This window comes from Muntiacus reevesi, chromosome 10 (assembly GCF_963930625.1).
Source record: "Muntiacus reevesi chromosome 10, mMunRee1.1, whole genome shotgun sequence".
NCBI classification, from domain to species: domain Eukaryota; kingdom Metazoa; phylum Chordata; class Mammalia; order Artiodactyla; family Cervidae; genus Muntiacus; species Muntiacus reevesi.
In genome coordinates, this window is record NC_089258.1 from 8979841 (window position 1) to 9549059 (window position 569219).

The following is a 569219-nucleotide window of genomic DNA, read 5'->3' on the forward strand; positions in this document are numbered from 1 at the left end:
CAAATCTGTGGGTTTTGAACTTTCAATCACCAGGTAAACCAAATCGCAAACAAAGGTTCCGGAAAAGATGATGGCTCTTCTGCACACAGAGGGCATTTTAGTTTGATTATATTGGCCTATTACCTAATGATGAACCGGCAGGCACCAATTACAATCCCCTGCAGAAACAGCCCCTTCCACCTCACAGCTTCCCTTTATTATTTCTTGACAGACTAAAAATAAAAGAATCTCAGGTGATGCAAACAGCAAAGCTTCCGGTGCATACACTCATTTCATGTGAACAATTGTAAGGCACAGCTTGGTCACAATTTTTAGCCATCAGTTTTCCTTTTTCTTTTTAATTTTTATTGGAGCATAGTTGCTTTACACTGTTGCATTAATTTCTACTGTACAGCAAAGTACACGGAGATCACTGTGCTATCTTTGAAACTTTTAGTAAATCTAAAATTACTCCAAATTTTAAAAAGTTAAAAAACCAGGTAGTTAATGAAAATAATGAGAAAGACAGCATCAGGAGCAAGTAAAGCAAATTGCTCTTGGTTAACTGAAGCAATGAAGAGTGCAGTTTAACCACAGAGAAAGAAACGGAAGCATCATGGTGAAATGCAAACTGTTTTATTCCTCTTTCTTATAAAGATGACTTTTACCATGGAAAAACATAAGAATGTGCATTGGATAATGTGCCCAGGAATCCTGTGAGGAACAAATAATAAGCTCCAAAAGTTAAATAAATGCATCTAACCGTATGCTAGACCTTTCTGAGGCTCCAGGTACAGAATAAGGAACGTGTTTGCAGGGCAGAGTTGCTGGTATTCTCTGCTTCTGGTCCAAGTGCAGTGGGAGTAATAGCCAACACCAGAAAGTGGGACAGAAAAGAACCAAAAAAACCATGGGTTTGTCCATTGCACTGTGCTCCTCCACTCCCACTGGACAGCTCTGGTCCCAGACCCCTGCCCAGACTGCCTGCCTCTATGAGTCAATCAGTCTCACACTCCACAGCCAGACGTGCCGAGGGCAATACAGAAACCATCCCTGTTTTGAAAGATGACAGACAACAAGGAGGGGTTTACTCTCCTGTCTAAGGTATAACTACCTATAGTTATATAAGATCAGAGATAAAGAAACTTAAGAACTGGGGACACTCACCTAGAGAATATCTTTTCTCCACCCTCACTGGGATGAATGGGATTTCAAACACAAGATTAGTATGCCAGTAATTCTAAGCATTTCAATGTGCTCTAGAGAGAGAATTCATTCCCAAGGTGGGTGCAATTCAAACTCACTGCATTATTTGCATCGAATGAAGCTAAACCAAACACAGTACTTGGCACACAGAAGGTACCCAATAAATGATCTCTTCCTCCATCTAAATGGCCTCATGCGTATAGAGTTACGTGTTAAAAATCTAAATAACTGTTTCTTTATGCTAGTGAATGTGACAACAGAGACAAGCAGAATCATATGTCTAAAAAAATAAAGATAGAGAGAGTAAATTAGGCAGTAAATGGCTGAAGACCAACCAGCAAGGTTGAAGGGCTACAGTTTTTGCATAAACAGATAAGACAAGTATGTGTGCAGTCGTTAAGTCGTTTCTGACTTTTTGTGACCCCATGGACTGTAGCCTGCCAGGCTCCTCTGTCAATGGGGATTCTCCAGGTGAGAATACTGGAGTGGGTTGCCATGTCCTCCTCCAGGGGATCTTTCCAACCCAGGGATCAAACTCAGGTCTCCCACATTGCAGGTGGATTCTTTCCCATCTGAGCCACCAGGGAAGCCAAAGTATCCTGAAGCCTGATGCCCTGAAAGACATTTTATATTTAAGGTCTGTTTAGTCACATCCCCAAGAAAGATCCTCCAAGAATCAAGGAGGGTCAGTTACTGGAGCTCCTGGCTGCATGGGCTCAGTGGGGCTGTAAGTGGAATTATTCACTAAGTCGGCATCACTTTTGAAAATAAATCTTTTATTTTAGAATAGTTTTAGATACTCAGAAAAGCTGTAGAGGTAACACAGACAGTTCCTGTGTACCCCTCGCTCCATGTTGCCTCTTACATCTTAGATTACCATGGTGTATCTGTCACTTCTTTCTTTTGGTTGTGCTGGGTCTTCCTTGCGGCACACGGGCTTCTCTTGTTATGGACTGTGGGGTCTAGAGAATGCAGGCTCACTAGTCGTAGTGCACAGCCTCTTTAGTTGGGCCTCGCGGGCTCAGTTGCCCTTTGGCATGTGGGATCTCAGTTCCCCAATCAGGGATCAAACCCACATCCTCTGCCTTGGAAGGCAGATCTTTAACCACCAGACCACCACAGAAGCCCCAACATGCTATATTTATCACTTCTAAAATACCAACATGGGCAAAACCAACACAATATTGTAAAGCAATTGTCCCTCAATTAAAAATAAGTTAAAAAAAAAACAAAAATCAACATGGGCAAATTACTATTAAACAAAGTCCACAGTTTATTCAGATTTTAATAACATTTTTTTCCCACTAACATCTCTCTTCCAGGATCCCATCTAGGTTACCTCATTACATTTAGTCATCGTGTTTTCTTAGACTCCCCTTGTTTCTTATGACTTGGATGGTTTTGAGGAGGACTGGTCAGGTATTTTGTAGAATGTTCTGGGATTTGGGATCATCTCATGTTCTTCTCACGGTGAGACTAGGTTTATGGGTTTGGGGAAAGAACACTACAGAGGCATAGTGCCCTTAGGGTCACAAACTATCAACATGATTTACCACTGATGATATTGACCTTGACCAAGATAGAGCTGCCAGTTTTCTCCACTGTAAGGTTACTTTTGTCCCAATCCATACTCTAATAAGTCACTAAGTATAGCGCCTACTCTAATTGGGGGGGAGAGGGGAAGCTTAAGCTCCACCCTCTTATTATATAAATTAATAATAAATAAATTATTTGAAATTCTTCTACAAGGAAGATTGATCTCTTCTCCTCTACTTATTCATTCATTCACTTATACATTTGCAAAGACTTGTGGATATTTTATACTTTCAGTTAAAATCCAATACCATCTTACTTATTTCATTGCTTAAATTAGTCCAGCTTTGATCAGCTCTTCCAGGATGGCTCCTGCATCCCTTCAGCATGGCCCATTCCTTTTTCTTTCCAAGCAATTCCTTAATTTCTGGTATGTACTACAAGATAGTCCCAGTTCATCTTCTATACCCACTGTCCCAGCCCTGGAATCAGCCGTTTCTCCAAGACCAGCTTCCTTTTATGAGCAGATGGTCCTAGAAAGCAAGATCTGTGCACTGGGGGTTTGCCGTAGGTTTTTGCACTTGGAGATCACATTGCAACTGACAGGCTTGGCCCTCCGGCATCTTCTTACTGAATTACGGTTGCCAGGTGTCTGGGGCTTTGTGCTTTTCTGTGGTGGGGCTTCACTTTGAGTAATTTCCCTGCCCTCTCTCCCACCCACTCCTCGCCCTAGGCAAGGTACGGTGAATTGTCTGCTTGGTGGTTCTGAGGTGAGAACTAAGTCACCTCTAGCCCCTAGGGAGCTCGCTCTCTCTCTCCACTGTGCCCAACAGGAGATTAGGGGCAGCGGTTGCCCTCGGCCCCTGTCAGGAGGGCCTGGGGTTGTCTAGGAGGCAGGTGACGGGGTGGAGTCATCCTCACTTGGGGTGCAGGGTGAGGCCCCCTGTGGCCGTGTTGCTGAGTTGTGTCAGTCAACCATTCACGTATTTTTTTGGCTCCTTAATTAACTAACACTCATTTACCTCCTACACGTGCCAGGCTCTGTTCTAGGTACTGGTGATACAGTAGTGGAAACACAGACAAACCAAAACCAGAGTTTCTGCCCTCACGGAGCAGACACACTTGTAGGAGAATAAAGACAACAAGCAAAAATTAGTGTGTGAAGGTCAGGAGGCTGTCGGCGCCCTGAAGAGGCAGGGCTGGTGGCTAGAGAGCCAGTGAAGACGGGAGGGGAGAAGGGCAGGAGTGGAGGGCAGTGACCGGGTGAGAGGTCAGCGGATGGCTCTGAGCAGAGGGACAAGGTTTTTCTTTTCCTCTCTTTTTCGAGAGCTCACTCTGACTGCCGTGTTTAAAATCATCCATTGATCATGGGCTGTGGGAAGGCAAAGGGCCAAGGCAGGAGGAGCAGCTGGGAGGCTCTCTCGATCACTCAGGCTGGCGATGACAGTGGCCAGGGCCAGGTGGTGGCAGAAGGTGTGGCACTTGGAAGAGAAAAGGTGCTTGCTCTGCACAACTGGCGGGTGGCATTGGACTTGACCAAGATGAAAAGGCTGTCAGAAGGACAGGTAGGGTAGAGAGGATCCGGCGTTGACTGGAGACATGTTAAATTCACGACGGTGAGCAAAGTGTTGACCTCGGGCCCACAGAATCCTGAGAACCACCTTAGAAAAGGGCAGAGTGAAGGTAAATGGCGAATGCCTTTCCCATTCCATCGCGTGTACCAGGGTAGGGGGAGCTGTGGATTGGCACATAGGCATTGGGCCTGCATGTCTAGAATCATAAAAGATGTTAACGGGGAAGATGAGTTACGGCTTCTATGCGTCCAAGTAAGCCGCATGCCTTGGCTCTCATGCCCACAGCAGCCTCGCACACCTCAGACGGGAGACAGTGCAGAAGGAGCTGTCCCTTGGCTTGCTGCCCAGCCCCTGGATAACATGAAGATTCTGTGCCATCTCAGGCTTTGTATCTTTCTATAAAACCCCCTATGTGTAATATGAGAGTCAAACCTATCGTGTCTTGTGCATCTGAGGCCAACTTGAACCGATAACCATAGCTGTGCTGCTGCACAAGACAGCTGATATTTTAATCTGTCTGCTTTGACTCCTGTCACTCCACAATTGGAAAGGGAAGAAGAAAGTGTTAATTATTGTTTCCCTGAATCTCCGATATCCTGGTGGGAGTTTCCTTCCTGTAGTTAAATGTGCAAATAAGTCTTTCTAGTAACTCAGAGGGCAAGATGCTAACAGCTGATCTGGATATCCAGCCCTGTAAGATCTACACATGTACACCCATGGCTGATTCATGTCAATGTATGGCAAAAACCACAACAGTATTGCAAAGTAATTAGCCTCCAATTAAAATAAATAAATTAAAAAAAATAAAAAACAAACAAGAAAAGATCTACTAAGTCTTACACAGCTCTACAGTACAGTTCGGTCAGCTCTTAGACTGAAAATTCTCTAGCGCTGCTTCTTTAGTGGGGCTTCCCAGGTAGCGCTGTTGTAGCCAAGCACCCCAGGAAACAAACTCACTCAGAGGGACAGAGCAGATAATGGAGTGCAGTTTATTACACTGGCAGGGCCAAGGCAGAGTTTCTTCTTTAGCCAGGCACCCTGACTGTTTTTTGCGTCTGCCTTTTATACCTAGTGTGTATGTGACCAAGCCCACATTCCCAACTTTCTCAAGTCTGCTCTGGAAAATGTTAGAAGGAGATACAATTAAGTTAGTCATGTTTCACATTCTGAAGGTCAGCTAGCCATGCAGTGCAGCCCACATTACTAGGTACCATTAAGATTATAGAAGGTATTCGATAACACAGTGAGTTATCATATTCTTCTTCTCCAGGGAGTCTAGGTATGAGGTCAGGCTGGTCTGGTGTTTACCCTTCTGGCGGGCCTGCTCCATCATTGGTATGTTATCTCCATGGTTACCAGATATGTAGTCCAGAGTTCATTAAAAGTACAAGATGGAGTTAGTTCAGTCTGGGTGATCTGCTTCTTCCCTTCTTCAGCACTAGTGGTAAAGAACCCTCCTGCCAATGCAGGAGATGTAAAAGACGCAGGTTCGATCTCTGGATTGGGAAGATCCCCTGGAGGAGGGCATGGTAACCCACTCCAGTATTCTTGCCTGGAGAATCAATCCCATGGACAGAGGAACCTGGTGGGCTACAGTCCACAGGGTCAGAAAGAGTTGGACATGACTGAAGCAACTTAGCATGCACGCTCACTTCTTTAATGAAGAACGGATGGTTCCCTACACAGAGACTGTGAGATGGTCATCTGTGATGTCTGGCCCTGAAAAGTCTGAACAAAATGGATCCACTCCATCTCCGAAAGTATCTAGTTAATTTTTCAAAAGATTGCCAATGTTTACACTTACCTATTGAAAATGTTACTATGTGACCAAACAAGAATAGTCAAACCTTGTCTTCACATCTCCATGTTTATGAGATGACCATGCAGTACTAGACATTTCCCAGTATCCTCCACAGCTGGTCATTCTGAAAGTCATTTATTCTACATATCAACAGGATTTCAGAGGTGCCTAGATTTTCACTTAGCCTCCAGTCATCTTGAATTGCCAAACGCCCCAAGGAAGCGCCATGATTCAGCGGTCCTCATGGATGACCAAAAAGAAAAGCTTACTGGACCTGGGGTGTTGGACCATGCTCCTTATAGCACCTTTTGAAAGTATACCCAGGTCCTTCCAGAAGATGTGGCCCTCTCCTAAAGGAAGCTGGTTAGAGTAAGCCGGGGCTCCTTGATTAGAATAACGAGGAACTTCTGAGGGCCTAGCTCAGCCCAGATGCTTCTGAGAACACAGTCTCTGCATTCCCTCCTGGGGCCCTTAAGAACCTGACCTCCTCCATCGGGTTCAGCAGAGGCAGCAGTCCTTGGCAAGAAAGGCAGGACTGGAGAGTAAAGAAGGAACTGGAAGCCCATGGTCTGGGAATCACCTCGGTGTTTCCCGAGGTTGCTAGACAAAAACCACACACCTGAGTGTTCTGGTGCATGTACACGGGAGGGCTGTGCAAAGAAAGGTAAGTCTCTAAGACAAGTCGAAATTATGAATTCCTTCAGCTGGGGCGGGGGAGTCAGTCTATCCCAAGCGTTTGAACCTGAATGTGAGATGTTACATAAAGGTACTAGGAAGACACGTCGCACGAATTCCGCGACCCCCCACCCCAACCCCGGCAAAAACAAAACTCTTACATCTTATTTTAAATAAAAAATGGGCACAAGAAATACTCAATAATAGTAATAAAGTTACTTCTTAGCTTGATTGTCCTGGACTAGAATTTCCCTTCTCGGTCGGGGCGGTGGGCGCTGGGTCAGAGATGCCACCTTACACCGCGCCAGGGAAGCGGCACGCGGCGCAGCCCGGGTCGCCATGGAAACCACGTTGGCTGGGCTGACCCCGGGCAGACCCGGGCTGGTGGGTGGGGTTCCGCAGTGGCTGCTGGGGAGACGCTAGAGCGGCGGCTGGGGGCTGCGAGAAAGGCCACAGGAAAGACTGCGGATTCGGGGTTCCCAGGACCCACAGCCCGGGACCCGGGAAGGGTAACAGAAAGTCGCTTCCCAGCCCACAATCTCCAAATCTGCCAGATGATCCGAACCACGTGGTTAGACATCCGAACTCCAGGTGCTCACTACTGTTGGCTCGCTAAATCAAAGTGTCCGCGGTGAGGACCCAGAATCTGCATTTAACCAGGTGCTTTATAGGGTCGGGGGGGTTGGGAGACGATGGGTTCACCTGTTCTGTTTTCTCTGCGGGCGGCGGTGATAGTAAAAGGATCCGCACCTCAGTTTCCTCCCTAGCGGTTCTCAAGGAGGGGCATTTCTGCGAGCTGGACGGAAACCCGGTTCAGTTTCTTGAACTAAAGTGTAACTGATTGGAAGCGTCGCTGCAATTTTCGGGTTTCCCACTTGGGGGCAGCCTCGTCCTTCGTTCCTATTCATTTGGCAAAGGGTGGCCCTCGGTTTCTAGTCGTTAGTTCCTGCTGCAGTCTCCGTAATAAAAGGTCTTTGAAGAAAGCGAATCTTGGATGCAGAGAGACATGTCTCCTTAGGAGGAGTGGGACAGTAGCCGAACCTAGAGTCCTAAATGTAAGACTCTCTTAGCTCCAGTTCCTGGTTCACACTTAGTGTTCAGAACAATGAATCTTTGTTTATGAAGAAATAATGTTTTTGTTGAGAATAACGTATGTGCACCAGAAAACATATTTCTCAACCCTCTGGACCTTATCCTTTATCGGACGATGGGATGGGACCTCCGTCTTGATTTGGACAGTCCCAGCTGTGGCTGGGCTTCAGAGTTGGGTCTGGACCTTGGGGAACCATGAGCCTCATTTGTCCACTTTTAGGAGGCAGCATGGTGGTGAAATGGGAGAGGGACACAGCTGCTTCACTTGTGGGGAATTCCCATGGTGTAGTTAGTCCTCCCTGACAGTAAAAATGGGACCTACCAAATTTGCAGTCTTCCTTAGAAATCTAGATTCTATTGAGCTGAGCTCAATAGAATGGGTTAACCTATGGGTCTCTACTGCCTTATGGATATATATACCATACTTTCTTATGATACTTACGTTTATAGGTCTGATTTCTGTGTTATTGCATATATACCACGTGCTCCTCTTATACCATGCTCAGTCACTTCAGTCGTGTCCCACTCTGCAACCCCATGAACTGTAGACTACTGTAGGGGACCCTGCCAGGCTTCTCTGTCCATGAGATTTCCCAGGCAAGAATACTGGAGTGGGTTGCTATTTCCTCCTCCAGGGGATCTTCCACACCCAGGGATTGAACCTGAATGTGTCTCCTGCATTGGCAGTGGATTGTTTACCACTGAGTCACCTGGGAATGTTGTGTTATTGCATGCATGGCATATAACATCACATCCAAGCTCACACAGGCTGGAAGTGATAGGGCTGAAACTAAGCAGGATCCTTCAGGGCCTTCCCAGGAAGAGATGCCCTGTGTCCCTGCATCTTTTTTGTAGAAGAGCTTTAGGTATTTAGACCTTCCCTGAATTCCAAAGAGCAATTTAATCAGAGTAGTGAGAAAGTACAAAAACAAACAGTCAAGCAAGACAGAATAATAATAGTTTAGCCATAAAATAAAGGACCTTTAGTTCCTCCTCCAGCGCTATAGTTAATATCCTGGGCCATATCATTAAGTTTTAAGTATTTTGCAGATACTTAAAACCCCCACCAGGTGGAAGAAGTCAACCACATGCTGATAACTAGCACGGGAACCCCAGACTGATTGGAACCAGCAGGTTGATGATTATGATTCCTGAAATCACCCGGTTAACTTCCCCATCCACCAGTCAGAGAATTGTGCATGAGCTGATGAAAGATCCTGTGATCCTCTCCCTCACACCATTTTTTAAAAAACCTACCCTAAAAGGCATCAGGGGGTTTGGGTCTTTTGAGCATGAGCTGCCTGTTCTTGATTGGCCCCATCTTGGGTGCCTTGCAGTAAACACTACAATTTCCTTCCCCACAACCCAGTTGTTGCATGTTGTTGTATGTTATATATATGTTGTATGTTGGTGGTGTTGTATGTTGGGTGAATGGGCCCAAGTTTGGTTTGGTAATGGAGCCAGATCTTCCTTAGCACAAGATAGAACCGAGGCCCAGCGCCAAGGCAAATGGCAGGGATTGGGGAGAACAACTGGTTTCATTTTCATGGTCACCTGAGTAATTAGTGTTTTCAAAGTGGGAGTAGAGGGCAGTTAGCTTTCAAACCATGAGCAGAAGAAAGTCCCCACTGTTGGCTTTTTAAGTGTGAGCAGGAGGTAATCCTTCTTCAGAAGATACATGGCCAGGAAAAATTTGGAAGTTCATTAAAACAGGGTCGAAGCAAGTGACTCATTGACCGACAGAATTTGCATAGAGCCAGAGCAGAGAGCCAAGTTTGATTTTGAATTTCCTGGTTTCCTTGAGTGGGAGAAAGTATTGCTATTAGTAAGGCTTGGCAACACTAGGGTTTCTTATTTCTTATTTTTTTAAAATTAAAAATCAAAAAAAAGTTTTGTTTTGGTGGAGAGATAATAAGAGTTGGATAGAAAGAAACTGAAGGACCTGTGGGATACTTAAGTGAACCCAAAACAGGTGTGTTGGGGCTGTATTCTGGATTATATGAATTTGTATTATAGGTGCTACTTAACACATTATTGGGGACTTCCCTGGTGGCTCAGACGGTCAAGAATCCACCTGCAATGCCTGGGTTTGATCCCTGGGTTGGGAAGATTCCCTGGAGAAGGGAATGGCTACCCACTCCAGTATTCTTGCCAGGGAAGTCCCAAGAACAGAGGAGCCTGGAGGGCTATAGTCCATGGGGTCGCAAGGGTCAGACACAACTGAGCAACTAACACATAACATGTTACTGACTGGAGGACTTTTGCAGAAACTAATATCTGTGGCTGGCGATTTGTTATGTAAGTGAATGTTGAAACACCCTGGTCAATAGTGTTAGGGTAACAAGAGGCATATTCATTCATATCTCTGGTCAGTAAGTTGTTAAAATCATTAACATAGATAGGGTCAGCTGCTGCAGAGAAAACAGCTTTGTGACTAAAGCGGACATTTCAGGATACCCGAGGACAAAAAGATTTTGAAGGTGACAGAGATGGTTCTTTGAAATCTTTCTGAGTTTCCTATCTTTTTGCTGTGCTCCACGCAGACACAAAGCAATAGCTATTTTATCTGAAAAATAGAGAACGGAGATAGCAGAGCACAGAGGGATTTCTTCATGCTAAGACTCAATTTCCCAAAAGCATTATGAATTTTTGGATGTCCAAGAAACTTCTCTCTTACATTTTAGGCCTCCATCAAAGAAAGGCTGAATCTCTAGAGTGGATGAATCGAAAGTTAAAAACGATAAGAGAAAAGTCTGTGGGTTAAGCCTGCTCTTAAATGTTAGTACGTTTAATTATGTGTGCTCCTGCTGGGAGCACATGGAAGGCTCATTTAAGCACAACAAAGATGCTGTCTGGAGCTTAGGGGGCTGTGAGGTCAGGTGGTGTGGGGTTCCTGCTGGAGCGCTTCTCCTCCTGTTGACAGGCACACCCAGAGTGTCTTCAGTCTGCAGAGCTGGCCCAGAGCTAGACTCAAAGCACAGATGTCCTGAGAGAGGCAGAGAGAGTTTCCCGGCAGTTTGTGTCACGGTGTGAAACCAAGGAAGAAGTACAAGCGAAATGTGAGCATCAAAGATGCGAAGCTGAGCAAGGCTCACATACTCAGCTGCTGAAAGAAAAGGGCCTGGGGCCCGTTGCTTTCATGCATGGTCACAGTAATTAAATAGCAGGTGTCAGAAAATATCTGACGGCTCTCAGGCTTGAAAAAGTGTTTGCTAGCAAGCAGTAGACAGTCTTCAAAAAAGTTCATTCCCAAAGTTGTTTGTATGTCCGTGAAGATGTTTTCACTCTCAGAACAGGTCCTCCAAACCTGTTTACCCCTGTAGACATTCATTTATTCTGTGGTCACCAACAGATATTTAGTAAGCACCTCCTGTATGCCCACAGAGTGTGAAGCATAGAATAGTGAAGAAGCAGACAGAAATTCTAGCTACCATGGCTTAGATTCTAGTGGGAGGAAACAGACCATAAATACAAAGTAAGAAATAAGAGAAGCATGTTATGTCTTAGACAGGGATAAATGTAAAAGAGAAGTAACACGGTTGGGGAAAAGGGGTACAGGCATGTAGTTAGGGTAGACCTTACTGACAAGGGGACATTGAAGCAAAGACTTCAAGAGGTTGCAGAAGTTAACTGCACCGGTGTTGGAGGCTTGAATCCAGGGCTGTGGGGAAACTGAGTGCAAAGGCCCTGACGTGGAAGCATGATGGTGTGTTTGAAGAACAGAAAGGAGGCAGTGTGACTGGTGGGGGCTGCCGGGTGGGAGAGTGCTGGGGGATGTGGTCAGAAAAGCAGTCAGAGCAGTGGCTCTGGGGAGTCTTGTGTTCCTTTGACTTTTTCTCTGAGACATGAACTCGTAGGAGCATTTTGGGAAGAATGGTATGGTCTGACTTTTTAAAATATTGAGATACAATTCATTTACTATTCAGTTCAGTTCAGTCACTCAGTCATGTCTGACTCTTTGCAACCCCATGAACCGCAGCACGCCAGGCCTCCCTGTCCATCACCAACTCCCGGAGTCCACCCAAACCCATGTACATCGAGTCGGTGATGCCATCCAACCATCTCTTCCTCTGTCGTCCCCTTCTCCTCCTGCCCTCAATCTTTCCCAGCATCAGGGTCTTTTCAAAATAGTCAACTCTTCGCATCAGGTGGCCTAAGTATTGGAGTTTCAGCTTCAGCATCAGTCCTTCCAATGAACATCTAGGACTGATCTCCTTTAGGATGGGCTGGTTGGATCTCCTTGAAGTCCAAGGGACTCTCAAGAGTTTTCTCCAACACCACAGTTCAAAATCATCAGTTCTTCGGTGCTCAACTTTCTTAAATTCACCCATTTGCAGTATGCAATTCAGTGCTTTTTAATCCATTCAGAGTTGTGCAGCCATTGGCATCATATAATTCCAGAACATTCTCATTATCCCCAGTCAAACTCTGTACCCATTAGCAGTCACTCTCCACCATTCTCCCATTCCCCAAGTCCCCGGAAATGACTGACCTAACTTTCTGTCTCTTTGAAAGTTTGGGGGCATCTCATGAAATGGAGTCACACAACATGATAGCCTTTTGTATGTGGTTTTTCTTTCATGTTGTAGTACACATTGGTGTAACAGAGCTGGTTCTTAGACTCTTTAAATCGATGGAAATTGATAAGAGGCCAGAGGAGAAATTTAGGCAAGGCTTTACTGGGACTAGTGCTGCAGCAGGAGGGAACAAAACAAGTAACAGGTTCCTTTGCTCACTGCCTGAGTGGAGGCGAGTTGTTGCCTTACGTGGGCTGAGGGTAGGGGCAGGATGGGGTGACTTAGGCCCCTTCTCTGGTGGTGCTGTGTGCAGCGGACATAGAAGTTGGGTCTTTGGTCTTTTTGTATCTTGTTCATAAGTTTTCCCAACTGTGCATGCATGTAGTTATTTTTAGTCCTTATTTGGATCTTTGATCCATTTTGACTTAATTTTTATTTTTTTTTTGTTTTTGTTTTTTTTTTAATTTTATTTTATTAGTTGGAGGCCAATCACTTCACAACATTTCAGTGGGTTTTGTCATACATTGACACGAATCAGCCATTGAGTTACACGTATTCCCCATCCCGATCCCCCCTCCCACCTCCCTCTCCACCCGACTCCTCTGGGTCCTCCCAGTGCACCAGGCCCGAGCACTCGTCTCATGCATCCCACCTGGGCTAGTGATCTGATTCACCATAGATAATATACATGCTGTTCTTTTGAAACATCCCACCCTCACCTTCTCCCACGGAGTTCAAAAGTCTGTTCTGTACTTCTCTGTTTCTTTTTCTGTTTTGCATATAGGGTTATCGTTACCATCTTTCTAAATTCCGTATATATGTGTTAGTATGCTGTAATGTTCTTTATCTTTCTGGCTTAGTTCACTCTGTATAATGGGCTCCAGTTTCGTCCATCTCATTAGAACTGATTCAAATGAATTCTTTTTAACGGCTGAGTAATATTCCATGGTGTATATGTACCACAGCTTCCTTATCCATTCATCTGTGGATGGGCATCTAGGCTGCTTCCGTGTCCTGGCTATTATAAACAGTGCTGCGATGAACATTGGGGTGCACGTGTCTCTTTCAGATTTGGTTTCCTCGGTGTGTATGCCCAGAAGTGGTATTGCTGGGTCATATGGCAGTTCTATTTCCAGTTTTTTAAGAAATCTCCACACTGTTTTCCATAGTGGCTGTACTAGTTTGCATTCCCACCAACAGTGTAAGAGGGTTCCCTTTTCTCCACACCCTCTCCAGCATTTATTGCTTGTAGACTTTTGGATAGCAGCCATCCTGACTGGCGTGTAATGGTATCTCATTGTGGTTTTGATTTGCATTTCTCTAATAATGAGTGATGTTGAGCATCTTTTCGTGTGTTTGTTAGCCATCTGTATGTCTTCTTTGGAGAAATGTCTGTTTAGTTCTTTGGCCCATTTTTTGATTGGGTCATTTATTTTTCTGGAATTGAGCTGCAGGAGTTGCTTGTATATTTTTGAGATTAATCCTTTGTCTGTTTCTTCATTTGCTATTATTTTCTCCCAATCTGAGGGCTGTCTTTTCACCTTACTTATAGTTTCCTTTGTAGTGCAAAAGCTTTTAAGTTTCATTAGGTCCCATTTGTTTAGTTTTGCTTTTATTTCCAATATTCTGGGAGGTGGGTCATAGAGGATCCTGCTGAGATTTATGTCAGAGAGTGTTTTGCCTATGTTCTCCTCTAGGAGTTTTATAGTTTCTGGTCTTACATTTAGATCTTTAATCCATTTTGAGTTTATTTTTGTGTATGGTGTTAGAAAGTGTTCTAGTTTCATTCTTTTACAAGTGGTTGACCAGTTTTCCCAGCACCACTTGTTAAAGAGGTTGTCTTTTTTCCATTGTATATCCTTGCCTCCTTTGTCAAAGATAAGGTGTCCATAGGTTCGTGGATTTATCTCTGGGCTTTCTATTCTGTTCCATTGATCTATATTTCTGTCTTTGTGCCAGTACCATACTGTCTTGATGACTGTGGCTTTGTAGTAGAGTCTGAAGTCAGGGAGGGTGATTCCTCCAGTTCCATTCTTCTTTCTCAAGATTACTTTGGCTATTCGTGGTTTTCTGTATTTCCATACAAATTGTGAAATTATTTGTTCTAGTTCTGTGAAAAATACCGTTGGTAGCTTGATAGGGATTGCATTGAATCTATAGATTGCTTTGGGTAGAATAGCCATTTTGACAATATTGATTCTTCCAATCCATGAACACGGTATGTTTCTCCATCTGTTTGTGTCCTCTTTGATTTCTTTCATCAGTGTTTTATAGTTTTCTATGTACAGGTCTTTTGTTTCTTTAGGTAGATATACTCCTAAGTATTTTATTCTTTTTGTTGCAATGGTGAATGGTATTGTTTCCTTAATTTCTCTTTCTGTTTTCTCATTGTTAGTGTATAGAAATGCAAGGGATTTCTGTGTATTAATTTTATATCCTGCAACTTTACTATATTCGTTGATTAGCTCTAGTAATTTTCTGGTAGAGTCTTTAGGGTTTGCTATGTAGAGGATCATGTCATCTGCAAACAGCGAGAGTTTCACTTCTTCTTTTCCTATCTGGATTCCTTTTACTTCTTTTTCTGCTCTGATTGCTGTGGCCAAAGCTTCCAAGACTATGTTCCATTTTGACTTAATTTTTAAAGTTTGGCGTTAGGAATAGGTTCAACATCATTATTTTCTGTGTGGCCATGCAGTTATCCTTTTGTTGAAACGGCTTTTCTTTCTGCGTTGAATTGTCTTGCTAACTTTATCAAAAATCAGTTGTCCTAAATGTATGGGTTTATCTCTGGAGTCTCAGTTATATTTTTCGATCAACCTCTCTATCTTTGTATTCTGTTTCTCCAGGAGACGTTTGTTGTCCAGGTACAAGCACCTGTAGCGAAGGGTCCCAGGTCCCACATGTCTCATAAGTACATTTTTTCCCATAGCTGAATGATACAGCATTCTGTGGATATACCACATTTTATTTATCCATTAATGCACTGATGAACATTTGGGGGGAGTTTTCACTTTTTGTGCTGTTATGGCTAATGTCACAAACATTCATGTTCAATTTTTTTTCATATGAACATATTTCAATTTTCTTGGTTATATACCTAGGAGTGGAATTTCTGGGTTGTATGGTAATTCAGTGTTTAACTTTTTAAGGAACTCCAAAACTGTTTTTCATAGCAGCTGTACTTCAGCAATTCATGAGCTTCAATTTCTCCATATCCTTACCATCTTTTTTATTTTTTTAGCCAACCTAGCAGGTATGAAATGGTATTTCATTGAGCTTTTTGATTTGCATTTTCCTAAAGACTAATGATGTGAAGCATCTTTTCATGTGCTTAGTAGACATTTGTATGTCTTCTTTGGAGAAATATCTATTCATATCTGTTACTCATTTAAAATTTTTTTGTTTGTTTTTACTGAGTTGTAAATTTCTTTATATATTTTAGATACTAGACTCTTGACAGATGCATGATTTAAAAATATTTTCTCTCATTCTCTGGGTTGTTTTTACACTTTCTTTATAGAGTCCTTTGAAGCACAAAAGTGTTTAATTTATCCATTTTAGAAATTCTATTGATAGTGCTTTGTGTCATATTTTAAAACCATTACCTAATTTAAGATCACCAAATTTTATGCTATGTTTTCTTTTAAGAATTTTATAGTTTTGGTTCTTACATTTAGGTCTTCGATCCATTTTGAATTAAATTTTTAATTTGGTGTGAGGAATAGGTACAATGTCATTATTTTCTGCATGGATGTCCTGTTGTCCTTTTGTTGAAAAAGCTTTTTCTGCTTTGAATTGTCTTGTACCCTTATCAAACATAAGTTGTCCATAAACATATGGGTTTATTTCCAGAATCTCAGTTTATTTCATGGATTAACCTGTCTTCCCTTATGCCAGTACTATAGTGCCTTGATTATTGTAGCTCTGTATTAATTTTTGAAGTCCAGAGGTGTGAGTCCTTTAAATTTGTTCTTCTTTTTTGAGATTGTTTTGGCTATTCTGGGTGCCTTGTATTTTCGTATGAAATTTTAGGACCTACTTTACAAGTTCTGCAAAACAAGCAGCTAGGATTTTGATGAAGACTGCCTTGAATCTGGATATCAATTTGGGGAGTATTGCTATCTTAATAATACTGAATCTTCTCATCAGTGAACATGGGATGTATTTCCATTTATTTAGGTCTTCTTTAATTTCTTTCAATGATATTTTGTTGTTACAGTGTACAGATCTTGCACTTATTTTTTTTTAATTTCTTTATTTTAATTGGAGGCTAATTACAGTATTGTAGTGATTTTTGCCATACATTGACATGAATCAGCCATGGGTGTACATGTGTTCCCCATCCTGAACCCCCTCCCACCTCCCTCCCCGTCGCATCCCTCAGGATCATCCCAGTACACCAGCCCTGAGCACCCTGTCTCATGCATCAAATCTGGACTGGTGATCTATTTCACATATGATAATATACATGTTTCAATGCTATTCTCTCAAATCATTCCACCCTCACCTTCTTCCACAGAGTCCAAAAATCTGTTCTTTACATCTGTGTCTCTTTTGCTGTCTTGCATGTAGGGTCATCATTACCATCTTTCTAAATTCCATATATATGCATTAATATACTCTATTGGTGTTTTTCTTTCTGACTTACTTCACTCTGTATAATAGGCTCCAGTTTCATTCACCTCATTAGAACTGATTCAAATGTGTTCTTGTTAATGGCTGAGTAATATTCCAAAGTGTATATGTACCACAGCTTTCTTATCCATTCATCTGCTGATGGACATCTAGATTGCTTCCATGTCCTGGCTATTGTTAACAGTGTTGTGATGAACATTGGGGTGCATGTGTCTCTTTCAATTCTGGTTTCCTCAGTGTGTATGCCCAGAAGTGGGATTGCTAGGTCATATGGCAGTTCTGTTTCCAGTTTTTTAAGGCATCTCCACAGTGTTCTCCATAGTGGCTGTACTAGTATTCATTCCCACCAACAGTGTAAGAGGGTTCCCTTTTCTCCACACCCTCTCCAGCATTTATTGCTTGTAGACTTTTGGATAGCAGTCCTTCTGACTGGCATGTAATGGTACTTCATTGTGGTTTTGATTTGCATTTCTCTGATGATGAGTGATGTTGAGCATCTTTTCATGTGTTTGTTAGCCATCTGTATGTCTTCTTTGGAGAAATGTCTGTTTAGTTCTTTGGCCCATTTTTTGATTGGGTTGTTTATTTTTCTGGAATTGAGCTGCCTGAGCTGCTTGTATATTTTTGAGATTAATTCTTTGTCAGTTGCTTTGTTTGCTATTATTTTCTCCCATTCTGAAGGCTGTCTTTTCACCTTGCCTATAGTTTCCTTCATTGTGTAAAAGTTTTTAAATTTATTTAGGTCCCATTTGTTTATATTTGCTTTTATTTCCATTACTCTGGGAGGTGGGCCATAGAGGATCTTGCTGTGATTTATGTCAGAGAGTGTTCTGCCTGTTCTCCTCTAGGAGTTTTATAGTTTCTGGTCTTATATTTAGAGCTTTAATCCATTTTGAGTTTATTTTTGTGTATGGTGTTAGAAACTGTTCTAGTTTCATTATTTTGCAAGTGGTCGACCGGTTTTCCCAGCACCACTTGTTAAAGAGATTGTCTTTTATCCATTGTATATACTTGCCTCCTTTGTCAAAGTTAAGGTGTCCATAGGTGCATGGATTTATCTCTGGGCTTTCTATTTTGTTCCATTGATCTATATCTTTGTCTTTGTGCCAGTACCATACTGTCTTGATGACTGTCGCTTTGTAGTATAGTCTGAAGTCAGGCAAGTTGATTCCTCCGGTTCCATTCTTCTTTCTCAAGATTACTTTGGCTATTCAAGGTCTTTTGTATTTCCATACAAATTGTGAAATTATTTGTTCTAGTTCTGTGAAAAATACCATTGGTAGCTTGATAGGGATTGCATTGAACATACAGATTGCTTTGGGTAGTATATTCATTTTCACTCTATTGATTCTTCCAATCCATGAACATGGGATATTTCTCCATCTATTTGTGTCCTCTCTGATTTCTTTCATCAGTGTTTTATAGTTTTCCATATAGGTCTTTTGTTTCTTTGGGTAGATTTATTCCTAAGTATTTTATTCTTTTCATTGCAATGGTGAATGGAATTGTTTCCTTAATTTCTTTCTGTTTTCTCATTGTTAGTGTATAAGAATGCAAGGGATTTCTGTGTGTTAATTTTATATCCTGCAACTTTACTATATCCATTTATTAGCTCTAGTAATTTTCTGGTGGTATCTTTAGAATTTTCTATGTAGACGATCATGTCATCTGCAAACAGTGAGACTTTTACTTTTCTTCTTTCCAATCCGGATTCCTTTTATTTCTTTTTCTTCTCTGACTGCTGTGTCTAAAACTTCCAAAACTATGTTGAATAGTAGTGTTAAGAGTGGGCACCCTTGTCTTGTTTCTGACTTTAGGGGAAGTGCTTTCAATTTTTCACCATTGAGGATAATGTTTGCTGTGGGTTTATCTTAAATAGCTTTTATTCTGTTGAGGTATGTTCCTTCTCTGCCTGCTTTCTGGAGAGTTTTTATCATAAGTGGGTATTGAATTTTGTCAAAGGCTTTCTCTGCATCTATTGAGATAATCATATGGCTTTTATCTTTCAACTTGTTAATGTGGTGTATTACATTGATTGATTTGGGAATAATGAAGAATCCTTGCATCCCTGGGATAAAGCCCACTTGGTCATGAAGTATGAAGTTTTTAATATGTTGTTGGAGTCTGCTTGATAGAATTTTGTTAAGGATTTTTGCATCTATGTTCATCAGTGATATTGGCCTGTAGTTTTCATTTTTTGTGGCATCCTTGTTTGGTTTTGGTATTAGGGTGATGGTGGCCTCATAGAATGAGTTTGGGAGTTTACCTTCCTCTGCAATTTTCTGGAAGAGTTTGAGTAAGATAGATGTTAGTTCTTCTCTAAATTTTTGGTAGAATTCAGCTGTGAAGCCATCTGATCCTGGGCTTTTGTTTGTTGGAAGATTTCTGATTACAGTTTCGATTTCTGTGTTTGTGATGGGTTGTTAAGATTTTCTATTTCTTATCGGGATGGGGAATAAATGTAAATCCATGGCTGATTCATGTCAATGTATGACAAAAACCACTACAATATTGTAAAGTACTTAGCCTCCAACTAATAAAAATAAATGAAAAAAAAAAAAGGATTTTCTATTTCTTCCTGGTTCAGTTTTGGAAAGTTATACTTTTCTAAGAATTCGTCCATTTCTTCCAAGTTGTATGGTCATTTGTATTTCTTTTTTTTTTTTCTCCAGACAAGAATACTGGAGTGGATTGCCATTTCCTTCTCCAGGTGGGACCTTCCCAAGGTCATTTGTATTTCTGTGTTGTCTGTTGTGATTTCTCCATTTTCATTTCTAATTTTGTTGACTTGATTCTTCTCCCTTTTTTTCTTGATGAGTTTGGCTAATGGTTTGTCTATTTTATTTATCTTCTCAAAGAACCAACTTTTAGCTTTGTTGATTTTTGCTATAGCCTCCTTTGTTTCTTTTTCATTTATTCCTGTCCTAATTTTTATGATTTCTTTCCTTCTCCTAACCCTGGGGTTCTTAATTTCTTCTTTTTCTAGTTGCTTTAGGTGTAGAGTTAGGTTATTTATTTGATTTTTCTCTTATTTCTTGAGGTAAGCTTGTATTGCTCTGAATCTTCCCCTTAGCACTGCTTTTCTGAATCCCATAGGTTTTGGGTTGTCATGTTTTAATTGTCATTCATTTCTATGCATATTTTGATTTCTTTTTTGATTTCTTCTGTGATTTGTTGGTTATTCAGAAACGTGTTGTTTAGCCTCCATACGTTTGTATTTTTAATAGTTTTTTCCCCCTGTAGTTGACATCTAATCTTACAACATTGTGATCAGAAAAGATGCTTGAAGTGATTTTGATTTTTTTTGAATTTACCAAGGCTAGATTTATGACCCAGAATGTGATCTATCCTGGAGACGGTTCTGTGTGCACTTGAGAAAAAGGTGAAATTCATTGTTTTGGGGTGCAATGTCCTATAGGTATCGATTAGGTCTAACTGATCCATTGTATCATTTAAAATTTGTGTTTCCTTGTTAATTTTCTGTTTAGTTGATATATCCATAGGTGTGAGTAGGGTATTACAGTCTCCCACTCTTATTGTGTTGCTGTTAATTTCCCCTTTCAACTTGTTAGCATTTGCCTTATATATTGCAGTGCTTGTATGTTGGGTGCATATATATATAATTTTTATATCTTCTTCTTGGATTGATCCTTTGATCATTATGTAGTGTCCTTCTTTGTCTCTCTTCACAGCCTTTATTTTAAAGTCTATTTTATCTGATATGAGTATTGTTACTCCTGCTGTCTTTTGGTCTCCATTTGCGTGAAATATCTTTTTCCAGCCCTTCACTTTCAGTCTTTCTGTGTCCCTTGTTTTGAGGTGGGTCTCTTGTAGACAGCATATATAGGGGTCTTGTTTTTGTATCCATTCACCAGTCTTTGTCTTTTGGTTGGGACATTCAACCCATCTACATTTAAGGTAATTATTGATAAGTATGATCCTGTTGCCATTTACTTTGTTGTTTTGGGTTTGAGTTTATAAAGCTTTTTTGTGTTTCCTGTCTAGAGATGATCCTTTAGCATTTGTTGAAGAACTGGTTTGGTGGTGCTGAATTCTCTCAGCTTTTGCTTGTCTGTAAAGCTTTTGATTTCTCCTTCATATCTGAATGATATCCTTGCTGAATATAGGAATCTGGGTTGTAGGTTTTTCTCTTTCATCACTTTAAGTATGTCCTGCCATTCCCTTCTGGCCTGAAGAGTTTCTATTGAAAGATGAGCTGTTATCCTTATGGGAATCCCCTTGTGTGTTATTTGTTGTTTTTCCCTTGCTGCTTTTAATATTTGTTCTTTGTGTTTGATCTTTGTTAATTTGATTAATATGTGTCTTGGGGTGTTTTGCCTTGTGTTTATCCTGTTTGGGATTCTCTGGGTTTCTTGGACTTGGGTGGCTATTTCCTTCCCCATTTTGGGGAAGTTTTCAACTATTATCTCCTCAAGTATTTTCTTATGTCCTTTCTTTTTGCCTTCTTCTTCCAGGACTCCTATGATTCAGATGTGGCGCATTTCACATTGTCCCAGAGGTCTCTGAGGTTGTCCTCATTTCTTTTGATTCTTTTTTCCCCTCTGCTTCACTTATTTCCACCATTCTATCTTCCACCTCACTTATCCTCTCTTCTGCCTCCAGTTATGGGTTCCCTCCAGAGTGTGCTTTTGATCTCAGTTGTGGCATTGTTCATTATTGATTGACTCTTTTTTATTTCTTCTAGGTCCTTGTTAAACATTTCTTGCATCTTCTCAATCCTTGTCTCCAGACTATTAATCTGTAACTCCATTTTGTTTTCAAGATTTTGGGTCATTTTTACTATCATTATTCTGAATTATTTTCAGGTAGACTCCCTATCTCCTCTTTTGTTTGGTTTGGTGGGCATTTATCATGTTCCTTTACCTGCTGAATATTTCTCTGCCTTTTCATCTTGTTTAGATTGCTGTGTTTGGGGTGACCTTTCTGTATGCTGGAAGTTTGTGGTTCCTCTTTATTGTGGAAGTTCCTCCCTGTGGGTGGGGTTAGATAAGTAACTTGTTAAGGTTTCCTGGTTAGGGAAGCTTGCATTGGTGTTCTGGTGGGTGGAGCTAGATCTCTTCTGTCTGGAGTGCAATGAAATGTCCAGTAGTGAGTTTTGAGGTGTCTATGGGTTTGGTGTGACTTTTGGCCGCCTGTATTTTAATGCTCAGGGTTATGTTCCTGCATTTTTGGAGAATTATTTTGGTATGTCTTGCTCTGAAACTTATTGGCTCTTGGGTGGAGCATGGTTTCAGTGTAGGTATAGAGACTTTTGGTTGAGCTCTTGTCGATTAATGTTCCCTAGAGTCAGGGGTTTTCTGGTGTATCAAGTTTTGAATTTAAGCCTCCTGCCTCTGGCTTTCAGTCTTATTCTTACAGTAGCCTCAAGACTTCTCCATCCATACAGAACTGATGATAAAACATCTAGGTTAACGGTGAAAAGATTCTCCACAGTGAGGGACACCCAGAGAGGTTAACAGAGTTACATAGAGAAGAGAAGAGGGAGGAGGGAGATAGAGGTGACCAGGAGGGGAAGAGGGGGAATCAAAAGGGGAGAGCGAGATCTAGCCAGTAGTCAATTCCCTATGTCTCTCCACAGTTTGGAACACTCAGAGAAGTTCACGGAGTTCGGTAGAGAAGACAACGGGGAGGGAGGGGATAGAGGTGACCTTGGGGAGAAAAAGGAGAGTCAAAAGGGGAGAGAGCAATCAAGCCAGTAATCACACTTTTAAGTAAAACTCGGTTCTGAAGATTGGATTCTTAAAGGTACAAAACTGATAAATAGCAAAAAGCAAAGATTAAAAATCTAGAGTAGAGATTAGACTCTAAAAAATATAATATTAAAAAAACAAAATCACAAAAATTATAAAAAATATATATATGAAATTTGCTTTAAAAATAGGGTCTTCTTTTTTTTGCAAGGTAATAGGTTATAAAAGTGGAAATTAAAGGAGTAGTAAAGAACTTAAAAATAAAATTTTTTTAATTAAAAAATGATAATAGTAAAATATATCTAGAAATTTCTCTGGAGCTGTTGAGGTCAGTGTGGGGTCAGTTCAGTTTCAGATAGTTCCTTGTTCTGGCTTATACTTTTCTCAAGGCCTATAGGCCCCCTCCAGTGTAGTCAGTGCTAACTACAGGATTTTAATCTATTGCACCTGTCAGTTCCAAGGTGGTTCCCTCTTGTTTATTTTGGCTTCCTCTGTTTGCAAGTCTCTTCAGTGTTTAATTTCTACTCTGACACAAGGGGGCAAAGGTAGTCGCTTATTTAGGCTCACTTGTTCAGTCATGCTGTGGGGAGGGAGAAACACTGCAAGCAAATATCACTGGCGTGTGTGGGGAGAGCTTGCAGTGTCTGGCCACACTGGGTTTGCCCTGCTCGCGGCGTGTGTGCTTTCCCAGTCTAGACTGCTCAGGCTCCACGTTGCTCTGCAGGGGAACTATCTAAAGTGGGCCCTGAGTTGCATGCACTTCCCAGGCCTGAGCCACTCAGGTTCAAGTTCTTGGGTACTCCACAAAGGCACAGACTCGGTTGGGCATGCATTCTGTGGCCGTCCCAGGTCTGAGCAGCTTAGGTGACCAGGTGTACTCTCCCAGGTGGGCGGTGCGTCTTACCACCTCCCCACTCCCAGCCCCTCCGTTTCCTGGGTGCAAGGGAGAGTGCCGTCTCAGGTGTGCCCTGTGTCTCCTCTCATGAGCTGATCTCTGACTGCGACCCTCCTGGCAGATGTCAACAGTCCAGGATCCCAGGAAGACTTGGTTAGCAACTGGAAGCCTGCTCACAGTTTGGTGGAGGATGCCATCTCTGGGGCCCTGATTGCCCCTTGCCTTCCTGCTCTGGCTGCCACCCGCCTGCCTCTTTGCCTCCGGCAGGGGATGGGCCAGTCTGCAGCCGGCTAGCTCTCCTCTGGTATCTGCTCAATCCTTTGTTCTGTGAGCAGACCAGGCCCTGCCTTAGAGCTTTTCTCGGGAAAGCACTCTCTCTCTTTTTTTCCTCTCTCTGGCTGTCCCACAGTTTGGGTTGCTATCTCATGTTAGCTCCCACAGATTGTCCTCAGGGTATTCAGTTCCGGTCCTTACCCTAAGCTTGCAACCCACACCTTCCTGTTCAGCCCCTGCTCGCTGCTGACAGACGTGTCTGGGCTACTTCTCCGCTGGGAGTTGTGGTTAGGCACGTAGTCTGTGGGGTTTTTGTTGTTGTTTTTCTCCCGGTTATGTTGCCCTCTTGAGATTCCAAAACTCCCCACAGACCCGCTTGGGAGAGGGTTTCCTGGTGTGTGGAAACTTCTCCTCCTTCATGACTCTCCCTGGGATACGTCTCCGTCCCTAACTCTTTTGTCTCTCTTTCTATCTTTTATATTTTGTCCTACCTCCTTTTGAAGAGAATGGGTTGCCTTTCTGGGTGCCTGGTGTCCTCTGCCAGCGTTCAGGAGTTGCTTTGTGGAATTTGCTCAGTGTTCAAATGATCTTGTGATGAATTTGTGGGGGAGAAAGTGGTCTTCCCATCCTATTCCTCCACCATCTTCTTATTTTGTTAAATCACTGAGTAGTTTATTCTTTGTGATGCTATTGTAAATAGAATTTTCTCAGTTTCATTCTTTTTTTTTTTTTTTAGTTCTACTACTTTATTGCTACCAACCCATCTCCCTCCACCCTCGTGCACACGTGCTCAGTCATGTAATCCCATGGTCTTCAGCCCGCCAGACTCCTCTGTCCATGGACTTTTCCAGGCAAGAATATTGGAGTGGGTTGCCATTTCCTTCTCCTCAATTTCATTTTTTAGAATTGATTTAAAAAAAAATTATTTGTTTTTGGTTCTGCTCGGTCTTGGTTGCTGCATGGGCTTTTCTCTAGTTGCAGCGAGTGGGGGCTACTCCTCATTGAAGTGTATGGACTTCTTATTGCAGTGGCTTCTCTTATTACGGAGCATGGGCTCTAGTTGTAGCTCGTGAACTCAATAGTTGTGGTTCCTGGGCTCTAGAGCACAGGCTCAATAGTTGTGGCAAATGGGCTTAGTTGCTTTGCAGCATGTGGGATACGTCCAGATCATGGATTGAACCTGTGTCTCCTGCGTCAGCAGGCAGATTCTTTGCCACTGAGTCGCCAGGGAAGCCCTTATTTTCCTTTTTGATCACTCACTGCTAGATTATAGAAATAAATGCAGTTGATTTTGCATCCTACAACCTGGTTGGGCTAATTTTTTTGCTCTAATAGTCTGTGTGTTCTGCAGATTTTACAGATGAGAATAGAGTTGGTTTTAATTCTTCCTTTACAATTTATACATGCTTATTATTTTATTTCCCTGCTTAATTACTCAGGGTAGAACCTCCAATTCAGTGTTGAATAGAAATGGTAAGATAAGATATTTTCCTGATCTTTGGGGCAAAGTTTTCATTTGTTGCTCATTAGGCATGATGATAACTAGGTTTTTCTTGTTAATATGCTCTTGAGAAGGCTGAAGAAGTTTATTTTCCTAGTTTGCTGAGTGTTTCTGTCAAGAAAAGATGTTGGATTTTGTCAAAAAGAGGCATACTTCAGAGATATTGCAGGTTCAGTTCCAGATCACTGCAATAGTGAGTCGTGAATTATTTTGGTTTCACAGAGCATAGAGAAGTTAAGTTTACACTTTACTGTAGTTTATTAAGTGTGATAGCATTATATCTGAAAAATGTACATACCTTAATTTAAAAATGCTTTATTGCTAAAAATGCTAACCATTATCTGAACTCTCAGCTAGTTGTAACCTTTTTGCTGGTGGAGGGTCTTGCCTCGATGTCGATGGCTTCTGACTGATCAGGGTGGTGATTGCTGAAGCCTGGGGTGTGGCAATTTCTTAAAACGACAACAGTGAAGTTTGCCACATCAATTGACTCTCCTTTTCACAATTTCTCTATAACATGTAATGCTATTTGATAGCATTTTACCCACTTCTTTCAAAGTTGGAGTGAATCTTCTCAAACTCTCCTGCTACTTTATCAACTAAATTTATGTAATATTCTAAATGCTATGTTGTCATTTCAACAATCCTCATAGCATCTTCACCAGGAGTAGATTTCATCTCAAGAAGCTACTTTCTTTGCTTGTCCATAAAAAGCACCAGCCTCATGATAAAATTTTATCATGACATTGCAACAATTCAGGCACATCTTCAGTCTCCCCTTGATATTTCTACCACATCTGTAGTTACTTTCTCCATGAAATCTTGAATCCCTCGAAGTCATCCATGAGGGCTGAAGTCAATTTTTTCCAAACTTCTGTCGATATTTTGACCTCTTCCTATGAATCATGAACAAAGGAAATGGCAACCCACTCCAGTACTCTCGCCTGGAAAATCCCATGGACAGAGGAGCCTGGTAGGCTACAGTTCATGGGGTCGCAAAGAGTCGGACACGACTGAGCGACTTGACTTTGATTTATAATGGTGAGTCATTTTCAGAGGGTTTTCAATTTACTTTGGCCAGATCCATCAGAGGAATCACTACCAATGGCAGCTATAGCTTTATGAAGTGTATTTCTTAAGACTTGAAAATGCTTCAACCATAGGCTGCAGAATGGATGTGTGTGTTAGCAGGCATGAAAACATTCATCTCATTGTACACCTCTGGTGACCAGGTGCACTGTCAGTGAGCAGTAAAATTTTGAAAGGAATCTTTTTTGTGATCTCAATAGTGGGCTGAAAATATTCAGCAAACCATGTTGCAAGCAAATGTGCTGTCATAGAGGCTTTATTGTTTAATTGATAGGGTACAAACAGAGGAGATTGAACATAATTTTTTAGGGCACTAAGATTTTTGGAATGGTAAATAAACACTGACTTCAACTTAAAGTTACTAGTTGCATTAGCCCCTAATAAGAGAGTCAGCCTGTCCTTTGAAGCTTCATAACCAGACACTGATTTCTCTATAGCTATGAAAATCCTTGATGGCATATTCTTCCAATAGAAGACTGTTTTGTCTACACTGAAAATTTATTTTTTAGACACTTTCATATATTATCTTAGCTAGATCTTCTGGACAACTTACTGCAGCTTCTCCTTTAGCACTTGCTGCTGGACCTTGCACTATCTGTTATGGAGATGGCTTCTCCCCTTAAATCTCATGAGCAAACCTCTGCTAGCTTCAGACATTTCTTCTGCAGCTTCCTTGCCTCTCTCAGCCTTCATAGAATTGAAGAGAGTTAGGGCCTTCTTCTGGATTAGGCTTTGGCTCAAGAGAATGTTGTGGCTGGTTGGTTCTTCTGTGCAGACCACTGAAAGTTTCACATCAGCAATAAGGCTGTTAAACTTTCATACCATTTGTGTATTCACTCTAGAAGCCCTTTTAATTTCCTTTGAGAACTTTTCCTTTGCATTCATAACTTGGCTCACTGGGGCAAGAGGCCTAGCTTGTGGCCTCTCTCAGCTCTAGACATACCTTCTCATTGAACTGAATCATTTCTAGTTGTGAGAGATATGTAGAGGCCGATTATTGGGTTGTTAATCTGTCTAGTTTAGACATTGTTGTGTCTCAAGAAATAGGGAAGCCCAAAGAGAGGGAGAGAGATGGGAAACATCTGGTCAGTGGAGCAGTCAGAACACACATCTGCTAAGTTCTCCATCTCGTATGGGTGTGGCTTGTGGTACCCCAAAACAATTACAATAGTAACATCACTGATAATGGATCACCATAGCTAATATTATAATGCTGAAAAAGTTTAAAATATTGCAAGAATTGCCAGAATGTGCCACAGATATGAAATGAGCAAATGCTGTTGGAAAAGTGGTGCTGATAGACTTGCTCAACATGGTGTTGTCACAAACCCTCAGCTTGTTAAAAAAACAACAGTATCTTGAAGTGTGGTAAAGTGAAGCATGATAAAATGAGGTATGCCTGTACTTTCTCCATATCTATTGAAATGATTATAATTTTTGTTCTTTATTAACATGGTATGTTATATTGATTTCTTATATTGAATTAACATTGCATTCCTAGAATAAATCCCACTTGGTCATAGTGTATTACCCTTTTTATATGTTGCTGGAGTCTCTTTGCCTATATTTTGTTGAGGAGCTTTGCATCTATTCATAAGTGATATTTGTCTGTAGTTTTCTCATGATTTCTTTGTTTTGGTACCAGGGTAATGATTTGGGAGTGCTCTTTACTCATATATATTTTTACAAAAGTTTCTTAAATATTAGTATGAACTCTTCTTAAGATGTTTGGTAGAATGAACCAGTGAAGCCTGGTCTTTCTTTGTGGGAAGTCTTTGATTGAATTGATAATCTCTTTATTTGCTATAGGACTATTCATATATTCTGTTCCTTTTTGATTCAGTTTTGGTAGTTTCTTTCTTCCTAGAAATTTATCCATTGTGACCACATTATCTAATCTGTTGGCGTACAATTGTTCATAGTATTCCCCTTCAATTGTTTCTATGTTTATAAGGTCAGAAATAGCATCTTTCATTCCTGATTTTAGTAATTTGAGTATCTCTTTTCTTGTCAGTCTAGCTAAGAAAATTGTCAGTCTTACTTACCTTTTCAAAGGACTAACTTTTGCTTTTATTAATTTTCTCTATCATTTGTCTATTCTCTATTCCCGCTCTAATATTTATTATCTCCTCAATTCTGCTGTTTGGATTTACTTTGTTCTATTTTCTTCTCATTATGAAGGTGGAAAGTTAGGTTATTTATTTGAAACCTCTTCTTTTTTTTTAACACAGGCATTTACAACTATAAATTTCTCTCTGATCACTGTTTTTATTGCACTCCAAGAGTTTTGATATGTTTTTGTTTTTATTCATCCCAGTGTATTTTCTAATTTCCCTTGTGATTTCTTCTTTGCTCTGCTGGTTGTTTAAAAGTATGTTTAATTTTCACATATTGGTGAATATCATATTTCCTTTAGTTACTGATTACCCTGTTTACAGCATATAGTTGGGTGATTGTGTCAATATCTATCTCTTAATTGGAGTATTTGGTCCATGAACATTTACTATGATTACTGAAAATACTTGCATCTGACATTTTTCTGTTTGCATTCTGTATGTCTTTTTTCTTTTGTTTCTTCTTCCATTACTGCCATCTCTTTGTACTAAATATTTATTTTCTAGTGTACTATTTTAATTTCCCTATCATTTATTTTCCATTTGACTTCGAGTCATTTTCTTCGTGGTTGCCCATGGGGATTACAGTTAATATCTGCCTGTTTTTCTCTCTCCTTTCCTTCTGGGAATTCCATTGTTTTTATGTTAGTATACTTGATGGTGTCTCACAGACGTCTTGGGTTTTGTTCGTATTAATATTTATTGTTTTTATTTCTCTTCCTCAGACTGGATAATCTCAATCAACATATTTTCAAATTTACTCATTCTTTCTACTAGTTCAGATCTGCTCTTGAGCCACTCTAGTGATTTTTTCATTTCAGTTATTGTATTTTTCAAATCCAAAATTTCTGTTTGGTTCATTTTATAATCTATATCCCTACTGATAATATTTACTTGGAAAGACATTAATCTCATACTTTTATTTAGTTCTTTAGGCACGATTCAGACATGTTTGAGATAGCTGATTTAAAATCTTTGTTAAGTCAAACATCTGACCTCCTTCAGGGTCAGTTTTTATTTGTTCCTTTTATCTTCTTGTTTATGGGCCATGTTTTCGTCACTCTTTGTGTTTCTCCTAATTTTTTGTTGAAAAATGTACATTTTAAATAATATATTGTGGAAGTTTTGGAATTCAGAGATCCCTCTCCTCATAGTCCATTGTTATTGCTGTTTGTTGTTTATTTAATGACTCTACTGAACTAATTATGTTAAATCTGTTTTCTTTGTCAGCTACTAAAATCTCTGCTTGCTCAGGTTAGTTACAGCTAAAAATTGGACAGAGATTTCTCTAAATGTTGGGAACCAATCTCCCAGGTTTGTTTTTTTTTTCTTTTGCTGAGGGGCAGTGTGTGTGTGTGTGTGTGTGTGTATGAATGAATGATTGTGTGAATGTGTGTCTTTAACACTCAGCCAGACAGTTGACAACTCTGCCTTAACTTTCACTTCTTGCTTGCCAAAAGCCTTAGGTGAGAATTTAGAACTTTCTCAGATCTCTCTAGGACATGTTCACAGCCCTGTGTATGCTGTAAGCTCATGGCTTTCTAAGATTCCTAGTAATATATCAGAGCTTTTCAAAGGCTCAATGGGCATCTCATTCTCCAGAGTTTCATTTTTTTTTTCTTTTCAGATTTTTAATAAGCCTGTTGTTTACCACACCTGTTATTCACTGCCTCAGGCAGCCTTTAGACAATTGACTCTAAATGTATTGTACAAGTGTCCTTGGGGGAGTAAGCTTTTCTCACTCAGGGCAAGCTCTGAGCCAGGTCACATCAAGACAGCATTGCAAGGGGAGTCTTTCAGAGAAGCACTAGGTAGGTCAAATAATGACAGTTCTCTGATAATGAGACTTGGAAGGAGCTCCACCTTATTTTGCCACCTTGTGGCTTCCACACTGCTAGTTTTCATCATCAGTATTATGAAAAGAATCCAAACCCATGGAAGAAAGCTTAAAAAAGAAAGTTACAAAGAACAAAATAAAAATTACACAATCCTACAATACAAGAATAACCAATGTTAATTCTGGATTTTTTAAAAAATTGAAAAATGCTAAATCCTTCAATGTGGGGCAAAGGTACTGGGCAGATGGTTTCTCAGAGTGTTCTACCTTATGGTTTCTCACAATAAAAATATCCCCATTGACCATCATCCAAAGCTTTCTGCCTTCATGATCTGACCACCCCTAACCTTCTTCCGGGCAGCACTGAGCGCTCATTTTGGGGACATCCTACATTCCCTGGCTGCATGACTTCTCTCCCTTTTACTATTTCATGCCTCTGTGTTGCCTCCAAGCATCCAGTTATTCTGGTACACAGCCTCGCAGTTCTGTCCCTGACCAGCTGTTGCTCATCCCAGAGGCCACTTGGCATGGTCCATTGCCCCAGCCTGACAACATTCAAAGTCAGTCCTCTTTTCAACTGCGTTGGTTTTTGGCTTCTCTAAATAGCATAGCTATCAGATCTCTGGCCTCCAGGCCACAGATCTTGCCAGAGGATTAAGTTTCCAAAAGTTTGGCTTGTAATATCCAGATCAAATTTAAATTGGGTGCAAACTACTCCATTCACTGGAATCCTCATGATCTGCTCCTGCTCCTCCCCCTCAAAGGAGATCTCTAACCTTGGATAAATCCTTTTGCGAACATGCCAGTTCTTGCTTGAAGGAAAGAGTCTGTGTTCTTCAGGGGAGAATTCCATAAATAGTGCCATCATCTGCTCCAAGGACAAGAGGAAGGCATGTCCTCTATTCTCTCAGACATTTCTTTCTATATGAGCAGGACTGAGCTTCCTTTGATCTCTGCCTCTTTGCTTGACTAAGGTTTTCCTTTATTTGCAACTGAGCTTCTAGCAAAATGAATTTCTCAGTTTTACCTGACCATATATCTTTTGAAAAAAAATTACCTCCTGTCCACCATCAAAAGCCCAACACTGGAGGCCTTCTTCTCACTATTTGAGAGCTGACTGCCTTCTACTCATACTTCTCATTATTAATTGCTCAGGTGACCTTGAAAATGAAACCAGTTATTCTCCCCAACCCCTGCTGCTAAGTTCTGCTATGTACTAAGGAAGATCTGACTCCAAATATTAGCCCTATCACTTCCTGCCTATGTGAACTTAGATGGGGCATTTGAGAAATTTGTGAGTGTCAATTTCTTTGTTTGTAACACAAACCAGAAAAACAAAGAACATGGCAAAAATAAATAAATCAGACCTGCAGAGTCTAAAGGTTGCATCAGAGTAATGGTCAACACATGTGAAAGAGCAAATTTATTTCATAACTGGAGAAGAACCACCAAAGAGATGAGAAGAAATAGTATCTGGCACTCACACGGGGCAGACAGTAGTGCCTGTTCCCATAAGTAAGACCAAAAAACTCATAACTCACGGGGCTTTTAGAAAATATACAGAGTGGGATAAAATATTTCTAAGTGTATGTGTGATATAGTAATGTCCACAATATATAAAGAACTCTCAAAACTCAATAATTAGGAAACAAGAAACCTCGTAAAAAATAGGTGAAAGATTTGAATTCATGCTAAACCAAGTAAGATATATGAATGGCAATATTCTTAACAAAATTAGTCATTTGGAAAATGAAAAATGAAACTATAGTGAGATACCGCTATACACTATTAGAATGACTGAAATTAAAAAGACTGACTGTAACCAGGTGTTGTCAGGGATGTGGAGGGATTGGAGCTCTTAGACACTGCTAATGGAAATATAAAATGACTCTACCTTTTTTGAAAAAAATTCAACAGTTTCTTAAAAAGTTAAACATATGTGTAGTGTGTGACCTAGATATACCATTTTTTTTAGAGTAAAGCTTTCTTTGTTGTATCACATTGTTTTCTTTATTTTGTTTATTTTATATTGGAGTGTAGTTGATTTACAAAGTTGGGTTATTTTACGGTGTACAGCAAATTGATTCAGTTATACATATACATTCATCTATTTTTTAAGATTCTTTCCCCATATACATTATTAGAGAATATTGAGTAGGGTTCTCTGTGCTATTCAGTTGATAGCTATTTTATGTACAGTAGTATGTAATCTGTTAGTCCTAACTTCCTAATTTATACCCCGCCCCCTTTTCCCTTTGGTAACCATAAGTTTTCTTATTCCATAGCAGTGTTTTTATTGATTTTACTTTTTTTAAAGAATAGTGTATGGTCTGTTAATATCTTTGACCCATGTTTTAAACAGGTTGTTTATTTTCTTATTGCTGAGATTTAAGAGTTCTTTGTATGTTTTGGATAATAGTTCCTTATCAGATGTGTATAAAAATCTTTTCTCTCAGTTTGTGGCCTTTTATTCTCTTTGCAGTATTTTTCTCAGCAGAAGTTTTAAATTTTAATGAAATAGCTTATCATTTTTTCCCCTGGATTGTGCCTTTGGTGTTGTATCCAAAGTCATCACCATATTACCCAATTTCATTTAGGTTTTCTCCTGTGTTGTCTTCTAGTGTTTTATATTGGTCTGTGGTCCATTTTGAGTTAATTTTTTAAAATTTATTTTGTTGAAATATAGCTGATTTATATTTTGAGTTAATTTTTGTAAAGAGTGTATATTCTCTGCCTAGGTTCTTTTTTGCAAGTGGATGTCCTGTTGTTCTCACACTGTTTGTTGAAAAGATTGTCTTTGCTCTACTGTATTGCCTTAGCTTTGTCAAAGAGAAGTTTAACTAAATTTATTTGGTTCTATTTTGGGTCTCTCTGTTCTATTCCATTAATCTCCTTATCTATTCTTTCATCAAGTACCAAATAGTCTTAATTACCATAGCTTTATAGTAAGAGTTGAACTCAGGTAGTATCAGCCAGCCAAGTTTGTTCTTCTGCTTCAATAGTGTATTTTCTATTCTGGGTCTTCTCCCCCTCTCCATATAATCTTCATAATAAGTCTGTCAATATCATGAAATAACTTGCTGGGATTTTGACTGAATCTATAAATCAAGTTGGGGAGAATTGATACATTGACAAAGTTGAGTGTTCCTATCCATAAACATGGAATATCTCTCTATTTATTTAATTTTTTCTTTTATTCCACTCATTAGAGTTTGTTAGTTTTCCTCACATATCATCTATGTGGTAAATATGACTACGTACCAATTCAGGAGATGCAAGAGATGCAGGTTTGATCTCTGGGTTGGGAAGATCCTCTGGAATAAGAAACCTCTGAAATGGCAACCCACTCCAGTATTCTTGCCTTGAAAATTCCATAGATAGAGGAGCCTGGTGGTCTACAGTCCATGGGCTCTCAAAGACTCAGACATGACTGAATCCCTGAGCACAGCACAATGTAAATGGTATTGTATTTTAAATTTCAATTTGTCCACTGCTGGTATATAAGAAAGCAATCAACTTGTATATTAATCTGTATCCTGTTTTCTTGCTATAATTGTCTGTTACTTCCAGGAGGGATTTTGGCTATTCTTTAGGATTTTTTTTTTTTTTTAACATAGACTATCATGTCACCTAAGAACAAAGACAGCTTTATGTCTTCCTTGCAAATCTGTATACTTTTTATTTCTTTTCCGTGTCTTATTGCATTGGCTAGAACTGTCAGTGTGATGTTGAAAAGGAGTGCCGAGAGGGGATAATCTTGCCTAGCACTTGATCTCAGTGCGAAAGCTTCAAGTTTTTCACCAATAAGTATGATGTTAGTTATAGATTCTTTATATCTATATCTATTCTTTGTCAAATTGAGGTTCCCCTCTAGTTTTCTGAGTTTTTATCATTGAGTGTTGAATTTTGTTACAAAATTTTTTCTGCATCTATTAATATGACTGATTTTTTTTTTGCCTATTGATGTGATAGATTATATTAATTGATTTTGAATGTTGAGCCAGCTTTCCATAATGAGGATAAATCTTCCTTGTATAAAGTTCTTTTTATACATTGCTACATTAACTTTGCTAATATTTTGTTGATGGTTTTTATAGCTGTACTTATGAGAGAGATTGGTGAGTAATTTTTTTACAGTGCCTTTGGTTTTAGTATCAGTGATTCTGACCACATAAAATGATTTAGGACATATTCCTTTTGCTTTTAAACTCTGAGAGAGATTGTAGAGAATCAATATAATTTCTTCATTAAACTTTTGGTAGAATTCACCAATGAACATATCTGGACCAGGTGCTTTTGCTTTTGGAAAATTATTAGTTATTTATTTGATTTCTTTAATAAATATGGTCCTATTCAGATTGTTTCTTCTTTTGTGATTTTTAGCAGGTTGTGTCTTTCAAGAAATTTGTCTATTTCATCTACTTTAATTTGTGGGCATGGTGTTGTTCATAGTAGTTTGTTATCTTTTCAGTGTCCATGAGATCTGTGATGATGTCCTGTTTCAATTTCTGATACTAGTAATTTGCATATTCTCTCTTCTCTTTTTTAGTTAACATGTCTAGAAGCATACTGATTTTATTGATTCTTTTCAGAGAATCAGTTTTTGCTTTCATCAATTCAGCTAGCTATTATTTAAATTTTATTTAGAACAAAGAATTAGTAATGATCTGACCTGCAGAAGGATTTGTCACAGTGTAATTAGGATCATTTACTTTCTCAATTATACAGAAAAGGCTTTATTAAATCCTAGATACTGATTTTAACACATTCTCCTTCACTTAGAGGCCACTGTATTTAACCCAATATAGTCACCAAAATTTGAGAAAATAAAAATATTAGCAAAAAGATACCCCCCTCCCTTCTTTATAAAGAAGGAGAAAATCTTATCTGTAAGACAGACTCTTTATCATTACATGGTTTTAAATTCTTCAAAGAAAAGGAAAAATTAGCCCATGTGCATTTGATTTTCACACTTAAACTCTAGACTTCAGTTCTAGTCATTAAAGGATTTGCTTCCAATGTTTCCTCCCTCCATTGTTTTAACACAGTCAAGTTCAGTGATATATTTGTCAATATGTTAATTCAGTGAGCCCACATTTGCTGGGTTTAGTGTAAAATTATAATGTGGAGCCCCTTGTTCAAAACACAGGGGGAACATGTAGTTAGAGTCACAAAATATAAAAGTTTTTCTTTTAAAAATAATTTTTTATAGAACAAGTGATAGATGAGTAACAACACTTATGTATTTCAACAAGTAATATTACAAATTGTGGAAAATTACAAGTAATATTACATATTACAAGTAATATTACAAATAGTTTGGTGCCATGATTTTGTATAATAAAATAACAGTGACCTTTATATATCTATATAAATATCTTGATTGCAATATAATTCTTTAAGGTTCACTTTACTACAAATTCATTTATTAAACCATTAAAACTTATTTTAGCAACTTCATTTTCAATTGATATAATTGAAAGTAACATCAGAGATTTTAACAAATGCAAGATCACGATGTGTAATTTTTTTAATATGTTGTTGGATTCTGTTTGCTAGAATTTTGTTAAGGATTTTTGCATCTATGTTCATCAGTGATATTACCCTGTAGTTTTCTATTTTTGTGGCATCTTTGTCTGGTTTTGGAATTAGGGTGATGGTGGCCTCATAGAATAAGTTTGGAAGTTTACCTTCCTCTGCAATTTTCTGGAAGAGTTTGAGTAAGATAGGTGTTAGCTCTTCTTTAGATATTGTAAAGTAATTAGCCTCCAACTAATAAAAATAAATGGAAAAAAAAATAAAGTAATAACAACAAAACAAACAAAAAAAACAAATGCAAGATCAAAAGTAATTTTGGATAATTTTCAATTTTGAAAAGGATCTCTGTTGATGCAACTGTTATTGGTACTTTTTTTTTTTTTTGGTACTTTTAAAGAGTATTTCATAGGCTTTAACAACTTTGCAATAGTTCTGATCAGTTATTTTGAAATAGAAATTCAAATATATCTCAGAGCTGGTGGTTCTTCTAGAAAAATTTTTCTGAAATGTTTTAGCTCTTCCCACAAATCAGTTTTTTGTAAGTTTGATTTTAGGTTTAAAAGTTTATATATACAATGGCATTTTCCTGTTTTTTCTGACCTTTCCTATAACTTACATAGATTGTACTAGAAGCTAAAAGTGGTTTCATGATTTATATGGAATTTAAAATGCCTGTTTATGTGTTCTAATACTATATTTTCAGTCACAAGAAAAAAATGTTACACTTGTCTCTTAGTAGCCAGTCCATGCAAGTTTTTTTTCTTTTTCTTTTTTTTTTTTATGAAAATAGTGTCCTTTTCTGAGAAATGTCAGGATCTTTAAATTTAATTTCTATTTCCAAGCTTTTGGATATTTATTTTGCAATGTTCAGTGATTTTCAAGACCAGTGATTGTAAGTTCTTTGAAAACTCCTAATTAGTTTCTGATCTAGTTTATTGCAATATCCATGTATACACTTTTATGTTATAATTAGTTAATGACAAAGTATACAACCTAAGTGGTGGCAGGTCTTTTGTCCCATCACTCAGACCAGAGAGTTAATATCTGGGCCCATCCAAGAAAAAAAAATTATGTATGGTGACAGAATCAACTAGAATTATTGTGGTGATCATTTTGTAGTATGTCTACATATCAAATCATTATTTTGTACCCCTGAAACTAACATAATGTTGTATGTGAACTATACTTCAGTTTTATTTATTTCTTTTTTTATTATTTTTCCATTTATTTTTATTAGTTGGAGGCTAATTACTTTACAATATTGTAGTGGTTTTTGCCATACATTGACATGAATCAGTCATGGATTTACATGTGTTCCCCATCCTGATCCCTCCTCCCGCCTCCCTCTCCATCCCATCCCTCTGGGTCTTCCCAGTGCACCAGGCCCGAGCACTTGTCTCATGCATCCAGCCTGGGCTGGTGATCTGTTTCACCCTTGATAATATACTTGTTTCAATGCTATTCTGTCAGAACATCCCACCCTCGCCTTCTCCCACAGAGTGCAAAAGTCTGTTCTGTACATCTGTGTCTCTCTTTCTGTTTTGCATATAGGGCTATTGTTACCATCTTTTAAAGTTCCATATATGCATTAGTATACTGTATTGGTCTTTATCTTTCTGGCTTACTTCACTCTGTATGATGGGCTCCAGTTTCATCCATCTCATTAGAACTGATTCGAATGAATTCTTTTTAATGGCTGAGTAAGAAACCACAGCTTTCTTATCCATTCATCTGCTGATGGACATCTAGGTTGCTTCCATGTCCTGGTATTATAAACAGTGCTGTGATGAATATTGGGGTGCATGTGTCTCTTTCAAATCTGGTTTCCTCGGTGTGTATGCCCAGAAGTGGGATTTCTGGGTCATATGGCAGCTCTATTTCCAGTTTTTTAAGGAATCTCCACAGTGTTCTCCATAGTGGCTGTACTAGTTTGCATTCCCACCAACAGTGTAAGAGGGTTCCCTTTTCTCCACACCCTCTCCAGCATTTATTGCTTGTAGACTTTTGGATAGCAGCCATTCTGACTGGCGTGTAATGGTACGTCATTGAGGTTTTGATTTGCATTTCTCTGATGATGAGTGATGTTGAGCATCGTTTCATGTGTTTGTTAGCCATCTGTATGTCTTCTTTGGAGAAATGTCTGTTTAGATCTTTGGCCCATTTTTTGATTGGGTTATTTATTTTTCTGGAATTGAGCTTCAGGAGCTGCTTGTATATTTTTGAGATTAATCCTTTGTCAATTGCTTCATTTGCTACTATTTTCTCCCATTCTGAAGGCTGTCTTTTCACCTTACTTATAGTTTCCTTTGTTGTGCAAGAGCTTTTAAGTTTCATTAGGTCCCATTTGTTTATTTTTGCTTTTATTTCCAATATTCTGGGAGGTGGGTCATAGAGGATCCTGCTGTGATTTATGTCGGAGAGTGTTTTGCCTATGTTCTCCTCTCAGAGTTTTATAGTTTCTGGTCTTACATTTAGATCTTTAATCCATTTTGAATTTATTTTTGTGTATGGTGTTAGAAAGTGTTCTAGTTTCATTCTTTTACAAGTGGTTGACCAGTTTTCCCAGCACCACTTGTTAAAGAGGTTGTCTTTTTTCCATTGTATATTCTTGCCTCCTTTGTCGAAGATAAGGTGTCCGTAGGTACGTGGGTTTATCTCTGGGCTTTCTATTTTGTTCCATTGATCTATATTTCTGTCTTTGTGCCAGTACCATACTGGCTTGATGACTGTGGCTTTGTAGTAGAGCCTGAAGTCAAGCAGGTTGATTCCTCCAGTTCCCTTCTTTCTCAAGATTGCTTTGGCTATTTGAAGTTTTTTGTATTTCCATGCAAATTGTGAAATTATTTGTTCTAGTTCTGTGAAGAATACCATTGGTAGCTTGATAGGGATTGCATTGAATCTATAGATTGCTTTGGGTAGTATACTCATTTTCACAAGATTGATTCTTCCAATCCATGAACACAGTATATTTCTCCATCTATTTGTGTCCTCTTTGATTTCTTTCATCAGTGTTTTATAGTTTTCCATATATAGGTCTTTTGTTTTTTTAGGTAGATATACTCCTCTAAGTATTTTATTCTTTTTGTTGCAATGGTGAATGGTATTGTTTCCTTAATTTCTCTTTCTGTTTTCTCATTGTTAGTGTATAGGAATGCAAGGGATTTCTGTGTGTTAATTTTATATCCTGTAACTTTACTATATTCATTGATTAGCTATAGTAATTTTCTGGTAGAGTCTTTAGGGTTTTCTATGTAGAGGATCATGTTGTCTGCAAACAGTGAGAATTTCACTTCTTCTTTTCCTGTCTGGATTCCTTTTATTTCTTTTTCTGCTCTGATTGCTGTGGCCAACACTTCCAAAACTCTGTTGAATAGTAGTGGTGAGAGTGAGCATCCTTGTCTTGTTCCTGATTTTTGGGGAAATGCTTTCAATTTTTCACCATTGAGGATAATGTTTGCTGTGGGTTTGTCATATATCGCTTTTATTATATTGAGGTATGTTCCTTCCATTCCTGCTTTCTGGAGAGTTTTTATCATAAATGGATGTTGAATTTTGTCAAAGGATTTTTCTGCATCTATTGAGATAATCATATGGTTTTTATCTTTCAATTTGTTAATGTGGTGTATTACATTGATTGATTTGCAGATAGTAAGGAATCCTTGCATTCCTGGGATAAAGCCCACTTGGTCATGATGTATGATCTTTTTAATATGTTGTTGGATTCTGTTTGATAGAATTTTGTTAAGGATTTTTGCATCTATGTTCATCAGTGATATTGGCCTGTAGTTTTCTTTTTTTTGTGGCATCTTTGTCTGGTTTTGGAATTAGGATGATGGTGGCCTCATGGAATGAGTTTGGAAGTTTACCTTCTTCTGCAATTTTCTGGAGGAGTTTGAGTAAGATAGGTGTTAGCTCTTCTCTAAATTTTTGGTAGAATTCAGTTGTGAAGCCATCTGGTCCTGCGCTTTTGTTTACTGGAAGATTTCTGATTAGAGTTTAGATTTCCGTGCTTGTGATGGCTCTGTTAAGATCTTCTATTTCTTTCTGGTTCAGTTTTGGAAAGTTATACTTTTCTAAGAATTTGTCCATTTCTTCCAAGTTGTCCATTTTATTAGCATAGAGCTGCTGGTAGTAGTCTCTTATGATCCTTTGTATTTCAGTGTTGTCTGTTGTGATCTCTCCATTTTCATTTCTAATTTTGTTGATTTGGTTCTTCTCCCTTTGTTTCTTAATGAGTCTTGCTAATGGTTTGTCCATTTTTTAAAAAATCTTTTCAAAAAACCAGCTTTTAGCTTTGTTGATTTTTGCTATGGTCTCTTTAGTTTGTTTTGCATTTATTTCTGCCCTAATTTTTAAGATTTCTTTCCTTCTACTAACCCTGGGGTTCTTCATTTCTTCCTTCTCTAGTTGCTTTAGGTGTAGAGCTAGGTTATTTATTTGACTTTTTTCTTGTTTCTTGAGGTAAGCCTGTAATGCTATGAACCTTCCCCTTAGCACTGCTTTTACAGTGTCCCATAGGTTTTGGGTTGTTGTGTTTTCATTTTCATTCATTTCTATGCAGATTTTGATTTCTTTTTTTATTTCATTGATGATTTGTTGGTTATTCAGAAGCGTGTTACTTAGCCTCCATATGTTTGAATTTTTGATAGTTTTTTTTTCCTGTAATTGAGATCTAATCTTACTGCATTGTGGTCAGAAAAGATGACTGGAATGATTTCAATTTTTTTTTAATTTCTCAAGGCTAGATTTATGGCCCAGGATGTGATCTATCCTGGAGACGGTTCCGTGTGCACTTGAGAAAAAGGTGAAATTGATTGTTTTGAGGTGAAATGTCCTATAGATATCAATTAGGTCTAGCTGGTCTATTGTGTCCTTTAATCTTTGTGTTTCCTTGTTAATTTTCTGTTTAGCTGATCTATCCATAGGTGTGAGCGGGGTATTAAAGTCTCCCGCTATTATTGTGCTGTTGTTAATTTCCCCTTTCATACTCAATAGCTTTTGCCTTACATATTGCGGTGCTCCTATGTTGGGTGCATATATATTTGTAATTGTTATATCTTCTTCTTGGATTGATCCTTTGATCATTATGTAGTGTCCTTCTTTGTCTCTCTTCACAGCCTTTATTTTAAAGTCTATTTTATCTGATACGAGTGTTGTGACTCTTGCTTTCTTTTGGTCTCCGTTTGCGTGAAATATTTTTTTCCAGCCCTTCACTTTCAGTCCGTATGTGTCCCTTGTTTTGAGGTGGGTCTCTTGTGGACAGTATATATAGGGGTCTTGTTTTTGTATCCATTCAGCCAGTCTTTGTCTTTTGGTTGGGGTAGTCAACCCATTTACATTTAAGGTAATTATTGATAGGTATGGTTCCATTGCCATTTACTTTGTTGTTTGGGTTTGCGTTTATACAACCTTTTGGTGTTTCCTGTCTAGAGAAGATCCTTTAGCCTTTGTTGAAGAGCTGGTTTGGTGGTGATGAATTCTCTCAGCTTTTGCTTGTCTGTTAAGCTTTTGAATTCTCCTTCATATCTAAATGAGATCCTTGCTGGGTACAGTAATCTAGGTTGTAGGTTATTCTCTTTCATTACTTTAAGTATGTCCTGCCATTCCCTTCTGGCCTGGAGGGTTTCTATTGATAGATCAGCTGTTATCCTTATGGGAATCCCTTTGTGTGTTATTTGTTGTTTTTCCCTTGCTGCTTTTAATATTTGTTCTTTGTGTTTGATCTTTGTTAATTTGATTAATATGTGTCTTGGGGTGTTTCGCCTTGGGTTTATCCTGTTTGGGACTCTCTGGGTTTCTTGGACTTGGGTGGCTATTTCCTTCCCCATTTTAGGGAAGTTTTCAGCTATTATCTCCTCGAGTATTTTCTCATGGCCTTTCTTTTTGTCTTCTTCTTCTGGGACTCCTATGATTCAAATGTTGGGACGTTTCACATTGTCCCAGAGGTCCCTGAGGTTGTCCTCATTTCTTTTGATTCTTTTTTCTTTTTTCCTCTCTGCTTCATTTATTTCCACCATTTTATCTTCTACTTCACTTATCCTATCTTCTGCTTCTGTTATTCTACTGTTGGTTCCCTCCAGAGTGTTTTTGATCTCATTTATTGCATTATTCATTTTTAATTGACTCTCTTTTATTTATCCTGGGTCCTTGTTAAACATTTCTTGCATTTTCTCAGTCCTTGCCTCCAGGCTATTTATCTGTAACTCCATTTTGTTTTCAAGATTTTGGATCATTTTTATTATCATTATTCTAAATTCTTTTTCAGGTAGATTCCCTATCTCCTCTTTTGTTTGGCTTGGTGGACATTTTTCATGTTCCTTTACCTATTGGTATTTCTCTGCCTTTTTATCTTGTTTAGATTGATGTGTTTGGAGTGGCCTTTCTGTATTCTGGTGGTCTGTGGTCCCTTTTTATTGTGGAGGTTTCTCCCAGTGGGTGGGGTTGGACGATTGGCTTGTCAAGGTTTCCTGGTTAGGGAAGCTTGCATTGGTGTTCTGGTGCGTGGAACTGGATTTCTTCTCTCGAGTGCAATGGAGTGTCCAGTAGTGAGTTTTGAGATGGGTCTACGTGTTTGGTGTGACTTTAGGCAGCCTGTATGTTGACACTTAGGGCTATGTTCCTGCCTTGCTGGAGAATTTGCGTGGTATGTCTTGCTCTGGAACTTATTGACTTTTGGGTGATGGTTGGTTTCAGTGTAGGTATGGAGCCTTTGGATGATCTCTTATTACTTCATGTTCCCTGTATTCAGGAGTTCTCTGGTGTTCTCAGGTTTGGGGCTTAAGTCTCCTGCCTCTGGATTTCAGCTTTATTCTTCCAGTAGCCTCAAGATTTCTCCACCTATACAGCACTGATAATAAAACTTCTAGGTTAATGGTGAAAGGATTCTGCACAGTGAGGGACACCCAGAGAGGTTCACAGAGTTACATGAAGAAGAGGAGAGGGAGAAGGGAGATAGAGATGAGCAGGAGGAGAAAAGGGGGGACTCAAGAGGAGAGAGACAGATCTATGCAGTTCTCTGTTCCCAAAGTGTTCTCCATAGCCCAGACACCCACAGAGATTCACAGAATTGAATTGAGAAGAGAAGGGGGAGGGAGGAAATAGAGGTGATCTGGGGGAGAAAAAGGCAAGTCAGTATGGGGAGAGAGTAATCATCACTCTCCTGAGTAAAAATGGGTACTGAATATTGGATTTTTAAATGTACAAAATTGATATCAAATACTGAAAAACAAATATTAAAAATCTAGAGTAGAGTTTAGACTCTTAAAAATAGAATATTAAAAACAAAAACACAAAAAATTTAAGAAATATATATGAAGTTTGCTTTAAAAATAGGGTCTCTTTTTTTTGCAAGATTATAGTGAAATGAAAATTAAGGCATAATAGAAGAGTAATAGAGGACTTTAAAAGAAAATAAAAGAAAAAAAGAAAAAAAATTTTTTTAATTAAAAAATTAGTAAAGATATATGAAAACGAAAGTTAAGGAGTAATAGAGGACTTTTGCAGCCGTGAAATTAAAAGACACTTACTCCTTGGAAGGAAAGTTATGACCAACCTAGATAGCATATTAAAAAGCAGAGACGTTACTTTGCCAACAAAGGTCTGTCTGGTCAAGGCTATGGTTTTTCCAGTGGTCATGTATGGATGTGAGAGTTGGACTGTGAAGAAAGCTGAGTGCCAAAAAATTGATGCTTTTGAACTGTGGTGTTGGAGAAGACTCTTGAGAGTCCCTTGGACTGCAAGGAGATCCAACCAGTCCATCCTGAAGGAGATAAGTCCTGGGTGTTCACTGGAAGGACTGATGTTGAAGCTGAAACTCCAATACTTTGGCCACCTCATGCGAAGAGTTGACTCATTGGAAAAGACCCTGATGCTTGGAGGGATTTGGGGCAGGAGGAAAAGGGGACGACAGAGGATGAGATGGCTGGATGGCATCACCGACTCAATGGGCATGAGTTTGAGTAAACTCCAGGAGTTTGTGATGGACAGGGAGGCCTGGTGTGCTGCAGTCCATGGGGTCGCAATGAGTCGGACACGACTGAGCAACTGAACTGAACTGAACTGAATAGAGGACTTTAAAAGAAAAGAAAAGAAAATGAAAATTAAGGAGTAATAGAGGAGTAATAGGGAATTTTAAAAGAAAATAAAAGAGAAAAAATTTAAAAAAAGAAAAAAGTTTTTTAAAAAAAATAAAAATATATCTAGGAATTTCTCTGGAGCTGTTGCAGGCAGTGTGGGTTCGGTTCAGTTTCAGATAGCTCCTTGTTCCAGCTTACACTTCTCGATATCTATAGGCCCCTTCTGGTGTAGTCGGTGTTAACTACAGGTATTTTAATCTGTTGCACCGGTCACTTCTGAAGCAGTTCCCTTTGTTTATTTGGCGTCTGTTTGCAGGTCTCTTCAGTGTCTCACTTCCGCCCTGACACAAGTGGGCGGAGGTGGTCTCTTGTTCAGGTTCGCTTGTTCAGTCGTGCTGTGGGGTGGGAGGGGAGCTGCAGACAAATATCACTGGCCTGTGTGGGGAGCACTCGCAGTGTTCCGGCCACACTGGGTTTTCCCCTGCTCACAGGTGTGTGCTTTCCCCGTCTACACTGCTCAGGCTCCAGGCTGCTCTACAGGGAGCGGGCCGTGTGTAGGGTGCGGTTCCAGTTTTCGGGTCTTTCACAAAAGCGCAGATTCAGTTGGGCCTGCGTTTTGTGCCTTCCCCAGCCCAAGCAGCTCAGGTAGCCAGGAGCTTGAGGATCGCTTTCTCCCCGGGTGCAGTGCACCTTATCCCCTCCGCGGTCCCAGCCTCAGTTTCCGCGCGCGCCAGTTGGGTGTGCCTTGTGTCTGTTCTGGGGAGCTAGTCTCTAGCCGCGACACTCCCGGCAGATGTCAACCATCCAGAATCTCAGGAAGTCTTTGGTTAGAAACTGGAAGCCTGTTTGCAGTTTGGTAGGGGATGCCATCTCTGGGGCCGAGTTTGCCCCTTTCCCCTCCTCCCTGTCTCCTGCTTCTGGCAGGGGGTGGGCCTGTCCGCAGCTGGCTAGCTCTTATCTGGAATTGCTCAGTCCTTCCTTTGTTCTGCGAACGTGCCGGCAGTGTCTTTGCTTAGGGCTTTTTACAGGTTAATTTTCTCTCTCTCTCTTGTTATGCCACAGTTTAAGTTGCTATCTCTCGTTAGATCCCTCTGATTGCTCACAGGGCCTTCAGGCCCGGTTCTTACCCTAAGTAATGCCGCCGGCTCCTCTCCCTTCAGCCCCCACTTGCTGGTGGCAGATGTGAGCATCAGGGGTACTTTTCTGCTGGGAGTTGCTTTTAGGCATGTAATCTGTGGGTTTTATTTATTTTTCCTCCTGGTTAGGTTGCCCTCCGAGATTTGAAAACTTCCCCCAGACCCGCCAGTGAACGGGTTTCCTGGTGTTTGGAAACTTCCTCTATTACGACTCCCTTCCTGGGACGGGTCTCCATCCCTAGCTCTTTTGTCTCTCTTTTTATCTTTTATATTTTGTCCTACATCCTTTCGAAGACGATGGGCTGCTTTCCTGGGCGCCTGATGTCTTCTGCTGGCGGTCAGAAGTTGTTTTGTGAAGTTTGCTCAGCATTCAGATGTTCTTTCGATGAATTTGTAGGGGAGAAAGTGGTCTCCCCATCCTACTCCTCTGCCATCTTGGCTCCTCCCTATACTACAGTTTTAAAATTTTAATTAAGAACAGTAATAATAGTTCCTACTTAATAGGATTGTTGTGAGGGTTAATTAACTGTAAAGTGCTTTAAAAAAAATATCTGTGCTGATGCTTCAGAGCTGGGCTCCAGGGACCAACTGGCAAGCTGGCCTCCCACCACAGGTTGTAGTGCTGTCCCCATGCAATACCTCCTTTCCCCTGGGACCAGCTTCCACTGCAGCTGCCTGCACTGCCATGATCCGGGCTTCGATTCTGATGCACAGAGTCCCATCAGGAGACCCCTCAGGGACACCGGGAGCTTCAGTCTTCCGTGTGTGTGCATGCGTGTGCCCGTGTGCCTGGCACTGAGACCAAATGCTCAGGATGTATGGTGCCCACTGTTGCCTGACTGATCTCCTGCACATTTTGTTATCTTATTGGAGTACACTGACATAACACAAGTTTCAGGATATTAAGAATGTCATGATGTGCGAGCAGAGCATTAAACCAAATCTTTGAGAGCAGGGCCCTGTTCAGGTTCACAGATCACACGTGTGCCCATGAAACCACTCCTGAATCCAGTAGTTCTCAATCATGTGTCATCTTGCCCCTCAGGGTGGGCTTCCTTGGGTTCTAATTATGTGGGATTCCAACTGAGCCCCTGAAAGCAAGAGTGACAAGACACATTAGCATCAAAAGTAGGCCCTAGTCCTTTTTGTGTTCTCGGGCACAGGTTATTATCCAGTGGAATCTTCTGGGTCATTCCTGTCCTGGGCAGTTCCTATGCCTGCTGTCAGCTCTACTTCCTGTCCTCAGGCGAGCTGGACAACTTAAGTGATGGGAGAAGGAGTGGTAACAACAATGGACTTGGAAGTTACCAGGTAAGACTTTGTTGCCCAAGTAACAGTCTAAGATGGGTCTGGTTTAGGGTGAGGTACAGGGTGCTCTGGGCTTCCCAGGTGGCGCTAGTGGTAAAGAACCTGCCTGTCAATGCAGGAGACATGAGACTAGGGTTCGATCCCTGGGTCAGGAAGAGCCCCTGGAGGAGGGCGTGGCAACCCACTCCAGTATTCTTGCCTGGAGAATTCCATGGACAGAGGAGTCTGGCGGGCTACAGTCCATAGGGTCGCACAGAGTCAGACATGACTGAAGCGACTTAGCATGCATGCATGCATGCACGTAGGGTGATCTGCTCCACAGTCATTCAAGGATCTAGGTTGCTGGCAGGTACTGACATCCAGTGGATCATAAAGGCTCACATTTAGCCCAGGGCTTAGAAGTGATACAGATCACATCCCATTCAAATTCCAACGGCCGGAACTTGGGAATACAGCCATACCCATGTACACGAGGGCTGGGAAATGTAGTCTAATCCTGTGCACAGCATAAAGAAGAAATGGTTTTCGAGATCCCTTGCCAGCCTCCAACTCTAACTCTCACATCCATATATGACCACTGGAAAAACCATAGCCTTGACTAGGTAGACCTCTGTTAGCAAAGTAATGTCTCTGCTTTTTAATATGCTGCCTAGGTTGGTCATAACTTTCCTTCCAAGGAGTAAACGTCTTTTAATTTCATGGCTGCATTCACCATCTGCAGTGATTTTGGAGCCCCCAAAAATAAAGTCAGCCGCTGTTTCCACTGTTTCCCCATCTATTTGCCATGAAGTGATGGGACCGGATGCCATGATCTTAGTTTTCTGAATGTTGAGCTTTAAGCCAACTTTTTCACTCTCCTCTTTCACTTTCATCAAGAAGCTCTTTTGTTCTTCTTCACTTTCTGCCATAAGGGTGGTATCATCTGCATATCTAGGTTATTGATATTTCTCCTGGCAATCTTGATTCCAGCTTGTGCTTCTTCCAGCCCAGCATTCTCATGATGTACTCTACATATAAGTTAAATAAGCAGGGTGACAATATACAGCCTTGATGTACTCCTTTTCCTATTTGGAACCCGTCAGTTGTTCCATGTCCAGTTCTAACTGTTGCTTCCTGACCTGCATACCGGTTTCTCAAGAGGCAGGTCAGGTGGTCTGGTATTCCCATCTCTTTCAGAATTTTCCATAGTTTATTATGATACACACAGTCAAAGGCATTGGCATAGTCAATAAAGCAGAAATAGATGTTTTTCTGTAACTCTCTTGCTTTTTCGATGCTCCATTGGATGTTGGCAATTTGATCTCTGGTTCCTCTCCCTTTTCTAAAACCAGCTTGGACATCTGGAACTTCACAGTTCACGTATTGCTAAAGCCTGGCTTGGAAGAATTTTAAGCATTACTTTACTAGGATGTGAGATGAGTGCAATTGTGCAGTAGTTTGAGCATTCCTTGGCATTGCCTTTCTTTGGGATTGGAATGAAAATGGACCTTTTCCAGTTCTGTGGCCACTACTGAGAGTTGGACTATAAAGAAAGCTGAGTGCCGAAGAATTGAAGCTTTTGAACTGTGGTGTTGGAGAAGACTCTTGAGAGTCCCTTGGACTTCAAGGAGATCCAACCAGTCCATCCTAAAGGAGATCAGTCCTGGGTGTTCATTGGAAGGACTGATGTTGAAGCTGAAACTCCAATACTTTGGCCACCTGATGTGAAGAACTGACTCATTTGAAAAGACCCTGATGCTGGGAAAGATTGAAGGCAGGAGAAGGGGATGACAGATGATGAGATGGTTGGATGGCATCTCCAACTTGATGGATATGAGTTTGAGTAAACTCCAGGAGTTGGTGATGGACAGGGAGGCCTGGCGTGCTACGGTTCATGGGGTCGCAGAGAGTCAGACCCGACTGAGCGACTGAACTGAACTGCGAGCCTCCACCACAAGAAATTTGTAAAAATGGGAGATTTTGAGTAAGATGTGTATAAGCCCCAGCCCTCCTGAGACAGGCATGTCTGTTGGGCAGACTTCCCCAAGAGGCAGCTTTCTAGCTGTGAGTCCTTGGACTTAATAGTGTTTGGTTCACATTACAGCCTATGTTTTAGGAAGGTCATGCATGGAGTATCTAGCATCAAACAAGTGTTAGGATGACTGACACCTCTTGTTATAAGTGAGCAAGTTGGTTTTGGCATAACTGTCTTGAGTGTACTTTGTGTTACTCAGTTGCTCACATTAAGCTGACCATCATCACTTGTATGTGCTGATCAAAGTGGCAAATTCATGACTACACAGGTAAAAGCAACCTTGAGACTGTTTTAACTCTACCTGTTTCACAGGTAGACAAATGGTAAACAAATTGAATGTGTAGCACTAAATATTCAATGCCAGAAACCTCATTTAAAATAATCTTCTGTATCATTTATAGTCCCACACCAAAACCCGTGATTTTTAATCTGATTCTTGATACAAGTAGGAGATCTATGACTACAGGGCAATAATCCTTCCCTGTTTCACCTTATCCATATTTAAGAGGAAACAAGCTGGAGGAATTGTTGAAAGAGGGCATTCTGGCTTATGAGGCAAAACCCTAAGATAGAGCATCTGAAAAGGCCCTCGTTAATACCCATTGCTGTGACATATTCTTTAAAAACACCCCCTTTCACTCTCAAAAACAGTCCTGGTTTGGACAATAAACGGAAAGCCTTAGAACCAGGGAGCAGTTCCTCTCTGTGGCCACCACTGTTCAGGGTCTGGTTTGCAACTCTGCAGAGTCAGCAGCCCAGGGTTTTCAGGACACTGAGGCTTGCTGAGCATGGAAGGGAGCTGATTCACACCACGGAAGTGACAGGAGACTGATCCCTAAACCAGGATGCTGTGTTTTCAACATACTACGAAGACTATAACTGCCAAGCAAAGTGGAAACCAATGTCGGTTTGTTAGTATGTTGTCTCCCTTAAATTGTAGTCTTCTTGGAAAGCTCAAAACCCTTGGGATGATCAAAATCACAGTTCTTGTGGATGAGGAGCTCAAGATGAGCCATGTTAGCTGGAGGAGCTGCTGTAACTTGCAAGACAGGTTTTAATACTTGGTATCCATACAAAGCATATGCTATATCCTATTTAAAATTTAAGAGTTTTCCTTTGCAATCAGGAAAAATGGATTTGGTTCTTGTTCCAGAGATTTTTGAGGTCAGCACCAGCATCAAATAAAGAAGAGGGATGTGTGGTTCCAAGAAACCTCCTGTTGTTTACTAATACATGGAGTCCCCCACATATAGTAAGTCCCCTTCAAGTTGCGAACTTTCAAAAATGCGAACGTACATTTGCATATCCAATCATGTAAGTTAGTTCACGTGTCTGGCGTACATTGTCATATGCATGCATCCTCTAAGGTTGTTGTACTTTTGTGTGCCTTACAGAGTACAGTATCTTTATATAAAATCCAGGATGTTCGGAAGCAAGCCTAAAAGCAGTGGTGATGTAGCTGGTACTGGCAAGAAATGTCAGGAATTGGAGGCCCTGAGAAAGGACGAAGAGAGACAAGAGGAAGAAATAACTGAAGAACTGAAGAGGTTCATGATGCAGGAAATGGCAAGGGGATTTTCTTTATTTGAGGAGGCATTGTTAGTTTTTAAGGTACAGGACCTGAACTTAGAACGGCACATGAAGGCTGCAGCAGCCGTTCAGAATGCAATCCAGCACTACTGTGTCATCTATGATGAGTAAAACAGAGCTACGAGCCAGATATCACTGGATTGTTTTTTCAAGAGGACAGGCAGAATTGAATCCAGCAAGGAACCAGAATCTGTTCCATCAACATCAGGCATGGGTGAAATTGCAGCTTGCCTTCCTATTGCTAACAGTCCTTCAGCTCTGCCATCTCTCACCTCCTCCTGCCAGTAACCCTTCTTGCCTATTCACCTGAGGCCAGCCCCTGTGTGCCAGCTCTTGTGGTATACTCCTGTACTCTTCAAGGTACTGGACTGTTAAAAATGTCTGCTTAATTTTTTGTTTTTTTAATGTATTATTTGTGTGAAAAGTATTATAAACCTCTTACAATTCAGTACTATATAGCTGATTGTATTTGTTGGGTACCTAGGCTAACTTTGTGAACTTATGAACAAATTGGACTTACAAATGGGCTTTTGGAATGGAGCCTGTCACGGACATACTGTCTTATGTCCCAAGTTTCCTCACCCAACTCTTAAGGGCTGTCAGGGCCCATATCAGTGGCAGACATCCTCTGATGTGTGAGGCTCAGCCAGGAGCAGCTTCCTCGGCTCCTGCCTTGCTTGCAACACTGGAGGTGACAGAGACCCTGAACCACTCCCCAGCGCCCACCCCACTTCTCCATAGACAATATACACAATGGCCAGAAGAGGATTAAAATCAGCTTTATTGACGAATTGAAGAACACAGCTGGGATCTGAGGCCCAAGTGAGGTTTTTTCCATCTTCTCTGAAGTGATGACAGCTGAGCCCATTGGGTGGGGCTCACCAAACTTACCCACCCCGCTGCAGGCCGAGGCTGGAACGTGGAGAGCTGAGTCCTGGGTGGGCTCACCACGGGCAGGTCCCGCTGGGTTTGTTTACTGCAGGTAGACTGGAAGCCCCAAAGCAGGTCCAAGAGAAAGAGAGAGAGAGAGAGAAGAAGCAGGAGGACAAGTAAGCAGGGTCCTTTAGCACATTATCTCCACCCAGTAGAGAAAGGTGGTCCCAAGAGTCTCAAGTTCACCAACCACAACCATCCCAACTGAGGTCACCCCGGTGGGAGCTTCTCCCCAGTACTTTCCTTCCATGCTGTATGTAGTTAGGAGATCTTTGCCTTGATTGGCTGAGCAAGGAATGTACGAATAAGGAAAAAGGTTTCTCCCAAGAGATAAGGCTGGCTTAGGAGCCTGGCCTGCTCAGTGAACAATTGGCCAGAGGCTATTTTGTATGAGCCTCCCAGTCGGCAGCCACAGTGCAAACACAGGTGCTGGCTAGAGCTGGTGGATTCGGGACTGACTCCCATCTCACACCTGAACACTGACCACCAAATTCCTTTTCTTTCCTGTGCTCTGGTGCTCGGACCCCTGAGGACTGCTGAGGAAAGAACTGGGCAGACTTCACCTACCCCTAGCCCCTGGATGGGTGAAATGGATGAAGGGGGTCAAAAGGTACAAATTTCTAGTTATAAATAAGTCCTGGGGATATAATGTACAGCTTGGTGATTCTAGTTATGGTTCTGTATTGTATATCTGCAAGTTACTAAGAGAGTCCGCAATCTTAAACGTTCCTATCACAAGGGAAAACAAATTGTGAGGTGATGGACAGTGACTAAACTTATGGTGGTAATCAGTTTGCAATATATACACATATCAAATCATTACCTACCTAAAATTATATACTGGTATGTGTCAATTATATCTTGATAAAACTGAAAAAAAAAAAAAACCCACTAGGCCACATAGCAAGGGTGTAATTCAGCTGGACACCCATGGTGTTCCTGGAGTAAAGAGAGTCCCTTTGACTGCATTCAGAGTAACTGACACCTTCTGATCTAACTGTCAGGTGTGAAATTATTAGCTTTGTGCCAAGCCAAAGCAAGAGGGCCTTTTAGGCCATGCATGCAGGGAAGACAGGGGTAGAATAGGAAAATTCTTCCAGGGCCTCTGAACCGCTACGTGTTTAATGGCACGTCTTGCAGAGTTGAATCTGACGTAGCTCTCTTTGGCACAGGAAGTAAGGACATACTGCTACCCCTCTGAAGTCCTCCCTCCTACCTGTCACATAGAAAACCCCTTTTCTGGTTTTTTCCGTGCTTTTCTATTTCTATCTTGATGCCACTGACTATAGCTGTCTTCTATATTTGGATGCATTTCCAGTGCATTCAATATTTTGCCTTTTAGCATGGGTGACTTCTGCAAAGTGTTAATCCCATCCATTAGCCATTCTTTTCATAGTATCACCATTCAAGGGTGACCTCATTTCATGGCACCAGATGGTACCTTTCTGTAGTTTCCAACAGGCTATTTATACAACTTTACTTTGAATAAGACTGAATGATTGCAGAAACATTTTTTCCCCAGAGTATTTTTATTAGGGATTCCTGCCACCATATTAACATATAAAACAATCTGGATGTTGACACAGAAATGCAAATTTCACTGTACAAAGATAAGGCTCCAACCATAGGTAACGTGGCCCCCAAATCTCTAGTTTTTCAGTGAAATCAATCATTTTGACTTCTTCCCAGAGTTGTCTTTATATTAGACAAACCACAAAATATGTTCCAGATACATTACATTTTACAGTATGTTCCAAGCACAGACAGAAATACACAATACTTCACCTACATTTTTTTTCATATCCAACTTGCATTAGCACTAAAGATTGTGTGTGTATATGTATTTGCCATATGTGTGTATATAAAACCACAAATGTACACACAGTAGTTTTCATGGAAAATTGAAACCTTTGAGACTGTGGGTTTTATCCACTATGTTATCAGAGAGGGAAAATGAATAATACCATGTCACAAATTCCTCAATTGGGGATAAATAAAAACATCTGTGTATGAAGGGCATATCAGTTGTGTGTATACAAACACACATATATACATATATTCATATATAAACATGTATATACCAATAATATGGAATATACATATACTCACACACTTGCTTTCAATTCTGTAACTTACTATATTAAATATCCTTTATCTTTGGAAGCAGTCTTCTCCTCTTTGATTCAGGCAACTGGTGACTGTTTTCTAAGAAAAGCGAGTATTTCTAAAAGACTGATCTGTCCTGGCAAAATGGCATTTCAGGATCCGAGTTTTACTTTTGGTAGCTATTGTTTAAATTCAGCAGAACTTATCCTGTCAGATCCTTCACTTAAAAATATTTCTATTCAACAGTGAAGTTTTTGCCTAAGAGATGTTAGCTGGAAATGTTAAAATTATATAGTCATTACTCCTTAGTATAAATCCACTTGGCTAGACTATGTGTGATATTTATCCTGTCAGCATTTTTCAGTGTTTATGACGCATAATATATTCTATAATTTTTAAAATGTTATTTAATATTAATGTAAAAGGGCAAGGGCTGGATGATTTGTTACGGTTAGAACTTCAAAGAAAATGAGATTAAGCATGATTAGAAGAGGGAACTAATTTTCTGCAGACTATACTGGCACATCCTCATGTCAGAAGATATGACTTTTAAGTCATAAACAAGGGGGGAAGCCACTTCAATTTCAAAGGTGATCATTTGCAAACTTTCCAAATAACCTACAGAAAATATATTTCTATATTGGTATCAAATTTCAGGTATCAAATATTCTTTATTTAAAAGAAAAATCAGTCACTCAATGCACTGAGAAAGACCACCCTGTAAACTGAATAGCAAATTATAGTATATAGTTTGCTCAACTGAAGTCTTCATGAGCTGACTTTTAAAAATTTATTTACAAAATTAAATGTCTAATAAAGCACTCAGGGCTCCATGAATGAGTGGGACTGGAATGGCCATTTTGGAAATTATACTAATCATAGAGCTGAAGTTAGGAGAGATTATAGATAGCCCATCCCATGAACACATTTCATGTCTTCATTTACATTTTATGGAAAAATCGCTATGCTCTGTGCCCTAAGCTCTGTACTGTACTCTCTTTCACAGTATTGGTATGTACTCTGCATGGAAGGCTTCAGAGCCTTTCTTTCTGCCATGGACTCAGTGGTGTGAAGGAAGGTACAAGAGCATTTGTCCCACTTACTATCTAGTTAGGGGGTCATTTCACTACTTCATCCAAGCTGAAATGGTATATTCTCTAACGAATCCCCTCCAGTTTCTTAATGACAGCCCCAATTATGAATGAGTTAAGATCCTAAGGAAACCAGGAAAGGGAAACAGTATAATGACCACCACAGAGGAAGATCATAGGCATTTATCAAAAAGCCAAGATCATTCTCCTCACATTCTTTCTGACTCTTTTTCTCTCTCTTTCACACACATATAGAATTCTTTTAAAGCTTCTTCCACAGAATCTCAATGAATGGCATGAGGGATCAAAAAATGTGCCTTCAAGTTTCTCCACTTTTATTTAGATCCACTTTTAGACATATTCAGGTCCACTTGGACAGCGAGTATGCTGTTCTTTACATCATCCAGTACCTTGCATCACCATCACTTTCATAAAGTAGATCATTTGTCTACCACCACTTGCCTATCAGTCTCATCAGAACTCGTTTTGCTACTTGCCATTTGTCCAATTCCCATCTGCTTCCACTCTTGGATTAATGTACAGTAATACACAATTAACTAGCATCTCCTCTAACTATTTTCCTTTAAAAGTTTCACTTTCTTTTAAAAACATTCCATTGCCTCAGCCAACATATATGGACAGAATGAAAATGAAAGTAACAAGTCATCTTGTCCAAATATTCTGAAAAATGGACCACCCTGTGTCCTCTTGATGCTCTCAATTTCTACTTCCTCCAGTTCCATCATCCGTTTCAGGAGCTTATTTTCTACAGTGTTTTTCTACCTATTTTTCTATCTCATATGCAAATAATAACAATTATATGATTGTTCAGTCAAAAATATTTTAAAAAACAAACCAGTGCCAAGACATTAAAAATTCCTGACAGACCCTTTGTGTATTAGTCTTATAATCTGTACACTTAAATAACTCCAGGAAGCTCCTTTTTTTTTTTTTTTTTTGCTAAAAATTTACCAAAATATTTTGAACACATAAAAATATTTTAAAAAAACGAAAACAAAAGCCCAGCATAAATTTAGTTGTATAGGCATTGGTTAGAGGATATTGTTCTCACTAAGGATTATATTCAAAAAACTTTCCCTTGGGTTTTTACTAAAACGCTGATTCTGAACCTTATAGCTTGTAATGGTGCTATTAAAAAAAAATCTAATTCAGCTCAATGTATTATAATAGATAAAGAGTATGTCTGTACTATAATAAAAAATAAACATATTTTTGGTTATTTAGAGGTCATCTTCCGGACCTATAACTAAAATAACTGTGTTTGATTTAAACTTACTTGCAGTGAATTATGGAAAGCTAACTTAAAGCTCTGAATAATCAGTTATGAGTAAGAACACCTATTGATGGTCCTATGACCATTCAGAACCAGGCATTTGCTGGAAAAAAAAAAACAAAACCAAATCACTAGTATTGAATATAGCCCTTAGTCATATGAGAAATGAGCTTTATGAGCAACCCAACATGTAAAGTACGAGGTTGACTTTGCCAGCCACCCACTCCTTGAGAGGACAGTAGTATTCATAGTGAAACTGCTCAAACTCAGGCGTCTGGCGGATTTCACATAAGAAGGAGAGATCAATACCTGACTCCAAAAGGAGGAGGAGCAGGGGAAATACAAAGAGCAGCAGGCCCAGGCCCACCACAAGGAGCCGGGAAAAGCTCTTGACCAGTGGGTTCACCCGAATAGTGCCACTCAGAATGTCATAGCTCCATGACAAAGCTTGGCCAGCCTCCTTCATCTCCTCTTCTTCTGCCATTAAAAAGGCATTTTCATCTGCTTCCAGTTCCTCAAATGAATCTGTGTCTTCTCTTTCCAGCTCCAGCCTAGATGGACAGTCAAAGAGCATGTCAATCTCATCATCATCAACCGGGGTAGGGAGCAGGCTGGCACTTGGGTTGTATGCCAGTTCAGAGATTGTCAAGGGTTCTTCTTTCATTTTATCTTCCTCTTCACTTGATGCCTCTTCATACTCGTGGGGTTCCTTCACTGGTGAGCTGGAGATCAAGGGGGCAGAATCTTCTTTGGGCAATGGAACACCTGTAAAGAGACATAGTTTTCTTAATTTTAAATTTCAGGTTTTCTTTCTCCACAAAGATCTGTAATGGAAACAAACCCAAACTAATTACTGAATGAGCAGGAATCCAGAAAATGTTCTGTAGAATCCTGATTTTTAACAAAGTAATTTTAAATAGATCCTATACTAGAAATTCTTAAGGTCAACATGTTAAACCCAAAATAACCAAAATGCCTCATATGGTTGGCAATATTTGCAACATTTACATGTGCAATGATAGTCTGAAAAGCCTCCAATTTTGGTCATGTTTACAAGGACAAAATGACAAGAAATCACTATTGTAATTTTGAGTATTGTCTTTTGGAAGTCAATACTGTCATCCAGTACAGTATTGTATTAAAATTAGAGTCTACTATCCAATATCATCTTTTATTATGTTATGTATTTTTTTGTCTTCATTTTAGGCACAATTTTGTGGTTTCTCATTTCATGTAATTGCAATCATATTTGTATGAACAAATTTACATCAAGCTCCTTTACACATTTTCTATGTTGACGTAAACTCCTACTGGTATTTATAATGGTTGCCAAATATTCTGTTTAGTTAATACAATAATAGTTGCCTAATATATTAATAAGTTAATATTAATAGTTAACCTTTAATAGTTAATATGAACTGTTAATATTAATAGTTGCCCAATAATAATAGTTGCAATCAAGATTGCCAGGAGAAATATCAATAACCTCAGATATGCAGATGATACCACCCTTATGGCAGAAAGTGAAGAGAAACTAAAGAGCCTCTTGATGAAGGTGGTGAAAGAGGAGAGTGAAAAAGCTGGCTTAAAACTCAACATTCAGAAAATGAAGATCATGGCATCTGGTCCCATCACTTCATGGCAAATAGATGTGGAAACAGTGGCTGACTTTACTGTTTGGGCTCCAAAATCACTGCAGATGATGCCTGCAGCCATGAAATTAAAAGGCGCTCGCTTCTTGGAAGAAAAGCTATGACAAACCTAGACAGCATATTAAAAAGCAGAGACATTAGTTTGCCAACAAATGTCCATCAAGCCAAAGCTATGCTTTTTCCAGTAGTCATGTATGGGTGTGAGAGCTGGGCCATAAAGAAAGTTGAGTGCCGAAGAATTGATGCTTTTGAACTGTGGTATTGGAGAAGACTCTTGAGAATCCCTTGGTCATCAAGGAGCTCAAACCAGTCCATCCTAAAGGAAATCAATCCTGAATATTCATTGGAAGGACTGATACTGAAGTTGAAGCTCCAATACTCTGGCTACCTGATGCAAAGAGCTGGCTCATTGGAAAAGACCCTGACGCTGGGAAAAATTGAAGGCAGGAGGAGAAGGGGACGATAGAGGATGAGATGGTTGGATGGCATTACCAACTCAATGGACATGAGTTTGAGCAAGCTCCAGGAGATGGTGAAAGACAGGGAAGCCTGGCATGCTGCAGTCCATGGGGTCGCAGAGTTGAACACGACTGAGCAACTGAACAACAAAACATTTAGACTGCTTTGCAGTCATGAAGAGAAAATTCCATGAGCTATCGTTACATTTACAGCCTCTTGTTTACATTTCTCCCCTTTTGTTTCAGTTCATTTGATGGATGTCTGAAAGAAAAATTACTTGGTCAAAAGGTATGAATATTATTTCTTAAAATTTACTGGGGGAGAGGTATTTCTCAACGCTTCATTTTATAGATGGGAAATCCAGTTACCTACTATCAGGCCTAAGGCCAGCTCTCCTGATTTTGAGTATTGGGTTCTTAGTGGGGAAGGAAGAATCAAAGAAATGTTCCCAAGATGGATCTACAGTATAATACCAAGTTGGAAGCCAAGTACATTAGGTAACTGTAAGTCTGCTTTTGGACTTCCCAGGTGGTGCAGTGGTAAAGAATCTGCTTGCCAATGCAGGAGACAACATGAGGTGTGGGTTTAGTCCTGGGTTGGGAAGATCCCCTGGAGAAGGAAATGGCAACCCACTCCAGTATTTTTGCCTGGAAAATTCCACGGACAGAGGAGCCTGGCAGGCAGGTTCCATGGGGTTAACAACTGAGCTATTGAGCACGGACATATGCTTTTAATGGGTACATTTCAGGATTTCCCTCTCTTCAAGATGTGCAGGAAATGATGTCAACCAAGATGCCAACATTGGTTGTTCCTAACTTTACTCCACCTCACAAGAACAACTACTAACAACCACTCATGAATGAGACACCAATGGAGAAAATCCTAAAACATGGAAGTGAGGTTGAAGTACCCTCCTGCACCAGAGACCAAGATACCCTGCATTCAAAAGGTAAGAGGAACAGCTATGTTGACCACATTGCCTCTCCCCGAAGCTGGCACAACATCAAACTGAGAGATCACCCCAGTGGGAAAAGAGAGCTTGGGGTTACATCCAGCTACTTCCCTGCATTGTGGGTCCCTTTATAGGAGCCCTTATTGTGGATTTCATCCCATAGTATCACTGGGGACTTAGTAGGGCTCAACCACTAGGAATCTATGAGGGAGAAGGGGGCACGGAGGGACTTCCAACAAGTCAGCACTCAGATCTTGGCTGACCAAATTCATACCTGCAGAGCTAAGTACTAGTCCCAACCAGTGGCTTTGCTCATCTGCAGAACACTCAGTAGGGTGCAGGTCTGCCTGATTTCAGTCCTCAGAAGAGAGCTAGGAGAGCCCCGGAGTCTGGTCTATTCACATCCAGGGAGAAGAACTGAGTCATAGCTCCACCCACTGTGGATTCTAGATCCCAGCCCCTTCCAAAGAGAAAGTCTGTTTGGGGAAATTTGGAAGTTACCTAAAATGGGCCCTCCCAGTCCAGCCCAGGGAGGAGCTGAGTTATTAGCTCCATCTGACAGGAAGGGATGGTGAGAATACCTGGAAGTTGCATTACCCAGCAACAATGGAGCTGAGAAATAGGCAGGCAAAGCTGATTACTTTTAGAGCAAAGCAAGTGGCCCAGTTTGGCTGTAGGACTTAGGGCCTGGGTCAACTTGATTGATGATGACAGACAGCCTTAGTGGCCTTGGAGCTACTTTTACCACTATGCCTAAATTAGCTTAGCCAGGGAAACTAATTCATAGCCCCATTCATTGCTGAACTAGCCTATAGTCCACCTGACGAGGGAGCCTTACCAGAGCACAAAAGCCTGTGTAGGCCATCCAGCAGCCCTGCTTACAACATTCCCCAAACTGTGAGTCGTATAGGCACTGGGTCCCATTCTGCTGCCCTACCAGGGTAGGGGAGTGAATCCATAGCCTGTTTACTACTGAATTTAGTCCCTAGTCCTGACCAGAGAATCCAGACAACAACAGAACCAATAGTATAGCCTCAGTTGGGCATGCAACCAAGCCAGCAATTCTGTCCAGCTGTTATCAGTCAGTGGCAGCACCCCCCCCACCCCCACCATAGGCAGCCTCAGAGCTTTAACAGTTGCCTAGCCCCATAATAGACTCTAATAGCAGGTCTCATTTGCCCAAGGATGTTACCAGAAGATACCAGAAACCCAAACTGAGCTGATTAATGAATCCAAAGTGAATCTGCAAAGTCTAGAAGAGGTCACTTACTCAGATGCACATATACCAATGTAAGGAATCAAGGATCCTGAAAAATCAGGTAAATATGACAATGCTAAAGGAAACTAAAAAGGCAGTAATAGCCCTAAAGAAATGAGATCTGTGAACAAAGAATTCAGAATAATGCTCTTAAAGAAGTTTTGTGAATTACAAGAATACACAACAATTAAACAAAATTGGGAAAGCAATGAATGTATTTTTCATTTCAGTTATTGTATTGTTCATCTCTTTGTTTTTTAGTTCTTCTAGGTCTTTGTTAAACATTTCTTTCATCTTCTTGATCTGTACCTCCATTCTTTTCTGTGATCTTAGATCATCTTCGCTATCATTACTCTGAATTCTTTTTCAGGTGGATTGCCTATCTCCACTTCACTTAGTTGTTGTTCTGGGGTTCTGTCTTGTTCCTTCAACTGGGACATATTCTTCTGCAGTCTCATTTTGTCTAACTTCATGTGATTGAAATTTCCATTATGCAGGCTGCAGAACTGTAGCTCTTGCTTCTGCTTTCTGCACTCTGGTGGATAAGGCTAAGAGGTTTTTGCAGGCTTCCTGATATTCGGGCTGCGGGCTCCTTTCCACTATTGGGTGGAGCTGTGTCTTGTCTCTCTGGTGGGTGGGGCCATACTCAGGAAGACTTTTAGCAGCCTGTCTGCTGATTCTTGGGGCTGTGTTCCCACCCTGTTTGTTGGTTTGGCCTGAGGCATCCTAGCACTGGATCCTCCAAGCTGTTGAATGGGGCTGGGTCTTGGGGTGGAAATGGTGGCCTCTAGGAGGGCTCACAACCAATGAGTACTCCCCAGACATGCCACTATCTTTGTCCCCACAGTGAGCCACAGGCACTCCCCACCTCTACAGGAGGCCCTCTGATACTAGTAGTTGAGTCTGGCCCAGTCTCTTATGAGGTCTCTGCTCTTTTCCCTGGGTACTGGTGTACACGGGACTTTTATAAGCCCTCCAAGAATAAAGTTTTTGTTTGCCCCAGTCCTTTAGCATCCCCATTGGCCTTCAAATACAGATTCTCTAAAGGAATTCTCCTGCTGCTGCTGGAACCCCAGGCTGGGAAACTTGACATGAGGCTCAGGACTTTCACTCCTGTGGGAGTATTTCTGTGGTCAAATTATTTTCCAGTTTGTGGGCCACCCATGTGGCAGGTACGGAATTTCACTATACTGTGACTGCATTCCTCCTAGTGTCTCATTGCCTCTTTGTCTTTGGATGTAGGGTATATTTTGGTATGCTCCAATCATCTGCACAAAAATGTGATACCAAAACCAACAATTATGAGAAGAGAGTACAAATGCAGGATATAGGAATTCATATAATAATTAAGACCAACAACTTAAAAATAATATGGTTTACATAGAGAATGCTATATCGAAACCTCACGGTAACCACAAACCAAAATCCATATAGTTAACAAAAACAAAAGAAAAAGGAACCCAAACACAACACTAAAGTTAGAAATCAAATCACAAGAGAACAAAAGTGGAAGGCAAGAAAAAAGACCTAAACAGAACAAATCCAAAACAATTAAGAAAATGGCAATTCGTGTAACTCTATGGCTGATTCATATCAATGTATGACAAAACCCACTGAAAAATAAAAAATTAGAAAAAAAAAAAAGAATAAAGAAGTGGAAACTGAAAAAAAAAAAAGAAAAAAAAAGAATATATATACTGCTAATTACATTAAATGTAAATAGATTAAATGTCCCAACCAAAAGACACAGACTGCCTGAAGGGACACAAAAATAAGACCCATATTTATGTTGTCTATGAGAGATGCACTTGAGATCTGGGGACACACAAACGGAAATCAAAAGAAAGCTGGAGTAGCAATACTCATATCAGAAAAAATAGACTTTAAAGATTGTTACAAGAGACAAAGAAGGACACTACCTGGTGATCAAGGGATGAATCTAAGAAGCATATACAACAACTGTAAATATATATGACCCCAGCATAGGAGCACCTGAATATAGAAGACAGATACTGACAACTATAAAAGGAGAAATTGGCAGTAAGGCAGTAAGAGTGAGGGACTTTAAAAAAATTATTTTAATTGGAGGCTAATTACAATATTGTACTGGTTTTTGCCATACACTGACATGAATCAGCCTTGGGTGTACATGCGTCCCTCATCCTGAAACCCCCTCCCACCTCCCTCCATCCCTCAGGGTTGTCCCAGTGTACCAGCTTTGAGTGCCCTGTTTCATGCATTGAACTTGGACTGGTGATCTGTTATCACATATGGTAATATGCATGTTTCAATGCTATTCTCTCAAATCATCCCAGCCTCGCCTTCTCCCACAGAGTTCAAAAGTCTGTTGTTTATATCTGTGTCTCTTTTGCTGTCTTGCATATAGGGTCATCATTACCATCTTTCTAAATTCCATATATATGCATCAGTGTACTGTATTGATGTTTTTCTTTCTGGCTTACTTCACTCTGTATAATAGGCTCCAGTTTCATCCACCTCATTAGAACTGATTCAGATGCATTTTTTTAAGAGCTGAGTAATATTCCATTGTGTATATCTACCACAGCTCTCTTATCCATTCGTCTGCTGACGGACATCTAGGTTGCTTCCATGTCCTGGCTATTATAAACAGTGCTGTGATGAACATTGCGGTACATGTATCTCTTTCAATTCTGGTTTCCTCAGTGTGTATGCCCAGCAGTGGGATTGTTGGGTCATATGGCAGTTCTATTTCCAGTTTTTTCAGGAATCTCCACACTGTTCTGCAGAGTGGCTGTACTAGTTTGCATTCCCACCAACAGTGTAAGAGGGTTCCCTTTTCTCCACACCCTCTCCAGCATTTATTGCTTGTAGACTTTTGGATAGCAGCCATTCTGATCGGTGTGAGATGGTACCTCATTGTGGTTTTGATTTGCATTTCTCTGATAATGAGTGATGTTGAACATCTTTTCATGTGTTTGTTAGCCATCTGTATGTCTTCTTTGGAGAAATGTCTGTTTAGATCTTTGGCCCGTTTTTTGATTGGGTTGTTTATTTTTCTGGAATTGAGCTGCCTGAGCTGCTTGTATATTTTTGAGATTAATTCTTTGTCAATTGCTTCATTTGCTATTATTTTCTCCCATTCTGAAGGCTGTCTTTTCACCTTGCTTATAGTTTCCTTCATTGTGTAAAAGTTTTTTTCATTAGGTCCCATTTGTTTATTTTTGCTTTTATTTCCATTAATCTGGGAGGTGGGTCATAGAGGATCTTGCTGTAATTTATGTCAAAGAGTGTTCTGCCTCTGTTTTCCTCTAGGAGTTTTATAGTTTCTGTTCTTACATTTAGATCTTTAATCCATTTTGAGTTAATTTTTGTGTATGGTGTTAGAAAGTGTTCTAGTTTCATTCTTTTACAGGTGGTTGACTTTTTACACCCCACTTTCATCAATGGACAAATCATCCAGAAAATCAATAGGGGAACACAGGCCTTAAATGACACATTAGAGCAGATTATCTTAATTGATGTTTATAGAGCACTCCATTCAAAAGTACCAGAAATCACATTCTTCTCAAGTGCACGTGGAACATCCAGGATTGACCACATGCTGGGCCACAAGGTGAGCTTTGGTAAATTAAAAAAAACTCATACCAAGCATCTTTTCTGAGCAAAATGCAATGAAACTAGAAATCACCTACAAGTAAAAAACTGTGAAACATAAACATGTGGAGGCTAAACAATATGCTCTTAAACAAGCAGTGGATCATTGAAGAAATCAAAGAGAAATAGATAAATACCTAGAGACAAATGAAAACAAAGCACAATGATCCAAAACCTTTGGGGAGCAACAAAATTAGTTATAAGAGGGAAGTTTATAATAACAATTTTACTTCAGGAAACAAGAAACATGTCAAATAAGCAACCTAATCTTATACCCAAAGCAACTAGGGAAAGAACAAATAAAACTACAAATTAGCAGAAGGGAAGAAATCATAAATATCACAGTAAAAATAGAGATAAAGAAAATAATAGAAAAGATCAATGAAACTAAAAGCTGTTTTTTTTAAATTGATAAATCTTTAGCCAGATTCATCAAGAGAAAGGGAGAGGGCTCAAATCAATAAAATTAGAAATGAAAAAGAACACTACAGAAAAAACAAGGATCATGAGACTACTACAAGCAAGACTACTACAAGCAACTATATGCCAATAAAATGGACAACTTGGAAGAATAGATAAGGTCTTAGAAAGTTACAATCTCCCAAGACTGAATCAAGAAGAAATAGAAAATATAAATAGACCAATTATAAGTACTAAAATTGAAACTGTGATTTTAAAACTCCCAACAAAAGTCCAGAACCAGATGGTTTCACAGGTGAATTCTGTTGAACACTTAAAGAAGAGTTAACACCTGTCTTTCTGACACATTCCAAAAACATTTCAGAGGAAGGCCACTATCTCTAAGGCCACTATACCCTGACACCAAAACCAAAGATAACATGCAAAGAAAATTGCAAAGGTCAATATCACTGATGAACATGGACACAAAAGTCTTTGACAAAATGCCAGCAATCTGAAACAACCAATACATTAAAAGGATCATACACATGGTCAGGTGAGATTTATCCAAGGGATGCAAAGATTTTTCAATATCTACAAGTCAGTTAGTGTGATATAAATATGTCAACAAATTGAAGAATAAAAACCATATGATCTTCTCAATAGATGCAGAAAAAACTTTTAATAAAATTCAACACCCATTTATGATAAAAAAAAAAAAAATACTCTCCAGAAAGTACGCATAGAGGGAACATCAGGTCACTCACTCAGTTGTGTCCAACTCTTTCCGACCCCATGGACTGCAGCACACCAGGCTTCCCTGTCCATCACCAACTACCAGAGCCTGCTCAAACTCATGTCCATAGAGTCAGTGATTCCATCCAACCATCTCATCCTCTGTCATCCCCTTCTCCTCTCGCCTTCAGTCTTTCCCAGCATCAGGGTCTTTTCCAGTGAGTCAATTCTTCGCAATAGGTGGCCAAAGTATTGGAGCTTCAGCTTCAGCATCAGTTCTTTCAATGAATATTCAGGACTGATTTCCTTTAGGATGGACTGGTTGGATCTTGTTGCAGTCCAAGGGATTCTCAAGAATCTTCTCCAACACCACAGTTCAAAAGCATCAATTCTTCAATGCTCAGTTTTCTTTATAGTTCAACCCTCACATCCATACATGACTATTGGAAAAACCATAGCTTTGACTAGACAGACCTTTGTTGGTAAAGTAATGTCTCTGTCTTTGAATATGCTGTTTAGGTTGGTCATAACTTTTCTTTCAAGGAGCAAGTGGTCTTTTAATTGCATGGCTGCAGTCACCATCTGCAGTGATTTTGGAGCCCAAAAAATAAAGTCTCTCACTGTTTCCATTGTTTCCTCATCTATTTGCCATGAAGTGATGGGACGAGATGCCATGATCTTAGTTTTCTGAATGTTGAGCTTTAAGCAAACTTTTTCACTCTTCTCTTTCACTTTCATCAAGAGGCTCTTTAGTTCCTCTTCACTTTCTGCCACAAGGGTGGTGTCATCTGCATATCTGAGGTTATTGATAATTCTCCAGGCAATCTTGATTCCAGCTTGTGCTTCCTCCAGTCCAGCATTTCTCATGATGTACTCTGCATATGTTAAATAAGCAGGATGACAATATATGGCCTTGACATACTACTTTCCTGATTTGGAACCAGTCTCTTGTTCCATCGCCAGTTCTAACTGTTGCTTCTTGACCTGCATACAGATTTCTCAGGAGACAGATCAGGTGGTCTGGTATTCCCATCTCTTTCAGAATTTTCTACAGTTTGTTGTGATCCACACAGTCAAAGGCTTTGGTGTAGTCAATAAAGCAGAAGTACATATTTTTATGGAACTCTTTTTCAATGATCCATTGGATGTTGGCAATTTGATCTCTGGTTTCTCTGTCTTTTCTAAAACCAGCTTGAACATCTGGAAGTTCACAGTTGACATACTGTTGAAGCCTGGCTTGGAGAATTTTGAGCATTACTTTGCTAGTGTGTGAGATCAGTGCAATTGTGCAGTAGTTTGAGCATTCTTTGGCATTGCCTATCTTTGAGATTTGAATGAAAACTGACTTTTCCAGTCCTGTGGCTACTGCTGAGTTTTCCAAAAATGCTGGCATATTGAGTGCAGCACTTTCACAGCATCATCTTGTAGGATTTGAAATAGTTCAACTGGAATTCCATCACCTCCACTAGTTTTGTTCGTAGTGATGCTTTCTAAGGCCCACTTGACTTCACATTCCAGGATGTCTGGCTCTAGGTGAGTGATCACACCATCGTGGTTATCTGGGTCATGAAGATCTCTTTTGTATAGTTCTTCTGTGTATTGTTGCCACCTCTTCTTAATATCTTAATATGGACCTAATATGTTAGGTCCATACCATTTGTGTCCTTTATTGTGCCCATCTTTGCATGAAATGTTCCCTTGGTATCTCTAATTTTCTTGAAGAGATCTTCAGTCTTTCCCATTTTATTGTTTTCCTCTATTTCTTTGCACTGATCACTGACGAAAGCTTTCTTATCTCTCCTTGCTATTCTTTGGAACTCTGAATTGAAACGGGTCTGTCTTTCCTTTTCTCCTTTGCCTTTCACTTCTCTTCTTCTCACAGCTATTTGTAAGGCCTCCTCAGATAGCCATTTTGCATTTTTGCACTTTTTTTTCTTGGGTATGGTCTTGATCCCTGCATCCTGTACAATATCACGAACCTCTGTCCATAGTTCTTCAGACACTCTATCAGATCAGACTAACCCCTTGAATCTGTTTGTCACTTCCACTGTATAATAATTGTAAGGGACTTGATTTAAGTCATATCTGAATGGTCTAGTGGTTTCCCCTACTTTCTTCAATTTAAGTCTGAATTTGGCAATAAGGAGTTCATGATCTGAGCCACAGTCAGCTCTTGGTCTTGTTTTTGCTGACTGTGTAGAGTTTCTTCACCTTTGGCTGCAAAGAATATAATCACTCTGATTTCGGTATTGATCATCTGGTGATGTCCATGTGTAGAGTCTTCTCTTGTGTTGTTGGAAGAGGGTGTTTACTATGACCAGTGGGGGAAAAATGTCCTTTTCATTAAAGGGGACTGGAATGCAAAAGTAGGAAGTCCAGAGATACCTGGAGTAACAGGCAAATTTGGCCTTGGAGTACAAAATGAAGCAGGGCAAAGGCTAACAGAGGGAACATACCTCAACATAATAAAGGTCATATATGACAGACCTATAGCCAACATCACACTCAACAATGAAATGTAATCATTTCCCCTAAGATCAAGAACAAGATAAGGATCATGTGCCAGCCTGGATGGGGGCAGGGCTTGGGGAAGAATGGATACATGTTTATGTATGGCTGAGTTCCTCCGCTGTTCTCCTGAAACTGTCACAACATTGTTAATCAGTTATACTCCAATACAAATGCTTTGGTGTTAAAAAATAAAACTAAAAATAAGAAAAATATCTTTAAAAAAAGGACAAGGATGTCTACTCTAGCCACTTTTATTCAACATAGTTTTGGAATTCCTAGCCATCGCAATCAGAAGAGGGAAAAAAAAGAAAGGAATCCAAGTTAGAAAAGAAGAAGTAATACTGATTTTAAAAAACCTAACTCTGTGGGTTAAGGAACTAGAAAAAGGTGGTCAAATTGAGCACAATATTAACAACAGAAAGTAAAAACTAACGGTTAGAGCAGAAATAGAGCACAGGAAAATAGGAAAGATTAACCAAATTAAGTTTGTTCTTTGAGAAGATAAACAGAATTAACAAAACCTTAGCTGGATAACCAAGGAAAAAAAGAGGACCCAAATTAACAAAATTATAAATGAAAAAAAGAAACACTGCAACTGATACCATATAAATAAAAAGAATCATAAAAGGCTACCATGAAGAAATATTGGTATATGCCAACAAACTGGACAATGTAGCAAAATGGAAAAATTCTCAGAAACAAGCAAACCACCAAGACTGAAACAAGAAATAGAAAGTCTGCACAGACTGATTACTAGTAAGGAGATTGAACTGGTGATCAAAAATCTCCCAATAAAGAAAAGCCAAGAACCAGATCGCTTCACCTGCAAATCTTAAAGAAGAATTAACACTAACCCTTTTTAATGCTTTTTAAAAAATCAAAGAGAAGGGAACACTCCAAGTCTTATTTTATGAGGCCTTCATTACCCTGACACCAAAGCCAAAAAGGACACTGTCAGAAAACCATAGACCAATATCCCTCATGAATATTGATGAAAAATTCTTTATACTAGGAAACTGAATCCAGTAACACATTAAAGGAATCATGCACTGTGATCAAATGGGATTTATACTTGGCATAGCAAGGATGGTTCAACATGTGAAAATCGATGTGACACATCAAATTAACAAAATGAAAGAAAAAATCATATGATCATCTCAATAGATGGAGAAAAAGCATTTGAAAAAATTCAACATCTCTTTATACTATATAAACTCAACAGATTAGGTATAGAAAGAATGTACCTCAACATAATGAAGGCCATATATGATAAGCCCATGGCTAACATACTTAATGGTGAAAGACTGAAATCTTTTCCTCCAAGATCATGAACAAGGCAAGGGTGCCCATTCTTACCGTTCCTATTCAGAACAATACTGGAAGTCCTTGCTAGAGCTATCAAGCAAGAAAAATAAATAAAAGGCATCACAATTGGAAAGGAAGAAGTAAAATTATGTCTATTCGCAGGTGACATGTTTTTATACACAGAAAATCCTAAAGACTCCACCAAAGGCTATTAGAACTAATCAATGAATTCAGTGAAGTTGCACCATATAAATTTAGCGTACAAAAATTAGTAGTGTTTCTACATACTAACAACAAATTATCTGGAAAAAATGATCCTGTTTATAACAGCATAAAAAACAGTAAGATATTTAGGAATAAACTTAGCCAGAAGGTGAAAAATCTCTATTCTGAAAATTATAAGACACTGATTAAGGAAACTGAAGAAGACAAAGTAAATGGAAAGGTATCCCTTGTTCATGGATTGGAACAATTAATTTTGTTAAAATGTCAATACTATCAGAGCCATTTTTGGATTCAGTGCAGTCCCTGTCATAATTCCATTGAACTTTTTTTTACAGAAGTAGAAAAAACCACTCTTCCAGGCTCCTCTGTTCATGTGATTCCAGGTAAGAATACTGGAGTAGATTGCCATTCTCTTCTCCAGGGGATCTTCCTGACACAGGGATTTAACCTGGGTTTCCTCCATTGCAGGCAGATTCTTAACCATCTGAGTCACCAAGGAAGCCCCTATATGGAACCACAGAAGACCCTAAATATATACCAAAGTAATCCTGAGAAAGGAGAGCAAAGCAGGAGGCAACACACTTTGATTTCAAGCTGTACTATATATAAAACTACAATAATCAAAACAGTATAGTACTGGTATGCTAAGTCGCTTCAGTCGTGTTCGACTCTGTGCAACCCCATAGAAGGCAGCCCACCAGGCTCCCCCATCCCTGGGATTCTCCAGGCAAGAACACTGGAGTGGGTTGCCATTTCCTTCTCCAATGCATGAAAGTGAAAAGTGAAAGTGAAGTCGCTCAGTCATGTCCAACTCTTAGCAACCCCATGGACTGCAGCCCACCAGGCTCCTCCATCCATGGGATTTTCCAGGCAAGAGTACTGGAGTGGGTTGCCATCGCCTTCTCCGATAGTACTGGTATAAAGACAGACAAATCAGTGGGACAGAATCTTGAGCCCAGAAATACACCCAAGCATATTACTCAAATAATATTTGACATGGGAGGCAAGAATACTCAGTGAAGAAAATACTTTTCAATAATGGTGCTGAGAAAATTAGCTATTCACATGTGAAAGAATGGAACTACACCCAGGACTTCCACTACTCATAAAAATTAACTTGCATTGGATTAACAACTTAAATGTAAAACCTGAAGCCATGAAACTCCCAGAAGAAAACGTGGTGGTGATGGGGGGAGGGTAAAGCTTCTTGACATAAGTCTTGGCAATGGTTTTCTATATATGACACCTAAAGCACAAGCAACCGAATCAAAAATGAGTGGGACTACACCAAACTAAGAAGCTCCTGGAAACAAACAAGAAGCAAACAATGATGGAAAAACAACCTATGAAATGGGAAGAAAAATATTTCCAACCTATATCAGATTTAGGAGTTAATATCCAAAATATATGAAGAGCTCATACAACTCAGTAGTGAAAGAACAAATAATTTGATTTGAAAATGGACAAAAGGTCTCAAAAGACATTTTTATTCTAAAGGGGATACATGAAAGACCAACAGTTACATGAAACTAGGTTCAACATCACTAATAATTAGGGAAATGCAAATCAAAACCACAACGATATATTATGCCATGCCTTTTAGAATGGTCATCATCAAAAATGACAAGTGTAGCAAATGCTGGTGAGGATGCAGAGAAAAGGAAACCTTGGTGCACTGTTGGTGGGATTGTAAACTGGTTCAGGCACTATAGAAAATAATACGGAGATTCCTCAAAAAGTTAAAAACTGAACTACCATGCAATCTAACAATTCTACTTCTGAGAATATATCAAAAAGAAACAAAAACACTAACTTGAAAAGACATCTGCTCCCCTGTGTTTGACGTGTCCATTTATCTGTGAATACATATACACAAAGCAGTTACACACACATACTCAAACACTAGAATATTATTCAGCCACCCAAAAAAATGAGACAGTCTTCCCATTTGTGACAACATGGATGAATCTGGAACTCATTATGCTAAATGATATAAGTTCAGGTAGAAAAAAACAAGCACTATATGATCTCATGTATATACAGAATCTAATTTTTTTTTAAAAACTCATTGAAAAAGGAGTCAGATTTGTGACTATCAGAGACAGGGAGTGGTGAGAGGGAGAAGCAGAGGGAAGAGTTAAAAGATACAAATTTCTGGTTATAAGTAAGTACTAGGAATATAATGTACAACACGGTAACTATAGTTAATACTGCTATATGATATATATGAAGGTTGTTAGAGTAGGTCCTAAGATCCTTATCACAAGGAAAAAAATTTCCTTTTTGTTGTATCTATACGAGATGATGGATGCTAATTAAAGGCAATGCAGTAATCATTTCATATTTGTAAGTGAAGCCATTATGCTGTATCAGTCAGTTCAGTCGCTCAGTCATGTCCAACTCTTTGCGACCCCATGGTCTGCAGCATGCCAGGCCTCGCTGTCCATTACCAACTCGCGGAGTTTACTCGAATTCATATGCTGTATACCCGAAGCTTATATAATGATGTATGTCAATTACATCTCAATAAAACTGGGGGGAAATGATGTGCAGGACTGAATTACTGGTTTTATCTTTGAAATATCAGTAGCTATTTCCTGATAGCTCTGGTATGACAGTACTGAGCATCTTAGATGAAAGATACCATAAAACATGCAAGCAAAATAAAAAGGGCCAACAAGCACATGAAAATGTGTTCAATGTCATTAATCGTTACCACAATAAGATAGCACTTCACACCCACTAGAATGGTCATTATTTTTTAAAATCTGAAGATAACCGGTCTTGGTTAAGGGTAAGGAGGAACTGGAACCCTTGAACATTGCTGAGGGGATTTTAAAATGGTTTAGCTGCCATAGAAAACAGTTTGACAGGTCCTCAAGTCAGACGATGACTATACAATCCAGGTTCTATTCCCAGGTATATATAACTCCAAAAAATTGAAAACAAGTATCCAAATACTTGTACAGAAATGTTCAAAGCAGCACTAATTCAATAGTTAAAAATCAGAAGCAACCCAAAGGTCCATAAATGGATGAATAGATAAAATGTGACTTATTCATATGATGGACTATTATTCAATTCTTATAGATGTATGACAACATAGATGAATGTCAAAAACATGCTGAGTGAAAGCAGATAGTCACAGAACCTCACATAACATATGATTTTATTTATCTCCATATGAAATATCCAGAACAGGTAAATCCATAGAGACAGGGATCGTACTGATGGTTGCCAGGGGCTGAGGGAAGGGCTGAATGAGGAGTGTCTGCTCAATAGTTATCAGGTTTCCTTTTGGTGTGATGAAAGTGTGTTGGAACTAGATAGAGATGTAAGTTGCAAAGCTCTGTGAATGTACTAAATGGTACTGAATTTTTCATGTTAAAATGGTTGTTTTTATGTTGTGACCTTCACTTCAATTAAAAAAAAAAAAATGCAAGCTGTAATTTTCCTACCACCAGATAATATTCTATGAAACCTGAAGGGAGAAGATGTTCATAGTGTAGACAGGAGTTAGGACTTTCTGGAATACTGCATCTTCACATATCTGGTATTCCATATCCCCAGAAGCAGGGTCATTTTACTCTCCTACTTGCGAAAGCAGTGAAACATATTGTATATGAGTGGTATTACTGCTCTAGGAAGACCACTCCTATTCTCCTTTGGCTATTTTCACCATCCTATGGTCACACAGATCTTCCCTGTCTTACCTAAGGCATTTTCTCATATAAATGGTTTTTCCTCCTTAAGTCTCCTTTTCCTAATATGTAACCTGTGCTCCCTATGCCTTCTGCTTTCCATATCTTTCTCCTAAAACAAGAGGAAAAGGGAAACCTCGAGTTTCCAGACTTCATTATTTTGTTGATGGCAACTCTGGTCTACCAGTTGCTCAGACCAAAAAATTTTGACTTCCTCTGTTCATTCTCACAATGGACCCGTTAGCAACTTCTATGTCTCTACCTTCAAAACATACCTAGAAATGGACCACTTTGTACAATGTCCGCTGCCACCAACCTGGTCCAAGCTACCATCTTTCTCACTTAGATTATGGCAGCAGCATCTCATCTGATCCCCCTACTTCAACCCCTGCCTGTGTAAGGGTCACTGTCAACTTGGCAGTGGAAGTCATCCTTTAAAAGCAGTGTGGATTCGATCATGTCATGCAACTGCTTAGGGTCCTCTCGTGGTTTTTTATCTTCCTCAGATTATAAGCAGAGTCCTTGCAGGGGTGTCTAGGGCCCTATGCAGTGAGCCCTCCTCTCCTCTCCTAACTGAGGTGATCTTGTTATCCTAGGACCCTTCCCCTCGTTCACTTCAGTCCAGCCCAGAGGACTGGCTGTCCCTCACAGGTGCTCTTTCTTGCTGTTCCTTCTGCTTGGAGTACTCTTCCCCCAGCCAGGTTCACACACTCTCCCTTTTTTTGTATGTTGTCAAATGTCACCTTCTCAGTGACACTATGTAAAATTTCAGTCTGTCTCCCCATCACTCTCTATTCCCCTTTCCTTATTTATTTTTCTTCTGAGAAATCTAGGATCAAAGGATGAAAAATAGACCACTGGCAAAATGAAGTATTGGTTTCTGGGGGAGACGTAATCATGGTCACTAATCCAGGGCCACAAAAGTCAAACCTATACAGAGCAGGCAGGTGCTTAACATGAATGAGTAAGGGCCAGGTATGGGATGGTAGGGAGTGGTGGTGACTGGGAAAGAATGGACCATATTGAGCTCTGTCTGAAAGCTTTATTATCCACATTTTTAAAAACATCTGTGCAGTCTACAAAATGTACCTGTGAGTATTTTTAGGCCTATAAAAATCAAAGTCAACAAAAGAGTCTGAAATGCAGTAGTACTTAAGTACAATCTCAAAGATGACAGAATGATCTTGTTCATTTCCAGAGCAAACCATTCAACAACACAGTAATCCAAGTCTATGCCCCAACCACTAAAGCCGAAGAAGCTGCAATTGAGTATTTCTATGAAGGCCTACAAGACCTTCTAGGATTAACACCAAAAAAAGATGTCCTTTTAATCATAGGGGACTGGAATGCAAAAGTAAAAAGTCAAGAGATACCTGGAGTAGTAGGCCAGTTTGGCCTTAGAGTACAAAATGAAGCACAGCAAAGGCTAACAGTTTTCCAAGAGAAAGCACTGGTCATAGCAAACATCCTCTTCCAACAAACAACACAAGAGATGAGTCTACACGTGATCATTACCAAATGGTCAATACTGAAATCAGATTGATTATATTCTTTGTAGGCGAAGATGGAGAAGCTCTATACAGTCAGCAAAAACAAGACCTGGGACTGACTGTGGCTCATATCATGAGCTCCTTATTGCAAAATTCAGGCACAAATTGAAGAAAGTAGGGAAAACCACTAGACCATTCAGGTATGATTTAAATCAAATCCCTTATGATTATACAGTGGAGGTGACCAATAGATTCAAGGGATTAGATCTGGTAGACAGAGTGCCTGAAGAACTATGGATGGAGGTTTGTTAACATTGTACAGGAGGTGGTGACCAAAACCATCTCCAAGAAAAAGAAATGCAAGAAGGCAAAGTGGTTGTCTGAGGAGGCCTTACAAATAGCTGAGAAAAGAAGAGAAGTGAGAGGCAAAGATATAACCAACTGAATGCAGAGTTCCAGAAAATAGCAAGAAGAGATAAGAAAACCTTAAGTGAACTATGTAAAGAAATAGAGGAAAACAACAGAATGGGAAAGACCAGAGATCTCAAGAAAATTGGAGATAACAAGGTACTTATATTTCATGCAAAGATGGGCACAATAAAGGACAGAAATGGCAAGGACCTAACAAAAGCAGAAGAGATTAAGAAGAGATGGCAAGAATACACTATGCAAAAAAAGGCTTAATTATCTGGATAACTGTGATGGTGTGGTCACTCACCTAGAGCCAGACAACCTGGAGTGCAAAGTCAAGTGGGCCTTAGGAAGCATTATTATGAACAAAGCTAGTAAAGGTGATAGAATTCCAGCTGAGCTATTTCAAATCCTAAAAGATACTGCTGTTAAAATTCAGCACTCAATATGCCAGAAAATTTGGAAAACTCAGCAGTGGCCACAGGACTGGAAAAGGTCAGTTTTCATTCCAATCCCAAAGAAAGGCAATGTCAAAGAATGTTCAGACTACCATACAATTGCACACATTTCATATGCTAGCAAGGTAATGCTCAAAATCCTTCAAGCTAGGCTTCATCAGTATGTGAAACAAGAACTTGCAGATGTTCAAGCTGAATTTAGAAAAGCTAGAGGAGCCAGAGATCAAATTGCCAACATCTGCTGGATCATAGAAAAAGCAAAGGAATTCTAAAAAAAATCTGCTTCATTGACTACACTAAAACTTTTGATTGTGTGGATCACAACAAACTGTAAAATTCTGAAAGAGATGAGAATACCAGACCACCCTACCTGTCTCCTGAGAAGCCTGTATGCAGGACAAGAAGCAACAGTTAGAATCAGACAAGGAACAATAGATTGATTCAATCTATTAAACCAATAGAGAAAGGAGTATGTCAAGGCTGTATATTGTCACCTTACTTATTTATCTTATTTGCAGAGTACATCATGGGAAATGCTGGGCTGGATGAATCATAAGCTGGAATCAAGATTGTTGGGAGAAATATCAACAAACTCAGATAGGCAGATGATACCACTTTAATGGCAGAAAGTGAAGAGGAACTAAGGGCTTCTTGATGAGGGTAAAAGAGGAGAGTGAATAAGCTGGCTTAAAACTCAACATTCAAAAAATGAAGATCATGGCATCCAGTTCCATTACTTCATGGCAAACAGCTGGGGGAAAAAGTGGGAACAGTGATAGGTTTTATTTTCTTGGGTTCCAAAATCACTGTAGACAGTGACTGCAGCCACGAAATTAAAAGACACTTGCTCTTTGGAAAAATAGCTATGGCAAACCTAGACAGCATACTAAAAAGGAGAGACATCACTTTGCCAACAGAGGTCCATATACTCAAAGCTGTGGTTTTTTCAAGTAGTCATGTATGGATGTGAGAGTTGGACATAAAGAAGGCTAAGTGCTGAAGAATTGATGCTTTTGAACTGTGGAGCTGGAGAAGAGTCTTGACAGTCCCTTGGACAGCAAGGAGAGCAAACCAATCAATCTGAAAGGAAATCAACCCTGAATATTCATTGGAAGGATTGATGCTGAAACTCCAATACTGTGCCTACCTGATGCGATGAGCCGACTCGCTGGAAAAGACTCTGATGCTAGGAAAGATTGAAGGCAGGAGGAGAAGGGGGTGACAGAGGATGATACGTTTGAACGGCATCACCGACTCCATGGACATGAGTTTGAACAAACTCTGCAAGATAGTGAAGGACAGGGAGGCCTGGTATGCTACAGTTCATGGGGTTGCAAAGAGTCGGACACGACTTCATGACCGAAGGACAAGGCTTCTGGTCTATAAATGCTGCTAGATAAATGCAGTGATAGAATCAGCTAGATACCTGATGTTTCAGTCACCTAAGTGCTCCAGGACTTTGATCCCAACAACAAAAGTATTCACTTATTTTTGTAGAAAGGAGGAGGTAGGCATGGATATAAATGCTTTCTTCCCTGTCATAGTTTTTCTGACCACTAGCATTGGAGGTGCTGGAGTTTCATAATACTTTCACCCTCATCTCTGTGCTCACATTTTAAGGTAGTGGGGTGGAGTGGAAAGTAGACCAGAGGTTGGACAGCCACGCTCTGCCACTTATGAGACTTTAGTTCTTCAGTAACTTCCATTGACAGATGAATGGATAAAGAAGATGTAGTACATATATACAAGGGAATTTTACTCATAAAATGAAATAATGCCATTTGGATGGACATGGATGGACCTGGAGATTATCATACCAGGTGAAGTAAGTCATAAAGAGAAAGACAACTATCATATGATATCACTTATATGTGGAATAAAAAATGATACAAATGAACTTATTTACAAAACAGAAACAGACTCACAGACAAAACAAACGTGGTTACCAGAGGGGAAAGGTCAATGCAGGGGTGGGGGACAAATTAGGAAGTTGGGATTAGCAGGTACAAACTACTATACATATAATAGACAAACAGCAAGGATCTACTCTATAGCAAAAGGAACTCTACTCAATATTCTATAATAACCTATATGGGGAAAAGACTGAAAAAAGAATAGATACAAGTACGTGTGTGTGTAACTGAATCACTTTGTTGTATACCTGAAATTAACATAATACTGTAAATCAACTATACTCCAATATACAATAAAAATTTTAAAAAGTTGATGGAACTCAGTTTGCTTAACCACAAAACAAGAGTAACTCCTACCTCATAAGGCTGGGTGAGGGCTAGACAAAATTATGGATGCATAAGTGCTATCTGTATCAAAAAAGTTTTAGGAATTAGATGTTACTGTCTTACCAAAGAACATTAGGTTACATTGATCTATACCAAGCAATATGTTCATTTGGTCTGTTATGACGCAGTATCATTTTATAAACATGTAGGTTAGTTTTCTTACAAATCCACTAATATGGAGTACAAGGAAAATTGCATTATAGTTATCCATGTTTTCTTAATTTTCTTTATATGATAGACGCTTAAAGTTTCTTTCCTACATGCCCTTTTTTGATAAATTCTAACAACGTCCAAAGAAGCAGAAGCATTAAATTAGTAAGACGACCTACATTGTTTCATTAAATTTCTTTTACTTCATCTATATATGAGAAGCCTCCTGGATGTATCCACAAAGCTTAATGGCTGAAAACTTTTTTAGAAGTGATAAAACAATGATTAAGGAAAAGGAAATAGCTTTCACATTTATATACTTATGCAGCCCAATTAGAAGTTCTGACACATAGGAAACAATAAGTGTTGACTATTGTAATTATATTTTCATATAGTAATATAACTTTTTATATCATTACCATCATTATTCAACTTGAAGAAATGCTTTATGAAGTGAAATAGCAAGAATCAAAAGATGCTGAAGGAGAAGACTGGCCATGGATGATGGGCAGGCAGTGTGCCCACTGTGTGTGGTCAAGCAGGTTGTGCACCGCTCATGCCAGTCAACACCTTTCACATGATCCCAGTGTGGTGGCACTTCCTAAAGACACCCCATGTACCACAACACAGCCTACTCAGCCGGCTGCTGACAGATGCTGTTGCTGAAAATACTGTTCTTTATCTTATTGCGAAGGCAAAACATAGAGACCCTTTTTAGTACAGCAGGTAAAAGTGGAATAAGCATTGCTGACATTTACATTCAGAAATCAGCTCTCTATTAACACTGAGCATATTTGTGACAGAGTCCAAAGACCACAGCTGCAATTACCAGCAACTTGTATGGTACAAAACAGCTCCCGGCTGTACAATGGCTAATGGTCCTTATCTAGTTTCCCTGTGTGTGATGATCTTTATGAATGAAACAGTGCAGTATCGGGTCTTACCAGAGCAGATGTCTTAAAATGAAGATAACAGGAACCCCTATCTATCTCATGAGTTTGTGGAAAGGCTCAAAAGTATGTAGAAATGTGAGGAAGCCCTTGGCAATATCAATATCAGAATATTGTTATTTGCGTTTATCCACACTAACTTCCTTAGCCAAGACTTTGGATTACTGGGATAACTTCACACCCCTTTGGCAATGCCTTTCCTATCTGGAACCTACGACTGTTGCTGCTGACATCTGGCCGAAACCAAACTGACTCACTTTGCAGCAGACACTCAGCCTTGTTGCTTGCTCCCCCCTGCCATGACCACATAGTCCTCACCCTGGGAACATTGGGCCTTTCTCTATGATGAAGGCTTTGGCAAACGGCATCTTTGGGACCCACCACTCTGGTTCCCTCTGTGGCACCCCAAGTCACCCTATAATGATACCCAACTATGGAATGCCCCCTAAACCTGAAGAACAGGGACACAAGGAAAGTGGTACCACCACCTGGCAGGGAGGGTGGGTATTTTGGAAAATTTTAGAGGATTTTTTGGAGTTCACAAAGATTGACAGGGTCAGCATCATTTAGTGGGTGGGTGTCAAGGATACCAGACATCCAAAAATGCATAGGATGGCCCCACAAGGAATGATTTTGCATCCTACATGACTTTTAGGTGTCCTATTAAATATTATATGTGTAGGTGAGAAACCTATTTAGAATGATCTGAATCTAGAACCCACCTGTGTTTTACATTTAAACCTAAAACATCTGGATAAGATTTTAACATACTTTGAATTTTCCACGCATACAACCACATTGGACAAATTGAAGGAAGTATCTTGCCAAGAGTTGTTTATCTGTTCAGAACATCACACCATGCTGTCCGGAAGGACTAAGGTGTCCAAGAGGCCTACACAGTAGCACACATTTCTGTATCTGTTGAGTGGCAGAATTACATTCACAGAAGAGCTATTGTCCCACTCCTTAATTCTGCCTCTTGGTGACTCATGCTTAAGAAAAACCTTTGTGACTTCCCTGGTGATCCAGTGGTTAAGAATTCGCTTGCCAATATAGGAGACACGGGTTCAATCCTTGGTCCATGAAGATTCCACATGCTATAGGGCAACCAAGCCCATGTACCACAACTACTGAGCCTGAGCTCTAGAATCTGTGAGCCGCAACTACTGAAACCCATATGTCCTAGAGCCCATGCTTCACAGCAAGAGAAGGCACTGCAATGAAATCTGCACACCTCAACTAGAGCCCACGCGTGGCGACAAAGACCCCTACAGCCAAAAATAAATAAATAGAAAAACATTTGGGAAGACTTGATTTTTTTATTGTAAATTACTTATAATTTCCCATGACATTATAGTTAGAGCATTATTTTGACTTTTAAAGTTATATGTAAGCAGACTGAATTTCCTCTTGAGTTTCATTTCAGGATGGTAGAGAGGATATTAAGATCCTTGTTATTACGTGGAGACACTGAATCTGAAAGGACCTACAATCACTGCTTAAGGACTCACAAAACTCTCAGGTCTCTGCAAAGGTCACATGTTTGTTGCCTATTAACTGGAACCATCCTTGCTGTGGTGAGCTAACTTCTGATTGACCTCCTTATGTTGATCAGTATGCCTATCTTGGCTCTGGGAGGTGTGCTGCACTCTTGAATTGAGGTTAGGGAGAGAGGAGTGAAGGAAGAGTGTGAGAGAAGGAAAGAGGTCATCACTCCACTTCTAGGAAATAGGATGAAGGGGAAGGAGCTATAGCCTGGAATTCTGGGGACCTAGATTCCATTTCGCCCAACTTTCTTTGTGTCCTTGGGTATGTCTATGAGTCTTGGACTTTTTAACCTAAAAACTGACCACACCCTTCCCAGTTCCAGCATTCTGTGGCTTGATCTTAGTCTAGGTCTCAATAAAATGTCCCACTTAAAACTAGACATGCGCTTCCCCTGAAAGCACCAATCATCTGCATATAACAAGCAGATATTTCTGCTGTATCTATAGAAGAACATTGCAGAAGAGGGAAAAAGACAAGGGCACTAAAAAAATAAAAATAAAAATTTCTCGTTCCACACTGGATGGTGTGGAACCATCTTAATTTTTACAGGGCTAGACATTTTAGGCCTGTGGTCATGTGATATTCATAAAAGGAGATGAGGAAACTGAGGTTCAGAGAGGTTAAGTAACTTGCATAAGGTCATGACTCCAGGAAACAACAGAGCAGGAGTTTGTACCCAAGCCTGTCTGACTCCAAAGCTTTGGAGTAACCACCATGGTCTTAGTTACATTCCTGAAGAGAAGGCAATCTGGGAGACCCAGAGGGACCCTCACTTCTCAATAAAAGAGGAAGAATCTTCCATGTTATTGGCCAATTTCATTTGCTGAAACCACAGTATCAGTATATGTAAGGTGAGCCCTTGTCTGGTATAGTTCCTATTGCCTGCTGTCCTAGCAGCGTTAAAATGCCTATTTTTACCCCCAAAAGATTTGCCTGGTAGATTTTATAGTCACCTAGTTATGTTTCTATGTCACAGCTCCTGTGATTGTATCATGGCCAGGAGAGAAGCAAAATAAATAAATAAAACCACTTACTGTTATGGGGATTAGTGGTTTAGATTAGAAATAAACCTTCAAGTTTATTTTATTCTGCACGTGCTATCAGTCCGTAAAATGTTTTCTATCCACATTAAGTAGCATGCAGACTTCCAACTGTAGTAACACAGTATGTCATAAACCTCCTATGTGACTCTTTTATCTTCCCTTTGTTGGGGATAAAGTCTAATCCTTCAAGTGAAGCTTGTGTCACATAGGTTTAAAAGAAAATATCCTGAGGATGACTTGTACATTCTCAGAGGAGAGTTTTCACTTTCAGGCATGGGCACTGCAAAATATCTCACACTAGAAATGTACCTGATGCCTCTGAATAAACTTGGGAGGCTGCCTGTTCATTCTATTTAAAACCTGTTAGAGTCATCCCAGTGACTCAGGAAAGTATAATGGAAACTTAGACACACACACACACACACACTTCACAGGAAATCCTAATGTTCCTCCCAGCCATGAGCACCAATCTCACGTCCCTTTGTTATCACCCACCAATGTCTTGCTCATGCCTCTAATAAGAGTAGCTGAACATTTTGAAACCTTTGTCTTATGATGATTTTGATTTCAATATCCAGAATTCAAGAGAATCAACATTGCAACAGTCAACTGCCTCTTCCAGACCACTGAAGTGTCTCTCACCAAGGTATCCAATGATTAGCATGTTGCTGAAGACAATGTGCATTCTTTCCTGCCCTTCTACTGGCCACTGTACCTCTGTGACTCCACAGTCTCTTGGCTTCCATCTCATGATTCTAAGCTAATTCTGTCTTTCCCACAGTCTTTTCATGTCTACTTGTAGTAGCTCAGCTCTCTGCTCTTGTCACACTGAACCCTGCCAGTTGGAATCTCAACCGTATGCATGGCTCCACCAATCTCCTGCAGCATTCCTCAGTACAGCTCTGCAAGTCACTAGTGTCCTTGCCCATTTTTCCTTGAAATTAGTTTAGGAAACTGTGCACACTATCACTTTTGGATATTACTATTAAGGTTAAGAGTACAAGATCTCATCCAAAAGTTATGGCTGTGGAAAACCATATGGAGAGTCCTAAAAAAAAAAAAAAAAAAAAAAAAACACTAACTAAAAATAGAACTACCTTATGACCCAGAAATTCCACTCCTGTGTACATCCGAAAAACTTCAATCTATCCAAAAAAAAAAAAAAAAAAAAAAAAAACCCTAAAAACATTAATTCAAAAAGACAGATGAACCCCAGTGTGCATAGCAACATTATTTACAATCACCAAGAAAAGGAAGCAACCTGTCTACCAACAGGTATTGGAACAATGAAGATGTTGTGTATACATACAGTGGAATACTACTAAGCCATAAAGAATAAAACCTTGCCATTTGCAACAACATGGATGGACTTGAAAGGCATTATGTTAAGTGAGATAAGTCAGACAAAGGCAAATACTGTATAGTATCACTTATATGGGGAATCTAAAAAACACTACAAACCAGCAAATATAACAAATAGAAGGAAAATCACAGATTAGAAAAAACTAGCAGTTTCCATGGAGGGAAGGGAGGAGGGAGGGGCAACATAGAGGTAGGGGATTAAAACATATAAACTATTAGGTATAAAATAAGCAACTAGGATATATTGTACAACACCAGGAATATAGCCAATATTTTATTTTATTTTTTAAGTTTTATTGAAATACAGTTGACTTATGGGCTTCCCTGGTGCTTCACATGGTAAAGAATCTGCCTGCAGTACAGGAGACCCAGGTTTGATCCCTGGGTTGGGAAGATTCCCTGGAGAAGGGAATGGCAACCCACTCCAGTATCCTTGCCTGGAGAATCCCATGGACAGAGGAGCCTCACAGGCTACAGTCCATGGGGTTGCAAAGAGTTGGACACAACTGAGTTAATTTATAATGTGTTGGTTTCAGATGTACAGCAAAATGATTTAAAATCCTCTTCTATTATAGGTTATTACAAGATACTGAGTATAGTTTTCCTGTGCTATACAGTAGGTTTTTGTGGTTTATCTAGTTTATATATTATTGTTGTTTGTCGCTAAGTTGTGTCTGACTCTTTGCAACCCCATGATCTGCAGCACGCCAGGCCTGTTTGTCATCTGCTATCTCCCAGAGTGTGCTCAAACTCATGTCCATTCAGTCGATGACGCCATCCAACCAACTCATCCTCTACTGCCCCCTTCTCCTCTTGCCCTCAGTCTTTCCCAGCATCAGGGTCTTTTCCAGTGAATCAGTTCTTCACATCAGGTGGGCAAAGTATTGGAGTTTCAGCATCAATCCTTCCAATGAATATTCAGGGTCAATTTCCTTTAGGATTGACTGGTTTGATCTCCTTGCTGTCCAAGGGACTCTCAAGAGTATTTCCAGCACCACAATTCAAAAGCATCAGCCCTCCTTATGGTCAACTCTCATATCCATACAAGACTACTAGAAAAACCATAGATTTGACTATATGGACCTTTGTCTGCAAAGTGATGTCTCTGCCTTTTAATACGCTGTCTAGTTTTGTCATAGCTTTTCTTCCAAGGAGCAAGTGTCTTTTCATTTCATGGCTATAGTCACTGTCTGCAGTGATTTTGGAGCCCAAGAAAATAAAATCTGACACTGTTTCCACTTTTTCCCCATCTATTTGCCATGAAGTGATGGGACTTGGTGCCATGATCTTAGTTTTTTGAATGCTGAGTTTTAAGCCAGCATTATCATCCTCCTCAAGAGTCTCTTTAGTTCCTCTTTGCTTTCCGCCATTAGAGTAGTATCATGTGCCTATCTGAGGTTGTTGATATTTCTCCCAGCAGTCTTCATTCCAGCTTGTGATTCATTCAGCCAGGCATTTCCCATGATGTACTTACATATAAATTAAATAAACAATGTGACAATATACAGCCTTGATGTACTCCTTTCCCAATTTTGAACCAGTCTGTTATTCCATGTCCAGTTCTAACTCCTGCTTCTTGTCATGCATACAGGTTTCTCAGGAGATAGGTAAGGTGGTCTAGTATTCCCATCTGTTTAAGAATTTTCCATAGTTTGTCATGAACACACAGTCAAAAGCTTTAGCATAGTCAATGAAGCAGAAGTAGATTTTTTTGTAATTCCCTTGCTTTTTCTCTGATCCAGTGGATGTTGGCAATTTGATCTCTATCTGTGCCTTTTCTAAATACAGTTTGTAAGTCTAGAAGTTCTTGGTTCATGTACATTTGCAGTCTAGCTTGAAGGATTTTGAGCATTACCTTGCTAGCATATGAAATGAGTATTGTTGTAGGACAGTTTGGACATTCTTTGGCATTGCCTTTCTTTGGAATTGGAATGAAAACTGACCTTTTCCAGTCCTGTGGCCACTGATGAATTTTCCAAATTTGCTGGCATATTGAGTGCAGCACTTTAACAACATCATCTTTTGTGATTTGAAATAGCTCAGCTGGAATCCTATCACCTCCACTAGTTTTGTTCATAGTAATGGTTCCTAAGGCCCACTTGACTGCACACTCCAGTGAAAGGTTGTTGCTGAATGATAAGACACGGGATTCTTGACCTCCGGAGGAGACGAATTCAATGCGGGGCCAGAGACGAGGCTGGATCGCTCGGAGCTTTTGTGTAATAAAGTTTTATTAAAGTATAAAGGAGATAGAGAAAGCTTCTGACATAGGCATCAGAAGGGGGCAAAACAGTACCCCTTTGCTAGTATTAGCAATGGAGTTATATACTCTCCAATGAATCCAAAGAATATCTGGAGCTTGTAAAGACCTCACCAGACCTACTCCCATAATTTACATTTTAAGATAACAGAGTTGGCCAGAAGGTTTAATCCAAAGATTGTCCTCAGGCAGGATACATCCTTGTAAAGACCAGACCTACTCCCGTAATTTATGATTTAAGATAACAGAATTAGTCAGAGTGTTTAATCCAAAGACTGTCCTCAGGCAGGATACATGATAGTTATATAGTCACTCACAATCTGTTAATGAAAAGAGAGGAATGTCATAAAACTTAGAATGGCACCAGATAATTCATCCCTGGCCATAAAAGATTGACTTGAATCTTGTAGAAGGGCAGATTACCAACAAATAGTTTCATTTACATAGATTAAGGGAACATTACCTGAGTAAGTAGGTTGGGCCATTTGGTGGAACCAACTTGAAGATAGAGTCATAGCTTAAGACAACATTTCCATAAGAAAAAGAAATGTATTGGTTAACTCAAGAGTAGTTAGCTTCAGGTGAAACCAGGTGTCATGGCAACACAGCATTTTAAGAGAAACCTCCTTTTAAATTTGTATAGAGAAGAAAAAATATCACTGGTTTGTTTCCTCCTGCCGCTTAAGAGTGATAAAAATGTCTGGCACTTGCAGCCTCTTTCCTCCGTATGGAGACCCCTGGCCTTCCTGCCTGTTACCCTCTCACCGGGTTGTCTGGCTCTAGGTGAGTGACCACATCATCATGGTTATCTAGGTCATGAAGACATTTTTTGTGTAGTTCTCATGTGTATTCTTGCTACCTCTTCTTTATCTCTTCTGTTTTTGTTAGGTCCTTGCCATTTCTGTCCTTTATTGTACCCATCTTTGCATGAAATCTAAGTACCTTGTTATCTCCAATTTTCCTGAAGAGATCCCTAGTCTTTCCCATTCTGTTGTTTTCCTCTATTTCTTTGCATTTTTCATTTAAGAGACTTTCTAATCTCTTCTTGCTATTTTTTTGAACTCTACATTAACTTGGGTATATCTTTGCCTCTTGCTTCTCTTTTTTCTCAGCTATCTGTAAGGCCTCCTCAGACAATCACTTTGCCTTCTTGCATTTCTTTTTCTTGGGGATGGTTTTGGTCACCACCAATGTTTGTACAATGTTACAAACCTTCATCCATAGTTCTTTAGGCACTCTGTCGACCAGATCTAATCCCTTGAATCTATTGGTCATCTTCTCTGTATAATCATAAGGGATCTGATCTAGGTCATACTTGAATGGTTTAGTGGTTTCTCCTATTTTCTTCAATTTAAGCCTGAATTTTGCAAGAAGGAGCTCATGATCTGAGCCACAGTCAGCTCCAGGTCTTGTTTTTGCTGATTACAAGTGTTGGTGAGGATGTAGGAAAAGGGGAACTCCTGTGCACTGTTGGTTTACCCACTATGGAAAAAAGTATGGAGGTTTCCCCAAATTAAACAGAACTACCATATGATCTAGCAATCCCCACTTCTGAGTATATATCCAAAGGAAATGAAAACAGGATCTCAAAGAGAAATCTGCAGTCCTATGTTCACTGCAGCATTACTCACTATAGCGCAGATATGGAAACAACCTAAATGGCCATCAGTAGATGAATGGATGGGCTTCCCTGGTAGCTCAGCTGGTAAGGAATCTGCCTGCAATGCAGAAGATCCCAGTTCGATTCCTGTGTTGGGAAGATTCCCTAGAGGAGGGATACGCTACCCACTCCAGTATTCTTGGGCTTCCCTGGTGGCTCAGATGGTACAGAATCCAACTGTAATGCGGGAGACATGGGTTGATCCCTGGATTGGGAAGATCCCCTAGAGGAGGGCATGGCAACCTACTCCAGTATTCTTGCCTGGAGAATCCCATGGACAGAGGAGCCTAGCGGGATACCGTCCATGGGGCTGCAAAGAGTCAGACATGACTGAGTGACTAAGCATAGCTCAGCACAGCACAGATGAATGGATAAAGAAGATGTAGTATATGCACATGATGGAATATTATTCAACTGTAAGAAAGAAGAAAATCCTGCCGTCTGTGACAGCATGGATGGGTGAAATAAGTCAGAGAAAGACAAAAACCCCATGGTATCACTTATATGTAGAATCTGAAGGGAAAGGAAAAGTCAAACTCATAGAAACAGAAAGTAGTAAAATGGTTGCCATGGACTAGGGGGTGAGAGAAATGGGGAAAGGGTACAAAGTTTCAGCTGGAAGATGAATAAGGATTGGTGTTCAAATGTAAACCATGATCTTTATGGTTGATAATACTGTTTTACATAATTGACATATGCGAGAGAGTAGAACTTAAGTGTTCTCATTTTAAAAAAAGATAAATATGTGAGGTAATGCATGTACCAATTAGGGGGAACTTTTCATAATATGTATCAAATTGCCACAATGTATACCTTAAATATCATTCAGTTTTGTCAATTATGCCTCAATAAGCTGAAATTAAAGAGAGTACAAGCTCTGTCTTATTCTATATCTGAATCCTGGCCTTGTATTGTCATGTAGCCTTGGACAAGCTACTAAGTCACTCTTTTCTGTAAAATCTATAAAATGGGAAAAATTCAGGCCATATCGTATGGGGATATTGTGCACAGAGGAGTCATAAATAAACATGTGGGAAGTGGTTGGCACTTGGTAAACACTTGGTAAACATTACTATTTACATATTCAAATGTCTGAGAGATCCTAAGGAGAAGAAACCAGTTTTGTTTTATTTAACTCAATAACTGGTTTAGGACTTCCCTGGTGGCTCAGTGGTAAAGAATCCACCTGCCAATACAGAAGACATGGGTTCAGTTCCTGGTCGGGGAAGATGCCATTTGCCATGAAGCAACTAAGCCTTTCAAGCCTGTGAGCCACAACTATGGAGCCCATGTACCGCAGGTACTGAAGCCTGCATGTCCTAGAGCCCATGCTCCACAACAAGAGATGCCACCACAATGAGAAGCCCATACACTGCAATGAAGAGTAGCCCCTGCTCACCACAACTAGAGAAAAGCCTACACAGCAATGAAGACTCAGCACAGTCAAAATAAATAAATACATAAAATTATTTTTTTAAAAACCGGTTTAACTTGACCCAAGATGTTTGAAAATGACTTAGTTTGAGAAATACATATTCTGCATCTCTGATCCATCTCAACTCAGAACCATCCAGTGAGCTGCAGACTCACCACACACCTGAGTGTAGGATCATCAGCCTCAGTATATCCAAATCCAAGCAATGTATGTCCCACCCCAGCCTTTTCCTCCTCTACTAGTTACTACATAGTATTAATAAAGAGCACCACCCTCTGCCCACACCAGCAATCTAAGGGTTAGCTGTAACTTTTCACTCACTGCTCACTCCTAACCTGTCACCAGCTTCTATAAACTCTGCCACTATATTCACTTTCAAAGTGGTCCCTGCCTCTCCATCACCCCATGCTTGAGAGTGAAAAAAAGTGAAGGTGTTAGTCACTCAGTCATGTCTGACTGCAACTTTATGGACTGTAGCCCACCAGGCTCCTCTGTTCATGAGATTTCCCAGGCAAGTATACTGGAGTGGGTAACCATTCCCTTCTCCAGGGGATCTTCCTGATCCAGGGACTAAACCCAGGTCTCCTGCATTGCAGGCAGATTCTTTACCATCTGAGCTACCACGGAAGTCCAAAGAATACTGGAGTGGGTAGCCATTCCCACTTCTCCATCACCCCATGACTACCACTTCTCAACTGCCTAAGAGCAGTGGCCTCCTCACTGGTTTCCCTGATCTCAGTCTCACGCCTGAATTGTTGCCAGAAAAATAATTTTAAAACCTAATTAGTTGTATGAATTCTCTTCTTAAAAGGTTTTTCATGCCTTTCAGGATAAAAGTTAAACTCCATTTTAGTATATAAAGCCACCTCTACCCCACACATTTCCATCATTCCTATTTATTTTGTTGTTGTTCAGTTGCCCAGTCGTGTCCAACTCTGTGACTCCATGGACTGCAGCACGCCAGGCTTCCCTGTCCCTCACCATCTCCTGGACTTTGCCCAAGTTCATGTTCATTGCATCGGTGATGCCGTCCAGCCATCTCATCGTCTGACGCCCTTTTCTCCTTCTGCCCTCAATCTTTGCCAGCATCAGGGACTTTTCCAATGAGTCGTCTGTTCACATCAGATGCCCAAATATGCCACACTATATCATGCCTCGTTGACTTTGCACAAACTGCTTTTCCCTGGAAAGTCCTTCTGCACCCAGATGGCTCCTACTCATTCTTGAAGATTTAATGTTTCACCTTCTCTCAGAAGGCTCTCCTACATAGATGCTTATCTCATAGTTTCCATGGTTGACTCATCCATTTCTCTCCCGGATAATTAGTCTAAGCCAATTACAGTAATTTCATTCTCTCTGGTTTGGAAGTAGGCATGTAAGCCAACCCTGAAAATGAAAAATGAAGGGAGGAGTTACCTGGGGAGGGGGAAGTTCTGAGAAAGGTTTCTTGCTTCTAAGAAGAACATACTGGACAGATAACGGACTTTCTCTTGACATTGTATGTGAGGGAGACACCAGGAATTCTGGCAGCCATCCTATGATGCTGATGGCAAATGGTCTGAGGGGGAGTTCTGGCTAACTGACAAGAGCAGTGCAGAGAGATGAAATGAACCTGGCTTCTCAGTCCTGGAATCCTCCCTGACTCTGGACTTGGTGCAGTCTTGGATAATAAATCACCGTATTATCTAAACCAGAGTTTGTTAGAGTTACTTGCTGCTAATGGTGTCCTAACTGATGCAGCTGTCAGCATCTCATGGGTCTCTCTGTCATCACAGTCAATCATCACACCAAAAGCAGGAACAGGACAGAAAACCCTCACTGCACTTCGGCATCATTGTGGTGAACTTCAATAATGCAATATGATAAAGACAGAAAATAGGAAGTGTAAATATTGGAAGGTGAAGGTGAAGTTGCTCAGTCGTGTCCGACTCTTTGCGACACCATGGTCTGTAGCCCACCAGGCTCCTCTGTCCATGGGATTTTCCAGGCAAGAATACTAGAGTGGGTTGCCATTTCCTTCTCCAAAGGAGGGCACAAAACTATGACTATCTCTAGGTTATTGTATCACCTACAGGAAAAGGCAAAGATTCTAATAAGAAGCTAGGGGGATTAATTAGAAGTCAGTCAGGTGTCAGCTTGAAAGCAATGAAGACCATATGAAAATATGATGATGGAAAATCCCATTCAAAATAGTTAAATGCACAAATTAGAACAGGCACATAATATCTAGGATATCCATAAGAAATATTCAAAACTTGCCTGAAGACAATACTAAAACATAGCTGAATAACATGAAAGAATACCTTGGAAAAATGAAGGAATATAACAATGTTCCTGAATAGGAGAACTTAATTATTTTGAAGATCCATATCTTTTCTAATTAAAATTCACTGCAATTTTAATACAAATCTCAACACATTTTCAAAAATGACAAATGAGAAAGTGCACATGATTATCAAGAAACTCTGAATAAAAAAAGATCCATAAGGGGGAATTTGACCTATCTGATGTCAAAACTATACTATTGTTCATAATGGAGCAGGAATGCTAAAATATGCAATTCAGAAATACACCTTTGAAAATAATGAGAGGTTATGATAAATAACTCTGAGAAAAATCACCAATTGGGAAGGAGAAAAAGTATATCCCTACTTCATGTCAAACACACATTAAAAATTCCAAAGAAGTCAGAAAGTCAATTAAAAGCAAATATTAGATCAAACCACATGAAATCACTATTTTTGTAGGTCAAAGGCAGTTGACTATCAGAAATTTCATATGGTTAAAGCTAACACATTAATTTTGAGGATGAAAACACAGGAAACATGTTTATAGTCTTGGAATGAGGGATACTGACAAAACATAAAACTCGGAAAAGAAGTCTGCAGATGTAGAAATTGTCTGTGCATATGAAAACTACCTGTGCTACAAAGTTAACGTTAAAGTAAGTTAAAAGCTCAAAATCCTTCAAGCTAGGTTTCAACAGTATGTGAACTGAAAACTTCCAGATGTACAAGATGGATTTAGAAAAGGCAGAGGAACCAGAGAGCAAATTGCCAACATCCATTGGATCATAGAAAAAGCAAGGGAATTCCAGAAAAACATCTACTGCTTTATTAACTACTCTAAAGCCCTTGACTGAGTGGACCACGACAAATTGTGGAAAATTCTTAAAGAGATGGGAATACCAGACCACTTTACCTGCCTAAGAAACCTGTAAACAGGTCAAGAAACACCAGTTAGAACTGGACATGGAACAATGGACTGGTTCAAAACTGGAAAAGGAGTACATCAAGGCTGTATATTGTCACCCTGCTTATTTAACTTATATGCAGAGTACATCATGTGAAATGCCAGGCTACATCTAGCTGGACTCAAGCTCAAGCTGGAATCAAGATTGCCGGGAGAAATATCAATAACCTTAGCTATGCAGATGACACCACTCTAATAGCAGAAAGCAAAGAAGAACTAAAGAGCCTCTTGATGAAGGTGAAAGCTGTGCTTATTCACTCAGTCACATCTGACAGTTTGCAACTGTAGCTTGCCAGGGTCCTCTGTCCATGGGGATTCTCCAGGCAAGAATACTGCAGTGGGTTGCCATGCCCTCCTCCAGGGGATCTTCCCAACCCAGGGATGGAACCCAGGCCTCCTGCACTGCAGGCAGATTCTTTACCGTCTGAGCCACCAGGGAAGCCCAATAAAACTGTGGAGTGGGTAGCCTATCCCATCTCCAGGGAAACTTCCCGGCCCAGGAGTCAAACTGGGGCCTCCTGCATTACAGGTGGTTTCTTTACCAGCTGAGCTACCCTGAAAGCCAAAGGTGAAAGAGGAGAATGAAAAAGCTGGCTTAAAACTCAATACTCAAAAAACTAAGATCATGGTATCTGTCCCATCATTTCATGGCAAACTGATGGGGGAACAATGGAAACAGTGACAGACTTTACTTTTGGGGGCTCCAAAATCACTGCAGATGGTGACTGCAGCCATGAAATTAAAAGATGCTTGCTCCTTGGAAGAAAAGCTACGATCAATCTAGACAGCATATTAAAAAGCAGAGGCATCATTTTTCTGACAAAGATCCATTTAGTTAAAACTATGGTTTTTCCAGGAGTCATGTAAGGATGGGAGAGTTAGACCATAAAGAAGGCTGAACGACGAAGAATTGATGCTTTCAAATTGTGATGCTGCAGAATACTCTTGAGAGTCCCTTGGACAGCAGAGATCAAACCAGTCAATCCTAAAGGCAGTAAGTCCTGAATATTCATTGGAAGGACAGATGCTGAAGCACCAATATTTTGGCCACATGATGTGAAGAGCCAACTCATTGGAAAAGACCCTGATGCTGGGAAAGACTGAAGGCAGGAGGAGAAGGGGGCGACAGAGGATGAGACAGTTGGGTGGCATCACTGACTCAATGGAAATTAAAGAACAGGCAAGCCTGGAGTGCTGCAGCCCATGGGGTCACAAAGAATTGGATACTACTGAGCAACTGAACAACAACAAAATTAAAATCCAGGAACAAATTAGGAGGGAAAAAGATAATATAAGAATTCTCACAATCTATAAGGGAAGGACAAAAATGAAACAGAAATGCACAAACAAGTAATTCCAAGCAGACATGCACATGGATAATTATCCTCTGAAAAGATGCCCACCTTTACAAGTAAAAAGGAACAGGTATATTAAAATAATAAAATCTCATTTTTTTTTTCCAATCTTAGAAACTGGTCACATCAGGGTTAGGGCTTACGTGGGGAAGAAGTCATTCTTGTACTCACCTTTTCAGTGAGTATTAGTTTTTCAGAGGATAATTTGTTTGCCCATTTCCATCAAAATTTAAAATGTGTATATCCGTCAAATCAGCAGTTATGCTTTTAAGAATCTGTCATATAGAGAAATACTTGTATATGCACATTCCTTGGCGTATGTCTGTTACAACTACTAAACAGGAAATATCAATTTCCAGTAATAATTTGGTGATTAAATAAATTATGATATGTTTTTACTATAAGATATTATTCAGCCAGTTTTAAAAGGATACAGGTTAATATGTATTGATATGGAAAGTCCTTCATGCCATATGATAAATTGAAAAAAAAAGAACTATAATATATATTGAACAATCTCACTTATGATTTAAAAAAATCCTATATCCATTCTACATGTCAATGTACATAGATTGGCTATCAGGAACATCAGGGTCAAGGAAAACATTCTATAAAATTATATTTTAAAATATCTCTTATAAGAACACATCATCTATTATCTATGTCATTATACAAATACAACTAAGTTCACTTAGGAGTGATTTCCACAAACGTGAATGAGGTATGGCCAATTCCAGACATTTCCCAGGATTTTTAAAATTTTAATCATTTGGTGAAAACCATATAAAACATATATATATATATATATATATATATTCCCATTTTCCCCAAGGACCACAAAATATATTTTCAGTGAAAAGGAAACTGGCAGAACCTCAGTTTGATCCCAGTTCTTTAACTGATACTATATTTCAGGACCATACTTTAGGACAGCTCTACTTTGAAGATATAGGAGGGTCTTGCCTCATCCAGGAAAGCGCACTTGAAGATCTTACCCTTTAAACAATGAAAGGAGGGAGGAGCATATTTTGATCATCCAACCTGCCATCTCTGTAATCATCCCTCACTCCTGAGCCAATGGATTGGACACACCACAACTGCCTCCTTCCTAACCCAGCTACTGATTAGCATGTAATTCATTAGCCTTTAGGATGACTTCCTACCATTTCACTTAAGGAGAGTGTCAGGACCTCCATTTGAAGCCCTCCCATCTTCCCTCAGGGCCTGCGCACACTCCTTCCTGCCTCCCTGCCTTTCTCCCTCCTTCTCCTCCTCATCCTTATCACAGACTTCTGACATTCTCGGGTGAGTGCAGACCAGAGCCCGCTGCAGGGCACGTACCCGTGTTTCTGGCTGTGATCTTGGCACTGTGTCTCAGCAGACGGACAAACACATTGCTGGTGCAGTGATTCACCAACTGCAGGCGGAGACCCCTCCGAGTCTGGATCTTGACCAAGCATTTTGCCATTACTGTTTCTTCAGTTCGCCGTGTCTCCTCTGCCTGTCATGGCTCAGGGGAGCTACCACCAGCCATAGTGGCTTTGACCTTTCACTAACTGTCCATTCTGTTTTAAAGGACCGAGGCAGGGCCCACTGAATGAATCAAATGTCAGGCTCCTAATGCAGCCAACAGAAATAACTCAGGAGGGATCAGCATGGGGCCAGAGGAGGGAGGGGGATGCTATTTTTAATCTCTCCACTCACTCCCCTGACAAACAATGAAATAATATACAACATCCTTACCCTAGCCAATTCAAAACCATCCAGGCCAGAGGACCCCAGCCCAATGTCCTACAGCGTCCTAGGAACTGAATGCCTCCCCCACCCCACAAAAATAAAACAATACCCAGGCAACTCTGTGATGGAGAAACAACCCACCTTGATTTCTTTAAAAGAATATTTGAATCTTTATTATGTTCTAGAGCAGTGCTTTCCAATAAAAATAAAATGCAAGCCACATTAAAGAACAAAAAGGAAGCATTTGAAAAGTGAAAGAAATAAAATTAAATTTAATGATGTGTTTTATTTGAAGCCAAGATATCTAAACTAGTATCATGCACCATGTAACAATATCAAAATAATAAAATAGTTTAGATACTTTTTGGTACTAATTTTGAAATTGGTGTGCATTTGCACGCTTACAGCATGTCTCAGTTCAGCAAACAGCAGGACACGACTTACCGACCGAACAACAGCAGCATTGCCAATGCTCAGCAGCCACGTGAGATTGCCGTATTGGACAGCACAGCTCTGGACAAAGTGCTGAGGACCTCACGGCGTTATCTCTGTCCTCACAAGGATGCTAAAATGTCCCTTTTTGGATAGAAAAGGAAACAGCATCCTGGAAAGAGTAACTGACTTGACCAAATTCACAAAGTAAGTGGCAAAGCCATGATTTGAACCTAAGCATCTAATATCGGTTGACTAAGAAGACAGTCTCCCAGGAGGACAGCTGCTGGTACCCCTACTTCTAACCTCATGTTTCAAATGTAGGATCTGAATATAATTTAATTCTCTCTCTCAAGACTTTGAAAGTCCTGTACTTGTACCTCTGAGCATGAAATGTACTTGCATCCCAGAGTCAGTGTTCTGGGAGCAAAATATTTTCAATATTTTAGGAATATTGAAAAATTCCTATATTTGAAAATATTTCAGCTGATTAGTAACTGTGCCCCATATACTATCATTCAGTTCTATTTCTTGGCTGGTACATTTTCTCATTTTCATTTTTAGAGGAAAAAATTTTTTCCTCCCACTATTATGCATGTATGCATTTTTCTTTTTTAAATAGCTACTGAGGGCAAAAGATAATTTTCTAATAAAAATATTCTTTTTTTTTTCTCCTCTCTTAACAAAACAAAACATTATGTGCAGAGCAGTCAGTTGAAATTATGCATTGTTATATCTCACTGTGGGAATATAAATTGATCTAGAATTTCTGGAAAAAAGTTTAACAAAATACATTGAGTTTTATAGCATGATATCTGTCGACTCAAAGATTCCACTTTTAGGAATTTAGCCTGAGGAAATAATGAGAAATGTTGACAAAGATTTATGAACAAAGATTTTCCTCAGAGTGTCATTTACTGTAGCGAAAAGAAATTTTAAAAAGTCAATCTAAATTTCCAGTGGGAAAATGATTAAATACATGTGATGGAATATTGTACATCCATTAAAATGTATGTTTAGGAGTTTAATGATGTGGGGGAAAGCTTGCAATATATTGATTACTGGAAGAAGCAGTTTATGTAAGCAGCTATGACCTCAATTATATAAAAATGTACACTACAGACCAGACTATAAATTTTGATAAGGGAGAATGGGGAAGCCAGCTATGCACTGTGCGTGGAGGTCACTGCTAGATATCTCCCAGGGGCCTCCCTCTCCCCACCACAGGTTATCAGTTCCAGTTTCAACAGGGCAGTTCCTCCTCTCACCAGGGTTAGTCAGTTTGCAAACCTGACACTTGAAAGGAAAATACTCCTAAAAATTCACAATATTTTCACCCCTTTGCAATTCCTTTTTTGATATAATTCTGAGCAGAATCCCCATTTATAAAAAGATAGGCTGCACAGAGGTGGGGCCCTGGGACAGTACCTGCTAGGCCTTTCCTCACTAGCGACCAAGAGCAGTTCCTGAAAAACTACTGAAAATCTTCAGGATACTGAGAAACAAATCAGAAAGTCCCCGTGCCAAATGAATCAATATTGTGCGGGAACACAGATCAAGGATTTTAAAGATTAATGTGGGCTCACTGGCATGGCAGTAGACGAGGCCTCAGATATTGAGAACACCTCCCTTTGCCTATTTGGATGGAATATAGATGAATCTGTGTGCTTGTCATTATAAATAAAGACAACATGATGTGACTTGATAGCATACTCTAAACAAACAGCCCCCCCGCCCCAAAAAAAACCCCAAAGCAACAACAAAAAAACAAAATGAAAACTCCTAAAAGCAAATAAAAAACCTGAAACGAAATGACCACCATCCCTTCTATCTGTTCTTTTCCACGGAGAGTTATTCTCATAATTCTCAAGTTTCAAGTTTCACTATAGTTTTGAAGTGTCTCCTTTCCTTTTAGTAACTATAACTAATGATAAAAAATATTCTGCATCTCGTGCATGTAAAATTTTTTTCTTACTTTAAGTTGTTCCCACTCTTTAAGTTACTTTTCAGAGATCTTAAGTATGATTCTTTTATCCTCTTTTTTCGGGGACTTTCAGCTTTTACTTAGAGGGAAGGAACCTAGCAGGACCAGCATCCCATGTTATCCCAGCCACTTCTGTCTACCTTGCCCTGTTCTACCCAGAGGTGTGGCTACATTTCAAGAGGATGAAACAAAGAGAAGCAGAGTCAAGCCAAGGATTCTGGGAGAAACTGCTCAAGAAGCTTGTGCTTGCTCTAGGCACTGCGCTCATAGACCCGACAGCAATAGCACAACACTTGGATGCCCTTGAACACCCTTCCTGTTTAGATTTGTCTTGTTTGTTTGAAGAATCAGGAATGCATGTCTGGGCAGTGACAAGAAGCTAAAGAAAGCAGCAGATATGTGTGAAGAGAGGAATTGATTTTCCACAATGAGATGCCAGAAACACTGATAAATCAGGCAGAAGCCACAGCAGAGGAAGAGAGTTTAATGATAAGAGCTGTTCATAAGCCTGGATTTCACGTCTGCTTTGGGGACAAACTTGCTGGCACAGGTTTGAGGCAAGGGAACAAGTCTGTCTTTGCTTTGTGGGTGACTGGGAGCTACTACACGACTTGGAACCCTAGGGCATCCGAAAATGGAGGCAATAAATTTCCTCCGGGTGTTAGGACAAGAAAATGAGATTGTGTATATCAACTGCCTTGCATAGTGTTGGCTGCTGGTTGATGAAGGAAAACTTAAAGGAGTTACAGATAGTAAAAGTAAAGGCACAACCTCTGGGTTCTAATCCTGGTTGTACCATTTATCTGACTTCAGTTTCCATGCCTGTAAAATGAGCAGAGCAAAGGCAGGACCTATCTCCCAGGGCTGCTAGGAAGACTAATGAAGGTGATCCACGAGGCATGTTCAGATCAAGGGCTATCACAGGAATTACTCAAGAAAAATTACTGATTTTTCCCCAGCACATGCTCATTTCTTTCTCTCCTTTACTCAAGGGAAAGACAGTGAGGATTTTAAATAGTCTGGATTTTCTCCCTTCTGTCAGCCATCTAACATTTCTGGTTACTTTTCCCTAAATAGGAAACAGCATTGCAGGCTGTTAAGTTTACCTGACCAGCTCTGTGACCTCGGGAAAGCTATATAAGCTTGTTGAAGTGTTGTTTTCTGCCTGTAAAATAGGACTGATGTTGACATTCATGTAACTGAGTGCCTGATAAGTAGCGGGCACAGAAAATGCTAGCAACTCTATCATCATCAATATCATCTACCGTATTAGTTATTTTGAAAACTAACAGGTTTCACAGGTGTAGTGGATTTGGCTTTTAGTTAAAATAGTTATGGAGATTCACTGAAATTTTAGCTGACTGCTAGCTCCCATTAGGAAGATAATAAAAAGTTATTACACACATTAAATGTTCTTCATAATAAATTTAGACATCAAGTATCAGTTACTTGATACTTTATTGTATCTCAGTTTATTTGATGCCTAAATTTATTTGATGTCTAATTATGTGAAAATCCTTGGCACTGTAACATATTTATCATATAATGAAACATATTAATGTTATAAAATATTTTGTGATACAATGGGTATATTCTTGGGTATATAAAGAATATAAGAAATGGAAGCAGTTCCCAGCACCACTAAGTGATAGGGCTATTCGACCAGGTAGTCAATCATTTGTGTAATTCAATTTCCTCCTTTGTAAAATGAGACAACATTATCTGTCCTATCCATTTCAAAGAAATGGTCATGAGTCTCAAATTATAGTAACTCATGGAAAAAAACCCTGAAAATGTGTAAGACGCTTTGGCATATTGGATACTCTTCCTCTTATTATCTCCCTTATCAGATGAAGCACTCGTTGAGTGCCTCCTCCCTGTAACACAAGAGTCCTGCTGGGTGGGGCCAGTCATCACATGCAGTGGTGGGAGATGGGCCAATAAACCTCCTGGAGAATTACAGCTGCAGACAAAACAGAATTCAAACAGCGCGGCTGGGCTCTCCTCACTGTGGGGAAAGACAGCACTCTTCACATGAACTTCGTTGCTATAGAGCAGTGGTCCCCAATCTTTCTGGTATCAGGGACCCGTTTCACGGAAGAGAGTTTTTCCACAGATGGGAAGGGATGGTTTCAGGATGACTCAAGCTCATTACATTTATTGTGCACTTTATTTCTATTATTATTACATGCGCTGCACCCGAGATCATCAGGCATTAGATCCTGGAGGTTGGCGATTCCTGCTGTAGAGGATTCTAACATAGGACTCATCTGTTTCCCTGACCTTCCGATAGACTGACAACTGTGGCATCTCTAAATAGGGAGCTTTTGCGACCTGTGTCAGAGAGGGACAGACAAGAGAGGGAGAGACAGTAAGAGAGACGTAAGGGGGGACGGAGTGTCACAGTGCTCTTGCTGTCTGCTCAGACCAGTGGTGATGATTTCTAGACAGGCAGGAAAAACAGACTGGACGCTCCATCAGACACTGCTCTGCTTTCACTTCTTGCCTCCTGGTGTTCTGATCCTGACTTTTTTACCCCAGACTTACAGAATTAATATTGTTGAAAATAAATCTTAGGTGGTAGTTATTATCAAAAAAGCACTACCTGCACAGTGCAGGGAAGCAGAGAACTATCAGAAGGCAGGAAATGGGTGAAGGAGATCCCAATAGTCCCTCAAAGCTGACAGCCCAGAGAAAATTGCTGCTGACATTTGCTGTTTCCTACCAGACCCGGAGGAGTTTTAAGTTCAAAGGGTTGCAAGCATAGTTAAAATATTTACAAGTTGGTGAGGCCTAGAGAAGTCATAATTGAGTATGAAATTTTAACCTCAAAGCCAAAAATACCAATGTGTTGTGCTATATATCATTCTGTGTGATGTCTTGAAACTTTTAAAACTGTATTTTTTCTGTACAGTATTAAAAATCAGAGCTATCACTCCCCTGACAAAGGTCCATGTCGTCAAAGCTGTGGTTTTTCTAGTTGTCATGGATGGATGTGAGAGTTGGACAATAAAGAAGGCTGAGCACTGAAGAATTAATCGATGCTTTTGAACTATGGTGTTGGAGAAGACTCTTGAGAGTCCCTTGGACTGCAAGCAGATCCAACCTATCAATCCTAAAGGAAATCAGTTCTGAATATTCATTGGAAGGACTGATGATGAAGCTGAAGCTCCAATACTTCGGCCACCTGATGTGAAGAGCTGACTCACTGGAAAAGACCCTGATGCTGGGAAAGATTGAGGGCAGGAGAAGGGGCGACAGAGGATGAGATGACTGGATAGCATCACTGACTCAATAGATATGAGTTTGAGCAAACTCCAGGAGACAGTGAAGGACAGGGAAGCCTGGCATGCTGCAGTCCATGGGGTTGCAAAGAGTCAGACACAACTGAGCAACTAAACAACTGACTTTCTGAGTGCGATTTACCAAGATCTGAGCAAGCTGTTTGCCCGTGCTCTCCCTCCCTCCTCCTCTGAAAGAGTACCCGCGAAGGGCTGCTTTAGAAGATTCTCCTTGAACACAGACAAGCCTGCATCCATGTGAGCCAGTTCACAAACTGGATGGCTCGTCTTTCCTTCATCCAACAGATACTCCCTGAGCGCTCCAGTGTGCTAGGCACTGGCCCAGACACTTGGAAGACAGTTGAGTCTGAGCCTGATTGTGGTCTTGGCCCCATCCTGGAGGGTGAGACAGATGTGCAACAAGTAAACCAACACACAGACAAGATAACGTGAGTGCTAACAGGATTCATCATTGATAACTTGGCAGGAGTGGGGTTTTGGGGGTAAAGCTTCAGATGGGGCTGTTGTGGAAAGATCGCCTTAGGGTGATAGTTTACCCTACATTTGAAGAGGAGACAGAAGGATCCAGTGTTGCAAAGGTACCTTATCATATACTGAATGCTTCTGTATAGAAGTTTATTTAGGGGTTCCTTTCTGGCCCCCAAGTCAGCGTTTTCATTACTTTTGCTTTACAGTGATGATAGGCTTTGGTCTAAGCCCTTAATATACATTCTCTTGCGGATGCTGATCTTATTTTTCAGAGTATCTTTGTCATTTTTATAGTTAAAAAAAATGTATTTTCTATCACTATGGGTCAGTTAATACTCATGACAGCTCTGTTAACTAGGGTTATTATCTATAAATTTTACAGATAAGGAAACAGAGGTTTAAAGATTAGGAGCTACTTCCTATGAAAATAAACATCATACCCTCCCCCAAACACACAGCATCACCCTTTTTCTAGACAGTCACCCACCCTGTCAATTCCACCTTCTAATTCTTCTTCCTCACCCACTTCCTAGTCCTAGCAACTTCTTTGGAATCTGATGCAGCTACCCTCTCACCCTCTGACACATCCATCTCAGGGCATCTAAATACAAAGTAAGTTTTTTAAAACACTAATCTGTTCACTTCACTCACTTAAAACTGTCAGATAGCTTCTTTCAGACATACCCAGCAGGGATTTTCTTGGAATCTTTAGCTCATAAATTTAGAACAAAAGCTTAGTGATAATTTCTCATGGACACAGAATCTTAACAACTAAGGACTGGTTTCACATACTTAATGGAAAATCTAAAGATGAAGAACGATACACAGCATTTGCTTAAATTACCTTCCCAGTTAGGTTCCAAAGTACGATGCTGGAAACTTCCCTAGAGCTTCAGAAGAAAAGGTATTAACTTTTGAAGGGAATGAGCTTAATGTTTTGTCTTCTAGGATTCTTTCTCTTTTCATTTTCTGGTATTCCAGATTCTATCAGTTAAATCAAAGAGGAATGACACCCACAGTGAGGTGAGGGGCAGGATAAGACTAACTCTATGAAAGCCTGAGAAGTAGCATGAGATGCTCTAGCTACAAGGAAATGGGCATCCCAGCCTGTATTTCAAAATCTCTTCTGCCAACCAGAAAAGTCATGAAGGACCCGCTGAAGACTGAGAATCACAAGGCCTGCTGACAGCTCTAACAACTTCCCACAATTCCTCATGTTTTCCTAACTTTCCAATAAGATGTGCATCTGCATCTTATCTACAAACAAGAAAGAGCATATCATGCCAAACAGTCAGCTTTCCATAAGAAATAAAAGTTAAAAAAACATGTTCATGACAAGACAGATGTACTGCTGGGCTACTACCTCTGTCTTCCAAAGAATGAATTTAGTCCCTGCCCCTCCAAAATTGACTATAACATTTCTGAACAAAATGTTTAAAATGAGCATACTCTGTTTGAATAGGGAAATGTTTGCATACTCAAAAAATAGAAGTAGAGCAAAGAATATAGAAAACTAACAAGTTATTTTTAAATGACACAAAAAGCCTAATGTGCATTGTACTTACGAGTTCTCAGTGGAAGCAGGTTAGAACTCCGAATTTTTTGTTTTATTCCATAGCATGGCTTATATGTAATCTTAGGGCTTAGGGTCAGGAACAGAAAATTCAGCTAGAATGGCTCCCCTTCCATTAACCATCCACCCTTTAGTGAGAAGATCCCAGGCATTGTGCAGGGAGGGGCATGCAGTTAGACCAGACTCAAATATAAGTGGCACCTCCAGAGAAATGGACAGCAGAGTGATAGTTACCAGGAGCTGTGGGAGTGGGGATGTGGAAATGTTTGTCAAAGGATACAAACTTACAGTTGTTAGATTAATGAGATCTGGGGATCTAATGTACAGTATGGTGATTATAGCTAATAATGCAATATTCTATACTTAAATATTGCTTAGAGTCGATATTATGTTCTCACCAAAAGAAAGAAATGGGAGGGAAGTGTTAGCTAACTCTATGGTGATCATCATTTTGTACCATATAAATGTATCAAATCAATACACTGTACATCTTAAATTTATACACGGTTATATATAATTATATCTCAATAAAGATAAAAAGAAGAATAAATGCAAGAATGAAAGAAAAGAAAGCTATTAGTACTTTCTTCAGAGCCAGGAGCATGTCATAGGGGAGGAGCCACTTGACAAAACAGTACGGACTGAGCCGGTGGAGCAGAGGAAAGTTGGAAGAGCAGCCCCAGCAAAGGAAACAGCAGAGAGGATCCTGTGTGGGTCTGCAGTACTGGGTGGGGGGTGGGTGGAGAGCTGCAGCCACAGAATGAGGAGAGGGTCAGGCAGGACCAATGGAGGGAAATATGGTGAGTGTGGACCAGATTGTGAGGAGCCATGAACACCTTTCAGGGCTGCACTCTGCTCCACAGTCAATGGGGAAGGTTCTAGAAACTAGTTCTAATAAGGGTGATGGCTCCAGCAGGAGTTTAGAGGGTGGGTTAGATGAAGATCAATAAGGAAGATACTGCAGTGTCCCCAGAGAGAGAAGAGGGAACCTGGAATGAAGCTGTCACAGCAGGCTGAAGAGTTAGGGCAATGCCAGTTACTCCTGGGTAGACTTGACAGTGGTGGCCAAGTCGATGCAGGCATGGGAGGGGTATCAAGGCAAGGATGGCTTCCGGGTCTCTGGCTGGGGCAACTTCATGGACATTCTGTCATTAACCAAATCAGAGAAGGGGCAATTTGGAGACTGGGATTTGAGGAAGGAAGAGAACATGAGGGTAGTTGTAAGCCCATTAAGTTTAATGGGTTATCTGTCAGCTATTACACGGCATCCAAGTGGAGGTGGCCAACAAGCAGAGGAGAGTGCAGGGTGGTAGCGTGGGGCTGAGCACTAATACAAGGAGGCTAATTCAGGAGAAACAGAGAAGGTCAAGGTCGCTCTCATCAGTGAAAACACTGCACCTTGAATCCTGTCTCCTTATTCCAAGTTCAGTGGTCTCCATTTCCAACACCAGTGAAAAGCAAGTTTTACTGTCTTCCAGTGGTGGTTAAGACAGTGTTTTAAAATACTAATTGATTAATTAACCCGTGCTCACAAAAGTCCTGGAAGCCTTTTCTTGATCCTCAGCCCAGATAGCAAACTTAACCCACCCAACAATAAAACCACCACCACAAAGACTTAACTGTAAATCTCACAAACCATTCTCCAAGACAGAAAGACCTCCCCTAACTGCAGACTGCACAAAAGGATCCACACTCTAAGTAAAAGGAAAACTGAAGGGGTCACAAGGAGAGGAGAGTGTGAGATAAGAGACCTAATCTGCAAGGGTCAGGTAGCATTCGCTGACAGCAACAAGGTACCCCATGGGCGTCATCACCCAACAAGCCACCCATCGATTGTGCAGATGCAGAGTTGTCCATTCCCCTCTTATTCACTGGCCCATAGCACACTTAAAACGCTGTGAATAAATATATGGCCTGAATGCCTATAGATACCCTCTATAGGATGGCGGTAACATAAAGGAAACCTTCCAGCGCTGTTCATACATGAAACCAGATGAAAATCTCCCACAGACGTTGGACAGTGACTAGGAATTTCACAACTATAATGCATTCTTCAAAAAAATGTATGAGGAATTTCCCTGGAGAAGAATTTAAGCCATCTCTCTGATTAAGACGACCTATAATTCAGATTTTTCCTTCCATATAAATAAAGAGCTTTTCCCCTATCATGGTCAAACCCAGGACTTAAAATTTTGAGATGTTCCATAACTTAGATGTATCAAGGCAATTTATTCACAGTGCGGTTTTGTCACATGCCAACACAGGTGCCCAGAGGTTTTCCTGGGAGAAATAGGTGACAATGCTGTCCTTACTGGCCCATTAGCACAGCTGCCTTTGGTCTGTTTAGGACTCTCAAGCAAGAGCCTATTTCCCTTGCCTCTGTGCAGGGTGAATTTGTTTTCTCATCACTTCTGCTGTATTATTTCACTCCCTCCAGGCACAAGTCACCATTACAGATAAACCATTATTGTCTGAGTAGAGGAAATTGAATTGGGCTGCATTAATAAATGGAGTTCTATTTTTTTTCCATATTTCCCAACAGCTTTACAAATGGTATTAAGAATCAGGCATCTGTGCCTCTCTGTTGGGAAAAAACCAGGCTCTTCTGGAACTATGGACTCCTCATGTTGCTGCTCTGTAACCAAGGAGCTAGAGGCATCAGGTCTCAGTCCTTCGCCTAACACAGCACCAGGAGCCTCTCTCTCTTGCATTTTAATTATATGCTCAAGATGAGAAATGCAAGAAATGCAAGAAAAATGTCTAGCCACTCTAAACCACTTTATAGTTTTGTAAAGCTACAATAAGAGACATTCATATATATAATTTGGTGGGAGGTAGGAGAATGAAAGATACTTTTGTATATTTATGTGATTAATAAGGTATGTATGTTAAAATGGTGACTTATTTCACTCTGCATGGTAGTCTCTAGGTCCATCCATGTCTCTGCAAATGGCACAGTTTTGTTCCTTTTTATGGCTGAGTAATATCCCATTGTATATATGTACCACATCTTCTTCATCCATTCCTATGTTTATGGACCTTTAGGTTGCTTCTATGTCCTGGCTATTGTGAATAGTGCTGCAGTGAACATTGGAGTGCATGTATCTTTTGAACCGTGATTTTCTTCAGATGTATGCCCAGGGTTGGGATTGCTGAATCATTTGGTAGTTCTATTTTTAGTTTTTTAGGGAACCTCCAAACAGTTTTCCATAGTGGCTGTGCCAGTTTACATTCCCATCAGCAGTGTAGGAGGGTTCCCTTTTCTCCACACCCTTTCCAGCATTTATTGTTTGTATGTTTTTTTACAATGGCCATTCTGACCATTGTGAGGTGATGCCTCATTGTAGTTTCGATTTGCATTTCTCTAATAATTAGTGATGTTGAGCATCTTTTCATGCGTTTGTTGACCATCTGTATGTCTTCTTGGCAGAAATGTCTATTTAGGTCTTTTGCCCATTTTTTGATTGGGTTGTTTATTTTTTTGATATTGAACTGGATGAGTTGTTTGTATAGTTTGGAGATTAATCCTTTGCATTTGCTTTATTTGCAAATATTTTCTCCCATTCTGAGGGCTGTCTTTTTTTCTTATTTATGGTTTCCTTTGCTGTGTAAAAGCTTTTAAGTTTAATTAGGTCCCACTTGTTTGTTTTTGTTTTCATTACTCTAGGAGGTGGGTTGAAAAAAGATTTTGCTATGATTTATGTCATAGAGTGTTCTGCCTATGTTTTCCTCTAGGAGTTTTACAGTGTCTGGCCTTACATTTGGGTCTTTAATCCATTTTGAGTTTATTTTTGTATAAGTCAGAAAGAGAAAAACAAGTATTGTATAATATCGCTTATATGTGGAATCTAGAAAAATGACATAGATGAATTTATTTGCAAAGCAGCAATAGAGACACAGACATAGAGGACAGAGTATGGATACCAAGGGGGAAGGAGGAGTGGGAGGAATTTGGATTGAGATTGTCACACATACACTACTATCATAAGATAGATGACTAATAACAACAGAGAGCTCTACTCAATGCTCTGTGGTGACCTAAATGGGAAGAAAATTCAAAAAAAGAGGGGCTGTGTGTGTATGTACAGCTGATTCACTTTGTTGTGCAGTAGACACGGACACAACATTGTAAAGCAACTATAATAAAGATTAATAAATAAAAAATTAAAATTGTAGGGGACTATTTAGTGTCACAGAGATATGTCATGTTATATTTTAATAAGTGAAAAAGAAGATTACAAAACAGTATATCTAGTGTATTCTGATATTTATTAAAAATATATAGATGGATTATATACATTCATACCACAATTATTTTTTGACTTTTCATACTGTTCGTGGGGTTCTCAAGGCAAGAATACTGGAGTGGTTTGCCATTTCCTTCTCCAGGGGACCATGTGTAGTCAGAACTCTCCACCATGACCTGTCTGTCACGGGTGGCCCTGCACGGCATGGCTCATGGCTTCATTGAGTTTCACAAGGCTGAGGCTGTGATCCATGTGATCATTTTGATTAGCTCTCTGTGACTGTGGTTTTCATTCTGAAGGCTGTAGGATTTTAGTTCTTGCTTCTTGGTTTTTCTAGTGGTCATGTACAGATGTGAGAATTGGACCATAAAGAAGGCTGAGCACCAAAGAACTGATGCTTTTGAAATGTGGTACTGGAGAAAACTCTTGAGAGTCCTTTGGACAGCAAGGAGATCAAACCAGTCCATTCTAAAGGAAACCAACCCTGAATATTCATTGGAAGGACTGATGCTGAAGCTGAAGTGTCAATACTTTGGTCACCTGATGCGAAGAACCGACTGATGGGAAAAGACCCTGATACTGGGAAAGATTGAGGGCAGGAGGAAAAGGTGGTGACAGAGGATGAGATGGTTGGATGGCATCACCGACTCAATGTTCATGAGTTTAAGCAAACTCCAGGATTTAGTGAAGGACAGGGAAGCCTGGTGTTCTGCAGTCCATGGGGTCGCAAAGAGCTGGACATGCCTTAGTGACTGAACAAAAACAAAGAATACCATAGCTTGAACATAGGGGATTTCAGATTCCTTTTAAATTTTGGATCTGTGGCTTCTGTATTTTCCAAATTTTTTACAATGACTATATATACTATGACTTTTGATTTCAGATTAAAAACAAAACAAAACATGTTTGACTTCTGGCAAACCCTAATCCTAGGAAATCATTCTCCTTATAGACTTTATTTTACATAAACAAAGGCTGTCCTAGTTGCATTTAAAATTCATTCATTCATTTGTTCACTGATTTGGCAAGCATTAATTTAGCTCCTACTGTGTATCAGAACATCTCTAAGTGGTGGGTATAATGTGGGAATAAGGCAGGCAAAGTTTTTGCTATCATGGAGCTAACGTTTTAGTTAAGGAAGACAGTCAACAAACAGGACAAATAAGTAAGTTAGAAAGTGCTTAAAAGTGCTGAACACTGATGAAAATCAAACAGGAGGTGGCGTAAGAGAGAACAAATGGTTCTCTCTTAGGTTTAGAGAACCACTCAGAATTGGGTACTTATGGTTTCCAGGGAGCTGAACCTTGAGCTAAGACTTAAAGAAACAGCCGATTATGCAAAGATCAAAGGAGAGGCCCTTCTAGGTAGATATAGCAGTTGTGCAAAGACCCTGTGGTGGCCACAAACTCAGAGGACCAGCGTGGTAGGAACACGGAGATTCAAGAGGAAAGCAGTAGAAAATGGTCTAAGGGTGGGTAGAGGGCCAAGCATGAACCTCAGGGGCCAAAGTGAAGAGCTCAGATCTGAACCTAACTAGATACAAGTTCCACTTGTAAAAGATCACCCTGGTTGCTGTGTGAAAAACATGGGTGGGGGCAGGGGGACAGTGCAGAAGCAGAACTATTGTTATCTCCTGAGGGAAACAAGAGTGCCTGAAGCCAGCATGGGGCAGTGGCCATGATTCCGGGGTGTATTTAAAAGTGAATAGGATTCTGCTGATGGATCTGACAGTTTTGTATTTCATAACACCACTGGCCAGTAGGAGAAGATTAACCAGAGAAGATGGGCATTTAAAATCAGACCCATCTACTCAAGATGGGGCCAGTGCTGGGAAAAAGTGTTTTGGGGAAGAACAGAACATTGCCCTGAGAGGCATGAGACAGGAAGGGAGCTCCATGCAGCTGTCTACCAGCAAAGTATGGTCCAGCCCCAGGGAGACGGGCCTTCAAGGTCGTGGAGGCATAGGTTACCCAGGCCACCACGAGGGCAGGGAAGGGAGCAAGGCTGGCATATGGACCAGGAGAAGGCCAGGCGGGGTAATAGAGAAAGCAAGACTCACAGCCTGAGCCACAGAGCTGGGCTTCATCTTATTCATCCCCTCCCAGAGTAGGGTGGGATCGGTCTGGAGTCAGGGGTGGAGCTAAGCCTGCATTTAGGGACCAAGTCAGCTGCAGCAGAGGGCCTCAGGCAGGAACTGATGAACCCAGAGATCACAAGAGCTGTTTTCTTTTTTCTAACATGGGATATTCCTTCCTTTAATGGCAAAGTCCATTCTGTGTTCAGGTTATCACATGGGTCATCCTCATAACCCTATTTATTTCTCTTTCAGCCAGAGCATTGGCCCATTTAAAAAATTTTTTGTGTGCTGAAGTGGAGATTGGGGGGTTAAAAAGTTTCAAATTGGACTTCTTTTCTAGGAGGAGACATTAAAGGATGTAAGGGCTCTTTTAAGCGAGAAGTGTTCATTTTATATTCCCTTTTAAGCTAGTTGCTATTAATTTTCAATTTCATGCTGGAAGTGTACAATTTACAAAAAAAGAAAAAAAAAATGTAACCCTGCTTTTATAGACCATTGTGCCACATGCTTACTGTTTCATTAACCACATTTAAAAAGATATTTATACTTTTTCTTTTCTGAGGTAATGATGAATGATCCAAAAATATGTCATTAAGAAGAGCGGGAATGTGGGGAAGCACCAGTGAAGGACAGAGTGTGGAGAAAACTTAGAAGCCATCTCATCTTGTTTTTAAAAGAGGAAATAAGATCCAGGTACTGCCAGTGTCCAGCATGCTCCAGAGAAGAAGTAAATACTTATCAAGTGAATGAATGAACTCCAGCCCTCTAAAATCTCTATCCAGTGCTCTTCCTAATACCAGAGGATCCCCACTAACGTTGTGTCCTGCATACACTCAGAAAGTAGAGTCCATCTCACTCCTAGGTATATATCTGAACAAAAATATTCTTTGAAAAGATGCATGCACCCATGTACTTATAGCAGCATTTTTCTTTTCTTTCTTTTTTTTTTTTTTTTTAGCATTTTTCATAACAGTGAAGACATGGAAACAGCCTAACTGTCCATCAACAGATGAATGGATAAAGAAGATGTGGTACATATGTAAAGGTAATGGAATACTACTTGGCCATAGAAAAGAATGAAAGAATTCCATTTGCAGCAACATGGATGAGCCTAGAGATGAGCATACTAAGTGAAGTAAGTCAGACAAAGAAAGACAAATCCCGTATGATATCACTTATATGTGGAATCTGAAATATGGCACAAATGAACCTATCTACAAAACAGGCTCACAGACACAGTGAACACACTTGTGGTGGAGGGCAGGATGGATTGGGAGCTTGGGATTAGCAGATGCAAACTATTATATATACGATGGGTAGACAACAAGGTTCTACTGTATAGCACAGGGAACTATATTCAGTGTCCTGTACTAAATCAGAATGGAAAAAATATGAAAAATAATATAGATGTATAATGAGTAACCTTGCTGTACAGAAGAAATTAACAACACTGTAAATCAACTATACGTCAGTAAAATAAATTTTAAAAAAAGAATGTGAAGGACACTGAAACAATAACAACAACAGTGACAAAAAGAAAGTAGAGTCCAGCACTCGTGTAAATCGGGGACTCTGGGCAACCGCAGAACAATTCAGCAAGAGTGACACAGCATCTGCCTAAGAGCTTGGCTAAAGTCTAGACTGTGCCTGGGTGACTCACCCTGGTTTACTAGCGTGGAAGACTGAAAGTATGTAAAATGGCATGTCACCACTGTAACTAGAGCAGATAGATCGCGCATCTATTTTAGGAATCTGGAGTTTTGGCATGAACAGGGATTTCAGAGTTTCAAAAACAAGCCCTTCCTTTTATTCTTGGTGGACTCATCAGTAAGATCTAGAGCGGCTATAGCCAAAGCTATTTTTTGGGGGATTATGTTTGCTCATACTTAAGAAAAAAATGAGTATTTATAAATCAGATACATGTACAGCTATCAATTCTTTAAAAAAATTATTTATTTCTGGCTGTGCTGGGTCTTCGTTGCTGCATGGGGTTTTCTCTAGTTGTGGAAGGGGGGCTACTCTCTAGTTGCGGTGCACTTGTGTGGCTTCTCTTATGGAGGATGGGCTCTAGGCGTGTGGGCTTCAGTAGTCGTGGCTCACAGGCTTAGCTGCCCCATGGCATGTGGGATCTTCCCAGACCACGGGTCAAACCCATGTCCTTTGCATTGCAAGGTGGATTCTTAACCACTGGACCACCAGGGAAGCTCTGTGTACAGCTCCCTTGATGTATTATAACCTTTATAAAATCTACACAATAGAAATTGTTTGAGTTGGTGATAAAAGTAAATCTCCAACAGGAGTGTGAATAGTTGTTTCCCCCACCCCAGTGGGCCACGGGTAAACCCATGGTCTGGATGCCATGGCTTCGGGGCCTCTAGTTCTCCATCAGTCAAACCAAGAGGAAGGCTGCCCTACTTTGCAGATGGCATTGGGCATGCACCCCAGTGGACATGCCCAACATCCAGTCTTGTGCCAACAGACCAGAGCCTCTTTGCTGAACCCTCTTTGCCCATACTGTCCCAGACCTACCTAAAAGAGTGGAACTAGCCTGTACTGCCCGACACTTTCTTTCACATAATTGGCACCAGGTCTTAACAGAAGAGGAAGGGAGGAAGGGAGATGCTGTGAGCTGCTGCCTTCATGTCAGCCTGGGTGTCATAAAGCATATTTACTTAACACTCACTACCAATCCACTAAGAAAAACATGAGAAAATAGAATCTCATGCTGACTATGGAATCCAGAAAATTATAGCCTCTGCTTTCTAATGACAATGGCTTAGCAATATCTTCACTTTTCTTCTCCTGCGGTTTCTTAGAGATGGTGGTGGGAGTGTTTTCTTGTCCAAATGCCAAAGCAGAATATCTTGCCTGTCACAGACCACACTGGCTGTCACAGCTGCGCACGCTGACGCTCTCGCCTGGCTCACATCCCAACCCTCAAGGACTGCGACCGAATTTCTTCATGGGACACTTGACTGATTTTTTTTTTACCCCCGCTGAAGCCTTTAAAGCAATTAATTATTAATACTTAAGTGTGGCAGCCAAGAGCCAACCTGAGCGGGAGCGGTGATGTGGGAAGCTCCGAACTGAATTGCTTTCACTAATAAGACAAAGATTCTCAGCACAAGACAATGAGTAATTAGAACTAGGCCTGGAGTGAGCTATTCTTTATTTAACAGATTCGGCTTTAAAAATCAGAACATGATTCCCAGAGGGAGACAGCCTTCCTGCACGAAGGCTGTTTGCCCTGAAGCCCGGCTCCATCAGGAATTCTGTTTGGTCGGCACCTCTGTCCACAGCCTTCCCACCATGGGGGCCCTGGGGAGGCGATGCTCCCAGTGGGCTGGACATTTCTGAGGAGACACTGGGTTCTGGCAGGCTGGGGCTGAACCAGACACTCAAACCCTGCCTTGAGTATACAGCAGCTCTTCTTACCACTCACACAAGTTCCCTACACTTACACAGGGTAAGATGTCTCTTTTGATAATTCATTTGATATGATTGAAAACGAAATGCAGTTCCCTAGTTAATGGTTCTGTTTTCACAAGAAGTTGAACTATTTTAGATGTGTTTGATGTCATGCAAGACACCGGAGCCAGGAATCGTCATCAGAACCTGATCCCAACCCCAGACGTACCTAGCTCTGTGACTTTGGGCAAACTGTGTCCTCTCTCTGGGTTTTCTCATCTGTAGATTCCCAAAAAAAGGAGACCATGGGCTACCAGTCCGTTTGCCAACACTTGGGCTTGAACATCCTTAACATTCCTTCTTCTAACCTCCAAAAGCTATGAAAAATACTCCTGTCTCCAAGTTCCCATTCTCATTGTGAAAGACCTCAAACCATAGTCTGGGAATTTGACCTTGACATTAGGCAAAAGAATTGAAGAATTTAGAGGTAGGAATCATTTGAGTGGTGCTCAAGTCCTATCTTCTTGTCTGAGAGATGAAGAATATGAGGCTCCCAAAGGTGGATGAGCTGAGACCAGAGCTTGTGTTTCTCACTGCTGCAAGGCATTGGTGCAGAAACAGGACAGCTCTCCACAGCCCTGCTGTGTTTACGCCGAGGAGTAGGATATGTCTTAAAATGGACAATTTACGGGACTTAGCCAACCACAGAACTGAGATGATGCACACACTGTTGGCATCATATGATGTAAAAATACAAAACCCTGGTGAGATAAAAAACACTTAAGTTGCACCAGGATCCAGGCATTTAGCTTCCTTCCAGCAATGTAAACACTTCAAATTTCAAAGATCTCTTTCAAGTGAAATGAACTTACGAGTACATAATTCATCAGCTGATACCAGAAACCAAAGTTCCAAAGATGACACAAACGCCAAAGAAAAGCACAAAGGGGGAAGATGGAAGCTTTGAGGAGCTTGCAAAAGTGCTTTGCAGCTGGCTCAGGCTTTTATTCTTCCCCTGAGTTGCTCTTGGCATTTCCTACCCTAGAGGAGTTGCCGACCCAAACTTTTCGAATTCAATAAATGTGATAAGGAATTCTGAAATTTGGCTCTGCAGTTATAAATAAAACCAGAAGCTGACCTCTGCTCTGCTGAGGCTCCTAGCTCCTGTGGAAGCAGGCTTGGTTGCTCTCTGCTTATTAGCAGTGGGAGACTGGGGCCATAACATGGAAAAGTTTGGGAGAGTCCTAACCTGTGCAATGCCAAAAAGATGCTTAAGCCAGTATTTTGTGTGAGTTCTAATTCAGGATGTTAACCCATTTGTCCACGTTTGAATTAAATATGCTCCCAATTCATTGTTTGACCTATAGTTCAATTTGTGATACATTTTCATGCACTCACGTTTTCAACATTAAGCAAACAAAGCAGGAATTTTAAAAACTACACACAAAGGATGACTGAAATGGCATTAAGATGGATACGGAAGAAAACTGTTAACACGTTGATTGCCTCTAGGAGGTGGGACAATCTGGGAGGTAATTTTTTTCTGCTTATTTATGCCTTTTTGTACTGTCCAGATTTTCTAGAAGACAATGAATTAGTTTTATAATAAGAGAATACAAACAAACAGTAAACCCCAAACCCAATGGCAGGGACAAGAGCCAGTGCTAACTTGTCTGCTATCACCAGGTAGCACTAACTATAAGGGAAAAGGTGAGCCCACTGGATTTATAAACAGTTCCTGGTGTTCGATGAAACGTAAAAGAAATTTCTGATAGACAATTGCAGCACTCACAGGGTACATCCTGATATACCCTAAGCCAAAAGGAAGAAATTACTTAGCACACGGTGGGAAATGGCATGGAAAAGAGACACTAAAACACTGAGGAAGGTGTAAATCTGTTTCAGCGCTGGTGGTGGAACTCTATAAAGGAACAAAAGAGGGAGAGGAAGTTTCACATCAGATAAGCAGGGAGGAGACCAGACTCAGTGGAGGCAGTGTAACCATGGCAGCCATGGGCTGTTACACATTCCAGCAGTGATGGGATTGGAACAGCTGTGTAGGGTACGTGAGGCTCTGCCTGGTATGGTACAGAAAGACCTGCACATAAAGAATACATTGGCCCCGTGGGTCACCTTTTAAGTGTTAGGGTGGAGCGGGGTGGTCACGAGTATGGCATGCCTGATGGATGAGAACTGTACTTTTTTATATGCTCAAAATGCCTTCACAGGTTCACATATAGATTTTTTAGAATTTCAATGGTGCCAAATTAAATCACTTATGGTTAGCGCTAAACACTGTAAATAACCCTTAAAACACCCCACTTCCCCCTCTGCCCACACACAGTCACATCCATGACATATATGCATTTACACACACAAACACACACAGGAACAGAGCTAAAGTGTGGCTTGGGAGAAGTAGTTTTACTGTCTACTTAATTCCCATCTATTCCGTGATATAGATATTTTTCTCAATCATATGCAAATGCAGGTTTAAGCCACCATCAAACCAACCACATTGCTACCCACAAGGCACTCCTTTATGGAAACTTTGGTGTCTCCACTGTGTTTCTGTTTTGTCAGCAAGAGGGTGTCAAACATTTTCTACTGTTATTAATTATATCTATCAAGAAGATGAAAGCATGATTTCTTGCCTGTTGAGCTATGCCAACTTGTACCATCGCTCTGGTGGACAGCAATGCATTCCCCTTCTCTACCATAATCTTTTTTCCTTAATGAAAAATACACTCTACTAATAAAAGATGCAAGCATTTTGCTACCTGAACTGTGGGGACCTTATTTATGTGAAAATGTCATTTTCACCTAGAAAAATTCCCACTCTGAATTTTTTCTTCTTTGGAAATTTTCATAAACTCTAAGGGGCACTTTTCAAATGGTTGACTCTATTCATCTCAAGCCTCCCACAGCACTAATCTACTGGGATCCTGTAACCAAGCAACTTTGGGGTGACACTGAAAACGTTTCTGTTGCTTAGTGATGCCTGGGAACTGATTTTGTTTTTTCTCTACTCAGACACAGCCAGCCTCACAGCTGATCCTCCAGCTGTCGTTTGAGTGGCTGGGGTAACATGTTCTCACCCAGAACACCGCTGAGCTCATCTGGGCAACAGTGCTCTCCCCAACTATCTTTGGGAATCTTGAAGTTCCATGAAAATCAGACTGTCAGGACTTCCTTGGTGGTCCAGTGGTTAAGAATCCACCTTGCAAAGCAGGGGATACCAGTTTGATCCCTGGTCCAGGAAAATCCCACATGCCACAGAGCAACTAAGCCCGTGGGCCGCAACTACTGAAGCCCTCGTGGCTGTGCTCTGAGGAGCATGTCTTTGCTGCTTGATTTGGCTCTTGCTGAGACATAAAAAGTGCTAAAATATCACAATACAAGGATAAAACTAAAATTCATCACATTGTATCTGCCCAAAAAGAGAGCCCATTCACAAAGGTGGAGGCACCTTTGTTGAAAGCTGTATTCTCTGCCTCTCTTCTCTTTATATATCGGAGATATTTGAATCTGTTAAATTATCTACTTATCCCTATGGAATATCTAAATTCCACTACCTGATACTCAAAGACAAGACACAGGAAGCAGGATATGACTCTAAAGTAGTAACTACGATGTAAGGTATCAAGAACACAGCTATGTTCCCTGGGGGAATTATAACTTTGAATTTCATGGTACCTAAGACAATTTTGCTCTCCTCTCTAGACTGGGGAGTTCTTTCTCTCTGCTGGACATTGAACAATACTGTTGTTTCTACTTCTTTCCCTTTTGAGTTGATTCTATATCTTGGAAGTTACTATGATTTGCTTGGTTTCATAACCCACAATGATGCTCCATAAGGCAAAAGTTCTTCTAGAAACGAGAATTATATTAGATATTTACAGAGCTATTTTGGACTTTTCAAGAGAGAGACCTATCAGTGTGACTTTACAGCTGGTGAAAGAATTTCTGTAAAGTCACACTGATAGGTCTCTCTCACAAAAAGTCCAAAATAGCTCTATAAATATCTAATAAATGAAAACCCACTCCAGTACCCTTGCTTGGAAAATCCCACGGACAGAGGAGCGAAGTAGGCTACAGTCCATGGGGTGGCAAAGAGTCGGACATGACTTCACTTTCACTTTTCATAATGCATATGTCTCTTGTCCACACAGTTGTACTGTTAATGACAAGGTTAGTATTTAGCAATGGAACTTCACTATAGAAAATGAAGGAAAATGGAAGTTTCTAATTAAATGTAATTAAGGGTCCAGGGGAAAGCTTACCCAAGCTCCCCTTTACATCTGGGGCATTCTGATGGCATCAATAGTCTGGCTTCAATACTCCCCATGGTAACTGCTCTTCCAACCTTTATTCCCATCTAGACTTCCATGTCTACAGACAACGCAAAATCACAGTCCCAAGTTTGGGTTATCTTTTCTCCCCTCCTCTTCTCCATTAGCCACATCCTTCTTCATTCAATCTTAAGCTAATCCTGATGTCCAGAAAAAGTGATTTCCACTCCAAACAATCTTCCAAACATATAGGAGGAAGCCCAGAGAAATCACTGGTAATCAGAAATAAAAGCTGCTTTTATTGCGCTTTTTGAAACATACAAAGACAGAGAAGGCACAGAAAAATGTAGACCAGCAACATGGATCCAGGGACCCTTGGGCTAAGAACATTAATTTAGCATAGAGTTTACAGAGTTGTTGAAACAGAGCATAAAGGCCATTGTAACAAATGGTTCTTGTTACTATCATGCTATGTCCAAGAGGGGGATAAAGATGTCTCTGGAGGCCACCATCCTTTGTATTTTGTACATTTTCCTTCTACTCATATAATTTGTGGCATCCAGTTGCCCAGTCCTGCTTCCAACCCTGAAAATTCCTTTCAGGGAAAGAGTTACTAAAATCCCTTACACTTCAGTATGAATCAGTTGCCATGACCTCCCCTAAGGATATTTGCATGCCAAGCCATGTTCTTTTTATGGGCTGAAGAATTTCCCCCTAAGGAAGGGATTCTTGAATTAAAACTGCAGGTGAAGTTCATCTCTTGGGGACAGAATGACCCACCCTCTTGAAACTGCTCAGTATCCAGATTTTAAATGTCATCATAAAGTTAAGGAAAAGCCTGTTATGTTTGGGTTCGTGGTTCTAATAATGTTATCTTGTATGAATTTTTAAAAATTTACTTTGAAACTAATGAGAGTGAAATTTGCCTCACCAGGTGTGTGCAGCAAGCAGTGTGGTAAGATTCTTCCCTGAAGTAAGTAAAGCCCTTAAAAATAAAAAAAGAAACCTAGAAGCACATATATTATATCATTTACAAATATAACAACTTTGGGGCTGAAATGGGCCCTTTGTATCTTAGCTTGTATTAAAACTGTCAGACAAGGCCCTGTGGAAAACGGAATAATGGGATGTAAAAGCACTGAGGCAGAAAGGGGATGAATACTGTAGAGATATTTATGAAGAACTTTTTATAACCACTAATATAATTGTGATTATAGCCGAGAACATGCTAATAGAACTTTCTGGAAGGATGGAGATGGCAGCCATTAGCCATATGTGGCTACTGAGGATTGGAAATCTAGCTAATATGGCTGAGGAGCTGAATTCCTTATTTTAATTAATCTTAAGTTAGTTTTAAATAGCTACACATGGGTGCTTGTACATGTGCTTGGTCACATCTGACTTTGTGGTCCCATGGACTGTAACTCGCCAGGCTCCTCTAGCCATGGAACTTTCCAGGCAAGAATGCTGGAGTGAGTTGCCATTTCCTACTCCAGAGGATCTTCCTGACCCAGGGATCGAACCTGTGTCTCTTGCATCTCCTGCAGTGGCAGGCGGATTCTTTGCCACTAGCACCACCTGGGAAGCCCACACGTGGGTAATGGCTACCATATTGGATATTGGTCTAACACCATTACTTCTTTAACATGTAATTTTAGGAATGCTTTGTATCAGTGAACTCTCTCTGAGAGAAACTGATAGAACTCTCAGGATAACACAGCCTTCCAGATGTGAACAGTTTACTTACTAAAAACACAGTTTATGAATTACTTTGACCCCAACACATTACCCAAAGTGCCCAGGTTTGATGCCTTCCTCATCCTTCCGGGGTAAGCCTGCAATGCCGGCCTTTGGAAAGAAGCGTACTTACCCTCACCTGGCGGAAGTTCCTCTTCCTGCTCGCTGGGGGAAGGCAGCAGGGGTTGCAGGGGCTCCATGTTAATGATGAGCTGCTTGTTCAAGGAGTGGGAGCTGCGGCTCTGAGAAATATTTGTTCTGAAAACAGATACAAGCCAGAGGGAGCTGGTTTCCATCAGGAACACTGGCCCCTCCCTCTCAGTTGACTACCCAAGCTGGCCCCTGCCTGTAGACTCACACAGTGCGTCAGGCCAGTGGGAAAGATGACACGCAGCCCTTTTCATCCTTAAGGTCCTGACATGTCTTCTAATGTCCATGTGTGCTAATGCAACATAGTGAAAGAAAATATCTTTCCCCATATGTCCTCAGACTTGGACATGCTGTGCGACAAGACAAGGCATTGAAAAAAGACATGGGCAACAGAAATACACAAGAGAAGATATCACTGAACTAGATATGCAGACGAGTGAATGGAAGGCATGGCTCAACGTAATTTAACAACCACCAAAACCCACAAAAACAAAAACTCTGCCCAGAAGATGGCACAGGCCATCTACAGCTGAGACCTATTTTGGTGTTGCTGGATGTCCAGCATCTTCTATCAATATTTAATATTCCCACTCAAATTCACACCTCCTCACCAAGCAGCCACAGAATCCAGCTCCACTTTCTCCTCTTGAAAGAAGAACATGTGTGCTAGTAGCTGCAACTGGGAGCAGATGGCAAAGAAACTGTGCAGGTTGTCTTATCAAAACTATTGGAGGATAGCCAGGCAGCCCATTTACACTGTCTGCCCTCCAATAGGTGGGTGCCTCTGGTGGGTGTTTCAGCACCCTTCCCATCCCCATATTTCCTATGCAAACTAAAACCAATTCATTCTTCAAAGATGTCAAATGTCTCCTTCTTGAAGCCCTCCTGGATTGCCTTCACCACTAACTCCCTCTCCCCCTTTCTTCTCACTCTACTGTCCCTTCTTTCACAACTCACCACATTTGTTATATTTGTTGCCCTGTAATTATTGGTGTATTAATCAGCCCCACCTTGATAAGCACTTTAAGGCAGAGACTGACCTATCCATTCTCATGTGCCTTTTAGCACCTCTCCTGCCATCTTGTTAAGGGGTATTCAGTTTGAAACTGAAGTAAACTTGGCATTAAGTTGGCCTTTCAGACTGGCATGGGTGTTTTCCAGGCAAGTTGATGGGATTGCCTTAATAGCCTGGGCATCTCTGTTAAGCATCAGGGCCAGACAGGGAAGAAGCTGGTAGCATCTAGAGTTAAAAGCTGCCACTGGTTGAAAAGGAAATTTATAAGGACTTGCTTAACCATGGAGTTCTTGTCTTCATTATTTCATTCTACAATCCTTTATTTTGCAGCTGATATGTATGTATCATTCTGGGGAGCCATGGTCCTCATCCTAAACTACTCACTCCCCAGAACCATGATTTTCAAACTTTTTGGACCAAAACTCACATTACAGAAATACATTTGATATCATCTCTCTGTACACACACCAGGCCAGGTGGTGCTAGTGGTGAAGAACCTGCCTGCCAACGCAGAAGACAAAACAGATGCAGGTTTGATCCCTGGGTTGGGAAGATTCCCTGGAGGAGGGCATGGCAACCCACTCCAGTATTCTTGCCTGGAGAATCCCAAGGACAGAGGAGCCTGGTGGGCTACAGTCCATAGGGTCGCAAAGAGTCAGACGCTACTGAAGCTACTTAGCACATATGCACGCTCTACACACACACATGCACACACAGATACAGGAAGACATAGCTAAAGTGTTTCTTGTAACAGCAGTAATCTTGCTATGTGTGAGACTCTGTCTTACTTTCCATCCTACTTCATTTCGCTTAAAGCCCTGGTCTTGACCACTGTTTTCACTTCATGACCCTGTAGTGTGTTACAACCACGACTCCTTCCGTGTGCTACACAGAAAAGCACGCATCTCATGGGAGATGGCCAGGGGTCCAGCAGAAAGGGGCACCCGACCCTGCTGTGAGTGAGGGGAGAGCCAGGAAAGACCTCCCAGGGAAGGGGATGTCTGAGAAGTCCTGGCAGGTGCAGTGGTCTATAGGAAAAGGCGGGGAAGCAGGGATTCCTCACAGGGGAAGAAAGGAAGGGAGGAGTAAGAGGGAGATTAAAATCACCAGGAGCAAAGGCTTCTTTTATTGTAGAAGGGTTCTTTTTTTGAGATTTTCATGGGATTTCTATTGGCCCTGCGGCTTTCATGACTGCAATCTTAGTTCTGCAAAGCGCATGTCATATGTGTGGACTATCTAGTTTTCTGACCTCTGAAAAGTCCATTTTCCTTTCTTGCACAAACTAATTCCGAATCATCCATCTCTGAACATGCATGTCAGCTGAAATGACAAAGGTTCCCCTCCTCCAGAAATCACACTGTAGATCACAATCAGGAGGGACCCGTGGCAGAGGCTCTTCTGTTCCTCCTCAGGTGAGCATCTGTGCTGTGGCCCCCCCTGTCTCAGAGGCCACCCGTCAGCAGCCTCTGCCAAAGTGCCAGACCTGCTTTGCAGCCTACTCATGAGCACTCTCCATAGAACAGTTTCTGAATGAAGCTGCTGTAAGGACTCTATCAAGAAGAAAAGTTTCCTTCAGGAACTGCAAGTGTGTTCTAAGAGTGGCTTCAAAACATGATGGCATAATATCGAGCAACAAATACAAGGTTTGTGGAGTTAAAGCCACCACTCCTTAGAACAAAAGGAAGTGCTGGCCTGTGAGCAAAAGCTCCATCTGAAGAGACTTCAATGTGAACGTGTCTGTCAGATTCTAGCATCCCATTTTTTGGATGAGCAGTGATAACAATAATATCACCACCTCATTTTTATTGCATTTCATAATTTTAATGCCCATAAGAAAATCTAGAAGTCAGGGAGGGATACATGAATCTCATTGTATAGATGAACAAGCTGATTATCTGAGACACTGACTTATGCAGGATATATACCACAGCAACAGAGTCAAGGTTAGACCCATTCATGACTCCTCGCTGGTTGCTCATTTCAGGTACAAGTTCTGTTTTTGGGAATCCCTTGATGGAGGCTCTATGCTCAGGTGGTTTAAGGAGCCGAATCTGAACTCTGAGCTACAGCCCTCTACTTCACTGGGCCCTGGAATGGGCAGGTAAATTCTCACCAAGTAGCCGGCTGATAGAGTTTCAGTTGAGGATCTTGTCATCAGCAAAGATCAGTGAGCTAAGGTGAGAGTGAGCATCTTCTCTTTTTGAAAAAAAGAAAAATCCTAAGACAGTGTTTTCAGCCTGCATCTGTTTCTCTATGTCACACACATATCAACAGAAGTAGACGTCCAAGAACTGGCTATACTTTGAAAAAGAGAATCTCAAGGGAGAGGAAAGAAAACTAAGGGAAGTCTTATCATCACTGTTCTAGATGAGCAGAGCTCCTTGAGCACTGCCAGAGATAGAGCTCACTACTATACTCTCACTTTTGACAGCCACTGCAAAGATGTCAAAACAATTAGAAACTACGATAATTGTTCCAGAGAAACAACTTCCTGCCCTGCAGCCAGCTACTGGGAAGGAACAAGAAGTGGCTGCTGGAAGTGGCACATGCCACCCTGGCTCTGACCACAGCTGCTTCTTGGGAGGGCAAGGTCCCCAAGGCAGCACCACGGACAGATCTCAGGTCTCAGAAAATTAGAGGTAAAGCTGTCATCCCACACTCCCAGTGCATACATTCATCCAGCAAATGTCTACTGACCTCCGACTTTGACCAAGCGCTGTGTAAAGTGGTGGGTAAGATGGAGGTATCCAAGATAGGCACAAGCCTTGTCCTCCCAGAGTGTACTTTGTATCACATTTTTTTTCATTTATTTTTATTAACTGGAGGCTAATTACTTTACAATATTGTAATGGTTTTTGCCATACATTGACATGAATCAGCCTTGGATTTACATGTATTCCCCATCCCGATCCCCCCTCCCACCTCCCTCTCCATCCCATCCCTCTGGGTCTTCCCAGTGCACCAGCCCTGAGCACTTGTCTCATGCATCCAACCTGGGCTGGTGATTTGTTTCATCCTTGATAGTATACTTGTTTCAATGCTATTCTCTCAGAATATCCCACCCTCACCTTCTCCCACAGAGTCCAAAAGTCTATTCTGTACATCTGTGTCTCTTTTTCTGTTTTGCATATAGGGTTATCATTACCATCTTTTTAAATTCCATATATATGCGTTACTACTTTAAACAAGTTCTTCCTTGTGATGTCAGAGGTTTGAGAGCTACTGCCAAAGAACTGAGGGCCAGAGAGGCCCCCTTTCACAAACATGTAAGAGGGGGTAGTGGAGGAGCGAGGAAGAGCATGAGAATCCGTGCTGAAAGGGCCTATAGAGCCTTGGTTGCAGTGATATTCTGGGAGATTTTAGGAGATTCCAGAAAAAAAAAACAAAAAACTATAAATTGAATTGATGGATGCCTCATTTCTCATCTGCTCTGGTGGCTCAGTCCACTCCAGGAAAAGCTTTTCACTAGGGTGAATCTGCTCCCTCCACCACCTCTACCACCAGTAATCTAGAGTCTGGCTATTCAAAAGTGTAAACCATGAACTAGCCACATGGTCATCGTCTGGGAGCACATTAGAAATGCCAGATTCACAAATTAGAATCTGATTTTAACAGGAATGCTAGATGATCCCTGTGCAAGTTATGGTTTAAGAAGCCTTGATCTAGGAAGGCTTCATTCTCACAAATGATACAAATGTAAATTTAAAAGGGAAATGTTTTAAAATATTCTTTCCTTTTTTTTTTCCATTTATTTTTATTCGTTGGAGGCTAATTACTTTACAATATTGTAGTGGTTTTTGCCATACATTGACATGAATCAGCCATGGATTTACATGTGTTCCCCATCCCGACCCACCCCCCCCCCCACCTCCCTCTCCACCCGATCCCTCTGGGTCTTCCCAGTGCACCAGCCCTGAGCACTTGTCTCATGCATCCAACCTCTTTCCTGATCTCATTAATCATCTGTAGACAGTAACTATGGGCTTTTGGTAAACCTTGCATGTTTGGAATAGGTCTTTGTGAAAGTATACTGTTAAAAAACATTTTCCTACTTTGTGTTTGTGCGTTCAAGGGGGTTCCCCAGAATCAAGTATTTCTTTTAAGATCAAACACTCATGCTTCCAAGCTGGAAGAATAAAACCCAAGCTGAGCCCCTGGGGTAGGTTTGCCCCTCCAGCTTCTAGGACAATGCAGGGCTTTCCAGGCAGCAGATGCCACAGAGACAAGAACACAGGACCCAGAGGCACAACACTGGAGTTCTAGGCTTCCTCATGCCACCAAAGTATTTATGATCTCAGACGGATCATTTAACTTCTCCAAGGCTCAAGTTCCCTTATCTGTAAAATAGAAACACTGAACCAGGTGATCCCTGAGGTCTTTCTAGACCAAAGAATCTGGAAACATTCCAATGATATGTCTTACTATTTCTTCTTTTTTTTGTTTCTGCTTCACTGAATAACCACAATTGGAGGCAGAGGAGGAGCTATAAAAAGGCTATTTTTCCACACACACACACAAAAAAGGCTATTTTTTTGAAATGACCATTGTCATTGACAGGTAAACTCTTAAGACTTTCACAGGCATTGCTCCAAGGGGTCCCAGCCGGAATGCCCCTGATTCCCTCGCTCTACAATTTTCTCCTGCTTCTTAAAGCAGGAGAGGCTGCTTTGCAGACTTGCATGTGACAGCTTCCCATTTGTTGTTCATTCACTAAGTTGTGTCTGACTCTTTGCAACCCCGTGGACTGCAGCACTCCAGGCTTCCGTGTCTCACAAAATGTGGTCCCCTGCAGTGGCAAACCACTTCGATATTCTTGCCTTGAGAACTCCATGAACAGTATGAAAAGCTTCCCACTGGATCACCCCAAACCAGGAATGAACTATTCTCTCTACACATCTGCACAAGATTTCATGCTGACTGCAGTTCGGTTGCCCTGTGTGGGGGCCCATGCTGGCTGGCTTAGCTACACTTCTGAGACCATGGCCTCCTCCTGCCTGACCGCCCCAAGGACCAGGTGAGAGGTACCCAGCTCACTGGGTCACCCTGGAGAGAGAGGAGGCGGGGCAAAAAATCTGAGCATAAGGGAGAATCCAAGTTCAAAGGTGGGGAAGGAAGGACTGGTGCCCACCAGTGTGTGAGAACTTCCTAAAGAATATATCTTATGATGATCTTGCCTTCAAAAGGAGGAAAATCAGGATGAGAATGTCCAGCTTTAGATATGGAGCATGCTTGAAGTTTAGGATGTACAATAATCTGTGTAAACTGTGGTGATAAGAGGTCCAGCATGGTTAAGAGAATATTTATTACTCCTCAGAATTATATATATTGCCATGTTAAGAGAGAAGCACACCGTTGTCCCGATAATGACTAAGCTCCTCATTCCTCTGAGTGGCTTTGGGGAATTAAAGGTCTGATGAGTGATGGGCACCCTACCCCCTCCTGTGAGATAGTCTAGGAGGAGTTGGGTCAGCGGGAAGTGGCCACAGTGATGAACAGAGGCAAGGGCAGAGAGCATCTCTAAGAGGACAGGATGATGGGCTCAGTCAGGAGACAGCCCAGCTCAGCCACGCCTCACACGCTTGCTGCTTGTTCACATGACCCTCCAGGCCAAATCAGAGCAATGACTCCCTGCAGAGCCGGTAACTCAGAATGGAGCCCGGCCAGACCTGTCTGCGTGAGAGCCGGGGGATGATGGGAGTGCCTGGAATGGGGGCTGAAAACGACACAGGGCCGGGCAGCTAGAGCCCTCGCTCCCTTCATTGTTCTAGTGGATTTGGCGAAGTCTGCCTTGAAACCCTCCTGTCCACCCAGAAACCTCCCAGAGTCTTGGGGACCACCCCACTCACCTGTGCACCTCTGGGGGTTCTCTCTGGATTTTGGAGCTGGCTTCCACCACCTCTTTGGCAACTTTACCGCTGCAAAAAAGACAGAAACACGGTGTCTGTGCACAGATGTTCAGAGTGGAAGTGGAGGGGTGTGTGCACTTTTTTTCTTTTTTTTTTTAAACTTCACAGCGATCTGACCCAACTCTAAGAATCCATGCCTTCTACTCCTCCATGAGGGGATATTACTACAGAGTTTGAGAGATCCTGTAGGCATAAGAGATGAGTGGAAAGGGAGTCCCCAAACTGGGGTATGGGCCAAAGTGCACTGATTTACAAGTATCAACACCATATTCCAACATCAAAGGCTGTGCCCAGCCCAACCTCATCATCGAAGTGGAACCATGGGTACCCACCTATATCGAAATCTACTTCCTTTAAAAAATATCTTGCTGCTTGACACCGTCTTGATCTGACTGGATTTTGCATACCTGTAAGAAAAAGCAGAGCAGAGGTGGTAAGCCGCTGAAAAGTCCAAGCAGAACATGCTGTAATGTGTGGTAATCAGATATTTCTGACTGCCAAGAAAGAGATACATTGTACTGTTATCTCTCTCTCACACACTCACACACACCCACACACACACACACCTGAAAGAAATGTTTCTTTCACCATGTATGTTGCAATCTGGTCTTTTCTATGTGATCTCTTTTCATTATTGTATGTGCTGTTGGTGACCCACACATTTGGTATCATAATCTATTACCGGGTCATGATCTGCAAAAAGGACCAGGCAATATTGATGATCAGCAGGGATTCTTTCCCAGTTTCTGTTGCAGTGACAGGAAGAGGGTGGGCTCAGGCAGAGGGCATCATTACAGTTTTTTGCTGAGCAGACTTTCTTGCCTGGAGCTATGCCAGCACTGCAGCAGAAGACAGTTCCCTGGTGACACAGGTCCCTCCCCATGTCACAGAGGACTCACCTACTGTGTATTTTCTGGGACATGGCACAAGGGGCCTATGTCACCATGGAAGTGATCCCTGGTTTCTGAGTATTAAGATGGGCTAAGTCACCATGACCCAGTGCCCTTTAAAAGAAACCACACCGGTCGATGACTAAGATACACGAGGATACACAGAAGCCCAGCCAAGCCCTGATTCAGCACCCCTGAGCCCTTCCCATAAATACGAACAAAACACCACCATTCTGAAAGAACAATTCAGAACATGGGCTGTCCAGAGTCCACACACAGGGCATTTGATTCCTATGATACCTCAGGACACCTCAGCGTCAGTCACCTTGAGCCTGATGCAGTTAAACCCAACAAATTAGAAAGAATGACTCTACCAGAGTTCAGGATCATTTTTAACTATTGATCAGTACAAAATCTTAATAAAAAACAAACAGAACAATATGCTGTATGGAATTCTGAGTAGAGACAATCGCACAATGAAGGCTGCGTCTAGAAGCTTCAGTGTGGGCAGTGAGCCCCGCCCGAGTCCATGAAGCCTGGGTTCCATCACTTAGCAGTATTAACTGCAGCACAGAGCTCAAAGAAGACACCGACTCTGCATTCATGGAATGTAAGGCCCAGAGGGAAATGGGTATTCATCTAGAAACCCCACAAAGAAGAGAACAAAGGTAAATTACAAGCAGTGGTGCTATGAAGGAAAAGATGCAATGAGAGTATGGGGGTGGTGCTGATCTGATCAGAAGGTGGCCTGAGGAAGAGACCTCTGAGCTGAGCTGCAGGGGAGGGAAGGTGTTAACAGGGCCGGTGGTGGCTGTGTTCCAAACAGAAGGCCCAGCAGGTAAAAGCCCAGACCCTGAGCACTGGGGGGACTGATGATCTGATGTGCATTTCCCTGTGCTGTTATTACGACTATTTTACACAGTCTCACTCACACATTCTCCCCACTAATTTACTAGGACCTGACCTTGAGCTGTCCTTGTTAAAGATTCGGTCTTTGTCCTCAGGACCATGGAAAGTCACAGAAAATACTGTTTTGCAAACCATCTGAACCCACAGAGAGGAGTACTGGCTACAGAGGATGAATCCAGGGAGCAAGATGGGCAGGAGAGGGGGTCAAGCCCAGGGACAGGGATTCCTGTCAAGGCAGGGCCCAGAGAAGATAGCATGGGAGTCCCAAGGATAAGCAGAGCACATGAAATCCACACCACAGAGGGGTCTAGATGCCTAGGACAGGCTGCTGGCTAAAGCCAGGCTACAGACCACATGCACTCAGGAGGAGAAATGGCTCAGCAAACCTCGCGGAGGCAACATCGCTGTGCCTCCTCCTCTCCTGAGGATGTGCCTGGCCTGGGTCTCTTTGCTACCCCACCTCCAATCTTAGCACCAGAGATTCACAGGCCTGGACACACATCACTGGCTGCCTATCCCCATCTCAGCAGAGTTGTTGTTCCCAAGTATTCAGAGGTGGGAGGTGGAGAAACTTTTTAAAGCAGTTTCTGCTTTTTTACTGTTTTGTTGTTATTGTTCTAGGTTCCTAAGGATGCTCAGGGCAAGGTCGTCTGCTAAAAAAGCTTATTAGGAGTCCTAATTGCAGTTTTTGAAATTCAGACTCAACTCTGTACCCATTTTATGGAAGTGTGGCTAGCACAGCAATTCCATAGACGGGGGCTCATCTAGGGAGCAGTGGGCGGCTCTCTCGCCGGTTCAGCCTCAGCTCCTGCCCTTCCAAGTCCCATGCAGAGGCCACTGCCTCAGAACAGCCTCTTGGTGGGAGGCCTCATAGCGCTCCACCGCATCTGCACAAACCTGCCAAGTACGTCAAGGAAAACTGGCTAGAAGGCACGTTTCACAAAGAAAGACAGAGAATAGCTGTCTGGTCAGGATGAGAGGAGTGAAAAAAGCGTTGGCTTCTTTCTTACAGCTAAGTGCCCTCAATGATTATTTGTGTGGTTTCATTGGCTCAAACACACTCTATCAAGAGCATTTCCACCAATCCCCTGCCCTCCCAAATGTCCAGGGAGATGTCTGATAATGTCTGGGCTGAGATCTTTTATGGAGTTATAACAAGGGAATTTATTCTGAGAACGTAAACCCCACAAAACCCCTGGGAATTGGGAAACAGACAGTGGAATGGAAGGAAATGAATGAAGGAAGAGAAAGGTGGCTGGGTCACAGGACACGCGTGCGGTTGTACCCACCCTCGGCTGTACATCAGTAGATGCTGGAGCAGCTCCCAGGACCCATCACTGGAGAGGCTCATTCAGTCCCTCTAGATAGGGGCCCGGGAGTCTGTATTTTTATCAAACTCCCCAACGTCATTCCAAGGCCACCTACTTGCATCGGAGAACCTCGGAGTCCCCACATTCTCCTTGAATGACTCCCAGGTGGCATTTTACCCCAAAACACAGGGGCTCAGGATTCTTTCCTGCTTTTGGTCCTATGACCTTTGTCAAGTCATGGAGCCTCTCTGAGCCTTAGTTTCTTTACAGATTTTTTAAAGAATGATGATATTAGAATACTTAATTCATAGTGTTCTGAGGAGGGTTAAATAAGATGTGCTAAGTCACTTCAGTCATGTCAGACTCTTTGCAACCCCATGGACTGTAGCCCGCCAGGCTCCTCTCTGTCCACGGGATTTTCCCAGGCAAGAATACTGGAGTGGGTTGCCATGTCCTACTCCAGGGGATCTTCCCGATCCAGGGACTGACCCCACATCTCTTTTGTCTACTGCACTGGCAGGCGGGCTCTTTACCACTAGTGCTACCTGGGAAGCCTTAAATGAGACAAAATGACCTGAAAACACCTATAGTACTCCTTGCTCATTATATGATACCCTTCCTCCCTCTCTTCCTTCCCCTTCCCCTGATATCACTCTCCAAACCTCTGCATTGCCTTCTCACTGTTGAGCTACCAAAGCCAATTCTCTAAGCCGTGGCCATCCCCGGGAACCATGTCAAACACTCTGAAGGCAAATAAAAGAGCTTCTGGCTCCAGCTCTAGCTGACCCATTCCAGCTCTCTGTTCCCAGGCTCTCCCATCCATGAGCCCAGAGCAAGACTTCCTCCCAGTGTAGGCAACTCAGGCACAGCCAAGTAGCAAAGCAGTTCTCTCTCCTCTAGCCTCCTTTCTGGTCTTCCGTCTCCCCACTTCCATCTCCAGCTACTCATCAAAACCTCAGCACAGAAGCACTGACTATTCTCAAATCTCTGATCTCACAGGGAAATCCAGTCCCCAGCGCCTGACTGGGCGACGCCTGTGTATTCACATGGTGGCCTCGTCATTCCTCTCTTTTCTACCTTCACAACTCTCCCCCCCCACCCCCAGAACTTTCAGGGCAGAGTCACTCTACCTAGAGACCCCTTCCCATGGCGTTATGGAGTTCTGTCCAGTCCTGACACTGAAAGTCTGTTTTAAATGGGATGCTATTTGTGAGATGTGCATACATACTCAGCGTGCCTGGAACAGACAAAGCCTCCTCTGAGTATCAGTGTCATCTGATGTACACGCAGCACAGCTCTGCAGGAATATGCCCCCACGCACCCCTGCTTCCAGTTTCTCCTCTGGTACTTATTGCTACAGGAGCTGAGGATGGGGGTCAGGTTAGGTGCTGGAGAGACACCGACTGGTGCTCTAAAGGCCACCTCTAGAACTAACAATACAATTTCCCTTTTCCCTATGGTTCATAGCTTCTGGAGTAATCAGTGTAATACTATATATGTTATTACTGAGCCCTACTAGGCGCCATTCACCATCCAAAGCACATTGCATTCTCAGTTGCTCAGTCACGTCCAACTCTTTGCAACCCTATGGACTGAAGCCTGTCAGGCCCCTCTGTCCATGGGATTCTCTGGCAAGAATACTGGAGTGGGTTGCTATTTCCTCCTCCAGGGGATCTTCCCAACCCAGGGATAAATCCCCCATCTCCTGCATTGCAGGTGGATTCTTTACCACTGAGCCACCAGGAATGTGCTTAAATGCACTAATTTATTATTTAAAAAGCACTTTAAATACACTAATTTATTTCATCCTCACAGCTCTCTCATAAGAAGAAGCCATCCACATTCTTACATGAAGAAACTGAGGTACAGAAGGGTAAATTCACTTAACAACAGTCACATCATAGAAGCTGGAGGAACCAGGCTGCAAACCCAGGCTTTTCCGTATTTTTAAAATAATGTCTTGGCCACGCAGGTCCTCATACTTCAGAATGCATCAGGATCACTGGGTGGGCTTTTGAAAATACAAGGTTCTGATTCAATAAGTCCGATTTGGAGCCAGGCCTTTATAAGAAGTTCTCCGGAAATGCTGAGGCTGGTCCAGGAACCCAAACTTTGAGAATCACAGGATCAGAGCATGCAACCCTAGGCTGCAGGCTTACTTTGCCTGGAAAAGGTATATTACTACTAACATCAAGATCCTTCATCCCAGATTCTGAATTTTTAAAATAAAAGCTTTATTGAAATATAATTCACATAATGTTCATCCTTTTAGATTGTACACTTCAGTGGTTTTTAGTATAATTTACAAAGTTAGAGATTCATAAGAAAGTATTTTCATTACCCTCAAAAGAACCTCCCAATACCTATTAGAAGTCCCTTCCTTCTTTCACTCCTTAGCATCATATTTTCAAGTTTCATCCCTGATGTAGCAGGAATCAGTAGGTACTTCCTCCCTTTTATGGCTCAATAATATTCCATTGTGTGGATATACCACTTTCCTTTATCCTTTCATCAGTTGATGGGCATCTGTTTTAATTATGATGAAGAATGCCGCTATGAACACTCATGTACACATTTTGGTGAGGACTCAGATTTCAAATTAACTGGGTCTCAGGTAGGGTCCATGCTGTTATTTTTTGAAAGTTCCCCCAGGTGACTCTAATGTGCAGTCCAGCTGAGGATCTCTGGTTTTGAACCTCATGACTCAAGTGTGGGCCACACACCTGCAGCTCAGCATCACCAGGGAGCTTATGAGAAATCTGGACTCCTGGGCCCCACCCAGACCTACTGAACCAGAATCCACATTCTAACAGGATCTCTGGGTAACTCTCCTGCTCACTGAAGTGTGAAAGTTGTCAGTTTAGGGAGATACTCTGGGCCCTTGACGACCAAGTGTCATACTGTTCCTTTGACGAAATGCACACTAACCCAGACAAGAAATTTATTAGGGACTACCTTTATGTTCTGCACACAGTTCCACACAAAGCTGGGGACAGAGAGTGTCATTCGAGCTTCCACTGTGTCCCCAGTGTCCCGCACTGTCTCAGCCTAAAGCAGGTGTGAGATAGATTCATCAGAACCACCACCAGGGAGCCACTGAACTCTTCAGGGAATCTAGTGCGCTTTCAGGGAATCAATCAGTGTCCAGAAATGGCACATTCCAGCGCTCTGGGGGTGGCAGCACCCAAAACACACGGCAGGGAGGAAGCTCTCAGATGGTGACGGTCTAAGTCTGTGTTGGGGATCCCCGGGAGGGGGGAGCAGGAGGGAGAGTCAGAGTTTCTGTTTCTGGGCTCTGTTCCCAGGCAGCAGATCTCAGAGCCAGGGCTCTCAAACCTAATTGGTGGCCCCGGGCCAGCTGACAACCAGCAGTACATTCATGTGTTAAAAGCATACTGGGGAATTCTTGGCCATGGGGCCTCCCTATTCTCATGACAGGTGAAGGGCAAAGGGGGAAACAAACCACTCCCAACCCAGGAAACAAGATCAGGGCTTTGTGACATGGATAAATCCAGAGTCTGCCACAGAGAGTGAAGACAGAAGGAGAAAAATAAACATCGTATATTAACGCATATGTATGAAATCCAGAAAAGTAGAACTGATGAACCTATTTGCAGGGCAGGAATAGAGATGCAGGCATAGAGAAAAGACTTGTGGCCACAGCAGGGGAAGGAGAGGGTGGGACAAACTGAGAGAATAGCATTAACATAATACACGACCATGTATAAAATAGATAGCGAGTGGGAAGCTGCTGCATGCATAGGGAAGGAAGCTCAGCTTGGTGCTCTGTAATGATCAAGAGGGGTGGGACGGGGTGTGACTCAAGAGGGGGTGACTCAAGAGGTGGGTGTGTGTCTGTGTGTGTATATATATATATGTATACACACATATAGCTGATTCATGTTGTGCAGCAGAAACTAACAACATTGCAAATAAATTATACTTCAATTTAAAAAAAAAAAAAAAAAGATCAGTGCCTTGCTCTGCTGGCCCAGACCATGAAGGCCAAAACCATGATCAGCTGGAAGCAGGGCCAGGAAAGGAGGCGGGCAGTGGAGGAAGTTCAGAGCTTCAGAGAGTCAGAGCCCTTCAGAAGCAAAGGGAGTGGGTTCTGCAACCAACTGGCACTCAGAAGACATTCCCATTCAAGGAGCAGGGAGTCATCCCACTCACAGCAGCAGTTACCACTTATTGATGGTCAGTGTGCCTGGCGGGACTAGACGCTGCAGGGCAGGGATTACCAACTGAATTTTACAGATGAAAAATAAAGATAAGGCTCAAAGTGTTCATTGTTTTGTCTCAGGTCACACGACTAGTAAGCAACAGAATCGAGATTCAAACCCAAGTCTGTTGGCCTCCAAAGCCCACTATGCTTAACACGAGGCCACAGTGATACAAGCAAATCATACCTGAGTCCCAGCTCCCTCCCTTCAACAGATGAGCCAGATGTGGCCAGCCACTGGTTCAAGGTCACACTGCTGGGTCAGGATAAGCTATATCTTTCCTCTTTCTTAAGGAACAGGGATAATTGTGGGATAATGGTGGAACACAATGTTTGGGCAAATCTCAGGTCAGGATAAATATTAGGGATTAGAAGTCCCAATGGGAAAGATGGGGTAGCCTGGCCCAACCAGAGCAGAGGTGTTGACGCAAGGACTCAGTCAACTCTGTATGGTGCCACCTGTTCTCACAGTTACACTCCTCAGGTCTTCTGAAGCTTCTACAGATGACTGGAAGTGATTTCTTTGATATGCCTACTTGGCCCATTCAGTGACAGAATTGTCAGACTACTTTGTCAGCTGCTAGATAATGAGCATACTCCAAATGCCCCAAATGGATGCCTTTGATTGTGAGTTTTTCCCCCTTCTCTCCCCTCTTTTCAATTCTGTTTTTACATTTATTTTACTCCATATACCAACTGACTCTCTCACTCATGATAAAACAATACATGTGCAAAAACTATTCAATGTCCTGAATAATTGGATTGTGGTGGTGGTTGCATAAATTGGTGAATTATACTAAAACCAGTGAACTTACACATCAAAGCAGTTGATTTTATAGTATGTGAGTATTACCTCATTTTTTTTAAATGATTAAAAACAAAAACAAAAATGTGAAGGCTCCAACTAAGACTAAGAGCACCCCAGACTGTCTGCCTCTCCTTCTCTCTGCTGTCATGTGAATGGAGTGGTCTAGACATGCCGAGTTTTCAGAGGTCATCAGCTATTCTTTATTTACCAGTCTTCAAACACTGCAGGAGACTCACAGATACCTTGATGTCTTATTGATACGCATCATCATTCCTAGAAGCACAGTATTTTGTGAATCATCTCATCCAAGCGTTTTCAAATTATGCTCCTGACAGCATCTGCCCAGGACTTGGGAGTTCTCATTCCAAACATGGGAAAGTCATGGGCAAACTCAGACAACTGGTCACCCAACCTCCTGTGGAGTAGTGAGCAATGAGTTAAGGGTCTCTAGTCCCCAGTCCCAACTTTGGTCCCCACCAACAGCACAGCTTCTCTATTTTTATCTTTTTTTACATAGGCTTTGTCTACACTTTCTGTGTAAGGAAAAGAGTTCTGTGGCTTAAAAGGGGTTTGAAAAACACTGTTTCAGCCTTCGTTCTCCTGAAGGCCCTTGTAAGCCAAAACCCAGGATGATCAGAGGGTCAGCAGTTTCAGGTGAGTCTAATAGGTCAGACTATTTCAGTGTAGGGGGGCAGGCTGGCAGAGTGAGACAAAATCCACCTGGATGAATTCCAGGGGTGAGTGGTGCTGACACCCCAGGCAGCGCTCGCTAGGCTCCTGACTGCATCCATCACCACTGCTCTTCCAATCAGTAACGATCTCAAAGAGGAGAAGCTAGAACTTATGGAAAAATCCTAAATTTGAACCTTTTTGAAACCTGAGAGTTTCATGGATGGTTTCTGAAGTTCTGTGCAGCACTGACTTTCTACGATCCTAGAAGACCCTGATGGCATTCTACCTACAAACATTTGGCTCTCCTCTCTAAACACTGAAGCCTTCTTACCAGGAATATGTGTGACTCTCTGTCTAAGGTTTCTTTTTCTGTTGTTGAGAGCACGTACAACCCAAGCTCAGAGTAAGTCTGAAGTGCTAGAGACTATTAATTCTGCCCTCGTAAGTGTCCCTAAACTAAAATGAATGGGGAATTGGTAGATAAACAGACCAACCTCTTTGCCAGTCAGTGGGAGAACTTTGAGGCATATTCTGCAGTCAGACACAGCTGAGTCCAGCGGCTCACAGTAGTGACTACTCAATAACATGCCCTATATTTCTTGCTTCCCCCTCCCTCCTCTACTCCCCTATTGGTACATTCAGTAACCACACCCCATTTGCACTAAGCTCTTCCCAAGGTCTGCTTCTAAGGGGGGAACCAACCAAAAACAGATCCTGTGACATGTTGAATGGAAACAACAATGCCCCTCCCCCCAAAAAGCCCACAGCAATTAGGAAACACCCAGTATAAAGTTCAAGACATGGTCAGGCCAACAGTGGTTGGGAGTCACTCTGAATAATGCAGCAAATTTATAACTCACTTAAATATAATAAAAAAGGACTATGTTAAAAGAAATTAATATGTAGCTGTTTGTGAAACATAAAGGACTCCAGAAGTGCTTTTTCAAACCTATGATTAAATGAATAAAAGTGACTTACTTATAAAAGGCCTGGTTCTCCACCCCACACTTCCAAAGATGCTTGCAGGCAGCTGGTGTTGAAGTATGAAATGCCAACACGGCTTTTTTCTAATAAAATATAACAAAACAATTAAGGGCACGTTAAACACAGTTTTTCATATTTTTCTTTTAAGAGTTTACCTATTTGTATCCCACCACCTACCAAACAGAATTGAAGTAACTTATGCATTACTATGCACTTCAGTTCAGTTTAGTTCAGTCACTCAGTCATGTCTGACTCTGCAACCCCATGAATTGCAGCACGCCAGGCCTCCCTGTCCATCACCAACTCCTGGAGTTTACTCAAACTCATGCCCATCGAGTCGGTGATGCCATCCAACCATCTCATCCTCTGTCGTCCCCTCCTCCTCCTGCCCCCAATCCCTCCCAGCATCAGGGTCTTTTCCAATGAGTCAACTCTTCACATCAGGTGGCCAAAGTATTGCAGTTTCAGCTTCAGCATCAGTCCTTCAATGAACACCCAGGACTGATCTCCTTTAGGATGGACTGGTTGGATCTCCTTGCAGTTCAAGGAACTCTCAAGAGTCTTCTCCAACACCACAGTTCAAAAGCACCAATTTTTCCAAGCTCAGCTTTCTTCACAGTCCAACTCTCAACATCCATACATGACCACTGGAAAAACCATAGCCTTGACCAGACAGACCTTTGTTGGCAAAGTAATGTCTTTGCTTTTTAATATGCTATCTAGGTTGGTCATAACTTTCCTTCCAAGGAGTAAGCATCTTTTAATTTCATGGCTGCAATCACCATCTGCAGTGATTTGGAAGCCCAAAAAAATAAAGTCTGACACTGTTTCCACTGTCTCCCCATCTATTTCCCATGAGGTGATGGGACAGATGCCATGATCTTAGTTTTCTGAATGTTGAGCTTTAAGCCAACTTTTTCACTCTCCTCTTTCACTTTCATCAAGAGGCTTTTTAGTTCCTCTTCACTCTCTGCCATAAGGGTGGTGTCATCTGCATATCTGAGGTTATTGATATTTCTCCCAGCAATCTTGATTCCAGCTTGTGCTTCTTCCAGCCCAGCGTTTCTCATGATGTACTCTGCATATAAGTTAAATAAATAGGATGACAATATACAGCCTTGACATACTCCTTTTCCTATTTGGAACCAGTCTGTTGTTCCATGTCCAGTTCTAACTGTTGCTTCCTGACCTGCATACAGGTTTCTCAAGAGATAGGACAGGTGGTCTGGTATTTGCATCTCTTTAAGAATTTTCCACAGTTTATTGGTTTTTTTGTTTGTTTGTTTGTTTGTATGTTTTCCATTTATTTTTATTAGTTGGAGGCTAATGACTTTACAATATTGTAGTGGTTTTTGTCATACATTGACATGAATCAGCCATGGATTTACATGTATTTCCCATCCCGATCCCCCCCTCCCACCTCCCTCTCCACCCGATCCCTCTGGGTCTTCCCAGTGTACCAGGCCCGAGCACTTGTCTCATGCATCCAGCCTGTGCTGGTGATCTGTTTCACCCTAGATAATATACATGTTTCAATGCTGTTCTCTCGAAACATCCCACCCTCGCCTTCTCCCACAGATTCCAAAATTCTGTTCTGTACATCTGTGTCTCTTTTTCTGTTTTGTATATAGGGTTATCATTACCATCTTTCTAAATTCCATATATATGTGTTAGTATACTGTATTGGTCTTTATCTTTCTGGCTTACTTCACTCTGTATGATGGGCTCCAGTTTCTTCCATCTCATTAGAACTGATTCAAATGAATTCTTTTTAATGGCTGAATAATATTCCATGGTGTATATGTACCACAGCTTCCTTATTCATTCGTCTGCTGATGGGCATTTAGGTTGCTTCCATGTCCTGGCTATTATAAATAGTGCTGCGATGAACAATGGGGTGCACGTGTCTCTTTCAGATCTGGTTTCCTCGGCGTGTATGCCCAGTGATCCACACAGTCGAAGGCTTTGGCATAGTCAATAAAGCAGAAATAGATGTTTTTCTGGAACTCTCTTGCTTTTTCAATGATCCAGCGGATGTTGGCAATTTGATCTCTGGTTCCTCTGCCTTTTCTAAAACCAGTTTGAACATCTGGAAGTTCTCGGTTCACATATTGCTAAAGCCTGGTTTGGAGAATTTTGAGCATTACTTTACTAGCGTGTGAGATGAGTGCAATTGTGCGGTAGTTTGAGCATTCTTTGGCATTGCCTTTCTTAGGGATTGGAATGAAAACTGACCTTTTCCAGTCCTGGGGCCACTGCTGAGTTTTCCAAATTTGCTGGCATATTGAGTGCAGCACTTTCACAGCATCATCTTTCAGGATTTGAAGTAGCTCAACTGGAATTCTATCACCTCCACTAGCTTTGTTCGTAATGATGCTTTCTAAGGCCCACTTGACTTCACATTCCAGGATGTCTGACTCTAGGTTAGTGATCACACCACTGTGATTATCTGGGTCATGAAGATCTTTTTTGTACAGTTCTTCTATGTACTTAGAAGATGCTAAAATCATATTCCCCCTTCCCTCACCCTTTGCAGATATTACTAACCTCTCCAGGTCCTATTTTGGATAAAGAGCAGTTTCATAATCTTTCTCAACACTCCAGGCATCACCTACCTCTCAATCAGACTTGGATGAATTTAAAAATTTACTCACTATTTTTGAATATCTAGTGCTTAAACACTTGGCTCATGAAAATGGAGAAACTTTCCGACTGAGTTCTGAGACTCTTCAGTAATAGTCTCCTCCCAAATGATAAACCCAACCTACATGTGGTAACTCCTTGATTTTAAGATTCCCAGGACTTATACTTTTTTATAAAACTCTAATCAACACTGGTTGATGTCTATCTTTAAGTATCATTAATTTGTTTCCTAATTTCTATTCTTGCAATTGATAGAAGTAGGGAGAAGAGCCATTAGCTATTTCTCAAGTCAGTGAAAGTTAAAGTGTTAGTAGCTCAGTCATGTCTGACTCTTTGTATCCCCATCGACTCTAGCCCACCAGGCTCCTCTGTCCATGGAGTTCTCCAGGCAAGAATACTGAAGTGGGTTGTCATTCCCTTCTCCAGGGGATCTTTTCGACTCAGGGATCAAATTGCAGGTGTATTCTTTACCATCTGGGGCACCGGAAAGCCCAAGTATATCACAACCTAGTTTTCACACAGGGGTATATGGTCAGCATTGTTCACTGGATTAATTCTTAAATGTGTAAGCCTGGTGTTATTTACCTCTTAATTTCTGGTATCATCACAAACTTTAGCACCATGGTCTTTGGGGGCTACATTACTACAGGCACATGTCTTACCTGAAACTTTCTCATGCACAGGCACACCCACACACACACACGTACAAACACATGCATGCACACTCAACAACAGACAGGTAGAAAAGCAGTTTCTGACCTCCTTCTGGGTGCCAATCACATAAAATGTCTTCCCTTCAAACTTCAATTTGCAGACATCTGGCCTAAGAAAAGAAAATCTCTTTGGGTGAGAAGAAAAAAAAAAAGTGGCAGCTAATTAAGGTACCTGCTTTCCCATAGGAATCCATCTGACTCACAAATGCCAAGCAGACAGCAATGAAACAAGATATTACCTTATCATTGCTGGAGGCCAAATGAGCAGGGAAGAGTCCCCAAGTGAATTCTACAACAATTTTCTTCCCAAGAGAGGATCTGTAGGCAGCTCAGAATTATTTATCCTATTTTTTTACAGTTAAGCTGTACCTTTCTTCCAAGGAGCTCTAGAGGTTTCATGAATATTAATGACCAAAACAATATTAATTGGCCAATGCACTTTGTGAGGTAGGAAGTATGTAATAGTTATTTCAGATTTGGTTAATGAAACCATATGGATTCACAATATCTACATCCTTTCACATCCATCTCCAAGACATGCACATTGCAAAATTCTCATTTCTGCCCTCCCGGTTTATAAATGAACCATTTTGTTAGATAATGAGATGCTCAAAACTATAAGGATACCTTGAGAAACTATAGACAAAAGACTTGAGGCTTCATCTTAAGGAGATGCTCAGTTAAAATCTACCTGAAATGTAGACCTAAGGTCACCTCTTTGGTAAGAAGATAAGTGTAAAGAGAGGAGGGAATTCTATTTTTATTCCTTTGATCTAATTCCTAGGACAGTGATATGTGCCCCTGTGCTTTTCCTAGGGAAGAAGAACAGTGAGGTCATATTAAGCTGTGGTGAGGATTTGCAAGAGGGATAAAGTTCAGTGAATGTTCAAAACAAAACAACACTAGGTTTAACGTGGGAAGAAAATTTATTTTAGTAACATGTACATGGCTGTTACAAATGTGTTCCTAAGCCATGGCTGGAAGAGATGGGGATGACAACATCCCACCAGAAACACCAAGATTTAGAACCTAGAAACAAAAGATCTGGGGACTGTCCATCTCAACTCTTCAGTGGACCCGAGAAGAAACTAAAGCCCCAAGAGGAGAGACTTGCAATCAATATGTATGCATCTAACCCAAGGACTCCAGAGTTGAGTAGTACCTGAGGATCAAATACCCTGCAGGACCCTCACGCCTTTTGTAATTGTAGGAGAGAATAGGGGAAGCCCTGCCCATATTACCCATGCTCCCCAAAGTCAGAAAATCCCTAGGGAAATTATTCTGGAATGGAGTGAAGGGTGGTTAACATCAGAGCTTCTTTACAAATACTGAGAACACAGAGAAGAAAGTAGGTAACCCACCATGCTATGTATTTATAAAACATCCTAGTTCACAAATCAAATCACTTTCACACACACTATTTCATTTCCTTTCCCCCCATCTTCTTTCTTTCCTGTAAAGTAGTTGGATATAATGAATGCCCATTTTATGAATGAGTACGTTGAGACTCAGACAGTTAAGTGATTTATTAGAGACACACAAACATTTGAGAATGCTCATTATGGAAGAAGAGAGTATATGGGCACAGATGCGAACAGTATAACATGAATAAAGGCAATGGCAGAGTAGGTAGGGAAGATATTTAGGCAAATTTGGGTTCTTAGGAAGAGAAGGCTGATCATAAAAACAGAGCAGAAGGTGTAGGAAGCAAAGTGGACATGAGCTGATTGATTCTATCCTTGTAGAGAAGGTTTGAAGGGAAGGCAGGTGCTCAGAGGAGAGTGCCAAGAAGCAATGGGGTAGATGCGGACTTGATAAAAAAGTGCTGGAAGAAATCCTGATGCTAAAAGAACCATGAAATGGAGGTTCAGATAACCATGAGAGAGCATTTTCAATCCAGGACTGAGGGTGGATGCCCAAAGGCCCATCAAAAACTTCCGACCCTTAGGGCTCAAGCCAGGAGAGTGAGTCCACCACCCAGAGAGACCAGGTGATAAATCTGTCAAGGACCATCAGAGGCGGAACCAAATCAAACTGAAGCTATGAACAAGACTAAGCCCTTACAGTATTCCAATACACACAAAATGTTCAGCCTTCTTCACTCTTTGTGTTTTAAAGTACAGTCAAGATAAGTCCTTTTTTTTTTTTTTGTCTTTCTCTTTATTTTAAAACAATTTTTATTGGAGTATAGTTGTTTAACAATGTTGTGTTAGTTTCTGCAGACTTCTTTACTCTATTTTGTTCCTTGATTGGACACAGCGGGCCCTGCTGGTCCATTCTCCCACGTCCTTACTGACAGAACCCATAGTTTATTCTTCCTCTAGATCAAGTGTTCATACAGATGATGTTCTCCCATGAGGATGGATCCTGATTTGACCAACCTCATCACAGAATTCTACTTCTTGGAAGGACTGGTTTAAGGAGGCACATATGACCCAACCCTGCCCAATTACATACACAGGAAGTCTCTTACAGAGCTTCTGAAAAAGTTATCCTTGTCTTCACAGGAGACACATGCAAAGGGCTCTTCTCCTTGAGGGTGTGGCCATGGGAAGATGTGACAACTGAAGTTGCATGCATGGCCACTTTATAAGCACGAATCTGGGGACAAAAGCTACCACCCTGTGACTGCAGAGAAGAAAATGCAAAGGCGCAAGTCCTTCATGATGCTCCCTGGCAGTTAAGTTAAAGGACTCCTGGAACTTTTGCTGTCCTCTCATCTGTAAGCCACTGTGAGCAGACTTTCCTGTTCCTTTGAGTCAAAAGCATCTTCACTGATACACTGGATTACAGAGGCGTGGGTCTGCAGCAAGAATTCAACAGAAGAGAATAAAAAGAAGTGGCAGAAATAGAGGGGGTCCTTGTTGTCTGAGGGAACTTGCACCCTACCCTGCCCTGAGGCACCCTGTGGCCACCCCTGGTATTTCTTCACCAGGAATCCTGGACACCTTCCCTTTGGAGGCAGAGCCTCTGAGCCTGGGACACACTCCAGGTCTCCTGAGGTCTAGGGAAACCAAGATTGAACTTCATTTATAGCTGAATAATCTCTTTGTAAGAAGCTCCAAGGCAGGGAAATGGACCTTAGGCATTCTACCTGGCAGTTCCAACAGAAAGTCAAAGACTGGGAAAGAAAAACAAGATTAAGAAAAAACAAAAATTGTTTTCCAAAGAAGTACTCACCACTTTAACAAATGGATTCTCTTATTTCCCTGGAATACCACAAAGCCTGCAGCAGTGAATCCTAAAAATGTTGTTGTGCCTGTTGAATCCTGAAAGAAAAAAAAAAAAAACAGAAATAACAACATATTCAATTAAGGAATATCAAATAAAGGATACATGATATGCTTATTCATCCTCAGTCTGGGTGAATTTTAGGTTAAGTACAATGATCATAGCCATAAACTAAGTTTCTCAGATGGGACTTCCAAGGATAGTACCTCTAAAATGTGGGCGAGGGCCAGGAATGTGTAGCTTTTCCATTTGAGGAGTGGACCTCTGCCTCCCCAGAAACCTCCTGGGAAAATACAGGTTACTCCCAAACCACTAGTCTACTTCCAAGTGTCTTGTGGGACTGTCTGAGTTCTCAGATCCACCATGTAAGTAGGAAAACTGTTCTTGGTTGTCATTAGCCCTGAAATCAAAGCCCTGAGCATCTAAACTAACTAGCCAACCCCATATGGGATTTCTGATAATTTAAAAATAAAGATATGCCTGGAAATGCCTACTTTGATTCCAGTCTCCAGCAGGAAAACTAAGCATGGATAAATTAAGGCAAAGGAACAACAATGATAACAACAAAACTCAAGTCAGTCTCCAGGTAATAAATAAAGCAGACAGAGAGGCTCAAATTTGTGGATAAAATCTAATTCATGAAGTGGAATAATCTAATTTATACCATTAGCAGGAAGAGACATCTGGCAAATACTCTAAAATAATCATGTGGGCAGAGGAAGAAGATGCACATGCCACTGTCAACCAGCCTGCGAACTCTCTGCCAGGGCTTCACCTTCACATCCCCATGGGACTGGACAACAGGGGGTGATGGGGCTCCCCAGGCCCTTCTAAGGTCCAGCCTGAGCTATGAGCTCTAGTACCAGGGACTTCTCCAAATACCATTAGCTGGTCCCACCTGGGTAAAGAAATGTTCTAGTACGACTCAAAAACACACCTTTAAGAGCCTGGCTGATATAAATGCTTAGATGAGGATTCAGGTTAATGTCTGATTGATGTGCAATGGGTTTAGAATATGAAATGAACACTGTTTTCATAAAACGCTTCTGAAACACATGTGCTTAAGTACCACATTGGGAGCTTGTTTAAAAGGCAGGTTCCAGGTTCCCCATAGATGCTGATCAGTGGCTCTGGGGTGGGGCCTGAGTGTTTCTGATACACGTGGTCTTGATCGCCCACTTGAGAGAAAAACTGTCAAGTAATTCAAGTAAAGGAAGAAAGAAAAGTATATTCTCTAAAGATCAATTGAAAGATTTTTCCTTCTACTTGTGTGTGTGCTATGTTGCTTCAGTCATGTCCAACTCTGTGTGACCCCATGGACTGTAGCCTGCCAGGCTTCTCTGTCAATGAGATTCTCTAGGCAAGAATACTGGACTGGCTTGCTATGTCCTCCTCCAGAGGATCTTCCCAACCCGGGGATCAAACGCACGTCTGTTACATCTCCCTGCACTGGCAGGTGGGTTCTTTACCACTAGCGCCACCTGGGAAGCCCTTCCTTCTGCTTACCCATTGTTAAAGACTGCATTCTTGCTGGCAATGGCCTTTGCAAACAAACCTGTTAGGATCCCACAACTTCTCGGGAGGTAAAACCATCCAATTGATGGATGAGTGAATGAGCAAGCAATTAGAAGACTCCAATGGAGAAAATCAACTACATAAACGTGTGACTGCAGTACACTGTTGTCCCTTCCCATTAGGGGCGATGGATCAGGCTGTGGGAATATCCCAGAAGGGCTCCTGCAGGCCTGTATACCAATTAATTGCCTTTTGGGTGAAACAATCATTATCTGTCAACCTGCAGTGAGAGGTAGTTACCTTGCATGGGTGAGGATCCACCCCATAGGTTTCCAAAGTGTGAGCTTTCAGAAGTAAGTTAAATTCAGCAACTGGTGGGCTCTGCCCTCTAAAATCACACAAGAAAAGTTCAGAGAGTTAACATGAAAAATAACAGAACCACAGAATACCTTCAATCAATAAAATATGATATTCTTAGCTAAACCAAGAGAGAAATCCCTATAGAAATACTGATCAATAAACTGGTCATTATTCCTCCCACAACGAGCCTTTGCTAAGAAATCTTAGCCTGTGTTCCTTGGTTAATTGTTCTATAATAAACACACATGTACTATGAGGACTCCAGTGACCTGGACAGTTAAATCAAGGTTATCAAGTTACCAATAAGTAGGCCCTTGCAAATCCAATCTTAATATGAACTAAAACTCAGCATCTGTTCTTTCCTACTTATTTCAAAAGATTCTCCAGGATACAGGGCATTTTTTTCTTGTTGAGGTAGAAAATGTTACACCATCAGCAGCCTAAACAGAGCCAGCCAAGAAAGAAGAGTTGTCAACCATTCTATCGGAAAGCCCTGGATTTTGAAAGGAAATCTCAGCCATTTCTAGTCTGAACTGTGTCCTCCAGGGTGGTAAACAAGGTCTTGGCCCCAGGAAGAGAAAGGGGGCTACAAATATAGATGTCTGTGAAGTCCTTTCAGGGCTAGCTTCCAAACCACGATTGTGTAGCATTTCAAAGACTCCTCTTTTGACTAACATTAATATCTCACATGTATCATAGAGAATCCAAACCATTCTCCAAGGATAGTAAGTAACCTGAGCAACCAAGAAGAGTTTGCTAACAACAGGAATTCAGTTTTATATTCACAGTGTAAAACTATACTGCAATATTAACTCTATTTCCATGCATGCCTCTCCTCAAAGATGGATTCCCTTTCCACCCACTCAAGACAGCTAAGAGTCCTTATGCTTCTAATCAAAACAGTATCCCATTTTTCTTCTCTGTGAAGCTTTCCAAGATCTCTTTACTCTGAATGTTCACCCTGATACATCTTTATTCATTTGTCAAGATGAGCACTGTGGTTGTTTAGTCGCCAAGTCGTGTCCAACCCCATGAACCCCATGCAAAAGTAGCCCCATGAACTATATAGCCCACCAGGCACCTCTGTTCTTGGGATTTCCCAGGCAAGAATACTGGAGTGGGTTGCCATTTCCTTCTCCAGAGGATCTTCCCGACCCACAGACAGAACTCATGTCTCCTGCATCTCCTGCATTGGCAGGCAGATTTTTTACCACTGAGCCACCTAGGAGGCCCAAGCACTGTAGGGACACTTGTAATCAGACAACTCATCTTTTTATAATTTTCCTTCTTTCTTTTTGGCTGTGCTGGGTCTTTGTTGCGGCATGGGCTTTTTTTCTAGTTGCAGCAAGTGGGGGGTTGCATTCTTGTGGTAATGCACAGGCTTCTCATTGCAGTGGTTTCTCTTGCTGTGGAACACGGGCTTTAGGACTCAACAGGCTTCAGTAGTTGCAGCTTCAGGCTCTCGAGCGCCATGGGCTCAATAGTTGTAGAGCATGGGCTTAGCTGCTTCAAGGCATGTGGGATCTTCCCAGATCAGGGACTGAACCAGTGTCTCCTGCATTGGCAGGCAGATTCTTTACCAGTGAGCTACCAGGGAGGCCCCCAGACAACTCATCTTTGGCCATTTCTTTGATTTTTTTCTTCTCTTCCCAGTCTCGTTCCTCACCTCAACCACTCTCTCTCGCTCCTCTCTTTTGAGAGACCCTAGTAAGGAAATGGCAACCCACTCCAGTATTCTTGCCTGGAGAATCCCAAGGATGGAGGAGCCTGGTGGGCTACAGTCCATGGGGCCGCAAAGAGTCGGACACGACTGAGCGACTTAACTAACTAGTAAGATTCAGCAGCAGCAGTAAATGGATCTTGAAACTCCTAGTATTATCCTCTGTGTCTTTTTAAGCTTTGTTTCATTCTTTAAATCTGCTTTTTATAATACATTCCAAATTATTTCTTTATTCAAGCCTCCAGTTTAATTTCTTCTTCAGCTGTGTGCATCTGGTTTTTCATCCCAAATATGGATGATTTTTAAAATATCAATTAAATGTTTCATTTCCAATGTAATATTTACTTGGCTCTTGAAATAGATGCCTGTTCTTGTTTTATGAAATAAATTCTTCTTTCTCCTCTTGGTTTCTTTTAAAGTCTAATCCCTTTGATTCCATTAATACTACTTTCTTGGTGACAGCCCTTTGGTTTGCTGCATCAGGGTGTCTTATTCAATGAACTGACGTTTCCTTCATAAGTGTTTGATGATTCTTGGTTTGATGCTCATGCTTGTATTTTATGTTATTTGTTTAGCACAATGGACTCCAGAGGTTGTAGGGAAGGGCAGGACATGCCATATGAGAAGAGTATGAGTTAGTAACTTGATTTCAGGCTGAAGACTAGTTCCTTCAGGGTATTATCCATACAAGGTACCTCCAGCTCAAGCCTGCTATTGCCTATGACTTAGCACAGGGGAACCAATGTTCCAAACGCACCCATCATGATGGCTGCCCTGTTATCTGTTGCCAGAAGTACACAGAACGACTCCTATTTTCTGTATGTGTTTGACCTGGATTCCTTCCATTTGTTTCCTATCTTCCAGAGATACCACACGACTGTTGATGCAAAGATGTTAGTCTTTCTTGTATCTGCTTTCTACTACATTTTCTATTATCCACAGGGACTTGGAGAAGGAAGGGAAGGGAGCCACATATGCTACTTTTTTCTCCTAATAGAGGGGATAATCTTTAAATTCATCCTTTACAGAATATATTCTTGAGGGATTAACTCAAACACCTGCTTTAGGAGAGTCAAGTCCTTCTAAAGCCTTTCCCGATTTTCTCTTTAGTTTTGGTGTTCTGAAATTTCACTGGGATGTATATAAAAGGTGCTTCTTTATTTATTCACCCCGCTCAGTACTATATGACCCTTTCAATCCATCAAATCCATCAGGACCATTTCTTTCTTTTTTTTCAAGTCATAGTCATTAAAATTATTTCTCTTCTTGATAAAGTAACAAGAGATTCAAGAAAATCATGAAGTATTTTTTTCGGGAAGGGAAAAGGGAGTTTCTGAAAGTTTTTTCAAAACATACAGGTAATTCTCTCTTCATAGCTCTCTCATAAGTCCCTGAAGTAATAGCCTATGCTTCAACAGAAAATAAAGAAAATGATTGAATCCAAGTATTGGGGGCTTCCTGCCTCCCCACCATGCCCACCCCACCCTCACATACACACTACCTCTATTCTGTCTCTCTCACTCTTTCACACACTCACTCTACCCCCTGGCGGGGAACAAAGGACAAAGCTGATCTGACCAGCACGTTCCTAAGCAGCACCCTACTCTGGTGGCCCCCAAAGCAAAACTTTAGCCCAGCGACCCAGATGGAGGCCAAAGAGAAGCAGGACTAGAGCTAAAGTGGCCCAGTGCCTCCCACAGCCGAGGGCCATCCGCTCTGCTCCAGGAAATCTTGCTGCTTCACATGAAAGGCTCTTACTCTGCCCAATTCTAGGAAGAGCACCTCTGCTCCAGAGAGCTGGCCATTCCCCTTCATGGGAAACTGTCAGCCTTTTTTTGTCTAAGCCGCATATTGGGTTTTTTTTTTTTTAATTGGAGGATAATTGCTTTACACTGTTTTGTTGGTCTCTGCTGTACAGTGATGGGAATCAGCCACAAGTATACATCCATGCCCTCCCTCTTGGACCTCCCTTCCAACCCCTCCCCATCCTACTCCTCGAGGTTGTCACAGAGCCCCAGGCTGAGCTCTTGGTGTTATCCAGCGACTTTGCACTAGCTGCCTATTATAAACATGGTATTACATATGCTCCACTGCTACTCTCTCAAAAACCATCCCACCCTCTCCCAACCCCACTGTGTCCACAGGTCTTTCCCTACCCCACTATGTCTGTGTCTCCATTCCTGCTCTGCAGACAGGTTCATCAGAAACGTTTGTCTACATTTCATATATATGCATCAATATATGATATTTGCTTTTCTCTTTCTGACTTACTTCAGTCTCTCTAACAGGCTCTAGCTTCATCTACCCCAAATGACTCAAATTCATTCCTTTTTATGACCGAGTAATATTCCATTGTATGTGTGTATGTATGTATACATACACACCATACTTTATCTATTCATCTGCCGATGAACGTCTAGGTTGCTTCCATGTCCTAGCTATTGTAAATAGTGCCGCAATGAACACTGGGGTACATGTGTTTTTTTGAATTAAGGTTTTCTCAGGGTGTATGCCCAGTAGAGGGACTGCTGGTAGTTTTATTCCTAGATTTTTAAGGAATCTCCCTATTGCTCTCCATAGTGGCTATGTCAATTTACATTCCCACCAACAGTGCAAAAGGGTTCCCTTTTCTCCACACCTCTCCAGTATTTATTGTTTGTAGACTTTTTGATGATGGCCATCCTGACCAGTGTGAGGTGATACCTCACTGTATTTTTGATTTGCATGTTTGTAATAATGAATGATGTTGAGCATCTTTTCACGTGTTCATTACTCATCTGTATATCTTCTTTGGAGAAATGTCTGTTTCTCCAAAAACTGGAGAAACATTTTTTTCCCATTTTTTGATTGGGTTGTTTGTTTTTCTGATATTGAGATGCATGAGCTGCTTGTATATTTTGGAGATTAATCCCTTGTCAGTTGCTTCATTTGCAATTTCTGAGGGTTGTCTTTTCATCTTGTTTATAGTTTCCTTTGCTGTGCAAAGACTTTTAAGTTTAACCAAGTCTCATTTGTTTATTTTTGTTTTTATCTTCATTACTCTGGGAGGTGAGTCAAAGAGGATCTTGCCATTTATGTCAAAGAGTGTTTTGGCTATGTTTTCCTCTAAGAGTTTTATAGTTTCTGAACATTGTTTATTCTTGAAATTCAAGTTAAGCTGAACATTGTTTATTCTTGAAATTCAAGTTCAGTTTTAAAGCACACCTTTTTCTATTCAGTCTGGGAACAAGTTAATTTTGAAAGGTTATAATTTGGAAATTCATATTGGAAAGTGAGGAAGTTTTGCTTACCTAGGTGGTCTCTTTCTGACCACTTTCCTGTACTTTTATCTGATAAGCATCTAATTGCAAACACTACCCTGGACGGTAGCAGGGGTGCAGGGCTATACAGCCCTGGAGAACACACCATTGAACTCAAAGACCTCTTTTCATCCAGAGTGTCATCCAGGAGTGAAAAGGCAAGCCCCAGTATGGGAAAAGATTTTGGCAACATGTACAATAAAAAAAGGACTCCTATGCAGAATTTTTTTTTAAAGCCTCCAATAATAACAAATAATAAAATAATTCTAAAAGATAACTCAGAAGGTAAAATGGCAAAAGACTTGAATACATACTTCACAGAATAAGATATTCAAATAGGTAATAGTCACATGAAAATGTCCTCAACTTCTTTAAGGTCAGGAAAATGAAAAACTTTAAGAAGTTATTTACACATTCATTTGAGAGCCAAAATTTAAAAGAATACCAAGCACTCATGAGAATGTGCAGCAAAAGCAACTTTCATATACTGCTGGTGAGAGAGTAATTTGGTAGAACTATCTGGAAAACTGACATTATCTACTGAAGTTAAACATGCTTACCCTATAACACGGTAATTCCATTCAAAATTATACATACAACAGGCTCTAGGCCTGTTGCATCAAGAAACACATAGAATTTTTACAGTAGTGCCATTTGTAATAACAAAAAGTAGGAAATGAAAGTCTACCAACAGTAGATTGGATATACAATGAAACACTATACAGCTGTGAAAATAAATGAATTCAAGCCACACACAAAATGAGTGACCATTACAAAAATAAAACTGAATGAAACAGGCCAGATATAAACGCATACCCACTGAATGAATTCCATTTATATGACTTTTTCAAATTAGCAAAACAAAACTAAAATATTTAGTCAGAGATGTGATTACCTTTCAGGGGGAAGGGAGAAGATAAATATTGGGAAGGGGCAAAATAGGGACTTCTGAGTATTACCAATTCTCTCTCTGACCTGGGTGGTGGTTACACACGCACTTGCTTTGTAATTTATGTTTTGTTGACTTTTCTGAGCTGGTATTGTGCTTCCATTTCTAAGAATTAAAGGAAAAAAGGAAAGGAAAGGGAAAAGACTGTGAAGCACTGGGAACTCATACATTATGGATGTGAAGGGAGCAGCCCTTTCAGCAAACAAGCTACCATTTCCTAGAAAAGCTGAAATTGTGCAAACTCCATGACCCAGGTCTGTACCTGCTTTCTACACCTAGGTTTGTATCTATGCTAGGGACTCTTTTATTTATATCCCTATGAGAAGTATTCAAGATGCCATAGTAATTTTGTTTATAACAGCAGAAACCTAGAGACAATGTCCATCAACAGGAGAATGAATACATAAAATGTGACATGTTCATATGATAGAAAATTAATTACGCAGAAGCAGAAATGAACACCTATGACTGTATGCATCAATGTGAAGAACCTCAAAACCATAATATTGGTGGGGGGAAAGTAAGATACATGGATAGAGCTTGATTTCATTTGTATGAATGTCAAAAACAGGAAAAAACAAAGTATCTATTACTTACTGATGTATGGAGTATATTTATAAAAGCAAAATAAGAGAATGAATAACCTAAAATTCAGAATAGCATAGAGAAGGAAGGGAGGTAATTTGGGAGGGTCAGGTTAGGAGACCTGAGAGCATCTGGTGCTGTTCTAATTCATAAGCAAAGTTATGGGGTCATGGGTGGTTTTCAACTAGTCTTTAAATTACACATATATTGCATATACTCTTTTATATTTTATTCATATACAGTGATTAAAAGAGAAATAGTTCCTGCCTTTTTTAATAGAAGAGTTACTGGGTGAGGTATTATACAATCTAAAAGCACTGCTGAACTAAACAGAATAGGTCAGGAATATACTAGATATCCATTCAGAGCCACCTTTTACTAAACTCTCCTGATCTGAGCAATATATAATTGTTTACATTGCCAAGTAGTAGATATATATTTTCACTTAATATTCATCAAGCAGGAATTTTTATGCTTATTTTATAGATGAGGATTCTGACACTCAAAGAGGAAAAGTAACCTGTTTAAGGTTACTCAAGTATTAAGTGGAGGAGTGAATATAAATCCAAGGCAGCCTGGTTCCAACATGCTTCTCAGGACCTGCGCTACCAACACGATATGGTCCAGGGCCATCTGCCTGCTCTCGTGGATACCAGGCTGAGCATTTCCAACTGACATGGTTTCTACTGGTTCTTCTAGAAAGCATTTTTCAAATTCTAAGCATTTTTCATCTTATCAGTGATGAGGCACTCCATCCCAGATGACAGATATTTAGATCCGATTAGACAGCAGTGATGTTTCCATTTTAATCTAGGTCACAGATCCCCAGACTAGACTCTCTGTGGGCTAAATCCAGATCACTGTCTGGTTTTGCACAGCCCTGGAGCTAGGAATGCTTTTGGTTTTGATTTTTTTTTTCCCATTTGTAAATGGCCCAAAACGATCAAAGAATAATTTCATGCCCTATGAAAATTATGTGATGTTCAAATTTCAGTCTCCATCAATTAAGTTTTTTTGGAACAAAGACACACCCAATTGCTCGGGTACCATCTGTGGACATGGTCTTGTTATGATGGCAAAACGCGTGATTCCAACAGAAACCATGTGTCCTGCAAAGCCTAAGACATTTACTAAATGGCCTAGGATAGAAAAGTTTGCTAAACCCTGATCTAGGATCTGATCACAGGAATAGAAAACCACTGAAGCTGTTTCTGTCCGTTTCCACACAATGAAGATTAAAAATAGTACCTATCTCTAAGATTTGGTACAAAGAATAAACAATTAACAGATATAAAGCCATCAGATTAGTGCCTGGCACAGAGCGTGCTCCCTTCTTGTCCTCAGAATAGCATTTATTCCCCTGCTAGCTCCGCACATAACTGAAATCAGCAAATCTTTCTTTGGGGGAAGTGTCAGGAAGCATGTCAAGATATTTACAATAGAGCAATGACCCCTCTTCAAAATAAAAGTACTCAAATTGGTATCATTTGCATTGGGCTTGACTTAGATCTCCAATGGCTACATACTTAAAAGAGTTAATCTAAAAAAATCACATACAAAGAAAGGCTACAAATGTTCAGAGAAGGAAAAGGGTTCAAAACCAAAAGGGAAAAGGTAGAGATCTCAATGGCACTAAAAAAAATCCTGAGTTCCCCTGACTCACGAGGAAGCAACCATTTAGTAGGTTTTCAGGAAGACAGTAAGATCAATTAAATAGAAATTTGTTTTTCTTTCAAATCTCCCACTGGCCATTTGTTTCTGACAAAAACTCTGTTTGGTAATAGAAATAATGATTTTCTATCCTTTAAATCTTGCACCAGGAACTGTTCTACTAAGATTAATAGTGTCTCTAATGAGATGTTTAGAGATAAAGACCAATGTTAAGCTGAATTCTTTTTTGAGAACTAACAATTCTCAAGATATGCTTTTCCTAAAAAATAGGCAAGGTCAAGTGATTATGTATTTAGCTATATTATCTGCTTTCCGCCTATCCTGAATACCTTTTTTTTTTTGGCCAAGAGAAACACTCTCTTATTGCTTCTCCTTTAGCATACCACTGCACAGAGTACAAAAATGCACAGCATCCCAAGAAGAAATGCAAATTATTAGTGGACCCTAATTGTGGAGTGAGGTGTGGATCTTGCCAGCAATGACTTGGGCCAGTTGGAGCACAGTTGGACAGCGAAGGAGGTGGGTTTGGCGCCACCTGATCCTTTTGAGTCTGCAAGCTTCAGAATTAGGCTCATGGGTAGAAGATCAATAGAATGATCTGCTACTGCAAAGTAGAATTCTCAACGTGCCTTAGCTTAGGTTTTGCTGCAACTGGGTTGCAACTTTAGAGTTTGTTTACCACTGGCTCAAAAGCTTAAGAGTGCTCTCAGAGCTTGCCTTTCAGCAGGGCTTGGATTCTGAGCATCCATGAGACTCTGGAGAGCTTGCTACGCTTTATGGCTTTGCTGCCAACTCTCTGAGCTTCAGGAAATCTCTTTTGCTCTTCAGTCCCATCCATGGCTCTCTGCACCTCAGGTGATTATTTTTCTTCCTGTGGTCGTGTCCGCCACCATGGTCAAGGGATGTTCTGCCCTGGCTCAAGGTCAGCAATGCCTCAGAGGGGTTGCACTCAGCCTTCCCACCCTGTCCAGCTTTCGCATACTGCCCCTCTTCACTCAGGGAAGGCCTGGGGTCCAGTGGTGGTAGGAGAGCACAACTCACTCTAAAGACTCTGGGGTCCCAGACTCCAACTCACGCTGGAGACTCTGGGGTCCCAACCAGTCAGGTCAGCCCACTCATAGTCACTAAAGGCTTGTTAAAGGCTTAGCCTCCTCCCTGCCCCCCTCCTCTGGCATATTCCTCCTCCTCTCCCTACCACCAGAGGTGAAAGCAGCTGCAGGTCTCTGCCGCCCCAGGAAGGACATTCTGGATCTTAGTACACTGAGGTTTCTTTGCATCCTCATGTTCAGATGAGTTTTTAAAATATGGCTTTGTAATTTATCTAGCTTATTGATGCTATTTTGGTGTTAGAGGGAGATCAAAGTCTCATGCTTTCCACATCCTGACTGGAAGAGTGCCCAGTCTGTCATTTCTCTTTACTTAAGGAAATTATATTCTGTAAAATCTTTGAGGACCATTAGGGACCACATCTATGCAGAGCATTAGATAGAATGCTACAAGTGTGGGTGACTGCCATGCTTTGGAGGAGACAGTGGTGATGCTCTGGAGCCAGGCAGGGACAAGATATATAGAAGAGCAGCCACTTAGAGAAACTTCAGGGTACTTCATAGGAACACTCAGGTTTCAGGTCAAGTTCTGTTGTTTCATAATTGTATAGCCTTGAATAAGTGAGTTTCTCGGGCCTCTGTTTCCTTATCGGTGAAACAAGGTGGTCACAAACAATCAAATGGAGGAAGAATGTGAACGGGCTGAGCAGGATGGTGGTGACTCAGGGAACAGATGACTCTTTTAAAGGGCACTGCTGCTTAACTTTGCTGTGTTGGTTTCAGGGCTTTGTGTTAACAAATCCCCCAGGTGAAAGTAAAGCTCAAATTTTATTCCAACTGATTTCCATTTTTCAAAACTATTATTTGGCCTAAAAACATATATCTGTGCCAGATGGTAATCCAAGGATTATCATTATAACCTCTGCTTTGGACTCCAAGAGTCTCTCCAGTGTCATAATTAGGTGTTGAGTTTCTTTGCTTTGGACTAGTGACCTCTTGATATTTAAAGGCTTTGAATGATAATTATAGCTATAGATGACCAATAAAAAATTCAGAAGCAAATTAGTTGTTGTTTCATGTATATTGTTTTCAGATAGAATCTTTCAAAAACATCAGATCATGGAGCACGTAGATAATGAAGAGGCTCCCAGCTTGTTGGAGAAGCAGCTGAAGATCACTGGGCTAGGTAGGTCATCCAATACTTCTACAGTTTCTGACACACAGTTACTCTTCAACAAATATTTGCTGCATGAAGGGATGGACAGATATGTGGATGGATGGATGGATGGATGGATGATGGGTGTGTGGATAGATGAATGGATAAATACACTGTTATAATTTCATCAAAAGTTCAAAATGTCTTTGATTCTATGCATAATTTAGAACCACATGTCAAGGGTAATCAAAGAGTGTAATAAGTAATGACTGAGTCCTTCTTCAAAGCCATGTTGCATTTCCATGACATTGCTTTCTCCCTTCAAGTCACCTTAGCCAGATTTCATCTGTATAAGAAATGTTGATGGATTGGGTGCACACATCATTTCTCCCTGACTGAGCAGGCTACAGTTCACAGGATCGCAAGAGTTAGGCACGACTTAGCACTCTCTTTCTTTCAAGGCTTTCTAGAAATGTCCCTGACTCTAAGCCACATAATACAAAGATTTAGTTTCTACAGGAGGGTCATTTGATGCCAAATCATTCCATCTTCCCATTCCTAAGATGAGTATTACATCAGAGAATGAAAATGGATTTGATAACCTACCAGAGAGAGGGAGAAGGGTGGCAGGGAGAGAGAGAAAGGTAAGGAGAAAGAGATTCTGGGGCAGGGCTGGGGAGGAGGAAGGTAGCGGGAGGGAGAGAGGAAGGAAAGGAGATTCTAGGCTTTTGGAATGAGAACCTTGAGAACGGAAAGGATACAGGGCAAGGGGAAAGAGGGATGACTGAGCAAAAGCACATTTTAAGAAAGATTGGAGTTGTAAAATAATCTGACATTTCCCCTCTTCCTTTTACACAGTAAACATTCTTCTCAAAACTGTACAAAATAGTTTCCTAAGGGGACTCTGGTAAACTACTAATTGGAAGCACAGGTAGAGGGTACTTCCATAGCAGGGCACTTATTTCTGGAAAGCTAGACATTTTTTAAATTATAAATCCTTGCCGGGAAGCCATGGCATGTGATTTACATAGAATGTGAGTTCTGAGAAATAAAAAGAGATAACGAGTCTGTTTAAAATACACCCAGTGTCATCATTACTTCCAGCACAAAACACCCTGTATTAGATCATTACGGAGATGGCTAATCCAATCATTTTTATGCTCTTTAAGGCAAGGAATACACCATCAAACCACCTCACTGCCAACTGAGATTTCTGAATATTTAAAAGCTGATGACTTGTGACTGGAACTGATTCAAAAATCTTGGCTTCTGATGAGAAACCTGATGAACTGGTATTGAGAGGACTAGCTGAGTAGAAACTCCAGGAAAAACTTCAGGGAAGCCTATCAGCGCTCCTGATAGTGAAGTCATTCTTATTCCTTGATCTTCAACCCCCTCCAAGTACTCTCAGGGCTAATGGCATAGGTCATCCCTCTTAACCCAGATGGTTGGGATTAAAGCAGTGGAAAACAGAAACCAAGAGAGTAAAACATAACTGTCACATCCCCCGGGACTGTGGGGGCTTCCAATGTAGTGCGAGTGATAAAGTGATAAAGAACCAGCCTGCCAATAGAACCCAAGAGACATGGGTTCTATCCCTGGGTTGGGAAGATCCCCTGGAAAAGGAAATGGCAACCCATTCCAGTATTCTTGCCTGGGAAATCCCATGGACAGAGGAGCATGGTGGGCTGCAGTCCATGGGGTCGCAAACAGCGGGACACAACAGCACATACACCCCGCAGGGATTATGGCAATGGCTTCCTCCAGCCACCAGGGGGCTCTAGGAGGAATATCCTATTTCTAAGCAGTCCTATTGCTAGAATCTCATCTCTGCATACCGAACTCAAAATCTATAAATTATGAGCTTGTTTCTTATACCAAAATTTTAAAACAAAATATGGATCCTTTTGCCTTAAAATTATCTGCAGAGTCAGGATTTGCTGTTCAGTCGCTCAGTCGTGTCTGACTCTTTTCAATCCCATGCATGGCAGCACACCAGGCTTCCCTGGCCTTCACCATCTCCTGGAGCTTGCTCAAACTCATGTCCATTGAGTCGGTGATGCCATCCAACCAGAGTCAGGATAGTGAAGAAAAAATTGATTCGAGATCTGTTCCGAAAAGTCAAAGTGTTAGTCACTCAGTCGTGTCTGACACTTTGCAACCCCAGGGACTGTATTCTGCCAGGCTCCTCTGTCCATGGGATTCTCCAGGCAAGAATACTGGAGTGGGTAGCCATTCCCTTCTCCAGGGGATCTTCCTGACCCAGGGATCGAACCCATGTCTCTTGCACTGCAGGTAGATTCTTTAGCATCTGAGCCACCAGGAAAGTCAGATATTTAAAATAGGTCAGCGAACTAGAACCCATGAATCAAATCTGGTCCACAATCTGTTTTGTCAATAAAGTTTTAGTGAATCACCACTTACTCATTTATGTATTATCTATGTCACTCTACAGAAGCAGAGTTGAGTGGCTGCAATTGAGACCATACAGCCCAAAGAGCCAAACAAATTCATTAACTACACCTGATCTAAAAGAAGCATTTGGCTTCAGCAAGTTTTAGCACTGACATATATTAAAAAATGTGAATGATACATATCTATATTCTCTAGTTCAGAGGACATTAAGAGGCCCAAAGATGCCTTTACAAAAACTCTTTCTAAATAAACCTCTGTCAGCTATATACCTACTAGAATGGCCAAAATTCAGAACACTGAAAACACGAAATGCTGGTAAAGATTGTGGAACAACAAGAACTCACTGCTGGTGGGAATGCAAAATGGTACAGCCAACTTGGAAGACAGTTTGGCAGTTCTTACAAAATTAAATATACTCTTACCATACAATCCAGCAATCATGCTTCCTGATATTTACCCAAAGGAGATGAAAATTTATGCCCACACAAAAGCCTACCCATGGATGATTATAATAACTTTATTCATAATTTCCAAAACTTGAAAGCAACCATATGTTCTTCAGTAGGTAAAAGGATAAATAAACTGTGGTACATACAACAGAATATTATTCAGCAGTAGAAAGAAATGAACTATCAATAGAACAACAAGCAGGAATCTTAAGTACATACTGCTTAGTGAAAGAAGCTAATTTGAAAAGGTTGCATGCTATAAGGTTTCAACTACATGACATTCTAGAAAAGGCAAAACTATGGAGACAGCTAACAGATCAGTGGTTGCCAGAGGTTAGGGAGGGATGAATAAGGCAGAGCACAGAACATGTTCAGGGCAGTGAAAATTTTCTGTATGATATTATAATAGTGGATATATGTTATACTGTTGTCCAAATCCACAGAATGTACAACCTCAAGGGTGAACCCTAAAGTATATGGACTGTGCATAATACCTACAAGTCAATGTAGTTTCATCTATTATAACAAACGTACCACTCTGGTGGGGGACGGACATAGATACGGGGGAAGCTGTGCAAGTAGAGGGGCGGGGAATATAGAGGAAATCTGCATACTTTCCTCTTCTTAATTCTGATGTGAAACTAAAACTCTTCAAAAAAAATAAAGTCTGTTAAAACAAAAACTCTATTAGTCAATGAGACTGTGAAGGCCATTCAGAGATGTTTGCTAGCTGTTTCCACTTCACACCTTCTGGACCTGATAGAATTTCCCTTCCTGGTGGTTGTGTTGGGGCTTTCCTGGTGGCTCGGATGGTAAAGGGTCCACCTGCAATGCAGGAGATTCAGGGTCAGTCCCTGGGTTGGGAAGATGCTCAGGAGAAGGGAATGGCTACCCACTCCAGTATTCTTGCCTGGAGAACTCCATGGACAGATGAGCCTGGCGGGCTGTTGAGTGTGGCCATGTGACTAGCTCTGGCACAGTGGATAAGCAGAAGTGACATGTATCACTTCCAAGCTAAAGCAGGACTTTCCACAGCTCTCTTTTTTCTGGCAAATCCAAGCTCGTGACTCCCTAAGTGCCAATGATGAACCAAGTCCCCCAGCTGACCTCTTGTGGGTGTACATCAGAGCAAGAAACAAACCTTTCTTGTTCTAACCCACTGAGCTTTTAGGAGTTGTTTCCTCAGGAAAATCTAGCTTACCTTGGCTGATACTGAGATGATCAATAATTGCAGTATTACCCTTGCAAAACTATGTCTTCTCCCCTCCGCTAGTCAGTGATGGGGCACATTTGAAGAGGCAAAGCTGACCCATGAACTTCATTCACAAATCTCTTCAAAAGAGTCTAAGCACTTAGTCCAAGCAGACTCTGACTAAAATCTTGGCCTTATATTTTCAAGCACCTCAACATTCCAGAGTCTTTCTCTCTCTCTCTTCCCCCTAAAGAACTCTCTTATTAATGCCTGTCTATCAAGCCACCTTGGGTCCACCTTCAAGTGCTGTGTAGCCTCCTAAGAAGGAAAGTTTTTCCTCTCTGATTAATTTTCTCCCAAGAATCACAACTTCAGTCCTTCCACAGAGAGCATAGGAGGAGAATGATTCTAATCAAGTAAAAAGGCTGGAGAAGGTTGTGACTCCCCAGAGCCAATACTGTTTATCTGGCAAATCATGGTCCTTTTGCTAGTGTCTGAGAGTCTCTTTTGCCATCTCTTGTTCTCTTTCTTGATTTTTTCAGAAAACAGGTAGGAGCGGAACATTATTTGGAGGACCCTTCAAACCCCAACAAAGGCCAACTGGAAACCTTTCAGGAAGTTTCCATAACAACAAATCATTGATCATGCTTTATCCCTTTGTTGTGTGGAAGGGTCACAGGTGTTGTGATAACCATGGAGAGTAGGAGAGTAACACCTTGGTACAGCCTCCCCAAGTCACAGATGGGTCTCTGCCATCATGACTCTTCCCTGGCACTCTCAGGCTTGCAGAGCAGTCCAGCCAAAGGTCCAGTTCCCACACAAGAAGATCAATACTTTCATGACCTGTGCACAAAGGGCTTGCTGATCCCCAGCATCACCTCCAGTCTCTGCAGCAAGCTTCCAGCCAATTATAGAAAGCCCCTTCTCTTCTACCTTATCAGCTTGGCTGCTCTTCTTATCTTCTCATCAAACCTGAAACCTCTCTCCACTGCACTGATGCAGAAGCAAACATATGACTACTTATGGAGGAAAAGGAGCCAAATCACACAGGAAAATATCGTCTGAGTCTCTCTTTGCAGTATCACATGATTTCTGGCTATTTCGTCCTCCACACATACAACACTGACTTCTTCACAAGGGCCTTCTGGGCATCACAAACGTGTCGCAACACAGCAAAGCAGTGTTGGCCAAGCCATGGCATTCACTTCTGGGATCTACAAACCATCTACTGGAGCTCTATATTCTCTAGATGCATGATGACTACTTTCAGGGTTATCAACAAACTCAGGAGCTGGCACAAGGTTCAGTGTACAGCTTTCTGATTACAAAAGGCAATCTGGAGTCTTCTTTGATCCACTCATTTACTCATGAAACCGAGCAGGTCACCAAGTCTTGCTACAATGTCTCTCAAGAACCTCTTTGGGTTTCTCTACTCCTATTCTTGTGAGGTCCCCAGCATGTTTCCTGGATGACAGAACTAACTGGTTCTTCTCCCACAGTCCCCACCCTCACCATGGTGATCACCGCGGAACATCAACATGACTACCAGCTTGCCTTATGGATGCTCAGCCCAGGGGATAAGAGCATAGGTGTTAGTGTCAGGTAAGAACAAGGTTCAAGTCCAGACTCTGCTACTAACAAGTCCTTCACTCCAGGCTGTGCTTGCTTCACCTCAGATGGGGACAACAATGGACCCTACCTCGTAGAGTCTGGGAAGACTGAGTGGGTGGTGTATGTTAGGCTCTTGGCACAGTATTTTGGCGTCCAGTAAGAGCTCAACAAACATTTATTACCATATGTTCCAAGCATCTGAGGCCCTGCAAATTCTGTTCAGAGCAGGCTGTTCCACCTCCTTTCACCATTAAGCCGCACAGTGGCCGTGACTCCTTCGTCCCAAGGGTCTCACCCTGGGCTGCCCACATGCTGCTGGTCCACGGCCCTCACGCAACACTGTACTCAGCTGTTTCAGCTGCGTTGGACTCCTTGTGACCCCATGGACGGCAGCCTGCCAGGCTCCTCTGTCCATGGGACTCTTCGGGTAAGAATACTGGAGTGAGGTGCCATGCCCTGACAGGATCTTCCTGACCTAGGGATCGAACTCGTGGAATCTCGTGCATCTTCTGCATCACAGGCAGATTCTTTACCGCTGAGCCCCCCGGGAAGTCCAATGGCAACGTCAGGACTTGACTTTTACCTCCAGCTTGCTAGTCCCCGAAATGTAGAAAGAGTAGGCAGGCTGTCATATTTTCAACAAAGCTTTCATTAGGAGACGATACCCTAAAATTACCGCCGGAAAAGGTACATTAGTTTCTGAAATCGGTACAATTTCTTGATGTCTAAGCATCTTTATTAAGAACAAAGGTCTTACTAAAGCAGAACCACGCTGCCCCCTTTACGGTCCACATGTACAGTCTTCTCAAACTCACCAGAAGGGGGAGTGCCAGCATAAAGCAGGATCTGGGCACTCCCTCTCAAGGGGACAGATATTTGTTCCAGGACTCACAATCCAATGACATTAGTTGTGTGTATATATATAATTACCAGAATCCCAGAAGGTGGAAGCATCTCAGTGCTTATAATTCTTCATCCATACTTGTCATAGTACAGCCCATGCTTGCTATTATTACCAAAATGAATTTCCTGTGATTTGCAAGAATCTAAGTTCTAGTTACAGACTAGAATACCTGAGTTACCTGGATTCCAAACTGGTGATGATTCCTATCCATGCTTCATTCCTACCTGTTAGCCCATGCGTAGTAGAAGTATCAGAATACTCAAAAGCCTGGAGCTAGGCCGCCTGGATTCAAATCCTGCCTCTATCACTTGCTAGCTGTGTGATCTTTGGTAAAATGTTTAATCTCTCTGCGCTTCAGTTCCTTCAACTGTAAAACGGAAGAACCATGGCACCTATCTCCTGGACTACTGCAAAGATTAAATGAATCAATATGCACAAGTACTTAAAATAGTGTCCTATACACAGTGAATAAATACTGTATGTGATTTTGCTCCTTCTAATGGTACTGCTCTGCAGTTAACAATCATCCTAGAGCCTCACAGACAAGGCAAAGAGAAGCAGACACTGAATCTGCTATCTTGAAAGCAGCTCAGTAAAGGAAACCTTGCCAATGGATCCTATTTTATTAATACTTGGGGTCAAAATTTAAGCAAAGACCACAGGACAGGGGAGAAGCAATGCAAAGTTCAAAACAGAAGGGATTACTTAATTATCCTAGATTTCACTTTCAGAAACTCAGGGTAGTCAAAACTCATAAGAAAATATATGGCTCTAATAATTGCTGATGGTTCATAAACAGCCACCCAGGGGACCCCACATCATTGAGACTGTCATTGATGGGGGACCTTGCCAGTGGCCAGAAATATTGCTCTGCCAGCTGAAACAGTCTATCCCCACATTACAAATATTTTTCGTTCACGACATGATTTCCACATTCCCTGTAGTATGAATACTTTCTCACCTCTATCATTCCTACAAACGTCTACCGCTATTACCTGAGTTCATTTTTATGGATTTCCACTATTTTTCTTTCCAGCTTCTGTGACTGCTTGGGGAAAATCTCAAATTCACTGATGTAATTCTCAGGATGCTCATCAGGATCGTAATCACCAAGCTCAGCTGTAACCAGTAAAAAATAAACAGAAAGATTAAAAACAACAAAAACAGGATATACATGGAATGGCTCCTGCCACCCAAAAGAAGAAAGTGGAACAAGCTCACGCAACAAAATGTGTTCGTCTCTATGGAAAGGCTACAGCCTGAGTGTCTAGAAGGTCATATTCTAGTTTAGATTTAGCTGTGTGATCTTGGACACTTGTTGAATGAACTGAGTTTCATTTTCTTCAACTATACAATAAAGGAATTTAAATCATTGTTTCTCAGTGGGGCACTATTGGCATTTGGGGAAATAAACAATTCTTTATTGTTTCAGACCTTCCAAGGTATGGTAAGACATTGAGCACTCCCACCCTTCAGGTTCTAGGTGGTGGTGGCACACCCATTATTGTGAATACCCAAAACGCCTCCCAATATTTCCAAGTGTTCCCCATGATAGGAGTGTTACCACCTCTATTTGGAACCCACTGAGTGTCCCTCAAGCCTCCTTTCGCAGTTAATTTTCTCTGAGTCGAAGAATTCCCAGACTGGAGCTGTTTAGTCTGAGATTTGTGCAGGTGTGGCCCATTCAATGAAAAAAAATCAAAACATAAAGGACCCAAGAGGATTTATTTATATAAAAATAAATGGATTGCTCTTCAAAGTAAAGAGTGCATGTCTAAGTATGGCTGAGCATCCCAGATTAAGTTTGCTGGGTTCTAATACAGGGTTCCTCCAGAGGGTTTTTAGGGGTAAAAAGAAATGCCTGCACATTTCTGAGCGCCCAGAGGGTCTATGAGAAGACAGACTAAGGATGAGCATTGACCACAGCCTGAAGCAGCAAAGGGGCTGTTCTTGCAATGGGAATGCATTCTACTGATTCCACAAGCTTTCTAAGTAAAATGAGTCAGAAGGGGCAAGTATCTCAGGCAGAAATAGCCCAGGACAGTACATTAAAGGTGGTGGGAAAACTGTGTTGGAGGAACTTGATCATCAACATGACTTTGAAGTAGATAGAAATCAATATGCCTTAAGCACATCTGCAAAATCACATCCAACTCTGTAATTTGTATCTACTGTCCCAGTACTGTTGAATCATCTAATGATGGTAAAAAGACAAAACTGGGAGGAAAGCAAAGCTCTTTAAAGCTTCTCAATAGAGTTCAAATTACAGTACAACCTAAATGTACACTACATGAGGAAGGACTTTCAAAATAAGATCTCAAATGTCATCAGCCACAGAGGGGAAATTGATTAATTTGATCATATCAATATTAAAATATTTCACTAAAATAGTCAAAATAATAAGTTGAAATAACATATTTGCAAAATAGAAGTCTGACAAAGGCTAATATCTAGAAAAAAAGAAAAAAAATTCCTACAAATCTATAAGTAAATGGGGAGGAATTCCAATAGGAAAAGGTGAAGGAATGTCAACAGCCAATTCACAGAAGGAAAACCCAAAGAGCTCATGTATGGAGAGTTGCTCAAACTCATCAGTACTGAGGGCCATCCAAACCAAAACTAGAAGATGTCACTTTATACCTATAAGATTAACAAAAAGTTTAGTAAGTCAGATGATTCTATGTGTTGGCAGGAACATGAGGAAATAGAAAGGCTTATGACACATTTGAAGATTCTTGATGCATGTAGCTCTTCTAGAGAGTAAGCTGGGAGTATTTAGTCTAATCTTACAACCCAGCAAGCCCATTTCTGGGCATATATTCTAGAAAAACTCTAGGTGCAACAAAAGATACGGGGCAACTTGGGTGTTCATTACTGCTGGGAGCAGTAAATACCACAAGGGCAATGCACCCCACTGGACTCTCTGCAGCAATTAAAAGCAACAAAATACAACTATACCCAGAAATGTGAGTAGATCCCCCAAACAGTGTTCTGGGCATAAAAAGGAAGGATTAAATATAGCCCCATTTAATTAATGAAGCTTAAGAATATATACACACAAAACAATACTAATCATTTTATAAGGATGTATGTCAAGTCAATGATATACAAGAATCCAGCTGTTGCCTTTAGGAATGAAAACAAAGAATAATGAAAAAAAAGGAAACTCAACCAATAGGTGGGCCAATGGGAGCAGGATGAAAGTGAGCCACGAACTGGTGATTAACTCAATTTAATCTTCAAAAAAAAAACCACCCATAACACACCAACACATACACACACACATACGCATGACCCCTGTAAGCTGGCTATGGACCCAAAACTTAGGAAATGGTATAACTCAGAGCCTACTTTTCCATAGGGAATGGATCACTGATAGTAAACGATGCCACGTCCAATGCAAACGTCAGCTTGCACAGTGGTTAGTAGCATCGTTTGTGCTTATGTTGTTTTCTGTTGCATTTGTGTTGTCCACGGTGGGTACTTCTCCTTCCAGGAAAACTTGTGAGATACAATGGCCTTGTACTGCCAAACACAGCAAATAAGTAGCCTGGCAAATGCCCGCAAACTCAGAGAAGGAACACCATGGAACCTGCACAGGGTTGCTGACAAGGTAAATGTCAACATCTGCCCCATCACTTGCCCTGCTTCCTTGTTCTTTGAAGCTTATCTTTAACTTTGACTTCACCTGAAGCAAAAGCTTATGAATGATTAAGCTCATTTAAAATTCTGTTTTCCATCCCAAGAGGAGTTGGGTAAGCAGCGTGTGGTTCTTTTCTGCACATGGTGTTGACGGCAAAGTTACATCAAATCACATACAGCACATGGGCTGGCTTGTGAGAATGTAAAATTAAAATAAAAGAAAATTTAATTGTCAGCAAAATCCAAAGAGCTGAAGCCAAATGATGAGTGTGACCGGATGATGGCAAAAGAAGTACTGACTTTCAAGGGCCATATGGCAGTGGCATTTCCCTTGGTTTGGGGAGAGCTTGTTCCAAAAGAACTTGAGATACAAGACATTACAGCTCCAGGGTTGACTTCTTCAGAAGATGTCCCTCACCACCCTTGCTTGATGAGGGGCCTCATGGGATCAGAGTGGCGACCCCTGTGTCCCTCTATGTAGACACTGAGACACCATCAAAACCTCCCGTTTACCTGTCTGCCCCTACCCCCCAAAAGGGACTTCACATAGCAATGCCTGCCACCTAGGAGTGTCCAATAAATGTTTGGAGAACACAGGGATGAGGTAGTAAACCAATCACTCTTTCCCAGGTACAGAGATAGAGCATACTTTGGTGCAATTTATGCAAGTGCCCTGGTTCACTTAACATAGTGGAGAATTGAGTGTGCCAGACACAGGGGGACTGCAGTAAAAAAGACCCCCAGAGTCCCACTTCCATGAAATTTAGATTCTACATAAGAGGCAATGCATAATAAGACCCCAACCAACTTAACAAGATAATTTCGTATATAAGTGCTTATGAAAAGACAACAAAACAGAGACACTAGAAAGAATAATGTGCAGAGAGAGGCTCCTTTAATAGTCCAGGAAGACTTCTCAGAGGAAGTGACATCTAACAGAGTTCTGAATAGCTAGAAGGAGCCACAGACCCACAGGGATTGGACATACCAGAAGTAGGAGATAAGATCAGTAATCCTGACATGTTGCTGTTTTGCTGAAGGAACAGGAAAATATGTGCACCAAGAAAGGCCAAAAATAGATCCCTAGGGCTTTGTGTGTTTGTTTTGCAATTTTCATTATGAAAGACAATGCAAATCATGCATTGAAAATACTCATATTTAGTGTATACAGGTAGCAAAACTCTGGATGGCTGCCTGTATTATATACTCAGAACATTCTGAAAGCTTAAAACATCCTCCTTCAAAGAATGTTAGCAAACAAGAGGCCAATAAAAAGTCACATGTCCTCCGCTTTCTAATCCTTTACTCCACATTTCCTATCACTCTGAAAGCATAAGCAGTTCTGACAAAGCAGATCTTTATCTGCATTTGTAACGATCTCCAAGGCTGCTATAATAACTCCCCCAGCCACAGAGAGTTTTATGAATCCAGCTTTTACTGGATTTGCTACAAATGGCCCGTGGACACCACTGCGTTTTAGAGCTAAAAGGCTTCTTTGAGGTCTGTCAGTCCATTTCCAACTCTACTCTCCCGAGAGCATCTGTGAGTGTGGCCAGTGATAATAGCAACAAGGGATGAGACGGGACCCTGATCATTTGGCTGGAGGCTTTGTGGCTTTATCTCAAACATAAAACAGGATGGAGAGTTTCCCATTACAGATCCATATTGAGCTTGCCCTTGGAGAATTGATCATGATTCACTAATGTCTAAATGCGTCCTGAAACGCTCATAGGCTAGTCTGCTGCTCGGATTAGTATTGATTTGCTTTTCCTTTATGGAAGACAGTGCACCCTAACCAGGAACTTGCAGTCTTCACAGGAAAGGTTTGAACATTCTTTAGCTCTGTGTAAGAGAGGCAGCTTTCAGAAGCACACACTCCACCTTGGAGTAGATGGAAGGATTAAATCTCATCAGGGTATCACCATCACCCTGATTTTAAACTTTAATATCTCCAAGGGTTTTAACAACTCTGCCAAAACCTGCTAAGCAGTACTAGGTTGCTCCCAGAGGAAGGGGAAAAGCAACACAGATAGACTTCAGATTTCTCAGAGTGCACACACCCAGAAACAGGGTCCTAGGAACCATTTCACAGCACAGAGCATCCCCTGGGGACAGTGGTGAGTGACAGTGAAACCCCAGAATGACGGGGATTTCTCTTAAGCTGTGAATGAAGTCTGGAACTGTGATCAGACAGGTGACTGTCATCAACCACTTATGACCCCATCATAAGCTCCTTCGATATTTCAAATCCTTTATAAGAGTGACAAGCTCACTTGGTAATCTCTCTCTCACCCCCTTCCCTCCCCTCCTCTCTCTCTCCCTCTCTCTCCATCCCTCCTCTCTTCTCCTAGTTCCCTTCCCCACCCTCGTCTTCTCTCATAAACATGTCACCAGCATCCAAGCTACAAATGGCTGGAACACCTGAGTCCCTCCAAACAGGCCCAGCTGGCTCCTGGCAGGCCCAGAGAAACAGAACATCTGAGTCATTCTCCACTGTGTCCTGAGCCCTTCCCCACGGCAATGCATTGCTTCGGGTCCTGGAGACTGCCTTCCCTCAAACAACTTTTTCTTATAGGTAGAAACATGAAAACCATGTCCTAAGTGTTTGCCACTTCCCACAGGGGCCTATTCAACCCTGAGACCAAGTCTCATGAAATCATCATGCAGCAGTGAAGGAGGTATGACCACCTCTTTCAATATATGAAGACACTAAAGCTTCAAGAGTTTAAATCACTTGTCTGTGGTGAAATAATCAGGAGATGGGAATTCAGGCTCAAACTGAGAAATGAGGGACTGTGAGCCTGGGGTTCTCACCATGCTGTGTGACTGTTGTAAAGGTGAAGAATTAGATATGGTACACATATATATACACATACTACACATGTGGATATACCTGTATAAATCCTTTGACATTTCATCAAGGCGTTCATCAAAGGTTTGAAATGACACCTGTTTGACACCTGCCTTCCTGGACACAGATCCCCTGCTCAATATACCCAGCACGCCCCACACTTGGTATTTGGCGCTCAGGGCATTGAAGATCCCATAATCCTTCAGAGCTTCTTATAAAGTCATGCATTCCATCCCCTTTGAAACAGAGACTCTGAGCTCTCGCTTGGGACCTTGAGGATGCTGTTCATGCAGAGGCCCCTGGGACCACAACAGCCCATCTTCCAGCAGGACCCCAGGGGCTTGGGAGGGAAGGAGGGGGGTTCCACTGCTGATCACCCAGCCCTGACAGGCCTCCAACCCTAACACACACAGGATGAGCACATGCTGGGGAGGAGAGAGGCTCTGAACAGCCGAAGCTCTGCTGTCCCGTACAACAGTGGGGACGGGCAGCTGGGCCCACACTTACCTTGAACAATACAGGCACCCAGGTAGGCAGCATCCGAAAAGGAGCAGAGGAGTCGACCGTGGAAAATATCTCTTTTAATTTGCAGGTACAAAAGGTACCTGCAATGCAAAAGGAGAAAGAGTCGCCCTAAGTAAGAGTCGCCCTGAGGCCTGGAAGAAGCAGAAGGATTGTTTACGTTTCATCCACCTGGGTCACCAGAACCCTACCTGCGCTGCTTGGAGGGCGAGCAGAAGAAAACTGGGAGGGGCCCCAGGGTTCAGAAAACTTGAAGTGTCTGCAGCCACTTCCAAGAGAGATGGGGAGGATAGAGGAGAGCCATGGGGCCTAGCAGCCACCGTCCCTGGGGGAAAAGTCAGACAACCACAGCCGCCCTCACCCCCGCCAGCATCTCAGGATAGGCTGCCCTCGCTCTCAGTAGAATGAGGAGTCCGGAAACACACTCAGTCTTACGGAGACTAGTCCCAGTCAATCAACCTCAAAAAGACTTGGTTACAAGGCCAGAAAGCCAGCTCATTCTCAGTGAGAGCTGTCACCTGTTCAGTATCCTCTCCTGCCATCTTCTCCAGCTCAGACCAACCTGATTCTGAGTGACAGGGGCTGCGGCCAGGGGTCGAGGAGCAGGACAGAGGATGCTGGCTCCGGTGGAAGGGTCAGCACCATGCAGCTCCAGCATCGTGGAGACTCATTGAGAGGTAAAATCCTTTGAATTTTAATGTTGCAGCAAACTCTATTTTTGAAAACACTGTAGCAGCAAACAAAAAAAATATGCCTGGCCTGATTCAGCTGAGGATAGGTGGGGGTGGGGTGTCAGCTTGCCACTCCTAGCTCAGGGCATCTCACCACTGTCCCCTCTGTTCCTCCACGCCAATCATGCCCTCTTCAGATCTCCTCCTATTTCTTAGCTGAATTGATTCTTTCATTGAAGGGTCAGGCCGAGGGTCCTTGTTTCTGACTAAAGTAACTATAGACGTGCTTATTTTACAGTTGAAGTCACAGAGACCAATCTTTTTCTTTTTTTCTTTCCAGGTTCCTGAGGCCAGGTGGGGGCAACACCCCATCGGTCCCAGTCACTACCTCCAGAGTTCAAATAATCCCATCTTTTACTCAGCCTGAAGTTGAAGCTCCAGTATTTTGGCCACCTGATGCGAACAGCCGACTCATTGGAAAAGTCCCTGATGCTAGGAAAGATTGAGGGCCGAAGGAGAGGAGGGCATCAGAGGATGAGACGGCTGGATGGCATCACTGATGCAATGGGCACGAACTTGGGTAAACTCCGGGAGATGGTGAGGGACAGGGAGGTTTGGTGTGCTGCAGTCCATGGGGTCGCAAAGAGTCAGACATGACTGGGCAACGAAATCACAGCAAACAAGCTTCATGCACAACCCCACTTAGAGGGTCTGGCTGAAGTGCTCAGGCCATTCAGGTGCTGCCAGCCCACCCCAGTCCCACCCCAGAGCGCTGGAGCTCACCATCTCCTGACACAGGGCTGCACTGAGGGGTTCAGTGGCCCCCTGGTGGTTCCATCGGAAGAATCTTTATCTCACACCTGCTTTAGGCCATGACAGTGCGGGGCACTGGGGACACAGTGGAGGTTCAAATGACACTCTCTGTCCCCAGCTGTGTATGGAACTGTGTGCAGGACATAAAGGTGGTCCCTAATAAATTTCCTGTCTGGGTTAGTGTGCATTTTGTCAAAGGACCCATTTTGTCAAGGACCCAGAGTATCTCCCTAAACTGACACCTTTCACACTTTAGTGAGTTTGTGAATTACCCAGAGATCCTGTTAGAACGTGGGTTCTGGTTCAGTAGGTCTGGGTGAGGCCCAAGAGTCCAGATTTCTAATAAGCTCCCCAGTGATGCTGAGCTGCAGGCGTATGGACCGCACTTGAGTAAAAAGGTTCTAAACCAGAGGTTCTCAGTCTGACTGCACATCAGAACTACACGGGGGAGCTTTTAGACAATGCCAACATGGATCCTACCCAGACCTAATTAAATCAGAATCTTGTCCCTCACCAAAATGTGTACATGAGTTTGTTTGGTTTTTTTTTGTACACGAGTTTTCACAGCCGCATTCTTCATCACAGCGAAGCCGAATGCCCATCAACTGATGAAAGGATAAAGAAAAGTGGTATATCCATACAATGGAATATTATTGAGCCATAAAAAGAAGGAAGTACCTACTGATTCCTGCTATAAAAGGGGTGAAGCTTGAAAACATTAAGCTAAGTGAAAAGTCAGACATAAAAGGTGTATATAGACCACGTATTGTATGATTCCATTTGCATAAAATGTTCACGATAGACCAATCTACAAAGACAGAAATATAGCTTCATAACTGCCAGGGGCTGAGGAGAGGGGAGAATGGGAAGGACCGCTTGAGTACTCGGTTTCCTGATGGGGTGATAAAAATGTTCTGGAACGGGATCACAGTGATGGTGACACAACTCTGGGAACATACCAAGCCCACTGAATTGTAGGCTCTAATGTCTACCTAAGGGAACTAATACTTTTGAAAAATCCCGATTGCCTTGGAGTAGTGGTTCTTGGAGGAGGACATAACAACCCACCCCAGTATTCTTGCCTAGAAAATGTTGGTGGACAGAGGAGCCTGGTGGGCTGTAGTCCATGGAGTCGAAAAGAGTTGGACACGACTGAGTCACTAAGTGCAGTGGTTCTTAAATTTTAACATGCTTTCCAATTACATGCAAAGTCACTTCAGTTGCGTCTGACTCTTTGCAACCCTGTGGACCATAGCTTGCCAAGCTCCTCTGTCCATGGGATTCTCCATGCAAGAACACTGGACTGGGTTTCCATTTCCTCCTCCAACAATTACCTGGAGCACTTATGAAAATACAGATTGCAGGACCCCATCCCAGGCCTGGCGCAGAGACCAGGTTCCCAGGTGACGATGTTGTTATTAATCCAGTGACCCGACTTTGAGGACCAAGGCCCTTGACTATTCAGAATACCAGGGTCATACAAATACTTGAGATGATGAAATCTTTCTTAAAGATTTTAAACTACCAGGCTGAATGCCATCAAGTTTCTTTGCTACATGCTGAATGTATACATTAAACAAAAAGCATTCCTTTCTACGTTTTGGTGAGTTTAGCAGTGAAAAACAGTTTCAAATAAATATTCACTCAAAAATGAGAGGTTTGGGTTCTGATCCCATAACTCAGATATTGAGTCTGATGAAAGCTTCCTGAGAAAGAAAATAGCTTTCACAACAGCTGAGATTGGGTCCTTGCTCAAATTAGCAAACTCTAGAGATAATCATGGATTATTATGGGTTCCACATAATCCACTGAGCCTTGCAAATGGCTTTAGGTTCAGATACTCATTTTTTAATGTAACAGTCACCAAAAAACAACAATAATAATGCATTTACATCTCATCCCTCCCTGCATGAAAGAATTAAGCAATGAAAACACAAGAGGATCGGGGTCACACATTATTATGTCACCATTAATGATACGCTTCTCCATCTAACATGAATTTAAAGATGGTTTTTACCAAAAAATTTTAAAGCAATATGCTTTTATTACATTCAATTGTATATAGCATTTACTGAAGCCCTAGAAATCTAAAGGATTGTAAGGTGACTGTGTAAATGGAGAGATAAAAAGGTTAAAAAATGATTTCAAATGTCCTTCTTGATGACTATTCTTGTTGCTTTGCTCTTTTAAAACTGCTTTTCTTTCTCAGTGTTTATTTACACCTAAGCTTGGTCATAAAGGTGATCTTAGCTTCTCATTTATTAAATTCTTCTTAAATTTTAGATTAACTTATGATAAAATAACGTATCAAACAAGAAAAACTAAACTCTTTCAAAATAGGGTTTAAACATAAGTATCTGAGTCATTACACAGTTTGCAGATTCCTTTCAAATTCTAAGGACAGTGTTAACTCAGAAAAGTCCATTTCTACCTGTGCAAGGACACACTATTATCTGAATTTCCATCAGAGACATAAAAATGTTCCACTATTAATACCTTAGCTATTCAGACAAAAGTAGGAAAATGCTAGCAAATTTAACTGAGTGGGATTTAACTGGAGTTAGTAACTAAAACTTCGTACCCTTTTACTTTCAAAACGGACTTTTCTCAACATCAACAACAAAAATACATCCTTAATTTATATTGTGATACATATTCAATTTTTATCCTTTTATTTTATCCTTTTATTCAATTTTAAAGAAAACAAGTGACAAAAGTGAGTCATTTTGGCCCCTGATGAAATAATGCCTGGCATGAGTATTTGATTTGATCTTACTAATTACACTGTTAGCACCCAGAGGGCAGGACAAATATCTCCAAATATGCCTCTCTCTCTATTTATTTATTTAAGTAGCTCATACAACCCTTTCAGAGAGCAGAACTGAGGAAGAACTTAACAAATAAATGATTAAATTTTTCAAGCCAAAAGCAGGCTGAAGCCAGGTACCATTTGATTCTATTTGCATGAAATGTCCAAAACAGGTAAATCCATAGAGACAGAAAGCAGATGAGTGGTTTCCACGGCCAGGAGGATGACAGAGTGAGTAATAACTGCTCATGGGTACAAGCTTTCTGGGGGTCAGGGGGATGATGACATGTTCTGGAACTAGATAATGGTGATGGTTGCCCAACATGGTGAATGTGCTTAATGGCACTGAATTGTGCACTTTGAAACAATGAAAAATAATTTGTTATGTGAATTCTATCTTAATTTTTAAAAAATGCAGGCCAGTTTGCAAAATGCCGACCACCACTTACAATGTCCATCATCTCCTTTCCCCTGCATACCCTACCCCACCCCCAAGCACAAACCTCCACCGATGGCTGTGCACAAATTACTAATACAGAAAGGCTCCCTTCCAACGTCACCCTTTGCCACTAAGGTGGAGCCTGACTGGCCCCTCATGGATAATAAAGATAGCACAACCCCCAAGAACCCTACCCGTGCCTCTGCACACAATGATCAGGGCCAACTGCCTTTGCTTCTCTTCTGCGCTTGGACCCACACAGATTATTCTGAGAGAAGACTAGATGCAACGACTTTTTGCGGTCATCAAATCAAAGCCCAAAGCCTCATTAAGAGCTAAGTCTCAAATCAAAGCCTCATTAAGAGCCAAGCACTAAGAGCATGGGCTCTTCTTTATCCACCGAGCTGGCCCTCCTGGGACCCCACTCAGTGGCACTGCCAAGGCCACTTGTAGAACCTCCAGAAAGTAGACTATTTGCACGTGGCCACAGCAGAAGGAGACAGGAAGCGGGGAGGCCCAAGAACTAGAAAATGCAAATAGCTGGGCTGAGGACACTACAAAGAGAGGGTAGCTGGCTCCACGGTTGGTCGTATAGCAAGTGGAATGTGGGATGACAAACATTCCATTCTGTCAAGGGATCTTTTCCCTTCCAGAAAATCTTAGATCCCAAAGATAAGTCCTAGGGGCTGCACTAGCTATGAATTTGCCCATATCCTAAAGACAGTCATCTTCTGTTTATTTTTAGCAACCCACTGTCAGATGTTTTCATGGAGCAGCTCCTCCTTATACCCACTGCTTTTTTGCACAGTTAATTACACTCCTAATGACGATGGTTTGAAAACTCCCAAGATAATTAAGTGCAAGAGAAACAATTCCAAGCCAAATACTGAGCTGAGGCGCCTGCTTGGTGGAGATGCTCAGCTCTAGGAGGAAGACTCAGTGGCCCTGGCTTTGGTTCAAGGGGCGCGTTAAACATACAAACAAACAAACAAAATACCTGGTGAGCTCTTCTTTAATCTTCAAGGGTTCATGTGGGTAGAATTTCACTCTAAAGCACATGGTGTATGGTGGATGAGCTGAAACATCATAAAGAAAAAGCATGAGAAAAGCAGCAGAAGACCATGAACTCAAACACACACAGGCGAGTCAGCCATGCAGCCTTCCACTCTGGCCTGGGGGGTGGGCGGGAGGAGGATTTTCTGAAAGAACAAAAAACAGCAACAGCGACCACAAAACTCAATGGAAATGCTTGACAAGACGCCTAAAGCAAACCAGGTGCAGGCAACCTAGTCAGTCAGAACAGCTTTCCAGGTCACGGCGCCTTCCTTCCCTCCAGACAACAGCTTCAAATAACATTTTCTCTTCCAACTCTTTCCACTCTCTTCTGACAGATATATTGTTCATAAGGACCACTCAGGATTTTGGCCTAGTGAAATATTTTTTAGCCTGTGAAATGGAAAAATGTCACCACACATGACTAGTTTCCCCAAACTGATAGTGCCTTTGAACTAAAATCAAGATTCTTAAAAGGCAGTCTGCCATGCACAGATTCTACTCTGTATAATTTTAGTATTATTTTAGTGTTATCTATCAATGACGCAGTCGCTTGCATGAAAAGAAACACGTTTATAACTTCTTGCTTTGTCTGAATCAAAATGGCTATATGTAGGCTGAAATTCTGGTTGAGGTTTGTTGATTCTGGAATGTACTAATTCCATTACAACATCCAGAACTCAATAAGCTCCCAAGGGGATTCTATAGGATTTCCGATACCTTTAACTATAAGACCACTGTTGACTAGCAGTATTAACCTAATGAATGCACACAAGTATAATAAGATACATTTAGATTTCAGTTAATATACAAAATTAGCATCTTAAAATCAAAGAAATACAATGGTTGGTATTATTATTTCTATGGACCTGACATTATTATTTGTCTCTGAATCACTATAGTGCTTGAGATCATCTCTGAGTCTACATCCAAATGTGACTATGAAACAGCACTCTCATCTGTCTCAAATCCTCTTTCATAATAAGCAGGGGTTAAATCACCGGTCCTACAACATCTGGGACTATTCTGTATGTAGACAAATTCTTTATGTAGAAAGGACTATCAGCATCAAAAATGAATGTATAATGAGGATAATTTAATCTGGAAAATAATTATTTAAAACAGTTTGAAAGAAAGCATCCAAATCTCAGGAAAACATAGCAGCAACTTGCTGGATATCTCAGCAAAGAAAAACTGATTAAAAATACACATGCACACACAGAGGTGTCAGAATCCTTTACTAAATGCTCCACTTCTCCACCAGAAACTAGCAAATTTCTCAACTGAGTCATTTGACTTAACTGTTTCTTAACTGACCATGTGTTCCCTACATTTAAGAAAGGGAGCATTTTTCTGGAGCACTAAGGGAAAATATACACCTCTTATACAGCAAAGAATGAAGAAAAACACAAATGGATTCTTAAGTCATTCATCTTTCACAATATCTGGAAACTCAGTTTTGATTAAAAATATTTTATCTTTACACATTCCCCAGAATTCTTTCAGTTTGTTTAAATCATCATCTCTAAAGAATGAAAACTAATAGTGTTTTTAATGATTAAATGTGTCTTTAATAGAAAGACTGAGACAGTTGTTATATAAGCAACAGAGCAAAAAAGAAAACAGCATTTAAGAGAGGCTTTTTCTCTTTTCTTTCTTCCTCCTTTTATTAAAGTCCTCAAAATTAATACATGTTTAAGTACAACCAATGAAGCTAGACAGATGACAGTGAGATGAAAGAGATAGATAGATGGATGCCGATAGACAGACAGATGAGCCTTCCCCTTTCACATTCCTTCACTTTTGTCTCCATTCCTGCTCTTTCTGTCCTCCAGCTCCCCACCCCACCCCAGACTCTCCAACCACTGTTATCAACCACTTCATCTCTATGCTTCTCCACTTTTGCCATCCTCACACATGATGACACACATAAGTATTTTTTTAATATAATTTATTCTCACAAAATGAGATCATACTATGTATGTTTCTCTTATCTCATTCAACTATCTTGCCCATCCATCTAGGACATTAGGTACAGATCTAACTCACTGTCTATAACAATTGCATAACAGTTCATATGATACACTAGAATTTACTCATCTATTCTTTTTTAATTATTCAGGTTGTTCCAACATTACAATACACACATTCTATAATGTATACCATATGTATTATTGATATATACAATAATGAAGTATATCACTGGGAGCTTCCCTCATAGCTTAGTTGGTAAATCATCTGCCTGCAATGCAGGAGACCTGAGTTTGATTCCTGGGTTGGGAAGATCCCCTGGAGAAGGAAATGGCAACCCACTCCAGTATTCTTGCCTGGAGAATCCCATGGACAGAGGAGCCTGATGGGCTACAGTCCATGGGATCGCAAGAATTGGACACGACTTAGTGACTAAACCACCACCACCATCATTAAATGCAAGTGTTTTTATTCCATATATCATTAACTATTTCATATATTATTAAATATGTATATTTTAATATAGACTCCCAATATTTGAATTTGGGGGAATAAAATCAGCTGACTGAAGGCAAATAGAGAAAAGGAGGCTCACAGAAGGTAGACCCAAAGGAGAGCTGTCATTTTGTCTTTTACCTGGTCAGTGTATTTCCTTGCGATGCCCTAGGCTGGCTTCAATAGGTATCTGAGCTCATTAGATACAAACTGGGATTTGCACTCCTCTTAAGAGACCACACAGTGAGGCCCAGAGGTGGTCCCCAGGTGGCCATCTTTGAATTCCATGACTGTAGGCAATCCTTTCTTCCATCTTTGTTCCAAGACCTGAGGCTTCAGAATGATAAAATGCTTCTCCCACATGGAGCGCCCTTCCATCATTTGAAGACACAGCTCAAGGTCATTCTGAACCTTTTCTAAAATAAACATCTTGAGGGACTTGCCTGGCAGTCCAGGGGTTAAGAATTTGCCTTCCAACACAAGGGATGTGAGTTCTATCCCTGGTCAGAGAACCAAGATTCCCACATGCTGTGGGGCAACTAAACCTGCACACCACAACTAGAGAGGCCACAAACCACAGCTACTGTGCCCATGTGCCACAGCTAGAGGAGCTGGCACACTGCAATAAAAAGCTCACACTGCCAAAAGATTAATACAAATAAAGTAAAATAAATATCCCCAGTTCTTGTAGCTGCTCCTCATATGGGAGCTTCGAGTGCCCTCACCCTGGATATATTCCTGCCTCCTCTGTGTTTCCTCAAGCCTGGAGCCCCAGCAGTTGCCAGAGGTGCTCAGGTGAGGGGACAATCACAGGCTTCATTTTGAACATAACTGTTGCTCCCTATCAACAGCCTCCTCTTCATGCTGATTCACTCTGAGTTTACAGCAGACCAACAGCTGTAATTCTTTCCATATATGTTGCTGCTAAGTCAGACAGAAAAAAGTCACTAAGCTCCTGCCATCTCCCCCTTCATTTTCTGGGATGTGATCATGGAAGAAATTAATACAAGGTTCCAGTGGTATGCTCACCACTAGACCCCTTATCAGAGAAGGCATGCCAAGCAGGTAGCAGAAAAATCAGGAGGCGGCATTTTTCTTGTTTTTAAATAATTTTACTTATTTAATTTTTGACCGGGTTGGGTCTTCATTGCTGTACAGGCTTTTCTCTAGTTATGGAGAGCAGGGGCTACTCTCTAGTTGTGGTGCTAGCTTCTCATTGCAGAGGCTTCTCTTGTTGCAGAGCATAAGCTCTGGGGTGCTTAGGCTTTAGTAGTTGTCACTCCTGGGCTCTAGAGCACAGGCTCAATAGTTGTGGTTCACAGGCTTGGTTGCTTTACAGCATACGGGATATTCCCAGATCAGGGATAGAACCTGTGTATCCTGCATTGGCAGGCAGACTCTTTACCGTTAAACCACCAGAGAAGCCTAGAGGCAGCACTCTTCAAGTCTAAATTTTTCTACCCGTTTTCTTCTACCACCATATATACCCCTACTGTGGTCATGCTGATCCAGCATCATTGGCCCTGTGTTGCCAACAAAAGAAAAAAGTTTTCCTATAGGTTAAAAGAAGTGCATGATCTTGACATAATGAACCACAGGTAGTAGCAGGCTCCTCCTTAAAGAACACATTGAAGGCTGTGGATGCAAAATTATATCATAGAGCAAGAAGTAAAGCTAAGGAATGCTCCTTCACAGGGCTGGAAGAAGCTGAAAAGATAAATAATTTCCCCCTAAAATGTTGATCTGGTTATAGATGACAAGATTTATGAGGGTTTGGACCTATATGTCTTATTCAGCTTTCCAGCCTCAGAGTTGCTTATTGATAAAGGATTAGTTTTCTCCCTGTCTAGATGAATTGATGAATGATGATGCCCAACCTCTGAGGCAGATGTTAAGGCAAACAGCCAAGTACTGCTATCACATTCATCCCATTAGAACACTGGTCTAGAACGTCCACAGTCTGAGTCACTACAGCAATTTCCAGGATTTCTATTTTGAAAAATCTCAGGTCCTACAAATCAACCTCTGCCCTTCAACAGCTGGAACGGATTCAGGGACTCTGGAGTTGGTTACAATAGCTACTTCTAGTGGGAGGATTAATTAATCAACAAAAATTCTGAGTACCTGCTAGGTATCAGGCACAGGTTTAGATATAAACAAAAAATTCTATCTTCAAGGAGGACACATTCTAGTTGGATAAACAGATATAAAATGAAAATAAATAAATGAAATATGTAGGACATTTGAAGCTCATAACTGCCATGGAGAAGAATAAAAAATTTAAGGGAAGACCATCCCCATCCGTGTTACCTTTTCTCATCTCCACACAAGCAAATCCACCAACCTAAGTGCAATTCTCTTTATTACCTTCTAGAAAATTAAACAAGGGGAGAAATACAATTATGTAAAATTTTAAATCATTAAACCCCAATGTGTTGGCAGTGGTTTAGGGTCAAACGCTCAGATTTGGAGGACTGGCAGACACCCCACCAGCTGCATAAATGCTGGAAAAGGAGCTTTTCCAGGCTCAAGCTGACAGCTGGTATGTGCTCCCTGGGACTAATCTAAGGTCAAAATCCTCTTGTGGAGATGAGCCCACTCCCTTAGTCTAGCAGCTCAGTCTCTCTGCTCTTCCGGCTTCCATGTCTTATTCTTATGCTACAGAGAAAGAGGAATAGGACAAAGGATGACACTTATCTGCCCAAACATTTGGTTCAGAAGTGGAATTGGAAACGTCTGATGAAGGAGCTATCTATAGAGCAAGAAATACCCAACACAGAGGTAACATGTAGACAGTAACGCCTACGCTCTGCTCGGGGCCCTTCCCCGACTGTGTCATCATGAAGAGCCAATGTGGCTTTACCAGATGGGGCACCCCACAGGGACAACACCCTCGTTCACGTCTACTGTGGTACTAAGGCTCTGGCATCAGTGATAGAAGCACACAGGATGACGGGAAACCCAAGCCCACCAGAAGTGCTCAGACCTCAAAAGAGACTTCAGACAGTGATCTTAAGCAAGACACTGAACTTCTCTGTTTCCTGCTTTGGAGGAGGGAACGGCACCGGGGGGCATGTCAACCTCCCCAGAGGTGTTTGGACAGATCCAACGGGCTCTTGGTACACGCACATTGCACAGCATCCCAACAAACAAAAGTTCACATTTGGGAAAGCTCTCCTAAGAGAAGAACAGAAGGAAAAGGAAGGCTGGATATGGGAGGGAAGAGAAGGAGAAGACTGAATTGCACTTAAGTCAACAGCTGAAAAGCGGTTACTCAGCCATATAAGTGCTACAAATGAGAACATCACTGAGGAGCAGAGTAGGGGAAAATGTAAAAATCCACTTTAAAATGCCAGGAGCAGGTAATTGCCCCAAGAACAGCAGGGCTCCTCTGGCACAGCCCTTTGTTACCTGCCAGACAAAGGCTGGGGAGGCCAAGTGCCACCGCAGGGAAGCTCAGGGGCCCCTTTTTTGCATCAGCAGATCCCAGGGTATTGTCATTCGGGTGGTTTGTTAACAGTGAGAACACGGGGAAAGGAACAGCCGTTTATAAAGCAGAGACAGACTTCCTCATCTCCACTTTGAGATCTTGCCCAGAAATGAGGATAGGAATAAAAAACGATTAGGTGAGCAGCCTCCCTGGTGAAAATGGAAGTTTAAAAAAGACTTTCTATTTTTAATCAGCATGCATACATGTTAAGTCACTTCAGTCATGTTCAACTCTGTGTGACCCTATGTAGTGTAACCAGCCGGACTCCTCTGTCCATGGGATTCTCCAGGCAAGAATAATGGAGTGGGTTGCCATTCCCATCTCCAGGGACTTTTAACCAGTAACTACCCTTAAATCTTATAAAAACAAATAGGTGAAACTTTTTTTTTGGCTGGTGAAACATCCCTCAGCAATTTTTCTTAAAATACAGTGGTCTCCTTCCAATCATTATAAAGAACAATAGAAAAACATAACTTTGGGAACATACCTATAAACTCATAATCCTTCTCATGCACATTTTGGCTCACAGCTATGAACCACCACACCCCCCCTGCCCAACTCCTTTCAAAAGCAGTTAAAACATAGCGCTCATGGCTTCAGCAGCCATTTGTCAGGACAGTACTTATACCTAGAATGTATCTCTCATGCCTCCCTCTGGGACTCTTGAAAAAAGAAGTGTGATCAATTTGTCAGACTTGCAGACTCTCGAAAAACCACTGCAAAGGGTTTGGTGTTGCAGAAAGGACCCCTAGCACTGCAAGTTAGAGGCTTACTTTCCAAAGGACCTCAAGCAGGCATCAGCGGTCCTTGGCCTGTTCGGCACAACTGACACTTTTTTATTCCTAAACAAAACTCCCTCCCAGGTCCTTTCAGGGCCTTTAGCTTGAGAGCTGAGGGCCACACCCCACCTCTCCATTGGGCAGCAGTGCAAAGAGACACTGATGAGCCACGTTCAGTGATGAAACAGCTCGGGAGCACACGCTCTTTCTGCACATGTGCAAAACGATGCTGCGCGCCAAAAGGGCAAAGCATTACTCATAACGGACTGTAACTCTTGGGGTATGATCAAATCCAGCCACAGAGAACTGCTCTCTTAACAACTGCTCTCTTCTAGTTGGAAATGATTATTACCATTAAGCGACAACTGTTACTATCATCATCAATGGCACAGATAATTCCTCCATCCCTCTTTGACTGAAATGACAAGCAGCGGCCTCCAAGATGTTACTGGTACTGTATCTCCTCTACTTCCAAAGTAGAGATTAAAAACAACGTTTCTTTAATTCATCTTCCTCCTGTTATAGCTCTCTCTTATGTTTTAATCACACACACACACACACACAGGCACAGTCACATCCACACCCCCACACACACCCACATGTGCATGGGGAGAATGAAGTCGCCCTCTAAGCACTCTTTTAGGGGACATTGGTGTGCTGAGCAGTTGCCTCACAAATACTTGTCTTTGGAATTCTCTGACTGCTTGTGCTGCACCGGAGAAGATCCATCAGGGACTTTGATATTCAATATGCCTAATCTCAAGTTCACCATTTGAACAAATTGCTGCAAACTTAAAACTCTCAACTTTCATTTCCTCATCTGCAAAATGGGGATAAGAATACAATCAACCACCTAAAGTAAGGATCTGTGAAATTTCTCTATAAAGGGTAAGAGAGTAAATATTTTTCACTTTGTGGGCATCAGGGCGGCTATCTCAACTACTTCCATCAGTTGTTGCAGGGTGGAAGCAACCACAGACATGATGTAAACAAATGGCATGATGTGTTCTAATAAAACACTGAAATCTGAATTTAATACACTCCTCATGTCACAAAATATCATTCTTTCCTTCTGACCATTTAAAAATATGAAACCTACTCCCAGCCTATGGCCATACAAAAGCAGATGGAAAGTTGGGTCTGGCCCAGGGGTCCTGTTAACAGAGACCATGATGAAGATGACAAAGTTCATGAGGTAGAGCGCCCAGCAGACTGCCTGAGACCTTCACACTCAACCCAGAGGAGTTGCTATCACCCTAGAGGTTGAAGAAGAAACCCATGTGGATGTGGCAGAGTCCTTTAACTTGACCTAAGTCATATATCTTGGTTCAAAGGGTGAGAGGGGGACTGTCATTTCTCAGGAAGGAGTGGGGATGGAATACCCATGAAATAGGTGCCCATATGAAGAGATATTCGGCAGTTCTGCTTCTAAAGAGGAACTTTGCTGCCTGGAACTAGGGTGCAGTGACCTGAGAATTTCAGCCAAAAAAAGTTAGTAAAAGTATATGAAACTGAAGGCAGGAGATCCAGGTGCCTGCTTGCTGCAGATGTTGTGTAACTCACTGGCCCCTCAGGAGTAATGTTGGTTAGTATAAATCAACTAGTAATAATAATAACACCAAAATGCAAAATTACTTATGTAACTTGGTACTGAGGTGTTTTTCTTACCACAAAAATGCATCTAAAAATGAGGCATTATAAAGTATTTCCAGCCAAAGGGAAACAGAAATGAATAGAGCTTTCCTAACCCAGTTGACCCACATTTGAACCACCTCTAGGATTCATATACCAAGCATGGAATCTCTTGGCCCATCACAGTTATCATTTCGACTTTTGTGCTGCCAACATCACCCATTATGAAACAACACGGCACTCCAGAAGGAGAAAGGAAGCCCTGAAAGTATCTCCCTGGTGACATAAAGGCTTCCGCTGAAGGATGCTCCTTTGCCTCCACTTTCTCCACCACTACTGCCACATTCCCTCTCTCCCATAAGAAGTGCTAGGTCCTCCCCAAAGCCTAACATTGTATTCAATCAAAGTGACATCCATGTCACCACCAACCACGCTATAAGGATAAGGTTAAAAATTAGAAACCTATGGCTTACCAAATGTACACATCAATTAGAATTGTACCTTATAAATTTTAGGTATTTTGTCATTACTTTTGTTATCATTATTTCTATCTATGTTGTGAAATAAAGAAGGAACACAATGTGGAAATTATTTGTAGGTAGCCCAAACTACCTATAAATGGACTTTTTCAGAGAAGGATCAAAAAAAGAAATTTTAGATGAAATAGTCAAACCTGGGAGAAAGAAAGGCTGTTGGCCAAAACTACTAAGCTATGACAAGAATAAAAAAACCTGCCCCTAAAGCTAGAAAGAAGCATTGAAGAGAAGAAAACTGAAGAGGGCAAAGCCAGCCAAAACTAAACCACAGCAGTTGGGGACTTAGTGTTATGCACTTGATTGATGCAATGGGTTTTGTTCAGACGTGTGGGTTTTACTTTGTCTTTAAAGAATATGGCAGTTTAAATTCTTCTGCCTACTCTCTAAAAGGAGCAGCTTGGTTCTAGACAACAAGCATTAATTATGAACTTACTACTTGCAGAGACTCGTAGTAAGCCATGGACCAAGTAAAGAAATCTTCCAAACTAAATACTAGGGATTAGATGAGCATCTCTATATGCCTGAGGACAACAGGACAGGTTGCCCCAAAAGGTCTAGAGATGGGGCTACAGTCCAAGGGGTGTTGGAAGAAGTAAAATGTTTGAAGTTTTACTGTCAGAGCATATGATCAATTCAGCAAATAACACATACACAAAGGAGAAGAAATGAGCCACCAAACAAAATCATGAAGGTTACCCAAACAGTAAATAGGAATGATAAAGGGTGTGGGAGATCTAAATTGGGGTGCTCAGTGCAGTGAGCTAGGTAGTGTACCCCCCAAATTTCATATCAACCTGAAATCCCTGAATGTGACCTCATTTGGAAACAGGGTCTTTGAAGTAGTTATTAATTAAGATGAGGTCATTCTGGGTTAGCCTGTGTGCATGCGTGCTAAGCCGCTTCAGTTGGGTCCAACTCTGTGCGATACTATAGACTGTAGCCCACCAGCCTCCTCTGTCCATGGGATTCTCCAGGCAAGAATACTGGAGCGGGTTGCCGTGCCCTTCCTCAGGGGATCTTCTCAGCCCAGAGACTGAATCCAAGTCTCACGTCTTACTAGTGCCACCTGGGAAGCCCCATACTGGGTTAGGGTGAGCCCTAAATCCAATGACTGATATCGTTTATAAGAGATGGAGGGGGAAATTAAGATACAGACACAGAGAAACATAAGGAGAAGGCAACATGAAAATGGAGGCAGATACTGGAGTGAGGCAGCCTCAAGCTGAAGAAGGAATGCCAAGGCTGGCCAGCAATCTTCAAGAGTGAGAGGAAACTTCAGAGGGAGCATGGCCCTGTTGACACCTTGACTTCAGACTTCTAGTCTTCAGAACTGTGGCAGAATAAATTTCTATTGTTTTAAACCAGCCGTTGTATGGTACTTTGTTTTCGCAGCCTTAGGAACTAATATACTCAGCAAAGGGAATAATTGGAAGAATAGAATTATCATCCAAACGAGTCCCATGAGTGGGTATGGACCTGTGGCTCTTCTCCTGTTCCTGATACCAGAGCAAAATCTATCCTCCTGCTGTATGCGTGCATGCAGAGTTTCTCAGTCGTGTCCAACTCTTTGCAATCCCATGGACTGTAGCCCCCCAGGCTCCTCTGTCCATGGAATTTCCAAGGCAAGAATACTGGAGTGGGTTGCCATGCCTTCCTCCAGGGGATCTTCCCAACCCAGGGATCGAACCCACATCTCCTGCATCGGCAGCTGGGTTCTTTACCCCTGAGCCACCATGAAATGCTCCTGGTACCCTGTGTCTATGCTACAGCAGAATACATGCTCTCTATTAACAAAATTATATTAGCCCCCAGGACTACTGGGAAACTAAGGAATGATACACAAGCAGAAAGTGTCATAAATATTACCAGAAACACAAATTACAAACCATCTCAGGTTTCCTTGAAAAACAATCATAACTTTGGGGAGGAAGCACGAAAGATATCAGCCAGCAACTTGACTCAACAGTGTTCTTATGGCTGAGCCCAAATCCATGTTGTTATACAGAGGATGGGGTTCTCTGCACCCTGATTTGCATGCAGAAGCCATTTCCAAGAACCCTTATCCCTTCACAATGCTTGATGGCAGCATAGTATCTGATACATAGAGCAAGAATAAGATTTTAACTCTTCTCCTGGACTAATCAGGTACCAGCCAGGATTAAGCAGAGAGCCTGTTTAGAAGACTAAGCGGGCTTTCTTTCACCTAGGTCTCTATTTCTGCTGCTGCTGCTGCTGCTAAGTCGCTTCAGTCGTGTCCGACTCTGTGCGACCCCACAGACGGCAGCCCACCAGGCTCCGCCGTCCCTGGGATTCTCCAGGCAAGAACGCTGGAGTGGGTTGCCATTTCCTTCTCCAATGCATGAAAGTGAAAAGTAAAAGTGAAAGTGAAGTCGCTCAGTCGTGTCCAACTCTTCGTGACCCCATGGACTGTAGCCTACCAGGCTCCTCCATCCATGGGATTCTCCAGGCAAGAGTACTGGGGTGGGGTGCCATTGCCTTCTCCCTCTATTTCTGCAGTACATGCTTAATGCATAATGCACATTGATTCCTTTCTTCCTATCTTTACTCCTTCCTTGACTTTTGCATAAAGCTTCCTCTCCTTTTGTTTATGTTCTCTTTTTATTATCAAGTGATACATGAATATATTCTCACTGAAAAGATCAGGGTAAAATGTAACTATATGTAGTAAGACAAGAGGGCCTTACCTCCCTCTACTTTATTCTCTTTCCAAGAGGTGACTACAGTCAGTATACATCTATTTAGTCCGTCTTCTGTGTATTTACATAGTCATACAGATAATATGTATTTATTTCCACATAAATGATCTTTGTATTTTCATTTATGATCATTCTATACTTGGTATTTTACTTGCTTTTTAAACTCTACAATATATCTAATAAATATTTTGATGTCAATAAAATATGTCTGTTTTTTTCTTTAAATGACTACATGCACTCCATATAATTTATTTAGCCTGGCCAAAACTTCTAGGTTTTTTATTGTTTCCAGTGCCCAGTGTTATAAGCAATACTGCAATAGACACAATGGACGTTCTTGCATAATATACACACATGCTGGAATAAATTCTGCTTTCAGCAGACTCATAGAAATTACCTTGTTGCACCAAAGACATAGGAGTTTTTAATCTTGAAAGATACAGCCAAATATCCTTCCCAGATGGCTTTACCAGTTTATATACTCCCACCAGAAGTGTTACCCTCATCCTCATCAACTGGCTATTATCAATATTTACCATTTTCCTGGTAAAATAAGGGCTTCCCTGGTGACTCAGTGGTAAGGAATCTGGCTTCCACTGCAGGAGACATAGGAGATGCAGGTTCAATCCCCGGGTCAGGAAGATCCACTGGAGGAGGGCATGGCAACCCACACCAGTATTCTTGCCTGGAGAATCCCATGGACAGAGGAGTCCAGTGGGCTATAGTCCATGGGGTGGCAAAGAGTTGGACATAACTGAAGTGACTGAATAGCAGTATAAAAATATTCTGTTTTAATTTGTATTTTCCTTGTTACTAACAATGTTGAACATCTGTTTATTAGTTTATTGCCAATTTATTTTTATTCCTTCTATGTGTTTTTCTCACATTTTTCTACTGAGTTTTTCTTTGGGCTTGTAGCATCACACTTTTTATAGTCTGCATATTACTACTTTTTATATACTTGACAAATGTTCTTCCCATTACTTTGCTTGTATTTTAATTCATCTATAATTCATTTTATAGTCATTCATTCAACAAATACTTACTGGGAATCTACTCTGTAGAGAAAAGAAACCAAATATTCTAGTACAAACACTTAAATTTTGTATAAATTTGTTAGCATTTTGCTTTGTTACTTCTGGGTTTGATGTTTTCCTTAGGAAACCCTATTTGACTCCATAATTACAAAAAATACTTCTGTTGTGATACACCACATGAACAAAATAAAGAATAAAAATCATATTACCATCCGAATAGATGTAGAAAACTCAAATCCATTTATGATCTTAAAAAAAACTCTCAACAAAGTATGTATAAAGGGAACATACTTCAACACAAACATACTTCAACAAAATAAATGACAAGCTACAGATAATAAAAGATGCTTGCTCTTTGGAAGAAAAGCTATGAAAAACCTAGGCAGTATATTAAAAAGCAGAGACAACACTTTGTTGACAAAGGTCCATATAGTCAAAGCTATAGTTTTTCCAGTAGTCACGTATGGATGAGCAAGTTGGACCATAAAGAAGATTGAGTGCCAAAGAATTGATGCTTCCAAAATGCAGTCCTGGAGAAGACTCTTGAGAGTCCCTTGGACTGCAAGGAGATCAAGCCAGTTAATCCTAAAGGAAATCAACCCTAAATATTCATTGAAAGGACTGATGCTAAAGCTCCAACACTTTGGTCACCTGATGCAAAAAGCCGATTCATTGGAAAAGACTCTGATGCTGGAGAAGATTGAGGGCAGGAGGAGACAGGGGTGAAAGAGGATGAGATGGCTAGATGGCTTTACTGACTCAGTGGACATGAGTTTGAGCAAACTCTGGGAGACAGTCAGGGACAAGGAAGCTTGGTGTGCTACAGGCCATGGGTTCACAAAGAATTAGACATAACTTATCAACTGAACAACAATAACAGCTAGTATATCCAACAGTGAAATGCTGAAAGCTCTTCCTTCTAGATCAGGAATGAGACAGGGATGCTCCCTTTTATAACTTTTATTTGACATAGTATTAGAAGTCCCACAACACTAATTAGGCAAGCAAAATAATAAAAGGCATCCAAGTTGGAAAGGAAGAAATACAACTGTCATTACTTTCAGGTGACATGATATTAGATATTATATATTATAGAGAAATATATATTATATGTTATTATATATTAGATATATATTAGATATATATTAGATATTATTATATATATTATATATTACAGAGAAAACCCTGAAGACTCCACCAAAAAACTATTAGAACTAATGAGTGGGTTCATTTATGTTGCAGGATACAAAACCAACACAGAAAAATCTGTTGTGAGTCTATAAACTAACAACAAACTACTAGAAATGGATACTAAGAAAACAATCCCATTTATAGTTATATCAAAAGAATAAAACACCTAGGAGTAGATTTAACCAAGCAAGTGAAAGACTTGCATACTGAAAACTACATAGCATTAAGGAAAAAAGTTGAAGGTGATACAAATAAATGGAAAGATATTCTGTGCTCATGGATTAGAAAAATTAATATTGTTAAAATATCCATACTACCCAAAATAATCTAGAGATCCAATGTGATTCCTATCAAAATTCCAATGGCATTTTTTAACAGAAAATGTTTAATCTTAAAATTTGTATAGGGACACAAAAGACCCCAAATACCCCCCAAAAAATCTTGAGACAGGAGACCAAAGTTGAAGGCATTATGCTCCCTGATTTTAAACTCTATTGCAAAGTTATAATAATAAAAAACCATATGATATTTGCATGAAAACAGACACATGAATCAATGGAACAGAAGAGAGAGCCATAAAATAAACCCACCCATATACAGTCAATTAATTTATGACAAAGGACCAGAAAATACACAATGGGAAAAGGACAATCTTTTCAATAGGGTTAGTTTTATCATAATCTTTGAAGCTTAGCAATTGAAATATCACAATTTTTTTAAATTATCCTTCTCTATTTTAATAGATTAATAGCAAGTCACTTGCTTATTGTATAACCCTCTGCTGTTGTTTTGTCACTAAGTCATGTCTGACATCCTCTAACAAGGCCAAAATATTAAGTATTGCTGAAAATTAAATACTCCTAAATTTTTACCTAAACTTCTTATAAATTATTAAATATATTTAGCTTTTGAATTCATTTGTTATTAATCCCATGCATGATGTGAAGAATGGCTTTAGTTTTTTTTTCCCCAAGTGAATACACAACCCTAAAATTATACCTTGAATCTTTATATCTCTGATGTGAAATATAATCTTTCTTACAACCTATATTTCCAAACATAATGGGACTGTTTTTCTCTGCTCTACTGATTCTTTTCCTATTCCTAACTCTATCTTAATTGCTATATGAGTCTATCATGAGGCCTCTTTTAATTACTATAGCTCATAGGCCTTGATTTACTATCTAATGGAACAAGCATTCCATCATTGTTCATTGTTCGTTTTTGCATATTTATTGGATACTTTTGAGCATTTTATTTTGCAAATGAGCCTTAGAATCAATTTGTTAAATGCCATAGAGAACCTGATTGAAATTGTGATGTGAAAAATTATTGAATGTATATATTAATATGTGACAAATTGATTTCATCAATATTAACCTGAAACATGAGAAGTCTCCATTTATTGAGCTCTCTTATCTACATACAGTAACTCCACAATAAAATTTCATAGTTTTATTTATATAGATCTTACACATTTATTTATAAGAAATTTATGTTTTTACTTGTTATTGCTATTATAAATAATAGCACTTCTTTTTTTATTACATTTGAGAAACTGTTACTGCTTGTATATAAAAAAGCTATTGTATTAGAACACTAATCTTATATTGAAGGTTAAAAGTTAAATTAGTTGTTGGAAAGGGGTAGGGAAGAAAGGCAGGTGGAGGACCTGGAGAGATCCAGAGAGGACGTAACCAAGGTTAAGATGCTTTATGGAGCTCTAAGAAGGAATTTAGATCCCTCAGCACCCTAGGCTTGGCTAACAGAGTGAAGGTGGGTGCAAGACAAAGAAATCCCAGAGTTTAGGGGAAGTGATCCTTTGGAACTTTGGAGCACACCAAGGAAACGGCAGCGTGATGTGTTTAAGCAGAGAGTGAGCCTTAGATAATATGTCAAGGTTCAACCCTGAGGCAGAAGCATGGCATGGAAGAGGCTAAGCAACTTCGGCTTGTCCCAGTGGTGAATACAGATGTGCTGAGATGCAACCAGTGAAAGAGACATGCAGTGGGGACCACAGGAGGGCAGAGTCTACAGCCATGCAGGTCAAGACCATGGCTGGAGCCAGGGGTCTCAGCAGTACATGCCAGCACACACTCAAAGGTCTAGTGGCACCACTGCATCCAGAGAGGATGCAGTGGGAGGGGTGCCAGCAACCAGAGACCAAATCACATAAGACACAAGAGTCTGCAGGACTCAGAGGATTCTGGGCTTGAGAGACATCACCCTCGCAGCCACGATGGATGCTAAGTTTGCTTCTCGTGCCACATGATACTGTTATGTGGAGAAGGAAAACATAGGGTATGCATTTTCATATTTAAATTATGAATTCACTAAGTAATTTGCTGAAAGAGATAAAATACTAAACTGGCAGATCCTGAGTTACCCTGAAGTAACAAGGTTAAACTTTTCAGAGGAGATAGGGGCTCACAGCAAGTGGAATTCAGTCATGGGGAAATAAGGTTCCATTTCCATACTTCTGCCTGGAGAAGGGAAAGTCTACTCACTCTGGCCTGGAGAATTCCATGGACTGTATTAGTCCACAGGTTCGCAAAGAGCTGGACAGGACTGAGCAACTTTCACTTCACTTTCATACTTCTGAGTCATAATAACTTTTTAAAACCTTTACATGCTTGTATAATTTGTGTGATTATATAGATCCTATAGTACATACAATTTTTGTCCTCTTGATGTGTGTCTCTACATATATACACATTGGGCTACATTCCATAGTCATGGGGGCAAGGCTAAAAGCTAGTAGGCTTGAAGTGAGAAGAGTCAGTGTGTATTACATAACAACATTCCTGAATGGAAAGCAAGGACTCTGAAAACCAAACATTCAAAATATGCACTTCATTTAACATTTTGCTTACAGGCACTCTATTATCTGAGTAGTTTAGACAGAAAAAATAATCACCAGCTCACTCTACATTTGTACTTACGGATATAATGACAGAAAAGGGAAATGAGAAAGATATTCCCTCAATGCTTTCCAAGTAAATTATAAAGCCTATCTAAATTCTTACCTAATATACAAGGAATGATTAAAAGTTGACTTTAAAATTTCAGTTCTGGGCAGTATGGACTAATTACACCCCATCCTGTTTCTTGTATTGAATGCAGCTATAAAACCTGGACAGAATACAGTGCAGCAGCTATTTGAGGTCTCTGGAAAGTAAACAATATCAGGAATATTGGAAACAAAGACAAGAATTAAAAGTCAGGGAGCCAGTGTTGAGATCATCACATATTCTCTTCTGTGTCCCCTGGAAAGAACTCAGAGATACCTGGATATCAACACAGACGTAGAAGCTCCTAGTTAAGGCCTGAAGAGCAAGAAAAGGGGTTCCAGCAGCAACAAAAATAGCAGCAAGTGGGAAGGAGATTTTCTTTCAGGAAGGTTTTATTTATTTATTTATTTATTTATTTTAGGAAGGTTTTAAATCTAGTATCTTTAATTGTAAAACTACCCACATTTAGTATTTCATATTGGGTGAGCTTTGGTAATTTGTGGGGTTTGAGGAACTGGTCAAACTTACACACCTAGAGTTGTTCTGTGGGGTATGTAGTGACCTCTCCTCTTTTGTTCCTGATATTGGCAGTTTGTGCCTCCTTTTTTTCTACATGAGTCTTACTAGAGGTTCATCAATTTTTCTTGATCTTTTCAAAGACCAACTATTCTCATTATTTTTCTGTATCAGTTCAATTCAGTTCAGTCTCTCAGTCATGTCCGACTCTTTGCAGCCCAATGAACCGCAGCACGCCGGGCTCCCTGTCCATCACCAGCTCCCAGAGTCCACCCAAACCCATGTCCATCAAGTCGGTGATGCCATCCAACCATCTCATCCTCTGTCGTCCCCTTCTCCTCCTGCCCTCAATCTTTCCCAGCATCAGGGTCTCTTCCAATGAGTCAGCTCTTCGCATCAGGTGGCCAAAGTATTGGAGCTTTGGCTTCAACATCAGTCCTTTCAATGAACACCCAAGACTGATCTCCTTTAGGATAGATGGGTTAGATCTCCTTGCAGAGATCTATATCATGTATTGGTAAATACAGGAACTTGGATGAATTTGAGTTATTAATGCTGAGTTAAAGTAGCCAGTTTCAAAAGATTACAAACTGTATGAATCAATTTATGTGACATTTTCAAAAGACACAAACTATATTGACAGAGAATAGATCAGTGGTTGTTAGTTGTTCGGGGAGTGGAGAGTAACTACAAAGGGACCACACAAGTAAGGTTTTTGGAGAGATGTGTTCTGTATCCTGACTGTGGAGATGGTTGCACAAACCTCTGTGTTAAAAATTCACAGCACTATAGAACAAAACAAAGCCCATTTTACCATGTATTCATTAAAAAAAAACAAATTTAAAGTAACTCCTAAGTTCAGAGGAAAAATAAGACTAGTTTAAGAAGTTTCTCAATTTTAAAATTTATAATTAATAACTTTCCAGTTTTTTAAATTAAATATTTCACTTTCCTAATAGATTTGAGGTCACCATTAAAGTAAGTTTGATGATACTTATTTTTAACAAGATTTGGGGGAAATAAGAACTCGCATGTAACCTTAGAGGAGTAAATTACTATAAGTTCTTTGGATGGGTATTTATCTCTAAGGAAAGATTAAATGTATATTCTTTTTGATCCAACAATTCTATTTTTAGGAAATTCTAGTACAGATGGACAATATGCAAGAATATACATATAAGCATGTTTACTACAGCATAATTTATAATAGGAAAAGAATATAAACAATGTTGATGTTCATTAATAAGTAAATCACATAGATATATACAATCAAATATCAGAAAACCATTTTTAAATTTTTTTTAATTTATTTTTTACCTCCTCCACACAGCATGCAGCATCTTGGGTCCCTGACCAGGGATGGAACCCAGCTTCCCTGCATTGGAAGCTCAGAGTCCTAACTACTGGACCACTAAGGAATTCCCAAAAACCATTTTTAAAATGAAGCTAACCATCAATCACTCATTTTTATTTAAAAACTACAAAATTATTAAGAAAATGACAAGGTAAAGAGTCACATATAGAGACTGATCTCATTTTTGTTTACAAAAGGCCTTATATAAGTTGGGAGAACTTATATGTAAAGAAAAATTCCCAGAAGGATATATAAATATTGTTAGTAATAGCTATCTCTTTGGAGTAAGCATGGAGATATAAGGGAGAAAAGAAAGGAAATAGTTTAAACTTTTCTGAACTGCTAGAAAAACCACATGCATGATATTATCAAAAAAACTAACTTTTAAAATACTAGTAAGATATAACAACACTTTTGTAGAAAGTTTATTCATCAGGAGAGCTGGTCCTCTGCCTACCCTGGTAATCCACATCGTCTGAGGGATCTTAATGAGGTCAGGGCAAAGGACTGGAAAGCTGGTTATCACCGATGAGTGAGATGGGGATGGAGTAAATTCTTCGTCCAAGGAATTACTCTCTTACTGCCTCCTCAAAGGCAGTCAGAATATAAACTGCATATCCACAACCAAAGACCAAATCAGTCAATCCTAAAAGAAATCAAGCCTGAGTAGTCTTTGAAAGGACTGATGTGAAAGCTGAAGCTCCAATACTTTGGCCGCCTGATGCAAAGAGCTGACTCACTGGAATAGACCCTGGTGCTGGGAAAGATTGAAGGCAAAAGGAAAAGAGGGAGGGAGAGGATGAGATGGTCAGGTGCATCACTGACTCAATGGACATGAATCTGAGCACACTCCAGGAATAGTGAAGGACAGGGAAGCCTGGTGTGCTGCAGTCCATAAGGCTGCAAAAGTTGAACACAACTCAGCGACTGAACAACAGCCAAAGGGGAAGCTGCCTGGGGTTCTGCAACCAGATCCGTTGATAAATTCATGGATGAGTTCCATGGATGGTTGGACCCAATTTTTCTGGGTTAACAGTCTATATGCTTTAGTTTACATTTTTTCCTAATTTACATTATAGTGAATGTTTCTAGGACATATATATAAGAAAACAAGAAATTCTTGATACCTAAAGACATTATCAACAACCACAAAACTAGCCTTGTGATCTTGAGAAAAATTACATAATTTTTTGTTTGCTAATGTCCTTAACAATACAACAGAGGACCACGTAACAGGTAAGACCCTTACCCTTCAGGTAAGAACTTTGCTAGTTCCTACAATCAGTGAGTCACCATGTCTGGTTAGAAATTGAATTTTACACAATTATTTTTCCAGATTCAGATTCTATTTGTCATTAGATTAAAACTAGCCACTAGTAATATGTCAATCTTGACATATCTTTGACAACTATTTGACATAATATTGACAACTATTTTTACAAAACATATATTCTGAGTTGGTTGTTTAGATTTACTAATTGTAGATACAAAGCTCTTAAATTTTCTCTTCTATTAAGTATTGAAATACATCTTACTTTATAGATGTTATATTTTAAAAATGTGTGTGGCTTAAGGAAACTATTTCATGACGTTTAAGATCGCCAGTCCAGGTTGGATGCATGAGACAAGTGCTCGGGGCTGGTGCACTGGGATGACCCAGAGGGATGGGATGGGGAGGGAGGCGGGAGGGGGATTCAGGATGGGGAACACATGTAAATCCATGGCTGACTCATGTCAATGTATGGCAAAAACCACTACAATATTGTAAAGAATTAGCCTCCAAATAATAAAAATAAATGAAAAAAAAATAAACAAAAACTTTAAATTATATAAAAAAAAAAGAACCAAAGTCAAAGAACCATTTACTAAAAATAACTTTACTGGAAATTTGCCTAAATATTTTAAAATATGATAAAAAACACTATTAAAACTTTAAGGTATAAAGTAGTTAAGGGATAAAAGCCAAGGATCAGCTAGTTTTTTCTCAGATAAATTAGTTTATTCTCATTAGTCTGCATGTCATTCTATACACAGCTCCCTGGTACCTGTGTCCTGCTACTTAATTTTGGATGCTTGTCCCAACTCTATTCCAGCCTCACCTCAAGGGGCTGACTTCTCTGAACTTTCCACGTGTATAACCCCCTGCCTGCACCTCACACATCTTTCTTGCCCTCTCTCGGCGGCATCATTCGCCCACAGCAGCTCTGGGTGCTAGCCTGAACAACCCGGCTGGCTGAGAGTCCTGCACTGGCCAGACAGAGTCTATTCTTGAGAGACAGGAGAAGAAAGGGAAGGGACAGACAGACAGAGGTCTGAGTGAGGACAGAAAAGGGAGAGGGCAGGAGGGTAAAAGGAAAGAGTTAAGGAATAGATATGTTGGTTACTAGTTTGCCATCACAATTCAGTTTCTTCCTTCTCTTACTTAAAAACCTTGCCTCAAATAATTTCTTCATATTTAAAAAAGACTCCCTTGAATGATGACTAGTGACCTAAAACATGCTAACCTGACCTCTGATGAGAAACTGATTTATCACCCACATTTTAGAGCCCTGGGAAAGCTGACATGAAGGGATAAATGGACTCCAGGGCAGGCAATGAATTTCTGAGGTGCATTTCAGAAGTTCTCCTCTAAACCATAAATAAAAGCAGGTTGACCACAGCCTGGCACAGGTGACCAGGACAAAACATCATGCCACCCAGCACCATCAGTCAACACCCTATTCACAATGCCCCCAAGTGGATGACTGCACATTCTGTGTACTATAGAGATGTTTCCCAAGCCAACTTTTCCAAGAGCTCATGGGGGGAGATGGGGAGGCAGTTCACAACACCAGAGCCTGAAAACATTACTCAGGAAAGTATACTTGGGAGCTTGAGGGTGGACAAGAATACTACAATCTTTAGTAAAGTTATCAGCAAGATTTTAATATCAAAATACACCTCCCTCTCTTACCATCCCCCCACAACACTGACTTTCCACCCCAAACCATTTACTAGCAAACCCCACAATCAAAGGGGAACTAGGCACCTGTGCCCCTGTTTGAACATGAACCATGAGGGTAAGATGGTGGGGAGGGGGAGAGACACAGGCCTCTAGGAATAGTGACCATGGGGAGCACCAAGGCCAGCAAACAAGAGAGGAGAAGTTACACCGTGCTCATGGGGAGGGAGAAGCCCCCCACCCCCAGATCTCCAACTCATCCATTTCTTTCCTGGCAGGAGAAACTTTGTAAAGAAACAGAATCTATCATTGGACATTTCATAGCAAAAGTGAACCCACAGATTGACACTTACATTTCATTTGCTTGGAGATGGACTTGTTAGGTTCAAGCCAGTGCTGGGGAGAAAAAAAGCAGAGATTGTGGGTCAAATGGCTGGACCATGTGATGCATACTTAATAAAAGGAACTTAATAAAGATATCCGTTTTCCAAAGTACAGCCTCAGTTCCCATAGATATTCCTTGGGGTTCCACCCTCTGAAGATCAACATGAGCAATTGGGCAGTAATAATATCACAAGCAAGGGTATAAATTACAGAGAATTAATACTTTCTGAGTAGTATTTGAGTCATAGATTTGCTAGGAGAGAAGGACAAGGGAGAAAATATGCACTTAAATGGATGTTCCAGCAGCTCTAGTTGGCTCCTAGGTGATTCTTTGAGCTCCATCGCTCTGGGCAAGCCACAGCTGGCTAAAGACTTTGACATCCGTGACCTCTAAGAGTCATAGTCCGGCACCATCCTTTTAAGTTAACAGTGGGGCAAGCCACCATTAGCCCTGTCACACACAGAGGCAATTCTTCCTTCACAGTAGGGAGGAACAAATTATTTTAAACATCTTATATCAGAAGTCATCAAGAAGAAAAATCAGCTGCAACACAAAACAAAGAAGCTCCAAATCCTGAATAGTTCAGAATCATGTTACCGATAAGTATTTGAAGCAGACACAATGCTGGCCCCAGCAACCAGCTCTCTCCACACCATGAGTGAAGGTCACTTTGACATGCCAAGTCCGGGGCAGCCTCTGATGTTACAAAACACGATGCCCTTGAAGCTGCTTAAGGAATATCAGGAAGCATCACTTTATACACCAGAAGTTTAGATAGACAGATGGTAAGAGGGGTGCCACTGAGTATCCATCAAGATATTGGGGAGTCCTCACTAACGGGGCACCCTCGCTCTGCTAGATACTGGAGACAAAAGAAGAGGAGGAAACTTATCATCAGTCAAGCACTTACACCTCAGTTTATCTCACTGCAGGATCTAGTAAGCCTCAGGATTCTGTATTATCCCTATTGTTTGATGTAAATACATAGCCATGAAGTTGAATTAGGAGCTAGTATTGTTGAGGGTTCACTAAGTGCCACAGTTTCCATGAGCCATCACTACCACTCCATTTACCGACAAGAAATCTGGGGCTTGGGATGGTTAAAGAACTTGCCAAAGAAATGGCAAACTGAAGAAATCGTGACACCAGCTTTCAGTGCAATTCTAGTGCAAAGGCCCTTAAACTTGGGCTTGTGGCTTCCCCACTGGCCAGTTCACTCTAAAATGTTATTATTCTCCTTACTGAACACTCCCTACCTTCCTAGGAACTAGAGAATTGAGTGTCCAGTCAGCAGATTCCAGTCTAGGATTTCAGATCTTTACACTCTTTAAAGAAAAACGGGGTCTCCTGGCTATTTAAATCTAATTCTTCTAAATGAAGAATCTGCCAGAAAACCGTGCATTTATCCCTGACCTGTTGCACAATCAAACTAATATAGCAAATTTCTTTGTTTCTGGCCAGAATTCCACCAACTCATGTTGGGAACCCTGATTATCTCCTTTTTCCCTGATTTTTTTGTGGTAAAATATACATAACATCTGGTCCCATCACTTCATGGCAAATAGATGAGGAAACAATGGAAACAGGGAGAGACTGATGTTGAAGCTGAAACTCCAATACTTTGGCCATCTCATGTGAAAAGATGACTCATTGGAAAAAACCCTAATGCTGGGAAAGATTGAAGGCAGGAGGAGAAGGGGATGACAGAGGATGAGATGGTTGAATAGCATCATTGACTCGATGGACATGAGTTTGAGTAAACTCCGGGAGTTGGTGATGCGCAGGGAAGCCTGGCGTACTGCAGCCATGGGGTCGCAAAGAGTCAGACATGACTGAGCAACTGAACTGAACTGATAGATAACATGGGCCTTCCCAGGTGGTACTAGTGGTAAAGAATATGCCTGCCAGTGTGGGAGACATAAGAGATGTGGGTTCGATCCCTGGATCGGGACAGTCCCCCTGGAGGACGGTGTAGCAAACCACTCCAGTATTCTTTCCTGGAGAACCCCAACAAAGGGGCCTGGTGGGCTACAGTCCATAGGGTATCAGAATCAGTCAAGACTGAACCAAATCGGCATGCATGCATACATAAAATTCACTATCCTAACATAAAATTCACCATCCTAGCCACCCTTATGGCAGAAAGTGAAGAGGAACTAAAAAGCCTCTTGATGAAAGTGAAAGAGGAGAATGAAAAGTTGGCTTAAAGCTCAACATTCAGAAAACTAAGATCATGGCATCTGGTCCCATCACTTCATGGGAAATAGATGGGGAGACAGTGGAAACAGTGTCAGACTTTATGTTTTTGGGCTCCAAAATCACTGCAGATGGTGATTGCAGCCATGAAATTAAAAGACGCTTTCTCCTTGGAAGGAAAGATATGACAAACCTGGATAGCATATTAAAAAGCAGAGACATTACTTTGCCAACAAAGGTCCATCTGGTCAAGGTTATGGTTTTTCCAGTGGTCATGTATGGATGTGAGAGTTGGACTATAAAGAAAACTGAGCGCCAAAGAATTGATGCTTTTGAACTATGGTGTTGCAGAAGACTCTTGAGAGTCCCTTGGACTGCAAGGAGATCCAACCAGTCCATCCTAAAGGAAATCAGTCCTGGGTGTTCATTGGAAGGACTGATGCTGAAGCTGAAACTCCAATACTTTGGCCACCTCATGCAAAGAGTTGACTTATTGGAAAAGACCCTGATGCTGGGAGGGATAGGGCGCAGGAGGAGAAGGGGACGACAGAGGATGAGATGGCTGGATGGCATCAACTTGATGGACATAAGTTTGAGTAAATTCCGGGAGTTGGTGATGGACAGGGAGGCCTGGTGTGCTGCGATTCATGGGGTCGCAAAGAGTAGGACACAACTGAGCGACTAAACTGAACTGAACAATTTTAAGTGTACAGTTTGCCATATTAAACACATTTATAATGATGTGTTACCATCATCACCATCCATCTCTAGAACTCTTTTCATCTTGTAAAATTTAAACTCTATACCAATTTAACAGAAACTTTGATTTCCCCCTTTTTCCCAGCCCTTGGAAACCACCACTGTACTCTTCGTTATCTCCTTCTAATCAGAAATTATGCTTGGACTTTATACAGTTAAAATTGAACAATGAGAAAGGCATTGATTATACCACTTACTAGCTACAACATGTTTACTTTCTGTCTCTATTTTACAACTATAAAATGCGAACAATAATTGTACCTATCTTGTAAGGTTGTTGTGAAGATTTTAAAAATTAATAAACGTAAGTTGCTTAAACAGTGCCTGTCATGTGAAAAATATTCAGTGAATGCTTGTTTGCTGGTAATGTCATTGTTATTTAATAAGTATAGTTTAATTTGGAGACCACATTTTTCAATATATGGGACACATGAAAAAATTAATAAAAGGGGCCTCTGGTGATTTAATTATTTTTCTAGAAATAAATACATAGCATAATTTAGAACTAAGGCACGAAAACAAATAATAGCTGCCTAAGATCAATACCTACTGCTATTGTTTCACAGAGGAGGAGAGCCAGTCATTTTGCCAACAGAGTCTGAAATGTAAATAAGTTATCCAAATTGTCCTTGCTTGGCATTTTTTAAATTCCTTAGCCCTTCTCTGCCTAATTTCAACCTATCTTCCCACTTTCTTGCTGCCTCCAGGGATGACAGGCAAATTTCATTTTGTGTGCTCACATTAATTAGTTGGTGGTAATCTCCCAGGGTTGTGAGGAGAACTCAAGATTGGGTGAAGGTTTAGGGAGAATGAGTGTCATAATGGATTGGTTATGTCTGCCATTCATGATTGGAGAAGGCAATGGCACCCCACTCCAATACTCTTGCCTGGAAAATCCCATCGATGGAGCAGCCTCGTAGGCTGCAGCCCATGAGGTCGCTAAGAGTCAGACACGACTGAGTGTCTTCACTTTCACTTTTCCCTTTCATGCATTGGAGAAGGAAATGGCGACCCACTCTAGTGTTCTTGCCTGGAGAATCTCAGGGACAGGGGAGCCTCGTGGGCTGCCATCTATGGGATCGCACAGAGTCAGACACGACTGAAGCGACTTAGCAGCAGCAGCAGCAGCCATTCATGATGGATTGGCTATGTCTCCCATGGAAGGGGAGGGAACATTTAAGGCATGCCTTAATGCCTTAAATGCCTGTGAGGTATTTTCCATCTGTGCGCCACATAAATTATTTACTATAAATGATCTGGCCTTCTCATTGTCCTACAAAATATACCCGGCAGTTTCTAATCAGCTCCCATCTTCCTCTTCCTCTCAGCCTACTCATATCCTGCCCTTGTTTCTAAATTACCTTTGTCTAAAATGTAACTACTACATACATTTCCAAAACAACTATTCTTCCCCAATGGGATAGTCATAAGGTATAGGGTTCTTAAAAAATAAGCCAGAAGTAATCATGTTTTAAGGAATTTTAGGGAATCATTTCTTCAAAGAGGGTGATGCTCAATATCAATTCATTGATATGCACTGAAGTTTAAAGATTTCTCTGATGACTCATGATGAAAAATCTGCCTGGGTTCCATCCCTAGATCGGGAGACCTGGGTTTGATTCCTGGATCAGGAAGATCCCCTGGAGAAGGGAATGGCCCCCCACTCTAGTATTCTTGCCTGGAGAAGTCCATGGACAGAGGATCCTGCCGGGCTACAGTCCATGGGATCACAGAGTCAGATACAACTGAATGACTAGCACTTTCACTAAAATTTAAAAACCTGACTGGTCTATGGCCTAGCGATTCCTTTACTCTAATTTGGCCATGTGAATGAAGAGGAACGAAACAAGGATTTTCATTGCAATATTATATAAAATTACAAAATATTAGAAATAACATTAATGGCCATAATCGGGAAAACAGGTAAATAAAACCTGGGAGATTCTGCGGCAGTCTTTTCTAGGAAGTAGATCTTTATGTGCAACATGGTTGAATTCCCAAGGCAAAGCATAGGATGAAAAAAGTGAACTGCAAAATTTATAACCATGACCACAGTTAGTTCCCAAATTGCACACAGGGAAGCACAGCCACAGTAGACATCTGCTGGATTCTGTGCAAACCCTGAGCTCAAGGAGGTCCACAGTCCCAATATTGGTGGTTAATCACTAAGTCATGTCTGACTCTTGCGACCCCATGGATTGTAGCCCACCAGGCTGCACTGTCCATGGAGTTTTCCAGGCAAGAATACTGGAGTGGCTTGCCATTTCCTTCTCCAGGGGATCTTCCCAACCCAGGAATCGAACCCAGGTCTCCTACATTGCAGGCAGATTCTTACTGAGCTATGAGGGAATATCCAGTCCCAATATTAGCACATACTAAATTGGTTTTAATGTCATACTTTTCCCAAAGTTGGGTTTCCCGTTGTTGCTGTGATTTAAAAAAGAAAAAAAAAAAATAAGTCCTGTGCAAATTAGGAATTTGGTAACGAACAGGCAACAAGTGTGGCAGTGTCTGATCTGATTCCAGGGTTTGAGAGCCATGAAGTGTCCAACAGGCACACACTGCTGGTTAGTAGGTAATTATGGCTAAGAATGAACTGGATACTATTTTCACATGTGTAATGTTTTGAATGACTACTAAGGCCATAATGGCTATGTTCAGTTCAGTTCAGTCGCTCAGTCGTGTCCAACTCTGCAACCCCATGAATCGCAGCATGCCAGGCCTCCCTGTCTATCACCAACTCCTGGAGTTTACTCAAACTCATGCCCATAGAGTAGGTGATGCCATCCAACCATCTCATCCTCTGTCGTCCCCTTCTCCTCCTGCGCCCAATCCCTCCCAGCATCAGGGTCTTTTCCAATGAGTCAACTCTTCACACGACGTGGCCAAAATGTTAGAGTTTCAGCTTCAACATCAGTCCTTCTAATGAACACCCAGGACTGATCTCTTTTAGGATGGACTAGTTGGATCTCCTTGCAGTCCAAGGGACTCTCAAGAGTCTTCTGCAACACCATAGTCCACAAGCATCAATTTTTTGGTGCTCAGCTTTCCTCATAGTCCAACTCTCACATCCATACATGACCACTGGAAAAACCATAACCTTGACCAGACAGCTGTTCGTTGGCAAAGTAATGTCTCTGCTTTTAAATATGCTATCTAGGTTGTTCATAACTTTCCTTCCAAGGAGAAAGCGTCTTTTAATTTCATGGCTGCAATCACCATCTGCAGTGATTTTGGAGCCCAGAAAAATAAAGTCTGACACTGTTTCCACTGTTTCCCCATCTATTTCCCATGAAGTGATGGGACCAGATGCCATGATCTTAGTTTTCTGAATGTTGAGCCTTAAGCCAACTTTTCACTCTCCTCTTTCACTTTCATCAAGAGGCTTTTTAGTTCCTCTTCACTTTCTGCCATAAGGGTGATGTCATCTGCATATCTGAGGTTATTGATATTTCTCCCGGCAATCTTGATTCCAGCTTGTGCTTCTTCCAGCCCAGCGTTTCTCATGATGTACTCTGCATATAAGTTAAATAAGCAGGGTGACAATATACAGTCTTGATGTACTCCTTTTCCTATTTGGAACCAGTCTGTTGTTCCATGTCCAGTTCTAACTGTTGCTTCCTGACCTGCATACAGGTTTCTCAAGAGGCAGGTCAGATGGTCTAGTATTCCCATCTCTTTAAGAATTTTCCACAGTTTATTGTGATCCACACAGTCAAAGGCAGTAGTCAATAAAGCAGAAATAGATGTTTTTCTGGAACTCTCTTGCTTTTTCATTGATCCAGTGGATGTTGGCAATTTGATCTCTGGTTCCTCTGCCTTTTCTAAAACCAGCTTAAACATCTGGAATTTCACGGTTCATGTATTGCTGAAGCCTGGCTTGAAGAATTTTGAGCATTACTTTACTAGCGTGTGAAATCAGTGCAATTGTGCGGTAGTTTGAGCATTCTTTGGGATTGCCTTTCCTAGGCATTGGAATGAAAACTGACCTTTTCCAGTCCTGGGGCCTCTGCTGAGTTTTCCAAATTTGCTGGCATATTGAGTGCAGCACTTTCACAGCTTCATCTTTCAGGATGTGAAATAGCTCAACTGGAATTCCATCACGTCCACTAGCTTCGTTCGTAGTGATGCTTTCTAAGGCCCACTTGACTTCGCATTCCAGGATGTCTGGCTCTAGGTGAGTGATCACACCATCGTGATTATCTGGGTCATGAAGATCTTTTTTTCACAGTTCTTGTGTATTCTTGCCACCTCTTCTTAATATCTTCTGCTTCTCTTAGGTCCATACCATTTCTGTCCTTTATCGAGCCCATCTTTGCCTGAAATGTTCCCTTGATATCTCTAATTTTCTTGAAGAGATCTCGAGTCTTTCCCATTCTGTTGTTTTCCTCTATTTCTTTGCATTGATCACTGAGGAAGGCTTTCTTATCTCTCCTTGCTATTCTTTGGAACTCCACATTCAAATGGGAATATCTTTCCTTTTTTCCTTTACTTTTCACTTTTCTTCTTCTCACAGCTATTTGTAAGCCCTCCTCAGACAACCATTTTGCTTTTTGCAGTTCTTTTCCATGGGGATGGTCTTGATCCCTGTCTCCTGTACAATATCATGAACCTCTGTCCATAGTACATCAGGCACTCTGTCTATCAGATCTAATCCCTTAAATCTATTTCTCACTTCCACTGTATAGTCATAAGGGATTTGATTTATGGCTATGTTAGGACATAAATACTTATTAACTTGTTTGGATCTAATTCTCAGTAGATGGAACTGTTAAATATTCTTTTGACCTAGAGCACCATGAAATAATTACTAAGATACTGAAAGAGCCATAAACCAAGACAATTCGAGAACCTCTGAACTATGGCCGGGGAAGTCAATGGCACCCCACTCCAGTACACTTGCCTGGAAAATCCCATGGACGGAGGAGCCTGGTAGGCTGCAGTCCATGGGGTTGCTAAGAGTTGGACACAGCTGAGCGACTTCACTTTCACTTTTCACTTTCATGCATTGGAGAAGGAAATGGCAACCCACTCCAGTGTTCTTGCCTGGAGAATCCCAGGGACGAGGGAGCCTGTGGGCTGCTGTCTATGAGGTCACACAGAGTTGGACACGACTGAAGCAACTTAGCAGCAGCAGCAGATGAACTATGGTATCATACAATTAATGTGTTTTCTTTTTAAAATAAAAAGTACAAAACAGTACCGTATATTTTCAAAGAAGACTTAACAAGCATCTAAATGCATTTTTAAACATCTGTAATGATAGTAAACTGATCCAGTGAGGGGGGTTACAGGGAGAGAAGAGGAATTTAGGGTTGTTAGTCAAAGAAAACCATTAAACCACAACTTCCATTTTATCTGTGATGCTTTAACTTAAATTTTCACATGCATTTGTGCAGTACATGACTATTTAAAAATCAGTTGAAAAGAAATAGCTAAACTGTATCCAGAAAATGGCTCACAGTAAAGAATCCGCCTGCAATGCAGGAGACTTGCTGGAGACATGGATTCGATTCCTGGGTCGGGAAGATCCCCTGGAGAAGGGAATGGCAACCCTCCCCAGTATTCTCGCCTGGAGAATCCCATGCACAAAGGAACCTGGTGGGCTACAGTCCATAGGGTTGCAAAGAGTCAGACAAGACTGAACAACCGAACAACATCATCCAGAGAATAAAAGTGGATTTCATGTAGTTTAGACTCAAGAAGAAGAATCTCATACAAAACAGGCCAATGCCAAATCTAGCCAGGCACCCAGGGTTGACTCTGGAGCCAACAGGCCTGGATTCAGAAGCCAGCTCTGCCACTTACTAGTGAGTGGTGTGACCTCCATCAAGTTCCTCTGTTTCCTCAGTTATAGCTTCATATGAGGTTTAAGTGGGTTAATTCACTTAGAAGCTCTAAGAACAGAGCTTGGATCATAGTGAAGGCTGCATAAACACCAGCTGTTCCCTCCGATCTTCCTCCCGTTCACTGAGAGAGATTCTTAAGTTGGTGACATGGGCCCTCTCGGTGAGACCATATTTGTCACTCTCTTCTCTCCCTCCCCACCCCACCTGCCTTCTGCACTACATGAACAGATAATTCGCCTTCATTTTTTCATTCTTCCTTTTAGAGGTAGGAGTTAGACAATGAAATAGTCTGTACCATACCAACACCTCCTGCTGAGACTGCATGTACAGATGGATTGCACGCCCATGAGAAAATAACAACCATGTTGTGGTGTGCTTGACAATTAGATGTGAGGCTTAGAACATTTATCACATTGCTATTTTCCCTTCAATTGCTACTTGGAATATATGTGATCTTTTAAAGTCTGTTTCCTTGCTGAAAACTAATATTCCTAGAGAGAGGAAGCAATGAAAATCTGCCAACCAAATATCTGAATTTGTGGCTGAAATTCATTTCCTCGAATCTTATTTAGAATAAAAATTTCAAAGACTAAGGAAGATAATACCCAATCATTGATTCTACTTATTGAGCTTCGACAGAAAGATGAACTAGAGGAGGCATCCTTAGCATGATTTGAAGGTATTAGGAAGATGTCTGCAGTTAGAGTGTCTGAAGGCTCAGCCCAGGTTCCCTTTCCCTTTAGTTATACAACAGTTAACTTTAAAAAAAAAAAAAAAAAAAAAGGCTGTGCTCAGGTTACTGGAATCCATTGCAGGGTGAAGAATGAATATCCCACACACCCCCACCTCCACCATCCTACAGCAAGTCAGCTGATAACTAATAATGGATGCTTTTGAACTGTGGTTCTAGAGAAGACTCTTGAGAGTCCCTTAACTGCAAGGAGATCAAACCAGTCCATTTGGAAGGACTGATGCTGAAGCTCCAATGCTTTGGCCATGTGATGCAAAGAGCTGACTCATTGGAAAAGACCCTGATGCTGGAAAAGATTCAAGGCAGGAGGAGAAGGGGGCAACAGAGGACAAGATGGTTGGATGGCATCACTGACTCAATGGACATGAATCTGAGCAAACTCCAGGAGATAGCGAAGGACAGGGAAGCCTGGCATGCTGCCGTTCATGGGGTCACAAAGAGTCAGACACAACTGAGTGACTGAACAACAACAACTAGTGGACAGATGTGGGAGGATAAATACTCCCTCTTCCCTTGGCCAGGACAACTCAAAGGCATGACCTACACTCTTCCTGAACTCCTCTGTGGAACTGAGCCCAAGTCACTCTCTCTATGACTGCCTAACATCATACCCTGGCACACCCTCCTTCTCTTAATGTCCCAATCCCTTACTTCCCTACAAGTCTCCTTCTGGGAACATTTCTTAATAAAACTGGAATTTTTATCTCAGGATTTGCTTTCTAGGAACTGAACCTAAGACAGCCTCCCTAAGTCTCCACCCAAAACTGCCCTCCACGATATTTGAAATTCTATTCAAGAATTCTCAAATTCTTTCATTCCTTTCGCTTTAGGCTTGAGCCCTAGTAACCTGCAAGTTCCCTGTGAAGGGTCCCAATCTAGCACTGTTTTCAGTATTGAAAATCTGACCACATTTCAAGCCACTTCTTATCTTCTGGGTTGGGGGTAGCAGATTTCAGAACCTCTAAGATTCCTTTAGCTCTCACATTCCATATACTATGAATTGAAGCAGATGAGAATGTTGTCAACAAATACTTCTTTCTTTTTAACTTCGCGGCTGCATTTAGCTTTAAGAGATCATTTTTCTCTTTCTCATCATAGAAATGGTATATTTCTTTCATACTTTCTAATTCTGGCAAATATGGAGAAAAAGATGGCAGGAATGAGTTGGTGATTTATGACTGAGTAGACTGATTTTCAAATTGGTAGATTTTTTTAAAAAGCTACCAAAAGTAAACAATATAAAAGTTAGCTATCAAAAAAAAAAAGTTAGCTATCTTCAAAGCTGGGCTTCTGTTGAAACTGACCCAGCCTATGATTACAGAATAAACTACACACCTCTCTGTTATCTTTCTCAAAACCCTTGGTTCTCTGCACCAAAGTAATCTGTAGACTAGAGAAATGTGTTAAATAACCAGTGGGGCTTTAAACAATAATGAATAGACCTTCCCAAACAGGAGATTGTTTTTCTCCTCAATAGTAACAAAATTCCAAATCTGCTCTGAAAAGATGGCCTGATTCTCACATCCCACCTGGACAAAGCCCCAGAGTAACTCAGTCCCTGCATTAGCTAGCCAATTTATGCCAGTTCTAAGCCCTTCGCTGGGGAAAAAAAGAATGCCATCAAAATGAAGGCAGCCTTAACAGTGTCCTGGATAAGAAAGTTAGCCTAGGCCTTAGTCATTTCACTCCTGGTAACAATGACTTCCACTCCAGTTTCAATAAAATCTACAGCAACAAAAATATCTGTAGATCAGGTATACTCAAAAGGTATTGTCCTTTTGTAAGTCAATCCATGGCTTTGGAATAGTGTTTTTTCACTCCTTCAGCCATCACTGCTTTTGCTTTCTAGGTTCCTAGGGATGAGCAAAACAGAAGTAACTGCCAGGAGAAGAAACACTGTAGAAAACAGGAGAGCAAAAGCACCTTTTTTTACATAAAGAACCAGACTGTCATTATTTTAAGCTTTCTGATCCATATGGTCTCTGTCAGGACTCCAACTCTGCCTTTGGAACATAAAAGCAGCCACAGACAATACAGAAATGAACAGAAGCAGCTGCATTCCAACGAAACTTCATTTACAAAAACAGATGAGTGTCATCCTGACCCTTGTGTGCCAACCCCTGCTCTACATCCAAGAGATCCATGGTGTACAAGAAAAAACTAATAGTGGTCTGAAAATACAATAGAGTTTGTAAAAAAAGAAAAAAGTTTATTGATGTGCATTTTAAAGTACATTAAAATACCAAAATGCAATCATAAAGGAAATTATGGGCTTCTTTTAAGCTTGTTACAATGGATTTTACCATTATCAGTACCTAGTTACATACGGTGGAACATTTGCTGTCATGTCATATAAATTTAACAATACTATCACCAAACTTTTCCAAAGTTCAAAGTTCTCCTATTTGCCAGACTCATGGATCTTTTCAAACTCTTTATTGTTTTTTTTTTTTTTTTTGGATCTTTTCAAACTCTTTAAAGCATGGAATAGTAAAAAGATAAGCTATATATGTCGATAACATGGAAAAATGCACTTAAACAACAACCCTATGGCACAGTTGCTTTTAGTAGCCTCATTTCACAGATAAAAAAACTGAGGCACAGGCTAAGGTCAAAGTCATACAAACAGCAGAGGGCAGGGACAGGATTTGACCCAGCCTTCCTGGTGTTAAATCTCTTAGCACTTGAGCAATAATGTCCTCTAATCTTCCTTCTTCTTGATATCAGAGATTGCAATTCATTCCTTTTTATTAATTCTGTTAACTACCCATGCTTCTAAAATGTCTCTCTCTCTCTCTCTCCCCTCATTCTATTCTTTCTTCTCTGTATGTTCCTGGTCAGTCTTCACTGCAGGTTTCTCTTTCTGAACCATCCTTTAAAATATGGACATTCATTTAGCTTTCAGATTCTCCTCTCAACTTATACTCTCTCCCTCAGCACTGCAATCTATTCTTCAGGGCTTTAAAGTAGTGAGGAGCTCATTGACTCCCAAAATCTCCATCTGTGACCTAAATTTTTTTTATTTTAGATCCATTTCATTTTAGAGCCTAAGATTCAGATCCATATTTTCAATTATACTGCAAACCTCTCTGTCTCAACAGCTCATAGTCATCCCAACTCAACATGTCCAAAACTTATCAATCCAATGTTTTTGTACAGTTTTTCTTGTAAATGGTTCCACTTGTACTTGGAACCTATGTAAGAAGTCCAAACATTCTGCTGGGAAAGCCACGTGGAAAGGCCCTGAAAGCACATGCAGAGGAAGGGGGTCCCCAAGCTCCACCTTCTAGTCACCCCCACTGAAGCACCAGGCACATGAATGAAGATGTCTTGGACACACTCAGACCATACCAGCCACCAGCTGAATGAGCCCAGACAACCCCATGCAGAGCAGAATTATCCATTTGAACCCTAATCAAATTCCTGACCCATAAAATCCTGAAATTTAATAAAACTGTGTTGTTTTAAACCGGCAAGTTTTGAGGAGAGTTGTTACACAGCAATAGATCACTAGAACTCTTCCTCCTTATGGACTGAATGTGCCCCCACCCATTCTACTCACATGCTGCAACCCTAATCCCAATGTGATGATTCTGGCGGTAAGGCCTTTGGGAAGTAATAAGGTTCAAGAGAAGTCATGAGAGTACAACCCACATGATTGGATTAGTGTCTTCATAAGACAACAAAGAAAGACCAGAACTCTCTCGAGCTCTTCCTACTCCACTCCAGCATGTGAGGATATAGGAGAAGGCAGTTGTCTGCAAACCAGAAAGACAGTTCTCACCAGGAACCAAACCCATCAGTACCATGATCTTGGACTATCCAGCCTCTTAGAACTATGAGAAATAAATGCCCTGCTTAAGCACCTGGTCTATGGTGTTTTCTTGCAGCAGTCCAAGCCACCTAAGACACTCTCATTATTACCTCCATCCATATAATACATAATTACAGTTGATCTTTGAAAGATATCCATCTGCTGGAGCATTAATGAAAAAGAAATATGTCTGCTTCAAATTGTCATTTCCTAATCTACACTGTTTATCTAAGTTATACACTATAATCGCACTTATATTCCAGTCTCTTCTCTGCTGAACTTAAAAACTGCCTTTAAAATTACTTTCAAACCTGCTTGTGTACATTCAGCTCTGAATTTCTTGCCACTGGAAGTCTCCAGTGAGTGATTTTCTTTATAATGATGGCATTTAAATCTTATTCTCCAAATTAACTTCTATCTTCATCTGAATCAAACCCAGGAGGTTCCCACCACAAAGGAGAAAAACTGTCCTACGTTGGATATCTTCCCATTTTTTTCTAACTCAAACAGAGATAAAATAGTATTTCCCAGCCCTACTTACTTTTCTGTCTGTCTTTTCAAAAAATTTCAAGTGTACAACATAGTGATTCAATAATTTTATATACTACAAAAATATCACCATGGTAAGTCTGGTTACCATCTGTCACCATACAAACTTACGCCAATATTATTAACTATATTCCCATACTGTACATTATATTCCCATAGTTTATTTATTTTATAACCAGAAATTTGTACCTCTTAATCTCCCTCATTAATTTCACTCATCCTCCCACTCTCTCCTCTCTAGCAAACACTAGTTCATTCTCTGTATCTATGGGGTTTTTTTTGGTTGTGTTTTTTAGATTCAACAATAAGTGAGATCAAGTTCTATTTGTCTTCCTCTGACTAATTTCATTTAACATAACACCTTTTATATCCATCCATACTGTTGCAAATGACAAGATTTCATTTTTTAATATTGAAGAAGATGAAGTTGAATGGTTCTATGAAGACCTACAAGACCTCTTAGAACTAACACCCAAAAAAGATATCCTTTTCATTATAGGGGACTGGAATGCGAAAGTAGGAAGTCAAGAAACGCCTGGAGTAACAGGCAAATTTGGCCTTGGAGTACAGAATGAAGCAGGACAAAGGCTAACAGAGTTCTGCCAAGAGAATGCACTGGTCATGGCAAACACCCTCTTCCAACAACACAAGGGAAGACTCTACACATGGACATCACCAGATGGTCAACACTGAAATCAGAGTGATTATATTCTTTGCAGATACAGAAGCTCTATACAGTCAGCAGAAACAAGATCGGGAGCTAACTGTGGCTCAGATCACGAACTCCTTATTGCCAAATTAAGACTTAAATTTAAGAAAGTAGGGAAAACCACTAGACCATTAGGGTGTGACCTAAATCAAATCCCTTAGGATCATACAATGGACGTGAGAAATAGATTTAAGGGACTAGATCTGATAGAGTACCTGATGAACTATGGATGGAGGTTCGTGACATTGTACAGAAGACAGGAATTAAGACCACCCTCATGGAAAAGAAATGCAAAAAAGCAAAATGGCTGTCTGAGGAGGCCTTACAAATAGCTGTGAGAAGAAGAGAAGTGAAAAGCAAAGGAAAAAAGGAAAGATATTACCATTTGAATGCAGAGTTCCAAGGAATAGCAAGGAGAGATAAGAAAGCCTTCCTCAGTGATCAATGCAAAGAAATAGAGGAAAACAACAGAATGGGAAAGACTCGAGATCTCTTCAAGAAAATTAGAGATATCAAGGGAACATTTCAGGCAAAGATGGGCTCGATAAAGGACAGAAATGGCATGGACCTAAGAGAAGCAGAAGATATTAAGAAGAGGTGGCAAGAATACACAAGAACTGTAAAAAAAAATTCACAACCCAGATAATCATGATGGTGTGATCACTCACCTAGAGCCAGACATCCTGGAATGTGAAATCAGGTGGGCCTTAGAAAGCATCACTACGAACGAAGCTAGTGGAGGTGATGGAATTCCAGTTGAGCTATTTCAAATCCTACAAGACGATGCTGTGAAAGTGCTGCACTCAATATGCCAGCAAATTTGGAAAACTCAGCAGAGGCCCCAGGACTGGAAAAGGTCAGTTTTCATTCCAATCCCAAAGAAAGGCAATGCCAAAGAATGCTCGAACTACCACACAATTGCGTTCATCTCACACGCTAGTAAAGCAATGCTCAAAATTCTCCAAGCCAGGCTTCAGCAATATGTGAACCCTGAACTTCCAGATGTTTAAGCTGGTTTTAGAAAAGGCAGAGGAACCAGAGATCAAATTGCCAGCATCCACTGGATCATAGAAAAAGCAAGAGAGTTCCAGAAAAACATCTATTTCTGCTTTATTGACTATACCAAAGCCTTTGACTGTGTGGATCACAATAAACTGTGGAAAATTCTGAAAGAGATGGGAATATCAGACCACCTGACCTGCCTCTTGAGAAACCTGTATGCAGGTCAGGAAGCAACAGTTAGAACTGGACATAGAACAACTGACTGGTTCCAAATACGAAAAGGAGTACATCAAGGCTGTATATTGTCACCCTGCTTATTTAACTTGTATGCAGAGTACATCATGAGAAATGCTGGGCTGGAAGAAGTACAAGCTGGAATCAAAATTGCCAGGAGAAATATCAATAATCTCAGATACGCAGATGATACCACCTTTATGGCAGAAAGTGAAGAGGAACTAAAAAGCCTCTTGATGAAAGTGAAGGAGGAGAGTGAAAAGTTGGCTTAAAGCTCAACATTCATAAAACTAAGATCATGGCATCTGGTCCCATCACTTCATGGGAAATAATGGGGAACAGTGGAAACAGTGGCAGACTTTATTTTGGGGGGCTCCAAAATCACTGCAGATGGTGATTGCAGTCATGAAATTCAAAGACACTTACTCCTTGGAAGGAAAGTTATGACCAACCTAGATAGCATATTTAAAAGCAGAGACATTACTTTGTCAACAAAGGTCCATCTAGTCAAGGGTATGGTTTTTCCAGGGTAATGTATGGATGTGAGAGTTGGACGGTGAAGAAAGCTGAGCGCCGAAGAATCGATGCTTTGAACTGTGGTGTTGGAGAAGACTCTTGAGAGTCCCTTGGACTGCAAGGAGATCCAACCAATCCATCCTAAAGGAGATCAGTCCTGGTTGTTCATTGGAAGAACTGATGCTGAAGCTGAAACTCCAATACTTTGGCCACTTCATGTGAAGAGTTGACTCATTGGAAAAAACCCTAATGCTGGGAAGGGTTGGGGACAGGAGGAGAAGGGGACGACAGAGGATGATATGGCTGGATGGCATCATTGACTCGATGGACATGGGTTTGGGTAAACTCCGAGAATTAGTGGTGGACAGCTGCGATTCATGGGGTCGCAAAGAGTCAAACATGACTGAATGACTGAACTGAACTGAATATATATATATATATATATATATATATATATATATATAAAATCACATCTTTATCCACTCATCTGTTGGTGGACACTTAGGTTGCTTTCATATTGGCTTCTGTAAATAGTGCTTCAGTGAACACTGGAGTATGTATATCTTTTCAAATTAGTGTTTTTGTTTTATTTAAGTAAATACCCACAAGTGAAACTGCTGAATCATATGGCAGTCACTTTTAACTTTTAGAGGAATCTCTAGTGTTTTCCATAGTGGCTGCACCGATATATATCTCCACCAACAGTGCATGAGATTCCTTTTCTCCATAACCCCATCAACACTTTGTGTTTGTTATCTTTTTGATTACAGTCATTTTGACAGATGTGAGGTGATGTCTCACTGTGGTTTTAATTTGAATTTCTCTGATGATTTTGAGTAGCTTTTCACGTGCCTGTTGGCCATCTGTATGTATTCCTTGGAAAAATGTCTATTCAGGTCCTCTGCTCACTTTTTAATCTGGTTTGTTTTTCTGCTGTTAAGGCGTATGAGTCCTTTGTATATCTTGGATATTATCTCCTTATTGGATATCTTTGCAAATAAATGCTCCAATTCAGTAGGCTGCATTTCACTGACAGTTTACTTCACTGTGCAAAATTTTTTTAGTTTAATACAATCCCATTTGTTTATTTTTGCTTTTGTTTCCCTTGACTGAGGAGACAGATCCAAAAAATATCGCTAAGATTGATGCCAAAGAGCATACTGCCTATGTTTTCTTCTAGGAGTTTTATGGTTTCAGGTCTTACATTTAAGTCTTTAATACATTTTGAATTTATTTTTGTGTATGGTGTGAAAAAGTAGGACAGTTTGATTTCTTTGCATGTAGCTGTCCAATTTTCCCATCACCATTTATTGAAGAGTCTATTTTTTTAATCCATTGTATATGATTGCCTCATTTGTTATAGATTAATTTACCCTATAAATGTGGGTTTATTTCTGGGATCTCCAATCTGTTCCATTGATCTATGTGTCTGTTTTCATGTCAGTACCATACTGTTTTGATTATTATAGCTTTATAATATAATTTGAAATGAGAGCATGGTATCTCCAGCTTTGTTCTTCCTTGAGATTGTTTTAGCTATTCATGGTCTTTTGATTCTATACAAATTTTAAAATTATTTGTTCTAGTTCTATATAAAATGTAATTGGTTTTTTGATAGGGATTGTGCTGAATCTGTAGATTACCTTGGGAAGAATGGTCATTTTAACAATGTTAGTTCTTCTAATCCATGATAACACTGTAACTTTCCATTTGTTTGTGTTGTCTTCAATTTCTTTTATGTGTCTTATAGTTTTCAGAGTGTAGGTCTTTAGCTCTTTAATTAATTTTTTCTCTGTATTTTATACTTTTCAATGCAATGGTAAATGGGATTGTTTTCTTAATTTCTCTTTCTGACAGTTTATTCTTAGTATAAAATAACTCATCAGATTTCTGTATGTTAATTTTGTATCCTACAATTTTAAGGAATTCATTAGTTCTAATAGTTTTATGGTGGTGACTTTGGGGTTTTCTATATATAGTATCATGTCATCTGCATTCAGCGATATTTTTCTTCTTCCTTACCATTTTTCTTTGCTTTTATTTCTTTTTCTTGTCCAATTGATGTGCTTAGGACTTGAATAAAAGTGGTGAGAGTGAGTATCCGTGTGTTGTTCCTACCCTTAAAGTGTTCAACTTTTCACTGTGGAGTACAATGTTAGCTATGGGCTTGTCATATATGGCCTTTTCCATGTAAAGTATGTTCTCATATACCCACTTTGTTAAGAGTTTTTATCATAAATAGAATTGAACTTTTATCAAGCTTTTTCTGCATCTATTAGGATGATCACATAATTTATATTATTCAATTTATTAATGTGATGTATCACAATGATTTACAGATATTGAACAATCCCTGCATCTCTGGCCTAAATCCTACTTGATCGTGGTACATGATCCTTTTAATGTATCACTGAATTTGGTGTGCTAGTATTTTGTTGAGGATTTTTTAATCTGTGTTTATCAGTGATACTGGCCTGTAATTTTCTTTTTTGTGGTGACTTGGTCTGGTTTTGGTATCAGGATGATGATGGCCTTATAGAATAAGTTCAGAAGCATTCCTTTCTCCTCAATTTCTTGGAATAGTTTGAGAAGAATGTGTTATGTTTTGCAGAAATCTCCTGAGAAGCCATCTGGTCCTGGACTTTTATGTGTTGGGAGGTTTTTCTTAATTACTGATTCAATTTCATTATTGATAATTCGTCTGTTCATATTTTCTATTTCATACTGATTCAGAGTTGGAAAATTGTACATTTCTAGGAATTTATCCATTTATTCTAGGTTATCCATTTCATTGGCATATAATTGTTCTTCAGTTCAGTTCAGTCGCTCAGTCATGTCTGACTCTTTGGGACCCCATGAACTGCAGCAAGCCAGGCCTCCTTCCATTACCAACTCCCAGAGTCTACCCAAACCAATGTCCATTGAGTTGGTGATGCCATCCAAACATCTCATCCTCTGTTGTCCCCTTCTCCTCCTGCCCTCAATCTTTCCCAGCATCAGGGTCTTTTCAAATGAGTCAGCTCTTTGCAACAGGTGGCCAAATACTGGACTTTCAGCTTCAACATCAGTCCTTCCAATGAACACCCAGGACTGATCTCCTTTAGGATGGACTGGTTGGACTTCCTTGCAGTCCAAGGGACTCTCAAGAGTCTTTTCCAACACTACAGTTCAAAAGCATCTATTTCCACTGTCTCCCCATCTATTTGCCATGAAGTGATGGGACCAGATGCCATGATCTTAGTTTTATGAATATTGAACTTTAAGCCAACTTTTTCACTCTCCTCTTTTACATTCATCAAGAGGCTTTTTAGTTCCTCTTCAATTTCTGTCATAAGGGTGGTGTCATCTGCATATCTGAGGCTATTGATATTTCTCCCAGCAATCTTGATTCCAGCTTGTACTTCTTCCAGCCCAGAGTTTCTCATGATGTACTCTGCATATAAGTTAAATAAGCAGGGTGACAATATACAGCCTTGATGCTGGCATATTGAGTGCAGCATTTTCACAGCTTCATCTTTCAGGATGGGAAATAGCTCAATTGGAATTCCATCACCTCCACTAGCTTTGTTCGTAGTGATGCTTTCTAAGGCCCACCTGACTTCACATTCCAGGATGTCTGGCTCACACCATCGTGATTATCTGGGTCATGAAGATCTTCTTTTCACAGTTCTTCTTGTATATTCTTGCCACCTCTTCTTAATATCTTCTGCTTCTCTTAGGTCCATGCCATTTCTGTCCTTTATCGAGCCCATCTTTGCATGAAATGTTCCCTTGATATCTCTAATTTTCTTGAAGAGATCTCTAGTCTTTCCCGTTCTATTGTTTTCCTCTATTTCTTTGCATTGATCACTGAGGAAGGCTTTCTTATCTCTCCTTGCTATTCCTTGGAACTCTGCATTCAAATGGGAATATCTTTCCTTTTTTCCTTTGCTTTTCACTTCTCTTCTTCTCACAGCTATTTGTAAGGCCTCCTCAGACAGCCATTTTGCTTTTTTGCATTTCTTTTTCTTGGGGATGGTCTTGATTCCTGTCTCCTGTACAACATCATGAACCTCCATCCATAGTTCATCAGGCACTCTGTCTATCAGATCTAGTCCCTTAAATCTATTTCTCACGTCCATTGTATGATCCTAAGGGATTTGATTTAGGTCACACCTGAACGGTCTAGTGGTTTTCCCTACTTTCTTCAAGTCTTAATTTGACAATAAGGAGTTCATGATCTGAGCCATAGTCAGCTCCTGGTCTTGTTTTTTCTGACTGCATAGAGCTTCTCCATCTTTTGCTGCGAAGAATATAATCACTCTGATTTTGGTGTTGACCATCTGGTGATGTCCATGTGTAGAGTCTTCTCTTGTGTTGTTGGAAGAGGGTGTTTGCTATGACCAGTACATTCTCTTGGCAGAACTCTGTTAGCCTTTGTCCTGCTTCATTCTGTACTCCAAGGCCAAATTTGCCTGTTACTCCAGGTGTTTCTTGACATCCTACTTTCGCATTCCACTCCCCTATAATGAAAAGGACATCTTTTGGGGGTGTTAGTTCTAAAAGGTCTTGTAGGTCTTCATAAAGCCATTCAACTTCAGCTTCTTCAGTGTTACTGGTCAGGGCACAGACTTGGATTACTGTGATATTGAATGCTTTGCCTTGGAAATGAAGAGAGATCACTCTATTGTTTTTTTTTTTTTTTTTTTTCACTCTATTGTTTTTGAGATTGCATCCAAGTACTGCATTTCAGACTCTTTTGTTGACCATGATGGCTACTCCATTTCTTCTAAGAGGTTCCTGCCCACAATAGTAGATATAATGATCATCTGAGTTAAATTCACCCATTCCAGTCCATCTTAGTTCGCTGATTCCTAGAACATCGATGTTCACTCTTGCCATCTACTGTTTGACCACTTCCAATTTGCCTTGATTCATGGACCCTAACATTCCAGGTTCCTATGCAATATTGCTCTTTAGAGCATCGGACCTTGCTTCTATAACCAGTCCCATCCACAACTGGGTGTTGTTTTTGCTTTAACTCCATCCCTTCATTCTTTCTGGAGTTATTTCTCCACTGATCTCCAGTAGCATACTGGGCACCTACTGACCTGGGGAGTTCATCTTTCAGCGTCCTATCTTTTTGCCTTTTCATACTGTTCATGGGGTTCTCAAGGCAAGAATACTGAAGTGGTTTGCCATTCCCTTCTCCAGTGGACCACATTCTGTCAGACCTCTCCACCATGACCCATCCATCTTGGGTGGCCCCACATGGCATGGCTTAGTTTGACTTAGACAAGGCTGTGGTCCATGTGATCAGATTGGCTAGTTGTCTGTGATTGTAGTTTCAATCTGTCTGCCTTCTGATGCCCTCTCTCAGCGCCTACCATCTTACATGGGTTTCTCTTATTTGGACGTCTCTTATTTGGGGTGTCTTATTCTCTTATTTGGGGTCTCTCTTCACGGCTGCTCCAGCAAAGCACAGCCGCACCCCTGACCTTGGACGTGGGGTACTTCCTCACAGCCAGCTCTTATGATCCCTTGTATTTCTATGGTGTGCACTGTAATTTCTCTTCTTTCATTTCTGATTTTACTTATTTAGGCTCTTCCTCTTTTTTTTCTTGATGAGTCTGGTTTATCATCTTTACAAAGAACCAGCTCTTAGTTTAATTGTTTTTACTGTTTTTCTAGTCTTTATTTCATTTACTTCTGCTCTAATGTTATTTCTTTCCTTCTTACAACTTTGAGTTTCACTTGCCCTTTTGCTAATTCCTTTAGATATTTTAGATTGTTTGAGAATTTTCCTGTTTCCTGAGGCAGGCTTATATCACTATGCAGTTCCCTCTTGAAGCTGTTTTCACTGTGTCCCATAGATTTCGGATCATTCTTTTTCCATTTTTTAAATTTCCTCTTTGATTTTTTTACTGACCCATTGGTTGTTTAGTAGCATATTGTTTAGCCTCTACACATTCATGTGCTTTTTTTTTTCAGTTTTTTCCTGCAGTTGATTTCTAGTCTTATAGCACTGTGGTCAGAAATGGTGCTTGATATGATTTCAGTCTTCTTAAACTTACTGAGACTTGTTTGGTGGCATAGCATGTGACCTATTCTGGAGAATGTTCCACGTACACTTGAAAAAATGTGTATGCAGTTGCCATATATGTATATATATGTGTGTGTGTGTGTGTGTGTATACATACATATACTTATATATAGTCCACTAGTCTTGAGTATTTTTTACGGCCAGTGTTTCCTTATTGATTTTCTGGCTGGCTGATCTGTCCATTGATGTAACTGGGGTGTTTAAAGTCCTCTACTATTATTGTGTTACTGTTAATTTCTCTATATATCTGTTAATATTTATGTATTTAGGTGCTCCTTTATTGGATGCATATGTGTGTGTGTGTGTGTGTGTGTGTGTGTGTGTGTGTGTGTGGACTCAGTCACTCAGTTGTCACTAGACCATTCCATCTGTGGAATTTTCCGGGCAAGGATACTGGAGCGGGTTGTCATTTCCTATTCCAGGGGATCTTCCCAACCCAGGGGTCAAACCAATGTCTCCTATGTCTCCTGCATTAGCAAGTGGATTCTTTACCACCAGTGCCACCTGGGAAGTCCTATATATTTACAATTCTTCTGTCTTCTTCTTGGATTGATCACTTGATCAATCTGTCTCTTCTTATAGTTTTGTTTTAAAACTGATTTTGTCTGATAGAAGTCTTGCTACTCCAGCTTTTTTTTTTTCATTTAATTTGCACGAATACTTGTTTCCATCCCCTCCCTTTCAGTCTGTGTGAGTGTGTTTAGATCTGAAGTGAAACTCTTGTAGACAGGATATATATTGGTCTTATTTTCTTAATCCATTCAGCCACACTGTGTCCTTTGACTGGAGCATCTAGTCCATTTACATTTAATTACTTTTTAAAAATTAACTTAGTTTTTAATTAAAGGATAATTGTTTTACAGAATTCTGTTGTTTTCTGTAAAACATCAACAAGAATCAGTCATAGGTATACATATGCCCCCTTCCTCTTGAACCTCTCTCCCATCTCCCGCCCCATCCCATCCTTCTTGATTGTTACAGAGCCCCTGTTTGAGATTCCTGAGTCATACAAGTTCCCATTGGCTGTCTATTTTACATATGGTGATGTAAGTTTCCATGTTACTCTCTTTATACATCTCCCTCATCCCCTCCCCCTGTGTCCATAAGTCTGTTCCCTATGTCTGTTTCTCCATTGCTGCGCTGTAACTAAATTGATCAGTACGATCTTTCCAGATTCCATATATATGCGTTAGTATATGATATTTATCTTTCTCTTTCTGATGTATTTCACTCTGTACAATGGGCTCTAGGTCGGTCCACCTCACTAAAACGGATTCAAATGCATTCCTTTCTTTGGCTGAGTAATATTCCATTGTGTATATATACCACAGCTTCTTTATCCACTCACTTGTCAATGGACATCTAGGTTGCTTCCATGGTCTAGCTATTGTAAATAGTGCTGCAATGAACATTGGGGTACATGTGTCTTTCAATTTTGGTTTCCTCAGGGTATAGGCCTAGGAGTGGGATTTCTGGGTCATGTGGTGGTTTTATTCCTAGTTTTTAAAGGAATCTCCATACTGTCTTCCATAGTGGCTGCATCAATTTACATTCCCACCAGCAATGCAAGGGGGTTCCCTTTTCTCCACACCCTCTCCAGCATTTATTGTTTGTAGACTTTTTGATGATGGCCATTCTGACTGGTGTAAGGTGATATCTCATTGTGGCTTTGATTTGCATTTCTCTAATAATGAGCGATGTTGAGCATCTTTTCATGCGTTTGTTAGCCATCTGTATGTCTTCTTTGGAGAAAGGTCAGTTTAGGTCTTTTTCCCACTTTTTGTCATTGCAGAGTTGACTGTTGTGGGCATGCTCATAGGAAAGGCTGGTACCTGGCACAGTTGGCTGTCAAGTCCTGCTTCATTGGCTGCTGGCCCACTGGTAGGAAGCGCCAGGTCTCAGCATAGCTGACTATGCAGAGTCCTAAAGGGTCCTGCAGCTGGTGTGAGCCTGGAGGTGGGCAGGGCTGGGTATCAAGAAATCTGGCTGCAGGGTCTGGGGTGGTGGGAGAGGCTGGCTTCTGAGGCACTAGCTGCAGGGCCCAGAGGGTCCCCAGGTTGGTGCCAGCCCAGTGGTGGACAGGTAAGCCCCCAATGCTGATAGGCAAGAGAAGGGCTCCAAAATGGTGCTTGGCAATTTATTAATATTGTGACAGAATATATATATTGTCCTTGTGATAGAATGAGCTCTCCAAAATGGCTGCTACCAGTGTCTATGTCCCTAGTAGGAGTCCCAATTGCCTCTGCCTCTCCAGGAGGCTCTCTAAGATCAGCAACTGAATCTCATCCAGGATCCTTTCAAATTACTGCCTCTGTACTGGGATTTGGAGTATATGAGATTTTATACTTATATAAAATGCAGCATTTAAGAGCAGGATCTGTTTCCTACATTCCTCTGGCTCTCCCATACGCAAGCCCTGCTTATCTTCAAAATCAGAGGTTCTAAGGGGACCATCTTCGTGGTTCAGGACTCCAGGCTGGGAAACCTGCTATGGGGCTCAGGGTCTTCACTTCTTGAAGAAAACCTCTACAATTGTGACTATCCTCCTGTCTTTGGATTGCTTCCCCTGGGCGTGACCATTCTGTGTAACCATCCCTTCTACCTGTCACATTGCAGTTCTTTCTTTGTATCTTTAATTGTGGAAGATCTTTCCTCCATCAGCTTGTTTTCATAGATAACCACCCTTTAACAGTTGTAGTTATGATGTGCCCATGAAAGAAGGTGAGCTCAGGGTCTTCCAACTCTGCATATTCCAGGAAGTTCCTCCTTATTTCTGCATTTTGACCTGAACAAGATGACCAGCTCATGAGTTTGCTCTTCCCTGTCACTAAAATTATGATATCTCAGTTGGCTAAGTAACTTTCAGATTGCAACCTCTTTATCAGGCATCCCATTCCTTCTGAGGAGAAGACATCAGGTTTATGTAGATAGAGTCACTGGCAAGCAATCATCTTAGTTAAACATCAAATTCTGCTTTCTTCTGAAAGAATATGGCAATTTCTAAAAATCTGTCAGCATTAATACCTTGGACCACAATTAAATTACTGACAACATATCTGGTTCTCAGGCTGTTATGATAGTGATGTATTCTTTGTAACTTGAATACCCAAAGTCTTTTTCTGCAAAGCCAGGTTACTTGTCCATACCTCTCCTGAAACAGACATTCAAGTAATCTTGATTTTTGATACCCCTGAAACTTAAATATAAAAGAGGAATCATTTGCTCTGTGACAACCTAGAGGGGTGGGATTGGAAGGGAGATGGGAGGAGGGTTCAAGAGGGAGGGTACACATGTACACCTAATGTCTATTCATGTTGATGTAAAGCAAAAGCCATCACAATATTGTAAAGTAATTATCCTCTAATTAAAAAAATGTTTGTTTATTTTTTAAAAAGAGGACTCATTAAGCAGACAAATTCATGACCAGTGACTTGAGGCAGAAGTAAAATCCTCCTCTTCAGTTTAGGGTTGTCCTAGATCTCAGGTATCCCTCTCATTCCTAGTTTCAAGCATCTGTGAAGCAATTTCCCCAGGAGCAGAAAGCAGCCTTTCAATGGAAGGAGCAGCTGGTGGGACATAATGCTATCTAGCTTCCTGGCACCATCCCCAGAGTGAAACTTCAAATCACTGGGCCTGTTTCTTTTTCCATTCCATGTCCTCCCCCAAAGGTACCTCCAACAAAAGCAAATTGCTCTAACACAGGCAAGGTCTTTTCCCATTGTTAACAAAACTCACTGATAGGCTCACTAGTTCTTTCTGGCTGCCAACACAGAAACCTCAAGGCTGTAATTATATTTGGAGGAAGTTCAGCATGTCCCTGCTTCCATGATTTCCTAGGTCATCCTATCAGAAAGGACGTCCAGTGGCCACATGACATAGAATGCCCTAAAACAAGGGTGCTTGCAGAGACTGCCCCAGAGGTGTGGTTTCACAAGGTGAATTTGCTGTCCTTGGGTATGTGTCAGAATATCCCTTAAGTCAGAAAAATCAATGGCACTCATGTAAGTGGGTTAAATAGATGCTTAGAGATAGGGAAGTTAAAAATCAAAAGCATTGGGTTCAGTCTCCCTGAAATCTATAAACCAACTACCTATATCAAAGTCCTAGTATAATTCCTCCTCTGGCTGGCTAGGGCTGGGGTACGTCCTTAGCTCTAAACAGTGGGGGTGACTCCCCTAGCTGGGTTTGGGGAAAAGGGAAATGTAGAAGAGTAAGGAAGAAAATCCAGAGGATGGACATAACAAATCAAAGCCACAGAACTAGAATTATGAAACCCAACTAATTATATCAAAACCTCATCTTTCCAAAGAGAAGTTACCACAGCACCAGAGCAGAAGTGGTAGAAAGATTGCACTACATTTAAGAAAAAAATACTTGGATAAGCCAAATAAGATCTTTTTCTTCTGGAATTATTTCTCCCAAGACTTCCACACTTGTAGTCTCAGCTTTCTCTTTCAGTAAATCAGAAGACTACTACTCAATTTCTTCCTAATCTTAGGCAACTAAGATTATATGAGTTCTTTAGAAGATAAATGTGGTAGGCATTAGAGAGGATTTTATTGACTAGTATTCAGTTTGTCCCTTCTTACATCAATATTTTAAAATAATGGAAATTCTGGGCCTTTGCTATTAAATAGTAAAGGTAGTCATCATTTACTGATTCAGACCTCACCACTCTCACAGCATATGGGACACAAGACATCTTGTCAAACATATGGTATTCCAAATGTAATAGTGCTAAATATTTAATATTCCACAATAGTGTACTGTAAATCAAATTGTGAAGAGTGGTAGGCAAACCACCAACTCCCACAACAGAATAAGTTCCACATCAGCCTTCCTAACTAACTTAATTTTTTCTTGATTAGCTTTCTATCTAAATAATTTAATATTTTCCATGGAGAAAAAGCACACAAGCTGATTAAAAGCAAACAAACAAAAAACAAACTAACGTTCGTCAACTAATCTCTGCTTAAGATTCTCATATCAGCATATCACTGTGTCTTTGAGCCCTTTTTCTAATTATTCAAGGTTCTCTTCCTCCCTCTTCTCTCCCCAAAGATCATAATAATGGCCATCTGCCTTTGAAAAAAGTTATCATTAACATTTCTAGGTTTTAGGCTTGCCAATCATGGCTGTATTTCCTCATGTAATTGCCTCACCTAGACCTAGCTAATGCATGTATACAAGGATGCTAAGTCGCTTCAGTCATGTCTGACTCTTTGTGACCCTATGGACTGTAGCCTGCCGGGATCCTCCGTCCATGGGATTCTCCAGGCAAGAATACTGGAGTGGGTTGCCATGCCATCTCCAGGAGATCTTCCTGACTCAGGGATTGAACCCATGTCTCTTATGTCTCCTGCATTGGTAGGTGATTTCTTTAATACTAGCTCCATCTGAGAAGCTGTTAATGCATAGTAATAGTAATAATAACAATCAATAATAAAAATAACACATGCTATGTACTCTATATATATAATTTATTAAGCATTTACATATCATATCTAATTCCAATGTCAATTTCATATGTAGGTGTTGTTATCTATATGAATAATCAGGACAAAGACTCAGAAAAGCTCATAACTTGGTCAAGATCATACTTATTAACCAACAGAGATGGGATTTAATTTGCATCCATGTGATTACAAAGTCCAAGCATCTAAGCAAAAAGTCCAAGCCTCTTTCTGAGTACAAAGTTCATACAATAGTAACTACTCTGCAATCCATGTGGAAGTTATACTCACATTGCATCCTCAAAAATCAAAAGGCAGTAACAGCTAAATTACAGGAAAAACAGAATTATTCAAGTAGCCCTCTAAGCAATTTAGTGAATACATCAGAGAACATGGTTTTGTTTTTGAGTGGCCCTTATTTTTTCCACTAATCTACTACCTGAATCTGGACATTAAAAATTAAGCTAAGCCACATTAAAATATAAACAACAATAAGCACATCAACCCAGAAACTTCAAGTTAAAAAAATAATTTTAGACATACAGAAGAGGTGCCTCATCTTTCTCTAGTGTTAGCATCTTATATAGCCATAGAGCAATTACCAAAATTAAGAAACTAATATTAACCCAATACTATTAACTAAGCTACAGACTTAACCTCGAGTTCACCAGTTTTCCCACTCCTACACTTTTCACTGTTCCAGTATCCAGTCCAGGATTCCACATTGTCTTAGTTGATGCAGCTCTCTAATTTGTGAGAGTTTCCCAATCTTTCCTTGTCCTTCATGACCTGAACATTCTTGAAGGGTGTGGGTGAATTGTTTTGGAGAATGTCTCTCCCTTTAGTTTGTCTGATGTTCCCTCAAGATTTGAATGAAATTATGCGTTATTGCAAAGAATACAACAGAGAAAGAGTGCCCTTCTCAGCGCTTGGTATCTGGGAGTCCATGATGTTGGTAAGGCTTTTTATTGCTGATGTTAATCCTGATCGCTTGGTTAAAGTGATGTCTGCCAAGTTTCTCCACTATAAAGTTATTCTTTTTCCTCTTGTAATTAAAAAAATACCAGGCTGAGGGTGGGTTGGGGGAAAGGATATCTTGAGACTGCACAAATATCTTGATTCTCCTCAAACTTTTGTCCACTAATTTTAGCATTTGTCAATGGATCTTGCCCATAGCAATCATTATTTTAGTACTCTAATACTAACTTTTTATTTCTTTCATCCTCTCTATATTTATTAATTGGATCTGCTCTGTAAGGAAGAGCTACCACTTCTCCTCCCTTTATTTACCTATTCAGTTATTTATTTATATCAGTATGGACTCATGAATATTTATTTTATTCTAAGGATTATAATTTAATACTATTACTGTTTTGGTCACTTCAGTTGTTTCAGTTCTGGTCACTGGCAGTTCTTTCGTGTTGACTCAGTGCGTTTTCTAGTGCTCTACATTTTGGGTTTTTGACTTTTTTTTTTTAAATTTCCTGGTGCCACATGATGCTCCAGGCTCACCTTGTTATTTCCCTATACTGGCTCTAGAATCACCCATTTCCACAAGAAGCTCTTCTTCCTTTTTTTAACATGGTATTTGAAACCAAGATCTGAGAGCTCGGTGTGCTCATTACTACTGTGGTACATTGCCTCTAAGCCACCTCCATGGATGGAACATGGAAATATACATATACATACTAGCCCTCCACCTTAATACCCATACATATTCATTTCTGTATTTATCTATGTGTATGTAAGAACATGAATTCATATGTATATGAGTCCAATTCAAAAGACTTTGCTTATTAATGTTTTATCCAGAATCTCCCCAGTGAGAGGGTTAAGAGGGACAAAAAAGGCTAATGCATTTAAGTGATATTCAGTGATTGTCTGGGCCAAGGGTCAGCAAACTATGACCAATTGTCTTTTTTGTGAAATACTTTCACTGGAGAAAAAGTTTTACTGGAACACACACACATCCACTAATTTAGGTAGGTCTACGGCCACGTTCCATTAGAATTTAATTACTTAGGAACTGCAACAGAAGTTTTATCAGTCACCAAACAAAGCGTAAATATTTTCTGTATAGTCCCTTACCAAAAAGATTCATAGGTTCCTAATCTAGGCTGTGTTTCAAATTTTCACTTGAAAGATAAAATGGAAATAGTGTGGTTTTAAATCCCATTCTTCCTCCTACAATTACTAGCTGTAACTGTATCTCTGTTCCTCAGTTTCCCCCTTCCTTGAAGTGTTCTGGGGAAGACTAAAGACCATATGAGTAAAATTCCTGACATATGATAAATGCTCAACTAATGGTAGCTAGAAATACTTCTGCAGGTAGGCTGTTAATTTTGCATAAAAATAGCAGTGGTTAGATGACTGATGTTGTTCATAGAGTCTGTGTGGCCAGGGGAACTCTGAACCATAATTCTAAATTCAAGTACTTCCTTCACCACTCGCTACCCATACCCTTACTTCATCACTTCGCTACTCGCTACTTGGGCAAGGAACAATGTTTTTGAGCCGGTTTCTCTCTCCATGGGGCTTCCCAGGTGGCGCTAGTGGTAAAGAATCCACCTGCCAATGCAGGAGACGCAAGAGACAAAGGTTTGAACTGTCTCCATACAAGAGTAATATCTTCATAGGCCATAAGAAATTATGTCTATGAATGTCTTTATGCCATAGTCTCCAGCACTGGTCAGAAGTCAAAGCTAGGATGGCCGCATCAAAATTAGAATCAAGATGAATTAAAATACCTATTCCTGGCCCTAGCCACAGGAATTCTGATTCAGGAGGTCTAGAATAAGGTCCATACTAACCGATTTTAGCGAACACCTAAACTGACTTAGTTGCAGGGCTAGTCTGGGAGTCACTGTTACTCAATAGTAAATACCATGTTCCCCTCCATGATCTCATAGCAGCCCCACATCCTCACAGTGTCCTGCTACCTTCCTCTTACTCAGGTAAATACTTGGTTCATTCAAGGGTTCCTGCAAGTGCTACAGGAAACCAAAATCTCCTTCCTCTGAGCCACTGTCTTATATCCCTTTATGGAAGATAAGGTCCTACTGAAATGCAGATAAGATTCTCCATGTTTCAGGATAAGGAAGCTGTGGTACATATACACCATAGAATATTACTCAGCCATTAAAAAGAATTCATTTGAATCAGTTCTAATGAGATGGATGAAACTGGAGCCCATTATACAGAGTGAAGTAAGCCAGAAAGATAAAGACCAATACAGTATACTAACACATATATATATGGAATTTAGAAAGATGGTAACAATAACCCTATATGCAAAACAGAAAAAGAGACACAGATGTACAGAACAGACTTTTGGACTCTGTGGGAGAAGGCGAGGGTGGGATGTTTCGAGAGAACAGCATCGAAACATGTATATTATCTAGGGTGAAACAGATCACCAGCCCAGGTTGGATGCATGAGACAAGTGCTCGGGCCTGGTGCACTGGGAAGACCCAGAGGGATGGGAAGGAGAGGGAGGCAGGAGGGGGTATCGGGATGGGGAATACATGTAATCCATGGCTGATTCATGTCAATGTATGACAAAAACCACTACAATATTGTAAAGTAATTAGCCTCCAACTAATAAAAATAAATGAAAAAAAAAGATTTTCCATGTTTCAGAAAACTAATCTATCCCTTCAATATCCTCCTCCTTTACAAAAAAACACTCTGTGAGCCTCTCCCTCACTGTATAAGATCCAAGAACTAGGAGGGGAAAAAGAAATAGGAAGATGACCAGGGCCACCGGTAAGGAGGAGAGCAAATTAAAAAGGGTAGTCACCCCCAGCTGATCCCTTCACACACTGCTATGCTTATCAGTAGGGTAGGGTAAGAGCAGAGACTGGAGCAGATACAGGGCCTTTTTAGGCATAGCTGGGACCCATGCAGGAATGAGAAGCCCTAGGTGGCAGGAGCTGGGATGGAGAATTCTGGGGTCTTTTCAATGTGAGGGACCCATATCACTGTGAGTTTGGCAGATGCCACACCTGAACACTCTTAGACTGGTACCCCCGTGCAGAAAGCAAGACTACTCATGCACCAACAGAGGCCAGGAAGGATACATGTGTCCACGAACAGGAATACAGTATACTCAGTCACTCAGTCATGTCCGACTCTGTGACCCCATGCACTGTAGCCCAACAGGCTCCTCTGTCCATGGAATTCTCCAGGCAAAAATACTGGAGTGGGTTGCCATTTCCTACTCCAAGAAATACAAATTTGGTGGTTCCCAAGGAGAAAGCTTTCAAAGTAACTTTGGGGCTTCTCTGCTGGCTCAGATGGTAAAGAATCTGCTTGTAATGCAGGAGACCCAGGTTCGATCCCTGTCTCAGGAAGATCCCCTGAAGGAGGAAGTGGCAGCCCACTCCAGTCTTCCTGCCTGGAGAATCCCATGGACAGAGGAGCCTGGGGGGCTACAGTCCATGGGGTCACAAAAAGTCAGACACAACTGAGAAACTAACACTTTACCTATAATCTGCCAAAGTTTTTTTTTAATTGAGGCAATACTCACTAACATAACATTTTAAAGGATACATTTCAGGTGGCGTTTAAAACATTCACAATAGTGTATATCTAACACCTCTATCAATTGTCAAACATTTTCATCACCCTAAAAGAAAACCTCGTGCCCATCAGGCAATCACCTCCTTGTTACTTGCTCTAACAATGGCTTTTTATAGTGAAAGGTGGCTTTTTCTGTATAATGAGATTTTACGTAACGACTGTCTGAGAAGCTTCGGCAAACTCTGGGTTCAAAGAGCACAACATTCTCTCTTCAGTCAGGTGGGAGCAGCTTTCTGGAAAGGCCTAAGGTTAAATTTCCCTTCCCCCTGCCTCAATAAGCCCAGTGAGAACGGTGCCAAACTCTTATATACTCTTATACACACACAGACATATATACACATGCCCTGGGCTGGTCAATAACCATGTGATCAATAATTATGAGGTCAAATGCATCACAACTGGTCTAAGAAGAACCTATTCAGCACCCTCAAAGGCTGAGTGCCTCCCCAAAATGGATCTAGATGGTGGTCAACTCTTACCCGCTGCTTCTCTGGGTCCACGTAACGAATGCCAAAGTAGTCCTTCTCCAGTAAACTGTAGTAGTTGCAGATGTGGTCAATAAGAAACTGCCCTTTGGTCTCCCTCTGCAAAAGAAGCACGTTTATGTTTCAGTCAGAGCTTGCCTTGTACATTCATGTCTAACATGTGCCTCATGCACCTCGATAGGTCTGCATGTACAGAAATCAACTCAGTCATTCCAACCTCTGGAGCACAGCTTCCAAACTCTTGAGTGCAATCCACAGTGAGAAATTCATTTTCACACTGTGAGTCATTTTACAAACACACACACACACACACACAAACACACACACACACACACACACACGCGAAACCAAAGGGAAACCAAAAAAGGAACCAAAAGAACACCAAACAGTGTCCTGGATAGATGCAGCACTCTTGACTATTTAATTCTAGTATTGCCATTTACTTTCTAGAAAGTTATTAATGATTTAGAACACTGATTTCACAGCTCAATGCCTAGTAGAGATCCATAGTTTGCAAAACCACACACAATTCCACATACTACACATCTGGCTGCTTGCTCCAACTGTTCTGTAGTATTCATTCATTCAGTCTTCACAATTGCCCTACAAGGAAGGTCCCCATTTTATATCTAAAGAGAGGTTAAAGTGGCTTGCCCAAAGTCACAAAATATGTATGGAGCAAAGCAGGATCTGACCTAGACCACCAGGCTGCAGAATCTGGGCTCTGTGTCATTTTGCCTCTCTAGAGCATTGGTGAACCTACTGTGACCCTGCTAGGACGCAGGGTCTAGATGGTATGGAAATGCAATGAATGTATCAGTGGAACCACCCCAATTCCCATCAGGGAAGGTAGAAAACACAGACATGTCACATCCATAAATCAACATACAAAAGCATGTGGTAGATCAGGGGTTGGGGGGAAGCCCAGGACTGGGATTCAGAGACAGGTCTGGGTGACCTTGAGCAAACTTCCCAGCTGTCTCCACATCAGTAAAATGAGTTGGTTGGACTAGATTCTAAGTTGGTTAGCTGATTTTTCCCTCTAAAGTTCTATGAGTAAGAGACGTATCAGCCAAATCTGATTAAGATAAATACCATTACAACAAAACTCCTTAATAGCAAGGACCCTTCCAAGCCCTCACCAGGATATTTGATAACTTTCTGCTTCAATCAAAGTTGCTGACAGACCCATGGAATGTTGCAGGGATGGAATATGACCTACAAAAGTAAATGAAGAAATCAGAGACCTTAAAAGAGCCACTCTTTCAATCCACTTTAAAACAATTTCGGAAGATTGGTTTCGTCTATGCTACATGATTATTTTTTCATTAGAAACCACTACCACCAGATGAAGAAGTCATTCACTGCCCTGGGATGCAGTGCACTGAACAAAGGATTAGTGCTTATAAGTACATACTGTGATATGAAGCCTCAATTTTCCTGAAATCACCTTTGAATATAAATTTGGATGAGCTTTTAACCTTTTCTTTCTTTCTAAGAGAACCCATTTGATGTAGCTCAAAAGGGACAAAACATCAAAATGGATCGATTTCTGTAATAGTTTTTAAACCAGGATGCTCAAATGACAAGCTATATCTGATGACAACTAAATTTGATGTCCAGAATATAATCAATGGATATAGTACCTTTCAAAGATTTATTCTGCAACCTGTCCATCTTAGATACAGCTGCAGGATCAAATCACTGAACAGAACACAAGTTTAACATTCTATGATTAGATTGCCAAGCTCTCCACAGCAGAATTTACTCTGGTGGACTACCCTCAACATATGCAAGACACACAAGACCTATGGGTTAAGGCAATGCCTTGTAATGATGGGAGATCGAACAGGCCTTGATTGTGCAAGACAGCAACTGCTAGCACTGTGCCTTGAAGAAGATGTAGTACTCCAAAGAACAACAAAGATTTTTTTAATGATTAAGCACAGCAACCAACATATACTCTAAAGCAATATCTCTGACTACTTAAGAACCTTGAGAGAAGGAAATACCACTACAGACAATGTAGTGACTGCATAATACAACTGCATCGGAAACAGGGATCAATGCCTCCCACCAAAGAGATGAGGCCAGTTCCCATGGATCTAGGCTTCCACGCAGATTCCAGGTCTCCGTTCCTCAGAGCACCACTCTCAGTGCAGCAATATTGTAGCAAACTCAGCATCACTTAGGAGGGAGCTTGTTGGAAACACAGAATTCCAGGCACTGTCCTAGACCCAGTGAACCTAACCTACACTTCAGCAAGATCTCTCAGTTATTCATACGCTCATTCAAGTTTGAGAAGCACTGGCCTAGAGAAATTTTCCCAATGTGGGAAAAGTGCAAAAATTGTATCTGTATCCAGAAGGTGCATTTTTTTCTCAAGAAAAAAAAAAAGCCCATTTTCCCCTGTGAATTGTCTATTCCTCAGTCAGAAAGATCAAAGATTTTTCCAGCCTGAACTGTCTATTCCTCAGTCAGAAAGATCAAAGATTTTTCCAGCCTAGAGAACAGAAACTGCCCAAAATCTGAAACAGAAACAGAATCTGCAGGCTGTCAGCCAATCTCATCATCTCTAGATGCTCTGTGTTGCTTCCTCCTGCCAAGGAAGCCAGTTTACATCTTCATGTTCTGCTCTGTTCCACTCCTGCCTGGAGAGCATGACAATGCTCTTAAGTCATGGAAATTCCTATCAGTCTCATTTCTATGCATGAAGCCCAGCACTTGCCTAAACGAAAAGACCACCTGGGCCCAGTATCAAGAGTTGGAAAAGTCTGTCCGGGGATCAGTAATGCAAGGGCGTAGAAGTCCAGCGGCCAGTCCCACACATCTCACTTCAGCGAATGAGCTTAGGGGTGATCGCTGGTACTACCCCACACCTCTCACCCCTAGAGCTCTGGTGAATGACTCAGACCTTCCATTGGTTTCCTCCTGAGGTTTCTGATGGTAGAGGCCATTGTTGACACTCTTAGTGTCTACCTAAGCCAGTGTCTAGCACGCTGAGTGTTACTGAATCAAAAAAACGAGGCACTGCTTTCTCTCATGGAAAACCTAGGTTCTGGAAACTAACAGTGAGTCTCAGGCAAGACACCTAGTCCTATTTTTAGAGATTCTTCAAACATAGTAGAATTAGTTGACTTTCACCCCAATCCTTCAAGGTCTACACAGAGAAGTGGTTACCAAGGATTTCAAGTATTAATATAAAGACTTCTTTTTAATGTCAAAATTTCATTGATTCTCCCACAAGACAGCAGTTATATTTTTAGTACCAACTGAAGAGTAAAGAGAAATCAACTAGCTTCCTTAGAGCTGTTACACAAGTTGTGATTTATTAATCACAACAGCATTTCACACACGTGGAGAACAATAGGGCACAAATGTGTCAGCAGGGCCTTTTACAAAGGTCAGCAGGATGTATGGTCCACACCTCAAGAAAACACCTGAAATACAGACTTTTGATGGCATCTCTAAATGAAGTTATATAGTCTCAGGGCTGAAAGAAGAATCAGTTTACCATACACAAACTCGCATCCCAAAGCTGGCCCACACAACCTACAGCGCACTGTGAATTGACAAAGACTATCCTAAAATACTGTAAATATTGCTGTTTAACATTTTTGTGTGCGCTGCGCTCACTTCCTCAGTCATGTCAGACTCTTCTTGACCTCATGGACCACAGCCCACCAGGCTCCTCTGTCCATGGGATCCTCCAGGCAAGAATACTCAAGTGGGTTGCCATGCTTGTCTTCAGTGAAAAAGTATGGTGGATTTCAATCCCTAATTCCTAAAACTTCAGGTCAAGATGTTTGTTTTGCTGAAGAATTTCTTTTTATATAAATTTTTTAAATGTTATTGAAATACAGTTGATTTACAATGTTATGTTAGTTTCACATGTAAAACAAAGTGATTCAGTTATACATACATATATTCAAGACATTTTGCTACTTTTTAGATATTGGTTAAATGAGGAAAAGAGTACCAATCCCCAAAATACTTAATGTGTTGCTATAAACCAGTATTTAGGGTTTGAATAGATAACTTCAGGAATGAAGGTATGAATATAATAATGATAATTACTATATACTGAACACTTACTGTAACCCCAAGAACTGTGTTACATACATTTAACCTCCTAATGACAGGTAGATTATCAGGTAACTCATGTTCTCCCCATGTTACAGATTTTTTAAATGGACACAGAAAAGTTAAGTTTGTGTGTCAAATCCAGGTCCTACATCTATGCCCAAGCAGTTGTAGGAACCCAATTTGCAAAATTCCCCCTTTTCTCTATGTAGAGACAGAAGAAAACAATGGTATGGGGATCAGGGAACAGTATCAAGTGCCCCAGTTACTAGAATTTGAACCCTGGCAGGAAGAAGCACTGGGTTATCGACCATTATACCAGATCTAGAGAGACGTCGTTTTATAAAATAGAAACCATATTAGCACAGATGTCACCAGTTAATTGCCCAGCATTCATACACGCCTTTGCCTTTCTTAAAAGAACCCAGATTTTGTTCAGTTCAGGTATGCACAAGCATGTGCATAAACGTTATGTGCAAACACAGGTGGACACAAAGAACATGAGCCTCAGGACACTATAAGCCACTATTTCCTTCCAGACTCAAGCTCAGTTAGTGAAAGGGTTTTCTCACTTCCCTTATCTGATTGGTTCAGGAAAAGACACATGACCTAGTTTAGGCCAATGAGACCTGAGGAGCAACTGACTGACGTTTCTGAGATGGTTCTCACTTGCTCTTCTGAAAGAGCTTATGAAGGAGACTTTCTGTTCACTCTGGATGTTGTTACATAAAAGCCTGAGGCCTGGAACTGCTGCAGCCATTTTGAAACCAAACTATTTACAAGGAAAGTGGAGCTTGTGTTCGCAGATCATCAGTCAGGGAGAGTCAGTCCACTCTCCCTAAGTGTGGACTTCCAAGGATGCCAACAAAATTCCTTGTTGTTTCTGACAATACAAGTTGACCTTTCTGCTCATCATGCTCAACATGTTGCCTCTGGTGAGGAGGTAAACCAGTGCCTCAAGCCAAGCAGAAGAGACGGGGAGAGTAACTGTGCTGATGTGAAACACAGTCAGAGGTTACTGACTAAAGAATCAGAGAGTTAAGTCCATCTACCAACAGGTTCTATTTGGCCAGCATGGTGTTTCTGTGTCTTTAAACTGGGAGACTGCACATGATATCTGGATGCTGGCTGCTCTTGAAAAGGTAGAGGGTCTGGAAGGTAGACCATGAAGGTTTGCTCAGCTCAGGATCACTGCCTCTTCTATGGTGGGGGAGCCCTGCAATCTACCACATTTCCACGTATCATCACCCAGTCTTCCACTTCCCTCACTTCTCTAGCCCCTAGAGAAATGTGTTTACAACCCTAATCTGAGGCAAACTAGAGGCTTTTGAAAGGGTTCCTTGAAAGAATTTTCCTTTGACTGCTCAGAAGCATCCTCATAGCCAGGAAAAGTCCTCAGTGGACACAAGTTTGAGCTGCCCTCTGTCCAGCCACTGCAAGTTCTAGGACCTTTGGAGGGAAGAAGGGCCCAACACAGGCCAGACTGCAGAGAGGATCACTGAGATGAGGGGAGCAGGCAGTGGTCTGAAGAATGTGAAGTACAGACCGGGATGCTGGAAACAGTTCATTTTGGGGCTAGCACCCCAGGAACCCTCTCTGACAAACAGAAGTGGGGCTGCCAGACCTAGTTTTCTAGTAATAAAGGTTGTGAGTTTCTCGTTCAAAGGGCCCTTTTGTTTGGAACTCTTCACTTGCAGGAGCTGCTCTTGAGAAGGGGCGGCCCCCACATCTGCACATTTAGGGAAAAGCAGCCTTGTCAGTCTCTGCTGGGTCTTCCACCTGGGAAGGAAGAATCCAATTCCCATTAGAGACTCCAAATGGGTCTTCCAGACAATGGTGAGGCCCAAAACAGCAACCGCACACTCAGTTTGCTGCCAGGAGCATGTCTTCTGGGCTTCCCAGGTGGTGCTGGTGGTAAAGAACCTGCCTGTCAACGCAGGAGACTAACAGATGTGGGTTCGATCCCTGGGTCAGGAAGATTTCCCTAGAGGAGGGCATGGCAACCCACCCCAGTATTCTTGCCTGGAGAATCCCATGGACAGAGGAGCCTGGTGGGCTACAATCCATGGGGTCGCAAAGAGTCAGACACAATTTAAGCGACTTAGCATGCATGCATGCATGAGTGTCTTCTAGGAACAGGTGGTTACATTTCTTGCATGAATTAAGAGTCTCAATCCATTCACTTTCATTGGCAGATAAATGAAAGATAGAACTAGAAACTGGCAAACTGAACAGTTTTGCTTCTATTGTGAAGAATAAGCATTGGTTGATTTAAGAAAGATATGGTTTGATTGAGTAACCTAAAAAATGCTGTTTATATCTATACTTAAAAAGTTCAAGTATATGTGTGTAAATTCATACATTTTATTTGGGAGACACCACAGCTTTAACCAAAACAGAGTATCATATTAGAAAGGAATTAGCTTTTATAATTGGAATTTAAATAGCAAGTGATATATCACTTTGTTAATTGTTCCTTCCTATTGCAGCCAGTAACTGGTATTTAATATCTGGCTGTGACATATATTTAGAAAATTGCATCATCCTCAGACAGTGAGGAAAGAAGTAATATTAAGGCAGTTTAAATGAAGATAAATTTAAAGGAAAACAAGTATAGAGGAATCTCTCATGGTTCAATCTGTGGTTCTTACACAGAAATTAAAAGTTTTTCATTTGTGTTACTCTTCTCAGAAATATAAAAGCTAAAACCAAGGTTTCAAGAAGCTGAAGATCTAATTCTGAATATTTATCTCCTTTATAGTAATAATCAGCATATTATGGCTAATATAACTAGGAAAATATAGGCTAGATTGATTAAAGGCACTTTGTAAACAATACATATTTATAATGTCAGGGAAAGGATAGCATTAATTATGACTGTAGCAGTGACCTAAAGGCTAGAAAATAACAAAACAAATACTAAAGCCAGATATTTACTGGGGAAAAAAAACAACTGCCTGAAAACAAGTATCTGGCTAAAAGTAAAGGCCAGACAAAAGTGGCCTCCTAGACCCACTAGGGTCTTTGGTAGAGAGTCAAAAACCATTACCTCAGTTCTGTGGTAGCCTCTACACACTCTGAGGAGACAGAAATATACTGCCATCCTCACAGCTAGTAGCTTACTTGTATCAAGGCTGGGGAAGATAAAGGGGCCCTATGGAAGAAATAAAAGAAAGCTGCATCCACAAGAAGATAAGCAGCCAGGACAGGTTGGCCACTCACTCCTCTGCCGGAGTCCTGAATGGCGTCTTCTGAAGGGTGGTCAAGGTGACTGAGCAGGAGAGAGGTTTAGTCAGTAATGGGTCCATCTCTTTGCTTTTCTTCTGAGTGTTTTCCACCTCAGTTATCTCTCCAGGGTTCCACAGCTTTCATCCTAAGGATGGGCTGTGTGTCTGCACTCAGTCAAAGGGCTGTCTCTCTTCTGACTGGCACACAGATCCATCCCAATGTTTGGGGAGTCATATTTGATGTGTCCACTGTTCTTAGCGATTTCTACCACTGCCCAGTACTCAAAAGGTTCTTTCTTCCCCATCTTTTACTCTTCTTCCTGTTTCCGGGTTTAGTGCCACTGTCAGCCCCAATTTTTAAAGGCACTCGCCTCTGAATGAGTGCTCCGGGAGTTGGTGATGGACAGGGAAGCCTGGCATGCTGCAGTCCATGGGGTTGTGAAGAGTCAGACACAACTGAGCCACTTAACTGAAACTCTGAATGATTTTAGAGTTTTCCAATTCCAATCCTTTCCACAATTTCAAAAGTGTTTTGTTGTGTGTGTGTGTGTGTGTTTTTTTTAATCTCAAGCTAAGGAATCCAAGGTTGAGATTAACTTATTCAGGGTCAACACAGCTAGAAAGTAGCAAAGTCGATATTTAAAACCAAGTCTGCTTGATTTGGTTATTATAGTCAATGATTAAAAATGAAATGATTCTTCACTGGATAAAGAACATCTGCCAAACAGCTAACATCATACTTAACAGAGAAAAACTAGATGCTGTAAGTCAAAGCTAACATCATACTTAACTGAGAAAAACTAGATGCTTCCTCACTAAGATCAAATACAGGCAAGGACAGCCTCCTCACTACTTCTAAAACATCATGTTGAAAGTTCTAGTTAATGCAGTAAGAAGGAAATAAAAGACAACTAAATTCTGGTGCAGCCAAATAAATAAATAAAAGAAGCAAATGAAAGGCAGACGGATCCGGAAGGAGGCAATAAAACTGTTTATTTGAAGATTACGTGGTTGTCTATGTAGAAAACCCAAAAGAACAGACAAAAGAAAATTTCCTTGAACTAAAAAGTAATTATAGCAAGGTTGCAGGATACAAAGCAAAATATACAAAAGTGAATTGCGGGCTTCCCTGGTGGTCCAGGGGTGAAGAATCCACCTTACAATGCAGGGGCACTGGTTTGAGCCCTAGTCTGGGAAGATCCCACGTGCTGCAGGGCAACGAAGCCTGTGTGTTGCAACTACTGAGCCCACAGGCAGCAACTACTGAAGCCCGCACCCTCTAAACCTGGGCTCTACCAGAGAAGCCTCATCCATGAGAAGCTCACACATCACAACTAGAGACAGCCTGCGTGCAGCCATGAAAACCCAGAGCAGCCCCCCAAAGTGAATTGCTTTCCTATATATTAGCAAAGAACAACTGTCAGTTGAAATTGAGAACACAGCACCATTTACATTACCACCAACAACATTAAACATGCTGGTACAAATGTGTACAAAATCTGTGTGAGGAAAACTACGAAATTCTGATGCAAGGAACAAAAAAGTATCTGACTAAATGGAGAGCTATTCCATGTTCATGCAGATAAGACTCTATATTGTCAAGATGTCAGTTCTTCCCAATTTGAGCTGCAGATTCAACGCAAGCACAATTAAAATCTCAGCAGTTCCTTTCTGTATGTCAACAATCTGATTCTAATGTTATTACAGAAAGGGGAAAAGATCCAGAATGGCCAATGCAATATTGATGAAGAGTAAAGTCAGGGACTGACACTACTTAACTCCAAGACTTAGTATAAAGTTTCAGTGATCAAGACAGTGTGGTATTGGTAGGGTAATTGACAAATAAGGCAGAAACCAGAAGAGCCCATAACAGCAGAGCCCAGAAATAAACCCACACAAATATGGTAAACTAGCCTTTGACAAAGGAGCAAAGACAGTTCAACTGAGAAATGAGTCTTTTCAACAAATGGTGCTAGAACAACTAGAAATACACATGCAAAAAAAAAAAAAACAATCTGGATGCAGAACTTATACCTTTAAAAAATTAACTCAAAATGGATAATAGACCTACATGTAAACCACAAAACTATAAAACCTCCAGAAGGAAATATAGGACAAAATCTAGGTGACCTGGGTTTTCAGTGGCTTTTCATATACAATCCAAAAAGCATAACTGATGATGGAAAAAAAATTGATGAGTTGGACTTCATTAACATTTAAAACTTTCATTCTGCAAAAGAAAACTGTTCAGAGAATGAAAAAACAAGCCAAGATTTGAAGTGTTTGTGAAACATAAATCTGAAAAAGGATTTGTATCCAAATATACACAAAGCACTCATAATTCAACAATAAGTTACAGACAATTTAAAAAGTGGGCAAAAGACCTTAACAGACAGTTCATCAAAGAACACATGAAAAGATGCTCTGCAATGCATGTCATTAGAGAATTGCAAACTGAAACAAGACGACACCACCATATACCTATTAGATAGCTAAAATACAAAACACCAACAGTATCAAAAACCGACAAGGATGTGGAGCAACAGGAACTCTCATCCACTCCTGACAGAAACATAAAATGGTGCAGTCACTTTGAAAGACAGTTGAGCTGTTTCTTACGAAGTTAAATGTAGGCTCAATCCAGTAATTTTACTCCTAGATATTTACCCTGATGAGTAAAAATTTTCTGGCCATACAAAAATGTGAACACAAGTGTTTATAGCAGTATTATTCACAATTTCCCCAAATTGGAAGCAACCAAGATGTCCTTCAATAAATAAATGGATAAAAAACTAGTACATCTATATAATGAGATAATATTCAGTGGTAAAAAGAAATTCGCTTTTAAGCCCTGACATGAAAGAATAAAGTGAAAGTCACTCAGTCGTGTCCAACTCTTTGTGATACCATGGACTGCAGCCTGCCAGGCTCCTCTCTCCATGGAATTCTCCAGACAAGAACACTGGAGTGGGTTGCCATTTCATTCTCCAGGGAATCATCCCAACCCAGGGATCAAACCCAGGTCCCCTGCATTGGCAGGAGGATTCTTTACCATCTGAGCCACCAGGGAAAGGAAACTTAAATGCACATTATTAAGTGAAAGATGCTAGTCTGAAAAGGCTACCTATTATATTGTGTACAAATGACATCCTAGAAAAGGCAAAACTATAGAGACGGTAAAAAGATCAGCGGCTACTGACTGTGTGGATTACAATAAACTGTGGACAATTCTGAAAGAGATGGGAATACCAGACCACCTGACCTGCCTCTTGAGAAACCTGTATGCATGTCAGGAAGCAACAGTTAGAACTGGACATGGAACAACAGACTGGTTCCATATAGGAAAAGGAGTATGTCAAGGCTGTATATTGTCACCCTGCTTATTTAACTTATATGCAGAGTACATCATGAGAAACGCTGAGCTGGAGGAAGCACAAGCTGGAATCAAGATTGCCAGGAGAAATATCAATAATCTCAGATATGCAGATGACACCACCCTTATGGCAGAAAGTGAAGAAGAACTAAAGACTCTCTTGATGAAAGTGAAAGAGGAGAGTGAAAAAGTTGGCTTAAGGCTCAACATTCAGAAAACTAAGATCATGGCATCCGGTCCCATCACTTCATGGCAAATAGATGAGGAAATAGTGGCTGACTTTATTTTTCTGGGCTCCAAAATCACTGCAGATGGTGATTGCAGTCATGAAATTAAAAGACACTTTCTCCTTGGAAGGAAAGTTATGACCAACCTAGACAGCATGTTGAAAAGCAGAGACATTACTTTGTCAACAAAGGTCCATCTAGTCAAGGCTATGGTTTTTCCAGTGGTCACGTATGGATGTGAGAATTGGACTATAGAGAAAGCTGAGCACCGAAGAATTGATGCTTTTGAACTCTGGTGTTGGAGAAGACTCTTGAGAGTCCCTTGGACTGCAAGGAGATCCAACCAGTCCATCCTAAAGGAGATCAGTCCTGGGTGTTCATTGGAAGGACTGATGTTGAAGCTGAAACTCCAATACTTTGGCCACCTGATGCGAAGAACTGACTCATTGGAAAAGACCCTGATTCTGGGAAAGATTGAGGGCAGGAGGAGAAGGGGACGACAAAGGATGAGGTGGTTGGATGGCATCACCAACTCAATGGACATGGGTTTGGGTGGACTGTGGCAGTTGATGATGGACAGGGAGGTCTGGCGTGCTGTGATCCATGGAGTTACAAAGAGTCGGACATGACTGAGCGATTGAACAGAACTGAACTGAGGTGGGAGGGAGGCGTGAACAGGTGAAACATAATCTTAGAGCACTGAAACTATTCTGTATGACACTTAGTGGTGGAAATGTGACATATTTGTCAAAATCTATAGACTATATAACAAAGTGGAACCCTAATATAAACTAGGGAATTTAGTTAGTAATAATGTAAAGCTATTGGTTCATCAAGTTAACAAATGTACCACACTAATTAATGCAAGATGGTAGTAACAGGAGAAACTAGGAGGGGAGGGGATGGTTGTATGGTAACTCTACTTTCTCCTCGATTTTTCTGTAAATGTAAAGTTACTCTAAAACAGAGTCTATTAACCTAAAAAGGAAGGAAGGGAAAGTGGGGGGAGGGTGAAGGGAGGCGAGGAGGAAACCAGCAAAGCGCCTCAGGGGATATAAACATAAAACTTGCAACTCAGGAGACTGACCCAGGAAATAAATTTAACAAAATAATCTAGTAATTATCCAGAATAAAATTGAACATAAAGATCTCTTTTTCATTATTTAAAGTTCCAAAGGGGAAAAGTACAGCTTTAAGTAATCTCCACTCTGGTAGCTGAGATAAGATTTTAAGCAAAGTGCTTTCAAGCTGTCTTCATTAATCAATACTTCCAGAATTTAAGTACATCTTCACTTAATACCTGCTTTTTCCCTTAGTCTAGTTGATGATCTGCAACATTTGTTTCTCTAACAGGTGTTGTAAAACAGGCCAAGCCCTCTGGATTTCATGTCGCCCGGAGCCCCCAGCATCAGGAGAGCAGACATGAGCATTACCTCTTCTTCTGAGATTGGAATGGGCAGGAATTTGATTAGAGACCCCTGATTGGCTGGCATTGTGGACCACACTATTCAAATTACTTCAACTAGGCATTTAATTTAATCCACATGAGCCCACGAGCTAGCTGCTTTTCCATTTTTTAGGAGGGGAAAATAGAGCTTAGAATGATTGAGTAACTTGCCCAAAGTCACAAAGCAAGCAAATGGTAAAATTCAGGTTTGAACTCCAGCCTGGAGTTAGTCTGGAAAGGAAAGGCCAGAATTATTAAAAGGAACAATGCTTGCCTGCTAAGCTGCTTCAGTCGTGTCTGACTCTTTGTGACACTATGGACCATAGCTTGCCAGGTTCCTCTGTCCGTGGGATTCTCCAGGCAAGAATACTGGAGTGGATTGCCATTTCCTCCTCCAGGGGATCTTCCTGACCCAGGGATGGAACCCAAGTCTCATGTCTCCTGCATTGGCAGGAGAGTTCTTTCTTTAATTTAAAAGGGGAAGAATTATAGGCTGTTAGAGTTGAAAGGTACTGTAGAGAGAGTCTGATCCAAACCATTTCAGAAATGGGGAAACTGAGGCTCAGAGAGGTTAAAATGAAGTAACTTAAGTGTTGGAGCTGAGACTTGAAATCAAGAGTCGGAACCAAGATGTAGAATCAAGAATTGGAGCCAAGATATACCAGTAAGGGTAGGCTAGGCTAAGCTGCAGTAACAAAAAATTCCAGGAACTTCCCAGGCAGTCCAGGTCAGGACTCCACACTTCCACTGCAGGGGGTGCAGGTTCAGTCCATGGCTGGGAACTAGAATCCCACATACTACCTGACACGGCCCAAAAATATATAAAATAAAAATCACTTCATTAAAAAAAGTCCAACGTGTCATTGGGATAATATCACAAAGGGTTATTTCTTGCCTACAATACATAGCTGATGCTGATTTGGTAGGGGAGGGCTTTTCTCATCATAGCTTAGGGACTCCAAATGATGAATTCTTCTTGGAAGCAGCTTCAACAATAACCACAGCAGTGGGAAGGGAATATGGTGAATCCCATGCCTGCTTTGAAACATGTTATTTCAATGTGGTATACACACACACACACACACACACACACACACACACACACACACACACACAGAGGAATATTACTCAGTCATAAAAAAGGATAAAATAATGCCATTTGTAGCAACATGGATGAACCTAAAGCAAAGCAAGTCAGACAGAGAAGGACAAACATCACTTGATATCACTTATATGTAGAATTTTTAAAAATGATACAAATGAACTTATTTACAAAACAGAAGGAATCGTAGAGCTAGAAAACAAATTTATGGTTACAAAAGGGGAAGGGGTAGGGAGAGATAAATTAGGAGTTTGGGATTAGGAGACACAAGATACTACATATAAAATAGACGAGTTCCTACTGTGTAGCACAGGGAACTATATTCAGTATCATAAATAATAATGGAGAAGAATTTGAAATATATTTATATATACACATATATATATAACTGTTTCATATACATATACATAACTGAATCACTTTGATGTACACCAGAAACCAACACAACAGTAGAAATCAACTCTACTTCAGTAAAAAGTATGTCACCTCAGCTCATTAGCCAAAGCGAGTTAAAAATCTTGCCTAACTTTAGAGGAGTTATTGCTATTCAGTCACAAGTTGTGTTCTACTATTTGTGACCCCATGGACTGCAACATGCCAGGCTGGGAAATGAAATTCCGTGTGCCCATAAGGACAAGAAATGAAATACTGATGAAGAATCCTAGTATCTATCACACAAGGGTTGGTCTGACAGTTAACTTAATCAGCATACCATGCTAGATTTGCCCTCTGAAAGAGAATTTTTTAAATATTCACCTAGAACTACAGTATTGCCACCATTTTTGCAATCTTCACAAATTTACTTTGGGCATCTCTAACCACTTAAGGAATTCAGTGACTTTGGAGCCTGAGATCTACCTGGAAGCACCAGCTGATCACATTATTTTAAAAATTTTGTGAGAATATAGAGCTTTAAGAAAAACATGGCAATAGTCAATTAGGAGCTGCCATTCATACACAGGGAGAGCAAAGAGATCATTACTGTTTATGGAATTCTCAAGGCACCCAGGAGCTTAATAGGGAAGATAGACTTCCTCCTGAAATTGCATACAGATATCTACACTGAGCTCAATAGTTTAAAAAAAAAAAACCCATTCAGGTTCATTATGCATAGATCCCCTTCATAGTCCCTCCCGTCTATCCATCAAGAGCCTTGGGTAGAGGGATTCTCTGGCTTCTGAGATTAATCTGACAAGTCAGATCTTGGTCCATTCAAAGTGATGAGGTAAAGCAGCTGGAACAAGAGTCACTGAATTGTTTATGGGGAAATTCAAAGAAAGACTTTCCCCCATCCAGGCAATTAAAAAAGAAAGAAAACTAAACAAGACCAAAGAGACGAATTTGCAAGCAGATCATATACATGTAGCCCTATTACATCCATAGGAGTTGACATGGCTCAGTCTTTACACCCTACCCGAACACATTTAAGTACTGAAGAGAAATTCAACTCTCCAGAATGTGTTTTCAAGTAACATTTAGGAGAATCCAAGGTCTAACCCACACTTCCCAAACTCTCTTTTGCCTCTCCAAATTGTCTTGTGCTGTGACAAGTGCTGTGAAAGCTCTTACTCCCAAGTTCCCGCCCCACTGCAGAACTAAAGGTTTCATCTTTTATATCCCCGTCCCCTCTCTCTCCCCTATTAAGATGCATGTTGGTAGCCTTATTCACAACAAGAAGTAATTTTTCCTCCCCAGGAGAAAGGAGGAGGGAAAAACTGTGCAGAAGGGCAGCTTGAAAGTTCATGCATGCTTAGAACTGCAGAAGTCATGAGGCTTTTTTTAATTTCCTTTTTTAATTGGAGGATAATTGCTTCCCAATGTTGTGTTGGTTTCTGCTATAAACAGCCTGAATCAGCTATAAGCATACAGGTACCCCACCCCGCCACCCCACCCGTCTAGGTCATCACAGAGCCCTGAGGTGAGCGCCCTGGACTGCGCCGCAGCTTCCACCAGCTGTCTGGCTTACCGACGGCAGCGCATACACGTCAATGGCACTCTCTCGACCTGTCCCTCCCTCTCCTTCCCTACGACATCCACAAGTCTGTTCTCTACATCTGAATCTCTGTTCCTGTCCTGCAGATCAGTACCATTTTCTCTGGATTCCAAATACTTGGTAACGCATTAATATAGGATATATGTTTTTTTCTCTTTGAGGCTTGCTTCACTCTCTATAACAGCCTCTAGGTTCAACCACCTCACTCTTGAAAGGGCACTCTGCAATGGCGCAGGACACATCACCGCCCCGGAAGCATCCTGACAAAGTTGCTAAGACTGGGGATGGGATGGACTGGGAAGGAAAGAGGAGATTCACTGAACTAGGGAATTAGTCCCAGAATATTTCCTACTACACCAGCATAAACATATCTAGGCATGGCTGCCCCTCTGGGAACTTAATTCAGTGTGATAAATAATATGACAAAGGTCATAATCACAGTGAGAATTAAAGCTACAAATTACTGCGTGCTAACTATAAAGAAGGCCATGCTAAGAGCGGCACAGAGATTACATCATTTGCTCTTTCCAACAACCCTAGCTAGCATCGGCCCTATTTGGGTGGATGACCTTCTAGAAATGTATGATTTCCACCCACTTCCATTCCTAACTCTTCTAAGCTACAATTTTTTCCCTCTCAGACGCTACTCTTTATTCTGGCAAAAGACCAACCCAGCATGGTCCTTAACTTACACTCTCTGAAGTCCTGATGCCTCCGCTTCAATTCTAGAAGATTCTCGCATCACTAGTCAGGCGATTAGCTAGTCTGTAGTCCACACTGCCTCTGAAACTCCTGAAACGCCCCTCTGTGTGCTGGGGGGAATTCTCGGGCACACACACACACACATGCACACACACACAAATGATTTATCACAAATATTTAAAGACTAAAAGACGCAGGCTGGGTTCACCGACTATCACACTCCCCCTCTCGGCAAGGGATTAGTCACAAAGGAGGAACAACGTCTTGGTTATATTTACATCTCTTCTGACAACACAGCAACCCAAACCAAGGTTTTTTGTGGGTTTTTTTCCCCTAATGAAATTTAAAGTATAAAGAATGATTGATGTGAATTGTATTAATAACAGCCATTATAAACTATTACAAATCAGTCTTCTTTAACTCTCCTCTGCCTGGTTTTTTTTTTTTTTTTTTTTCACTCCTTGCAGCAGCCAGGAGCTTCCTGGAAGAAGGAAAATGTAAGCTGCAATCTCCCAGCTCCTTATACCAAAGAATTTGGGTCCACTGTTTAGCAGTATACAACACAGAGCCTCATGGTGCTGCATAAATACATAATAATGCATAGACACTCTTGCTCAAATACAAGTATGAAAGTGAGAACCCCATCAGGAATGCACTCTTAAGAATGCATGAGAAGATATTAAAGACAACATGAAATGGGAAAAGTAAGATAATAAGATGGGATGAACATTTTTTATAAAATTCTCATTGTTACATACATGTGTGTATTTATACACATGCATTATATGTGCATGTAGACATGAAGAATAAAGATTTAAAAACTAAAATGATAACTATTCATGATGATATCTGCGGGAGATGAGAGCTTGTTATTTTCAGTTTTTCCTTATGCCTATTTGCATTTTCCAGTTTTTCTACAAATAACAAGCAATAGATTGGTTATCAGTATAATTTATTTCTTTCTAATCACTTTTTAATCACTGGCTTCCTCTCTGAAGGGAACATAAGGATTATCCTCCCTGTGCCACTGGCCTGAAGTATCCTTAAGACTCACAAACCAGAATTCCAGTTATTATCATATTATCTAAAAGTCCCACCTCCTTTTCATCAGGGAAGTAAAAGAAGCAGGAGATAAGAGGCTGCAGATAGGGAAGATGTTTCTGATCTTGAATTCCCAGTACTGACTTAGAGTTCCCTGCCTCTGCCAACTGATGACCTTGGGCAAGTCACCAACCAACCTTTCTGGGCCTCCAGGTGCCCAGGTGTGCAACAGTGAACTGGTCCTGATGATGCTGAGCCTCCATCCCAGACCTGAGCTCCAGCAGTTCTGGGTTTCCACAATGCCTCCCATGCAGAGGGATGCCCCACTGTGTCTAGCACTCATGTGGATTCATTCACACCCAAACCCAACTAGCAGGAGTACCCCTGAAACTGACATCATGGGACAAGGAGGGAGAAGCTCTCGAATAATGAAAGATGATGTGGAACATGTCCATCACCCCTCTTCCAAGTCAAATGTCTGCGATGAGGGTGGAACCAGAGCTGACAGAGGCTTTTAGCTTGGAAAAGTTGTTGGGAACAGGGCAGTACTGCATAACTGGCTCTTGCTTTCTGTCCTGATGGAAATTCTGACAGTTTTACTCAGTCACAGATTAAATAATAACTTATGGGATGAGGGGAATGTGTGAAAGTGGTACACGCTTCCAGTTATTAGATAAATAAGTTCTAGGGATATAATAACATGCAGTTACCACATATTAACTGCAGTTAATGCTGTATTGTGTATTCAAAATTTGGTAAGAGATTTTTTTAACATTCTCACCACACACCAAAAAATTACAACTATACAGGATGATAGATATGGTAATCATTTTGCATCTTTTACACATAAACCAAATCATTATGTTGTACACTTTAACATTACACAACATTATACGTTAATTATACCCCCAATAAAGCTGGTAAGACGGTAAGAAATAGAAAAATGCCATGGTTAACCTCATATCCCTAGAGAAGGAACTGGCAACCCACTCCAGTATTTTTGCCTGGAGAATTCCATGGGCAGAGGAGCCTGGCAGGCTACAGTCCATGGGGTCACAAGAGTCAGACACCACCAAACTCTAATATCGATAGGTAAACTATAAGCCAAAAAAAAGTAACTTGTGTTTTATTTTACATAAATAATTTTGTATCGTTTACAGCAATTCTATCAAATTCCATTCCCTATCTCCATGCCTGCCCCCCTCCCCCCCCACACACACACTCTGAAAAGTTGGTTGTGATATTAATGCAAAGCAGCCAGGGTTAAGAAATCAGAAAAACAGACAAAGAGTACTGCCTAGAAACTTTATGTGTCTTTAGACCTCTTAGAACACAGTCCCTTTCTGCTTCTTTCACGTCCAGCCATGGGGACACTGGGTTTTCTGGTTTCCTCTACCATCCCCCACCCTACACTTGCTGGCTCTTGTCTCTTTCTGCAAAGGGCCCCCCAATCTTTCCTCATCATCTACACAGCCAAAATTTGGAAAATGAGGACACAAGTCAAAGGCCACCAGAGCCAAAGAATTCTCTACCACGACCTGAAGTGCCCTGTAGAACAGTCTGGAAGCCTTATTCTGAGTCCAGTATGCCACGGCAGAGTCTTCAGACACATACTTTGTGCAAACAAGGAGAACCAGCCCCTCAAGATTCCACCTAGGCCTCCTGGGAGGAAGGAAAGTCCCTATAGCTAACAATCAATGGCTAATTATTAATACAAAGTTCTCAAGAAAGGAAGATGAGGTGGCTTTTCTCTTGCAAATCAAAGAAAGATCCTGGTGACAGTTCTCCCAGAGCAGAAAGCACACTTCCAACCCATGAATGCTACTCCCTCAAGTTATAAGCTACATCTCAGAAAGCCACTTCCCTGGGCACTGAACAATGAACAGGATGCCAAAGGGTCCTTGTTTGGTGGTCAGCAGACGTTGGCCAATGTCAGCAAGGACGCATACCAATGAAGAGAACAGACAGATTCAGAAATGCAAACTCTATGTATCTGTGGTTTAGGTAGCTTTTGTTATTGTTGTTTTTTATTTTCCTCCAGTTCATTTTATCACTCAAACACTTTTTAAAATGATTTCACTCTTGCCATTCCCTTGCATGAACAAAGCCCTCCTGCCTTTACTTACCAAAATTCTGTCACTGATGTATTTGCTAGCTCAAGCTAGAGAATTCACTGTAGGAACTATCCCTATGCTAGAGCCCTCACAGAGTACCACACCCTCAATGACACCTCTGTCCTCTGATCTCATTTAAAAATTGATGAAGCACTGCCTTGGTTTTCTCATTGCCGTATATGATGGTATAACTCGGGGTTTATCAGTCCTCTCAGCTTTCTTTTCTCAAGGAAATGTCTTCTTTGAACTTTTCAAAGGAAATTCACAGAATAATTTGTACATAGTAAATGATTTAAAATTGTACCTATCAATTTCACAAAGCCAAAAGAATACAAAAATAGCCAACCCCATGGAGAGTGCAACAGTGGAATTAAATCCTAATGGAAGTCAAAATTAAACTGGGCAAGGGTGAAATTTTTAGATGTTAATTTAAGGAATTTTTTTATCTTTATTTTCTCTCCCTTTGCTCAGACTTCTTCCCCCGTTGGGGACTGACATGGTCATAACATGGGGTATCAGACCTTAAATTTTACTGCTTCCAATTTGAATATTCAGAAAGAGAGAGTCTATCTCTCAAAGCTGAGCCCTCTGGTTGTCTCCTTTTGTTACAATAACCAGAGCAAAGTTAAGCTACCACAGGTGCACAGCAGCACACGGACTGAAAATTCAGCCATTCAAGTGCAGAGAAGACGATAGGGAGACTAATCTAGAGCTCAACTTGGAGATGGATTTTCCATCCCATGCTGGAGAAAAGAAGAGAAGGAAGAGGACAGCTACTCAGCTAAAACCAATCTAATACCCAATCTATTGTTGCCAAATTCTCCCTAGGCAGGTCCAAGAATGTTACAATAAATTATACACTCTACTCCATTTTCCCAAAAATTATCAGTTCTGCACAGATCAGCAGCACACTTGGGAGGGTAAAAGTTGTGGGTCTGCAGACATGAAGGCTAACTTTTTCTGTGCCAGGATCCCAGAGAGTAGCCCTGATGGAGGAGGGATGAGGAGCAGAAAGGCCATGAAGATGGCAGCACAGGGTGTTTTAAAAGTAGACAATATCCCTGGTGGTCCAATGGTTAAAAATCCACCTGCCAATGCAGGGGGGCACAAGTTCAATTTCTGGCCCGGGAAGATCCCACATGTGGTGGAACACCACAACTAGTGAAACCGCACTCTAGAGCCCATGAGCCACAAGTAGTGAGTTCATATGCCTGGAACCAGGGCTGCACAATAAGAGGAGCCAACGTAATGAGAAGCCCGGGCACCACGACAAGGAGTAACTTCCACTCGCTGCAATCAGAGAAAGCCCACACGCTGCAACTAGAGAAAGCCCACATGCAGCAATGAAGACCCAGAGAAGCCATAAATAAATAAATGAAATGTTTTTAAAACATACAATATCCAACCCAGCATAAGATGCCAGACCACTGGAATTGAATGCCCACTCCTGCTTTTGCAAGTTATTGGCTTGCAAATAGAATCAGTTGATCCACTCTTGCTGCCCTTAGCTTACATCTCCCTGCCTCACATTTCCCTCCATCCAACCTAACACTCATTTATGAAGCTCCTAATTGTTCTCTGACCAGCCTCTGCCCCCTCACCAAGGAACAAAAACAAACAACTCTGTATCAGCACAGGGAAAAGCTCTACCAGCTTCTTCTCATGTTGGTTCAGAAAAAGATGAGCAAGAGCTTTTGTAAGAAAATGTGAGACTCTTCAGAGTGGCCACGGCACACTCCTGTATACAATTACAACCTCTCAAATTTGTCAATATAGGCAAATATTTTGTAATATATGCTATGCTAAATCATGGATGTGTATTAGCTCATTGAATCCTCACAATCACTTTGGTGGATACATTACAGATGAGGAAATGGAGGCTCAAACAACAAATATGATCTGGACCCAAGACCTGAACTCTCTTCTATGCCTCTCTGCTCTTTCCTACCAATTTCACAAGTTCTCAAACGTTGGTGTGCACACTTTGAGAACACTTCTTTATCAGTAAGCTTCTGTTACCCAACCAGTCTTTCCCAGTTTTCCCAGTCATTCACTGGCCTAAGTGTAAAAGTGGACAAATACCTGCCCCTCAATTTTCTACTGACAGCTTTCCCCCAGGTCAAGACCCCTCCCAACCTTGGTTCTCACCACATAAGTGATAAAATCATCCCTAGGTCTTACTCATTTTTCACCAGGACATTTGAGGAAGTAAGAGTGAAGGAGAAATATCATATGACATCCCTTATATGTGGAATCTAAAAAGAAATAATACAAATTAACTTACAAAACAGAAAGAGCCTCACAGACTTAGAGAACAAACTTACAGTTGCCAAGGGGAAGGATTGGGGGGAAGGGATAGTTATGGAGTTTGGGATGGACATGGACACACTGCTATATTTAAAAGAGCAGGGACCTACTCTATAGCACATGGAACTCTGCTCAATGTTATATGGCAGCCTGGATGGGAGGGGAGTTTGGGGGAGAATGGATACATGTATGTGTATGGCTAACTCACTTCACTGCTCACCTGAAACTATCACAACATTAATTTGCTAATCGATTCTATTCCAATCCAAAATAAAAAGTTTAAGAATAAAACAAATGGAAGGACCAGGAAGCCTCAGTTTCTCTTTCCAAAAACAACAGATTTGCTTCCCACCACCACAGGCAGAATAATGAGGCCCAGCCAGCTCAGAAGGCCAAGTTGCTTAGTAACTAGAACACACATTCCTGCGCCCCAGAGGCAAATGGTACCTTTTGTTGACCCTCAGGGTGTTTCAGAACCTGGCTGTTCACAACACAGCTCCTCCCTGGAATACCTCAAAGTGTCAGGGGCAAGAGTGAAGATCCTTTTTGTCTCACCTTCCTCTAGCGCTATAACATCCCCTGCCCATCAGAGACTTGGCTTACTAAAGTCAATTCCCATCTGTGTCTAAGGCTTTAGGCCATTTCCCCTCCCAGGCTTCTAACAAAGTCATTTTTGAGTAGGTAAGATAAAGTTCACCATAATAATTTCAGTTAATATATGAGTGGTTCAACTTTTCAGTGCTAGTTTGTTTACCCTATGAAAATATGTTAATCCTATTTGGAACTGACTTCCTAGAATATTTTACTGTGTAAATCAGTCCCTACTGAGGCAGGGAGAAATTGCTAGAAAGAAACGGATGAGAGATTTTATTTATTGAGAACTGCCATGTGCAAGCCCTTGGCTGGGTGCTTCACCTACAATATCCTGCCTGGCAATGATCCTATGACATGGCCTCATTTTACATCTGAGGACACTAGACCCAGAGAAATAGGAAGCAAGTCGCAAATTCCAAATTTCAAACTCCAGTTTGATTTCATTCCAAGCCCATGTTTCTTCCATCCCATCATGTTGTCTCCTACATGTGTCCAGAAATTTTTCAGCAGTCCGGTGAGGCGCTGGGGGAGGCTGACTGCAGTTTTAAATAGGATGGTCAGAATAGGCCTCACCAGGTAGATGACATTTGATCAAAGACCTGAAGAACTTGAAGGCATTAGGGGTAGAGATGAAGGAGGGCATGTGTCCCAGGGATGGCGGGCAGGTTGGGCAAAGCTACAAAGGCTGCAGTGTCAGGATGAGTCTGAGGAGTGTCAGGAGGATGGAGCAGGGCTAGAGCAGAGTGAACCAAGGGGGCAGGTGTGGATGAGAGGAGAGAAGGGAAGGTGACCAGATCCTATGGGATCAAGGAAAAGGTAGGCCCCAAAGCACAATGAACAATTCAACTCCAAATTTACCCTAACAAGGCCATGTAGCATAATATTTTGTATCAGCTTCTCAAGGAGGGATGGAGGGAGGGATAGAGGAGAGAAGTCCTCAAAATACAGACCATTACTCTGCCAGATATCTCTTCGTAAAGCTGGGTTGACATTCTGTTTAGATGGGTGGAGAGCACAAACCTGAGTTTCTCAGTTTAATATCTTAGGTGAGAAGTCAGCCATTTGAGACACAGCTATTTCACTGAAGCTCACTATTACAGATTATTTCATCTCAAAGAGAGGTGAACATGGAAAAATGTGCAATTTCTCACTTCCTCCATTAATTTCCTGTCAAACTTTGAGTCTGAATACAGAAACTCTCTCTGAGTCAAGTTATCCATTCATATTTTATATCAGGTTATTCATGACTCTTCAAAATCTGCACCATTTCTAGAATCAGCGAATGTACAGAAATGGACTTTTAACAGATAATCCTCAACACATAAGGCAGGACTGTTCTAGCTGCCCTTTTTAAAGTAAATATTTTTATGGATATAACATATCCATATGTTATATGGATATGTTACATGCAGTAAAGTACTCAAACCATAAGTATACTGTACAGAAAATTTTTACAAAGTGAACAAATCTATATAACCACCACTCAGATCAAACATTAAAACATGCTTCAAAATCCCCTTCATACCTTCAGTCATCATCTCCCTAAAGACACCCATTACTGATTTCTATCATCAGTTTTGCCTATTCCTGAATCTTTAGTGAATAGAATCTTATAGTAACATTCTTTGTGTCTTCTTTAGTTCAACATAATTTCTGATAGCCCTATATGTTGTTGTGTGGTCATTCACTTTATTACTGTACAGTTTTTCTATTGTATGATTACCCAATTCATTAATATATTCAACAGTTGCACAATGATGGATATTTGGGTAGTTTTCCAGTTTTGTTTATGTATTACAAGTAAAGTTGCTATGAACATACTTGGACATATATTTGGTGAACACATATAACCATTTCTATTGGGTATATACTTAGAAGTGGAATTACTAAGACATGCAGATATGCATGTTTGCCTATAGTAGATTCTGCCAGAGAGCTTTCTAAAGTGGTCGTTACCAATTTATAGTCTCCCTGGTAGTGCAAGAGTGTCCTCTTTAAACATGTTTAATTCATGAAGCTTTGGGTACAGTGGCTACATATCCTACTAGAGGAGACAGAGAAGCAAACTTCTCCAGGCCAGTAATATGGCTTTTGTCATGACTAACTAGAAGAGTAGCCTTTGTGAATAGCTGAACATGTCGGCTAAATGATGACTTGAAAACATTTCAACATCAAATTATGGTCCAAATAAATCATTGCAGTTGGCAGATATTCAATATTTGATGGCCTATAAGTAACTCTGCCCAACTAGTCAATTCAAACAGCTATGTAAGGCTATATTTTAAAATTAAGTGATCATATTGGGTATATCAAAAGTTTAAGTACATCTTTTGAGGTGACCAAGTGGTAAGAACTCTCAAAACTATGTAGGCCCCAAACCATTTGTTCTCATACTTCATGGTACAAGTATCTAGGGAACCAGTCATCTATTTTTCCAGGTATGAGAGCAGAATGAAAGGTTATTTCTGTAAGGAGTGTTGGCTCTACTCATGGCCCCCTGGCATCCATGCACAGGGGATAAAGCTGCGAGCTACTGATGAGCAGAAATATAAGGACACACCAGACCCTTAAATGTTCACGATATGTCAATTCTTCCACCTGCATGTCTGGTAGTCATATATAGCACAGGGATCCTACTTTAATAAATAATACAGCTAAAAATTGAACTCAGAGAAACAAAGACTAGAATGGTGTCACTGTGGGCTGGAAGAGGATGGGGAGGGGGCAGGGGAGAGAAGATATAGGTTAAAGGGTACAAACTTTCAATTATAAGATAAATAAGCCTTGGAATTGCAAATAGAAGAGGGGAAACAGTGACAAATTTTATTTTCTTGGGCTCCAAAATCACTGCAGATGGTGACTGCAGCCATGAAATTAAAAGATACTTGCTCCTTGAAAGGAAAGCCATGACAAACCTAGACAGCATATTAAAAAGCAGAGACATCACTTTGCCCACAAAGGTCCATATAGTCAAAGCCATGGTTTTTCCAGTAGTCACGTATGAATGTGAGAGTTGGATATAAAGAAAGTTGAGCACTGAAGAATTAATACTTGCAAATTGTGGTACTGGAGGAGAGTCCTGAGAATCCCTTGGACTGCAAGGAGATCAAACAGTCAATCCTAAAAGAAATCAACACTGAATATTCCCTGGAAGAACTGATGCTGAAGCTCCAATACTTTGGCTATCTGATGCGAGAAGCCAACCCATTGAAAAAGCCCGTGATGCTGGAAAAGATTGAAGGCAGGAGAAGCGGGTGACAGAGAATAAGATGGTTGGATGGCATCACCAACTCAATGGGCAAGAGTTTGAGCAAACTCTGGGGGAGAGTGAAGGACAGGAAAGCTTGGCAGGCTGCAGTCCATGGGGTCACAAAGAGTCAGACACGATTTAGCAACTGAACAATGAAAGCTCTGGAAACCCAGCGTGCAGCATGGTGACTGCAGTTAATGCTGCATGTGCACTTGAAATTTGCTATGAGAATAGAGAATTAGACCTTAAGTGTTCTCACCACACACATACACATATACATACAGTAGTAACTATGTGAAATGAGGTTTGTGTTAATTTGCTTGATTGTGGTGATAATCATTTCATGATGTGTATGTATATCAAAACATCACATGGTAGGTTTTAAACATATTAAATATTATATTTTTGTCAATCATACTTCAATAAAGCTGGGGGAAAATTTTAGAAGAAAAATAAATAATATGGCTTCTTTGGCACTTCCCCATCAGAGAATCCAACTATGATAAAGACTGATCCATCCTTACCCAAACCCTGCTTCAGACTCATGTGTTTAGCAGAACCACGCTGCCTGCTTGTGCCTTAGCCGCCTGAAGTTCCCCCAGTGTGTCCAGAAATCCATGTGCACAATCCTTATTATCAGAGCTTCTCACAGAAGTGCTTTCCTAATCTCAACTGGGGGATAGACAATCCCTTAACTCTTAGAGGGTGCCAACAGAAGAAATAACTATTTGAGCTCTTTCTATCTCCTGCCAAGATGTAGTCAAAGACATTGCCTGTTATACTACCCAATGCCTGTTATAAGACTTGACACAAATATTTGATTCTTCCTGAAATGATGAAATTGAAGTCCTAGCCAGGAAGACTATGAAAAAAAATGGGACTGTCTTTTTGCTCTGGCTTCGAGAAAGCTTGGTGTTAAGGTCTGTGCTTATTAACTACCCATCACACATACACACACACAAACGAATCTGAAAGGCAAATCTATCTACAGAGAAAGTAGATTAGTAGTTGCCCGGTGCTCACGGTGGGATCACCAACTCAATGGACACGAGTTTGAGTAAACTCCAGGAGTTGGTGTTGGACAGGGAGCCCTGGCGTGCTGAAGTCCATGGGGTCACAAAGAGTTGGACACGACTGAGTGACTGAACTGAACAGGGTGGGAAAGTGGAATGACTACAAATGCAGACAAGGGTTTTTTCCTTAGCGATGAAAATATTCTAAAATTAGATCAAGGAGACAGTTGCACAACTCTGTAAATTCACTTTTAAAAAATCATTGAATGGTACTCTTAAAATGAGTAAGCTTAATGGTGTATAAATTATACCTCAATAAAGCTGCTTTTAAAAAAATCAATCTGAGATGAATCATAGACATTAATGTGAAAGGTAAAACAATAAAGTTTCTGAAAGAAAATATAATCATCATGATCTTGGAGGAAGCAGAGATTTCTTAAATAGAACACTAAAAGTATTAACCATATAATAAAAACAATGATAAACTGGACTTCAGTAGAATTAAGAATATCTGTTAGACAAAGGACATCATTAGGACTGTGAAGATGCAAGCCACATACATGCTGGGGAGAGATATTTGCAATACCTATTTCTGACAAAAGACTGATATCTAGATTTTAATTTTAAGACACTCCTACAAATAAGCAAAAAGACTAACAACCCAATTTTAGGATGGGCAATAGACTTGAACAGATTATTCACAAAAGACAGATAGATATCTAATTGTTCAACACACACAAAAAGATACACAGAAGTGATGGCTACCTCAGTTCCTAGCTCTGATTCCTATGCCTTTCATTTTCTTTAATGGTGCTTATTTCCTTGTTATATATTTTGATATTCACATCTCTCAAAATCCCAACAGAAAGTCAATGGCACACTCAATTTAGAGTACCCAAACCTCACCCTGTCATCCATGTGACGTCTTGGCTGGAACCCCTATTGGTCAAACCCAACAAGAAGCCAAAGAACAAGGCAACTCATACCTATGTCATTGATCAGATCAGTCTCCTGGGTCAGAAAAGGTAGAATGGTTCTGGAGGGGCAAATGGAAGGGACCTGGCACGCCGTTGCAAGCTGCCTGGAATCTCTTTCTAAATATGCAGGGAATAAATCATGAACAGAGACCACAACCAATAAACCTACACTCCTGGGAGACAAAAAGGGGATTCGTTATAGACATTACATAAGCTTCTCATATGCAATTTATGAAGGAGAAGAAGAGGGGAAAGGAATAGCAGTTCATTATTATATACTCAGCCAAGATAATGCCCTGCATAATTTATTTTCTATCGATCAGACATGGAGCTGACTCCTGTCCAAAAGTGAAATAGACATCCTCAGGAATAAACGATATACCTTCTTGGAGAGGGCTGTTCTTTAAACTCACTTCAGAGCTAGTATCTGGGTACTCAGGGAAGGTTATTATCCCAGAGATATAAAGTGAATCTCCTCTTCAATATGGACTTCTTTCTCTGAACAGTCTGAAAGGGACCTTGCAACCTCTCCTCCCACCTCCCCTCCATCATAACACACTTTCTCAGCTGCCACACCCTGCTCCCATGAGCCCACTCTCTTCATCCCCTCTACTTAGTTCTCAACCACAGTTTCCATTAGTGCAGGATCCAAGATGTTGTCTACATTGATTTTCTTAAAAGACTTTCAAAGTGTCCATCAAGAAGCATGCAGATGCATACTTCTCTTTCACCAGCCTCAGTCTATAAGGTGATCTTGGACATAGTTCAGTTACTTCCCATTCTAAACTTCCTTGTATTGTGCATGCATGCTAAGTCACTTCAGTTATGTCCAATTCTTTGTGACCCCCAGGCTACAGTCTGTCCATGGGATTTTCTGTCCTCTGTACAGTCTGTCCTCTGTTCATGGGATTTTCCAGGCAAGAATACTGGAGTGGGTTGTCATGCCCTCCCCCAGAGGGTCTTCCTGACCCGGGGATCGAACCCTTTTCACTTACTTCTCTTGCATTGGCAGGCAGGTTCTTTATCAGTAACACCACTTGGAAAATCCCCTGTATTACAGCACAAAGCAAAAACCAAGTGAATCTGTGCAGGAGATTAAATGAACATGAAAAAAAAAATCCCCTTATTTATCAAAGTATGTGTCTGCTGTCAACTCCACTAGAACAAAGATCCTTGTGAGCAGGGATTTTGTCTGTCTTGTTCAGCTTTCCTCAGGGCCTCACACAGCAGTTGGCACCTGGGAGGCTAAATGTTCAAGTTGGTTTTAGAAAAGGCAGAGGAACCAGAGATCAAATCACAAACATCCGCTGGATCATTGAAAAAGCAAGGAGCTCCAGAAAAACATCTATTTCTGCTTTATTGACGATGCCAAAGCCTTTGACTGTGTGGATCACAATAAACTGTAGAAAATTCTGAAAGAGAAGGGAATACCAGACCACCTGACCTGCCTCTTGAGAAACCTGTATGCAGGTCAGGAAGCAACAGTTAGAACTGGACATGGAACAACTGACTGGTTCCAAATAGGAAAAGGAGTACGTCAAGGCTGTATATTGTCACCCTGCTTATTTAACTTATATGCAGAGTACATCATGTGAAATGCTGGGCTGGAAGAAGCACAAGCTGGAATCAAGATTGCAGGGAGGAATATCAATAATCTCAGATATGCAGATGACACCACCCTTATGGCAGAAAAGTGAAGAAGAACTAAAGAGCCTCTTGATGAAAGTGAAATAGGAGAGTGAAAAAGTTGGCTTAAAGCTCAACATTCAGAAAACTAAGATCATGGCATCCGGTCCCATCACTTCATGGCAAATAGATGGGGAAACAGTGGAAACAGTGGCAGACTTTGTTTTTCTGGGCTGCAAAATCACTGCAGATGGTGAATGCAGCCATGAAATTAAAAGACGTTTACTCCTTGGAAGGAAAGTTATGACCAATCTAGACAGCATATTAAAAGGCAGAGACATTGTCAACAAAGGTCCATCTAGTCAAGGCTATGGTTTTTCCATCCATCATGGATGGATGTGAGAGTTGGACTATAAAGAAAGCTGAGCAAAGAAAAATTGATGTTTTTGAACTCTGGTGTTGGAGAAGACTCTTGAGAGTCCCTTGGACTTCAAGGAGATCCAACCAGTCCATCCTAAAGCAGATCAGTCCTGGGTGTTCATTGGAAGGACTGATGTTGAAGCTGAAACTCTAATACTTTGGCCACCTGATGCGAAGAGTTGACTAATTTGAAAAGACCCTGATGCTGGGAAAGATTGAGGGCAGGAGGAGAAGGGGATGACAGAGGATGAGATGGTTGAATGGCATCACCGACTCGATGGACATGGGTTTGGGTGGACTCCGGGAGTTGGTGATGGACAGGGAGGCCTGGCGTGCTGCAGTTCATGGGGTCACAAAGGGTTGGACACGACTGAGTGACTGAACTGAACTGAAGGCTAAATGTATGCTAAGTAAATGAGTAACTGGACATGACATTCTTTTTAAAAAAACTTTTTGGCCACACCATGGGATCTTAGTTCCCTGACCAGGGATCAAACCCGTGTCCCCTCCATTGGAAGGAAGAGTCTTAACCACTGACCCACCAAGGAAGTCCCTGGATGTGACATTCTCTAACTTCTCCACTGGCAGCACCTGGCTTTAATTCTACCACCCACCCTAACTTGGCTATATCTGTAATAAATGAGTCCACTTGTGATAAGTTATAGAGACTAAAGGAAGCCCCTAAAACATCTCTTTGGAAAGCTGGCTGACAAGCTTCAGGAGCAGAGTTTGCCCTGCTGTTTCACATCACAAATTACACATTGTCCCTTGTTAGGGACAACAACATCATGCAAAGCCAGCCATCTCAGTGGTGAACCCACATGCAGCCACCTGACCATGCCATTTCATCTAACCCACAGCATCTTCCTGACCACCTTCTCCAAATACAACTCCTTTTCCCTTCCACTCAGACCTCGTCAGGGAAAACGCATGCCCTAGAGATTCTCAAACTTTACATGCATCAGATTCCCCCTGAAGGCTGTTAAAATGCAGATTCCTGAACGCTACCCCTAGAGCGTCTGATATAATAGGTCTGGAGTGGAGGCATCCTAGAATTTTTGTTTCTAAAAAATTCCCAGGGTATTAGTTTCCAATTGCTGCTATAAGACATTCCACAAAATTAGTGACTTAAAATTACAAGTTAAAATGATTACCTTGTAGTTCTGAAATTAAAAACTTTAAGTCTGAAACGGGTCTCGCTGGGCTAAAATTAAACTGTCTGCAGGGCTGTCTTCATTTCTGGAGGCTCTAGGGATGATCCATTTTCTGGCTTCTTCCAATTCCTAGATGTGACCTGCATCTCTTGGCTCATGGTCACAATCTCTCATCTTCAAAGCCAGCAATGACTGGGCAAGTCTTTCCTACCTCACTCTGACACTGCCTCCCTCCTCCACATTTAGACTCTGTGATTACATTGGACTCACCTGGATAATCCAGGGTTCTCTCCCTATTTTGAGGTCAGTGGTAAGACATCTTAATGATACATGCTACTTTAATTTCCTATTGCCTTGTAATTTAACATATCTATAGGATCTATGGGCTTCCAAGGTGGCACAGTGGTAAAGAATCTGCCTGCCAATGAAGGCGATACGAGAGATGCAGATTCAATCCTTAGGTCAGGAAGAGCCCCTGAAGGAAGGCATGGTAACCTACTCCAGTATTCTTGCCTGGAGAATCCCAAGGCCAGAGGAGCCTAGCGGGCTATAGTTCACAGGATCGCCAAGTCAGACATGACTGCACACACGTGCACAGGTTCTAGAAATTAGGATGCAGACCTCATTAGAAGGTCTTCATCCTGCCTACCATGCAGGACGATGCTGGGACTTCTAGTTTGGGGCCACAATTTGAGGACACTGGTGTAGGATGATGCTGGCTAACGATGGAAATTCAAGGTCACAGGTTCCAGGAAGGATAGGGAAGGAAGATTGGACGAAGCAAAGAAATGGGGAGGAGTGAGCTGCAGGGGCAACCCAAGGGAAGAGGAGGGGGGGGGTGGTGAACGGGAGAAAAGCTACCTTCAGTCATTAGAGTGAGCCTCTCAGGTCTCACACAGAAAAAGAAGAAAGCACCACCAAAAGGGTGGTGCTTAAGAAAGAAATTCTTCCCAGCTGAGAACGAAACAGCACCTATCAGAATCATTCCTTTCACCGTGCTGCTCTCTCGAGAATGCACTGAATATTAACTAAAAACACCTAAACCTAAAAGCACAAACACATTCTATGGGATGCATTAGTTATATATTTGGAGGGAAAATAAGATTTCTGTTGGTGGCAAGACACATAAGCCAGGACTAATTTTTATCCTGAATTGGAATTTTCCATTCCTAGAGAACTTGACTAGTGAAGTATGTTACTTTTAAATAGTCTACAGCTGAGTTTGTTTTTGCTGTAACTTTTTTTTTTTAATTTGGGAAGAGAGAAACCTTAAAAGAAAATGTGTGTTCACAGTCATTTGAACAGGGATTACCATAGATCCCCCAGTCTCACAAGCCTGCAAGAGAAGTCATCACAGGATTCGGGATCATGAAGGGCTGGTGTGATAGTAGGGATTGTGGAAAGCAAAGTGGGGTGGGTGGGTGGGGGAGTGTGTGTATGTTACAGATGGTGGGGATTGTGGGACGCAAGATAGGAAAGACCTGGGAGGCATGATTCATGTTCTGTGTTCACCTTATTCTAAGAAATACTTACATCAGCCAACTGAGAGAGTTAAGTAAAGCTCATCTGGATTTGTTTTATTATTTTTAACAATTTTTATTGAAATAGAGTTGATTTACAATATGTTAATTTCTTCTGTACAGCCAAGTGATAGTTATTCACATATAGTCTCTTTCATAACCTTTTCTGTTATGATTTATCACAGGATATTGAATACAGCTCCCTGTATTATACAGTAGCACCTGTGGTTTATCCATCCTATACACAATAGTCTGCATTTGCTAATCCCAAATGCTCAATTCTTATTATAAAACAAATGTTTGTCCCTTGTACCAGCTCTTAAAGGCATTTCTTTTCCACAGAGGAGGGACACTGAGTTGACCCAAGCCACAGAACAACCTAAGGTAGACAGACCACAGACAGAAACTCTGCCTGCTCCCTACATGTGAAGGTTCATCTGTGGCTTAAAATATAAAGCCATATCCTTCTCCTATGTCTCCCTATAAAACAGATCACATTTGCCAGAAACACAGTGTCTAAATGGCCCTGTTCCCCAAAGGATGTGTCCAGCCAGCACTGAACTTCCTGTAAGGTCATGTGCTCTGTTAGCCTGTAAACTCTACTGCAGGAAACGTAATTCCAGCAGATAGACGGGAACAGATCATGGATGGTGACAGAAAGTGGAAGCGCTAGCCGAGAAAAGAATACTTCCATCATAGCATCCTAACTCCTTCAAAAGGCTGAACAGCAGAGAGTGGACCAGCTGACTTCAGAGGTGTGGGCATTGAGCATTTACATTTTAAGGAATCAGGCACTATGAGCAAACAGTTATACCTCCTGCAGTCTCCAAATTAGCAAATATACATATTCCATGATCATTCCCAGAGCAGCTCAAAGGCAGGTTACCCCAGGAACTGGGTTTTCTCAGTAGCCCACTCCTCTGCTTATGGTAACAGTGAATCTAAAAGATGCCTTTTGATCTAGAAAGACACAAGTCCTCAGTAACTCTGAAATGGTCAGCAGAAATAATGGAAATGGTGACCATTTGCAGAGGGCCTGCTGTGTCCTCAGGACCCTGTATACATTCTTGCAGTGACTCCTCATTAGAGCCCTGCAAAGCAGGTATTACTATCCCTAAGATTTTAATATGAGAAAATTGAGGTTCAAAGAAAAACAACAAACCACTTGCTTAGGATCACATAGCCAGGGGAGCAGCAGAGCAGAGCTCCAACCAAGATCAAGTCTTTTGGCTCCAAAGTCTGTACAAACCATGCAAAGAGCTACATTTCACATAAGAGGATGACCCTGCTCTCCGCTGATCAATGAGATAGTGGCTTTTTTCTTTCCACAGTGATGACTTTCCTCTTGAGTGCATGCTCAGTCCTGTCTAAATCATTGTGACCCCATGGACTATAGTGCACCAGGCTCCTATGTCCATGCGATTTCTCAGGCAATAATACTGGAGTAGGTTGCCATTTCCTCCTCCAAGGGATCTTCCAAACTCAGGGATCGAACCCCCATCTCCTGCACTAGCAGACAGATTCTTTACCACTGCATCATCTGGGAAGCTGACTTTCCTCTGAATAGGCTAAATATTCTTACCCTCTCTTCCTTGAAACCAGCAGTCACCAATGGCAGAATGGTTTGTAACAAAGCTCCCGACCAGTAACGCTAACTTCTCTGCATATTATAATTTTCTAGCAAATGTTCTATATGCCTCATCCTAAATCTGAGAAGTTGGTCAAACTAAACACCATATCAGGAGAATTCAAAAGGATAAGAATAGCATGATGCAATGCAGAGCCTCTATTAAATGTTTTGAGTTCCCTGTCCCAGCATTGCACAAACACACACAAAACCTTGCTACAATTTTAGGGGTTCATGGACTCCCTGAAGCCCACTTACAGACCGGTATATCAAGAGACCCAAACTTATAAATGTTACAAGCTGACTCTTAGGTCACACCCAGGGAAGCTCTATAAAAGGCCCTTTAATTCTCCATACAATGAGGTGATCACTCCAGCCCCTTCTCATGCTCAGGGTCTAAATGGGGGTGTCTCCTAATCAGGCACTATTTAAGGACAAACGTTAATATAAAGAAATGACAACCCTATATCTGATTATAAAACATCTACGAGGTGTAATCAAATGTACATTTAACAATAAATGTTTCCATTTTAGAATAAAAGTTTGCTATCACACTAAACTTTATTTTCATCCGTCAAATGACTCTTTACTCCCCCTGACCTCCACAGAACTCTGGGGTCACATGGGAGGAGGGGGAGACAGATTGTCCCAGAACTTCATTTGGTGAATAATGAGGGCTGTTCCAACCAGAACAGATGTTTGCATCATCACTTGGCCACGTGTCCCCAGTGAACAGCCGGGAAATTTTTTGTGTTGCCAAATTTGATAAAAAAGAAGTTACATTTGAAATGATGATTAGAGATGATCAGCACGGAGAAGGTAGGAAAAACAAGAGACATCTTAAAGTTACAGAACCTGCGTCTCACAATAGCACAGGTGATGTTTATGGAGTAGATGCCCCACAGGGGCATGGCTTAGGAGGACTGAGAAGGAATGCATGAGCAAAGATGTGGAAAGCAAAGTTTCTCAAGACACCTTCAGGGACCACAATGAAAATAATTTGAACTAGAGTCCCCCATGGAGAAAGTGAAAATATGAAAGGAGAAAGAAGGTCAATCAAAAGCATCAATTTCTACTTTGTAAGTTAGATACATTGCAGATGAAGCAAAGTAAAAAAATCTTCTGATACTCAGGGATTTGTGAAATAACAGAAATAACACAATTAGAAAAGGACAGTTATCAGTGTCTTGTGTTGGCTTAGTGCAGTTGAAGTTACTTTTTTCCTATCCAGCTAACCACTCTGAGCCTCTGGGTGAAAGTAAGGGTATCATGAATGCCGAAACTCCTGGATTTATTCCAGGGACTGTGCATGGACCATGGTCACAGCAAGGACCAGGAATGTGCAGTTTTACTTCCTAGCCACATGGGAAAACCTGACTATGCCCTGATGGTGATAGGAGACAGCATTACCCTCCCCAGAAATCCTGCAAGCAAAACCTGGTAACGTTTTATGCTGTGCTACCCAATTTAGTAGCCACACACCGCATGTGACTAATTACATTCCAGTTATAATTGTTAAGTATGATTTAACTTTAGTACTTGGTTCTACTAGTCCTATTTCAAATTCTCAGCCACATATGGCCAAGTGTCTACCATACTAGATGGCACACATACAGAACATCACCATCATCACAGAAAGTTCTATTAGACAGCACTGGCCAAGAGCAAAGCTTCTTTAAACTTTAATCTGCATTCGAGTCTCTTTGAAGATAAGATGCAGCTTCTGATTGAGTAGGACTGGGGTGGGGCCTATGACTGAATCGCCAACAAGCTCCCGGTGATGCTCATAGTCCTGGCCAGTGGACCCCTGAAAGGCTGGAGTGGATTCACAGCAACTCTGTTACAGGCTGACCTCGAACTGAATGGTAAATATCTGCCCTGTTCTAACACAAGGAGTGCCTTTTATGTTCACGTCACTGTTCCTCAAAATAGCGAGCATTCAACCACATAGAAATTGTTAAAATCCTCTCTTTTGCCTGCCTTTCCATTTCGCACTCTCTGGTTTTAAAAAATTCCCACATTTACAGAAAAAATGTGCAGAGCACTGAATCTCTATCTTTGCGACGTTTCCACTATCTGCAATGGAGATTTCCTTGACAGAAAGCCTGGCATGATATAATTGAAGCAGCTGTGTTTTCAGAAGATAAGCGCAACCCTTTTATATCCCAGACACAGTGGTAACTTGGAGAGGAACAGTCAGGCATGTGCTGGGATTCGGCGTGGCTGCATTAGTGAAATACACAGAGTAACAAAGGGAAAGAAAGAAGCTCTCCCAGCTTAAAAACAGAACAAGTCTAGTGCCACAACTCAGGACCAAATAATACGTTTGAAGCACCATCCCTGTTTCCTAACCGAAATAACTCAGTTGGCTTAGTCTTTGAAAACAAGGAGAAAGTCTTACCTACATCATATATAACTCCACATTTCCACATCATCTCAATTAACCAACATAACTATCCATGCAAAGTAAGCCTTACTATTTTCATTTTGACAGGTGTGAATACTAACTCTCAGAAGAAATGAGAACCGCCTGGACCTCACCCAGGTTGCTCTGGCTTTCCAACTAGCACTGAAAAACAAGTTCATGAAGGGATGAGAGGAGGGAGATTACACACTCTAAGCCAAATAACTACTACAGACCAGCAACTTCTTCTCCCATCTAGTTACTATTTCCTCACCCATAAGTAGAATGCCTCACCCATTTGTCCATTAAAGGATTAATGCCATCATTAAGAGATTTCTGCTAAAAGTGCTAAGGGAGAACATTAACCACTATGTTCATTATTTGATCTTGCTGGGTTTTAGAGTTCAGTTCAGTCACTCAGTCATGTCCGACTCTATGACCCATGAACCGCAGCACACCAGGCCTCCCTGTCCATCACCAACTCCCGGAGTCCACCCAAACCCATGTCCATCGAGTCGGTGATGCCATCCAGCCATCTCATCCTCTGTCGTCCCCTTCTCCTCCTGCCCTCAATCTTTCCCAGCATCAGGATCTTTTCAAATGAGTCAGTTCTTCACATCAGGTAGCCAAAGTATTGGAGTTTCAGCTTCAACATCAGTCCTTCCAATGAATATTCAGGACTGATCTGCTTTAGGATGGACTGGTTGGATTTCCGTGCTGTCCAAGGAACTTTCAAGAGTCTTTTCCAACACCACAGTTCAAAACCATCAAATACTCAGTATGTACAGTTAATTACAGGTTACAATCAACACATATCCCAGTTCATAGAATAGCTGTCCAGAGCAAAGGCAACAGTGAGCTGGTAGCAGGGTCCCCATCATGAGAATTTGCAGATGGAGCTGGAAGCCTGGGACTGGATCAGCAATGCAAATGTTCTCACAACCCAGTGACGTCACTGAAAAGGTAAAGCATGAATTGTGTGCGGGGAAGGGGGTGTGTCGGTGCTTAGGAGTAGGGCAGTCACATTATTCATCACCCTAATTGGGACGACTTGGATAGTGAAGGAGGCACTCGGGGACCACAGGAGTAAGCATGCATTATCCCAGGCATTCTGTGCATGAGCCAGGAAGAGAGATTTGGACTTTTCCCTAAAGGAAAAGGGAGCCACCTAGAGTGGCATAACCCAAATTTCTATTTGGGAAAACTCATTCCAGCATCTATGTGGAGAACAGGATCAGAAAAGGAAGAGGTTCCTCAACCTCAGAGATGTGTGTGCGTGTGTGTTCACAAGCATGAGAAAACCCTACCGAGAAAATACAAAATTCAGGGCTAATTTTAAACCCATTAATCTTGACCTAAATTAGGCACAGAAAAGTGGGATTCTTTCAACGCTAAAGCTAACCACCCACTACGCTGATCCTCCTCTGGCAAGGTCTGCTGCTTTGTAGAAAGTGGAGCCAACCCTTGAGGCCACAGGGCGCCATCTGGAAAAGCAACGAGTCATTGGGCTCAACAGGAAAACAGCCACAAACAGCAAAACGCAGCCAGACAAATATCTGTCTGGATTGTTGGAATCATTTATTCATTCAGCAAATATTTGTTGAGTGTTTCCTACATGCCAGGCACAGCAAATGTAAATAAAGGTAAACAAGGCACAATTGTTGCCCTCAGTGAACTTATTGACAGATAAGGCAGTTGTCATAATACAGTGTGAGAAGCATGGCAAACGCTGGCCCAGGTGTTAAAAACACAAAGGAGGGGCATTTACAACTCAGGGAGAAGCAGGTGATGCCAAGCTGTGTCTTCACATTCTGTGATTCCAAGTGTTGTCCCCTGACTTAGAGCCTCCTGTGGCACCCAGGAGTTTGCCAGGAAAGCTGAATCTCAGGCCCCACTGTAGACCAGTGGGATCAGACTCTATTTTAACAAGATCCCTGGTTTATCTGCATGCATATTAAAGTCTGAGAAATACCACCTTCAAGGATAAGAATGAGTGGCCAGAGGGAGAGAAATGGGTTGTTTTATTGTTTAGACGCTCAATCATGTCTGACTCTCTTGCAACCTCATGGACTGTAGCCAGCCAGGGTCCTCTGTCCTGGGATTCTCTAGGCAAGAATACTGGAATGGGTTGCCATTTCCTACTCCAGGGGATCTTCCTAACCTAGGGATCAAACCCACGTCTTCTGCATTGGCAGGTGGATTCTTTACCACTTGAGTTACCAGGGAAGCAGAGAAGTGGGAGAGGAGATCTAAGATAGAAGAAAGAGCAGAAGAAAAATGACTGGTGTAAGACAGATGGTCCCACATTCCCAAAGTATAGAGATCAACATGTCCAAAGCACAGAGTAGGTGAGAAGCAAGAAGTGGTCCAAGAAAATGCTTCTGAAAAGGGACAGAACCTAGCTAGGTCACTCATGAAAAAATGAAAATGTTAGTTGCTCAGTCATGTCTGACTCTTTACAACCCTGTAAAGACTATAGCCCACCAGGCTCCTCTAACCTTGGAATTCTCCAGGCAAGAATACTGGAATGGGTTGCCATTCCCTTCTCCAAGGTCTCTCTCATAAGAGTTCTCAAATTCCTTGAAAGGTCTTATGCAGGAGACATTTAGGAAGAACATCCTGGCAATGGTGGGGAAAGACCAGGTTTGGAGGACCATGGACAAAATCACAACACACGTCATTGTACCCAGCTGTGGGATACCAAGGAGGTCAGGTGGCCCAGGGCCAGCAGTGGGTCAGCAGGAGCCAAGAATCATTGGCACAGGCTTGATCACTTGGAGAGGGGAGCATAGCTGGTTATATGAAACCAAGAACACTTCTTTCTGAAGCCATTTGTTTTCCCTAATTATACCGCTTCTCAGCTAGATCTGTGCCAAAGAAATAAGAAGAAAAGTACCCAAAGGACCTTCCCTCACTGAACGTCAGTCTCAGGAATGGAGCTTGAGCCAGATTTCCTGAAGACATCAAGAAATAGGAATTACCTGTGGCATTTGTTCAAAATTCAGATTCCCAGGCCCTATGGTCACACCCTATAGAAAGGTATCACATTTGATGTGTCACTGTACATCATTAATGGCAGGTTTATTTTTCTCCCATATCTGATTCATCCAATGCTCATCATTCAGCATCGTATGTACAAGCAATTGATTCTTCTGCCAGATAAAGTATCAGTTAATGATAGTATAAATTGACTCTTGAACTCTGATAGATGATAGATAGATAGATAGATAGATAGATAGATAGACACCTGATTCAGAGCCCTTATACCTTTTATACCTTTTAAAAAACGAGTCTAGAAAAAAAAGGACAAAAAGCATAAATAGCATTTCAAAGAAGAGAAAACTCATAAGGCTAGCAAGCTTGAAAAGATGCTCAATTGATCTATAATCAGGGAACTACTAATTAAAGAACAAGATTCCATTTCACACCCATGAGACTGGCAAGCTAAATTTTTTAAGTTTGGCCTGTAGGTATGCAAATGAGTACAACCAATTTCAAAAATGATTTGGTAACACCTAGCAGAGTTGAAGGTGAGCACAAAAGTCCTTCCATTCTCTGGGAGAAAGCCTAGAACAAGTCTAGCAGGTGTGTACCAAGAGATATGTAAGAGAATGTTTGTAGCAGCATGCTTTGAAATAGAAAAAAACTGGAAACAATTCAAATATCCAATAAGAGAATGGCAAAATAAAGTTCATCTATACATAAACACACACACTACACAAGTTACAGACACACATATTATGCTTTTATGTTTGATATCTTCTATAAATTTAGTCCTCAGTTCGTTTAGTGATTATTATTTTCGCCATTTATTAAGGCAGGTTCTAGGCATTTTCATAGATTTCTAAGTATCATTGAAACATTGTAAGGTATAATTACCACCTTAGAATTAGAGGATATAAAGCAATTCCTTTGGCCTAAGAACACACCACTGGGAAATACTATGTCACATGTGTACCAATAACTCCAAAATGCAAATTCCTTCTTACCATGTAACTGGGAGCTTTTTTCCAGAAAAATCTTAATCACCACAGTATGTGTTAAACCCATTGTCTTAATAATGATGTAAACACAATAACTCACTCCTCTTATATTGCTCTTGATGTGTAGCCCTGTTCTTCACTGAAGCAAAAAACAAAACAAAACAAAATATTGTAACAGCACCTAGAAACAGCATAGTCTCCTTGGGAAAAAAATGAAAGGTAAGGTCATCTTTACTTAATCTAGGCTGGATTAATGTATTAATCCTGAATAGGATTAATACTAAAGTATCTATAATTCATGAGAATTAATGTGAACAATTCATAGAAAATCTTTAGATAAAAAGAAAATAAATGACTAATAACATTACTCCAGGTAATGTGAAATTGGCCATCGGCTTCCCAAACTGGTCACTCCTGTCAAATCCGTGGCCCTGGTGCTGTGATGCTCCACCACTGCTTGGGGCTCAGGTACTGCGTCTGTAGACAGCTTCCTTTCCGGTTCCTGTCACTCTGAAGATCTCTCTCAATCCCATCTCTCACCCCTGCTTTTCCTCTCAGCTCCATCCATTATGTAACCCATCTCCAGCTTTCACCTTCTGTATCTCCCTCTTCCTTCGATCCTTCCCCTTGGGTGACAAACCTGCTCCTCTGGACATCCTTCTTTCTCAGCTGTGCTCCCCCAGCAGGCTCCCTCTCACTCTCTTCATTACCCACCTTCTTGAAGGAACCCTGTCTGTCCCACGGTCCCACTTCCCTGCCAGCCTCTCCTGGCTTAACTGCCTCCTCATTTATAACAATCGGGCAACCACGTCTCGTAAGCCCTCGAGAGGCTTCAGTGAGAACGTGTATATGATGCCAGGTACCAAATGGGAGCTCATTAGTCCTCCACTTCTTGAAGCGTTTTTCTCTCCTGGATTTCATTCAGCTCCCTATTCTTTTCCCTGGGTCAGGGGCTTTGTCTTTACTTCTGTCTGTCACTTGCTGAGGGATTTCATTGGTCCCCTGGATCCAGTTGTGACTTCCATGCAGAGAAGCAGATGGCACTTAAGCTCTAGATTCAGACTTGAAGTCTCACCTGTGAATCAACAGGTCCCAAGCCAAACTCACCACCAGTGACCACTTTGATCCCCAGTTCTCACCAATGGCTTCTGCTTGCCACCACTTGCCAGTTTCTTATATTTGAGCCTTGGCAACCATCAGAAACTCCTTTATCTCCCCATCACTAACCACTTACTAAGTTCAGTCTTATTTTACACAACCCATAATGCTCTTATCAAGCCCTTCCTTATCAAAATGAAGCTACTTTATCCCTGACTCCTGGTCTTGACAACTTTAGTGGTGACAACTTCAAGAGACTCCTGCCTAACTAATCTCCCCCTCCTCCTCTTTATCCTCCAAACCACTTCAGAGGGATTTTCCTAAAGTACAGCCCTGTACTGCCACTACCCACATTCTGCAGCCCACCACATCTGCCAAATAGAAGCCAAGATCAGCTCAATTTGGTAGAAAGGGAGTAATCAGTACCAAGAGCCAAGCAGAAGAATTTTTATCTATAGACATGTGTATAAGTATATAAATATATATGTGTCTAGGTACCCATGGATCACAAAGGTCTAACTGACTAAGGCTCAGAGTAGAAAGGAGCTGACACACCATCCTTTTCTTCACATATCCATCCTTCAAGTTGTTAAAATTATACAATTATGACCTTGATAAAAGAAGAACTTTTTTTACACTCACACACTTGCTTCAGTTTTTTTTTTTTTTTTTTAATTCTTTCATTTCATGCCAAGGATCCAGAAAATTCACCTGTTATCTCATTACTCTAACATTTAAAGCCAGAGTTAACACACTGGTGGCCAGACAGCCATTATCTTTGATGTCCAAAAGCCAATGTTTTAAAAATTAGAAGACTTCCCCTAAAATCTGAAACAGCTAGTCTGCCTTGAAAACCAACCTGATCAGGTAACATTGGCTCAGCATGCCCATGGCAGAGAGCATAACAATGGCCACTCACTGGCCAGGCCATCCACTATCTTCCCATTAGTTCATTAAGATCATGTTATCTGACCCACTAGGAGTTAGATGCTTTAATCCCTAGTTTAAACAATGAAGTTTTATTGCAATTTATATAAGATGACATCAGAGCCCTCTGACACACAAAATATGTCCTGTATATATACGTATACTAATTTTAAAACAACAATAATTAACCTTCCTTCTAGGTGGGATCAACTGAATCCATTTAAGGAACATGTATGTTTCAGATTGTGTATTTCTAGCTTGTGCAGATTGTCCAATAGTGTGGGTATTTCAGAACATCAGCCACTTTACATGTACTACTTCCTTCATCCAACAAGACTTCCAGTCATAGATGAGCATGACACCAGTGTAACATATTTCTTGTTTTGCAAAATGATACTAGCACCAAGTGTACACCAAATGTTTACTATTCCCTTGTGAATCATTTATTCTGATACAGTTCCAGGAATATGAGTTAGGATGATTTGTTCTGCTGGCCAAGATTGTTTTTCTTAAAAATTCTGAGACAAACAATTAAATTCCAAAGCTTGAATGTATCTTAGTTTGTTTTCAATCCTTTTTTCCTTATTCTGTTTCTTTTTTTCTGTTCTATTTTAACTTTTTACTTTGCAGTCCACAAGCTATAACCTTTAAAAGCTTCATGGTTCCATTTTGTTTGTTTTTAACACTGAGGTTAAACATTTGACATCTCTGCTATTTTAGTTCCCAGGAGTATCAGCTTGTGCTGAACATATAATGGTGAAGAGCGTGTTCCTTGCCTTCACCTTCCCTTTCCTCTGGATTCTACTGCCCCTTTACATTTCTGCAATCTTGTAGCTCCCTTATTATTTTGGCTTTCCCAGTTTATGCCTGCATTTGGTGATATTTTTCCATACTCTCACCCTGTGACCTGACATGAATTCTAATTGGAAGTTTCCATTTGCCTTTCAGGAATGAGCAGTTATCAAAAGATCACCAAGTCATAAATATGGTTGCTTGCCAGCTGCTAGCCCGCCACTGTACAGACAAGGCCATTTGGTTCAGTGTGAAGCTATGCCTTATTCAGAGAAACCCTGTGACTCTTCAGAAGGAACCTGTGGTAACTCTAAGCACAGACAGTCCTCTTGAGGCCCCAAACATCCCATTTATTACTTGAACCCTTGACCCAGTCCTCCTCCCCTAATGCACTCTCAAATCTGGAGGCAGGAGGGGACCATGCCCTTTTCCTGGCAGGGCCCAAAGCAAAACCCTGCAATTCAGGAGTCCTCCCCACGCTCCTACCCTCTGTGTGCCTAGCCTCCTCCCACGATGATGGTCCTTTATAAACCCTGCAAGCTCCTCCAAAAACTGCTTCTTCAGCTCTGGCCTTGCCACGGAGCCAGGAACAGTGTTCTGCCTGGGGCACTGTGCTTCCCTGCACCAAGGAATCCAGGAAACCTCCCAGGCAAATGCCAGAGACCACTGCCAAGTGGCAGGCAGCCACCACGCCTGCCCAGAGGCCCCAGAGGAATGTGACTGTGCGCCCTTTGTGTGGTTGCCTTCCCACAGCCTGGCCAGGCCCACACCCCCCAGTGGCCCACTCACATTCCTAAGTCTAATGTGTGAATCACAGTTAACCCCATAACCCCATCACCACACCACAACGCCACCCACAGCCCCAAGCCCTCTGGAACTTGCAAAGCTATGCAGCCCAGCAGGTTAAACTTTTAAGCAAGGATTGTAGATCACTCACACAAAACCTGCAGAAATATCTGCTTGCAAGTATAATATCAAAGGTATATAAATTCATGGATAATGTAAGTTCAAGTGCAATATAAAAGTGTTTGAATCATTTTCATTCTTAACATGAAAAAAAAAATCTAGGGACAGTAAGGAAGCCTATTAGAGCTTGCTTCCTGCCTTGTATTAACAAAGGACATGGGTGGAAGTGACGTTTACCCACTTGGTAAAATTCTGCGTGCTCAGCAATAATGGCAAAAATAAGAGGTTTAGATAGAAGCTAAGATAAGGGGCTTCACTGGTGACTCAGAGGGTAAAGAATCCTACTGACAAGCATGACCCACAGGCCCTGTCCCTGGGTCAGGAAGATCCCCTGGAGAAGGAAATGGCAACCCACTCCAATATTCTTGCCTGAGAAATCCCAAGGACAGAGGAGCCTGGTGGGCTATAGTCCATGGGGTCGAAAAGAAACACAACTTAGTGATTAAACAACAACAAAACAATATAAGGGGAAGAAGGATTAGACCTTCCCCCAGAACCACACCCTGTCCCTCCCGTCTTCACAGGCTACACTCCTTTAGAGTATGTATCAAGAGCCGCCATCTTGCTCAGCTCTGCAAATTCCCCCTTTGCCAACTCTTCTTTAAGGCAGCAGGGGGCGCTCTGTGTGAGCCTGAAGGGAGGCAGAGGCCTCTTCACTGACTTCTTTCCTCAAGGTCACTGACTTAGCAATTTGTTTTCACAAACATCAAATTCTCTGCAAACTAGAAAATGAATGCTACTCCTGGCTTGTTCTATGCATTGATTACTGGACTCTTGATCAGCTGAGTCCCAGGTGGAGTGCTAAGTCCCTTTTAGGATGTTGTGGCATTGGTCTCCAAGGTCAGAAAAAAAAAAAGAATTTGACTATTGCTCACTCAATGGCAATAGACAGAAAGGGACTTCAGTTCACAACCCGGCCTTGGTCATTCCTGGCTGTGTCACCTAGGACACATCACTTGGCTCTCTGAGCCTCAGTTTTCTCAACTCTGAATTGGCATGTGTCCCTCATTAAATGAAATAGTTACGATGGAGCACTCGGCACCCTACCTGACAGGTGGTAGGAGCCAAATAAACTTCAGCTCAACTATTCCTCAACCACAACATAACCATAGCAGGCCAGCAGGGTTTCTGAACTATTAAGCCATTTTAACAAGCTTTTAAAAGCAAACTAGTTCATACCAATTCAGACTCCAGCCATGTGTATGAACACTTCTCTCCCAGTATCTTAGACTTAAAGCTTGCTTGGTGATTCTTGCAGTTTCCAAAGTAAAGCAAAGGGGAACATGTCTCATCATGACCTTTCCTATAAAAAGGAAACTAATTAACATATGATGCTAACACCTGAATCCCTTATGTAATGCTCCTTGTGCAATGTTTTCTCCAGCTCTGCAGATGCTCACATGGAGCATCAGTTCTACACACATAGACTTCCATTTCCTTCCCGCTTAGTCAACATGCAATTGCCCTCAATTCGTTTCCCCCAAATTTTGAAGTGTCATTTATTTATGGCTGTGCTGGGTCTTTGTTGCTGCTCCCAGGCTTTCTCTAGTTGCAGCCGGTGGGGGATACTCTCGAGTTGTGTTGCTTGGGCTTCTCATCATAGTGGTTTCTCTTGTTGTCAAGCACGCACTCTAGGACAAGAGAGCTTCAGTAGTTGTGTGCCTCAGGCTTAGTTGCTCCATAGCACGTGGGATCTTCCTGGACCAGGGACCGCACCACTGTCTCCTGCACTGGCATGCAGACTCCCAAAAAACTGGACCACCCGGGAAGTTCCTTTTCATATTTGTGAGACTCACCTGGAGGGCTTGTTGAAAATGGATATCCCCCCATGCACCCCTAGATTCTGATTTGGCAAATCTGAGGTGGAAACATGAGTATATATATATTAACACCATCCCTGTCCCTGTGACCCTAATGTGGACTTCAAACCACAATATGGAAAAACCGGCTGGGCTGTACCATTTGAAAATCCCTAGAACTCGGCTTGCTACAGAAGTTAAATCCCCCAAAACTAATTAGTAGGAAAAGAGAACCCTGAATATGCACACATCTGGGAATTCTCGGAGCGCCAAGGCCTCCCTCGCAGCCCTGAACCACACCAACTTTGTTCACCCACAGTTCCATTTGAGAGAGGTATTGATGTCTCCAACTATTGGAAGAGGAAATGGCAACCCACTCCAGTATTCTTGCCTGGAAAATCCCGTGGACAGAGGAGCCTGGTGGGCTACAGTCCATGGGGTTGTGAAGAGTCAGACACGATTGAGTGTACAGTATTACACACCATGATACTATGACAGTGGATCATCTATTTCTCCTTGCAGTTCTGTCAGTTCTGCCTCACCTGGTTTGATGCTGTATTGTTAGGTGAATACATGTTAAGGATTATTATATCTTCTTGGAGAACTGACCCCTTTATCATTATGTAATGCCCCTCTCTACCCCTCATCATTTTCCTTGCTCTGAAATTTGCTGTCTGAAATTAATAGAACTATTCTTACTTTCTCCTGATTTGTGTTATCATGGTATATCTTCCTCCATCCATTTAATTTTAACCTGTGTGTGTCTTTATATTTGAAGAGGGTGTCTTGTCGATGACAAAGAGTTGGGTTGGGTCTTGTTTTTGATTCATGGCTCCTAGCTTCATTCTGGCTTCAGCTTACCCGGCTCCTATTCCCTTCGGCCCCCTTCAGGAAGTTCTGATCATGGACTCTGACTCTATAGCATCTTTCTTAAGATTAAGTTGTCCCAGAAGAAATAAATGTGGAAATCTAGTAAAACCATTTGTTTTTCTGTCACTTTCAGGGTCAAATCATAGCTCTGGGAACATAATTAAATAAAGTAATTGACACATAAAACCATCTGCACAGAAGGCATTACAAAGGACAATATTTCGCTTTTTCCTAAATAAGAATCTAGCGTGTCTGAATTAATCAAGCATTTTTCTTTGGTGAAGTCTAAATTAATAAGATTTGTTTATGTATATCTGTGTGTTGTGCTCCTGTGCATGCACAAGGGATCAACCCATTAGCAAAGGAAACCCTGCTTCAGGCAATAGAGATGATTTTAAAGTTTTCAGTTAAAAGTAAGAAAACTTGTGGCCTATAAACTTAAAGATAAAATAGCCATTTTATCTAGACTGAAGCCAGCTATTTCACAAGGAATAACTCTGCTTTGGACCTCAACAGAAACACACTTTTATTTCTAAATCATACAAAACAAAACAAGAGAACTGGACAAGGAAAGAATATAGATCCAGGTGTTTTCCCCAAAGATTGACATCCTTAAAAATAGTCACAACATATCACACTGGAAATACAGACGGATGGAGCAAACTGAGACAGTGTCCAACCATGGGCACCCCTGAAATAGCTCACCATTTAGAATTAATGTCAAACAAGAAAGCAGAAGACTGTTCAATAGCTCCATAGGTACTATCTAGAAATATTATCTGAAATTTGGAGATAAGGCAAAAATATGACTAGGCATCCTTTCTCTGAGGTCACATAGAGCAACAGAGCACTGTCTCACAAAGCTACACAATAGCACCTGATGCTTTATGGAAGATAGTTGGCTTAACTTAATAGTCACTGTTCTGTAGAGTCTAGACACTGTAAAGTTAGGTGTTAACTTGTGGAAGATTGATAAGCTACAAATGATTTCTGCCCCATAGAAGAACTAAACCAAAGACTGTAGTTTTATCACTTTATGTAACATTAAATGTCTCAGTTGTGTCTCAGAAAACCTTATTCATCTTAACTTATTGAAAACTATATGTTGAGACTTTCTTTATCATTTGGCCTACCCATCTTCCTATCCTGGAAACAAATGCCTGCTCTGTTCTTTCTCACTGAAGTCTGAGCTTGAAAGTTATTTTCAAACTGACATGAAGCCTAAGGAGTTTCCATCTAGCTCACAATTTTCACTGGCCCATCCCCTCTGACCTAGCTCACAGCGACTCCTTCTCCAGCCAGCACCAAGCAGTCCTTCCTACCAATCCCACCATCCTTGGACCAGGCTCAGACTCAGCCTTTAAGCAAGGTGCACAGAACTGAGTCTTCCATGGAAGCAGAACAAAATGCAAAGAAAACAGAGCCAAGACACCCTTACATCTTTTGAAGTTCAGTACTCTATCTCCTTTATGCTCTAGGGCATGAAGTTTGTATCAGACCTAGCATTTTAGAACATGGAAGTCATGGGAAGTGGTAGAGTCAAGTTAAATGAATGAAGCATTGAACCACATTTGCTTCAAGAGCCCGAAAGGGAGTGGAATAAAAGGAAGCCAGGGATGACAGAGAACGAGGGCATGTGAGGGCACATGTGGGAACACACTTACTTTTGCAGAATTAGCCTCTACTCTCAGCCTCACCTCCCACACACTGGCTGCTCTGGTGCTATAAGCAGACTCCCAGTGAGGCTGGAAGTGCCGGTGCGAGGCTAAAAATTTCTGCTAAATTACTATTAAGCATACCAAGAAAAGATCTGACTTAAGGAAAACACCTTACTGGATTTTTTTTTTTAAGGAAAGAAAGTGTATTTTCCAAAGTAAGCCACAAAACATAGGGTGACTAAGCACATAGAGGACTACCCCAAAGGGATAAAACCTATCAACTCCATTTGTCACAATCCTGAAATAAACACTTACTGTCTATTTGGGGGAAATCATGATTGTTACTTACAGAAGATGACCTAAATGGGTCTTGAACATGGGCACTGAAAAGGAGACACAGGTGGTTTCCCTCTGCCTAATCTATGTGTCTCTGAAGGGAGTGAATGCTCCCTCCATGCAAATGTGGACTTGTACAGTCAGGCCTGACCCAGAGCGCAGCACCTAAATTTGGTCGAACAACCTCATTAGGGACGAGACTTAGAAACAGTCTTCCTGGGACTTCCATGGTAGCCCAGTGGTAAAGAATCTGCCTGCCAACGCAGGGGACATGGGTTTGATCCACGGTCCAGGAAGATCCACATGCCACGGGGCAGCTAAGCACATGTGCCACCACTTCTGAGCCCATGTGTTGCAATTTTTGAAGCCCTCTTACTCTAGAATCCATGCTCCACAAGAAGAGAAGCCACTGCAATGAAAAGCCCGTGCGCTGCAAATAGAGTAGCCCCTACTTGTCCCAACTAGAGAAAGCCCACACGTGGCAGCCAAAACCCAGCACAGTCAAAAATTTAAAAGGGAAAGGAAGAATTAAATTAAAAAAGGAAAGAAGAAAGAAAGATGGAACCAACTGTCCTTGTTCTATGCATCCTGTGTGCCACCGGGAGTGGTATCTGCCTCTGGGCACTGCCTCAGCCATATTATAAATATTTGATCAGTATGTGGAGGTATTAGTATAATGAATTAGTATACTTCATTAGTATCATGAAGAGCTATGTGTGCCTGCCTGAAGTGTTTGACCTTTACTTTGTAGTCAATGAGAAACCAACAGAAATTGTTCAGTCATTTAACAACTAGTTATATCAAAGTTATACATCAACATGAATATATATCAACGAGTATCACAATTAGTTATATCAAAGTTAACAAAGGTAACACAAGCAGTAGCATGTATAAACTAAGAGGAAGCCCATAGGGGCCAGATGTTGCAGCTGTTCAGTCACTAAGTCATGACCGACTCTTTGCAACCCCATGGACTGCAGCGCACCAGGCTTCCCCTTCCTTCACTATCTCAGAAGAGCATTAATTTTAGTATCAGACAGACTGGATTTCAATACCAATCCTGTGTGCCTATGGGCAACTCACCTTACCTCTCGGAGTCTGTTTTCTAGAACTAGGACCTGTACTTTGCAGAAATTAGAGTTAAGATTACAGATGACATATGTGAGACACCTAACAGTCTGGTACCGAGGAGGCGCAACAGTCACCCAGGAGGTTCTCTTGTATTCTGGTTCTGCTGTCCTTTCAGGCACACAGTAGAACTGTACAACACTTTCCAGCCCCACTTGAAGTGGATCTTGGCCTGTACATGACTAGAACTGGCCAACAAAACCTAAAGAGCCGGTGGATATTCACTCCCTTCACACACTCCCTTCCCACTACTATGGTGAGCATAGAAGCTTCCCAGATGAAGCCTCTGTCTTCCTGGGTCACTGTGTGACCGTGGTGAACAGAAATCCCCTACAGAAGGAAATAGTATGAGCAAGAAAAGAAATGTTATATGAAGCCACTGAGATTTGGGAGTGCTTTTGTTACTGCAGCAAAACCTATGGCATACTGAGAGAATAAAACTCAATGGTTCCAAAAGTCTGTTCTTTGTGTCTGCCTTGCCATTGTTGTCCTGCATGTAGGCTCATCAGCACCATCTTTCTAGATTCCATATATATGCATTAATATACTGTATTTGTCTTTCTCTTTCTGACTTACTTCACTCTGCATAACAGACTCTAGGTTCATCCACCTCATTAGATCTGACTCAAATGTGTTCCTTTTTATAGCTGAGTAATATTCCATTGTGTATATGCACCACAGCTTCCTTATACATTCGTCTGCTGATGGACATCTAGGTTGCTTCCATGTCCTAGCTATTGTAAACAATGCTGCAATGAATGTTGGGGTACACGTGTCTCTTTCAATTCTGGTTTCCTTGGGGTACATGCCCAGTGGGAGAAGGAGAGGATGGGATGATTTGAGAGAGTAGCATTGAAACATATACATGACCATATGTAAAACAGATGACTGGTACAAGTTCAACACATGAAGCAGATGCTCTGGGACACCCTAGAGGGACAGAGTGGGGAGGGAGGTTGGAGTGGGGTTCCGGATTGGGGGGCATATGTATACCTATGGCTGATTCATGTTATGGCAAAAACCATCACAATATTATAAAGCAACTATCCTCCAATTCGAATTAATTAATTAAAAAAAGAAACCATCTGAAGCAAAAAAAGAAAAGAACCTCAATGATTTACAGCTAATGTGATTCTGCTTTTGTTATTTCAAAATGCTTTCAAAAGGAAGGTGGGAATGCCAGAGAAGTCAAAGATTCCAACTGAACTGGGTAAAGATGGATCCCTAGGCAGTTCACCGGGCAAGGACCCTCATACATTAGTTATTCAGAACTTAAAAGAAGCAAAAATAAATAAGCTCAGTTCCTAATTCTGAACTATGCTTCCATGAATTACAGATTTAAAAGGTCACACTGAACAGAGTAGGATAAATACACAACAGAGTTTCTGCAGATTGAAAGCTCTAGAGTGCTGGGCCCCAGCCAGAATGATCATAATCCAAGAATCGAGGTCAACAGCCCTGAAAAATAAGTCTTAAGTCTTTCCAGCCTTTAAAATTCCTCAATGGACCAGAAAACATCTGTTTCCTAATCCAGTAGGGGGGAAAAAGCTTTATTGCTAAATAGTAGTCAGCATCCCAAGCATGAAATTCATTCCCATTTTCCTGGGGAAAAACAAACACACATTAACCCTTCCTCCTTTGACATCTGCAGATGCCATCAGCTATAGTCGCCACCACAGGAGAGGAGCTTTACATCCAGAGAGCAGAGTGCTTCACTTTCCTTGGAGTTACCAGAAAAGGCCAATATGAACGACCAAGCACTGGCAATCACTCCTTACAGACATCTGATGAAGAAGGAGGGCAAGTGTGATCCCTGGATCAGGAAGATCCCCTGGAGAAGGAATGGCAAACCAGTCCAGTATTCTTGCCTGGGAAACCCCACGGACAGAGGAGCCTGGCTGGCCACAGTCCACGGGGTCAGAAGAGAGTCAGACATGACTTAGCAACTAAACAACAACAAAAGCTGGGCCGACTTGAGTTCCAATCCCATCTTTATCCCTTAATAGCTGTGTGACCTGAGGCACATGACCCTCTCTTAGACTCAGTTTACTCATATTTAGAATAATGCTAATTTAAGAGCTACCATTTGTGAGCGCCTGCTATATGCCAGGCATAAGTAATTCCTGTGCATTTTACTTTTAAATTCTTACAATAACCGACTGAAGGAAGGAGTTGCATGGATCTTACAAATATTAAAAAAAAAAAAAAATGAGGCTCTAAACTAGCAGAAAGTAGAGTCAAGATGCAAATTCAAACCCGTTTGGCTCCTAAACCTGAACTCTTATTCTGGAGGACACTGACTCCATAAACCTGCTCTCAGGGTAATAGAAGTCACAGCGTTGCCCCTACCCAGAGTGGACACTTGGTCAGTGTTAGTTTCCTTTCCCTCATTTTCCCTTCTTCTATGCAACTCATTCTACCCACCAGCTCCTTGTTACCTTTCCACCGTTTTCCCCAACAGTTTATCTGGTATATTACTTCTGAAACAGCAATCTTCAGTAGTCTTAAAAAGACTTCTGAAACATGACAATGTTTATACTAATCTTCCCATTGAACTAAGAAGATATAGATGTCAACATAAAAATATAAATGGCTTTGGACATGTATATATAAAGATAGAAAAATAAAAGGAAATGTTAACAATGATTATCTCTAGGTAGTGGAATCAAGAGATTTGAGATTAATCAAAACTTAATATCTTGTAAGTTTCTTTATGTCTAATGAGTGCACTTTTTGGTAGAAGCAGGAAAAAATCAAGTTGTTTTCAAAGCCATAGAAGAAAATTACTGGGCTCTTTAAAAATTTTTTTTAACATTTGCACTTACTGTTTCCAAAATAAACAAGGGTATTTCAGTCACTAAAAATATATTTCTTAGTTTTTATTTACTTAAAAGAATGTTCACATGCTACAATGAATGCACAAGGAAGAATCTAGTCTGCAAAAAGCTGGTTAGCCTCATGTCCCTTTAACACGGTGAACAAGCTGTGTTGACCAGTGGATCTGAGAGAACAAGCGTTTACTCCAGAGAGATGTGGGGGGGCCTACGAGCAAGGCCATCGGACCTGTTCTCGTGACAGAGGGGGCTGGACGTCAGTCAGTGAGTCAGGTTCTTCAACGCTCCTCCTGACAAATCAACGACCTTCCCCCTACCCTTCCCAACGTGACCATTTTCACACATAGAGGCAAGCTTAGGTCTAGCTTAGCCTCCATGTCACTCATTCAATGATGATTCTCCCAGTCAAGGCTCCTGGCTGCCTGGGAAAATTCAAGCTGAGAACAAGATACAGCCTGTCCTCCTCAAATCTTCCCAGGCACAATAGGAAGTACTGTGGACTATCTTTGGGGTTTCCTTCAAAACACATGTGTCTTTTGGCTCATGAGTGAAGTCTGTTCTTATCATCCCAAACCAAAGCCAAGACAGCCATAAAAAGCTGTATCTTTGGACCACGTTTACCCAAGGTGGCAGGCTCCCATTAACACCAGATTCTGGAAGTCATAGGCCAAGAAATGGGAGATTAGAAGGCCACTTCTGAGTTTGCTGTGATGTTGTAGAGGCCACTGCTGACTACAATTCCTGTTATCTGTGCAGCCCCAGAGTGGAGTTAAGCACTGAGAAATGTTTGCCTCCCATAGGAACTGATGATTTTTTTCTCTCATGGCTAGATTGCTATTTCCTTTTCAACCTGCCTTCCAGGAAGCTCACAACCAAAACACATGGCCTGCCCACAGCAACTGCACAATCACACCGCCCACAAACTTGCATTCAGCTTCTCTGCATGGTCTTGACATTCCATTTATCCTGACTATTCGTTTGTATTTTTTTACTGTGGTAAAAGCCACATAATATAAAACATACTATTTTTACCATATTTAGCTGCACAGTTCAGCAGCACGAAGTACATTCACACAGTTGTGCAAATCTCACCATCATCCATCCCCTGAATTTTTCACCTTCTGAAACTGAAACTCTGTTCCCATTAAACCATTACTTAATATTTTTATTCTAGTATCACTTGTTAGCTAACTCCAACCTTACATAAAATATATTTGAAGTAAATTAACATGACACCACACCAATAGTGTAAAAGAGGGCAGGCCCCCAGGGGCATCAGAAGGGGAGCCTCCCCTTTTTCCACTGCAACCTTGTCTCAGACTTATGTTGCTTCACCATTTGAAATTCATTCATTTAGCAAAACTACTTTTTCTATTCTTGGGTAAGAAAGTAAATATACCTGGGAAGGATTTCTCCCTACTTATCCTTGCAAAAAAAACTTTATTCTGATCCTGTCTAATCACACATAACTCAGCACAGGTGTGGATTTAGTAAAAGAGAAAAATGGAAGAAGGATGATTGAACTTGATGAAAGATATGAGGAATGTCTGGGGATCAGGAACACTTGCATGGTGGGGGAATTACTTCTCTGGGACAGGCAAGCTCACAGATTACAGGACTTCTTGATAAGTGAGACAGGGAGTAGAAGGAACTAAGAGTCACTCACCTATCTCATGACTTGGTACAAACATCCAAACACAACCCTGAAAGTCTGAAGACCTTGGTGTTTACAGTGACTTGTGCTTAAGAGCATGACAGGATTGACAAGGAATGCTTTATAGATTTAACCTCATCTAATCTTCAAAATGGGCTTTCCTGGTAGCTCAGCGGGTGAAGAATCTGCCTGCAATGGCAGAGACCACCTGCAATACAGGAGACATGGGTTTGATCCCTGGGTCGGGAAGATTCCCTGGAGAAGGAAATGACACCCACTCCAGTTTTCTTGTCTGGGAAATCCCATGGACAGAGAGACCTGGTGGGCCCCAGTTCACGGGGTCACAAAACAGTCAGACACAACTTGGCACCTAAACAACAACAACAATATTCAAAACAACCCTGTATGTTTTCATTATTCTCCTTATGATGTAAATACGAGAACTGTGGCTCAGAGAGGTTAGTAACTTGTCCAGGGGCACACAACTCATTTGCAGCAGAGGGGAGATAAGTGTACAGGTCGCTTCCAGCAGAAAATGTAACCCTGAGGTGCCCATGGAACAGAGAGCGGGAACCCTGGAACAGGAGGCCCCAGGGTGTGAAATCTGCTCTCTTGTGATCCATCCCCCGCCCGAAGTCCAATGGCTCCACTCCATGCAGTCCACTCTTAGGTAACCTGAAATACAGATTTCTGAGTGAAACTAAAACCCATGCTTGAAAATAAAAGTCTCCGTCTGCTGCAGCTGACATCCACACCCCAGAAAACACATGCCAAGTAGAAAAGTCCTTTTCTTGTACTTTCCACCAATTATTCTGTATCTACCCCTTGTACAGGAAGGCATTTCTGGGGCACTTGAGGAGGACATGTTAAATTTACTGGATTCCAAATGTTCTCATTTATTTATAATCAAGAATATGCAAAAGAGAAGGAAAACACAACCCTGAACAGAGAACTGCCCCTTTTCCACACACACAGCCCTCCCCACAGCTGGCAGATCACTGTTCTAATGAAAAGAGAGAGAGATAGCTGCCCTCTCCTCCAGGGTGGGCCTGGTGGGCCTGAAGTCATGGTCTATGGGCTGAGGTCCACACCCAGGCTGAACAAACACCCACACCAAGCAGAAAGGGATCCAAACCCAAGGAGCCCCGACCAGCAATGAGACTGTAGGACCAGGCCAGGCTGGATGAATACCAGCTACAGGCCAGGGCATCATGATGACTGAGGTGAGACCCACCATGGGAGCAGACGGGATCTGCCATCAGAATCAGCAGGCAGTGTGGACGACAGCCTGGATCAGGAAGTCAGACAGTCAGTCCAGAGGAGGCAGACAGACCCCAGGGAGGGCAAAGGACAATCACCAGTGACGGGGGAAACCAGAGAGCCACAGAGGCCACCAACCCAGCAGCGCTGGGGCAGGGCAAGAGCCTCTGGACCGGAAGATGGAGGTCAGGGTGTCAAGTCCTAACGCTACTCTGTCCTGCCCGAGTAACCCCAAACCAATGGCTTCTCATCACTGTGCCCACGTTTCTTCAGTTAAAAACTGGATATAAGAGACCTCTTTCACAGGGTTTCTATGACCATTATATACCTGCATATGTGAGTGGGTTTTTTTTTAAGTTTGAATACTGAAAAATTGGTTATTGAGTAAGTATAAAAGTCAAGTTTCGATGTTACTTCCCCTACAGCCTTCACACCTCTCTAGTCTTCCTACAGGTATGCCCCCACTACACTTCTCCAGGAGATATTATATCTCATACCTAAAAATAAACATCGTCATCTGATGAGAGACATGCCCATCTCTGCCACAGTCTCCTCCTACTCCCTACTGTCTTGCCCCAGCCCAATTTGCAATTTATGCTACCTGCCTGGTCCTGTAGGCATCTGAGTTTGTGACCCCTGTCCAGGAATCAGAGCAAGCAGCAGGCAGAGGCCCAGGCCTGTCATAGAAGGACAACAGTTCATCCAGCCCATCCCAGACCCTGCCACACGCAGCATGTCCACAAACACTACCGTACGTTCCCCAGCAGCAGAGCCAATCCCAGAAGAGCAGCCCTAAGTCCTCAAGTGGCGCCAGGCACATGGCAGCCTTGAGAGGGGAGGGAAGAAAAGGAGGTGGCTCCCCAGCCTTTGAGGGTGGCCAGTGCAAACAGCAAGTCAGCATCAGCTCAGTCTCCAATGCTCCACTGAACCTCACAATAGAAACAGTTACCCAGGTAAATTAAAGCACATGAGCCACTTTTCCAATCCTTTCCTTAGGGGAAAAAAATCCTTTCCTTGGAGGTTTAAAAAAAAGAAAAGTGCTTGAAATGGGATCTAATTTTCAAGCTTCTACTTTGCTTTGGCTCAGTTGACTTAGGCTATCCAAACCTCGAAAGCACCCAGTCTCCACAAATCCCCTGCGACCTTGGCTGCAGTGACCAACAGTTTGTTCTTGGGATTTCTTGTAGCTCCACTGGTACAGCTGGGAGAAGCAAAGGCAGAAAACATCCAGAAAGCAGACCCAGCCTTCCTTAGAGACTCCTGGGTCTCCTGCAACCTGCCTTCTTGCTCAGCTCGCAGCAATGATGTAGCCAAACAAGCTTTGGGGGTCTTACTCACCTGAAACATGATTGTGTTCACAAGCGGAAGGCTTTCTGAACCGCTGCTGACAGTAGGGAAATCAGGGGTGGGGGGGGATTGCATCCCCCGAGGGGATATGCTCGGGGTCTCATCAGATGTTCTCAGGGGCTACTGGCCGTATTCAAGATATTTAACGACAGGGAACAGCCAGGCAGCGCACCCAACCAGGACGAGTCTCCAACCAGCCACAGGCCCTTGGAAAAAGGAGTATTATTAGACACATTTTGAGGTTTTGAAAACCTAGCCAAATATTTTAAAAATTAAAAAATAAAAAGACAAACATACAAAGCCAGTGCATAGCTTTATAAACTTCCATTCAGCCTGTTGAGAGGCCTGGCCACTGCCTCCAGGAAGACAGAATGAGGCCAGTGAGCAGCTGTGAAGTGTCTTTTAGAAGAGGGACATCTGGTCACATCCCCGGATCATGGAAGTTTCCTGACTGAATTCTAGGGTCATGGGGCTTATCCTTTTTACATGAAAGGCCATATTTCCACTGGAATCATACTGCCATCAAATTGTAGAATAGGACTTCAGACATCAAGCCCAAACACAGTGAGGATCCTTGCCAGCACAACAGAGCTGACTCCTGAATGCAGAATGCTGGCTCCCACTCCAGAAATCTTCAGGCAACAAGATCCCCCGATTTGTGCCCCCCTGATCTCCAAAACACTGTGCACTGTTTACCAGCCTCAGTTTCATCTGAAGTGAAAACAGGTGCAGACATATCTCAGCACTAGAATCACTCTGGTTGGTTGGAAATCAAGTGAAAGGCTTCATCCAACAGCTTTATAGGAAGATTCAGGAATTGGGAACTGGACTGGCAGGGAAGGACAGCAGTGGTTCACTGTGACTGGAAATAATTTATTCTTTTTTTTTAAAGAAATAATTTATTCTTAAAATGACCAAGTCAGGACCTGTACCCTCCCGAGTTCAGAATACCCTCTGAACTTGATCTAGGGTTCAACTAAAATACCCTCACCTTGATCTAGGCTACTGGCTTAAGATACTGTACTTGAAGCATCTGCTGTATGTATTTCAAGCCACAAGTTAAAAAACAAAAGCAGAGCCATAGTAGGCTTATTCTTCACAGTGAATGCCCTTCTAAACAGCCTAAGCTGAAATTTAAAGATATTCACAGATGCACCCATAAAGAAAAAATAACCAAGCCTGATGCAATGCAACTGACAATTTTTTTAAAAAAAGCTGAAGCAAGTAATTACATAGCAAAGTCTGAGCCACCTCCAGGCACACAGATGCATGCACGCACACACACACAAAACCACACACACACGCATACACATGCACACATGTGAATGCACACATGTGCTATTTCGGCTCCTAAGACAGAGTCAGCCGCATGCCCACTGCCTCTTTGCTGGATATATTGTGACAGCCACTACGCTAATGAGATCCCAACTGTCACTCTCAGTTTCTGCATTTGTTTTTCGTGTTTTCTTCTGAAACCATTGCCCAAAAGGCAGTTATGGGCAAAATGCATCTCATCAGCCTTCTCTTTCCTGCTCTTCAGAACAGCAGGGTTTCCATGTGGCAGCCCGGAAGAAAGACCCTCAGCTCCCTCGGAAGAGGGAGGGGAGGGCTGAGACCCTGAGGACATGGTAGACCCAGGGTCTCAGTGGCCAGCGGGCTGGGGTGTTGATCGGCCGTGGCTGCTGCTGCAGAGACTTGCCTGCCCATCTTCCTGGGCAGAAGAAACAAAGTTATTAGGAAACTGCATCTCTAGAAAAATACCACACTGGAACTCAAGCACCAGAGCCAGTAACCGGGACATGTGAATGCTTTTGCACTGGCAAGATAATTCAAAGTGGAAGTGGTATAAAAAAGACACTATTTTGAATTGGAGGAGCAGGGAGCAAGATCTCCCTACAGGGATAAAGTATAAGAAATGAGACTTTAATGAATGCCCATTTAATAAGTACCCACACATGAAGTATGGCTTTCCTGGTGGCTCAGATGGTAAAGAATCTGCCTGCAATGCAGCAGACCTGGGTTTGATCCCTGGGTCAGGAGGATTCCCTGGAAAAGGGAATGCTACCCACTCCAGTATTGTTGCCTGGAGAATTCCTTGGACAGAAAAGCCTGGCACGCTACAGTCCATGGGGTTGCAAAGAATCAGAATACAACTGAGCGACTAACATTTTACACACAAAATATGGTTTGTACAGAAGCCCAGAGGCATAAGTAGTCCACTGCAAAATTATCCGCAACTCTAGAGCACACATGCTATATGCCGTAAGCCATTTGTTTGCTAGTTTTTATGATGGAAAAAAATGCACCCTATCCTTTTAAACAAAGTCATTGGAAATCTTTGTAAAGGACTGTTTTAAAACACTGCTAAGACAGGCTACCTCAGTGATTATCTTGAGGGAGGATTAAGAGAGGTTATATTGTTCTTAGTAGGTTTGCATATTCCTAGAATATGCACATGTTTTTCAGAAAAGATAGCTTTTGAACTTCTTTTACGAGCATTAGAAGGAAATGTTCCACTGCCCCAACGCACCCATACACACACACACATGTGAATACTGAGGATTCCTGCTGTGTCTCTATTTGAACAGGGAACAATAACTATTTCCCCGGTGATTGTCTCTGAAACCCTGCAGGGAGACAAAACCACCATGGCATGAACGCAGCTGCCAGCTAGAGAGAGCGGGTGACTGACAGGCACGCTGACTTTTCTTGGAGGCACCCATGCTAGCTTCTTACAGAATGGGCTGTGCAATCAGGTTGAAGGTTTAACCAGGTGCGAGAGCGAAGTGGCAGAGATGAGGTGAGACAAGACAGCCATTTCTTTCCTGAAAATGACTCGCCCACAGGATCCATCCCACAAAACAGCACTAAAATCAGATCTGGTCCCTGCTCTGCCTCTCATTTTAACAGATAAAAGTGCCCATCAGGGTGCCTGTACATTATTAACGACTATTTCAAGGATCCCTGGTGAATTCTTGGTGGTTTGTGAGTGTAAGGGGAAGAACTAATTCTATTTTCTATGAAAAGCTCAAGCCCCAGGACTTGGTTCAAGATAACAAGAAATCAGCAGGGAGACAGGAGGCCCGAAGACCCTTTCCTCTGGGTTCTTAGAACTTTCCAGCAGCCGTGGAAACAGTGGGAAACAGTAACTGTGACCTTCCTCCAACAGCCTCTTCTGGTAATGCTCATCTCTGGTGCAGCAGGCTATATCAATAGTCTCCTACATGATGTGGGAGGTGTCCAAAGTCTGTAATAAAATCTTTACTCAAAATAGGTGTGCTCCATTTCAAATTCTGTTATTAAACAAAACTTGGGTCCACTCACCTGACACACAGCAAAGCCAATTTACTGACATTGGGTTGTTTCAAAGGAAAGTACGATGTTTATTGCAAGGTGCCCAGTGTTGGAACCAGGCAAGGAAAACAGGCAGCTGATGTTCAAAAGACCTGAACTTCCCATGGCTTTCAGGGAAAGGTTTTTAAAAACAGCATGAGGGAGAGGGTCACAGGGTCTGTCATCAGCTCTTGCATGATCCCCCAATTGGTTGATGGGGAGGTTAACAGGGTGATGTTTCTAGAATCTCAGTCATCAACCTGGTTACAACTGGTCTGAGGTCTACATGCCAGTGGTTAGCATGCAGTTAACTTCTTCCAGCTGGTGGGGTTTTAGTATCTGCAGAACAACTCAAGGCTATGGCTCAGGATATTCTCTACAGTCCTTGAGGAGGAACTAAAGGTCCTTGACTTAGTTTTATGGCTAAGCTATTAGTATTTTGTCTTGCTTGACTGTTTTTCTTTATCTCTGCATTTTCTCACTCCTCTTGCTCTTCAGAACTCAGGAAAGGCCCAGGAAGCCAAAGCTTTATTTTTTTTTTCAAACAAGAGGCAAGGAGAGCACAGTTTGAGAAGTGGGTCTGTCCCTGGAGAAGGCCCCATAGGTTCCTGCTTGGTTTCAATTCTACTAGTTTACTATCCTAGTAGTTAAATTAGCCATCCCCTTGTTAGCTAATTCTTGAGACTCATTTAAACCATGAATTTATATCTTCCGTGTTTTTTGAAGTTCAGTTTGATTATCTGTGAAAAGGTCTTTCTTTTGTCCCCAAATGTATCATCTTCTTCTCTAAAAACTAGAAAGCTAAATATCACTTTTTAGGCTAAGAGCTACTTGGATATCTTGACCTGAGCTTGAGTATATATATAGAAAAATATATCAAAGTTTACAAAGCAGAAACAGACTCAGAGACTTAGAGAATGAACTTATTCTCCCCAGGAAGAGTTGGGGGAAGGGATGGTTAGGGAGTTTGGGACTGACATGTACACACTGCTACATTTTAAATGAATAACCAACAAGAACCCACTATATAGCACAGGGAACTCTGTTCAATATTCTGCAATAAACTAAATGGGGAAAAAAATTAAAAAGAATAGATATATGTATATGTATCATTGAATCACTCTGCTGTATGCCTGAAATTAAGATAACATTGTTAATCAACTGTACTCCAATATAAAATTTAAAAAAATTTTTTTTAATATCACCCAGAGTTTATTTACCTTAAATTTCAGATGTTAAATCTGACTTCTTGGAATGAGATTTGTCAAAATAGCTATAAGACTCACTCAGAAAACTAATTTAACCCAAAACAATACATTACATCTGCTTTATTAGTTTCTAATCTGCTCAATAGTAGGAATATGTCTAACCTTTATTATACTCTCAAAATCACACTGACAGATTTTTGGAATCAAGGAGAAAAAAATCTATTGTAAAAATTTATGAATAAATTCTAGCTCTGCGCTGTATTGAGCACTTGAAATGTGACTAGTGAGACTGAGAAACTAAATATTTCATTTTATTTAATTTTAATTTTAAAATGGGTGTCTGATTTGGTTACTAGAAAAAAATTTTAAGTATTTATGGAAGAACCTGAATATATGCATCTATCTTTTCAACTGTAAATTCTATAAACACTAAATACAGATCAGGTATTTCTGATGAAACTTTGGCACCCTACTGGAGATGTAAAATACACATAGGATTTCCAAGAGTTGCTACAAAGAAAGAGAATATAAAACCTCATTAATATTTAATATTGATTATGTACTGAAACAAAAATATTTCATATGTGCATACTCAGTCACTTCAGTTATGTCCGACTCTTTGCAACCCACGAACTGTAGCCCGCCAGGCTCCTCTGTCCATGGGATTCTCCAAGCAAGAATACTGGAGAGGGTTGCCATGCCTTCCTCCAGGGGATCTTCCCATCCCAGGGATCGAACCCGCATCTCCTGCATCTCCTACATTGCAGGAGAATTCTTTACCACTTGAGCCTCTGAAGTAACTATTTCACATTAGGTTAAATAAAATATATGGTTAAAATTAATTTCATCTCTTTTTATTTTTTAATGTGGCTACCAGAAAGTTATAAATTAAATATGTGGTTCATGTTAGACTTTGATTGGACATCACTGCTTTAGTGGGCTACATATGGTGGGGTAACTAGCAAAAATAGCATATTATTCATTTATTGTCTCCACATATTAACACTTCTGTAGTTATTATATTATTGTAATAGTAATGTATTATTGTAATGTTTATTATTTTCCCATACTTTTTTCATCCTGTCTCCAAATATGAAACAAATATGTGAACCAAATGACTGATGGCTACCCAAAGAAGCAAAGGTTATCCTACCACTGACAGTGGGCAAAGTAAATGCCAGTCACTCCCATACGACCTGGCTCCTGGGCTGGGCAGAATTACATGACAGACAGTCACAATATTGTTAAGAGGAACTCAAGAGTTACACCCACATTAGCTATCTTAACCAAATATTTAAAAGAGGGTCATTGAGTGTGACACAATGAGAGAAAATAAAGTCTTACTAAGAACCATAAAGAGATCTTTTTCAAGCAATGTACCCTGGAGTACAGGATCAGTTCAGTTCAGTTCAGTCACTCAGTCATGTCTGACTCTTTGTGACCACATGGACTGCAGAACGCCAGGCTTCCCTGCCCATCACGAACTCCCAGAGCCTACTCAAACTCATGTCCATTGAGTCAATGATGTCATCCAACCATCTCATCCTCTGTCGTCCCCTTCTCCTCTCACCTTCAATCCTTCCCAGCATCAGGGTCTTTTCCAATGAGTCAGCTCCTTCGCATCAGGTGGCCAAAATATTGGAGTTTCAGCTTCAGTATCAGTACTTCCAATGAATATTGAGGACTGATTGCCTTCAGGATGGACTGGATCTCCTTGCAGTCCAAGGGACTCTCAAGAGTCTTCTCCAATACCACAGTTCAAAAGCATCAATTCTTCAGCACTCAGATTTCTGTATATTCCAACTCTCACACCCATACATGACTACTGGAAAAATCATAGCTTTGACTAGATGGCCCTTTGTTGGCAAAGTAATGTCTCTGCTTCTTAATATGCTGTCTAGCTTCCAAGGAGCAAGCGCCTTTAAATTTCATGGCTGCAGTCATCATCTGCAGTGATTTTGGAGCCCAAAAAAATAAAGTCTGTCACTGTTTCCATTGTTTCTCTATCTACTTGCCATGAAGTGACGGGACCAAATGCCATGATCTTAGTTTTCTGAATGTTGAGCTTTAAGCCAACTTTTTCACTCTCCTCTTTCACTTTCATCAAGAGGCTTTTTAGTTCTTCTTCACTTTCTGCCAAAAGTGTGTCATCTGCATATCTGAGGTTATTGATATTTCTCCCGGCAATGCTGATTCCAGCTGTGCTTCGTCCAGCCCAATGTTTCTCATGATGTACTCTGCATATAAGTTAAATAAGCAGGGTGACAATATACAGGCTTGATGTACTCCATTCCCTATTTGGAACCAGTCTGTTGTTCCAGTTCTAACTGTTGCTTCTTGAGTTGCATACAGATTTCTCAGGAGGCAGATCAGGTGGTCTGGTATTCCCATCTCTTTAAGAATTTTAAAGTTTGTTGTGATCCACACAGTCACAGGCGATGGCATAGTCAATAAAGCAGGAATAGATGTTTTTCTGAAACTCTCTCGCTTTTTCGATGGTCCAATGTATGGTGGCAATTTGATCTCTCTGCCTTTTTTAAATCCAGCTGGAACATCTGGAAATTCATGGTTCACGTACTGTTGAAGCCTGACTTGGAGAATTTTGAGCATTACTTTGCTAGCGTGTGAGATCACGGCAATTATGCGGTAGTTTGAGCATTCTTTGTCACTGCCTTTCTTTGGGACTGGAATGAAAACTGACCTTTTCCAGTCCTGTGACCACTGCTGTGCCTTCCAAATTTGCTGGCATATTGAGTGCAGCACTTTCACAGCATCATCTTTCAGGATTTGAAATAGCTCAACTGGAATTCCATCACCTCTGCTAACTTTGTTCATAGAGATGCTTCCTAAGGCCCATTTGACTTCATATTCCAGGATGTCTGGTTCTAGGTGAGTGATCATACCTTCATGATTATCTGGGTTGTGAAGATTTTTTTTTGTATAGTTGTTCTATGTATTGTTGCCACCTCTTCTTAATATCTTCTGCTTCTGTTAGGTCCATACCATTTCTGTCCTTTATTGTGCCCATCTTTGCATGAAATGTTCCCTTGGTAGCTCTAATTTTCTTGAAGAGGTCTCTAGTCTTTCCCAGTCTATTGTTTTTCTCTATTGCTTTGCACTGATCACTGAGGAAGGCTTTCTTATCTCTCCTTGCTATTCTTTGGAACTCTGCATCCAAATGGATGTATCTTTCCTTTTCTCCTTTGCTTTTCACTTCTTTTCTCTGCTATTTGTAAGCCCTCCTCAGACAGCCATTTTGTCTTTTTACATTTCTTTTTCTTGGGGATGGTCTTGATCACTGCCTCCTGCACAATGTCATGAACCTCTGTCCAGCTGCAAAGAATATAATCAATCTGATTTTGGTATTGACCATCTGGTGATGTCCATATGTAGAGTCTTCTCTTGTGTTGTTGGGAGAGGGTATTTGCTATGACCAGTGCGTTGCCCTGCTTCATTTTGTACTCCAAAGTCAAATTTGCCTGTTATTCCAGGTATTTTTTGACTTCCTACTTTTGCATCCCAGTCCCCTATAATGAAAAGGACATCTTTTCCGGGTGTTAGTTCTAGAAGGTCTTGTAGGTCTTCATAGAACCAATCAACGTTGACTTCTTCAGCATTATTGGTTGGGGCATAGGCTTGGATTACTGTGATATTGAATGGTTTGCCTTGGAAATGAACAGAGATCATTTTGTCGTTTTTGAGACTGCATCCAAGTACTGCATTTCGGACTCTTTTGTTGACTATGATGGATACTCCATTTCTTCTAAGGGATTCTTGCCCACAGTAGCAGATATAACGGTCATCTGAGTTAAGGTCACCCATTTTAGTCCATTTTAGTTCACTGATTCCTAAAATGTCGTTGTGGCAAATGGATTTTATTATATACCCAATCACCTCTCTCTCTGTCATCTTTAGTTACCATTACCGAGAAATTTCCAAGGTTCTTTTCTTCCTACCTACCCAAATGGTGGCTGACATTGTCAGTTCCATCCACGTTTTTTCCTGGGTTTCCATGACACAAGATGATACACTGGAAGATCACATAACCCATCACCCACCACTTTATCTCAGAGGGCTTTAACGACTGTTTATTCATTTTTACAAATATTTTTAGGGCCTAAACCTACCTTCTGCCAGGCTCTGTTCTAGGTACTGATGTAACACCATAGAAAGCAAGGAAAATAAAGGTCATCTATGCCCACACTCTTTCTGTATCTTATGATTTCACAGAAGCCTGACTATAATTTCTCAGCAGTTAGAAGCACATATTAATTTTTAAAATTATTATGTAATATTTGAAATACACAAGAAGATATTCTTTAAATGTAATGAAATGCACCCATCCCTCCTGAATTCTACCCCATATTTTCCCTCACCACTGATCTCACAGAATTAGTGTTTAGGATGTGTGTACATTTCATCATACTTTTACTATACATTCATGTCTCCCTAAGCAGTTATGTGGTTTGACATATTTTAGAACTGCATAAGTGTGTTTTTAAAAGTTGTTTTTAACTTGAGATAACTATCTGACAGTAGAAATTTCTTTCTAAGCTTTCAGATAGAAAAATAATTTTTTTTTAGTCACCACCCAAGTCACATATTAAGGAATATAAATTTAAATATTACACATGACTACATATGTTCATAGCCATTGCATACAGTTCACAGTAAGAATAGTAGGAAGAGTTCCGTGTATTCCATAATCATTAAAAGCTTTGCATGGGAAGATTGGAAATTACTTACATATATCTTTTTTCCTTCCCAAAATAAACTTTAAATTGGGATTTTTGAATGGTACAAAATATACAAGAGGGTTTATAGTGAAAAGTAAACCTCTTCCTGCCGTTGACCCCAGCCACCCTGTGGCCATCCCCACATGTGAAAGTGAAAGTCGCTCAGTCGTGTCCAACTCTTTGGGACCCCATGGACTATACAGTCCATGGAATTCTCTAGGCCAGAATACTGAAGTGGGTACCCTTTCACTTCTCCAGGGGATCTTCCCAACCCAAGGATTGAACCCAGGTCTCCCGCACTGCAGGCAGATTTTTTATCAGCTGAGCCACAAGGGAAGCCCAAGAATACTGGAGTGGGTAGCCCATCCCTTCTCCAGGTAATCTTTTCGACCCAGGAATCGAACCAGGGTCTCATGCATTGTAGGCGGATTCTTTACCAACTGAGCTATCACCAGTATTATTCCTTATGCATATGCCCAGAGATTCCACACATAAGTAAGCAATCATGTATATGTTATCTGCCTCTTTTAGTACAAATGGTGACACCTTGCTGTTTTCATTTAATAGTTTATCTTAGAGATCTTTTCATATTAGTGTATATGGAGCTGCTGCATTCTTTTTTTTTTAATTAAGATAAAACTGACACAGAACATTGTATTAGTCTCAGGTGTACAATAATGATTTAATATCTGTATATACTACCTCATAATTTTTAACTATTGCATCCACTGTATAGATAGATGTGCCATGTTTGATTTAGATTATCTCCCGTTGATGAAGAGGTAGTTTCAAATCCTCTGAAGCGAGCAGTACTGCTCTGAATACTCCCAAATACATGCAATTTCAGAATGCTCAAGAGTGTCCATAACACATTCCTAAAATGAATGCTGAGTCAAAGAGTGGGTATTATATACATATATTATATACACACATATATACTTAATATTTTGATTAGGGTTACAAAAGAGTCCTCCAAAGGGTTATACAATTTAATTCCCACCAGATGAGTGTAAGAGCATCTTTCTTCACTGCCTCTTTGCCAATACAATGTATTGTGTGCATTCATTGAGCTAAGTGATAAATAGTATCTCACTGAAATAGTAATTTCTGAATGTTTTAAATAATTTTAAAATTCTGTTTCAATAGGAAAAAGTACAACTTAATACAAGCTAAGGGATACAAGAAGGCTAATGAATGAAACACTCTGAATTTGTTAACAGAAAACACAAGCTATAAAACTCAAGGCATGACACTACTCCATAAAGGGATATATTAGGTTCACATGAGCAATAAAGACAAATACCTAATTACAATATTGCCCAATCTCTTATAATAAACTAATTCATAATGTTGACACAGGTAAAAGCCTTATATAAACTTGTAGAGAGAACACCACCCAACACCTGGCTAAGTTCAACTACTCAGAAATATCAATACTATATACATGGGAGTCTGCTTTATGCTACATGACTTTCCTGCACTTAACCAGTAAAAAACAGATGGAGGCCAAACTGAGGGTAAAACAAAGTGGTTCTTCACATGTCACACACACTTTCACTGACCCCGTGAATTCCCATCCTTCAGATCAGCAACAGAGTTAGGTCACCTGGGTTCTGAATGAGACAGGTCTTGGCTACTGGTTCACTGAGTGAACTTAGCCCAATCACTTGACCCCTGTGACCTCCAGCTCCTCATCTATTAGACTACTGAAAATAAATCCACTGAAGTGGGTTTTTTCTTGAGGTCCCTCCCAGCTGAAAAAATATTCCTGATATTATGATTAATGGATGATGAGTGGATTTTCTAAGAGTGGTTGGGTAAAGAGGCCTTCACTCCCCTTCATTTTAACATGCATTTGCTGGATGTATGGCTGCAGCTTGGGGGTCAGGAACCACTGAAACCAAAGAACAGAGATGTCTATGTGCAACAAGTAAGGGTATTACAACCTTGGGACCTGTCCAAGGGGTCAACTGACCGGACTGTCTGTTCTATCACATACCCCCTTCTATCTGAGGGGGATGAGAAATGCATTCTGAAATATGGAATTGATAAATTCTATGAGGACATAGAGCTCACTCAGCTCAAGACCCTTACAATGGTACCGGTTATCTCATCTGTACACACAGCTGCCATGAAGCCAAACAGACAGATTCCACCAAATGGATTCCCAAGTCATCAACTCCAAAGCCTGTGATGGAATAATGAGAGGACTTCCAGGAGGGGTGCAATTCACAGAAATAAAAGGCAAGGGGATTAAGGAAACAAAAAGACTACATTGAATTAACTTAAAAACCAGAAAAATGGGAAAGTTAGCAGAAAATATTCAAAATCAAGATGCAGTCATGGCCTTGAGGGCATTATGCTAAGTGAAATAAGTCAGACAAAGACAAATATCATATAACCTCACTTTTATGTGGAATCTAAAAACATCAAACTCAGAAACATAAAGTAGAATGGGGGCTGCCAAGGGCCACAGGAGGTGGAGAAAATGGGGAGATGTGGGTAAAGGGTATAAACCTCCAGGGATGAGTAAGTTCTGGGCATCTGATGTACAACATAGTGACTGTAGCTAACAATACTATATTGTACCCTTGAAGGTTACTATGAGAATAGAGCTTTAATGTTCTCTCCATTTAGACGTGTTAACTAACCTTATTGTGGTAAACATTTCACAATATATATGTGTATCAAAGCATTACATTGTACACCTTAAACTCACAGTATTATATGTTAATTATATCTCAATAAATCTGGGGGAAAAAAATACAGGCATAATGGCAAGCTTTATCAAATACAGAAATTCCATAGGCAAAGAAAATGCTAGATGCAACAAGGAACTTGGTAGCAGAAAAAAATCTGAGGAAACAAACTGAAGACCTACAATAGGAAAAAATATGGTCAGTTTACATTTATGAAGTAATTATTTTTTCATTTAATAAATGTTTATCATTATAGACATTTGGTTATACTCAGCTAGCTTTCTGCCATCAGGTAATTTACCTCCCATCAGGTAATTTCACTGTTCATTAGCTGGCCCCCACCCAACAGAGTGAACAGAAGGAAAAGCTAAACTCCTGGCAGCTGACCTTACTCAAGTAAACAGCAATAGGAAAAGGTCGTGTGATGTAATCCAGGAGGCTGGGAGAGGAAAATTGAAGTTGAGTCTTAAGAGAATCGACAGACTCCATTTATTCGTCATTTAAGAGTGTTCATGGCTATTAACCCACACACTCCTCAAAGTTCTGGCCACTTGGCCCTGGACTCTGACATTCCATCAGTGAGTTCAGCCTGTCTGTTTGTTTGCCCCATGTCTCCTACTCCTGGGCCCCCTGAACCCTGATCCCCAGCTGGAACATTTCCAACTTTCTATGAGCAGACACATCTGGTGCCCTGACTCACAAGCTCTCAGCCTCACCCCTCATTTCAACCTAGTTCGACCCAGGCTCCAGCTCATTGTTATGCTGACAGCATCGCATCCTCACCTCTGCCCCAGGGCTTCCCCAAGACACGGAGGCCACCAAGATATCCCCTTGTGCCACATACTCGGTTCTGCCAAGTTTCATGCTTTTCACAAAAAAAGGACTCACAGTTTTCATGAAAAGTCTAATTTTTAAATGTTGGTAAACAATTTAAATCTATTCATAACACTATACAGATCACACCATCATCTCAAAGCTTCCAGTTTGAAATGTCTGTAGAAATTGCTGGAAAGGCAGCAAGAAACAAAAAAATTCTGAGCTCTAGGGGTCTACAGGAGAACCAAAGTGAGAGGCAATTACCATATGAGTGACAAGCGCGCTGATGGGGTATGGTAGGCAGAGTGACTGCTCCCCAAAGATGTCCATGTCATTTTGCCCAGAAATCATGGATATGTGAGGTTATAGGACAAAGGCGAATTAATGTTGCAGGTAGAAGTAAGGTTGTTAGTCAGCTGACCTTGAGAGGAGCCTGAATTATCCAGGTGAACCCAACAGGGTCCACAGACATGGAAATAGGCAAAGATATTCAGAGCCAGAGAAATACTTGAAGATGTTGGCTTTGAAGATGGTATAAGGAATCAAAAGCCAAGGAGTGCAGGAGACTTCCAGAAGCTGGAAAAGACAAGGAAACATTATCCCCTAAAGCCTCCAGAAGAAACATAGCCCTACTGACACCTTGATATTTAGCCCAGTGAGAGCCATTTCAGACTTCTGAGCTCCAGAACTATAGAATAATACATGTGACACTTGCCAGGAGTAGCCAGCACCCTCTGAACTTCAGACTGAGCCATTCCCAATGTTATTGCTGAAGGTCGTCAACCCTCATGAATTATTCAGGAACTTCTTCATCAAGGCTGGCAAAGCATGACTGTTCTGATCAGAGACCATAGTATTATCCAGCCATCATTTTCTGGGTTCTCAAAGGACCAGACAGTTGCCTCCAGTGTGTGTGGATGCTGTGCGCTCAGTCACTCAGTTGTGTCCAACTCTTTGTGACCCCATGGGCTGTATAGCCCACCTGACTCCTCTGTCCACAGAATTTTTCAGGCATGATACTGGAGTGGGTTGCCATTTCCTACTCCAGGGGACCTTCCTGACCCAAGGATCAAACCTGCGTCTCTGGAGTACTTACCACTACACCACCTGGTAACCCCCAGCTGCCTCCAGATCTAAGTCCAAAGCCTCAGTCCTACCTGCCAGTTCAGGAACCAGCATCTCTCCCAAGTGGGGTACTTGCTCTCTCTCACATCAGATGATGAAGGGTAGGAGATCTCACAGGTCACACCTCCTCACCCTGAGATTAAATGAACTCACTCCCCCAAGAGGTCTGGGATCTTCGTGATCAGCATTTCCTGGAGAAAAGGCTCTTAGAAAGCGGGCTCAAGCTTCCCAGACACACCAAGGCCTGACCAAAGGCCTCCCAGAACTCATCTCTGTCAGAGGCAGTTTAACCACGAATAGCTCTTTCTGATTGACACCGTGTTCCCATGTCGTGGGTTTTCAGCCCCTCTGAGAAGCTCTCTCCCACTAGGATAATAAAATTGATCAAAGATTAACGAGGTTCTCTAGGATCACTGACTCCTGGAGACTCTTATTAAACTCAACTGGCACTCCATTCTTTATGTTCACACTCTTTCCTTTCAAGCTCACCAACAGCCTTGTGAGCTGAGAGGGGATGATGAAGATGGGACAGATGGGGAACAAGTAATGAACATGCCTGGGAGTTCACAGTGTGTTAACAACAACAGCATCCTGACTCCGTTCCAGGTTCTTCCCCAAACTTCAGTCTCCCCTTCCTTCCTTCCTTCTTTCTTCCCTCCCTAACGCACATACCCACAAATCATCCTCCAGATTATAGGAAAATTCCAGGCCTTTCTGCTTGACTTTTTCTTTTGTTTTTCATTTTTCCAGTGTTCTGTAAAAACAGTCCTCTGTGTGCTGAAACAAAACTATGTGGAAAAGGGAAATCTGCACATAAGTCACAGAAACAAATGTTTACATTAATATCAAAAAAGGCCTAACAATGGAACCTGTCTACATGCTTCCCCTGGCAGCCAGCTACCTTGATTAAACTGAAATTCTCTCTCAACTTTAAAATCCAGCATATGGTGAGGAATAAAGTACTAGAAAGTAAGGCCTATTTTCTAGCAAATCAGTTATACTGGTGTTCAATTCACTTGTAAATTTTTATTTAATTAGAAAAAGTCTTAATCATGCACTTTAAACTGACCAACAACATAATTCTCAAAGACACTCTGAAGATAAATCATGAAACGCCTCAAAAGGGCTTATCTGTTTAGACCATTTTGGGACTTTCTATTAGAAATGATTTCCACTTGGAAGTGCCTCATCTCATTTGCAAAAACCAACTGCTGCGCTTCAGGCAGCAATCCAGGTCCTCAACATTCTGTAACATGAGGACTATGAGCACCCAGTCCTGGGGGCAAACAAAAGGGAACAAATCACAAGTGGACAAGCAGAACTGTCGAGACCCTGTCAGTCAGTCTGGACACTGGTGGGCTTTTCTGTGATTCCTGAGGGCCCCCTGAGGAGAGCAGAGGTCCTGTCTATGAAGCTATCACTACCAGGAGAGGTGGGTTTGGTTTTCCAGCAATTTCTTTCTTTAAGAATTTGTATTCTAGTTGGAGCCAAATATCTCCAAAAGATACTTTGCTTTCCTTCTGGCAACAAAGACTGCCTAGCAGGGTGTATATTGAGTGACCAGGGGCACCATGACAAAACACCACAGCCTAGGTGGCCTACACAGCAGACATTTATCGTCTCACAGCTCTGGAGACTGGAAGTCTGAGGTAAAGATGCCGGCAGGGTTGGTTTCTTCTGAGGCCTCTCTCCTTGGCTTGTAGATGGCCAGTTTCTCCCTGTGTCCTCACATGGTCTTCCCTTGTACGTATCTGTGTCTTAACTCACATTTGCTTTTTTATTATTATTTTTTAATTGGAGCATAATTGCATTACAAAGTTGCGTTGGTTTCTGTGGTACAACAAAGTGAATCAACCATAAGTACACGCATATCCACTCCCTCTCGAACCTCTCTCCCACCCACCTCTATCCCACCCCTCTGGGTCATCACAGAGCAGCGAGCTGAGCTCCTGTGCTGTCGCACATCTCTCCACCAGCTGTTTTACACATGTGCTCAGCGGCATCAGTCGTGTCCAACTCTTTGCAGCTCTATGGACTGTAGCCTGCCAGGCTCCTCTGTCCATGGGACTCTCCAGGCAAGAATACTGGAACAGGTTGCCTGCCCTCCTCCAAGGGATCTTTCCAACCCAGGGATCAAACCCGCATCTCCTGTGGTTCCTGCATTGCAGGCGTATTCTTTATCGCTGAGCAACCAGGGAAACCCATCTTTATACCATTTTACACATGGTAGCATATAATATCAATGCTACTCTTTCAATTTGTCCCACCCTCTCCTTCCCTGTGTCCACACATCCGTCCTCTCTGTCTGGGTCTCTACTCTTGCCCTGAAAACAGGTTCATCTGTTTTCCAGATTCCATATATATGCATTAACATATGACATTTGTATTCGTCTTTCTGATTTACTTCACTCTGCATGACAGACTGTAGGTCCATCGACACTGTTACATATGACTTAACCTCCATTCCTTATAAGGACACCAGGCTACTGGACAAGGGCTCACCACATGGCCTTATTCTACCTTATGTCCATCTCTTTTACGGTTCTATCTCCAAATACAGTCACATTCTGAGGTACTGGGGACTAGGGCTTCAACACATGAATTTTAGGACTCAATTCAGCCCCTAACAAATTGGCAAAATCCTTGTTGTAAATTCTCACCTGACACAGAAAGGCTATGAGGCTGAGTTCTGTGATCCTCTCAGGTCCAAAGTCCTGGGCCTGTGCTGCATATTTGTCTGCTGCATGTTTCTGAGAAAGGGGTCTGCTTGTTCATCAGGGAAAGGAGCAGATTTATACCCTGTGTGCTAAGCCATTTACCTAATCAGATGCCACACCCCACCAGGCCACCAAGAGTCAAACCTTTCTAGGTAACCCAGTTCATAGAAAGATGGCAAAGGAAATGGGTGCCAACTGGTATGAGTAAATATGCAAAAGCTTGAAAGAGGTGTGTCATGGCAAAACACATCTCTGGTGTGTTGAACTTCAACTCAAATTCCCTGTGAGCAACCCAGAATAATTCTAACACTTGCTACACACTCACAAGCATAGAGGGGAGATTAACTACAGAATGTCCAACTGTTCAGTAAACCCGACGGAGGTGGTAAGTTCTCGTGAGAAGGTTTGAAATGGAAGAATCCAATCTGGACCACCCCCAAAAGATGCTGGTACTACTGAAGGAAACAAGGGGGAGTAGAAAAATCACATTCCCGTTGCTGACAGGCAAGTTTCCACCTAACCATCCCCCTCCCAGCTAATCAGTAACTGTGCTTAGGTTTAACAGAGACATCATAAGACTTCCATCTTTCTTAAACTTTTTATTTTATATTGGAGTGTAGCTGATTAGCAATGTTGTGATAGTTTCTGATAGACAGCAAAAGGACTCAGCCATGATATGCATGTATCCATTCTCCCCCACCCTCCCCTCCCATCCAGGCTGCCACATAACATTGAAGAGAGTTCCCTATGCTATACAGTAAGTTATCCTACTGTTGGTTTTCCATTTTAAATATAGCAGTGTGTATATGTCGATCCCAAACTCCCTAACTAGCCCTTCCAACCATCCTTCCCCACTGGTAACCATAAGTTTGTTCTCTAAAGACTTGCGTCTTAATATCCAGCAGGTTCTTAAACAAGCAAAAGAATATCAATGTGTCAATCCTTTGGAAAAACACTAAGCTATCTCCCATAAAGATATCCTTAAATAAAGCATTAGTGCTAGAAAGATGTCTTTCATAAATGGTGAAGAAATGGGCAGATGTCACCCAAACCAAAAGAATTACAGCTAGTTTGAAAGAATTACAGCACGATCTTGACCTCAACAGGAAATCCAGTGGTTGAGTACCTGTTATCTGTGTTGGTCAAGAAATAAATCATCTTCAAAACGATTATCACCACAGGGATTTGGAGAAATTTTGCTCTGAATGAAAAGTAATAATAAAACAGAGAGCTCTGTCTTGATTTCTCAGAAGACCGTTAAGCAAGCAGAACTAAAAGATTCTTCTGAGGTACCTGTGATAAGCTCGCCAAAAGAGACCCTTTTGAAATTCACACCTCCTTCTAATTTGTCCCAGTAAAATAATGTCAACAGTGCATAGCAGTCCACAGCATGCACCATGTTGAACAAAAGTTTACCTGAGTTGAATCCATCTTAATTGCCCCATACATACTTAGATCTCTGACCAGGGATTGAACCTGTGACCCCTCAGTGGAAGCACAGAGTGTTAACCACTGGACCTCTAGGGAAATCCCAGCTGACATGTACTTTTGTTTTTTTGTTGTTGTTTTTTTGTTTTTTTGGTGACATGTACTTTTGGGGTTTTTTTTTGGTTTTTTTGACATGTACTTTTGAAAGCTGTGCAGGCAAACCCCCTTTAGCCTCACCAACACAGGACGAAGTGGTTACACTGTGATTGGCCAGGACTCTACAGAATTCTGCCATCTTGACTCTTGTCTCCAGAGAGTTCATGGGCTCCACCAGAGACTTTCTCAGTTTGAATACTGCATTGTTTACTCACAGAAACTTCCCTGCCACCAAAATCCTATCCACTGATTTCTATCATAGTGAACAGTTTGATTTTTCTGAAGTATTAACAAACATGACATGCTTTTAATCATCCAAGGTCTTGCTAGATGTTAAGATTCAAGTTTTATTGTTTCTCTATCATACAACATCAGATGGGTGTGGGTCATGCCAGGATCTCAATGCCAGCTACCATTAGAAAGAAAAAAATTGTTTTAATTTGAGAATAAAGACATCAGCCAAAAAAATCTATTTCTGAGCTCACTGTTAGCAATACATCTTGTTAGACACCATGTTAAAATGACATTGCCTAGAGCTAAGGCCCTTTGATTAAATGTAGTGTTGTGATCATTTCCATAAGAAAGTGAACTATAAATTTTGTAGTCATTTGAAATTATTTCAAATGAAGAAGCTAAAAGAGAGATCCAAGATAGCCCCTTGATAAACTTTATTCCCACGAGAAAATAGAACTTAAGTCATTTCTATTTATGTGTCTTTTCCAGGAACATCACCAAAAACCTTAACAACCACCTGAAGCTAAATTCTCAAATTACATTCAGTGAATCCTTGCTTTACAGAGAGAAGTAACCCAACCAGGAATTTCAGGTAGCAGAGTTCTGAACTAAATGATTCTGCAAGCACATGCCACACACAGAAGTGCAGCAAGGTGAACAGAGTTGGCCCAAGCATCAGGAGTGAGTAAGTTTGTTTGTTCTTTATCCTAACCATGAGAAACCATTTAGATTCAGAGCCCAGACAAGTCAAGTCCTGCTAGATCTAGTTCCTAGTGCATGGGAACTCCACAAATCCCTACTGTCCTTGATTCCTCAGAAAATCTGAGGCTTGGTAAACTGCTGAGAGTTCCTTGGACAGCAAGGAGATCAAACCAGTCTTTCCTAAAAGGAAACTAACCCTACATCTTACTGGAAAAACTCATGTTGAAGCTAAAGCTCCAATATTATGGCCACCTGATGAGAAAAGCCAACTCATTAGAAAAGACCTTGATGTTGGAAAAGATTGAGGGCAGAAGGGGCAACAGAGGATGAGATGGTTGGATGGAATCCGACTCAATGAACCTGAGTTTCAGCAGACTCTGGGAGACACTGAAGGACAGGGAAGCCTGGCATGCTGCTGCCCATGGGATCGCAAAGAGTCAGACACAAGTTAGCAACGGAATAACAACAAACTGCTCCCACACTCATCCTGCAGCAAGATTAGTAAACTTGTCTGTAGAAACTTTGCGGTAATTAACAGAAAGGATAAACACAATTTCTCACTCAGTCTCCTGACCTTTGCCCCCGCTTTGGGGCCCAGGGAGGAACAGGCACCCAGGCAACACAGGGCCTGGGGGTGAGTGGAGAGGGACAGGAAGGTCCTCTGAGCCCATGCCAGCAGCCAAGCAGCTGCGGCTTTGACTTGGAGCCCTTCCCAGAGCCCTGAGGACACTCATGAACATACCCACACCCTCCAACCTGATAAAAGACACCAGCCCTGGAAATGCCAGGAGCTAAGATGCAGCCCTTGCTATAGCTAATTCAGGCAGGCCACCCCAAAGTGTCCTACCAACATCCAACTGTGTAGACGGTATTCAAAGGAGGTTCGACTAAAATCTAACAGGGTACAGCTGTCAACAGGAATGAGGAATTGCACTGGTTGGAGACAACCCATTACCAAGCGAATGAATGAAGGCCACCCAAGTCAGAGAAAGACACAGACCAAAACTAAAACTCTGGTTTACCCAAAGCAAGCCAAGGATGGAATCTCATCTCCACAGCTGGTACATAGCAATTCACGACCAAGGGTTAACTGCTATTCAGGTCGCTTTGAAAGAGCTCAACTGTGGCAAAATCAACCCAGGAGAGATTCAAGCAAAACTACACCCTGCTAACACCAGTTCTGAGAAAGCCAGCATTTTCCTTGAACCATCACTAGATGGTATAGCTACAGGTCAAAGGGCTTGAGGATATCCCCCATGCCATGAGGAATATTAATTTCTACAGCCCAAAATTGCAAAGGCAAGTTAGAGAGTGCAGGGCAGTATAGAAGTGCCTGGTGAGCAAAAGGAGTCATAGCTTATTCATGAGGCTATCACTTGTGGAGGAGAAACTTAAAACCTAATCATTTCACCATCTCCAAGTCACTGATAAAGATAAAATGCCCAGCAAAGGAGACACAGACCTAAAGAGCAGACTTGTGGACACAGTGTGGGAGGGAGAAGATGGGACGAATCGGGAGAGTGGCATTGGAACATACACATTACAATATGTAAAACAGACAGCCAGTGAGAATTTTCTGTACGATGCAGGTACTCTGTGATAACCTAGAAGGGGGGGATGGGATGGGAGGTGGGAAGGAGGTTCAAGAGGGAGGGGACATATGTAATATCCATGGTTGATTGATGTTGGTGTATGGCAGAAACCAACACTATACTCAAAGTAACTATCCTCCAATTAAAAATAAATAAATTTTAAAAAATAAAAGTAAAAAAAAAAAAGATAAAATGCCCAAACATCTTACTAAATGCACAGAATTAAATAAGAGCATGAGCATCCTTTGAAAAATAAGCATTTAACTGGAGGTCAGAGAGATGACTGAATTCAAAGCTGAGGTGGAAATTAGAAACCAGCGGTTGTCAGATAAAGGCTCCATAGTCATACATAATTAAAACTCATGTGCCCAATGCCTCCTCACCCATGAGATGTCTCAGAAAACTAAGATAGGGGTGGGGAGGAAGCCTGGATGAGCAGTAATGAGTTAAAGGGCCAGAATGAGTCACCGCAGGTCCACTGGTTCTCAAACTTGTGTGTATGCCGGAATCCCGTGGAGCTTTGCAAAAGCAGACATTCCCAAGACAGGGACCTCTGGGGACAGCACTGGGCATCTGTACTTGATAAAATGCAGCTGGTCCGGAGTGCTAAAGCCAATAAAGCTGGCTAAAAGGATCTACGAGCTCTTAACCACCTCCAATTTTCCAGGAAAAACTGATGCAGCAAATGTAAAAGATATTTTTAATGAAGGAAAGGATCTTACTACACACAGCCCCTGATTCCAACTGCCCTGAAGCTCCAACAGAAGGCTTTCTTCCCCCAGAGCACATCTAGAAGAGCTCCAGGGGAGAAGGTTCTGGATCCACTCCTGCCACATAAGAAAAGGGACAATGGGATCCCACAGTGGACTCAGGGTTGATCTGGGCTCCAGTTCGGACCCTGCCATGTCCCATATAACTTTAGATGAGCTCCCTAACTCTTCTGAGCCTGAGTTTCCTCAGATCAGTCACATGGGGATGTTTTGAGATTTAAGTATGAGAACACATAACTCACCTTGCTTGGTGAACAGCATACCTGCCCCAAGGAAGGAGCTCCTTTTGACATCCCAGGAGGGTCCACGTTCACACACAGAGCACGCAAACTGATTTGGAAGATCTGATGAGATGATTTTTTGATGTCCAAGATCTCACACAGTGCTCTGCATGTTGCCAACAAGCAATAAGTGAATATTTGCGGGCTGGATGACTCAGAGGTTGCGGATAACCTATGAATTTCATTCTGGGGTTATTCTACTTTTCCCTCACTTTCAACAAAACTGACTGAAAGATCAAGTCCTAAACAAGATGGAACATTTCCTCTCCTCTGTTTAGTTGCTAAGTCTTTAAAATTAATTAACTGTTACTAACAGAACATGCTTCCCTGGTGGGTCAGACGGTAAAGAATCTGTCTGTAGGGCAGGAGACTCGGGTTTGATACCTAGGTTGGGAAGATCCCTTGGAGAAGGGAAAGGCAACCCAGTCTAGTATTCTTGTTTCTGGAAAATCCCATGGACAGAAGGGCCTCGTGGGCTACAGTCCCTGGGGTCGCAAAGAGTCGGACACGACTGAGTGACTAACAGCAAAAACAACAACAGAATTAGATGCAAATGACTTAAATGGCCCTGCTTAACTGTTAGAAGAGAACTGCTCACACCTAGCTCTATCCTAAGATAATTAGGGGGGCAAGGTAGACAACCTTCCACTTCTTGACTAGTAAGAGGAAACTGATGGAAAAAAGATGAATGAACAAGCACTTGCTCCATAAGTACACAGAGAATAGACTCGACAACGCAGGAAGCCAATCCGGCTGCCTGCCTTCCTGGCCAAGTGGGGATCAGTACTGGTAAGAAGAAGCAAGAACAAGAAATTGAAACTTTCTGAGCAAGTCAGAAATTCCGGGGCCCATCTGAACATCCTGCAACCTTTCAAGCAACTGGAAAAACAGATAACAATCTGCATGTCCCTGTTGGTTGTCTTATATCAAAACATTCAGGATGCCTGGGAGGTGACCGTGTTCCTCTCATTGTTTCAAACTATCACTCACAGAGAAGGGCCTGAGGACACAGTGGCAGATCAATGAGGATGGGCAGGACACCAGTTTCCAAAGAATGAGAGCAGGATGTTGAGGGCTGAATGGACAGGTCTTTGAGAATCCACATGGCTCAGTCCTAAGGCAGAGAGGAGTCAGTGGGCAGGCACTGGTACTCAGGTCCTCTCCCATAAGAAAAGGCTGAAAAAAAGTCATGACACATTCACCTGGTTCAAAACTTCTGACCACAATGAAATAGGTCACCTCTGAAAATACATGAGATGTCTATTTACCAACAGGGATATTTGTATTTAAGTGGTGAAAACCTCTGAATGAAGCAGCTGCTGTTTTATCGAGAGAACCCAAAACTTTCCAGAGAGCTAGCAAAGGTGGCCCACCCTGGATTTGGGTTAATCTGGACTCCAGTTCTGGCCCTGTCACTCCTAACTGTGTCACTTTAGACAGGTGTCCCAACTCATCTGAGCTTCCGTTTCCTCAGATCTGGGAGGGCTGTTCTGAGTTCAGAATGCAAGAACAGGTGTAAATCCCCTGCACTGTGACAGTGCAGAGCAGGACGTTACATTCACTTGCTGATCCACTGAAGGGACTCTGCTGCTCTCAGAGAGGCCACCTGGAAGAACTGGATTCCGGTGTGACTAAGTGTAATGTACAAGCAGTGTTCCGTGGGCAAATAAGTATAGGGAACACTGCATTCAACAATGTTCAGCTAATTTCTTGGTTTGCCCAACTTCTCAGAGCCATGAAGGTACTAATGGGCACCATGATCTTCAGAGAAGACTCAAGGCGGGGCATAAAGCATGCAGCATTTCTCAAACTGAATTCTGCAAGAACTCCTTTCCTGACAAAAGAAGAGAGGCCCATGGCCCACAGTTCAGGAAATGCTCATCCGGAACAAACTACAACAGTAGTGCATGTGAGAGAGTGACTCACTCAGACACCCTGTGGGACATGACGTTTCCTGACTGGCATCTACCCAGGCACCATCACAATGGAACAGACATTGTAGAGTCAGGAATGAGGACAATCCTCCCAAGAAAGGAGAACGCCAGCCAGAGGAACACCACACCAGCTCATGTGAGGCCATGATCATCCACCCCAGGGAGGTCAGACCCATCCCACCCCAGCTCCTCCTCTTAGAGGCACAAGGGAATTCCATTAGGGGTTTCTTTCTTTTTTTTTTTTTTTTCATGAGAATAACTCTCTAAATTTATATTACAAGTTAACAGAAGAGTCAGATTCTTCTTACTGACAAACTGATTTTCAGGTGAATAGATCCATTTGGTAAAGTATAGAAGCTAGATCAAGAGAGGTGACTGTCACAAGTGAGAAAAAAGGGTTTGGGGTCATTTCAAAAATGTTCCTATAAAATAATTTTTGTTAATATTTTTACATTATATTACTTCAAGTGCACATAATTTTCATTTGTGTAAAGTGTCAATAGCCTCTATTCAGAGCCAATCCTTACCAGTGTTCTTTCAAAAAAGCACACTCCAATCTGCCTCTTCAAGTCACCAACCCTCACCACATTCACTGGGGTCACAGACATGCCTACGGGATCACCCTTCCCAACTCATTCTACACCTGTTGACTCAACCTTCCTAAAATAAGCATCACTGTACACCCCCTTGCAGACCTTGGAGAGTCCTCTCTTTGTTTGTAGGATGTCCAAACACAACCAGCAAGTGGACTTTGAGGTTCTCCATAGTAGGACTTCATCTCCCCCTTATCTTCCCTATGGTCTTCTACGACACTCTGGGGTCCTAAGCTCACCTTGCTTCTTCCCAAATCCAAGCCTTTCTGTAATCTAGTCTCCCCGACAGAGCTGGCCACCCCGTGCCTTGCCAACTCTAAATCCTAATCCTCAATTCCTAATTCTCAAGTCCACAGACTCTTCCATGTGACTCCAGTCGAGTGCCCCCCCTCATCAGATTTCTACAGCAGAACCTGTATTCTCCATGTCGTACTTCCTCTTCTACTAACTTCTGTTGCTGTTTAATTTTTTCTAGTGATCTTTCATTTTTCACATGTCTTTGACTTTCCATACAACGAAACTCCAGTTTCCTAGAAACACCATCATCCACTTGATTTGTAATCCCACTAACAATAATAAAAACAAGAGAAGGGGGAGAGGAAAGGAAGAGGCCGGTCAGTAAGCTCAAATGGGAAAAACCACCCTCTGAAGGAAAGCATTCATGCCAACTTCTGCTCTCCAAAGAGTTGGGGCTCCTCCCTCAAAATTATCACAAGGAATTTGTCTTGGTCTCCGTCAGGATTCAGGTTCAGTGCTGGCAGAGAGGGAAGTAGAAAATCAGATAGATGGGGACAGATCCATCTGTTCCAGGTAGGACAGCAAGGTGATGAAAGCTTACAGTCATAAACTCCTGGCAACCTCTGGTTTACATTTTCTTCGCTTTCCTAGAAGTTGAGATGGAGGAGAACTCATGTTTTTGCATTCAACGCCTATGAGAGAGCAGAGGGTATACAGACAAGACTGTGTACTGTGTGTGTGGTGCACACACGTTATCAACACACAGACACACGCACAGAGAAACAGCACTGAAAACACTTCAGAGTGTGTTACCACGCCCCTCAAAATTGCAAACCTTTAAAAAGACAACATACACTAAAAATACCAGCAAGGTGAGCCCGCTAGAAATCATCATAGTTTTCCCTTTCCCTGTGGAAGAATTACTGCCCTTCGTTACTGTCTGGGAGACCAAACTAGAAATCAGAGCCTGAGTGACTCTTGTCTCTATCATTTGTTTAAGCCCATTTCCTGCTAAATAAACCTACCATTCTACATCTGATAAAGTATATAATATTCAATTCCCTTATTTTGGGGTTACCTCCTCAGAATGCAAAGCAAAAGTTATGATGAGAGAAAAGTCAAAGATTCCTGTGGGCCGAACATGTAGCACACGAGCAGGTGTGTGAAGTCACTCCAGTCGTGTCTGACTCTTTGCCACCCTATGGACTGTACCAGGCTCCTCTGTCCATGGGACTTCCCAGGCAAGAATACTAGAGTGGGTTGCCATGCCCTCCTCCAGGGGATCTTCCCGACCTAGGGATCAAACCAGGATCTCCAGGGTCTGGTAGGTGGGTTCTTTACCACTAGCACCACCTGGGGAGCCCATAGCACACTAGACTACAACCCAAACAAATCTCTCACCTGTGCATCTGAATGACACCTGTTTCTGACACAATCTGATGAATCAAAATCCAGCTTTAATTAAATTTTAAGACTTTTAAAAAAATAGGTAACACCTTCTAGCAATGATAGACAAGCAAATAGAAAACCTTGACAAAACTTTAAAACAAACAAAAAATTCTCTTTGAAGGTATCAAAGAGTTACTAAGACAACAAAAACCTGAAAGGCCAAGTTCCCAGAGTAAGGAAACCTGAAGCTGCCCCACAGAGTTTCCCCACCACCACTGAGGCATTTGCTGATTAAACTTCACAGAAAAGAGAGGATCAGAGCAAAAAAACATCTGCTAGAGAGATGGTAAACCAAGCAGAGCTCTCACCACTAATAAGGAAATATCATTGGAATGAAGAACCCATCAAAGCAAAGAAGCCTTTGCATACGTTCCAACTGTTCAGTTGAAGAGCTACACCTTCTATGATTGAATTAAAATGATCTGCTTCTACTCTAAAACTTCACCTGCCTGCCAGAAGCTTAAGAAAAAAAAGCCTCTGTGAAAGAATATGTCATCAAGAGCCTCCCCAGTTTTTCATTTATAATAACCAAGATCCAATTAAAAACTACCAAGACCAAGAAGAAAATAAAATCAGACAATAGTAATCATCTCACAGGTGATCCAGATAGTGGGGTTATTAAATGTTATTAGACTTAGGCTAAAAATCACTGAAGAGCATGAAATAGATGACAAGATGAAAATCTTAGCAAACACTGAAATCCGTGTATTTTAAAAATTAGATCGAAATTTCAGAACTATAAGATACAGTGTAATTGAAGAAACTAAGAATGCTACAGATGGATTTACAGCAGAATAAACCCAGCTGAAGAGAGAATTAGTGTTCTGGAAGATGCTTCAGTAGAAAAAAATTTAATATGAAATTAAAAGATGCTTACTCCTTGGAAGAAAAACTATGACAAACCTAGACAGCATATTAAAAAGCAGAGACATTACTTTGCCAACAAAAGTCCATATAGTCAAAGCTATGGTTTTTCCAGTAGTCATGTATGGATGTGAGAGTTGGACCATAAAGAAGGCTGAGCACCAAAGAATTGATGCTTTCAAACTGGTGTTAGAGAAGACTCTTGTGAGTCCTCTGGACAGTAAGGAGATCAGTCCTGAAGGAAATCAACCCTGAATATTCTTTCGAAGGACTAATCTGAGGCTGAAGTTCCAATACTTTGGCCACCTGATGTAAAGAGCTGACTCAGTGGAAAAGACTCTGATGCTGGGAAAGACTGAAGGCAGGAGGAGAAGGGGCCAACAGAGGATGAGATGGCTGGATGGCATCACTGACTCAATGGACATGAGTTTGAGCAAACTCTGGGAGATGGTGAAGGACAGGGAAGCCTGGCGTGCTGCAGTCCATGGGATCACAAAGAGTCAGACATGACTCAGCGACTGAACCACAACAAGAAGAAGAAAATATCCAGAGTGCAGCATGGAAAGGAAAAGGAAAAATCCAAAGAAAACCAAAATAGAGAATATCTGAATCCATGAAAGAGGACAAATATTTATTGAGTACATGCTGCAGGTTAGACACAGTTATCTTCAAGTAATTAAATCTGATTTCATTAGTCACTGATTTTCATTTGACAAATTTCAGGGAAAAGCATTCATAATATTTGAAAGAGCTTTTGTTTCCAAAATATATTTATAATAATAACAAGTTTAGAGAACACTTTACAGTGTATGAAGTGCGATGCCTGGTAAAAGGACACAATGGTCTTTGAAATTGGAATAAACTCAGTTCACACGCTATTGTCATCCACTACCCGGACACACCAGCCTCAATTTCCTTGTCTATGAAAAGCAACAATATCTGCCTAGAAAGGTCCTGGGAGAAGCAAATGAGTTAAGGCACATAAAATACACAACAAAAATACCCAGACTAGATGAACAGCCTCTAATTTTTCTCTTCCCCAGGTCTCACTGATTTAAACAGTATTCACTGAGTGGGTATTGACTGAGTATACTCAACCTCAGTAACTACATGAATCAAACAAACGTAACGTGTACCTATTTCAGATCCTATGTGAAAAATGTAGACAAGTGGCTCAGCAGTAAACAATTCTGCAATGCAGGAGACGTGCGTTCAGTCCATGGGCTGGGAAGATCCCCTGAGGAGTAGCAGATGGCAACCCACTCCAGTATCCTTGCCTAGAAAGTCCCACGGACAGAGGAGCCTGGTGGGCTACAGTCCCTGGGGTTGCAAAAGAGTTGGACAAGACTGAGTGACTAAACAACAACGATGAGAAAAATATGTGCTGCTTCCTTGAATCAACAATAATGAAGTCCACACTGGTTAAAACAAAATGCTGGGTGTTTGCTTGAATGGTTAAAAGCATAGTGATGACACTGTCAGAGCTGGTGTGGTAAAGAGGGTAAGGAGTTTGCCCCCTGAATATGTGGGTTCTAAGGGTTAAGGTGTCTCCAAATTGGAGATGTTCATCCATAGTTAGAAACCTGGATCTCAGAAGAGAGGTGGAAGTGGAGATAGGGTGGATAAGGAAAGTCAAGAGGTTGGCTGAGGCCACCATGGGAAAATGTCAGCAGGAAAAGAGGGTTAGTATGCTAAATATAGCCAATACTTTTGGAAACTGCAGGAAAAAGTCACCGGTTTCCCACAACCAGAGTGAGCATCAGTACACAACATGGGTCTCCTGGGGCTTACTTTACTTCGTGAGACACAATCTTGTCCCACTAATTAGATCAAGACTCCCTAACACACGGTTTCATAGAAGTTTGCCCTTTTTCCTTTGTGCCTCTAATCATAATTGTATTTAAGTAATGTTTGATGAAGCAATGAACATATTGCCTTTCCTCCTAGATTTTATGATCCTGGAGGGCAAGGGCCGTCTCTTGTTCACCATCACATTCTCAGTACCCAGCAAAGTATCTTGCAGGTAGTAAGCACCACTCCACAAATATGATGAATAAAAGAACAAGGAAAACCAGCTCCATGGTTATGAGCCCAGAATCCTGCTACTCAAAGTGTGATACAGCAACATCACCATTCCCTGAGTGCTTGTTAGAAATGCAAACTCTCAGGCTCTATCCCTACTGCATCAGAACCCTCAGCTGATTTGTATGCACACGAAATTTGAAAAGCTCACTCTAGACGCTTTGGATAATTAGACCAAGAAAATCTCCCCCTGAATGAGTACAGAAAGATGAGGGAAATGATTTTGAACTCAGCAACCTGGTTTTAATCAAAATTACTTGAGAGCTAATTTTTTCAAAGACAGCTAGGTTGTGTAATTACTGTCTGACTGCTTGCCCTTAAATCAGAGGTTCTTGCTTTAGGGTCACTTCAGCATCACTGATGGTTTTAGAAAATACTGATACCTGGATCTCACCTCATCTTCCTAGAAATTCTAATTTAATGAATCTGGAGCATACTGAACCACAAGGATTTGCAAAGTTCCCCAGGTGATTCTAATGCCCAGCCAAGGTTGAAAAACACTGCCTTGGATAATTCCAACTACTACATCTGAGCCTTTTAATCAGGTGTACCCCGGACTGTGCCCAAGCCTCTCTCCAGTCATGGGTTATGCCCAGCCCTAAAGGCAGCAGATGACCAGCTTGACCTTGGGCCAGCTGGCTGCTGGTCTCACACAGAACTTGATCACATTCTGCTCCCCTTCCTAGAACACAAAGGCTTTGTTGCCAACATCCTCAATGAATCCTTGATTGTACTTCTCTTAGCTGGTTACCAAGATCCTCCCCTGTCAAGGTCTTTCTTCTGATGAAGAAAAGGTTTTTGTCTCAACCATCAGCATCATTTGATTCAAACTATGGAGCAAAAGTATTCTCCCTGTCCCAGTATTTCTAGACATCATCCACAACTCATGTATTAGCTTCTCGACCTGAATCTTCAGTTCCCTGACCATCCATACCTCTGTTTTCAGGCTTCCCTGGTGCTACCTACCGGGACTTCCAGTTGTCCACCCATCTTCCACACACCTTTGACATTCCAAGGTTCGGGCCTTGTCTGGATCTTTTCCTTAAACGAATCTACATACTGGTTGTCTTTTTCCATTGAGACTTGAACCCCTGGTGTGAGAAGAGTCATCAGACTCTCACCTCGCCCCATGAGTACATCCTAAAATACTATTTACGCTGTTCTAAGGCTTAGCCGAATTTTCTTTGCCTGAATCACAGCCCTACTCATCTTTCCAGGACTGGCTTCCCTTCTTACTTCTATTTCTTATCCCAAAACTATATTCTGGCAAATGAAAACTCCTGTATCAAAGGACTTATATTTCAATTTAGAACTATGGATTTCTCACACTTAACAAAAGGTAAGACTATACAGTTCATTCTCTCTACAGCAATGGTTGTAATATCAACTGTAGGCTGATGAATTCTGTGTACCAGAGGCATTTTAAAGAAATACAAAAATCAAAGGGGGGGAATAGTTTTTGTAGGTATATTGATAAAAAAGGACAATTCTCTAAGAGAAATTCTACTTTCAACTTTTTTAAATGATTGTTATTTAGAAGACTATCCATACATTGCCAAACCAAATACCACAATGACACTATTAAAGGAAAATCAGTATATACAAATTCACATTAGCAAAAAGTCCAATACTAACTTTTTTACAAGGTAAATACCATCATTTGTTTAAACTCAAATTCCATGTATGAAACGTTGGTTTGTCCCAAATTTCCAGGGTATTCAAGAATTATTCTATGAGATGTTCCAAAGTAATCTTGAAAAGAGGAGTCTTCAGTCTAATAAGGAAGGGAAACTCTGAAAGATCAATAAAATCAAACCTGTTTCTTTTTCCCACAGCACTTTACATGCTAATGAGCCCTGTGATCACCAAGAGGGGTATTGTAACCTTTCCCAGTGGTATTTGATCACAGAACCCTTTGTGCAGACAGCCAATATCCTGACGGGAAACGCTGTTGGTGTGTTTTAGGGTTTTTTAGTGTATTACATACAAAGTAAACTCCTAACAAATCAGACACAAGGCAAAGCAAACAGAAGTGAAGACAGCAAACCACTTGCTCTTTTCCAGCCTTTCTTCTTTCAAGGCTCTTCACTGTCTCCAGGACAACTTAACCATTGGTGACAAGGCTTGTGCGTATGTGTATCTGCTCAGTTACTAAGTTATGTCCAACTCTTTGTGACCCCATGGACTGTAGCCCACCAGGCTTCTCTGTGGATTCTCCAGGCAAGAATACTGGAGTGGGTTGCCATTTCCTTCTCCAGGTGATGTTCATGGCCCAGAAAGCAACCCCATGTCTCCTGCATTTCCTGCACTGGCAGGCAGATTCTTTACCACTGAACCACTTGGGAAGCCATAAGGAAGGTTCATTTACAGGGAGTTCCTACCAAGTACATTTTTGGAAGCAACATCCACCTGTTTGAAAATTTCAAAGGATATTTATTTGCTGGATTTCCCACCAGATGATTTCAACAATGACTGTAAAGTTTTCTGTGAGTTACTGTATGTGACTTACAAAATAACAATGGGCAAAGAGTTTTCTTTTTTAAAGACATAGATGGATACTACAATCTGTCTACAGAGTGGCCAACAGCATCCATTAAGCATTTACTATGTAGAAAGCCTGAAAGAGGGTTGATGGAATATTCCAAGAAATATCAGACTCCATGCTGAGAAATCTGTATGCAGGTCAAGAAGCAACAGTTAGAACTGGACAAGGAACAACAGACTGGTTCCAAATAGGAAAAGGAGTATATCAAGGCTGTATATTGTCACCCTGCTTGTTTAACTTATATGCAGAGTACATCATGAGAAATGCTGGGCTGGAAGAAGTACAAGCTGGGATCAAGATTGCCGGGAGAAATACCAATATCCTCAGATATGCAAATGACACCACCCTTATGGCAGAAAGAGAAGAAGAACTAAAGAACCTCTTGATGAAAGTGAAAGACGAGACTGAAAAAGTTGACTTAAAACTCAACATTCAGAAAATTAAGATCATGGCATCCAGTCCCATCACTTCATGGCAAATAGATGGGGAAACAGTGACAGACTTTATTTTTTGGGGTTCTAAAACCACTGCAGATGGTGACTGCAGCCATGAAATTAAAAGACACCTGCTCCTTGGAAGAAAAGCTATGACCAACCTAGACAGCATATTAAAAAGCAGAGACATTACTTTGCCAACAAAGGTCTGTCTAGTCAAGGCTATGGTTTTTCCAGTAGTCAAGTAGGGATGTGAGAGTTGGACTAAAAAGAAAGTTGAGTGCCTAAGAATTGATGCTTTTGAACTGTGGTGTTGGAGGAGATTCCTGAGAGTCCCTTGGACTGCAAGGAGATCAAACCAGTCAATCCTAAAGGAAACCAACCCTGAATATTCATTGGAAGGACTGATGCTGAAGCTGAATCTCCAATACTCTGGTCACCTGATGTGAAGAACTGACTCATTTGAAAACACCCTGATGCTGGGAAAGATTGAAGGCAAAAGGAGAAGGGGACAACAGAGGATGAGACGGTTGGATGGCATAACCGACTCAATGGATAAGTTTAATAAACTCTGGGATTTGGTGATGGACAGGGAGGCCTAGCATGCTGCAGTCCATGGGATTGCAAAGAGTCGGACACAACTGAGTGACTGAATTGAACTGATGTTGTTGATGATTATAGTTATCACCAACAACAAATACATATAGGCCTACTATAGTATATCCTGCTAGGTTTAGGGGATGAAAACAGGTATAAAGTGTGGAGTTACTACTCAGAAAAATAGGACATGTAAACTTCTTAATATTACAACATAAATAATTGGTACATAAATATGATGGGTTTCCCTGGTGGCTCAGGTGGTAAAGAATCTGCCTGCAGTGCAGGAACCCGGAGTTTGATCCCTGGGTCAGGAAGATCCCCTGGAGAAGGGAATGGCAACCCACTTCAGTATTCTTGCCTGGAGAATTTCATGGACAGATGAGTCTGGTGGTTTATAGTCCACAGGGTCGCAAAGAGTCAGACACAATTGAGCAACTAACACTTTCACTTTTCATAAATATAATAAATACTCTGTAGCATGAGTATTAGCAAAAAGACAAAGACATCAAGTATTGGCAAGGATATGGAGAAAAACAACCCTGGGGAACTGTTGCTAGAAATGTAAACTGGTGCAGCCACTGTGAAAAACAGTATGAAGATCTTCAAAAAACTAAAATAGAACTACCATTTGATCCAGAAATCCCACTTCGGCATATATATCTAAAAGAAATGAAATCAGTATCTTGGAGAGATATCTTCATTCCCATGTTCCATGCAGCATTATTCACAGCAGTGAAGAAACAGAAACAGCCTACATGTCTATCAACAGATGAACAAAGCATTTCTGGTACATATATGTATACGCAGGGAATACTATTCAGCCTTAAAAAAGAAGGAAATCCTGTCCTCATAGATGAACCTGAAAGACATTATATTAAGTGAAATAAACCAGATACAGAGAGGAAAAAATCTGTCTGATCTAATTTATATATGGAACCTTGAAAAAGTCAAAATCACAGACACAGAGTACATTGACGGTTACCAGGGCAGAGAGGTAGGGGAAATAAATGGCAGATGCCGGTCAGTAGGAAGAAAGTTTCAATTATGTAAGATGAATAAGTTCTAGAGATTTAATGTACAACAGGGTATCTACAGTTGATAATATGGCATTTTATACTAAAATTTGCTAAGAGACTAGATCTTGTGTTCTCACAACAAAAATAATAAGTATGTGATGTGATAGATATGTAGTAGTCATTTTACAATGCATATATCAAAACATCATTTTTACATTCTTAAATATATACAATTTTTATTTTTAAAAAAGTATTGTAGAACATAATGAAATAGAAAAGTTTCTGAAGCCAGCAGCTATTAGGGATGGACTCTTGGAAATAAGATATCTTGGGCTACAAACCAAAAAGGAAGGAGGATGGAAATTCAATCAGAAGGGAAGAAATAGAGGTACCCCAAATAGGCGGAAGAGCTCGTGCAAACCCACAGACAGGAAGGAGCATAGATGCCACCAGCAAACCAATTTAAGTCAAAGAATCCAACCATGAATGTGGGCCCACTCCCACCCCTGAGAGCCACATGAGCTGTTTGTAAGTGTAGGAGACGGCAGAGGAGGCGCGGTTCCGGACAGGAGCTGTTGCAGGGGCACCCTGGCATGGCAGGCAGCCCCCTGGCCATGGCATCGGCAGCAGCAGCTCTGACAGTCTGCTTCAACAGTGTGGTTTTGGAACTGTCCCTGGGAGCTCCGCCCTGAATCTGTTTGAATCCGTTTACCACCCTCCATTGAGTCTACACCACTTAATAAACCCTTTTGTGTTTAAGTGAGCTATTGTGGATTCTAGCGTCTGCAACTAAAACCTTGTCTGATGCAAATGTAAACTGTGGTACAGTGTAAAATGACAGGGTGTGAATTTAAAACTATGTTGGGTGTAAAGAATCCAAGTGCATGTACTGAGCTTGCACACACCCCTATGGGCCATGGGAAATGTGTTTCAGAAAAAACCTCTGATTCTAAAGGCACACAGTGGGCCTTCAGACTCACTACAGAGAATTTATTTTCATCACTGGAAGAGAATATTTCTGGTGAAATTTTGAGGTGGGAGGGGGGATCGGGATGGGGAATACGTGTAACTCTATGGCTGATTCATGTCAATGTATGACAAAACCCACTGAAATGTTGTGAACTAATTAGCCTCCAACTAATAAAAAAAATAAATTTAAAAAAAAAAGGATAAGTGCTGAAAAGACATTAAGCATCACTGATTATTAGAGAAATGCAAATCAAAACTATAATGAGGTATGATCTCACAGTGGACCGAACGGATATCAGCAAAAAAAAAAAAAAATCTACAAACAATAAATGCTGGAGAGGATTTGGAGGAAAGGGAACCTCTGGCCCTATTGATACAGCCACTATGGAGAACAATATGGAGGTTCCTTTAAAAAGTAGGAATAAAACTATCATATGATCCAGCAATTCCACTACTAGGCATACACCCTGAGAAAACCATCATTTGAAAAGATATAGGTACCCCAGTGTTCACTGCAGCATTATTTACAATAGCCAGGAAATGGAAGCAATCTAAACGTCCATTGACAGATGAATGTATACTCCAGTGGCTCAGATGGTAAGGTGTCTGCCTGCAATGCGGGAGACCCGGGTTCGATCCCTAGGTCAGGAAGATCCCCTAAAGAAGGGAATGGCACCCCACTCCAGTACTCTTGCCTGGAAAATTCCATGGACGGAGGAGTCTGGTGGGCTACAGTCCACGGGGTCACAAAGAGTCAGACATGACTGAGCAACTTCACTTCACCCCTTCACATGTACACAAGGGAATATCAGTCAACCAAAAAGGGAATGAAATTGGGTCTTTTGCAGTGACATGGATGAACCTAGATCTGTCATACAGAGTGAAGTCAGAAAAAGGAAAACAAATCCTTTATATTAACGCGTACATATGGAATCTGTAAAAATGGTACGGATGAACCTATCTGTAGGGCAGGGGTAGAGACACAGACATAGAGAATGGGCTTGTGGACACAGGGAAAGGGAGCCAGGGAGGGACAAATTGAGAGACATGTATTATGAGTGTATATTAGCACTGACATACATATATACCACCATGTGTAAAATAGATAGCGAGTGAGAACATGCTGCGTGGCACGGGGAGCTCAGCTCAGCTCTGCGATGACCTAGAAGGTGGAGCAGGGGTGGAGTGGGAGGGAGGCAATGTATGTTTATGTATAGCTGATTCACTTTAATGTGCAGCAGAAACCAATACAACATTGTAAACAAACTGTGCTCCAATTTAAAAAAAACATAAAAAGAAAAAAAAAGGGTAAGTGCTTATTCCTTAGGAGAATATGTTTAGTCTTTCTGAATAATTAGTATAAAACTTCCCTCCACAATCCTTTATATTAATAAATTTCTTTAAAGAGTTTACCTAGATGAAGTGCTCCTTCTGTTTCCACACTAGCTATAGGAAGGGACCTTAAGCAAGTAAGCATATTTGTAAATAATATTTCTTGCCAGTACAGAGTATAACATAGGCACTGGAATTTTTCCCAGTCATAGAACCCCCTCAATCAATCATGGGGAAATGTGGCAAAGGAAAAAGGACTCAGTCAAGTGTAGACATCTGTATTTTACAAACGTGTTGCCAATTTTCAAAGAAGTAAAAATATCAATGGTTAGCCAAGAAAAAGTCTCAAATCTACTGGAAGGGAAATGACTTGGGCTTGAGAAATATTATTTGCACCCTAGTAAAACCAAAGCAGTTGTAAAAAAAAAAAAAAAAAAGAAAGAAAGAAACAGTATAGAGAAAGGCTCTATCTTCTGATATATATCTAGAGATATAGATAGTCTATTAATTCCCCCCCAAAAAAACATATAATAAAGTCCACTGCTGTGGATACTAAATAAACATTTGTCAATGCCTTAGCTTCATTGTGTTCTGGAGGACTGGTGTAATTCTGTCCCTAGGCTTCAGGCAGAGAAACAAACATCAATGACTAGCTATGTCTGGGCATTCACTAATAAATCTTCATCAAGATGACATCAGACACATGAACCCAGATCAGAATTCTGCACAGGGGGCTGGAGAAGATTGTTCATAGACAGCCAACTGGAGTTATGCCATTTTCTCACTGGTGTGTAAAATTACATACACTTACAGTTTATATTTCTGATACTAAAATGTCCTTCTGTAATCTGCTGCAGAAAATCAGCTAGTTTGCCCTTACACTAACAATCACCTCATTAAACCACAGGGTAATTCATAAATAATTTAACAGGAACATGACTAATTTTCCAATTCCATTTTGATCTTTAGGAGATAGGAAATCCGTAAATAGTGCATTGTGCTTTACTGCCACATAGCACTTAATTACACTAAGCAATTTCATTAAAATCGAGAAAAATAATTTAGAAGTAGCTGAGTTCTTCAGATCATTAAATTCTGCATGAGAGATGTATCACGTCTCACAGCTAAAGATGGCTTTCCTGTCAAACCCTTGGGGTGCGATGCAGTCTCACTGATCCTCTGTTTCAGGGACAGATGGGAAATACTCCTTAGCGGTAGTGAAAGTCACTTAGTCATGTCCGACTCTTTGTGACCCCATGGACTGTAGCCCACCAGGCTCCTCTGTCCATGGGATTCTCCAGGCAAGAATACTGGAGTGGGTTGCCATGCCCTTCTCCAGGGGATCTTCCTGACCCAGGGATCGAACCCAGATATCCCGCATTGCAGGCGAATTCTTTACTGTCTGAGCCAGCGGGGAAGCCCAGTGGGAAATACTACTTCGCATCATTAAGAGTTTGCTTTTGGGATTCCCGCTACCCAGACATGACTCAGGGAGGAGCAAACAAAGGACAAGCCAGGTGGGGTGATACAAAGAGGGGGCCTTCCCCAGGGGCTCAGAGGAAAAGGATCCGCTTGCAATGCAGGAGATGCAGGAGACTCGGGTTCGATCCCTGGGTCGGGAAGATCCCCTGGAGGAGGGCATGATAACCCACTCCAGCATTCTTGCCTGGAGAATGTCACGGACAAAGGACCCTGGCGGGCTACTGTCCATAGAGTCGCAAAGAGCTGGACATGACTGGAGCAGCTGAGCATTAGCATAGCATAGTACAAAGGGTGCTATGCCACAGGCGTTACGAAACCTGAATTCCAGCTCTGTCCTCAGGCACGAGTGTATCACGTCTGTCTCACACACAAACACACACACACACACACACACACACACACACACACACACAAGATCTGTAAAAGTTAGGTGGATTTAACCAAGAGCATACAAGTTCCCTACATGCCAATGATTCTTAAATGCCTTCGAAAAATTTGAGGAAGAAAGTTCTTTTGCATGCATGCATCCTAAGTCGCTTCAGTCGTGTCCGACTCTGTGCAACCAAATGGACAACAGTCCACCAGGTTCCACTGTCCATGGGATTCTCCAGGCAAGAACACTGGAGTGGGTTAAAGTTCTTTCACCCTATTCTAATATATTAATGGACATATGGTACAAAGTTCAATGTGTAACATATATATTATATATAATGTAAAAAAAATGTGTGTGTGTTTTAGTCACTTGGTCATGTGCAACTCTTTGCAGCCCCCCTGTCCATGGATTTCCCAGGCAAGAACACTGGAGTGTGTAGCCATTCCCTTTTCCAGGGGAAGATTCTCAAGAAGAGTCCTGACCCAGGGATTGAACCTAGGTCTCCTCCATTGCAGGCAGGTTCTTTACCATCTGAGCCACCAGGGAAGCTCAGTGTAAAATATACTATAATGTATATATGAGTATACTAATGGATAATCCTACAGCAAAGAATTACTCACATTACCCCCTTGTACAAGCACACATCTCTGTTGATCAACAGTGAATAACATACATTCACTAAATTCCATGAAGTGAAGTGAAGTCGCTCAGTCATGTCCAACTTTTTGCGACCCCACGGACTGTAGCCTAACAGGCTTCTCCATCCATGGGATTTTCCAGGCAAGAGTACTGGAGTGGGTTGCCATTTCCTTCTCCAGGGGATCTTCCTGACCCAGGGATCGAACCTGGGTATCCCACATAGCAGGGAGGTGCTTTACCCTCTGAGCCACCAGGGCAGCCCTATAGAGAAGGCAGCGGTGGGATACAGAGGCACAATTTTGAAGCTGAGACCAAAGGAGGTATAAAAATATATCCTGCCTACTTATAATGCTGATAGCCACCAAGGCTGACCAGCACTGTGCATCTCTTCTAAGCTGTACACTTTACAATAGCCTAAGGTTTTGCCCATCATCAGGACCTCCAGAGTCCCTGGGAAGCTACATTTGGCAGCCAGCAGGCAGCAGGGAAAAGAATGCACTTTCTCAAACATGGCAGTTCAAGGATGCTTGCCAGTCAAGTGACCAAACCCTTCCCCAGCTCATCTCAGCTTATGTATTCTACCAGGTGAGCCCACCTGTTTCCACTGGCCCATGAATCTATGTCTAAGTCATTAAAACCTATAACATAATGGGACTTATTCTATGCCTTTGTTTAAAGGAACATTAGTTAATGTTTCCATTCACACACACACACATACACACACACACACACACACACACACACACCACTAAGTCCTTTGATAGCAATCACTGAATATTCAGCACTATGCCTAAATTTGAAGTAAACTCTTGCATTAACAAAGACATCTTGAATCAACATGATGCCATAGACTGATAATGAATATCCTCCCAAGTACCACTGTAAGCATGTTTTGTCTAAGCATTTGGTTAGCAGGGATCCTTTCAATGCTGCTTGGACTGCAAACAGCATTACTTCCCATCTAACCCCTGCCATTCATCTCGTTTGACATGCTGTTGTTTTCAGCAGAGCAAGAAGAGAATATTAATGGTGTCACCCAAGTTATCATCAGCAGAAAGTAAAATTTATGCCAGTGGGGAAAATGCCATTAGTAGTGGATTATGAAAGGTCACCAAAAAGTCACCTTATCAGATGAATCAAACAGGTTTTGTCAAAAGCACTTCTAATTTTTCTATCATTCCTAAGCACCAAGACTTCACCACCTCCCTCTCCTCCCCACTCCAAAAAGCCTATCTCAGTGGAATAAGAGATAAAGACCATCTATATATTTCTCTCTACTTGTAAGAAACTGAATTTTAATACAAACCACCTCATCTCAGAAATCTGATGAAAGGCTTCTGAAGACATAGATGGGATGTAATAACAGATCTCCAGGACACTGCTGGAGTTGGTGGACTTCCAACACCACAATAGAGGCTCTCAACAAATGAATTGAATGCAGCAAATATTTTCTAAGCCCTCCCTACATGACAGTCCTGGTCTGCAGCCTGGGGAATGCAGACGTACTAGGAGAGTCCTTGATGAGAGAGAGATTTAACCACAAATCATTCTGTATAACGAAGTAGCACAGAAAACGGAATGATAAAATGTACCAGGAGAGAGAGAAAAGAGTTTCCAGGGCTGAGTACATACTGGGGGCTTTTGGACATGAATAGAGTTGAAGTTTGGGGTAGAAAGGGTAAACTCAAGGATCTAGCACCCCAAAAATTATTTTTAAAATTTCACCAAAGTGTCTTTACCACCAGAAACTTACCATGGTTTAACCATCCATCACAGCAAGAAAAGGCTGGTCAAAATGAATTTTCTCTCAAGTTCCCATCAAGAACAACAGAGGTTGAATTTTCACCAATATTTGGTTTTAGCCAGAACAGAAACAAGAGCCTAAGCTATTAACTCTCACAGGTTTTCCTATAGCATCAGTAGTCCTACCTCTGACTCTATTAAAATATATATTGCTTTTATCTCTTTTGTAAAGAAGCACACTGAAACACTGAGGTTTTTTCCCTAGAATTCTATTATAGTTACATAACCTACATACAAGGAAATAATTGGCATCAAGGATGCACAAACATCTCGGTAATACGCTCTCCTTCAACTCAGCTGCAGAAGGAACATACCAATGCACAAAAAGGAAAGACAGAAATAAAAATGCTGTTGTTTGGAGTCCCTCTGAAACATTTCACTCTGCATTTAGTCCTAAGCTAACATTAATTTCACACAGCTCCACTGACACTTAGCCATCTTTCAGTGCAAATTTAGTCCTGGATGAAACTGCAACCCACAGAGGAATTGATCAACAGTGAAAAGAAACATTCCACTGCTTAATCTTATGGATTAGAACACAAGGGATTACACAAGAAGATAAATGGCCAGTGAAGCCATAAGTAAAATATCTACAATTTAGAAAAGGGAAATCATGTTTGGAAAAAAAAAAAAAAATTCGTCACAATACTTCCACTCTCCTGATATTTGAATAATTCTCCTCACTTCATTTCACACTCACAACTCACTTTCTCCATGAAGGCCTCTCCAGCTACCCACACAAATTCCACCCACTCAATAGTGAGGTTTTTAAGGGCAGGCACCATGTCTCCTTCTTTGAAAAATCTCCTTTCCACTCACAAAACCCAAGGCTGGACCATCAGCATGGTCCCCCCATTTAATGGTCCCCCATTTATTGTTTGACAAAGTAAAAAATAGGAACAGGAAATAATTTAGACATTGTCCATGCTGCATAATGAAGAAGATCCTACAAGGAAATGGGGGAAAGAAATTAAGACTGAATAAATTGTGAAACTGTCAGAAGTCTCCCATTTCCCCCTTCAGCAGAAGCTCACTCCCAACAGACATATGTGTGTGTATGTGTGTTTCATAAATGCCAGGAGGAAAGGAGGATATTCTTTATTCTGCTCAGGTCTCCAGCCATCAAGTGGCCCTGGTGTGACCTGTGGCAGAAGCCTGCAAGATCTCATATTAGGTAAGCAGAGGTGGAAAGAAAGAAAATTTCCAACCTCTGTGCTACGGGGCCTGGGCACCATGTTTTAGGACCGGTTGAGAGTTGGGCATTTAGAATAACAAACTAATGTAAGTTCATCACAAAACTCAGCAGAGCCACCTGGACTGTCTGATGCCCACAACAATCAAAGGTGCCGTTTCCCTTTGTCTCAGACATTAGCTGCACACAGAGCCGTTGACTTCACCATCTTCAAATGCAAATTTGGTCATTCAACATGAGATTTTTTAAAACTGGTCTTATATACAACTGTACTGAACTCACCACTTTTAAAAATTATTATTTTCGATTCAACTTCAAGTAGCTGAGAAAAAATGTACACAGTACTGCTAAAAATAATAGTATGTTAAAATAATAATACTCTTAAAAATTAATGCCTTCAGGTAAAAAATTCACTAATGAAAATCTCAATAAATGTAACAACCAAGTCCAATCAGCAAAAGAGAAACAAAGTGGCTGATGACTTACATTCAGCCTTCCCAGGTCAGACGCCCCCCAGGGCCAGATCACTGGAATCTCAAAGACAAGAGGACAGCTGAACACTGTTCCAATCACAATAAATATGATTTGTGTTTCCTGCCCTTCTTGCCTTCAGTCCCCCCACTCTCAGTTCAATTCATTCAGTCGTGTCGAAACCTACACACTTAACACCCAGTCTCTTTTATTTTCTATCACCTGGCTTTTTATCTGCTAATTGTGCCTTTCCCACAGTCATTACAGGAACTTCCCCCTAGTCTGCTCATCCCAGAAGCAGAAACAACCGCAAATCTGTCAAAAACGCTAGACCATTAGCAGCAAAGTAGGTTCCAAAGATGGACACTCCTGGGAAATATTGCAATGGAAAAACAAAAGGGCATTTTTTGAACTTCCTTTTGCAGTTCTGCACTCCATAATGGAATTAACTTTTCATCTATTTGGCACAACTGGTATTTGGAGAATGCGGAGACGCAGATGCTAGAAAACCAAAATCCTTCAAAACACACCTTTAGTGAGCTTTCTATAATTTGCAGACTGATAGACTAATTAACCAGTTTGTGAAAGATCCAGCTTGTTAACACACCTCTCTCTCCCTCTCCCCTTACTGTCTCTCTCTCTCTCTCTCTCTCTCTCTCTCTCTCTCACACACACACACACACACACACACACACAGAGTTCCTGTTGTTGCCCAAGGCAATCATTAAGCAAGCAAGCATAATAAAGTGGGAAAAAAATGCATGGAAAGTGAATACTACACTCCAGTAGAGCCAAAGTCTGTCCCAAGCTCATCATTTCATGAGATGCTTCAGTTTTAAAAATTTCATGTCAGATGACTTTGATAATCATCAATGTATATTTATTTCACTCTTGGAGAATCCCAGGAAGCACTAGGACACTGGAGGTTCTGTGAAGTTCTGCCATTTTCAAGATATTTATTTAAACTAGCATATCCCATGAGACCCCTTTTTTAGTGGAATACCTAGACTATTTCAGGAAATACCACTGCCCTTAATTTGTATCCTATTAGCTACATCAATTAAGACATCTGACTACAGGAACTTGAGATAAAAGGAAACATAGGGATTAGTTTGCTGTTCCACCAGGGGCAAGAGGGGAGGGTTTTGATAACAAATTGAACTCTGATCAAGAAAAGATCACAAACGTCATTGGAGACAATAAAGGTGGTGCTTGCTGGATTTCCTGACTCCCTGGACTCAATGTTCTCTGCCAGAGCCCTGGGAAGGACAGGCATACGGAGGGGCTTTGTCCAGTGACCCGCCCCCCAAACACACACACACTCACCCACCCATCTTGGAGAAAGATACCACATGCTGAAGGGCGCCAACCAGGACTCCAGGTCTGTGATGAGTCATCAAGGGTCACCTGTCTGCAAGATTCTGCCATATCAGCAACACCAAAAGCTTCAGTCGATCCACATCCTTCCACACAAACCCTTGTGGGACCGGCACAATGGAAAATGGGAAGGTCAGCCAAGAAAACCACTTTGGAGGCTCACCCCGACCACTGGAGGAGAGCGATTACATTACAGTCTGCCAGGAAGTGGTATTTTGAGCTCTCGTCTACTTAACTGGTATGGTTGCCAGGAAAAGTTATCCTCCCCAAAGCAAATTGACATGTGCATGTGACACCACATTCAGGATGGTAGTAATGCCGGAGAGGGAAGAAAAGGGGCAGACCAGTGTCCCTGGGGTGGGGCTCACGTATTTGTTAATTCTTTTAAAATGTATCTGTTAACATGCTACTTCTGAAACTGGATGGTGGTGTCAGTTGCTATCTACTCTTGTATGCATTTGTGAAATACATAATTGTAATTATAAAATGTATATGTATTACAGCCTGGGCCCAAGGGGAGAAGTCCCATATGTATTAAGAATAAATGAAGACTTCTGTCATTCTCCTAGGTCATTGCAGGGCAACCTTGCCCTCATTAATGTCCTAAATGGAAGGTGATTTGATTGAAACATCTTTCTTCTCAAACTGAAAAGTGACACCCTGAGAGAGTTCAACAAAGACAGCAACCACACCATAAGTCCCAGTTAATACGGGAGCACTTCACGGGGACATGATAACAACCTACAACCTACCCGTGAAGAGGCTTGCCTGGTGGTCCAGTGGTTAGCAATCTGCCTGCCCACGCAGGGAACGCAGGTTGAATCCCAGATGGGGAAACTAAGATCCCACATGCCGTGGAGCAACTAAACCCACGTGCTGCAACTACTGAGTCCACACAACACAACCAGAGAGCAACCTGTGCACCACAACGAAGATCCCACATGCCACAACTAAGATCAGACACGGCCAAATAAAGTAATTAAATAATCTATTTTTCAAAAAATCTCGTCTCATTGGGCTATAAACATGGTATGGGATTTGGCTTGGTTTCTCCCTGCAAAGTGGCCCCAAATGTGCCTCATCAAACTCCACTTTCCCACTGAAACATGTCTATACTGCATAACTTTCTGGTCACTCAAAGATGTTAGAACAGGTTTGGATGGGTATTTACGACTCAGTCCCACACCTTAAGCTCAGAATCAAAGCTGGTGACTCCAGCAATACAGCATATAAGGCTTCTTTCCATGGCTTCCTTTCATCTCCCTTTGTCCTGACTCCTCCAGGAGTAAAATATTTTTAGGTCATGGATATTCAGAAAAATCACATCAAGTTTTTCCATTGGTATTTTTCTTCTAAGATTAGAATGCGAATGTGCATTATACCCTGGACCTAATGCCAGTTTAAAATAAAAAGGCAACATCGAAAGAAGTGGTTCAGGAAAATCTGGGGATATTTCTCCACTGGCCCCTTTGCCATACTGGAAACCTACCCAGGGAAGCAGCTCTTTCTGCAATCTGGACAGGTTTTTGTTTTCTTTCACAAAAACTATTTTCTTTATGGGTTTCCCTGATAGCTCAGCTGGTAAAAAGAATCTGCCTGCACTGCAGGAGCCCCCGGTTTGATTCCTGGGTCAGGAAGATCCTCTGGAGAACGGAACAGCTAGCCACTCCATATTCTGGCCTGGAGAATTCCATGGACTATATTAATGCATAATCCTTTTGGAATTTTTCAAATAGTTAACATCTGCCAAAATTGTGATATATTTATCCCTGCCTTTTGTCTATGCATATGCATATGATATATTTGAGTGTGCATGTATGTGTATGTTCTCCAAGCCAGGCTTCAGCAATATGTGAACTGTGAACTTCCAGATGTTCAAGTTGGCCATAGAAAACCAGAGGAACCAGAGATCAAATTGCAAACATCCGCTGGATCATTGAAAAAGCAAGAGAGTTCCAGAAAAATATCTATTTCTGCTTTATTGACTATGCCAAAGCCTTTGACTGTGTGGATCACAATAAACTATGGAAAATTCTGAAAGAAACGGGAATACCAGACTACCTGACCTGACTCTTGAGAAATCTGTATGCAGGTCAGGAAGCAACAGTTAGAATTGGACATGGAACAACAGACTGGTTCCAAATAGGAAAAGGAGTACATCAAGGCTGTATATTGTCACCCTGCTTATTTAACTTATATGCAGAGCACATCACGAGAAACGCTGGGCTGGAAGAAGCACAAGCTGGAATCAAGATTGCTGGGAGAAATATCAACAACCTCAGATATGCAGATGACACCACCCTTATGGCAGAAAGTGAAGAAGAACAAAAGAGCCTGTTGACGAAAGTGAAAGAGGAGAGTGAAAAAGTTGGCTTAAAACTCAACATTCAGAAAACTAAGATCATGGTGTCTGGTCCCATCACTTCATGGCAAATAGATGGGGAAACAGTGGCAGACTTTATTTTTCTGGGCTCAAAAATCACTGCAGATGGTGATTGCAGCCATGAAATTAAAAGATGCTTACTCCTTAAAAGGAAAGTTATGATCAAGCTAGACAGCATATTAAAAAACAGAGACATTACTTTGCCAACAAAGGTCCGTCTAGTCAAGGCTATGGTTTTTTCAGTAGTCATGTATGGATGTGAGAGTTGGACTATAAAGAAAGCTGAGCACCAAAGAATTGATGCTTTTGAACTGTGGTGTTGGAAAAGACTCTTGAGAGTCCCTTGGACTATAAGGAGATCCAACTAGTCCATCCTAAAGGAGATCAGTCCTGGTTGTTCATTGGAAGGACAGATGTTGAAGCTGAAACTCCAATACTTTGGCCACATGATGCAAAGAGCTGACTCATGTGAAAAGACCCTGATGCTGGGAAAGATTGAGGGCAGGAGGAGAAGGGGACGACAGAGGATGAGATGGCTGGATGGCATCACGAACTCAATGGACATGGGTTTGTGTAAACTCCGAGAGTTGGTAATGAACAGGGAAGCCTGGCGTGCTGCAGTTCATGGGGTCGCAAAGAGTTGGACATGACTGAGCAACTGAACTGAATGTATATGTATGTGATTTTTTTCACTAAACTGCATAATTCTATAAGCACGGGTGAATATCCTACTTTAATTTAAAAGATCCCTGATATCCCCAGTATCATTCATTATTCTTTGAAAAAACAATTTACCAGGTGTACAATATTCCATCGCATGGACATGTCACAATTTATTTAACCTTCCTCCTACTGTTTCCAATTGTTTACTTAAATTGTGCTGTGAAACATCTCTCTACATGCATCTTCATCCTTATTTCACTGTCTTTATATGAGTCCAGTGTAAAGGGACTCAGATGAGATGAGGAAAGATGAGAAGGACAGCCAAGGGATGGAGAAGTAGAGACCCAGAGACACAAGGAAATCAGGGTGGAAGGAAAGAGTCCTGGGAGCCAAGTGACAACAAGTCTCTAGGAAGAGATAGCCATCTGTGTCAATGTCAGCCCATAGGTCAAGTAAGATGAGATCCAAGAACCAGCTGCTGAATTAAATAAAGCAAAAGCCATTGATCCCCTTGATAAGAGAAAAACCCACCTGGAGTGGGAAAGGAAGCAAGGGGGGAGAGAAATTTCCTTTCAAGGTGGTAACTGAGGAGGACACGGGGTCAAGAGAGGGTGTTAGACTGATGGTAAATACAAGAATATAGAAAGAATGTAGCTCTCAGTTAAGACAGAATTATTAGATATTATTTCAAATTGCCAAAAACACCAATGGTGCACACATTTAAATTTACGTTATAGAGCCTTCTGCAGAACATAGAAAATGTTCCATGTCTGAACATATACATATAGGTATCTAGTTATTTGTAGAGTGAGCAACTTTTCTGAAACAAAATTCATGGTGAATGGACTCAGTATTTACTTTTTTTAAAAGGCTACTTGAAAATAGTAATTTTTTTGTGGTCACCATAAGCAAAGAGAGAGATGAGCATGGCCAACTAAAGGTGGGGTCAAACAAATGATTACATTAAAAATGTCAGTGCTGATGATCATTTATTATGATTAACCATTTATTAGTGTAACCAAACGGAGAAGGCAATGACACCCCACTCCAGTACTCTTGCCTGAAGAATCCCATGGATGGAGGAGCCTGGTGGGCTGCGGTCCCTGGGGTTACTACGAGTTGGACACGACTGAGTGACTTCACTTTCACTTTTCACTTTCATGCATTGGAGAAGGAAATGGCAACCCACTCCAGTGTTATTGCCTGGAAAATCCCAGGGGTGGCGGAGCCTGGTGGGCTGCCATCTATGGGGTCACACAGAGTCAGACACGACTGAAGTGATTTAGTAGCAGCAGCAGCAGTGTAACCAAAAATGCTCTGCTTTGATTAAGGCTAAAAATGAAATGTAAATGCTTAAATTCTGACAAGCATGTTTGCATATCCCAACTTTATAGGGCATAATTCAGCCAATAAATCCATAAATTGGTACTTTAAAAGCAGTGACCATCTTACATTGGAACAATGAATTAATTTACACTATGTCCCCCAAATATGATGCAGGTTCCACCTGGAGTACCTGAAATAATTAAAAGTGGTATACAAAACTTTTTAATGATAAAATCACAATTTCACAGCATGAAATTTCCCACTTCAATAAATTGTTTTATGTAATGGAAAGAAAAACATTAAACAAATAACTGTACAAATTATGAGACCATGCAAAAATTCTGAAAGTTGCAGAGCAATGGCTTAAGTTTGAGAAATTGATTAAATACAACCCAATTTATCAACTGTACTTTGTCAAGGACACTAGTGTCTTGTCATTAACCTTATTTATGTAACAATAATCCTATATTCAACCTGACAAGAGTTCAATCTCCCATTCCTAGACAAACTTGGTTACCTCAAAATAAAATTAAGCAGAGTTCCCAGACTATCCCAATTTTAGAATCATCAAGGAGTGCTTATTAAATGTCATATATTAATGCATATATATGGAATCCCAGAAAATGGTACTGATTAACCTAGCTGTAGGGCAGCAGTATGTACAGACATAGAGAACAGACGCGTGGACACAGGGGGAAGGAGAGGGTGGGACAAATTGAGAAGTAGCACTGAAACATGCACATTACCATATGTAAAACAGATATCCAGAGGAAATCCACTCTGTGACGCAGGGAGCTCAACCTGGGGCTCGGCAACAACCTAGAAGAGTGGGATGAGGTGGGAAGTGGGAGAGAGGGTCAAGAGGGAGGGGACACATGTATACCTATGGCTGATTCACACTGTAATACAGCAGAAACCAATGCAACGCTGAAAGCGATTATCCTCTAATTTAAAATGATCAAAATTTTAAGAGGAAAAAAGTAAAATAAATAAAATTTTAAGAGGAAAAACGAAGTGCTTGTTAAATGCTAATTATTAGAGAAATGCAAATCAAAATTGCAGTGAGGTATCAACTCACACCAGTCAGAATACCCATCATGAAAATGTGTACAAATTACAAATGCTAATGAAGACATGGAGAAAATGGACCCTCCTACACTGTTGGTAGGATTATGAATTGGTGCAGCTACCATGGAGAACAGTATGGAGGTTCCTTAAAAAATTAAAAATAGGGCTACCATATGATCCAGCAATTCCACTCCTGGGTATATATCTGGAAAATAAATGAAAAGTCCAGTTCAAAATGACACATGCACCTCAGTGTTCACAGCAGCAATATTTACAATAGCCCAGGTATGGAAGTAACTCAAGTGCCCATCAACAGATGATTGGCTTAAGATTTAAGAGAAAGAGGAGATTTAGGAAAAACAGTGATTTCTCCATGTTTGCCACTTTAAAACTGGCTGTTACGAATGAAGAATGCATTTCACCAGGATCTGTAGTACACTTGGTTTTGCAAAGCTAAAAATAAACAAAACAAATCACAGCATGCTTCTAAAATGTTATAGTAATGCCCAACTTCAGTACAAGCTTGAGGAAATTATGTACGATACTCTTTCTATTTGTATTTTAAAGTGTAAATCACTCAGTCACGTCCAACTCTTTGTGACCTCATGGACTGTAGCCTGCCAGGCTCCTCTGTCCATGGAATTCTCCAGGCAAGAATATTGGAGTGGGTTGCCATTCCCTTCTCCAATTGACATCCCAAAAGACGTGAACTAAAACTGCTCAACTGGATAATGAAATTATCATAATTTGCTTTTAAATCTATGAATGCCTGTGCCCAAAGGATCTTAAGGTGAATTAGCATTGTAACACCAAATGTTAAAAAGAAACAGAAGTCAAATTTACATAAACAGAGTATGCCAGTAAATTCCAAACTGGAACAAAAGCCTAGAGATAAAATATTTTGTACAACTTCTCAAATTATATCTAAAGGGAATTAATGGAAATAGTTGAAAATTCCAAAATCATTCTAAACTGTTGGAATTTTTTAAATGCAGAGGATTTGTTAATTGCTTAACAAATTCGCAACTTACCAAATATCTCTGGGCTCCTCCACATTCCACAGCCCTCTTGCACAGTCAAGGCCAAGGTCAAGCACTGACCCCTGGAGTGTGAGCAAAAGGGATTGTGTCCTTTTTGGGTCTAAACACTTAAGAGCTGGTGTGTGCCACCATTCACACTCTTTTTCTCTCCTGCATGAAACCTGGTGGCTTCAATGATAAAAAAGCAAGATGGCAACAGCCAGGATCACAGAGTTACTGCATGAGGGACAAAGGCTCTAAATAGCTGCCCAATGACATTAGATTTGGAAAGAGCAAGAACTGAGCCTTTGTGATAAGTCCCTGAGATTTCAGGCTGAACCTGTTGTTATCACAGCATATCCTAGCCACTCCTGACTAATACATTGCCCAGTCACCTGACTTCTCTGGTTTCCAAATCAGAAATTTCCAGAGCAGAGGAAATTCATTCCACAAATCTGCTCAGTCCCATCCACCACTAATGCTAGACCTCTTAACAGTATGTTACTCTCTGTGGTTCTTGTTATACATGGGACTCTGAAGCTCAGCATTGTTTGGCTCTTTATCCCAGCCCACAGAGGACATCAAGGGAAAGACTGAAGCTTCATGTTCCTCAAACCTCCTGTGCATCACTTACAAACTTCTTAAGAACTATCTGGGGCCAGACTTGACACAGAAAATCACATCAAGAAGCAAATTTTTAAGTAAACATCTCAAATTTCATAGTTAAAGTTAATAAACCAAAAGGTTTCCAAATGTAGTTTATTTCTACCTCCTATAAAATACCTGTGAATTTGCCAAAGGAAAGAGTTAGCATTGAACAAGCAATCTATGTCCTCTCCTATATTTCTCAGCCATTAAGCACATGGGACCATATAATTTACATTAAATTAATTAAAAATGAAAAATACAGTTCTTCAGTTGCACTAGCTGCATTTCAAATGCTTAATAGACATATGTGGCAAGTGGCTACCATAGTAGGCAGTGCAGAAAATTTTCATCATGAGGGAAGTTTTATTGGACAGTGCTGGCCTAGAGTACTCTAGACAATTCTATATGTATATGTGTGTGTGTGTGTGTGTGTGTGTGTGTGTGTGTGTATACATATATATATATATATGGATATAGTTGTTGTTTAGTCTCTAAGTCATGTCCGACTCTTTTGTGACCCCATGGACTATAGTTTGCCAGGCTCCTCTGTCCATGGGATTTCCGAAGCAAGAATACTCAAACTGGTTGCCATTTCCTTCTCCGGGGGATCTTCCTGACCCAGGGAGCATACCCAAGTTTCCTGCATTGGCAAGTGAATTCTTTACCACTGAGCCACCAGGAAGCATATATACATATGTTTATTATAAATAATATACATATGCACACATATATTTTATATTAGCAATATACACATATGTTTATAAGAGCAAAAGAAGTATATTTTCTATGCAAAAACAGCTCTGAGACAAGACTCCCAGCACCCTCTCCCAATTAATATTATAATTACTATTAATGAGATAAAACTGAGAAAAGCAAATCTTAGGAGAAATAGCTCTGAGATTTTTTTTAGAAGGGCTTTTAAAAAGATTTTTGAGATGGGACGTGATGTACAAAGCGTATGTTACCTCTAACATGGGAATATCCTATTGATTTTCTGGATCTTTGGTTTTTACCACCAAGATGCAAAAATCCTGAAACAGGCAGAGTTGGTGAGCTGACAATCATGACTGTTACTGACACTGACCTCCATCAGGCACCAGAGCAAACTCAAGCTAGAAAATTCCAAGGGACCATCTACATAAACACAAACTCTATGAGGTACTGTCCAGAATGACACCAGAAGACACCTCCAGCAAGATGCTTTCCCCTGCAGGCAAATCAGCTGCAAACTCACTGCACTGACAATAAGATGAAAAGCCCAACAGGACCAGCTCTCTAAAACTGAGGATCAGTGAAGGATGTGCTGCAAGGGGAAAAAAATTCAGTATGAATGGTGGAACGGGTGAGAGGGCCTCTGAGAGTGCTCATCAATTCTGACACTTGACTGAAACTAGCTACATTAATGAATACAAATGATGATGAAGAAAATTATTTTTGAATCGTGCAGGACTTGGAATGCATTAATATGTCACAGCTTTCCACTCCTGCCTATCTCTGCAGTGCATTTGTGAGGCTCAGGTGCCTAGGCTGCTCTGTTAAAAAATAAATTATCCGAAATGCAGATAGCCAACAGGCACATGAAAAGATGCTGAACATAGCTAATCATCAGGGAAATGCAAATGAAAACTACAATGAGCTATCACCTCACTTCTGTCAGAATGGCTAATATCAAAAAGAACACAAATAACAAATGCTGGTGAGGATGTGGAGAAAAAGGGATCCTCATACACTGTTGGTGGGAATGTAAATTGGTGCGGCCACAGTGGAAAGTTGTATGGAGGTTTCTTAAGAAATTAAAAATAGAACTACATATGATCCAGTAATTCTACTCCTGGGTATATATAAAAAAAAAAAAAAACCCTAAAACACTCACTTGAAAAGATACATGACCCCAGTGTTCACTGAAGCACTATTTATAATTGCCAGGATATGGAAGCGACCCAAGTGTTCATCAACAGATGAATGAATAAAGATGTGGTATCCATATCTATATCCAGATATACATACATGCAATGGAATACTGCTGAGCAATGAAAAGAACGAAGTTTTGCCATTTGCAACAACATGGTTTGAATTGGAGGGTATTATGCTAATGCAATGTCAGACAGAGAACAATAAATACTATATGATATCTCTTTATATGTAGGCTCTAAAAAATACAACAAACTAGTGAATAGCACAAAAAAGAAGTAGGTTTATATAGAGAACAAACTAGTGGTTATCACTGGAGAGAGGGAAGGGGAAAAGGCAATTGAGGGGTGAGGAATTAAAAGGTATAAGCTATTATGTCTAAAATAAGTTACAAGGATATATTGTACAATAAGAGATATAGTCAATATTTTATAATAACTATAAATGGAGTATAAACTTTAAAAAGAAAAAAAAACTTTAAAAAGTATGAATCACTATATTGTATACCTGTAACTTACATAGCTTAGAATCAAATTTACTTCAATTAACATAAACAAATACCTACAGTGTGATCCGATTACACACCTATTAGGTAGCTAAAATCTGAAATGCTCACAACACCAAATGCTGGTGGGGATGTAGAGCAACAGGAGCTCTCATTTACTGTTGGTGGAAATATAAAATATTATGGTCACTTTGGCAGAATCTACAGCCTAAACATAATCTCACAATATGATCCAGCACTGTGTTCCTTAGTATTTAGTCACATAAGTTTAAAACTTATATTCACATAACAACCTGCACATGGATATTTATAGAAACTCTATTCACAATTGCCAAAACTTAGGAACAGCCAAGATGTCCACCAATAGATAAACAAATCATAGCACATCTAGGCAATGGAATATTTATTATTCAATGGGTCAACAAGTCACAAAAAGGTGTGGAGGAACCTTAAATGCACACTGCTAAGTGAAAGAAACCAGTCTAAAAAAGCTATGAATGTCTTATTTCAACTACACTACCATCTAGAAAAAGAAAAACTATAGAAACAATAGTAAAATTTTCAGTGGTTGCTTAAGTTTGGAGGAAGGAAGGCAGGGATGAAAAGGTAGAAATCAGAGGATTTTTAGAGCAGTGAAACTATTCTATATGACTCTGTTATTGTGGACATTATGCATTTTGCATTTGACAAAACCCACCAAAGTATATACAACACAAAGAATGACCCTGATGTTAACTGTGGGTTAAGTTAATAATAATGTATCAATATTTGTTCATCAATTGCAACAAATGTACTAGACTAAGGCAAATGTTAATAATAGAGGAGAGTGAGAGGACAGAGAAGGGGTAGTGGAAATTATGTATATACCACACAGTTTTTCTCTATACCAAACACTGCTCTAAAAAACAAAGTGCATTAATTTTATTTAAATCATCATGAATGTCCATTTCCTACTCTAGCATATACCAGGGCTATCAGTATGCGTACAGTACAAGCATGTGGGTACACGACACACACACATACATACACAACATCAACACCGGGGTGTGACCACACTTGGAGACCTACTGCTCTACAGAGCCATTACAGTTACGGCTCCTCTAAAGGAGACCAGTATCTCAAAGAGATATCTGCACGCCTGCGTTCATAGAACACTATCTTTAGTAACCAAACATAGCAGCACTGTCTACAATAGCCAAGACATGGAAACCTAAGAGTCCATTCACAAATGAGTGGATAAAGATGTGTGATAGTTTTATACATAATGGAATATTATTCATCTATTAAAAAGAAGGAAATCTTGTCATTTGCAACAATGTAGATGAATCGAGGGCATTATGCTACATAAAATATGCAGTCAGAGAAAGACAAATAATTTAGGATCTCACTTATATGTGGAATCCAGAAAAAGCCAAACTCATAGAAACGAAGAGTAGAGTGGTGGTCACAGGGGCTGAGGTAGGGAAAATGGGATGATGCGGGTCAAAGGGTATATACTCCCAGTTATTAGATGAATAAGTTCTTGGGATCTGATGAACAGCGTGCTGACTATAGTTAACCATACTGTATTACATACTTGAAAGTTGCTAAGAGATAGATCTTGAATTTCTTAGCACAAAAAAAAAATAAATAATTATGTGCGATGATGGATGTGTTAACATTAAAAAAAAATTTAAGGCAAGTCTCCTCTATCTCATAATTTTTCTTCTCTCTAACCCTAGCACTGTGGTCTAAACACAAGGCAGGACTGATACATGTTTGCTGAATAACTGAGTTAATTAGTCAATGAAATTTGGCTAAAAAAGTTGCAGAATTAATGTATTCTTTGGACTCTAAACACATGCAAAAATCTAAAGACAGCGAAATATGAGTTTGGAGAGAAGATAAGAATGGAAAATAGGAGTTAGCTTCTATCACTTTGTAACTTACAATTCAAAGTTATATAATCATGTCAGTTAATTATTAGGCACACTATTGGGAGAAAAAACAAAGAACTAAACAACAGAAATTTCCTACCTAGAATAGTGAGCTCTATTTTTCTTTGATTTGCATAATATGTGTGAAATACATTATTTCCAGATCAAAGTTGTCAATAACAAACTAATTTAGTCTGATGATCAAACAGTATTAAAACACAATAAATGACTTTTCTATCACTGCTTTTCTGTCACTCTTAAAGGATATAACTAGAGATTTTCTTTTAAAAATTCTACTTAAAATCTGTACTTCTCTACATGTTACAGGAGTCAGTAAATATCTGTTGGAAGAACGAAAGAGAAATGTTACAAAGACAAGATAAGACCCCTATTTTACATAGAAGGTACCACATTCACTTTTCAAAGACCAGAGCTACATCCTGAAATTTTTATGTGTGGATCGTTCTTTCACAGGAGCATTCAGGTTACAGAGCTGAACTACCAAGCTAGGGGCTCTAACTTGCAATTTCTTACAGATACAATTACCTACACTTTTTCCTGGAGAAAAATGATGCAAATGTGTCAATAGGTACATTACACAAAACTAAGCCTTTTAAATAAAGCAGTAATATTAGAATATTCTATCAAGTACCCACCACGAATACCCACATTTGCTACCTTTAGGTACCAAGGCGACTGCTATGTAAACAGGCAGCAAGGCAACCACATCTACTTCCTCTGGAAAAGAATTTCTTACTGTCAGTGGGACTTCATTCCCATCCCTGCAGCAAGTGCCCGCATTGAGCGATGCATCGGATTAAATGACTCCATGCCCTTGAGTAGAGAGGAGAAGACAAACCAATTCCGAATTTAATATGATCTTCTTTTCTCTGTAATGAAGTTACCTCCTCCTTCCTGCTGCAGCTCCAAATGAGGTACAATTTAAATCAAGAACCAAAATGTGTTACTTATGGAAGCGACTTCTCTCAAGCACCTGAATCATTAACTTGTTTTATTTGTTTGTGTGCCTAGTTCTGGCAAAGATTTAGGACAGAAAATAGTAACTGTTTCTAGGTAGAGGCCAGGGATGGCTCGCAAGACTGGGCAATGTCAATCAGGAAGAACATGCAAACTCCCAAGTTCCAAAGGAGACTGTTGTCCATCAGTAAAAATCGACTGGTATCTACTGTGTTCAGGCACTGTGCTAGGAGCCAGGGATACAGTGGTGAGGACAATAGAGAAACGTCCCCGCACTCAACCCAGCCTGCATTCCCAAGGAGTACCCCGCACCAGAAGAGAAGGCCACGCACCACGTTGCCTGGCAAAGTTGGAGTTTAGCTGAAGAAGAGATGCTCCAACTCTTGATGCCTGCCTCTAAACCTCTGAACCACATTTCATAAGAGAAAAGAGGCATCTGATGTGGCAAAAGACCATAAATGGCTACACTGGGTGAGTCAGAAGGAAGCCAATACTGGCCAATAGAAGGAAGATTTTTTTTAACAAATAGACCTGTCCAAGAATGGCATAGACTGCATTGTAAGGTAATGAGTTCCCAGTCATGGGAGCTTCCAGCAGAGGTGGCAAGACACATCAATATGTTCCCTGGAAGTTGGCTGTGACAGGAAAAAGCAGATGCACTAGGACATTAGAGATTACTTCCCATTTCATGATCCAGGACACTTCAAACACACAGTGCCTTGAACATCTCAGCCCTTTTCATTTTAGCTTGAATGAGAAGCTTTAATGATCATAAAATAATATAACAGGCAATCGTTTCCTTGCTTCTCTGCCATTCAGAGTCAGACAGAAACATTAAACGCTGATTTTTGGTCTCTATGCTGGGCTTCAGGACGCCACATGGCTTCAAAATACCAACTGTTTCTCTAAAAAAGAAGAAACTCAGGTCCTAGAGGTAAAAGCACACTGCAGTAATCGCCAAGGTATATCAGTCATGAGGGCAAAGGCAGGTCCACACATACTACAGACACTGGAAGCAAAAGAATCTGTCGGGGTAGGCAGAATTTCTCAGTGGCCCTAATGATGTCCTGTCCTAGTCCAGGGCCAATCACAATGATGAGAGAGCGCTCCTGAGCTTACGCTATGCTATATGCTACATGGCATGCATGCATACATGAGCATGCTTATGCTACGCTTACGCTATGCTGTGCTACATGCCACACCTGCCCACCTTCAGGCAGGGAGATGACCTTGAATTATCCAGATGGGCCAGATATAATCACATGACCCCTAAAAGCAGGGAGCTCTCTCCAACTGGTAGCAGAAGGGAAGCTAGAGAGAGTCAATGCATGAGAAGGATTCAACGCACCACAGCAGCTTGAAGACAGACAGGGCCACCTGACATGGGATGTGTGTGACCTCTAGAAGTTGAGAGTAGCTCTTGGCCGACAGCCAAGAAAATGGGGTCTTAAGTTCTACAACCAGAAAGAACCGGGTTCCACCACCAACATGAATGACCTTGGAAACAGATTTTTTTCCTTGAGCCTCCAAATAAAAGGCCAATCCAGCTGAACCTTGACCATGGATTTGTGATCCCCTGAGCACAGAACCCAGCCGAGCCCACCACACTGCTGGCCTTCAGAGCTAGTAAGTGGATGTTGTCTTAAGACTCTCAGTGTGTGGTCATCTGTCACATAGCAGTAGGTAACCAAGACAGAATCCAAATGGTGAAGATAAGATGGTGTAAACCGACATAAGGGTTGGTATGGCCAACATTCAAGGAACACATCGCCACCATCTAAGTGAACTGGGTAAGCTGAGAGATCCAGAGGTGTGGAAGAAAAGCAACACTCCAGATGACACGGTTGAAACCACGGACAGAAAAGGCCCCACTACTCCTCACACCCGGGAGACTGGCAATCATCAAGGTAAGACATAGATGCTCCAAACACACGGCAGAAAGGGAACACTGGTACACTGTGGGTGGGAATGAAAATTGGTGCAGCCACTATGGAAAGCAGTAGGGAGCTTCCTCCAAAAAAATAAAAATAGAGCTACCATAATGATCTAGCAATCACAATTCGAAGTCTATATTCAAAAGAAAAAAAACAGGGTATTGAAAAGATACCTGGCACTCATGTTCATTGCAGCATTATTCACAATAGGAAAGATACAGAAACATCGTAAGTGTCAGTAAACAAAGGGATAAGGGGATGGGATAAATACCTTTATGCCATATGGAATAGTACTCAGCCATTAAAAACAATGAAATCTTGTCATTTGCAACAACACAGATGGACCTCGAGGGCATGATGCTAAGCTAGATAGAGGAAGATAAATACTTCATGATAGCTCTTGTATGTGAAATATAAAAAGCTGAAATTATAGAAACAGAGAGTAAAATGGTAGTGACCAGGGACTGGGATATGGGGAAATTGGGGAGATGTTTAGGGTAGAAACCTGCAACTAGAAGATGAATAAATTCTAGCGATCTAATGCACAGCACAGTGATTATAGCCAACAATACTGTATTATAAACTTCAAAATTGCTAAGAGACTACATATTAAATATTCTCATCACAAAAAAGAAATGATAACTATGTGACATGCTAGAGGTGTTAACTAAAGCCACAGTGGCAGTCAGATCACAATGTATAAATGTGTCAAATTAGCACATTGTACACTTCATTCAATGCCATATGTAAATTATATCTCAGTTAAAACAGAAAAAGAAGGGGAAGGGAGGGAGAAAAGAGGGGAGGGAGAGAGGGAGGAAAGAAAAGGCCCAGTTCACTCCAACAAGATGGGGAGGGGAAGTGTGGCTTGTGGGGGCCCTGTGTGATGAATGCTAGGTGCAACTCCTCCTCACAGGAGGAGGAAGGGGCTGCCCTGAAGCTGGTGACAACGTGGTCAGGGTCCTCCTGTCATTTCGGGTGTGTACCAAGTGCTGCTGACACCCAGACTCCACCTGGCTTCACTGCGGTCTGTGCCCCAGAGCACTCTGAGGCACAGGCCCTTGGGGAGGAAGAGGAGCAGGGGACCAGGGAAGCCCTTGCCAGCTCCCTCTCCAGCTCCAGGCTGATGTTTATATCCTGAGCTTGAAATTCACATAAAAGTAGAGCATCATGTTCTGGACCATCGGACAGCTTGGCAGACTTGGACATTCTAAAAATTCTCACCACACACGGGTACATCTCTCACTGGGAAGGGTGCATCAGTCTCCTGCTTTTGCTCCTGTCTCCCCTGGATCAATTCTCAACACAGCAACTGAGTGATCTTAAAACACACAGGTCTGACCATGCCACCCTCTAGCAAAACCTTCTAGTGACTTCCAACTGCTTCCGGTAACCTGGAAGACCCTCCAGTGGGCCCACCTTCACCTCTCTGGACTTCTCTCCTGGCTCTCCTCCACCCGCTCCCGTTCCTCAAACACACCATGCTCCCTTCCACTTCAAGACTGTTGAACCTCTTCTCTTTCCTGTGATGTTCTTTTCCCAAATACCCACTTGGTCCTCCCTCACTTCCTTCACACCTCTGCTCAAACACTATCTCATCAGAGAAACCCTACCAGCCACCCTAGAAAGAACACTGCCTCAACCCTGCTCCACCTCCCTCTCCCATCCCTCTGACCCAACTGATCTTTTCTACATAGAATTCGTCACCACTTGTCATAAGGTTTATTTGTATGAGTGTTTGTTTATTGCCAGCTTCTCCCCGCTAGAATAGAAGCTCCATAAACTTGTCTTGCTCACTCCCCAGATGCTCTTTCAGGACCCTGAACAAATTAGTATATTTGATGAATGGGAATGAATGACTAACAAGAAGTCATCAAGGACAAGGATGTCCAATCCCTGGGCCATGGACCATGGCCTGTTAGGAATTAGGCCACACAGGAGGAGGTGAGCAGCAGGCAAGCAAGCAAAGCTTCCTCTGTATTTACAGCTGCTCCCCATTGCTAGCATTACTACCTGAGCTCTACTTCCTATCAGATCATCAGCAGCATTAGATTATCATAGGAGCACAAACCCTAATGTGCCCTGCCCACATGAAGGATCTAAGTTGTGTACTCCTTAAGAGAATCATCCCCAAAATACCCCCGCCCCCCCCACCCTGTCCATGAAAAAATTCTCTTCCACAAAACCAGTCCCTAGTGCCAAAAAGGCTTGGAACCGCTGTTCTAGGTAATGTTGGGCCATCAGATTGGGTCAGCTAGAGTCAGACAATAAGAGTTCAGGAGACCACAGCACAGTGTGATATCAGAATTGCTGCAGAAAGTTCAAAGTCATACTCTCCTTATTCATTCTTTCAGCAAACAATTTCCACACATTTACTCTATGCCTAGTGTCTATTCCTGTCATGAGAATTTCTCCCATACAAAAGAAGGAGCACAGTCCCCATATAATAAAGCAAAACAAAAGGGGTGTTTACATTCTCCTAGAAGTGATGGAATGGTCTAGAAAAATTCATGCTATTGGGAAATCCTATAAAACATGGCCTACATCTCTCAACAGGTGAGAACATTCAGCATTGCTAACATGGAGAGCTGCCTTCTCTCTAGCTTTTTCCAGCCTACCTATCTCCTCAGGTGTGTGTCTGCTGTGTCTTTACCTACTGGTGTGTCTTCTTGGACTCCTCAATTTAGAGTGAGTTCACAAGGAGGAAGTTTTCGCCCTCCGGTTGAATCAGAAAGTGCTCAAGAAGGACACGGAGGCTGTGTAAGCCCCAGTGATGACCCAGGAGTGTTCTAAGATTAGTCAAGCGCTGAGGTCAGCACTTGGGCAGCTGGAGCCACGATGGGTCATAAGGTGGTGATGGAGATGGGAGGGGGTGTGCTGGTTGAGCAGAGGGGCAACAGGACAGGTGGCCCAAGAGAACTGGGAGGAACGTGAGGGCCACCAAGGTCCTCCTCAGAGTGGTCAGATTTCCACCTCATGACTCTGCAGCTGCAAAGTGCACCTGGCCTGTGTGCTCAGCATAAGACCTGCGTGCTTGGAAAGGTCAGCTTCCGAATCATCAGAAAGTGATCTGCTCACGGGGCTGTCTGAGCACTTCATGAAGAATATTACAAAACAGTCTTCCCTTCTACAGGCAGATTCAATCTTGAGTTACCTAAACTTTCACATGCTCTCCAAAGATGTGGGAAGAAAAGCGTCATGACCTAAAAAGTTCCATGTTTCTGCATCACAGGTTTGCGGATTTAGGGAATACACGTTCTCTGTGATCCCACAGACCATGGTTGCAGAAGTGTTCGTGGGAGCCCCAGAGACCCCACCACAAGAGCCTCTTTCTGGAACATTCAGACAGACATCGGCTAGAGGAGCGCCACAGGGGAGGGCGGCTTGGCCACTTGAACCAACTGTACCAAGTCCATGATCGGGGGCCCCACAGATAGGCCTGTGGCGGCTGCAATGCTGGCTGCCTCAGACCTCCTGAGCTGCAGCAGGAAAGCAACAGCCTCATCCCTGGATAGTCTGAAGGAGCCAGGCGTGTCCTGTTCTCAAACATCTTAAACTGTTTCCCAAAACTCCAAAAGCCCCTAAATATTTGGCTGACTCTGTGCTTGAGATTTTCTTTCGTTTTTTATGGTAAAGCTTAACAAAGCAGTTGTAACGGCCAAAACCAGAAACAACATAAACGTCTATCAACAGTGGAAAAAACAACCAAGTAATATCATCTTCATAGAACTGACTCCCATACGTTAGTGAGAATTGAAGAATTATAACCCCAAGGAACAACAAGGATGAATCCCAGAAATATAACATGAAGCCCAAGGAGACAGATGCAGGCAGGCAACAGGCAGAGTACGGCAGGAACCTCTCATGAAAGGTCATATGAAGTTCAGCAGTGGGCACGACTCACCTCCAGTGTTCGAAGCCAGGCTGGTGGTCACCTGACTGGACAATGCCCAAGATGAGGCCCGGGAGGGCTTCCGAGGTGCCAGTCCAGTTGTGTTTCTGGATCTGGGTACCGTCACCTGATGTGTCATGATGTATGCTTGCATACCATCTCATACTTCAACTGTTAAAAAAGTAGTTCATTGTTTATTCTTTTGAATATTCTTAGTAAACATGCTTCCCAGGTGGCACAGTGGTAAAGAATTTTCCTGCCAAAGCAGGAGACACAAAAAACACAGGTTTGATCCCTGGGTTGGGAAGATCCCTTGGAGTAGGAAATGGCAACCCACTCCAGCGTTCTTGCCTGGGTAATCCCATGGGCAGAGAAACCTGGTGGGCTATAGTCCATGGGGTCCTAAAAGTCGGACATGACTGATCATGTATACACACCCACACACACACACACACACAGAGTTAACATGTGCTGAGTGTACCCTGGCCTACAAACTCCCATAGGATTGGCCCCAGACATAAACCCACCTCAGGGCCTTTTCACTGGCTGTTGCTTCTTGCAAAGTTCTACCTGCAGATATCCATCCACAGGGCCTGATTTCTCACCTCCTCCACATTTTTATTCAAGTGCAGGGACTGACGAACTGCAGTCCATGGCCAAACTTGCTTCTCTGCCTATTCATTTATATAATGAAGTTTTGTAAGACACAGCCATGTTCATTCCTTTATGTAATGCATAGGGTTGCTTTTGCACTAAAAAGTTGTTAAGCACTTGGCCAGCAAAGTCTGGCCCTTTACAGAAAAGCTTTGCCAACCCCAGTTCTGATGCCACCTTCCCAGTGAGGTCTTCCCTGACTTCATTTAAAACTGGAATATGCTGGATGTGGAGGAAAGGAAACCCCAATGCACTGCTGGTGAGAATGTAAATTTTTGCAGCCACTATGAAAAATATTATGGAAGACCCTCAAAAATTTAAAAATAGAACCACCGTATAATCCAGAAATTCCACTTCTGGATGTTTATCCAAAAGAAACAAAATCAGTACCTTGAAAAGATATCCACAACCCCAAGTTCACTGCAGCATTATTTACAATAACCAAGACATAGAAACCACCAAGATATCTACCAACAGATGAATGGATAAAGAAAGTATTGTTTACTACACAAGGAGGCAAAAACCTATACTTTGAAAACTATAAGACTCTGATGAAAGAAATTGAAGATGACACAAACAGATGGAAAGATATACTGTGTTCTCAGGTTAGAAGAATCAATATTGTTAAAATGACCATTCTACCCAGAGCAATCTACAGATTCAATGCAATCTCTACCAAATTACCAATGGCATTTTCCACAGAATTAGAACAAAAATTTTTCTAATTTGTGTGGAAACAAAAAGACCCCAAATAACCAAAATAATCCTAAGAAAGAAGAACAGAGCTGGAGGAACCACATTCCCTGATTTCAGACTATACAATAAAGATACAGTAATCAAAGCAGTATGGTCCTAGCATGAAAACAAACATACAGATAACTGGAACCACAACAGAAAGCCCCAAAATAAACCCACTCACTTATGGTCAATTAATCTAAGACAAAGGAGACAAGAATATACAATGGAAAAAATACACTCTCCAATAAGTCATTCTGGGAAAACTGAACAGCTACATGGCAAAGAATGAAATCAGAACATTCTCCAATACCACATACCAAAAAAATCTCAAAATGGATTAAAGACCTAAATGAAAGACCAGATACTATAAAAAATTTCTGCAGAAAAACTGAGGTGGAACACTCTTTGGCATAAGTCAGCAGTATTTTTTGGATCCATATCCTGAAGAAAACAAAAGCAAAGATAAACAAATGGGACTTAATTAGACTTGAAAGTTTTGCATGATAAAGGAAACCATTGACAAAAGGAAAAGACAATCTACTGAGTGGGAGAAAATGTTTGCAAATGATATGACTGATAAGGGGTAACACCCAACAAATATAAATAGCTCAACATCAAAAAAAACCCCAAAAACCTGATTAAAAAATTGGCAGAAGAACTGGATATTTTTCCAAAGAAAAAATGCAGATGGCCAACAGGCACATGAAAAGATACTCAGCAATACTAATCATCAGGGAAATGCAGATGAAAACCACAGTATTATGTCACACCTGTCAGAATGGCTATCATCAAAAGAACACAAATAACAAATGTCAGCAAAGATGTGGCAAAAAGGAAACTCTCATACACTGCTGATGAAAATGCAAATTGGTGCAGCAACAGTGGAAAACAGTACGGAAGCTTCTCAAAAAACTAAAAATAGAACTACCATAAAACCCAGCCATCCCATACCTGGGTATATATCCAAAACAAACATCAATTAACTTGAAAAGATACACGCACACTGGTGTTCACTGCACCATTATTTACAACTGCCAAGATATGGAAGCAACCTAAGTGTCCACAAACAGAAGAATGGGTAAAGAAGATAGCATACACATACACACACACACACACACACACACACACACACACACAATGGAATACTACACAGCCATAAAAAGAATGAAATTTTGCCATATGCAACATGGATGGACTTGGAGGGTATTGTGCTGAGTGAAATAAGTCAAACAGAAAAAGACAAATAATGTATAACTTCACTTATATGAGAAATCTAGAAAGCAAAAAGCCAAACTCCCAGATAGAACAGATAAGTGGTTGCTAGAGGTGAGAGGTGGGAGGGGCAGGGGTGTGAAATGGGTGAAAGGGGGTCAAAATGTACAAACTTTCAGTTATAGGATAAATAAGTCCTGGGGATGTGATACAATTGCTGTTCATTCCTAAGTTGTGTCCAACTCTTTGCAACCCCATGGACTGTAGCACACCAGGCTCCTCTGTCCTCCTCTATGTCACAGAGTTTGCTCAAATTCAGGTCTGTTGAGTTGGTGATGCTATCTAACCATCTCATCCTCTGCCACTCCCTTCTCCTTTTGCCTTCAATCTTTCTATGTGATGTACAGCATAATATTAAAAGAGCTTTTTTTTTAAGGAATGCTCTCCACTCCTTCTCCCTCATCACTTTGCCCCCACGCCCAAATTTTGATACAGCATTTTACTTTTGGCTGTTTTCTGTTATAATTTTGTGGTTTCCCTTCAGAAGAATATAAGCTAGATGAGGGCAGAAATTTCTATGTGTTTTTTTCTTTTCTAATTGTACTCCTAGCATCTCAAACAGTATCTAACACCGAGTTATAATTCTATAAATATGTTTCAAGTCAATGAAAGAAACTCAAAAGATAATGCCAGGTACTACACTGACCAATTTTATAATCATTAGCTTATTTACATTCTTTGCCTCATTTAGATGATTTTTTCCCAGTGTGAGTAGGTCTAAGTTAAAATAAGATCTTTGGCAAGCTTAACGTCTTTTAAAGGTTCAACAGATTAGGGGCGGCAGCAGCAGTCATGACATGAAAGATTCAGTATTAGCAACTGACCCTTAAGAACAAGGAGAAGGAAGAGAGGGGTGGGTAGTGTTACTAGATTTGCCTACTTTAAGAAATCGAAATCGAAATCCTGAGGAGTTGTCAATAAGTAATCACTCCTTGGAAGCAGCTTATTTGATTGTTGGGTCATAGGGGCCTCATCCCAGGAAAAGCAAGGAGCTGATGGCAGCAGAAATAGTTGAAATTCTTGGCATGCTTCCAGAGTCATTTTCCAGTCTCTCAGTAAATCTTCATTTTCTCCCACAGCTAAACAGCCTAAGTATGGTATCTCTTGGTATTACTTCCTACAACTGCATATGACTCTACAAATGTCTCAAGATAAAGAACTAAAAAAAAAAAAAAAACACATATTTCCAAGGATTATAGCTCTCTTTATCCACTTATTTCTGAGGACACAGGAAAGCTGGCAAACACACACTTCCTTCTGTGCCGAGGGCTTAACATACAGTATCCTCATAAAAACACTTGTGACCTTAGAAACTTTCATAACTTAGGTTATAGTTATGAAAGGATAACATCTATAATTGAATTTTAAAAACAAATTGGTTTAAATCTTCATGTTTCTTATGAGTCAAGGGATAATTAAGAATAACCAATAAAGCAGAAGGCCAACTCTGAAGGTGGCTAAGAGTGAAGGCCTGAAGCAGTGGTTCTGTCATGATCCACTCCCTCCCCTAGACCTACAGACAGAAAAAGCTCCAGGGTGAGGGATGCCCCATGGGTGTGAGGCTGCCTGAGGAAAGGAGAGTTCCAGTGACAGACAGACACTCTCCTCGCCTGCTCCAATAGTAACTCCCAGAAGAACAGCCGACTGCCTAAGTTAAAACTTTATTATCAAGACATGGAAACAACCCAAATTCCCACCAATAGATGGTTGGTTTAAGATGGAATATTATTCAACCATAAAAAAGAATGAAATATTGTCATTTGCAGCAACATGGATGGACCTAGAGATTATCAAACTAAGTGAAGTCAGTCAGATAGAGAGAGACAAATATTGTACTGTATGATAGCACTTATGCAGACTCTAAAAACTAATACGAATGAATTTATATACAAAACAGACACAGACTCACAGGAATAGAAACAAATTTATGGTGACCAAAAGGGAAAGAAGGAAAGGGTGGCAAATTTGGAATGTGGACTAACAGATACTAACAGATACACACTGCTATATATAAAATAAATAAGCAACAAAGACTTACTGTATAGCACAGGGAACTATAGCACTATACTATATAGCACAGAGGGCTTCCCTGGTAGCTCAGTTGGTGAAGAATCTCCTGCAGTGCAGGAGACCCAGGTTCAATCCCTGGGTCAGGAAGATTCCTTGGAGAAGGAAATGGCAACCCACTCCAGTATTCTTGCCTGGAAAATCCTACAGCCAGAGGAGTCTGGCGGGCTAAAATCCATGGAGTTGCAAGAGTCAGACACAACTTAGCAACTAAACCACAGGGAACTATATTAAATATCTCATAATAACATATAATGGAAAATAATCTGAAAATATATATATGTATATAACTGAATCACTCTGCTATATATCTAAAACTAACAATGTTGTAAGTCAACTACACTTCAATAAAAACAACTTTTTAAATACAACGGCCACTTGTTATTCAGTCACTCAGTCACGTCCGACTCTTTGCAACCCCATGGACTGCAGCACACCAGGCTTCCCTGTCATTCACTATTTCCCAGAGTTTGCTCAAACTCATGTCCATTGACTCGATGATGCCATCCAACCATTTCATCCTCTGTCACCCCCTTCTCCTCCTGCCCTCAGTCTTTCCCAGCATCAGGATCTTTTCCAATGAGTCAGCTCTTCGGATCATGTGGCCAAAGTATTGGAACTTCAGCTTCCTCATCAGTCCTTCCAGTGAATATTCAGGGTTGATTTCCTTTAGAATGGACTGGTTTGATCCTTGCTGTCCAAGGAACTATCAAGAGTCTTCCCAGCACCATAACTGCCATATGACCCAGCAATCCCACTTCTGCATATATATCCAAGATGGCTTGAAAGTAGGATGTTGAAGAGATAACTGCACCCCCTTGTTCACTAAAGTATTATTCACAACAGCCAAGATATCAGTTCAGTTCAGTTGCTGAGTCGTGTCCAACTCTTTGTGACCCCATGAACCGCAGCACGCCAGGGCTCCCTGTCCATCACCAACTCCTGTCCATTGAGTCAGTGATGCTATCCAACCATCTCATCCTCTGTCATCTTCTCCTCCTGCCCTCAATCTTTCCCAGCATCAGGGTCTTTTCACATGAGTCAACTCTTCACATGAAGTGGCCAAAGTACTGGTGTTTCAGCTTCAACATCAGTCCTTCCAGTGAACACACCACCCAGGACTGATCTCCTTTAGGATGGACTGGTTGGATCTCCCTGCAGTCCAACGGACTCTCAAGAGTCTTCTCCAACACCACAGTTCAAAAGCATCAATTCTTCGGCGCTCAGCTTTCTTTATAGTCCAACTCTCATATCCATACATGACCACTGGAAAAACCATAGCCATAGCAAGATATAGGAACAACATAAGAGTTCATCAAAGAATACATATATATATATATATACACACACACACACATACATAACAATGGAATATTATTCAGCGATGAGAAAGAAAGAAATCCTGCCATTTGCAACAACATGAATAAAATTTGAGAACACTTTTCTAAGTGAAATAAATCAGACAGAGAACGACAACTGCATAGTATCACTTATATGGGAAGTCAGGTGGGGGGAATGTTACACTCAAAGAAACAGTTAAAAAGTAATTGCCAGAAACACTCTCCGACATAAATCACAGCAGGATCCTCTATGACCCACCTCCCAGAATATTGGAAATAAAAGCAAAAATAAACAAATGGGACCTAACGAAACTTAAAAGCTTTTGCACAACAAAGGAAACTATAAGCAAGGTGAAAAGACAGCCCTCAGGTTGGGAGAAAATAATAGCAAATGAAGCAACAAAGAATTAATCTCAAAAATATACAAGCAACTCCTGAAGCTCAATTTCAGAAAAATAAATGACCCAATCAAAAAATGGGCCAAAGAACTAAACAGACATTTCTCCAAAGAAGACATACAGATGGCTAACAAACACATGAAAAGATGCTCAACATCACTCATTATCAGAGAAATGCAAATCAAAACCACAATGAGGTACCATTACACGCCAGTCAGGATGGCTGCTATCCAAAAGTCTACAAGCAATAAATGCTGGAGAGGGTGTGGAGAAAAGGGAACCCTCTTACACTGCTGGTGGGAATGCAAACTAGTACAGCCACTATGGAGAACAGTGTGGAGATTTCTTAAAAACCTGGAAATAGAACTGCCATATGACCCAGCAATCCCACTTCTGGGCATACACACCGAGAAAACCAGATCTGAAAGAGGCATGTGTACCCCAATGTTCATCACAGCACTGTTTATAATTGCCAGGACATGGAAGCAACCTAGATGCCCATCAGCAGATGAATGGATAAGGAAGCTGTGGTACATATACACCATGGAATATTACTCAGCCATTAAAAAGAATTCATTTGAATCAGTTCTAATGAGATGGATGAAACTGGAGCCCATTATACAGAGTGAAGTAAGCCAGAAAGATAAAGATCAATACAGTATACTAACGCATATATATGGAATTTAGAAAGATGGTAACAATAACCCTATATGCAAAACAAAAAAAGAGACACAGATGTACAGAACAGAATTTTGGACTCTGTGGGAGAAGGCGAGGGTGGGATGTTTCAAGAGAACAGCATCAACACATGTATATTATCTAGGGTGAAACAGATCACCAGCCCAGGCTGGATGCATGAGACCAGTGCTCAGGCCTGGTGCACTGGGAAGACTCAGAGGGATCGCATGGAGAGGGAGGTGGGAGGGGGGATCGGGATGGGGAATACATGTAAATCCATGGCTGATTCATGTCAATGTATGACAAAAACCACTACAATATTGTAAAGTAATTAGCCTCCAGCTAATAAAAATAAATGAAAAAAAAAAAGTAATTGCCAGGGGCTAAGGAAAATATGGAGAGGTAGGTAAAGGGTACATACTTTCATCTATAAGATGAATAAGGTCTGAGAATCTAATGTTAAACATAGTGATTATAGTCATAACACTGCATTACATATTTGAAATTTGCTAAGAGAATAGAACTTAAAGTTTTCTCACCAAAAAATAAATATATATAAAAAGTTATTGTCAAGATACAGTAGAAGCCACCACTTGTGCAAACCCAAGCCACAGTGTAAATCCACTTTACCACTTCACACCCACTAGGATAGCTGCAGTCAGAAAGTCAGATAATAACGATGTTATGGTGAGAATGTGGAGGAAATGGAACCCTCATACACTGCTAGCAAGAATGTAAAATAGTCCAGTCACTGTGAATAGCAGTCTGCTAGTTCCTTAAACATAGAGTTACCACATGAACTAGTAATTCTACTCTGAGGTAAATGAAAACACATGTACACACAAAAACACATGTACACACAAATGTTCAAAGCAGCATTATTCATAACAGCCAAAAAATGGACACAACTCAAAGGTCCATCAAAAAATGAACAAACTGGTATATCCATAAGTAGAATATTATCTGGCATGGAAAATAAATTTACTGAAACATCCTGATAATAGTATGAAGTACTGATACAACATGAATGAACTTGGAAAACATTATGTTAACTGAAAGATGTCCATCACAAAGACCATATATCTTATGATTCTATGTAGATGAAATGTCCAGAATAGGCAAATCTATACGGATAGAAAGTAGATTAGCTGTGTTGGGGGAAACGCAGGGGTAGGTGGGGAGTGATGGCTAAATGGTCTGGTGTTTCTTTGGCGGGTGATGAAATGCTCTAAAACTATGGTGATGGCTGCACAACCTCATGAATATATTAAAAATCACTGAATTATACACCTCAAATGGGTGAACTGTATGGTATGTATATTGTATCTCAGTAAAACTGCTTTTTAACAAAAGAATGGGGGGAACTCCCTGGCTCAAGCAGTTAGGACTGGGGGAATCCCTCTCAGAGTTTCTGACCAGCACCAACCCTCATTAAGAAGATGCACTTGGTCCTTCGTATAAGTTCTCCCCTCACCAGGTTAACCCACTAGGATAAGCCAGCAGATTGGACCTGCATTCTTATGAGTTCTTCTCCTTCCCTTGTTGGCAACTTACTTGAGAAAAGACTGATAAATTGAATATGAGGCATTTTACAACATATAATGTGTGTATAAATTCACATTAATAGCTCAATTGATCCCCAAACAGCACAAGAGCCCAGAAGGAGCAAAAGCAGTGAGGCTCGCAGAAGGCCCAGAGGAGGAGGAGGAAGTTTGCCATGATGAGGGACTCATCAGACCTCATTTCTCTCTCCTGGTGGGAAAGTGGATCAAGCTGAGCACTCTCAGGGCACCCAGGATGGTGAAAACAGCTCTCAGGTATTTTGCAAAATACAATATAATAAAAGTAAGAAGATTTGCAAAATGCCAAGAGGCCACTTGGAGAGCCAGGAAAAAGAAGCAAGAGATGAAACATAAGGCTGATTGCAGAAGGATTGCCTTTTTTCCCCATTTGTTAACAGGAAAAATAAATAAATAACTGTCGAACCTCTTGACTTTAATTTCATGCACAATTCTCAGGATTCAATGCCAGGAAGTGTTTCTGCATCAGCACCCAAATAATTCACAACTGCTCAAAATATCTACCAGGAACTTGCATCAGGGATAAACCCACCCCGCAGGGCCGTGTTGAAGGCTGTCTGGGTGTCTCTATTTAAATTCCTAAAGAGCAGATGCCTGGTTGGCCATGGTGGAAACCTGCTCCTCTCGCAAGGCCCCTTTCTGCTGAGTGGTTGCTTGGGGTAGGAAAACAAGAGATGTATAGTCAGAAAGCACAGAATGAAGCTCTTCTATACGATACTTTAATGATGGATACATGTTACTATAAACTTGTCCAAACCCACAGGATGTATAAAATCACCAGTGAACCCTAATGTAAACTCTGGATTTTAGATTTTAATGATGTATCAATGTAGGTTTATCAGTTTTAGTTACAACACATGTAACACTCTGGTGGGAGATGCTGATATGGGGGAGGCTCTACATATACAAGGATGAAGGATACAGGGGAAATCTCTGTACCTTATTCTGAATGTTGCCATGAAACTAAAACTGCTCTGCAAAGAAAAAAATAGGACATTTTGGAGGAGAAATATGTGCCTTTATTCTCAGAGAGGACTTAGAAAGTTGGAAAAGATTTCAGATTTTTGGTCCAATGCCTGCAACTTTCTCAGGGAGCATCTGGGGTCCAGAGAAGAGAAGGGACTCACTTAACCTGGTGAATGACAAAGGACCAGGACCCAGACATCTAGATTTCCATTTTCACAGATCTTTCAGCTTCATTCTCGGGCATTGTTTATGTGAGCTTGGCTAATGTAGCTGTTTTTTCTGTGTATCTAAGTGACATACTTTTCTAAGTGTATTTAAGTGACATACTATAATTTAAGTTCAAATTAAACTGCTCATTGCTGGTATATAAGAAAGAGACTGATTTTTTCTTTTTTTTTTTTTTTGTATATTAACCTTGCATCCTATAATCTTGCTTTAATCACTTATTAGTGCAGGGAAGACTCAGTGTATGTGATGAGGCATTAAAATTTTGTTAGTTTAGTAAATGCTTACTGGCTGATCAACTGTGACTGTAAAATGTTTCTTATCCCTCCTGCAAAAAACATTCATAGGGACCAACATGGTTACAGAGGCACCCAATACCCTCACTGCCAGGCACGCTCACACACCCCCAGGCACGCTCACACACCCCCCCGAGCAAATGCCTTCACCTTCCCTTTCTGCTCACCTTTATCCTGAGGCCAAGTTTCCTTTCTTCTTGCCCCTCACTGACCAGGGTCCTCTGGGATTTAAATAAGTCATTATTCCCTAGAATGAATCTCACATGTCAAATATCTTTCAGCATTTCTGACTGTTCTTCACATATCACTGAGGGAGTGGAATCTTAAACAGGATCTTTGGGAGGAAAGGTCCTCTCAGAAGACATCCTAAGTCTGCATGGACATAGAGGTGGGCAGAGAAGGTGAAGAACATAGATAGGTTCTTTGTTTATTCCAGTCAAGCTACAAGGAGTAAAATAAACTGACACAGTGGAAGCAGTGAGGACACTCCCAAAAATCTGGGATGTAACTATCAGTCATCCAGCACAAACAAAAGCCCACCGAAGAGAATAAAGGAGTTGAGAGAAATATCAAGTGGACCCCAACATTCCTAAGGGCATGTAGAGCCTGAAACAAAAACCCAGTGCATCTTACCTCTAGTTCTAGAAGTGTCAGCCAAGCTAGCCATATAAAAAAATTTTCTAGGTCACTTGGCCCTACAAACTACACCTCAATCAGGTTGTTACTAGTCCCTAATAAAAGGAAGTCACTACTGTTTTCTGAAAATTCTGGAAGGATGTACCAAAAAAAAAAAAAAAATCCTTGGAGAGTGGTGGCTTCTGAGGAGTATGTCTCAGGTGTGGTGTTAGAGGAATATTTATTTTTCACTTAAGAATCTTTTGTATTATTTAGGTACTGAAGAATTTATTTACAGGGCAGCAATGGAGAAACAAACATAGAGAATAGACATATGGACATGGGGAGAGGGCAGGAGAGGGTGAGATGTATGGAAGGAGTAACATGGAAACTTATATCACCATGTGTAAAATAGAGAGCCAGTGGGAATTTGCTGTGTGGCTCAGGAAACTCAAACAGGGCCTCTGCATCAACCTAGAGGGGTGGGATGAGGAGGGAGATGGGAGGGAGGTTCGAAAGGGAAGGGGATATATGTACATCTATGGCTGATTCATGTTGAGGTTTGACAGAAAACAACAAAATTCTGTAAAGCAATTATCCTTCAATAAAAAAAATAAAGAAAAAAAAGTATCTTTTGTATTATTTGAACTGATAATATGTGCTCTATAGTAATTATTCAAGAGGGAAGATATCACCTCCAAAATAAACAATGGGGGGGGGGGTAATTGATCTGAGATGTGTTGTTTATTTATCTGTAATGACAAGTATTAGGAGCTAATTTCTTTTGTCTAAATCATTAGATGACCCAGTCCAAGTGGTATTCATCCCAGGTATGCAAGGCAAGATCAAATTCCAAAATCAGTGAATGCAATTCATCACAAGAACAAACTAAAAATGAAAAAAAAAAAAAAATCACTTGACTATTTCAATAAATGCAGAGAAACCTTGACAAAATCCAGCACCAAATCATGATAAAAACTCTTAATAAACTCAGAATAGAAGGGAACTTTCCCAACTTAATTTTTAAAAAATCTACAAAAAGCCTACAGTTCATACCATCCTCAATGATGAGAAACTCAAAGTTTTCCCTCTAAAATCAGTAAGTCCCCTCTCACCACTCCTTTTCAATACTGTAATAGAAGTCCTTCCCAATGCAATAAGGCAAGAGAAAGATTGGGAATGAAGTAATAAAACAGTCTTTGTTCACAGACAACAAGATTGTCTATGTAGAAAATTTGAAAGAATTGACAAAAACCTGGAAAAGGCAAAACTATCATGACAGTAAAAAACATCTTTCATTTCATTTAATCCTCAGAAACAGCCCTATGAAATGGGGACTTAATATCCCCATTTTATGGGTTGGAAAAATGGGCCAAGAAAAGCATCCCACCCCAGGATACATAGCCACTAAGCAGTGGGCTGAGATGTGAACTTTGGTCTGTCCAAGGCCACGAAGTTCAAGCAATGAAGGTATAATCCCTAAGGATGTTAACCATGAGCAGACACTGTCACAATAGTTTTGCCTTTTCCAAAACGTCATATAGTTTTTAAAAATACAAAAATAACACATTCTTCCCTGGAGAAGGAAATGGCAACCCACTCCAGTATTCTTGCCTGAAGAATCCCACGGTCAGAGAAGCCTGGCAGGCTACAGTCTATGGGGTCACAAGAGTTGGACAAGATTTAGCGACTACACCACCACCAACACATGCTTACACATGTTCAAACGGTATTGAAGTACAGAGAGAAAAGCAGGAAGGTTTTCCCATACTATTCCCACCCTGACTTTCAATGCTTCTCTCATTCAAGAGTTAACTACCTTTAAGAGGCTAACACTGTACTGTTCAGTATGACAGCCTCTAGCACATGTAACTATTTAGATTTAGACTTAATAACTAAATTAATTAACATTGACAATTCAGTTCCTCAGTGACACTAGTCACATATGAAGTGTTCAAAAGCCATGCAAGACTAGTGGTTATCAAACAAACAGCACAGATCTAGAAGAGTTTCATCATCACAAAAATTCTACTGGAGAGTGCTAATCTAAATAAAGTACAGAAAGAGGTTTTTTCAATTCCTCTCACCTCTGTTCAATATTTATTTCCAGAAGCCCCCACAGCTACATCCATCAGGTCCTCTCTGGCTGGACTTAGGACTATCCTAACAGGTTAAATTGCCAACATCTGCTGGATCATCGAAAAAGGAAGAGAGTTCTAGAAAAGCATCTATTTCTGCTTTATTGACTATGCCAAAGCCTTTGACTGTGTGGATTACAACAAACTGTGGAAAATTCTGAAAGAGATGGGAATACCAGACCACCTGATGTGCCTCTTGAGAAATCTGTATGCAGGTCAGGAAGCAACAGTTAGAACTGAACATGGAACGACGACTGGTTCCAAATAGGAAAAGGAGTACATCAAGGCTGTATATTGTCACCCTGCTTATTTAACTCAGATGCAGAGTACATCACGAGAAACGCTGGGCTGGAAGAAGCACAAGCTGGAATCAAGATTGCTGGGGAAAATATCAATAACCTCAGATATGCAGATGACAGCACCCTTATTGCAGAAAGTGAAGAACTAAAGAGCCTGTTGATGAAAGTGAAAGAAGAGAGTGAAAAAGTTGGCTTAAAACTCAACAGTCAGAAAACTAAGACCATGGCATCTGGTCCCATCACTTCATGGCAAATAGATGGGGAAACAGTGGCAGACTTTATTTTTCTGGGCTCAAAAATCACTGCAGATGGTGACTGCAGCCATGAAATTAAAAGACGCTCACTCCTTGGAAGGAAAGTTATGACCAACCTAGATAGACAGCATATTGAAAAGCAGAGACATTACTTTGTCAACAAAGGTCCGTCTAGTCAAGGCTATGGTTTTTCCAGTAGTCACGTATGGATATGAGAGTTGGACTGTGAAGAAACCTGAGTGCTGAAGAATTGATGCTTTTGAACTGTGGTGTTGGAGAAGACTCTTGAGAGTCCCTTGGACTGCAAAGAGATCCAACCAGTCCATCCTAAAGGAAATCAGTCCTGAGTATTCATTGGAAGGACCGATGCTGAAGCTGAAACTCCAATACTTTGGCCACCTGATGCAAACTGACTCATGTGAAAAGACCCTGATGCTGGGAAAGATTGAGGACAGGAGGAGAAGAGGATGACAAAGGATGAGATGGTTGAATGGCATCTCAATGGACCTGAGTTTGGGTAAACTCCAGGAGTTGGTAATGGACAGGGAGGCCTGGCATGCTGCAGTTCATGGGGTCGCAAAGAGTCAGACACAACTGAGCGACTGAATAGAACTGAACAGGTTAGAGGACTTCCCAGGTGGCATTAGTGATAAAGAACCCGCCTGCCAAATCAGGAGACAAAAGAGATGCACTTTCGACCCCTAAGTCACAAAGATCCACTAGAGGAGGGTGTGGCAACCCACTCCAGTATTCTTGTCTGGAAAATCCCATGGACAGAGGAGCCTAGCAGGCTACAGTCCATGGGGTCTCAGAGAGTTGATCACGATTGAAGCAACTTAGCACACAACACATTAAAGGCATGCTTTGGAAAAGTCTGTAAACTTCCTGACCTGTAATTAAGCAAGATTTGCTTCATCACTGAAGATTACAGATCATGGAACCACTGCCACTCTCAACAGCACATGAAAGTTTAAAACCTCAGCTAAGAACTTGAAACCTCCAGTGTTCCTTGGGGTAGTGCCTGAGACAAAACGCTCCATGAGTCTTATCTTTTGCCCTGGAACAGTAGTCAAGCTGACCCTGCAAAACAATGACAATGGTCATTGAACCATACATACCATGCCTCAGTAGGGTTGTCCTAATTATTCTGTAGTCAACAGTAGCCAGTACTGTTTTTTAGACTCCAGCTGTCCACTCCATTGTCTGCACAGTTTGAGCTCATAATTGCCAGCTCCCCACTGCATATTATGGACCTCTCTAGTGACCTATAAAATCAATGCATTTCTCCAAGTTCCTTACAAATACCATGCCTTTTCCTATGCACAGCCTTCTGCCAGAGGCCCTTCTTTCCCTTACTATACCACCTTCTCAACACATTCCCCCAGTCTGTCAGCCAGACAATGCTTACTTTTTCTTTAAAACTCATCTAAGCCATGATATCCTTCAGAAAATCTTCCCTGGTTTGCCCAGGCTACATTGGGAGCCCCAGCAGCTGCTCCAGAAGTTCTATACAGGAGACACTGTGAGGATGAAGACCCAGTAGAAAGCAGGGAAGGGGATGTGTGACTTCTCTTGAAATTACCTTTTATAGCAAGGTACAACTTTTGCTGAGATTATCTGCAAGGAGAAGCACAAAGTTCTTCAAGATGCTCTTATTTGCATTTAAATGGGAGTAAGAAAATATCTGTGATCCATTTCAGAGAAAATATCTGTGATCCACCCTTTTGAGGAGTAGTGACTTTAGAAGAGGGCGACTAGAGATTAAAGGAGGGTTATACCTTCCCCTAAGTGATACCTTGGTTTCTCTCTCTGCTCCAGTAATATCCTAGTGTTCTTCAATCATAACACTACCATCTTGAAACTATGTGTCTGTCTTCTCTACCAGACTGGAAAGGACCATATTCTTACTTATCTTTTTATCTCTGGTACCCAGACCAGTCCTTAAGAGAGATGCTATTGGATAAATGAGTGGAGAAGTAGGTGGATGGGTTGACAGATGGATGGGTGGATGGACAGATGGACAGAAAGGATGGAATGGGACAATTTTGCCCTCAGACTAAAGTCTCCAAAAGGGTAGCATTCTTGAATCTCAAACTCTGTCGCTCTTTCTCCCTCATTCTATTTCCAATAACATCAAGAAAATGTTTTATATTTAACAACTGCTGAGTTCACTGATGGGAAAAAAGCTGGCATTTCCCACCCAGTGAGTATGCTAAAGAAACAATGGAAGAAAGAAGCAAACAAACATTTAACAATAAACATTGGATTATAGCATTAAAAACCTCCCTTACTCTAATGAAGGTACAATCTGGAGATAAACCTAAACCACCTTCCTCTCTGTGGCATATGATTAAAATCTGCTTTGTTCTTCTAATTTGCCATTCTCAAATTACCACACTGCTGCTGGCGCTGCAAACTCAGACTTCGTGGCTGCCCTTGAATTACTGTACAACTTTTCCTCCTTTTTTCCTTTTAATCAGCATTGAACCAAGAAGATGCCATCTACACCTGGTGAAAAACCTATGCCTCCAAACACGGAGACAAAAGGCGCCCGTCAAGGTGACCAACCCCCATCCCCCACTGCCATGATCCCCACAGAAAGAATCTCCCTTGAGGTTTGGAAACACACGAGGTGAAGTTATCCTTGACTCGGCTCCAGGTGCATACAGTGTTTTTTCCTCCTCTGACTCCAGAGATTTTATTACGCTTCTTCCTAAGCCTTGAAAACAAACAGCCTGACAAGGACATAGCTAGTGCCCAAACAAAAAAACTTTACTTTCATATTTTTCTAGAAGTTTTCTAAATACCATGGCCTAGGATTACTAAGAACTGACTTCCAGAGTCAATCCGAAGACTACAAGGTAAATTTACTATAGAATAGATAGATAATTCTATGACATCATTCTTCCTCTTTTTTTTCACTTTGTAATTTTTTGAAAGTTCAAAATGGAAGCAATGTCTGTCCCATGCCAAACTTATAAAGGGAAAAGGAAGATATCTTTTAATTGTGTAGGAATGTTAGATGCCAAAATATTCAAAAATACCTGAACAACTGATGGACATTTTCATTTTGAGGTACACTGAGCGACATTGAGCCACATTTTGACTACAGAAAAGTAGAAAAGAACTAAAACTGTGGTCCTTTGATGACACTTCTAAGAAATCAATTTATTTTCTTTACCCAGAAATGTGGTCATTGTGAGGTTTTCTCCCTGTGTTATTAACAGTTGTCAGTGGAAAAGAATTATATCACTTAGACTACCAAAAAAGATTCAAAAACACAATAACAGTAGTATTTAGTGTGTAATCCAAGACACCATATCTCATCCTAATTTTGCTAAATAGGCAAATTCAGGCAAATCACACCTCTGGATCTCAATTTAGTCAACTAACTAATTCATATTATGAGCATACAACTCAAGAAAATCAAGAGGTATATGAGGAGAGAGAAAGATGTTGCTAAATAAAGAACCAATAATTCCCAACATCATAACACTGTAGTTGATACCTACATATGATAAAGATCACAAAGACTAGCATTATTTTCAGAACAATGGGCAGGCATATGCGTAAAACCCAGCCCTCAAAAATAACATCAGTTAATAACATCAAGGAAGAATTACTAGCCAATTTATTGATTAGGCTTTTGTCCTCTCTTCTATTAAAAAAGTTAATTAGTTTCTGATTTTTTTAAGGTTGCTTAATTTTATTATCAATCCATTTGTAACTGATACTGTATTAAAATTTTCACAGTTTGCATGTGAAAATTCTGATTCAGTCAATCCTTTCCACACTAACATTCACCATTAAGGCCTAGTGCCTCAAAGATGCAAATTACACTTCTGAAATGAGAGGTAATAGACCAAATCGTAATCTGTTAATATGTTAATTGCTTCCCCTGCAACAGAATAATCATATTTAAAACCTTAGCATAATAACAGATCTATTCAGACAAAGCTGTATTGCACATCTAAGATCCAAATCATGTTACCAATATTAAATTATTTCTTTGAGGGATCTTACAGACCTTGAATTTATTTTAATCAACATTCACAATAATCTCCTGGAAACTAAACAGGAAACAAAATTTGCCATTGGATATATCTGAGACACATAAATAGTAAAGAAAAGATAAATTATCACAGCATAACTTACAAAGTTGTTCCATGACATGTTTACTTCCAGTTTGTATCCTTTTGATAGGATTTAAAAATGTATTATCTAATGTTCATGACACTGTCTCAAAGGGTAACTTCCCTAGAGTGAAAGTCCTATGTTTTGTAAATCAGAGTCTTATAGCCTGGAGAGGACTTTTTGTCATTTGTTAGTCGAAGCTAGAAAACAAAAATTAAGAGAAGGAAAGTGCTTTTCCACTGAGAACTCTGAGGCAGCTGCCCTATTTGCAAAATAAAATGGAGAAGCTCTCATTCAGGTGGGAACTGCCAAACAAAAGGAAAATGATCAAGCACTCTTGGAAACAATTCCAAAGCTCAAACTCCATTGATTTGATCTACAAGGATGCACCAAACAGAAAGACAGACAAAAAAGTAAGACCCATGTAATAGTTCCTTTCAAACCACATGACTTCTACAACCACTTGTGTGAATACTAAGGATTCTCTTATCTGTGTCTCCAGGTCAGACATCTCTGCTGACTTTCATTCCTTATTTCCAACTGTGTGTGTGTGTTAGTTGCTCAGTCATGTCCGGCTCTTTGCAACTCCACAGACTGGGGCTCACCAGGCTCGTCTACCCACAGGATTCTCCAGGCAAGAATACCGGAAGAGGTTGCCATTCCCTTTGGGACTGCAATCCACCCTGGTATTCTTGCCTGGCTACCAAGAATTCTCTACCCAGATACCCTCCAGGCACTATGACGTCCACATGCCCAAACTCCTCCCCTAATCTGCTTCTCCTTTATCCTGTCTTCTCAGAATCAGCTTCGTGGGTGTGAGATCCATACTAAGAAGGACCCATGCTTTGTTTAACGGTCTCCTGCTGTGATCTTGAAATAATTTTTAACAAGAGGCCCCAGATTTTTATTTTCCAGTGGGTCCCCAAAACTTGTGGCCTGTACTGTGTCGGTGACACCATGACCCCTGTCCCTGAAATCAACCACCGGGACTAATCCAAGACTCCCCCTCCCCTCATTTCTACATCCAGTTACGCTGATCATGCCCAAGGTTTTACATCAAGCACAAGTTCAGCGTGTTTTGCATGCCTTCTTCCCTTCTTCAAAGAATTGATTTTCACTTGTCCTTTAATTATTATCAAGATTCATCTATACCAGAAATACTGATTGATGCCCCCGTCTGATACAGATGCCTCCTCTTGGTCCTCTACCCGTATACCTGTCCCTATGCCTGTCACGTTGTCTTTGAATCACTATCTTGCCTCTCTTCTTCCAAATGACTGTGAGCCTCTTGATGTCTGATTTTATTTTCTTTTTATCTCCAGTTCCTAGCTCTGGGCTTGGCATATAGAAGATATTTTTAAATGCTTATTGACTAAGATTGAAGTTATTTCAAAAAACCTTTACTAATCCACTTTTGAAAAGCATGATGGCTTGATCTATACAAATGCTCTTTCCCTTGAGAATGAGCTTCATTTTTTTTCAGAGTGATCCTCACTTCCCTCCTGCACCTTCAGGCAGAGTCACCAAACAAACAGCTCAAGAGCTTATATTACACCTCGAAGGCATTTTTTTCACTGTCCTCTGGGGTCACAGTCCCCCGAGGTCACTTCTGCCAGTGAGAACAGCTGGGCCTCCTATGCCTCTGGGATCTTCGGGGCATGGCTGGCTTTATACACAATGATTTATTTATGCCAAGGAGTTGCCAGAGCTCCTCCACGATGCCACCAAGAGTCCAGGATACAGGAAGGCAAGAGTGGGAAACGTGGCCCAGAGGGACAAAAATTCTCTCATTAACCCTGAGCCCCCGTAAACACTCTCACAGATGTTCAACACTTCATCAGACTGGCCATCATTAGGAAAGCCTGTTTGAAAAACAAACTCTTCATCTGTCTGGGGATGGGAGTCAAAAGGTGTCATTTCATCTCCAGCATCAATGTCTAATCGGTACTTCAGTTTATTGTGATAGACACACCTGGATGGATTTCTTTATTCACTCATTCATTCACTCACTCACTCAAACATTCACTGAACCTCTACCAAGGGAAATGTGCCAGGTGAGGTATTATCCAGAGAGCTAAGGGTCAAAAAGCTCCACACTCAAGGAAGTTAAGAATATTACTATGAAATAGATAATTTCCATTAAAGCCTTACTATTCCAAATGTGGTTCACAGAGCATGGCATCTAGAGACCTGCGGGAAATGCATAATTTCAGGGCCCTCCTCAGGACCCCTGGAATCAGAAGTATGCATTTTAACAATGGCACAGAAGATCCACGTGAATGTCCGAAACTGCGAAGCATTTACACATCCCTCCCAGGGGCTGAATGCCAACTCTTTTTAGCCTGCATTAAGTTCAGATCTCAGCTGCAAAACCTGTCCTAAGTTCTCCTGATCATAATCCCATTTTCCCCCATCTACGGACTCCACATCTGGCTCTCTGCTATTTCATAGCAGGAGCAACTGGCAGCCTTTCCCACACAAAGTGGAAACAGAGAGAGGCCCATGCTAGCTACTGAATGCCTATCACTCATGCATGTGAATCTCAGATTCTCTATGCAACAAATTCTGATATTTCCATTCCTGCCATGTTTTCAAGAGTTCCCAAAATGCCTAGTGAGTAAAAGAAGTAACAACTTAAGAATTCAGTGTCAGAGGGACTTGATTCAAGCAGCTTATATGTTAAACACAATGCATTATCGCTGTACATTTTCCATAATCAAAAGAGGGGTCTCAAAGTAAGACTCCAAATTATTAGAGTTGAAAAAAAACGAGATTCAGCTGGAGAGCAAGTGCAATTGGGAAATGCTTATGACAGAAGAGCCTGCCCTTGATCTTCTACTCTTAACACTGCAATGTACACACACACACACACACACACAGGTATATGGTTAATATTAAGAATTTCAAATATACACATTTTTTATGCACATGCTGGGATTTTTTACTTATCTGACATCATTTCAAGTACTTATAATTTGCAATCCCGGAGACCCAAGATGCATGGGAGTAGTTCTTTGTTTTACTTAGGACTATTAAAATTTTTTTCAGGAAGTTCAGTAAATTGACAGTCACCAAAACCAGCAATTCTTGAGCTTATGGGCCTCAAAATTCCTTTACACTATTGAGGATCTATAGAACTTTTGTTTATTTGGGTGGTATATCTCAATATTCACTGATGATAATTTTTTTTTGCATTTTAAAAAAGTACTTTAATTAGTGAAGAATTGAGAGACTGACAAGTTTTTGAGATTATTTAATCAGATAATCCATTTCCCAAGCATTCTGCTCAGCTATGGTCTTAACTGTTTGCCTTAACTAGCACTTCTTTTTAAATAATCAATAATTGATTCATTTAAAAAATAACAAACCCATTGCACATGAACATAAATAGCATTCTTTTATAAAAAATAACTTTGTTTTACAAGATAAAGCCAATTAATTGAGAACACTAGTGCTTTTTACATTTTTAGCATCTTTAGTGTCTGGCTCAATAGAAGACAGCTGGATCCTCCCATCTGCTTCTGTAGTTAATGTGTTGTTATGTCACATGTTTTCCAGCCTCTGGAAAACTCCACTGTACACTTACGAGAGCATGAGAGTGGAAAGGCAATCAACATCGCAACAAGAGTGACAAACAGGAAAATAGTTTTTTCAACAAACGGTGTTGGGACAACTGGATAGCCACATGCACGAGAATCAAGTTGGACCTCTGCCTCACATCATACATAAAAACTAATTCAAAATGGGTCAGATGGGGAGTGACTATTAACAGGAACAGTTTTATTTGGGGGGATGATGAAAATGTTCTGGAATTAGCAGTGATGGCTGTATATATAGTATATAATGTGAATATACCAAAGCTACTGAATTTGACACTTTAAAATGGTGACATTTATGATATCCAAATCACATATCAGTAAAATAATGAATCAAAGACCCACATATAATAGCTAAAACTATAAAACTGTTTAAAGAAGACACAGGTATAAATCCCATGACCTTAGGCAACAGTTAGTTAGCTATGACACAAAAATCACAAGGAACAAAAGAAAAAGAAAAAGCAGATAAATCAGATTTCATCAAAATTTTTAAAATTTTGACACCATCAGACTAAAAAAACCCACAGAATGAGAAAAATGTCTGTAAGTCATTTATCAAATAAAGAGTCTGTATCCAGAATATGTGAAGAATTATTAGAATTCAATAATAAAGCAACAATCCAATTTTAAAATAGGCAAAGGATCCAAATAGACAGTTCTCCAAAGAAGATAGACAAACAGCCAATAAACACATGAAATGATGGTTAACATCATTAGCATCAAGGAAATGCAAATCAAAACCACAATAAGGTATCACTTCACACCCACTATGACAGTTTATAATCAAACAGATAATAACAAGTGTTGGCAAGGATGTGGAGAAACTAAAACCCTTATACATTGCTGGTGGAAATGTAAAATGGTGCAGCTGCTTGGGAGAATAATCTGGGAAACGATTCAATTCAAAAGATTAAACACAGTTACTCTATGGCCCAGTAATTTCACTCCCAGGTATATACCCAAGGGAAATGGCAAATTTTACTGGAATATTCACTGCAACATTCTTCAAAATAGCCAAAAAGTGGAAACAACCCAAATTTTCATCAACTGAGGGCAAACTGTGATCTATTCATTCAATAGAATATTATTCGCCAATTAAAAGGAAAGAAATACTGATACATGCTACAACATGGATGAACCTAGTCACTATGCAAGTGAAAGAAGTCAGACACAAAAGATCATTATGTGATTTCATTTTCATCAAATGGCCACAACCAACAAATCTAGAGAGACAAAAAGTAGATCAGCGGTTACCTAGGGCTGGGAAGATTAGGGGGAAAAGGGGGTATGACTACTAAAGGGCATAGAATTTCTTTGGGGGATTGTCTGATTGTGGTGATGGTTGCACAATTTTGTGACTATCTTAAAGTTATACACTTGAAATGGATGAATTTTATAGTATGTAAATTATATCTCAATAAAACTCCTTAACCTAAAAGAGGCAAACATCATCTTAGTATTATTTTGAAAATAGTTTGAACACTCAGGGACCCCCTGAAAGGATCTCAGGGACTCCTGGGGGTCCCAAGAATGTACTTTCAGAATCACTGACCCAGACAAAACATCTAGTATGGTAAACTTCCTAGCAGCCATCTTCCCCTCCCCCTCTTTCTCCTTTGGAAGAGAACCCTGATTTCCAGGCATTGACCTCTCTCTCCCCCACGCAGACCACCACCAGGAAGGAAGCTGATTCCACTCTGAGTCCGAAGGCACCTTAAGCTATCAGCACACTCATTTTGATTGATTTCACTCACTGTTCAGGGTGGCAGGTGACCCAGGAGGTCTGATCAAAATGACTGCAGGACTTTTGCTTGGAATGCTGAGTTGGAAGTGGTTTTTCAATTCCTCTGGAGGGTGTCCCATGAAAATATGAGAACTGGAACTACTATAGCCATTTCACTATAGTCTGAGGATAAAGCCTCACAAAAAGGCAGGATAGTTCTTGAATTAGATCCCTACTTAACTCAAAATTTCTGGATATGTGATCGTGTGTGTGTGTGTGTGTGTGTGTGTGTGTGTGTTAGTCACTCAGTTGTGTCTGACTCCTTGAAACCCCATGGACTGCAGCCTGCCAAGCTCCTCTGTTCACGGGATTCTCCAGGCAAGAATACTGGAGTAGGTTGCCATTCCATTATCCGGGGATGTTCCCAACCCAGAGATCAAACCCAGGTCTGCATTGCAGGCATTTTCTTTACCATCTGAGCCGCCAGGGAAGTGCTGATCCAGTAAATATCTTTAATGTTAAAGCCAGTTTGAATTGGAATTTGCCAGTTAAAAGCACCCAGCTGATATATTGTCCAGTGATGTGGAGCTAACAGTATTGCATTCTCCCCATGGTCAACACTGGAGAAGGAAACGGCAACCCACCCCAGTACTCTTGCCTGGAAAATCCCAGGGACAGGGGAGCCTGGTGGGCTGCCATCTACAGGGTCGCATAGAGTCGGACACGACTGAAGCGACTTAGCAGCAGCAGCATGGTCAATACACTTTGCCTTCGCTCTGAGGACATCAAGAGATAAGATCTTAGCAGAGTATTGAAATAACATTACTTTTCTCTCAGAATATACTTAACACAAAGAGCTGGCCCATGTAATCTAGGCCTAAACAAATCAGAGCTAGACCACGGTATTTAACAAATTGCCTCTCTCTTCTATTCCTTTAGTGTCTGATATTCACTGTACTCTGAATGGCACTCCAGATGAGTCTGACAGAGAAAAGAATTGGGTCATCCTTATTAACAGAACATGCGTGGCTATTACCCAAACCTAGTGCGGATTTCACCTGCAGGCTCATCATGGGGCCTGATTTTGAGCACATATGTATGTTTGCATGTGACCCCCAATTCCTGTTAAAACAGATAAGGAACTTAGGATGCAGTAAACAACTTTCTCTTTTTTAACTAAATTAATTAGAATAGTATTCTGCATTTGGATGATTTTTTAGCATTTACAACACGCTTTTATAGATTTCATCTCCACAACCCAATAGAGATTGGCAATTGAGGAATTATTATGCCCATTTCACAGATTAAAAACAGGAGGCCCAGTGATTCACTTGAGGTCTTACACAATCAGAAAGTGATGGAGTTTGGGCTTAAAGACATTAGATTCCAAGCCAGAGCCTTCACACTATTCAGGAGTAAATCCAATATACCTTCACATAATAGTAAGACAACAGTCAGTATATTTTCAGTTCTTACTATGGGCCAGGTATTAAGTACTTGGTATATATTGCATGGGCTTCCTAAGTGGCACTAGCGGTAAAGAATCTGCCTGCCAATGCAGGAGACATAAGAGACGTAGGTTCGATCTCTGATTGGGAAGATCCCCTGGAGACGGAAATGGCAACCCACTCCAGTATTCTTGCCTGGAGAATCCTATGGACAGAGGAGCCTGGTGGGCTTCAGTCCCTGGGATCACAAAGAGTTGGACGCAACTGAAAGCGACTTAGCACTAGCACTATATATTGTTATGTTTGATTGTTACAACAAAAGCATGGAGTTGTACCATTACTACCCCCACTTTACAGATGAGGAAACTGAAACCAAACTGGTAAAGTGACTTGTCCAAAGTCACCTGACTAGTCAATGGTTAGAGCCAGGGTTCAAACCCAGGCAAGTAGTACTCTGGACCACAATCTCTCAACCACTTGGCCATGCTGCCACTTCAGCAAGAGCAGGGATGCTTGCTCTACACAAGACAGGGTGTAGCTGCACAGAACCCATGGGCTCAGCAAGGACTGAACTGATATTTAACAACACAAGCTACAAAGGATTATCCAATAATTATTCTTGCTGCGGAATTTGATCATACAAAGATTGCCTAAAATAAGCCAGGGCTCAGCTAACATCTTATTAAACATTACTGACAGTTTTGTTGTAACAATAATTATTACTCAATTTGACCTATTCTGAAAGACACTACTGCTTACTTAGCCACCAGCAGTTCCCCACCCCCTAACACACACACACACTCCCCTCCATTGCTTCCATGAAGTCAAAGTCCATCTCCCATTATAGAGAGTGAGGAGTACAGATACCAAATATTCACATTTCTAGACTCTTTTACAGCTAAGTCGTGGGTATAGGATTCAACCCTGGGCAATGGAATCTAAGGGGAGGACTGATGGGAGCCTCCAGGAATGGTGTTCCTCTATGATAAAAAGAAATGCAAGAGGCAATCCCACCTCTTACATGGTGGATGTGTTAGTACCTGAAGGACATTCACAACCACCTTATAATGAGAACTCTAAGTGAGAAAGGAGACGTGCTGAGGAGGCAGAGCAGAAAGATAGAAAGCGCCTGGTCCATGCAGAGCTGCTGAACAACTCTGAAGCTGCCCTGCCTCGGGACTTCTCATTAGATAAGATGATAAGCGTCCTTATTACTCTAGCCACTTTAACTCAGCTGCTCTTTTACTTGCAGCCTAAACATCCTAACTCTCAAGTCTCAGGAGGCAGTGCAGAGAAGCAGGGCTCTGGATTCTAAGTCAAATGACATGGCTTCAATCTACTTACTTACCAGGTGACTCAAGTTGCCTAATCTCTCTGCACCTCATTTTCTATACCCATAAAATTGAGGAAATATTCAATAACACAACAAAATGGAGATAATACAGGACTGGAATGAACATCACATGAGATAATATGTATATAATCTATCTGTCAATAGCAATGTTTTACTCAAAGGTAATTGGTCTAGGTAACAGATAAACTATAGACTCTATAAACTGAAGACATCCATTCTAACCCAAATCTCTTATTTTACGAAAGAAGAAACACTGATTCCAAATGTTAGATGACTCACTACATGTCACCCTGGTTGGTAACATAACTACACTATGTATATCCTTATTTTCAACCCAATGAGGTCATATTATCCTCATGATGACAGGTAATGAGCTACATTAAATACTGGGTCAATAGCATTCATTCATTCAGCAAGTGTTTATTGACCACAACTATATGTCAGGTTTGTCTCTAGGTACTGAGACTCCTTGAAGAACAACAACCACAACAAGAGTTCCTACCCTCATGAATTTAACAGTCCAAACAGAAATTATGCAATCTACATCTACAAATAATTATTAAGCACCTACTAGGAGATCCAGAGAAGGCAATGGCAACCCACTCCAGTATTCTTGCCTGGAAAATCCCATGGATGGAGGAGCCTGGTAGGCTGCAGTCCATGGGGTCGCCAAGAGTCGGACACGACTGAAGTGACTTAGCAGCAGCAAGAGATCAGTCCTGAGTGTTCACTGGAAGGACTGATCCTGAAGCTGAAACTCCAGTACTTCGGCCACCTCATGTGAAGAGTTGACTCACCTGATGCTGGGAGGGATTGGGGGCAGGAGGAGAAGGGGACGACAGAGGATGAGATGGTGGGATGGCATTACCAACTTGATGGACATGAGTTTGAGTAAACTCCGGGAGTTGGTGATGGACAGGGAGGCCTGGCATGCTGTGATTCATGGGGTCACAAAGAGTCGGACACGACTGAGCGACTGAACTGAACTGACTGAGGTGCTACACACAGTGCCAGAGTTTCTATTCAAATACAAATTTTTTATAATTTTCCAGCCAATTCCAATAATAACAATCATGTTTACCAGGACTTGATAAAGAATGAATAGTATGAAAAGTCTACAACTTACACAATAAAAATCAGTATTAAAAATGGCAAGCTCATTAGAAGGACTGGTGAACACTCTGCCAGCATCTGAAAATGTGGATGGAATGGGGAAGACAACTAGAACTCTACTCTACTTGAAACAGCACGCCTGAATGAAAGAAGTGAGAACTAAGCCATGTCCTTCCACAGTCTCCAGACTTGCAGTGTTGGCTCCATTGGTAAAGACCAGGAAAACCAACTCATTGGAAAAAACCCTGATGCTGGGAAAGATTGAGGGCAGGAGGAGAAGGGGGTGACAGGGGATGAGATGGTTGAATGGCATCACCGAGTCAATGGATATGAGTTTGAGCAAACTCCGGGAGATAGCAAAGGACAGGGAAGTCTGGCCTGCTGCAGTCCATGGGGTTGCAAAGGGTTGGACATGACTTTGCTACTGAACAACAACAATGGGGAACATTCAGCAACTCCTTTCCTTCCCCAGGCCCCTGTCTAGTGCCCTAGACTCTCCTTTTGCTCCCTATCCAATTGGAATCCTCTTTCACTTAAACTAAACAGTCACATGCAATCGACACAATGGAACAACATCCCAGATCCTATGAGAAACAGAGCAAGTGGCTGTCAGGCTGCTGACGCTGAGCCATTACACTGAAAGTTTTCTTTGTCAAGTTTTCTTTGTCAGCAACACAAATCATATACTTTGGAAAAGAATATTTAAAATCTATTGTTTTGCAAAAAAAAAAAAAAACATAATTCACACCTTGCATGAGTTATAGAAGGAAAATTTGTGTAACACCCTATACACTCTTAACTTTGTGATTCTCTAGACCGGAGGGAAAAGGCAAGCAAGAAACAAAAGACAGATGGATTCCCCAAGGCATTGACTAGTGACTTCAAAGGTTCTTTTTAAAAAAAGAAAAAGAAAAAATCACTTTGTCTTTGTCCTAAACAAATGGAAAGGTTTTTGTGACGTTATGCTCAGAAATGTAATATCAATTCCCAGGTTTGAAATACTCTAGGCAGGTATAATGTCCAAAATCACCAAAATCATCTTTTGATTCATTTTAATTGATTAAATGATAATCACCATTTGGGGGCAGATGTGCTTCCAAGTAAAACATTTGATTTTCTCAAGCAATGCCAAAATCAACATTTTGGAACATAGCATTTTAACCTCTTTGGCATCAGTTGGGCCATACAAACTCTAACGTTCCAAACTGTTATTAGACTGACTACAATCTACTGTTAGCCAGATCACCAGACAGCACATACATGTCCTCTGGGGACTATTTATCCATTCTAAGGAAGATTCCCTTCCATAAACAGAAAAAAAAAAACAAAAAAAAAAAAACAAAAAAACAGTGGTGTCAACTCCAAGTGAGACAGGACAGGGTGGATAGAGGGTGGAGACAGCTCTGGAAAAGTCAACAGCCCCACTCTCTGTGGCTGACCCCTTTATTACCTACATATTCAATATGGGTTAAAGTTCCTGTACACCCACTTTAGGACTCAAGGTAAAATGCACAAACTCGTCTCTCTGAAACACAAGACAATACATGCCAAATGTTCCCATGCAACACTGTGGCAGCAGAAAAACTGCCTATCCCGCTAATCCTTTTATTATTAAGTTTAGCAGCAGTGCTTAGTTCAAAATGAAATCCAAGGTTCTAGAGAAAAGTCAGTGGGAGCCCACTTTAATGGGAGGTCATGGGGCACTACATTCCTACCGTGAAACTTACCCAGTTGTCATCTTACAAGTTAGGAGTCACTGTCCCCGTGTCACTAGCTCCCACAAAAACAAAACAAAAAAAAAGGCGGGGGGGAGACCATTCATTAATTCATTCTTAGTTAACACAGCCCAGAGGCAGATTCCTGCCACTGGGAGACGCTGCTTCCATTCATCTCTCAACAGAATGGGTGCCCAGTGTTTTAAAAACAGCTCACTCAGTCTGAGACCTTCAAGACTTGAGTAGGTGAGAAGAGGAAATTCCAGAGATAAATAAGTAAAGAGACTTAAAAGTCAAAAGCTAATAGTGCTGAACCCTAACATGACCTTTCCAGGTTGTGTGCCCTGAGTCTTGGGAGAGGGCACACACGTGCCTACATATACAAACACTGAGAGTGCGCTCACACACACACACACACCATTGCATCTCACAGATCTCCTTGGAGTTGCCATCAAAGCTGCCTTCGCCTACACAACTCTGGCCTTCTCCAACTTGGTCCAGAGCACATGTCACCAATATCCCAAAGAGCGATTTCTCCTGGGACCCAGGTCCTGCAACATTCGCTCCCTGCTGGCCTCAGAGCCCTTTTCCCTGAAACACTCAGATTTCAAAGGATTCCTTTCGAGGTAGCTCCAGTCCGCGCAGCGTGCCCCATCCCCTAAGGCTTGGAGCCCGGGGCTGCCTGGCCTCTCTCACTCCCGGGAAACTTCGCCGCTGCCCCACGCTAAGAAGTAAAGGCCACCGGTAGAGGGGAGGCAGGGAGCTGGAGCAGATCCCTGGGATTGAAGGCACCTTCGGAGCCCAGGCGCCAGAGAAAGAATGAGTGGATCCATGCTTATGCATGCCTTCTCCACGTGGAAGAAGGAAGACTGGGCGACATGCAGGTACCCCTCTGGGTTCTCAGAACTCATATTTCCCGACAGGTTAGGAAACAGAGGGGTTAGAGTCCCCCCAGGAGGCAGCTGCCCTATGTCCACTATCCTAGGCGCAGCGAGACGTGAGCGCAGTGTGTAAGCCAGAGGAAGGGGCCCCGGGAATTGATAACGCACGCCCGGTGCCTGCGGGGGACAGTCCCCCCCACCCCACCCCCCATCCCTTAGTAGGGCTCCCAGACTCGGAGCGGAGGAAGAGAAATCTGGCTTTCTAGTAGGCCCCCGGGTGGGTTCCTTGCCTCCGCGCGCACGCCCACCCATAGAGGCCCCCCAGTCCCACGCCCGACGCCTAGTCCGCTCCCTCGCCCCGGCACCTGGATGTGGCAGGAGATCTCCGAGTCGTCCAGCAGCCGGATGGTGCATTTCATCTCCTGGCTGAGCGATTTGATGCTGGAGCTCCGAAAGTGGATCATTTTCATGGTCCTCCTGCCTCTCGGCACACAGTGGCAGGAGGCGAACATGCACCGCGGCCCGGGGAAGCGAGCGGGAGGCTCGGGGCCGGCGCGGCGCTCGCCCGCGCGGACACACACACACCGCCCTGGACACCCGGGCGCGGCTCAGCCCCCGGACAGCAGCGACAACCGGCGCCCGCAGCCACACATGCCGAGCGGCCAGGGCGCGGCAGGCGGGTCCCTCCCTCTCCACGGTCCCCTCCCTCCGCTCCCTCGCCTCCGCCTCGCCCGCTCCTTTCCCCGCCTCCGCCCCTTGCGAGCGCTCCTGCACCTCCCTCCGCTCGGGCTCGCTGGCCGAAGATGCCCGGAGCCCGTGCCCCCCCGGCGGGCGCGCGAAGCACTCACTCCCACGCGCGAGGAGCCGCGGCAGGAGAAGGCGAGAGCGGGCTGGCGCCGGTGGCCGGGACGCCCGGGCAGTGGCCTGCTCCGCTGCCGCCGCCGCCTCTGCGTCAGGCTGGGCCCGGCAGCCTCCTCCCTCTCCGGCCGCGATCACTCTGGCTCCTGAGCGAGCTCGTCCCTGCCCCGGCTCCCCCACGCGCCCGACAGCGCCCTGCTCTGCTTGGCCCCAGCGACTTGGCGGCAGGCAAGGGGGCGTGGAGGGCGATCCAGACCTACACCCGCAGGGAGGATTCCACCGTGGGAGAGGATTATTGGACCTCACGAACCCCGAGAGTAGCATGAGGCCCTTGCCTCGGCACAACAACAATAAGGCTAGTAGTCACAGTCGCTGGTACTCGTGAGGAATTTTGTAAGCCTTTGTTTAATATTAACTGAGAGTCAGTCTCCTCTGAGAAACTCAGAACCTTCCTTAATCAGTTTCTCGTTTATGTCTCCCAACACCTCACTAAGATCTTCGGTAGCAGCACTTTGGGCTTCCCCGGTGGCACAGCTTATAGAGAAATCCGCCTGCAATGCAGGAGACCCTGGTTCGATTCCTGGGTTGAGACCATCCGCTGGAGAAGGGATAGGCTACCCGCCCCCGTATTCTTGGACTTCCCTGGTGGCTCAGAGGGTAATCCACCTGCACTGTGGAGACCTGGGTTCGATCCCTGGGTTGGGAAGATCACCTGGAGGAGGGCATGGTAACCCACTCCAGTATTCCTGCCTGGAGAATTCCACGATCAGAGGATCCTGGCAGCTGCAGTCCATGGGGTCACAAAAAGTTGGACACAACTGAACAACAGATAAATAACCAACAGAACAAATCTCAGCATTTGCTTCTGGAAACTCCAAACTGTTAAGATAGGAGAGTAGAGTATATTTTATTTAACAGTTGATAGCTTGATTATTGCTTGTTACCATTTAGATAGTAACATGTGAACCTCCATGTGTATTCTTTCCTGGGCGGAGGAATGTTAGGGCAGGATCTGAAGGGAAGGTCAGTGTGGAGAGTCTGGGATTGCAGTCTTGGCCCAGCTACTGGCCAACACTGGGAATCCTGGGAAAGACTATTTCTTTTCTCAATTTCAAAGGTGAGCACATCTCACAGGTGGCTGAGAAACTGGGATGAAGCAAGGTGAGACATGTCTGTACTTTGTAAAGCTCCACGTGCATATGAGGTGGAAGTGTTGAGAGTGTTCCAGTCCCATATGAAAAGTACACGTGGGGCTGAATTGTCTCTCCCAACCCAAAGAGCAGTTCTAAGACAGCCTAGAGATCAAGGAAAAGTCATCATGCCAGACAACCTAAACTTTTCTTTCAAAGCTAAGTCCCACTTGTCCCTCATTGTTGTAGCAAACTTTTATCTCTGAGTCATGCTCAATACCCTAAAACTCAATACCCTAAAATTTGAAATTCCTCAAATTTAAAGGAAGCAGAAGAGAAAGACAGGAGGAAAAAGGACAGAACCAGGGTCACCCAAAGCAGAATTGCAAGCAACAGTCTTTGAAGAAATGAGGAGAATCTGAGATTGGCTATCTGGCCTGGTTTGGAAGGCTGAGATTCAACAACTTTAATGTACAATTTGGAAGCTCTTGGAATACATGGAAAACGGCTGGGGAAATTACCGCATATGGTCACCTGCAGTGACCTTCTCTTCTCTGAAGAGAAGGCTTTTAGAAACTGAGTGGCCATGAAGAACAAGATGTATTCAAAGAATGGACTCAAGGATAAGCTTAAAACTGGACCACTTAAAGAAAAACAATGACACTCTCAGAGTCCTAAATTCTCAGTTCACAACCTTTTAACAACCTGTATGCTTTCAATGACAGTGCTAAAAGTATTATCAGTTGAATCACTAAAAAGCCAACTCAAAATCTTTTCTACAAGTTGCCAAATGATAAAGTCAAGTGAGTTACCAGCCTCACCAGATTTCATGTGGGAGAGACAGTTACCATCAGGAAAGAGTGGAAATCTGGGTGTAGAAATGAAACCATAAGGGAGGATTTGGATAATTCCTGGGAAATCAAGCCCCCAGGCCTCTCGTGATAGCAGAACCAAAGCCTCTTCCCTTATATTAATTAGGCTGTTCCTGCCTTGTTTGAAGACCCTATTCTGACCTCACCTGAGGCAGTTACCTTGGAAAGGGCAGTCAATCTCCTTGCCACACTTCACCCACCAACTCTGGATACTGTTAATACTTAATATTAACTCTTAATACTGGAGTCAGATCCAGACACCAACAGAAAGCCAATTACAAAGTCAACCCCAAGGAGAGAAAGAATTGCAAGGTCTTGCTAATTTAAATGGAAAAGTATGTATATAAATAAACCTAAACCTGTTGATTTGAGTGTGCTTTGCAGTGACTCTGGTTTCAATGTACCTTCTATATAAATTGATTGACTTCTGGTCTCAGCTAAATGAAAATGAGAAGGAAATTCCCTGATATTTGTAAAGGAAAAAGTCCAACAAATCAAGGATAAGGAAACACTGAGGTAAATGTTCATATATAGACAGCTCATCCCTCATAATGATGAACCTGAGGGGGCCTCCACCACGGCTTCTGGAGAGTTGTTGGTGAAGGAAGCACCACCATCTTTGAAAAGTACCACAGTGGCTGTTCTCTGTGACCAGAAGTGCTATGATAAACCCTGCAGTTGAAAGGAACTCCCTGATTTAAATGGAGATAATGGGAACCTGGATTAGCAGAGGACAAATAGTGATACTTAACGTTCAGTGCCCGGGAGGGCATGGGACATTCATGAGTAGTGGGACCCAAATCACTTCAGAGTAATATGACCCGTAGAAATTTGCTGATCACTAGACATCCAACTAAAGTCCTTGATCTGTAGAACAGACAAAATTTCTAGATCTGACCAATAAAAAGCAGACTAAACTCCCCTACAAAAATTTCCAAGTCTGAACCCATCCCTACAGACAGCCAGAGACATTTGAGTGAAGGAAAGATGAATCAGCCTGAGGAGTGAGAAACTGGCCACAGCACAGAAGAACTGGCAAGGTCCAATTCTTAATAAAGAAGTGGCAGTGGGAGAGATTGTGAAACCTCATGCTCAGTGGTAGTATCTGTAGTTCCTTATCAAAAACTTCCCAGGATTTCCTCACAGTTCAGTGATTAAGAATCTGCCTGCCAATGCAGGGGACACAGGTTTGATCCCTGATCTGGGGAGATCCCACATGCTGCAGAGCAACTAAGACCCATGTGCCACAACTACTGAGCCTGTACTCTAGAACCCACAAGCCAAAACTGCCGAGCCCACGTGCTGCAACTACTGAAACCTGCATGCCCTAGAACCCATGCTCAGCAACAAGAGAAGCCACTGCAATGGGAAGCCCATGCACCATAACGAAGAGTGGCCCCTGCTGGCCGCAACTAGAGAAAGCCCTCAGGCAGCAATGAAGACCCATCACAGCCAATAATAAATAGATAATTTTTTTAAATGCAAACCTTAAACTCTTAAGGGGCTTCCAAACACTAAAAAAACATATTCCCAACCCATGCATCATAGCCCTTTGATGAGCTACTGGAAAATAGGCAACCTGGCTGCAAAAGAGTGATTTGATAGTTGTGGAGAAGAGAGAATCCGCTCACACTATTGGTGGGAATGTAAATGGATACAGCCACTACAGAGAATATGGAAATTCCTTTAAAAACTAGGAATAAAACTATTATATGAGCCAACAGTCCCACTCCTGGCTATTTACCCTGAGGAAACCATAACTGAAAAAGACACATGTACCCCAATGTTCATCGCAGCACTCTTTACAATAGCTAGGACATGGATGCAACCTATACGTCCATCAACAGATGAATGGATAAGGAAATTGTTGTATATATATACAACAGAATATTACTCAACTATAAAAAGTAATGCATTTGAGTCAGTCCTAATGAGGTAGATGAACCTAGAGCCTATTATACAGAGTGATGTAAGTCAGAAATAGAAAAACAAATGTTGTATATTAACAGACATATATATATGGAATCTAGAAAGATGGGACTAATGAACCTATTTGCAGAGCAACAATGGAGACACAGACATAGAGAACAGACTTGTGGACAAAGTAGGGGAATGAGAGGATAGAACAAACTGAGAGGCCATATGGAAAAGAGATAGCCAGTGGGAATTTGCTATACGACTCAGGGAGCTCAAATCTGGTGCTGTGTGACAACCTAAAGGGGTAGCATGGGGTGGGAGGTGGGAGGGAGGGTTAAGAGGGAGGGGACATATGTATACCTGTGGCTGATTCATGTTGATGTATGGCAGAAACCAACACAGTACCGTAAAGCAACTGTCCTCTAATTTTAAAAAGTATTTAAAAAGTGATGGTTGTAAATATTGTGCATTGAATTTTAAAAATTATTTTATTTTCATGACCATTAAAATTGATGATTGAAAAAGAAATACTTACATATAAATCTAACAAAATATATATACATTCTATATTAAAAAAACTAATGAAAAATCAAAGAACTAAATAATTGGAGAGATACTCCATGTCTGCGAGTGGGAAGACTCAACACTGTTAAGAAGTCTTCTTATCCTCATCTATAGATTCAATGCAATTCAAATCAAATTCCAGCAGTTATTTTGTAGATATTGACAAACTTTTGCTAAATTTTATATGGCAAAGCAAAAGACCCAAAATAGCCAACACAATACTGAAGAAAAACAAAATTGGAAGACTAACACTACCTAACTTTAAAACAGTGTAAAAAGATAAATAAATAAATAAAACAGTGTAAAGCTATTATGATCAGGACAGCATGGTACTGATGAAAGAACAGATAAATAAATTAATGGAATGGGATAGAGAGCCCAGAAACAGACTCACACAAATAAAGTAAACTGATCTCTTATGAAAAAGCATAGTAAATCCAGTGGAAAAATAATAGTCGTTGGATTTTTTTCTTTTTCATTACCCTTTCTGTGTGCTGGAACAACCTGATATCCATATGCAAAAATAACAATAATAATCTAGATACTATTCATAAAAATTAACTCAAATGGGTCGTAAGGCCAAATGTAAAATACAAAACTATAAAAGTTCTAGAAGATAACATAGGGGAAAAAATCAAGGTAATTTTGAGTTCAGTGATGATTGTTAGATACAAGACCAAAAGCATAAGTTGGACTTGATTAAAATTTAAAACTTTCGCTCTGCAAAAGACACTGTTAAGAGAATGAGAAGACAAACTACAAACTGAAAGAAAGTATTTGCACAACACATATCAGACAAAGGATACGTATCTAAAATATACAATTCTTACAATTCAAAATAATAAATAATCTGGTTTTAAAATAGGCAGAAGATCTTTACAGACACTTCACCAAAGAAGGCAAAAAAAATATGAAAAGATTCTCAACATCAAACTTCATATGACAATTGCAAAATTAACCCTATTAAGATAATACTAACCAGTCCATCCTGAAGGAGATAAGTCCTGGGTGTTCATTGGAAGGACTGATACTGAAGCTGAAACTCCAATACTTGGCCACCTCATGCGAAGAGTTGACTCATTGGAAAAGATCCTGATGCTGGGAGGGATTGGGGGCAGGAGGAGAATGGGACGACAGAGGATGAGATGGCTGGATGGCATCACCAACTCGATGGGCATGAGTTTGAGTAAACTCCAGGAGTTGGTGATGGACAGGGAGGCCTGGTGTGCTGCGATTCATGGGGTCACAAAGAGCTGGACATGACTGAGCGACTGAACTGAACTGAACTGACTGACACATCTATTAGATAACTAAAATCTAAAACACTGACAATACCAAATACTGACAAGAATATGGAGCAGGAAGAACTCCCATTCATTGCTGGTGGGGATGTAAAATGGTACAACCACTTTGGAATACAGTTTGGTAGTTTACAAAGCTAAACACAGGCTTACCCTGCAATCCAGCAGTTATGCTCCTAGGTACTAACCCAAATGAGAAGAAAACTATGTCCACAAAAAATCCTGCACACAAATGTTTATAGCAGCTTTTTTCTTGATAATAACCAAAAATTGGAAACATCCAAGATGTCCTTCAATAGGTGAATAGATAAGTTGTAGTACATTCATACAATGGAATACTATTCAGCAATAAAAATAAATTTTCAAAACTGAGCGATCAAGCCACAAAAAGACATGAAGGAACATCAAATTTTTGGTTGGCCAAAAAGTTCCTTTGGGTTTTCCATAAGATGTTATGGAGAAACCTGAGCAAACTTATTGGCCTATGTAGGACATAGTGCTAAGTGAAAGAAGCCAGTTTGAAAAGGCTACATACTGTATGATTCCAACTGTGTGACATTCTGGGAAAGGCCAAGATGACAATAATAGGGGAAAACAGGGGTGGGAGGGAGGAGGTAGGATATGTAGGAACCCTTTGTACTTACTGCACTGTTGTTCTATAAACATAAAAGTGCTCTTAAAAAAATTAAGAGTACTTAAAAATAAATCAATTTTCACCATGTGAGGACATAGGGAAAAGGCAGCCATCTGCAAGAGGAAGAGAGCTTTCACCAGGAACCGACTGGCTACCAACTAATCTTGGATTTCCCAGCCTCCAGAATGGTGAGAAAACTAATTTCCATTGTTTAAGCCCACAAGAACAAAAACTGGCCACTGAAAATATTTTGAACACCATTTATATGGCTCCTTCAGTTAAATTCTTGCATTTAGTAAATTGTAACTGAGGACATAGAATTCCATGCATTATTGACTTGTCACAGGAGGACACCCAGCAGTGGCATCACCACATAGCACCTGCCTGTGCCTTTGATTGCCTGTCAGATCATCACATTCATCTGATGGTTAATTTATCTGATTTGGTTTTGATTGGTAAGATGCTTTGCCTTTCAGATGAATGTAAAATATTTAGTGTTATTGTTAAATTAATTTTTGTAATTTTTCAATTAACATACTTTTGGTTTTTCATTGTTGATAATATTTGCTATTAAATTATTGATTTTCATTAATTCTTTCTACTGTTGCTTCTTGCTTTTCATTTTTGTTTGCTTTGGAAATTTGCATTAGCCAAATTCAGGTATTGCTAGAATTTCTTTGTATTTCTAAAAACAGAAGAAGAGTACACCCATGGCTGATTCATGCTGGTGTATGGCAAAAAAACACCACAGTCTTGTAAAGCAATTAGCCTCCAATTAAAATAAATAATTAAAAAAAAAAACAGAAAAAGAAACATAATTTAATGAATTCTACTCATTAAATGTATCTTTTCAACTTCAGGAGATTGATTTTTCCATATATTTTATGCTATAAGAAGGCAGTAATATATTTTGTGCACTTGTCAGAATTTTTGCTATTTAATTAAGTGAAAATTAAGTTTCAATTTTTCATTTTATTTTTTGCAAACTTCATTTCTTTGAATTTTTGATGTTATTAAATTTCCTATTGTGGTAAAATACAGATAACATAAAATCCATCATCATAACTATTTAAAGGGTACAGTTCAGTAGTATTTCATAATGGTGAGCAAATATCACCACTATCCATCTCCAGAACACTTTTCATCTGGGAATTTTATGCAGTTAAACAATACTTCCTATTCATCTCATCCTTCCCCCAGCTCCAAGCACTCACCACTCTATGATTTTGACAACTCAATGTACTTCATAAGTGGAATAATACAGTATTTATCTTTTGTGACTGGCTCATTTCACTCAGCATATTGTCCTTAAGGTTCATCCATGTTGTAGCATATCACAGAATTTAATTTATGTTTAAGGCTGAATATCATTATACTATATGTATACCACATTTTGCTTATCCGTTCACCCACTGATAGACACTTGAATTGCTTCCATGTTTTAGCTACTATGAATAGTACTGCTATGAACATAGGTATATAAATATCTCTTTGAGACCCTACTTTCAATTCTTCTGGGTATATATCCAGAATTACTTAATCACATGGTAGTTTTAATTTTAATTTTTTGAGAAACCATTATATCCTTTTCCACAATGGCTGTACCATTTTCTATTCCCACCCACAATGCACAAGTGTTCCAATCTCACCACATTCTCTCCCATACTTGCTGTTTTCTAATTTTTTTTTTGATAGTAGTCATCCTAACGGGTGTAAGCATTGTTGTTTTGATTTATATTTACCTAAGTGATTAGTGATGCTGAGTATCTTTTCATGTGCTTATTGGCCACTTATATATATTTGGATTAATGTCTATCAAGTCTTACGGCCGTTTTTTAATTGGGTTGTTTTGTGTTCTGTAGTATTTCTCTCCATATATATATGGGGGGGGGGGCTCCAAAATCACTGCAGATGGTGACTGCAGCCATGAAATTAAAAGATGCTTGCTCCTTGGAAGAAAAGTTATGACCAAACTAGACAACATATTAAAAAGCAGAGACATTATTTTGTCAACAAAAGTCCATCTAGTCAAATCTATGGTTTTTCCAGCAGTCAAGTATGGATGTGAGAGTTGGACTATAAAGAAAGCTGAGCACCAAAGAATTGATGCTTTTGAACTGTGCTGTTGGAGAAGACTTTTGAGAGTCCCTTGGACTGCAAAGAGATCCAACCGATCCATCCTAAAGGAAATCAGTCCTGAATATTCATTGGAAGGACTGATGCTGACACTGAAACTCCAATACTTTGGCCACCTGATGAGAACTGACTCATTTGAAAAGACCCTGATGCTAGGAACGATTGAAGGTGGGAGGAGAAGGGGACAACAGAGGATGAGATGGTTGGATGGCATCACCAACTCAATGGACATGAGTTTGAGTAAACTCTGGGAGTTGGTGATGGACAGGGAGGCCTGGTGCACTGCAGTCCATGGGGTCGCAGACATGACAGAGAGACTGAACTTACTGAACTGATATGTTCTGGATATTCATCCCCTAACAGATATATGATTTGCAAATATCTTCTTCCATTCTGTGGGTTGCCTTTTTATCCTGTTGCACAGTTTTTTTAGTCTTTATGAGGTTCAATTTTTTTATTTTTTCCTGTTACCTGTAATTTTTATATCATATCTAAGAAATAATTGCCAAATCCAATGCCATAAAGCTTTCATCTGATGTTTTCTTCTACTAGTTTTATTGTTTTATATCATACATTTAGGTCCTTGATTCATTTTGAGTTAATTTTTGTATACGGTGTTAGCTAAGGGTCCAACTTAATTCTGGTCCATATGCATACCCACTTTTCCCAGCATCATGTGTTGAAAAGACTGTAATTTTCCCCACTATGGTCTTGGCATCCTTGTCAGAAATCATTTGACCACATATGCGAGAGTTTATTTCTAGGCTCCCTATGCTATTCTGTTGGTCTTTATGTCTATTATGCCTGTAATATGCTGTTTTGACTACTGTAGCTTTATAGTAAGCTTTGAAGTCAGCAAGTGTTTTGTTCTTTTTCAAGTTTGCTTTGGTTATTCAGGGTCCCTTGAGTGTCTACATGGATTTTAGGATGGATTTTTCTATTTCTACCAAAATCATCATTAGGATTCAGACAGGAATTGCACTGAATCTGTAGGTCACTTTGGGTGACCTTATACTATCTTAAGAATAGTAAATATTCTAGTATATAAACACAGGATGTGTTTCCATTTATGTCTTCTTTATTTTAACATGTTTTGTAGTTTTCACTGTACAAGTCTTTTGCCTTCTTATGTGCTAAGCTGCTTCAGTCTTGTCCGACTCTTTGCAACCCTATAGTTCCCACCAAGTTCCTCTGTCCATAGGATTCTCCAGGCAAGAATATTAGAGTGAGTTGCCATTCTCTTCTCCAGCAGATCTTCCCAACCCAGGGATTGAACCCAGGTCTCTTATGCCTCCTGCATTTGCAGGCAGGTTCTTTACCACTAGTGCCACCTGGTTAATTCCTAAGTATTTTCTTTTTGGTGCTATTGTAAATTGAATTTTTATAATTTCCATTTCATATCGTTCATTGTGTCTAGAAATGTAACTACGTTTTGCATGTTAACCTTGTATCCTATTACTTTACTGAATTCACTTATTACTTATAACAGGATTTTATAAAAATCTTTAGGACTTTCTACTCACAAGATCATATTATCTACAAAGGTAAATTTGCTTCTTCCTTTCTAATTTAGGTGCATTTACTTCTTTTTCTTGCCTAACTGCCCTGGCTAAGACTTCCAGTACAATGTTGAATAGAAGTGGCAAGACTGGGCATCCTAGCCTTTCTTGTGATCTTAGAGGAAAAGCTTTTAGTCTTTCACCACTGAGTATGATGTTTACTGGGGGTTTTCATATGTGGCTTTTACTATGTTGAGGTAATGTCCTTCTATTCCTAGTTTGTTGAGTGTTTTTATCATGAACTTTGAAAAAGCTGAACTTTGTCAAATTCTCTGTGTCCATTGAGATGATCATATGGGTTTTTCTTTTATTTTGTGAACTTGGTGTACCACATTTATCACATTTCATGTTGAATCAACCTTGCATTCCAGGAATAAATACCACTTGGTCATGATATATAATCCTTTTAAATATGCTTCTGAGTTCCATGTATTAATGTTTTGTTGAGGACTTTTGCCAATACTCATAAGGTATATTGGTTTGTAGTTTTCATGTAGTGACTCTGGTTTGAGTATCAAGATAATGCTGGCCTCACAGAATGACTTAGGAAATGTTCCCTCCTCTTCAACTTTTGGAAAAGTTTGAGAAAGACCAGCTGCAGCTATTAAATATTTGGTAGAACTAACCAGAGAAGCTATCAGACTCAGGCTTTCTGTCCAGAGATTTTGATAACTGATTCAATCTCCTTACTATTCAGATAGTCTATTCAGATTTTCTAATTTTTTTGTGATCTAGCCTTGGTAGATTTTTAATTTCTAGAAACTTTTCCATTTTATCTAGATTATCCAATTTTTGGCATACAATTGCCCCTAGTACTTTCTTATAATCCTTATTTTTAGAATCAGTAATTACTTTCATTTCTGATTTTCGTAGTTTTAGTCTTCTCTTTTTTCTTACTCCAACTCAAATTTTGTCAATTTTGTTGATCTTTGCAAAGAATCAACTTTGAGTTTCATTGATTTTCTCTTTGTTTTTCTTTTATTTCAATTATCTCTGCACTAACCTTTAATATTTTTCTCCTTGTTCTAACTTTGGGCTCAGCTTCCTCTTCTTTTTCTTGTCCTATAAGCTATAAAATTAGTTTGCTGATTCGGGTTCTTCGTCATTTTTTACTATAAGCATTTGTAACTGTAAATACCCCCCTTACCACTGCTTTCACTGTATCACATAAATTTTGATATGTTATGTTTTCATTTTCATTCATTTCTAAGTATTTTCTAATTTCCCTTGTTATTTTTTCTTTGCTCCTCTAGTTAAGACTGTGTTGTTTAATTTTCACAATTTTGTAAATTTTTAAAATTCTTTATCATTTCCTTTTATGTATATTCTATAGCTATTTCCTTGTTGTTACCATGGGGATTACATTTAACACTCTAGAGCTACAAAACTCCCAATTTGAATTTATACCAGTTTAACTTCAACAGTATACAAATATTCAGCTCCTTCACAGCTCTGTGCCCACCCCTTTTACTTATTGATGTCACAGTATTTCTTTGTGCTTTGTGTACCCCAAACCATAAACAAATAATTCTTTTCAATGCATTAGTCTCTTGAATTATGTAGAAACCTAAATTTGTAGTTACAACCTAAAGTCACAATGATACTAGATATTAGACTACTTTGTTTTAATGTATGGATTTCTTTGAGTTCATCTTACTTAAACTTCTTGGATGTTTGTATTCATCTCTTTCATCAAATTTGGGGATTTTTCACCATTATTTCTTCAAATATTCTCTCTGCCCCTTTCTCTCTCCTCTTTCTCGGGACTCCCATAACACTTATGTTGGTCTGCTTGATGGTATCCCATAGGTCCTTTAGGCTCTGTTCACTTTTCTTCAATCTTTTTCTTTCTCTTTCTCAGTCTAGAAAATTTCTCTTGTTCTGTCTTCAAGTTTACTGATTGTTTCTTCTGCCTGCTCAAGTTCTGCCTTTGAATCTCTCTAGTGACTTTTTCATTTCATTTATTGTACTTCTCAGGTCCAGAATTACTTTTTGGTGTTTTTTTAAAGTTTCCTATCTCTTTATTGACATTTCTATTTTGTTCATACATGGTTTTCTTTACTTTCTCCATATCTCACATTAGTTTTGGGGCATCTTTAAGAGAGTTGTTTTAAAGCCCTTGCCTAGTAGATCTGCCATCATTTTTTTTCAGGGATAATTTCTGCTCAGGTCTTCTGCCATGGGGCTAGAGGATGGGGAAAGGTAGCTGTTACTAGGCTAAGAGCTATAATTGATTAAAATTAACCACAATTTATAATGTACTGTCCAAGCTTCCTCTGAAAGTTGCAAGCCTCCAATAGATTTCTAAGTTCCAAAATAGACATTAGACAGAACATAAGTTCCAAAATACATTAGACAGATTCTGCCAATTTAATTATTGCCTAGGTGTATAGACAGATTCCTGGTACTTCCTACTCCTACCATCTTCTACCATCTTCTAAGAATCCCCCCACCATAATTTGTTTTAAAGTATTCTAAAGAATAAAAAAAAAGTATTCTAAAGAATGGAGATGACCTAGAAATAAGTTGATCTCAAGATTTTCTGAAGCCACAGAGACCTCTCGTTTCATTGTTTTATAATTAAATATTTGTATTTTATATATATTTATGAATTTTTTTCAACTAAAATTTAAAAGTTATTTGATTCATAAAATAGAGCTTTAAAAAAAGATGATTTTGAGTCAATAGCTATGAATTTATAAGGAATGCCTCAACTTTGGATTTGTCTGCCCTGATAAATCTTCTCATCCTCAGCTTAGATGTCATGTTTGTGATTAGCAGAAAAAGCAATGGCCCATGAAAACTACACACCACCTCAGGTCGATTCCTACATATTAAACTGAAAAGATGTAATCCTTTCCAAGAACCTGAACACTCAAAATAAGAAATAAAATTATTTTATGATATTGATAACAATATCAGAATGCTAAAACCAAAGTCATGTAATTAGTAATTAAACCTAAAATGCCTCACATAAAAGCAAAATTGTTATCTGCCTGCATGGGAATTGTCCAAAACCTAATTGGGACCACCAAAAAGTAAAGGGAACAGAAAAGAGTCCCCTATCAGATGATACTATTAGCAGACACACAGGTAACATTTCATATAATGGAGAAATCATGCTAATTCAGAAGTTTATCAATTGATTGATGTAACTACAGATATCAGTAACTGTGTCAGCTAATAGTGCTAATTATAAGTCCCAGAAAGAAATGCTTGGAGGATCACTATTTGTTCCACAAGCAAAGTGCCAAATCAACTACTGCAGATGAATTATTTGGGGTAATAAATGAAGACTTCTTTGACATGAAATATGATGGAAACATTGCAAGTGTTGTGCACTCATTATTTTACTGCCATGTCAGAAAGATGTAAAGGCCTGATAAGGCATGAATTTTGTCTGAAATCTTGAGTTTCAAGTAACACATGTTGTTTTATTCAAGAGAGAAGCTCGCATATGTAAATGTTTGTCTATAGATCTGAATTGCACATCGAATGATGAAACCAAAATGGGGAAATCTAACAAAACACAAGCTTTTAAGAGTCCATCTGGTTTCAGCTTTCAGTGAAGCACAGGATCAGAGTACCACTCTGTTTTTCATACCAAAGTGTGTTGGCATTCAAAGCAAGAGTTGTCAAGAATGTGTGAGTTGAAATGACAATTTTTCATAAATGAATCTCACCTTGCAGATTTGTTGAAAGATATTCCTAACTTAAGTAACTAACATTTTTATTTTCCTGAAATGAAATTAAAGCTGCAAAATTATTAAATTGAAAAATGTGTAAAATATGTGTGTATTGTGTGTGTTAACAAGTGTTATGGATTCAAAGCAGAATGCCAACTTTGATGAAGTTAAAATGGTTCATGTATGACACTTGGCTAGTGTTATGAATGAATTATTAAGTTAATTATATTAACTGACATCAATACATGCTGAGACAAAAAGCTTAAACTTCATTCTTAAATCTCTGTTAGACAAAGTTTGGCTATACTAGGTTTAACCACATGAAACTGGCATTATTTGAAGGCCATGAATAACCTAATACTGACTATTTCACATGGCCCAATCTATTATTTAAAATCTATCACCATTATCACAAGAAATTTCCACAAGAATTGAAACTAGCCTTTTCAAGTATAAAATTTTATATCTATAAGCAGTTATATATTATATACTTTAAATAGATATATTTTCATATATAAATTATACCTCAATAAATTAATTAGGTTCACATAAGGACACCCACATTTCTCATTAAAAATTGAAAATGTTTTATTTAGAAGTTTAATACTCATTCAATATTTACTATCTTCCCTAATATTTTTATATTTTATCTATCTAAGTATATACTGAATTTTTCCACCAAGTCCCACATAGACGGCCTCAAATTCCCTTCCAGTTCATCCCAGTGTACTATACGCATTCTATGACTACCAAGAAATGAAAAAGGTATGGCAGAGATTTCTTTATTTCAACCAAAATATACTACTCTCCCCTTAACTCATTGGGTATAGGTTGAATTATTGTTCTCAATTACTCATATACTCCCTGTATTAGAACTACACATCTACACCTTTGCCATTTGAGCTGGCAGCATCTCCCAACAGAGTAGGCAGAATGTTTTCCCTACACTACTGATGTTGACCTTGGTCATGTGACTTGCTTCGACAAATGGAATGTGAGTAAAAGTGACCATGTGGCATTTTGCACTGAGTCTCCAGAGGCTTCAAGCATTCCTAGGCACTCTTGTGCCCTTCTCTTATGAGAAGAATATGCCCCTTCTCTTATGAGAAGAATATGCCTTATGAGAAGACCCTGCACTTTCTGCCGGGGTGCCAGAACAAACATGTGAAACAGGCCTGAACCCAACCCACAGCCTGAAACCATGCCCAGCCAACCTGTAACCTTAATCAGAGCCTTCCCACCCAGCTCAGCTTAGGTCAACTGAACAGTAACCAATGAGCAAATTTGTGAGAATGAGAATAAATGCTTGTGGTTTAAAGCCACCAGGTTTAGGAAGAGTTTGTTGGACAGCATTATTGCTATGATTGTTATCTAACACACATACTAATAGTTCTGTTGCTGGACATGTGGCTGCCTCATTATGTTATAGGTACCTTGCAGTTAAGTACAGGCATGTGACAAACTTCTTACCAAAAAGACTGTAAGCAGAAGTGTTAGATGTCACTTTCAGATCTGGGCAAGACCATGAATGTGCTTCCTCTTCTCTTTTCCCAATGGCAAGGACTCAGGTATGGAAGCCACTCAGCTTTGATAATCCATATGATGAAAATTCCCCAAGCAATAATGGTACAGTGACCTGGAAATATTCTGGGTCCCTAGATGACCACCCACCTAGACCACTCCCCCTGGAACTGTTAGATGGAAGAAGAGTAAGTTCCACAGTCTTTAAACTGCAGTTTATTGAGCATTTTTGTTACAGCCACTTACGTTTTACCCTTATTAATGAAGTTGGGAGACACTGGCTTCTCTGGGAAGTTCTGAGGTGTTACTCCTAAAAGATTTAACCCCAATTCTGCTTCTCTACCCCACATCTGCCTCCCCAATGATCTTATGAGCTACCCTAATAAAAGAATATAATAATAATAAGCAAATGCTTCTGTGCTGTGTGCTCAGTTGCTCAATCATGTCCAACTCTCTGCAGCCCCATGGACTGTAGCCCACCAGGATTTTCTGCCCATGGAATTTTCCAGGCCAGAATACTGGAGTGGGGTGCCATCTCCCACTACAGGAGAACTTCCCGACCCAGGGATCAAACCTGTGTCTCTTGTGTGGACTAGCAAGTGGGTTCTTTACCACTAGCACCACCTGAGAAGCCCATATATTATATAAATAATATTATATTAAAGGATAATAGTTTCCTTTTATTATCACTTATGGGGCTTTCCTGGTGGCTCAGATGGTAAACAATCCGCCTGCAATGTGGGAGGTCTGGGTTTGATCCCTGGGTTGGGAAGATACCTTGGAGGAGGGAATGGCTATGCACTCTATACTTTTCTGGCCTGGAGAATTCCATGGACAGAGGAGCCTGGCAGACTACAGTCCCTGGGATCACAAAGAGTCAAACATGACTGAGTGACTAAGCACACACATTATGACTTATTTTCTGAATAATCAGTGAGCTTCCAAATCTTGCTTGTGATATAACAAACAGAATACTTTAAGAGACAATAGTATTGTGAGCCTTTCCTATCCAGTTCATCAAGAAGTTTATGACACTCATCATGGCCAAGCCCCACTGGAATTTCTTTACATAAGGCCTTCTGGATCTCACTGAACCTCCCTCCCTTATTCTCTCCTTCAAGCCTATTTGATCCTTTCAACTCTTCATTCATTCAAAAAGCTTTTATGGAGTAGTTAGTATAGACCAGACACCAGGGTACAAGGACAAATAAAAGTTTATCAGTGAGAATTTACTAGGTTATGCTGCAGTAACAAATGACCCTAAAATCTCAATGACTTTAGCCAATTTATTTCTTGCTTACTCTGTAACCATCACATGTCAGCTCCACTCCAGGACCCAGGCTGATAGAACAATCTGGAATATTAGCTAATCATCATGGCAAAGAGTAAAAGGAAAGTATATGACAGCTCACATGCTGGATGTTAAAACTTATGACTCAAAATGATACATATATCATTCAATCAGCCAAATAAGTTCCATGGCCAAGCCTGACAGTAACAGAGAGAAGTAGAATAACAATAGTATGTTAAGTATTGGGTTGACCAAAAAGTTCATTTGAAATTTTCCATAACACCTTATGGAAAAACCCAAACTTTCAGGCCAACCCAATATAACCCTTGCCAAAGAGAACAGAGTGTATTTATGCAAAGAAGAATACAATCTACCACAAAGAAAAACCCAGGCTGCCCTCTTTCCTCTGTGCTTCCACTGTTGCTTATATACTCCTCTATCTGTACTTACTATGTGGCATCACAAGTAATTGTATTACATGTCCATTCCATCTCCAGTATCATAAGCTTCAAGAGACAGGATCTATGCATCATCCCAGGCTATCACACGACTTGTTCAATTCAATTCAGTTCAGTCACTCAGTTGTGTCTGACTCTTTGTGACCCCATGAATTGCAGCACGCCAGGCCTCCCTGTCCATCACCAACTCCTGGAGTTTACTCAAACTCATGTCCATCGAGTCAGTGATGCTATTCAGCCATCTCATCCTCTGTAATCCCCTTCTCCTCCTGCCCCCAATCCCTCCCAGCATCAGGGTCTTTTCCAATGAGTCAACTCTTCACATCAGGTGGCCAAAGTATTGGAGTTTCAGCTTCAACATCAGTTCTTCCAATGAACACAGGACTGATCTCCTTTAGGATGGACTGGTTGAATCTTCTTGCAGTCCAAGGGACTCTCAAGAGTCTTCTCCAACACCACAGTTCCAAAAGCATCAGTTTTTCAGAGCTCAGCTTTCTTCACAGTCCAACTCTCACATCCATACATGACCACTGGAAAAATGATAGCCTTGACTGGACGAACCTTTGTTGGCAAAGTAATGTCTCTGCTTTTTAATATGCTATCTAGGTTGGTCATAACTTTCCTTCCAAGGAGTAAGCGCCTTTAAATTTCATGACTGCAATCACCATCTGCAGTGATTTTGGAGCCCAAAAAAATAGTCAGCCACTGTTTCCACTGTTTTCCCATCCATTTCCCATGAAGTGATGGGACCAGTTTCCATAATCTTAGTTTTCTGAATGTTAAGCTTTAAGACAACTTTTTCACTCTCTTCTTTCACTTTCATCAACAGGCTTTTTAGTTCCTCTTCACTTTCTGCTGTAAGGGTGGTGTCATCTGCATATCTGAGGTTATTGATATTTCTCCTGGCAATCTTGATTTTAGCTTGTGCTTCTTCCAGCCCAGCGTTTCTCATGATGTACTCTGCATAGAAGTTAAATAAGCAGGGTGACAATATACAGCCTTGACGTACTCCTTTTCCTATTTGGAACCAGTCTGTTGTTCCATGTCCAGTTCTAACTGTTGCTTCCTGACCTGCATACAGATTTCTCAAGAGGCAGGTCAGGTGGTCTGGTATTCCCATCTCTTTCAGAATTTTCCACAGTTTATTGTGATCTACACAGTCAAAGGCTTTGGCATAATCAATAAAACAGAAATAGATGTTTTTCTGGAACTCTCTTGCTTTTTCGATGATCCAGTGGATGTTTGCAATTTGATCTCTGATTCCTCTGCCTTTTCTAAAACCAGCTTGAACATCTGGAAGTTCATGGTTCACGTATTGCTGAAGCCTGGATTGGAGAATTTTGAGCATTACTTTATTAGCGTGTAAGATGAGTGCAATTGTGCGGTAGTTTGAGCATTCTTTGGCATTGCCTTTCTTTGGGATTGGAATGAAAACTGACCTTTTCCAGTCCTGTGGCCACTGCTGAGTTTTCCAAAAATGCTGGCATATTGAGTGCATCACTTTCAGAGCATCATCGTTCAGGATTTGAAATAGCTCAACTGGAATTCCATCACCTCCACTAGCTTTGTTCATAGTGATGCTTTCTAAGGCCCACTTGACTTCACATTCCAGGATGTCTGGCTCTAGGTGAGTGATCACACCATCATGATTATCTGGTAACACTGCTTGTTACCAGGTGACTATTATTTGTTTGGGGAATAAAGGTGTGGATGGAATCAAGTGCTCTCAGTCTAGGGAAGGTGTGAGATATGCAAGTGAATACTCACAGGACAATCTGACTAGATATTTGTGACATACCAAAGTAATCACAGCGACTTCTTCAATTCAATAGGCTTCTTTGCCCAGAAGATAGAAGAGTATTTATAAACTGAGATGAGAGTGGGCATGTAATTAGCATTTATGATGAGTAGGCTCAGAGATGCGTCATCCTTTACTACTTGAATTGGTTGTCAATCTCTGAAGGAAGCTGGGGGAGAGAGGAGATGAAATCGTACTATCTGTGGCAAAGGCAGAGAGACAGCAGCGGATGACAAAGCAGGTCACCACAGTGACCTCATGGACAGAGGCTGCCCACAAGCAGCTGGGAAGTGCTCAGTCCGGCATCAACAAGTGTGCTCTGGGGAAACGATTTGAAAGCTTAACAAAACCACATCCCTGGACAGACCACCACCGGGCATTCCAAGCGGTGCTCAAGGTGACTCCGACCAGAAATAAATACAAGATCCTAAGACTCCACTGCCAGGACACCTGGAACTTGGTTCTTTTCTAGGCTTAGCTGCCTTTTCCACTGCACCTGGCTCCACATGACCTTTAGCCATTTCCAACTATTGAAACCAATCCCTTAGGGCAAGAATCTGCTGCCGCTGAACCACAGGCTCTGTGAAAGAAGGATTTTAACCCTTTGGGGGAGGGGGAGGCAAGACATCAATGTAAAACTTGCAATAATAATAGAATGTCAGGTTGGCAGAAGCTTAGAGACCAAAAGCTTATGCCTCCTCATCTTATAGCTCTGGGATGGAAGCTCCCTGAGGACAGTCATGTCTGCTTGTATATCCAATGCCCAGCAGAGGGTTTCATCTATGAGTGGTGCTCAATACAAGTTTGCTGAACAAGTGAGATATGAACAGTAAATAAATATTAACCTTTTTAAAATTTCAAATGAGAGACTGAAGAGATGGACACATACAACCTGGAAACTGAGATTCAAAAAATGCAGTATAGTGCCTAAGATTACATGGTGACTCAGAAGCAGAGCTGTGATTAAAATCCAGGCCCTAGAAATGTGCAGACAGAGGGGAAGGGGAGGGCGGGATGCTCTGAGGGGGTAGCATTTGCATACATTCGCTACCACGTGGAAAGTAGACAGCTAGTGGGAGCTGCTGTCAGCACAGGGAGCCCAGCCCAGTGCTCTGTGATGACCTAGAGGGGTGGGATGGGGAAAGGTGTTGGAAGGGAGGCTCGAGAAGGAGGGATATATGTCTACATATAGCTGATTCACATTGTTACACAGCAAAGCCAACACAATATTATAGAGCAATTATACTCCAATAGTAAAATAAAATAATAAATTAATTGTTAAAAAGAGGCAGGCCCTCTACCACCCAACCAGGACCTTTTTCTGGTGTAACAAGGTTGGGTTCACCTTGGTTCACTGTCCCACCTGAAGGCCTCCCAAGTTGTCCCCCTGCCCAACCTCTCCACTTTCCAGGAGAGTTTGAGGAGCTGTCCCCTCATCTCACCCCCACCTGCGGGGTGTGTAAGACTCCATTCCACTTCTCTTGGGTCCAACAGGCGCCCTGAGAGAGGGACAGGGTGGGTCCTCACAGCGTGACAGACCTGCTGCACAGCCTCTGAGTTAATGCTGGTGATCATGAAAGTAACCGTTCCACAGACCCCAGTGAAAGCTGAGTTAGCCCAGCCCCCGGCTCAGGTGGTGAAGGATGTTCCCTCAAGGGTGAGCACTGCCTGGGATCCCGGCTGGTTCCTCGGTGCTCAGACCAAGCCACAGTGCAGCTCCTGTTGGCCCCTGAGGGAAAATGCCTCCTTCCACTTCCATTGGCCACCTCCCCTCTTAGCGGTTCAACCACCCACCCCAGCGAGTCTAGGTAAGGGCCTCTCCACGGCTTCCCAGCATGTTAGCTATGCCCCAGTCCTCGCCAGTTCACAGAGGTCATGGGCTTTCTAAAAGCAAAGCCAGGAAGAAGGCTTCTTTTCTCTGATTTCTGCTAAAGAAGGGGAAAAAACAACCAATGAAGAGGCATGGGGCTCGGAAGACTAGTGCACCTCTCAGACATCACCCTGCTCCAAAGTGTGTGAGGGTCTTCCAAGCACTTTCACTGGCAGCATTTCATTGGACTAAGGATATCCAAACAAGAACATATTTGCTGTATACCTTCTGACACGTGTATTTAAAATCAGTCACCTGATGGTATTCCTACTTTGCTGTGCCAACTCAGTGAGTCCACCTCTGATGAAACTTCATCACCAGAAACAGTTCCTTAGTCTTTAACAGCTTTAGAGTCATTGTCATGATATTTAAATATTTAAAGGCTGCTGCCAGTTAGAAAGGCACGTTCAGGCCTCTGTCCCATCTACCCCTTTGGGAGTCTTGAGGCTGAGTCTCTGAGTCAGTCCACGAGTATCTAGAAGTACAACAGTCACATCAACAGCAGAGACCATAAGCAAAGAGTCACTGACTGACCTACTGAGAACACTGGCAATTCATCTAATGTGTTCTCTTCTTTTAACTTATTTTAGTTTCGGCTAACCTGGGTCTTTGCTGATGTGCAGTCTTTTCTCTAGTTGCAGTGAGCCAGGGCTACTCTCTAGTCACACTGCATGAGCTTCTCATTGTGGTGACTTCTCTTGTAATGGAGCACAGCCTTCTGTAGTTTCGGCTTGCGGACTCTAGCACGTGGGCTTAGTACTTGTGCATGGGTTTAGTTGTTCCACAGCATGTGAGATCTTAGTTTCCAGACCAGGGATCATAACCCATGTCCCCTACATCGGCAGGCAGATTCTTAACCACTGGACCATCAGGGAAGTCCTTAATTTTTTTCTTAATAATCTCCACTGCTGTATAAAACTATGTCCACTTTCCGCCTAAATATTCCTCTCCTATTCTACTCCAAATAAGTAGGAAGAAAGGGAAAGGAGGAGGGAGGAATTTTCTAAATCCCTATTAAGTGCCAGGCTCTGGATGGTCTGGGGAAAGCACCCATTGTCAGGGCCAGGTCTCTACCTCTTCTATCTGCACATCTGCATGACTTCAAAGTCTTCCATCACAACCAGATTGTCTAAAACCTGGCAGCTTGATACGAAAGCCCAAATGAGATGAGTAGGTGAAAACAAGGGCTGATTTCTGAGACTAAGTGCCAGAAATCTGATATTCTAAGGAAAGCACATCCCTGATCTGCTTCAGTTATCCAAAGCTTCCTGTGGGTTGGTCTATGCTGAACTGGCAGGTATGGGACAGTTTGTAGAGAAAGAAATACACCCATTCTTTGCTCTCAAGAGCCAGCACTTCAGGGACTTTGCTGGTGGTCCAGTGGCTCTTAGCCCAGGTTCGATCCCTGGTTAGGGAACTAGATCCTTCATGACACAACTAAGAGCTGGTACGGCCAAATATTTTTAAAAAGAGCCATCATTTCTCAGATGGTTAAGGAATCTGCCTGCAATGTGGGAGACCCAGTTTTGATCCTTGGGTCAGGAAGATCCCCTGGAGTAGGGAATGGCAACCCACTCCAGTACTCTTGCCTGGAAAACTCCTTGGACAGAGGAACCTGATGGGCTACAGTCCATGATGTTTCACAGAGTTTGACACAACTAAATGACTGACACACACAGACACATCACTTCAGTCACCAGATATCTCTGACTGCTGGCAAAAAAAAAAAAAAAAAAAAACATATATTTCTTAAAAAAACGCCACTTAACTCATCAAAGGGAAAACCCAGGATAACAGAAAAGTTGACTATCAGCCTTTTAACATCAAGTTTCAGTTCAGTTGCTCAGTCATGTCCAACTCTGTGACCCCATGAACCGCAGCATGCAAGGCCTCCCTGTCCATCACCAACTCCCAGAGTTCACCCAAATCCATGTCCATGGAGTCGGTGATACCATCCAACCATCTCATCCTCTGTCGTCGTCCCCTCCTCCTCCTGCCCTCAATCTTTCCTAGCATCAGGGTCTCTTCAAATGAGTCAGCTCTCAGCATCAGGTGGCCAAAGTATTGGAGTTTCAGCTTCAGCATCAGTCCTTCCAATGAACACCCAGGACCAATCTCCGTTAGGATGGACTGGTTGGATCTCCTTGCAGTTCAAGGGACTCAAGTGTCTTCTCCAACACCACAGTTCAAAAGCATCAATTCTTCAGCACTCAGCTTTCTTTTATAGTCCAACTCTCACATCCATACATGACTACTGGAAAAACCATAGTCTTGACTAGACAGACATTTGTTGACCAAGTAATGTCTCTGTCTTTTAATATGCTGTCTTGGTTGGTCATAACTTTGCTTCCAAGGAGTAAGTGTCTTTTAATTTCATGGCTGCAATCACCATCTGCAGTAATTTTGGAACCCAAAAAAATAGTCAGCCACTCTTTCCCCATCTATTTCCCATGAAGTGATGGGACCAGATGCCATGATCTTAGTTTTCTGAATGTTGAGTTTTAAGCCAATTTTTTCACTCTCCTCTTTCACTTTCATCAAGAGGCTCTTTAGTTCTTCTTCACTTTCTGCCATAAGGGTGGTGTCATCTGCATATCTGAGGTTATCGATATTTCTCCCAACAATCTTGATTCCAGCTTGTGCTTCATCTAGCCCAGTGTTTCTCGTGATGTACTCTGAATATAAGTTAAATTAGCAGGGTGACAATATACAACTTTGACGTACTCCTTTTCCTATTTGGAACCAGTCTGTTGTTCCATGTCCAGTTCTAACTGTTGCTTCCTGACCTGTATATAGGTTTCTCAAGAGGCAGGTCAGGTGGTCTGGTATTCCCATCTCTTTAAGAATTTTCCAGTTTATTGTGATCTACACAGTCAAAGGCTTTGGCATAGTCAATAAAGCAGAAATAGATGTTTTTCTGGAACTCTCTTGCTTTTTCAATGATCCAGCGGATGTTTGCAATTTGATCTCTGGCTCCTCTGCCTTTTCTAAAACCAGCTTGAACATCTGGAAGTTCACGGTTCATGTATTGCTGAAGCATGGCTTGGAGAATTTAAGAGGCACAGCTTTAACATCAAGGTGGAGCAGGCTGGCCAACTTGGAGGCACTGAGCAAAGTTGATAAATAATCCCCTCAAAAACAGAGGCAGAAGATGTTGGAAACATGTTCTACGTTAGGCTGAAGGCCTTTGCCCAGTTGTAGCTGGCTGGTCATCAGGTTGTCGATGCCAGAGATATTTAACTGAATTTTCCCCATGTAACCACAGTCTGAATTTGTTCATCCAGAGACCTCCATCTCCCGAGAAGAAGAAGAAGGAGATTTTGTCACGTACACAACCGTTCCAGGGGCCTTCCTTTCTCCCTTATTCTGCTGAAATATTCTGGAGATGGCTGATGCTATTTCCGAAATGGAAGTGAAGGGCAGAGACTACTGCCCATCACAGTGGCATCATGCCCAATCCTTCAGGATTCACTGGGTCTTGCTGTGCCCAGTCATCACGAGCAGACAGGAAAGTACCTAGAGTTAAAGTCTTCTATTGATTTCAACATCACTTTGGACTATTCGAAGTACATGCTATGGTTTCACATGAGGAAGAACGAGAGCTGGAGGAACATGTGACCCAGAGGTAAAGTGTAAGAAAGCTGATTTCAGCATGGGGACATCCACCCCCAGAGCAGGACTCTTCTTCCTCCCAGGGCCTCCTCCCCAGCCACAGGGTTCCTGGGTCTAAGACACTTGGTCCCTGCACAGATACGGTCCAGGCTCTAGACCAAACTCCAGTTGCCCCCAGTCCATTCCTTTCACATCTGGCTGGTGAACATCAGGTCAATCTAACACATTAGTGAGTGACATGGACGTGACGGGTGATAGGGACATGTGTGTCATCCTGCTAAGTAAAATCAACATGCACTTAAACTGAAGTATAAGCCTTGACCTGACTTTCACTAATGATGGAGATTTTAGGCAATATAGCAGGCTAACAGAGAAATCTGGGGTCTGGTCTCATTTCACACCAAAGAAACCACCAGTTAGTCAGCTGATGCATAGAGCCAGTTCTGCATAAACCATTTATGAGAGGAATAGAGGCTCCTAAGTAGGAATGCTAAAGCATTATTTATGATAAATAGTCCAACTATTCAAAAATACGGAAATGGCCATGTATTAATCCTGGAGAATCTAGTACAGCTACTGACATAACAATTATAAAGATTATGCAGAAATATACCTGAGTATATTTTAAATTATGCTATATGAAAAATCAAAATAGCATATTTGACACAGTATTAGAAAATATAAACAGTCAAGACAATTTGCAGTAGGATTAAACTAGCAGTTTTATTTTCTTGAAGTTGTCCAGATAGGCTTTTTTGTGTACAAAGATAATAGTCTAAGAAAAGGGAGGACTTGGTCACAAACATTCTAGCCTGAATGTTCCAGAAACTCTCTAAAAGTAGACTGAGGAGCTGCCAAGTGTTCAGATGTGGAACTGTACCAAAAAACAAGTAGGTAATTAATGCCAATTTTAAAAAAGATTCATGCCATCTTTTTATCAAGCATGTTTATCTTGGATGGGCTGGGAGAATTCAGTAACACTCGGGGAGCTCTCTCTCCTCTGGCAGGTGATTTTTTGGATAAACAGACTTTCTTCCAAACCACTCTGAAGAGGCAGGACCCCACGGCAGACATCCACCTGTCCTGGGGGCTAAGGTGAGAGCGTGCTGCCTCATGTCCAGCCCATCTGCAGAAGTCTACAGCAGTTCCTTCCTCTGTCCAGCCATGAGACTCAAATCAAAGAAGGAAACCTGCCATTTGATGCTGCTGTTTCCATTCCAAATTTTCTCAATTTAGCTCTCAGGTTTTCTGACCTGGTCATCTGAGAGTGAAATCACTTGAGAATTTTCCGTGCTAGTTTTTTATTTCAGTTATTTTGTGTTGAGTTGAAAACATTTCAACACAGAAGCTAAAATTCTCTGTAACGCTAGTTTCTGAAAGCTGCAAAGTTTAAGGGTAAGTACCCACTCCAGTATTCTTACCTGGAGAATTCCATGGACAGAGGAGATTGGCAGGCTACAGTTCATGGGGTCTCAAAGAGTCGGACATGACTGAGTGACTACACCTTTACTTTCACAGAGTTTCTGGGGTGTTTTTCAAGTTCTCACCAGATTTTTCAGCATGAGTTTCTGTCCAGCAAGTTGGTTCAGGCTAACTCCGCTCTCCTCCACCAACCTCCACTCACTCATGCAGCATGGGACATTTACTAAATAGCTACTGTTGGTCACTCACTCCTCTAGACACTGAGCATACGAGTAAACAAAACTAGTAAGTGTCTGCTGACCTTATAGTGAAGGGTGGGAAGGATGGTAGGGAATTGCTGAAGCAAAAATTCTTGAGTTGGTAAGAGAGGGTAGAATAAGTGCCAAGCAAGAGCTGACCTTAAAGAGGAACTTGTTCGGTTCATTCATAACAACAGGAGAAGTAAAGCATGTTGGCACACATGGAGACAGCGAAAAGAGAGGGTAGTTGTGTCTTGTAAGTTCTCTTCTGATTGCCTCTTGTATCTCTATGAAAGAGAAAGGTCATCAGCTCACACAGTGGTTGGGGGAGACCATGTTAGAGGTGGAAAATAAAAGAATGAAATAATCTAGGGGAATAGGACTGTGAATAGATTTAAAAAATATGGAATTATTTCTGTGCAGCATCAAGGGGTCAAGCGATCAGGAACTGACAGTGAGACTGTCCAGCGTAGTTCTAGTTTTTCCCTCCAGTCCCGTTCAGAAGTGCAGGAGCAGGCATGGTGTAGGAGAAGAGTTGGATTTGAGTGGTATGTGATTTTGCAAGAAAAGACAATACAGCAGGGGAAGAGCAGATTTGCCTTGCTGGCTGTGATGAAAACAATTTCTGTTTTGCCTTATGAAATATTCAGTATAAATACTTTCTAAATTTATCTTTCCCATTATTGAAGCAATGATAATAGCAGCCTGGAAGACTGTGAACATCATGAAAACATGTTTATGACACATTGTTATTGGGGGGAGAGTAGCATACAAAATTGAGTCTGTTCTGGGATCACGCTTAAATAAAAATGATGTGGACAAAATCTGAGTCCAGGGAAAAGAAAAATGGTTTGATTCACTTAGTGGCAGGATTTGGAAGAAATTTCTCACTTTCCTTTTATCTGATGTTCTATTCAGGTCATTAAACATTTATTGAGTGTCTACTGATGTTCGGCACTGTGCTAGGCTCCAAGAATACCAAAAAAAAAAAAAAAAAGAAGAAGGATGCGAAAAAGAAGGAAGAAGGGAAGGAGGAATTATAATAGTATTTTACTTAGGAAGCATAGAGGCTAAGAATGATATCCATATGTTTTGATTTGCATAATAAAGTCATTATACTAAAACTATGTGGCAAATAGGATGTCGGTCTCTTTAACAGACAACATTAATTAATAATCTCTTAGTTGTAGAATATAACAAACAACTACAATACAATAGTAGTTGCTATCTACTAAAATTGACTCAACCAAAAAGGATGATCTGATTTAAGGACTGGATCACAGAACCTAAGGGCAATAGACAGCGGGACCCTGGGAGCAAGCTGGAGAAAGAGGCCTGAACACAGCACAACTAGTCTGTCTGTCTGTCAACTCTAGTCTGCTTTGCCTTCATTCCTCAAGAAATTTTGGCCACGTTGGGACCAGATGGACACCTCTGAATCAATTAAAAGTGACCAAAGTTGTGTTATATTTTCAAAACATGGCTGTTGGGAGTCCCACCACTGTAAGCATGTGGATGAAAGGAAGAAACCATTCTCAAAATTAGCAGGGCTGTCATCTCAGTAGATATCAGCCCTTACCTTTTCTACCTAACACATACAGTCTTCCAGTGCACATAAAATTCCAAAAATGACCTTACCTAACATACAACTACCATCGCCCCAGTGGCAACGTCACACTCAGCTACTGCACTGTGAGGAGATTGCACAGAGTCACTGTTCTTCATCCAAGATCTTTCAGTTCAGCGCTCAGTCGTGTCCAATTCTTTGTGACCCCATGAATCGCAGCACGCCATTGCATGAGGTGGCCAAAGTATTGGAGTTTCAGCTTCAGCATCAGTCCTTCCAATGAACACCCAGGACTGATCTCCTTTAGGATGGACTGGTTGGATCTCCTTGCAGTCCAAGGGACTCTCAAGAGTCCAACACCACAGTTCAAAGCATCAATTCTTTGGTGCTCAGCTTTCTTCACAGTCCAACTCTCACATCCATACATGGCCACTGGAAAAACCATAGCCTTGACTAGACGGACCTTTGTTGGCAAAGTAATGTCTCTGCTTTTTAATATGCTGGTCATAAATTTCCTTCCAAGGAGTAAGTGTCTTTTAATTTCACAGTTGCAATCACCATCTGCAGTGATTCTGGAACCCAAAAAAATAGTCTGTCACTCTTTCCACTGTTTCCCCATCTATTTCCCATGAAGTGATGGGACCAGATGTCATGATCTTAGCTTTCTGAATGTTGAGTTTTAAGCCAACTTTTTCCACTCTCCTCTTTCACTTTCATCAAGAGGCTCTTTAGTTCCTCTTCACTTTCTGCCATAAGGGTGGTGTCACCTGCATATCTGAGGTTATTGATATTTAGGTAATATCTATTATTTCTTTAGTAAATTCCCAACCTGGCCCAGATGTTTCTTCCTGATTTTGCAACTAGTAGAAATGTGATCAATGTAACCAACCCCTACCTAATACACAATGTTGCAGGAAAAATAAGGTAACTACACAGATCTTCAAGGGTATACAACTGACCAATTAGCACATTAAAAAATGCCCAACATCACTTATCATTAGGTAAATGTAAATCAAAATCACAACTGTATATCATTTCACAGTCACTAGGATGCTTATACTCAGATAGACAGATAACATGAAGTATTGACAAGGATGTAAAGTAAATGAAACTCTCATACACTGTTAGTGGGAATGTAAAATGATACAGCCACTTTGGGAAAGTTTGGCAGATTAAACACAGAGTTACCAAATGATTAAAGAGATTAATCAGAACATTAAAAATATAAAATAGAGTTACCAAATGATTCAGCAATTCCACTTTTAGATGTATATCCAGCAGGGACTTCCCTGGTGGTCCAATGCTAAAGACTCAGTGCTTCCAATGCAGGGGGCAAGGGTCTGATCCCTCGTTTGGGAACTAAGATCCCACACGCTACATAGCATGGCCAAAAACTTTAAAAAAAATTTTTAAAGGATGTATATCCAACAGGAATAAAGACATATGTCCACACAAAAACCTGCACACAAATGTTCATAGAAACATTATTCAAAATGCTTCCCAAAAGTGGGAACAACCCTAAAATGCATCGACTAATTACTGGGTAAATAAAATATGGTATATTCATACAATGAATGTACTCATACAATGAATACAAATAATTTGCATTTGTATTTGAAAATAAAAACTAACAAAGTCCTATATGTTATAACATGTAATATAAATCTTGAAAATATTATACTAAATGAAAAAAATGACAAAAGACCACATACTTAATGAATATTTTATATGTAATGCCCAGAATGGGTTAGAGAATGCAGGGACATTCTCTCCCAAAGAGAAACGGGGAGAACTGCTAATGGGTCCAGGATTTTAATTGAGGGTGACAAAAAAATGTTCCAATGATGATGTTCATACAACTATGCAAATATACTAAAAACCACTGAAATGTACACTTTTAACTGTATGCTATCTGAATTATATCTCTGGGAGGGATTGGGGGCAGGAAGAGAAGGGGACGACAGAGGATGAGATGACTAGATGGCATCACCAACTCGATGGACATGAGTTTGAGTAAACTCCAGGAGTTGGAGTTGGACAGGGAGGCCTGGCGTGCTGCAATTCATGGGGTCGCAAAGAGTCAGACACGACTGAGCGACTGAACTGAACTGACTGATTGAAGGCCATTATAAAAAGAATTATCTAAATCAAGTCTTTTATTGAAATGCAGAGATTTGACATTCTGCATATTTTACGAAATGATCACTACAGTAAATCCAGTACTCAAGTCTTGAGACAAAACCATATCAGAAGATGTTGAAACTGGAAGCATTCCAGGTTCAGTGAAAAGACAGCCAGTGGATCTTTAAGAAAACTTCTAAAATGATACAAATGAACTTACTTACAGAACAGAAATAGACTCAGACATAGAAAATGAATTTATGGTTACCAAAGGGGAAAGCAGGGGAGACGGATAAATTAGGAGTTTGGGATTAACATATATACACTACTACATAAAAATAGACAGACAAGGACCTACTCTATAAGCACAGGGAACCATACTCAATATCTTAACCTATGATGGAAAAGAATCTGAAAAAGAATATATATAACTGAATATATAACTGAATCACTTTGCTTTACTCCTGAAACTAACACAACATTGTAAATCAACTATAAGTCAATAAAAAATTTTTTTAAAAAGACAACTTCCGATCTTAAATTTAGCTAAAGTGATATCACAGTTTATTTTCTCTTAAAACCGCCTAATTAAGGAACTTAGCATTTGGATATTGTTATAAACAGTAGTATTTTCATTTAAAAATTTTAAGATAGAAAAATGTTACCTCCTTTTACATGGGAATATCCCCAATATCACCAACTTCCACATATAACAGATTGCTCTGATTACAATCTCGGATGAGGGACAAAGCTCTCTCCACAGTGGACTGCCTTAACCTAAACAAAGGAAAGCGTAACGAAAGTTACTCACATGTCCTTGATTATAAGCTTAATGTGAATTAAGTAGTAGAATGAAATATTTGTGAGATGCTATATTTTCATTTCAGTTCCCCAGAACTGGTAGTATTTGGAAAGGTTCCAAACATTAACTTCAGTAACAGTGAGTCAGTTCTCAAACTTAAGTTCCTTCTGTGACTTAGAGTTAAGATCAGGTGCAATTAGTGAAGGAGCTGAGGAAACTTCTCAAACAGACCCAGAAATCAATCTCTAGTAACAGGAGAAACTGCAATTGAGGTAGATAAGCCCGTAGTCATTTTGTCCACAGAAGTTTTGAATGTGGAATATATCTCACTCATAAGAAAGTAATGTGTTTTTAAAATTGAAATTACTCCAGTAAATATTAAGTCCTTTTCAGGTAATATTAGAATTCTTCCTGACCCTTGAATTATTTCCAGAACCAATAGTAATTAACAGCAATTATTTTCATCTGAAATAATCCTGTGATGTTCAAATTTCCTCTATTTTTGAGAATTCATTTCAATGAAATTATTCTCTTCTATTTTTACTGCCTTTTCTGCACACAAACTTTTCCCTGTAAAAATTTGCTTTGCTCAGATTATTCTTCTCCAAAAAAAAAAAAAAAAAAATGCTGGCTAAATTCCACTTTGGAAAACTTCAGCCCTAAGAACTTAATCACCCTGCTCACACCTGATTTTCCTAAACACAAAACCAGCTAGGTTCCATCCCTGTCACAAGAGGGCGTAGTAGAGCAATATAGCAGCAATCTTAAAATGCAAAAGCTTGTTTTCCCAATTTTCCCACAATACTGGACATATTTCTGTTCTATTTTGGCCAGAAGGAAAGCATGTTTTTATCATTTTTCTCAAGGAATAACTTAAATTGTGTCACCGAATCCACTGGAAATGCTGTGGCCACCCTACCAGATTTCTTTTGACCAGAGTTCACGAAGAACTCCAATTTCATTGTTATTGGGAATGTTAAAATTTGTGCAGCCACTATGGACTGCAAGGAGATCCAACAAGTCCATCCTAAAGGAGATCAATCCTGACTATTCCTTGGAAGAACTGATGCTGAAGCTGAAACCCCAATACTTTGGCCACCTGATGTGAAGAACTGATTCATTTGAAAAGACCTTGATGCTGGGAAAGATTGAAGACGGAAGGAGAAGGGGACGACAGAGGATGAGATGGCTGGATGGCATCACTGACTCAATGGTCATGAGTTTGAGTAAATTCCGGGAGCTGGCGATGGACAGGGGGGCCTGGCGTGCTGCAGTCCACGGGGTCACAAAGAGTCGGACACAACTGAGCAACTGAACTGAACTACAGAAAACAACAGGAAGGCCACTCAAAAAAAATTAAAAACAGGGCTATCATACAATCCAACAATTCCACTTCTGGGTATTTATCCAAAGAAATGAAAACATTAATTCAAAAAGACTTATGCACCTCCATTGCTTACTGAAGCATTTTTTACAATAGCCAAGATATGGAAGCAACCTGAATGTCCTTCAGTAGATAAATACAAAAAGATGTGGTGTATACATACAATGGAATATTATTCAGCCTTTTATGACCACATGGGTGACTTGGAGGGCTCCTTGCTAAGTGAAATAAGACAGAGAAAAAGTAGTGTCATATGATTTAACTTTTATGTGAAATCTGAAAAGCAAAACAAATAAACAAATGTAATAAAACAGAAACAAACTGATAGAAACAGAGAATAAACTGGTGGTTGCCAGAGGGAAGAAAGGCGGGTGAAATAAGCGAAAAGGACCAAGAGGCACAAACTTCCAGCTATAAAAACAAGTCGCAGGGATGTAATATTTCAGCCCAGAATACAGTCAATAATATTGCAATTACTCTGCATGGGGACAGATGTTAACTGATTATGGTGACCACTTCGCAATGTATAAAAATACTGAATTACTATGGTGTGCATCTGAGACTAATATGTCAGTTATACTTCAATAAAACAAAAAAACAACTCCAATTTAAACTGTGCCCTGTAGTGTGAAACCTGGAAGGCAGGGAACTCAGAGAGGCTCAGACAGAGGCAGTTTACCAGTGCTCACAGAAGCACTTCAGTATCTTAGTAGTAATATTAGTAGAGCCCTATAGTCAGAAACCAGCCAGGTGTGTGTCCTGATTATGTGCTCAAAGACAGGTCCAAAAGGAAACACCTTATCATTGGATGACTCGGGAAAGAAAAGAGAGACTTCTAGAAACTTTCATTTTATGCTCTACACAAGTCCATACTACTTAAATTTTTTACAGTGAAAATATTTCACTTTGGGAAATTTTAATCAAGCAAAAACAGCAAAGATTTGCTGCTCTCCCTGAGCTTCTAGAAGAGCATTAGGATCCCAGTAAATTACTAACTTGACATTGTTGTATAAAACAGATCCAACACAGCAATTTTTCCATACAATGGTACTGCTAACATATAAACGAAAGGAAGGAAGTTTGGGGCCAGCTGTTGGTTCAGTGAAGAATCTGTCTGCAATGTCGGAGTCCAAGTATCGCTGGGTTGGGAAGATCCCCTGGAGAAGGGAATGGCTACCCACTCCAGTATTCTTGCCTGGAGAATTCTATGGAGAGAGGACCCTGGCAGGCTACAGTCCATGGGGTTGCAAACAGCTGGACATGACAGAGAGACTAACACACACACACACACGTAAGCACCCAACCCCAGTAACTTCAAGTAGCAAAGCGTTTAAAAAGACACTTGAAAATCCTCATCCTGGCACCTCTTCCTCCCTTCCCCTCTGACAGAGGGAAGAAGAAAGCTGATGGAGAGAGCCCCCAAAGTTGGGTGATGCTTGGAGTATTCCTTGGCCTCCCTGGAATGCCTGTCTGGAGACAAGAGGGCAGCTGATCCCTGGATCAGTAGCATCACCTGAAAGCTTGCTATGAATGGAAATTCTCAGACCCCACACCAGCCATATCAGTAAATCTGGGATGGGGGCCCAACAATCTGCATTTTGACATGCCCTCCAGGGGAATCTGATGCAGAAAAGTCAGAATCTCTGCCTTAGGGTATCTGTTTTCCCCTAAGCGGGGCCACTGCTGAAGACCAGTTGAACAGAGGAACAACCTGTGGGAGGCATGGGACTCTATAAAGGAGGAAATGAGCTTCCTCCTTGAAACCTTGGGGGAAAGAGTATATTCAGACTGCTGTTTGCATGCGTATTCCATAATTTGTATAATAGAGGGGACTTTGAAGCTTCTCACGTTATTAGTTACTATTAGTTCAGTTCAGTCACTCAGTCGTGTCCAACTCTTTGCAACCTCATGGCCTGCAGCACGCCAGGCCTCCCTGTCCATCACCAACTCCCAGAGTCCACCCAAACCCATGTCCATTGAGTCGGTGATGCCATCCAAACATCTCATCTTCTATCGTCCCCTTCTTCTCCTGCCCTCAATCTTTCCCAGCATCAGGGTCTTTTCAAATGAGTCAGCTCTTCACATCAGGTGTCCAAAGTATTAGAGTTTCAGCTTCAACATCAGTCCTACCAATGAATATTCAGGACTGATTTCCTTTAGGAAACCATTACTTACTGTAATAGAAAATACAGATTTGTTTTCTAACCAGAGAAAAACATGGACAGAGAAGGGCAAGTTGAGAGGGAAAGTTAGATCTGAGATGACTTAAGACACAACTTTCCTTTCTGAAGAAACACATCCTTCCTACACAGGGTTCATCCAGGTCTGTAATTCTCCCACAGATCCCTGACTCAGGCGTGACAGCCTCCGTGGTTGTCTGCTGACACTTCAGTGGCCATAAGATCAGCCCGCTGACAGCAAGAGGGAGGGGGTTGAGCTCTTGCAAGGGAAGGTGAGAGATGAGGATAATAGCAGAAATACCCTAGTGCTGTTCTTCTAACACTAAGGGGATGGAGGAAAGAGGCTAGAAAGTTACCATTTCTTGAAACCAGCATCTTGGTAGATTTCAAGCAAGTTTCACTTTGCTTTCAGAATTATGCCATAACTCTTCCAATTTCTCTCAAAAGGCAACAGAAGGGATGGCCAGTGGTTCTCCCAGGACACAAGCTTAGGACTCTGCCGTTTATTGGCTGTGAAACTTCAGGAAATTAGTTAACCTTTCTGTATGTCAGTTTTCTGGTCTGTGAAATAATGCGCTACTAGTACAAGGAAGATCCCTGGCAGGTAGTGTTAGCTGTTACCATTGTATCAGAACTTCTGTTATTGAATTAAATAAATGAAGACGTCATAGTCAGACACTGAAAGACAAGGGCTTCCTGGGAACAAGAATAAAGCATTTGGATTCTTGTGTTTGTCCAAGGTTTTTTAAACTAGAACCACAGTAAAATCCCTAGAAAGGTTTGCTTTCTCATTTGGAGGACGGGCAGCACTCTTACCCACAGATAAAGAAGGGATGCGAGTGAGTCACCAATCCACAGGCAGCCAGGGGTCAGACCCACTCTATACAAAATGGAGACATCACCCGGCCGGGAGAAGCGCGGTTGTTCCTTGAATACCACAGTACAAGCAGCCCAGGAAGATGGGCCCAGAGAACCCGACGAGAGACAGGTCTCACCCAACCAGGTGTTCCCCCAGCTTGCAGCAAGGCAGACGCTGACCCACCAAGGTCTGCAGCAGAGAAAGGGTGTATTATTCCAAGGCAGCCAAACAACAGACAGGACCAAATCTCAAATCCACTTCCCAGAAGGCCAGGGCCTCAGGATACTTACAGGATAAAGCTGAGTCCTAGCGAGCATGGGGAATGGTGATTGGAAATAAGAAAAAGGTGAGATAATCATGGCAAGCGCAACTAAGCTGCAACCTTCCTCACCTGACACATGTTCAGAAAACGGTGTGTTAGCACGTTCTGAGGGTTGAGTTTTGGGCCCTGTGACGTCAAAATTACACTCAAGCACATGCCCAGTTGGTGCATCGTGGATCCCAACCAGTCTTAACCGGCTCCAGCTCAAATTGAACACAGCTGACTCCAAGTTCCTAAATAACAACTTGGGCAAACACCTTATTGTTTAGGCCAGGAGACAGTTGGAGGACATACAAGTTTTTGCAAAACAATTAAAGCGCGTTTAGTCAGGGAAGGCAGGTTACAGTCCTTATTTACTAAGCAAGATATAGTTTAATAAATCTAACTGATGACTACCCTTGCTTTCAGACATGGTCTTTAAAAAAATACTAAATGAAACACAGTGAAAGTCGCTCAGTCGTATCCAACTCTTCATGACCCTATGGACTATTCAGTCCATGGAATTCTCCAGGCCAGAATACTGAAGTGGGTAGCCCGTCCCTTCTCCAGGGGATCTTCCCAACCCAGGGATCGAACCCAGGCCTCCTGTATTGCCGGCAGAATCTTTACCAGCTGAGCCACCAGGGCTCAGTACCACACATACACATAACACAGTAACAACTGTATATATAACTGGGGTCCTTTAAGGTGGGACCCTTTGAAGTTGGGTGTGGCTATGTGTCTAAGTTTTGATGTAAGCAGAAGTGAATTTACACTCCTCTCTTCTTCCTCTCTGTGGCCTGGAATGTAGGCATAATGGTTGGAGCTCTGAGCAGCCATCTTCAACCGTGAGGTGACCATGAGTCTGGAAGCCTATGCTAACAGACAGACAAGAGCCTGAGTTCTCTACAATTTTGTGTAACTACCATCTAGACTTGAACTGCCTACTTCTAGATTTCTTTCATATGAGAGAAAAATAAATTTTCAATTTAGTTAATCCTCTTTTAGTTTTTTGCTTTTCTGATACATGCAGACAAATATAATCCCAAATGGTACAGAAATTTGACATATAAGTTATCCCGTAAGATGTTTTAGGCTTCTGAATGTACAACATAATAAGGAAAATTAGATATTTTATGTTGGTTCCTGAAGAAAGGAATACTGAGTATCCCAAATGGCAAATGAGAGATAAAGAAGGAACTTTCATAATAATAAAAGAATAATTTCATTTTTTGAAAAATACAAATGCCCAGATATTGCTTTTTTTCTCCAGAGTTCCAGATATATTTCCAATGAGCAGTGATGTTTAGAAACAACTGGACTTCATGATGATCTTTTACTTTTATCTAGTGTGTATCACTTTTTCTATTTTATATTCAGTGTTCCCATTTCATTTAGTTTGTTTTCCAATTTCTCCATCTCTCCTTTTTTTATGATGTTTTTCAAGCCTTTATCAAGTGTAGTAGAAAAGTTTTTGTATACATATATATAAATAATATGTATAATATATGTATTTTAGAACACCTATGAATTTTTGCCTAAGTAAAAAATTTATGACATTTTGATTCTACTTCTTTGACTTGGTATGAATAGCATGCTAGATTTCTAATTAAAAAATACATATGCAACAAGCAATAAAGGTTTACTGTATAGCACAGGGAACTATAGATATTATAATATCTTATAATAACCTATAATGGAAAATAATTTCAAAAATAATATATGTGTATATGTATACATAACTGAATCATCTGCTATGCACCTGAAACACTGTAAGCCAACTATACTTAAATAAAATATATATATATTAAAAAATAAAAATAAAAGAACAATTTCAATAAGAAGTTTTTTTTATCTTAAATTTGTATGCAGTTAATACCATAGTTCCAAATTACATAAGCAAAAACTAACAGAATACTGGGAAAGGCAAACAAATTCACAATCAAACTGGGAGACTTTGTAACAATCTTTCTTAGCTGATAGATTGAACAAACAAACAAATGAAAAAGTGGTAATCATGCTGAAGGTTTAAACAATGCAACTCCTTCCTGGGTAGGTACTGAAGGAATGAGTTCTTATGTCCACCAAATGCGCAAGAATATTCACAGCAGCTTTATTTATAATAGCCAAATAGGTAGCAACCTACATGGTTATCAATAGCAGAATGGATAAATAGTGTTATGTTAATCAGTTATGTTAATCAATGGAATATGGCCCAGCAACAAAAAGAAATGGATGACCAATACAGTTTGTTCACCAATGACACAGATGTGATTTTGAATAAAAGAGATCATTTACAGAGTCTATACTCGAGTACTGTTCAGATACTGTTCTAGCACACATCCATATACATGGAGCTCAAAGATAGATGAAAGTGATCTACAATGATACAGGTAAGAAAGGCATTTAACCCTCGAAGGTCATGAGCTGGAAGCAGAGCAAAGGGAGCTTCCTGGGATGCTAGAATATTCCATATCTCCATCGGGGATGTGAGTACATGGATATATGTATGTGTAAAATTTTATCACATTTATCTGTATTTGCTGTATATAAATTATACTTCAATAAATGAATTGAAGAGGCATTATTTTGGAGTTTAATGCCAATTACTTATTTCACATCTTCCCAAGTATCTGGCGGGCTTTCCTGGTGGCTCAGCGGTAAAGAATCTGCCTACAATGCAGGCGTTTAACTTTCTCTATGCCTTGACATGAAAAGGCTTGACTATTCTGCTCTAGGTAACAAGAAGCCAGTTATGCTGTTTGGGTGGAGAGTGGTAATGGGATCAGTGGTGGAGAACTCTGGCACTGGAACGGGAAAGAATTTCGCTGAGGGAGGTGTGGTGTCAACTTAACTGGGTCACAAGATGCCCACAGAGCTGCATAAACACTATTTCTGGGTGTGTCTGTGAGGGAAAACATGTGAATCAGCGGACTCAGTAAAGCAGATGGTCTTCCTCAATGTGGGTAGTCATCATCCAACCCATTGAGGATCCAAATAGAACAGAAAGGCAAAATTCTTGAATTTTGAGAATTGAATTGAGAACTGAATTCTCTCCCTCTCTCTCTCTTACTGAATGGGCTGAGATAACCGTCTTCTCCTGCCACTACCTGATGTGAAGGGATGTGTTAAGAAAGAGACTTATTAAAACTACTATTAGATTGTTTTAGTGGGGGCGTTGGGCTTCCCTGGTAGTTCAGTGGTGAAGAATCTGTCTGCCAACCCAGGAGACTTAGGTTTGATCCCTGGGTCGGGAAGATCTGCTGGAGAAGAAAATGGCAACTCACTCCAGTGTTCTTGCCTGGGAAATTCCAGGGACAGAGGAGCCTGGTGGGTCACAGTCCATGGGGTCATGACTTAGTGAACAAACAATACAAAAATAGGGGCTTCCCTGGTGGCTCAGACACTAAAGATTTCCCCTGCAATGGGGGAGACCTGTGTTTGATCCCTGGGTTGGGAAGATCCCCTGGAGGAGAGCAGGGCAACCCACTCCAGTATTCTTGCCTGAATAATTCCCGTGGACAGAGGATCCTGGTGGGCTACAGTCCATGAGGTCCCAGAGTCAGACACGACTGAGCAACGAAGTATGGCACACACTGGGGGTTCAGTGGTGAAGAAAACACCCGCCAATGCAGGAGACATGGGTTTGATCCCTGGGCCAGGAAGATTCTACAAGCCGCGGAACAATTACGTCTATGCACAATAACTATTGAGGCTGTGATCTAAAGCCCAGAAGCCAAAACTACCGAAGCCCATAAGCCCTAGAGCCTGTGCTCTGCAACAAGAGAAACCATGGCGATGAGAAACCCGCGCACCGCAACTAGAGAGGAGCCCCCGCTTGCCGCAACTACAGAAAAATAAAGGCCCTCGCAGCAACAAAGACCCAGCACAGCCAAAAGTAAAAATAAATAATTCTTAAATATATATATATAAAGAAGTGTTTGTAATGCAGGAACAGAGGGTGTCATCTATTTCTATTTCAGCGTTGCCCAGTGTCCCCTGTGTAAGGAAAACCTCTCTCGGGCTGCAGCGACAGGAAGGGCCATGATCTTTTGAGAACTGGTTTGGTTTTCCCATATGATGATTGTTCATTTCCCCCACCTCGTCCTGGCTGCTAAGGAGCTTGCAGCTACAACAGCAAGAGGTCCTCTGCAATGTACTGTGCACTCATCCTACTCCTGGCTTCACCTTCTCTTTGTTTTGCTTCCCTTTACTCCACTTTCTCAACTATTTCATTTTGTGTTCTTATACATGTCCTTGGAAGCTGCCACAACTCCTATTTCAGGATATAGGTGGGGCATAAATAAATAAGAGAGGATATGGACAAATCCACTAAGATGGAGAAAGAGTGCAAGAAAGGCTTGAATAGACATTACCCCAAATATGATATACAATAGCCAGCAGGCATATAAAAAGATGATTAACTTCATTAACTATACAGAAAATGCAAAGCAAAATTGAAATGATATTTTACCTCATGCTGATTAGGATGGCAGACAGGCAGGCAGGAAGAAGAAAAAAGGAGGGAGAAAAAAAGAAACAGAGATGTCGGCAAAGATGAGGAGAAAAATGACCATATTACACTACTGGTGAGATTGCAAGATGGTGCAATTGCTATGGAAAACATTATGGGGGTTCCTCAAAAAGTTAAATATAGAACTCCATATGACGCAGCAGTTTTACTTCTGGGTATATATCCAAAAGAACTGAAAGCTGGGTTCTGAAGAGATGTTTACAGACCCACGTTCTTAGCAACAGTATTCACCTTTGCCAAGAGGTAGAAGCAACCCAAATGTCCATCAACAAATGAATAAACAAAATGCGATATGTACATATAGTAGAACATTATGCAAATCCTAAAAAGGGGAGTTTTGATGCATGCTACAACATGGAAGAACCTTGAGGACATTATGCCATATAAAAGAAACATGTCACAAAAGTCAAATACAGTCTGGCTTCACTTAAATGAGGCATCTGAAGTAGTTGAATTCATAGAGACAGAAAGTTGAATGGTGGCTCCTGGGGGAGTGGTGAGAGTGAGGTGCAAGTGTTAGTCACTCAGTGGTGTCCAACTCCGTGACCTCCGACTCTGTAGCCAGGCAGGCTCCCCTGTCCATGCAATGAGTGGTGAGTTGTTGTTTAATGGGTATAGAATTTCAGTTTTACAAGATGAAAGGTTCTTGAGATTGGTTGCACAACAACAAAGGGTTATGATGGTAAATTTTATTTTATGTGTATTTTACCACATTTTTTAAATGTAAAGGCAAGAAAGAGAAGCTTTTTCTCCTTTCACAGTTTTGTTCAGTATGCTTCCCGATCTCAAACAGAAAGAAGCTGGTAGTTTCATCTAGACTCTGTCACATTCCATCCCTGCCATTTAGGAGAGAGAGGAGGTATTTCCACCCAACCAGGGAGGGTAAGAAGAAATTCAACGACCTGGCTTGGATGTCAGTAAATATTCCGGGCCTGAACAAAGAAGTGTTTCACTTGCATGATGATTTTTTAAGGTTTCCTTTTTCCTGGATAAGACTGCCAAAAATTTAACTGTTTTCCTTGAATACATAATCAGAACCATGTTTACGATATGAGACGTGATTCTTCTTCTCTCTCAACATCTACCCCCTTGTTCTTACATGCTTATGACAATGTACCTCCCACACACAACTAAAGAAGCAAAAAATTTTGTCAACTGCTGCACATTGAGGATCCAAGTTATTTAACATACTGTGTAATTAAAGCAGGCTAATGGTGTAAGCAGAGCAGAATGTAGGTTAGTGAGTCAACACTTTTCTAGTTCATCTGAGGCAGAGCAGGCTCTTCAGATGATTCATGGTTCATTTGCTCTGACTCAGTCTTGGTTGCTTTGCTATTCCTTTCACTTCATCCTGAAGGCCACGTTCATGGGAGGTTCCCATTCCATGATGTGTTAAAGTTCTGGTGAGGTTGAAACATTATAAGCTTGGTTCAGGTGTCTGGTTTAACTCCATATGATAAAAGTCAAGGATAACTCAAGAAACAAAACCAAGTAACAATATATAAAATAAAGTGAGTTTTCTGTGAATTTAAAGTGAAAAACTGTTCACTCCACCTGATACTTCACCCACACTCAAATAGAAGAGCTGAGTTAAATTTAGATGGTAGTCACTCACACTTGCTCTGTGACCTTGAGAAAATCTTCAATTTTCATCTAATTTCTTTCCACCCATAAATGATCATTAAGCATATGTACTTCTGACTCAAGACACCCAACACTGTTTAAATGAATGATGATGAACTAGGGGTTACAAAAAGCACTGAAACTGTTGTGCTTTGGACCAATGAGCTGGGAAAAGCCTTATTACCCAGGTTTAAGATGATGGCAGTCTTAAGAGGTCTTCCAGTTTATGCCCATGGAGGGGACAGATTCCATTCCATTAACAGGGGGCTGTGCTCCTTCAAATACTGTCCACATACATAGGTGGTCCCCAAAGGTCTATCAAGTGTTTTTCGACAGTCTGGCCTTTTAAGAGGAATATGTGATCAAATCATTTTGTTTACACAAAGTTAAAAAATTTGAAATGTAATATTAAATCACAATTTTTACAGACATCCTATTATATTTTTAATAGCCATTATTTTTTTAAAGTTGTATACATACTTCAAAGATTTTGGTTTTTATTAATAATTAATCTCAGTGTATTTTCACCTCATTAGCATGTTCTTCTTTTTTAAGATTTATTTTATTTTATTTTTGGCTGTGCTGGGTCTTCTTTGCTGCACATGGGCTTTCTCTGGTTGCAGCAAGTTGGGGCTACTTTTTGCTTCAGCGCACAAGTTTCTCATTGCAGTAGCTTCCCTTGTTGCAGAGCACCGGCTCCAGGTGCATGGGCTTCAGTAGTTGTAGCTCACAGGTTCTATTGTGCAGACTTGGTAGTTGTGGCCCACAGGTTATTTGCTCCATGGCATGTGGGATCTTCCTGGACTGGGGATCGAACCAGTGTCCTCTGCATTGCAAGGCAGATTCTTAGCCACTGAGCCACCAGAGAAGCCCAAGCATGTTATTTTTGATACAGTATATTAATATCTAATATAGTAGCTAAGTTCAGCTGTTCAGTCATGTCCGACTCTTTGCGACCCCATGGACTGCAGCACGCCAGGCTTCCCTGTCCATCACCAACTCCTGGAGTTTACTAAAACTCACACCCACTGAGTCAGTCATGCCATCCAACCATCTCATCTTCTGTCGTCACCTTCTCCTCCCACCTTCAATCTTTCCCAGCATCAGGGTCTTTTCAAATTAGTCAGTTCTTCGCATCAGATGGGCAAAGTACTGCAGTTTCAGCTTCAACATCAGTCCTTCCAATGAATATTCAGGACTGATGTCCTTTAGGATGGACTGGTTGAATCTCCTTTTCCAGTCCTGTGGCCACTGCTGAGTTTTCCAAATTTGCTGTCATATTGAGTGCAGCACTTTCACAGCCTCATCTTTTAGGATTTGAAATAGCTCAACTGGAATTCCATCACCTCCACTAGCTTTGTTCGTAGTGATGCTTCCTAAGGCCCACTTGACTTCACATTCCAGGATGTCTGACTCTAGGCTGGTGATCACACTGTCATGATTATTTGGGTTGTGAAGATCTTTTTTGTATAGTTCTTCTATAGTGACTAAGATAAGAGTAAAATTGAACAATTTTATTCTAAATTGCTATCAACTAATAAAGCTACCAATATTTTAATAGAATTTTACAATTTACAAAAGTTTTCAGCTTCATTTAAATAACATTGTAAGATGGAACAAGTACAATTCCATTATTTGTAAACCTACTAATTTAAGTCGTGTGCCCAAAGCTGATCCATTAATGGTAGTTCCATTAATTCTGAAATATAATGCAAGAGAAACTACCATTCTTTTTACAAAGATGAATTATTTAGAGAACTTGGTTTTGTTTTTCTTTCAAATCACTTTGTACTGAGGAAAAGGGACTAATTTCATTTGAAATGCCTTCAAATATTTTTTTCATTATACTGTTTATGAACTACATCAGGCACAACACTTTTCAAAAACAAGGATTATTTTATGATATAAATAACTCAATGTAAGGATAAGTTTTTATTATTTCAACTGGCCTGCTTGATAGTCCTCAAGTAAATCGTCTTATCTATTCCTTTAAGGTCAACATTTCTTAAGTTATAATGAAAAAACAAGGATATCAGGATATCTTAAGAATAATGACATTTGTGCAAACAGCTGATGTGGAGTCCAGCTCTTTCCCAGTAGTTCATGATTCTTCATTTGCTCAAGAATAAAAACAGAGCATGTGGCTGGACATATTTTTACACCATATGCATATTCTTGTAACAGAACATGAAGATGACTTTTTAAGGCTGAATGAAGCCAGACTGGGGTAGGAATCCTTCTCTATGGCAACATACGTGTGACATGCTGGTTGATTTAGCCTCTGAATGCACTCACCAAGGAGCTCTGTCATCATTTCTGCACACTCCAACACCAGTGCTGACAGAGCTCCCAGCACTTGCTGTCATCCTGATGACTTATCATTGTGAATTTGCTTCTCTAAATTCATAGAAGTCAAGTCTAAGGAAATAAACCAATGAAGTATCTAACTTAACCTGTAACTTAAGCTTATCAAGTCATAGAGAGAAGCCTCAGTGAAGGATATCAAACAATGTCATTCTTCCTATCAACAGAAAAACATTATAATTTTTATCATTAATTTTTAAAGATTTGGCTTTATTTTAATATTTAAAGATGTGTGACAAGTATATTTTTTAATTAACTGAAATTTTTTGGTCCATCTGTGTCTTGAATACCCGTTAGAGTTCCGACAGACAGAAAAAAAATCAAAATGATGACACGGGGGTTGGCAGACTATGTTCACAAGGAACACTCACTTTTCTACAAGATGGACCAATTAAAATCATACAGTGACAATTCACATCATACCAATACACATAATCAAAGGAAATGTATGGACAGAATTCTCTCAAGGTTGTTTTTCTCTCATATGTTTTCTTACATTTTTGATACATGCCAACTTTCTCTATAAATGAGCATCATCAGTAAATTATTAAAACAATAACTGAGGAAACTTCCCTGCTGGGCCAGTGCTTAAGACTCCATGCCTCCAATGCAGGGGTTGACCCCTGGCTGGGGAACTAAGATCCCACCTTCCACAGGGTGACTAGGCCCATGCACTGCAACTAGAGAAACCCCCACACTCCAGGGCCCACAGAGCCAAACAACAACAAAAACCCAATAAACTGATAACAATAAATCCTGCTGAATCTTTTAACTGTATATTTTTTCTGAAAGACATGAAACATTGTTTCTGCTGGTAAAACGATTTCTAGTAAACATGACAGAAATAACCATCTACATGTTTCAGGGGATTATATGAAAAGGGCCATGACTTCGAGTTTCACTTTTTAAAAATTCATAAATTATATTAAATAAACCCTTAAACTACTCCAAGTAATTATTGTAAATAAGACAATAAAGGACAAATAGGGAAGAAAATTACAAACAAATACAAAAGAGGCTTTACCAACACAAGAAAGATGAACAACCAACAGGAAATGGAGAAGGGTCATGAATAGGCATTGCTCATAAAAGGAGCTACAAATACACAGGTCTCTTCAAGTCTCCAGGGATTCCTGGGACAGGAAACAGTGGCCAGCACAGAGTAATGACTATAGCTCACTGGAATCTTCACAGCTTGGGGTAAGTTTGCTGAACCTATTTAATAATTTTTCACTCTGAATCCATGCCCACTGAGTAATCTTCTGATTAATAATTTGTTTTCTCAGGTTTTTTGGAACCTGAATAGGATGAGATGAATTGTACATCACCAATGCATAAATTAGCTCATACATCAGCCTCATATTAAAAAAAAAAAAAAAAAACGAAACTGCAGGAGGAATAGAGAGATGTTGTTTAAGGATACAAACTTGCAACTGGTAGATATAAATACAGGATATCCAGTGCACCAGTCCATCCTAAAGGAATTCAGTCCTGAACATTCACTGAAAGGACTGATGCTGAAGCTGAAACTCCAATACTTTGGCCACCTAATGCGAAGAACTGGCTCGTTTGAAAAGACCCTGATGCTGGGAAAGATTGAGGGTGGGAGGATGACAGAAGATGAGATGGTTGGATGGCATCACTGGCTCAACGGACATGCGTTTGAGTAAACTCTGGGAACTGGTGATGGACAGGGAAGCCTGGCGTGCTGCAGTCCATGGGGTTGCAAAGAATTGGACACGACTGAGCGACTGAACTGATCCAGTGCACAATACAGTGATTACAGACCAAGATACTGGATTATAAACTTCAAAGTTGCTAAGATACTAGATTTTAATTTTTCCTATAACCACAAAAAAGAAGTAATAAGTATGTAATGTGATAGAGGTGTCAGCTAACACCGTGGTCATAATCATATTGTAATATATAAATATACACCTTAAGCTTAAAAAATGTTATATGTCCATTATATTTCAATTTAAAAAGAAACCAACATTTTGAAACATAAATTTATAGATAACAAAATAAATCTGTTACTTATTGTAAATCTGCTTCAGAATCACTTCTCCAAGAATGTAGACATCAATTTCAGGGAATTCCAAGTGTTAGTTGCTCGGTCATGTCTGACTCTTCGAGATCCCATAGACTATAGCCCACCAGGCTCCTCTGTCCATGGGATTCTCTGGGCAAGAATACTGGAGTGGGTTGCCATTTCCTTCTCTACTAGGGAATTGCAAAACAGGAATCAAACACTTTATTAGGAATATGTTGATTCCAACGAGGAACAGAAAGGCTATGGGATATGCTCAGAATTTCATACAAGGGCAGAGAAAAATAGGATAAAAGAATGCACTTGAGGGAGGTCAAAAGGAGAAATAATAGCATCGCTTTCGGCCTGAAACGTTCTCAGCCCAGCTTACCCAACAAACTAGCTCCACTAGATGTCAGGCTTTACCCTGCCAATGAGGTATCAGAGGTAAGTTTCCTCTTCCCTCTCTCCCATCCCCCTCTTCCTCTCTTCATTCTTCCCTCCTCTCCCAGCTCCTCACTCACAAGGTGTATTTTGAGTGCTTGCTATTCACCAGGCATAGCAACAGATGCTAAGGATACAGACATGGCTCCCACAGTCCCAGAGAGGGAAGTAGCCTGAAGGCAGACCTTTAACAAAGTACATACAGAAACAAAATTACAAACCTTGTATTCTTTAACTCAACCTTGGTTAGAAAAGGTAATCATAATAGAAGCTAACTGCCTCAGTCACCTCAGTCAGCAGTTAACTAACAGTTCCTAAATCAGCAGTTCTTCAAGTGAGGTCCCCAGAAGCCTGGGATCCCTTGGGAGTTTGACAGCGTCCCAAGACTTGGAGTCTTTTCTGATGAGATCGATGCTGATATTATAAAAGTGATTTTTAAATATATTGTGTAATGAAGTGTGTCAACATCTGGGTGATTTGCACCTATGAATCAATATTTTCCAAGTGACCCATGCATGATGTTACAAAATCATTGCATGGGTAAAAGATCCATTCAAAGTGCAAGAACATGAATAGATTTTAATGTAATAGAGAATAAAAAGTTCATTTGCATGGTTTCAGGTTCCACATTGCAACTAGACTTTAAGAAGCTACCACTTATCAAGTTTTGATATAATATCAAAGAAGAATATGGATAACTCTCTTAAAAAACTTTTAAAATGCCCCACCTGGTATTTCCAACACATGTCCACGTGTGCGTTAGTTGCTCAGTCGTGTCTGACTCTCTGCAACCCCATGGACTGCAGCCGGCCAGGCTCCTCCGTCCATGGGATTCTCCAGGCAAGAATACTGGAATGGGTTGCCATTCCCTTTTCTGGGGGATCTTCCTGCCCTGGGGATTGAACCCAGGTCTCCTGCATTACAGGCAGATTATTTATCATCTGAGCCACTAGGGAAGCCATGTCCATGTGAGACCAGAATTTCATGTTCTTCAAACAAAAACATATTAATTGGATGCAGAAGTAGGTATAAGAATCCTCCAGTCTTCTATTGAGCCAGACATGAAGTTTGCAAAAAATGTAAGGCAATGCCACTCTTCTCTTTAATAATTTCTGTTTTAGGAAATATACTTTTCACAAAATTGGCTATGTTAGCCTCTAATAGGTTTATTATTTTTATTTTTAAACAATAAATATTTTCAAGTGTCCCAATGGTAATTTCTAATACAGTAAATAGCAATATACATAATCTCTACATACAAAATCACTTTGGAGCCCTCAAAAATTTTTAAGAATGAAAAAGAGTCCTAAGACCAAAACCTTTCGGAACCACCATCTTAAAAGAATGGTGGGAGGAAGCTGAGGTTTCTTTTGTCTCTGCCAATGAGAAAGTAAAGGATGCCATCTACAGGGTGCAGGAGGCTGTGGGTGGAGGATAATCTGAGCTCTGAGAAGAGAGAAGGTTTGAGATGGTCACTATGGAAAACCAGAAGGGTGCTAACAATACACAGGATGCTGCTCTCAGCCTTCTCTGAGGTTTTTCCCACTAGACATCCTTTCTGATAACAGCACTGGTGTGAGCAGTTGACTACAAAGCTGTTTCCGGATGACCCAGAGTGAAGCCCTCATGAGGTCCTCCTTGTCCAAGAGCCATGCTGAGGGTCAACCATCAGTGTGGAGTGTCCTACTCCTCGCCCAGTCTGGAGACCCAGCATGGTTGGATGCCACGCTGCCCACCATCGTCTTCGTCATGCAGATCATCTCTCATTACAGAGCCTCTTCCTTCACACTCACATCAACTCAGACAAATGGTGGCCTTGAGAGGGGACTCACCATTCAGCAGCACTCCAACAGACACAGCCAGACTCTATATTTCATTTTAGCTTCACCTGGGCCCCATGCCAAATCAAGGAATGTTATCCCTGACAACACTGCGATTTCTTCTCCTCGATGTGCTCTCTCAGACCTCTCTCTGCTCCCAGAATCCTCTCTCTGTAGTTCCTTCTTTTTTTTTAACTTTTATTTACTTTTATTTTTGTGGAATTTATTTCCAGGCCATAAGTTTTTGTCTCTTCACTTTCATCTGGGATGTATTTTACTTCTGTGCAGCCTCCTTTTCTAGTTTAGAAACAATCTGCTCTTTTTCAATAAGGATCATCTCAATGAGGCAGGGAGAACTCATGGAAAGGTTGATTTGGCCATGAGTTCTGTTTAAGTCCTGCATGCATCATAGGGGCTCTGTTCACTTACATGAGCTCAACAACCACGGGATGTGAGCTAGAATCTGAGGAGTACATGGGAGTTAAGAGGGGTTGTGGGGAGGAGTGCAATGGGAATTTTCAGAGGAAGCAGCAAGTGCAGGGTCCCAGGAGGAGAAGCACTTGACCAGACACAGAGGTATAACTAAGGCCAGTACACAGTGACAAAGAAGGAGAATAGCCCCAGATGAGGCCAGAGAGTTTGGAAGAACCAAGTGATAAAGGATGTTGTAGGTAATGTAAAGAAGCTTGGATTTCATTCTTAGTGTGATGATTCCCCCATTGAAGGGTCATGAGCACAAGAGGGATGGTCTAATTCAAAAAGACCCTCTGGCTACCAGGTACGCAATGGATTTGGGGGTAGGGAGATGTAGGGTGCCTCCAGAGTGGATGTTGGCTGAGCAATAGGAGCCAATTGCAACAATTCAGGAAGAAACCAGGCAGCTAGGACTAGAGGGCTGGCATGGAAATGGGCAAAGTCAGGACACGGGGGATCTGTGTCTCTGTGTGCAGACAACAGCATGGCACTGGAGGCCTGGTGGAAAGAGAAAAGAACACGACCCAGAAGAGTGCTGGGGAACCTCAACATTTACTAACAACGGTCAGACTGTCACAGGTGGAGTTGGTATAACGATCATGATTTCCAACAATTATTGAGCACTTGCCATGTGCCAAACTCTTCTGCTCATTTTTTAATCAGATTATTATATTTTGTTTTGTTTTTGAGTTATATGAGTTCGTCATACATTTTGGGTATTAACCCCTTACCCAATATATGATTTGCAAAGATTTTCTCCCATTCCACAGGTTGCCATTTCATTTTGTTGATTATTTCTTTTGCCCTGCAGAAGCAGTTTAGTTTATTTAGTTCCACTTATTGATTTTTGCCCTTGTTGCCTGTTGGAGTCCTAATTTCATAACCAAATCCCATATCCTGGCTAACAGCCAGTTATTCTCAAGATCCCCTTGAGAAATCACCCACATGAGCAAGAATTTGGACTGAGACCATTCTGTATGCATGACATATAAAAATGCAATGTTACATAAGTAATGAGTGGCACGCTGCAGAAACACACTTCTCCTGAAGGGCTATCCACATTCATTTCCTCTGGAACTCTGGCGGTCTGTGTTCAATGTAAAATATTATAATCTTGCACTTGTATAAATATTCCTTCCTCTAAATATATTTAATCATATTTTTGAAAAATAATAAGGTACATACTGTAAAAACAACTTGGCTTAGAACTTTCCATCTCAAATGTGTAATAGGACACTATCAAAACCAAGGTCCTGATATAAATAGTGGTGGATCACATGATGCTATGGTTAAAACTGAACTTTTGGACTCAGGCAAACATTTTTTCAAGTTCTCCCTTCACCATTTATTAACTAGTTCTTTAACCTCACCATGTCATTTCTCATCTGATAAATCCCTATCTCACAAGATCATTTTGAAAAGCAAAGGAGAATCGCTTCTCGGCCTTTTGGCTAAGATCAAGTGAAAAGTAAAGGAGACAGTGTATGAAAGTGCTGTGCCCTGAATCTGACTACTGTGAGCACCCCCTCTTCTCCCACTCCTCATGTGGCAGGATTTCAGGGGTTGGGCCAGTCGCTAGCTCCCCAGTACTGTGTCACACAAGTATAATACTGGCTGAGGCTGGAGAGGGACCTTAGGAATCATCTACTTTCTCATTCCCCCCTCCTTGACTTAATAGATGAGAAAATTGAGGCCAAGAGAAGTGATTCCATTTGTATTCTATCTAGTCAATATATTTATTTATTCAAATATTTATTGAGCACTTCCTATGAAAGGCAATAAGTTAATTGACATGTAAGCATCCATTGTGAACTCAACAGTGTGCTAGGTGCTATGAACATGAGGCACATCAAAGGTGAAATATACTTACAGATACGCCTTCTCAAGACACCAATGTTTGAGAAGGAGTGGGGAAAGGGAGCAGGAGGACAGACAAAGGCTAGGGAAATGGTTATGAATAATCCTCCTAAGTGAAAGAAATAAGTGAATAATCAACACATAAAGCAAATATTATCACTATCCATTACAAACCCATCCATACTGAATCCACCACAATCGATCACAAACCATCTACAGTTAATCAGCACACCCCATCTTGCAGACAACACCACCATGGCAAAGACTGCCCCAGAGTACTCCCCAGGGGTGCCTGCAGAGTGTGATTCTACTCCCCAACAGGAAAGCAAACATTCATGGCAGAAACCGCTGCTTTCCAGAAACCCTGTGCAGGGCAGAAACCCTCTTGAGGTGCTTTTCTCGTCAGTAATTATGAGGAACTGTCATTCTTTTCCTTCCTATTCTCAGTAAACAAACCACTTTCAGACCCTCTGTTATTCTTAGTTGCTCAGTCATGTCCAACTCTTTGTGATCCTTTGGACTATAGCCCGCCAGGCTCCTCTGTCCATGGGATTCCCCAGGCAAGAATACTGGAGTGGGTTGCCATTTCTTCCTCCAGGGGATCTTTTCGACCCAGGGATTGAAACCACGTCTCCTGTGTCTCCTGCACTGTAGGCAGATTCTTTACTCGCTGAGCCATCACGGAAGCCCCTGCTAAAGCCAATTCAAACAGCAGACGTGACAGTGCAGAGGTGAAAACAATGTGATATATGTGAAAGTGTGTGTGTGTGTAGTGTATTTGGGAACTCACTGGCAGAGAGACCAGAGTGGAAAAGGGCAGAACATTCATTATCCAGTGTTATAGTAACATTTTGTAACAAACAACCACAAAATATCAGCAGCATAAAGCATTCAGTGTTCATGACTGGGGGTAGCCCTGGCAATTTCAGCTAAGCCCTTCCACGTGTCTGTAGGTTGAGCAGCACTCGGCTGGTTCAGACAAAGCTCAGCTGAGTGACTTGGCTTTAAACTGCAGGTCCAGACAGGACCTCTCTTCACAGGGAGTTAGGTTCAGGTCAGTTCTATGCGTGTCAAGTCTGTAGCTCTGACTCAGAGGACAACAGCTACTGAACACAAACTCTTCTGAAGGTGATGCCAGAAGCAGGAGAGGACAAAAAGAAAAACACAATGCTTCTTAAAGCCTCGGCTCAAAATACGCACACTGTCCCTTCTCCCCATATTCCATCAGTCAGTCAATCAGATGGCCAAGCTCAGATTCAAGAAGCAGAAAGTTATACTCAGCTCTGGGGGAGCAGCTGCCAAGTTACATGGCAAAGGCAATGGGTGTGTGTAGAGCACAGGAAGAACAGGACTAATAAAGTCAGTATACCTCAGTTCAGTTCAGTTCAGTCGCCCAGTCGTGTCTGACTCTTTGTGACCCCATGGACCACAGCACACCAGGCCTCCTTGTCCATCACCAACCCACAGAGTTTACTCAGACTCATGTCCATCGAGTCAGTGATGCCATCCAGCCATCTCATCCTCTGTCGTCCCCTTCTCCTCCTGCCTTCAATCTTTCCCAGAATCAGGGTCTTTTTCAATGAGTCAGTTCTTCCCATCAGGTGGCCAAAGTATTGGAATTTCAGCTTCAGCATCAGTCCTTCCAGTGAATATACAGCACTGATTTCCTTTAGGATGGACTGGTTGGATCTCCTTGCAGTCCAAGGGCCTCTCAAGTATCTTCTCCAACACCACATTTCAAAAGCATCAATTCTTCGGTGCTCAGCTTTCCTTATAGTCCAACTCTCACACCCATACATGACTACTGGAAAAACCATAGTCTTGACTAGACAGACCTTTGTTGGCAAAGTAATGGCTCTGCTTTTTAATATGCTGTCTAGGTTGGTCATAACTTTTCTTCCAAGGAGCAAGCGGCTTTTAATTTCATGGCTGCAATCACCATCTGCAGTGATTTTGGAGCCCAATAAAATAAAGTCTGTCACTGTTTCCACTGTTTCTCCATCTATTTGCCATGAAGTGATGGGACCAGATGCCATGATCTTAGTTTTCTGACTGTTGAGTTTTAAGCCAACTTTTTCACTCTCCTCTTTCATTTTCATCAAGAGGCTCTTTAGTTCCTCTTCACTTTCTGCCATAAGGGTGGTGTCATCTGCATATCTAAGGTTATTGATATTCCTCCCAGCAATCTTGATTCTAGTTTGTGCATCATCCAGCCTGGCATTTCACATGATGTACTGCATATAAGTTAAATAAGCAAGTTGACAATATATAGCCTTGATGTACTCCTTTCGCTATTTGGAACCAGTCTGTTGTTCCATGTCCAGTTCTAACTGTTGCTTCCTGACCTGCATACAGATTTCTCAGGAGGCAGATTAAGTGGTTTGGTATTCCCATTTCTTTAAGAATTTTCCAGAGTTTGTTGTGGTCCCCATAGTCAAAGGCTTTGGCTCAGACATGCAGAAATAATAAGTTGCTAAAACAGAGCACCAAATTAGGGTGATGCTATTTGCTAACACTTAAGTTATACAGCTCTAAAAAAAATCACTCTATTTTGCAAGATGGAAAAGTTCTGGAGACCTGTGAATATACTCAGCACTGCTGAACTGCACACTTCAAAATAGTTAATATGATAAATTTCACATTATATGTTTTACTAGGATTGATTTTTTTTTTAAAAAAGCAAATTAGGGAATGCTCTGGCAGTCCAGTGGTTAAGACTTGGCACTTGAACTCCCATGGGACTGGGTTTTGATCTCAGCAAATTGAGATTCCACAAGCCTTTCTTCCTTGTTTTTGTTCTATTTGGGCCCTCAATGGACTGAATGATACCCACTCACACTGGCAAGGATGAACTGCTTTACTCAGTCTATCAGGTAAAATGTTAATCTCTTCTGCAAACACTCCCACAACATACACAAAATAATATTTTACAAGCTACCTGGGCAACTCTCAGTCCAGTCAAGTTGACACATAAAATTAACCGTCACACTATCCAATGTCTATGTTAAGAAACAGAATACTGCCAGTTTACCAGAAGATGTTTTGTGCCCCTTCTGACTCCGATCATCTTGAATTTTAGGTTAATCATTCTCTTGCTTTTCTGCAAAGCTTTTTTATATGTATATATATATATCTTTAGAATGTAAACATACTGTTTAATTTTGTTTTTAAAAAAGAAATGGTAATTACATACATCTAATTCTTCTAATCAGCATTAGGCACTTCCCCGGTGGTTCAGACAGTTAAGAATCTGCTTGCAGTGTGGGAAACCTGGGTTCGGTCCCTGATTCAGGAAGATCCCCTGAAGAAGGGAATGGCTACCATTCCAGTATTCTTGCCTGGAGAATTCCATGGACAGAGGAGCCTGATGGACTAAAGTTCACAGGGTCAAAAAGAATCAAACACAACTGAGCAACTAACCCTTTATGGTTTTGATATGATTTTTCATATTATTGACTGTACAGCATTTCATTACTTGAATATGCAATGATTATTAAACCATCTCATTGCTGATGGATATTGTTTGTTTCCAGTTTGGGGCTATTATGAACACAGCTTCTTATACATATGTGTACTTATATCTTCAAGTGTTAACCTAGAAATAAAATTGCAGAATTACAGAGTATATACCTATTCAGCTTTATTCTATCATGCCAAACCGTCAAGAGAGGTGATATCAGTTTACATTTCTAATGGAAGTTAGGATGAGTGTTCTTAATTTCTCATATCTCACATATACATAATCAGAGTACAAATTTTGTACTTCTTTTATTAAACTTTTTCCTAATTATTTTGTTCTTTTTGATGCTGCTATAAATGGGATTTTTCGTCTTAATTTCTTTTTCAGATTGCTCATTGCTGGTGTATAGAAATATAATTGCTTTTTTATGTTGACCTTGTAGCCCACAACCTGGCTGAACTAATTTATTAGCTCTAATAGGGTCCTTGTAGATGTCTCAGAATTTTCTGTATACAACATCATACCATCTGGAAGTACAATTCTACGTATTTATTTCTTTAAAAAAAATTTACTTGGCTGCACTGTGTCTTAGTTGCGGCACAAGGGGTCTTTAACGGTGGTGTGAGAACTCTTAGTTATGGCATAGTGGGATCCAGCTCCCTGACCAAGGACCAAGCCTGGGCTCCCTGCATTGGGAGTGTGGAGTCTTAGCCACTGGACCACCAGGGAAGTCCCTACTTATTCCTTCCTAACCTGGGTGCTTTTTTTTTGCTTTCTCTTGTCTGATTGCCTTGGCTAGAACCTCCAATAGAATGTTGAATGGAAGTGGTGAGAACAGACACCCTTCCTTGTTCCTAATCATAGTGAAAACATTCAGTCTTTTTTTTTTTTCCATTTATTTGTATTAGTTGGAGGCTAATTACTTTACAATATTGTAGTGGGTTTTATCATACATTGACATGAATCAGCCATGGATTTACATGTGTTCCCCATCCCGATCCCCCCTTCCACCTCCCTCGCCACCAGATCCCCACTGGTCTTCCCAGTGCACCAGGCCCGAGCACTTACTTGTCTCCTGCATCCAACCTGGGCCGGTGACCTGTTTCACCCTTGATAATATACATGTTTCGATGCTGTTCTCTCAGAACATTCCACCCTCGCCTTCTCCCACAGAGTCCCAAAGTCTGTTCTGTACATCTGTGTCTCTTTTTCTGTTTTGCATATAGGGTTATCGTTACCATCTTTCTAAATTCCATATATATATGCGTTAGTATACTGTATTGGTCTTTATCTTTCTGGCTTACTTCACTCTGTATAATGGGCTCCAGTTTCATCCATCTCATTAGAACTGATTCAAATGAATTCTTTTCAATGGCTGAGTAATAGTCCATGGTGTATATGTACAATAGCTTCCTTATCCATTTGTCTGCTGATGGGCATCTAGGTTGCTTCCATGTCCTGGCTATTATAAACAGTGCTGCAGTGAACATTGGGGTGCACGTGTCTCTTTCAGATCTGCTTTTCTCAGTGTGTATGCCCAGAAGTGGGATTGCTGGGTCATATGGCAGTTCTATTTTCAGTTTTTTAAGAAATCTCCACACTGTTTTCCATAGTGGCTGTACTAGTTTGCATTCCCACCAACAGTGTAAGAGGGTTCCCTTTTCTCCACACCCTCTCCAGCATTTATTGCTTGTAGACTTTTTGATAGCAACCATCCTGACTGGCATGTAATGGTACCTCATTGTGGTTTTGATTTGCATTTCTCTGATAATGAGTGATAACATTCAGTCTTTTATCATTGAGTAAAACATCTGCTGTGGGGCCCATAGATGCTCTTTATCAGGCTGAGTGTTTTGTAGTCCTAGTGGGTTAAGTATTTCTATCATGAAGAGATTTTGAATTTTTCAAATGCCATTTCTGCATCTACTGAGGTAGCAAAAATCATCTTGCCTTTGTACAAACTTTGTTCTGGGTCCTTTGAGTGACCCTTTTTAATTATGAACATGTGAAGCAAGTTTACAACCATTACTTCCAGAAGTATCTACAACAGGCTACTTTGGGGCTTGGTTAAGACCTGTGACTTGGTATGTGGTGCGCTTCCATGCAATTACTTGAATTCTCAAAATTCAACCAAGATCAAAGACCGTCTGGAAGGGAAGACGTGCAGATGAAACCTCTTCTTAATGAGACCTGTCAGATGTGAGGCCACTTTAATGGGAAAGCTGCCCTTCCCAGCCATCCTGACAGCTGCTTTGCTTCCCAGGAATTGCTTGAGCGCATTGTGAGAAGATGCCCCCCTACTCCCACCCCCCCACACACCCCAGCTAACCCGCATGGACTGCGAGGTGCCTACAGGAGCCTTTTCACTGCCGCCATTGCTGGACCAGACTCACAGTGCGGGCTGTCCTCAGTCTGGGGGTCATCTGGACCTGGGTCACTGTAGTAACACATGCAGGAAACAGTGGCTCGCCAAGAGTCTCTTCAGGCTTCCAGGCATCGTGTGCCTCAGCTAGTATAGCAATTCCGGCAGTAGACAGACAGGACTTAACATCGGACCAAGGTTGGGCCTCTGGTTGCTCAACAGCTGGAAGCCCTGACACAACTAGGACCAGCAGGTGGTCCTCTCAGAGGTAAACATATGAAGTTCAGCCCTTAGCATCACCTGGGAGTTCTGATGTCCTGGAGGCAAGCGCAGGAGGATTAATTCACTGACTCTTGAGAAAAACAGTGCTGGATATCTTTTCTTTACTCCATCACTCAGATACACTTTCCAACCCTCTCTTCCCGGCTCTGTGCCTGGGAGACTGGCATGCAAGGGCCCACTCAACAGACTCCCTGGCTCTCTGCCTTCCAGTTGGGATGGGCCCGTGGGGTTTGGTCACTAGCAGATCAGAGGGCAAGAGAAGGGGAGGGGAGGTCATTTACTCTCCTGATTCCTCCCCTGTTGGGTCAAGAGGGGTATCCTTCTCTCTTTCTGAGGCCACATTTCACTTCAGACTTGTCTATCCACATAGTATGTGCTCTTTCTCTCTCCTCTCCCCTCTGTCTCTCCCCCCAGCCTAGCCCAATAAAGACTCCCTTCTATTGCCCCCTCTCATCTCCTCTCACTTACTGAGATCCCGTTGCTTTCATTGATCCCACCTGCATCTCTGAAAAGAGTACCTTTGTTGAACCCTTTCCAAATAACCCAACTTGGATGTGTTGTTTCCCGCCACCACCCTGACTAGTACAGAAACTATGCGGTCCTTGGACAAGTCTTCGGTTGGATATCTGGGCAGAAGAACCAGACTTTCTGCTGATCGTTCTGATCTGAACTTTGAGAGAAATGTGAACACTTTTTTTTTTTACCTGAGCTGGTAAAGCAGAGCACAAATCACACCTGTGCTTACACATCTATTTTCCCCCCTACCTGCCAGGGAGCACCCGGAGAATTACGACATTCACCTTTGGAATTCTGTGGATGGCAGATGTTCAAAAAATGTTCCTCAGGCACAACTGAACTATAAGCCCTTACACAAGTCACGTGTCTCTCCAGGTCTCAGGTTCTTCATCTGTACAAACTCTATCCAGGAACACTGAAATGTCACCCACTTGGGCTAAGTAAGAAAAAAAGTCAGTGCAGAGGTAATCGACATATTGATTAAATGCTTTTATGTCAGCTTCATTGTTTCCAAAAACACAGAGTAGTATGAACTTCAGAAACAAAGGAAGTTGGGCAGAATGTCGTTGGACGTCCTTTTAATCAAACATCTTAAATGGCACAAAATTAACACATTGCTTTAAAGCAAAAGAGTCCTTTAAAGGGGGTGCTTCTTCCGCTTAAGTAATTTACCCGAGAACAGGAGGCAGATTAAATAGCAGAGCCATAACAACATGTGCCGCTATGGCCCACCCTATATGTGACATCAAAAGAAATCTGCCTTGTATTACTGTGACAAAAGGCCAGGTTGCAAAACACTGTGTACCGCACTATCCTAATTTCAAGCAATATTCCTACCCGTTTGTCTATACAGGACGGGGGAACTGATGCTTGCTGCCGCGTGGTGTGCTAAAGTGTTATTTATTTTCTGCTTATTACTTTTACATTAAAAAATAAATAAACTAAAGCTCTTTCTAAAGCTCATTGGTGGAGGAGGAGCAGGAGGGTCCGGCCTGCAAGGGCGATGGAGAGAGGCTGGGCGAAGAGGACGCAGATGGAGGGACTCGGGGCCCGCTCCCCTGCCTGCGGTGGGGCTCCGCTTCGGCACAGAGGGGAGCGGCGCGTGGGGCGCGGCGGGGAAGGAACGGAGGTGGGAGAAGGGGAAGCGCTGCGGCGCCGGGTGCGCGGGTCTCGGCCGCGCAGGGCGGGCGGAGCGCCTGGGGGCGCGGTCCGGGCCAGGGGCGTGTCTCGCCGGGGAAGGGGTGCGGGGTGGGGCAGGTCTCCACGCCGGTCGGCTGCGCGGAAGTGGGGCCACGCGCATTGAAGCGGGGGCCCGGTCCGCGGGCGGGGCGGGGTCGCGGGCGGCTCCGCCCTGCGCGGCAGGGAAGGCGGGGCGGACGGGCTCCGGAAGGCGAAGGGAAGGAACAGGATTTGGGGCGATGGCGGCGCCCGAGGCTCTGCTGGTGATGGGCGTGAGCGGCTCGGGGAAGTAGGTGCTGGGGGCCGGCTCGGGGGGGGCGCAATGGGGAGGCGGCGCGCGGCGGAGGCCGGATCTGCCGCCGTTCCGGGCCCGTGGCGACTGGCGTTCCCCGGGGAGCCCCCTTCGTTTCCCTTTGCCGATGAGGAAACAGGTCCAGAGCACCTTGCTCCCTCTCCCCACTTGCCAGCCTGCTCGCTCCGGGAGCGCCTGGCCCGGGGCCACATCCCAGACTCGGGCTCTGCATCTCCGAATTTAGACAGAGGCGCCTGCTGGGGTAACGGGGTCTGCTCGGCCCCTGGAGCGGCCCGGGCAGGTTGTTGGGGGCCTCAAGCCAGAGGAGCGTGCAGGAGAGCAAGGGGCCGCAGAGCCCGGGCAGACCTCCTCCCAGGCGCCCAGAGACATTTGTCAGGCCGGACAGAGCACTGGCTTCCTCCTTCCTGGCCTTGGACTTTTGTGATTATTGACTTTCTAACCTACTGTGTTCCCCCACTTCAACTAGAAGGATGGAGTATTAAATATGAAGAGTGCTCCAGATTTGTGAGGAAGGAAAAGCATTGCACACCACAGAGCCCCTGGCGAGCCCAGTCTGGCCAACTTGGGGGGCCGAGGAAGCCTTTGGCTTCCCGCTTGGTCCAAAGTCCAGAAGTGCCCTTTATCAGAAAAGACAGGCAGCTTTCCACCAGAGGCAGCAAAAGACACCTGAAGTTTCACAACCCCTAAAGGCTTCTAGAATGTTCTGAATCGGGAACTGCGCATGCGGTCCAGTGTATTTCCAAGACTCCTTCTTGCTCCAGGTAGATAGGTTTAGCTTTACAAAAACGACTGTGGCATTTGGGTGCCAAACTGGTTTGTAATGCTCAGCTCTGACCAGTCTCCTGTGAGGCGAGCACTGTGCTTTATTTCTACTGAGGGTCCTTGGTTCATCTTCAGACATGGACCAGGGACCTTCACCATGTCCCCTGGTTAAGAAGTTTGGTTACAGTGGTTCAGTTCAGTTCAGTCGCTCAGTTATGTCTGACTCTTTGCAACCCCATGAATCGCAGCATGCCAGGCCTCCCTGTCCATCACCAACTCCGGGAGTTTACTCAGACTCATGCCCATCAAGTCAGTGATGCCATTCAGCCATCTCATCCTCTGTCGTCCCCTTCTCCTCCTGCCCCCAATCCCTCCCAGCATCAGGGTCTTTTCCAATGAGTCAGCTCTTTGCATGAGGTGGCCAAAGTATTGGAGTTTCAGCTTCAGCGTCAGTCCTTCCAGTGAACACCCAGGACTGATCTCCTTTAGGATGGACTGGCTGGATCTCCTTTCAGTCCAAGGGACTCTCAAGAGTCTTCTCCAACACCACAGTTCAAAAGCATCAATTTTTCAGTGCTCAGCTTTCTTCACAGTCCAACTCTCACATCCATACATGACCACTGGAAAAACTGTAGGTTAGAGTGGTAGAGAATGGTTTTTCAGTTTCCTTCTATCTCCTTTCTGCCCATCTACACCCTAGTCTAGTGGGCTTTTCTTTTAAATTATGACTGGTGGCTGACATGTTCGTTCCTGGCTAATCTAACTTGGTCTTCAGTGTGATTTCTGTTGTTCACAGCCCTGGTTTCTCCAGCCCTGGAGTTTGGCTGGGACAGTTTAATCACTAGCAGGCTGCAACATGTCAGGCTATGAAGCCCCCATTGGAGTGAACATAATGGGAGAGGTTCTAGTTCTCAATCCTTTGGTCATTTTAGGGAGGAGGTCTCAGTATGTCTTTTTAACACCTTCCTGATACTTTCTTAACAAAAGAGAACCCTTGGTAATTAACAGTACAGAATTTCGTCATAGTTTTGTTTTCATTGTGTGCATTTTTCAGTTACCTCCTACTTAAGGCAAGTAAGGATGGCTTCCTGTATGAGAGAGGGAAAGAACCTTCTTTAACATATTTGTTTAAAGAGTGAAGTAATTAAATAAAAATAACATAATTGTAATAGTAGCATGTACAACTTAGGTGAGAAGGCATGATGAAGTAGGAGGTACAATAAAAAGATTCTGAGGGTTCTATGTCAGTGATTGGCATTTGGGTAATACGTCAGAAGTTGAGAGCAAGAGGGGGCTTCATTTCTAACTCATCGCCTGCCAGCCTCCATCCCTGCCCCCGTTGCACTAGCCATAAACCTCAAGATGGCTGAAACCAGTCTCAGTGGGCTGAGCATTATGTCCTGGGAGCTGGTAGGTGCTTGTTAAATATTGGCTGAGTGAAATGAGAAAGTGAATGGATAGATGTAGCTCAGCTCCCTTGTTTAACAGGTGAGAAAACAAGTTTAGACGACAAGGTGGGCGTAAGTCATTTCGTGGCAGAATGGAGACTGTGGCCAGATCTCAAGCTCTGGGACCCAAGCCCTCTTGACTGACCTGTAGTTGTTAGGGTCTGAACAGAGAGCATTCAACTCCCATACTTAATAATGAATGCTGGTAATTCTCTGAGTCCCTTATTTGAAGGGTGTGTCCCTTTTAAGTCCCAAAGTTTTAATGCTTTTATGAGCTCCATGAACCTTGTATTGGTGCTTAGAGGTTAAATTCCCTGTCAGACCCCTGCCTCCAGTATCCTCAGTAGAATTTATCACTTTATCCAGTTATTGTCCATGTAGTGACGGGACATGACAGTCACTAAGTCACGTCCAACTCCTTGCAACCTTCACTGCCTCCTAATTTGCTCAGATTTATGTCCATTGAGTCCATGATGCTATCCAACCATCTCATCCTGTTCTTTTTCAAAAAATAATTATCTACAAAACAGGGACCAAAAACTTAGTGGGGTGGGGGGGAACATCAGGAGTTTAATGAGATCTTATGTATTGCTTTTGGGGGAAAATTTAGTGATAACTGGAAAATTATTTAAATTCCTGGAGAAAACTAAAGCCATGCTCTCGACTCCAGGGTGAGGAGCACGTGTCTGAGTTTCAATATTGTAAGTTGTTGGTGTTTAAGCCATGTGCTTCCCACGGCTCCTTGGATGGAAGAGGCAGATGGAGAAAGGATAGTCACGTGGCATCTGTGTCCTTTCCACAGATCCACCGTGGGCGCCCTGCTGGCATCTGAGGTAACCTGTGCTAACACCTCCCAGTTGCGAGTCTCATCTTCTTGTCTCCTTGCTTCTGGCCTGCGTGGTTTGTAAACTCACCGCAGACACCTCCATAAAGCTTGTGAAACCCCCTGGAGCAATTTTGTTTCTCTCCTTGGTCATGGAAAATAATGATGAATGAAAAACACAGCTGCAGCAACCCAGTTGGCGGGATTAGTGAAGCATCCTTACAGACCTCCCTGCTCCTGCACCTGGGTGGAGGAGGGATGGTCTGTGTGGCTGCCGGTGGGAAAGAGGGTGGCCGGGTTGTTTCTGCACCTGCAGTTAGCATTAGGAACCCACAGTGCCCCCCACATGGGCCGCATGAGCTGCTACATACCCTCTTTTCACTTTGTTCTTAAAGCTAGGATGGAAATTCTACGATGCAGATGACTACCACCCAGAGGAAAATCGAATGAAGATGCAAAAAGGGATACCGCTGAATGACGAGGTAAGGTGCGCTGTCTGTTTTTATTTCCAACATGGATGTCCCAGCCAAGCAATGCAGGTGAAGATGCCTGCAGCGCTTGGTGCAGTAGAGTTCCTGAGTCACGCACTCAGGACAGTGCTCCAAAAGCCAGGTGCATAGCACGCCTGCCATGTATGTGAGCTGTGGCCCGAACTCCTGTCTAAACTCTCAACTGGCATCAGGATTGATGCCACCATCAGCCCCAGCTTGGCAGGATCTGCCAGAACACTTTGTTGAGGGGTTTGAATCTGCAGGGTGCAATTCTTGAGAGGGCCCAGGCTCCTCTATGCCTCATACGTGTGGAAATTCACCTTTTCTTTCCAGGACCTACCAGCCTACCCTCTCCAGGCCTTGGCGCCCACCCCAAAGCTAGAGTGATCTTTGCAAACTCAAATGACCCTCTGGCGATTTCTCATTATCTCAGGGTCAAGACCAGACACATAAACTCCTACACGTACATGGGCAGGCCAAACTGGCTATGCCCTGCACTAGTCTCTGGGTGCACCCCACCCTCCCGCATGCCACCCCCTCTCCTACCCCCGCCTCCACTGGAGCCATCCTTGCCCTTTTCCGTAGCTCTCCCGAGACGCTCCTCCCCCGGGGCCTTTGTGTCTGCTGTTCCCACTGTGAGGAAGGCACCGCCCCGCTCTTCTCAGCTCCCTGCTCATGCATCACGTCTCAGCACCTGTGCCCCTTCTTCAGGGAAGCTCGCCCTGACTTCTAGATAAAACCTCCTCTAATGAACTCTCACGGCAGCATATCCCTTATCATCCATGTCCCAGTTGTAACATGGCATTTGATGGTGTGAGAATTCGATTAATATTTGTCCCTGTAACTAGATTTTACCTCCAAAAGGACAGGCAGTGTGGCCATTTCTATTAACCATTATATATCCCCAGAGCCTGGCACACAGTGTATGTCAGAAAAGATTTGTGGCAAATTTGTGAATGAAAGAATAAGTGAAAAAATGAATGGCTGACATCTCATTCCTTTATGCACTGTAGTGAGGGTCGTGAGGGCCTTTTCTAGAGGGTCTTTCTCAAACCAGAGTCACAAACTGTGGACTCCCAGAACTAGCTGTGACCCAGGAGAGACTGAGGGCAGGCCCAGGGTGGGTCCACGGGGCAGCAGGGGCCCCAGCCAGCGCCACGTGCCCAGGGTGTCCTCTGGACCGGTACCGGGTTGGGACTGGCCAAAGAGCACCACTGACGTCTGTGCTTTCATGAACTCGGCTCCCCCCAGTTTGTGCTCCACGTTCTTCTCTTTGTCCTGCCTTGAAGGACTGGAGTCACTAATCCGTAGTAGGTCTAATTCTGGAGCACTCTGAGGGTTTCTGTTTGTTTCAGGAAGTGCTCCCCAAGGTTCAGCATTAAACCATCAAAATTAAGTTTACAACATTTGACTTTAGAAGGTGGGAGGAGAGCAGCCGAAAGGAGATACAGAGTAACAACTTAAACATAACAGTGGTACTGTGCTAGAGATAATAAACATATTGTAGATAACCTGGCCCCACCACTGAGCTTGTGTGACTTTTGGCAAATAGCTTGATCTCTCTGTGCCTCATTTTCCTCCTGTGAAGTAGGAATGGTGACAGGATCTATTTTATTAGGTCCTTGAGAGGATTAGATAAATTGAAAAGTGTGCACAGAGACATACCTGAAGCATTCAGTGAGTATCACTTCTTACTGTTGTTGTTAGAACCGTATCTATGTATGCATGCATACATGTAAATCATTTCTGCGGAGTGTGTAAAGTGTGCCCGTGCTAGGGCTATTTTCTTTTTCCCCTTGCTGAGTACAAAATTAAAGAACAAAGTAAAGCAACCCCAAATGGACAGAGTTTTATAGTGGCATTTAAGCATCTTTTCTCTTATTCACAAGTGAGCCTTGTTAAGTGAGCAGTATTAATGGGGCTGGGGGCTGAGGAGGAGAATTGAGAAGAGGAATTTATTGTACAGAAGAAAAGGTTATCAATTACTGGAAGAAACATAACGAGTTACTAAATATATTCAGAGGAAGCTATACAAGTTTCCCTAACATTAGAGTGAAGCAGAGAGGAATGCAGTAAAACAGCAGATGGCTAACATTTTTAATGAGAGCCCAAGTGAGTCCATGAGCGAAGGTGTGGGTCACAGCTGAGCTGGCACCACGACCCCCTCATTGCCCTGGCAACCAGCCCGCGGGCCCCCCTCCCCCAGAGGATACTGTGCTGAGCATCAGGTAGACTGTTAGAGGCAGAGGTAATGGTAGGCCTTGGGGGAGATTCTCAGGATGGTTTGGGGAGGTCCATGAGGTCACAGAGTCAGACACAACTGACTCTCAGCACACACACACACACACACACACAGAGACACACACACACACACACACACACTGTACTCAGAAGGCTAAAGTTTGAAGATAAAGAACCTAAGCTGAATACACCAAGGGCATCTTAAGGCTATTTCAGTGAAATGTAAACTCCAGTTCTGCGATTGCACTGCCATACTTCAAGTGTTCAAAAGCCACGTGTGGCTGGTGGCTGCTAATTCAGACAGCGCAGGTAGAGAACATTTCCATCAGGGCAGGAAGCTCTGTCGGACAGTGCTGGTGGTGAAAGATATGCCACCCAGGCAGGGATGCACAGTTAACATGATGAGATGATGATTTCCAAGCTGTCTGTCAGTGAGTCTCCCTGGCCCCAGGTCCATGCTGTCGGCAGCCCATGGGGTGATGCTTGAGCAGACTTCAACCTCAGAATCTTTAAAAGAGAGATTTTGGACAGTTTTGTTCCTGATTACAAATATAATACTTAGCCTGTATAAAACATTTGAACAATGCCTACAAATTTTCACAGAATATATCACCCTTGGTTTCATCTTCCAAAAATACCTGCTAATTGAATTTGATACATATACCCATCTTTTGGGGGTATGTATTTTGTTTGTATGCATTTTTTCCCTCTATGGGCTTAGGTTCACTTTTGTACCAGATAAAACCGGTCCCTCACCGCCACTGCCCCCCTCCCACTTCCCTTGCCCTCTCCCCACCTCCCCCAGCAATGCTGGACACACTCCTCTTCCATCTGTTCCTCTGAGCGCCTGCCCTTTCATTGTCATCCCCTTCCAGAAGACACTTTCTCTTTCTAGATAGGCCAAGGAAGCGGTCTCTATCCTCATGATGCTCTGATTTAGCCCTCAGTACTTAAGCCCTGGGCTGGGGGCTCCGGGTACACTGCACCCCTATCCCTGCATCTAGAGACTGTCGGGGATGAAGGGACCCAGAATAGCGATCCAGTGAGCTTGGATGCCCATCTGGGTTATGTTGTTTCCTCCTCTTTCCTCTAAGACTTTGTGTGTTTGACTTCACTAATTATGATATTGTCTGTAGTGTTTACATACAGAACTCAGTGCATTTGCTCTAGTATCTCCCTGTTTGGCCTCAGTTTCTGCCTCTGTGAAGAGGAGATCTCAGTCATCCCCTTTCTTCACTAACATTATGAGTACAAAATTTGGAGCTTCTGTGTCCAGGTCCTCCCTAAGACCCGACAGGAAAGGCCAAACTCCTTAGCAGCTCACTCAGTCTCGACTATCTAGTCCTGACAGTTTCTCCTCACCCTCCTCACAGCAATGCCCACGCCTGGTCGTCAGTGCTAAGCTCCTGCCTCATGCATTTACTGTAGAGTCTTGGCAAACCATCTTTAATATTTAATACTCTCAGTCTTACCCTGCCCTCTGCTTGGAGGGCCCTGCTTCCATTAAAATCCTCTTTATCCTTGAAGATTTAGTCTTCCTAGGGCCTGATCAAAATTGATCTCTCCCTCTACTCTCCAGTCAAAGCCCTTCTAAGTATATCCCTTGGAACCCTCATCTCTGCCTTACGTGTAGTTTAACTGATAGATACCCGTCATCAGGCTGTGACCCCCTTGAGGACAGGAACCACACCATTCATATTACATTCCCAATGCTCTGTATGGCACTTTGTACATATTAAATATTATTTGTGGAATTAGAATCTACTGCATACCAAATTCATTTATTAAAGGTCTTTTCCAGATTCAAAGTTGGAAATTGATGGCGTTTATTGCAGCTATAAAATCAGCCCCCAAAAATAGTGTTTAAAATGAAGTCTACTCCTTTTCCTGTTTAAATCCCAAAGCAGATCAGTGAATTACATGATTCCCCATTTTGCAGATGAACAAGGGGAGGCACAGAGAAGCTAAGTTACTTGAGCAAAGGCACAGAGTAAAGGGAATCTCTAACCCCTAAGACCCTGCTTTTTCTACTGTGTTAAAGGCCCTGATACTCCACGCACACCCAATCTATGAGGAATGAATCAGGGTTGGTTAAACGGAGAGGGGAAGGGTGAGAGAGAAAGCAGAAGAGAGGCACAGCCCTCGGCGAGCGCATTCCTTGGAGGGACCTAGCCCTGGATGGGTACCTGAGGCAGGTGATGCCTGGCTTTACACAGACCAGGGATGAGAATGCTAGTATCCACCCGGGAATTGATGTAGCACCTGGAGCAACTCTGGAAGAACTCTCTGCTTGTGGCCCCCTGTGACCCTCTAGAGAAGGATCCCAACTGCGTAATAACTGTGACTCAATACTTGGAAACTTCTGTAAAATAAAGTTGAAAGTACTTCATTGCTATCTCCAGCCTTCTCTCATTGATTTTGTGGCTGGTGGACCCAGACCTTACTGGTGCTGTGAATAAACTGGTCCAACATGCATTCTGATTGGGGGCAGATGTCTGAAAGCATCTGTTTCTGTTTTATCATTCCATTTATTAATATTAGTTTTCATTGTTGAGCTTCTGAGGAATTTTATTGTGACTAAATGAAGCAACATGCTTAATTCTCAGCTAAGGCACATATTTAGACACTGATAAAATAATAAAAATGCAGGGATTCAAAGTAAAGTTCTGTTTACCTGTACAAAGGTAGGAAGTTTATTACCCAAATATGTTTTCTGTTTTTTTTTTAGTTCGTTTGTTTCATCCTTATTGTGAAATATTTCAGGCATGCAGAAAGTATAATGACTAAAAAAGTCAATATCCAGCTTAATGCAATAACATATGTTTCCTAAGCCATAAAATAATACAGAGATTGATCTCTGTACAAAGAGATTTGGTGCTGATGGGCTGGAGGAATTGTGCAATCTAATTAAAATAACAAAACACAAGGTTGCTCCTCTGCTAGTGGGAAGAAAGGTAAGATATCTAAAGTACTAGGAATTAAACAAATTATCCCCCTTCCTTGGTGCATCCAGACCCACTATGAACATTTTACTCATGCAGAAGTACAGTTCATTTTTTGTAGTGTTTTCATCCGTGAATCAGTCCTAGTGCATCATTATAATTGCTTCTTGAACTCTTAAGTAGGTATGTGAATACTGAATATGTGAATTAGCATTTGACAGTCTGAACCTTCCAACTTGGAGAAGGGCATGGCAACCCACTCCAGTATTCCTGCCTGGAGAATTCCATGGACAGAGGAGCCTGGCGGGCTATACAGTCCATGGGCTTGCAAACAGTCGGAGACAACTGAGCGACCTTCCTACTACCTCTTCCAAGCCAAGCATTCTTGCTGAATGGAGATCAGCACTAGTCTCAGCTCATCACAGCACTAGTCTCAGGATTTTGTTTCACCTAGAGACATGCACAGTGACAGGGATGCATTGTGGAAAAGGCTGCCTGACTGCCCAGATGGGACCAGGGCAGTCAGGCTCTCTTGCTGGCTCAACCCTTGATACTGTCAACACACTGAACACAGGTTCATGTCTCATATGAGAACCCCACTAGTCAGGTTCACAAGATTTCTACATAAAACCAGAATGCCAGTTGATTAATTTACAAGGAGAAATTTAACTGCCACGTGGCCCATAACACATCAATCTGATTTCAGAAGCCAAAATGCAGTCAGGTAGCTCAATGAACGTGCAATCAAGAGAGTAGGAAAGTTAAAGCTTAAGTTTCTAATGGTGTGAGACCACCCACCCCATTAGACGAAGACGTTTGCTAATGAGAACATGATATTTGAAGTCATAAGGCCAGAACTCCATGTCCTCTGGACAGTACTCTGCTGTCTAATCCTATAGTGTTCCTGCCCTGGACTTTTACACCCAAGCCTCATGTGCTTCCTTTATGTGTGTTAAAATACGTAGTTGGATCATAGTGATGCACCGCTAGCCTGAGGGTCATTTTTTACTTCTTCAGATGAGTTTAGACATCTCTGTCCCTTTCTGTTAAGTGTTGATCTTTAAAGCCTTAAAGAACAAGCTTCTTTCCTTCTTGTCCAAGTGCTTAGGAAGGTACCTCACTGCGGCCCCCATATGCTGTAAGAAGACTCCTTAACTTTATAGAAAGTGAAAGTGAAGTTGCTCAGTCATGTCCGACTCTTTGCGACCCCATGGACTGTATGTAGCCTACCAGGCTTCTCCATCCATGGGATTTTCCAGGCAAGGGTACTGGAGTGGGTTGCTATTTCCTTCTCCAGGGGATCTTCCCAACCCAGAAATCGAACCCGGGTTTCCTGCGTTCCAGGCAGATGCTTTTACCCTCTGAGCCACCAGGGAAGCCCCAACTTTATAGAAGTTGCCATCATTTCTTAAACTTGAAGCCGGACACCTCTGTTAACATGTAAAACACACACTGAGGTTAGACCCATTAATGATTAGTACACCACTTTACCAAGTAAGCTGCCTGTGCAGCCCTTCCTAAGGTTTGAAAGGCACCATATCTTTGCAGGTCTGGGTCCTAGGTAGGAAACTGCTCATGCTACTGATATGTGAGTCTTTAAGGCCCAGTCACCCTGCTATGCTGCAGCCTTCTGTTGGAGAAGCTGTTTTGGAAGATATAGCCAAGAGGTTTAAAAAAAAATTTTTTTAAGTCTGTATATAAATAATAGTGTTTTCTTTTTTTATCCGTGTTAGTTCATGAATGTAGTAGAAAAGCTTAGCTATTCACAATGAAAATACAGAAGAGAAAGGAATTTAGAAAGTTGGGTGGAAATGGAATCTTAGAAGTTAAACTCAGGGTGATCGTGTGTAGAGGATTGAAAGAAAGGACCCAGAATAGTGTCTGGGTCTCCCCAAGCACACAACAGATACTTGCAAATGGATGAAGGAAAGGGAAATCCAAATCTGGGCTTGAGTTGGCAGCTTTCCCGTGGGCAATTTTATATCATAAAATACTGCACGGCTCAGTAAGTCCAGCTAGTTTTCCCCACTACCTACAACCCTTGACACTCTTCTTCCCTGACCCCCATCATAAGTCTAGAAAATACTGTGTTACAGTGGCAATTTCAAGTTCCATAAGTATAGCTGCGACAACTTTTTTTCTTCTCACAGACTTCTCTAGAACATTTAGGTTTTGAGTATGATGTCAGAAAATCTTGCCACGAATAAGCCTTAAACATATACACTCTTTTCCAGGAGCATGTAAGTCTCCCCATAGAGCACAAAGTTCTTTATGGTCTGCAGGTTTAGAACTGGAAAGCCTCATCATCTTGTTACTTTGTTTAGAAATAACCACAGTGGGTTCACCTCTGAGTACTCAGACAAGTGCTAACATTAACAAGTGTTTCATTAAATACATTTGAGCTATTGTGTACATTGTAGTAGCTGTTATAATTTGAGTAATAATATCTGTGAATCATGTAGTTATTGTTATTTAAGATACCATTTGTGTAAGTTAGGTAATAGTTGTCATTTGATCTCTGTCTTCTGCAGATTTTATAGCTGTTGCATTTGAACTTCTAAGTGGTCTCTGATTGGGTAATATGTACACAGAAGTAAAGTCTTCAAAAAATTCTGTGACTAATTAAACTTCCAGGACTCTGAACCCAATAGAGGCTCACAGTGCTTTTTAAAAATATTATTTAATATAAAAAGATACATATAATGAAAAAATTACAACTGTATATGTATGTGTAGCATGTGTGCATGTAGTGTGTGTGTAGTGTGTGTGCATGTAGCATCTGTGTGTACAAAATCCTTCTCTGCTTCCTGACAAGGGTGGATCCTAGTAAATGGAAGGTCTTTAGTTTGCTGAGCACAGAGTGATGGCCTTGGTGGAATGAAGCTTTCACTCACTGTGAAGCTAGTTACTCTGAATAAGAAATAGGGAAAGCCTAAGCCCTGGGGAAATAATCAGGAGCTGAAAGACCTCACCTAGAGCTGGAGAACTTGAAAGGCTCCTGGTGGAAAAGATTAGGGGAGTGGGATGGGGGATATAACCAAGGGCTTAACCAAAGTCAAAAGCAAAAGGAGAAATTCTCAGGTGCCAGAAACAAAGTAGCAAGATTTAATTAAACCTAAATAACCTCTTCCCCCAGGTTTTGGGAATGCATACAAGCCAGGAGGGTGGGAAGTACGATTTTTTATGTTCCTGTAGAGATGGGAGATGATACCTGTATGAGGCATGGAGCTGGACGTGAACCTAACTGTGAGGACTTGTATAAAGTATATAAGGGAAGGCTTTCTTCAAGTGAGGATTACAATGCTCAGGGACACAGTCTGCTCAGCCCTCCCCTCTCACCAAGTGAAAACATAACTTTGTTGATTCTAAAGTATTCAGTCACCAAAACTGAATTAAAAATAGAAACATCTGAATATAATATAATGTTCATTAAAGAAATTCAATCTGTAATCAGAGATCTTTCCTCAAAATAAATAAATAAATAAATAAAAGGCCCAGATAGTATTTTCAGATGAGTTTCACTCAGCTCAGATTGCTGTAACAAAATAATACAGACTGGGTGACTTAAACAATAGACGTGTATTTATCACAGTTTTTTGGAGGGTGAAAGTCCAAGATCAAGATGCCAGCACGGTCAGTTTCTTGTTTATTCTGAGCTTGGAGGTTCTCTGTATCCCCACTGGGTGGTTGAAAGGGCAGCAGCAGGAGAGAAAGAGTATATACTAGCTCACTGGTCTCTTTCTATAAGGACACTAATCCCATCATGAGGACCTCATCCTCATGACCTCATCTAGACCTAATTACCTCCAAATATTCTCACATGGGGGGTATGAATTTTGGGGAAACAAAAACATTCAGTCCATAAAAATAATATATTGTATACAAGCTGTTTCAAAGAAGAGAAAGAAGAAGGAAAGCTTCCCTACTTATTTTTAGGAGGCTAGGATAACCTTGATAACAAAATTTAATATGGACTACACAAGAAAACAAATGCAAGTCAATCTCAATTATACAAATACAAAAATAAAATGGTAGTAATCAAATGTTAAGAGCAAGGACTTTTAAAGACGCATCATGGGGACTTGCCTGGTGGTCCAGTGGATAAGACTCGATGCTCCCAATGCAGGGGTGGGTTCAGTCCTTATTTGGAGAACCAAGATCCCACATACCACAACTAAGCCTGCACACCACAACTTGAGAGCCTGTACACCACAATGAAGACCCAAAGCAGCAAAAAAAAAAAAAGAAAGTCTTAATAAAGACGTCATCTTTCTTGAATATGCATCAAAATGATATATATATATAATGATATATATATGATATATATGATATATATATAAATGGGATATATAGAAGATCAGATTGTGAGTGAAAATCATTAAAGCTAGGTTATGAGTACAGAGAAGTTTGTTTTGTACCATTTTGTCTTTGTATATGTTTTAAATTCGCATAATAAAAAGTTTTTTTTTTTTAATGCATTATGGCCAATCAGTATTTACCCCAGGGGAACTTCTTTGTGTAACATTCTAGGGTGTCCTATGCAAACTTCTTCTGCCTTCTCTGGAAAAACACAAAATTCTCACACTACTTTTATTCAAGAGGAGCTTTATTTTTGGAGGGTTTGAAGAATAGGACCAGGGGGCAGCTGACTTAAGAGTTTCTATGAATAACTCTCTGCATTTGAGATCAGAAGCACCTGAAGAATCATACAGGACAATAAAAGATCTGTAAGTGTATCAGGAAATGGCAACCCACTTCGGTTTTCTTGCCTGGAGAATCCCCATGGACAGACGAGCCTGACAGTCGCAAAGAGTCAAACACGACTGAAGCAACTTAGCACACACACACAAACATATCAGAACCAAAGAAAGTGTATTTATAATGGGAAAATTAAAATGGGGGAGTTACATACTGGCATTTTAGGGTAATTTCTATCATTGTGGAAAGAGCCTCTGACACCTGGACCAGGAACATGTTTCCGTGCTGACTGCCCAATGACTTAACTCCTCAGCCTGTGCATGGCCTCCTCCTCAAAACCACTGAGATTTCTCTGGACACTAACATTGATGAACATGATATGAACATGTTTCTGTGCAAATAAACAGTATCTGGAAAAACCACTTTGTGTTTGTTTTAATTTCAGGACAGAATTCCATGGCTCTGCAAATTGCATGACATTTTACGAAGGTAAGAGAACGTCAGACCCCAGATAAGCCAGTGAGTAAAGGAAACCACTCTTGAAATCATAACTGACTAATGATAAAGGATCCCAGAAATGAAATGCATCTCCATCTGGTGACTAACAATGACTTAATCAGCCACAGAGTGTTGGGTTCTAGAGTCAGCCTTCTAGACAACTTCATAATTACTAGCTGGGAATTTTACTCAGCAACTTGGCTTCCATAAACCTGTTTATTCTTCCGAAAAATGGGGATATAGTTCCTATTCACAACAGTCCTTACAGACTGTTGGTGAGGAATTAGTGAATAAAGCATGGGTAGCACTTAGAATGGTACCTAATGTATATAGTAAGTCCTAAAGAAAATAATAATGTTGTTATAGCCATATCTTAGCCACCACTTGTATTGCCTCCTACTTCAGCCTCTGACAACCAGGAAGATCTGGGGTCATTTGCAAGTCAACAGATAACTTGCTACCAGGACTGAAATCTCAAACTGTCCAGCTCTGTAGCATGCCTCCACGCAAACGACCCTCTTCTCCCATCTGTGGGTCTGGCCCTTGGGAATCCTGGTTGGGACATGGAAGATAAAGGAGTGGCAGTGAATGAGTTCCAAATCTTGCTTTCTAAGATGGAAGTCATGTTTTATAAATCTAAAACCATTTGGACCATATGAGATTATACTTATGATTAAAAATTGTTTACATTTTTTTTTAAACGCTGCACAGACATGGCTGGCAGTCCTGTCTTTGTATGGGTTTAGGGTTTTAAGGTTTTGGGGTTTTAGGATTTGAGAACTCCTACCCAACAGGTCTCTAACATAAATAGACTCATCAGATCAAAGATACTGACCTGGATGGAAGCCGAAGTGAAGAGTCTCAGGAGAGCGGAGATCAGACCTCCAGGCTCAGAAGTAACAAGCCCTCACTCACGCCCTTGAGAAGAGCTGGGAGGCTCAAGTACATTGGTTTGTTGCTGATGACACACTCCATCCACTGGGTCTCCAGTCTACGATGGCCATAGATCAAGGCAGGCCCCTTCAGAATTCTTAGTTCTCAGTTCTTGAACTGAAATCTCTAGTAAGTACCCAAGCCAGCATTGACCCTTGGCCACTTTATTTAGTTCCATCCTGGCTCCAAGAAGACAGCCTCTCCTGCTCAGGGCTGGTACACGTCAGCTTAGTGGGGGTGGGGGGTGGGGTTGTCCTCACGCATGGTCTTGGACCACACTGGTTTTCCCTTCAGTACAGTTCAGTTGCTCAGTTGTGTCCGACTCCTTGTGACCCCATGAACTGCAGGACACCTGGCTTCCCTGTCCATCACCAACTCCCAAGGCCTACTCAAACTCCTGTCCATCACAGTGGTGATGCCATCCAACCGTCTCATCCTCTGTTGTCCCCTTCTTCTCCCACCATCAATCTTTCCCAGCATCAGGGTCTTTTCCAATGAGTCAGCTCTTCGCATCAGGTGGCCAAAGTATTGGAGTTTGAGCATCCGTATCAGTCCTTTCAATGAATATTCAGGACTGATTTCCTTTAGGATGGACTGGTTGGATCTCCTTGCAGTCCGGGGGACTTTAAGAGTCTTCTCCAACACCACAGTTCAAAAGCATCAGTTCTTCCACGCTCAGCTTTCTTAATAGTCCAACTCTCACATCCATACATGACCACTGTCTAGCTTTGACTAGACAGACCTTTGTTGGTAAAGTAATGTCTCTGCTTTATAATATGCTGTCTAGGTTTTCCCTTATTGGTGCCTTGTCAGTCTACCTCTATTTCTGGCTCAGGTTTTTTTCTTAGCACATCTCTGGAAACTTCTCACTTTCTGCTCACCTTGAAGACAGAGGAACTGGTGCTCTCTTTTTTCCTACTTTCTCCAGCTCTGCTTGGGTAACTTCCCCAGATTCTTCCAGCATACTGCAGAGTAGGAATGGAGAGACTCTGAGGAGAGCCTGAGCCATGCCACGTGGGGGCCACAGGTGCCTGCCAGCAGCCGCCCGTGTCCACAAGGGCTGGCTCAGTCACATCCTGTAGCCACGGGGCAGAGCTGATACCCACTCAGCACTTCCTGTGTGCCGGGCACCGTGATAAACTTCCACACCACAGTTCTGTGGGCAGGTACTCTTGAGTAGCCACATTTAACAGATGATGAACTGGTGCTGCTAAAGGAAATCAGTCTTGAATATTCATTGGAAGGACTGATGCTGAAGCTGAAACTGCAATACTTTGGCCATCTGATGTGAAGAACTGACTCACTGGAAAAGACCCTGATGCTGGGAAAGATTGAAGGCAGGAGGAGAAGGGGACGACAGAGGATGAGATGGTTGGATGGCATCACTGACTCAACGGACATGAGTTTGAGTAAACTCCAGGAGTTGGTGATGGACAGGAAGGCCTGGCGTGCTGCAGTCCATGGGGTCGCAGAGTCGGACACGAGTGAGCGACTGAACTGAACTGATAGAGGAGTAAACACATCACCCAAGAGGGCTCACTAGTGGAAGATCTTTACCTCAAAGTCAAGACTGCCTGATACTTGGCCACCATTTGTAACACCTTCCACTGTCAGAGACGTGGGACTGACGTCCTAAGCCTAGGCTTGACACCAGTTGTTTTAAATGTCTTCACTCTTTGGGATCTCCCCTTCCATATCTCCCCAGGTTTTTTTTGTTTTGTTTTGTTTGTTTTTAAACAGAGATGTAGCCTCTGGACAGCATGTAGTTCTAGCCTGTTCAGCTCTGAAGAAAGTATACAGAGACATCTTAATACAAGGAAAAGATGATGCACCTCTAGAGTGTGATCAATTGGGAAAGGAAGAAAAGCCAGTTGAGGTGAAGCTCCTTGTGGTCCATCTGACTGGGTCATTTGACCTCATCTCTGGACGCTTACTCAGAAGAAAAGATCATTTTATGCCCCCTGAGTTACTGCAGTCGCAATTCGATACTCTGGAGACCCCATCAGCTCCAGAAAACTTTATCCAAATCAATGTGGACAAAAACCTTTCAGAGATAATTGCTACAATTATGGAAACTCTAAAATGAAATGAGAATCACTTATATCAGTGGTCCAGACCCATCAGACGTAACGCTGTCTCCCATCCCAAACCATGTTCTCTCCAGATTCTTCTTAAGGTGAATAAACGACAATGTGTTGAGGTGGATTTTTGGGAATCTGGGAGACTTTTACCATCATGCTGTGGCACATTCAGAGAAATGGAGCGGAAACTTGGAAAGTGAAACTTCACTGAAGTTTACATTCATGTGACCCAATCAAATGATCAGAGGAAATTATATAATCAAAGCTGTAAACCCTGACTTTATTTAGAACATTCTTGATCATGCTTGTACTTTGACAAATAAATGAAACTTGGCTATCCTTGGCACCCTCTGGAGGTTGGTCTCAGGAGTAGAGAAGCATACAGAATTGACCACTCGCCAGCAGTTTCGTTACACCACACATCTCTTCATCCTCTCTTTGGGCCATTTTTTTTTTCCATTTATTTTTATTAGTTGGAGGCTAATTACTTTACAATATTGTAGTGGTTTTTGCCATACACTGACATGAATCAGTCATGGAGTTACATGTATTCCCCATCCCGATCCCCCCTCCCACCTCCCTCTCTACCTGATCCCTCTGGGTCTTCCCAGTGCACCAGGCCTGAGCACTGGTCTCATGCATCCAACCTGGGCTGGTGATCTGTTTCACCCTTGATAATATACATGTTTTGATGCTGTTCCCTCGAAACATCCCACCCTCGCCTTCTCCCACAGAGTCCAAAAGTCTGTCCTGTACATCTGTGTCTCTTTTTCTGTTTTGCATATAGGGTTATCATTACCATCTTTCTAAATTCCATATATATGTGTTACATATATATACTGTAATGGTCTTTATCTTTCTGGCTTACTTCACTCTGTATAATGGGCTCCAGTTTCATCCATCTCATTAGAACTGATTCAAATGAATTCTTTTTAATGGCTGAGTAATATTCCATGGTGTATATGTACCACAGCTTCCTTATCCATTCGTCTGCTTTGGGCCATTTCAAAGTAAATAAAAAGCACATACAGTTCATGGATTAAAAAAAAATTTTTTTTGCAAAGGTGGAATTTGAGTGAATGAAGCACAGGACCGTCTGCCCCCAGGCCCCACTCCACTTTACAGAGACTCCTGTGAGACCAGGCTAGTATTAACCTGCCCACTTTCCTGCTATAAAAGCTGTCAGTGGTGGACACTAGGCAGGTGAGGGAGGAATACTAGAGCGGCTGTGGCCAAAACCTGACATGGAAACTTTCCAGTAGGCAGCATTATGCCGTGGCCTAACAGTGGCAGCCAGGTCAGGCGAGGCTGTGGGGGGCTTGGAGGTACTGATGTGTGGCTGGCACGCAGTGTACCAGGCGCCAGTGGGGAAAGTTGCCATGTGGCCAGCGTGGGATGGGTTTGAGCACTTCCTTGACGGGGTTCCAGGAAGAAGCATCCTTATCCCTCTATCTAATTGGGGCCACAAGACCCAGCTGCTTTACAGGCCTTGGTTGGTTCTGGGCAGAAAGTGAGTTTTGGAACCAATTCCCTGTTTTCTTTCACAAGAACATGCATCTTTTTGTCTCAGGAACCACAAACAAAATATATGCGTGGGGTGCCAGGGGAACGAAAGGGCCCTTCTTGGACAAATCATGCCTAAGAAAATGGAGAGCCATGGATTTTCCTGACAGACTCCTTGGGGTACCTCTCGCCTGGCTTCAGTGTACATCTGCTTTCATACCCAGGGTCTAGGCCCTTAAAGTGTCCAGTCAATGTACTCAGGCTGGACGAGAGTCACCCCCAGCTGTAGAGAAAGGACTCAGTCAGTCCAGTGTACTCAGCAAGTGCTGTGAGGAGCACTCTGGACAGCTTGAGCGCCTGCAACACCAAGCCCTGGCTCTCAGGGCGCCCAAGTTGGGGTGGAAAGATAGGGCATCTCATATCCTCTAGTACCAGCTAGAGTTCTCAGTGAAGGCAGTTCTTTACAACAAAGAACTGCTGTTCAGATATCCTCCTGGATCTTCTTGCATGCATGCTAAGTCACTTCAGTCGTGTCCAACTCTGTGGCCCGCCAGGCTCCTCTGTCCATGGGGATTCTCCAAGCAAGAATACTGAAATGCGTTGCCATGCCCTCCTCCAGGAAATCCTCTCAACCCAGGGATCGAACCCATGTCTCCTGCATTGGCAGGCAGATTCTTTACCACTAGCACCACCTGGGGAGGTCAAACCTTCACATAGGATCAAATGAAAAAGGCTAAGGCTGTTAAAAGAAGCACTGAGCCTAACTCTGTTTTATACATAAGTAAAAGCAGTTTTGTTCTTTGCAGTTTTAATACACACTGAAATTTCCAAGAATGCAATAAAGGGACATTTGTATCCTATTTTATTTTTAACCTTACTAAGAATGATTTATCTCTTCAGAAAATCACAGTGAATTTGTCAGACACAACAACCTACATCCAGCTGTATTTGTAATTCTTTATTCTCAGTGATCTGATGGGCAAAGCATCAAACTAACTCTATTGTGTTCATCTAGTGTAGCCATATCCAAGCATCATACTACTGAATCCCATCAGTTTATTACATATTACTTTCCTTTTTTTCCCTCCTTTTCAGAGTAGTTAATTTCACTTCATGATGGTAAAGGGGGCATTAGAAAACAGTTTTGTTTTTCTTTTTTAAAAAAGGAGTCTGAAAAAAAAAAAAAAGAGTCTGGTAGGGCTGAGAATTCGGGCTCCAAACTTGCCAAGAATGATCGCAAGGAGGCTGCGGTGTGAACCAGAACTGCCCCCTGGTGGCCCTCGGGGACATAGCAAGCTCAAACAACTCGCCCACCCCTGAGCTGCTCCCCACCTGGCCCTGACCACACCCCTGCCCAGCCACTAAGACCTGGAAAGAAGGGACAGGCAAAAAACATTTGCAGCGGTGCAAAAACAGATGTCAACCAAATATTTCCTCAATCCTGCAGTGCCACTTACCATCTCCTCTGGCAGGTCTCTCTCTCCACCTTGCCTCTCTCCACTCCCCACCACTGGAGCCAGTTCAGGTTAAACATTTTTCTCTTCTATAACATGGGGTTGCTGCCTGCCTCATAAGCTTGTGGAACTGATATATAGCACGTGCAAAGTGCTGAGATCAAAACCCAACACGCTAACGGCTCAACAAACGTTAGCTCTTATAATACTTGTCATCCACAGGTATCTGAGGCCAGAAGTTGAAAACTCGTATTCCTCTGCTTTCGTGAATGCGTGGCAACTTATGAACCCCTTCTGAGTCTTAAGTCTTTGCGCTCTGATAGTCTTCCTTCTTAATTCCTGCCAGAGTCTCCTTCTACCTTCCCAGGCCTTGGTCAGGTCAAATCAGGCAACATCTGGGATGATGTCCTTGAAGTCCAGGATAACAGGGCGACCTGCAGTACAGCAAGCAGGCTCAGGAACTGGGATGCTGAAAAGGCTGGGTTCTGGTTCTGGTTCTGGTTTCTGCTCCAGACCACTACAGGGTGTCACCAGGTGCCTTCAGAGGCTCAGTACTCACATTCTGCGCTTCACTAGAGATTACTCTCTGATGAGCAAAATTTTCAGTGGATGGGAGTGCAAGAAGGAAGAAGTTAAAATAGCCTGACTTCAAAGACACCATCGACCAGGGATTTTAATTTTCTGAAACTAATAGGTAAGTTTATTCTCCCTTCGTGCGTGAGTGCATGCTCAGTCAGTTGTGTACGACTCGTTGTGACCCCATGGACTGTAGCCCACCAGGCTCCTGTCCATGGGATTCTCCAGGCAAGAATCCTGGCGTGGGTTGTCGTGCCCTTTCCCCGACCCAGGAATGGAACCCAGGTCTCTTATATCTCCCGCACTGGCAGGTGGGTCCTTTACCACTAATGCCACTTGGGAAGCCCTCATCCTTTCATTGAAGAGCAAATCTGTATGTTTAAAATTATTGAGACTGGAATGTTGACTGTTATGGGCATTATGAATGCCTAACAATTACCAAGGAAGTATACTTGATTAGACATCCAGCCCACAGGCACTGGGCATCAACATAGGGGATTGTTTCAACTCCTACAGAATCTCATTTGAAATGTAGCCTGTTGCTGATTTCCTTCCATATAGTCGAATTCCTCCAGTGTTTTCCCCTCATGCAACATATCTTACATGCTGTAGAAATTAAATTTCACTTTGTGGATGAAGGTTGAGAAGTCAGGGGCCTTCACTTAGGAGGACCCCTAAGTAATACTGAGTAACACATACCTTAACCAAGGATCCAATCAGCTGGTGGTAGGGGAAAGTTCCCAAAATCAAGACAGTCCGCACCAGGACTTGCATACTTGAATGCCGAGAGGGCCTTAACAAAAACAGTAACAGTGGGATGTGGGAGACAATGGGGAGTGCAGAACCGTGACAAAATGGAAAATGCATGCTTTATCTAAAATGGGCAGCCACAACTCATTGCCAGGTGATGAGGAACACACCTGCATTAAACAAGCTGGGTTTTTTGCTCACTGAATAAAGAACACACACCTTCAGAACCACGAGGGCATATCTCTGTAAGGTGTTACAAGGACTTATAATGTGGGCGGGTTAGGTGATTGGAGGAAAGGTCCAAGGAAACAGGGCTCTCTCTAAATGGATCCTGTGAGCAAGTGTGGGTTGACTGGCTGTCTCAGTTAAGTTGAGAGATAGCCAATCTCGAAAAGGTGAGACGCATGACATGAGGCTAAAACTATTATTATGCGGCATGTGGAATTTTAGTTCCAAGACCAGGGATAGAGTCAGCACCCCTTGCGTTGAGAGTGCAGTCTTAACCACTGGACCACCGGGGAAGTCCCTAAAGCCGTTCTTAAAGAAGTACATTAGCCAGGACAGGGAGATAAGATATTTTTCCCTGACCAGGGACTGAACTCGAAGCCTTGGCAGTAAAAGCACAGAGTTCTAACCACTGAATTGCCAAGGAATTCGATATTTGGTCATTTTCATGTTTTCCTCTGGGTTCAGAAACGATTACAGAATTGTCTTGTTCAGGAACAATTACAGAATTTCTTGACCATGGTCATAGAGCCATATTGTAGGTGTTCTGTGAAACTGTCTACTTTCAGGGGGACAGAGATGCCTCCCTTTTAGTATTGACTAGGCCAGTTCCTGGATGACAGGCACGGCTTTTCCTTCATCAGAGATTCTTGCCATTAAGGTTTTTTTAGGCCTAGATTTGAAATAGTTGAGAAAACATGTCAGTCACCATTACAGCAATAAGCAAAAAACTCAGAGTATAACTTGAACTTCCCTTCTCAAAAAAAATGAGAATTTGGTACGTTTTCAACCTTAAGTAAGGGCCACAGTGTGATAGTTGATTATACCCTGAGGACAGAGGGTTGAATGACAGGAAGCTAGAGGATTAATCCCTCAGAACATATATCTTCTGCTTTTGTAACTAGAGCTCTAGCACTGAGGGTAAGCAGAAAGATCTTGAGAAGTTCTCCCATCCCACCTAGCAAGCACGTTGTCCAAGGCCTCTGTAAAAATGTTTGTCCCTTATTCAGCATGTATTAGTATTTCATTCCTTTTTATTGATAAATATTGGCAGTACTCACTGTACAGATCTACCACATTTTATTTATCCATTCGTTCACAGATAATTTAGGTTAAATGCTAACTCCATGGTTTAACCTTTTAAGAAACTGCCGAACTCTCTTCCAAGTAGTAGCTGCACCATTTTACATTCCCACCAGCAATCCTAGTCAACAATTGTTATTCTGCCTTTGTGATTACAGCCATGCTAATGGAATATGAAGTGGCATCTCATTAAGGTTTTGATTTGCATTTTCCTCATCTTTTCATTGGGCTTCCCTGGTGGCTCAATGGTAAAGAATCCACCTGCCAATTAGAAGATGCAGGCTTGATCCCTAAGTTGGGAAGATCCCTGGAAAAGGAAATGGCAACCCACTCCAGTATTTTTGCCTGGAAAATCTCATCAACAGAGGAACCTGGCAGGCTACAGTCCATGGAAGCGCAGAGTCAGACACGACTTTGCAACTGAACAACAATCTTTTCCTGTGTTTATTGCCCATTTGCTTATCTTCTTTGGAGAAATATCTATTTTAATCCTTTGTCCATTTTTAATTGATTGTCTTTTTATTGTTGAGTTACAAGAGTTCTTTCTATAACTTGGAGACTTACCAGATATACAATTTGCAAATATTTCCACCCATTCTGTGGGTTGTCTTTTTCACTTGATCGGCTTTTTAAGCACGATAATTTTTAAGTTTGATTAAGTCCAACTTATTTTCCATTGGTTGCTTGTACAAGATCACAAAGATTCACACTATGTTTTCTTTTAGGTTCTAAGAGTTTTAGTTTTAGCTTACTTTTATGTCTAAGACCCATTCAGAGTTCTTCCATCAAAATATGCAGTGTAATAATATCCCAGGTGATTTGTATGCACAATGAAGTTGAGAAGCACTGCTTTAAATTACTAGTAAATTCCTATTTCCTTTAAATCAGTGATTCTAACCCTGGCCCTACAGTCACTTCACCTTTTAAAAATTAAGTCTGAGTGGGTTCAAGATGGCAGAGTAGAAGGACATGCACTCATCTCCTCCTGACAGAACACCAAAAATGCAACTAGGTGTTCAACAACCCTCGACAGGAGGACACTCGAACCCACCCCCCAAAAAATGCCCCAGAAACAAAGACAAAGCCGTGAAGAGATGGTAGGAGAGAAGCAATCATAATAAAACCAAATCTCGGGACCTCCCTGGTGGTCCAGTGGTTAAGAATCTGCCTTCTGGATGCAGGGGCATGGGTTTGATCCCTGGTCAGGGAACTAAGATCCCACAAGCCTCGCAGTGCAGCAATAAATAAAAATAATAAATAAATCTTTAAAAAAATAAAACCAAATCCCATACCCACCAGGTGGGCAACCCACCAACTGGAGAACAATGATACCAAAGAAGTTCTCCCACTGTTATGAAGGTTCTGAGCCCCATGTCAGGCTTCTCAGCCTGGGGATCCAACAGAGAGACTGGACTCCCCAGGAAATCTGATTTTAAAGGCCAGTAGGATCTTATTACAGGATTTCCACAGGACTGGGGGAAACAGACTCCATCCCTCGAGGTATACACACACAAAATCTTGTCTGCACCAAGACCCAAGGGAAAGGAGCAGTGACCCACAGGAGACCGCAACAGACCTACCTGTGACTGTTGAAGGGTCTCTGGTGGGGGCCTTGGTCAGCAGCGGATCGTGGTAGGGGCGGGCACGCTGGGAGCATCCGTCGTGGACCACTAACCCCACAGACCCCACAGATCCCAGGGTGTGGTCACCTCAGGCTAAACAAGTTAGATTAAAGTTTTACTGAGCGGGGCTCTACCCACCAGAGCAAGACCCAATTTTTCCCACCACCAGGCCCCACCATCCAGAAGCTTACACAAGCCTCTTAGCCTCCTCCATCAGGGGGCAGACAGAAGAAGCAAGAACCACAATCCCACAGCAGCTAGAACAAAAACCACATTACAGAAAGTTAATTAGGATGAAAAAGCAGAAAGTTATGTCTCAAATGAAGGAACAAGATAAAACCCCTGAAAAACTATATGAAGTGGAGATAGGCCACCTTCCAGGAAAAGAATTCAGAATAATGATAGTTGAAGATGATCCAGCATATCGGGAAAACAATGATGAAGATTCAAGAAATGTTTACCAAAGACGTACAAGAACTAAAGGACAGAGATGAATAATACACTGGAAGGAATCAATAGCAGAATAACTGAGATATAAGCATGGGTAAATGACCTGGAGGACAGAATGGTGGAAATCACGGCTGCAAAACAAAGAAATGAAGAAGCCTGAGAGACCACTGGGGCAACATTAAACACACCAACATTTGCATCACAGGGGTCCAATAAGGAGAGGAGAGAAAGGACCTAAGGAAATATTTGAAGAGAATAGCTGAAAACTTCCCTAACATGGGAAAGGAAATAGTCAATCAAGTCCAGGAAACACAGATAGTCCCAGGCAGCATAAACACAAAGAGGAATACACCAAGACACATACTAATCAAACTGACAAAAATTAAAGACAAAGATAAAATATTAAGAACAACAGGGGAAAAACGACAAAATACAAGGCAACTCCCATAAGGTTATCAGCTGATTCCTTACAAGCCAGAAGGGAATGGCATGATACATTTAAAGTGATGAAAGGGAAGAACCTACAACCAAGAATACTCTGCCCATCAACACTCTCGTTCAGATTTGACAGAGAACTCAAAAGCTTTAAAGACAAGCAAAAGTTAAGAGAATTCAGTACCACCAAACCAGCTTTACAACAAATGCTAAAGGAACTTCTTTAAGCAGGAAACACAAGAGAAGGAAAAAACCTACACAAAATAAACCCAAAACGACTAAGAAAATGGTAATAGGACCATACATGTTGATAAAGTAATTACCTTAAGTGTAAATGGATTAAATGCAAGAACCAAGATAGACTGGCTGGGTGGCTGAGTACATACGCATGTATACACTTCCACTTACCACATCACTCTACTTAACCCCTCAAACTACATGTAATTATTTTACATTGTTAGGTTAATCATGTTTCCATTATGGCTTGCAATAGTAATAATCTTTTATTTTTTATCTAGCTATTGATTGTAAACACTGATAAACTTCTACTATTGTTATTTTTGCTTAATACAATAATTATATCATGATTAGTCAACAGAAAATTATCACTAAGTTCAGTTCAGTTGCTCAGTCGTGTCTGACTCTTCGCAACCCCATGGACCAGAGCATGCCAGGCCTCCCTGTCCATCACCAACTCCCAGACTTTACTCAAACTCATCTCCATTGGGTCGGTGATGACATCCAACCATCTCATCCTCTGTTGTCCCCTTCTCCTCCTGCCCCCAATCTTTCCCAACATCAGGGTCTCTTCAAATGAGTCAGCTCTTCGCTTCAGGTGACCAAAGTATTGGAGTTTCAGCTTTAATGTCAGTCCTTCCAATGAACACTCAAGACTGATCTCCTTTAGGATGGACTGGTTCCTTGCAGTCCAAGGGACTCTCAATGAGCACTGAAACTACCATTTAATAGAAAAACTACAATCACTTAACATCCAGATACATATCAGAATTATCTTGGAATTTTTTGAAAAATACAAATGCTCAGGTATTGTTGTTCTCCTCCAAAGCTCCAGATGTATTTTTAATGAACAGCCATGTTTAAAAACAACTGGAATATGTGATGATCTTTTATCTAGTTTGTTTCACATTCAGTGTTCCCATTTCATTTAGTTTGTTTTCCAATTTCTCCATCTCTTTTGATGTTCTTTCTCAAGCCTTTACCAAGCACAGTAGAAAAGCTTTTGTATACATGTGTGTTTATATAGTATGTATAATATATATATTCTAGAAAATTTATGAATTTTTGCCTAGCTAAAAAACTTGACATTTTGATTCCACTTGTTTGACTTAGTATGAATAGAATGCTATATTCCTAATTCACATTCACTCAGAATTTTGATATATACTTTTATATATTTTGGCACCTAGTCAGTCTAGAAAGTATTATCTTAGTGATTAAAAAAGTTTAACTGAGGCTTGAAACTTCTAATCCAGTTATGAGAATATAAAGAAATACTGTTGTTTAAAAAAAAAACAATAGGAAATTAATGTGATAGTATTAAAGTACAGATTTTCTTCAAATTCACAAAATTTTATGCTAGTGTCCTTTATTTGTTTTCATACATTATTCGACTCCAATTTGTATTTAATTGAGCAGCTTCAGCTGCATGCAACAAATTCTGGTAAATTCTCTTTTCATTTTTATTCTATCACAAATATTTTCTAATTTTCCTTGTAATGGCTTCTTAGATATACTCATTTAAAAGTGGATGCTTAATTTCCAAGTACATGAGCTTTCTTAAGGTATCCTTGATATTTTCATTTAAATGCTTTCTTCTCTGCATTTTTGTCTTCTAACTTTACTGAAACTTTCGATGGCTAAGCCTAAGATCTCTTGTTAAATGTCACACTGCACTGAAAATATGTGGTTATTTTCAAGTATCTTCTTTTGGGGGGGGGGGCTGGTAATTTTAATCTTTTTTTAAATTTCATTGAAGGATAATTGCTTTATATAATTTTGTTGTTTTCTGTCAAACCTCAACATGAATCAGCCATAGGTATACATATATCCCTTGTCAAGTATCTTTTGATATTGACCTCTAACATAATTTGACAGTAATAAGAGAACAGACTCTGTATGATTTCAGTACCTTTGGACCATGACATTTCTGTACCTGGTCTTATGTCTCTGTATATGTACCAGTGCCTCTTAATAGTCTATGGGAACTTGAATAGAATTTATATCTTCTTCTTGTCTGAAAACTGTATAAATCTTAACTATGTTAAATTGGTTCATAATGCTTTTCAGGTCTACTATATTCTTCTACTTCCTTGTACATTCATTCTGTTAATTTCTGAGAGTTTGATATTGAAATTTCAACTATTTCAAAAATCTTAAGTTATCTACTTAAACAATTGTAATATACAATGCAACTATATGTAACTTAGTTCTGTATTTTCCAAGTCTCCTGCAAATGTTATCATATTTTCATAATTTAAAAGATAGAAAAGGAAGAAAAGTAAATAAAAAATAAAAATTCCATTTGAGCCTTATACACACGACAATTCCACTTAGTCTAGGGCAGGCTTATTTTTCATTCTTCTTAGCTGACTCTGATATGAAGCCAAGGTTGAGAATTACCACCACCTCTTTGAAGATTAACATGTTCTACAGCCCTCAATTATCTCCTAAATTTGTTTAGGATTTCCACTAAGCTATCCCCATCCACATGCCTCACAGTCTAATCAGTGTCTCAAGTCTTTGTCACTTGAAAAGGAATCCTTAACAAAAACACGTGTGCTCTGTCATTCAGCTGTATCCAACTCATTGGACTGTAGCCCACCAGGGGGCGGTGGGGGCGGGAAAAGGGGATATTCCCCATCCAGGGATCGAACCAGTGTCTCCTGCATTGCAGGCGGATTCTTTACCTGCTATCAGGGAACCCTATCAGAAATGTACTTTCTACTGAAATCTACTTTCTATAGATTTCACCCACATGCCATCTCCAGACTGGTTTGTACCCACTGCCTGCTTAATATTTTATTCTAGGCTTACAACAGTGTCACATTATGGCTGGGATCAATACTCACAGTTTGTACATGACACTGTAAGTTTAGTGCCTGAATATGAAACATATCATACTTTGATCCAGAAACTAGAAGATGGGAGGTCATATTGGGTAGTACTGGAAACAGGAATGAGAAGAGGAAAATAAAGAACTTGAAGACTGTTTTGGGAAAAACAGAACTGGCCAAGAGCATGGTCTATAACCAGCTATGTTTTAACACCTGTCATGTTCTCTTCGAGGCATATTTCTTTTTCTTGAAAGAGAGGGACAGAAATGGGGGAAAAACAAACAAACACCCAATTCTTGTCTACTCTTTGCAAATCCAGAACAATGGGACCAATTCACTCTATGGCTGATTCATATCAATGTATGACAAAACCCACTGAAATGTTGTGAAGTAATTAGCCTCCAACTAAAAAAAAAAAAAAAAAATGCATCAATGAATGACCTGTACATAACAGCTAAATCCATAAAACTCTTGGAAGAAAACATAGAGGAAAACCTCCATGACCTTGGATTGGGAATGAATTTTTATATATGGTACCAAAATCAGGAGTAACAGAAGAACAAACAAAAAACTTGACTTTAAAAAATTAAAACTTTTGTACAAAGGGCATTATCAAGAAGTGAAAAGACAATCTGTAACTGAAAGGGTTTAATATCCAGAATATATTTTAAAAACTCCCACAACTCAACAACAAATATTTTCAAAAGGCAAAGGACTTGAAAAGACCTTTCTCTGAAGAAGATGTACAAACAGCCAATAAAGCACAAGAAAAGATGCTCATCATCATGAACTCATTAGGGAGATACAAACCAAACCATAATGAGATAACCATCCAACACTCAGTGGAATGGCTGAAGCCTAAAACAAAACCAAGAAAAACAGAAAATGTCTAAGTGTTGCCAAGGAGGTAGAGAAAATTGGAAAACACACCTTGCTGATGGGAATGTAAAATGGTACAGCTGCTGTGGAAAATAGGGAGTTCCTCAAAAAGTTAAAAACTACCGTATGACCCCAAAATTCCACTCTAGGTAGATATCCAAGTGAATTAAAAACAGACTCAAATACTTACTAGTGTTATAACAACATTATTCATAATATCTAAGTGATGTGTCCACCGACAGATGAATGAATAAATGTGTTAAGTCCATAAAATAGAGTTATTATTCAGCCATGAAAGGGAATGAAGCGCTGACACATGCTACAACATGAATGAACCTTGAAAACATGATAAACCTGACATAAAAGACCACATAAAGGCAAACCTTGTTTTACTGTATTTTACTTTATTGTCCTTTGAAAATACTTTAAAAAAAAAAAAATGAAAATTTGTGGCAACTCTGTGTCGAGCAAGCCTTCCAGTGCCATTTTTCCAACAGAATTTGTTCATGTCTCTGTGTCACATTTTGGTAATTCTTGAAATGTTTCAGTTTTTTCTCAGTAAATACTGTATTTGTTACGGTATTCTGTGATCAGTGGTCTTTGTGACTGCAGATGTGGTGGAAATGGCAAGAGAACTAGAAGTGAAGCCTGAAGATGTGATCAAATGTCTGCTATCTCCCAATAAAACTTTAATGAATAAGTAGTCGCTTTTGATGGAGGAACAAAGAAAATGATTTTCTGAAATGAGATCTATGTAGTAGTCCTGGTGAAGAAACTAGAAGACTGTTGAAATGACAGTAAAGTGTTCAGTGTATCATATATTAGTTGGTAAAGCTGCGGCAGGATTTGAGAGGACTGATTCCAATTCTGAAAGAAGTTCAACTGTGAAAGGAAGCTCATCACTTGTGAAAGGGAAGAGTCAATGCAGCAAACCTCACTGTTGTCTTGTTTTAAGAAACTTGTGCAGTCACCCCACAAGCTTCAGCAGCCACCACCTAAGCAATCGGCAGCCATAACATCGAGACAAGATCCTCCACCAGAAAAATGACTATGACTCACTGAAGGCAGAGATGGTTAGCATTTTCAGCAATATTTTAATTAAGGTATATACATCGGATTTAGACATTAACACTAGTGCACATTTAACAGACTACCGTATAGTGTGAGCCTGACTTTTATATGGAAAAACACTTTGTGTGACTCACTTTATTGTGTTATTAGCTTTATGAAGGTGGTCTGGAACTGAACCCGTACTATCTCTGAGATATTGCCTGTATTATATAATTACATTTCTATGAAACATCCAAAATAGGTAAATGCATAGAAGACAGAAAACAGACAAGTGGTTGCCAGGGGCTGGGCTAAGGGGGGGATAAAGAGTGATTTCTTAATGGCTTGGGGTTTCCTCTTGGGGTGATGAAGTTTTGGATGATTGTGAAGGTTGCACAACACTGTGAATGTACTTTAAATACCACTGAACTATAGATTTTTAAATGGTTACAATAGTATAATTTGTTTTATATATATATATATATATATGTATTTTTTTTAAGCAAAAATGAAAACCACAGGCATTCCCCACAAGAGCTTTCTAACCTTATTACCATATGCTAAGACAGCCAATTACAATGCATGCTTTCTTTGGGAAGGCTGTTTCCCAGAGAACTGGGACTCAGTCAAGTGTATCCTGCTCCTTCTACAATATTCAGTAAGCAGTCACCACTTCTCCTTTGGAAAAGAGTGAATACTGAGGAACAACAATGTGCTCCTCCAACATTTTCCCTCTTCTGGCATGATGGTGTGCTGCAGGTTAAGATGATCACAAATTCTGTGATATTCTACTTATCAAGCAGTTTGGGGCCTATGACCCTTAAATCTGGGCAAGTTCAGCTTGACCAGTAGAATACAAGAGAGATGACACTGGGCCAGTTTGGGGAGTGGGGGCGCACACCTTAAAAAAACTGACAGCTTTCATTTTTCCTTTAAATACATGCTCTTGAAACCTATCCACCATTTTGTGAGGAAGCACAAGTAGCTCTTGTAGGAAGGCCCAGGTGGAGAGGAACTGAGACCCCCAAGTGCACTCCCAGATGAAAGTACATAGTAATTAAGACAGCTAAGGGAATAAGCTCTCTTGAAAGTAAATTCTCCAGACCCAGTCAAGTTGCTCCAGCAGTATTCACCAATCCTTGCCAAAATGCTCAATCATGAATAAATTTAATGACTGATTTTTGTTTTAAGCCCCTGTGCTGTGGGATAGTTTGTTATGAAGCATTAAATAACCACAACATGCTGGAAATTTCCTTCCCTCTCTAGAAACTAGGAGTAGAGAATGGGTCTGAACAGTTTTAAGAAAAAAAAAAAATTAGTTTGCATATACAGCAACTACTATGTATTTCATGAAAGAATTAGCCCCCACATTCAGCTTTGGCCTTCTGAGGGAAAATATACTGGGAACTCCCATAAATGCCTATTTCATAGAGTGGTAAGCAAGACAGATTGGATTGTGGCTCTGGGACAGGTTACATCATAATTAAGGAGTTTGAGGCACAAATGTCAACACCTTATAAACTGGAATTACAAACTGAGATGAGAATGTGCTTCTTACTACCTCAGCTCTGGAAAAAATCTCCACCTTATTCTATTCAGTCTCACCAATGCAAAGGTGTTGGAAAGAGATGCTTTTCCTCCATTTCCAAAAGGGTTGACCATAAATAGTAGTTCAGATGGGCTGGGAAGGCACCACTCCTATTGATAAGGGAAGGCTGCTAGCTACCTAGCTGAGGAAAATGATGGTTTCAAAGACAGAGAAATCCTCTCCCTCGCACTTTAGCCCATCCAACAAATGTGTCTGTGTGCTTATCTAGATCTATCAGTCAAATTTATTCTAGGGATCAAAGGTGAGGATTAACTACTTTTTCTTTATAGTTTTTGGTAGAAAACAATTACTCCATATTCTCCTCCACCTCAGCTACTGTTCCCCATTTCTCTGGATTCTCTTTACTTCAAAATTCTGTATATCCTGATATTTTCCAGGTTCATTCTAATCAGAATTTTACCCTAACCACACTTTAAAACCCCAATTACTAGGCCGGCCTGCTGGTAAGCTGGAAGGGCCTGGTCACCCTTCCGGCCTCCGCAGCTCTCGCCCCGACTGGCGCTCCCGCCGCGTCGCCGGGCAGTCGCGGGGAGTGCAGAAGCTTGTGCGCAAGCGGGCGTGGGGAGGGGGAGGCGCTGCTGGCGGCGCAGCTTTCAGCTCCCGCGCCCGCCCGTGGCCCCGCGGTTCCCCCGGCCCACCTCACCCTCAGTCCTCCGCGCCCCCGCCCGGTGACCTTTGCGCTGGCGACTCTCCTCCCGGGTGCCCCCAGTCGCCCCCAGGAGGGCGCTCTCCTCGGTGCTGACGCCTCCGGGTGCTCCGTGTCGGAGCGTCGGCGTCAGTCGGAAGAGGCGCCTCCCCACCCCCCTCTCCCCGGAGGCCTTCCCCAGGACCCAGCGAGAACTGCGAACACCTCTGTGCAGTTTCAGGGACGGAAGTCTGTCCCCGAAGCTGATAAGGATTCCTTCCGTCCTCACGGGAACCTGGTTTAGCTTCGCATAGCTCGCAGTTCACGTGCGAAAAAGCTCTAGGTTCCCAAGCTGCCTCGTTGGGTTAACGGTTCCCCTGCCTCAACGGGGCCCGGGTCTGAGAATGATGCGTGCTGTCTCAGCGTCTGCAGAACTGAGGGCGTTGGAGGTTCTCTCAAAACCAGGTTTGTTTTCCAGATGCGATGTCGAATCTTAAAATCTTCCTAGGGTCTTTGTGTATTGTGTAGAGATGGCCAACGCCTACAAAATGCTTCATGTATTGCACACATATTTCTCTAACCTTTAGCAAAGCAAATGGACATGTTGTTAGTTTATTTATAAAAGTGCCTACTTAATGTTGACGTCGAGGTAATAGATAAATAGAACTCTCTCCTTTACCAATATGTAGCAGATAAGATTGCGAAGAAAAATAGGTTTAATGAGAACAGTGTGATATAGAGTACTTCTGGGTGTGACTCTGTGTACTCCTGGGCCTGTTGATACACCATTGATGGTTCATAATGTTAATAATTAAATATCAATGATCATCATAACAATTTCCTTTATGGATGATCAAAAACAGTGAAGTTTTAATATTTGAAAGTTGATAATGGAATGTGGGGGTCCTTGGGGAAGTTTTGGGCGGATCATCAATTGTTGGGTGGTATAAGAATATGGTTTTCAGGAATGCCCTTGAGAACTATGGGGCACTACACGTTTTGACCAGGAGAACAAAATGATCTAAAATGATTCTTGGTCCCTCAAAGTTTTGGTGACACTGACCATGTGGAGGAGAGTGGTGAAGGATTGTTCTCGATGCAGAGTTGTGGTGCTGAGGTAATCTAAGAGGAGCAAAATCCAGCTCCTGCTGTTCTGTTGTGTTTGTTACATTCCAGCTGCCCCAAGATTACATATTTGTGTCTGACTTACTTTTTTAAAGTACTTATTTATTTATGTATTTGGATGCATTGGGTCTTAGTTGTGGTATTGCAGGCTTAGTTGTCCCACAGCATGTGGAATCTTAGTTCGCTGATCAGGAATCCAACCCATGCCCCCTGCGTTGCAATGTGGATTCTTAACCACTGGACCACCAGGAAAAGTCACCTGGCTTATTTTTGTATTTTTATTTATTTATTTTTGACCACACCACAGCATATGGAATCATACTTCCCTGACCAGGGATTGAATCTGTGCTTCCTGCATTGGAAGTATGGAGTCTTAACCAGTGGGCCACGAGGACAGTCCTACATAGTTTTTAAATATTACAAACTACATTCTCATAAAAATTCAAACAACATAGAAAAATAAGAATTCCTTTCTGTTCTCTGTCCTTCTTAGACCTATTTACCCCACCCCAGCCCTCTTTTTTTCCTCACATAATAGATCTCCAACATCTATTCAAGTCAAGAGATAAACAACTTAATTCTTTTTATGACTGATAATAGTCCACAGTGAGCATATATTAATTTCATTATTCCTCATTGATGGATTTTTCATTTAGAGTCTGGCTTTTGCCACTATAGAGTCATACTGAGGGAAGTATTAAAAAAAATTTTTAATTCTTTAAATTATGAAAGTATGATAACACATTTACAGGAGACTTGGAAAATACAGAACAAAGTTACATATAAATCCACTATCAATTATTTTTAAGTAGATAAGATTTTTAGTTGGATTTGGTTTCAATATCAAGCTCTCAAAAATAATAGAATGAATAGACAGAAAAGTAGGATATAGTAGACCTGAAAAATGCTATGAACCAATTCAACATAATTAAGATTTATACAGTTTTCACCTAACAGCAGGATAAAAATCCTATTCAAGTTCCCATAGAGTATAAACCAGGAGATACTGGAACACATCCAGGAACATAAAACCAAGGTGCAAAAATTTCATGGTATAAAGGTATTGAAATCATACAGAGTCTGTTCTGTTATCACTGTGGAATTATGTTAGAAATCAATATCAAAAGATATTTGAAAATAACCCACGTATTTTCAAGTGCAGTGTGACGTTTACCAAGAGAGATCTTTGATTTTAGCCATTGAAAGCTGAGGTAAGTATTTTAAAATGTAGGTCATGCTGCTTCGCTTCTATAGATTACCATTAGTAGGAACTAAGGATAATGGGTCAAAGATACACATATTTAAAATCTTCTTAGGGATTCTACTGTATAGCACAGAACCCTGTTCAGTGTTATGTGGCAGCCTGGGCGGGAGGGGAGTTGGGGGAGAATGGATATGTGTATGTGTGACTGAGTCCCTTTGCTGTCCACCTGAAACTATCACACCATTGTCAATCAGCCATACTCCAGTATAAAATAAAAAGTTTAATAAACGATTGATTTTAAAAATGAATAAATTGTAAAAATCTTAACAGGTATTGACAGAATATTTCTCCCCAAATATAGCAACTTATATTCCTATGTGCCAAGCAGGGCAGGACCCTTTACATCATGAAGGTTTGCCAGTTGAGTAAGTGAAAGGGCATCCTGCTGTTGAGCTATGTTGCTTTTTCTCAGCTGCTGTTGCCCGCTGTCATCATCTCTTCTGTAAATGCCCTTCATGCTCTTCCCAATTTCCCCATTAAGTTGTTTTCTTACTAATTTGTAGGGTCTCTTTTTATATTAGGGATATTTTCCCTTTGCAGCTATAAATAAAATATTGCATATATTTCCCCCTTGAAAAAAAAATAAAATAAAACTCCAATTTCGGTCATAGAGGTCCTTCCCTTTACTAAATCCATAGGTTAATAGTCAATCCATGATGGGTACTTAAAGGCAACAGCATTCAACACTTCTTCACCATCTTTCTCCTTGAGAAAAAATTCTCCACGTGCTCTCAGCCCACCCGCCTGTTCATGTCTTTTGCTGGTTTACTCTCATCGCTCTGAGGTGAAGTTAACAGCAAACCAGGACTCAGATCTTCCCAAAGTATGTTTATCAACACGCTCTAAAATTCATCTAGTCAGGATTTCTCAACCTTGGCACGATTCACATTTTGAGACCAGATATCTCTGCTGTGGGAGGCCGCTCTGTGCATCAGAGAACATTCAGTGGCGTCCTTAACCTCTACTCATCACATGCCAATAGTAGCCTTAACTATGATGTCAAAAAGGTCTCTCTAGACATTGTCAAAAGCCCCATTTTGTTGTTTCTGGTTGAGAAACACAGACCTCATCCTTGGCTTTAAATACTATCGAAAAATTGATGCTTTTGAACTGTGGTGTTGAAGAAGACTCTTCAGAGTCCCTTGGACTGCAAGGAGATCAAGCTAGTGCATCCTAAAGGAAATCAGTCCTGGGTGTTCATTGGAGGGACTGATGCTGAAGCTGAAACTCCAATACTTTGGCCACCTCATGCAAAGAGTTGACTCATTGGAAAAGACCCTGATGCTGGGAGGGATTGGAGGCAGGAGGAGAAGGGGATGACAGAGGATGAGATGGCTGGATGGCATCACCAACTCAATGGACATGAGTTTGAGTAAACTCCGGGAGTTGGTGATGGACAGGGAGGCCTGGCGTGCTGTGATTCACGGGGTCACAGAGTCAGACATGGCTGACCGACTGAACTGAACTGAACTGATATACACTGGCGGCTGTATAACTTGTCTGTAGCCTGAACCTCTCCTGAAGCTGCCTTCTCATTATCTCCAATTATATATCTAATCAAGTACATCTCACTTAACACATCAAAACTAGACTTCTGACATATACCCCAACCCATATGTACCCTGCTCACCTTGCTTGGCATCTCTCTTGTTCTCAACTCTCACACTTTTATTCATCAGTAAAACCTACTGGCTCTGCCTTCAAAACATACCCCAATTTCTTACTACCTCCACTGCTACGAGTCCAACCCAAGCTGGTATTAACTCTGAAATCCTAAAGTCTCTCTGCTTCTACCCTGGTTCAGTGGTTCTTACCTGGGAACTTGTTAGAAATGAAAATTCTCCTCCAAGCCTAGGACTAGCAAATCAGAAACTCTAGGAATAGCACACAAAAATTTACTACTTACCTGTCCCCATCTCTCCAAATCAATCCCTACACTACTTTCTCCCTAGCTCACCTTGACCGTCACACTGAACTGCCTGGGTTCTAGAAACACATTCAGAACATTCACATTACAGCACATTTTCATTAGCTGCCTCTCTTCCTGAAAAGCTATTCACCCTCCCAGATATTCCTCAAGTCTCTAGTTAAATGTCACCTTTTCAGTGAGGCCTTTTCTGACTACCCTACATAAAATAAAATACCTTCTTCCTGAATTAGTCTCCTTAATCTTAGTTTTTCACCAAAGCACTTGTCACTACCTAGCAGGCCACCTATATGTTTTGTTACTGTTTCCCTACCTCCCACTGTGTAAACCCCATACAGATAGAATTTTGTTTTATTTACTCCTATGCTTTAAGCAACTAGAAAAGAACCTGTTACTCAACAGATGTTCAATAAATGCTCACTTTCTGAAGCAAAATGGTTGCGTATGGTTGACTAGAGGAAAGATATAAAGAAGTTGTGGAGAACCACTTCATGTTACTTAAGTAACTGCCAAGAAGATTTCAGAGCAGAAAAACAAACAAAAATCCTCCAAATTCTAAGTGAATGAGAGAAGCAGAATGCAGCAGTTAACATTTCAGAGTATTCAACTGGTTAGCCAAGTTTAGGAAAACTACAAAACTGATCCCAGAGGCACAGGAGGCTTTATATAAGCCTAAGACGACAGATGAAATTCCAAAGGAGAGAATACCATGTGCAATACTAGAGAAGCAGACATTTGCTAAGTGCAATTTCCCCCAAATGTGTTTTCACTGGATCTACCGAGAAGAACAGTTAAGTGAAAAGGACAGTAGAGAACAGGACAAAGTTGTATTATAAAAGTTTCCTTAATGTAGGACTTATTGACTTAATTAACATGTTTAATGTTAAGAGAGGAAGTATGATATGCACGTATTTCTCTGCCTTAACAACATAAACTTGTTTTGCACAAGGACACAGACATGTGCTCCAGCTTCACTTTTATCACTAATATTAGTAACATTTTTATCTGTCCTATTTTGTTGTAATTTTTCTACTAAATTAACATAGTAATAATGTTTCTCAAACAAAAAAACTCCTTTCGTGATTACATTTAGGCCAGGTCTGAAACACCCATTTTGAATACACAGAGGCCAGTTGTCATTTATCTCACTTGCTAAAATTTGTGTAGGATCACAAGTATTCCACTTGGGAAATAAAATCCTGAAATGTTATTTTCATCACTCAACCCAATATGAGAACAATTTAAGTCTACAGTATTTTAGGAGGGTTTTTTTTGTTTATTTGTTTTTAAGGCTTTGGAGAATTTTAAGTATCTTAAACTCCTTAAAAGATACTCACATCTAAGATGAACATATCAGAAACAAACAGCAACAAAAAATCACACCAGGGCGACAACTAAAAGGTTCTCAAGAATCACCGAGGGGGATGTGCCACACAGGCCTCACCACCACTTTCAGTCATGATGCCGACTCCAAATAACTAGTCAAGAACCAAAAAGAGCAAGCAAAAGCCCAAGTTACCTGATGTCCCAGCTGGTTCTCTTTCTAACGCACAATTTAATATATACACACATAATTTAACTGAGGAAACAAAAAATTAATGAAAAATAATCTCAAGTGTAGGAAAATCTGGGGGTCAATCAATTCCAACAGTCTTTAAAAGACATGATTACCGAAAGTAAACTCAAGACATCTTTTTCTTTCTACAAAAAAGGCAAGACAAACAAGTGTAAAAGCTAGAGATTTATTGTTATTTTGTGATTAATAAATTGTCAAACTGGTTATGACACTACCCCACACTGTATACCACCGATTGCTAGTACAAAAGTTTTAAAACCATACTGAGGCATAAGGCAGAGAGAGCAGAGACACACAAAGATCATCCTTGACAAGTTCCTCTTAGTCATGCCTCCATCTTAACTAACCTTTGTACCTGTTTTATTCCAGGGGACAGTGTCAAAACAGTGCACGCAATGGTGGGCAACCTGCCTCTTTACCTTTTTTAATAGCAAGCAACTGACAGAAGTAATGGAATTCAACTTGTATTTTCCCTTGATTTTACTGGTCTGAATTAATTTTAGTTACTTTAACATTTTAATTTCCCTTAACTGTACATGAGAGAATATAATGACCTAAGAGAATACTGAACCAGAGTCAGCTAAATATGTTACTGACCCCAAAGTTAGGTTTTAATTGGTCCTAAAGGAATGTACCACCCCAATAGTTTGAGAGTTAGGCAAACAGAATTTCCTTGGGGAGGGAAGAAAAAAGCTGTAGAACAGCCAAATGTACTCAACATTGTTAAAACGGCTCTTTGTTTTCACCCCTGAATGATACTTCTTTACTACACTATATGCACAGAAATCCTAACAGAATCTTGGTTGCCAGTATTATTTAGGCTGGCCCAATCCAGGACAGAACCCCACCCCACCCCCAAAATTCCCCTTCTCTCAGGCTCTGAAAAGCACAATATTTAACTATTTCTTAATAGAACTACCAAAACACTTCAGAAACAAGTGGCTCACAAATCATTTTAAATTCGTGTATTGCCTGTGCATGAGAAAACTGATAAACCCAGAAGATAGTTCTATTTTTATATGGCGATTAAAAATAACTGAAACATCAAGACACTTTCAGTGAAAGCAACATTTCAATTACAAATTGTAATGCCTGTTAAACTACCTATGGGAGAAGCTGAAAGTCCTAGGCAAATGCACTTTGGGGTTATACTACAGTGCTCCTGCAGTCTGCACAAAGATTAAGGTAATTTACAGTCAATCTGTGAATGCTGAGACAATGTTACATCATCTTGTCTGTACAATTAATACGTCCTTTTTAAAGAGACAACCAGAATCAGTTTTTCTACTGTATTTTCAACAAGCCTCACTAACCAGTACTTTTGCTGAGATGTTTATCAAAGATGCTGTAAGATTCTACACAATTAAGAAATACTCCACTTTGAAGTATTTCCTTATCTTTATTTTTTTCCATTACAGATGTTTTGCTCAGATGATCTACTGTAGTATGTTTCTAGAGATGGTGTCCCAAATGTGCATACACACACTGTATACAAATAAAGCAAAAATTGTCAGTAGTATAAATCTTACAGCATTTTTGTTTGCAAAAATACATGCCAAAGTCACGATAAGCAATGTTGTATCACAAATTATAAAGCGCAAATGATTTGCTTCTTTTTAATGCTTTTATTCTACATAAATTACTACCAGAGACTAATGTTTAAAAAGCAAATAAACTGGACAGATGCAGGACAAAAATCTGTTCACCCAACTATAAAAGGTGATATGTTTTTTAAAAATTACAATAAATGCATAAGTGTTTGACGCATGCAGTAGCCTTAAATGAAAAAGCATTGATTCCCACTGTTCCAGGAAAACAAAAAACAAACAAACACAGTGAAACCCACACATCTTACTGCACTCCACCTTAAAATGTATCATATATTGGGTTTGTTTATAACAGCACAGAATTCCAAGAGTCAAAATGAAATAAAGCGGGTATTTTAAAGATTTAAGAGCCGTTATCAAAAATAAATTACATTTTTTTCAAGATACAGAAATGCTGCTATGATGGCTGAGAGCCCAGTAACCTTTCAATAGCCGCATTGATATCACCTCCTGTGGCTATTAGCGCTTGCAAGTTTGCTTCACGGTTCAAAAATCCCATTGCACTGAGCTGTTCCAGTTGCTGCTGAAATCTAACTTCTGGATTCTGTAGCTGTTAAACAAAAACAAACAAACCAAAGCTCTAAGGAAAATCTGTCCATGTCACACCTGAATAATCTTTTAAAATTTTAATTGCTTTTCAACATTTGCTAATCTATCAAGTGATATAAAAGCACTGGCCTCTCTTGAAACATATTCAACATATTTAAAAGTCCAATTAGTACTTTATTTACAGAGGGAGCCCAGCCTGGTGTTCTGGTACAACTTAGACAGGTGGGAGGGAGGTCCAAGAGGGAGGGGATATACATACAATTATCACTGATTCGTACTGTTGTACAACAGAAACCAACACAACATTGTAAAGCAACTATCCTCCAATTAAAAAATTCAAGAAACTAAAAATATATAAATAATGGAAAAATAAAATATTCTTATTAAAAAAATTATTAAAAAAAAAAATTTTTGGAGCTATCGACCAATTGGGTAATTGTAAAAGTCAGTGTCCTCATGTATAAAATTCTAAAGTTCTAATCTAATGAGGCTTAGAATGTCTTTAATTTCTGTATCAGCCAGTCAAGTCTTCAGAAAAAGTTCCAGTTTCAGATGTACTTACTATACTCATTTTTTCAGCTGCATCTCCTTTTCAGAAATGATGTACTACAGAAATACATAAATGATCACTCAATTCTGAGCAACATGATAATGGTGAGGCCTATAGATTGTTCAACTTAGATAACAATTCTGCCCAATACCTAAAATTACTTTTTCCTATTAATTCGAAGAACATTTACTGAATCAGCAAGTCATGCTAGTTATCAGGAATACAAATCATCATCTAAGATAAAACTCTGACCTGTTTATTGTATTTAAAAAGGCTTCAAATAAAAAACTATGCTGTATTTTCACCATGTAGTAGTTTGAGCACAATCTACTGTAACAGGTTTAAATTTGCAGTCATCTGTAAAATTGGCATATTCTTAGTAAATAAATGATTCTAGAGGCAAGAACATTAGGAGTTCACATTTTTTTAGCCATATTTGTGAGGTATATATGTTTAACACAAGTTACCATAGGAAGCAGTAGCAAGTGGGGTGAAGTACTTACAACTTTTAAGTCAAAATACAAAGAGCAGATAGAATACAGCTGTTCACGAGGTATGTGGAATAATCAATTTCTATTCCTCCCTGACAAACTTTTATAAAATATAATCTATTTCAAACAGTCTCCTAACATGGACTCCAAAAAAGAATGCATTTTAAAAAGCAATTTTCAAAATTACAGCAGAGCATTTCTTTCCTACAACTGTAACATTTCCTTTAATGTCTTATATAGTACCAAAGTTAACAATTATAATGCCTATTTTTTAGAATCAATATAATTAAGAACAAACTTTTCATTACAAGCTAAGCCCCCAAAGATGACCACTGTCTTTACTTTTTTGAAACTTCTACCATTAAGAAGAGCAGAAAAGAATCATCACCTGAGGATTCACTCCAGCAAGAGCCTGCAGCATTTGTTGGATAAACTGCTGGTGTCCAGGTTCGGTGGTTCCTACTGTGGGACTTGGGTTTTCGCTAGATGCAGAAGTAGAGCCATTGGTTCCTGAAGAGCCTCCAGTACTTCCTAATGCCCCCAGGCCAGGAGTAAACCTAGAGAAAGCACCAACTGTTAGTAAATCTAAACTCCTAAAAATAAGAGGACAGACCAGGCTGGATAATGGCAAATTAGTTACAATTCAACATAATGTTAGCTAAGTTATCTTCTTAAAAGAAGCATTTTAACTTTGAAAACTCTCTTATAATCTCAACCCAAAAGAAGAATGGCCATTAAATCTGAAATTCTCAGAGAAAATAAGCACTATGCACATTCACAGTCTTTCCCAAAGAAGCCTACCCTGGGATAAGGCCGGGGGCTTCAGTTGCTAAGGTCTGTAAACCCTGCTGAATCTGTAACAAGGCCTGCATTGCTCTAGGGTTTGACATTGCCGATAACGTATCAGGATTCTGCATCTAAGGAAGAAAGAAAACCAGTGGTTACGAGGGAATTAAAATTAGTGAAGGTAAAATGAAAATGTTTTCTTTGCTATGCTTCTTGAGAAAATCTAAAACCTTACTCCTAGACACTGGTAATCCGTAATTTCTTTCCCAATATAAACACAAGCACCTCCCCTTTGACAGCAATTTCACGTGTGAATCATCACTTGACCTCCTCCCAAGTCCATTGTGAAAACCATTTTTCATAATGAAACACAATCAGGAGCTCCTCTGGAAGCCATAGTTGTTCCTCGTTTTCCAACAGATAAAAAGAGTTGCTTCTAAGAGACGACCTCCAAATGCACAGTTTATATCACATGGTAAAATGGTGAAAGCCACATATTCCTCCTTGACCAAGTGTTAATCTGTTGCTGATGGAACAATTTTACCAATCAGATACACTCTAAGACAATAGTTCCAAAGTTGAAGTTAACACATGTGTTGGTTCAGCTTCACTACTTCCAAATATACGCCACCTGACTAACCAAAAAAAGATAGGCCTACATCATTACAATAAACCAAGGACACTGACTAACCTTAGATAATGGTTTATAGGTCAGAGGATCATTTGGGTAATATTTAAAAGCCCTCCCTAGAACTACCAGTTTCAAAACACCAACTGACTCCTCTTTTCTTTTTAAATAGTAACATACCATGGCAATTTCAAGTACTTTTTAATTAAAATAACTTCCTTATATGACAAGACTGACAATTTTAATCTTGCTAATTCCAAGTTTGAGGAATGAGATCTACCCCTTGGAAAACAGGCATTCTATTAATTTAGACGAATTAAAACATTACGAAGAAACCAAACACGTAAAGGGTAGCTCTCTTCCTGTTACTCGAGGTTAGTTAAACCATAAAGCGTAACATGACACAATGAAGCACTTCAAAGTTAGTAAAGTGAAAGGAAATGGTTTATGATATTAACAAAGCATTCAAAAATCCTAAAAATCCTCAAAAGCAAAAACCAAATGGTCCTTTCCTCAGAATTTGTATTTTTAAAAATAGAAGCAAAAGGTCAGCAGTGAAATGGGGCTCAATTAAAAATCAAGCTGAATTCTCTGCAAATTGACAGCAGACTCTATTCTACATTTTGCTATCAGCCAGAGCAAAAGCAAGGAAAATGTTTACCATCAAACTTTTTCAAGCAAATCATTACCGAAGACAGCTAGCATCTTTTCTTACTCACTTGTTGAAGGAAAGTTGGGAGCTGTTGTCTCATTTGTTCTTGAAGCTGAGGATTTCCAGCAAATAGGGGATTATTCAGCATCATCTATGGGGCAAGTGTTCAAACAATTTTAACTGGAAATTATCTGAAACAAGTAATGAACCTTGTTTAATAGTCTATCTTCCCCCCCAGTGCCTAACCTGGCACTTAACAGGGAGGAAGGTAGAACATGAATAAAAAAGGGAAGATACTGTCCACAAGAGGGATCTCCAGAAAAAACAAAAACGAGACATCTTCTCTCTCAATGAGAATGGTGGTTATGATAATGTCATGCGATATCCTAAAAAATAAAAGCAATCATTTTCTTAGGCTTTTCCTTGAGTAAAGGTGAATATTTGCCCTTGAAAGAAAAATGGGAGTAACTGGAATTCATGAAGATACATTTTCTGCTACACTCACAGAATAAACGTAAGCATCAATACATGGAACTATACATGGCTTGCACAGACACCTCAACACACAAGTGGCAAGCACAGAGAAAATCCAAATCTGGAACCACTATATTTACCTGCCTACTGCAAAAGAGCTAATATTAGGTCCAGAAAAATAACACCACAGAACAGCAACCAACTTGCCAGAGAAATGGAGCTGCCAGGTGAAAATCAGCCTAGGACTAGAACCGATAGATCTCTGGGGATAAAGTATTAAAATGCTTTAATAAGACCTAAACCATGTAAATCATTTGAGAACACCAAAATTAGCCTCTAGATTTCACCTCACTACCACCAGAGATGGAAAAAATGGCATGCCTCCTAACTTTCAAATGGGTGTTTAATGAGTTAAATGAGTTAAAAAGTCAAAGTCAGGGCCAATATTAATGTGCTGTATACCTAAAAATAAGATTACAATACACAATAGCATAACCAGAAACTAGTAAATTCTCATAGCTTCAAAAGAGACAAATTTTATATCAGTTTCCCCAAACAGTGAAAAGTCAACTAACAATGATTTACTGATAGCCTATTTACCAGTCCACATCCAAAGTCTGGTGGGGGAGTGGTGTGGAGGATGATTCCTGCCCTCAAGTATTAATAATTAACTGTATGTGAGAGTAATTAATGTTAATTGCTAAAAGTAGAGAGAATTCCTCCCTCCCTCCCTCAGTTTATCAACTGTTGCAAAGTAGACTTAGTTAATTTCAACAAAATAAGGTAGGAAGAAGTCAGACAAGTTTTATGAATATACGGCATTTATTTCGAAGTGACCAGTAAGTTCACAGTAAATAAAGTAAAATCTAATTGAGGCCAACAAACCTGCTTCTTTAATGGCTCCAGTCAATAAAGTTATCACATTTATCTTTTAGGATTCATGTTATTTGAAAAAGTGTGTCATCTTAAGCTGATTCATACTTTCTCAGAAAATTGTTATCGCATTTAAGATTTTTCTCCTAACTTACCTGACTGTATAAACAGTTTTTACAATCAGACTTTTTTGAATACCTAAAAACGAAAATCAGAATAGAGAAACTACAAACTTTAATACACTGGTAACCACAGTACATTGTAAATGTTTCTAACAATTATCTATCAATATTGTAAAAGCCAATTCACATCTAGCTTACTTTTGTTTCAACCTTTTGCTTTAGAGTAAAACAAGCAACATACAAAAGTGCTCAAGTCACTTTATAAATGTAAAATTGTTAGTTCAAATGGCTGGGAATGTGCTTGTTAGAGTCAAAATTTTAAAGCAAGATGCACATTTAATGATTATTAAATAGGCAAATATGTATTTAAAACCACACAAATAGGATCACTCTGATATATATTTTCCACATTAAAGTGCTATCATCACAGTAAGCTGAAGCATTTAATACTAATAACTCAAATCATTTTCTAATGAACAAAACAATATTTCATAAAGTAAACCTACAATATACAAATTAAAAGTATATAAAAATTTATCTAAAAACATCTTTATTTCCAATTTTACAAATTTTAAGAGAACAAGTTATTACTGAGGGTTGCTAACTCAAACATATCTGCTATACACTTGAATCAACATGGTTCCAGATTTTAGAAATGTAAAAACTATCTCATTTGATATAATGAAGAAAGTGATTTAACTTTAAGAGCTTTTAAAATTTTGGAAATGGAGAGAGACACAGGAAACTTTTAAATTCCCAACATTCCACAGAAACCATTTTTAATAAACAGCAAATATAATTAGTTCATATGCTCTAAGGGTTTTCAAGCCCAGTGGTTCTTAACTTACGGGTACATCAGAATCACTTAGGGAACTTGGGAAAAAAAATCCAATACAGTTATATCAAACTGTCTAAGAATGGGGCTAAAAAACAGTTTTTTTAATCTTAACATTTCCAAAGTTAGCCTAAATATTCAGCTAGGGTTGAGATTCACTCATTTTTTTAGTTATGGTCTCTTCTGAAACAAGTTAGAAAATAATTACTTGATGAAGGACCAGTGTACTAACTTTGGATAGAGATCTATAGTGGAAAGAATGAGAATACTGTTCCCACAAATCTCTCTGCCCATACTGAACAATTTCAGACTATTTTATAACTGACATTTTGAACATGACTAATACTCAGAATCTGTGTGATCTAATAAATAAAAGTCTTTCAAATGTATTAACACTTCTTAATCACTTTCAAGATTTACATTACACTAAAGAGTACTGTTTCTGAAGCGCTATTTTGAAGAATAAGCTTCAAAAGGGAGAGCAATCAGAAACTTTTCTATTCTTCTCCTACATGAACATATGTAGATATAAAGTAAACCTGAACTTCCTTCTAGCCAGTGGACAGAGAAAATGAAGCTGTTTTAATTATATTATGAAGTATTAATTTACTGTAAAGAAACAAACTGTCCAAAAAATTGGGAGATGCAATTTGCTTCTTTGTGTGTTAAGGCAGCACACACAAAATAAATGTGCCAAAATCACAACGATTTGGTTAGGCCATTTCAATCCACAGCGCTCACAATGATAAGCTCACCTGTGCAGCAAGGTCAGGGTTCTGGCTGAGTGACTGCATCATGCTTCTCATGTAGGGGGCCGACAACATGTTTTGCATAAGTTGTGGGTTTTCAGTTATTTGCTGCAACAAGCTCTGCATTCCTGGTGTATTGAACATACTAGCTGGAAGTTTTTTTTAAAAAGAAGACATTTTATCAAGAGAAAGATAAAAGAAAGTTTTAAAGCACAATAATTTTGGCAATTTTAGACAAACATACCTATTAGTTATCAAGTGAACTAAAAGAATTTTTAAAACTAAGATCTCTAAAACTACATACTCAACATATACCAATTAAGGAGGGTTTATTGACTTTAAAGATTCTAGTTGCATTTACAAGAAAATCATATCTTATGGAAAGGCTAGGTTCTAAAAAGTCAATTTAAGACAAAATTTACTACTGAAAAATCTCATTAAGTGAAAATGTCTGAGCCAACTTTTCCTCCAGAATCGCTTAACTAGAATCATATTCAGCACTCAGTATGTTCCCACCTAAAAAAGAAGGAAGCCTTTTCACCCAGGTCTCTGTGACATTTTCACTGAATCCTGGCACTCAATAAATTCAACCCCAAATTAAGGGGCCTTCTTCATACTTCAGTTTCCCCACCTGCAAAATGTAGATACTTGCTACTATTCTTTTTTTTTTTTTTGGTAGAGCGCTATAACTAAATTTATGTGAATTCAATATTCTTTGGAAATTAATCTGTTCAACATATATCCACATTTTCACTTGCCGACTAGATATACTCAAACTCAAATACATTCTCAAACTTTTTCACTCCCCTTATTCTTATTCCATTCAGTGCAGTTTAACAGGCTCAAAGCATTTGACTCTTCCCACTTAACTTTCTAGTTTATTGTAATTCTGCAGTTTTTAGTAATTTTTGTTTTTCCTATTCTCTCATGTTATTTCAATTTATGTTACTCCCCCACTCCTGCCACATTCCAGAGACCAAGGATATTCTAAGACAGCGGATGAACCTAGTCTGCAGGGCAAATATGGCAAGTGACCTGTTTTTGTACAGTCCATGAGCTAAAAATGGTTTTTACACTTTTAAATGGTTAAAAAAATTATTTTTGTGAAATGTGAAAATTGTATGGAATTCAAACTTCAAGTTCCATAAATAACATTTTGTTGGGACACAGTCATGCTCCCCCAACAAGTCTGGACAGAGGCGCCATGTGGCACTGTCACACTCTACAGAGCTGTTGGGTGAACCACAATCAGTGACTCAGTTATACCGTGTGCCCCATGAATCACTGTAGCATGCCTATTCTATTCATTTCTATTCTCATTACCAGTGCATACTATGTCAGAACAAGAAGAAAAGGGGGAGAACTGGGACTATGCCTGCCTGCTTTTAAGGCAGTGTAGAAGATGAATTATTTTATCAAATGAGGTGGCAACATATTACTATGCAATGATACTAAAATTAATAAAATACACTTCAACATTGTTAGAGCACTACCACAGCAAACCAAGTCAGCAAAATACAATTACTGGGGCTTCCCTGGTGGTCCAATGGTTAAGAGTCCCCTTACAATGCAGGGGACACTGGTTTGATCCTTGATCTGGGAAGACCCCACATGCTGCAGAGCAACTGAGCCCCTGCACCACAACTACTGAAGATCCCGTTCCCTGAAGCCCACCCTCTGCAGCCAGAGAAGCCACCCCACCACTGCTGGAGAGCAGCCCCCACTCGACTACTCTAGTAGTCGCGACGAGAGGAAGCCTGAGTGCCGCAGCAGAGACCCAGCACAGCCGAAAGGAATGAAGTCAGTTAAAAAATAAAACACAATTATCTCATCATAGCCAAATTTCTTCACAAAAATAAAAAATGAAAATAAAGCTGCAACCAAAGTTAGGTGCCCAAATGGTTTATTTGTTAGCAAAGCAAGGAAAGCAGCATCCTAGTTATGATTAATTAGTATGGTTATTTAAATCTTGACTGCAGCACCCACGGAAATGTGTGCTGGGAAAATAAACTTGTTTGAGGCTACTCGCCTTTTAAGGAGAACAACTTCTCAAAAGTTAGGGACATTGAGCTGTTAACTGATAATTTAAAAACACGAATTATTTTGAGTAGTGTTCTTTGGTCCCTAATGAATAGATAAATGTTACTGATACTGCTCAGTCCTTGTTTGAGGCAACAATGTCAAGATGGAAGTTAACTAAAGTTAGGTTCTATAAATAGTCTGCATGAAATAACAACAAGCAAAACTATTTTCAAAGTTAAGACAACATTCATTTGGTACAACAGAGAAGTAGAATCTGCTAAGATGTGCTACATCTCATGATGATAAGAACACATGTAAAGTATTAAAAGGACTAGTTGGACAAAGACATACTGCTTATAAAAATATAAGGTATTTAGACGATAGCTGATCCACTGATTCATCAGCAGGTACTTTGGAAAATATTTTGAACTTTAACATTACTCAACTGATAAAAGTTATCAATAATAAACTTCATTTCACTCTTGTGAACTGAGCTATAGTCAATTTCATGAACTTTTGTCAGAAATATCCTGATTTGCCCAAGCACATGGCAGTTTGATGGCTTAAGAGTAGTAGCTTCCTAGTTTTGTTTTTAAAAAGATACAATTTTATTGCAATTTTTTTTTTTACGCTCAGAGCTAAGACTGAAATTCTTCTAAACCACACAATCACCATTATCAAACACTAAATGACTTTGGAAATTATCTTTTGCTAGAACCTGGCAATGTTTCTCAATGAATTCCCTAAATTAGAAGACAAAACAACATTTACATGTCAAACCCATACTGTGACGTGCATTCTGACAAGTGAAACTGTTTGAATCACAATGTCAAGCTGCTTTATACATTCTTGTGTTGTCAAGTTAAAACAGGCAACAAGATCTCTTTTCACAGATTTGCCGTAAATATAGTTTTGAGCTCATATTATTGTTCCAGCAGCATTTTTTGGACCCTAGTGCAAGTACAAAGAAATCTCCATACTTTAAAATTCATTTCACTGTATAACTGAGGCACTATGACTTAATCTTCAATTGGAATCGATTAATCTGCAATGACGTGTTAAAAAACCAAGAAGACCCTTACAGACTACAAATGCTTTTCAACTAATGAATACGCTATAGTCCTATTTTTGGAATCAATACATAATTAAAATGAAAAAAGTAAAATCTCATTACTTATTAGTATTAATAGATGAACATTTACAAATGACTTGCAACTGACGAAAGGAAACACTTTGAACTTTAAGCAAAATGTCATCCCAAAAAGAATTCCATTCCTACCATTAGGGAATGTGTAAAACAATATAATCCATCACTGATTCAATGGATAAGAGTTTGAGCAAACCCCAGGAGTTGGTGAAGGACCGGGAAGCTTGGTATGCTGTAGTCCATGGGGTTTCAAAGAGTCAGACATGACTGGGCAACCGAACAACAAAAATAATATTATACCCAATTATTATATTTTTAATTCCATCAATAAAAGAACTTGTGGAGATTGGTCTTCTAATATAATATTCTTTTTTTTTTTTGGTCATGCTGCATGGCTAGTTTTCTGACCAGGGATCAAACTCGTGCCCTGTGCAGTGAAAGCAAGTTGTAATAACTAGAATCATCAGAGAATTCTCTTCCCTTCTTAATAAAATAGTCCTGATTTTGTTCTTTTGGCTCTTGGCCTGCAAAGCCTAAAGTATTATTATCCCTTTGCAAGAAAAATTTGCTAAAAAAAAAAAAAAAAATTTGCTGACCCTTGCTCAACAATTTCCTCAGTTTCCAGAGTGAGTGCTTACAGGGCAAAAGAAGAGTAAAGAATTTCACCTTTCAGGTATATGTGTGCTTAACTTCAAATAGTTGAGTAAAGGTCCTAATAGTATAAAAATATGCTAACAATGTTAGGCCATCAGGGTACAATCAGTATTCTGTTTCTTGTTTTGCTTTTACGGAAATATTAACATGAAATCGTATATAGCATATCAAGCCATTAAATTAAAAAGCTGAGTACAAAGTTACAAGACCATTTTGTTTGTAACACAAAGTTGTTACTATAGACACCATGCTACAATTAAAAATAATTTGTCTATCAGCTGGGAAACCTTATTAAACCTTTGTCTCTGCTCTTAGACCTCTAAAATATGAATGAAGCATCTCTCTCAAAAGTTTATCAGTAAAAATCAAATAAGCATTTGATAAAATCAGAATAGGATAGTATTTTCCTTGTTTTAAACATGGTTTATTTGAATTTTGAGACTTAAACTTTTAGACATGACCTGTATGCAGGTCAAGAAGCAACAGTTAAGAGCTAGACAAAGGAGAACATCAAGGCTGTATACTGTCACCCTGCTTACTTAACTTATATGCAGAGTACATCATGCAAAATGCCAGGCTGGACGAAGCACAAGCTGGAATCAAGATTGCTGGGAGGAATATCAATAACCTCAGACACACAGATGACACCACCCTTATGGTAGACCGCAAAGAAGAACTAAAGAGCTTCTTGATGAAAGTGAAAGAGGAGAGTGAAAAAGTTGGCTTAAAACTCAACATTCAGAAAACTAAGATCATGGCAACTGGTCCCAATACTTCATGGCATATAGATGAGGAAATAATGGAAACAGTGACAGACTTTATTTTGGGGGTCTCCAAAATCACTGCAGATGGTGACTGCAGCCATTAAATTAAAAGACACTTGCTCCTTGGAAGAAAAGCTATGACCAACCTAGACAGCATGTTAAAAAGCAGAGACATTATTTTGCCAACAAAGGTCCATCTAGTCAAAGCTATGGTTTTTCCAGTAGTCATGTATGGATGTGAGAGTTGGAATACAAAGAAAGCTGAGTGCCAAAGTATTGATGCTTTTGAACTGTGGTGTTGGAGAAGACTCTTGAGAGTCCCTTGGACTGCAAGGAGATTCATTCACTCAATCCTAAAGGAAATCAGTCCTGAATATTCATCAGAAGGACTGATGCCAAAGCTGAAACTCCAATACTTTGGCCACCTGATGCGTAGAATTGACTCACTGGAAAAGACCCTGATACTGGGAAAGATTGAAGGCAAGAAGATAAGGGGACGACAGAGGATAAGATGCCTGGATGGCATCACCGACTGAATGGACATGAGTTTGAGCAGGCTTCAGGAACTAGTGATGGAGAGGGAAGCCTGGTGTGCTGCAGTCCATGTGATCACAAAGAGTCGGACACAACTGAGTGACTGAACTGACCAAGACTTATCACAGCAATCATTTTGCAATACAAATACGGTATCACTTCACTTTACACCCGACGCTAATATAATGTTTTATGTCAATAGTACCTCAATTTTTAAAAATGGCATTATTTAAATTTTTACAAAACTATTTTGTATTCTAGGGCTACCTAGTGGCTCAGTTGGTAAAGAATCTGTCTACAATGCAGGGGACCCAGGTTTGATCCCTGGGTTGGGAAGATCCTCTGAGGAGGAAATGGCAACCCACTCCAGTACTCCTGCCTGGAGAATTCCATGAAGAGAAGGGTCAGGCGAGTTACAGTTGACAGTCAGACACGACTATGCGACTTTCACTTTGTATTTTATTCAAAAATCTCATTATACTCACTGTATTCTATAAAAGAATATATTCTTCTGTGACCATTCTGATTATTGTCTCTCAGTAAAGAATTTTTTAAAATTCCTTATACTCAATAAGGAATACTTATATACTTATATAGGAATACTAAAATATTCCTATATCCCATATCTCACCTTTCCAGTTTCACTGCCAAAACACAGTTATCTTTTAAAATATACCCAATTACTCTCACCTGAGGGAAGTGGCCTCATTCCTTCATTTCTTCTCCTTTAAATGGTAAGTATTAAGACTAAAATAATCATTTTAGCTACTGATTTTGGACCTAATGCTAGCATGTAAATATCTGAATAACTGAAAAGGATAGCCACTTATTGAATCTAGTCTACAGAAAAATGACCGAAAGTAAATTCCTAACCTGCTCACACATCAGAATCTCTAGCATCTTTACACACACACATCTCAAACTCCACTGTGGCAGATTCTGATCCACAGGTCTGAGGTTAAGACTTAGAAAGCTGACTTTTAAAACAAAGCCAGCAGGTGCTCTGATTCGGCTAAGTTTGGCCCTGCTGGCAGGAGTGGATACGCAATGAGTCCTATAGAAGAACACAAAACTGCACTAAAGCCAAGGAAAACGTGTCCCACTGATTAAGTACACGGCTAGCTGTGTTGCTCCTACACTTCAGCTTCCCTAAGCTGTTGAAAGAGAAGACAATCCACTTCTCCCGAGTCACCTTATGAGAAGACAAAACCACAAAACTGCCTCTGGAAATCTTTGGTAACCTCTTGAACTACAATGCACACAAGCTAATACTAATCATTACATATTTAAAGCATCCTTAAGGGAAAAAAAAAAGCACCTTACAACATGAAAAAGTAATTCATAAAAGTTGTTCCCCGAACACACACAAAAGCACACAGGATAACAAGAGGAAAGGCATCAGTTGTCACGAGCATACCTCCTACTCCAGGTCCCAGATTCGGCGCAGCAGAACTCTGCCCAGCAGTGCCACTGGCAGCACTACCACTGGTGCCCCCCACTGCGCTGGTGGTGCCACTGGAAGCGGATGAACTCTGAGAAGCCTGTGGAGCCCAGGGATTGGGTAATGGATCTCTATTTTCTGTACGGGAAGGCTGACTACCTTCAGCTGACGATGTATTGCTCACTAACGAAGCAAATGGATTACCACCAAACTGTAATAAAAGACAAAAAATCATACAGAGTAACTTTTTGTCTTAAATAACAGACATAGAAATCTTTGTTAGTGAAAACTGCACTTTGCATACAAAAACAACGCTCAGTCACAGATGTATCTGTGTTGGAACAGGAGCCCTGCCCTGGAGCACAGCGCAGTGGTGTTACCTGCTCTTGGGCGGCGCTCAGCATGGGCTCCTGAATATCCGTGTACATGCGCCGCAAAGCGTTGTATCCCCCTGGGATGCTCTCCAGGTTGCTCAAGGCTCGGTCCTGGTTTCTCATCATTTCCTGCATCATTGCTGGATTCCTAGCAAGCTCCAAAGTCTAAGAAAAAGATTTCCAGAGGGAGGAAGAAGATGCTGAGATTAACTGTCATAGCTTATTTTCTAATTCTCTGAATTAACAATCTTCAATACTTAAATCAGAAAACTACTGTGAATTGGGGAGAATGGATATGTGTACATGTATGGCTGAGTCCTTTTGCTGAAACTACCAGAATACTGTAAATCGACTATACTCCACAACAAAATATTTTTGGTGTTAAAAAAAATTAACACTTTTTTTTAAAGAAAGAAAATTATTGTGAATAGTTCCTGCTGAAAATCACCTCAAAAAGCAAGCTAACATTCAAATAACATCAAGAGAGAAACACTGTGCTCTGCGGGAATGTCCATCTCTTGAATTGGACTCTTTGTTCCTTAGATCTGCAAAACAACTATTTATTAAAAAAACCTTTAAAATACAGCACAAAATTCAAAGTTCAGATAGTTCGAATTAGTGCTTTGTTGTATTTTCCTGAACAAGGATTAGGGTTTATTTTTTTTAGCTTAAGTATTTGGCAAGCTCTTTAAATACAGAAAATAAGAAATAATAAGTATATAATTTCTTAACTAAATGAAACTATTTACATACTTGTCTCATAATATCTGGATTATTTAGCATATGACTAATTTCTGGATTTCTCTGTATCAACTGTTGCATCTGTGGATTGGCCATAATTAACTGCCTCATCAGGTCAGGATTTGAAAGCATGCTCTGGACAAAGGGATTCTCCATGATCTGGACCATCATTTCAGGATTGGACATAAGTTGTCGCTGCATCTGGCTCTGTAGTTCAGAGAAGTTGGTAGTATTCAAACCCAAGCTACTCAAACCTGCAAGTCCTCCAAGGCCACCTAAGAAGATAAAGGGAAAAAAACACAAATGAAATTTTATCATTAATATGACTGTGCTAAAATATGAAGATGAAGCAAAAATATTAACTGAATCAATAGCCTATTAACAGAAAACCATTCAGCTTAAAGCAAAAATAGATTTCCTATTACTTTCTTAAGTACATGTCTAATTTCTATAATTGAGACTAGTAATTAAAGTGTTCACTCTGATATTTAAATAATAAAACCAAATAAACATGTATTTTCTATGCACAGTGTAATACAAAAACATTATTTGGTTGTTTGTTACATCTGGTTCCAGGCACAGAGTTCTTAAAACACTCAAGATTTCCTGACAGAAGGGAATGTCTTTTGTTATCGGTAACAAGTCCCTTTAGATCATACCTCATTTATGTTAATGGTATTATTTAGGATGGGGCCCCCAGACAGCCTCAGAATGTGGTGGTCGCCAGAAAGATGATGTGATTTTTTTGAGACTTGGAATGTTCAGCCCATCCACCAATTTCCAGGGCTAGAAGAGGATCTAGAGATGAAATTCTGTGAAACTCTTCTGCAATGAGATTCACAAACTTCTGGGTTGGTGAATACATTTACATCGTATGAGGGTGACATGCCCAGAGAGGGCACAGAAGCTCTGTACTCTTCCCCCACCCCCCACACCCATACCTTGCCCTACGCTTCTCCTCTTCCACTTATCTATTTCTGAGGTCTATCCTTTATAAAAAACTGGTAAATTTAAGTGAAGTGTTTTCCTGAGTTCAGTGAGTCATCTGAGTAAATCATCAAACCTGATAAGGGGTTGTGGGAACCCCCAGTTTACAGCCTGTCAGTCAGAAGAACAGGTAGCCTGGGACTAGACTGGTATCTGAAGTAAGGGCAGTCACAGGGGACCAAGTCCTTTAACTTGTGGGGTCTAACACTAACTCCAGGTACTACTGTCAGAACTGAACTACTGCATACCCACCCAGGCAGTGTTGGAGAACTGGCTGGGATCAGAAAGAAAAAAATCCCAGACTATGCCCACTAAAAGAAGAAATGAAAAATATACAGAAGACTGTACTTCTAATAATCTCTTTCCAGAAGACTAGTGAGTAGTTTAACAAGTAGATGACTGGTTGGAACAGAGTTGCTGCCCATCATGGAAACAGATGTGTCTCTGAAAGAATTAAATCATGAAGAAACCTAACAGATTCAGGAGGGTGACTGTTTATTGTAAAACTTTGTATATAACCAACCAAATGCATTCATTTCTCACTTACTGAGTACTGTGTTAATATGTTGGGTATAAGGTGACAAGAAACACAAGCATACCCTCAGAACTTAATCTGGTGGGAAAGCCAAAATAAATGCAGAATAAGTATTTCAACAGAGACTGTCACAGAATATCATGATAATATATTAATAGTACCTTAATATATTAATAGATAATATATTAAAAGTGAAATGGCTACTTTTCCACAAAACGACATTTAATGAATTTGGAAAATGAGTAAGTGGGGAAGAAGTAGGGAGAGCTGGGAGGACAATTTAATACTAGGCACAACAGACATTATCTACAAAAGCACAGATATAAATGTGAGAACTGATCCATTCTTAAACCACAAAAAATTCAGTATGACCAAAAGAGCAGACACCAGTGCTCACCAAACATCTCATGTGCAGTTTTCTTTTCTTTTGGCAGTTGAACAAACTGCCACGTGACTAATTAAGGCCAAAGGACTGTAAGAAATGGTATGTGTCACTTCTGGCCCAAGTTTAGAGTACAAGGTCCAGTTTAAAACACTTTAGCTCTATCTTCTGCCATATTACAAACGGTGCAGCTACAAGATAGTAGAATTCCATTAGTTTGAGTCCCCCAGGACTATGCAGATGCAGGCCTCACTGACCAGTGAAACACACGAAGCGTGAGCAAACGATTACTTTTCGAACGGATAAACAAGGCCCTAACGCACAGCAGGAGAAACTACATTAAACATCTTGAGGAAAACTATAATGCAAAAGGATATTCTTAAAGTGGATATATGTGTATACCTGAGTCATTCTGCTGCACAGAAGACAGTAAAATCAACTATACTTCAGTTAAAAAAAAAGTCATGAAGAAAAAGGCAACCCACCCCAGTATTCCTGCCTGAAGAATCCCCATGGACAAAGGAGCCTGGTGGGCTATAGTCCAAGGGGTCACAAAAAGTCAGATATGACTGAGCAACTAAGCAGACACATTACCACAGGACAGCCTATCCTAACCAGTGTAACTTGTGCAGAACGTTAAATTAAAATGGAGAGGCTACATCACAAAATCTTGAAATATTTTAAATGCAAGACAGTCACTTAAGATATTTTTAATAATGCTGTGGAAATGACATAGAATAATAAACATTTTTAAAAGTTGAGGAGCTACATCAAGGCAGTAGCAACAGAACAGAATCATTACATGGGGTAGGAGAGAAAAGATTTTATGGACCAAGAGACTTGGCTGCAGAGGTAGTAGCCTGAGACAAGATGATAAATTTATTTGTTTTGTTCTTCTTTGCTTTCTAAGAAGGAACACACAGGCTAAAGTACTTAAGAGTAACATCAGGTAATATCAAAGAGAGCTGAATACAAGGCATGGAGTTCAGAATTGATGTGGGTTTAGGTAAAGATTCAAGAGTCAACAATTTACAGTTAGGATAATGTCAGTGGGGAAAACAGAATAAAAGAACAGAAGAAAGAGAAGGCAGAACTCAGCAGAACAATACTAATAAAAGGAATAGGAAGAAGAGACCCATAAACGAGAGAGAAAAAAACTGGTCAGAAAATTAACCAGGGAAAAAGCATATCAGGAATTAAAGAAAAAAAATTTCAAGGAAAGACTGGTAAGTATTAGAAGACAGCAATTTAGATTTTAAAACACTTTCTTTCGATCTAAGTGTCTAAAAATCTTAAAAAGTGTCCATTAAATTTGGCAAGCTAAGAGGTCAATGGTGACTATCAAGGGACATGATGGGAGCAAGAAATAGAGCACAGCAAACTTAAGTGAAAGAGAAATACAGACAGAAAACAGAATGTATCTTTTCCAAAGATAGCTGAGAAAGAAAAAGAAAGGTGATAGTGGGATTCTGTTGCTTTTAAACATGCTGCTGCTGCTAATTCGCTTCAGTCGTGTCTGACTCTGTGTGACCCCACAGACGGCAGCCCACCAGGCTCCCCGTCTCTGGGATTCTCCAGGCAAGAACAACTGGAGTGGGTTGCCATTTCTTTCTCCAATACATGAAAGTGAAACTTGAAAGCGAAGTTGCTCAGTCGTGTCCGACTCTTAGCGACCCCATGGACTGCAGCCTACCAGGCTCCTCCATCCATGGGATTTTCCAGGCAAGAGTACTGGAGTGCGGTGCCTTTGCCTTCTCCGTTTAAACACAGGACAGACCTTAATGAAAACATACAGTGAAAGAAAAAAAAAAAAAAAAAAAAGCCAAATATACAGGGTAAACAGAATAACTGATGGAGAAAAATAACTAAGATAGGAGGGGATGGGAATGAAGTAAGCAGCAAAGGGACAAATTAACTAAAAGCTTCTGTGGGCTTTAACTTCTCTGCCTATAAAATTAGAGAAGAGGGACTTCCCTAGTGGTCCACTGGTTAAAACTCCAAGGTTCCAATGCAGGGGGCCCAGGTTCACTCCCTGGTCAGGGAACTAGATCCCACATGCCCCAACTAACAGTTTACATGCCATATCTAAGACCCAGCACAGCCAAATAAATAATATTAAAAAAAAAATTGAGGGAGGAGATTTACCTCAATAATACACTAAATAAAATCATTCTGATCTTGCTAGATTAGTCATGTTAATCAATTTTCCATCTAAAACTCATCTGCCTCAACCAAAAGAGAAACATTTGGCCCAAGATGTGTTTAAATCAAATGTTAAAGAGAGAGAGAGAGAATGTGAACCAATGCCATGCCCTAGATGTTGTTTCCAACATAACTGGCACAGTAGAGCTTATCAATAAATTACTAAAAAACTTTTCCTGGAAGTGAAAGAAAATATGAGCCTCGACACATGAAAACTGTATAAGGATTCATTACACAGCTTACAATGTCATTATTCACATTTGCTCTGTCAGGCTTTTGTTCCAAGCTCGTGTATACTATAAACTCGCACTTATTATTGCAAAATTTTTAACAGTGACGCATCGTGAAATTCTGAGTGAAGAATTAATAGGTGAATTTTATGCAGATACTTTCTCTGAATATCCAAATGATATACATGCTACTGTCTCAGAAGATGACAGTTCTTTAGAATACAGTTCTGATTCAGATGATGTGAATATTAGACCAACAAAGAGAAAACTTTAGTGACTGATTCTGACACAGAAAGTGAAAATAAAACTCACGGGGCTGGAAAAGACTTCACAGGTGTGTCAGGTTTAACTATTAAATGCAATAAACTGCAAAGTATTAGTAAAATAACAGAACTAATTTTTGGCTAGCTAAAATAAAAATTGCTGGTCACAGGTGTTAGTTTCTGCCAAAAGTCCCCCGGTCAATAATGAGTTAAAATGTCATTTCAAGCTATTATACTTGTCATACAACTTAGGAACTGAAAGACGCACTAAGTCATTTATCTATCTAGTTCAACTTGTTAGCTTCAGATCACTCTATTCTCCAACTAAACCTTGTAAGAACCTCAGTGTAAAAACTAATATAAGAAAAGTAGTTTTGGCTGATGCAGAAGATCCTTAACCACCGGGCTTGCACTCAGGCCTTTCTGTGTGAGTTTAGAACATTTAGAAAATCACTAATGCAATCTAAGCCTTTCATTTTACAAGAGAGAAAATTGTGTTCAAGGGGTTAGCTTATGATCAACAACTAGCTAATCTTTTCCAGAGTCAATTATGTGGTGGTCAAATCGGGTACACATACAGTACATCTCTTTCATTATGAAAAAGAAATGTGCCACTTACTGATCACTTATTATATATAAATGTAACCTAAGCAAGCACATCTGTATCCCCAAATATCCCCTTAATAACTACAATTATAGAAATAAGCTAAAGAAGTTTTTGTCATTGCTAAAGTGACTTAATGTTTAACTGTCATCTTATTTAAAACTATCCTGGGAAAAAGGAAATTTGTTTATTTTTATCCTTACGAAAAATGACTAAAAATATTTACCTAAACCAAAAGGGTTGCTAGTGGCAGAACCAGATGTGGAGTTACTACTAGGAGCCGATGACGTGGTAGCACTGGTTCCACTGGCATTTGTTTGTTGAGCTGAATGATCCTGAGGCCTAGGAAAAATAATTTACACCATGATATGAACATTGGAGCAAATTATTTTTAAAAGGAGCTCTGAAATTCCAACAGGTACAAATAAAGCTTTTAAACCAACTCAAATTATCGTAAAGTAAATATGCTGAGATAATTAAGCACAAGGAACATGAACATAAACAACTACAGCAAAATCTCATGAAATCCAAACTATACTTCAATTGCCCCTCAAGTGTACTTGTCATAAATATTTCATAACATTCATAAACATAAAAAATGTCATAAACATTTCAATTATATTGACTGATTGTGTAAGAGAGGGAGATAGATCACCTCACAGCAAAGAATTAATGACTGATCACAATCACAAAGCCTGACTATATAAGCAATTTTTAATCTATCTCTTAAGTTCTTAAGGACTGGGGAGCAGTTTTACTCAGAACAAAAAATGCTGAAAGTAAAAAAAGAGACTTGACCAAAGAATGCTGCAAAATCAATACAAATAACTAATTGTTACTTAATATTAAAAAAAAAAAAGAAGAGTTTATTAGAAACCCTTTCCATCTGATACCAGTTAAGAGTTCTGAATCTCACTTAATCTGAATGATGATAAAATACCATATCCAAATAAGTCTAAGGAAGCTCTAGGAGCTCTTTCACTAAGTAGAAAATAGTTCTAAATGAAAAGAAAATATACCAATTTAATGGGTGATATTTTTTCTTATTGGTACACAAATAAAAGTATCTCTTAAGAACTGAATAGTGCCTTAGATTTAATGAAATATGGTTACTAATTTGTGGTTTGCAAAGAAAATGAGTCACACTTCTAATCTTTGTCCAAAAATCTGAGACAAAAAAACACAGCTCAAAACATTAATTTGCTTGTTCTGTAATTCAAGTAATATAATGACGATGATGAACATTCTAAAATATCAAATGTGTAAGCATTAGCATTACTGAATCATATTGGCTTTCTTTAAAACATCTGGTTATCAACAGCAGCAAATAAATGAATTTTAATCTACTTACACATTAATGACAGCAAATCATTTAAAGCCAAGACTGGTTATTTTTAAAAGGGAAATATAAACATTTATTCATGGTGTACAGCTAAAATGTTTCTAAAAACTTACCTGTTTTGTGTTTTGATGACAAGGTGAACAGTAAGTCCATCGTGAATTCCATGCTGACTCAAAGTATCTTGATCTTTTAAAATTTTTCCAGCAAATATCAACACAAGTTGGTCGGTATGTGATTTGAAACGTTTAGAGATTTCTTCCTTGAACTAAGTAAGAACAAAATAAATATACGTTATAGATGTTTACATAGCATCATCTAGTCTAGTTTCTAGAAGTACTTCAAAAAGCCCCCAATACAGATACTACAATAACTCAAACAATATGAAGACATATCCTTTCTGTGTCCGTTATCTTGATCTTAGTGGGAAATGAGTATTACCATTTCACTCATCTATAATGCAAATGTTTTATTACAGATGCCTAAATCCTATATTCAAGGCCTAATAATCCACTTCTTTGTCATAGCCTTGTTCAATTTTACATCAATGGTACTAAATGTAGTTCAAGTAACACATAGCTCTTACCAAGTTTACAATATTCCTTTCCTCAGATTTCCATCTCAAATTCTGCTCCTTTCTAGTTCAATATAGAGAAAGCCAACCTCTTATTATTGGCCTGATTATTGGTCTACTATACTGACTTTATGCCCCACCTCTTTCATTCAACATCTATTAACAAGCAGTATCATGCAGATACAGGCTTGCCCTGTAGCTCAGTGGTAAAAAGTACACCTGCCAATGCAGGAGATGTGGGTTCGAGTCGTGGTCTGCAAAGATCCCCTGGAGAAGAAAATGGCAACCCACTCCAGTATTCTTACAGAGGAGCCTGGCAGGCTACAATCAACAGAGTCACAAAGAGTCAGACACGACTGAGCAACTGAACACAAGAACACACACATCATGCAGAAACAGAAAGTAAAAATTCCTCCTGAAGGCGAGCAGTCAAGTAAACCACAAAGTACAGAGGAAGTACAAAGGATAGAGAAAGTTTTCGTAAAATATAATTAGGAAGAAGCCAAGAAAACCTCAAGAAAGGCTTCCCAGGGAGGAGAATAAAATGCAGAAACATACAACATAAGAGTGTGTCATACTACTGGACTACCCAAAAAGTTCATTTCAGTTTTCCCATAGTATCTTGCAGAAAAGCCAGAACAAACTTTCTGGCCAAACCAAGAAGTCTACTTATGCTATGCTAGATAAGTTTCTCACACTTTCACTAAAATCACCTATACACTTAGGTTTTACTCCACTGTTGAAGTCAGAAAATCTCAGGGTGGGTAAAGAAATTCAGAGAATCCCATCATACCACAATGCCCTAGAGAAATGGGTCTCAAGAGACAACTAACATGATCATCAAGGCAATGCTTTGGAAATATAAGGGGTAGTTCTGGTTGTCACAGTATGTGGAAAGACACATTAAATAATATCTAACATTTTCTTACAGGAGTAGGAGGGGAGACGTAGAGAAATACAAACAAAAAGCAAGATAGATCATATGTCAATCACGGTCAAAGAGAGGTGAACAAAAATTCATCACATTCTACTTTTGTGTATAAATGAAATTTTCCATAACCAACTTACAACACTCAATGTAACTTTTATTTAAAAATCATAAATACAATGTGAAATTATACTACAGTAAATATTTCAGACCTTTATCATCTGAACTTTCCTTCCTTTGAAAATATATGATATATAACTCTTTTATATAAGATAAACAATTTTCAACTAGAAAAATCTTTGCTAATGCACCAGTAGCACAATATTCTATATAAAAAGATTAAGTTCAACCATGAATTAACCGTTCTCATATTATTAAGCATTTCATTTCTCTTTGGCCGCTGTTAGAAGTAATAATAAGGGAATGTGCATAACATATAATTTCACAAGAATGGAATGAGAACGGATGCAAAACTCAAGCACCGGGTACAGAAGGTGGTTTAATGAACAGCAGCTACGAGAAGGCCAGCTCTTTAAGCCTCAGTAACTGAAGATGACTCTTAATCCCATTTCAGATACAGAAACAGATGGGTTCAATAGCTCCTCTCACAGTGGCACAGCTAATCAACTGACTGGTTAAGCCTGAAACTGGAGCCCCTGGTGGCTCAGTAGAGAGTCTGCCTGCAGTGAGGAGACCTGGGTTCAATCCCTGTGTTGGGAAGATCCCCTGGAAAAGGAAACGGCATCCCACTCCAGTATTCTTGCCTGGAGAATCCCATGGATGGAGGAGCCTAGCAGGCTACAGTCCATGGGGTCGCAAAGAGTCAGACAAGACTGAGCAACTTCACTTTCACTTTTCTTTTTCAAGCTTGAAATCTAGGTCTGACTTTAAGAGCCAATCTACTCAGATTAAAAGCAAAGGAGAAAAGGAAAGATATACACACGTGAGTTTCAAAGAATAGCAAGGAGAGATAAGAAAGCCTTCCTCAGCAATCAATGCAAAACAGAGGAAAACAACAGAATGGGAAAGACTAGAGATCTCTTCAAGAAAGTTAGATAGCAAGGGAATATTTTATGCAAAGATGGGCTCAATAAAGGACAGAAATGATATGGACTAAACAGATGCAGAAGATATTAAAAAGAGGTGGCAAGAATCCACAGAAGAACTGTACAAAAAAGATCTTCACAACCCAGATAATCACAATGGTGTGATCACTCACCTAGAGCCAGACATCCTGGAATGTGAAGTCAAGTGGGCCTTAGGAATCATCACTACGAACAAAGCTAGTAGAGGTGATGGAATTCCAGTTGAGTTATTTCAAATCCTGAAAGATGATGCTGTGAAAGTGCTGCACTCAATACACCAGCAAATTTGGAAAACTCAGCAGTGGCCATAGGACTGGAAAAGATCCGTATTCACTCCAATCCCAAAGAAAGGCAATGCCAAAGAATGCTCAAACTACCACACAATTGCACTCATCTCACATGCTAGTCAACTGATGCTTAAAATTCTCCAAGCCAGGCTTCAGCAATAATACAAGAACTGTGAACTTCCAGATGTTCAAGCTGGTTTTAGAAAAGGCAGAGGAACCAGAGATCAAATTGCCAACATCGAAAAAGAACAGAGTTCCAGAAAAACATCTATTTCAGCTTTATTGACTATGCCAAAGTCTTTGACTGTGTGGATCACAATAAACTGGAAAATTCTTCAAGAGATGGGCATACCAGACCACCTGACTTGCCTCTTGAGAAACCTGTACGCAGGTCAGGAAGCAATAGTTAGAACTGGACATGGAACAACAGACTGGTTCCAAATCAGGAAAGGAGTACATCAAGGCTGTATATTGTCACCCTGCTTATTTAACTTATATGCAGAGTACATCATGAGAAACACTGGGTTGGAAGAAGCACAAGCAGGAATCAAGATTGCCGGGAGAAATTTGCCAGGAGAAATATCAATAACATCAGATATGCAGATGACACCACCCTTATGGCAGAAAGTGAAGAGGAACTAAAAAGCCTCTTGATGAAAGTGAAAGAGGAGAGTGAAAAAGTTGGCTTAAAACTCAACATTCAGAAAACTAAGATCATGGCATCTGGTCCCATCACTTCATGGCAAATAGATGGGGAAACAGTGGCTGACTTTATTTTTCTGGGCTCCAAAATCACTGCAGATGGTGACTGCAGCCATGAAATTAAAAGATGCTTATTCCTTGGAAGGAAAGTTATGACCAACCTAGACAGCATATTTAAAAGCAGAGACATTACTTTGCCAACAAAAGGTCCGTCTAGTCAAGGCTATGATTTTATCCAGTAGTCATGTATGGATGTGAGAGTTGGACTATAAAGAAAGCTGAGCACTGAAGAACTGATGCTTTTGAACTGTGGTGTTGGAAAAGACTCTTGAGAGTCCCTTGAACTGCAAGGAGATCCAACCAGTCCATTCTAAAGGAGATCAGTCCTGGGTGTTCATTGAAAGGAGTGATGTTGAAGCTGAAACTCTAATACTTTGGCCACCTGATGCGAAGAGCTGACTCATTTGAAGAGACCCTGATGCTGGGAAAGACTAAGGGCAGGAGGAAAAGGGGACGACAGAGGATGAAACAGTTGGATGGCATCACCGACTCAATGGACTTGGGTTTGGGTGGACTCCGGGAGTTGGTGATGGACAGGGAGGCCTGGTGTGCTGCGGTTCATGGGGTTGCAAAGAGTTGGACACAACTGAGCAACTGAACTGAACTCAGATTAACTATACCCTGTGCTAAGTCACTTCAGTCACCCATTTTTGGCATACAATGGCTTTTTAGGATATTCACAGATTTCATTCAACCATCACCATGGTCAATTTTTATATTTTCATGTTCTCAAAAAGAAACCAGTACCTTTTAGTTATGACCTCCCTATCCCCCCATCACTCCAACCCGTAAGAAACCAGTAATCGGGGCGCTCCCTAGCAGTCCAGTGATTATCACTTGGCAATTTCACTTAACATGTATGAAAGGTGCATTCATGTTGTGGTATGTACCGATAGTTCATCACTTTTTATGGCCAAACTTTCTATTGTATGAATATACAACATTTTGTTTATCCATCAATTGATGGGCACTTGGGCTATTTCCACCTTTTGGCTATTATGAATAATGTTGCTATAAACTGAATGGGGAAGATCCCCTGGAGAAGGAAAACAGCAATCCATTCCAATAGTCTTGCCTGGGAAATCTCATGGACAGAAGAGGCTGGCAGGATACAGTCCATGGGGTCCTGAAAGAGTGAGACATGACGTAGCAACTAAACAACAAGTGTTTATGTACAAGTTTTTCTGTGGACATATGATTGCATTTCTCTTGGGTACATACTCAGATGCAGAATTAAATGACTCTTAATTCTTAATCACTTGAGGAACCAGCAGAGTGTTATCCTAAGTATTTAATGGCTATTACTATTATACAATCCTACCAGCAGTGTATAAGGTTCTAATCTCTCCACACTGTCACCAATATTTATTACCTAATTTGTTTTTAATAGCCACCCTAGTAGATATGCTATAGTTTCCATTTCCATCCCCCTGACAACTAATGACGTTGAGCATCTTTTCATGTGCCTCTATTTATACCTTTGGAGAACTTTATTCACAGCCTTTGTCCATTTTTTAATTGGGTTATTTACCTTCCTATTACTGAGCTATAAAAATTCTTTATATATTCTAAATATGTCTGTTAATCAGAATACGATCTGGAGGAAGAAACATTTTAAGGCAGAAACTCATAAAATAGAAGAAATTGAGACCTTTTGGTTTTAACTAGAACAAAGTTTTGATTCTAAACATCCAATGGCACCCAGAAGAACTGAATCCTCAACTGGCAATAAAGAAAACCAAGTTAATACAATCCCCCCTCCCCCCCCACCCACAATCTACAGAATTCCTAGAAGACTCACTATGGTACCATCAGGGGCTGAGAACAGGGTATAAGGTGACAGATGCTGAAGGACTAAAATAGGGGATTTGAAAATCAAAGCAGACACATCTTCACTGCATGCTAAACAAGCAATCGTCCCTCCCCAAACCCAACAAAAAGGAGGGAGAAATTTCTTTCCTCTGGAAGGGGAACAGGGTCTCTGGACTAAAGAACATACTAGGCACGCGGAGAACAGGAGTACAACACTAAAAGAAGAAGATTAAGCCAACAGAGACATATGAGATGCTCAGCCTTTCCCCATTCCCCTCACAGCTATCAAACAGAATGCTGGTGTCTGGACTTTCAACATCCAAGCATAAAGATAATAATATACAATGTCTCCAAGGAAAATCTAACTAGGCTAAAATAAAAGAACTTAGACATAAAGACTTAAGGGTTTTCACTAGATAGTTATCCAAGGCAGTGGTTCCTGAAGTGAGTGGAGGCCTCTTATCTGCCCTGGGGAGCATCTGACAATATTTGAGGACATCTTTCGTTGTCACAACATGGATTAAGTAGCACTAGGGGGTAGAGACGGAAGACGCTAAATAACCTATAACACACAGCTCAGCCTCAACAACAAAGGATTTTAAAACCCCAAATGTCAACTATAACGGGGTTGAGAAACTGTTCCAGAGCTGTACTTCTCAAACTGCTGTCCCCCAGATGAGCAACTTTCATCATTACCAGGTTAATTTGACAGAAATGCAAATTCTCAGTTCAGTTCACTCAGTCGTGTCCAACTCTTTGCAACCCCATGAATCGTAGCACGCCAGGCCTCCTTGTCCATCACCAACTCCCGGAGTTTACTCAAACTCATGTCCATCGAGTCAGTGATGCCATCCAACCATCTCATCCTGTCGTCCCCTTCTCCTCCTGCCCCCAATCCCTCCCAGCATCAGGGTCTTTTCCAATGAGTCAACTCTTCACATCAGGTGGCCAAAGTATTGGAGTTTCAGCTTCAACATCAATCAGTCCTTCCAGTGAACACCCAGGACTGATCCCCTTTAGGATGGACTGGTTGGATCTCCTTGCAGTCCAAGCCTCTCAAGAGTCTTTTCCAACACCACAGTTCAAAAGCATCAATTCTTCGGTGCTCAGCTTTCTTCACAGTCCAACTCTCACATCCATACATGACCACTGGAAAAACAATAGCCTTGACTAGACGGACCTTTGTTGGCAAATTCTCAGGACCCAGTCAAATCAGAAATTCTGGGGATGAGGCCCAGCAAGCTATGGTTTTTTGTTTTGTCTTTTTTTTAATCTATGGTTTAACAAACTGCCCAGGTGATCGGATGGTTCTGATGGACAGTGCTCTAATAAATTTCCCCCAAATTTGCAGGTGATTAATGAACATAGTAAGTGACATTAAAAGGAAACAGTCACTAAACTCAACAACAAAAAAGGTGTCCTTAACAAATAACTTGCTAACAGGAAAAAGCAGAGAGGAACCTACAGAAGAAAATGAAAGTTTTAAGTAAACACGGGACACTCAACCAAGATAAAATCATAAACTGGGTCTTAAAACAAACCTTGGAAATGTTAATAATTGTAAGTTTGAAACCATGTAAGTATACTCTCTGACACTAATGGAGTAACAGTAGAAATCGGTAACAGAGAGATACCTGAAACTTTTCCAAATTAAACAAAACACTTCCAAATAAGTCATGGGTCAAAAAGAAAGTCTTAAAGAACAATTAAAAAAATATTTTCAACTGAACAAAAATGAAGCTACAATGTCAAAATTTGTAAGATACAGCTACAGCAGTATCTAGAAAAATTTATACCATTAAAGACATAAATTTAAGAAAGGTCACAAATCAGCAGCCTACAGTTTCAACCTTTAGAAAACAGAAAAACAACAAATGAAACCCCCCCCCAAAAAAGAGCAGAAATCAAAAACAGAAAAATAAGAAAAACATCTCTCAAAATATCAGTAAAATTGATTAAAATCTAGATACAAAAGCCAAAAAAAAGCCAGAAGATATAAATTAGCAATATCAGGAGCAAGAAAAGAAAATGACTACAGACCTCACAATTAAAAGGATAATAAGAAAAATTCCTTATTCCTCATTGTTGTTTAGCTGCTAAATCGTGTCCAACTCTCTTGCGATCCCACGAACCATTTCCTTCTCCGAGGGATCTTCCCGGTCCAGGGATGGAACCCGAGTCTCCTGCATAGGCAGGCAGATTTTTTATGACTGAGCCACCAGAAAAGCTCAAGAAAAACGCTGCATGCAAGGTGTTTGATAACCTGGATGAAAGGGACCGATATCTTGAAAGATTCAAGCTACCAGAACTCACACACTCTCTTCTGAAAATAGAAAAGGAAACACTTTCAATTAATTTCATGAGGGCAATATTATTACCCTGATACCAAAACTAGAAAAGAAAAACTACAGACCAATATCCCTCAAGAACACAGACAGAAATGCTCCATAAAATACCACCAAGTTAAATCCAGTAATATAGATCAAGAATAATTCTTAATGACCAAGTGAGGTTTACCCTAGAAATTTCAACATTTGAAAAGTCAATATAATTCACCATATTGACAAAAGGAAAAGAAAATCCACACCCTCTTATCAATCAATAACAAAAAAGCATTAGAAAGCATTCATTTCTAAGAAAATTTCCAGGAAATCAGGAATAAAAGGAAACTACTTAGACCTGATAAAGTACATCTACAAAATATCTACTGTTTGGAGTAATAATGGTGACCAAATGAATGTTTTCCCTCTAAGACCAGTAACAAAGCAAGGCTGTCTGCTCTCCAAATACTATTTGATTCCACTTATACAAGATACCTAGAACAGACAAATTATCAGTCAGAAAATACACTGCTAGATGCCAGGGGCCAGGAAGCGGGAAGGGGCATGGGGAGTCAGAGCTTAATGGGGACAGAGCTTCAGCTTAGGAAGGTGAAACATTGGGGAGAGGGATGATGGTGACAGTTGTGCAACAATGTGAATGTACGCAGTGCCACTGAACTGTACAGTTAGACATGGTTAAAATGCTGTGTTTTACATCATGTGACTTTTACCACAATAAAAACAAACTTTAAAGGAAAAAAAGGGGGGGGGTGTCTGCTCTCTATTCACTCTATTCAACACCATATTGAAAACTCCAGCCAATGCAACAAGGCAGGAAAAACAAATGCATAATTAGTACAAAAGAGGAAAAAGTAGGGAACTTATTGGTTCCTTGCAACATATGAGCTTTATTTGCATCTCATTTGAAACAGAAATCTTTTGCAAGAGAATGGGAAAAGCCAGACTGGGAGAAAACTCTTAGAAATGATCATCTGATAAAGGACTGTTATTTAAAGTAATTCTCTGGTGATTCAGTGGTTGAGAGTCTGCCTGTCAATGCGGGGTTCACAGGTTTGATCCCTGATCTGGGAGGATCCCACATGCCAAGGGGCAGCTGGGCTCGTGTGCCACAACTACTGAGACCACACTTTAGAGCCTATGGGCTGCAACTACTGAGGCTAGACACCACAACGACTGAAGCCCTTGCACCTAGAGCCTGTTCTCCACAAGTCGCTACAAAAAGCCTGTGCACAACTGACAAGTAGCCCAAGCTCAACTCAACTAGAGAAAGCCCATGCACAGCAACAAAGGCCCAGTGCAGACAAAAATAAATAAATAAAGGTTTAGAAAAAAAACTGAATGCAATTACAAAACAGGCAAAAATTTTAACAGATATCTCACCGAAGAAGAAACACAGATGGCAAAGAAGCATATTTGCATCATAGGCCATTAGGGAACTGCCAGTTAAAACAAGAAGAGACCACTATATAACTATTAGGATGGCCAAACTAAAACAGAAACATCACCAAATACTGGCAAGGATATGAAACAGGAACTCTCATTCCTTGCTGATGGGAATACAAAATGGTATAGCCACTTTGGAAGAGTTTAGCAATTTCTTAGAAAACTAAATATAGTCTTACCATTTGGTCCAGCAAGGACCCTCTCCCTGGTATTTACCCAGAGGATTTGAGAACTTATAGCAACTTGAGGACAAACAAAACCTGCTCACAGGTGTATATGACAGCTTTATTCATTAATGTCAAAGCTTGGAAGCAACCAAGAAATTGTTCCACACGTGAATAAATAAACCATGGTACACCCAGACAAAGGGTTATTATTCAGCAATAGAAAGAAATAAGCCATAAAACCATCAAAAGAACCATGCAGGAACCTTAAATGCATACTAAGTCAAATAAGCCAATCTAAAAGGCTACATACTAAAAGGCTAGTATAATTCCAACTAGACAACATTCTGGAAAGGACAAAACTATGGAGACAGTAAATGGATCAGAGGTTGCCAGGATTTAGGGTAGAGGCAGAACATATACACTATACACTTGTCAAAACACCAAGAGTGAGTCTTAAACTATGAATTTTGAATGATAAGGATGTGTCAATATAGGTCCATCAATTATAACAAATGTACCATCCCCAGGGTGGGATGCTGACGGGGAGATTTAAGTCTGGGAAGGGGGGAGCAAGGAGTATGGGAACTCTATTTCCTGCTCAAGTTGCTATAAACCTAAAACTGCTCTAAAAAGTCTTTTTTTAAAAAGGCAAAAATATATAGTAAATTCATGCTATCATTAACACTTAAAAAGTCATTTTGAGACAAAGGGGAAATTCTGGATTGGTGAAATTTAGAGAGTATTAATTGGTAAGGCAGGATAATGTACTGTGTTTTTTTAAAGAGGGTCCTTATCTTTTAGAGATACATGCTAAAATATTAAAGGATGAAGAGATATAATCCATGAGAGATGAGTCAGATAATGGAACTGAGAGGAGCCTTAAGGGTAAGTACACTTAAAACAAGGCTGGCTCTAAGATAAATTGTCAAAGCTGGGTGAAGGATTCATGGGGAGTCAACTTACTATTATCTCTACTTCTTTAAATATTTAAAATTACCCATGATTTTTTTTTCACTTATTTTTAAGTGAAGGATAAAATTACCCATGATTTTAAAATTAAGAAATATTTTAAAGGGAGAAGAGTAACCAGCAAACTAAAATTTCATATCCAGTGCAAATTCCCCCAAAATGAAATCAAAATAGATGTTTTCTGACACAGAAAAACAGAGAATTTGTTACCCAGCATATACCAACTACAGGGAATGTTAATGAATTCCTCAGACAGAAGAAAATGATCCTCTCCTAGGTGAAGGAATAAAACAACGGAAAGAATAAATAAAAATAAAAACTGACTTTATTAAGTATTAATAACAATGCCTTATGTTGGAAGAAGGAAAAGAAGAGAACAAAGGAGGAAGGAAGGAGGGGGGTTCAAGTATAGACTGCAGGCAGCTATAAACAGTGCTCAATTGTTCCAAGGTTCTTGTAATAACAGCAAAGAAGTACAAGTAGCTACTGATTTAGACATTTTATAAGATGCATATGGTATTCTCTGGGACAACTACTAAACAATATAAACAGCATACATCTACCAATCTAATAAAAGGTGCAACTGGAAAAGGTGGGGGGGATAGCTGGAATAATACAAAACAAAAGAGAAAAAAGCAACATAGAAGAGACAGGAAAGACAGAAATCAGTGGTAAAATGGGAACTGTAAACCAAATGTATCAATAATTACATAACAGACTACATGTTACAAAGACAAAATTGCCAGACTGGGTCTAAAAACCCAATTTCATATTGCTTAAAAAAAGATACACATAAATTACTAAGGGAAGAAAAAAAAGAATGGGTAAAGATAGACCAGGCAAAAACTAACCAAATAAAGTTAGTGAGGCTACTCACAATTTTTTTTTCTTTACTGAAGTGTAGTTGATTTACTCTGTTGCATTAATTACAGTCTGTTCACCAAAGAGACTCAATTATACACATTATATGTAAATATATAAACATATACACACATACTTTTTCATATTCTTTTCTATTATGGTCCACCACAGGATACTGAATAGTTCCCAGAACAAAGCAAACTTTAATACAATACAAAAGCAACTAAGACATTTCAACATTAGAAAGTGTTCAATTCTCAAGAAAACTTTAAACGTACATGTATATCATAATACAGTTTCGAAATACATAAAGCAAAAATAAAATAGAACTACAGAGAAAAATAGACTAATCCAAAAGTACAGTAACATATTTTATAGCACATTTACCTCAGTAACTGATAGAATAAAACAGGCAAAAAGGGGAAAAAAAAACATTTGAACAACGTAATTAACTGATGACTCAACTGGCATGTATAAAACACTGTATCCAACAACCACAGAATAAATGTTCTTTTCTAGTACATTTACAAACTTACATACTGGGCTACTGGCCTCCCTCCTGGCTCAGGGGTAAAGAATCCCCTGTCAATACAGGAGACACGAGTTCAATCCCTAGGTCAGGAAGATTCCCTGGAGAAGGAAATGGCCACTCACTCCAGTATTCCTGCCTAGGAAATCCTATGGACGGAGGAACCTGGCAGGCTACAATTCTTGGGGTCACAAAAAGAGTAGGATGCAACTCAGCAACTAAACAACAACAATACTGGGCCATAAAGCATGTCAACATATTTCAAGAAGTTTAAATCTTTTAAAGCATGCACTCCACACACAAAGCAAACAGAACCATGCAATTATTGTTATTGAGTCACTAAGTCATGTCCAGCTCTTTTGCGACTCCAAGGACTGCCACCTCCAGGGTCCTCTGTCCACAGAATTTTCCAAGCAAGAATACTGGAGTGGGTTACCATACCCTTCTTCAGGGGAAGATCCTGAAACAGACTGGATCCATATCTCCTGTTTGGCAGGCAGATTCTATACCACTGAGCCACACAGGAACCCCTACCATGCAATTAAACAGTATCAAAAAGGTAAATGAGTAAAATACTAGTTCAACTGGAAAAGATTTCCCAGATAGGACACAAAAAAATTTAGCCATAAAAAATCCACAATAAATTAAACTATCATTAACAGAGTAAAATGTTAAGCAAGAAAGTGAAAATATCTACAATACCAAAAACCAACAGAGAGCCTGAAACTCAGATTTGATACAGAAAGCCAGCAGATCAATAAAATACAAGCCAACTGAAAACTAGCCAATAGACTGAAATAAGAACTTCACAAAAATGAAATCTAAATGGCCAATAAACAAAGGAAGGGGACTAATCCTAAAATAAAAATCGGGTAACTTTAAAACCTCTGACACGGGACTTCCCTGGTGGTCCAGCGGTTAAGAATCTGTCTTCCAATGCAGGGGATGCAGGTTCAATCCCTGGTAGGGGAACTAAAATCCCACATGCCACAGGGCAACCAAGCCTGCACACTGCAAATAAAGAAGTCTGTGTGCTGCAATCAGTGAACATGCACACTCTATAGAGTCCATGATTCTCCCCCAAACCTCCATCCCCATTAGTCAGCTATACCCCAATATAAAATGGCTTTAAAAATAAATAAGAAGGAAAAAAAACAAAGTAAAACTAGTGACATACCCAATGAATAGTCCAATATAAAAACTTACAGGGCTTCCCTGTTGACTTAGTGGTAAAGAATCCACCTGCCAATGCAGAAGACACGGGTTCAATCCCTGGTCCAAGAAGATCCCACATGCCATGGAGCAACTCAGCCTATGTCACAAGTACTGAGCCTGTGCTCTAGAGCCCAGGAACTGCCAACTACTGAAGCCTGCACACCCTAGGGCCCACGAGTCACAACCACTAAGCCTATATGGCCCAACTACTGAAGCCGCCACAATGAGAAGCCCACACATCATAACTAGAGACAGGCCCCCACTGGCTGCAACTAGAGAAAAAAGCCTGCACAGCAATAAAGACCCAGCACAACTAAAAATAAATAAACAGAATTACTGAAATAAAAATCTACTGAGCAGCACAGGGAACTCTACTCAATACTCTGTAATGACCTATATGGACTAAAAAACTAAAAAAAGAGTGGAGATATGTACATATAGAGCTCATTCACTCTGCTGTACACTGGAAACTAATGCAACATTGTACATCAACTACACTTCAGTAAAAATCTTAAAAATAAAGTTTGTCTAAAAATTCTAGTTTTAGGTAGCAGACCAGAGGGGCTATGAGACATAGAAATCACAATACAGATGATCACCCAAGAATAAGAGACAGTTATCCATGAGTATAATTAAGCAGAGACAGTTCAGACCTGATATCCAAAACAGCCACAACCTCAAAAGCTTCTATTGTAGAATGGCAGTGAATGGTTTAGCTGAGCCCTTAGTAATATTTAAGGGCTAGAAACCTACTAACCATGAATTGTCGAAGTTGGGAAGGATAGTTTGGCTTTCTGGACATACTAGGGGCTTCTCTGATATCCTAGATGCAAAGGGGTAAGATCTTAGTGGCACACAGTTCAAAATGCACTTATACTCATCATTATTTTACTAAGCAGCTACATCATGCCTCGAACCACATCCCCACATCATCTCATTCAATCTTCACAAAAATCTCAAGAAACCAAAGTCCTTACAGACTCATAAGATATCACCTTCTCCTAAAGAATCACAGCATTGTTGAAAATTAACATCACTGATACTAGAATCCTCTAACTTCATGAAACTCTTGGTTCTGAGGGGCACCCAAGGCAATTCAAAAGAAGAATTTATAGCACTTCATGCTGAAGATCGGAAAGCATTATGACAGAGACAGGGTACAAAGAGAAACTGTAATGTGACTACCTATTATCCAATTCTTATAAAAATATTTTACATTTCAAATAACTGATGTCAAACAATTTAGGTAATTAGAACTACTCCCAAACAGACTAATATTGGTTTACTCTGATTATTTAAAGCTTGTAACAAACTTTACAAAAACAAAGGATAACAATAACTCTCAGCAGCCTGCCAGTCCACTGAAAACAAAAAAGAATAAATCTTAATTTTAATTATACCAAATCAGATATGCTCTAGTTTCCCAAATAAGTTACCTTTTGGAAAATTTTAATCCAAATATGATGTTATATTTTTACAGTAGAGCCAAAAATCCTGCATGTACTTCATACATCTTTTAACTTCTATTCTGCACTCTACAAAAGGTAGAGGAAATAGTTTACAATGGCTTCAAATTTTCCAAAATTTGATCTCTAACATTTGAACTTATCTGTTTTATCTATTATACTTTTATTGAACACAAGAAAAAAAATCAGAAACTAAGTAGTACTGACTTAGGGGGAAAAAATTAGCAACTTTTAGAATAATGCAATCCTGTATTTATTGACATGGAATGTTCAAAATTTTGCATTAACTGAAAAATTCAACTTTAAATCAAGAGCATCAAGTTGGATTTTTTAATTTATTTTTTAACTGGAAGAAAATTGCCTTACTCTGTTGTGTTTTCTGTGGTACAACAGCGAAAATCAGTCATAATTATACACTGGCTCCCCCAGCGGCTCTAGGCGTAAAGAACCCACCTGCCAATGTAGGCGACATAAGAGATGCAGATTTGGTCACCGGGTCAGGAAGCTCCCCTGGCGGAGAGCACGGCAACCCCTCCAGCAGTCTCTTCCCCGGTGAATCCCAGGGACAGAGCAGCCTGGCGGGCTGGCTGCGGTCCACAGGGTTGCACAGAGGCAAATACAACAGAAGCAACTTAGCGTATGTAGTGCATGTGTACCCCCTATAAGCCTCCCTCCCCTCTCCCCACCCTACCGCTCTAGGTCATCACCGAGCGCCAGGCCGGGCTCCTCGCATTATTCAGCAACTTCCCACTAGCTACTAGACTTCCCTGTGGCTCAGACGGTAAAGAACCTGTCTGCAACGCAGGAGACCCAGGTTCGATCCCTGGGTCAGGAAGGTCCCCTGGAGAAGGAAATGGCAACCCACTCCAGTATTCTTGCCTGGAGAATCCCACGGACAGAGGCGCCTGACCGGCTACAGTCCACGGAGTCGCAAAGAGTCGGACATGACTAACACACACACTTCCATTAGCTAGCTATCTGACACACGATAGTGTATATATGTCAATGCTACTTTCTCCATTCTTCCCACCCTCTCCTTCCTCTGCTATGTCCACAAGCCCATTCTCTACATCTATTTCTCCATCCTTTCCCTGCAAATAGGTTCATCAGTACTATTTTTCTAAATTCCGTATATATATGTTAATATATGATATTTTATATCTGACAATTTCACTCTGTAAGGTGTTCATCCACCTCATTACCACTGACTCAAATTTGTTTCTTTTTATGACTGAGTAATATTCTATTGTATGTATGTACCACAACTTTCTATCCATTCATCTGTTCAGGGTCTACTTCATTTATTCCCTGTTCCTGATTTGTTCAGGGAAAGAGACACACGAACGGTGGGGCAGGGCACAGACAAAGCGTCACCACATTAGGGAAGAATGTTTATGAGACATGTTACACCCGAATTCAAATCTTATTTTTGCCACTTACTAGTTGTATGACCTGTAAGATGTCACCTGTCTCTGAGCCTCAGTTTTCTATCAGTAAAATGGAGATTATAATTATTCTGCAGGACTAATGGGACAATTAACTGATGAATGTAAAATATCTGGGCATAGTACACTCAGGCAAGCAAATATTTCTAACCTAACTGTGTGAGGATAAACTCTGAACTATAAGCACTTTAAAATATTGAGTTAATATGCTTTTATGAAACAGTTATCCCTTACCAATATCCCACAATCCAAATTTACCTTTGACTAGCCAGTCTCTACTCATATTAAATATCCTTACCAAAAAAACAGAAAAATCTTGCAAGCTCAAAAAACCCCCAAAAACTAAAGATTAAAACACTTTAATTTCATTTCCAGCAGAACCACGTATTAATAGCATTTAACAAAAATTTTCTAAATAGTTGTGTGAATAACACACTGCATTCAGACATTTGCTATTTCAGTATTTTTAAGTCACAGGTCCTTTGAGAGTCTCTACTTTTTAATCAGTTTTTCATTCAGTACTGCTTGTATCTCTCAAAAAAAAATACAAAAAAATGTAAAAAATACATTTAAGGTTACTAAAACCTCAGGCATTATTCTCCAAATGCCTGAGGTTTGAGTAACCTTAAAGTACCCTCATTAAAAAACAGTGCATAAATCTTACATTAAGATGTTGGGCATAAGATAAAACTACAGAAACATAAGCAGCTATATGAGAAAGGGGCACCATCTTATAAATCTGAACAGTCGAAAATGTTACAGTGCATTATCAATGGAAACTCTTAAAAACTGTATGTTTAAATACATACAATTTTTAAGAGAGTCTGTGATCTAAACTTTACAAATAACTACAAACTAAATGTTGCACTTTCACACGCTAGCAAACTAAGCTTTCTTCTACTACAAAAAAATAAGACTCAATTTCCTGGCAAACAAAAAGATATAAAAGGAAAGAAGCCAATTCAAGTGAAGTATATAAACTCTGAGTTAGGTACTTTTACATATTATCTCATGAAATCTTCCAAATAATCTAGTAAAGCAGGCATTTCATCACATGTTAAGAATATGGCCAGTGAGGCTCAGAGGCCTAAAGCCGTTATCTTTCAGCTTCCAAGGTTAATGCTCTCTCCAAGATGCAGACCACAATATTCGTAATGACAACACCCTTTCCCTTTCTTCAAAAATATTAATATTATGCATTAGGCTGGTGCAAAAATAATTGTGGCTTTCCATCAAACTTTGCCACTTGATACTGGAATACATTCTAAATGTGGTTATGTTATACATCATTTAAATGTGCATTTCTTGCTTTGTTTTTTGCTAGCCACATTACTTGCTGTGTACTTTATTTTAGACTATGGAAATGACGTTTTAGACAAAAAGCAAATCCGAGCAATTTTATGAGTTCAAAATGAACTGCAAAGCAGCAGAGACAACTCACAACAACAATGCATTTGGCCCAGGAACTGCTAACGAATGTACAGTGTGCACTGGAGGTTCAAGAAGATGACAGCCTTGAAGATGAGGACTGGAGTGGCCAGCCATCAGTTGGTCTCAGTTGACTACAACCAATTGAGAGCAATCATCAAAGCTGGTCCTCTAACGACTACGTGAGAAACTGTCGAAGAATTCAACTTCAACCATTCCATGGTCTTGGGCATTTGAAGCAAATTGGAAAGGTGAAAAATCTTAGTAAGTGGGTGCCTCATGAGTTGACCAAAAATCAAAAAAATCGTTGTTCTGAAGTGTCATCATCTTTTATTGTATGCAGCAATGAAGAGCAATTTCTCAATCAGATTGTGACATGTAACAAAAAGTGGATTTTATACAACAACCAGCAATGACCAGCTCAGAGCTTGGACCGAGAAGAAGCTCCAAAGCATTTCCAAAGTCAAACTTGCATCAAAACAAGGTCATGGTCACTGTTTGGTGGTCTGTTGCCAGTCTGATCCACTACAGTTTTCTGAACCCCAGCGAAACCAATACATCTGAGAAGTATGCATGCTCAGCAAATGAATGAGATGCACTGAAAACTGCAATGCCTGAAGCCAGCACTGATCAACAGAAAGGACCCAATTCTTCTCCACGACAAAGCCTGACAGCCTACTGCACAATCAATGCTTCAAAAGTTGAACAAACTGGGCTATAAAGTTTTGCTTCACTAGACATATTTACCTGACCTCTTGCTAACTGACTGCCACTTCTTCAAGTATCGACAATTTTTTGCAGGCAAAATGCTTCCACAACCAGCAGGAGGCAGAAAATGCTTTTCAAAAGTTCATCAAATCCTAAAGCACAGATATTTACATTACAGGAATAAACCAACTTACTCCTCATTGGCAAAAATGTGTTGATTGTAATGTTTCCAATTTTGACTAATAAAGATGTGCTTGAACCTAATTATAATGATTTAAAATTAATGGTCCAAAACCACGATTTGTACCAACCTAATAAATACAAGCAAGACTTTCAGAAAAACATCTATTTCTGCTTTATTGACTATGCCAAAGTCTTTGACTGTGTGGATCACAATAAACTGTGGAAAATTCTGAAAGAGATGGTAATACCAGACCACCTGACCTTGCCTCTTGAGAAACCTGTATGCAGGTCAGGAAGCAATAGTTAGAAGTGGACATGGAACAACAGACTGGTTACAAATAGGAAAAGGAGTACGTCAAGGCTGTATATTGTCACCCTGTTATTTAACTTATATGCAGAGTACATCATGAGAAATGCTGGGCTGGAAGAAGTACAAGCTGGAATCAAGATTGCCGGGAGAAATATCAATAACCTCTGATATGCAGATGACACCACCCTCAGGGCAGAAAGTGAAGAGGAACTAAAAAGCCTCTTGATGAAGGTGAAAGAGGAGAGTGAAAAAGTTGGCTTAAAGTTCAACATTCAGAAAACTAAGATCATGGCATCTGGTCCCATCACTTCATGGCAAATAGATGGGGAAACAGTGGCTGACCTTATTTTCTTGGGCTCCAAATGACTGCAGATGGTGATTGCAGCCATGAAATTAAAAGACACTTACTCCTTGGAAGGAAAGTTATGACCAACCTAGACAGCATATTTAAAAGCAGAGACATTAATTTGCCAACAAAGGTCCGTCTGGTCAAGGCTATGGTTTTTCCAGCGGTCATGTATGGATGTGAGAGTTGGACTGTGAGGAACGCTGAGCACCGAAAAATTGATGCTTTTGAACTATGGTGTTGGAGAAGACTCTTGAGAGTCCCTTGGACTGCAAGGAGATCCAGCCAGTCCACCCTAAAGGAGATCAGTCCTGGGTGTTCATTGGAGGAACTGATGCTGAAGCTGAAACTCCAATACTTTGGCCACCTGATGCGAAGAGGTGACTCATCGGAAAAGACCCTGATACTGGGAGGGATTGGGGGCAGGAGGAGAAGGGGATGACAGAGGATGAGATGGCTGGATGGCATCACTGACTCGATGGGCATGAGTTTGAGTAAACTCCAGGAGTTGGTGATGGACAGGGAGGCCTGGCGTGCTGTGATTCATGGGGTTGCAAAGAGTCGGACACGACTGAGCAACTGAACTGAACTGAATAAATACAAAAAATCAATAAATAACAGTTGAATGAGTTAGCTCTTCATATGCCAATATAGAAAGACAATGACGATACAAATAAAGAGTAAGGTTCAAGTGTGGGTAATGATCCATCTGCTTAACAGGAATAAGTAGAAAATTACATATGGGTAAATATATGAATATTTTTCTGAAAAGAATTAGATAGATACACACTTAGGAGTGGGTTTCCCTTTCTAAAAAATTTTTTTGAGTTCTGTATTATGGTATAGCCAATTAACAATTTTGTGACTGTTTCAGATGAACATCGGAGGGACTCAGCCATACACATACATGTTTTATTTCACACTTTTCTCATTGGAAATTTCCTAAACAGAATGCATGATGTATTTCATTTTCTTTGCAGTTGGTATTTTTAAAACTAATAAAGCCATACTATTTATAAAAACTGGAGTCTTAAAGGCTATAAAAAAAAATCTAACAAAAACCTCATACCAGTCTAGAAATCTACACATTAGCTGCTTAATAAATCAAGCAGTCTATGTAGTCATATCTACGGGACATCAAACTCACTCAGAACGGCATAAATTTATCTACAATAAACCAGAGTTCATATCGTCTGATAATGAAAATTATTTGCAAAATAGATGCACATATACATATTTTTGGTTTATATCTATAATAAATGGAATCTGATATGCTAACTCAGTAAGTTTTGCATCAGGTAGATTTGGAGATAGCAAATTAGTCTCTTGAAAAACCTCCCAATTCTAATTTTAAAGGGGTTTTCTTTTTTTTTTTTACAGTGGAAGTTGCTCAGATAGAGAAATAACTAAAATAATGCCATTGGGACTTCCCTGGTGATACAATGGCTAAGAATCCACTTGCTAATGCAGGCAATGTGTTCGAGTCCTGGTCCAGGAAGATTCCACATGCTGTGAAGCATCTAAGCCTGTGCATCACAACTAGAGCCCAAATGCTCTAACTACTGAAGCGCATAAGCCTCAAACCTGTGCTCCACAAGAAAAGCCATGCACACCACAACTAGAGAGCAGCCCCCGCTCTCTGCAACTGGAGAAAGCCCAAGTGCACCACTGAAGACCGAGCACAACCAAAAAATAAGATAAATAAGTTTTAAAATAAATAATGCCATTGGACACTTGATTAAAGTAAGACTAAACGTCACATTTTTCTAAGCAAATCACACTGTTAAAATATTCCCAACTAAGCACAAAACACTGCCAAAAAAAAAATCTTTAACACACTATTTGCTCATTCACTCTATAAATATTTGCATTACTCAATGTGTGCCAAGTACAATACCAGGCAGGTACCATGGGATTAAGAAGTAAGCAAAACAGTCCCTATCTTTGTAAATTCTTACAGTATGGGGAGGGGAGGATAAAGTCCACTTAATCACAAAATGGTATCAGAGATTACAGTCACTGATCTAATTTAGAGTGGCAAGTCCAAGCAAACTTCAATGAACTAATAACTAAATAAACCTACAGGCTGAAAAGCCAATCAGAGAAGTCAAGGGGTCTTGAAGCAGTGATTAGGTGTGGACTCCAGAGTTATTCTGGAGTTATTCACTCCAGAGTTATTCACTATATAACAAGTGTATAAATTTAACCACTTTTCTAACCTGAGTCTTCATTTTTAAGTAACAGGTAAAAATAGTACTTTCATCATAAAGTTGTGAAACTTTAAAAAGTATTAGTGCAATATGCCTTAGTATAATAAGTCTGTAGTAAGTATCATATTACTGCCATTAGCAGCATTGGCAAAAGCTCAAAAGGACAAAGAGCTACTAATAGTTGGAGGAAAAGACTTAAAAACAGCTGAAATGCAGTGAATGACCAGGGACAGGTAAGTAAGGAAACAAAGCAAGAACACCTTATCAGCTATGCTATCTAATCCTGAAGTCTCTAACCAAAAGTGGCTATAGAACACTTGAAATGTGGCTAGTCCAAATTAAGATATGCTGTGCGTGTAAAATACACATCACATCTTGAACACCTAGTATGAAAAAGAAAAGTATCTTAATTTAAAAAATATCAATTACATGTTGAAATGATACTTAGGATATACTAGGTTAAAAAATATATATTACAATTACAAATCCAAAAGACAGAAACAACCCAAGTGACACTGAGAGCTGAACGGATAGACAAAATGGGATATATACACACCACAGTATACACATGCAATGGAGTATCCGTCAGCCTTAAAGAAGGAAATTCTGTCACATGCTGAAACATAGATGAAACTTGAGGACACTATGCTAAGTGAAATAAGGCAGTCACAAAAGGACCAATATTATGATTCCACTCTTATGAGAAACCTAAGTAGTCAAATTCATAGAGACAAAAAGCAGAATGGTTCTTGTCTGGCAGGATGGGATAATGGGGAACTATTGTTTATAGGTACAGGGTTTTGGTTTAAGATGAAAAGAATTCTAGAGATGGATGGTGGTGATGGTTGCACAACAATATGAATGTATTTAAGGTCATTGAACTAACTGTACACTCACAAATGGTTAGGATGGTAAATTTTATGTTCTAAGTATTCTAATAAAAAATTAATTTTTTAAGTGGCTATGAGAAAAATTATATATGCAGTTTGCATTGTATCTCTACTGGTCATGCTGTTAAACTTAAGTCATGGCAAAATTTTCCAGTGAGAAAGGATTTGAGGAACTGTGTGACAAGATCTGGATCTAGTGAGACCTAATGCCCTATAACAGGAGTCAGCAAATTTCCAGTAAAGGGATAGACAATAAATATTTTCAGCTCCATGGGCTGTTCTGAAAGTACAGATAATATAGAGGTGAATGGGCATGGTGAATTTGGCTCACTCTAGTTGGCTGACACCTGCCTTAAGACGTTCACTATAAGCAACAGCTCCTACCAGCTCAGTCTTAATTTTCATAAATCGTATAAGCCAGTTTCATAGTCATAGCCTAAAATCTTCCATAGGGAGAGGTATTTACTACCATGGAAATCAGCAAACACTAAAAATTAGTGCTGTTTTCCCCCAAAGAACTAGATGATAAACATCTACTAGCACACCACTTAGCTTAGGTAAAGAATTAACTTCTCTCCTACGCATTTAAAAGTATATTGGCTGGAAAAACAGACAGTCATTCAAAACTTTCTTTTGTCGGCAAAGAGTCGGACACAACTGAGTGAACTGAACTGATTCAAATCTTTCTGGGTCCTATGGTTAAGATGAAGCTTCTCAGTTAAGAAAGGTTGTTCTAAAAAAAAAAAAAAAAAAAAGGAAAGGCTCTTCTAGAAAAATTGTTTCAGTAACTACAAGCGAGAAGGAACATCCTGTAGCAGTCAAGAGTGTTGCACTGAAGGGAGAGCAGTTTCAGATGAAGCCGTGAGAGGAGGGCAGACAACAATGACATTATGTAGAGCCAGCTGTCCAAACCCACAAACGCAGACGGAGACTTTGGGACTTGAGCATCCACAGATTTTGGTATCCACAGTGGGTCCTGGAACCAATCCCTGGCGACACGGAGGGGCAACTGTACTGCACTCAGTAGACAGTAAGTAACTGGTGGTGGGTCAGTCACGAAGTCATGTCTGACTCTTGCAGCCCCATGGACTGTAGCCCCCCAAGCTCCTCTGTTCATGGGATTTTCCAGGCAAGAATACTAGAGTGGGTTGCCATTTCCTTTCCAGCATATCTTCCTGGCTCAGGGATCAAACTCGTGTCTCCCACTTTGCTGGCGGATTCTCTACAGCTGAGCCACCAGGGAAGCACATCTTCCTAAACCAGGGATGGAACCCAGGTCTCCCTCATTGCAGGCGGATTCTTTACCGTCTGAGCCACCAGCGAAGCTCAAGAACACTGGAGTGGGTAGCCTGTCCCTTCTCCAGGGGATCTCCCCAACTCAGGAATCGAACTGGAGTTTCCAGCATCGCAGCCCGATTCCTCACCAGCTGAGCTACCAGGGAAGTCCTAAGTAATTGGTACTGATTATTAATTACCCAATTATCATGCATATGGTCTAGATTCAGTTATAAACAAATATTTTCTTAGCCCACACTATGTGCTAGGCTTTGGTAACACTATTGGGAACAACCACGTATCTTCTCCAGCACACACAAAAAAATAAATTAATCAAATAATCACATGAATACAGACTTTAAGTTGTAATAAACTATAACCAAAACCAGGATACTGTGAGAAAGTACAATGGGGAATCTCAACCTACTCTGGAAAACCAGGGATACTTCTTTGAGAAAGTGACCTTGCACTGCGTGGGAAGGGCCATCGAGAGGGGCAATCTGGGTAATAGCAAGAACAAATGGCACAGAACTCGTCAGGCAGGGAAACAGCGAGATTAACAGGCCAAGGAACGAAAAAGTCAGTAAGGCAAGAGGCAAGTGACCAAGGAGGAAAGATGGCATCAGACTGGAGAGGCAGGAAGCAACCTTATCACACAAGGCCTCATGACCCCATTATGTGAAGTCCAAGATGAATGGGGAGTTGTTAGTTTATGTAGAGGGTAACATGATCTGATTAATATTTTTCAGAGACTGCTCTAGGAGTTAATGGGGGTGCAGGGAGGGAGCTGACCAGCAGGCTACCGTAGTTTCTAGGTGAGAAATAATGGCAACTTAGTGAAGTCAATCCTCAACCTTAAACTCCCTACATAATCTATTAAATGTCCCATTGCAGCAAAACCCACATCTTACAGATTCTGAAAAAGTACATTGTTTGTTTTTGAGAAAATCAGAGTGAAAAACAAAAATATCTCAGAAAATTATGAAAGTAGCATTGACCTTATGATCCTCCTAGAAGGACTATGGGGACCCCCAGACTATATTAAGAACTGCTGCCTGAGTAATAGAAAGTCAAGTAATCACAACAAAACGCTTCACAGCAGCAAATTTATAAAGACAGACAGTAACAAGTGTTACAGACAATGGAAAGTAACTGGAATCCTCATGTACTGTTGGCAGGAATAAAAACTGGTACAACCACTTTGGAAAACAGTTTGGCAGTCCCAAGAGCAGGTCAATAGACAGCTATCACTTGACCCAATAATTCAACTCAAAAGGCGTATGTTCAAGAATATGTCCACAGTAGTCAAAAAGTAGAGACACTCCAAATGTCCATCAATTGATGAATGAATCAACTGGAGAAATAAAATCTGGCATATGCTGGAATAGTATTCAGCAGTAAAATACATGCTACAGCACAGATAAATCTTGGAAACATCGTGCTTCTTAAGAAACCAGCCACAAGTTTTCAAAATCTGGTGTGTATTTTACCCCTTCAGCACATTTCAAATCAGTCACATTTTAAGTGCTCAACAGTCAGACATGGCTTGAGGCACACCTGTGGACAGAAGTTCTAGATCTACACTGTAAAGTCTTTGTTTTAAATGAGGTTTGTGATAATGACCCTGAGTCAATGTAATTTCCCCTATCAAGGAAAAGTTCAATTCTATTCAGTACAATATATACATTATATCTAAGTACCGTTATTCAGTACAATATATACATTATATCTAAGTACATTAGTAACATGTACATTATGTTAATATGTTTCTAAAAGATTCAAGTGATGATTCCCAAAACTAGAATACACCGCCTGATTACTTCAGATGACTGCATTTCAAAATCTTAAGACTATACCCTAGAGAACTATAAAAAATCCCAAAACAACCTAGTTAGGAGCTAGTATATAGAAGTCCCGTCTTTTTTCTGCACTAATTTTAACCACAACATTCTTCTGGACTTCATCTTGCTTGCTGACACTTAGAGAAATCCTCAAACTGTTTCCAATAGCAAATAATGAATAAGTAAGAGAAAACATTATCTCATGCACAGGGACTTTGCCATTACACATCTTAAAAAATCTATTAACTTATATCATGAAAACCCTTACTAATGAAACCACCTTGGAAAGACATAGTAAAAGTTTATATTTCAACCACCTTTAGGTAGAAATTTAAACTTTACCCCATTGAGCACTCAATGAAAAAATAAATTTCACTTTAATTTCAAAAAGTATAAGCTTTATCATCAACCTTGAATGAGTTAAAATTGAATACAAACTGTATTAAAGTATCCTGTTTCTCCCTGTTACAAATAGAAACAGAGGGAAAAATAAGAAACTTAATAACCACCTTACAACTTGTTTATACCTTATCCAAGAAATTTAATATAATTTCATCCAATCAATTAGAACACATTCATATACATACTCCAGAATACTAGAGTGGATAGCCTTTCCCTTCTCCAGCGGATCTTCCAGATCCAGGAATTAAGCCAGGGTCTCCTGCAATGCAGGAGGGTTCTTTACCAACTGAGCTCTCACAGAAGCCCGGATGCTATTTCAGCACAGTACAGTAAAAGAATTCACATTACACAGAAAACAGATTTTCAACACGGGATGTGTCTAACAGAAAGCCTAAGCCTTCAATATCGTTTTCTGTAGATCTTCTGCTTATCCTTTTTACCTCTAAGATCACATAAGAACTTTCAGGACCAAATACTTCCCAATTTTTTACAAAACATTTTCAGTGAAATCTCAACGTCATTAAGTTTATTTTATTGACTAATTTTAATCTGTAGTAAACAGTTTAAATCTGTGAAACGCTTAGAGAAAAACTTAAAATTATAGATGACAGAACTTTTCTTGTGCTTCAAGAAGAATTTTTCAAACCATGTGAAAACTACTTGTCTTATTCTTGTACATTTTTCCAAATGTACTTACCCTAACAGAGCCCAAAGGTAGTTCAATTTGTCTTCAGGTTCTTGATGCAATGAATGATAAGCTTAAATTTTTATCACATTTTCTACTTCAAAAGAAAGTATTTATCAAAATAAAAATTCAACTTCCATGAGAAGAAGTTGCTGCAGAAAGACTGTTAAAAGTTTACTTTGGTTATAGAGGAGTTTAACTAAAACTTCCACAGAATTTGAAATTCTAGTTTCACCATCATAAAAAGTTAAAAAATTCTCACAGATAATAGTATAATAAACTGATCTAAATGAATTTTTCTATTTACAAAATATTGACTTTCTAATCTTTTACAGTAAAATGCTTAAAGCAGCCAGAATAATGGAGACCTGAACTTGAAATCCTAGAAAGAACAACTATGGGCTTCAAAAGTTAACATGGCTACACATTCATTATAGTAACAAAAATAAAAAAGATTGATATTATCAAATGTTTGTAGGAAGATGGAGCAACAGGAATTCCCATGCACCGTCAGTGGGATTGTAAAGTACAAGCACTTTAAAAAAAAAAAAACACACAGCTGCTTATGAAACTAAACTTTCAGCTTCCCTGTTACACACACTCATTCCACTTCTAAGCATTAACAAGAGAGATAAAAGTATTCATCCAACAAAAAGATTTGTACAGAAGTGTTCAGAGCAACTAACTGCGAAGATGTTAGATTTGTTAGTAACTTTCAATATGAAAATGGGTAACTGCGGTGTATTCATACAATGGAAGGCAAAAAGCAATAAAAAGGGAAGAATTACGATGATACATAATAGCGAGTCTCAAAACCCTAAGCTGAATGAAAAAGCCTTATTGAACAGAGTGTATACTGTATACCATTTATATGAAACTCTACAATAAGCAAAACGAGTTCATAGAGAAAAACAGTGGTTGAATCGGGGAGAGTGACTGAATTGACTGGGAAAGGGCCAGAGGGAACTTTCCAGTTAATTATAAAGCTCTACAACTCCAGAAGGCTTCGGATTACACACGTGTATGTATTTGTGTAAACTCGTGGAATGGCAACTGACTGCATTTCACTGCAAGTCAAATTTACCTTCAAAAATTTTAAGTTGAAAACCTGAACTCAGGTTAATGATATGCAATGCACATTGCTGAAGTGATTTTTAAGGGTTCGGTTCAGTTCAGTTGCTCAGCTGTATTTGACTTTTTCCGATCCCATGGACTGCAGCACACCTGGCTTCCCTGTCCATCACCAACTTCCAGAGCTTACTCAAACATGACCATTGAGTCGGTGATGCCATCCAACCATCTCATCCTCTGTCGTCCCCTTCTCCTCCCACCCTCAATCTTTCCCAGCATCAGGGTCTTTTCCAATGAGTCAGCTCTCCGCATCAGGTGGCCAAAGTATTGGAGTTTCAGCTTCAGCATCAGTCCTTCCAATCAGGACTGATTTCCTTTAGGGTGGACTGGTTGGATCTCCTTGCTGTCCAAGAGACTCTCAAGAGTCTTCTCCAACACCACAGTTCAAAAGCATAACATGTACTAATACTTGCAACTTGCTTTGAATTGTATCCAAAAAATAAAACTGACCAACAAATGATTAATTGTGTGATAAAGCAAATAAAGCAAGATGCTAACTGTAGGTGATGGACACATGAGAGTTCACTGCACAATTATTCCAACTTTCCTGTATGCTGGAAAATATTTTAAAAATTAAGGGAAAATTTTATAGGAAAATTGAGAGACCAAAAAAATAGGGATTCAAAAGGTGGTCAAAGTTTCTCACGATGCTACACATTCTTACTACTTGACAGAACACACCACCTTTCATAATCATATAAACAAATAGCGCAATTGTTATTGTTCCTTAAGGGAAACTTACAGGTACATTTCATTTTTGCTTCTTCATAAACTGTTCACACTGTCTTGATATCTGCTGATCAACTGTCTGAGATCAATTCAGTAATTACGGAAATATTCTGGGACGTATATTTAACAAAAACTAAAATGATTTGTTAAATTCCTCAAGATCATTAATTAACTGCAATAACTGTATTCCTGAATAGATTTTAAGCGGTAAATTACTTTTAAATTTCCTCCATTAACTCCAGGTTCGTGCTCTTTCATCTGACTGCAATTGCTAACATGTGAATAACGTAGCTATTCCTTTAAAATCAAACAAAAACCTCCCCAACGATTGGCATCTAAAGAATGACAAACACACTTAAAAAAAAAAAACAGAACCAGCAAGTCGTCAGTGAAAGTCATCATCTTTCTCCTTAAGCCTAGTTCTATTAAGATTTGGCTGAAAGCAATTTCTACGTCACAGCTCATTTTTTTTCTTTAAAGATTGGAAGGTGGGAAAGATTTCAGCGGTCAAAACGCAGAACTAAATGGACACGTGGTCCTCACCCCCAAATTTACTTTAACCCCCAGGCAGGTAAAACAATGAGCACCCCCTCTTTTTTTTTCCCTTCAAGAGACAAAACCGCAGACCAGGCTAAGTCAAACCCTCGCCCAGCCTCCACCCCGCCCGAGCCTGGCGGCGGGTCTCTTTCCTTTGTGCGGAGTCAGAGGGAGGCGGCTGGAGGCGGGGAGCTGGGGGAGGAGGCTGGGGTCGGCGGACGCCGGAGCAGGAGGAAGGCGCCGAGGAGAGCGGCATCAGCGCGTCCCACAAACAGGCCAAGAGGCCCCGCCACAAACCTCTGCGGTGTCCCCAGGAGCAAATCCACAAACCTGGGTGTGATCTAATTTGGGATCAGACCCAGGAGAAAGGCCGAGGGCACCTCCAGAGACGACCCCTTCCTCCCAAGCCCTTGCAAAACAGTCTCCTCCTGCCGCTGGCGAAGGTCCTGCCGCCATCCCCACCCCGCCCCAAGCCTAGCGCGGCCCTCACCTGCTGGACGGAGCTGTTCTCCGGCACTGCGAACTCCTCCTTCTCCTTCGGGGTCTTCACGGTGACTTTCATGATCTTGGGTTCCGTGGAGGCGGTGGCGGCTGGTGCGCCGGCACCTTCGGCCGCGGCGGCGTTGTCCTGGGAACTCGGAGGGCCGCCGCTTTCACCATTCTCGGCCATGGCGGCGGCGGTGACTCAGGCGCAAAGGAGGGAGCGGGTGAGCGAGCGGGAGCCAGGCAACGCCAGAGCCCGCCTGGCCGGGCAGCGGAGAATGTGAGGCACGCTGCCTCAGTGACAACTGGCTCAGGGCCTCCCTGGCGGGCGAGGAGCCGCGGAGCTTGGCGTGGGCTCCGGCGCAGGCCCGGGTCGGGCGCTCGGCAGCCGCCGTGTGTTCAGACGCCGATCAGTCGCAGCGACATCCGCAGCAGCCGTCGCCGCCGCCGCCGCCGCTTCCTCCTCCCCGCCCCTCCCCCTACGCCGCTCTGCCCGCGCCGCGCGGGGCACGCCGGGTAACGCGGCTGGCGACGTCGCCGAGTCATGCCTGGCCGGCGCCGTTTGGATCTCCGGGTGCTTTTCTTTCCCTCTCCCGCTCCATTGCCCAAACCGTAGGCGCGTCCAGAGTCAAGGACTAAAAACAGAGTGGGGTGGAAGAGGTCAGTTCATTTCTTCTTACCCCTTTCACCAAAATATAAATTTGGGGGTTCTGGGAGGCACCGTAAGGGCGCACGAGGATGACGTCACGGCTAGCGAAATTACTGGAAAGGGAGCTAGACCACTGGGCGCTGCGGCCGGAAATGCGCCTGCGCGATGGCAGGCCAGGTAGTTCTCCCCCACCCTCTCACCTCACTCCGGCGGTTACGGTGTGCATCCCCTAGGAGTCTGAGCTTGCTTCACGGTGTACCCCACTGGGAGGAGGGTCTGGAACAAATGCCCGCGAGGGTTTTTTGTAGTTGATCTTGAAATGTGCTTAAATGTTGCGTACTTTAAATTTTTTAAACGTTTGCTTTTACTACACAGTGCGCTAGAATTGAAAGATAAGTTAATGGACGAAAAAAAGCCTCATCATAAAGAAAGGAAAATGGAGGACACCCCTGTCGCCACCCTGCTCTGTTCCGAGCGGTCAGTGCTCTGGGGCCAGGGCTTCCCACCCTGGTCAGCCAGGTTTGGTCAGGGGATCAGGCCTCCTATGTTGGCAGCGGCGCTGAAAGCCCTGCTAGCAGCCCCCGGCTGAATTCTGTCAGTACTGCCCCGTAAGATGTTTGGGGCAGCAACATAGTATCCAAGGCGTGCTCTCCCGGCTGAGACTACATAATGTAGCCGCGGTGTTCATTTTATACTCTACCAAATTAACTTACTGCCCTGTTTCAGACTTGAGGTGACATCAAAGGGAGTCGTTCAAAAATTATTTTCAGTGTAATACATGTGTAAATAAGAAATAGGAAGTTAATTTTCCCCTAGAGAGTATTAAAGTTGAAATGACCTCATCACTTGCCTTTAAAGATGACTTGCAAGGAATGTATAACACTGGACATAAACTTTATAAACCAGTATTGCGCAAATGTAAACTTAGACACCACACCGTGACTCAGGTGTGGAAAGATACACTTTGTATTTCTGTTCTTAAACCATCCAGCTCTGTTCTGGCTCTTTTAAGTACTCTTGCATGAAGTCCGCTTCTGAAATCTGGGTCTCTGAAATCTGGGTCTAAGAAGTTCTTAACGTGTAAATTGCTATAGCGACGTCATTTCATATCAGCGAAGTTTCTGGCAGCATTTTTCAACATGAAGAAATTACACAGAGCTTTCTGCTAAAGAATGGCCGTTTACATATGTTTAGATGTGAAGTAATCATTACTCCTCAAGGTAGAAAGTTCCACCGTGGGAAACCATTTATATCTAACTCTGCACTTATGAAATTGCTCTGTGATTATCTGTGTGTTACATTAATTTCTAAAAAGTTTTGATGTCTGTGCACGATTTATGAAGTAATATAATTTATCTGTACGCATATACAGTATAGTAATTCATTATGGACCTTTTTAGAAACAACCCTACCCTCTAAGAAACCACTGAGGTGTGGCAAACTTTCAGAGACTAGATCCTAGGTATGTTGGGCCATGTGGTCCGTGTGTTCTCTGTCTCAAATACTCAGCTCTGCCCTAATATCACAAAGCAACCATAGACAATACATACAAGACTGAGCCTGATTATGTCCTGGTAAAACTACTTACAAAAAAAAAAACAATTTGGCCCAAGAGGTCTAAATGTTTATTTGAGGCATTTTCTTTTTAATATCTTTTGTTTATTAATGTGAAGTGAAGTCGCTCAGCCGTGTCCGACTCTTTGTGACCCCATGGACTGTAGCCTACCAGGCTCCTCCATCCATGGGATTTTCCAGGCAAGAGTACTGGAGTGGGTTGCCATTTCCTTCTCCTTATTAATAGTTTAGAAAAAATTACAAAAGCATACTTCATTCATTCTATAAACATTGATTGAGTACATTAATGTTGAAGATACCGAGGAATAAGATTCAGTCTGCCCTCAAAAAACTTAGAAGCAAGTTGGAGGAGGGGTAAGAAATGGAAGGAGGGGGAGATAAGCAGTGCCATGCTGATATGGGTTTAATAACCAACTCTCCAGAAAATAAGCTTTGATTTTTTCTTTTTTAGCATTTCCCAATCCCCTTGATGTAAATACTTGCAAAATGGCCAATCTCAAGCTACCAACTTGAGGTCCTGGCTCACAAAGTTCCTGACATTTTATCATTAAGTTTTCATAAGTGAATATGAGCCAGCTGTAAGTGGATAGATCCCATTTTTTTAAGTCTCAATATTCAAAATTCAACTATAATAATAAGAGGCTGTTATTCAAATGGTAGAAGAATTCTTCCTTGACAAAATGAGTCAACAGATTCAATCAATCAACAAGAATTTATTGAGCAAACTAATCCAGTGTCCAGGAACTTACATAGTAACACAAGATGGTACATATGTCCAAAAGTGGTACAAATAACAGGCATTGATCATGCTTCCATTTTCTCAAAAATGAAGCCCAAGCTTCTTAACTAGGTACAAGGCCCTCCACAACTAACTCCTAGTGTCTCAAGCTTCACTCCCATTACTATAGAAACGATCTGCTGCAGTCAAACAGGTTTATTCTCATCTCTGGAAATACTTGTACATTGTATTTTTCTCACCTAGGATCATTCCTTCAAGTCAATACACCCCACCCCCCACATGCCCATTATTACTGCTGCTTCCCTAATAGAAAACACCCAAGCAGAATCATTTTTTTCTCTGACCTCCACCATAATTATTTGTACACATCACCTGACAATTCATCACTTGTAACATACCTTCTGTTATCTAAAGCTATTTCTCCTGTTACCAGTCCAGTTCACACCCTCATTAATTCTGTCCTAGATTGCAATAATAACCTCCTCCAGATTCCCTTGCTTCCAGTCTGAAGTCACCATCCTCAAAACTATTTATTATTGGTGCCATATGTTATCCCTGTAGAACTAAACTTTCATTATGACACCCAGATAATTGTCATTAGCTCGCAACAGAGTTTCAGAATAATATCTCATTCCTATCTTAACCCTAAATCAAGTGAGTCCACTAAGCATTCCAAGCTTGTCTTGTGCTTTCCTGCCTCTAGGCTTCAACACATTTTCACTGCAAATTGTAATTCTTATCTCTCATTTTGACTTCATTGTTTTACCCATCCTTCAAGACTTAGCTGAAATGGGACTTTCCCTAACAGTTTTTCCCTGATAATGTTTCTTTGATCAGACATATTTTCTAAATACTCTATATTCCCATATGACTTTATTACCCTTCTGGTGTCACTTACCCATTTGGCCTTGTGTCATTCTTAGTCGTGTGCACATTTGTTTTATTAGACAAGGTCCTTGAAAACAGGGTCAAGTCTTGATCATCATATGTACCACACAATGCCTAAGCTGATTTCTTGGCATGATAGCATTTTCTGCTAAAGTTAATGAATTATTGAACTGTCCGTTTTACCACTAGAGAAGAAATTCATTTAAATCAGTAAATCATATTTTATACTCCTTTGTCTCCTGCAAGGTTTATGTCGCAGTGATAGATAGATATCAATACATACATACAATACTTGAACCTTATTTGCTTTGCAATAGTTTCAGAGAAAGGACATATTATTTCACCTCCTGCTTGGTGCAGGGGAAGGAAGGAAAGTCAAAGAAGGATTTTAAAGTGAAGTGAAAGGAATTTGAGTCACATGTAAAGGAATGGATGTGATTTGGTTAAGTGTGTTGAAAGGGGCAACTTCATGAGAAAGAGGCAGTGATGAGAAATAGAAGCTCTGTTAGGGCACTGATCTTAAACTGTGGTCCACAACCTAGGAACAGTTCATTAGTATCTCTAGGGCTACTTGCAAATCAAAGGAAAAAGGGTGAAATGTTCAATAAGTTTCTGAGCCTTAACCCTGGAGAAGTGTTTATGGTGAGGGGGGTTGTTTATTAATTTATCAACTAAAACTCTAGACCACTGGGTAGGATTTACAAATAGATCTACAGCCACTACACACTTTGAATGCAAGTTGCTCAGTCGGTTCCCACAGCTGTGGCAGCCAGTGGATAACATACGAAGGAAGAAGAGGGCCAGCAGTGGCCCGAGGGAAGGAGTTATAGCAAGCCTCTCTGAAGAAAACACCTGTGGTTCTTACTTTGTTCCAGTCTCACCTTTTTTTTTTTTTTAGTTTTTATTTTGAAATAATTATAGACTCACATGGAAGCAGCAGAAACAGTACTCCAAAGAGTCCTGTGTACCCTTCACCTAATTTCCCTCTATGGTGACATCTTAAATTTTGGCTGCATAATATTAAACTAGGAAATTGACATGTTAACTGGGCTATAAGCCTTATTCAGTTTTTACCATATTTTTAAATCTTCATTGATTTGCGCATGTGTATCTGTCCAATTTTATCTTGTGTATAAATTCATGTAACCATAACTAGATGCCAGGGTACAGAACTATTCCATCATCAGTCTCACCATTTTTTGTCATTCCTATACAGCAGGGGTTCTCACTCTTGATGCTACTGACAGTTGAGACCACAGCATTCTTTGTTTAAAGCAATGGGGAGGTGCTGTGCATTATAGGATTTTTAGCAGCATCCCTGACCTCTGCTTAGTAGATGCAGGCAGTACAGAGAACAACCGGTGGAAATGCTGGTGGTGGTTTAGTAGCTAAGTCGTGTCCAACTCTTGTGACCCCATAGACTGTAGCCCACCAGTTTCCTCTGTCCTTGGGATTTCCTAGGCAAGAACACTGGAGTGGGTTCTTATTTCCTTCTCCAGGGGAACTGCCCAACCCAGGGCTTGAACCCGAGGCTCCTGCATTGCAGGCAGATTCTTTACCATCTGAACACCAGAGAAGCTGACCTCTCCTCAGTAGATGCAGGTAGTACTACCACCCCACCACTGTTAATGCAATCACAACTGTTCGTCAAAATTGCCAAATGTCCCTTGGGAAACAAGCTATACAGAGAGCAGATGGGGTCCTACCACCTACATTTTTCCTCTTTCTCTATCACAAATTGGAATAGCAAGTGTTATCAGTTATCAAAGAATCACATTTTACTGCCAAGTTTATTTAATTCTGAATTGATTATATTACTCATGATGAAACTTACTGTGGATTTTCTCCAGTATAGGTAAGTATTGCCAGGATTCCATTATAAACTTGCTTTTAATCTATTATTACATTTCATCTGCTCATCTCTTATCAGGAGTCTGAATTTATTCAGGCCTTAAAAGAATGCCTAAAAATATTCATAGGCTATACTCTTTTGACCTCTCCTATGAACAGGTTACTACAGATAACATGAGATACAGCCCCTAGGGCAAGCACTGAATATCTTACATAAGTGGTAAGACTGGTTCTTCTGGAAACATACAGTTGCAAGGATAAATATTTTTATGATTAGACTCAAGCTTGGTTTTATTCTGTGTAAAACTCCAAGCCTTACGATTTCTTTTCAGAGGAGAAATTTATTCAGAACACATATATTTGGAATGTGTTTCCTGACCTTAGAAGAGGTTAGCTTGTGTGAAGAGTCTGCCATCTTGTATAAACTAACCAAATGAGCCATGGGGAACTTTTAGGTGTTCCTGAAAGCAGAGAGAAGGAAGTTAAACCGTACAAAATCTATAAAGCAAGTCATCTAGGAATTTCAGAGAATAATAATGCTTCTGAGAGGGAAAATTGTTTCCGGCTGGTGGGGAATTTTGTAACACACAAAAAGGCAATTTCAAGGAATTTCCCTGGCAGTCTGTGGTTAGGACTCTATGCTTTCACTGCCAAGGGCCATGTTTCAATCCCAGGTTGGGGAACTAAGATCCCACAAGAAGCATAGCACAGTCCAAAAAAAAGGGGGGGGGGGTTGCAATTTATTGATGTATTTTACAAAGGAAGCTGAGAAGTGTTAAAGAAAAATCAGTCATCTAGTTCTTTCATTTCATCAAATAATTCTTAAAACTTTGGTTCTCAAATGACTTGAAAGGTAGATGATAATATGATAGCTTGTCTGAGTTCTATAATCTAATGAGAATTGTGAAAGGTTTGAGATTTTCCCCTATTTACAAGCTAAGAGTTTTGTGGAATGCTGGCTGAAGACACATGACTTTTAAGACTTTGTTAGAGCAGTAGCAGTGGCCAGTGTATTAGCAGTTTCTTGCACCTGTACATGCAGTGGGTTGCATTATAAGGGTAATCTCAAGTGTGGGGAGCCCAGATCTTTTAAATGTGCAGTAAACTTGTAGCCCTTTGCTCTGGAAGGAGATACTATGTTTTCAAAAACCACTATACAAATATCTTTGAAAAAATAGCTTAGAACAAAGACATTGTATAAATTTCCTATTGCTGCCGTAACAACCATACTTTAGTCGCTTAAAGCAACACATATTTTTCTTGCAACTCTGGAGGTCAGAAGTCCAAAATTTATCTTAGAGGGTTAAGCATGAAAGGCTATGTTCCTCTGGAGACTCTAGGGGAGAATTCATTTCTTGCTTTTCCCAGCTTTTAAAGACTGCCTGTGAGATAGTGGAGGCCGGAGCCTGGCATGCTATATAGTCTGTGGGATCACAAAGATTTGGATACAACTTAGCAACTGAACAACAACAACAGACTGCCCACATTCCTTGGCTTGTGGCCAAATCACTTGACCATCTGCTTCCATTATCAATTTCCTGTGACTTTCCTGCCTCCCTCTTTCCCTTATAAAGATTTTATGAAGATGATGTTGGGCCCTCCCAGATAGTAGGATCCTTAATCACATCTACAGAGTCCCTGTGGCATGTAAAGTGACAGATAGGTTCTGAGAATTAAGATATGGACACCTTTGGGGAGCCATGATTTTGCACATCAGAGGCGGTCAATGCCCGTATTTATAAGATGTGCAGAATTTTGAGAGACCATAAAAGAATTTTCTCCCAGTAGTATCCACTCCTTGTTTCTACAGTTGTTTGTCATTCTGATTAATCTGACCACCAGAGGCTGGGACCAAATCCATAAAATTTGTTTCATATAACATTTAATAAACTACTATCAATAGACTCAAAGAAGCAGAATGAGGCCAACTTGCAGTATTACTAACCGTGCTCCCCAGGGGTTCAGACCAATCAGCTGAACAAATCCCATAAACCATCAGAATCTACTTTGGCTGCTTCCTAGATATTGCTTCTGTATTGACTTTTCCCCTTGGCCCAAGGCATTTATCTAGTTACAGCAGGGTGTCTTAGCAGTTGCACATATTTTGCCATGGACTGCAAGGGAGAAATCCAGGGCAATTATTCCTGATCATAACAACCCTGAGCAGTGAGCTGAGGCTGGCTTGAATGCCTTCCAGGCTGATGTGATTGTCATTGATCTTCAGCTGAAGTCTGGACGGAATTTTGTCCTACCTCTTCTAATTCAGTGGTTCTCATTGTAAGAATTAACTGCCCACAGGTTGCATACAGATAGCAAACAAGTAAGCCCACTGAGAAACCCCTGCGAGTAATCAAGGGCAGCTGCATTCTAGATAGTTCTCCCAGTAATCTGAGGGCTGTGTGATCTACAGACTGTTTCTTAAAGGTCTCTTATGACCTCCCTTAAGGTGCAAGCTGCTGTGATTTCAAGAGAAGGCAAGCTAATGCCTAACTTCCACAAAAGAAGTACAGTCCTGGGAGTGCACATGGTGTACCTGGAAAGAAAATGTTGTTGATAATTATTGAAACCCCTTAAATATGATTGGCAGCTGGTTGGTCGACCTTAGGGTTCCTGGTTCAGTTCGAATAATTGAGTCTAATCCTTGTTAATGGAGGGACTGCCTAGAGACCAGCAGTCCAAACTGTCCTGTTTATCTGTGCCACCTGCCGGTGACTAGTAAGGGCTATAAGGATGGCAGTGGGAAAGATATCCAGAGGTATTGACATGTGTTTTACATGGAAAGTGCAGAGACCCAGTCATTCCCTGTCATTTTCAATTGGGTTCTTATTAAAGTTAAGGAGAATGGCAGTTGTGATCAGAGTTATCCTGTGAGGTATGGCGGACCTAGCAGTGAGTTAAATTTAGTGTTTGCTAGTTCAGGAGAGCCTCACCCAAGTGTTTTTCTTCCTGAGTAAAGACCCAGGGATCTCTCTAAAAGACAGAAGATCATAAATGCCCCACCTCTTCCAGTGCTTCTCAAGGTCCAAGATGATCCTTCTCCTAGTGCAGGATTGTTCCCTACCCCCCACCAAAAATACCAGTGTATCCCATTCCAGAAACGGTAACTTCACCTTTTCCCCAGTCACCACCTACTCACACCAAGACTTCTTATCTAGAAGGGAAACAATTTATCTCAGATTGGGACTTGAACCTATGTGCTGGGACTCGAACCCATTCAAATCCGTGCTTGGGACTTGAACTCATGTGGCTGGGACTCGAACCCAGCCAAAATCCCTGGTCTTTCGACTGAGATCACGGACCTGGTTTCAGGACCTAATGAAGGTTCTTGATGATTTTGCAGAAAGAATTCAGTGAGAGACAAAATGATAGGTAAGAAGTGGTTTTATTCAGAGAGAAACATACTCCACAGACAGAGGGTGAGCCATTGCAGAGGGCAAGTGCAGCTTCAAAATGTGGCATGGTTAGTTTTTATGGGCTGGGTAATCTCATAGGCTAATGAATGCGAGGATTATTGCAACTGTTTTGGAGAAGAGGTGGTTTTGAGCCACCGCTCACTTTTTGGTCTTTTGATAGTGACTTGGAACTGTCATAGTGCCTCTGGGTGTGTCATTTAGCTTGCTGATTGAAGATCAAGGTCTAGTCAAAGTTGACTTCTCTGCCATCTTGGAGCCATTTGATTCCAGTTGATTTATGTTGTGTCCTCGGGCTATGTCATTCTTTCAAAGGTTGTGCCCTGCCCCCTTCCCTCCTGTTTCAGAAGGGTAGGTGCAAAAGGCACAGGAATATTTTTCTAAAACATATAGGCACTCATTATGTCTCCCATTTTGGCCCTTATGGAACATGTTAGGGGACTCAGGGAGCAAGTATTCCACTATGTAATCATCATCCTTATAATCTAGGACTATATTCATCCAATAAGAGAATCCAAGTAGCTGAACCAGATTTAAATTCAAATTCCATAGGCTCCATTTGGCTGGGCTGCCACCAACAGAGTATACCAACCCGGTACCAATCCAGCCAGTCAGTAGTTGTCAGTAGGGGAAAGAAAGAAGTGTCATGCCCCTGGTAGACTTCTGAATTTTCAAAGTAGGTTTATAAACTCCTATCCCCTTTGTTCTTATCATTACCTAGGAAGTGGGCAAAAGGAGATGATTCCTTTCTGGAGACCATTCAGTGACCAAAATACCTAGTATTAAAACATGTGAACTAGGAGGAGGTGAGGGATATAGAAGAAGAGGTCTTTTTGAGTTGATTTTTGAGGTGACCGTTCCAACACTCAACAATTCCAGAGGTTTATGGATAACAGCATGGAAAAGTCCTCTAAGTACCTTAGCCAGTAGCCCAAAAGTGTACCTTTGTCAGACTGTCAATGGTCCAGAAAGCTAAAAACATGACACAGATTAGTTTTCAGGGGCCACAGTGGTGTGGTTAGAGTCAGTTGATTGGACTAGACCAATAACACCAAAGCTGAAAAAGCGTCAGGAGCAGTGAGCCACTACCAACAGCCCTGAGACAGGGTCAGAAGTCCAATGTAATCAAATTGCCAGGAGTAGGTGGGGACAACACTCACGCAATGTATCCTCATTCCCTGTGAAATGAATGCGTCACCTTTTGTCAGCAGTCCAAGTCTGACATGCAGTGGTAGCCCCTGCATCAGAAACGTAGACTCTTCTACTTTGCCCAGTTTATGAGGATGGGTGTGGATCATGTCCAGTACAATGACGAACAATGGCAGGAAAGGCAGTGCAATGCTCTGTCAGCAGCTTGACTCCAGTCAATCTCCTCATGATCTCTACATGAGAGACCCAAGTGGTTGGGTCAGCAGCTGTGGTTTGCTTCCACAGTTCACATCCCCAAAGAAGAGTGTACTTAATCTACCAACCTGTAGTTTTCAAAGTACAGACCAAAGAGCTGGGCTGTTGGCAACAGCCCAACAGTCGGTGCAAATAAAATAACAAGGTTCATCAAGTGGACTGTTGGTAAAAGATAAGAGAGTGGCCTTGAATTCTGCCCAGTGAGTGAAGTGACCTTATGCACTTTTGGTTGTACATATTAACACTGGGATTGAACAGCTATAACAGCTCCAAGAACTCCTGTCAGGTCTCAGGGTAGTCAAATCAGTAGTTTGTGAACCAGGCCTGGGCATTTAGAGGAAACTGAATTGAGGGTCCCTTTGAACCAGTGGCTTTGTTTAAAGCAGAAAAGCCTGAGAGAGGAAAAGACTAATTTTGCTCCTGGGAGATAGCTACTGCTTTCTCATATAATGCCAAAATGCCGCCAGGGCCCAAACAGTGGTATGTGTGAACATACCATTTCCATTGATGAGCAAGACTTGTTGAGCCCTTCTCCTTGGTGTTCTTCAGCCCAAGTCAACCCACGCCAAGATGGGAGTATTAGGCTGAGTGGAAAGACCTTTATCAGTCGGGCTTCTGGCTTCAACAAGAGCTCAGGGGTGTATGTGGCAGCCCTGTTAGGAAGCTATGAGTCAAAACCCCAAGGGACACCTATAGATGGAAGTTGCCTCCCCTTGTCAGGGTCTCCAGTGGGCAAAATCATCAGTCCCATAGACTTGTAGCTGAAATTATGGAGCCTCAAGAGTGCTAATGCTTCTCTACATGCAGCTGTTCCCAATCAGGAGAATCTCTTCTGGTATGAAGAGGATGACAAAACACAAGTATGTAACACATTGATTCCTACTGTACATTTAGATAATAAAAGTAGCAGCAAGTATACGTTGAGTTGGCTTGGAGAGCCCAACCCACAAGGTCTTGTCAGCTTTTCCCCAGGTGAGCCCTGCTTGAGCATCATTAGCTGAATCCACGAGCCAGTTCCCGTATGGGGCTGGTAGAATGGAGACTAGGACCCCTGTATCCAGCAGAGCCATACAAGTTTGACTTCATCCCCTCCCCAAAGTTCCCCAGCATGCCAGCATAGAGCTCTGGTCCCCCTTGTTGACATAGACACCTTGGCCCCTCCCCCAGCCATCATTCCCTTAAAGTGGCTGTGATTGTTGTGAAGAGGAGGAAGGGAGCAAGAGAGAAGGAAGGAGAGCGTGACTGTGTGGAAAACAAGGTGCGCTGACTTTGTTTCAAGCAGCGCAGCGGCTGACCTCAGCTTTTGTTTGGTTTGGTAACTAAACCAAATGTCAATGTTTCAGTCCACTCAAAACCCTGCACTAGATAGCAGTGTCAACATTTGCCCACACTGTTGCAGTCTTAGGCTCTCTGGCAGCCACAGTCATGTTTCCCAGCTTTGCCCAGAGTTTGTGTCCTTCAGTGGACAACCTTTCTGGAGGAGTCCACCTTAATCTGAGCCATCTGTTGCCCCCTTATCAAAATAAGATCTCTTAAATTCAATATAAATGCTAGTGGGAGTTTCCATGATGTCAGAGATGATTGCAAGAAGTTATCTGTATTTCTTTGGGTCTGTTTCTCAATCTTCAGTGGGTTACTTCACCAGCATTGTAAACCCAATCTGGGGCAGTAAGAGCCTTAATCTAAAGGGTTGGTTTGCAGCTTCCCACAGGAATGAGTCTGCCTCAGGAAAATCTGAGGGGACCAAGTCTTCTTATGGCAGTTTGGATGTGTTTTAAAAAGAAAAACCTGTGAGACCCTTCACTGTCATCTCTGGTTAGATCTAAGATTAGCATGATAGTCTTGAAGGAAGGGCGGAGGTGAAGAACAGTGTAACAGTTGCCGTTCTTAACAAGCATTGTATCCCCAGCCAACCAGTTAGAGTTGTAAAAATTAGCTTGGATTCGGCCACAGCAGTTGCAAATTTCCCTCTTGTGTTCAATGTAGTGCACAACTCTGTCACTGTGGTCGGAAAGAGGGTGAAACCGAGTACTATCTGTTACAATGGGATAAACCTGAGGCTGAGCTAGTGTCAACTCTTACTTGCCCTACTTGCAAGCTGACGAGTTAGGCTGCCAGCTTTGTGGATGTGGACTGAAGACACAAGGCTGCGAGGTCATAGACAAAGGACTTTATTACTTGCATCCACAGCAATAGGCAGAGTATCAGCATTGTCATGTCCCATTTCCCCAGAGTGCAGTTCCCACGGGACAAGGCAAGGAGGACCAGTGTCTTCTGTACTTGCTATGGGTTGTGTTACACAAGAGGATTCTCTGAACTTGGAGAACCCAAATATCTCGTAATAGGCAGTAAACCACCTTTCTCTGGAGAGGAACACCATGTTCCAGAGCTGTGAACACACATGTCCTTTGCTCCAGAAGGAGCCAGACACTATCTTCCAAGGCTGTTGTCCACTATATAAGCATTATTGAAGAGATGGTCTTTGTCAGGCAAGTGTATGCTCCTAGGTTCTTGTCTCATCACAACAAAGATTTGCAGTGACGGACATTAAAGCCCCCCTCGGCGTGTCACGGCTCTCAGGTCTTGGACAGACTGTGTTATAGCTCTCAGGTCTCGAACGGATCGTGTTATAGCTCCTAGAGAAATCAGTGTTACAGCTCAGTTTTATTTAGAAGATAGCAGGAAAATCCATCTTCAAGGCGTGAGGGCATGTTGATCCAAAGACACAAAGAGGAGAGTACCCCAGCGCGCAGGAGAGGGAGAGAGAGAAAAAACGAGTGCACACATGCGTGGGAGAAAGAGAGAGAGAGAGCCCTTTGGCTCCTCTTTTTATATGTTTTTTTCTTCCCCTGGGCCTGCCCTATGCAAATTGGGCTTAGTCAGGAGTGCTGTTCTACCTGAAGTCCTCACTCCGGTCCTTGGACCTTCCTTTGTTCTATTTTTGCAGGCTTTCCCCTTCCTTGTCTTTTAGCCACCGCCATTTTGGACTCCTTTTCCCTATTCTAACTACCTAACAGTCTTCAACAAAAGTGGTCAGTGCCTCTTCTCAACTGACATGCAGAAATTCAGGAGACCAATGGAGAATTGTCTTCTAACATAGTCTTATAACAATTTATATTTGCCTGAAACTCTGTAGCATTAGAAAGTTCTCGAGATTATTTCTATTCTAGTCCTCTCCATCCTTAAAGACATATCTGAGAAGAGACTGTCAGACAGAGGTCAAAAAACTTTTTCTATAAAAGACCAGGTGGTAAAGATTATAAAGTTTGCATGCCATGCAATCTCTATTTCAACTACACTGCTGTTAAAGCATTTAGCAGCCATAGACAATAATAAATCAAGTGTTACAATACAACTTCATTTATAGATGTTGAAATTTAAATTTTATGTAATTTTATAGGTCATGAAATATATCCCCTTTTGATTTTTAACCTTTAAAAATGTAAAAACAGTTGTTAATTCTTGGGCTATACAGGTGAGATGCATGAGACGAGTGCTCAGGCCTGGTGCACTGGGAGGACCCAGAGGAGTCGGGTGGACAGGGAGGTGAGAGGGGGGATCGGGATGGGGAATACGTGTAACTCTAGGGCTGATTCGTGTCAATGTATGACAAAACCCACTGAAATGTTGTGAAGTGATTGGCCTCCAACTAATAAAAAAAAAAAAAAAAATTCTTGGGCTATAGAAAAATAGGTGGAAAAATGAGCCGCAGGCCAGAATTGGTCCAGGATTCTTTAAAGAATAATGTTCTTATAAATCGACATGAATTCAGTTAGGAGATGGCAACATTTTTTCATTTATTTCTTTCTGACTCTCTCTTCTCCAAGTCAGGAGAATTTACAGTTACAAAGAAAAATAAAACCACTTAAGTACCAAGGCTAATAAAACTGCTAATTGTAGGATGTGATGGTTAAATTTCTGTGTCAACTTGACTAGGACACATGGTGCCTGGATCAAACATCATTTCTGGGTGTATCTATGAGGATGTGCCTGGATGAGGTTAGCGTTTGAATTAGTAGGCTCAATAAAGTAGACAGTCTTCCCCAATGTGAGTGGGCATCATCCAGTCCTTTGAGGGTTTGATTAGAATGAAAGGGCAGAGGAGGGTTAAATTCTCTCTCCCTGCCTGACTATTCAAACTGAGACATCAGCTCAAACAGTCACATAGACTGCTCTCAACTAGGACTTACACCACTGGCCCTACAGTTCTCAGAACTCCCCTGATGACTTTCCTGGATTCCCACCTGCAGATGATGGACTGTGGAACTTCTTAGTCTCTTTAATTGCATGAACTGATTCTCTAGATATATTATACACACACACACACACACACTGATTGCTTCTGTGTCTCTGAAGAACCATGTATTATATGATTATTTTAATTACTTATGTTAACTGATTAGTTATATAAGACCTTATATATTGTAATATATAGTACATAACATATATAGGCTGTATTAGTTATATTAACTAGTTATATAAGACCTTCCTAATATTCTTCAACAAAGTTAAGGGGAAATGCTTTACAAGATAAAGTTTTAGCTTTTTTAGAAGATTAAAGACTCAGTTTCAATTGTGTATAGCCAAGGTGTAATCCCTGAAGAGTATGATTGTATTAATATGCATATCATAGATGGTATCATAGTTTGAGTTGGGTAGGGAGGGAGTTGTATGGAATTGGTGACCCAAATGTGGAAAGCAAAACTTCACAGCTTTGAACAGCTAAGAAAGGATTTCTTTAAAACACACACACACACACACAAAAGCACAAATCATAAAGAAAACACTGACATAGTTAATTATATTAAAATAAAAAATTTATGTTCATCAAAAACTTTTTCAAAACAAAATGAAAAGATGAGTTATCTGCTAAAAAATAAATATGGGAAAATTATAACCAATAAAGAAGTAATATCCAGAAAATATAAAAATGCCTACATATGGATAAGAAACAGATACCTAAAAAGAATGGACATTTGACTCAAATGGAAATGCTAAACTTCATTAACTTATATGGAAAATACAAATTTAATCTTAAAAACATCTTGAATTGATACATATATCTCTGGCTTTCTCATTTTACCTGCTGTGTAATTAAAACATTGACCAAAACCTGCAAGTTGCACATCATGATCCATAGTTTATCATTTATGTCAAGTTTTAAACATTCAAAACAATGTTAAAATGTAAAAGTGTGTGCAGAAACAACAACAAAAGCATCAGGGTAGTACTGACCTCAGGGTCGTAGGGAAAGGAATGGCCTTGGGGAAGGATGGAGGGAGGTGCTTCCTTTTATCTGTATTGTTTTATTCTTTAAGCACATTGATACACAAATGTTTGTTGCATCTTTCTCTGATCTTTTGTACCTCTGATGTACCTCATTAACTTAGAGAGATGTTTTTAAACCCTTTAAAACAAAGTAGTCTCCTTCCTCTCTGTCTTCCTGAAAGAGTCCTAAGGTTGTTAGGTGAGTGCCTTCCACCCAGCCTCTTCTCCTTACTCTTGTACTCACCTGGTAACGTTAGGACCCTTGCAGGAAGACAGCACACCAAGCAGACAGATCTTGGCTTCCCCTTCAGAAGGTACTGAATTACCTTCCAGTTCCCTGGAAAATACCTGACTCAGAAGGCTGTAGTAGGAAAAGTATATTTTTTTCTCCCAGAGAGCAATAAAAAAATACTGCTAAGAATGATCGGATGTATCAAAAGTACACAAACAGATGCACGCTCAAAGTACACAAAAGTCAGCTTGAAGAGGCTCCCTATAACTAAGTTGGGGACACTCTGAGAACAAAATAATGATTACAACTCACTGAATAGAATGCATGCATGCTAAGTCACTTCAGTTGTGCCTGACTCTTTGGGACCCCATGGACTGTAGCCCACCAGGCTCTCTGTCCATGGGATTCTCCAGGCAAGAATACTGGAGTTGGTTGCCATTTCCCGCTCCAGGGAATCTTCCCGACCCAGGGATCAAAACCGTGTCTCTTATGTCTCTTGCATTGGCAGGTAGGTTCCTCACCACTAGTGCCACTTAGGAAACCACAAGTCCATAAGACATAAGTGAATGAATAAATTGAAATTTTGATAAAGCTTAGTACATTTAACTTAAAGTACCTCCCCCCAACAAATATAAATTATTAATTACAGAGGGGAGAAGAGTAACTTTATACTGGGTAAATCTAGACGACCCTCTCAATTCAGCAATCAAAGGAAATGTCTTCAGAAATGGGACAAACCTGTATCATGCATTATTTGACAGGATACATTGAGAGGAATACGGCCCCACTTCTGTGATTTTCCAGTCTAAAATCATGAGGAAATATGCAAACCCAAATTGAGAGATATTAAATAACTGGCCTGTAATACTCAAAAAGTGTCAAAGTTATCAAAATCAAGCAGAGCTATGAAACTGTTCCACACTGGAGACGAGGAAGAAGACAGGCCAACAAAATGCAACCTATGGTTCTGAGCTGAGTGCTTTTGCTATAGAGGATATTGTTTGGTCAGTTTCAGAAACCTGAATGGGGACTAAGAATTGAATGGTAGTAATATAGCAGTGTTGATTTCATTATTTTGATGGTTGTATTGTGGTTATATAAGAGACTGTTCTTGTTTTTACAAAACAAATGATCATGGGCAAAGAAATTTTTTTGTATGTATAGTTTATGTATTAGGTTGTAACTTTTCTCTCCAAAACTTTTTAACCATTAAAATTAGACAAAATTAAATAGTGTGCAAGTAGCTCAGTGGTAAAGAATCCACCTGCAATGCAGGAGACACAGGAGACAGGTTTGATCCCTGGGTTGGGAAGATCCCCTGGAGAAGGGGATGGCAACCCACTCCAGTATTCTTGCCTGGAGAATCCCATGGACAGAGGAGCGTGGTGGGCTACATAGGGTCGCAAAGAGTTGGATATGACTAAAACAACTGAGCAGGCATGCACTAGAAGACAAAATGAGTTTTGGTGAGAAGATTGTGCCAGAGTAACTTTATTGATAGGTTTAGATAGCATTTCTGGGCTGATAATCAGGCATAATAACCCTAATTTCAGCAAGATATTTTGACAAAAACCTTAAACAACATCTCTGTAAATAAAATGGGGGAATTGTGCTGGAAAATAGAAAAGTAAGGTGGCTTCAAATCTTGTCTAATATTTATACCAAAAAAATGCCTTAAAAAAATGTCCACCTGAAAGAAAGTTTCTAGCAGCATGCCACAGGACTGTGGCTCATGTTCTCAGTCATGTCTGACTCTTTGCAATTCCATGGACTGTAGCTCACAGGCTCCTCTGTCCGTGGAATTTTCCAGGCAAGAATACTGAAGTGAGTTGCCATTTTCTACTCCAAGGGATCTTCCCAACCCAGGGATTGAACCTGTATCTCTTTTGTCTACCGCACTGGAGGCGGATTCTTTATCACTAAGCAACCTGGGAAGTCCACAGGACTTTATACTTTGTCCTATTCTGTTCAACATATTTGTCATCATGGGAGATAAGAGTCATCTTTAGTGAATGCACAGAAGATAATACTTAGGAGACTAGCAGTATAATGAATGACAGAATCATTATAAATTTCTGCAATGACAGGTGAAGGAGAGTTTGAAAATATATAATAGATACATGTATTAAAACCTTGAAAACCCTGGGAAAGTTCTACTTGGGTGAGAAAAAAGTTTCAGTGTGAACATGGTAGTTGTTTTCAAATAGATGTTAAGTAGTCATGTGGTCTGTGCACAAAATTAAGACCAGTAAGGAGAAATGAAAAGGAGGCGGATTCAGTACATCCTAAAGGAAGAGCCTTCAATAATTAGAGGTGCTTAGAGTTGACCAAAACTGACTTGTGAATGTTCATGTAGAGGGCAAGAGAAAACCTGGTATCACAGATGTTACAGAAGGATTCCTGCTTTGACTGGGCTAGGTAACCAGGCAAAGTAATATACTTCTCACTTTAAAATTCAGTGGAGGAAAAAACAGCCAAGAATTTTCAGTACAAATATTGTTTTTCAACTTCCAAAGAGGCTAAGTTGCTCCCTATTGTCTGTGTAGTATCTATTCCTAGTATCTGGAAGTTTTTGTGATTAAAAAAAAGAAAGACAGTGTAAAAATATATCTAAAGGAACAACGTAATTAGATTTTTATTGTACATACAAGCTGAATTTGATAATTAAATGAAAACTTTACAGGATAGGTAGATTGAATCTACACCTATTTTTATAGGAGTTTAGAGTCTATAAAATATGTAATACCTGGCTGCTTTTGAGGATGCTATGTTTATTTTAAAATTTTATTTTATTGAAGTATAGCTGATTTACAATGTTGTGTTAATTTATGCTATACGCCAAAGTGATTCAGTTATACATATATAATATATTCTTTTCCACATTCTTTCCATTATGGTTTATCACAGGATACTGAATATAGTTGCCTGTGCTATGCAGTAGGACCTTGTTGTTTGTCCATCATATGTATAATAGTTTGCCTCTGTTAATCCCAAACTCCCAATCCTTCTCTCCAACCCTTCCACTGGTAACCACAAGTCTGTTCTCTGTGAGTTTATTTCTGTTTTGTAGCTAAGGTCATCTGTGTGATATTTGTCTTTCTCTTTTTGACTTACTTCACTTGATATGATAATTTCTAAGTCCACCTATGTTGCTGCAAATGGCATTATTTCATTCTATTGTGTGTGTGTGTGTGTGTGTGTGTATATATATATATTACATTATATACAATGTATTCATATATGATTGTATACAATTTTACAATTCATATACAGTTGTATACAATGTACAACATATATGTATTCCATTGTATATATATACCACATCTTTTTTATCCATTCATTTATTGATGGACATTTAGTTTTTTTCCATGTCTTGGCTGTTGTGAATAGTGCTACTATGAATATAAGTGTACATGTATTTTTTCAAATTATAGTTTTGTCCAGATATATGCCCAGGAATGGGATTGCTGGGTCATACGGCAACTCTATTTTTATTTTTTTGAGGAGCCTCCATACTGTTTTTCATAGTGGCTGCACCAATTAACTTTCCCACCAACAGTGTAGGAGGGTTCCCTTTTCTCTACACACTGTCCAGCATTTGTTATTTGCAGATTTTTTAAAACGATGGCCTAGAACGCTATAACTTTAAAATCACCTATACAAGCTAGTACTAGGAGGGAGAAAGCATTAGAGAGAGGGAGAGGAAGGGGAAGGAGAGGTAAAGGGAGAGAGAGGGAAGGAGGGAGTGGAGCGAGAGGGTACGGAAGGAGAGAGAGGGAGGGAGGAGGGAAGCATGCTTTGTAGGCTGCTGTGTTTAGTCGCTCAGTCGTGTCCAACTCTTGTGACCCATGGACTGTAGCCCGCCAGGCTCTTCTCTCCATGGGGATTCTTTTTTTTTCTCCTTTATTTTTATTAGTTGGAGGCTAATTACTTTACAATATTGTAGTGGTTTTTGTCATACACTGACATGAATCACCATGGATTTACATGGGGATTCTCCAGGCAGGAATACTGGAGTGAGTTGCCATGCCCTCCTCCAGGGGATCTTCCCAACCCAGGGATCAAACCCAGGTCTCCCGCATTGCAGGCGGATTCCTTACCCTCTGAGCCACCAGGGAAGCCCTTGTAAGCTGCTGGCTATGGGGGGAAACAACTTGTATTTCAAAAGGAGTAGCTTCTCTTCAAAGTAGAAACTGAGTCTATTGGATCTAGTGTACTAACTGCACAAGAAAAGAAATGGGTTATAATTGCAATAAAAAGGAAGAGAATATAGCCTTCACTGAAAACTAAAAGGTATTCTTTTTGTTTACAGTTGGACCATTACATCTGTTTTACCACTTTACTTTTCAGCATTGCCTTTATTCCAGAATACTACAAAGGATAAATTCCAACTCTTATGAATTATATGACCAATATTTAAAATCTAAGACTTAGAAAGGAGAGACTAAGGCAATGAACACCTAAACGATTATCATCAGCTAAATGGTCAACACAGACAAAGTACAGAGCCTGGGTTTTCTTGGTTCTCATCACAGGTGCCTTCTTATTAAACACTTGCTTACTGAAGGGTGCTTCGTCTCACCAGTATCTACATCTCACCTTAGGAAAGTGACTGCTTTCCATCTAGTGGAAAGGCTGAATAAATGATACTTCTCACTCTCTGGTTAATACAAGAGCAATAAACTTTTAGGGGGCTTTATTAAACAGTTTGAGGGTACCAGGACAAAGAGAAATGTCCAAATGCCAAAGCTTTGCAAGATAATGCTAAAATGTTTTCCAAAATGGTTGTAACAGTTTATACTCCATCAGTTCTGTAAGAGAATTTTGATTAACACAAAATTTTACCAACTTTTGGTCTTATTAGATCTTTAAATTTTTGCTATTTTGGTTACAGGGACAAATAGTTTCTCATTGTGGTTTGAATTTAAATGAGACTGAACCTATTTTCATATTTTCATTGGCCATTTGGATTTCTCTTTTTGTAAAGAGCCTGATACGGGAGTTTCTGTCTGATTTTAACAGTCTGCTGGGTGTGTAATGGTATTTTGTTTTGGTTTCAATTTTTATTTCCTTTATTAACAAAGCTGATCACCTTTATTTATGTTTACCAGCCATTTGGATTTACTCCTTTGTAAAGTGTCCAAGTTTTTTGCCCATTTTTCAACTTTGTTCTTTTGTCAGCTATATATTCAAATAGCTTTCCCCCCTCCATTGCTTGCCTTTTTATTCTTTCATAGAATATGTTCATGAAAAGAGGTTCTTTCAGTTTTAATTTAAGATAGTTAATCTTTCCCTTTATAGTTAGTGCTTTTTCAGGAAGATATTCTCTTATGTTATTAGTTCCTAGAGTTGCCACAACAAATACCACAGACCTCATGGCTTAAAACAATAGAAATGTATTCCGCTACCATTCCTGGGGTCAGCAGTCTGAAATGGAGGTATCAGGAGTGTCACTTCCTCCTGGAGGCTCTGCCTCTCCTGCTGAGAGCTCTGCTGGCTGCCAGCAGCTCTGGGCCTTCCTGGGCAGTAGGTCATGACTCAAGTCTCGGCCTCTAGTCACACGGCCTTCTCTATTTCTCCTGTGTGTCTTGTTCGTTGTTTTTTCCTGTTATGAAGACACTCATCACTGGATTTCAGACCCACCTAATCCAGGATTATCTCATCTCAAGAGCTTTACTTTAAAAACATCTACAAAGACTTTTTCAAAGTAAATTTACATTGTGGAGTTTCAGATGAATGTATCTTTTGGAGGGCCACTATGCCACTCATGACCGTTATTTCCTAAAAGCTTTAGGCTTTGCTGTTCACAAATAGCTCTTCAGTCTATCTGTAATTAATTTTTTTTCGTGGTATGAGGTAAACATTTTTTGTCCAGTTGTACCGGGACAACATATTGAAAAGATAGTCCTTTCCCAACTGATCTGTAGTGCCACTCTTCTCCTAAGCCGAATATTGATACAAGTGTCTTCTAAATAAACTTTTTATTCTATCAGTTCACTTGTCTACTTCTGAGGCAGTGTCATAGTTATAGTTAATGTAATGTTGTAAGAGTTCTCGGTAGCTGGAAGAACAAATTTTCCAAAATAATTTTTCATCTTCAAGAGTGTATTGGCTTTTCTTGGCACTTTCCTTCAGCTGGTCAAGTACCACAGAACAAAGTAAATATTCTGTTGAGGATAACTGAGGTTGCTTTAAATCTATAAATCCATTTGAGAGAATTAAAATATTTAAAAGACCTTCTACTCCAGGAACATTGCATATCTGTCTATTTAGATCATTACTGTCTCTCAGTAAACTTTTATACTTTTCTCGTTAACAATAGTATTGCACACCTGTTTTGGGATTAGTGCTATATTATCTTAAATGATATTTTTAAAGTTTTTACGTTATGCGCTATCTTTTAAATTTTAATTATTTAATGGGATATATAAAAATAAAATACAAATTGTTTTATGTTTGACTACAGATGACTTTTAGTTGTTTTCTTTGCTTGACTCGATCTTTTTTTAACATGGAATATGTATGGAAGGGCAATGCGAAAGAATGTTCAAACTACCATACAATTGCACTCATTTCACATGCTAGCAGGGTTATACTCAAAATCCTAGGCTTCAGCAATACATGAACCAGATGCACAATCTGTGTTTAGAAAAGGCAGAGAAGCCAGAGATCAAATTGCCAACATTGATTGGATGATGGAGAAAGAAAGGGAGTTCCAGAAAAATATCTATTTCTGCTTTATCGACTACACTAAAGTCTTTGACTGTGTGGATCACAATAAACTGGAAAATTCTTAAAGAGAAAGAATACCAGACCACCCTACCTGTCTCCTCAGAAACTTGTATGTGGGTCAAGAAGCAACAATTAGAACTGGACATGGAGCAACTGATTGGTTCTAAATTGGGAAAGGAGCATGGCAAGGCTGTGTGTTGTCACACTGCTTGTTTTTCTTTGCAGACTAGGTACATCATGCAAAACGCTGGGCTGGATAGATCACAAGCTGGAATCAAGATTTCCAAGAGAAATATCAACAACCTCAGATATGCAGCTGATACCACTCTAATGGCAGAAAAGAGGAAGTGATGAGCCTCCTGATGAGGGTCAAAAAGGAGAGTAAAAAATATGGTCTGAAATTCGACATGAAAAAACTAAGATCATGGCATCCAGCCCATCACTTCATGGCAAGTAGAAGGATAAAAAGTGGAAGCAGTAACAGATTGTATTTTCTTGGGCTCCAAAATCACTGTGGATGGTGACTGTAGCCATGAAATTGAAAGATGCTTGCTCCTTGGAAGGAAAGGTATGACAAACCTAAACAGTATGTCAAAAAAGCAGAGACCTCAGTTTGCTTACAAAGGTCCATGTAGTCAAAGCTATGGTTTTTCCAGTAGTCATGTACAGATGTGAGAGTTGAGCCATAAAGAAGGCTGGGTGCTGAAGAACTGATACTTTCAAATTGTGATGCTGGAGAAGACTCTTGAGAGTCCCTTAAAATCAAGGAGGTCAAACCAGTCAATCCTAAAGGAAATCAACAGTGAGTATTCATTGGAAGGATTGATGCTAAAGCTGAAGCTCCAATAATTTGGTCATTTGATTTGAAGAGCCAACTCATTGGAAAAGATCCTGATGCTGGGAAAGATTGAAGGCAAAATGAGAAGGGGGCAGCAGAGGATGAGATAGTTAGATAGCATCATTGACTCATTGGACATGAATTTGAGCAAATTCCAGTAATGGAGGACTGAGAGCCTGGCATGCTGCAGTCTACGGCATTGCAAAGAGTTGGACATGACTTACTGACTAAACAAAATATGTGGCAAGAATTTTCTAAATCCATATTTTGGAGATATAATTACACACTATGAAGCACACTCTATTTTAAGTGCACAATTCCATGAACCTTAACAATGTGTTCATCTATGTTACCACTACCACAATCAAGATATAAAACATTCTAGCAGTCTGAAAATTCCCTTTTATCATTTTCCAGTCAATCCATACCTCCAACCATGGCCCCAGGAAAATACTGATGTCTCGATTGTCATTTAAGATTAATCTTTTCTAGAGTTTCATATAAATTGAATCAGTATGTATTCTTTTGTGTCTAGTTTGTTTTATTCAGGAAAACTATTTTATAGTTCTTCTGTATTGTGCATATTAGTGGTTTCTTTCAGTATTCCATCGTATGGATATACTCCAATTTGTGTTTCCATTCCACTCTTCATGGACTTTTATGTATGTAGCTTCCAGCCTGTGGCTATTCTGAATAAAGCTGCTATGAACTCATGCACATATCTTTGTGTTGGCATGTTTTTCTACCTAGGAGTAGATGGAATGAATATGAATGGATCATATATGTTGCTTTATTAGGTATTTAAACTTTATTAGGATGATTGTTTACATATTATATCTTACTCTGTTCTTTCAGTTTACCTGTGTCTTTAAAGTGAGAGTTCTTGTAGCTAGAATGTTTTTTTTAAACATGCTATTGCTATTACTTTTTTCAGTCTAGTCTGATAATCTCTGTCATTTGGAGTTATTTGTTTAATATTTGCATTTAATGTACTTATCAATGTGTTTAGAGCTTTTGTGTTTTTTTTTTTTTTTTTGGTTGGTTGGTTTAGGTTTTAAATCTTCCATTTTATATTGTTTTCTGTTTGTTTCATCTATTCTTTATTGCTTGTATCCTCTTTTCCTGCCTTCTTTTGGAGTATTTTTTAGTATCTATTTGATCTCCACCACTGGCTTCATATATGTATAATTTTCCCCTCTTTTTGTGGTTGCTCTAAGGCATTGTTTTTTCAACTCCAGGGGTGATTTTGCCCCTCAGGGAACAGTTGGGCAATGTCGAAAGACATTTTTGGTTATTACAACTGGGGTGTGGATGGGGGTAGGGCTGCTATTAGCAGCTAATAATTAGAGACCAAGGATGCTGCTAAAACTCCTACCGTGCATGGGATAGTGCCCCCCCCCCCAATAAGAAATGATTATCCAGTCTCCAAAGTAAGTAGTGCCAAGATTAAGAAACCCTGAATTTTAATTTATCATGGTTTAACTTCAAATAGCATGCCACTTCATACAGGATGTAGGAATCTTGGGAGTGTTTACTTCATTCCCCTCTCCTGTCCTTTGTGCAAGGCAATGTTGTTCTATATTATATATATATAATAAGCCCTACAATGCTTACTCCTTGGAAGGAAAGTTATGACCAACTTAGACAGCATATTAAAAAGCAGAGACATTACTTTGCCACCAAAGGTCCGTCCAGTCAAGGCTATGGTTTTTCCAGTGGTCATGGATGGATGTGAAAGTTGGACTATAAAGAAAGCTGAACACTGAAGAATTGATACTTTTGAACTGTGGTGTTGGAGAAGACTCCTGAGAGTCCCTTGTACTGCAAGAGATCCAACCAGTCCATCCTAAAGGAGATCAGTCCTGGGTGTTCATTGGAAGGATAGACGTTGAAGTTGAAACTCCAATACTTTGGTCACCTGATGCGAAGAGCTGACTCATTTGAAAAGACCCTGATGCTGGGAAAGATTGAGGGCAGGAGGAGAAGGGGATGACAGAGGATGAGATGGTTGGATGGCATCACTGACTCAATGGACATGGGTTTGGGTGAACTCCGGGAGTTGGTGATGGACAGGGAGGCCTGGCGTGTCGGACACGACTGAGTGACTGAACTGAACTGAACAATGCTTATTAGATTTATGCTTAGTCAATTATCTTTATAAAAAAATCAGAACATGAAGAAAAATATTTTTTATTTATCCAATATTTCCATTTTGGTGCTGCTCATCATTCCTTTGTGTAGCTCTAGGTTTCTATCTGGTAGTATTTTCTTTCTGCAGAGGGGATTTTGTTCACATTACTTTGTAGCACACCTATTGGTGATGAATTACCTGAACTTTTGTTCATGTATCTCAACTATCTCTGAATGATATTTCATTGGTTGTAGAATTCTGGATTAACAGTTTCTTTTCTCCTTTCACATTTCAAAGATATCATGCTATTGTCTTCTGGTTTGTATATATCTGACAAGAAGTCTGTGTAAATTCTTAACTCAGCTGTTAAGTAATTTCTTTTACCAGAAACTATTAAGATGTTTCTCTTTTATCTTATTTATCATAGCTCTTTTAACATTCTTGTTGCCATTAACTCTGCAATTCTGAATCTGCTTCTGTTGACTGATTTTCCACTTAATTATGGGTAACATTTTGCTGCTTTCTAAGCATGACTAGTGATTTTTAATTGGATGTTGGATGTTGTTAATGCTGATTAGTTCACATGAATTTTGAATTCCAAATGTTACTTAGAAGTGAGAAGAAAAAATTTTCATGATCTAATATATATTTATCATTAAATAAACTGACAGGTTTGTAGGACATTTAAAAGAACTGACAGATTATATCCAGCTTTGTTCTCCTTACTGTAGGAGGTTAAATTTGCTTGAAAATTAGTACAAATACTCCTGCACTTGAATTTCATCTTGCTCTTTTGATCTAGATCAACCACAATTTTGTTTTGAGTTGCCTTGACTGCTGGGAATTCAGCACCCGATGTTCTCTCAGATAATCTTGGTGACATTAGTAAAGTGATTTATTTTTATGTGATGAATATCACTTTTAAGAAGTCAGACTAGAGCTACTTGACACTTTTTTCCCACAAGGTACAACAGGTCAGTTTCTGAAAGCAAAAAAAAAAAAAAAAAAAAAAAAAAGAAGAAGAAGAAAGAAAAGAAAGGCAGTTATTACAGTACAGTATTTGTGATAACTTATTTTTGAAATATTTCCTTTATATGATTTTAAATCTTTCTTCTCCTTTGTGTATTAGGAATGTTGTTCTTCAGTTGGAGTTCATCTTATTCACAGTGCCCCACTGACAGCAGTTCTAGCTCAAATAAGACTCCTTTAAAATAGATTCTACATGAAGTTCATTACTTCAGAGGTGTTACAACAAATGGTACTATTTGTGGCAGTAGTTTGCTTCATCCAAAGAAGTGTTATATGAAGCTGATACATCTGTAGACAGCTGGTAATCTTTGTAAATAGTTTATTCTTTAAACTGTGACATGACTTTCAGTCATGTGATAGTGGTAATTTCCAATCATTTAATATAAGTAAATCTTGATAGTCACTGTTTGAATACTAAATGTGCATTCTGTAGTTTCAAGAGTTCTGGGAAGAACAACATTTAACTTTAGAACTTAAAACATTATCTAATAAAACTTTTAATTTAAAGATAAAGAAACCAAGATGAATTTTACAGGGGAAATTGTTTTGTGAACTTAATGACACTTGAGAAGTACTTTGAAAACCACGAATGGAAATGATTATTTTAATGTATATATCATAAAAAACAGTAGTAGGGTAGTGATTATCACATTTTAACATGCATACACATTTCTCAAGGAAGTTTTTAAATTTTTAGATACCCAGACATGGAAGTGTTGGTTCATCATGGTTGGAGTAAAGATCAAGATGACACGTTTTATAAGTACCAACATAAGTCTAATGCAGTTGATCTGCAAACCAGTTTGAGAAAGATATAATGGAATGGAACTGCATTCAGAATTCTGGTACCTAGCTCCAGTATTTGGTCACTGAAAGATCTTCTGTAAGTTACAGTTTATTCTAATTAAGAACTAATAATATTGTGGTTCCACAGGTGAGAGCAGATCCTTTTCATTCTTCTAGTGAGTCACTTCATAGAGAATATGTGTGAATATTCATAGAGAATATATCCATAAGCAAAAACTTGTATTCTGTCTTCTCAGTGGGGAGTCAAGATGAAGGTCCCTAGCCCAGAGTAAAGGGAAGGAAAGGTCTCACCACTCTAGGCAGATACAGTACACTCTGATGGTGGGATATGCTGGAGGAAAGGTAATATTCCATCAACCTAGGGGTAAGGAAGGAGCATCTGAGGAAGTCAGGGAGGGACAGTTTAATCACTGAGTTAGAGCGTATTTAGTATGTACCCAACTATGTGACTTTGTTAATTCACGTTGCCCAGAAGAGGGCCATAGTCTCCTCTATTTCAGGCTAACTGGATGTACTGTGTTAGGAACTCATAGTGAGAACCACTATATTCATGGGCTTGACTGTGTCTGTGTACTTGGCCACTCAAACTTTTATGTACCTAAGACAGCATGTTTTCCTGAATTCAAACCACTTTTAATTTGAGCATTTAGCATTTTCTTGCTTATTAACTTATTAAAGCATACAGCATTTTGGGGGCTAACATAGTGAGCAAAGCAACAAATTGTTGTTTTTTGGTCACTAAGTCATGTCCAACTCTTCTGCAACCCATAGACTGTGGCCTACCATGTTCCTCTGTCCATGGGATTCTTCCAGGCAAGCATACTGGAGTGGGTTGCCATTTCCTTCTCTAGGGGATCTTCCTGACCCAGGAATGGAACCTACATCTCCTACATTGGCAGACAGGTTCTTTATCACTGAGTTACCAGGTAAGCCCAAAGGGGCAGATAGTCTTTGTTAAAAGTGGCATTTGTTTGCACAGAAAGAGGTCCTCCAAAGGGGGAATATTCCAGATATTTATATCAATACACATGGTATAACTTTGGATCTCAATTTCCTCAGCTGTAAATTGAGTAGATTGCATATAATCTTAAGATTCATTCACCCTTTAATATTCTCTGGTTCTACTGGATACTAGACTATGAACACTTGGCTATGATGGTTTCTTTTTTAAATGACAAAGATTTTAAATTAGCCTCAAAGTTTACTCATTTCTCACTGTGAGAATCTAGAACGTTTCATGACCTAAAGATTTGCTGGATTCACTCATCATTTATTACGATATCTCCATTAAGAATCCACAACATGCCACACGCAAAGTACTGTGGATACAGCATTACCAAAAGACATGATCTTAGCTCTCATAGAACTTACATTCTAGTAACACAATTAAGAACCTACAAAAATAAGGTAATTTTAGATAAATGACAAAATTTCTTTAGTGTTAAGATGTAGTAGGGAGCAACTAATAAGTTACTTAAAACAGAATAGTGAACAAAAGCCCCCTTGAAGGAGATGACATTTGAACTGAGACCTGAAGTATGAGGAGTTATCTATTAAGAACTGAGGAGAGTATTGTAAGGAGAGAAAGCATCAAGTGTGTCTTAGTCTATTTGGGCTGTTACGAGAAAAAATATCATAGATTGGTGACTTAAACAACAGAAATTTATTTCTTATAGTACTAGAGACTAAAAAGTCCAAGATTAATGCGCTGGTAGATTCAGCATCTGGTGAAGACTTTCTGGTTCATAGATGGGCTTCTCACTGTGTCCTACACGGCAGCAAAGAGGGGAAGCAAACTCTCTTGTGACTCTTTTAAGGGCACTAATCCTATTCACGAGGGCTCCAACCTTATGACCTAATCACTACCCAAAAGTCCCACCCCCAAATACCATCACACTCCTGATTAGGTTTACAAAATATAAATCTGGCAGGATGGGAGAGACACAAACTTTCAGTTCACAGTAGTGCAAAGGCCTGCCTGAAGTACGGAAGAGCTTAGTGTGTTCAGGCATCAAAAAAAAAAAAGCCAGTGTAGCTGGAGCATTATAGTCCAAGAAGATGGGAGAAGTAGACAGAGGGCAGCCCACGCATATAGGATCTTATATGCCACAGAGGTAGGTTTGAATTTTATTTTCCTGGCAATGCACAGTCAATGGATGACTTTATGCAGAGTGATATGGCCTGATTTACAGTCTTTTAAAAATTTGCCCTGGTTGTATGTAAATGAACAGTGTGGGTACATGAGCAAAAGCAAGAAGACCAATTAGAAGGAGAGCACTAGTCCAACAAAGAGATAAAAATGACTTGGAACAGGATGTTGGCAGTGGAGCTGGAGAGAGACGAGCAGATCTGAGATATATCTGGAGAAAAACATGAGAGGACTTCTTAAGTGATGGAATGACAGAGAGGGAAAGATCAATGATGACAGATTTTTTTACTTAAGCAGCTGCATGGGGATATTAGTCTCATTTATCAAGAGAGGAAAAGTTGGGAGGGGAGGGAATAAAATGAGTTTGAGACGTCTCTTAAATATCCAAGTGAGGATAAAGCAGTTGGATATGTAATCTATATCCAACCTGGCAGAAATCGGGTTTGGAAATATAAATTTGAGAGATTATCAACATATTGCTAGTATTTAAAGCATGGTAATAGATTAACTTGGGGCTTCCCAGGTGACTCAGTGGTAAAGAATCCACCTGCCAAAGCAGGAGACATGGGTTCAATCCCTGGGTCAGGAAGACCCTCTGGAGAAGTAAATGGCAACCCACTCCAGTATTCTTGCCTGGAATATCCCATGGACAGAGGCGCTTGGCAGGCTACAATTCATGGGGTCACAAAAGAGTTGGACACAACTTAATGACTAAACAACAGTGGATGAACTCACCTAATGCAGAGTGAGAGCAGTAGATAGCCAGAACCAAGTCATGGAGCACTACAATATTTACAGGTCAGAGAGGAAGATCCTACAAAGGAGACCACAGGAGTAGCAAGTGAAGTAGGAAGAAAATTAGGAAAGTTTGATGATGTAGAAGCTGATTGATTAATTTCCTAAGGCTGTCATAACAAGTTTCTACAAATTGGTGGCTTAAAGTAACATACATGTATTCTCTCACAGTTCTGGATGCTAGAAGTCTCAAATCAAAGTGTTGGTGGAGTCATCTTCCATGGAGGCTCTTGGGAAGAATCTTTTGCCTCTTCCAGGTTCTGGTTTTCTCCTGGCAATCCTTGGTGTTCCTTGGCTTATACCTGGCATCATCCCAATCTCTTGTCTCTATTGTCATTGTGGCCTTCTTCCCTATATGTTCATTTCCCTCTGTTTTCTTCATAAAGGTATCAGTCATTGGATTTAGGGCCCACTCTAATCTAGTATGAGTCATCTTAATTTGATTACATCTGCAAAGATCCTTACTCCAAATAAGGCCACATTCACAAGTATTGGGGGTTAGGACTTGAAAATATCTTTAAGAAGGACACAAGTCAACCTGCTACAGCATATTGTCAGTTTGTGATCAGCATCTTTTCTCAAGCCCTTCTATGCTCAAATATGTTATTCAGAAGATGGAAACTAGAGATCATGTATTCAAGAGGCCCTTTTTACAAGGTTCTGGGTATAATTTAGGTTCCTCCATTGTGAGACTCAGAAGGCTTGCATGGAGGCTTGAAAGGCACAGGCTAAGTTTCCTACAATTGTGTTTGTTAGTGTATGATTCACTTTTGGGCTATGAAACAGATGTAACTTTGGGAGGGATTTCCTGTAGCTTTGTGAGACCTGGGGTAGTAGCTTTCAGAATCGAAGGTATAGCACTAGCTCCCTGAAGTCCACTCTTTAATCATTCCAATGATTTTGTAAGTACCCAATTCCTGTATCTCTATTTGAAATCCTAGAATGGTTTCAGTTTTCTCTATTATTTCTGATAAGTAGAAAGTGTTTCAAAAAGAAAGGTTATCTGTACTAAAGTCCACTAAGCAGATAATAAAAGGTAGAGTTAAAATCCCCATGGAGTTTGTATTGTTTAAGTTCCATTTGTTCACTGCTAGTACAAAGTAGTACAATTTCTCTTTGTATCTTTAAAGTACATTTCTTATAGGAAGCATATAGCTGGATTTTGCCTTTTGAAAGGATTAAATATGATCCGTCTTTTCATTGTGGTATTTAGGTCATTTGCATGTGATTGCCTATATTGTTAGGTTTAAGTCTGCCATCTTTTTTTAATTTTTTTAAAAAATGTGTCCCATCTGTCCTTTGTTTCTTTTGCTTTATTTTGGATTAACTGAATATTTTTAGGATTTTATCTCTTGTGTTGATTGTATTAGCCACATCTTGTTTTGTTATTTTATTAGTTGATTTGGGGTTATAGTATTTATCACAGTTTATCCTCAAATGATTTCATAAAATTTAATAAAGTATAAGAAACTTTAAAAAGTGTATTTCCATTTATCCATTGCTAACTTTTGTTGTCATGCTTTTTAATAATATAAGCTCCACAAATTACTTACCAATGAAATGTCATTTATAGAGATTTATATAAAAAAGAAAAAAATCAGATATATTTACCCATGGAGTTTATTACCCTATCTATGCTTTTAATTCCTTTATATATATATATCCATATTTCCATTGGCTATTATTTTCTTTCTGCATAAAAGAACTTCCTTCAGCATTTCTTGTAGTATATGTCGTCTAGTGATGAATTGTTTCACCCTTTTTCTCTCTGAAATGTCTTTTTTCTTTGGTTTTAAGAGGAATTTTTGCTAAGTATAGAATTCTAGATTGACAATTTTGTTCTTTCAGTTAAGATGTAGCTCTACTGTCTTCTTGTTTATAATGAGACATCTGCTTTCAACCTCATCTTATTTCCTCTGTAAGCAATGTGTCTTTTTTTTTTTTTCTGGCTGTTTATAAAATTTTCTCTTTGTCACTAGATTAGAGTAACTTGAGTATGATGTGCCTTGGTGTAATTTCCTTCATTTTCTTGGGCTTGAGGTTTGTTGAGCTCTTAAGTGAGTTTTTTTTTAATTTTTGGAAAAATTATGCTTATGGTATAAACTTCAAAAGAGCTTTGGCTTACAAAGGTTAGAAAAAAATTGTTTGGGCAGCAAAGAATAAGAAAGTCACCTCCAAATTCTGAGATCCATGGAATGTGTCAGACGAAATATCTGCCATTCAACAAGATGTCAAGGGTTATCTGTGTTCTTGGGATATCCAGGCTTCAAGTAAGATAAGAAGTTTGTGGTAGAGTGCAGCTTATGTATACTAAATTTATATCACAGTAAGTACTATAGTGGAAAAATGGGCTTGTACCAGCATTTGAAAGATGAAAACAATATTATGCCATAAATCTTCTTGCCCAATGTAGAAGTAGCCCTCTTTTTCAGTGTTACATTTATAACTGTCATGAATGTCATTCATGTAGAAATAAAGTGAAAGGTCATCTAGTCCAAAGGATCAACAATTCAAAAAATTCTAAACAACAAAAACCCAGATATTAACTATCTGAATTCATGAATCTTGCAATTTAACATCATCCTAAATTAGGGAAATGTTTTTTCCATATAGCACAGGTTAAGAAAGTGGCTTAAAAAGTACTATGGCCTTAGTGTTACTGCAATTTCAAGACATTCATTGATTCTTTATTAGTCAGCAGTTGATGCCAAAATGGAAAGTAGGGCTAAAGCACTTTTGAGTATTGGATATTGGAATATTGTTTCTTTTTTTTTTTTTTTTAATTTTTTTATTTTTCAGTGGGTTTTGTTATACATTGATGTGAATCAGCCATAGAGTTACACGAATTCCCCATCCCGGTCTCCCATCCCACCCCCCTCTCCACCCGATTCCTCTGGATCTTCCCAGCCCAACAGGCCCGAGCACTTGATACATGCTGTTCTTTCGAAACTTCCCACCCTCCCCTTCTCCCACAGAGTTCAAAAGTCTGTTCTGTACTTCTGCGTCTCTTCTTCTGCCCTGCATATAGGGCCATGGAATATTGTTTCTTTTTGAACTGTGGTGCTGGAGAAGACTCATGAGAGTCCCTTGGATAGCAAGATCAAACCAGTCAATCCTAAAGGAAATCAACCCTGAATGTTCATTGGAAGGACTAATGCTGAAGCTGAAACTCCAATACTTTGGCCAGGGCTGATGCGAAGGGCTGATCCACTGGAAAAGACCCTGATGCCAGAAAAGATTGAGGGCAGGAGAAGAGGGTGACAGGATGAGATGGTTGGATAGCATTATCAACTCTAAGAATTTGAGTAAACTCCAGAAGATAGTGAAGGACAGGGAAGCCTGAGGTACTGTAGTCCATGGGGCCACAAAGAGTAAGACTCAACTGAGAGACTGAACAATAACAGGTCCACCCATATTACTATAAATAGCATTACTTCATTCTTTTTTTATGGCAGAGTAGTAGTTCATGGTGTGTGTCTGTGTGTGTGTGTGTCTGTGTGTGTGTGTGTGTGTGTGTACACCACACATCTTTAGCCATTCATGTGTTGAATGACACTTAAAGTTGCTTCCATGTCTTGACTGTTGTAACTAGTGCTGCTATGAATACGAGGGTGCTGTTCCATTTCACGTTAGAGTTGTCACCTTTTCTGAGTATGTGTCTAAGATTAAGATTGTTGGTCTATATAGTAGCTCTATTTTTAGTTTTCTTGCGAAATCTCCATACTGTGCTCCATAATGGCTACACCAACTTACATTCCCACCAACAGTATAAGAGGGTTCCCTTTTCTCCATACCTTTTCCAGTATTTATTATTTGTAGCCTTTTTTTATGATGGCCCTTTGTCACAGGTGTGAGGTAATACCTCATTGTAATTTTGATTTTCAATTCTCTAACAATTAGTGATGTTGAACATCTTTTCATGTGCCTGGTGGCCATCTGTATGTCTTCTTTGGGAAAATGTATTTAGGTCTTCTGCCCATTTTTGTTTGAGCTAGATGTCCTTTTCATTATAGGGGACTGGAATGCAAAAGTAGGAAGTCAAGAGATACCTGGAGTTACAGGCAAATTTGGCCTTGTAATACAAAACAAAGCAGGTCAAAGGCTAAGAGTTTTGCCAAGAGAATGCACTGGTCATAACAAACACCCTCTTCCAACAACACAAGAGAAGACTCTACACATGGACATCACCAGATGGTCAATATCAAAATCAGAGTCATTATATTCTTTGCAGACAAAGATGGAGAAGCTCTATACAGTCAGCAAAAACAAGACTGGGAGCTGACTGTGGCTCATATCATGAACACCTTATTGCCAAATTCAGACTTAAATTGAACAAAGTAGGGAAAACCACTAGACCATTCAGATGTGACCTAAATCAAATCCCTTACGATTATACAGTGGAAGTGAGAAATAGATTTAAGGGATTAGATCTGATAAGAGTGCCTGAAGGACTATGGACAGAAGTTTGTGACATTGTACAGGAGAGCATTCATCAAGGAGAACATCCATCAAGACCATCCCCAAGAAAAAGAAATGGAAAAAGGCAAGATGGCTGTTTGAGGAGGCCTTAAAAATATCTGAGAAAAGAAAAGATGCAAAACACAAAAGAGAAAAGGAAAGATATACCCATTTGAATGCAGACTTCCAAAGAACAGCAAGGAGAGATAAGAAAACCTTCCTCAGGGATCAATGCAAAGAAATAGAGGAAAACCACAGAATGGGAAAGACTAGAGAGCTCCTCAAGAAAATTAGAGATACTAAGGGAACATTTCATGCAAAGATGGGCACAATAAAGGATAGAAATGGTATGGACCTAACAGAGTAAGAGATATTAAGAAGAGGTGGCAAGAATACACAGAACAACTATACAAAATAGATCTTCATGACCCAGATAATCACGACAGTGTGATCACTCACCTAGAGCCAGACATCCTGGAATGTGAAGTCAATGGGCCTTAGAAAGCATCACTACGAACAAAGCTAGTGGAGGTGATGGAATTCCAGTTGAGCTATTTCAAATCCTAAAAGATGATGTTGTGAAAGTGCTGAACTCAATATGCCAGCAAATTTGAAAAACTCAGCAGTGGCCATGGAACTGGAAAAGGTCAGTATTCATTCCAATCCCAAAGAAAGGCAATGCCAAAGAATGTTCAAACTACTACACAACTGCACTCATCTCACATGCTAGTAAAGTAATGCTCAAATTATCCAAGCCAGGCTTCAAAAGTACATGCACTGTGAGCTTCCAGATGTTCAAGCTGGATTTAGAAAAAGCAGACGAACCAGCAATCAAACTGCCAACATTCACTGGATCATCAAAAAAGCAAGAGAGTTCCAGAAAAACATCTACTACCACTTTAGTGACTAAGTCAAAGCCTTTGACTGTGTGGATCACAATACACTGTGGGAAATTCTTAGCGATGCAAATACCAGACCACCTGACCTGCCTCCTGAGAAATCTGTACACAGGTCAAGAAGCAACAGTTAGAACTGGACATGGAACAACAGACTGGTTCCAAATAGGAAAAGGAGTATGTCGAGACGGTATATTGTCACCCTCCTTATTTAACGCATGCAGAGTACATCATGAGAAATGTTGGACTGGATGAAGCACAAGCTGGAATCAAGATTGCCGGGAGAAATATCAATAACCTCAGATATGCAGATGACACCACCATTATGGCAGAAAGTGAAGAAGAACTAAAAAGCCTCTTGATGAAAGTGAAAGAGGAGAGTGAAAAAATTGGCTTAAAACTCAACATTCAGAAAACGAAGATTATGGCATCTGGTCCCATCACTTCATGGCAAATAGATGGGAAAACAATGGAAATAGTGACAGACTTTATTTTGGGGGGGGCTCCAAAATCACTGCAGATGGTGACTGCAGCCATGAAATTAAAAGATGCTTACTCCTTGGAAGAAAAGATATGACCAACCTAGACAACATATTAAAAAGAAGAGACATTACTTTGCCAACAAAGGTTCATCTAATCAAAGCTATGGTTTTTCCAGTCATGTATGGATGTGAGAGTTGGACTATACAGAAATCTGAGCACTGAAGAATCGATGCTTTTGAACTGTGGTGTTGGAGAAGACTCTTGAAAGGGTCCCTTGGACTGCAAGGAGATTCATCCAGTCCATCCTAAAGGAAATCAGTCCCAAATATTCATTGGAAGGACTGATGTTGAAGCTGAAACTCCAATACTTTGGTCATCTGATGCAAAGAACTGACTCATTGGAAAAGATCCTGATGCTGGGAAAGACTGATGGAGGGAGAAGGGGACGATAAGAGGATGAGATGGTTGGATGGCATCACCAACTCAATGGACATGAGTTTGAGTAAGCTTCGGGAGTTGGTGATGGACAGGTAAGCCTGGCATGCTGCAGTCCATGGGGTCACAGAGTCGGATATGGCTGAGTGACTGAACTTATGTGAGCTGTCCGTATGTTGAAATTAACCCCTTGTTGGCTGGATCATTAACAAATATTTTCTCCCAGTTCATAGGTTATCTTTTAATTTTGCTTATGGTTTCTGTGTGTGTGTGCGTGTGCTGTGTAAAATCTTATGTTTGATTAGGTCTCATTTTTAATTTTTACTTCTATCTTTTGACTTGGGAGACTATAGATGCAACTTCTTGATAGAATATAGAGCACAGACTTCATGGACAAATTAGGGGAAGGGGCTGTTAAGAATATTTGTGTGTTATGATTACACACACATACACACACACACTGTTCCCCTAAGTCTGTTTTTGTTTTGCTTTTAAGCCTAATAGTGAACATGACTTGCTGCAGTTTTCAAGTCATTGGAGAACTGACTCACCATAATATCCCATGATAATATTGTTTGTTATCATATAGGCATAAAAGGCTGATACTATAACATTTAGAAATAAGCAGGAAAAAAACCCTGCTATTCTGACCAAAAAATATTAACAAAAATCCCTTTACTCTTACATAAGTCTAGATGTCAAACAGTATGAGTAGCACAGTTCTTCATAGAAACCAAAAAAGGTGTCTCAATATCAGGCAACTAGACAACATTATGTTTGGTAACATTAGAATCACTGGCTCAAAATGAACCACACTGTTAAAGAAGAGTAACCTCAACTCTATTTGTTGGCTATTTTTTTTCTCCAGCAATACCTGCTTTAAATGAGTTATTTAAAAATGTCAACTCACATACAGGTGGTCAATAAACACATGAGGAGATGCTTAACATTGTTCATTATTAGAGAAATGCAAATCAAAACTACAGTGAGGCATGATCTCACACCAATCAGAATGGCCATCATCAAAAAATATACAAACAATAAATGCTGGAGAGGATGTAGAGAAAAGAGAACCCTCCTGCACTGTTAGTAGGAATGTAAACTGATATAGCCATTATGGAAAACAACATGGAGATTCCTTTAAAAACTAGGAATAAATCTACCAGATGACCCATCAATCCCACTACTCAGTATATACACTGAGAAAAACCACAATTCTGAAAGACACATGTACCCCAATGTTCACTGCAGCAATATTTACAATAGCCAGGACATGGAAGCAACCTAGATGCCATCAACAGATGAATGGATAAAGAAGCTGTGGTACATTTATACAATGGAATATTACTCAGCCATAAAAAGGAATGAATTTGAGTCAGTGGTAGTGAGGTATATGAACCTAGAGCCTCTTAAACAGTGAAGTCAGTCAGTAAGAGAAAACAAATATCGTGTATTAAGCCATATATATGGAATCAAGAAAAATGGTACTGATGAATCTAGTAGAGAATGGACTTGTGAACACAGTGTGGGAAGCCGAGGATGGAACAAATTGAGAAAGTAGCAATGACACATATACACTTATCATGTGTAAAATAGCTACTGAGAAGTTGCTAAATAACACAGGGAGCCCAGCCTGGTGCTCTGTGATGACCTAGAGGGACGGGATAGGGGGAGTGGAGGAGGCTCAGGAGGTAAGGGATATATATAATTATGACTGATTAGCGTTGTAGAGCAGTGTGCATGCTCAGTCCTGTCTGATTCCTTGCAACCACATGGACTGTAGACCACTAGGCTCATCTGTCCATGGGATATTCCAGGCAAGAAGACTGGAATGGGTTGCCATTTCCTTCTCCAGGGGATCTTCCTGACCCAGGGGTTGAACCCACACTTCACTAATAGCTCAGCTGCTAAAGAATCTACCTGCAATGCAAGAGACCCTGGTTTGATTCCTGGAACAGAAAGATCACCTGAAGAATGGGTAGGCTACCCACTCCAGTATTCTTGTGCTTCCCTTGTGGCTCAGCTGGTAAAGAATCTGCCTGCAATGGGGGAGTTCAGTTCAGTTGCTCAGTCGTGTCTGACTCTTGGCGACCCAGTGAACTGTAGCACGCCAGCCCTCCCTGTCTATCACCAACTCCCAGAGTCCACCCAAACGCATGTCCATTGAGTCAGTGATGCCATCCAACCATCTCATCCTCTGTCATCCCCTCCTCCTCCTGCCCTCAATCTTTCCCAGCATCAGGGTCTTTTCCAATGAGTCAGTTCTTTGCATCAGGTAGCCAAAGTATTGGAGTTTCAGCTTCAACATCAGTCCTTCCAATGAACACCCAGGACTGATCTGCTTTAGGATAGACTGGTTGGATCTCCTTGCAGTCCAAGGGACTCTCAAGAGCCTTCTCCAACACCACAGTTCAAAAGCAATGGGGGAAACCTGGGTTCAGCCCCTGGGTTGGGAAGATCCCCTGGAGAAGGGAAAGGCTACCCACTCCACTACTCTGAGCTGGAGTATTCCATGGAGTCCATGGGGCGGGCAGAGTCAGACACAACTTAGCAACTTTCACACTTCACACTCCTGCATCAGCAAGTGGATACTGAGCAATCAGGGCAGCCCCACTGTACAGCAGAAAGCAACACAAAATTGGAAAGAGATTTTTCACCAATTAAAAAAAATTTTTTTTAAAGAACAAAATTTACTAACAAATTGGAAAAAGAAAAATTTTAAAATGTCAACTCTGTATCTGAAATCAAATTTTTGTACTCTAAATGGTAATTATAAGTCCATTAAAAGAAATAGAAAAAATAGAATTTTTATTTTTCCTTTTCCAGAGTTATGATAAACCAGCTTATTTAGATAAACTTTCCTGTTTGAAAAGCTAAAATGTTGATGGACTTCTTAAAAGCGCTGAAGGCTGACCAAAGGAAGAGGTCAGGAAGTCAGTCACTCAAAGAAAATGAGAAAAATAATCCGAAATAAAGTTTGTCAGACTGGGATTTTTAAAAACAGCATACTATGCTGTTTAGAAAAGCATCTATTTAAAAACTAATGTGGATATAATATTGGATGAAATACCTTTAAGGCAAAAAAACATACTAGTGACAGTCACTTTGTAAAAATAAGATCACCAAGAATAGAAAGCAATTTTAAATTTGTATGTACCTCAAAAGTAGAACTGACAAACATTTTTAAAAAGTAGACAAATCCACAATCACTGTCAGATTTGAACATATGTCTCTCAATAACTGACAGAAAAAAGCACAGAGAATAATTAAGGCTATAGTAGATTTGAAGAAACTCAATCTAATTGTACATTGTAGAATAATGCACCCAACAACTTCATAATACATATTCTTTTCAGCCCACACATAACATATACTAGTTAGATGATATATTGGTGCATGAAGCATATCTTAACAAATTTCAAAGTACTAAAATCAGATTATGTTTATTTATTCCATATATCATGTGCAGTTGTATGCTAATTGTATCTCAATAGTTATAAAAATTAATTATATATAAAATGGTATAATCACTACATATTATGTACAGTGAGGTATCAAGAAGAAAATTACATCTTCCTTAACCAGTTCAGAGTAGGGAGCATACCATAATTTATACAATAAAATAATTCAAATTTTAGTTTGTAATATGCATATTGAAAAACTAATTTTTGAATAGATGTCACTAATAAAGCTTCTAAAGTTCTGAAACTTTTTGAATGAGAAGTGTAACAAGGGAAACATCAAGCTAGGAAAATCATCAAAAGGAAAGGAAATCATCAAGCAGGGAAAAATCATCAAAATTGATTACAATTTTACAAGTTTTCTTGCAGCCTCATAGTCATTTTGATTCATAAAGCCGCCTTCCCTGGTTCAGTTCTATTAAAGTGAAGAGTCCTAGATTAAAAAACAAAACCTTCCTGTCCAGGAGATGTTGTATATTAACACAATTCAGTTGAACATGTCAAAAAAATAAATGTTACTACAACCTACTTCCATAACAGGAAATTACTTAACACAAATCCAAGCAGTAGTATTTTTTCCTTTTTTTAATTACAAAAAAATGGTATGTTTGATAAAATTTAGGGGGAAAACCATCCATACTTTTCCATATTCCCCCATCCCAACTTTATTTGGGAATTACTACTTTCCAATTTATCCATATCCATATATACATTTTCACATTAGCTATAATGAGTGTACAAATTTTTGTCTTTGTATTTAAACTTTGTTCAAGATATTCAATGTTTTTACAGTTATTCGAATTATACCTTAAAAGGCTACACAGTAATCCCATTGATGTGTTATCATTTGAGTTGGGTATTTATATTAGGCACTGCAACTATACCTCTGGGTTACTCCATGGTTCCCTGTTATACTGTTATACTTGTATAGATCTTTTAAAGTTTATTCTTCTCTCAAACTGTTTTCTTAGGATAAATTATCCAATATTGGGAATCAGTGGGTATAAACGTTTTTCTGGCTCCTGAAACGTATTACTATAGTGCTTTTCCAAAAGGCAGAAATCTAAGTACAAGGTTGCTAATAGTACATACGGGTATCTACTTCATAACAACCATACTAGAAGTGAGTATTAACTTTAAGTAAGTAACATTTTAAATTCAATTAAAAATTTACCCCAGGGCAATCCCTTGGTAATTTACAGACTTTGGAGGCTCATTCACTTTCTGTCTGTTGCTTAAGGAATTATTTCTTCATTGAAGTTTACTAATGTCTGATCACAAAATCATTTTATATTTCTTTTTTAAGTCCTTGAGTTCTGCTTAAACATTCTTAAACTGTTATATGGAAAAAGCAATAACTCCATTAATAGAAAGCAGCTTAATTTATAATTAAACTATGAATCGAACAGTATTGATAAGGAAACCAAATTACACAATGGCAAGTAAATACCTAGGGCTTCCCAAGTGGCTTAGTGGTAAAGGATCTGCCTGCAGTGCAAATTTATCTTACAAAATGTAATTATTTAATGTTTTCATCTTTTATTAAAAGTTACAAAAATAATACGTGTTTAATGTAAAACAGTACAGAAGTATAGACTATCACTTGTGATAAATTTAATGATGGAAACACTCCATAACTGATAGTAATCCTGCAAAAATTTTGGTAGAATGCTAAGTCTCAAGACAAATTGCTGTGTACCTTATAAAATGTCCCACTCAAAATAACCAAAATGCATTTGTTTGACATATGTATTGAGTTTATCTGTTCAAGTGGTAGGTAGTATCCAAGTTGGATGCTACACAATTAGCATCACCTTCGAAGTTTAAGAAATATTTATTTCTGGGCCCCACTTTTCACCGATTCAGATGAGTTAGTAGTGGATGAGGCACAGGTGTTGGTACTTTTTCTTTTATAAATCTCCCAGGTGATATTAGGGCTTCTCTGGCGGCTCTGGTAAAGAATCCACCAGCAATGGAGGAGACGTGGGTTGTATCCTTGGGTTGGAAAGATCCCCTGGAGAAGGAGATGGCAACCCACTCCAGTATTCTTTCCTGGGAAATCTCATGGATAGAGGAGCCTGGTAGGCTACAGGGTATGGGGATGCAAAAAGTCAGACATGATTTAGCGACTAAACAACAACAACAAAGTAAATACTTAATTGATGAGCTCTGAAGCAAGCCCACCATTCCCCTAGTCTAATTCTTTTCTTAACTGGCTCCTTTTGGTTCATGAACATATTGTCGTGAATGTCTACTCAGTCTTAAACTGATCAACCCTCACTCAATTCTGTAGTCCCTTCAAAGCACCTTGGAGCCCGTCTTGTAACTGCCAAAAAGTGTTGAGTTTTTTCCCTCAATGCCTTGATCTGTGCCATTGAAAAAGCTATTCTGAAGGTCATATTCTTTAGTTGTTAAATTGAATAGTTATCCTCAGTTCAGATCCTCTTTACCTCCTGTTTCTACTATTATAAAAGCTTCCTTGATATTTTCAAATTTATTCTTCAATAATTCCTATTACATCATTGCCTTTTAATCTTTTTAAAGGACAACTTTGGTTACATCACTTCTCTGTATATAAACTTTTAATGGTTTCCACATGCCTACCAAATTATGCATAGATTTTCTTAATCTAAAATTTCAGATGAAGGGTAGCTATCCCCAAACAACCTTTCTGGCTATCTCATTAATTTCCTATGCTCCAGGAAAAATAAAGACACTCAATTTTCTCAACACATGCCTTGCTATCTTTCTATTCCCTGAACACATATATCGCTTTTCCTTTACCCCACTTTTTAAATTTTCCTTTCTCATCAAACAACCTTCTGCCCTTTAAAACCCTTTGGGAAAGCTACCTATTAACCAATTAAAACATTATTGTTTTAAAAAGAATATAAAATACACTGAACAAATATACTCTTACTTCCATATAATTGTTATGGAATCTACTGTATTCTATCTTGAATTTTAGTTACTTAAGTGCTATGCTTTTATTCATAGTAGACTGAAAATAATTTGAACGTAAGAATGACATCTTACACAGTTTTTTACCCAATACTTTCGCTAGCTGTTCTCATTTGATACCAAATTTCATGCTGCAATTTCATGCATATTTAGCATGAGCCAAGGCCATACAGCTATACTAGAACTGGGACTTGAACATAGCCGTAGTTCGTAAGTGCTGGCTATCACTAACACACTATAGAAATGTAAAAAATCCCACAGAAGGTATCTAAAATATTTAAAATAATAACATGTATTTTCTTCTGTACCCCAATAGCAATTTGAATATATCATTATTTACTGGAATATTTTATGAATATTTCTCTATATTTCTATTTTCTTCCAATTGATTGTGCACATATTTACATCTCTAGTACTTGGCACAGTGCCTAGTACATAATAAGCTAGCAATAATTTCACTGAACATTCAGGAAACAGAAAAGAATCTGAGGAATGGTATTTAATAACATAGAATGCCTGACAAATCAAACAGAAGAATTCATTAACCAATCACTGACTGTCTTTTCTCTCTCTTACTAAAGCCTTCTCTGTTGAGACACTGGCCTGGAAGTAGTAGATTATCCACAGGAGTGGATACATAAATCAAGGGAAAAAAATTCAGGGGGGAAAACAAAGTCATGAATGCAGTGCTCCTGAGAATATTCAAGGCAAAAGAGAATAATCAATGAAATTTTCTATGTGCCTAGGTAATTTTAAACTATATACACACTAGCTGTCATCATTTAGTCACCAAGTCATGTCCGGCTCTTTGCAAACCCATGGATGGTAGCCAGGCTCCTCTGACCATGGAATCTTCCAGGTAAGAATACTGGAGTGAGTTGCCATTTCTTTCTCCAGGGCACCGTCCCAACCCAGGGACTGAACCCGCATCTCTTGTGTTGCAGGCGGATTCTTTACTGTTGAGCGACCGGTGAAGCCCGATATTCACACTAGTAGAAAACGGCATATTTATTGAAATATTTGCCAAGCACTGTGCTAGATGTTAGATAATGTACTAAATGGATAGTGTACAGGTAGCTAATCAAAAGCAGATGGGCGCTGGTAATTCAATTATAATGGAAACTATACAAGTTCTATTAGCTTGTTTATATAGGTCAATATGAGAAATTTGATTTTGTTCATCACTGGGTAAGAAAATATGGTATCATGAATTACCAAATATAATTAATTAATTAGGTTCTGAGGGTACCTACTCTTAATCAAAGGTAAATTAGAGGAAAATTATCTTAAAAATCTTTACTACTTTACCAATTAATTAAACAAATTATTTAACATTTACTTTGAGATCCACATAGAGAACTAAACATTGAGAACAGTAAGTCACAGTTATGGAAGAAGCCAGACATATAAGTAATGATGACATAAAGTATTTTTTCTGAAGACTGTCATGAAGTGGAGTCTTTCTTATAATGCTGGTTTTGGAGGCCAGTACCAGTATTTACGTGTTTATCTTTGTTATAAAACAAAAAAACTCTCTGTATTTTAATGAATCATATTTGTATTTCACTGACTACACTAAAAAAAAAACTCAATCCCATAAACTACTAACTGATTATACCAATGAAAAGTCTATCTTCACCACCCCCCCCCAGTCAACACCCTTCCTATTCTCAGTGTCACATTTTGATCCTCAAGTCAGACTATTCTTTACATAAATATTTCTGCCCATATTTTGCTTATTCTGCCTGGGATGC

The 569219-nt window shown here is 40.8% G+C and overlaps 3 protein-coding genes across 9 annotated transcripts; 1 reads left to right on the forward strand and 2 right to left on the reverse strand.

The window, feature by feature from the left end:
- Positions 1–50856: 50856 nt before the first annotated feature.
- Positions 50857–375896, reverse strand: FRMD3 (FERM domain containing 3). 3 transcript variants are annotated; one of them, XM_065947120.1, is made up of 15 exons: positions 375579–375896; positions 227436–227540; positions 194430–194472; positions 172351–172429; positions 166607–166704; positions 160602–160725; positions 142550–142637; positions 140684–140772; positions 137550–137613; positions 134142–134230; positions 124685–124759; positions 124293–124361; positions 117415–117539; positions 55827–56282; positions 50857–51080 (listed from the first exon to the last, which is right to left on the reverse strand). In XM_065947120.1, the coding sequence occupies exons 1-15, from the start codon at positions 375723–375725 to the stop codon at positions 51067–51069; spliced, it is 1665 nt and encodes a 554-aa protein (XP_065803192.1). In that variant the 5' UTR covers positions 375726–375896; the 3' UTR covers positions 50857–51066. The 3 variants fall into 3 exon arrangements, with proteins under 3 accessions (XP_065803192.1, XP_065803191.1, XP_065803193.1); XM_065947119.1 differs by lacking the exon at positions 50857–51080 and having other exon boundaries at positions 55404–56282; XM_065947121.1 differs by lacking the exons at positions 50857–51080; positions 117415–117539; positions 124293–124361; ... (9 more) ...; positions 227436–227540; positions 375579–375896 and adding an exon at positions 93366–93626 and having other exon boundaries at positions 55404–56282.
- A 58512-nt stretch (positions 375897–434408) lies between these two features.
- Positions 434409–451877, forward strand: IDNK (IDNK gluconokinase). 4 transcript variants are annotated; one of them, XM_065946419.1, is made up of 5 exons: positions 434411–434528; positions 437565–437595; positions 437981–438067; positions 448403–448446; positions 451129–451877. In XM_065946419.1, the coding sequence occupies exons 1-5, from the start codon at positions 434479–434481 to the stop codon at positions 451472–451474; spliced, it is 558 nt and encodes a 185-aa protein (XP_065802491.1). In that variant the 5' UTR covers positions 434411–434478; the 3' UTR covers positions 451475–451877. The 4 variants fall into 4 exon arrangements, with proteins under 4 accessions (XP_065802492.1, XP_065802491.1, XP_065802495.1 ...); XM_065946422.1 differs by having other exon boundaries at positions 434452–434528; positions 437985–438067; positions 451129–451875; XM_065946420.1 differs by lacking the exon at positions 437565–437595 and having other exon boundaries at positions 434409–434528.
- Positions 451878–472848: 20971 nt separating this feature from the next.
- Positions 472849–524705, reverse strand: UBQLN1 (ubiquilin 1). 2 transcript variants are annotated; one of them, XM_065946417.1, is made up of 11 exons: positions 524282–524703; positions 495348–495499; positions 494119–494234; positions 488702–488964; positions 487955–488113; positions 487551–487785; positions 481019–481161; positions 478027–478110; positions 476695–476810; positions 476282–476450; positions 472849–474853 (listed from the first exon to the last, which is right to left on the reverse strand). In XM_065946417.1, exons 1-11 carry the CDS (start codon positions 524459–524461, stop codon positions 474701–474703), a joined length of 1770 nt encoding a protein of 589 aa, XP_065802489.1. In that variant the 5' UTR covers positions 524462–524703; the 3' UTR covers positions 472849–474700. The 2 variants fall into 2 exon arrangements, with proteins under 2 accessions (XP_065802489.1, XP_065802490.1); XM_065946418.1 differs by lacking the exon at positions 478027–478110 and having other exon boundaries at positions 524282–524705.
- Between the last annotated feature and the right edge of the window lie 44514 nt (positions 524706–569219).

Excerpts from the sequence above, each read along its gene's own strand:
- FRMD3 (XM_065947119.1), bottom strand. The coding sequence starts at position 375,725 with ATGTTCGCCTCCTGCCACTGTGTGCCGAGAGGCAGGAGGACCATGAAA. Across the intron at positions 172,430-194,429 it reads CATCTCCAAGCAAATGAAAT|CTCATCCACCATACACCATG; the intron begins GTAAGTGTCAAT and ends ATGATGTTTCAG. Across the intron at positions 134,231-137,549 it reads TGATTGGCACCCAGAAGGAG|AAAAAAGCCGTGTTGGCATT; the intron begins GTCAGAAACTGC and ends ATATTTTATTAG.
- IDNK (XM_065946419.1), top strand. The coding sequence starts at position 434,479 with ATGGCGGCGCCCGAGGCTCTGCTGGTGATGGGCGTGAGCGGCTCGGGG. Across the intron at positions 434,529-437,564 it reads GGCGTGAGCGGCTCGGGGAA|ATCCACCGTGGGCGCCCTGC; the intron begins GTAGGTGCTGGG and ends TCCTTTCCACAG. Across the intron at positions 448,447-451,128 it reads TTGCATGACATTTTACGAAG|AGATGTAGCCTCTGGACAGC; the intron begins GTAAGAGAACGT and ends GTTTTTAAACAG.
- UBQLN1 (XM_065946417.1), bottom strand. The coding sequence starts at position 524,461 with ATGGCCGAGAATGGTGAAAGCGGCGGCCCTCCGAGTTCCCAGGACAAC. Across the intron at positions 481,162-487,550 it reads TCTGGGACCTGGAGTAGGAG|CTAGTATGTTCAATACACCA; the intron begins GTATGCTCGTGA and ends AAAAACTTCCAG. Across the intron at positions 478,111-481,018 it reads ACCCTGACCTTGCTGCACAG|ATGATGCTGAATAATCCCCT; the intron begins GTGAGCTTATCA and ends CTTGCCCCATAG.